At 48.9% G+C, this 576,716-nt stretch overlaps 2 protein-coding genes across 3 annotated transcripts; both read right to left on the bottom strand.

Annotated features, from left to right (window-relative positions):
- Positions 1-187,578: 187,578 nt before the first annotated feature.
- LOC144773606 (uncharacterized) lies at positions 187,579-192,856 on the bottom strand. Its single transcript, XM_078658748.1, has 2 exons — positions 191,523-192,856; positions 187,579-189,242 (listed from the first exon to the last, which is right to left on the bottom strand). The coding sequence occupies exons 1-2, from the start codon at positions 192,793-192,795 to the stop codon at positions 188,755-188,757; spliced, it is 1,761 nt and encodes a 586-aa protein (XP_078514874.1). The 5' UTR covers positions 192,796-192,856; the 3' UTR covers positions 187,579-188,754.
- Positions 192,857-272,051: 79,195 nt separating this feature from the next.
- Positions 272,052-555,245, bottom strand: ILK (integrin linked kinase). 2 transcript variants are annotated; one of them, XM_078658746.1, is made up of 13 exons: positions 555,047-555,245; positions 531,237-531,480; positions 386,014-386,179; positions 358,474-358,569; positions 357,592-357,688; positions 356,665-356,748; positions 327,298-327,383; positions 316,788-316,897; positions 307,256-307,383; positions 306,986-307,107; positions 297,813-297,912; positions 296,909-297,039; positions 272,052-275,099 (listed from the first exon to the last, which is right to left on the bottom strand). In XM_078658746.1, exons 2-13 carry the CDS (start codon positions 531,323-531,325, stop codon positions 274,950-274,952), a joined length of 1,359 nt encoding a protein of 452 aa, XP_078514872.1. In that variant the 5' UTR covers positions 531,326-531,480; positions 555,047-555,245; the 3' UTR covers positions 272,052-274,949. The 2 variants fall into 2 exon arrangements, with proteins under 2 accessions (XP_078514872.1, XP_078514873.1); XM_078658747.1 differs by having other exon boundaries at positions 531,164-531,480; positions 555,047-555,181.
- Positions 555,246-576,716: the final 21,471 nt, after the last annotated feature.

Raw genomic sequence — 576,716 nt, 5'->3', positions numbered from 1 at the left:
GCCATATAAGGAAGTATCAGCACTGGCATGGTTACCCCCTATCTCATGGTCCACTAAGCAATCCCTCACCCTAAGGGTATCTGAGGGTCTCCACCATAGGGAATCTCTACCTGTGGTGTGCTTTGGCAAAGAAAAAGGCTGGTGCTGAGATGGAGTACTGAAGTGAGGCTCCACTAATTTTGGGCTCAGCTTCCTCCAACCATCATCCACCATAGAGGCCTTTCTTTCCAAGACTGAGTTGTGTTGAGCTCTCAGGGTCAACCTCTGGCTACCTAAAGCTGGAGGTTGGGTCCCTCTGTCTGGCTTACTGGAGGGACAGGTCAGGTGTGGGGCCCTCAGGTCCCAAGTTTGGCTGTGCCCAACAGTGTCCATCTGTGGGAGGTCCCTAACTAATTTTAAGGGGGATCCCTCAGGAGTGTGTTTTATTTTCACTTGGCTAGGTCTGCTAGCTTTAGTGCCCTTAATCTGCTGATTGGGAAGTTCTTTTGGACAGGGGGCCCTTTGGGGTCCAACACTGGCCTCCCTGATCTCTACAGCCCTGGGCTGACTGAGGCAGGGTAGAGAGGGGCAGGTTACCTGCTCCAGACTGGGTCCCACCTTGGAAGGGTCCACTGACATCAGAGTCATTGCCAGGCTAGGCCTGACTACCTCTGGGGCAGTTTCTTCACAAGGGGTCAGATCAGTTCCCTGAGGAGGCTGACCCTTTCCTAAAGTCTGGTGGGAGGGAGATTTCTCTTCCTCCTCAATGCTCTCTGTCTGAGTGGAGTGATCCATAGTTTCAGGCTTCACAACACTATTATCTGTCTGAGTTTGAGCTGTGGCCATCACAACTCCACCAACCTTTTCAGGAGGGGACTCCGTTTGGGTATGGGCTGTGACCATCACAGCCCTGCTAACCTTTTCTGGGAAGGAAGCTGTCTGAGATTGGGCTGTGACTGGCACAGCCCGCCTGACCTGTTCAGGGAGGACATCTTGGACTGGGGCTGTGGCTATCACTGCCCCACTAACCTTACCATGGAGGTTCACCATTTTCAAATGGGTTTCTTGCTCTACCTCAGCCCAGGCTGAGATCTCTAAATCATTCCCCAGTAGGCAATCTACAGGCAAGTTTGATGACACTGCCACTCTCTTGGGGCCAGTGACACCTCCCCAGCTGAGATTTACCACTGCTATGGGATGATCTCTCTGCACTCCATCAATGTTGGTTACCTGGTATGTGGCTCCAGGAAAAAGTTGCCTTGAGGGGACTAGGCTCTCAGTCACCATGGTGATGCTAGCCCCTGTATCTCTATAGGCCTCAACTTTTATACCATTGATGAGGGGCTCCTGTCTGTACTTGCTCAAAGTGTTGGGACAAGTAGTGAAGTTGGCAAACCCCATGCCACTTTCACAGACAAGAGTATCTAAGTCAGGGGACCTGGTTAGGCCAGAGTCCCCAGGAACTCCCAAAGTAAATGCACCCAAATTCTTGGGGGCACTCCCACCACCTGGGGGATTACTACTAGTAGTAACAGGTGGCTTGGAAGTGTTACTTGGGGGTATGTTTTCCTTACTGGGGTTCTTTGGGCAACTGCTGTCAGTTTTCCAATGACCCACCTGCTTGCAGGTTTGACAATAAGGTTTCTTTTGGGTATTGGAAGGATTCTGGGACCCACCCCCTTCAGAGGATTTTTGGGGCCCTGATGTGGTTTGATCTGAAGATTTATTCCCACCCTTCTCTTGAGGCTTGGTTGATTCCTTCTTTTGGTCACCACCTTGGTTCTTAGGCCTAACCCTGGTTCTGACCCATTTGTCTGCCCTCTTACCCAATTCCTGTGGAGAGGTCATATCAGAGTCTACCAGGTGCTGGTGTAATAACTGGTTCTGACAATTATTTAAGACTTGCTCTCTCATAATTAGATTATACAATCCTTTGAAATCAGTAACCTTACTACCCAGTAGCCAGCCTTCAAAAGCCTTAGTGGCACAATCAACGAAGTCAGCCCAATCCTGAGACTGAGTTTTCTGGGTGTCTCTGAACAGCAACCTGTACTGCTCAGTGGTTAAGCCAAACCCATCAACCAGTGTATTCTTCAGGACTTGGTAATTGTTAGCATCCTCAACTCTAAAGTGCATTCATAACAAGTCTTAAAAAGGTTCAAACCATATTTTAAGTAAACGATTCAATGTTATTGTAAAGTGCATGAGTTCGACAATGGCATGTATAAACCGAGTACTAAGAATACTTAGGCAATTCCATTTCAATAGAGTGCAAAATGTACAATCCTAAACGAAGCATGGGTTCTTCGTACCAAGTAATTTAATTTAAAAAAGGTGCGATGTTCGTGGCTTTACTTAAGAGTTCTTTAGCCTTTTGTGCAAATTTTGCAAACCTTGCCAATTCCATTGGAGTCTCCGGATTAAAAAGAAGTTTCATAGCTTGAGTACAGGTCCACACCCCATGTTTTAAAAACAAAGGTTTCAATAAAGTGCGTTGTGAGTGTGACAAACAATGACTTATACAAAACAAATGGGCCAAGAATTCCTCGTATTGGTGGCAACGTCTACAAGTTGTTATTGCCGCTAAGGCTTTCCAGCGCCTGTTGATATCATTAATTGGCAAAACCATAAGTCTCACCATAAACATTTGCTTTAAAATCGGCCTATTTAACGCAGTTTCAAGATATGGCTGCTACAGGCGGTCTTAATAGGAACTTGCAAGTATCTCAATATTGCTACTGGAAGAATTCAGTTCCTTCATGTCCTCTTCCTTTGATAATAGTCTAACTTGTTTTTTCAGTATAGACTTTAGGATGCCAGTCTGGTGAATAAGATCCTGCAGTTTGGTCGTGTCGAGGTGCAATTCAGTACAGGCAGTGTGCAGACCTTCACTCCACGGATTATTTTCATAAAAATAATCTATAAAATTAACTTCATTGTGTGCGGGGACTGCACAAACCCCTCGATGGAGCCGCACCATTGTGGCCCAATGTTCGTAGCTCTGTTTATTCAGCCCAAATTCCAATCGCACCAGAGCATTTCGGGCATGAGTGGGAATTCTAAAGATTTGCTTAAATGCATGACAGTTGACATGTTCTATGATATTAATGAAAGCCGCTGGGAATGCTATCTGACCGTATGTAATTGACGGAAGCAGTTCGGCATTTATAACCTTTCTGATTGGTTTGGGCGACGGGCTGCTTAACTTGGAGTACAGTTTGCACAGAGCAAATGTCACTGCTTTGGCTTTTGTTTCAACGGAAGCGATATGTGCTGTGGGTAAAATACCTAAAAGTCCTTTTCCTCAACCGCTCCCCCCCAAAGGGATAGCCGCTGCAACTCAAATCTCTACTCGTCGTTTCTCCCTGACATTGCATCATAAAGACCTGCTCCCTGACCACCTCCTGATCCTCCCCCCTCCCTAAGGGTCCATCCCAAGACAAAGTGCACTAATCGAGGCTATCTCAGGTCACACGTACTACCTCAATACTGCACAGCCAAATTGGACTTCCCTATCCTATATGTATAACTGCTTTCTAACCTCCTCCTCCTGTTCCTCCCCCTTAAAGGTTAATCCCAAGACAAAATGCACCAATCAACGTTATCTCAGGACTCACGTACTAGGTATAACACTGCTCTACTATAGGACTCTTGCAAAAAACTGCTGTGGTTCAACCCAAGACTACGTGCACTAATCGGGGCTATCTCAGGACTCACGTACTACCTCAATACTGCACAGCACACTTGGACTTCCGAACCAATATGTATAACAAGATAACAGGCTCTAATATATGACTCTTGTGAAAAACTGCTGTAAATCGATCCGATACCCCCGGGTCCGGCCAGCACTATATAAAACTCTTTAAATAAATAAATAAATCCCACTGGGCACATGAGATGGGGCAACTGAGCTCCTGTGTGCGAGGCAGGCCGGGCCTGGCCAGTACTGACCTTCTCTTGAGGAGTGAATAGGCCACTAAGTGCAGGCACTACTGCCTGACACCAGAGGCCAGCATCTCTGCCCTTTGCCCTGTCCCTTTGGGGAAGTGGAGTAGATGTTCTACGCGACCTGGGCCAGCAGTAGAGCGCTTGGGCCTGAAGCCCGCACCTACTGGATACAGCCTATTTCCAACAGAGGCCATAGAGACAGGGTGCTATTGGGTGGGGGACTCTGCTGTGGGCAAGAGGAGCCCTTTTCCACCTTCCCACATCCTGAACGCTTTACCAGGCCATGCAGAGGCACACCTCGAGGTCTGTGTCTACTGGACTCAACTGCTTGCCTTCCTCTAGGAGCAGGGCTTTAAGTTGGATGAAAAAACTGGGGGTTCTCCCATAGGGGCGTGGCCGATGTAATTAAGGGCGTGACTTAAAATACTTAAGCTAAAAATTTGTACTTAGCATAGCCTGTTTCCCCACTGGTATTTTTCTGCTTCTGACCATTCATCCAGATATATAACACAAGTAACATTATACCTACAACAAGCCAGGGCTATTGGCTTTGTAAATGGCTGTAAATTGCATAGGATAAATAAGCAAAACTATGACACAGTTGTCTATAATATTGAAAATGCTTCTATTCTTGTGGGCGAGAGCTACTGAACTGAGAAAGCAGGTTTGAGCCTCATATCGGCTCAACATACTGTGATTCAAAACATGAATATGTCCTTGTTAATGTAACTGGTGCTCATGTTTGCTCCAAGTTTGCGCTATATATAACTGAAAAGAGTGTCTTTGAAGTTACGTCCGAAACAAACTACCATATACACGTTATGTATCAATCTCTGTAATGCATGACTGAAATGCAAAATGTCATTATGATGCTAATTGTAAGCAGCTGGATTTTGTGTAAGGTGTTGTGGAGTTCAGCAATACAAGAAATGAGGAAATATGAGAAAAGAACAATAAAGATATTTAAACAAAAAAATGAATCTCTTTGAAGTTACATCAAAAGCAGTGACTGGTGGTACTATTGCAGAACTAACCTTTTTTTTCCCCCACCCTGAAGTTAAAACGGAGAGCCCAGTAGGCACCCATCTCGGCACCTGCTTTTAAGAACTGACGGTGCTGAGCACCAGCTGGACCCGGCACACTTAAAGCAGTGTCTAGGAGAGATACCACTCTGGTTGCTGGGAGGCAGCGGTCACCCTTCTACCAGACCTGCTCTTCTGGCCATTTAAGGGCTCATGGGGGAGCACAAACTCAGGGTACCTGGTAAATTACTCTAGCCCATGACCGAGGACCTAGCAGAGTATTGAACTGTGCAGCACCCCGCTGGCACCACAGTTGGCGTCCCACCTTATACAGCGCCCCCTCCCACGGGCTGTCCTGTGAACTTCACTGCTGCTGACCTACTCAGGAGCGCCTTTTCTCCTGCCCACTAGTGGGACAGGATTACCTGCTTGGCTACCATCCACTCCAGATGTGGGCCTAGCGGAACTTAATAGAGCTGTGTGTCACCTGCTCGTGCAAGTCCCAGGGATTGGAAGAGTGCAGGAAGGCCCGCACTCAGATGCTCAATAATTCACACCTATCATTTGAACTGTATTGACACTCCATTGGCGCTGTGACCTCAGAACAGAAGTCTCCAAAACCACTTGATGACAGCAGCTAACCCACCAGTAACCTGAGGGCAAAAAAGACAATAACTGGCCCTTGAACAAACTTAAAATGAACAGGAATGTGCCCCACCAGGAAGAAAGGAAGCCTGGCTCTCTGGGTATGGAGAATGGTTGCCCCCCATGATGAGGATTGCCCCACCTCTACTCACACATCAGACAAGCTGGAAATAAAATGCTAGACGCAATCACTTACACCAGAAATGCCTTGGAGGATAAAACTGACTCCATGGTGACTGCCTTAAGCCACCTTAGAGAGGATCAAAGAAATCTCTCCAAAAGAATTGGTCAAACCTCCTAACCAGGACAGGTGACCTTCAACAACAAGTGCAAGATCTGACCGAGAAGAACAGATTTCTGGAAGTTAGAGCCAAAGACGCCAATGGGAGAGCTTGCTACAACAATTTTGAACATATTGAGATTCCGGAGGAGAGAGGAAGCTAGGACTCTACAAGATTCAATGTAGATTAATTTAAAATAGTGGCACCTCCATAGAATAGTTCTCAGTGGTTTATCGTGGCAAGAATACACTGGGTCCTAACCAGGCGTTCTCCCCTGGGAGATCTCTCAAGTCCAATCATCGAAAAGATCCTGTTTGTTTGAGACAGGGAAGCAAAGTTACAGGCATTAAGGAAGGTCGGCCACATGGATGTGTAGAGAGACAAACAACGATATTACCAGACTACGCTTTGGCGGTCCAGAAAAGGTGCGTCTCTTTCATGGGGTGAAGCTCAAACTAAAAGATATAGGAATAAAATATACTTTGCTGTTTCCTACAAAACTAAAGATCATGCACAAACAATAACTGGTTTTCTTGCTGAGGCCACTGGAAGCCCCCGTATGTTTGTTAAGATCTGGACTAAAGGACTGGACTTTAGGGAAAAGGGTGGATGAGCGGTGTCATAGTAGCTTTGGATATGATTCTGACAAGATCGGTGGACAATTTCTATTACGGTCATCAAGACTGGAGCATCGTCTGGTCCATGAACCCCCAAGGAGTGTCTGACAGAGTCAGTTGTCGATCTGTGGATTCTGTGTACATGGTTATGGTACCCGTTTGATTTTTCTGACAATTTATTGGAAAAGTATAATTGAGGGATTGTGCCAAACAACTACTGGTGAACAAATGTCACAGCAGAGTCCACAAATATCTTCCTCCCGATCCCACCAAGGATCCCATGTGAGGGACTTCCAAGGTTGCAGAGAACACCGTCAGAGTCATACAGACTGAAGGACAGTCAGCCCTGGTGATGGCTGCTCACACGGAAACTCACTTGGCAGCCACCACAACCCCCACGAAAGACTGTTCCAAAACAGAAGATACTGTGGACACCTCTACCTCACAGCCCTTGAGCAGTAACACAGATTCCTTTCCAAAAATTACACCATAAACCCCACAAGAAATACAGCCAGAGCCTGGATAGCACTGACAGACCTACTTAAGGACCCGACTGACGAAGAGGACGGATCCCCCTGATCTTACCTGCCATTTAGATTGGGCAGGACCTAGGGTACGCACTGGGTGATGACCAAGTAGGCGTACGGTGGGATCCTCTGATTGGGCGCATTCTCCCGAGTGATGATTAGACCACTGACACAGGGCTCAATTGGAGTGGGCAGAATACATTGTGAGCAGTACACATAGTGATGGAGTAGCGGCATGTCTGAGGGGAGGGGGGAGAATAGGGGGGGAGGGGTGGAGGAGGGTTGGGTATGAACAGGTTGAGGGGGGGGAAGAGAGTTGGATGTTCCATTGCCTGAATTATTGAAGAGAGAGGAGACTATATCTAGCATGCTTGAGTATTCAACAGCTGGTGTTCCCGGGAAAGATGCTGCTAGGCGGCGAAGATATGACACCTGACACTAATACGGCTGGGCACTACACGCTGAGATCACAGGGAGTGCATTTGACTTGCAGAAGGATGAAGTGATATTCTATTGTATCTGCAATTATAATTCGGACATAATGGGCACAGCATGCATTCAATGACAACTTGAAAACGATGTATGTTCTTAACATGTAAAACCCCAATATTGTTTTTAAAAAAAAAAATAATAATAAATCCCACAAGAACTTTTACAAAGAGCATGAAAGATCTGCATAACAGCAGCTATAAACTGTAGTATTAACAGTGCCTTCTGTTTGGCCAGAAAATTGCAGTGTTAACGATTAAATTATGGCATCATGTCTTCCAATGACAGGGCGGTGCTATGGGCCATAAGGACTCACTCATCTCACAGAAATCTTGCTAGTCGCACCCCCCCTCAGGTATTTTAAATATATTAAGGGGTCATGTATGAACGTTATTGTTTGCAGTTTGGGTAGTTGAGCTTTGGCTCATGGCCCTGTGGGTGGGGAGTTGGATACTTATTCAAGACAGGCACAGCGTTATACTAACATTAATATGGAATCATGGTGCTACACCACAAGAGTGGCTCCAGACAGTGCACAAAAACGTACAACGCAAGCTTAGCATCGATTAAACAGTCAACAAAACCTAACAAGTTATACTTCTTTAACTAAACTTACCTTTATAACCTGGAATGCGCGGGCATGAATAAAATGAGCAAGAGACACAAATTATATAATTTCTTTAAATGCAGGGGTACGCATATTGTGTTCATATAGAGAGTACCCTTTGAGCCTACCATAGCAGAAATAGACCAGGAATGGAGATAGGCACCGGCAGAAGGCAAGCTAGACCTACCACCATTTTACTAGGCAACATCTATGCCCCCCTTCGTAGATCAAGTCGCATTTCTATCCAAATTGTCTAGAACATTGGCAAACAGAACCCATCACCCCTGAATAACAGAAGAGGATTTAATGACTGCTAGACATTTTCCTTGACAGGTCATACCCACCCACAACGCAATATTCCAAGTGTCTCGCACAATGGATTTCGCACTGGGTAGTAACAGGTGTTTTTCATGGCAGGAATCCCAGAGTGAAGGAGTACTCCTTTTACTCTCCTCTGCAAGACGACTTGCATGTAAGATCAGACTGAACACTATGCTCCACGTCTACACAATCATGAGTAACTCACTCAGAATACATGTGCAACACAGTGCCTGATCATAATCCTGATACAGTTGGGATAACTTGGTTGCAAAGCCATGTTCCCAATACCCACAAGGAGGCTACAACCCTTCATGCTGGAGCACCCTGCATTCTGGGCACCCTTGAGGGAGAGCATGGGGAAATACTTTGAAGAAAATGAAGTAACCGCCGCCTCCCCCTTCCCCCTGATAGAATGGAAGAGATTTAACCCCTTCGATGCTAATGACAAAGCCAGCTCGTCATGGGCGTTACCTGCGCTACGCGGATGACGAGCTGGCTTTGTCATAAACAGCGCGATTTTTAAAAATCAGCGCACAGCGGGAAAACGCAGTAGCGCGGTTGCGGTTAAGGTGTAAATTTGGGGACACTGCATTAAAGCTACAATGGAGACCAAAAGGTTGTAAACCAGGAGCTAAGAAAACTAGAAGACAACCAGACAACTCATGAAAGCTACCACAAAAAAATGACGTGGGGAAAGTACCCCTCTCTGAGGCCAGAAACAAACAAGTGTCTCTACTCGAAATGTTGCAATGCATTGATTAGACTTCCTATGTAGTGAAAACACATGACAAAGGAGACAATCAGTCAGGCTACTTGCATGGCTTACCAGAAAGGATCAGGTGAGGACACCTAAGAACTGAAATACACTCAGTATTCTAAGAGTTCTATAGCAAAATGTATAGCAACAGTTGAAGCCATTATCACATTTCTGGGGGTTTGGGGTTACCGCAAATGTATCCAGAACATTTAGAAGCTATAAAAGAGCAAGAGATCTGTGGGGGCTGTAAGAGAAATTGTCATTGGTATGACACCTTGTCTAATCTCATCACTGCAGCGCGAATTCCGCCGCAGTGCTGAACATTCCGATCGCAGGTGTGGTCATGACGGCTCCCGGCCGTCATCAGCACACGCCCACCGTGACTCATGATGGCCGGGAGGCGACATGAGCATGGAAGAGGCTAGAGGGGTTGTATATTGAGTTTTACAACATCAATACTGAGCATTTAGTACCTGACAGCATTATATAATGAGTTGGCTGGAGAGCAGACGCTGCCTCCCTTCTAAGAGACTAAAGAGTACAAAAAAGTGATGGATGAAATGCATGAAGTAATCTCAGTCACTGGTAATTACTCACTCTGGGTCCCAGTTAATCATTATTTTGCACAGCATGACATCTCAAGTTTGGGCCCAGCTAAATGCAAATCAGTTTGACCCTGCTAAACTGGGAATATTCAGGCACGAACTGCAAAGCCATGTCCTCCCTTAACCAGAACACAAGCAACCCAGGATGGATTTTACCCTAGTTAGGGCTCAACAGCCAGGTATAGCTTGGTCCCAGTGACACAGTGTGCACAGGACCCACGTCTGGGCATAGCCATCCCACAAAGGGCGACATTCTAAAGAATACAAAAGTGATGGATGTAATGCTTGAATTAATCTCAGGTCGCATCCCAATCCATCATTATTTTGTAATCAATATTTTGTAATCAATCAGTGCTTGTTAAGCGTGGCTACTCACCCATGAGGGTCTCAGGCGCTGGGAGGGGTTTGCAGGTCTGGCTGGGCATTGTGGTTCATTTAAAGAGCCAGGTCTTGAGATCCTTCCGGAATCGTATCAGAGACGGGGAGAGCCTGAGGTGAAGAAGCATGGCGTTCCAGGATTTGGTAGCAAGGTAGGAGAAGGATCTTTCTCCAGTCCTGCTGATCCAGGGGACGGTGGACAGAGCCAGATGGGCAGAGCAGAGGTGACTGGTGGGTGCGTGGAATGAAAGGCGGTGGTTCAGATATGCATGTCCTGTGTAGTGAAGGCCTTTGTAGGCTTGTGTGAGGAGCCTGAAGGTGATTCTTTTGTTGACTCAGAGCAAGTGGAGTTCTTGTAGGAGTTCAGAGATGTGGCTGCGGCGGGGGAGGTTGAGGACCAATCTGGCTGCGGTGAGTTTCTGGTTGGTGCCTGCCACAACACATCTGTTTGGACCCAGCCATATGAAAATCATTCTTGACCCTCATCCTTTGAGAACAGTCCAGCCCGAATGATCAAGCCAGGTCTTCCATGAACTGGCACACAAGTAACCTAGGAATGGTTTTGCCATACTTAAGGTTCTTCAGACAGGTATTGCTTGGTTCCAATTAGATAATGTGCACATAAGTAGGGCGAAATCAGTCCAGGGTTGGTGTTCCGGTTCAGAGAGGAACTGGCCTGGCATCTTGTGGTGGAGTGTTCCAATTGGAGCAAGGTCAAGACTGTTGTGCATACAGCGGAGTCCAAACTGAGGTGGCATGATGTGCAAAATAACAGTTTACTGGGATGCGGCCCCAAGTGATTACCAGTGGCAGAGATTAATTCAAGCATTCCATTCATCACTTTTTTGTATGCCCTTCTGAAAGAGGTAATATTACTGTTGCTTAAACTATGGACCCTTCTAGACACTTATTATTACAGACCCCTTGCTATACTAAGCAACGATTACACAATATTTAGCTAGACTCTTTCCATTAGCCTCTAAGTGATTCTACCCAATCTGATCTATCTAGACGAAAATGGGTTACACCTGGCAGGAACAGCTCTCTTTACATAAGAAAGCTTGTTTATGTATTAGATTATGTACCCGTAGACAGGTCCAACTCAGCGTGCCTTGTTTTGGGCCTTGAGAAGGCCTTTGGCACTAGCAGATGGCAGTACATATTCGAGGCCTTGTGGTTTGGCTAGAGTAATATAATACTAGGTTTAGGACTGATAGATTGATTTTGGAAGCAAATAAAGGCACTCAGCAGGGGTTCTCAATGTCCCACCTACTTTATGCCTTGGCCACAGTGATGACTCATGCGGTGTCGCTTTATGCTGATGACATGATGCTATATATTGAAGACCTACCTGCTGCAACAAGCAATATGGCCAATACACTAAGTAAATACAAAAGACCCTCAGGACTAAGGTTTAACTGGACCAAATCATGCAATTTCCCCTTACACCCCTCTTGTACTGGACACAGAACGGATAGAGGGAGACTTAATTAAATGGGAGCCAACAACCTTTAGTTAAGTGGGAACACAAATATACCACTTAGAACAGGACCCGATGGTAATCTTACGATCCCTAGGATCCTAAATCAAATTCTGTAAGACAATGTCAGTATATACAATTGGCAGTCGCCCTCACAAAGACGACCATGCTTCCCAGACTGCTGTATTTTTTTGTAAACCTGCCTTTACACCGCACCATAAAATTCTTCCTTACCCTAGAATAGATGTTGGGTGACATTCCGTGGAGCTTCAGCAGATGCAGAGTTTCCCTGGCCAACCTACAACTACTGATAGACCAGGGTGGACCTGGGGCTCCCGGTCTTGAGCAGTACTACCTCAGAGCTCATCTTTATTGGGCCTCCCATTGGCTGGCAGCTCCCTTATCGACAGTGACAAATTCAAAAGAGACTCCTTGTAATTAAACTAATTTGGCAGAGTAATTATTTTCATGAGGCAAACAATGTATGGGCGCTCCCTGACTGCTTTGTGTTGCTTAGGGCAGCTATAGAAGGGGCCTGTCATATTCTCGATGCCATGGCCATACCACTCAATATTATCCCCAACGTTACACAGGCACACTTCAAAATCGCCCTTAAAAACCGAGAAGATTCAGGCAATTTGACACTCTGAGGTTTGCTTCAGGATAGCTTCTTGATCCTACTTGACATCCTAAAAGAATAAAACTAGATTCATAAAGGTCAATTTTTGATCACTGGGGGTTCGTCACAGCAATACCCAGTACTGAAACATAGTTGACATGGAACCCGACCACATACCATAATACAAACATAACACACTATGGGCAAGGGTAAAAAGTGTATTTTGTAGAATAGAAAAGCACACCAATGCAAATCTAGCACCCCGCTGATCGACTTGCGAGAATGCTGAGAAGCTGACATGCTTAGAGCTGTTAATGACAAAGAAGCAGTTCCTGTCTCTTCGATGACAAACCTGCTTCAAGTTGTTTTATTTTATTTATATTAACTTTAATGACCAGCCATTCCTTTTGTCAATACTTTGGGTAGCCAGTTAGATAGTGGTTTATTTTCTATTAAAGCTGCTGTTATTAAGGGTTTATATCTGTGTGCAATGTGAGTGCTTGTTTAAGTGATAATATATTCTTGTCTCCTTCGCAAATAATTAAATACATGACACAGCTGAAAGCTTTTCTTTTTTTTTAAAGTCACTAGTAACATGGTCACTTTAGTGAATGTTTTTTTATTGAACATTTTAATGCAACAATAATGCAGCCACATTTAGGTCGCTGCATATATTTTCTAATGTGTTCATGGAATATGCTTGCATTAAACATTTTTAAAAATGTAACCATCACACCAACATGCAAGTTAGACCTATTGGCTTTGAGAATGCTTGTTGGCGATGCCACACTTGGCCTCTATTTCGCTCATGGACCATCTCTCTGTCCTCCGCCCTTGGCTGCTTTCCCTCTCTCCCTTCACAGCCAATCCCCTCTCCCACCAGCATGCAGCTAAATGATGTGTCCAATGCCAATCACGGTCTGCATCCAAGAAAGCACAGCAGCATCGCCCCATCACATGGGGTAGGTGGTACATGTGGAAGAAGAAAAAGTACTCTCTCTGTGTCTGGCCAGGAGACAGACATTAAGCAACACCATGATATATCTGGCAGCCCACTAACACACTTAACATAACAACAATGTTGAGTGGCACACTTACACATTAAACAGCCTTTAACATGGGGAGCAGTTCAAGATGTTGAGCAACCAACTAATACAGTGAGCATCCGCTAACACATTGAGCAGCCCACTGACATGTTGAGCAGCCCAATGTGTCGTTAGAAAGCCTTCAATACATTGAGCAGTCCACCAACAGTCAACCAACATGTTAAAGTCATCTATCACATTAAGCAACCAAGTACCACATGAGTAACCTGAAAGTATGTGCAGAACCGTAGTCCTCTGAGATGCACCATAACATGTTGTCCAGCACCCTCATGACAGAGCAAAAAAACAAATTAAGCAGTACTGATATTAATGGCCGAACAAGGAAAACCAAAATTGCAATGACTGATGTTGATTTAATTGAATTTCAGACGCTGGTAGTTACTGAGGCCGCATTCAATCCCATTATGCTTTGGCCGTTAGACCATTCCAGGCACAGATGAGCTCAGCCCCACGCTCATCAACATCTACATGGCCCCCCTAGCCGCCATCGTCAGACAGCACGGACTCAGCATAATATCCTATGCCGACGACACTTAGCTCATCCCACCACCAGACTCAACTTTCAGGAAGGAATGAAGGATGTCCCATCCTGGATGAGCAGCAGCTGCCTGAAGCTCAATTCGTAGAAGACAGAGGTCCTCGGACCCTCCCCCTCTGCATGGGACAACACCTAGTGGCCCACTGCCCTCAGCAGCCCTCCCACCCCCACCCAAAACCTGGGCATCTTACTCGACTCCTCCCTCTCCATGACCCGACAGATCAAAGCTGTCACCTCCAGCTGCTTCAACACCCTCTGTATCCTCCGAAAGACCTTCAAATAGATCCCCCCCAAATCAAGAAATACAGTCACCCACGCACTCATACCAGCAGGCTGGACTACAGATATGCCATCTACGCTGGGATCAACAAGTCTCTGCTCCACAAACTCCGAGACCATACAAAACGTTCCAGCCACTCATCCTGGGCATCCCCCGACATAAACACATCACCAAACACCTGCGTAACCTCCACTGGCTCCCCGCTGAGAAGAGAGTTACTTTCAAGATACTCACCCACGCCTACAAGTGCCTCCACAACACAAGACCCCAATACTTCGACAAGAGAATCTCTTTCCACGCACGCTAGAGAAACATCCGATCAGCCGCCCCCGCCGAAAGCCTGCATATCCGCAGAGCCAGAACATGTGGTGAAGCCTTCTCCTACATTGCAGCAAAGGCCTGGAATGAGCTCCCGATCAACATCAAAAGCGACCCCCTCCCTTAACATTTTCAAGAGGATACTCAAAACCTGGCTCTTTGACTGAACAGAGCTGGTTAGCCCCAGCCATTCCCTCCCAGCGCCTTGAGACCCTCACGGGCGAGTAGCGCGCTCACAATTCCCCTTATTGATTGATGAGCAATATGCAAACCAGTCTTGGTAAGGTTCCTATGGGAACAGTCTACCCTAAACAACTATGCTACGTACCCTAAGCAAGGGAACTCAAGTAACCCCAATATTCCCGTCAGCAGCCTTGTGTTGCTGACAGTACACTAATAATAACAGGATGCCAGTGGCCCTGCTAATGCTAGTAGTATGTTGGAATAGTTGGTCATGGTATGCTAAAAACAGCAACAACATTGATTTTCGGTTTATTTACCTATTCTCTCACACATACATCCATGACAGGATTTGCTGTTTGTTGAGTCAACAGTTAACATTATAGGATAAGAAATAAACAGATATATGCACATGTAGCAGACCAACATGGCAATATCAAAACATTTTATTAAAACAATCAATAACAAATTTTGATTTACAAAATACAACGCATTGAACTCAGGCACCCATGAGCCCTGCTGTAGGTAACATACTCTGTGCACTTTAGTACGTTGTCAGCATAAGTCAACTGGTGGGTCAGGTTTGTGAACATTCAGATTCAAAAGCCATATACAGTGCCAGGAAGTTCTTAGATATTACCTGTCCTCATGCTAATAATTTCTTGAATCGATCCAGAGTTTGCCAAGCAAGGTTTTAGTGACTAATGTAGATTACTACTTTAACCTCCATAGTAGCTCAGAAGAACGTGTTGCAGGTACGGGGTGCATACTTAAACACTACAAAACTGCAAGTGTCACCTCACTTAAAGGTGAACTCTAGTGCCATGGCACTTAGGGTGTGGAACAGACTCCTTCCTAACATTTAATACTAAAACTGGGCATAGAAATAACTGCACAATAGTACCTAAAGGATCTCCACCAAATCTATAAGATCCCGTTCAAGCAAGAGTTTTAAGTGAACACAGCTACCAACATTAGGGAAGCTAAGCAGCGCAATCTGATGCAGTACAGTGTAGGCGATCCTTTAATTGAGCATGCATTATTTAGGTACGAGATCCCATTTGTCCTGTGCTCAGATAAGAGTTAAAAATGGTCAGAAGGCCTCCTAGGCTGTAAGGTACAAGGAGACATCACTTCGATCTAATTTAATTTTTTGTGTGCTGAAACCAAACAGTGGATATGTAAAGAACACTATCAAATAAAACAAATGCTACCTACAAGGTACTTTGCAACTGCTTAATATGGCGTCCAATTTTTAAATCAGGTGATATTTGATGTAAAATTTTCCTAAGACCACAATTTCATCCAAAAGATCAATACTACAACTGCTGAAAACAAAATGATAAGCTGCCACCGTCATAGGCTGAACAGTTATTCTGAAACATTTTACATCTGAAAACAGACTCCAGTGTAAGGACCAACTGTTCCAACAATACATAATGATCATTTGACACGGCAATACAACGCAGTTGCCAATTTACATGCTTTCAATCTCACACTAAAATGAATTCCATGCCAAAGACTGCAGATAGAAGCAAAACTTTGTAACTTAACCTACTGCATCATACTCGCCCAGTGCCAGAGAAACTGCACAGAACACAGTGGACATGGGAGAGCAGTGCAGCATGCCAACAAATGTGTGCACATTATCAAAAGATTATTTTTATTCAGTGTAGACAGAAAGTGGCTTCTATGACGTTGTTATGAGGCCACATTATTTGCATATTGATTGGCTGAAGCATCCTTGAAAATCTGTATCTTCAATAAGCATAGATTATCTCAAGGACTATGCAAGGCTTATTTCTAGGTCCCATGTATCCTTTCACTAGACACGTTTTCTGTCACTGTGATTTATTTTAACAGGAACCCTTCTGTTTATCATCTGCAGCCAGAGCCCAGACTGAAAGAAAACTATCAGCAGCAATCTGCACTCTTCTAGATGTACTCCAAAAGGAATGTAACAGTTTGAAGTAACAAAAGTCAATGCGCTACAGGATATGAAATATAAGATATGTAAAAATGGGAATAAAGAATAAAGAAAAAGATCTTCCTTAATTTTAACATTTTTGCTCGACCAGTCCTTAGCTATAAACTTGGTCAAAATAGAGGAAACAATCGGAATTCCTCTAAATAACTCCATTTATATGTTTTGCTATAATCACGTACAGAGTCCCAGATAACTGCCATCAGATGCATAAGCAAACTACAGCACAAATGTAGTAAACACTCCAATAACAGAAGGGCCAGTATCCCACTTGTTTGTGTTTAATGGGTAAAGAACCAGAAGCAAAGCCCTTCGTGTAAGTCTGTTATAAGAAAAAGTCCAGTGGTATGTTCTTTATAGCTTAACTTTCTAACAGACTTACACGAAGGGCTTTTCTTCAGCAAGTCTTCAGCTTTTTGTTGGCAGAAAGGTATTTTTTTCCTGATTTTTGCCATATACCTGTAGGTCTGCTAAACATATCTCTATAAAGGACAACAGAACCAAAAAAAATCAATCTTTAAACTATGATGAAAACGACATTTAAATGGACTTAAAACACAATCCAGGCACGTTATATAATCTGAGAAATGCTGCTGGCATTTAATATATCTGTGGAGGTGGTTTTCTGCTGTGCACTGAAGGAAAACAGAGTAAAAACCAGGATTAGATTGAAAAGCAACCCCCATCCAAAAGGAAGGCGTCTTTAGGACCATTTTTCATTCTGGATAATGGATTCTGCCTCTTCCCAGCACATATATTTGTCCTTTGGGTGCCTTAAGCTGTGAGAACTGGCACTGCAAAAGCATTCTGTGTTTTCACAAGCTTCAACATGATGCAGGAGGCAGTCTCGACCCATCCATAATGCGGAGGTACCTGGAAGGTGAAATGCAAAAACAGGGTTGTTCCACACCCAAGGGTCGTGGGTTTGAGGGAAGGGCTTCTTTTCCAGGACACAGTTGGAACGGGAGATCTGCCAGGTGAACTGATCAGTCATAGACTCTGGCGCCCACATGAGGTTGCCATCCCGAGAGAAAGGCCCCTCCGGGTCCACTGTGGGCAGGTGGTCGAAGTCGCTGCAGCCTGGGCTGTGGATGAGGATCCAGTGCACGATCTCGAGGCTGAAGGCCTCGGTGCCCAGCACCCTCAGCACCGGCTTTTCGCCCTCACAGTGCTGCTCCCTGTACATTTCCAGTAGCATCTTTATCCGAAAGGAGAACTGGAAGTTCCCATAGCGGGAGTCCTCCCTCACCGCCGGGGAGTTGGCCAGCATATCCTTTACTTCCTCGCCCTCGTCTGGACCGAGATGCTCCCACGTTAGTTCAAACCATTCTGTGGCAGTCTGTGCGAATTCCCAGGCGCGTTTCTTCTTGGCGCTCTCCACGTCCTCCTGCCAGAGGTGAACCCCCCAGCAGGAGACGCGCAGGCTCCTGCGCTCCCCTTTCAGCAGGAACACCCGCTCGCAGCCCCGGATGCTCTCCTCGGCCAGGATGCTCATGAAGGCGTCGCACACGGTGACATGCCGCAGGTGGTTCACCGGGAAACGCTTGGGCTCCAGGTTCTCATAGACGTCCAGCACGTCCGGATAGCGGGCCCTAGCATTGTGCATGGTGTGCAGCATGGCCGGGGTCTTCCCCTCTCTGGCCGAATATTTTTCCAAAGCATCTTGTACTTCATCAATTCGTAGGAATTTCCCTTCATAGAAAAAAGTTTCACTGAGCCACTGAGGGTAGAGGGCATCTGTCTGCTCTATGCGATTCATTGTGGTGGTCCTCTGCCCTCTCTTCCCTCTGCTGGAACCAGCTTCAGGGGGCCTGGCCCAGGCTGCTTTGCCTCTCTGCTTCACTTTATTTCGGCCCAGGCCGCTTTGCCTCTCTGCTTCACTTTATTTCGGCCCAGGCCTCTTTGCCTCTCTGCTTCACTTTATTTCAGACCATGCTGCTTTGCCTCTCTGCTTCACTTTATTCCGGCCCAGGCTGCTTTGCCTCTCTGCTTCACTTTATTTCGGCCCAAGCCTCTTTGCCTCTCTGCTTCACTTTATTTCGGCCCAGGCTGCTTTGCTTCTCTGCTTCACTTTATTTCGGCCCAGGTCTCTTTGCCTCTCTGCTTCACTTTATTTCGGCCCAGGCTGCTTTGACTCTCTGCTTCACTTTATTTCGGCCCAGGCCTCTTTGCCTCTCTGCTTCACTTTATTTCGGCCCAGACTGCTTTGCCTCTCTGCTTCACTTTATTTCGGCCCAGGCCTCTTTGCTTCTCTGCTTCACTTTATTTCGGCCCAGGCTGCTTTGCCTCTCTGCTTCACTTTATTTCGGCCCAGGCCTCTTTGCCTCTCTGCTTCACTTTATTTCGGCCCAGGCTGCTTTGCCTCTCTGCTTCACTTTATTTCGGCCCAGGCCTCTTTGCTTCTCTGCTTCACTTTATTTCGGCCCAGGCTCCTTTGCCTCTCTGCTTCACTTTATTTCGGCCCAGGCCGCTTTGCTTCTCTGCTTCACTTTATTTCGGCCCAGGCCGCTTTCCCTCTCTGCTTCTCTTTATTTCGGCCCAGGCCTCTTTGCCTCTCTGCTTCACTTTATTTCGGCCCAGGCCTCTTTGCTTCTCTGCTTCACTTTATTTCGGCCCAGGCTTCTTTACCTCTCTGCTTCACTTTATTTAGGCCCAGGCCTCTTTGCCTCTCTGCTTCACTTTATTTCGGCCCAGGCCTCTTTGCCTCTCTGCTCCACTTTATTTCGGCCCAGGCCTCTTTGCTTCTCTGCTTCACTTTATTTCGGCCCAAGCCTCTTTGCCTCTCTGCTTCACTTTATTTCGGCCCTGGCTTCTTTGCCTCTCTGCTTCACTTTATTTCGGCCCAGGCCTCTTTGCCTCTCGGCTTCACTTTATTTCGGCCCAGGCCTCTTTGCCTCTCTGCTTCACTTTATTTCGGCCCAGGCCTCTTTGCCTCTCGGCTTCACTTTATTTCGGCCCAGGCCTCTTTGCCTCTCTGCTTCACTTTGATTCGGCCCAGGCCTCTTTGCCTCTCTGCTTCACTTTATTTCGGCCCTGGCTTCTTTGCCTCTCTGCTTCACTTTATTTCGGCCCAGGCCTCTTTGCCTCTCTGCTTCACTTTATTTCGTCTCAGGCCGCTTTGCCTCTCTGCTTCACTTTATCGCGGCCCAGGCTTCTTTGCCTCTCTGCTTCACTTTATTTCGGCCCAGGCTGCTTTGCCTCTCTGCTTCACTTTATTTCGGCCCAGGCCTCTTTGCCTCTCTGCTTCACTTTATTTCGGCCCAGGCTGCTTTGCCTCTCTGCTTCACTTTATTTCGGCCCAGGCTGCTTTGCCTCTCTGCTTCACTTTATTTCGGCCCAGGCCTCTTTGCCTCTCTGCTTCACTTTATTTCGGCCCAGGCTGCTTTGCCTCTCTGCTTCACTTTATTTCGGCCCAGGCTGCTTTGCCTCTCTGCTTCCCTTTATCTTTCTGCCTGGCTGTCACTCTCTCTCTGTTTCCACTCCTCGTCCGCTCTTTTCTATTCTTTCCTCCCCTCCTCTTCTTCTCCTGTCTCCTTCTCGTTGTCTCCCCTCTTCTTTCCTCTTCTCCTTGTTTTCTTTTTCCTCCCTCCTCGTCTTCTTCTCCCTTCTCCTCCCCTTTCCGCTCCTCCTTGTCTTCTCTTTCCTCTCCTCCTCTTCTCCCTCTCCTCCTTGTCTTCTCTTTCCTCTCCTCTTCTCCCTCTCCTCCTCGTCTTCTTCTCCCTCTCCTCCTCCTCGTCTTCTCTTCTTCCCTCGCCTCTTCTCCCTCCAGCCGCTCCCCGACTCTCCACCACCGGCCTTTCTCGCGCCGAACTCCGACACTTCCGTTCTCGCGCCCCCAGGAGTCGAAGAGTGGCGTCACGCGCCGGAGGCTGGTGAGAGTGACGTCAGGCGGCCGCAGGGGCGGGACTGCGCAGTGTCTCGCTTGCACAGCCAGGAAGCGACAGGCCAGGGAGGAGGTGCGCGTAGCGTGCCTGCTCCGGGGCGGGACTACTACGTGATGCCGCGGATGAGCCAATAGGGAGCGAAAGGAAACGAGCAGACGAAGGAAGTAGTGTACGACTTGTGCGTGCGTTACGCACGCGCCGTCTACAACTGTTTACATAAAAGCCTAAAACTTGCTGAGATTACTTTTAAACTGTTATTATGGCGCCAACAGCTAAGTAAGGGTGGACCCTCCTTGATAGCGAGATAAGGTATCCCCGGTCCTGTCAATTTATGACTGGAGAGACGAGGCCCTGTTCCTATTCTTAGAATTCCGATCTTGTGGTTCCGGTTTTATACTTGGCTAACAAAGACTTGAAGTTGTAGAATTGTTAATTAATAAAAATGACTGGCCTTTCTTTTAACGCATGGAGCTGGTAAACCTGCAGGCTATAAGCAAGTTTATCATCATAGCTTCCAAGGTTTCAGATTGCCATGTTTGACATTTTCATAGTTTCAGTGTAATTTTGAGTGACATTTGAACAACTATGAGTGACACTTTCTCGAGAACAAAATCAAACAATGAATACAAGGGAAACATAGAAATATCAGAAATTACACCCATTTGAGCAACAAGAAACTCCAAGAAGTTCTTAAAACTGCAGCAAAGCACCAGAAATCATTTCCCACCTTTGGCCCTTGCCTGCCAGCAATCAATCAGGAGAGCATCAAGACTCCAGGGCCTTTGTCTGTCCACATGACGTGGAAACCCAGGCCCAAAAGAAAGGATGAGTGAGGCTCCAACATGAACAAGACAAGTTACTCAGGGATCCAGGTATCTTAGCTGCCTGTCACACAGTGTCAGTTAGCTGACTCGCGCGGTAACAGGCTGGGCACTATTTTGGATTATCGCCACAGGTTAAGGCCAGTGCAATAATCTCCCATACAACATAGCAACGCCTGTCAGAAACCTGTTAAACTTACCCCAGCCCCAGCGGTTTTAAGAAATAAACTGCAAACTTAAGGTGGCCAGAATTTAAACACATGCTTGTCACAGCCTGGGCCACAGTGGGCAGCCATGCCAGAGGACAATGCAAAACTTCTAAATGAGTCGAACACATCACGACCAGATCGGCACCCTACTGACTGCAGGCAGTTGCCGATCACGTGCTTGCTATATGGCAAGTAAATAAACATATAATGTGCATGGGCTGTGAAAAAATGGCAGAAATGCAACCAGGTGACACTTCAGCAGGCAAGAAAGCCTGTTTGTTATCATTGAAACACAGTAATATGCAAAACTAGTAAAATCTAATTAGCGAAGTCCCCTCGGTACACCCAGTGGCTGATTTAATGCAAAATCGTTTTGTTTCGAACTGCAGGCACTGTGAGAAATGTGTAAAATAAACAGCCTCCTTTCTTACGTTATTGAAACAACTGCATTTGTTTTCACACTTATCTCCCAGATCTGCATACAAACATATGGCGATTGTTTTTCAGGATTATGTATTTTCCGAAGAGCTATTTGCCAATGCGTTTAGGAGCATTAAAGTGAGTGATTCGGGATATTGGTACTATGGCTTATTGAAAACCCTATTTTAGCACCCATTTGTCAGAATTATTCTCTGCCTTGTAACTCCAAAAAGATGTCTCATCTTGTTTTCTATAGATGGATAAGGGTGTTGTGCGCAGAGAATACTTGCCAGCTGACTGTCCCAATCTCACAGCACTGTTCTTTTACAGGCCTGAGACCGAAGTGTTACATTGGGAGCCTTTACAAGACCTGAGAAGGTCCGATATTACACTACACGGACTTTGTCTCTGTAACGTGATTAAATTGCAAAAATACAAACAGGCTTCGTTTCAACAAGCCTGTTTGATAGCATAGTAACACAGTTACATAGAAAATGAGTAAAATCTAATGAGTACAGTCCACTCGTTACATATACCCTAGCGGCTGATTTAATGCAAAATAGTTTTTACGACCTGCAGACAGTGAGAAATGTGTACATAAAAAACTGCCTCCTTTCTTAACTGCATTTGTTTTCACACTTATCTCCCACTTAATTCCAACAAACGGCATTTAAAAAAGATCTGCATACAAACATACGGCGATTGTTTTTCAGGACTATGTATTTCAGAAGAAATATTTACCAACGCATCTAAGAGTTTTAAAGTGAGGGTTTCAGGATATCCGTACTATGGCTTATTCAAACATTATTGTTCATGTTCACATTTAAGTACCGTTTTATAGGGGTGTTGTGCGGTGACAATCCTCTTGCCAGGCTGGTCTTTTACAGGCCGGCACGAGACCAAAGTGTTACTACATTGGGCCTTCAACAAGACATGATCAGGTCGATCTCTGTGACTTACCAACCTGCAGCAGGACTCCAATTTAATTGGCGAGGCCGAGGGTCAAGTTTACTGTAACTGGCTGCTGAGACAGATGATGCAATGCATTCAGCAGGGGAGGCCAGCGGCGCAAAAGGCAGCGCTGCCTGCGAGCCGTGATTATGATGATGTATTCGAATTTTCCGCAAAGAAGGCCAGCGCCTCGGCCTACTGCCTCTCACAAGTGAACTCTGGAAGCAGGATGTGACGTCAGGTCCCAGCGGAGCCCACATCAGTGTTACAGAACCTGACTGGCTGTGTCATGTCTCGGTAGTAGCCATTGGGTACTACCTCGACCTGACATCATCAAACCGCGCCGCAAATCATCTCCGAGGCGAGAATTCAACTAATGATACATTGTGGCATTAAGCAGCAATGCGAGTGCCCCAAGCCTGTCGGAGCAGCACACACACCGCATGGAGCGCTGCTAGCTGCCCAGTGACTCCACAGTTTAATTTGGCAGTAGAGTGCTTAATAAAACAGCATGTCTTCCAGCTGAGGCGCTATGAATTATGCGTGACAATGCATTTCAGTGCGGTGATGCGGAGCACCACACTGAAATGCGTTAGTGTCACGTTTGATGCGTGATACTTGACAGGACTGTATCATTAAGCAGCGTGACCAGATCTTGAGAACCAAAAACCTGGACATTTTGCAAAAATTGAAGATGGACTACAATTTTACATCAACCGTGCACAGAATGACAACTCTTATCAACATAGGAACACAGAAGAAGCACTAAGAAAATAAATAACATTTCATTTCTAAAACCAGCATCACACCTGTTAATTCAATTGCTTACTTTTAACAGCTGCTAACTAGCACAACTATAGAACACCCAGTAAGTGATTATCACTCGTTTCAGTCAAACCCTCTAAAAACCGTGTCATGAGCCAAATTTGCCAAAATCTGCCGTGACAGCTGGTGAAAACCCGGGACTGTCCAGGGCAATCCGGGACGCCTGGTCCCCCTATCATTAAGAAATACCGTTTTGTTGCTTCATACAGAGTACTGATGCTGAGGCATGTCTTGTTACTTTAGCTTGTTTGACAGTAAGTTTTTTATTATTTTCACATTTAAAATTTTTAAATATAGAGTTCCAGAATGCAAATAAAAACAGCAGACTGGATGTGTTCATGCCTCAGGGTTTGACTCTGGGTCTCAGGGATATTCCCGGCAACTTGGAATAAAGAAGTTGCTCTTGACATACATGCAAATAGACTTTATTCTGGAGGGAGTCTCCCAATTTCTGAAGCCAAAAGTGACTTTATTTTAACTGTCTCCTGCCTGAACCGCCTCTTCAATAGAAGTCAGTAAGGAAAATACATTCCCCGAATTTTTTCCCCCAAAATCTCCCACTTCCTCCTGTTCTAAAATGTTGGCATGAATGTCTCAAGATCACCCATGTGTCTACACATTAACACTACTAGATGATTCCTAATCCTATCAAATGAATCCATGTCGTCAGGGACACTATAGTGCAGTTGTGGGTGTTTGTAGCGTGTGGGATTTGTTCTCTTTTGCATCACTCTGTCTATGCTTCATTGCTGTTGTGTAAGTTTTCCATGTTTACAGACCATATTGGAATCATTGTTCTCAAGGTCCAAACACAGGATCAACTTGGATACAGAGCTTTTCAACAGCATTCCACTTGTAGCTGTTGATAGCCGCTGGAGGATTGCAGTCCCGCTTCCTCGCTGGGGGCTCCTTTGCGAATTTTACTTTATCTATTCCTTTCTGAATAAACTTGCTACTTGGATCTCAGAGTGGCTCATCTCATCTACTTACTCTTCTCAACATGTTGGCGACAGGCTATTTTCATCAACAAGGCCGTTTTGATAGAGCAGAGTCTATCGACAGTATTAAAGGCATAGGAGATTTTGCAGAAATGTTCATGTTGAAAGCTTTGTGCAGATTTATCTTTAACAACGCCACAGCAATTATTGTTTGCTTCTTAGATTGGCAAACATTTTGGCCAGTTTCATCTCAACTAACATCAGAATAACTGTACGCACTCTGAAGCAATGCATGTGCTCAACTGACACTGTCAATCTCCTGTTGCACACCAGCGACAGCCTTCCACAGGATTCTCTTCAGGACAGCACTGTAACGTGACCACAGTGTGTCAGTAGTCATCAGTGGAAGTGAATAGGTGACGTTACAACGCATGCTATTATATCGCATGCAGTTGCAACTCAAAGTTTTACTCCGACTTTCTGTCAGGGGCGCTGGAAGTTGGAATAAATCAATTTTATATTCCAACTCCAGTGTGTACAACAGTAGGAGAGGTGTTGGAGGTAAATCCAACACCGTCTACCCACTGTTGAACACCTTTTGCGTTGTAACGACATGCGATGTAAAGGCATGCGTTGTAACAGTTTCGTTGTAAAGGCTGTCAATAGTCAGAACTATGGTGCACTTAACAGTAACTTTCCGGTAACAATGTGCTCCCTGCTAGTAGCCTGTACTCTGCTTCCAGGAGGTTTGGGTCTCCGGAGTAGTGGTAACTTATCAAGTACTGTATTTGCATGCCCTACTAACTAATCGCAACATGGGCACATGTAGTTGTTTTAAAAAATGCATATAAAAAGCAAAGTTTTCACTTCCCTCTTCACTTCAATTCATCAGCTCTATTTGTTTTTATATATATCTTTTAGCATGTATGCATATATCTTTATCTGGTAAATTGTCACTTGACCGGGGATTCTTAGCAGCAAGTTATGCAACCAACTCCTTTTATTACCAGTTATGGAAAATCACCCATACAATAGAACCTTTGGTGAAGAAGATTTGAAAATTCTTTAGTTTCAATAGATGTTAACAAAAATTGATGCAATGAAAAGAACCACTCTTTTATTCAATCTAGTTGAGCATGCAGTGCAAAAGGTATTTGATAATCTTTCAGAGGTTAAAGCACCTTAGGCCGAGTTTGGAATTTGCAACACGTATTGTGAAGCTATTCAGTTTGGAATTTAGGGCAAATATTGTGAAGCTGTTGGATACATAGAAAGCAGTATTCAAAGTAACCCAACATCATCCTTGAACGCCTTTATTTCTTTAAAAGAAAACAATATTGTTAAGAAAGTGTGAAAGAGTATATAGTTTCCCTAAATATTTTGTAGCCCAATGTAAATGTGAGTGAAATCTGGATATTCACACTAGGGATCAATATGTTTTTAATAGTTTAAAAAAAGTTTCAAGGAAGGTTATTAAATTGCAGGAATCCCACACTATTTGAGGTTTTGGACATCGCTAAAGGAATAGAACGTTCTGTGTTATCTTTAAGAGTGGTTGCTGCTGTACCCAATTCAATTATTTGCATCATGCATATTTAATCCCGCATAAATTGGCACATATGTTTCCCTCATCTGCAGATATTTGCCCTAGATGCCAGAACTCGGATGCCACCTTTTTACATATGTTTTGGGCATTTTTCCAACTTGTGTCATATTCAAGAAAGGTCTCAGAAATATTAACAGCAGCAAAGGGAACTCCAATTTCACCCCAAGATGCACATTTCCTGCTCGCATTCCGAAACGTAATGCACGCAACAGGTTCCTAGACTTAGCGCTGGCCTTGGCTAAACGCACACTAGCTGTGGCCCGGAAATCGCCGGCGGGCCCCTCCATCCAAGTTTGGTTGATGGCCCTCTGCCGGGCCTTGGTAGCCCAACACGAAATACAGGCTTCCCATACTCCAAGACCCCCATCTAGGGCTCAACCTGTAGACTGGCGACACTATTTATCCACCATAGAATCCAAATATAGCGGGACATACACCAATTTGTGATACACCAGTGGTATTACAACCATAGCTCGTTGGATCACCTAGAAGAGTACATAAATATGTACATGCTTTATCAAGGGAAGCACCCTTCTGGGTGCGCGCACACTTTGCACATAGAGTCAGATCATCTATAACTTTGTCCAGGCCCGACACATCTAGTCTATTGTGTGGAAATGAGACTGAGCAACCTCCTCCCCCCTCACCATCGAAGATACCACTTGTTCATCGCAGTATTCATTATTAGCACACTGTACAGGTAGTGGTTTCATATGTATAGTAACCACCGAACAGGCAGACCAGTTATGATGGGTTATGTTTGATAGTACGACTTGGTACAGCTTTTATGTTTTAAATATATCGGAAAGATTTCGACAAGGATCAATGTTGTTGGTACATGATTATTGTGTTGTACATGAGCTGTGGACCCCACCATGTGGGCACGAAAATTCAAATTGAAATGAACAAAATATGTATACTATTATGGTTTATATATTGCTGTAAATTTGATTGCACAATTCAAAAAACATTAATAAAAATAAAAAAAGAGTGGTTGCTGTTGAAGAAGTCATGTCACCAGTTAGCCTTCTAGGAGTCAATACCTGTGCGTGCAGTGGTTTTTAAAGCCAACTAGAAACTATATTGAGAAACAGATTGAAAATTGTTACAGGTGTGTTACTAGAACACAGTCAGGTAACAGTGTTAGTTTACCCTGCCTAAGGGAAAATATGCAAACTATGTAGTAAACCTGGATATTTTCAAGAAGTTTGTAAACGTGTAGGTGACACTACCAGAGTTAGCAAAATAAATATATATACGGAAGAGCAGGCCTGCTTGAAATGAATCAATACATTGGTACTGCCAGTACATTCACAAATTAGTTCTACACGCAAACAGCCAGCCATAGGACCTTTATGTGTAGTGTGCATTGGGAATGTATGGGCGCGTAATGACTGATTCAGGCGCTTGCACCAACATTTTGTCTGATATCACTTTCAAGGACAAGTGGATCTGTAATGTACAATTATCTAGTTCTGATATTAATCCAAAAGCATTTAGGGAACACAACATCTATATTGTGGGGGTACTTGGTGAGCACATAAGAATTCATGAGCATGGAAATCAATACCAAGATTTATGTGACCCTCAAAAGAAGATATATCATTAATTGGCAAGATCTGGTGAGGTTTGGCGTATTATTGAAACCAAGTTCCGACAACCTTTTCATATTTGGAGACTGGCCTGTGTCAAAAGTTGATTGTGATAACAGTGGCTAATCCTTCCATCTTCAATCCTTTCCTGAGATGTTTGCCAACAGAGTAGGCACTGTGAAAGGTTTCGATCATTACATCAAGCTTCATACTCAAGTGAAACCTGTTGCTCATATGGGTCGCCCTAAACCGTTAAGTGTATATGATGAATGCAAGAGCCTGTTGGAGCGTTTGTGTGCTGATGGCATCATTAGGTCGATAGACTCTACCAAGTGGGTGTCAGCAATAGCAGGGGCGGCTCTAGGCTCATGGCGCCCCTGGGCAGGGAGTGTAGGTAGGGGCCCGGAAGAGGGGGTCCGGGCGGGGTGGAGCGCAGAGGCCAGTGAAGAGGGGGGGTGTCAGGGTGTTTGGAAGTGGAACAGAGCCGGAGGCCGCCAAAATCCCTGCCAGGGGCCGCCACGCAAATATGTGTCCATCCTCAGAGGATTATTATATTAAGGATATATATTGTTGTGATTGCCCTTGGGGATTGGTGGCCCTGTGCAGGTGCACAGCTTGCACATGCCTAAGGCCGGCCCTCGCAATAGTGATAGCACATACAAATTCCGGCAGTGTACATTTATGTCCCGCATGCTTAATAAGACCACTTTTGCATCATTATGGGCTACCCAATTCAGACCAAATCTCCTGCCTGAGCATTCATGTATGAGCCCCGGCCCTTTCTTCTATCCATTTATCCAGCCCTTTTTTTTGTATGCATCCACTACTTCCGGTACTTCCTTGAAATCAACAGAAGAATCTGTCCCGTTTCTTTTTGCTTATTCAGCAAGGAGCAAGACAAATCCCAGGCTTCAGCCTCACAAGAACTCAAAAGGGGTCACACTTGTGACACTGTTCGTAGTACCGTATGTGAGTAAATTAACTGAAGCTCTTTTCTCCCTTCAATGTCTCCCTTAACAGCCAGGTGAATAGATTCTGTAACTATCCTGTTGATTCTGTACACGGAGCAGTCTTGCTGTACTGAACACCACACCTGGTTATAAAAAACGTCAATAGTGCCACTAGTCAATTGAGGCCCCATGTCTGAAACATCCTCAGGGGTACCTTCCCAACAGAACACATTATGAATAAACACCACCCTGGGCTCTGAAGTGACCATGCTTACCATCCTTTCCTTTAGCTACTTGGAAAATAATCCTGAGAACTATGCCATAATGCCCTTGCCGAGGTTTCAATGAGAAGGGATCAATAATCCGGAAAAGACACTGGATGAGATTCTACAACGTTCGCCTTAGCAGACATATCTTTATGGTGGCAAACATAATATTTTCCGACCCATTCATCTAGTACAGCATCCATTGAAGGCCTCCAGAAGTACTCTTTAGCATGTCTCTTTTTGGCCGATATGCCCAAGTCTCCCTCATTGAGCACATTGAACAAACCTCTGCTGAAGACTGCATGTGTAACATTCTTGCTCCCTTTTACCAAGATATTATTCTCAAAAGTAAATTCATCATAAACCTTCCAAAATGTGGCCAGTTCACCACACAAGTGTCATTCATCAAGCCATCCCTGGAGCATATGATCAATGGCTGCCATCAAAACAGAACTCGATCTCGTTCTTTTGTCCCACATTTCTTCGCTGAAGGCAGCCTTACTACCCATACATCCTTCATTGTGTGAGCCACTTCACACTGCACACAATCAAGGGCATGTATGTCTGCTATGTGGCACTGTAAAAAAAGAAAAAAATTGCTTTTTTAACGGTTTTCGTTATTTACCACCAACTTGTAGTTGGTGGTAAATAACGAATCCTTACAAGTGAAAAGCACTCACTTGAGCGGTTCCTACATTAAGGATTCAGTAATTTACCGAATCAGTATTTAAGAATTCGGTAATTTACCGATTCCTTAAATTACCAATTCGGTAAATTACCGAATCCTTAAAGTAGGCCCCTACATTCCAAATGCCAAATACCTGTCGCTAACGGCCGAAATTTGGTAATTTTGGCCGTTAGCGACCGGTATTGGGCGACCTACATCTGGCCCTAGGTTTCTTGCTAACCAAATTGATCTGGGAACTGCTATTCTCACTTATCTCCAAAAAGAAACACTCAGATTGTTCAAGCCCTCCTAGCAGTTCATGTGCTCTTAAATCCTTTTACTGCCAGTGTGCATTAAGAGCCTGTGATGTAATTTTTCGACTTTTGTACAGCCCAGATACAGGCAACCGTCTCCCTTCCAATAGTGCTATAATGGTTTTCAGCCTCTCTCAATGCTCTGGAAGCAAATGTGAATCTGCTCCTTGACATGCGCCCACTGAACCAAAACGGGGTTTACAGTGAGAGGGTCAACCCAGTAGTCAAGGGACCTGGGTAATTAAGTGTTATAAAAAGAGAGTGGTCCCAGACTTATTGGAATTAATTACTAATTCAAGAATTTTATAAAACCAAATTACTTGTGAGAGACACTATTGTTTATTCAAAATAGTGTAAATACGTTTTCACTGTATTTTTTCATTTTTAGGGGGTATATACATATAAATAATACATATCTTAACAGTGGGCAATTCCTGTAAATTTTGCGCACCGGTCATACCCGGGGTACTAATTCTCCTGACTCGGTCGCTAATGGAGCGGGTCAGGCTACGTCGTCCCCGACATCCTGCAGCTCCCATAACATTGTACGAGTCAAATTTTACAGGAATTGCCCACCCCGCCAATCCCCCTCACACTGTCCTGAAGAAGACTCACTATGTAAGGGGAGTATCCCTACTAATAGGGTCGAAACGTCGACACCCATCAGCCGTAGCACTTGATCGGAGTGTGAATTTGGACACCTGTTATTCATGATGCTATTCTAATGTAATAATGTACTTGATTTTTGATTAACTCTGGTCAGGCTCCTTTTGGAAGCCAATCTCAATTGTTGGAAGTATTTCACAATTGTATTGTCACTTGAACCTATCCACACCTTCCTACACTGCACCCCCTCCCCTCCTTTACAGTGGGCACTGTTAAGATATGTATTATTTATATGTATATACCCCCTAAAAATGAAAAAATACAGTGAAAACGTATTTACACTATTTTGAATAAACAATAGTGTATCTCACAAGTAATTTGGTTTTATAAAATTCTTGAATTAGTAATTAATTCCAATAAGTCTGGGACCACTCTCTTTTTATAACACTGAACCAAAACAGCACCAGACCTCTCAGACTGGTATCAACAAAGATGATACTCTTCTCATAAGACATAAACAGTTTAAAAGCAGAGAGCTTGCTTATGAAAACCTTTCATTTTCTCAAATGCGTCATTAGTAAAATATGACCATTCAATCCTACCACCTTTATCAATAGGTTGGCGACCACGACATTCCCAGGAATGAAGCACTCACCTAAATCTAAGAAGGAGCGCAAATAATCTTTGTCAGCAGGTTATGATACTTCTTTACCAGCCTGTGCCAAGTACATTTTGGGTTTTATGATAGAATCAATGAAGGCATATCCCAAATAATCAACACTTCAAGGGAGAAATGTGCTTTTGCCTTTACTAACACCATGCCCCTATCTCTAACTATGGTCAAAACTTGTATGAGTGTGAACTTATAATGTTGAGGCATTTGAACAAATCAGGATATCATCCTGAAATGCTTGAAAATTCAAGGTTTTTCCAGACAAAGCATTCATTGTCTCCTGAAAGACTCATAGCAAGACTAAATGCTAATCATATATATTTGAACATATCTAATGGAGACACAATAGCAGTCAAATCTTATGAATACTCCGCAAGTGGTATTTGGTGGTTGGCTGAGTGTAAATGAATAATAGAATTTTAAAAAAACACGTCTTTCCGAAATTAGCTAACATGTTTTCTAGGTAATGTGTAGGTATCCACCAGGATATTTTTGTTAAAAGTGCAAAGGTCGAGGAGGAGCTTAGCGCGCACCCAAGATGGTCGCGTGAGCTTAGAGCTCCCAGACCTTCGCCACCTCCACCGATTATCCTGCACCTTATCCTGATTTGGACGACGGGTTTTTATTGTCGAGACCCTGCTGCTCATTTATCCGTTTTCGGATCTCGATTTGGACTCCGGGAGCCGAAGTTATGGACCTTTGAACATTTTCGGCCTGCTCCATGGTACTGCCCCGGGCTTGATTTCTCTGCCAGCCGGGTAGTAATTGAATAACAACGGCTCATACGAGTCTCCCTTGCCCGGTCTTCTACTTTCAGTTTCGATTCCCGTGCTTCCGCCCCTTTGACTTTGCCTTGGTCGCCCTGGTTCATTGCTTCTTTCTGACCGTGTATCATAGCTTGGCGACCCGGACTTTCATTGCTCATTGCCTGGTGGCTGGCCCTCAACCTATTCTCCAAGTTGCTGCGGGCACGTCGAGTGTAGCCATTTTTACTAGGTCTCAGACTACCCTCCGGGGCGCACGACCTAAAATGGCCACCAAGCCCGAGGGAGAAAAACGCAGAACCAGACCGGCAGCCCGAGGAGGTCCCGTGCAGTCTAACGTTATGGATCGATATACCCTCGCTAAGGGCTCTCCGGGCGGACTGAATAAACCCCCGGCCAATTTTGGAGACGAATCCCCGATGGGTGAAGATCTGTCGTTGAAGGACATCATGGGCGCCATTGCTGGGATGAAGGCCACAATGGGACAACAGTATGAGGCCCTGACCCACAAGTTGGACACAGTCGCAATAGATGTACCTGATCAGGGCAGATCTTGCGAAGACCAACGAGAAGGTCAAATCCCTCGACCTGAAGACATCTAGTCTTGTTACCGATGTCTCCGAGTTACAGGCAGAGGTCGGTAACCTGCGGTCCGCCCGTGAATACCTCTCTCGACGCCTGGACGATTTGGAGGGCCGTGCTCGGCGGAACAACGTCCGACTGGTCGGTGTCCCGGAGAAGGTGGAATCATCATCGGTGGACCTACTGGTGGAGGACCTAGGGCCCGATGTAGGTCGGTCGGTAACGGCCGAAAAGCGGTATTTTCGGCCGTTACCGACCGGTATTTAGTAAATGGTATGTAGGGCCCAGAATTTTACAGATTCGGTAAATTTACCGATCGGTAAATTTACCGAATCTGTAAAATACCGAATCGGTATTTATACCTATTCGGTATTTTTGATATGTAGGTGGGACTCTTCTGAGTCCCACAAGCCTTACAGAATCGTTATTTTACCATGAAATCCAACTTCATGGTAAAAAAACGATTCCGGTGTGCATGCACATGTGTGCATGCACACCTGTGCCATATGACAGGCAGACCTGCCCTTAGGGCAGGTATGCCTGCCACATGGCCCCCGATTCTTTTTTGGGGGTGCTAGAGGGTGTCAAAGTGACACCCCCTGCACCCTTGTCAAAATCGGTATTTACCGATTCGGTAAATACCGACCGGTAATGCCCCATTCATTCCTATGGGCTTCAAAGCCCATAGGAATGAATGGGCCATTACCGGTCGGTATTTACCGAATCGGTATATACCGATGTTTACCGATTCGGTAGCAGGAACATCTGGATGTTCCTACATCTCAACCCCTTAGATTTACCGATTTTTAATTACCGAATCGGTATGATTCGGTAATTAAAAATCGGTAAATCTATTTTACCTACATCGGGCCCCTAGTCCTGAATCATTTAGTACCCAAAGGCCTCAGCAAGCTTTTCGCAGTGGAACGTGCACACAGGATCCCGGGTGGCCCGCCTAAGCTGGGAGCTCCTCCGCGTCCCATCATTGCTCCGATCTTTAACTTTCGGGACAGAGACGCGATCCTGCAAGCTTCCCGCATGTCGGGCCCTACGGCATATGAGAACGCCACGGTCAGCTTCTACCCGGACTTCACCCAGCAGGTTCAGAAGCAGCGACTTGGGTTCCAGGGGGTGAAGAAGAGACTGAGGGACAGGGGCATGAAATATGCTATGCTTTTCCCGGCCCGACTGCGTGTGGTCCACAATGACAGAACATTTTTCTTTGACCATCCTGGAGTGGCTAGTGACTGGTTGGACACACTGCCTCCGGGACGAGAGCCATCTGATCATTCCGATCACCCCGGTGGAGCAGAGGGCGGCCCGACGGAGCAGGAATAGGGAGCGACATCGGCTCCCGGACCAACTTATTGACTTTCGGCAGTGGTTTGATGCTATGCTACTATTGCTTGCTACTGTGTTATCTTAATGGGGTGTGGGTGAGGGTTGGGTGAGTCTTCCTCCTCTGGGGTTCTTTTCGTAGAATAGTTGTATGTTAGGGCGACAGGCACACTGCAAGTTGGGGTGGCTATTGAGTCTTCCGCAGGGGTGCGGGGTGGGGGGTGTGATGTTTTGGGGGGGTGAGGGGTTGTGGTTTGAGTTTCTTTGTTCTAATCAAGGCATAGAATTGGTGATCTTCTGTTTTACGGTGTCGCGTCTGGCGTGGGGGGGGTCTTGGGGTGGCCTCTGGGCTGGGGGATAGGGGGCTACGTATACTGTGTTGGAACGTTAATGGGTTGGGAGACAGAATTAAACAGGGAGTAGTTTTGCAGCTGCTGCGACGTCTGTCCCCTGATGTGGTTCTGCTTCAGGAGACACATTTGCTTGGTAATACGTGCCATGCAATGAATAGGCGTGGCTATCGTCTCATTGCGCACGCAGGTTTCACTTCTGGCTCCAGGGGGGTGGGCATTCTGGTTCGGAACTCCCTCCCTCTTGCTGTTGACGACATTATCCTGGATGATAGGGGACGATACGCTGCCATTGTGGGGCGCTGGGAGGAAAGAGTGATCACTCTGCTCTCGGTCTATATACCGCCAGGCCTCCAAACTACTACCTATGCCGACCTGGGAAGGGTGGTCCTGGGAGTCCCCGAAGGTTTGCTGGTAGTGGGTGGGGATTTCAACTCGGTAGTGTCTGGGATGTCTGATCGTTACCCCCCCCCGTATCATCGCGAAGTCTCAATCCTGGTTGGGGGACTTCCTGGAGGCGCTGGGGTTGGCCGATTGCTGGCGCCTGCATCACCCTGGGCAAATGCCCTATACTTTCCACTCTGGGGTCCATGGCAGTCTTTCGAGACTGGACTATGTGTTGATGCCCTCCTCCCGGACGTCCCTCATCAGGGAGGTGAAACATCTTGCCAGGGGTATTTCGGATCATTCCCCACTGTGGTTGGTTGTGGACGCACACCTGGGATCGGAGGGTAGGGTGGCCCCAATCAACCCATGGTACCTCCGTGATCCCAAGGTCAGAACGGAACTACTTAAAACGATCGATCAATACTTTGCTGAAAATGTGGGTTCTGTGTCCTCTTCTGTCTCATTGTGGGAAGCATACAAAACTGTGATTCGGGGCCAGGCCCTTTCATCGATAGGCAATGTTAAGAGATGTAAGCGGGAGGAGGTTGTCCGGCTTGAGAATGAAATCTCCGTTCTTGAGGGGGAGTTGGAATCTGGGGTCACCCCGGAGGGGCTGCACCTTTTGGGTCTGAAGCAACTTGAATATCGAGCGCTGGTGACTGACGCTGCGAAAGAGATGGGTCGGGAACAGCAGGGACGTTTGTATGATGTGGGAGATAAGGCTGGGAAATTGCTTGCTTGGTTGGATAGGAGGGAATGTGCGAGTCGGGTAGTCCCTGTTATAGTGGATGTGAATGGTGTGAGTGTCACTGACCCTGCTGGGATCGTTGCGTGCTTCGCGGATTATTTTCGGACGGTGTACTCTCCTGTGTCCGATAGACCAGAGCAGGACTCCCACTTGCTTCTACGCGATATCTCGTTACCATGCTTGTCCGATCTTGAGAGGGATCTGCTGGAGGCCCCACCAACGGTCGATGAAATTGCGACCGCTATACGCTCGATACGCTCGGGGAAGGCCTCGGGCCCTAATGGGCTCCCCATTGAGCTTTACAAGCTCCGTCCGGATGTGCTGGTGCCGTATCTACGGTCGATGTTTTTAGAATCACTGGAAACGGGCTCTCTTCCTCCTGACCAGCGATTGGCCTCCATTGTGGTTATCCATAAGGAAGGTAGGCCACGTGACCGTTGCGACTCCTTCAGGCCTATTGCTCTGATTAATGCTGAACCCAAGATCCTGGCTAAGGTGCTCGCTAATCGTTTGGTGACTGTCATAAGCGATCTGGTTCACCTGGACCAATCCGGATTTATACCACACCGCAATACGGCCCTTAACCTTCGGCGCCTGCATGGAGTCCTTGCACGGGCGGAAACCTTGCGAGAACCGGCCATCTTGGCGTCTTTGGACGCCACCATGGCGTTTGACACGCTTGAATGGCCTTATCTTTGGGCGGTTCTCTTTAAATTCGGTTTCGGGCCCGCCTTTATTAGTTGGGTGCGATTGCTCTACACTGACCCTTTCGCCCAGGTGGTGGTGAATGGGCGTGTCTCGACCTCCTTTGCTCTTGGTAGGGGAACGCGCCAGGGCTGCCCTTTGTCCCCACTCTTTTTTGCCCTTGCTTTGGAGCCGCAGGCGGCGTGGTTGAGATGGGAGCCATCTTTGAAGGGCATTAGATGGTCTCCCGAGTTCGAGGATCGTATATCTCTGTACGCAGACGATATACTCTTGTACCTTACGTCGCCTCGGAAGTCGTTGATCGTCCTTTTTGACGTTTTGACTTCCTTCCGTAAAAACTCCGGTCTTGTCATCAACTGGTCGAAGTCTTGCATCTATGTTCTCTCCGGCGAGGCTCCTCTTCCGCCACGTGGCTGTCCTATCTCGGTGGCGCTGGAGGGATTCAAATACCTGGGAATTTTTATCACCTTGGACCCTGTGCTTCGCTATGAGCGCAATTTGCTGCCCCCTCTCCAGCGCCTCCGTGCTGATGTTGGAGCGTGGGGTAGGCTCCCTCTCTCTCCCCTGGGCCGAGCGGCGTTGTTTAAGATGATGTCGCTCCCCCGATTTCTTTATGCGCTTCAAAACGCGCCTGACGTTGTACCAGCCGGTTACTTTCGGGAGATTGAAAGTCTGCAGCGACAATTGATATGGGGAGGCCGTTCTCGTATCGCGCTTTCAAAGCTAACGCTCCCTTGGTACGATGGCGGGATTGCGCTCCCGGATATCCGTCGCTACTATTGGGCCTCTCAGCTGGGGGCCATCAACCATGGCACTTACGCTCCCTCGCCGAACCCCGCCTTTGCGATGGATAAATGGTTGCTACCCGGTGGGGACTACAACAGGTCTCTCTACGCGAAGTCAGCCGGCAGATCTCTTACGGGCCCCACCAAAACAGCAGTACAAGTGTGGTGTCGTGCTACAGCGGCCACGGGATGGGCTGACAGGCTAACCCATGCTACTCCGCTTTATGCGTCGGATAAGCTTGGCTCCCTCTGGCAGTCGAAGGGGTTTGATAGGTGGGACGTGATTGGAATCAGCAGGGTCGACGATGTGTGGATCAAGGGTAGAGTCAAGACGTTTGAGGAACTGAAAGTTGAGTACGGCCTGAATGATAGGGAATCATTTCGGTATGCGCAAATCCGGCACGCGGTCCTGTCTGTTTTTCCTCTGGGCTCGGACGTTCCGGAGGCGTCCCCGCTTGAAGATCGGATACTGGATGGGCATGTCCCTGATAGCACGATCTCGCTCATTTATAAAAAGTTAATTAATACCAGGATGGATCTACTAGATAACCTTCGAGAATTATGGACTAGTGATGGTCTAGAACTCGACGACGAAGACTGGCAGACTGCGATCTCTTCCCCGAGGGAGGTGGCTATTCCGGCGCGCCTCCAGTTCGTTCAGCTCAAAATTCTACATAGGGTGTATGTGACTGGTCCACGTCTGGTGCGCATGGGGTTCTCGGTGGATGGATTGTGCAGGCGTGGCTGTGGTATGGTGGGCACGTTTCTTCATATTATTTGGGAATGTCCGGCTGTACTACGCTACTGGACTGGCGTGCATGATGTTATGAGTGAGGTCACGGGTGTGCAGTTAATGCCTGAAGCGCGGAGATGTCTGTTGAATGTCTGGGAGCCGAATGACTATAACCAGGCGCAGCTTCGATGGGTGACCCTGGGTAACATGATTGCCAAGAGAGACATTGCCCAGCTATGGGGTGCTCAGAGGCCACCGGCAATTCTGGTGTGGCAACAAAACATGGATTGGTGCATGTTTAGAGAAAAGACTGTTTATGTTTCCCGTGGCAAACCCCGCGCATGGGGGAAAATTTGGACTCAATGGAATACATACCGTGGCGATATATGTACTCCCCCCTTTCCGGAACTTAATACTGACCTGTCTTCCTCCCAACCTGATGTTTCCTCCGCAGGAATTTAGATATTTTGTTAGCTTCTGGTCTCCTTCCCCCCCCCCCCCAATTTCACTGTTTACTCTGATGTCTGATTTACGTCTGTTTCCCCCCCCAGGCAACGTGGTGACACATTTGTACAGTAATGCCTTGTTTACGTTTTGTTTCTCTGTTTTCTTGTTATTTACTTTCAATAAAAAGATATTAAAAAAAAAAAGTGCAAAGGTCAACCCTCAATTGTATGTCGCTAAACTTTTCACATGTTATCACTATCACTGACATCCACTCGGAAGAGTCAAGAGCTGAACCATGCCATCAGCTCACAAAGAATCCAATAGACTCTTAAGTTCACCCCTTGCACTAACAGAACAGCGTGAACCTTGTGAACGACAGATTTTGGTTGAGCCTTAAGCATGATGGGGCCGATTCACAGAACTAATGTGAGATAAAATTCTAAACTTACTACTTTTGGTATTCACAGAAGGCATTTAGTAGTAGTAAAGTTAGTATTTTGTCTTAAGTTAGTACTTTGGCTTAAGTTAGAATTTTGTCTTAAATTAGTATTTTGTGTTAAGTTAGTATTTTGTCTTAAGTTAGGATTGGGTTCCGAGGTGAATAGTGGGGGACAGATTCTCTGGGTTCTTCCGGTGAGGTGTGAGGCAATCCATTTGAGGGTGTCTCCCTGGATTCCAATTTGGTGTAATCTGTTAATCAAGATGGGGTGGGAGATGGTGTTGAAGGCAGCTGACAGGTCCAGGAGGATGAGGGCTGCTGTTTCACTGTGGTTTAGGAGGGCCCTGAGCTCATCGGTGGCTGTGATCAGGGATGTCTCGGTGCTGTGGTTGGCTCAGAATCCAGATTGAGAGGGTCCAGGAGGTTGTAGTGTTCCAGGTGTTTGATGAGTTGCTGGTTTATTGCCTTTTAGAGACCCTTCATCAGAAAGGGGAGCAGGGAGATCGGTGGGTGGTTCCTCATATCTGCTAGGTTAGTGATGATGGATGCATTCAGGACTTTCTTGAGCTCGTCGCCAATCGTCTTGTTCCAGAGGTTGACGATGTGGTGGGGACATGGGTCAGTGGGTGCTCTCGAGTGTACGGAATTCAAGATGGAGATTGTGGTTTGAGTTATGAATGGTCCCAATGGGTGGGCAGGTTTTAGGGGTTTATGTTCGTGGGTGTGAGTAGGCTGATGCTGTCGGCATTGGGGAGTTGGGGTTTGAAGTTCTCATAAATGATAGATCTTGTTGGGGAAGAAGTCTGCCAAGGTGTCACACAGTTCTTGGAAGAGAGTGATGTCATCCCCGGTGGCTGCGGGGTTGGAGAACCCCATCCGATGACAAAGAGCTCCTAGCTGTTGTTTGTGCTGGCTTCTATGCAGTCTGCTATGGTGTTCCTCTTTGTTTCCATCAGGAGGCAGTGGTACTGGTTGAGTGCTGTTTTGAAAGTGGTATGGTCTTCTGTCTTTTTCCTAGAACGCCACTTCCTTTCTAGTTGTCGGCAGTAATGTTTGGAGAATTTCAACTCTGGGGTGAACCAGCTGGCTTTTCTGGATGGCACTTTGGGTTTGGCTGGCTTGGCAGCAGGGGTGACTGTGTTGGCACATTCCGTGATCCACTGGGAGAAGTTCTTCACAGCCTATTCTGGGTTGGATTGTGTGTCTGGGAGGTGGGAGTTGAGAGCGCTGTTCCACTGGTCTTCTGATATCTTTTTCCAGTTTCTGTGGATGGAGCTGAGGAGCGTGGTACTAGTATTGTTAGATCCTGAGATGGTGAAGTGGACACTGTAGTGGTTGATCCAGGTGAGCTGTGTGATGTGGTTGTACTTAACTCTGTTCCTGGATTTTTCAGGAGGTCGACTGTGTTGTGTTGGTGCCATTGGGGTCGTGGAGTTGGAAGTTAAGATCTCCTAGGAGATAGTAGTGCTGGGAGTCGATGGCGATCAGGGCGATGAGGTTAGGGATGGCGATCCAGAAGATGGGCATGGTCCCAGTGGTCTCTATGTGAGAGCGTCTCTGATGGTGCCTTTTCTGTCTGGGTGAAGTTGGACATTGAGAGGCTTCATTATCGGGGTTGGGTCGTAAGAGAAGGTTGTTCAGCAGATGGTGTCCTTATAGATGATGGCAATTCCACATCCGTGTTTGTGTATTCGGTCCTGGTATATTATCTTGTAGCCTTTGGGTGTGGCAATGGCGATGTCTGGCTCGGAAGCGGGGTTCAGCCAGGTCTCTATGAGGAATATGACATCTGGGGCGAGGGATGAGATCATGTCCCACATCTCTGTGGCGTGCATAGAGTAGAATGCACTTGAGTTTTGCTGTGGCTGCCTCAGTCAGCAGGATGGGCACAGTCATGTTTGCAGTGTCTCCCGTGTTGTTAGTTGCTTCGGTGTTGCAGGTGAAGCGGCAGTGCTGGCAGGAGAATGGTCCTCTGATGGTGCGTGGAGATGTGCGACAATGCTGGTCTGTCCATACCGGGCATTTGGCGTTTCCCTTGGTGGCTGCAAGGATGTAGGCCAGTTTTGTTATTGGGGGCTGGTTTTGAAGCAGTTTTAAAAGCACTGCAAAGTCCTTGTATATCCAGCAGTTTTCGACCAGCAATAAAAGTGCCATTGGTCATTAAAATGCCTTCTGAAGAGAGAAGAGAGTTTTGTCTAGTGGCTGGTTTGACACATCTACGGTAGCGCAGAGGGTTAATATGCCTTCTGCAAAGAACGTATACGATTCATATCAAAGAACAGTTTTTTATGTGCATAGCTCAGTGGGTTACTGCTTTTGTCACAGATTCTCTTGTTACTGCGCAGGTCATAAATTACAATCTTAATCTAGCACAGTCGGCTATGAATTGACACCAAAGAGATGCATGCAAACCATTATAAAGAAAGTTATGTTTTTATCACAGTCTTTCATTATGTTGATGTTTCTAAAACTCCAACCACTGTATTCTGTTCTGGATCCTGAGTTTCTGTATCTCCAGACCAAACACTCTTAAAAAAAGCCTACTGTATTAATCACATGTGAATCCTTCACCTTGTGGTCCCTTTTGTCTTATGTAACATATTCTATACACTGAGTTACACATGTATGATTAATTGTCTCTGTATGTGTGTGTGATGTAAAGTGCTCAGACACCCTACACTGGTGTGAGAGGTGCTATAAAACAAATAAAATACATGTGAGAGAGGGGCTATGGAAAGAAGAGGGGCACTGTTGAAGGGCGATAGTGAGGGAATCACTCAAGAGCCCCAAAAAGATTGTCATATCCTGGTGCACAATAAGGTCATCATTTACTATGCTTCTAAAGTTAATACAATTGAATATATAATTACAAATGTGTTGAGAATGCATAATTTTACCAAAAAGTTCTTGGGTGGGGGGTGGAACTGTCCAAATCCCCCCTTTGTAATGGTCATGTTTACTTGCTATTTTTATTTATTTATTCTTATTTTAAAAGTTTTCTATAGCGCGAACATGACCACCGGGGGTATCAGAGCGCTTTACAGTATATAGGTCAAGGAAGGATACAAGGGGTAAAAAAAATTGAGCAACCCAACACAGTAAAAACAAACGTAACAGTCTTATAAAGCACGGAACCCTAGGGAGCAATGGAAGCAGAGAGTCCAGATAAAAGTTTCTTCATCCATAGCATTTTTACTTCCTTGAGAAAGGAAGTATAGGGATAAACTCAAAGTTGCGAACATGGTTACAGGGGGATATCAGAGCACTTTAGAGCACTTTACCGTATATCAGTTGGAAGCTGAAATAGGCAGGGGTGGTAAAGGACTGACAGAACCGCAAGACAGTTTTCATATATTCCAACCGGCAAGGATGTCATCTAGCAACTTGGAAGCTCCATTACAGTGGTAAAAGTTTCTTCAACAGTATCAATTTAACTTCCTTTTTGAAAAAGGCAGAGAAGGGATTCAACCTGACTTCAGTGGCTAACGCGTTCCATATCCTCGGGCGATAACCGAGAAGGCTTGATTGTAAGTTGTTATGTTGTTAACTTTTTGTGGTTTGAGCAGTAACGTGCTGGCACTTCTCCAGGATTTTGATCCAGCTATGCACCATACGGGGGCTGTTAGGACAAAATTTGCCTCGGGTGCTTTGGGTTCCCAGTCCGCCCTGATGTGTGGCAGCAGTTGATGTCAATGTGTCCGGGGCCCAGGACTAGGAGGTCTGAGGTTGTGTAGCTGCGCTGGGTGGAAGAACCAGCATTCCTGGCACTGGGTGTGGTATGTTTTATTTAATTGATTTGCATTTTATCGGGTTTTGTAAGGTAGTAATATTTTAATTGAAATTGTTTTTGTTACTTAGGTTCTTTAATAATTAAATTAGTCCGTAACTATTTTATTTAATGTAAACAAATTGTATTTATAAATATGTTTCTAGTACGTTATTTTTAAAAAAGATATAATTGTTTTTTGTTATTTGTTTTACTGTATACTGTTATTAATATGTTTTGTATTAGGTGGAAAATATTGGTTTTTTAGATTTCTAAAGCTTGGGTATTTTACAGTCAGTGTTTAGATTTGGAGAGGGAGTAGTTAATGTATTCCCTTCAAAGTCTAACCCTTTCCCCATTATGGCTTTGATTGGAGTGGGAGTAGTAAATGTACCCTGCTCAAAGTGGGAATAGTACATCTACCCCCTACAAGTCCAACAATTTCTCTTACAAATGTCATTTTCAGCCTATTCCTCAGGCACAGCCTTGGTTAAAGTTGATGACTCTCACAAGAGACAGCAATTGACCTGGCTTCAAGAAAAAGTTTCCAAAACAAGGTGACAATAGGTGTTGAATCTCTGCACCTGGCAGTGATAAGCTTTTCTCAAACCGTAAACGGAGGAGACAAAAGGACAGGTCCTCCGCCTGTTCTTGGTCCAACTGTGGCAAGTGTAACCCCTCAAGGAAAATGTCAGTGTCACACTCGCGCCCCTCCAGTGCGCTGTTATAAAGGGTCTCGTAATAGCATTGAAAGCTGTCTAATATCGCCGTCTGGGTATAGTACATGCTTCCCCCTTCTCCCTCCAGAGCCAGGATCAGGGAACTGCGCCTGGCGGGATTAGCCAACCATGCTAGCAGCGTCCCAGCCTTATCCCCCTCAGCATGTGCTCTCAGCATATAAGCTTTGTAATCGAAGCTGCGGAGACGCTCCACTTCAATTGCCACTGCTTCCCTAGCTGTGCCAACCTCCTTTTGGAGCTCAGGGTGGCCTGGTCGTGCCACCTCCGCTTTTCGCAGTTTGCCCTCTGCTTTAGCGACGTCGTCTAGCAAAATCTTCCGTATCCCTGCGTATTTCCTGATGCACTGCCCTCTGACAACTACCTTAAAGGCGTTCCATTCCATCGCTCTGGATGTAGTGGTGCCATCATTTTTGGCAAATTACTGAGTTATCCCCTCCTCCAATGCCGCGTGAAACAGTGGGTCGTCCAATGTCTCAGATTCCAAGTCGGGACGAGCGAGACCTCAGTCATCCAGTTCAGCGTGACCAGCATGGGGTTATGGTCCGAAATCGTCCTGGCTAAATATTCAGTGCGCGCAACAGCTGTCATCACAAGCGGGGAGCACAATATCGCATCTAGCCGAACATGGAGGTCGTGCAGGCCAGAGAAATAAGAATAGTCCCTGTCAGTCGGGTGCTGCGTACGCCAAGCATCTATCAGTCCCCATCTCCCCTGCCAGTCCAGTCTACCCTTTGTAAGACGGTGTACTGGGGAGTCCCTCAGCGGCGGGTGGAATCTATCTAATGTAACGTCCGTCACTGAGTTGAAGTCCCCTCCTATCATAACAGGGCTCCCTAAATAGTGCGCAAGTGCTCCAGAAAGTCTCGTCAAGAAGGAAAGTTGGTCAACGTTTGGTGCATATACACTACATAATACTATATCCCTGCCCTTGAGCTTGCCCTCTACCGCAACATATCTGCCCTCAGGGTCTATCGTGTGCCTGGTCGCCTGGAAGGGAGTACCCGCCCTGACCCAGATCAGTGTGCCTCTAGCAAACGCGGAGTACGTAGTATTAAATATTTGCCCTCTCCATCTGCGCTGCAGTGCGATACCTTCCTGTTTTGTCAAGTGTGTTTCTTGCAGAAATGCAATGTGGACCCCCCTTTGGACCAAGTAGGCGTGCACTTTGTGTCTCCTTGCCATCGTGTGTAGGCCCCTCACATTCCAGGTTATACATCGCAATGTACCCATATTAGCCATTGTCCCATAGCAGCTGATTCGGTGTAAAACAGATCCATGTTCCTGCGTAAGTGGTGGTGCCCCCCCAACATGTCTTCAGGTCGACTCTCCCTCCCCTCAGAACAACAACAAACAGTCCCCAGTGGAGAGTGTCCCCAATTGTCCTCTCCTCCCACCCCCCCAGAACAGGACCCAATATCAGGCTATCAGCTCCCATCCAAACTCAGTCAAACTGCCCAACCCCCCACCTATTCCACAGTCGTCACTGTGGTAGCCTTAAGGGCCAGTAGAGCGCAACTCTAGACCCGAAGGTGGCTACAGCAGCCCCCAACCCCGCCCCCATGATCCCTCTAGAAATCGCAGCGGTAACCCTACTTACGTTGCAATATACTTCTGTGTCATATAACGGTAATTCCCCCAGTTACCAGAAGTGTTCTCCTCCAGCTACAGATATATCAGGCCTCTAGGATTTCTTCCGATGTCTGCGGTGTCACTATCGGGCCCTTGGTGCTGTTGACTTCCGACTGGTCCGTTTCCGAGCCCGTGACGCGGCCTTCTGATTCCGTACCCCGGTGCGATGGAGTCGCATCAGTCCCAGACAGTGCCACCACCACTTGCAGCGCCATCCGCCTCTCCTCAACCGTTTGGGACAGTGAAGGTTTCCGAGATCCCCGGCGTCGCCTGCGGAGTCTCTTTGATTTCCGCACTGGCTGCAGTCGCCGCTCCTCTTCCTCTCTGCATTTTGCTCCGTCCGTACCCGCCTTGTATGTAGTAGTAGAAAAGCTTTATTCGATTTTTGTAAAATAAAAAATCATAAAAGCATCAACATCAATAATCAAACTTGTATAAAACTGTACGATACAAAATAGGTAACAGCATATATAATGACTTTAAGAACATAGTAAGATTTTCCTTTTTAAAAAGACACTCTTTAAAAAATTAGTCATAGTTGTCACGCAAAATTCATCATTTAAGAGCTGGAGATACAACAAGGCAACCCGACAATGTCGCCATGAGCCAAATTTTTTCAAAAGTGGTTTAATCCATCGGACTCTTTCATTATGATAAAAGCCACAGAAACAGATCACGTGCAATGTAGATTGAACAGATCTCCCATCACACGGGCAATTGATAAGTTTTTTTAGACCAATCATTTATTTGAGGGAAGGACACTAAGAGGAAAAAAATGTCGAATCTGAATCTGGTGAGTAGGTACCTATCAAGGCCCCTAGGACACCAGATCAGATAAGACTGCATATTTTCAGAGGTGAGCAAAGAATGGTGACGAAAAACCGAAACTTTGTTCAGTTCTGCCGCAAGCCTCAAAGATTCCAGATGAGCCCAACATTCTTTCTTGAGGGCTACCCTCGTAATCCTGCATAGCCCCCTCGGTTCATTGTAATACTCGGGTTTACCCAAGTCAAGGCAAAACTTTCGAATGTAAGTTAGCCAAGGTATTTTGTAAGAATTATCAAGGGCCATGACGTCTAGTATGATTTCTCTGTTTAAAACTAGCTCATCTGCAGTCCAAACCCTGTGCCATAGAAGTAATGGCTGCATCGCAATCAGGTCACTAATGTGACGAACCCCCAGCTCAGCGTGGCAGTTAAACACTGCAGTACTAGGTGGAACAGCTAAAATAAACCTTAAAAAAGCATTTTCTACGAGTTGTAATTCTCTAGAATCAAGAATGCCCCAAACGCCTGCCCCGTAAATCGCTGTACTCACACATTTGGCAGAATAAATCTTAAGTAAGATAACTGGAGGTCTTTTACCCATTTTACGCGAAAAGGCCATGAGAGCTGCAATGGCCTTTTTAAAAGAAAGGATTCTACTCTTAAGTGCTGGACCCCAGTGTCCAGCAGCCTCCAGTACTACTCCCAAATATGTGAAAGTATTAGTGGTCAGCACTTTATCCCTGCCAGCAAACAATTTGCAGGTTTTGGATCTACCTCTGGTGCATACCATCGCAAAAGTTTTCTTAACATTTAGGGACAGTCCCCTGTATTCCATAAAATTAATATATGAATCTAAGGCTAACTGCAAACCCCTCTCAGTTCTAGCCATAATAACGGCGTCGTCCGCATATAATAGGGACACTACCTGTTTAGAGTTGATTCTAGGAGAATCGATGACTTTAGACGCCAAAACCTCTTCAAGATCATTCGTATAAAGTTTAAAAAGGATGGGCGCAAGGACACACCCTTGTCTCACCCCTCGTTTCACATAAAAAGGTTTAGTACATTCACCGTTGACACCGAATCTCACCCTTGCCCTAGCCCCGGCATATAGTTGTCTTAAAAATATGATAATAGGCTCGTCTATTTTGAATTTTTCCAGCACTTCCCACAGCCGGTCGTGCCTAACACAATCGAACGCGGCACTGAGATCGACAAATGCCGCATACAGTTTTTCTGCCTTGGCCTGTACATATTTCCCTTGAAGGAGTGCAAAGTTTAAAACCTGCTTGACGGTGCCCATCCCCTCTCGAAAACCATATTGGACCTGGGATAGGACTCCAGCGTCTTCAACCCAAGATGATAATCGGTTAAGGACGACCCTTCCCACAATCTTCATAAAGGAATCAAGAAGGGAGATGGGTCGATAGCACGAGGGACTCTCTCTGTCTCCCTTCTTGAAAATGGGGATGATGATGGAGTCAGACCAGGTTTTGGGAAGGCCCAGCTCACCACTTGCATCCATAACTCTTTTCAGGATAGGGGACCATAAATCTACCGAGTGTTTAAACAGGTCAATAGGTACCCCATCAATTCCCGGGGCCTTACTTCCCTTACTCTATTCTATGGCGGTGGTAATTTCACCGGTTGAGATTCCCAAGTTAACTTGATTGAAGGTCCTAAGTGCCTCTTTTTCAGAACCCTCCAAATCAACTAGTTTTAAGGTCTCCCCTGGATGGTAGACTTCCGAAAAGAAGTCGATCCAGGAAGATTCGCTGATGGCGACCTCAATCCTCGCGCTATTTATGGTATTAAAAAACGGTGCATTAACTGCACGCCAAAGTAGGGCGCTGTCCTTAGAATGGGCTGCATGAACCAAATTATTCCAGGCCTCCTGTTTGATGTTTTTCTTACAGTTGCTTCTGGACAATCGATAGTTTTTTCTGCAAATAGCCACCTCTACCGGGTCCCTTATCTTTTTGTGTAGAGCAGCCTTCAGAAGGGAATGTGCCTTAGAGCAGGCCGCGTCAAACCATGAATTAGTCGATGTTCTGTGAGAAGAATCTCGCCCCCGCCGAGACAGACTATCTCTAATGTAGTGAGAGATAGTATCAAAAGCTTTCAGCACATCCTCACTAGAAGTCTCTTCATCTAAACACCTCTCGATGTGAGCAAGAGAGCCCCTGACAATCTTATTGTGCATGGTCTCTGCATCATTACAACTCCATTTAATAGTGTACCCATTAGATCTAGGCATTTCGCAAGATTTCAACCATGACAGTCTCTCTATCAGGGAATTATGTTGAGCCTGTGGGCATCTGATAGAAAAGGAGAGGGGAAGATGATCACTGAACCTGACCGGATGGGTGGAAAAATCAAAATACCATGAAGCATAACTTTCAGATGCCACAATATAATCAATAGTGGTACCGTGGCCTCTCCCCACAAAAGTTGCACTAAAATCAACACAGGGAGTGCATAATCTGTTTACAAAATTTAAATTAAAGGATGCCAACAGTTTATTCAGTAAATCCCCCCCATCCCGATGAGAAAACTGTGGGGTCGAATCATCTACACCTGCCCCCATAAGTCCACACCCCCCAGGTACTAGGTCACACAAATTGTGGTTAAGATCCCCCCCACCAACAATAATACAATCCCTCCCCTTTGGAATGAGAGTCCCCTGTAAAACCTTGCTCAATAAGAGAACCGTATCGGTTAATGAACATTTAATTGGGTTGTTATAGATGTTAATCAAAATAATATCAACCTTAGCACTCATCCGGATTAAAAGAATCTGGAAATAACTTCCCTGGGTAACAAGCTTAGTTTTCCCAGCACCCAGAAGATTAGAGATGTATATACACAGCCCACCGCTGTTTCTCCCACGTTTGGATGGAAGGGCCGAAACATGAAAAGTGCTATACCCATTAAGATGAACAGGTTCAGTTGACCAGGTTTCTTGGAAACACAATATACCAAATGCGTTTACAAATTCAAACCAGGAGGAATCCAAAACCCTGTCCTTAATGCCTGCAATGTTCCAAAATAAAACGCTATAGTTGGAAGCTGATGTACTGTTGCTACATGTTATCGAGGACACACTGGACTGCCTAACTGCATTAACTATGGATACTTCCACACTTGCAGGACCCCAGTTACAAATATTGGCTCCAATGCCGGTAACGTGTGTTTCTGGAACATCACAATCCAAAACAGTAAGGGGTACAAAGCCAGATTCCATACAAGTCCCTGAAACATTCTGAGTGATTAATTCATTTCGTTGTTCTACTAGGACATCTGTGCCATTATCAGAGAATGAAAGCTTTGGAGAATGTCTCAGAAAAGTCTGTACAAGAGATTTTCCACTCAGTCAGTCCACTCCCTCCAGGTCACACAAGCTATCATATCGGTTATAGATAGGAATTTGGAACTGGTTAGATGGCCGAGGGACAGGTGGAGCATATGAACTGTTAGGGAAAAGATTCCAATGATCTGGATAAGGCTGACGGACAGGGTAAGCAGGAAATACTGACTGTGGTGGAAATAGGGATCTTGGGTCGATATGAAGACCTCCTGAATGAGGATAACGCGGTCTACTCATGTAATTGAATTGAGGATTCCTTGGTGGTCTTATTGGTCTCTCCACATTAGCAATCCGAGAGCTAGGTTTCCTGACCGGGCTTAACAAATCTCTAGGATAGAAATAGAGCAGATCTCTAGGGACAATCGAGCTACTAACTGAAGGGGAAGACCAATTCAGAATAAAACTCGCCGCCCTTTTGTCCCTAAAGCTGATTATAATAATATCCCCTGAGATATTTTTAGTGCTAGGGCCCAGCCACCCAAGACGACGTACCATAAGGATTTCGCCGTTTAAGTGTGGGGGTAGAGGTCGGTTCTGTATTAGCCAGTGAATGGCTTTGTTCTTAAGTTGATAATGATCTTCTTTCTTTCCCTGTTCTAAGACTGGAACAGCTGTCAGAATCACTACAAATGGGGCAGCCTCTGGGGGGAGATTTACTCTATGTCTTTTAGATATATGAGTCTTCGCTGGGTCAGTTACAACTAAGGGCTTAGATGTGACACTTCTTAAGGTTGAACACCCCCTTATTACACCATCCGTTTTATTAGCTGCTTGACCAGAAGATAAACCCGCAGATGACACAATGTTACTAGGCTGTTTATCCAAAGGCCGAGAAGCAGAAGCCTGGGTTACTTTACTGTGTGTAGGAGTAAGGGATCTCACAATAGAACCATTAGTGCTCGTTACGGGCCCCTTAATGACTTTCTCTATCTCCTCCAATTGCGCCGTTATCCTCTTTAGCCTCTCAACCAGGGGCAAAGTGAAGGATCTAATCATTTTCTCAATGTCCCCCATAAAGTCTAATCCCTGCTGTTCTAGTACGGAGGAGGTTTTCACTGGTGGAGGGGATGAAATTGAATGTACCTGAGCTGACTTCTTAGAGCAAAGGGAAGACACCGTTTTTTTCTTGACTTGGCCAGGACCCTTTCTACGCCTTTTATTGGGCGGGGGACCGGGACGACGGTGGGTATTCGCTTCATCCGGCCAAACGATAGACTTAAGTGGTGGCTCAGTTGCTATTAACAGATCATCTTTCAAAAGTTCCACATCGTCATGGATGCTAATTAGCGAGGCGGAAAGATTAGTGGTGGGATTTAGGGCGGACAATAATTCCGGGGGAGTATCCCTAACTTGAAATAGTAGGGGAATACTGGAATCCAACGGGTGCTCAGGACTCATAGAGCCGTCGGCTCTATCAAATATCAGTGGTGATGTGGGCATAACAGGGCCCTGTGTGGATCTATTATTTTTAATAAATTCAATCGATCGGCGCCTGTTGGCGCGTCGCTCTGCTAAAACTAAATCCCTATCGGAAGTCAAGGCCGTTCTAAAAACAAAATTATCCAGAGTGCTTTGTTTGGCTCCCACCTCCTCAGATAGAATCAGGGTGGCTTGAGACATTTCCCGGGATAGATTGATCAAGTCAACAGGGAAAACTCAGTGACACACTAACACCCAGATAGCCGATAACCTAGCATCAACAGAAGATTGCTAAGAAGGAGGGAAACAAGAAAACGACAAACCACCCCTCAATACATTAATAATAATGGGGTGCCCAGCCTCCTCAGGCCTCGGAGGGCCTCAGAGGGCCCGCCCTTTGCCCGGGCTTAGCCCCGGGCGCTCCCGAGCAGCGGTATCCTCAGTCGATTATATAGAGCTAAGGCGGGGGGCGTGACCGGCAGGGAGAGCAGCCTCAGGTGTAACGAGCCGGGACTCCTGGGAAGTTGAGTCCCTGCTGTACTACTCGCAGCCCTGCCGGTATCTGAGAACACAATAAGCTTCAGTCCCGCAAGCCCCTCTGCCCCACAGTTCCAAATAACGAAGCGGGACCCGCAAAGCGGGTCCGGCAAGACGTTGAGCAAATCCTGGACTCGAGGGCAATCAGCAACGGTCCGCTATCCGCAGGGCGTTCCTCTTCAATCGAGTTTCCCGCAGTCAGGTAGGACCAAGGAGATTATAACAGGGCGGGGGCGTGACCGGCAGGGAGAGCAGCCTCAGGTGTAACGAGCAGGGACTCCTGGGAAGTTGAGTGCCTGCTGTACTACTCGCAGCCCTGCCGGTTTCTGAGAACACAATAAGCTTCAGTCCCGCAAGCCCCTCTGCCCCACAGTTCCAAATAACGAAGCGGGACCCGCGAAGCGGGTCCGGCAAGAGGTTGAGCAAATCCTGGACTCGAGGGCAATCAGCAACGGTCCGCTCTCCGCAGGGCGTTCCTCTTCAATCGAGTTTCCCTGATTTGCTCCGTCCGTACCCGCCTTGTATGTCTCCCACCATGCCCAAGCATCAGCCAACGTGGGGAAAAAGAGCGTTTTGCCATCCATCACCACCCTTAACTTGGCCGGGAAGAGCAGGGAATACTGTATGCCTTCAGTTCAGAGCTCGCGTTTAATGGACAAGAAGGAGGCCCGCATCCTCTGCGTCTCATTGGTATAATCCGGGAAAAGCTTCACTTTGCTATTGTCTACTTGAAATGGCACCACGTCGCGGGCTCTCTGGAGCAACAAATCTCGGTCCTTGTAATGCAGGAGCTTGACGATTATCGGTCGAGGCGGCTGGCCCGGTCTAAGAGGCCTAGCTGGGACACAGTGTGCGCGCTCCAGTGTGAAAAAGGGAGAAAGGCCTTCCGGTGCTACCTCCATCTTAAGCCAATTGTCCAAGTAACTAACCATGCCCCCTCCTGTTTTTTCCGGCAGGCCCACTAAGCGGACGTTGTTGCGTCTGCTTCTGTTTTCAGCGTCCTCAGCCCTTCTCTCCAACGACTGTATTGGGTCTAAGGCGTCCGCCAGCTTCACCTCCATCGACTTATGAGCAGGGGCCAACTCCTGCAGGGTATCTTCTGTGGTCTTGACCCTGTCTTTAAGTTTGGCATGGTCCGCGCGTAAGAGCCCCAGCCCCGATGCTACTTGCGCGATATCCTGCTGTAGAGCATCCTTCGTTGCAGTGATGGACTCTAGTATACGGTCTTGGAGTTGTTGCAGGTCCCCAGGCCCCGGGGCAGAGCCCTCCGGTGTTTCCGAGGCAGTGGCCCCATCGACCTTTCCTTTGTTCCTCACCATGGCTCCAGTCACCAGCCGAGCCGATCAGCTCCTCAGTGCGAGGGGCGCGTCAGCAGCCCGTAGACGGAGTGGGGGCGCGCTGTAAAGTTTTCCACAAGTCCAGCGACTCTCCGGTCATGGGTACTAGGTCTGCAGCAGTGCCAGGCGCGCCCCAGGTTCGCGGGGTCTGCTAGTTGGATTACCCGGGTGCCCGCACAGTGCTCAGCCCCTCCCCAACTCGGCCCGTAGTTTCCCAATCAGCCACGCTTGTGTTCCACGTGGCGCCGCGCACTGGGGCGTGCCAAGTCCAGGGCAAGCGCCTAATCTTCCGCAAGCACTTTTGGTGGCTGCCTCGTAGCGCCAAGGAATATGCAGGCTAAAGTGCTCCGCAAACCTACGCCGCTCAGCCGCCACGCAGGGTGTGTAGCGCGTCCCAGCATGTGTCCCAGAGACGACAGCAGGGCCTGGGCTGGTAAGGTCGAGCTTCTAACGTCTCCCCGGGCCTCCAAATCCTCCGCCCCAGGCTGCGGTGTACTCCCAGCTCACACACCGTGGTGGCTCCGGGGCGCTGTTTCGCCCAGTATGAAGCTCTCAGGCGCTACTCACTGCGTGGAGCGTCGCCCACTATGCTCCTGGTGTCCAGGCAGTCCGCTCTGGTAGTGCAGTTCAAGTTTGGGCCCAAGGGCCATACCCCGGTATTCCTTGCAGCTGGGTCACGCACCTCCCTGGGAGCTATCAGTCCGCACTCCCCCCGTTGCTCCCGGGCCCCCCGACAGCCCAATGCACCAGCAAGCGGTGTGTCCGATCTTCCCCACTGCTTTGGCCCCAGTGCACCGCTCAGCCCTCCTCCTCACAGTTGTAGCGCCCAATGGGGGACTCACCCGCGCCTCCTACAGATCACCCAGTCAGATCCTCCCCTCCAGGTACAGATGTCCTCTCTCCGGCTCCGCAATCGCTTTCGGCGCCCTTCCCCGCTGCGGCCGAAAGTCTGCCTCCTCACCGGTGCCGCTCCGATCTGGCGTCAGCCCGCATCCCCAGCCTAGCGGGCACTCTCGGCTTCCGGTACACTCTGTGCGTGCTCACTGCGCGCAGAGGGAGCTCCGGGCAGTCCGCTGCAGTAAAGGCGCTCGAGCTCACCCCAGCACGGCAGCCTCCACACAGGTATTCTCAATCCGAGGCGTACATCCCGCCCACCATTTTGCAGAGCGCCGTTATGACCAGGCGACGATGGGATCGGGCCAGGAAAGGTATGTGCTAATTCTAGATCCCCTCCACACTAGCCATCGAGCATGTCCCTCTGCCTCCGCAGCTCCGCCATGAGTCGCCCCTAGGATGCTCCCCGCACTCTCAGCTCTCAGTGCCTTCGGGCGATAACTGTGGCCGCGTCCGCCATTTTAGTCCGCCTCCTCCTCCGGACTGCTCCGCGACCTCGTCCGGTCTAGTGCGCCGCCGGAAGGGTGTTGTTTCAAGGTGCCAGGGTGCCACTTACATTCCCCTTCGGCTCCGGAGTGTGGCAGTTCGATTACACTCGGGCCACCGCTCTTATTATCAGGATGAATTAGGGATCAGGCGCGGAGCTTCGGGCTCACGCCGCCATATCCTCCGGCGTCCAAGCCACTCCCTCCCATGCCGTCCCTCACGTGTGACGAATCCATCCTGAGTAAGATCCAGTCCAGTGAGTCCTTCTCACTTCTCTTCCCTGTTTTCCTCTGCAGGTGTTTAAACGGTTTTTCACATCCGTGTAGATTCTCAGGAATGACTGGGGTTTCAGCGGGTCTACCCAGGACATTGAGAGTGCTCCAGGCCTACAGTGGACTCAACTGAAATCCCCACCGAATAGATGGCTGGAGCCATCTCCAAGATACATGAATAATTAGATACCACCCATTAGGGAACGGGAAATTTAGCTAAACCAAGTCAATCAGGTGACACCAATTCCCACTACCACTGCTACTTCCTACTCCACTTTGGACAACATTTCCACAGGTAATAGTAATGCCACAGAAACAGGGAAAAAAATAAATATGTTACTAATTAACAGCTTCGTTTTGGTGCCTCCTGAGAAATTCAGAGGAGAACCTCACCAGTTGCAGATTTTTTTAAACATATTTTCTGCTGTATTTTAAACCATCTGCAACATTTTACAGACTGGGCAACACCACTGATTTTGAAGCAAAGTCCTTGGCTAACTAATTGAAATCAATGTCTTTGGCAGATTAAGGCCGTCTTTCTTAAGAGCAAAAAGAACAATTGATGAACAGAATGCAGAACAATGTCATACATTCACCCGAACAGTACAGAAATCTGATCCTAAATCCATCTGTTTTTTGCTCACCATGCCATTCCAGTTTGGACCCAGCCATATGCAAATCAGTCTTGACCCTGCGCCCTATGGGAACAGTCCAGCCCGAACTGCCAGGCCAAGTCCTCCCTGGACTGGAACCAAGCATCCTAGGACTGGTTTCAGGCTTTCAGCCCTCATCAGCCAGGATAGCTTGACTCCAGTGGCATGGAGAGCACGGGACTCACGTCTGAGCATACCCGTCCCATTCGGGCGACAAATGGAAAAAGAACAATTGATGGACAGAATGCAGAACAATGTCATACATTCACCCCAGTACAGGGATCTGGGCATAAGTCCATCGTTTATTTGCTCACCATGCCATTCCAGTTTGGACCCAGCCATATGCAAATCAGTCTTGACCCTGCGCCCAATGGGAACAGTCCAGCCCGAACTGCCAGGCCAGGTCCTCCCTGGACTGGAACCAAGCATCCTAGGACCGGTGTCGGGCTTTTAGCCTTCATCAGCCAAGATAGCTTGACTCCAGTGGCATGGAGAGCACGGGACTCATGTCTGAGCATACACGTCCCACACGGGTGACAAATGCAAAAAGAACTTTCACCACTTTCAGGGATTGGCTCTCGAGAACATGGTGAGGTCTTGATGACAGTGGTGGCAACAGTGTCTTCACCTTAATGCCACTTTCTTGGCAGGAGCCTTATTCCTTGAGGCCATCTTCTTTACTTTTTTGTATAATTGGTCAGCAGCAGAAGCACTTAGCAGAGAGGTCTATGGGTCCTTGGGCCAGGTGAATCACAGACCTCTTACCATCTCAGTATGGTATCATTCACCTGCCGGCAAATATTTAAGTGCGTTTCCTCGCACTTCTGACACACGAACCTCAGTTCTATCAATGGCGGAACACCTCGTGACTATGGTGAGCCGTTTTTGGTTTTGAAACGCAGTCGATTTTCAGCACGCTTCAGAGCGGCCGCCATTTTGTCTTCTGATGCCTCGTAATATCCCTCTTCACAACAGCTGCTGAATATGCATTTTGCTAATGGTCGCTAAACTTTACTGTTATTTTGGAACTTGGAAGAGCACTACATGACCTGCCTGTGTGTTTTTATGCTCCAACAATATCCTTTTTCATCATTTTAGCAGAGCTTTCACTATGACATATTTTCTATGGTGATTTCCTTTTATGAGAGCTCCACACCACCTCTGGTAACTAAGGGCCACATGCATCAAGCCTTTTTGCATTCGCAAACGGTGCGAATCGCAAAATTCGGCCGTTTGAGAATGCAAAAACCATTTTTGGGATGCATAATTTTTTTTTCGCAATCTAAGAAATCGCAATTTTTTGCGATTTCTTAAATTACAATAGCATTTAAGAAATCGCAAATTTTGCGATTTCTTAAATTCTATGCATGATTATTTTTAATTTGCGAATTCGCAATTTGGAAGGGGAAAATTACCATGAAGTAAACCTTCGTGGTAATTTGCGAAAAGTTTCAAAAATGCACTAAAGTGCATTTTTTAAACTTATATTTTACACACACACATGCCCTTGGGACATGTGTGTGAGTAAAATGTAGTTACGTTACATTTCAGGGGTGCAGGGGGAGTCCTTTGGACCCCCCTGCACCCTTGAAATTGCATTCTCATGTTGCGATTCCTTAATTGCGAATTCTCAAAATGAGAATGCCTTCCCATTGATTCCTATGGGCCTCTAGGCCCATAGGAATCATTGTAATGCGATTCCTTAATTGCGATTCGCAATTAAGGAATCGCAAATACAGAAAATTAAGAAATCGCTAAAACTTTTGCAATTTCTTGATACATAGGAATTTGCAATTCCTAAATTGCGATTCCTTAATTTTCGCAATTTAGGAATCGCAAATTGCTACAATGATGCATGTGGGCCTAAGTTCCTTCTCTCCTTAATTCACGTCTTTGGTCAATTTTTACGGGGAGTTTTTTTCTTTGTATGCGTCATTTTTCTCGTCATTTGAATATTGCTGCATACCCCTTTTTGTGGCCTATGGGATATTTTTCTTATTTTTACAGTCTCCAAAGAATTGTTTAAAAAAAAAAACGGTCTCCAACTTCTGAAGAGACATTACTTTTACAGTTACTTTTTCTTTTCTACTTATTGGATTGACACCTGTATATGGGCAGACTACGTAAACCTCAATTTGTCTTGGTCCCTAAAGCTTCCTCCACAGTGATGCCTACACCTTCTGTATCATCTACACCTACTACTTCATCATCCACTACAGACATGGCTGGAGTGACTTCTGCTCGTAATGAATCATCGCAATCAACTCCGCATAAATCTTCTCCGCCTACTTCAACACCTAAGCGACTGAAGCAAGACCCATCTCCAGATAAGACATCTCCTACCATCTCCCTGGAACTGCTATTGGGAGAAATCTGTGCCTTATGCCCGTTAGTGGAGGAGACTAACAGTAAAATGCAATTTCTGGAGGAAAAGTGGTCTTCAATGGAAGGTAGGGTCTCTACAATAGAGCAACAACTTTTGGCTGTTCAAGGGGATTCTCGAAGACTTTCCTCTCTGGAGAAAGAGGTTTGTAAACTCCAACAACACACTGAAGATTTGGAAAATCACAACAGGGAGAATAACCTATGAATTTATGGACTACCTGAAGCTTTGGAAGGTGAAGATCCTGTCATCCTTATTACTTCTTTCTTGCCAAAACTACTGGATATGCCTACTTCAACGTCTCTCAATATCCAGAGGGCCCACAGGCTTGGTCCCCTTCCTTCGCTTTCTTCAACCTCGGTCAGACCCCAGGAGTCATGATCCTCTTTTTGAAATTTACTGACCTATTCTCAGTTCTTTCTGCAGACAGAGCCAAAAGGCAAATTTCTTGGCTTGGTCAGAGAGTTTTTCTATCTCAAGAGGTCTCCAATGTTATAGCAGCCAGGCGCAAAGAGTTCCTTAGTCTTCGACCACCTCTTCACTCATTCGGAGCCTTTTTCATCCCTGCATCTTCAAAGTGAATTTCCAAAATCGTACTCTGTTCCTCGAAGATCCTGCGGAACTTAGGAAGTTTACACACTCTCACACTTCATTCAACATGGATACTGCTGATCCTTCTAATGGTTGACATGTTATATTCATCTTTGTATTCTGCTGACAGTGTTCATACTGTTAATGTATGATTTAAATATGTTTATCTTTACTCCTGTTTTTATCCTCCCTACCTTTATTATATTTATTAAAATGAGCATTTTTTCCACTATTTCTCAACAAAATATAGTTAGTATCAACTTTTTTCATGGTTATTTAGTTATGTACCTCCTCCTATCTATTTTAAGATTTTGCTACTTCCTTAATTTTTTTTCCCATTAATGTTCTATATGTTATTTCTATAATTCATATTTGTTTTTGTGTCTCTATTTTGTCAAATGTGTATCTTCTAATTTGTTCTTATCTTTTTTGATGTTCTCCTAACTCCTTTTTATATTTTCACTGGTTCCATATGTCTCTTTAATTTTTTTAACTTACTTGGTCCGACTACATGCCCCTATTTATTTTGGTGTGTTCCGGACTTCCTGGTTCGGGCGTTTCATCTTCCATACGTTGCCATTGCCCCAGTCTTATCTCGTCCTTGTCCCCCTCAGGTATGTTTTTTTTCAGTCGTCCTCTTTGGATATGTACTGTCTCTCCTTATATTTTTCCTCTTCCTTCTATCTTTTCCTTTTCTATCTCTTTTTACCCTTTTTCCATTTGTATCTTCTTTCACTCTCCTATCACTGCATATTTAGTTCTGTATAAATCTTTAATGTTTTTGCATTCAGAGTTGTTTCCTGGAATGTGAAAGGTTTTATTAATCCAATTAAAAGACAGAGAATCCTTTCCCATCTTGCCTCTTATAATCCTGATTTGGTTCTCCTACAAGAGACACATCTCGCAGAAATCGAGGCATTAAAATTAAAAAGGAGCTGGGTGAGTACAGTTTTATTCTCTTATTCTGTTAATAAAAAAAATGGTGTTGTAATTTTATGTCATAAGAAATTGAACTGTAAAGTATTATCGCAATAAACTGACAATGAAGGTAGATGGATACTAGCTAAATTGTTAATTAATTCTGTTTCTTTAACTGTTTTTAATAATGATGGTCCTACACATACTGACTGTTCCTTCTGGCCTCTGATTACACAAAAAAGCATCCAATTTCAAGATGATCTCTTCATACTAGGAGGTGATTACAATCAAGTTGTAGATCCATTTCTTGATCGTCAATCTCAGGTATGCTTCGTCCCATATAAGACCCATAAACACTTTTTCTCTCAGGCACATCTTATAGACTCTTGGAGACTTTCCCACCCCGACACTCTGGATTTCTCATTTTTCTCTCCTCCTCATGCATCCCTTTCTCGCCTACACTATATTTTTCTTTCTCAATCCTTGTCTCAAAACCTGCTATCTACCTCTATTGAACCTATAGTAATTTGTGATCATGCCCCAATTGTAACAGATCTTGATTTGCTCCCTCCGCATCCCAAATTTTCTCGATGGCGTTTTAATAATTCCCTTCTCTCAGATCCTCTTTTCTCTTCCTCCTTTCACCCCTTTACTAATGAATTCTTTGAGCTTAAATGTGACCCCAATTCCTCCCCCCATAATATATGGGATTCTTTTAAGGCTACTGCGAGAGGCATGAATTGTATACGTCTTCGAAAGATTCAATTTCACCAGATTTGATACGTGCTAAACTCGCCTTTAATAAAACTACCACAGACAATCTTCAGACAGACAGTCTTCTGTGCTCCTTCGTAGCAGTGCCCGTTACTATGGTGGTCGTAATAAAGCAGGGAAACACTTGGCAAATTATCTCAAAACACGCAAAGATCGTAACCTCAAAGACTCTATTTATTCTTCTAATGATTCCCTCTTGCATAAAGATCAAGAAATACTTAATGAATTAAAACTTTTTTATCAAAATCTTTATACTCCAGAGTCCCCTCCCTCCTCTTCTCTCATTAAGGCCTATCTTGATAAACTCACTTCTCCCTCTAATTCCCATCTGAATCATTTTGATCTTGAAACTGATCTATCCCTTGCCTTAAATACCCTCACTAAAGGGAAAACTCACGGCCCAGATGGATTTTCTGTTGAATTTTATTTGAATTTTTCTGAGTTACTACTCCAGAAACTCTTAACACTTTAGCATTCATTTTACTTAGCTGGTAAGACAGATGGCACTTTTCAGGAAGCCACAATCTGCCTCATTAATAAAGAAGGTAGAAACCCTAAGTTTTGTAAGAATTATCGCCCGATCTCCCTGGTTAATGTTGATTATAAATTATTTGTTAATTACTTGCTTTACATTTAGATCCCCTCATGCCTCATCTTATTGGTAAGGAGCAATGCGGTTTTGTCAAGGGTAGACTTACCTCTGACAATTCCCGTCTTTTCCTTAATGTTCTAAATAAAATTCCTTCCCTTTCCACTTCTTTGGCGGCCATCTCTGTTGATACGGAGAAAGCTAATGATAGAGTCGTTTAGTCCTTCCTATTTGCCTCACTACAATAGCATGGTTTTGGTCCTACATTGATCTCACTTATCTCCTTACTATACTCTGCTCCTAGAGTTTTGGTACTAGTCAATGGTTGAGTCTCATCTTATTTTCCTCTCCAATGAAGCGTTCGTAACGGGTGCCCTTTTTACCCTCTTCTGTTCGTTCTAGCTCTTGAACCCTTTCTGTCCTCTATTCATAATAATGACTCCATCTCCAGATTTTCTTATGGTGACCAACAACTGAAACTTTCTGCTTATGCGGACAATATTCTTTTATTTATTTCTGCTCCTGAATCCTCTATTCCCCCTTTATTACTTGAATTTGACTCTTTTTCACCATTTTCTGGCTATAAAATGAACTCAGATAAAACAGAAATTCTCCCCCTCACAAAATGTTGTCTTCCCCACTCTTTTTCCTCCAATGGTTTCACCTGGAATAGTTCAAAAATTAAATATTTAGGTATATGGTTTTCCAATTCCATTGCTTCTTCAATTAAACTAAATATGTCTGCAGTTTTATCCCAAATTGAGAAATTACTCTCTTCTTGGAACACCCTTTTTCTTTCTTGGTGGGGCCGGTTAGATTCTATTAAAATGATGATTGCCCCAATTTAAATTGATACACTTCTCCATGCTCCCCATTCATATTCCCACCCTTTACCTTAAACGTATTGATTTCTGTCTCTCTAAATTTCTTTGGAAAAATAAGAAAGCCAGAATCGCCTTTTCTTCTCTTCGCAAGACAAAATCTAATGGTGGTGTTAACTTCCCAGATTTTCATCTCTATCACAAATATTTTCCCTTCGTCAGGCCTCGACATGGCTCTTATCTTATCCCTCCCCTTTTACCCCCTCTCGCTCTCCATGGAACAAATCTTACTATTACCCTTCTCTTTCTAGGGAAATTATGGCTTTTTCTGCCAAAACCCCTCATACCTCCCTCCCCTTATTTAGACACACTTGCTCCCTCTTGAAACCTTTGGTCCAACCCAATCCTATTCTTTGGGAATCCTTCTTAGATTCCTCTATTTGGCATAACTCTCTTATTCTCCTTAATAACTGACCCATCTTTTGGAAAACATAGAGATTAAAAGGCATTTTTTGGGCTAAACATCTTTTCAATGGCCTGTCAGCATGTTCCTTCCCCCAATTTCAAGCTATATTCCATTGTCCGTGTTCCTTTTTACAGAAGTTTACTATTCTTATGGCGATTATTCTTGACGTTTACTATTCCCTTCCCTCTTCATCCCCTACTGACGTCCAAAACTCTCTTCTTAAAATACTCCTCTCTGTACCCAAAGCCTCCCTTAAATAAAAATATTTCTTAGCCCCCAATCCAGACCGAACTAAATCTAAATTAGAACTCTTTTGGGAATCTGATCTGGGATGCGATTTGTCTATCATCTTCTGGGATAAACTCTGGTTCAGATCTTCAAAAATCTCTTGTTCTGCTTCTCTTACCCAATCTATGTTCTTTCTTTATCACAGACTATGTCTTACCCCTGCCTCTATAGCCCATTTTTCTTCTTCTATTGATTCTAACTGTTGGACTTGTGGTTCCTCTAATGCTAAGCTTATACATCTTCTCTTTCTCTGTCCTTCGGTTTCCAACTTTTGGGGGAAGGTTTGGTCATATATCTCCCGCATTTTTAAGATTTCCAGCCCTTATTCTATACCCCTCCTCTTCGCTGGTAGCCTCTCTGATTCCTTAGATCTTCCTTCACATAGTCACGGCCTCTTCGATCTCATGCTTGCTCTAGCCTTCCAACACATATCTCTCAATTGGAAAGCCCTCACAAAACTCTCTACACAAGACTGGTGGAATAGTCTTTGTCATTTTCATAGACTTGATGTTGCCTTCGCCTCCTCCTGTAAACCAATGGTCAATAGAGATCTCGTCTGGCTACCCCTTACTACCTATTTAAATCAGATTGTTTTAAAAAATAGCTCTCCCCTAAGCTCTGAAAATGTCAAACCCCCTTGAATGATGTTATCTCTGTTCTCTATTTTCTTACCCATGTTGACTCATTATATGGAATTAATTGGTCAATAACTTACTCACATTCATATGTAATATACAATGTAGTATGCAATCTCCTTTTAAGCCAATGTATTAGAACTCTCTCCCTCCCCCTACCTCATATAAAATCATAAAAATTGCTTCTATTCTTTTCCTCAATATGCTAGCCAATTATTTTGTTACACTTCTACTTTGACATTTTGATTTTGTATTGCTGGTATTATATATTTTTATTGGCTGTCAAATAAAGCTTTTCAAACATAAAAAAAAGCAGGCAAACAGTGAGCCTTGGTTGCTCTAGTGAATATGAGACAAACCATCACCAACATCATAACATTAATGTCCCCACATATAAACTAACTTGTTAGACAGTCCACTACTTAAATCCAGGAAAAGCTTCAATGTTGTTCCTTCAGGGCACCTGGTGCCCCTATGGGAGTCAGGCAAGCAGGCACAAATGGAATATTTTTGTAAAACAATATGTTGGGTACCTCAGGAGGAGGCATACAAAAACCAGTTACATTAATTAATAAATAGCTGGTGTCCCTACAGGGCCCATTATTGAACCCCTACTGGAAGCAGGTAAATATCAGAGCAATTATTTAATAAATACCTGGTGTTCCTCTAGGGCCCCTTGGGAACCCTGTAGGAGCTTGGAAGTGCAGGCAAAATTGAAAAAATGAATAAAAGCAAAATACCTGGTTGTCCTCCAGGGCCCTTGGGCCTCATATGGGAGAGACAGAAAGGCAGGTATAAATTAATTAAGCTAATTGAAAGCCACAGCTGTGCACTACAGACTACTACAGTCAGACACATATAACAGAAAAACCATATTAGAAAGCATTAAAAAAACAAAAATAATTAGGACTTTCAAAGGGCCATACCAATCAATGCTCCGAGCAAAAGACTTTTCAAAAGTGTGCCTAATGTGGTTCCTTGAAGATGTGGTCGCGGAGCAGACAAGGGGAGTTTATATATAATACTTTTATTTGATTTGTTAAAATCGTAAAAGGGTGGAACTTACCTCCATGTGATAAACATCAACATATTGAATCAGCATAAAACATGCCCGTGTCCTGGGCGCCTTTGCACAGATATACATGATAAGTAAAAACAGGGAGAACGTTTTTAAATATACAAAGATAAAAGGAAGCAGGAGTAGTGCTTTTATAAGGCAGTGGCCCTCTCATTACAGGATTGAGGCCAGCAAATAACAGTTATAACAAAGGGTGCTGCACACATAAGGGCTTATATTTGATTAGATGTAACTGTCCCCTCTTATCTTAAATAAAATGCTTGCAGTGACTTAATACAAAAGAGAAGAAGAGGGAGGCTGTAAAGAGGATGAAAGATGATCTGGGTCCAGCTGCAAGGTGTCCATATATCCCAGTTCCTCTTTTGCTCCTTCCTTTTTTTTGAGCTCTTGAGCAGCAAATGTCAGGAATTTTATCGTTTTGCAGGAAAGTGGTATCGAAGATCCACTGAGGCATTTTATCACAGCCGCCCTTAGGTCCTGACTTGTGTTTCTCTTAGGAGTGGCCTCAGAAGGATCTTCCTTTGATTTTGTAAGGCCGGACAGATACATAAGAGATGCAATAACGACTCTACTCCCTTATCACAGACGCGACAATCCAGAGTTTGCCATGTCCGTAACCATTTTGGGGTGAGGTCTTTACTCGGAAACCACCCCAACCTCAATAAGCTTAGTTTCCTCTTATAGCGATCCCAGAAACATTCTGTAAATACGATTGTTGTTTCAGTTGTTTATATCATGATCCAGGAATGACTTTTGTCAGCCACTAATGCTTTGTCTATTAGCAATGATACTTGTTTGACGGCTTTGTTGGTAGTTTGTTTAAAAGCCAGATGTGACATTGGGGAATGCCAAGCTTCTTCCAGATTTAGTGATAGCAGAGCTTGCCTAAGAGACTTGCATGTGGAATTGGTCTGCCTGGCCTGTTTTTCGACCTCTTCCCAACAGAGATGGGCAAGCGTGTTGTTTTCAGCATCCCTCATGCGCCAGTAATATTTGGCCAGGGCGCCTTGTCTGGCCGGTATCTGGTTTGTTAATCCGTATTCCAAGCGTATTTGCACTTGGGAAATATGTCGCGGAATTGTGAAGAGTTTTTTAAACAATCTTGATTGGGCAAGGTTTAGCGTTCTAGAGTCCTTAGTGGCCATCATTTCCGAGCCATATGTGATTGAAGGCAGAAACTTTGCTGCTACAACCTTTAGCAGGTGACCGGTGGAACTTCCTCATAGTTTTTTTTAAAATATTTGGAAGGCAAATTGAAGTTGTTTTGATTTTGCATTCCCAAGGTCTAAATGATGTTTGTAGATTAACTGGAGATCTACTAGGATGCCCAGATATTTGTATTCATCCACCTGGGTTAAAATGCCAGAATTTATCCTCCAAACAAATTTAGGTCGTTTTTTACGAGTGCTGGAGAAACATAGGACATTAGATTTTTTGAGGTTTATTGTTAATTGTGCGTTTGAAATGTACAGTGCAAGTTGTGAGATCAGCCGTTGTAAACCAAGAGGAGTTTGAAAGAGGAGCACAATATCATCCACGTATTTCAGACCCGCTATGGGTGTTTGTCCCAATTTCGGTGAGTCACCCTGGATTGTGCGTAGGTCGCTCTCTAGGTCGGCAGTATAGATGTTAAATAAGCTGGGGGCCAGCACACATCCTTGCTTTAGCCCGTTTATTGTTGGAAATGTCTTTGTTAGGCGCCGACCGTCCCCTTTTTTTATTTGGACCCAGGTATGTGAATATAAGTTGATGATTGCTCCCAATAAGCTGGGAAGGGCGCCCCAAGCTTTCATTTTAGCCCATAGTTTAGATCTTGGCACTTTATCAAAGGCAGCTTTGAGGTCTAGAAAGCATGTATACAGGATGTTAGAGTTATCAATTGCTTTCTTAGCTAGGAGAGTTAGTGCTGATAAGTTTGTTAGGGTGCCCATGCCGACACGGAATCCTGTTTGTGTCATTGGGATCAAGTTTTTGCTTCTGACCCAGGTCTCCAGATCTGCCAATAAGTTGGATGCGTAAATCTTGGCCTCAACGTCTATTAGGACTATTAACCTGTAGTTGTTGGGTCTGAGCGTGTCCCTGATTTATGAATTGGTTGAAGAATACTGCCCCTCCAGGAGTCAGGAATATTCCCGGTCTTTAAGCTGTTACAAAACAAGGGGGATAAGAGGCTAGACCAAAACACAGGATCTTGCCTAAATAGAGTGTTGGGTAGGCAATTTGGTCCGGGAGCCCCGTCTGCTCTTAGATGATTTATAGTCTTCAGGACCTGTTTTTGAGTTATCTGCTCTGTTTCTCCTTTATGCTCCAGGAAGGCTGACTCACTGCTTTCTTTGATTTGGGATGACTTTATTGGGTCCAGAGCTGAAGCTTCCACCAGTACCGGACTTTTTAAAAGTGTGCCTAATGTGGTTCCTTGAAGATGTGGTCGCGGAGCAGACAAGGGGAGTATACCAAACTACAATGCCTTAGACAGGCCTTCCAAGGTTTACGTTAATGCGCAGTTAATATGTGGTATTCATAAATAGGTGTCATGTGTTGGTGAGGGAAGGAGGATGGGCTGATCAGGTACTTTGGCAATGGACTGGCATGTAGTGTGTTTATGATGTCAAGTACATATATTGCAAACCTATACAGTTTTGATTCTACCAGCAAGGCTTTCCTGTTTTATGGTTTAATTGTTCTCATAATCTGGTTTTGTTTGTCAGAAAGGGCTTTCAAGTTACCAGAGCACCGCCAATGCTCTTTACGGCCTCCTCTTCCAAGGTATTAAGAGCAGCGTAAATGCCTGCTACAATGCTCTTTCGCTTGCAGATGTCTGAGACAATGTGCCTATTTGTAGCTGTTTTGCCAGCCTCGTGTTTCCCCCAAAATATTATATTAAAAATAGAGGTATGCCTACAAAAGCTCTTAGTCAGCCCTCTCCATCCATACGTCTGTTCAAAAGTCATGCACATTTTGCTTCCGTCCACCACAGCATACATTTTGGGGGAATGGGTCAGTCCACTTCATCCATTGGTTGTCTTGCTCTGTGAGTGACAGTATTTTGCCTTATCACATGTGCACAGCTGCTTGAAAATGAGTGCACTGTAGTGCCAGGGCGGGTGTGCCTGGGCTGTTAGAGTGCTCCTTTATTTGTTTTTGTTGTACATAGGAGCCTGCAATATTGTTACAACAGTCTGACTCTAATTTCCTTATTACAGGCAACTCGTGCGATCCCTAATCAATTGTAATAAAGAAATTACATAGTTGCTCTGCTGTAATAAGTTATTAAAGTTAAGTTTTGACATCACAATGCATGCTGCCAGAGTCAGCAGGAAGGGCCAAAGGCAGGTCTCGGCGCAAAGTTACAGCCCTAGTTCAAACAAGGGACACGAGCTGGCTTTTCCTCTTCGGATATCTTTTTCTAAAAGGACAAAAGTGATGAGCAGATTGGAGATATTCAAGGCAGAATGCTTTTAGGTCTCGCCTGAGCCAGCGCATGCGCCTCACTCACTCACAATGATTTATGTTCAATTTGTACAAATCGAGAAAATGATATTTCAAATTTCACTGCCATTCCTGCAATGAGGTGATTAAGAGACGGTAGACACAAAACTGTATGGAATATTGAGCCCGGCCTCGGACTCCTTTTCCGTAACCTTTAGCCCCGGATTATCTACGAGCCGTGCTGTGATCACAACCATCTCATTTACATCTCTGCTTCGGTTATTGCTGTAAAAAAAAGCACCACAAAGGCTGCTGCCCGTCAGCGAAGCCAAATTGTCAATAAAATGATCAGCTTATAAAACAGAACATGAAAGGGTGAAATCCTTCCGACCTCCCTCTAAAGTGTTGATGAACTTGAGGCGGGGCGAGCTCGGACGCGTCTGCTTCAGCAACGCAACTCCAAGTTGACTTGCTTTTCTTTAGTTATGGCCATGTGACGTCACATCTCGCGCTGATTGGCAGATGGATCCAGCAAGAGCTGCAGTCTTCCCTCACCGGTAGATGCCAGGCTGGGGAGGGGCTGGTGGTCGCGGTGTGAAGCGATTTATAACCCCTGGCTTCCAACTGGCAACAGGACAAATTCAGGACAAAGCATCAACATTCTGAACAACAAATTAATTATAAAAGGTCATCTTTAGTGAAAAGGTCATTTTTAGGGACATATTTAAGGACGTTGCGCGATTATAAAATAAACAGCTGACAGAAATACAAGTCAAAATAGGTTTATGTTCTTTAGTTTGTATTACACATTGGAGTTTTGAGCAAACATTCACAAATAGCTGGACAGATTAAAAAATGAACAAGCATTGGCATAGCCAATAGGTCTCGCTTTAGGGACCTTATAAGTAATCAGTTATGCAGCACAATATCCTTGGTGCAACAACATCAACTGTTGCATGGCTAAACACTTATAAGGTCCCAAAAGCGAGACCTATTGGTTATGCCAATGCTTGCTATCCCATGCTGGAGGTCATTGTAGGAAAGATAGAATCTCTTCATGCTTCTACACAATTTGAGCCACAGCATTTTTAACTTGACTCACATTAAGCTGATTCCAATATCTTTATTGCAAAAATAAGAAACATTTTTTGGGGTGTGTTTAGTTTCACAGGACAGAATCTGCTTGTGTCCTTCCTCGTCTGCAATGAACGCTCAAATGCAAGCCACCGAGGATGTGAACAAGTTCCATGATTTTCGGCCTCCTTCCTTTACATGGTGATGGAGCTGCGTGCTAACTTGCGATATCCTTATTATGTACTGCATGGGTTACTTTATTCCATATATTTTGTTGCTTTTTTGTCCATATTGCACATTTGAAAAAACTGTAAATTAAACAAAAATCGCGTGTGCCAAACCACACATGCATTGCCTGTTTATGTCATTGTGACACTTCAAGCCTGTTATTTTGTGTTTGGCCACTGGGTGGCGCATGTGTGTTAATTTTACGCAAAGCACGAACCGTGCCACCTGCTCTTAGACATAAACCACCTGAGCAGATAATGTACTTTAATTGCACTCCGAGAAACAAACTAAGGTAACGAGGCAGGCACGTCACTTCTGTTCCACGTGGCTGAGTAAAGGAGACGATGACACCCTGTCAGCCTTACTCAGGAATGGGCTTTCCAAGGGCGCCCCAAGGCAGCAGCCTTATCTTGCCTAGTGGAAGTACCGGCCATGTAAATGGCCATGGTCTTCCTACTCGAGGCGAATGGTCCACGGTGGCCTAAATAGGCGGGTGCAGGCTGTGTACCCTTCCACCATGTAGTACCCCTGTTAGCCCAGCAGGTTCGAGTCGAGGAAACTGGTGCATTTTCTAAAATCAGAATATAGAGGGGCCTGACCAGGCCGCCCCGAGCTGCGGTGAGTGCTATTGGAACTTCCAGTTAGTGCTTTATTTTCGGACAGTAGAGCTCGGAAACAGTAATTAAAGTTAGCCTCTTTCTGTGTCTGAAAATAAAACACGATGGGGCTTATTTATGAGACCATGCATCACTTTTGCACCACGGAAAATGGTACATATGTGATGTAGGGCTCTGAATCTGATTTGTAAAGCCAACCTGCATGGTTTGAGTGGTCTCATAAATCTGGAATAGGGGTGGGCGGAATTTGCGTAGTCGCGCTACCCAAAGCTCCATGAAACGGTAACAAATCTCTGTGAGTACGCAGAGTTCAGTGAACAAGCGGAATTGCTTGTTCCGCCCATTTGCGATGCTTTTTTCCTGTTCGGAATGCTGTTTGCGTGCTCGGGGGGAAATATCTTGCAAACATGCATTTTGAAAGCGCGAACAAGCAAAAAATTCTGCAAAGCTGCAGAATTTTTGGCAATTCCGTGTTTTCCGCAGAACGCAAAATTACCCAAATTCCGATAGCGGAACGGAATTTACTACCCAGACCTAATCATGACTAAGGCAATGCAGCACAAATCTCTGCGTTGCCTTACTCTGTGCTCGAGAGGTGTTCCATGGGAGTTGCAGTGGGTTTTCTCTTGCAACAGCAACACCCATGGAATTTGACGCTGCCTCAGATTTACAAGGTGATCCAAACTAGGGAAGCACCAATTCCATACGACTCCCAAGGTGAAGCGTATAAAGGAGAAATATGTTTATCTCTCAATGTTTTTTTTCCTCTTTCCATGAGGAAAACACCTCTCAGGATTGCATTTGTGCAGGAAGGTGCACCTTCCTGCACAAAAACAATCTAGCATGCAAGGGTACTAAGTCGGCACTAGGCTACCAAAACGGTGCCAGCACAGTGGGAAAGCTCAGGTATGCTCTGTATTGCTTAAATAAGGTGCTCTCCTGCCCTTTCACTTTGGCGTAGGGCAGTGCAGCAGGCGCCTTGTTGAGCTGCCCTAAGCCAAAATCCCGTAGATGAGCCGCCAGGGCAAAGATTTACAAAGTTTTGCGTTACTTTTTGTAACGCAAACCCGGTGCAAAGCCTTTCGGGTGATTTACAAACCACACAAATAGGTATTTACAATGGTTTGTATGGAAAAGTAACGCAAACCAGTACGAAGCACTACTTTGTGTTACTTTGCGCCAATGGAGCATTACATTCCCATGCAACGACCCATGCCCTTTGATGCAAACCGCTTTCTATTAATATTAACAGACAGGGTTTTGAACCAAAAACAATGCTGCGGTAAAGCAGGTGTTTAAAGGAGGAATGTGTTCATTTCTCCTTTCTTTTCTGACTGTGCATGTGTGCTGCACTGTCCAGCACACATACAAAGTAGGACACATTTTAAATGTTGTCTAGCCATAGTATTTTGTACTGGACGACAACTCTTCCAGTACAAAACCTATGCCAGACTCTTGCACACACCCTTGCACTTTGGCACAAAGGTGTGCGCTCGGCAGCAACATTATGCTCTGGCGCTGTCCGTTGTCCGTGACAATATCTTTAACGGACGCCATTTGTCCGTAATTCTGCTGCTTTTGCGTGACATACAATTGTAGTGTAGTTCCTATATTCCCAATAGGCTCTGCGCATTGGAATAATAAATACTGTAGCTTAGACGTAGGACTGAGGTCGACTAGGTCTCTACCGAATCTATTAGACTTAATTGTGAGTGCCAGCTAGCTCAGAGGTCACTAGAAACTTTCTTGAATTCACAAGAAGGGATTAGTTTCTGACAACCGCATAAACAAGACAACTTTGTTTCCCAAGAATTAGAAATCAATCTCTAGAGTCGCGGAAACAATAGATAGCTATTTTACGCAGTCATTCGTGCACACTTCGTTCCACCAGAGGTGCTGAGAAAATAGAGAGACGGGCTTTTTCAATAAAAGGTATTTATTGAACAGTATTCTTTCTCAAGCATAAGAAATGTACTGCTACAATCGTTATACTGGTAATAAAGTACAGAGTATATAATACGAACAGTATTATAAATGAGTACTGTAAAAGCATGATATGGTTTCTAAGCCATAAATTGCCTTCATACGGATAAAATACATACAGTGTTAAAATGATGGCTAAAAGTACTCAACTTGTGCTTCTAAAATACGCCTACTCCGGTGTACCTGACCTAAGCCTAGCACAAACGAAGAAGTAAGTGAGTAGTTTAAGCTTAGTATTTTCTGCCAAGAATTCTCTACGGGTCTAATCAGCTCCGTACCTTGGTTTAGAATGAATGCGGTCTTGTATCTCTCTTTCAGGACTCAATTTCCCAGCAACCCGCAAGGGTAGCCTGGAAACACTGGAGCTGGATTTCTCGGCAGGAGAAAAGACAGAGTCTCTTAGTGCGTCAGCTGGAGGGTCGGCTTCCTTCGGCACTTGCTGCTGCAGAGTGTTGGGCAAGTAGTTAGTCGATCTGCTCCAAACCACCGTGTGTCTGCCTGGGCAAATCTACGCATATTTATACTATGAAGTTGCCGAGTTTGACGTGTGATTGGACTTAATAACGTCATAGAAGACTTGGTTCTTCGAAAACTCCATGATTTCCTAGATAAATTAGTATTCAGGCAAGGGGATGTCCCTAGCTGCTGAAGGCGGGTTTCTCTAAGAAATCGTTGCTGATTCTGGGAACATAGTGGGAGTAGCCATGCCGTATTTGGGCTGCATAGGCTCAGTCTAAATATGATAATGATTTCTATGCCTATATAAGGATAGGATAATCCGTATCTATATAAGGGCATGAATCAGGAAAATTTACACTAGGGTCCTAGATTAATTTACAACACAATAATTTTGTAGCTTTCACGCTCCAATTGTTTCCCAAGACTTGTGTGGAGCGCCTTCAGCCAACCCTTTTGCTCGCTGTAGGACACTTCTCACTGGCCCTGATGCTTCAGGGCCAATGAGAACAGCTTTAGGGCAAAATGTAGGAGTCAGACTATATAAACAAGAAACCAAACCGAAAGCGTGCTTCTACACGTACTAAAGTAAAGTAAGGATGTTACATTACTTTAGTACGTGCAGAAGCACACTTTCGGTTTGAGTTTCGTGTTTATATGGTCTGACTCCTACATTGTTGGGAGAGTGACGTCGTTTATCAGGCCTGCAGACTCTCTCAGCCCCATTTTCTGGACCACAGAGTCAGCCATTGGCTCCATTACCCCTCGCAAAGAACTTCTCAAACGGTCGGTAAGCTGGATAAATGTGCTTTTTCATTGTTCTTTTACATGTGTGTGCGTTTATTTCCATTTCATTGAAGTTTGTCTGCTGTGTTCACTGTTTCCCCTAGTGTACTCGTTCCTAGGCTCTCTCTAGCTTTCGCTCTCCCTCGCCCTCTTCCCCATCAAACTATGCTTCACTCTTTTGATCAGAGGGAGGCTTGTTAACGAGATGAGGGGATACTGGGTCGAAGTTAATGACTTCAGTCACTGTCTTCCCCAATTACAAGGAGCCAGGAGTTACTGAGCCCAAAATTCGGGGAAATCAGTTTTTTTCTAACATCTATCTTTCTCTTTTTCTTTCTCTCTCACTATAAACGCCATAACCTGTCTGTCACTTTATTACCACACTCTCAATTGTCTCCCTTCTTTCATATGTACTTTGTCACCTGTCTACCACCCCACCCTTTCAGCAGTCTTTATAACCATTCTCTTTATCGCACCTCTCTAACATCTGTCTCTTCTCTTCCTGTCTCTCTTTTGCATCTGCCTCTATGTATATCACAACTCTCATACTGTCATCCCATATTGCCAGTTTTTTTCTCTCTCTGATTCTTGGCTGTCTCGTTGTCACCTGTCTATGTATATATCACCTATCGCTGTCACCTGCTTCATTCTTTTTCACACATCTATATTTCATTTACACCTGTCGCCCTTCTCTTATGTATTTAATCCCTTTATTTATCACACCCTATCTTTAAGTCTCTCGCCTGTCTATCTTTAGTGTCCTCTTCATGCTCTTCCATTATTATTTTCCCCTTATAGTTTTTCGATTTTACCCATTCCTCCCCCTCTGTTGTACTTCTTATTTCTTGCTCCCTTCTGTCGTATCTTGGTGGCTACAGTCGGCGCATCAATCACAGGACAGCAGGTGGGTGCATGTACTTCTTTTATTGGTGTCGCAGTAGCGGGTCGCAGCACGTCAGTTCTCTGGTCAGTCCTGGGCTTCTCTGTCCACTTCCTGTCCCTACAGGATGTGGTGTCCAGTGACCTGGTCACTGCCCTATGACCCACAGGGTCCTAGTGCCCTATCGTCAGACTTGTCGCCCTAAGGTCAAACCACTACATCTCCCCCTTTGTCACAAACAAAAGTTCCTGATACAAGTCTGTTCGTCATTGTCACCCCCTTTTTGTTAACATTGCTTGCTGATAGCTGGAGAGAGAGAGAGAGAGTTCTTCGTTCTACATTCCTTCAATGAGTCTTTGTGGTTTCCTGCACGTTCCTCTTGGTCTTGTCTCTCCGCTGATTTCTTGCTCTCTGTCTTCCACTTTCGGTGGTGTTGCTGCTGATTCTTCGTCTTCCGCCTTGAGCTCCTTGAAATGGGAACTGTTTCTCGTTATTATTTGGTGGTCAGAGACTGCCGTCACCATTGATCCCTTCACTTTGGTCACTACCAGCGGATCTTTGGAAAATGGGCTGTCCGACTTCCGTTGTTGTCTCTGTCTCACCACCACCAGGTCTCCTTCGTTTAGTTGTGATTCCGATGCGTGTCTCCGCTTATCGGCATATTCTTTCATTTTCCTCTTGGCTTCATGATCCCTTTCCACGATGTCATTTCGGTCTATGCTCACTGTGGCATCTATTTGAGGCAGTCTTGTCTTGCTCGATCGTCCCAACACCAGTTCCGCTGGGCATCGACCTGTGGAGCTATGAGGGGTGTTCCTGTAATCTCTCAGCACCTGGCACAGTGCTTGTCCAATCAATATTTGTGTCAGTTTTGCTCTCTGGATGGCTTTCTTTATAGTCCCCATAAATCGTTCTGCCATTCTGTTGGCCTGTGGCCACAGAGGTGTTATCTTCCGATGCTTGATCCCCAGATATTCCATGAATCGACGGAATTCTTCTCCAGAAAATGGAGGGCCGTTGTCCGTCTTCAATGTTTGTGGGGAGCCCCAGGCAGAGAAAATGTCATCTAGCACTGGTAATGTGGCGCTTGCTGATGTCGACGATATCTGTCTTACAATCGGGAACCTTGAGAACTCGTCAATGACCACCAAGAAGTAGTTTCCAGTCTCTAGTGGTCCATAAAAATCTGCTGCCAGCTCAGTCCATACTGCCTGTGGCAGTTCTGACATTTGTAGCGGTGCTGGTTTCGATGGTGGTCCCGTTACTTGACAGACGTGACAGTGTGCTATTGCTTCTTCCACCATGCCATCCAATCCTGGGAACCACACTTTTTCCCTCAGCATCTTCTTTGTCGCTACAATACCTCGATGCGATTAATGAGCTAGTTCAATTGTTCTCTTCCTCAGCCGGTAAGGTATCACTATTCGGGATCCCCTCATTAGAATTCCGTTCTCTGTTTCAGATAGTTCTTCACTTATCTTCTTGAAAGCGAGCATTTCTTCTTTTATTACCTCTTCTTCTGTCGGGCTGTTATTGTTGACATGTCTCCATCGCTGTTGCCGCACTACTCTCCCTATTGCCTGCATGGTCGGATCTCTCTTCGTTTCTTGCTCCAGTTCGGCAATCGTTATTGACGTCGGAGTGTTTTGTTTGAGGATGAAGTTTAGATATTCTTCTACCATGGTGGTGCCATCTTCTCGATGGGGGAGTGGGTGTCGTGACATGTAGTCAGCCGGGTTTTGCTCCTTTCCAGGTTTGTGAACTATTTTAAAGTTGTAGTCCATCAATCTTATTCCCCACCGCTCAATCCTTGGTGGTATCTTTGCGCTTGGGTTGCCATATATGGTGACTAGGGCATGGTGATCTGTTACAATCATGAACGGCTTTCCATAGATAAACATGTGGTAGTGCTCACATGCCCACACCACAGCCAGACTCTCCTTTTCTGGTTGAGAGTAGGCTCTCTCAACGTCTGACAGACTTTTGCTTCCGTGGCGAGTCTTTTCCATGCTTATGTTGTGCCAGTATTGCGCCCAGGCCTACTGGGCTGGCATCCACTGTTAGTTCGGTGCATAGGCTCGGGTCAAAGTACACCAGGTGGTCAACTGCCGTCACTGACACCCTTATCTCTTCGAATGCCTTGCTGCATTCTGTGGTCCAGTCGAACGTTTGACCCTGCTTTGTGAGTTCTCGCAGTGGTGTACTCACTGTTACGAAGTCCTTGATATAGCGTGCACAATAACTGGCAAGACCGAGGAACGATCGTACCTCGGCTACATCCTTTGGTTGTTGTGCCTTCTCTAGGGTGTCCCCCTTGCTGCGATCCGGCCTCATTCCTTTTTTCGAGAAGATGTGCCTAAAGAACACCAGTTCTTCTCTTCCCAATTCGCACTTCTTTTCATTTACCGTCAGGCGCACTTCTTCAAGTTGTGAGCAAACTTCTCTCAGTGCTTTGTCATGTTCCTCGTCTGACTTGCCAAATACCAGGATGCCGTCACTGTAATTGAGGCTGTTCTTGATTGGTCTTATTATTTGTCTGATTGTTTCCTGGAAGATCTCGGCCGCTGATGATATTCCAAAGCTTAGCCGTTTGTAGCGAAACAGACCTAGGTGTGGCGAGAATGTTGTTATGTACCTTGATTGTTGGTCCAGTTCTAGTTGGTGGTACCCTTTACACAAGTCTAATTTGGAAAATCGTCTCGTTCCCGTCAAACAGCTAATCATGTCGTCTAGATGTGGCCCCGGATGTCGTTCTCTTGGCTGTGTTGGGGATTCTCATGTCTACACATATTCTGATTTGTGCAGTGTCCTTTTTTGGTACGGCAACTATCGGAGACACCCATGGCGTTGGCCATTCCGCCGGTTCAATGATGTCTTGATCCAGCAGTGCCTTTATTTCTTCTTCCACTTGCGGTTGTAGGTGGATCGGTACCCTTCTGTGATGCTGGGCGACGGGTCTGACTGACTCGTTGATGTGCGGTGTGATCTGCCGCCCTTTCAGCTTTGCAAGTCCGTTTGTTAGCTTCGGATACTCTCGTAGGATGCTTCTTTTGTCAGACACGTGGTATGTCATCTTTAGTAGGCCCATGACCTTTGCCGTGACATTGCTTAATAAGCATGGTGCGGGGATGTCTCCTCGTAGTACATGAATCTCTTCTGTGACGGTTTTGCCTTTGTGTGTCATGGTGTCCGTGAATTTGCCCAAATTTGTTACTGGCCTTTTTGCGCCCCAGGTAAACACTCATACACTTGATGGTTGTAGGTGTAGTTTTCTCTTCATTTTTTCATATTCGGTGGCGCACATGATGTTGCACGTGGTCCCACTGTCTAACACACATTCTGCTTGGTGCGGCCCTACATCGATGGTCACCCAGTCTGTTGTTTCTATTGACTGCTTGTCTACCAGCCTGATGTTTTCTTCCTCATGTCCCTCGTCTGTGGACATGAGATATAGGCGTTCCACTTTCTCCTCTGCTTCTTCTTCTTCTCCTGACTCTAGCGAGGAGCTCCTTGTTGTCGCTTCCATGTGTCGCACATGTCTGTTTGTCGTTGTTCTAGGTCTCCCTGGCCTTCCTCTTTCATTCTTGAAGTGCATGCCTTGGCACATGGTGGCAAAATGGTTGCTTCTGTTGCATTTTCGACATGTCTGACCAAATGCTGGGCACACTCCTCGATGTGGAAATTCCAGCCCGCATCTGTAACACTGTGACCCTTGTTGTTTTCTTGTCACCTGGTCATTCGACCCCTTCTTCCAGTGTCCAGTTCGACCCGTGTCTGTCATTCTGTGAACTTGCTCCCCTCGTCGGTCCATTTGTCTTGCATGCGCCATCAACCTTGCCTCTGTTCTCGCCAGATCTAAAAAAAAATTCTAGTGTGGTCGGTTCCTTTAGTACTCTCGTACGAAAGTCTGTGTCACGACATCCTTCTATCAGTCTTAGGCGGATGGCCTGCTCATTGTCGTATTTTTCAAATTCACAATGGGCCACTAATTTCCTTAGCCTCGTTGCAAAGTCATCCAGTGACTCGACGGGTTGTTGAAACGCTACATTGAAGCTGTATCTTTCAAAATCAATGTTTCTTTGAGGATCGAATTTATTTGTCAGACACTTTATCAGTCCATTGTATGTGCTTGTTTCGCTCTTTGGGAGCGTTATTAGAAGGTCGTCCACTTCATCTCCCACCAGATTCAGGAATAATCCTAGTTGTTTGGCTTCTACTACATCCGTTGCTTCCATGTTTCGCTCAAATTTCATGATCCACTTCTCCCATCTTATTCCCACCTGTGGTTCTGATACGCTGAATGGCAGTGGTCTGCGATACTGTGCACTTTGTTTGGTCTCAGGCATCTTTCGTCTCTTTGCCTTGTTGCACCTTTATTTCTTCTGTTTGCTGATATATTGAAAGGGAACTTTTCCCTTCTTATTTCTTTGTTCTTACTGGTTGTTATTTGTTGTGGGGATCTTTTTGTCCCTTTCTTCCTTTTTCTTCACCAGTTTCTCTTTGTTTTTCACTGTTTTTCTTGCTTGCCTGTCCTTAAAATGGCTGCCTTGCACTTCTTCAATGTGTTTATGCCTTTGTGTCACACACAAAATGGCCGCCGGCAATCACGCGAGATTTCGCGCTCGAAATCTCGCGTTGCCTGTCCTTAAGATGGCCGCCTTGCTGTTTCTGCGCTGTTATTGGCTCCCTTTGCCTGACTCCACTATGGCCGCCGAGATTTTGTACTCTCGCGAGACCTCGCGCCTTTGATTTTCAAGCGCGAGGACCTCGCGCTTTGATTCCCGGGCACTCGCGTTATGCTGACGCTTCCCTTACCGCGATCAGCTGCGCTTTGTTGGACGCTGTCTGGGTGGGCTCCCGTGTAGCTCAGTGCGTCTTTTCTTTCGCTGCTGCTGTTGTTCATCCAGGGTCGACACCTGTTTTCCTTCACAGATGCTCGTTTTGGACACGCAATGTTCCACGCGTGTGTCCGTCACCTTCGTCGCCAGATGTCGTATCTTGGTGGCTACAGTCGGCACATCAATCACAGGACAGCAGGTGGGTGCATGTACTTCTTTTATTGGTGTCGCAGGAGCGCGTCGCAGCACGTCTGTCCTCTGGTCAGTCCTGGGCTTCTCTGTCCACTTCCTGTCCCTACAGGATGTGGTGTCCAGTGACCTGGTCACTGCCCTATGACCCACAGGGTCCTAGTGCCCTATCGTCAGACTTGTCGCCCTAAGGTCAAACCACTACACCTTCACGCGCTCAGGGGGTGGAGCAGTGACAGAGACTACCTTTTACTAGGGTTGGTTCCACTTTCAGAAATAAATAATTGTTTTGCAAGTGTGTAGCTTAGCTTACAACCGACTACTGGTTAAAAGTTTCATGACTTTACTTTCAAAGGATGTAGCTGAGAGGTACAGAAAGTAAACAAGGCTCATTGGAGCTTTGTATAACTCCTGTTTCTGACACCGCCCTTACTCCGCTGAGACCAGGGGGTCGCCGTTGCACCCATAAACCCACGGACCACGCACGCAACCTGGGGGTCATCCTCGACTACACCCTCTCCATGGCCAGGCAAGTCAACGCCGTCTCCGCGTCCCGCTTCAACACCCTCCGAATGCTTCGCAGGATTTTCAAATGGATCCCTCCCGACACGAGAAAAACCGTCACCCAGGCCCTCGTCACCAGCAGACTCGACTACGGGAACGCCCTATACTCAGGAACAACAACCAAGCTCATGAGACGACTACAACGAATCCAGAACGCCTCGGCATGACTGATCCTCAACGTCCCCCGTCGCAGCCACATCACACCCCACCTGAGAGGCCTGCACTGGCTCCCCGTCAACAAGAGGATCACCTTCAAACTCCTCATCCACGCACACAAAGCACTACACAACACCGGACCTACATACCTCAGCAACCGTCTCAGCTTCCACACCCCCACCCGAAGCCTCCGCTCAGCCAACCTCGCCCTCGCCACAGTTCCTCGTATCTGGAAAACCACCGCCGGCGGCAGATCCTTCTCCTAACTCGCCGCCAAGACCTGGAACGCTCTCCCTACCAGCCTACAACAGACTCAGGACCTGCTGGCCTTCAGAAGACTTCTCAAGACCTGGCTCTTTGATCAGTAGCGCACCCCCCCAACCCCACCCCCCCCAGCGCCTTGAGACCCTCACGGGTATGTAGCGCGCTTGAGAAATGCAGTGATTGAGTGATTGATTGATAAATGATTCCCATGACAAGATCTTAATAGTTCGAGAACACTTATATGGGAAATTCTATGTCACGGTAGTACAAGAACACTTCTGCAGGAAATTCTAGGTCAAGGGATTTGCACTCCAGGTTTCTGAGTACTGTGGGTGGGAGTGTTGAACTCATGGCTAATTCCTTTAACAACCTCAAAGTTTTATCATTTAGGCCGGATGCAAGTCAAATAAGGTTGTGCTTCTCCTTTACTTTATTCACCGCGCCGAACACCGAAGGCTCCTTGACGTTATTCCTAGCTCTGTGCCACCTATCGAAGTGCCAGGCACTGGGTGAACTCTCCCCTGCCTTTAGGACTGTAACTACTTGATAATCGGATAGCCACACCTGGATGGACTTTTGACTAACCTGCTTATACAAATTACTCTTCATCAAAATTGTAGACACAGATACCATACTGAAATGGTTTGTACGCAATTAACTAATTTCATCTAATCATTTCAATGACTGGAACTATCCGATGACAAGATTATTCTGCCCTGAAGAAGTCCATTGTTTATTGGACGAAACGCGTCAGCTGACTGTTATGAACAATTGTATGAAGCAACAATAAATGAAGAAACACTATTGGAGTGTTCGGGAATCATTCCTATAAAGCCAAGAAATATCTATGTGCTAATATGTTCTTTTTGGCTTCTATGTAGTGCAGCTCTGCTCTTTGTATGTTAGGTTGTGTTTCTGGTTGAGAACTGTGGACCAAGACAGTCAGAACTCTCTGGGAGGTGGCTACCTACAGAAAAATGACAGTCCCGCAGAACTTCTGATGAATACTTATTCTTCGTTCCCCACTATCTGATCTAATCATGTGCAGAGATGTGGAGACCAGAGTACAGTAGAGCCAGACAGCAGTTCTTAAGAATGGGGGGTCTTTTGAGCGTCCACAAACAAGACACTTTAGGGCTGAGTGGTCGGGATTCGTGCCCTTTTGGTGCCCTGCCTGTAATATACTATTGCAGGACCTCCTTCGTAGTGTCTGTTAAACTTACCCTGTAACACAAATTTTTGCCCTGAATTTTGACCTTCCGTCCTGAATTTTTGTCCTGAATTTTGACCCTTTGTCCTGAATTTTTACACTCACCGTCCTGAATTTACAACCATGCCAGTTGGTCACCCTAGTGTAATTAGTAATCCGTTGTTTCAGCGTAAGCGATTTACAAGATGAAAGAAAACTGGACGAAGTAGCTGCAAATGGAATATCGACCCACATATTAAAATCCCCTTTACAAAAAACCTAGTGGTTCTCATAGAAAAAGTTAAAGAAGCAAACGAGTTGGTAAAAGTTGCTGAATTTCCTGTCAGGAGATACACTAATGCTCCAGAAAAGGCAAGAACTGCTGAAGGAGAAATTAATAAAAGTCTCAATTTCTAGGATATTTAGTTTCATATGTTCTCTGAAAATAATTGCAACCTGTCTATTTAACTTTCCCACCAATCAATTTGGATAAATCTAAGAGGGGGGGGGGGGGGTGATTTGTAAGGTGGGGGCTGCTAGATAAATATCTGGAGCCAAAATATCCTTACTCATATCTCAGTGAAAAAACAGAGGTCCTAATTATGGTCCTCAGTCAAAACGTCTGACAATGCCTGCAAACTAGCAGGCGGGAAGTCTAAATAGGCTACCACTGGCCTGCACATGAGTCCAATGTCTAGAACGCAAACCCATATTTCAAAATGCGCATGTCGCAAGAAGGCCGGCCAAAGCGACATGCACATTTTAAACTCTAGCTCACAGCTCCCTGCTGCTCCCAAATGGCAGCAATGCCCCACCCCCATTTTGACACTTAGTTCGGGACAGGTTGCTGAAAAATAAAATGATAATAAATAAACTTTATTACCATTTCATTTTTCAGTTCTGGGGCTTGTGGGGCGACGCTTCTCTGCTCAAATGGAGGAGCCGCCCCTGATTAAATGTATAAAATCTATAGCATTACAGAATAGAAGTCAATGCATAAAACACAGAAAGGAGATCCACAGTTGGCAAGTCTTAGGGCCAGATGTAGGAGCCCAAATACCGGTCGGTAACGGCCAATTTCGGCCGTTACCGACCGGTATTTAGGATTTGGCATGTAGGGGCCATCTCATCTCATCTCAAATTTACCGATTCTGTAAATATACAGAATCGGTAAATTACCGAATCGGTAAATTTACCGAATCGGTAAATGAGATGTAGGTGGCACTTCACAGAGTGCCACAGGCCCTTAAGAGTCGGTATTTTACCACCCATTCCTATTGGGTGGTAAAATACCGAATACAGGTGTGCATGCACATCTGTGCATGCACACCTGTGCCATGTGACACCCAGACATGCCCTTAGGGCATGTATGTGTGCCACATGTTACACGTGCCTGTATTTGGGGTGCTAGAGGGTGTCAAAGTGACACCCCCTGCACCCTTGCAGGATTCGGTATTTACCGAATCGGTAAAGACCGATTCGGTATTGCCCATTGATTCCTATGGGCTTCAAGGCCCATAGGAATCAATGGGCAATACCGAATCGGTATTTACCGATTCGGTAAATACCGATTTTTACAGATTCGGTAAATCAAAAAAAGATTTTACCTACATCTCCCACCTTCTAATTTACCGATTCATAAATACCGAATCGGTAAAATTCGGTATTTATGAATCGGTAAATTACAATTACCTACATCTAGCCCTTAGTTCTGGAAGGTGGGGTGGGCAGGGCTGGCCTTTAGCATGGGCACACGGGGCCAGGCCGCCGATATTTTGAGGGGGGCAAGGAGCTGTATACATTAAGGTAATGCCAACAGCAGTACCCCTGTCGTCTTGCTCCATCCTTTTCAGTGTCCCTGCTGGCTCATTTCTGTCTTATTTGCCAGTAAGTGGTATTAATCCTTTATTACCATACCATGGGCAATGTGTTTAATACCCCATTGCCACCTTTCTAGCCATCTTTTCACCGTCTCACCCCTGCTGACACACACCAATAAAACCAACATCAGTGTGAGGCAGCTCAGCTATCGGTGGTTTAGGTGAGCTGGGGGGGTGGTGGAGACCTTTGTGTTCAGGGGCCAGTCCCTGCTCAGCCAGGGACTGACCAGTGAACTCAAAAGGGTCCCCTCGCGGCCTCATTTAATTTGCTAGCATCAGCGAGGGAACCAAATTTCCCTCACCCAGTGCACTATCTTAACAAAGGCCGGCTCTGGGTGTGGGCATACATGCCAACATGTTAAAGCAGGCAATTGGGAGATTTAAAAAAAATAGTTGGAAGAATGTATTTTCCCCACTGACTTATATTGAAGCAGAGGCAATCTGCCTGAAATCGGGTCTATTGGTATGCACGGTGACAGGTGATCAGAATTTCATTTTTGGCAGGCATAGCGCAAACAAAAACAAGTTCTGTGTTTGTTTGCGCTGTGTAAACCTGCCAAAAATAAAATGTTGGGAAGCCTGTCACATGCTCTAATCTCCCTCTCGGAGAGTTATGCAAAAAGCGTTAACCCTTGATGTCTGAGGCAATTCTTGGAGGGGAGACGGGAGCGATGCGTGACAGGCATCGACACTTTATTTTTGGCAGTTGTACAAAACTCTGAATCGAGTTTTTGCATGCAGGAATCGGGAGGAGGGAGACTAGCATTGAAATGGGTAGCCTCCGGCCTGAATTGGGAGGGTTGGCATGTATGTGTGGGGTAGATTTAGAATTCAACAAATCATCCAACAGTAAGTAATACATAAATCAATGTACAGCCAGTAATTTGTCTTAATAAAGAGAAAGTACTTAATTATTCACATGCAACATAATACTATATAGATAACAGAAGGCAGTTCAGTTATTACACTGTACATGTAATCCTTTCTGTGAATTCAGGGAGGATGCCTAGACTGTTCACAGGGAATACATAATAGTTATAGTTTAGTGCAAAAGTAGTGATTTAGCCTGCTTGGGGATGTGGGAGAGTAAGGTTCATGGAGAAGGTGAATCAACCTTTTCTGGTGATTGCACGCATTCATCTCCTCTCAACCAGAAAGTGCCCCGTTGTGCAGTGTTACCCCCTTTGCACACTGCCGTTGTTCTGTTTGTGTCTACTAGTTGTCCTGTGATGCTGGCGTTGTTCAATGGTTGACAAGCTGTTGTTGTTCAATGGTTGACAAGCTGGTAGTATTGTTTAATGGTTGACATGCTGGCGTTGTTCAATGGTTGACATGCTGGCGTCGTTCAATGGTTGACATGCCGGTAACGTTGCTCAATGGTTGACATGCTGGCGATGTTCAATGGTTGACATGCCGGTGTTGTTCAATGGTTGACATGCCGGTGTTGTTCACTGGTTGACATGGCGGTGTTGTTCAATGGTTGACATGCCGGTGTTGTTTAATGGTTGACATGCTGGCATTGCTCAATGGTTGACATGCCGGTGTTGTTCAATGGTTGACATGCCGGTGTTGTTCACTGGTTGACATGGCGGTGTTGTTCAATGGTTGACATGCCGGTGTTGTTTAATGGTTGACATGCTGGCATTGCTCAATGGTTGACATGCCGGTGTTGTTCAGTGGTTGACATGCTGGTTGCATTTTTCAATGTTTGACATGCTGACGTTTTGCAATGGTTGACATGCTGGCGTTGTGCAATGGTTGACATGCCGGTAGCGTTGTTCAATGGTTGACATGCCGGTAGCGTTGTTCAATGGTTGACATGCTGGCGTTGTTCAATGGTTGACATGCCGGTAGCGTTGTTCAATGGTTGACATGCTGGCGATGTTCAATGGTTGACATGCTGGCGTTGTTCAATGGTTGACATGCCGGTAGCGTTGCTCAATGGTTGACATGCCGGTAGCGTTGGTCAATGGTTGACATGACTGTAGCGTTGTTCAATGGTTGACATGCCGGCGTTGTTCAATGGTTGACATGCCGGTAGCGTTGCTCAATGGTTGACATGCCGGTAGCGTTGTTCAATGGTTGACATGCCGGTAGCGTTGCTCAATGGTTGACATGCCGGTAGCGTTGTTCAATGGTTGACATGCCGGCGTTGTTCAATGGTTGACATGCCGGTAGCATTGTTCAATGGTTGACATGCCGGTGTTGTTCAATGGTTGACAGGGCAGCACCACTCCAGATTGGAGTTCTCTCAGCAGGGTCCACAAAGCGGACATTGCCGTGTCTCTGCCCGAGCCCTGCTGACTTGGTCACAATCTGCAACAAGTGCTCTTGTGAACACCTAGTCTGGAAAGTGCTGCCATTAACAAGACCAGATGATAGGAGGCTGCTCCGTAGTTTGAGCTGCTCATGGTCCAGGTGGTCTTGTTCCTGGAGAACGTCTTCAAGCGCAATCTTAAACCCACCACGCAAAGAGCTAGGAGCCCACTCAACATTGCACCAGAGAGGCAGTGTCAGGTGCAGCCCACTCCGGCAATGGGTACACTTTCCTCCTAAGCTTAGGACCTCTTTTGATACTTCGTTTTTCTCATATAAGCCTCGGGATATCAGTCAGGTTTCTTGAGTGCCCTCAGACTTCTAGACGCTTGGTCACTTGGAGCAAAACTCTCACAAAGTTGGTTTCCACGGCACCCCATGAAAATGGGCACATGGACCTCAGTCACGTTGAAGCGGTTGCTTCCGTGCCTCCATGCGTCACCCGGAGGCAAAGCAATGCACGTCCTTCCTGGGGTTGCAACGAACAGCTTCAAGTCATCCCAACTCAGATCCTTTGCACTCCCCTTTCTGTTGGGCATCGTCATCCTCGTACAACTGCATCTCCAACGCCCCCGCCTCAGCAGTGGTTCCTTCCATGAAATAGGGTTGAGGCAGCCTCTTGTTCTGTCTTCCAAGATCTGGGACATCAGTGGAGAGAACAGCCCATGGGAACATGGCAAAGGAATTGGCAGATGCTTGGAGACATGAAAGAGTATTCATATTATTCCATCATTTTCGTGTCTGTCTTGGCAGAAGGATGTGATCTCCCCTCATACAATTCTTGGTAGTCACAAGGAATATGTGTAGATACTTACGGGTTTTAACCCTTTGTTAATGCCGCTGGCATAACGGAGACAAATGACCCTCATACTAACCTGACACCTTTAGAATGTCACGCTTCTGGATGGGGTGTTCCAAGATTTAAGAAACCGCATTTAATTATACTTCAGAGAACATGAGGGCACTGCCTCCAACAAGCTATTGGAGTGGGAGGCCTTTAAAGTCATGGTTAGAGGAAATTGCAATAGGGCAATACCATCTTGCTAGGAAAATGCATCAATCAGGAATTAATCAAACTAAATAGGATTTTACATGACTTAGAACAAGAGGTAGTATAGGATACTGATTATCGGGGGAGGCTGCTGACTGCCAATAAGGAATGTGCCACAGTTTTAGATTGTGTTGCCTTCACCACTCATAATAGTTCATATGTATCCACAAAGAGAGGGACAAGGCAGGTGAATATTTACTTGGTTCATTAAACATGAGCTTAGTGATGCTTTAATGGCTTTGATGAGAGACAACTGAGGGACCATACTATACACACAACTTTACACCCATAATGCCTTTCTAGACTACTAGTGGAACCTTTATGAGTGGGTGATATAGAATCTGGATTTGGGCTAATTCCCAGGTTCCTCAAGATAGGCGCTCATAGTCTTCCTGTTTAAACTCCACCAAGGCACAGAAGAGAGTGCATCTTACGAGAGTCATGTTGATAGACCTAGAGAAGGCTTTCCACATGCTCAGTTTGAAATCTTTACTTGTGGCACACCAATGCATGATGTTTAGAAGGGGGAGGATTCGGTGGATCTCCTTGTTATTCACAAAACTTACAGCTTGGGTAAAAACAGGCAATATCACACCATCACCCCTGGCTTTACTTCTGGGTATGAAACAGGGGTGTCCCCCATGTTATTTGCCCTCACAATGGATCCCTTTGCAGCAAAATGAGCAAAGAATATTAAGAGAGACGGATATGCTTGGCAGATGGGCCAAACGTCATTTCCTTCTATGAAGTTAAAATATTGCTATTCGTGAAGGACCAGCATAGTGATCTAAGGCCAATGACATAATACCTCCGGCACTTTGGTTGCCGCTCTGGACTTCTGGTGAAAGACATGTGCCTTCCCACTTCAAACAATATGGCAGATAGATCTCCTGGCTTGCCGGGTCTGAGAAATGCACTCAATACATTTTTGATGATTTATTGGCTGAGAATTTGAGAAGGACTCTCCAGTCCCTAAGGGATGCATACATTTTTTAAACATACTGCCCATGTCAATAATGTGCAAGATAGCACAGACCGAGATGGTGATGCTCCCCACCAAAGGTATGTCTTTGCTATTCTTCGCATACAGGTTCCTAGAGCGTTCTATAGATATCTTGGTGGCCTCTGGAACTCCCAGATCTGGGATCCAGACGACACTGAATTGCACTATCAAAACAGAAATTACATCTAGTGGAAGGAAGATTGAGTGCACCAGATTTGAAGCTTTGCTATCTAGTGGTGCAACCACAAGGGGTGTCGCTGTGGATAGGAGGCGTCCATCAACATGACACTGGTATTTTCAGAGATTCGATAGCTGGAGGGAAATTGAAGTGTTCCCTTTTAGGGCACGTGATAATGCCTTAAAATAGACCGACACTAATCTGGACAGCACTGAGGAGCTAGAGGAGAAGCCTATTGTTAAATTAACAGGACCCTAGAGTATGCCCAATTCTTACCAATGGTGGGATTACCAAAACCCCTTGGATACTTCACAACTGTTAATTAGGGATCTGGACAAAGACAGGGATAGAGACAGTGGGTGACTGGTGCGTTTCAGGGGCACTGGAATCATTAGAATAATTGGTGAAAGAAGACAGGGGGCATATTATCAACAACTAGCAATATTTATCGCTAAATGAACTTAGCAATACTTTTTTTTATCGCCGCCTTTCGCCGGATTTTATCGCAGTGGTAACGTGCTATTAGCAGCGTTTATCTCTAAAGCGATAAAATATCCGGCGATAGCGTCGAAATGCGTGAATATCTCTGGGAATCCAGCGATATTCAGGCATTAACGCCAAAAGGGTCTTAACCTGAATATCCAACTCCCATTGGATATAGAGGTTAAGAAGTGGTCAGAGAAGGCGTTAGGTTTTGGCGATATTCGCGCTTAGCGCAATTTTTTTTATCGATACACCTGCGTTGATAATAGGCAATAGCAATGTTAGCGTATGCTTTCAGTCGCTAACAGGTTGCGTACGCCCACTTTGCATGTCATTAGCGATAAATATCGCTGACATGCAAAGTGGGCCCCAAACCGCTCGTTATCACCTACAAACTGTCGCTAACTGCTGTTAGATACAGCTTGCTAATAGGGCAATAAAATTATCACCGCTTTCGGCCGAAAAAGCGGCGATAATCTCCTATCGCCCGCCTTGATAATATGCCCCACAGTCTTCCCGCTGGACAATCTCTAACATATGGCGCCATAGACAATGCGTTGCGTCTAAAGTTGAGCACATGTGAGACAGAACTGCAGAGTCCTGACCTGCTCCACCCACTGTTCACACTGGGTGAATGTAGGAGACAAGTTACAGGGCTATACCGGGCATTACACTCCAAGACGAAGACCAGCTTGACTTATGTCACAGTCCAGTAGGACATAAACCTAGGTGAGGAATTATATGACTCAAAATTGTACTTGTATAATATAGCACTTACTACTCCAGATGAGGCTTGAAAGCACTTTTTGGTGACAGGCAGGCTACTCTAGAACATAAAATGAAATAGTGGTGAATTAGTATACAGAAATATAAGCTGTTAATTCGAGCTGTGGACATGTGCGTCTGTTAGCTGGATGTAATAGGTAAAGGAGGGATAAAGGACGGGATAGTCTAGAAAGTGTTATTTGGGAGATCATAGTAGTAAAATGAGCTTTGGGATGAGTCGAAGGAGGGCTAGAGAAGGGAAGAGTCTAGAAATGGTTATTAGGGTGATTACAGTAGCACAATAATGTAAGGGATGAGTTAGAGTGGCAGTAGAGAATATATTGAGATACTGAGAGAGGTATAGGAGAGATAAAGAGTAGTGAATTGGAGAGAGTCGAAGGCATTTTTTTTATTTTTTATTTCTACTGTAGGAGTGAAGAAATAAATATATAGATAATTAACTGCATAGAAAGGTGTACATGTATATGGAAAATAATACAGAGATATAAAGTTGTATTATATAAAGTCTCATAAGTGCATGTATGGATAGTTAGAAACTCAGACTTTGAAGTGTTGCCCTACATAAAGGTAATTTATTTGTGTATTTGTATACATTTTTTGTGGGACATTTTCTGCATTTTTTATGATTTTATATATATATATATGTTTTAATTTGAGATTTTGACCAATATTTCTATATTGAAGCACTTATAGATACAATTGTTATGATGATATTTACACATTACGATAGATAAAATAAAATAAAACAGAGACTCATGAGCATCTAATCAAATAACTTATATAACTTATCACACATTGGGGTAGATAAAATAAATAAAGTAGAGACTCATGAGCATACAATCAAATACCTTATATGTAAACTATGTATAAATGAGATATATATATATAGGAACCACGTGGGTCATTCAAAAGTCAGAGACTCCTCCCGTGAACAAGGCTTGCAGAAGCAGAAACGTTGGGAAAGGATGCCTATTGCCTTCGTGCTTTTTCCATGAAAAAATGAAATGCAGTAATTCAGCCAGAGTCGGTGTGCCTCTTTGTTTTACAAGGAGGGTTTGGTGATATTTTTTCTGGAAGCCTCGCAGCAGTCACACTGGCCGCCCTTCAAGGTTCCGATTCAGTTTGCGAGGCAATTCTTTGTGGGATATATTACTATATATCACTGCATTCGCGCTGCATGGCTCTTCTACAACCTGCTACGTGAGGGAGAACGTGTGGGGTCTTCAGGAAGGCTCTTACTGTTATTTGAAGGTTTCACCATCAATCCCTTTCCAAGGTATTTCAGCGCTCAACAAACGGTACTTACCGAATACTGCATCTTGGGAGCTGCAGTTCCAACGTTTTACTGCAGCTGCTGTTAATTTTGCTCGAGCCAGCTGACTCCCCACCCAGGGGAGGACCTGAACATTCAAAAGGGAGGCGTGATGTTTTCTTCTGTTTGTAAGGGGCGTCTGACGAAGGCACATTCATGCCAAAATGCATTATGCCCAACAAACTTGTATTAAATAGACTCTGCTTGAGCCCCACGGTGTCCTCTGACCTCTTTCTACTTGGAGGGGTACGCTTGCTTATATATATATATATATATATATATATATATATATATATATATATATATATATATATATATATATATATATATATATATATATATATATATATTTACCTACTGGCGGTCGCCAGTAGGTAGATATAGTTAGGACCTAGTTTCCATAGGAAATCCGCAACATTCTATTGGGAATAAGTTTGGCGCCGGTTGATGAATCTTCGCGAATTTCTCAAAGAAGATGGCCCGCTCTTCTCCGCTCCTTCCCTGAAAGTTTGAGGGGGATTTGTCAAGTGGGGGCTGAGAAAAAAGGGGGGTCCCCTTGAATACTGGGGGTCCCTGGGGGCCAAGTAGCCCACCAGGAACCTCCAGTATACGCCAGGGGGCTGCGATGCTTGATTATACAGTACAAGAAATAGCAGGTGGGGGAAGATGCATCGCAGAGTTTTCATAGTAATGAAGCTTGATCTTGCTAACTTATCCACTTGGTCATTGTTGATAGCTTGAAGTACATTGTACTTCCAAGGATTCTTACTTCCTTTAATATTTTAGGAGGTGGTCCCAGGTCATCAGACCAGGCACAGAGTAGGCTTAACTTTTCCAATCACCACATGTGAGTATTTCAGTTTTGGACGCATTTTTTTGAGATGGCTCCATGTCATCCACTGATCAACAGCTCTGAGGCAACTAAAGATTTCTGTGTTTCTGATGTCTTTGGGGCTTATCAGTTTCAGGAGTATGTGTGTGTCATCTCCATAGTTAAAGCATGTGAGCTGAAATTGGAAATGGAAAAAGATGTTTAAATATGTCCCCAAACCTACAGAAATGCCCAATTCAAATACTTACAATTTAACTATACACATTGTTCACTTCCAATGGCTCAATAAGATACATACTCAGGCAATGTTCTCTTGTCCCAGATGTGCACAAACAGATGTAGGATTTTTTCAAATTGTTTAAGACTGTCCCATTATAAATATGTATTTAATGGATATTACAACTATACTAGAGATAACACTGGGTAGGACAGAGAGATGTGTTTACATACTGTCTGCGGGGCCTCTTCGACCATCCTCAACCAAATAAAGCAGGCAACAAGCTTCTTGATCTGGCACTGTAGCTGGTCAGTAGGGCTATTGTTCTGTGACACCACCCTCAGTAGGGAGCTGGTGCAGGGAGGTGAAAAAGTGGACCATGAGCGAGAATTTAGACTTTCACAGTGAGGAATTCAGACACTTCTTCTATTGGGAAGAAACACGGTCCGCATTTGAAGACACCACTGCACAAGATGAGGTGTAAACAATTCTAGCACACAACCTCAGGTTCCTAGGGCCTTGAACAAACATACACACTGAGTTGGTATGAACTCTACATCAGTGGCGGCCGCTGCCTATCAAAAGAGGTAGGGCAGCCGAGAGGGATCTGGGAGAAGGGTGGGTACTTACCTGCCACTCTGCTCCCGCTGACACCGCCGGACGCCTCGCTGCTCCTCTTGTCTGGCCGGAAGGGGATGGGTCTTCAAGGCACAGACTCCACACCCAATCCAGACGCTGCTTTCAAGAGTGAGAACAGAGTCAAGATTGGTCTGAGTGACTTTGCTTGCCGCTCAGACAGTGCATTGGAGCCTGTGGCTTTTCTCCAACCCGGCTGTGCAACACAGCCGAGTTCGAGAAACCTGAGCTATAGGAAGGCCAGCCAAACTGACATGCACGCTTATTGCCACCACTCCTCCTCTATTCTATGGCCCGGCCTGCCCCACCCAATACTCATTGCGATATCAGACAGCAATAAATAAAATGATAATAATGTTGTGCTATTATTATTTTATTTATTATCTGCCGGCTTTGGGCAGTGGGGCGACGTTCCTCCGCCATTACAGAGGAGAACCCCTGCTCTACACAGAACTCAAAACACTGCTCAACAAACGAGACAGGTCCATATCGCTCAATGCAGCCAAGGACCATGAAACTATCTGGAGGAAATCCTTGAGTGTTTCCATGACCAATCAGTCCTCTAATCCACCCTCTGAGGACACACTCAATATCATAGCCATATGCATTGTGTAAGTTCCATGAGCTTGTTTATTATATTGAATTATTTAATTTTTTGCGGTCGCTGAACTTTGACAATAACGTTGATTATTTAACATGTATATGTTAGTTAACACTTATAACTCTTAGCCAGAGAACCACATATCTCATACTTAATGTGAAAAGTGCATTTGGATATCTTGTTTCAAGCAGATTCTACTGGCAAGCTTACCATACTCCCCAGTTTATTAGCCCCAGACCTGGCTAGGGGAGTTGGCAGTGAATACCACAACCCTGGGGCACCCCAGATCTCAGGTGTCGGAGCGGATATTCTTGTTATACACCAGGCCAACAACAAGAGTACCAGCAGTCAGGTAATGTTGCAGGCTCGCATAGTGCGATGAACAAGGCAGCACGGTGTCCCTTATCCCCACTATTACTTGCACTGGCCACGGAGCCACTGGCCAGTGTGCTTTGGGAGATGGATGGTGACCCGAGAATAGAAAAATGCCTGGAGCAATACATGCATCCTCCTTGTACACTGATGACATTGTTTTGTGCCTCGGAGATGCGAATGAATGGCGGGACTTATCACTAGATCAAGTGCTAATTAAAATGTCTGGGTTGAGGATAAAATTAAGTGGATCATGGATATTCCCAATTAGACAGACAGAGGACATGTGGGATAGACATGGGCCCAACTCAGGCCTCAAATGAGAAAGCTCAAGTTCAGATACCTGAGGTCCACACTTTTTATATATAAAACTATATGATGACAAAGAACATCAGAGCGGCCCTGGCAGCCCTGAGAAGAAGTGTCTCTATGAGGAGTAAACGTACGCTATCAGTAATGGTAACAATAGCCGTGGCAAAATAGTACCACTACTAAGATTGTTATACTAACGGCCATATTTATGACCTTTGTGGCACAGGGCAGCATAGCAAGTCACCTTGCTGTGCTGCGCTGCATCACAGGGTAAAGGGCAGGAATGTTCCTTATTTATCGACTACGATGCATTCCTGTCCTTATCCCGTGCTTTGGCGCCGTTTTGGCAGCGTAGCGCAAACTTAGGCACCCTTGCACCATGGTGCAAGGGTGCCTGTGTTTTAGTCATTATTATTATTGTGCAGGAAGGAGTACCTTCCTGCACAAAACAATCCTGAGAGGCAGAATGCAGCACACAAAGAAAGAGGAAAAACCACGGAGAAATAAATATATTTCTCCTCCTTACGCTTCCACTGGGGACGTGTATCTTTTGGCGCATTCACAGGTTTACACAGTCCTGTAAATCTGGGAAAAATACCATAGGAGATGAATGGGAACACCCAGGCAAAACCCATGGAATTCCTACCCAGGGCAGAGTAACCCAGCACAGCGATTTGCGCAGCGTTACGTTACTCCATACTTTTGGGGCCGCTCAAAGCCACAGAAAGTGGTTTTGTAAGGCTTCAAAAATACGACTTACGGTTTTAGTCGCTCTTGCACCACGTCATAAATATGACCCTTAGTTTTTACGATCCTGGTGACATTGCTGCTTAGTGTATTTTTGGAACTTGGAACCAGACTCAATACTGTTCAAACATATACAGAGTTCAGATAGACAGACGTAGAGTGGCAATGGATAAGCTTCGACTGTTGAGGAGGTTCGGAGTGCTCCAGACTTTGAACTTAATTGTTTGACAGCTGAGCTCTAACGGGTCACCAACTGGCTTTTAAGGCTTATGTCCAGTGCTTAATTTGAGCCAGTTGTTTTCAGTGCTCAGCACTGGCACTAAATTGTCAACATTGGCACTTGTGACAGTCTGTCACGTGGTAACGCTGTTTGTCAAATTTAGAGATTAGCATATTACAGAGAGTGCCCTGAGGGTGCAACAGGCGTTTTCGCCTGTTTTGCGGGCCCGGGGGGCATTTTGGTATTACAGAGGGCACCACAGACGCTGGCAAACATAAAGCGCCAGCGCTATCTGCAGGGGGGATTCCCTCATTTGCATGGGGGCATGCTCCATGCAAATGAGGGAATCCCTTTGCCTCTGCGCCTACGTCGTATTACAGATGCGGGTGCAGAGTCGAAGAAGCTGCCAGGAAGTGCGCTGACAGTGTGCCTCCTGATATCAGCCCTCTGCAAGGGGTAAAGGGGGTCCACGCACCCTCCAGACATCCCCTTGCAGTCGGGTGCAGTCACTGACTGCACCCGCCAGCAAGGGGCTCTCTAATCCCCCTTCAAAGTGCAGGCGGGTTACTGCCGGCACTGTGAAAACACGGAGCGGTTTTAGGGCAGCGTGAGTTCACAGCTGCTATGGGGGCAGCGCATTCATGGTAATAGGGTGCATTTTTATTGTTTAAAAGGTGCACCCTGCGCAAACAATGAAAGAGCGCCTTACTGTAAGGGCCCTTGTTGTTTTTTAATTCATTATACATTTAAAATAACTAATTCCTTTCTCCCAAGCCATTCTGATAACTTTAGAGGCGTAGAATAGTCTGAATTTTCACACTTTTAGGAATGTGATGGTTAGTAGTTATGTTGGTGCTAACAGGGGCAATGGGTGGTGCAGGCTGCAGTGGCCACCTGATAATTGCCCTGGCACTTTTTTTTTTTTTTTTTTTACAAATTAAGCACTGCTTATGTCCACAGGGTCTCAAGCACCTCAGGTAGGTCTGGAACACAGATCACACTTAAGACTGAAGGATACGGGGAGGAGCCAAGATGGCGATCGGAACAGTCGCATGAACGCTTGGCTCCGAGGGCCCTTCCTCCCCGCACGTCTATCCTGATGATAATCCTGAGCGAGGCTTGTCGATCTAAGTTGTTGAAGTGAAGCGATCACTTACCATCTTTTTCTGGGGCTCCACCGTGCAGTGGATCCGAAGAACTGTCCCCGTCCGCTTGCCGGCCTTCGTGGCGCTGACGCCGGGGCCTCGATTGCAGAGGTCGCCCGGCAGTGTTCGTAGTCTTGGCGGCCCTGGTTTGGATGAGAAGCCGGTCAGTGGGAGCCTGAGAGCCGCGAGCCGGGAGAGTTGATACCAACCCACTCCCAATAGTGGGTTGCCCCGTGACCCCGAGATATCGCCGAGCCGGAGAGAGGCCGTGTCGCCCAGTTCCCCCTGGGTGTGCTGCCCGGCCATGTTAATGATCCCGTCCGGGAACCGGCAGCTGGCTCCCGGCGAGTCGCGGGGAGCACACCCGGCCTTTTGTTGACTCTCCTTTCTGCACCAAGCGCTGACTGTCGAAGTTCAGCCGTGAGACCTGTTGATTCTGGTGGTCGGACTGGACTCGGAGGTGGAGGGGAAGTGACGGAGAACGAAATGGCCGCAATGGCGGATGGCGTCTTGGTATGCACCCCTCCCGGGGACGGAAAAACCGCTGAACTGGAGACCCCCGGATTTCGGCTACACGGGGAAACGCTTCCGCGTAGCCACATACTGGCTGCACTTGTAACCCTGCGGACTGCTCTGCTCCGGAGATCTCGGGACTTAGAGGAAAGGATCGCCGCCATTGCTGATCCGCCATTTTGTAGCGTAGTGGTTTGCCTCCGAGTCGGTGCCGATGAGTCCCTTTCTGCCGCGGTGCCATGTTCCCCGGCCGAGTCTACAGTCTTGGGGGCGAGAATGGATGTGGTCCCTGAGTTAGTTGTCGTCACACCTGCTCCGCAGGTGGTTGTCTCATCGGGGCCTTTTTCTGAGCAGCAAGTGGAGAGGCTCCAACGATCCATGGCGTATGGGGCCCGGGCTGTGCTGCGATGCTTCCCGCATCCCGTGCTTTCCTTTCCGTGCTTGGCGGATCTGTTTTTGGACTTGGAACTGTTGGTGGTCTGTGTATTGCTGCATTCTGGCCTCCGCCATGCATCGTCAGTTGTTTCTCGGTGGCTGGGACGATGTTGGGCGGCGGCGCTACCTGGTTTGCTTGGGACGATTGACTCTTTTGTACCGAGTTGTCTCCCGACTACAAGGCTGTTTAACCTTTCTACTATTAACAGAAGTGGCCAGGGGTGAACTCGTATGGGACCTGAAGGGGCTTCTTGCTGGTTAATGGTGATTCACGGACATATCTTGTGGAACTGTAATTGACTGCGTTTTATGTGTTTTGCTGATATTTCTACTTTTCTATGGCTTCTGCTTATACGATTTTAGTGTGCGGGGGTGGGGGGGACCGGGTATCTGCATCGCCGGCCCTTCTCCTCAGAATATTCTTTATTGTTTTCCTCTTTTTCTTGTCTATATTTCCTTTCTTTGGGGTAATTCTGGGGCGACAGGCACGCTGTTAGTGGGGTAGGCCATAGCCATTACGGTGATGTAGGGTGGCGGGTGTTGGGGGGGCTTTGTTATTTTAGTTTGTTTTGTTCTATGGTCCTTTTCTCTCTTCCTTTTTAGTGGGGTTGGCTGTATTTCCCTCTTTCATCCCTTTTCTGTCGGGCATCTGCGCTTGCCTCTATTTTCTTGTCTTGGACGGGTGGGTTTTCCATATGATGTTTTGCTAACTTGCTCGCCATTGTTTGACCTTTACTCCTGGCCTGCCTTCGGCGGGCGTAGTGTCTTTTCGGCTTTATTGCTCACCATCGATTTCCGATTGCTTGGAGGGATACGCCCCTCCCGTCTCTTTTTGTATATTGTGTAGTGTGATGCCTCTGATGATAGTGAGAAACCTCTCTTATCCTTGTGCTTCGTTGTGTTACAACCACGTATTATGATTACAATGTGATTAATCCTTGAACCGTAAACGTTTTCACTGCTCCTGTTTCTATCTCCTGAGTTTGCGGCCGGCCCCTGTGGTTGTAGGCCTGCGCCTGTACTGATTTGATTGCACCAATAAAGGTTTAAAAAAAAAAAGACTGAAGGATACAAAGGGGATTTGTCCAGGTGGCTGAAGGTAATGAAACACCATTGGCACAGGTGTTTAAGACGATGGCCATAAAAGTTGCAAATGCACCTAGATTGCCATTACAGCACTTCCTCTACCTGAATGAGACAACCTTTTCCCTGAATCCACTCAACTGGTATTGGGCTGGCATCAAGACAACAGGTGAGCTTCTTCAAGCTAACTTTTGATTTCAGTTCATCTAAGCACTAGACAAGGATGACGTCTTTCCCCTTTACTTTTTGTCCTAGTTCTGGGAAAATCCTTCAGTTCTTTGAAGAAGGATCTGCTTAACAAATGAGAAATGGCAAGAAATAATTTGTGGCGGTCGCTGCTGTGAGCGGTGCTCTGGTCTTTCATTTGAATGCTACATCATCATTAATGGTGGTCATGGAGATGTTTACCAAATACTCCAAGGTCTCCGATTCCACGCTGAAGATGTCTGACACTGAAGTCTTGCTTTTTAAATCCAATTTACACTCCAGACATGATCCAAAATCTTAGACTAAAATACGAAAATAAGGCTACTACATACTTAAAATTACAAACTGCATTTCTCCATAGGAGACAAGAGAGAATTATGACAAAGAGGACTGACATAGAAGATGACAGAAAAATAGTCCCTCGAATAGATAACTTGGTGGGGAGACTTGATTCTGGCAAAATGATGTTGACCCAATATTCAACTTCCTGTTGCAAATGATCCTATTGAGGATATCAATTATTATTTCAAAAAAATAAACACCTTCATTTCAAAATGTATTTGGCCACCAAAAGAGCTACAATTTTAATGAAGAACTTCAACACTCCAAAAAAGGAGGGGGGGTGGTGTCAGTTTTTAAATGTACATAACAAAGATCGTGGGTGGAGTGAGCCGGTGAAGATGGAAGTCGCAACTCTCTAGAGCTCCAAATAGCCCCATTAAACCTGTTCAAAATCCAGACTGGAGAGAAAGTGTTGCAAACCCCCAACTAGACCACAGCTCAAGGAGAGGCAGGCAGATGGTGTCCAGAAACATGGTGAAGGATGCTAAGAGGAGGATCTACCGTCCAGTGGTCAGAGCGAGACACCAGAACGGTGCTAGAAGACCACACGAGACTGAGGGCAGACTCGTCCTAATGGAGGGAGTCAGTAAGGAGAGGTGGATCCTGGGCCGAAGAGCAACAAAGCAACGTGGACAACTGGGGGAGGAGCTTGTTGGAGGCCAGAGTGCAGGGGGCGTGACAGCAGGAGACGCACTGGAGAAACAGGGACGACCAGCAAACTGGGGCGCCTCTGTCCTCCACCCAACCTGATCCCCTCACCCACATACAAACTTAAGAATACTGCAGCAGGGGAGCTGACTGGGGAAATTAGGTGAAGAGGACGGAGAGGCAGTAACAAGCGGGCCAGAGAGGAGGAACAGACAGACACGACTGCCTGAACAAGAACGCGGGTGTCAGAGAAGGGTCTCCGAAGTCGAGGAAAGGAAGAAAGGGGATAATAAAAGAAGAGCCGGATATAGAGAGATGTCTAACTCAAATATAACAGAGCCCAGATAAAAGAAGCAGAGGATACAAAGGTTGGGCCCCTTCATAGACACAATCACACCTGGATTACCGGGGTATCAAAAATGAAAGGAAACAACCCGGTAAAACATAATGGAGGAAGGCCCCCACAGCTCCAGGACCTGAATATTATTATTTCAAAGTAATTCTAATGGAGATCTGTACACATTAGCAAAGGTGTCCTACAACCCAACCCCACCAATGAGGAGGAAATGTACAAATACACAACAGAGGAGAGATAACAAGAGGCATGAACCAACCATTCCCATGGCTACGGATGCAATACTGGAGGCGCTACAGGCAGCCAGACAGGCTCTAGATGAGAAAATTGAAGAAGATGGCCGCGATGTGGGACTGATCTGTAAAGACTTACTAAATATGTTGGGATGGGTCACCTTAGTGGAAGAAAGAGAGTCAAATCTAAAGGATATGGGAATGGCTTAAAGGCAAAAGTGACTCTTTTGCTTAAGACTTGAGTGTGAAAAAGTCACATCAATTTGCTTTTTGGGTTATTCCATAAAGTTTCTGATAAAATGTAACAAAAATGACTCAAAATACAAATATGTCATTAAATGCTCGGTTTTAGTGTGAAATGTGTACTTGTGTCTTCTTTTAACGCAAAGATGCAACTGGCAAAATAAAAAATGAGCACAAATAACAAGTGTAGCAAACAACAGCCGCTTGTGTTCCTGTTCTCCCGCTACAGGATTTTTAACGGTACAGTAAAGTAATTATGTAATGTGATGTGGTGTCATTTCAGGAATAATCGACACAAAGCATAACTCGAAATGCCCCAAATTATCCAGGATTGCGCCAGTGTAACAAACACTTCTTCCTGGCCTACTTTTCACCACTAAAGATCTCAAAGACAGGACTGCAAATGCAGAAGGAATGGTCACAAGGAGTAACCTGAGGGTAGTGGGCCTTCCGGAGATGGTTGAGGGGAAGAGTTTGGAACTGTTCCTGGAAGGAAGCCAAAAGAGAACAATAGCAGAAGAAGAAAAGCCACAGTGATGTGTAGTCAAGAGAGCCCCACTAGCCCAAATTCCACTAACACTGCCAGTGGTCCCTCCGAGACCCATGATTGCAAACCTGCTTAACTACATAGAACAAGGCTCAGTCCTGTAAGTGGCCAGATAACAATCCAAAGGGACATACGCAGCAGATCACATAATGTTAGCATTGAGAGTCATAAGGCAGTAGAAGGTGTTGAATTAAGTTAAAAATAAATTAAAAGCTATGCAAGTACATTACATGCTCCTCTTCTCAGCGCAAAACTGAAAGTGGTACTCAGAGTTAGACCCTGTATCTTCAACTTCAGCTGCAGTGTTGTCTATGTAGAGGGAGAGGTAGTAAGTGTGCCAAGGGACAAGGGGGGAATAGTTCTAAATCCACCAACACAAAAGGTATGGAGAGTTTGTTAAGTAAGTTTTGCTAGAAATACATAGTTGACATTCCAGGCTAAGATGGGAGGTGGCGGCCACCAATAACAAACAGTGGTGAGGCAAGTCGACAGGGTGCAGGAGGAGCGCGGGAGGGGAAGCGCTGGGCGGAGGGGGGTAGATTTAATAATAATAATATTGTACAATGATGGTGGCTATGCCAATTGTCTGCACATCAATCAACAGTGTCCAACAGATTGTAAGATGAGAATCAGTGTGCTCACGTAACATAGGTAAAAGCAAATGATCAGAAAGAAAAACAGGTAGTCCAATTTGTGGTGTTCACGTGGGGAGTAGTATTATTAGCGTCACACGTGTGTTAGTGTATCAAACTGTTAGATGTATCTGTGTCGCATGGATCCATATCGTTTTTACATAGTAGATACTCTGAACATTCGATAAATGTTTGCCATGGCCAACACTATATTAATCTTTTTCCATAATTTAACAACTGGCCAACGTTCACCTAGATCAATATCAAACTTTTTTATTATGTTGGATGGTCACAAACTTATGACACCAAGAATGGTATAACCTATATAACAACAACTGCTATAACAAAAGTATATTTTTTATGGATATAGCATTCCAAGCATGATAATGTATATTACACAACAGATGGTACAGGCCTTGTTAGAGAAAGACATGTAGTTGCTTATCAGTGTTTAAACCCATTTCTACAGCTCTGAGCTTAATAATCCATTTGCTCTCCAGTTGTATAAGTGACAAGGTTCTATCACCTTCTCTAGGAATATAACCAGCTGTGTCTATGCCATGCCAATGTTCATTAGCTCATCTGTTCTGTGTATCGCATTATAATGTGCCACTACTGAATGGTTTGCCATGTTAACACATATGGCCCTTAGATGTTCTTGTATACGTTCTTTTAATGGCCTAATAGGGCTGCCTACATATATTTGACAACATATAGGGAAAGTATGCAATACACAACATATTTGGTGTTGCAAAATATGAATTTGTCAATCCTGCACGTCTTTCCCGTGGTGTATTGGAAAGACGTAGTTTTGTCCAATGCAAAACTGCAAGTACTACATGTTCCACATTTGTAAAATCCTTTAGGTGGAGAAGGCAACCAAGATCTCTGCCTGTCTGGAGGAATATAACTGTGGCATAGTGTCTGCCTAAGTGTTACTAATTTTATTTTTCTTCCTCTAATAACAAAAATAAATAAAAGGGTGACTTACCTGAAGCTGCCGGCCACCTCGGTCTTCCTTCTCCCTGCAGGCACTGGGGCAGCATCAGACTCCCTGTGCAATCCCCGTGCTGCTCTCATGCTATGAGAGCAGCGCGGGGATTGGCTTGAGTGGGCTGCTTTGACGCTCCCCTCAGGAGATGGAGTCAGCTGCTTCTGCAGCCCGGCTGTACAATACAGCTGGGCTGGAGAAACGTAAGTGGGCATGCGTGTTTGGCCGGCCTAAGACGGCCGGCCAAACACACATGCACACTTATGACTGCACAACCGTCCTCCTCCCCCTCACATGGCCCTGACCCCGCACCTCACTACAGCGCAGGCTCAGCTAGCAGCTGTGAAATAAAATGATATTAAAATATAGTTTTATTTTTCAGCTGCTGGCTCTGAGCCAGTGGGGCAACACTCCTCCGCCATTGCTGAGGAGCCGCCCCTGAAGATGAGGTCAGATCAGAACGAGACAGGATTCCCATATAGCGATAAAGAATTCAATAAGCCATTGAACAACAAGTAGTCCCTAAAAGATCCAAAACCAAATGTAAACAGGATGGGAAACAAAATGAAGAGTGATAGCATAGCAGGAGCTAAGGAGGCAGCTAGCAGATGTAGTACTACTACAGGAAATTCACGTGGTGGGCGCAGGATGCAAAGCCATCGGCAAGGGGAAATACACATTGGTAGTAGGGGCAGGATTCGCAAAAGGCCTGTGGGGTTGCAATACTGTTAAAAAAGGATACCACCAGTCAATTTATAGGAGCGACAGGAAAGTGGGAAGGATAACTACAAGGTGGTGGTAGAAGTAGGACAAATGTTGCTGGACACCCCAGACTCTTTAAACATTCTCATGGGTGACTTCAATAGTGTGATGGACAACAGAAGTAACAGAGCTGAGGGAAATCTAGGCAAAACTGGGGGTAACATGAAACTGGCTACATTTATAAGGGATTTTGGGTTAATAGATGTATGGTCAACAATCAAAACATAGTGGAGTCCCAGAAATGCCTATGTAAAACAGGAGTATCTAAGAGCTTTTTAAGAGACCATCACCCACTAGAATCAACTAGTGGCATGCTTCAGCATCGGGTCAGCACTGGAGACACCTAGTGTGTCAGTGTGGGCTCTAACTACTAGGGGAGGGAGCAGATCTAAGGGTGAAGCTTAGTGGGATCTGTGAAAGATGTCATTAAAATCACCTCAAATTCCTTGTTGACTTTATTTCCTTTTCTCGGGAATCAGGGTGTGGTTCCCCTCCCATCCACAATCGTCCAAAATCTCCACCATATCGTTGACACATTCTGGACTAAAATCATCAATACATGACTCGCCTCAAGCGGTGTACCTGACTCCCTATAACTAGGATAAATCACAACTATACTCAAAAAACCAGTTGCAGATCCCAATGATCTCAACAACCTCAGACCTATCTCGACCTATGTTCAACCTTCAGTTCCTATCCAAAACAATGGAGAAGTGCATTCTACAACAACGTTACCAACATGTAGTTGAATTCAACCTCCATGACACCTTCCAATCAGGATTCAGGAAAGGCTGTAGCACAGAAACTGCCATGCTCAATATCTCAGATGACATCCACAGATCCTTAGACGAAGGTGACGCATGCCTACTTGACTTATCAGCAACTTTTGATACCGTAAATCACCGAGCATTACTTGAGGCACTCAAGATCCGCTCTGGTATCAATGGTTCACATCTTACCTGCAACACCGCTCACAACAAATTAAAATCAACACCTGTCTCTCTAAACACACAAAAGTTACTCTTGGTGGACCCCAAGACTCAATTCTCTCCCCTTCCATTTTCAATTTCTTCATGGAACCCCTTACAATTATCCTTAAGCAAGCAGGGGTTAAACATCACCTATATGCTGATGACACTCAACTCTACTACAAAGTCAAATCACCCAGTGGGATCCTACATCTCAGCGCCACACTAATCAAGATACAATCTTGGCTTAATTCCAACCACTTAAAGTTGAACCCCAACAAAATTTACCTATTCCTGTTCTCCCCTAAAAATAACCCTCTACCAAACCAAGACTGGCTCAGGAACCTGGATGCTCTCTGAACATGTCAATGAAGGACCACGCCATAAACTCAGTCAAAGGAGCGCTTTACACACTAAAACACCTCAAGAAAATCAAACCATTCATTCCACCAGATGATTTTAAAACAGTAGTACAATCTCTAGTTCTCTCTAAACTAGACTATGTGAATGCCATCTTCACAGGAATGCCGAAACTCACCTTGCGCCCCTAAGGACAGTTCTCAACATTACGGTCCAGCTCCACACAGGTTTTAAACGAGTTAAACACATCACACCAGCCCTCAAGATCCTCAACGGACTTCTCATAGAAGGAAGATATATTTACAAGACTGCTTGCATCACCCACAAAGCCCTTCACACACATACACCCAGCTATCTAAACAACAAACAGGTTTTCCCTGGTCTTAATGTTGGCGCTGACCCATATTTACGCCACCCTTGTAATTAGGGGGCAATATCAAAATCAATGGGTGTTGTGGTGGAACACCCCTTTCACACTAAGTGTAGTGTGAAAGGGGTGTAATTTATGAGGCGGCGTTAAGCCATGTTAAGTGGCTTAACGCCACCTTGTAAATAAGGCGAAGCCCCTATCGCCACAGGAAAGTCTTTAAAAGAGACGTCCCTGTGGTGATAGGGGCTTGTAAATATGCCTCTACATGTTTTAACCACTCTGGTCAAGCTGGATCACGTGTCTTTCATTAGGACCTTACTAAGCAGACCCCTAGTCTAGGTATGAGGAGAATATCCTGTACTTATTATGTCAATATTTGCTGTTGACAAGCTTAGAAATTACGTCTTGAATGAATCTTTTTTGCTCGTGCAAGCAAATAACTTAAAGTTCTTTAGGGAACATTAGCTCAAAACTGTAAAATATGAGAAGAAATAAAACAGGACATCAAAGCTATCCTATTTTAGGTAATACATGCCATAAAGATGTACTTATTCCGCCTCTAGTGTGCATTGCAATCCAGCAACTATAGAAAGTAATGGTACACAGACAGATAAAGACATGGATGCCACGTATACAGAGTATTTCTGTGATGGCCAAATTGACAGTAGAACAAACGGTTAAATTCATGCACATAGTGAGGGAAAATATCATAGAAGAGGCATGAAATGAAGGGAAAGCAAGTACCTCTGTAGGGGGCTCATATTTTATAGCTGTATGGACAGTGCTTAATTTGAGGCTGGTGGTTGGTGGTACTCATTTTTGAGGACCTGCACTTATGTTTGCTCCTTAAACAGTGACCGCTGGCAAGAGAGAGAAAAACATACAGAACTAGAAAGGAGGAAGAGAAGGACGGGAAAACTAGCCTAAAGAGAAAAAGCAGGAACCTGCAAGAGTGAGATTAAAGGGCAGGCGGTGTCCGTCAGTGGATTAAAGAGGCCTGAGGTGGATTCAGCACTAGCAGTCTGGGTATTCGGTGTGACAATTTTTAATACCATCGGCCACAGGCTTCTGAGCAGAGCTTTGGGCACCAACACTCATTCTGTTACAAATTAAGCACTGTGGAGTAGAGTACACCCAAGAATGGCGTAACAGTCTTACTTATTGGCGAAACACCAGATCTACTCCAAGCAAGAGTACATATTTATCCCAGGTATGGATTTAACAAGGGAAACATCCTTTACAACGCAACTTTTACCACGCAGGGCTTTTACATCGCAACTTTTACAACGCAAACCATTACAACGCATTGCGCTGGGGGGGCGCTCTAGGATAGGGAATAGATTTAATTTACTATCCAACACCTTCCCTACTATCCACGGGGACTGGAGTTGAAATAGTAAATTAAACTATTCACTATCCAACACCCCAAAGCGCTATGCATTTTAATGGTATGCGTTGTAAAAACTGCGATGTAAAAGCATGCGTGGTAAAAGCATGCGTTGTAATGTCATACATCCATTTAACAAGGGTCCTGAAAGCAGAATTCAGGGCATGGGGAACCTCTGATCTCCCAGCCTGGAAGTACACCCTACAAAGGGAGTGAAGGCACTCAAGGAGGCCCCAGCCCTGTATTTTGAGGAAAATAAAGACACAGTGGAAAAATGAGTGAGGTTATGGGAGGGATGAGGCAGTGGTAAGTAGATAAGTGATAGTGCAGATACAATATAACCGACGCCTGAGAGGAACAAGTGAGAGCTCCGAAGGAAGAGCAAGAGACAACGAACGCGTGTCCCATGGAGATCAACTGCGTCAGCGACAGATAGAAGCCGCAAGGATAAATTACAGAGACATGGTTCACAATCAGACTCAGAACCAATACCTGGCTGCCCAGAGGAAATTGTAAGAGACTGGAAACAAAGCAAGCAAACTACCATCATGGCTAAGTAAAAAAGAGGAGGGATTACAATGGGTGGAGTCTGTGAGAGATGAAGAGGGGGTCAAGAAAAAAGATGGTAGAACAACAGCCCTGACATCTGCCAAATATTGTGAAAACCTATATATGATGAGGGAGCTGAAGCTGGTGCTCCAAATCTGAATTTCTCTTGATATATTTGAATCCACAGACTGGGAGAGGAACAGATGGAACAGCTAGACCCTTCAAGGACTCTGAAAGAAGTTGAGGAGTCCATCAAATAACCAGCCGCGGGCTGTGCAGGTAACAGCGTGGGGCCGGGTGGGAAGAGTGCAAAATTTGACATATTGGTGGGAAAAGAATGGAAAAGAAAGGGTGATTTTGTCCCTTGTCGCTGGGAAGGTATGGATCAGTGACATAATATCAGAAAAACAAATATCGTGTGGACAGAATAACGTGTCAGGCATATTGAGAAGGTAAGTGCAAATAGGTACGTATAAATTGACTATTCTTAACTCCAGATCTACGTACCTTGAAGATATATATATTGTCAAGGTACATATATGTGGAGTTGTACACCGTAAAACTTTACCTACCCATAGAAAATTACCTACACAATATCCTTGCCTTTGATATTTTTGGCACGATAATCTGTCCCATATTTGGGTTTCGATATTTTGTCCAAACACCGTTTCATTCTATCAGATGTAAATATTTATTTTGGGTACTAGAGAGAGTTGGCAGAGGCCTGACACTTCAGGTGTGGGTCAAACTACTGTACACTGACCCGTTTATGAGGGTCCAGATAAACGGAGTAATAACACACACTTTTGTGATGTATTCCTATAGGTTCTGTATCGATCCCCCTATTCCTGACCCTATTCTGGTTAACACGTTAACTAGCAGCCATCCCATGATGCAGAAACCGTTATCTGATTACGCCAGACCACGGCACAGGAGCGCGTTATCTGATTAGGTCATAACGCTTGCCATCTAATTAGGCAAAGCAATATTCCTCCAGCCCCTGATAAGGCATACGGAGTCCTCAAAACAAATCAAACCTATGACAACCTGGGAAAAACCCTGCGGCCATTGTTTTGATTTCACAGAGAACTTCAGTAAAAGAATGTGCTAACGACCAGCTCGTATGACATCCTTATTGACGTATCTATGTCCATCCTTACGTCAATCTCGGCACCTTACAGGTATAAATATTACCGACATTGCCTTAAGCAAACACACGCGGTGGTGACGAGATCGGAGCAGCGAGACTTGCCGAAGCCCAGCAGAGAGCGAAGCCCACTAGCTGCCCCGCCTTCCTGACGCGCTGAGAACGAGACGCTGCCTTTCTCCTGCCGAGAAATCCAGCTCCGGCGCTTCCGAGCAGCCCTCGCAGGCAGCTTGGAATATCGAGACCTCAGACGAGAGATACTATCCCTCAACCATCCTAGACCTCAGGTACGGAGCTGAATAACCCCTTGCAGAGAATTCTTGAGTCAGTCACTTGGCAAAACAAACTTAACTTAAACTGTTACTTTCTATCCCCGCCCACGTATTAGGCTTAGGTCAGGTACACTGGGGTAGGCGTAGTTAGAAGCACCAGTTGAGTACGATTAGTTAAATGTATATGTGTATGTATATATTCTATCCATTTTAAATAACGTATGGCTTAGAAACCATATCAATGTTTTTACAGTATTATTTTATAATTCTGCTTTTATTGTATGCACTTTACTTAACCATAAGTATTGCGATAATATCGATCCATTTCTCTTTTACGAGAAAAGAGACTGATCAATAAATAACATCTTTTATTGAACACGCCCGTCTCTTCCTTTTCTCTACAATCTGGTGAAACTAAGAATGCACGTACTGACTGAGTAAAATAAGTTGTCTTTTGTTTTCACACGACTCTAGAGATACACTCTTGATTAGGGGAGAGCAAAGTTGTCATGTTCTATGGTTGTCAGAAACTAAATCCCTTCTTGTCTATCCAGGGAGGTTCAACTCCTCCTTGCCTATTCGAGAAAGTTTCTAGTGAACTCTGAGCTAGCTGGCAAACCCAAAACTTTAAGTCTAATATCGACAGTAGAAGACCTAGTTAACGTCTGGTCTAGGTCTATACTATTGGAGGTATTATTCCAATGCGCAGAGCCTATTGGGATAATAGGAACTACACTACATGGCGCCCAACGTGTTTGGATAGGCGATAAAACTAACGCAAGACTTTAGAGTAACTCAGTCGTGCTTTTTCACTCAGACCCCTTTTTCCCATAATACTCCAAAGACATCTGGAGTGGGTGAGAGGTAAAATCCGCCAAGCCTCGCAGGAGGGAACTCCTATGTATGGTTCTTGGTTCAATCAACGTTGAAAGATACACTGTTCCAAAATATTGTGCATCTAATCTTTGTTTCCGTAAGAAACCTGATCTGCAAACAAACAGAAAAACCTTCCTGTCGGTAAAATGGTAGACAGTGATGATGAAAGAGAGAGAGCTAGATTAGCAGCTGAAATAATAGAAGCTGATAATACTATGCAAGAAGCAGACCCGGATATAAAACTCATCCCGGTCAACATAAGAAGATCTATAACGTTAAAACTTATAGACAATGGACTGACACCAAGAGGTGGTACAGTCATATTCGTAATTGAGGCACACGAATATCGGCAGACAGAGGTATTCTATTCATGGATAAACTTTCCAGCAGCAAATGCTGTAACAAAGGAGTTCCACTTCCTTTCGAGGAAGTGGAAGTACCACTCAAATTCCAAGAGCACCTGCTCTTGTTTAATGGCGCCCTAAAACATAATAATCACATCACCAGGCTCGGTCCACTAGGTAGACCAGGAGCAACGTGGCCGGTCCTAGCCGGATACACACCACATCCAGACATCGAAAGGATGTCTGCAGCAGATGTTTTAGTACAACTAAAACAATTAATTAAAATATATAGACAACTAGTCCAATATGTAATGCGGACTTCAACCATCCAACCTGTAGTTAAAATTCCACAGCTGACCCCACATCAGGGGAACACAAATAAAATTACACCACAGAACATACAGTCCTGCCTAGGTAAAGTACCAGCTAAACGGGAACAAATACCATTCTGGTTAGCACAAAAAATCACCCAAATAGAGGCGGTGTTTCCAGACACCACCCCTGTGGATAAACACAGGATTCTGACTATCTGTCTTCCAATGGGAATCGCACCACACGTGGAGGACTGTGACACTTGGGGTACAGTCTTTGCTTCCATTTAAACAAAAACACATGGTGTACCATCCATGTCGGTAATACCAGATGTGCTAAAACCAATTCAAGACGAATACGGTCCAGAACCCGCTTTAACTCTTGGTATGAAATTACTAAAAGACTTCAAGCAGGTCTCTGCAATATTACTAGCCAACATGCTCAATATCTCAGATGACATCCACAGATCCTTAGACGAAGGTGACGCATGCCTACTTGACTTATCAGCAACTTTTGATACCGTAAATCACCGAGCATTACTTGAGGCACTCAAGATCCGCTCTGGTATCAATGGTTCACATCTTACCTGCAACACCGCTCACAACAAATTAAAATCAACACCTGTCTCTCTAAACACACAAAAGTTACTCTTGGTGGACCCCAAGACTCAATTCTCTCCCCTTCCATTTTCAATTTCTTCATGGAACCCCTTACAATTATCCTTAAGCAAGCAGGGGTTAAACATCACCTATATGCTGATGACACTCAACTCTACTACAAAGTCAAATCACCCAGTGGGATCCTACATCTCAGCGCCACACTAATCAAGATACAATCTTGGCTTAATTCCAACCACTTAAAGTTGAACCCCAACAAAATTTACCTATTCCTGTTCTCCCCTAAAAATAACCCTCTACCAAACCAAGACTGGCTCAGGAACCTGGATGCTCTCTGAACATGTCAATGAAGGACCACGCCATAAACTCAGTCAAAGGAGCGCTTTACACACTAAAACACCTCAAGAAAATCAAACCATTCATTCCACCAGATGATTTTAAAACAGTAGTACAATCTCTAGTTCTCTCTAAACTAGACTATGTGAATGCCATCTTCACAGGAATGCCGAAACTCACCTTGCGCCCCTAAGGACAGTTCTCAACATTACGGTCCAGCTCCACACAGGTTTTAAACGAGTTAAACACATCACACCAGCCCTCAAGATCCTCAACGGACTTCTCATAGAAGGAAGATATATTTACAAGACTGCTTGCATCACCCACAAAGCCCTTCACACACATACACCCAGCTATCTAAACAACAAACAGGTTTTCCCTGGTCTTAATGTTGGCGCTGACCCATATTTACGCCACCCTTGTAATTAGGGGGCAATATCAAAATCAATGGGTGTTGTGGTGGAACACCCCTTTCACACTAAGTGTAGTGTGAAAGGGGTGTAATTTATGAGGCGGCGTTAAGCCATGTTAAGTGGCTTAACGCCACCTTGTAAATAAGGCGAAGCCCCTATCGCCACAGGAAAGTCTTTAAAAGAGACGTCCCTGTGGTGATAGGGGCTTGTAAATATGCCTCTACATGTTTTAACCACTCTGGTCAAGCTGGATCACGTGTCTTTCATTAGGACCTTACTAAGCAGACCCCTAGTCTAGGTATGAGGAGAATATCCTGTACTTATTATGTCAATATTTGCTGTTGACAAGCTTAGAAATTACGTCTTGAATGAATCTTTTTTGCTCGTGCAAGCAAATAACTTAAAGTTCTTTAGGGAACATTAGCTCAAAACTGTAAAATATGAGAAGAAATAAAACAGGACATCAAAGCTATCCTATTTTAGGTAATACATGCCATAAAGATGTACTTATTCCGCCTCTAGTGTGCATTGCAATCCAGCAACTATAGAAAGTAATGGTACACAGACAGATAAAGACATGGATGCCACGTATACAGAGTATTTCTGTGATGGCCAAATTGACAGTAGAACAAACGGTTAAATTCATGCACATAGTGAGGGAAAATATCATAGAAGAGGCATGAAATGAAGGGAAAGCAAGTACCTCTGTAGGGGGCTCATATTTTATAGCTGTATGGACAGTGCTTAATTTGAGGCTGGTGGTTGGTGGTACTCATTTTTGAGGACCTGCACTTATGTTTGCTCCTTAAACAGTGACCGCTGGCAAGAGAGAGAAAAACATACAGAACTAGAAAGGAGGAAGAGAAGGACGGGAAAACTAGCCTAAAGAGAAAAAGCAGGAACCTGCAAGAGTGAGATTAAAGGGCAGGCGGTGTCCGTCAGTGGATTAAAGAGGCCTGAGGTGGATTCAGCACTAGCAGTCTGGGTATTCGGTGTGACAATTTTTAATACCATCGGCCACAGGCTTCTGAGCAGAGCTTTGGGCACCAACACTCATTCTGTTACAAATTAAGCACTGTGGAGTAGAGTACACCCAAGAATGGCGTAACAGTCTTACTTATTGGCGAAACACCAGATCTACTCCAAGCAAGAGTACATATTTATCCCAGGTATGGATTTAACAAGGGAAACATCCTTTACAACGCAACTTTTACCACGCAGGGCTTTTACATCGCAACTTTTACAACGCAAACCATTACAACGCATTGCGCTGGGGGGGCGCTCTAGGATAGGGAATAGATTTAATTTACTATCCAACACCTTCCCTACTATCCACGGGGACTGGAGTTGAAATAGTAAATTAAACTATTCACTATCCAACACCCCAAAGCGCTATGCATTTTAATGGTATGCGTTGTAAAAACTGCGATGTAAAAGCATGCGTGGTAAAAGCATGCGTTGTAATGTCATACATCCATTTAACAAGGGTCCTGAAAGCAGAATTCAGGGCATGGGGAACCTCTGATCTCCCAGCCTGGAAGTACACCCTACAAAGGGAGTGAAGGCACTCAAGGAGGCCCCAGCCCTGTATTTTGAGGAAAATAAAGACACAGTGGAAAAATGAGTGAGGTTATGGGAGGGATGAGGCAGTGGTAAGTAGATAAGTGATAGTGCAGATACAATATAACCGACGCCTGAGAGGAACAAGTGAGAGCTCCGAAGGAAGAGCAAGAGACAACGAACGCGTGTCCCATGGAGATCAACTGCGTCAGCGACAGATAGAAGCCGCAAGGATAAATTACAGAGACATGGTTCACAATCAGACTCAGAACCAATACCTGGCTGCCCAGAGGAAATTGTAAGAGACTGGAAACAAAGCAAGCAAACTACCATCATGGCTAAGTAAAAAAGAGGAGGGATTACAATGGGTGGAGTCTGTGAGAGATGAAGAGGGGGTCAAGAAAAAAGATGGTAGAACAACAGCCCTGACATCTGCCAAATATTGTGAAAACCTATATATGATGAGGGAGCTGAAGCTGGTGCTCCAAATCTGAATTTCTCTTGATATATTTGAATCCACAGACTGGGAGAGGAACAGATGGAACAGCTAGACCCTTCAAGGACTCTGAAAGAAGTTGAGGAGTCCATCAAATAACCAGCCGCGGGCTGTGCAGGTAACAGCGTGGGGCCGGGTGGGAAGAGTGCAAAATTTGACATATTGGTGGGAAAAGAATGGAAAAGAAAGGGTGATTTTGTCCCTTGTCGCTGGGAAGGTATGGATCAGTGACATAATATCAGAAAAACAAATATCGTGTGGACAGAATAACGTGTCAGGCATATTGAGAAGGTAAGTGCAAATAGGTACGTATAAATTGACTATTCTTAACTCCAGATCTACGTACCTTGAAGATATATATATTGTCAAGGTACATATATGTGGAGTTGTACACCGTAAAACTTTACCTACCCATAGAAAATTACCTACACAATATCCTTGCCTTTGATATTTTTGGCACGATAATCTGTCCCATATTTGGGTTTCGATATTTTGTCCAAACACCGTTTCATTCTATCAGATGTAAATATTTATTTTGGGTACTAGAGAGAGTTGGCAGAGGCCTGACACTTCAGGTGTGGGTCAAACTACTGTACACTGACCCGTTTATGAGGGTCCAGATAAACGGAGTAATAACACACACTTTTGTGATGTATTCCTATAGGTTCTGTATCGATCCCCCTATTCCTGACCCTATTCTGGTTAACACGTTAACTAGCAGCCATCCCATGATGCAGAAACCGTTATCTGATTACGCCAGACCACGGCACAGGAGCGCGTTATCTGATTAGGTCATAACGCTTGCCATCTAATTAGGCAAAGCAATATTCCTCCAGCCCCTGATAAGGCATACGGAGTCCTCAAAACAAATCAAACCTATGACAACCTGGGAAAAACCCTGCGGCCATTGTTTTGATTTCACAGAGAACTTCAGTAAAAGAATGTGCTAACGACCAGCTCGTATGACATCCTTATTGACGTATCTATGTCCATCCTTACGTCAATCTCGGCACCTTACAGGTATAAATATTACCGACATTGCCTTAAGCAAACACACGCGGTGGTGACGAGATCGGAGCAGCGAGACTTGCCGAAGCCCAGCAGAGAGCGAAGCCCACTAGCTGCCCCGCCTTCCTGACGCGCTGAGAACGAGACGCTGCCTTTCTCCTGCCGAGAAATCCAGCTCCGGCGCTTCCGAGCAGCCCTCGCAGGCAGCTTGGAATATCGAGACCTCAGACGAGAGATACTATCCCTCAACCATCCTAGACCTCAGGTACGGAGCTGAATAACCCCTTGCAGAGAATTCTTGAGTCAGTCACTTGGCAAAACAAACTTAACTTAAACTGTTACTTTCTATCCCCGCCCACGTATTAGGCTTAGGTCAGGTACACTGGGGTAGGCGTAGTTAGAAGCACCAGTTGAGTACGATTAGTTAAATGTATATGTGTATGTATATATTCTATCCATTTTAAATAACGTATGGCTTAGAAACCATATCAATGTTTTTACAGTATTATTTTATAATTCTGCTTTTATTGTATGCACTTTACTTAACCATAAGTATTGCGATAATATCGATCCATTTCTCTTGTACGAGAAAAGAGACTGATCAATAAATAACATCTTTTATTGAACACGCCCGTCTCTTCCTTTTCTCTACAATCTGGTGAAACTAAGAATGCACGTACTGACTGAGTAAAATAAGTTGTCTTTTGTTTTCACACGACTCTAGAGATACACTCTTGATTAGGGGAGAGCAAAGTTGTCATGTTCTATGGTTGTCAGAAACTAAATCCCTTCTTGTCTATCCAGGGAGGTTCAACTCCTCCTTGCCTATTCGAGAAAGTTTCTAGTGAACTCTGAGCTAGCTGGCAAACCCAAAACTTTAAGTCTAATATCGACAGTAGAAGACCTAGTTAACGTCTGGTCTAGGTCTATACTATTGGAGGTATTATTCCAATGCGCAGAGCCTATTGGGATAATAGGAACTACACTACATGGCGCCCAACGTGTTTGGATAGGCGATAAAACTAACGCAAGACTTTAGAGTAACTCAGTCGTGCTTTTTCACTCAGACCCCTTTTTCCCATAATACTCCAAAGACATCTGGAGTGGGTGAGAGGTAAAATCCGCCAAGCCTCGCAGGAGGGAACTCCTATGTATGGTTCTTGGTTCAATCAACGTTGAAAGATACACTGTTCCAAAATATTGTGCATCTAATCTTTGTTTCCGTAAGAAACCTGATCTGCAAACAAACAGAAAAACCTTCCTGTCGGTAAAATGGTAGACAGTGATGATGAAAGAGAGAGAGCTAGATTAGCAGCTGAAATAATAGAAGCTGATAATACTATGCAAGAAGCAGACCCGGATATAAAACTCATCCCGGTCAACATAAGAAGATCTATAACGTTAAAACTTATAGACACTGGACTGACACCAAGAGGTGGTACAGTCATATTCGTAATTGAGGCACACGAATATCGGCAGACAGAGGTATTCTATTCATGGATAAACTTTCCAGCAGCAAATGCTGTAACAAAGGAGTTCCACTTCCTTTCGAGGAAGTGGAAGTACCACTCAAATTCCAAGAGCACCTGCTCTTGTTTAATGGCGCCCTAAAACATAATAATCACATCACCAGGCTCGGTCCACTAGGTAGACCAGGAGCAACGTGGCCGGTCCTAGCCGGATACACACCACATCCAGACATCGAAAGGATGTCTGCAGCAGATGTTTTAGTACAACTAAAACAATTAATTAAAATATATAGACAACTAGTCCAATATGTAATGCGGACTTCAACCATCCAACCTGTAGTTAAAATTCCACAGCTGACCCCACATCAGGGGAACACAAATAAAATTACACCACAGAACATACAGTCCTGCCTAGGTAAAGTACCAGCTAAACGGGAACAAATACCATTCTGGTTAGCACAAAAAATCACCCAAATAGAGGCGGTGTTTCCAGACACCACCCCTGTGGATAAACACAGGATTCTGACTATCTGTCTTCCAATGGGAATCGCACCACACGTGGAGGACTGTGACACTTGGGGTACAGTCTTTGCTTCCATTTAAACAAAAACACATGGTGTACCATCCATGTCGGTAATACCAGATGTGCTAAAACCAATTCAAGACGAATACGGTCCAGAACCCGCTTTAACTCTTGGTATGAAATTACTAAAAGACTTCAAGCAGGTCTCTGCAATATTACTAGCCAACATAAAAGGAGAAGCAGCGAATGTGGCGATCCGCCAGAGGTTAAAAGAGACAGATATAGCAGACCAACCAGCTGAAATTGCCAGAATTATAGAAAAATCCTATTAAGAACTAGGTAGAGATAGTTTGGGTGGAATACCAGTAAAGCCCCAACTAATTGAAAGTCCTGAAAAAATATTTATTAAAAATAATCTAAACAGTCAAAAGAAGAACTGGGATGGAAACAAACAATCCAATCCAAAAGAAAAGAGATTCCAGTCCAGAGGAAGGTCTCCTCGGCGGAGAGAAAGATCTCCGGACCAAGGACCCAAGTCTCCCCAAAGGGAGCCCTCTGTGAAAAAATACAACGTTAGAAATAGGGATAACATAAAGAAACCGGATAGATGTCAAGATTTTGATACACGTCCCTCTCAATCTTTTCAGACTTCCTCGCAGAAATCGGAAAGAAGAGGACGATCGGAACCCAGGGAAGGGCACGTCAAGTCCAAAGACAAGGAACCTGCTCATCCAAATAAAAAATTACAGTTTCCAAAAAAGAAGGTAGCCAGTATTAAAGTATTCAACAATGCCGAGAATACTGAGGACACAGCTGAAAAACGGAGAGTGGGCTCAGACAATGCTAGACAGCGCAGCAGAAGTGAGCATAGCACGCAAAGTCCTTATGAATCATCTGGAGACAGTGGACACGAATGAATACATTCAGGTGGAAACTGCAGACACCAGAGTTAGCAAACCTCACAAAATATATGAAATAACTTTACGTATAGAAGGGGATAAGACTAGGAAAATAAGGGGCCTTTTTTGGGATAATCTCTCCAAGGGCTATGACATCCTTCTAGCTGAAAAAGATTGGCCACCAGAGTTTGTCAGGGAGTGCCCACATGGCGAAGAAATAATTATGCCTGCCTTCTCAAATCATATTCCAATTCATAAAAAATATACACTTGCAAGAAAGTGGGCAGTAGCTCAAGCTCCTGCTTTATATAACAAGCATTAGAAATGCAATCGGGCTCGGATTTATTTGAGTTTGAGCTAATGGCATTGTAAATGCCAATGTATTGTTGCTATGTGTTATGGAGTGTGTTCATGTGGTGTGTACTGCTAGGGATCTCCTTGTGAATGTGCGAATATTGCACCACTTGCCTGTGATGTCCTTCTTATGTGTGAGAAGCTTGCACCTCTGCTGCCTGTGGTCTCCTTGTGAGTGTAAGAAGCTTGCACTGCTGCTGCCTGTGATGTCGTTCTTGTGAGTGGGAGAAGATTGCACCTCAGCTGGCTGTGGTCTCCTTATGAGTGTATGCACTGTCATTGCTAGCCTGTAGATATGCACTATCATCGCTAGCCTGTAGATATGCATTGGCTTCACTAGCCTGTAGGTATGCACCGTCATCGCTAGCCTGTAGATATGCACTGTCATCGCTAGCCTGTAGATATGCGCTGTCATTGCTATCCTGTAGATATGCGCTGTCGTAGCTAGCCTGTAGATATGCATTATCATCGCTAGCTTGTAGGTATGCACTGTCATCGCTAGCCTGTAGATATGCTTTGTCATCGCTAGCCTGTAGATATGCACTGTCATCACTAGCCTGTAGATATGCATTGGCTTCACTAGCCTGTAGATATGCACCGTCATCGCTAGCCTGTAGATATGCACTGTCATCGCTAACCTGTAGATATGCATTGGCTTCACTAGGCTGTAGTTATGCACTGTCATCGCTAGCCTGTAGATATGCGCTGTCATTGCTAGCCTGTAGATATGCTCTGTCATCGCTAGCCTGTAGATATGCACTGTTATCGCTAGCCTGTAGATATGCACTGTCATCGCTAGCCTGTAGATATGCACTGTCATCGCTAGCCTGTAGATATGCATTGGCTTCACTAGCCTGTAGATATGCACTGTCATCTGCACTCTGCACCGCCACTCTGCACCGCCACTCTGCACCGCCACTCTGCACCGCCACTCTGCACCGCCACTCTGCACCGCCACTCTGCACCACCACTCTGCACTCTGCACCGCCACTCTGCACCGCCACTCTGCACTCTGCACCGCCACTCTGCACCGCCACTCTGCACTCTGCACTGCCACTGTGCACCGCCACTGTGCACCGCCACTGTGCACCGCCACTCTGCACCGCCACTCTGCACCGCCACTCTGCACCGCCACTCTGCACTCTGCACTGCCACTGTGCACCGCCACTGTGCACCGCCACTGTGCACCGCCACTGTGCACCGCCACTCTGCACCGCCACTCTGCACCGCCACTCTGCACCACCGCACTGCCACTCTGCACCGCCACTCTGCACCGCCACTCTGCACCGCCACTCTGCACCGCCACTCTGCACCGCCACTATGCACCGCCACTCTGCACCACCGCACTGCCACTCTGCACTGCCACTCTGCACCACCACTCTGCACCGCCACTCTGCACCGCCACTCTGCACCGCCACACCGCCACTCTGCACCGCCACTCTGCACCGCCACTCTGCACTCTGCACCGCCACTCTGCACCGCCATTCTGCACCTCTGCACCGCCACTCTGCACCGCCACTCTGCACCGCCACTCTGCCCTCTGCACTGCCACTCTGCACCGCCACTCTGCACCGCCACTCTGCACCGCCACTCTGCACCGCCACTCTGCACAGCCACTCTGCACCACCACTCGCCACTCTGCACCGCCACTCTGCACCGCCACTCTGCACCGCCACTCTGCACCGCCACTCTGCACCGCCACTCTGCACCGCCACCCTGCACGCCACTCTGCACCGCCACTCTGCACCACCGCACTGCCACTCTGCACCGCCACTCTGCGCCGCCACTCTGTGCCGCCACTCTGCGCCGCCACTCTGCGCCGCCTCTCTGCACCGCCACTCTGCACTCTGCACCGCCACTATGCACCGCCACTCTGCACCGCCACTCTGCACCGCCACTCTGCACCACTGCACCGCCACTCTGCACCGCCACTCTGCACCACCACTCTGCACCACCACTCTGCACCGCCACTCTGCACCGCCACTCTGCACCGCCACTCTGCACCGCCACTCTGCACTCTGCGCTGCCACTCTGCACAGCCACTCTGCACCACCACTCTGCACTCTGCACCGCCACTCTGCACAGCCACTCTGCACTCTGCACCGCCACTCTGCACCGCCACTCTGCAACGCCACTCTGCACCGCCACTCTGCACCGCCACCCTGCATGCCACTCTGCACCGCCACTCTGCACCACCGCACTGCCACTCTGCGCCGCCACTCTGCGCCGCCACTCTGCGCCGCCACGCTGCGCCGCCACTCTGCACCGCCACTCTGCACCACCGCACCGCCACTATGCACCGCCACTCTGCACCGCCACTCTGCACCACTGCACCGCCACTCTGCACCGCCACTCTGCACCGCCACTCTGCACCACCACTCTGCACCACCACTCTGCACTCTGCACCGCCACTCTGCACCACCACTCTGCACTCTGCACCGCCACTATGCACCGCCACTCTGCACTCTGCACCGCCACTCTGCACCGCCACTCTGCACCGCCACTCTGCACCGCCACTCTGCACTGCACCGCCACTCTGCACCGCCACTCTGCACCGCCACTCTGCACTCTGCACTGCCACTCTGCACCGCCACTCTGCACCGCCACTCTGCACCACCACTCTGCACCACCACTCTGCACTCTGCACTGCCACTCTGCACCGCCACTCTGCACCCCCACTCTGCACCGCCACTCTGCACCGCCACTCTGCACTCTGCACTGCCACTCTGCACTGCCACTCTGCACCGCCACTCTGCACCGCACTACCACTCTACACCGCCACTCTGCACCGCCACTCTGCACCGCCACTCTGCACTCTGCACCGCCACTCTGCACCACCTCACTGCCACTCTGCACTGCCACTCTGCACCACCGCACTGCCACTCTGCACCGCCACTCTGCACCACCACTCTGCACCGCCACTATGCACTAGATGGTATCGGATATTGCTTGTTTCACCTTTGGTCAGAAATCTATAATTTTTTTCCCTTCTGGCTCTTTTTTGTTGTTGTTTTTGTTTTGTTTTCAAACCAGTACTGTGGGAGTTTGAAATGCGCAAACTTTTCCCCATTGCCAGCTTACATGTGACAGTTTCCTGCAAGGTCCTACTAATCTCGTCTCACACATCGAATCCTTTTGTACCTGGTTTCCACTGTTGCATTCAAAACAAAATATTAGAGCGATTATCTTGGCTGTAAAATTGGTTTCTGTAATACTGCATATGATCATAAAGTTGTCCATGGAATCTCCAATTGACAGATGACCAAGTAGTTGAGGCACTTGGTGCCATCAAGTGTGATTTAAAGCGCGGGGCATGCCTTATGATCTATGTGCTCTCTTGAAGGCGTTTATATTGCTATTCAGGCTTGCAATGTAACTTAGAAAATCGATTTTAAAATGTGACTTTGAGAAAATGTAACTGTTGGAAATGGGATCCCTGGCTGGCCAGGGCTTTCGCCAAAGTCAGTCAGAGACCACCACACCCAAGTCAGGGCAAGGGAGTTACACGCCAAGATAACCCCTACTCACCCTCTAGGTAACGTGGCGCGAGCAGCAAGGCTAAACTTGGAGGCGATGTAGGCTAAGTATTTGCGCACGCACCCCAGCAACAACCACCAAAGGCCCACCACAAAGGAAACTCCACACAAGGTTATATAAAAATAGCCTTTGTATTACACCAAAACACATTTAGATAAAACACACACTTTACAATGTGCCAGAGGCACGGGCAGAATTTACAAGGGATTATTTACAAGACAGGGCCACCTGGACCACTGTCAGGAATCAGAAGTAGCACTTTCAGAAATAGCACTTAGTACATAGAATATAGCACAAAATAGCACACAACCAGTAATCACTGGTAACCAGGACCTCACTAGCACCACTTGTACTAGGGAGAAAACAACCACCTATGTATTACAATACCTGTAGGGGTGTAAGAGGAAAACACATGATGCAATGCATAACATTCATTCAGAGGTGTAAAGGCACATGACGCATAAAAACACATTCAGAGGTGCAGGGGAAGGAAACACATGATGCAGAACCTACATTCAGCGGTGTAAAAGCAAAGCACATGACGCATAAAAACACATTCAGAGGTGCAGCACAAGAGAACACATGATGAATAAACTACCCATTCAGAGGTGTATAGAAAGTACAATTGCGCCAAACTCACGTAAGTCACCACCTGTGACTGTCCCTAGGCCCTCTGGCCTCGTTGGGGCTAGGACGCCCTGTGTCCCAAGTGTCAGGGTCCTAAACGTGGCAGTTGCCCACAAAGTGCTGGGCAACTGGTGCAGGGAAAGTTAGGGCAAAGTTGGAGCCTCTCTGGGCTCAAAGAACCACCACTGTGGCACTGGTGAGCCTCTCTCAGGCTCTCTTACACAAGTAAGGGGGCTGCTGAGCCTCTCAGGGCTCCAGCAACAAAAGGTGCAGCCTCGCTGGGCTGTGGGGTCCCTCGCTCTGGGGACCCAAAGCAGTGATGTTCGCCAAGAGCCACGCTGGGCTCTAAACCAACTGGTGCCCCCGGGGCACCTCGTGGCTCCAAAACGTGGAGATGCCCCCTGAGCCCTCAGGCTCGAAACACACGGGCGCCTCTCTTTGGGAGTCCCCCCTCTGGGGACTCGACGTGATTGTGGGGCGCTCAGAGCCTCTCAGGGCTCGTGACGTAAAGAAATGCCCCCGGAGCCCTCAGGCTCCAACAACACATAGGCGCGAGGTCGCGCTACAGAGAGGGGGCGGGGCGGACACCGGCAAGGTGTCCCGACGCTCCCTCCCTCCTCTGCAGGCACCTACCGGTCTGGCGCTGGGCTTTCCAGCGGCGGCGGGTCTCTCCCGCTGGTCCCGGGGCTCTCCTCTCCTCTCGGGGAGCCTCGGGTGGCTCTCTCGCGGCTCGGCGGGGGAGGCGGGACTTCCGGTCGGCCTTTCTGGGGCCGCACTCTGATTGGACGGCCGCCCCTTTACTTCCGGGTCGCCGCGGGCAGCGCGGCGGCTCGCTTTAGGCAGGCAGGCGGGCTCCCAGATGATCCGAGGAGTGGGCTCCCTCGTAGATCGATCCAAAACCGGCAAAACAATACGGCAATGAGCGGGGTGGCACCCGCGCCGTCAAACCACCACACAGGGCGGGCAAAATACAGCGCTCACGGCGCTCGGGCAAAATCCAGCGCTTCCAAGCGCTAGGCAGGCGATCTCAGCGCTCCTAGCGCTGAAGGGCAGAGAGCAGCGCTCTCAGGCTGCAGGCAACGAAGTCCTCAGTGCTCCCCAGCACTGAAGGACAGGACAGGGCTCCAGCAGGGGCTGGAGGCAGGCAGGGGGGCAAGGCTGGGCCAGCGCCAGCACACTGGGTCTCCAGGCAGGGAGACAGTCCAAGTGGCGGTCCTCCTGGCCCCAGCAGCAGCGACAGCCCCCTCTGGCAGGATCCAAAAGCAGAACCTTTTCCAAGGGGACACAGCCCCTTCTTATAGTACCAAATCCTTTGTTTCAAGGTGCAGGGTGGGGGGAAAACCAGTTTCAGCTGGCTCTGGAGCACTCTTGATGGCCCAACCACCCATTTCTTTCACTGGGGAGGCTAGGGTCGTTAGACACACCACAGGGGGGCGGAGCCAGCATTGTGTGGGGAAAACCCAGCCCATCCAGGACACAGGTACACTCCTCCCACACATCACTCATGCTAATCTCCCACTCACCACCGGGCAGACCCATCCAGACTTCCTGGAGCCTGGCATGCCAGCCAGCTCCAGCCAATCACGCTCCAGCACCCTCACAGCACATGCACACATATCTCAATGTCCAGAAGTAACACTTCCCTTCTAGACACATACAAGCCGCACATACCATTGCGCAGCATTCACTCTCACGAGTTCATACATACTAAACTCGAGCCTGCACTCCCCACACATCAGGAACTACCAGGGCACACACATTCCCCATGCATTCCTATGGGAGGGCAGGCCAGCCATACTACACGCACGCACTTTCACTCTGGGACACAGGGAAAAGTGCGCAGAGACCCAAAAATCACTGACACAGGGTCACACATAAGGCAAAAAGTTCAGGGGTGAACCAGCCCTGCGGGCCAAGTCCAACACAACCCCCTTCCAGCCAAAACGCAGGGGAGAACAATCACCACCGTGATGGACTTCCCTGCTTGGGGCGATAGAACACGGACGCAGGCCCGCCACTGCCGGGACACCCTCCTGTTCTATGCCACGGTGAACCCCTAGGGTTCCTTCTAAAGCTACTGTAAGGACCAGCTGGGCTACCCCACTGGTACTCCTCAGCTGTCCGCGGCCAGGACCAGGCCCTAGGCCACCCAGGTGCCACTGGTTCCTGCCTACTCACGAAGTGGGGGGTAGTAACCCCAGGCACATAACAGCCATTCTCCACTCCTCCTGTCTGCAAGACAGGGCTAGACTGCCACTGGTTCGCCAGCCTAGGGTCTACAACCTCAGGTGGACCAGGAGTCTCAGGGAAGGCTCTCCTCCCCTTACCTCTTCTTTTAGGGTTCCTCCTCCCCGTGCGAGGGGGACACCTAGAACGCCATCCCAACCTAGGGTTTAACCCCTCAGGTTGCACCGGGGTCAGAGTTGGGCTCTCCCACCCTCTGCACCCCCTTCCAGAGGTCTGCCCTCTCCCCTCTGGAGAGGTTCCTCTGGAAGAAGAACCGGTCAGGACACTGGTTACAGTCGTCCTACCCTTCAGGTCAGGCTGATCCTGAACCTGGCCATCCAACCTCCGGTCTAAAACCTTTGGTGGAACAATTGCCTGGCACTCCAGGACTTCTTGGGACTCACCCACAATCCCTCTGAGGCTAACAACTGACACATCTGTTGTGTGACTGTCTGTCTGGCGCAGATCTCCCGCCCTCTGTCCACCTGACAGTGCGTGACGATCCCCCAGACCAGAAGTGGTGCCACCCGGGTCCCTCCAAGAAGATCTAGCCCACCTGGCTAGTCTCTGGTCCACTGGTGCATCCACTGGGAAACTCATCCCCCAATCACTCCTCACGCTGGACTCCTGTACCCTCCCTACCGGAGCGGTACTGCCAGCCTCTGGAACCACAGGAGCTCTGGTTACAGACGCTCCAGGTCCTCTACTCACTAGGAGATCCTCCTCAAATGGGCTAACAGGACAGCCTAGGTCCCCAACCTGGTGTTCCCTCAAGAAACCACCCAGGCTCTGAGACAGGGCTTCGGGCCTCTGGGGGCTCTCAGCCACCCACTGACTCCTGCTCCACTGAGCCAGGCAGTCAGCCCCTACACCCTTCTCACTATACTGGGACCTAGCTGGGCTACACTGAGCCTCTTCCACCACTCTGGGCTGGAAGATCCCTGACCCACTACTTTCGGAGTCACTCACCAATGACTCTACAGAACCTCTGGCCCTTTCCCAGCGGTCTGCTTCCTCAGCAAGTAACTCTGGATCAGTAAATCCAACTTGCAACAGGTGTTGGCGCAACTCTGGCGAACAACCACTGAGCACCTGCTCTTTGACAATAAGATCAAACAAGACTTCAAAATCAGAGTCAGTGTGAACCTCTACCCAAGCCCACAGTGCTCCATGACATTCATCCTCAAACTTCTCCCACGACTGGTGAGGCAGCTTCCTACTGCCCCTGAATTTCACCCTTAACTCCTCTTCTGGGGAAACAGGTACCAGACTGGGGGAACTGGGACTGGGATTCCCTATACTGGAATCTAAACAGCTGCCACCACTGGACTCAACCCTCCCTGGGGGATCCAGAAAATTATGACTGCGGTCAGGGGATAACCTACACTCTAGGGCTATCTTCTCCCTGGCCAAGGCCCTCTCAGCCTCTGCAGTCCGCTCATTCACACCCAGCTGCGCCATCTCTCTGGCATACTCTAACCGGAGCTTCTCCATGGCCAGCTGGTGCTCCCTCTCTTCTCTCCTATCCACCCACTCCTCTGGGGACAGGGAAAGGGATGGGGTGCTACACCTGACACTGGACCCAGCAAGGGACTCCCTATCTAGGGGGTACTCACTCTCTGCTGGCGCCCATCCACTGTCACACTCACTCTCCACATCAGACTCTTCAGGGCTCCCCTCAGACCCACCACCCTCATGGTGTGCGGCCCGGGCCCTCTCCCTCTCACTGTGCTCACGCTCCCAGTCACTCTTCTGCCACAGGATCATGTTATCCCTTAGCTTGGACTGGGTGTCTGACTCACTCACTGGGATGTCTCTCTCCTTACATAACCGTACCAACTCATGCACACTGTACTTAAACAGGCCACAAAGGTTAAAAGGCGATTCCATCTTGACAGGATGCTCACAGACACGTGCAACACAAGGGATCTAGCAATCTGAAGTAGGAGTACACAATTCCAAAACTTCCACACTCTCCTTAAAAAAAAAGAACTCACTCATGCGTCCAGGGAAACACACCATTCATCCACACACACCCTCCCCTCGGATCGGTAAGGCAGTTTCTACCACCCCTGACTTCTCAACCTGACCAAAAGTGACACAGGTACCAAACTCTGGAAGCAGGGCGGGGGACAAATGCACTGAACACAATTATAAATGACATTCTTCAGGAGCAGAAAAAATGGAATTTCACCAAAAACAATAATCCCCAAAATGTGGTTATCTCACAAATGTAGAGCTTTGAAGTGCGGCCAGCCGCTACTGTGGTACAACGCAAACACAAATCCTTATCCCACCGCTTGCCGCCAATGTTGGAAATGGGATCCCTGGCTGGCCAGGGCTTTCGCCAAAGTCAGTCAGAGACCACCACACCCAAGTCAGGGCAAGGGAGTTACACGCCAAGATAACCCCTACTCACCCTCTAGGTAACGTGGCGCGAGCAGCAAGGCTAAACTTGGAGGCGATGTAGGCTAAGTATTTGCGCACGCACCCCAGCAACAACCACCAAAGGCCCACCACAAAGGAAACTCCACACAAGGTTATATAAAAATAGCCTTTGTATTACACCAAAACACATTTAGATAAAACACACACTTTACAATGTGCCAGAGGCACGGGCAGAATTTACAAGGGATTATTTACAAGACAGGGCCACCTGGACCACTGTCAGGAATCAGAAGTAGCACTTTCAGAAATAGCACTTAGTACATAGAATATAGCACAAAATAGCACACAACCAGTAATCACTGGTAACCAGGACCTCACTAGCACCACTTGTACTAGGGAGAAAACAACCACCTATGTATTACAATACCTGTAGGGGTGTAAGAGGAAAACACATGATGCAATGCATAACATTCATTCAGAGGTGTAAAGGCACATGACGCATAAAAACACATTCAGAGGTGCAGGGGAAGGAAACACATGATGCAGAACCTACATTCAGCGGTGTAAAAGCAAAGCACATGACGCATAAAAACACATTCAGAGGTGCAGCACAAGAGAACACATGATGAATAAACTACCCATTCAGAGGTGTATAGAAAGTACAATTGCGCCAAACTCACGTAAGTCACCACCTGTGACTGTCCCTAGGCCCTCTGGCCTCGTTGGGGCTAGGACGCCCTGTGTCCCAAGTGTCAGGGTCCTAAACGTGGCAGTTGCCCACAAAGTGCTGGGCAACTGGTGCAGGGAAAGTTAGGGCAAAGTTGGAGCCTCTCTGGGCTCAAAGAACCACCACTGTGGCACTGGTGAGCCTCTCTCAGGCTCTCTTACACAAGTAAGGGGGCTGCTGAGCCTCTCAGGGCTCCAGCAACAAAAGGTGCAGCCTCGCTGGGCTGTGGGGTCCCTCGCTCTGGGGACCCAAAGCAGTGATGTTCGCCAAGAGCCACGCTGGGCTCTAAACCAACTGGTGCCCCCGGGGCACCTCGTGGCTCCAAAACGTGGAGATGCCCCCTGAGCCCTCAGGCTCGAAACACACGGGCGCCTCTCTTTGGGAGTCCCCCCTCTGGGGACTCGACGTGATTGTGGGGCGCTCAGAGCCTCTCAGGGCTCGTGACGTAAAGAAATGCCCCCGGAGCCCTCAGGCTCCAACAACACATAGGCGCGAGGTCGCGCTACAGAGAGGGGGCGGGGCGGACACCGGCAAGGTGTCCCGACGCTCCCTCCCTCCTCTGCAGGCACCTACCGGTCTGGCGCTGGGCTTTCCAGCGGCGGCGGGTCTCTCCCGCTGGTCCCGGGGCTCTCCTCTCCTCTCGGGGAGCCTCGGCAGGCTCTCTCGCGGCTCGGCGGGGGAGGCGGGACTTCCGGTCGGCCTTTCTGGGGCCGCACTCTGATTGGACGGCCGCCCCTTTACTTCCGGGTCGCCGCGGGCAGCGCGGCGGCTCGCTTTAGGCAGGCAGGCGGGCTCCCAGATGATCCGAGGAGTGGGCTCCCTCGTAGATCGATCCAAAACCGGCAAAACAATACGGCAATGAGCGGGGTGGCACCCGCGCCGTCAAACCACCACACAGGGCGGGCAAAATACAGCGCTCACGGCGCTCGGGCAAAATCCAGCGCTTCCAAGCGCTAGGCAGGCGATCTCAGCGCTCCTAGCGCTGAAGGGCAGAGAGCAGCGCTCTCAGGCTGCAGGCAACGAAGTCCTCAGTGCTCCCCAGCACTGAAGGACAGGACAGGGCTCCAGCAGGGGCTGGAGGCAGGCAGGGGGGCAAGGCTGGGCCAGCGCCAGCACACTGGGTCTCCAGGCAGGGAGACAGTCCAAGTGGCGGTCCTCCTGGCCCCAGCAGCAGCGACAGCCCCCTCTGGCAGGATCCAAAAGCAGAACCTTTTCCAAGGGGACACAGCCCCTTCTTATAGTACCAAATCCTTTGTTTCAAGGTGCAGGGTGGGGGGAAAACCAGTTTCAGCTGGCTCTGGAGCACTCTTGATGGCCCAACCACCCATTTCTTTCACTGGGGAGGCTAGGGTCGTTAGACACACCACAGGGGGGCGGAGCCAGCATTGTGTGGGGAAAACCCAGCCCATCCAGGACACAGGTACACTCCTCCCACACATCACTCATGCTAATCTCCCACTCACCACCGGGCAGACCCATCCAGACTTCCTGGAGCCTGGCATGCCAGCCAGCTCCAGCCAATCACGCTCCAGCACCCTCACAGCACATGCACACATATCTCAATGTCCAGAAGTAACACTTCCCTTCTAGACACATACAAGCCGCACATACCATTGCGCAGCATTCACTCTCACGAGTTCATACATACTAAACTCGAGCCTGCACTCCCCACACATCAGGAACTACCAGGGCACACACATTCCCCATGCATTCCTATGGGAGGGCAGGCCAGCCATACTACACGCACGCACTTTCACTCTGGGACACAGGGAAAAGTGCGCAGAGACCCAAAAATCACTGACACAGGGTCACACATAAGGCAAAAAGTTCAGGGGTGAACCAGCCCTGCGGGCCAAGTCCAACAGTAACACTGGTCTACGGCACCGAATGATTAGTCTTTGCAGCATCTTAGGGTCTTCTATGCACTGCATGTATGTCATACTGAAAACATCACTCCATGCGAATAAATCTGACCTGAATTGTATGTTTACATCCGTTCTCTTCTATGTGCTGGATTGCTTAGTGTGTTCTGCTGTTGAAGGAACACTTGTGCTTTTTTATGCTAATGTAGTGAGGGGTGCGCAGTCCAGTGTCTGTCAGGAGCGGCTCTGGGAAACGAACATACACAGGAACTTAAATGTTAAAGGCGGCACCATCTGGATTGCATTACACGGCCACTCTGACAGCTCCTAATTAAGATTAATCACTCGGCCGTGCTTGTTCGCGCACACAATATGCCACATCGGCCACGCGTAAATTACTTATAGCCTATCAGGTCAACGCTACAAAAAAAACAGAACAGCGAAGACGAATCACTAGGCAGATGCCATAAAAATCTAAGGAATGTGCCTGGCAAGAGCCCTTTCTGAATTCCTTCTTCTTTTGAACGCATAAGATCTCGGGAAGCTCCGCCTCCCCACTTCGTGGAGGCGGAGGCCCGAGCCCTAAAAATCATGTAGGATGGGATGAGGACTCTCCTCCTCACAAAATCCAGTTAAAATCACAACCTACTGCGCAAAGGCAGTATCCAATCAAGCAAGAAGCTAAAAAACAGGTAAAAGACATTCTAGATCAACTAGAATACCAGGGGGTGATTGAAACTTGCACCTCACAAATGAACAACCCTTTGTTTCCTGTCTCCAAACAAGACAATTCATATCGTCTAGTTTTGAATTACAGACACCTTAACTCATGTTGCAAAACTTTTGCAGTACAAAACTCGCATAGTGCTGCACTAATGAATAACATAGTGCGCAAAAAATACAAAACAACTTTAGACATCTCTAATGGATTCTTTTGTCAAAATATAGCACCAGAGAGCAGATACTTATCAGCGTTCTCAATAAATGGCGCTCAAAAAGAATTCTGTCGGTTACCCCAGGGGTACAAGAACAGCCCAGGAGTATTCTCAGCGAGGGTAACGGAGTTACTACAAACATATGATGACGAAGCATTATCTTATGTCGATGACATATACCTAACAGATGATGACTTGGATACTCACTTGAAGAGAGTGAACACCATAATACTTGGGTTCGCGGCAGAGGGTTACAAATTCAACTTTAAAAAATCTAGAATTGTGTTGAAACCTGTGTCGGGTCGGGGACAATCGATATTTGCCCGGCGGTATTGCCTCTGTGACCCTCTAGTTATTTAATCAATGAAGAGGCAGGCGCTGGAGACTGGAAAGCAGGAAACAAGGTTTTTATTCTCTCCGGAGGAGAACACAACGAAACGGACAGAAGGTATCGTTCTGAGGTGCTCTAACTTACGTTTTGGGGCATGGCCCCTTATATACAGTGTTTGTGGTTTTTATTACAGTTTACATACATATGATAAAGCTTTGATGTACGAAAAGACATTCCAGGAATCCCCCTTCGGGCCCGTTCCCACACATATCTACAGTAGAAATCCCCACCCTGGTCACAGCAGGTGATGACTATCGCGCAGCTGGATATTCCGCCAATTCATGGAATGCGGGGTTCGATCGGATCTCATGGGGTGGGGGGGGCTTTGATCAACTCGGGGGTCCTTTGAGGTGGGAAGCTTTCTATTGTACGGGGAGGGGCAAGGGATAGTATCGGCAGAGCTGGGTGTCGGCCTGGGAACGGGGAAGACAAACGGGCACACGGGGAAAAGGGGGTTTGCATCTAAGGGCCGGGGATCATGAAAGGGAAGAAGGGAGGTGTCGCGCTGGGAACAGGATGAGGGCCTGGGGCAGAGCAGCGCCGAAGAGGGGTTTATGATTCAAGGCAGGTGCAAGCAGGGGGGGTGGTCAGCGTGCAGGCTTAGTGAAGGCGAAGGGCTATGTCAGGGGCCAGCGGCATGCAAAAGGGTTCGTTCTGATCGGGGCGTCTTAAAATGGCGGGTGCGCACGACAAAAGTGTGGCATCAGGGGAAGAGGCAAGATGGCGCGGATAATGTTCACCAAAACGTACTAATTTTCAACAGTCCTCCCTTTAACATATTCAAGACATCTTGCTGGTTCATTTTCTACTTGGTTCTATTGCGGTGGGCATGAGAAAGAAAACGGTAGGAACCCTAGATGAAAGAGTTGTAAACAATACATTTTGAGATTTCTAGTTTTTAGGAGCTGGACCTATTGGATAAACTTTGATAAACTTGTTCAGCAGGAAAGTCATAGGAATGTAATACAAAAAACGGTTCTGTAGCGAGAGCAGCAAGTACATATCATAACGTGAACTGGCAGGTTATTACATATCTCAGATTCGGATTGGAGCAGGATCAATACAATGGCGGCTGGGAGAGAAATGAGGCATAGCAGAAACGGTGATTGAGGATGTCAAATGTTCGAAGTTAACGAGTTCTCATTATTCTTTGTGGTCTTTCGTTGGCGCTGTGGAGCACCGGCGATGGAGCTACGGGTCCAGCTCTATTCTAAGTTCTGCGTTGCAGGGCACGACCCTTTCCTCGCGTTTCTGGTCGGAAAGGTCCCTTTCGCCCTGTGTCCTTTGAGGTGATTTGTCAGAAAGTTCAGATGGAAGAAGAGCGTACAAAACAGTCCATAGGGTAGGTCGGAGAAAAAGGGGGATGGAGCAAGGCCAAATTAGGAACAGACTAGGGGAACGAGAGACTTCAGATAGGCGGGCGTGTGACCGAATTCAGAGAGCGGGGACTTGTCGGCAAACACTGGACATCGAGCAGGGGCATCAGGTCGGCCCTTTCTTCTCATGTTGTCGAAAACAGTGCCTCGTCCTGCAGCTCTTTTCTGTCGTGGTCTCGCCTTGGCTAATGTCGCAGGTGTTCCTTAGTCTGCAGTCAGGCCTCGTGCTCCCACATCCGGTCCTTCTCTCCTCCAACAGCAGTACCCTTAAACAAGTTTGAAAAGACAGTCTTTAGAGAATTTGCAGATGAAGATAATCAAAAAGTCTATTTCTCTCCCAGCTCCAGGCAAAGAATGAAAATGCCCGTTATATTAGTGTTCACAACTGGCATATGAATGACCGGTGACGGGCCTGTTGGATCTACTATGACTTTCCTTCACAATTATTTATTACAGTCACGACAGTTCATCTGATGGTGACCCACCTTCGTGAGACGAACCTGGCAAAGATATGCCGTTCTCTAGAGTTTTACATTTACAAAGGGTACTGTGAGTTGTCAACATGGTACTACACAGGCATTTTGCTGAGAGACGAACATGGCTAAACATTTCTTTTCTATCGATGCATCCTGCTTTTCAACTACTACGGGGTTCATTTCGATGATTCACCTTGGACTAGTCAGTTAACCTTGTAAAACATCATTCTGGGTCCTACGTAACTTCCTACGGCCTGAGTACTTAATCAGAAAAGACAGGGGTTTTGTGGGAGACGACTAGGGACATAGAAACTTGTGGTAAGGGCGTAAATCGACCCATCTCTCACAACCGGAAATGAGGGGTAGTTTCATAACTCCCGTTTTTGGGCGGCTGATACAGGGGATGTAACAGGGGTGATCATTTTTCCTGTTTGGGTATTGCGACAAGTCAGGGTGGGGAGGGTCGCGTATTCTGAGGTCCTTTCTTATACCATAGGAGCCGTTGACATGTAGTTCCCTTATTACGGGCCAGATTAGGGAACCTCTGTCGTCTTTCCTGTCCGTTCCCTTACGGCCCAACCTCGGTTCATTGACTTCTAGCGGAAAAGGAGAGGTAATGACGCGGTCTCGGGGTGATTGTATTAAAGACAAGTTTTTTTTTTGTTTTTTTTTGTGCAAATACTGACGGTATTTGAAGCCAATTAGGTGGTGTGCTAGGGGGGGGCAGTCTGCCAATTTCGGGGTTAATCACTCGGAAGAGTGGGAGTGCAAAAATAGAGGGAGAGAGAGAGAGAGAGAGAGAGAGAGAGAGAGAGAGAGAGAGAGAGAGAGAGAGAGAGAGAGAGAGAGAGAGAGAGAGAGAGAGAGAGAGAGAGAGAGAGAGAGAGAGAGAGCGCAACGGCAGGCTAAATAGTACACGTGCAACAGAGAGGGTGGCAGTGTATTCAAGAAAGGCTATTTAGTGCATTACACAGTAAAGGGCATTCATGGGTCTGCGTTAGAATCTTGTAATCATGCAGTTTGAGCATTAAACAGGGTAGAGGGGACGCGCCTTGAGAAAAAGGAAAGAAGAAAGGAGGTACCATTTTGTCGCACTTTCTCGCATTCTCGGTCCTTCGACCAGTTGGGTCAACGCCTCAGTCACACATACACATTCTCTCATAGTTTCGCATCATATGTGACATGGGTTCATTCGTCCGGTCTGGTTTAAGGGTGATCACTTTTTATCAGGTTGTGCTAATTTTTCGGGTTTGTTCGATACGTGAGTAGTTTGCAGGCGTGCTTAGGCACCACCTTGCGGTGCTAGTCTGCTCCGTGTATTAGACATGGCAAGGCTTCGGATCTTCGCCACACCTCGGCTGTAATCTCTGATGTAACCTGCAGAGGGAAGGAAAAAGGGGGTGGGGGGAGACAGCATTCGCGCATATTTAAATACATGTATTCAAGAGTCCTTTTTACTCACCTCTTACTCGTCTTCCCTCCTCGGGGCAGAGTCCCCGGGGATATGGTTTCTGGAGTCAGGGGGGGGGGGGGGGGCAGTGTGCCCTTATAGGTCGTGTGCGGGGAAAACCTAAAAAGGAAACCAGAGGTGCCTAGTACGAGGTATCTAGTCAAAAGGATGTATCTCACTATCGGGATCCTTAAACCTCTTTCAACGCTGTGGCGTTCTAAGGTTCTTCGGTTCTTGGGTCAGCTCCGTTCCCTTGTACCTTGGAACGTTGTACTTTATAACATTTACACCATTTCATTTTACCCTCCTTTAACATTCCCTCATTTACACCGTTCGTTTTACCCATCCTTGGAAGTCAAGGCCTTCCTCTACGCGAGAGTTCATGGGTCAGTCGCGTACTTTTGAAGGCGGGGTGTCGTGTTGTCGATCCGACCCGTCCTCCAGGGCTGGGCAACCATCTTCTTTTAACCTTAAAGAGAGAGCAGAGTAGGGTGCACAGAAAAGAACTTTCCCACCGATCCCACATTTTTAAAATAAAGCATGCAATACCCGTCCATAGTTTCAAAAAACTTTATTTTGCAAAATCATTTCAGCACGTGGATTATGAGGGTGCGGTCGTATTTGGCCAGTCGTGGCAATGGCTAAAGTGCGTACAGTGGGGGGTGTCGTTTGTAGCAATAAAAACATCGGAAAGTTTTATTCATTCATTTTGTAAGAAACTAAAACGTCTATTAATTGGCTGGGGGTTCGGGGGGGGGGCATTTATTTTCATAATTTAGAAGCATAATCATAATAGTTGCAATCAGATTTCCTATATGTATACCGTATGTGTGCGTCGTAGATGAGGTTATACATCAGCTATAAAAAAATATAATACATTGTACATTTGTAATCAGCATTTGTAACGCGATCCTTTCATACTGTTCTTCGAGTGAGCTCTCCTTGTCTTTTCTAGCCAAGTGTACAAAGGATCATATAAAGTCTCAGAACATCAAGTTTATATTAGTGCGAAGGAACACCACGAGGTGTTCGTAAGTTCCGATGGATACCAGCGCCATCTTGGGCGGGGCCGGCTCAGTCCGGAGGCAGCATCAGGGGGAAATGTTCCCATTACTGGCAGTTGGACCAGAGTCCTTTTCGGCAGTTCTAGAATTCATGCTAACAGAGGGAGTGGCAATGTCACGTTTATTTCGTCGGCGATCAAGGCAGCCGTCCCTTACCGGAAACCTGCAGAGGCCGAAGGTTCCGCCGGGGACCTTTGTAGGATCTTCAAGGCTGCGGAGATGCTGTCGGAGATGGGGGGCTCGTGCCCCAGCGGGCAAATGTTCGAGTTATATTGCAGGTCAAAGTTACTCTAGTGGCCGGGGCCCGCCTTCCAGCGGACCCAGACGCCATTTTGAGGCCCTACAGGGGCCACTCTCGTCGAGTTTTGCAAGAGTGGGAGAGATCCTTCGGAGTGAAAGGAAGAGGTCCCTGTTGTGTGAAAGCGGGACGTTCAGCTGGGGTGCAGCTGTGATGCCCCCACCTGGGGGGGGGCGAGGGAGACTCGTTCGCGCCGTCTCCTTCTCCCGGTGCACTCCATGCTGTTCTTTTTCATCGCCCCGCATGAAGGTCTCTCCACATCCGGTGTTCCCCAAGTCTTGTGCTCAGTGCTGTGGGAGTATGGCCACCTGTGGCGCGCATTCGGCGCGGCACGAGTATCAGTGCAGTCATTGCTGGTTCGGTGTTCCGAAAATATGGCCACCATTGCACGTTCGGTGCTGCGCAAGTACTGGGGTGCCACCATGGTGTGTTCGGTGCTGTGGAAGTATTGGCACCATCGCCTGACTGGGGGTGTTCGGCGTCGGGCCGGGGGCTGGGAGACCTCCTATCGGTGGAGGTGGGAGAGGCTCGTCCGCGTCGCCTCTCCCTCCCAGCCCAACTTGGACAAATTGTTGTGGAGGTACGTGCAGGACATCCCGCCGTCCAGAGCTGCTGCGGCTGTTACGGAAGGGAAAAGAAAGAGGTGCCTCGTTCTTCTCTGGACATGTGGCGGGACTACTTAAGTCTATCCAGGCCCGTTGCGGCTGGCTGAGGAGACATGTGGCGGGACTACCTACAACTGCCCAGGCTGCTGGCTCCTGCCTCTCCTCCGGCTCCCCCATACGTTAAGATTTCCTGACCAAGAGTTGGCAGCGGGGCCCGCCTTATATGGGTTGTCGCTGGTTGGGCGTAGCCGTAACCCTGCCCTACCTTGGAAGGTTCCAGAATGGGGGGGGGGGGGTGAATGTTCTGTTTGACTTTCATTTTCTACAGTTTTACCGTTATTATTCCTTGTTTGTTGTGCTAAATAAAAAGTTCAAGTTCATCAATGGTCTACGGATTTTGTTTTGCCATTTCTTTCTTTTCCAGGTTGCTTTTATGCTAAGTTTCTGCTAACAGAGGTCGAGTAACACGGAAACACGTGTAGAGGGATGACGCAGATTCGTACATTACATACACACAAACTCAGACGGGGGACAGTACAAGTACGACATACAAAGACCCAAGACGAATATAAAACAGTTATTGGTCATGATTATCTCTTTCCGTCTGTGAATTTTAAAGCAAGGCTGGGTTCCCGTCTCGACGTTGCCCGACCTAGGAGAACTTGAGCATGCCGCTGAAATTGTCCTGGCGAAATCTGTGCCATCGGGCATAATCAAACGTGGTGGTTCTATCTGGTCTGCCTATGTAAGTCGGGTTCTTCTTTGTCTCGCGCTTTTTCTCGTACTGCCGGTCTGTCGTTCCTGTCGGCCCTTTGCCTTTACTCACGCTCAGTAGAGTCGGGCATTGGGCTTTCCAGTGTCCGACATATCTACAAAAAGCGCATTGGTCTGGCCCTAAGTCTGGTCGTCTTTTGCATAGTGTCGGGGGATAAGTTGTGGGTAGCGGTGTCCTGGGGTTGTCCTGTCGGTATATTTCTCTACTTGGTTTGTCCTCGTCTTTTCTCTGTCGTTGCATAGCCTCTCTGCGCCACATACCGAGACTGTCGAGCATAATAGGCGTTGTCTTATTATTTCGAAGGGCTATTTCTAACGTTTCTATTTTATCAAGGTCAAAGGATCCTGCCAGTGGCCACTGTTTGTCTTGACTTTCTTTGGTATACCTGTGCCACAATTTATTATAGGCTATGGTAACTAATCCATAGTTTATGAACATGTCCTTATTAGGGGTGCCTTCTAGTGGAGCTATATGGTCCACCTCTAATACACGGTCCGGGCTGAACCAATTATCAATCAATGGGGAGAAGACAGACATGACGGCTCGTAACGAGGGACTAATAAGTCAGCAGTGCCTATCTTATCACTAGGTGCAAAGACTAGACAGAATATTCCTATTCTACGTTGTTTGCAGGCAGTGAATACCTCATGAACAAAAATAAAAAAGAGTAACCAAGAACGCGGAACAATCAAGCAATTAATAAATAAATAAATAGGATAGAAAAAGGACAATGGGGAGAGTAAGTAGGGCGCAAAAGTCTGCGTCCTCTACCCTTTCACTAACCGCAAAGAGGAAGCTGTTGTTTCCGGTTTGCAGACAGAGAATCTCCAGAAGACAATCTGTGAACAGTAGTTCGGGGTTAAAGAACCCAGTTAATCAGTGAGGGAGTGGGGAGTCTCCCAAAAACCGTTGAGAAATAATAGAGTCAGTGGGGGAGAAAGATAGGCGCGACGGTTACGTTACCTATCCTTCACCGTTTGCAAAAGAGAAGGAGCCTACTGTTTCTCCGTGTGCAGACAGTGAATCTCCAATTAGGTCAAACAAAGAGTAATACTAGTATTTTATAAATAATCAAGCAATCAAACAATCAAGCAATCATTTCGCACCTTGTCGTGATTACACGACCTTACCCGGACCATGTGGACAGTTTCTTGTCTTCCGAATCCAGCGCCCGATCGTCCTCTTTTTCTCGTAATTCTCACGGCACTCCTAATGGTCCCCAGTCAGGACCGTAGATCACTCGAGAGAGGTCTGTTCGGAACTAGTGAAGTTCGGATGATCGGCTGCCAGACGAGGGTCTATTGGGCAAGAGCTCTCCCGATCGTTGCAGTCGTTCACTCTGTCGTCGGGACCTCTCCCACTGGATCCACGAGTCGCTGATGGGCCCCACGTTGGGCGCCAATTGTTGAAACCTGTGTCGGGTCGGGGACAATCGATATTTGCCCGGCGGTATTGCCTCTGTGACCCTCTAGTTATTTAATCAATGAAGAGGCAGGCGCTGGAGACTGGAAAGCAGGAAACAAGGTTTTTATTCTCTCCGGAGGAGAACACAACGAAACGGACAGAAGGTATCGTTCTGAGGTGCTCTAACTTACGTTTTGGGGCATGGCCCCTTATATACAGTGTTTGTGGTTTTTATTACAGTTTACATACATATGATAAAGCTTTGATGTACGAAAAGACATTCCAGGAATCCCCCTTCGGGCCCGTTCCCACACATATCTACAGTAGAAATCCCCACCCTGGTCACAGCAGGTGATGACTATCGCGCAGCTGGATATTCCGCCAATTCATGGAATGCGGGGTTCGATCGGATCTCATGGGGTGGGGGGGGCTTTGATCAACTCGGGGGTCCTTTGAGGTGGGAAGCTTTCTATTGTACGGGGAGGGGCAAGGGATAGTATCGGCAGAGCTGGGTGTCGGCCTGGGAACGGGGAAGACAAACGGGCACACGGGGAAAAGGGGGTTTGCATCTAAGGGCCGGGGATCATGAAAGGGAAGAAGGGAGGTGTCGCGCTGGGAACAGGATGAGGGCCTGGGGCAGAGCAGCGCCGAAGAGGGGTTTATGATTCAAGGCAGGTGCAAGCAGGGGGGGTGGTCAGCGTGCAGGCTTAGTGAAGGCGAAGGGCTATGTCAGGGGCCAGCGGCATGCAAAAGGGTTCGTTCTGATCGGGGCGTCTTAAAATGGCGGGTGCGCACGACAAAAGTGTGGCATCAGGGGAAGAGGCAAGATGGCGCGGATAATGTTCACCAAAACGTACTAATTTTCAACAATTGGCCATCTAACAGTCCTGTTCTTAGGATATGAATTATCAAGTGAAGGCAAAAGCCTGGCTGACAATTTCCTAGAGAAATGTGCCGTACTCCAAGCACCTAGAACACTAAAAAACCTACAGTCAATTCTAGGCTTCCTAAATTTTGGAAGAACATACATTGCAAATTACGCAGAAAGGGTCAAACCCCTTTATGATCTAATAAAACCAAATTTTAAAAAAACCAATTGGACTCAAAAACACACAGAAATTCTGAGATCCTTACAAACAGATATGTTAATTAAAACAAAATTAGAAACACGTGATAACACACGCAACCTTGTGATTCGAGTCATCCCAGGAAGATGCGGATTCACATACCTGACCTCTAATGAGGGAGAAAAGGTACCAATTGCATTCAAATCGCACTTGTACACAGAAGCTGAAAAGAAATTCAGCATTAAAGAAAAAATTGTTCATGCAGTTCAGACCACAATAGCTAGAGAAAAAGATAAAGCTGACGGTAGACACATCACAGTCAGAACAGCAGAATCAGCCTTTGAGGCATTAACAACCCCGTGTAATTTACCAACAATAGCATTGAATCCGGAATGGATACAATGGGTGAATTCCATTACAATGGACAAAGTAAAATACTACTTTGATCCAGAACTAGAGGAACTAAAATATCTAGAATATGAAAGAATATTCCCTCTGCCAATCGACATTCTGCCATTACGACAGTACGCTTGTGTAATCTATACAGACGGACATGCTCAACCATCCGTTTGGGGAGAACAAGCATACAACCCCACATGTGAGATTACAAAAGAAGTGTGGCGCGGAGGTATACTAAGACCTCTATTAACAAAAACACACTCAGTAGAAACTAATTCAGAACAACAGACTGAAATAATAGCATTGAAAATGGCGCTAGATAATGCAGATCGCGAATTCCCGACACTCATAGTGTCCGATTCGTATTACTGCGTCAAATCATATAACAGCGATTTACAGAAATGGATTCAAAACGGTTACAAAGATGACACAGGTGCAACAATAAAGCAAAAACTGCTTTGGGAACAAATAGTTCTGTTAAAGAAAGAACTACCAAAGACTCACGTGATACACTCACTGAGTCATCAGCGTGATGGCGTTCACGTTGCAGGGAATTCATTGGCTGAGAAAGCCACAGCGGTAGCAACTAAATCGGCTTCCGTAGCTAGAAAAAAGCGTGCAGTAAAATACATTGACGGTGAAACATTGCTGGCGGTGAAAACGTCATCAAAAGGCGACTGCTCAGCGTTACCGATCAGTTATCCACTCAAATATACATACATAATCGATGTGAACTCCGTTCCTTTTGCTCGAATCCCTGGAGTGGGGGATAGAGTAATTCCAAACAAGGACAGGAGAACTTTGTTAATAGCAGACGCACATATGGGCGAGGGTCTCAGACACCTCAAACTAAAAGATTCTCTGGAAGAACTACAATCAGTGTACTGGTGGCCAGGCATGAGCCTGCATTATCACATTTTTGTAAAAAAAGGCCCGGGCTGCAACAGAGATCGCAGCGGCTAGAGGAACGGGGTAATACCATGGCGTTTCACTCAATAAGGGTTAAACAATAATCAGTGAAACAAGTGTAAATATTGCGTCCTATTAACAAATAAAGACTAGTTTCCACTTATAAATGTAGACCTCAGCACTCGGCTGACGTCGGGACTGTTATACAAAGATTTGCGAGTCTAAATGGCATATACGCTAGGAGCATGCTACGTTTGACCAATGTTTTCACTTGAGCCCTCAAGCTTGTGGGAAAGCACGGCCAAATGAGCATAGCCAAGTGGGATTCTTCTCACTTCCTTCCTGAGGGATACGGGATGGTGTAAAGAAAAAACCAAGGCATAAAGCAATCTATAACAGCAAAGGTATTAGGTTCGGGAGCTGGGTGGGTCAAACATCTAATAAGTGTCCAACGTAGTCTAAACAACTTGCCAAGAAATTCTCTGGGGGGATTCAGTCCGTACGAATTACTGTTTGGGACTAGGATGCTAGTCTTAGATCTTGACAGTCAGACTTCAGTGGTGAAAGAAAAAAACTTTGATATCAAAGATCGTTTGGCTATTTTACAGGACTTAAACGAAACAAGAAAAGACCTGAGCAACATAAAGTTGAAACAGCAGCCAACAACCACTGAAGAACCACCACCTGTCCCAGCAAGACCTGTCTGGATTCCAAAAATCGGGGATCTAGTCAGAGAAAAGATCGCGGTAAAGAAGGAATTTGGGCCTTCTTACAGAAAAGCAGTTCCTGTCTTGTCTATCAACGGGACAAGATCAGTTGTACTACCGCCGCTTGCTGGTAAAAAGGAGAACCGAGTTGTATCCATCGACCTGGTAAAACCACAATCATGTGGCCGATAACAAACAGTAGGCCAAGTGGACTCCCGATAAGTAGTAGAACACCGAGGTTTGCTACAAGTACAGAGGTGCTAACTAAAAGGCTAATCACATTCGAAACGCCTACAGAACAACAACAAGGACTATGCAACAATGCAATAGAACTCACACCTCTGAAAACCCAAATAAAAACGTTTAGTAGAGACACACCAACCTACAATGAAGTAACAAATGAATATGCAAGAAACAGTAATCCTGAAGCAATTGGAACAATTGATAGAACAGCATCCGGCTACTTCATAAACTTCAATGATTCCTCTGAAGACCTCAGTGAATCAAAGACACAGCCATCAACAAAAACCCTTAAAGACAAAACTAAGGAACTTTTGAAACAACTGAAAGAAACCTATCTGATTTCTCCATGGATTGAATTTTGGGTGTCCTTTGGTGTATTTATCCTCATACTTTGGCTCATCATGATACTATGCTTGGGACGCTTCATTGAGGGAAAATATGCAAAAATGGAAACAGCAAGCCAGAAAATCAACTTGATCCTCAAGCCACACACGTTTTCACACGTCAAGAAAAGAGAACTTTCTTCAGTCAATTTCACAGCCAATCCAATACCGGGTGGGGTAGCATGGGATAATACTGACTATGAAATTTATGGTCCGGTTGAGATCCTCAAATATCCACACCAAATCAAGATCTCGTTGAGTGACTTTGTAAAACCAAACTCATTTGCTGATGATTGGGACTTTGAAAGTATTAATAACATGATGTCTGATCTAGTGATGTCTGCTAAATTTACCAAACATGATTATTTGCAGGGTTCATCTAATTATGATAGTATGTACTGCTACAACCACTAGCAGCGAGACTTGCCGAAGCCCAGCAGAGAGCGAAGCCCACTAGCTGCCCCGCCTTCCTGGCGCGCTGAGAACGAGACGCTGCCTTTCTCCTGCCGAGAAATCCAGCTCCGGCGCTTCCGAGCAGCCCTCGCAGGCAGCTTGGAATATCGAGACCTCAGACGAGAGATACTATCCCTCAACCATCCTAGACCTCAGGTACGGAGCTGAATAACCCCTTGCAGAGAATTCTTGAGTCAGTCACTTGGCAAAACAAACTTAACTTAAACTGTTACTTTCTATCCCTGCCCACGTATTAGGCTTAGGTCAGGTACACTGGGGTAGGCGTAGTTAGAAGCACCAGTTGAGTACGATTAGTTAAATGTATATGTGTATGTATATATTCTATCCATTTTAAATAACGTATGGCTTAGAAACCATATCAATGTTTTTACAGTATTATTTTATAATTCTGCTTTTATTGTATGCACTTTACTTAACCATAAGTATTGCGATAATATCGATCCATTTCTCTTGTACGAGAAAAGAGACTGATCAATAAATAACATCTTTTATTGAACACGCCCGTCTCTTCCTTTTCTCTACAATCTGGTGAAACTAAGAATGCACGTACTGACTGAGTAAAATAAGTTGTCTTTTGTTTTCACACGACTCTAGAGATACACTCTTGATTAGGGGAGAGCAAAGTTGTCATGTTCTATGGTTGTCAGAAACTAAATCCCTTCTTGTCTATCCAGGGAGGTTCAACTCCTCCTTGCCTATTCGAGAAAGTTTCTAGTGAACTCTGAGCTAGCTGGCAAACCCAAAACTTTAAGTCTAATATCGACAGTAGAAGACCTAGTTAACGTCTGGTCTAGGTCTATACTATTGGAGGTATTATTCCAATGCGCAGAGCCTATTGGGATAATAGGAACTACACTACACTTTACATCTACGGAGGGGAACCAGGCAGAGATGCCCCTTGTCGCCCCTTCTATTTTCCCTCACAGTAGAACAGCTACTCTGCTGGATAACACAGAACCCAGGGGTAAAGGGTTTCAGATGACAAATAGGATAGGAGGACAAATATATTTCTATGCAGACCTCCTTCTTTATATGGCCCTGCGGCATAGGACAATACGAACCCCTCTGGAAGCCTTTGCTAAATTCTGGGAATCAGGATATCAAATAATGAGGTGAAAAAGTCTGTCCGCTGCTAGGCTGCTGCTAGATCACTGCTTCAAGCAAGGACAGCTGATCAACTCTGGGGTTGTAAATCTAAAGTAATGGCTGGGCTCACACATAGGGAAACACCGGGTGCTTTGACTACACAAAAAAGCAGTAACCTCATGATTAAAGCAACGAGAGAGAGAGTACATGGCGGGTAATAATGCAAACATTGAAAAGGCGTTTCTGTAAATTCTAGAGCAGATGTTTTCTGATGCTCACCCTTAAAGATGGACTCACAGTATTCATTATAACAGAAAAGTGGGATCCATTTGGATGCTCCTGGTGTAGCAAGGTGCAAGATGGAAGATGGGTGTAAGGACAGCCATCCAAGACAGTGGAAGTGTATTGCCTGCATTCCTGTGGCTGGAGGTTGGAGCCCAGAAAAGGACATGAGGAAGATGGATACAGAGAAATATCATGAAGACTTTGGGGGGGGGCGCTAGAGGGCGCCAGGCAAGATGGCCGTGCTTTAGTGCAACTCTGCTGATTGGAGTAATTATCCTGCCAATATCCTGCAGTTCCTGCCCGCAAATTACACAATGTTAGCAGTCTCACGACGGTGCTACACTCCAGCCAACCTCTTGAGGAGCAAAAACGGACATTAAAGGAGGTGTGGAGGTTTAACCCCTGGTATGCGGGCGGATTCCCCCGCTGTGCTGGGGGGCGGGGGGCGCGCACAGCGCCCCGGTGCTCATGACGAGCTCAGCTCGTCATGAGCCATGGTGCTCGTGTGCTCATGACAAGCTGAGCTCGTCATGACCACACCCGTTTGTGTAGAACGTTAGCATAGCAGGGGAATTAGCCCAGCATGCGAGCGTTCCAGCGGTCATGACGAGCTCAGCTCTTCATGAGCACACGAGCACCGTGGCTCATGATGAGCTGAGCTAGTCATGAGCATTCAAGGGGTTAATGCGGTGTCTCTACCTGCTAACTGGCTTCTCAAAATGGCGGCCTAACTAACGTACTGATACCTGGGGAGAGCCTGCGGGACTGCTGACGTGCTGAGGCTTCTGTGGGAAGCTGAGAGGCGAGCGACCGCCTGCCGGAACTCGGGGACTGCGGACTGCTGGTGAGTGCGTGCCACTGGGACGAGCGTAGACTACGCTGCCAATCCGCCTGTTAGATGCGTGTGTCCGGCTTCCACTGACACCGGGCTCCCAGAGGCCGTGGGGTGTGTGGCCTTGCTCCCTTGGTGCCCAGGCCCGGCGCGACTGCACCCGGCGTGACTAACACAACGTTTACGGTGGCACCCAGGGCCCATCCTGAAAGAAGTCTGCACGGCTGGGGGTGCGATGGAGAGACTGACGCTGAGGCTTATTGTGCCCTGGGGGACCCGATCCTGGAGTGAGGGGAGCGGCTCTGTACTCCACGACATTACCTGACGGTGCTGTGGAGGAGCTTGCGCCCACCCCGAGCAACGGGCTGCTGACGCAGCTAAAGCCACCCGAATCCTGCGCTGCCTTGCTTCCGCTCCACTGCGAGACCCCTGCCGGACGGAGGAGAACACTTGGTGGTGTAGTTGAGCCTATTGCGCGCCAATACACGCACGCTGCGCTGAGATGTAGCCCAATTCGACCTGCTGATTGGCCGCATTATATGAAGTGCAGTATTTGGAGGCTGTGCTATTGCGGTGGGGGCTATGAACTCACAACAACGATTGACCATTGGCGCGGGGCGTGCCAGCTCCCCTTCACATTCGTAGCACTGGGGACATAGAAGGTACGATTAACTGAAAACACATGTGACAGGCCTATTTGAGGGCCCAGCCTGACTTGCATAGTAGCGATATCTGCTCCATCTCTGTGGATGGAAAACACGCAGGGCATTGTTCGGACGAGCTGAGCCTAGAAAATCCAGCAAGACACGGCAACATGCCACTTCGGACTCTGAACAACCTCACAGACAGCTTGGCTGCAATTAAATAAACGCTTGCTGTGGTTCAAAGCAGTCTCCGGAGCATTGATGGCAAGATAGAAAACCTTAACTTGAGAATGGACCATATGTCAACTAAACAGGACAAACATGCTCTATGACTTGGTGAGGCGGAAGCGTGTATCTCGGACGTAGTGTATGGACTACAACAGGTGACCACAAAGACGTCGACCATAGAGAGGGTGCTTGAGGTGATACAGGCCAAGAACGAAGACCTCAAGGCACACTTGAGATGCAAAAACATGCGCATTATGGGACTGCCAGAATTTACGAACACGGGCCGCCTCAGAACATTCATAGAGTCCCTGCTAAAGACGGTCTTTGGGGCAAAAATTGTGTCAGCTGTGCTGATTGTGGAGTGTGCACTTCGCTTCCTAGCCGCTAGGCCACCACTTGGGTCGCCTCCGCACCCTATAATCATGCGGCCTATCAATTATAGAGACCGGGATGCTGTTCTCCGCATGGCCAGAGACAAAGGAACGATTTTCCACGAGGGCAACACTCTGACCTTCTATCCAGATTTCACCGTAGCAGTACACGCAGCACGAAAAGAATTTCAACCGGCAAAGAAAATATTGAAGTCCGAAAAAGTTCCTTATATGATGCTGTATCCTGCCCGGCTGCGCATCGAAATGAATGGCAGATCTAGAATCTTCACCAAGCCTAAAGACGCAATGGACTATGCAAAATCATTAAAACGCAAGGCCAAGACTTCTCCCAATCCGGAGGACGATGACAATGCAGCAAGGCTCGCGGAGTACGGCGGAGTGACGCTAATGAATGAAGTAAAGTACAATGACTCTTCATGCCATGTGTGATACCGCCCTTGGAGCCTAGCGACGGACATGGTTGCTGGTGCCCGGAGCACAACTGACATCAGCTGGGGTGGCCTCTACTTGGGCCTGGCAGATAAAACTTCACCGTTATCAAAATTGTCTATAGTTGTTCATACTGTTAGCAATGCTATATGTTTCATGTGTAGGATAGGGTGGGAACTAGCAATACTTTACTCCGATCACCTCCTTTTATAAGTGGGAGGGACTTTGTGCTTCTGCACCCCGCGACGCGGGTGTTCTCTATTTGAGCTATGGTATCTCTTTTTTCTGTCTGGGGGATACAGATTGGGGCGGTTCGGGATGGCTTTGGCAGGTTGGGGTTGCTGAAGTGTGTGGGGGGCAGAGGGGATGGGTTATTGTGGCTAAAATGTAATAGGCAATTAGATTGTGTGACATACAATGATACAGTGAGGCTGTTTTGTAGTGCTTGTCATATGGTACACTTACAGAAGCTAGATGGCTCATGAAAAAAGTGTTTGTTTGACGTGGAATGTGGGTGGTCTCAATACCTAAAAAAACATAAGGCAGATGCTAGCTTACCTGGATCGTCATAATGCCAACATTGCATTTATTCAGGAAACACACCTAACACGTGACACAGCGGCGCACATGGGGACTAGATGGGTGGGCTACCGGCAGGCCTCTTCATATTCATCATATGCTAGAGGAGTTCTTACCCTCATAAAGAGGAACCTACCCTACACTATTATCAAAAGTTGCACAGATGATGCTGGAAGATACGCCATAACGCATGGCAAGCTTGCGGGGTCCTTCATTATGCTAGTAAATGTGTATGGTCCCAATGTAGAGGACCCGGTGTTTTATGAGCACCTATTCTCTATCCTGCTGGAATGGCTAGAAGCAACTATACTGTGGGGGGGAGAGACCTGAATACCCATCTAGATCCATGGAAAGATAAGTTGAGAGGAGTAGCAGGACACTCTCCAAAATCCGCTGGAGTTATCATCGCAGGAATGATGGCGCTCGCACTATCCGAGGTGTGGCGCCTGCGCAACCCGCTCTTATTGGCAGGCACATATGTCTCCACCGCTCATGCCAACTGGTCCCGTCTGGACTACTGGCTACTGAGCGACACCAGAACCACCTGGGTATCAGACATAGAGGTGCTCCCTAGAACATTATCAGACCATAATCCTGTTAGGCTTAAACTTCACATGCCACAAACCTTCGCCCACAATTCACATGGCGTTTTCGAAGCAAGGCTTTACTTGATCCTCTCTTCACGCACACCATATGTGAGGCAATAACACAATATGTTGAGGGCACGGTGATTAGTATGGCTACCCTTTGGGAAGCCTGTAAAGCAATGATTCGAGGGGTGTGCATTGGCAAGACTGCAGGCATCCTAAAGAATATTCGTGGACAGCTGTACCAGACTGAACGCACCCTGCAGGACCTTGACATGGAGTACGACTAATCCCCTAATCTTGCACTTCTAGCCCAAATAAAGAAACACATCACCAAATACAATTCGTTAGCAGAAGACAAAGTCCGATATCTATCCAAACGCCATGTTGCCCGCACATATGGAGAAGGAGGTAGACCGGGCCATACCTTAGCTATAAAGATCAAGGCTAGAGAAGACGCACACACCATTGTTAATATAACAGACGACACTGGGGTGGATCATTACTCAACCAGGGCTATAGTAGGTCAATTCCAGGAAGCATACACGGATATGTATTCATCAAAAACCAGCACACCGACCGCAGAACTTGACGATTATTTATTGGATGTTGCTCTGGAATGGCTCTCGGATGCCCACAGAGAATACCTTTGTCAAATCCCTTCCAAATAAAAAAGCTCCAGGCCCTGATGGCCTTACTGCGAGTTTTACAAGAAGTTCGCAGAGGAGCTGCCGCCCTATCTCCTTGAAGTGTACACGGAGGCTTAAGAAGTTGGCTCGCTCCCTGCAACCCTTCGAGAGGCCCTCATCATTGCCTTGCTTAAAAAACCCAACCGGTGTGATTCCTATCACCCACTTTAACTCATAAATATAGATGCGAAACTGCTGGCAAAAATATTGGCCACCAGACTCACTGCTGATGCCCCTCCTGGTCTCGCCGGATCAGTCCGGCTTCATACCCGAGAGAGCTACATTTCACAACCTTCGTACACTGTGTGCGATGTACCATATCCTGGACCCGGGGTTGCAGGCGGTGGTTGTTATGCTTGATGCAGCCAAAGCATTCGATTCTGTAGAATGGAATTATCTGTTTCGCATCCTTGAATGCATGGCCTTTACACCACTGTTTATCAATTGGATGCGGTTGCTAGATGTCCCCCCCTCGGCGCGAGTTCACAATGAGGGAATAACCTTGGATCCTATCTCTATCTGCAGAGGGACGAGACAGGGTTGCCCCCTCTCGCTGCTCATATTTGCGATAGCACTGGAGCCTCTCACTTGTATTATCTAGCAACAACACAGGGCGTCAGCGCTGCAGTTTGCCCACTGCCCCGTGAGCATTTCCCGCTATACAGATGACATGTTGTTATTTGTAAGAGAACCACAGACCTTTTTATCTCCAGTGCTTAGGGAATACATTCGCTTTGGTCGGTTTTCTGGCATTACCATTAATTGGTCTAAGTCGATGGTTGTTTCCCTCACTGCTAGCACCTCTCCTCATGAGCTGGAGTTCCCTCTGCTGTGGTCGACAGAGCTGGTAAAATACCTGGAGGTGTGGGTGCATCGAGATCCAGAAGCCGTAATCCGTGAAAATTATGGAACCGCCTGCACAAAGCTCGAACAGCAGGTGGACAGATGGATACGCCTGCCATTATCGTTAGCAGACCGGATGGCACTGGTTAAAATGGTCATTATACCCAAACTCCTCTACTTCTTTAGCACCATTCCCATATCACTACCCACGACACTGCTTAAACGATACGCACGCTTCTAATTAAGCTGATATGGGGAGGTAAACAGGCTTGCGTGAGCTTTGCAACTCTCACCCTTGACTACAGCAGGGGAGGCCTTAGTGTGCCGGATGTATATCTGTATTGCCTCGGTGCACAGGCTCAGTATGCCTACTACTGGTACCAAACTCACAACTATGTCCCACACGTGGCTGTGGAGGATGGTGACGCAAATCATGTCCCTCTGAGATCCATACTAACCTACACTCATAGGGGCACCCCCTGGTCAGAAATCAATACAGGAGACGCTACCATCGCTGCCTGGCAGGCACTGGGTCATAGAGCGGGTAAACGTGCTCTCTGTTGCTGCCTTTAGCAAACCATTCTAGGATTTCAGTTACACAAGAAGTGGGCGCAGTGTGCATCCTCGCCCTAGCAGGTATAGACAAAATGCAGGATCTGTTCCCTGAGGGCAGATTCATACAGCAAGAGGACCTCGGTTATATTCAAAATCAGACCCCTCTGTTTATCTTCACTATTCATAGACTTAGAAAGACCCTACAGGCATATTGCCCCATGTTCCCAGTAGAACCCCTGATGCTCCAATCACTACATACACTACTCACTAGCCCTACGAGACATACATTAGTGACATTAGTGACTAAACTCTACTGAGCAGCGAGGGATTACAATCCACCAGCACCAATCAAAAGTCTGGAGCTATGGAACAAAAAGCTGGACCCACCACTAACAACAAAGGACTGGTAATACTGCTGCCAAACAACTACAGTACTAACATCCAACAGCAACCTCAGAATAATGCACTTCAAATATTTGCACCAAGTCTACCACACACTACCACGATAGGTGCAAACGTTGTAATGCCCCAGGGGCGGATTCTTGGCACCTTGCGTGGGACTGTAATAAGGTGGTGGAATATTGGGCAGTGGTGATAAACATACTACATGATATAACGGACCTCACCATAGAATGCACCCCACATGCCTGCCTACTGGGCTTCATCCCGACTCTGCAGGGAGCGCTGCGCAGATTTGTCAACGTAGCGTTATTGCTTGCTTAACGCAGGGTGGCTATGTGCTGGGAGAGCCGCGTCTGTCCCACGACTACGGATTGGTTAAAAGACCTAGTGTACTGTCAGGAGACTCTGGCCTGATACGCTGAGGAATTGCCTGCTATATCTAGACCCAAGGATATTTGGGAGCCGCTGTTGCAATAACTCCGTTCACAGGGCACTACCCCACTCCGATGATTAAATTGACTGGGCTGTGGCAATCTTGTCAAACCACTACGATGCATATACTGTATACATGCTTGATCAGAATGTATGTCTTACCGTACTGCTCGATGCCACATGTTTCTACGGTTGGTTAAAATTATTGAAATAATTTGTAATATCATGTATGTAATGTGCATACCTTTCAATAAAAAGTTTTAAAAAAAATATATATATATATATACTGTTAAGAGGCAAGCAAACAGAGACAACGCGAGTGACCTCTCGAAGCGCAAGAGCTTTTGGTGGAGAATATTATGGACGGCTGGCCTTAGCCGTAGAGAGGAGCACCGCTCTGCTCACAGAGACTGTAGTTTTGAAGCAGAGATGCCGTGGTGAGGAACGGCTCTTCACCGCCTGGTACGATGTCTCATCAAGTGGAAACAGTTTCCTGCCCCAAACCTCCTTTCCTACTAAAGGTGTTTTAAGGACTATACAAATGAATGCAGGAGCATGCAGCCTACTTAAGGAAGTGTAATACTCACCTCATGGACTACGAATACCATCGTGCTCGATGGTGTCTGCGATGAGCCACGCCCACTATGGGCGGTCGATTTCAAATAATAAATATATGTTGAAATACGGAGGTGAGCCGTTTTGTATGCTTCTGCATTATCCCCTGGATGAAGAGGCGGTGTGGCCTCGAAACGCGTCGGGATTCATGTACTATTGTTGGTGAAAGGGTGCTAACTGTTAAGAGGCAAGCAAACAGAGACAACGCGAGTGACCTCTCGAAGCGCAAGAGCTTTTGGTGGAGAATATTATGGACGGCTGGCCTTAGCCGTAGAGAGGAGCACCGCTCTGCCCACAGAGACTGTAGTTTTGAAGCAGAGATGCCGTGGTGAGGAACGGCTCTTCACCGCCTGGTACGATGTCTCATCAAGTGGAAACAGTTTCCTGCCCCAAACCTCCTTTCCTACTAAAGGTGTTTTAAGGACTATACAAATTAATGCAGGAGCATGCAGCCTACTTAAGGAAGTGTAATACTCACCTCATGGACTACGAATACCATCGTGCTCGATGGTGTCTGCGATGAGCCACGCCCACTATGGGCGGTCGATTTCAAATAATAAATATATGTTGAAATACGGAGGTGAGCCGTTTTGTATGCTTCTGCATTATCCCCTGGATGAAGAGGCGGTGTGGCCTCGAAACGCGTCGGGATTCATGTACTATTGTTGGAGAAGGGGTGCTAACTGTTAAGAGGCAAGCAAACAGAGACAACGCGAGTGACCTCTCGAAGCGCAAGAGCTTTTGGTGGAGAATATTATGGACGGCTGGCCTTAGCCGTAGAGAGGAGCACCGCTCTGCCCACAGAGACTGTAGTTTTGAAGCAGAGATGCCGTGGTGAGGAACGGCTCTTCACCGCCTGGTACGATGTCTCATCAAGTGGAAACAGTTTCCTGCCCCAAACCTCCTTTCCTACTAAAGGTGTTTTAAGGACTATACAAATGAATGCAGGAGCATGCAGCCTACTTAAGGAAGTGTAATACTCACCTCATGGACTACGAATACCATCGTGCTCGATGGTGTCTGCGATGAGCCACGCCCACTATGGGCGGTCGATTTCAAATAATAAATATATGTTGAAATACGGAGGTGAGCCGTTTTGTATGCTTCTGCATTATCCCCTGGATGAAGAGGCGGTGTGGCCTCGAAACGCGTCGGGATTCATGTACTATTGTTGGAGAAGGGGTGCTAACTGTTAAGAGGCAAGCAAACAGAGACAACGGGAGTGACCTCTCGAAGCGCAAGAGCTTTTGGTGGAGAATATATATATATATATATATATATATATATATATATATATATATATATATATATATATATATATATATATATATATATATATATATATATATATATATATATATATCATGAAGACTTTGTTAGCAAGTGACCACTGATTAGTTCTTCCTGAGCACTTGAATTTGGTGGGGATAGGACTGTAGTTTTTGTTGTTAAAGGTGAGATAGTTCCTAGGTCAGGTCGGCCCTTTGATTTGTTCCTGATTGGTGTTTCCGGATGGGTGACTACTGCCAGCTGCAGAAATCTCAAACTTCGTTGTGCCAGTGTTGTTGATACTCCTGCTTGGAGCCAGCCCCTGTACTACCTGCTGTAAGAAGCATCACTTTACACAAAAGCTGTGTCTGAGAAGCTGCCTCAAAAGTTCACCTGAAAGGGATCCAGAACAAACCGGTTCTGCAACATGAGACGGTGAATATTCTGCGGTTTGCCTTTTAAAAGTTGTGCTATTAGGCCAGTTAGGGTAATTAAAGTATATTTCTATGCATTGGTCTTCAGGACTTGGTTATGCATGAAATATAAATCAAAACGCTGAGAGACGACTGTTTTTACTCTAGTTCTCATGCCACTTTTAACCAATATTGACACCATTAGTTGGGGGCATACCTTTAAATTATAGGAACATAACATTCCTTTTTAATCTGATCAATTTGGCTGTTCCACGCTACGGTAAATATTCATGTATAATTGGTCATCCAATCTTCCAAAAGTTAGGAGAACACTTATCCATGCAGTTATTTAGTTTGCGTTTCATGCTTAGTGTAATGGGAATGGTATAAAAGGGGGTGGTGATGGACGGAGCATCTGAATCAATCAAACACTCACACCCAGTCAAAAGATCTGGGTTTAATCCATCACCGTTCTTTAGCCCACTCTGCCACCCCAGTTCTGACATGGCTATATGCAAATCAGTCTGACCCTGTGCCTCATGGGAACAGTCCAGCCCGAACTGCCAAGCCATGCCTTCCCTGGACCGGAAACAAGCTTCCGAGGACCGGTTTCTGGCATTCCAGCCTTCTTCAGCCCGGCTTGCTTGAATCCAGTGGCAAAGTGAGCAAGGGACTCACGTCTGAGCATACCCTGCCAAACTTGTGGCGGCCAAAAGCGGTACAAAAGGGGGTGGTGATGGACGGAGCATCTGAATCAATCAAACACTCACACCCAGTCAAAAGATCTGGGTTTAATCCATCACCGTTCTTTAGCCCACTCTGCCACCCCAGTTCTGACATGGCTATATGCAAATCAGTCTGACCCTGTGCCTCATGGGAACAGTCCAGCCCGAACTTCCAAGCCATGTCTTCCCTGGACCGGAAACAAGCTTCCGAGGACCGGCCAGCCTTCTTCAGCCCGGCTTGCTTGAATCCAGTGTCAAAGTGAGCAAGGGACTCACGTCTGAGCATACCCTGCCACACTTGTGGCGGCCAAAAGCGGTAGAAAAAGGGGGTGGTGATGGACGGAGCATCTGAATCAATCAAACACTCACACCCAGTCAAAAGATCTGGGTTTAATCCATCACCGTTCTTTAGCCCACTCTGCCACCCCAGTTCTGACATGGCTATATGCAAATCAGTCTGACCATGTGCCTCATGGGAACAGTCCAGCCCGAACTGCCAAGCCATGTCTTCCCTGGACCGGAAACAAGCTTCCGAGGACCGGTTTCTGGCATTCCAGCCTTCTTCAGCCCGGCTTGCTTGAATCCAGTGGCAAAGTGAGCAAGGGACTCACGTCTGAGCATACCCTGTCACACTTGTGGCGGCCAAAAGCGGTACAAAAGGGGGTGGTGATGGACGGAGCATCTGAAACAATCAAACACTCACACCCAGTTAAAAGATCTGGGTTTAATCCATCACCGTTCTTTAGCCCACTGTGCCACCCCAGTTCTGACATGGCTATATGCAAATCAGTCTGACCCTGTGCCTCATGGGAACAGTCCAGCCGGAGGTGTGGACTTCCGTTTTCCACTTAGCGCATCCTCTTGGACAGATACTGAGGAAGCAATAGTACTGACTGGAGACAACCCCATACCCTGGCCTTGAAAGGCCAGAAGGAGGTCTGTGGTCTAGCTTTTACTATCTGAATGTAATTCAGTAAAGTGTCCCTAACCACGCGCATCTTGGATGACTGTATTACGTTATCCATTAAGTAATAAATCACATACTTCCACCTGAATCGCAACAAATGACTTATCAGAGGCCTCCTGTTTTAAGATCAAAGACTTGGGCCACACCATCCACAACAGAATGATGTTTATGTTCCTGGCAGCACTGCCAATGAGGACTCTCAGAATTAGAGGATTTTGCTCTGCTGCCCCCTTGCCCAAATCAATATAGTGCCTGACCTGGATATCATATCTAGCTCATCATGGCATTAGCTTCACTCAGAGTCCTGGACTGGCATATTTTCTTCTCATAAGGCAACCGCCAATGGATATATGCTTTCAATAGACTTGACCTGCACAGCACATGAGACATTCATTGCAAACATATTAACTTCTGGGCTTAGTTTAAACGGCGTGGATCAGCCTCCTTCAGCCATTGACTTCCTTCGTTTCGGAAACTTCAGCCATTGGCTTGGGATGTTGTCAATCACATCTTGGATCCATTCAGTGCTTATCCATTAGCTGTGTGTTTCTGTCCTTCCACCTCCATTGGAATGTACAAGTATTATTCGAAATCTGGAATCAGTTTACAAGCCACCAATAAGTCTGATAGCACCAGGGAGTGAGTGCTGAGGAAAGGATATGACATGACTATCAGCAATTTGTATATTATATTTTCTTTCAGCAACAAATGATTGATGCAGTTGTACATACAGGCGAGACCACCAAGGGCCCCCGTTTTGTGCACAGAGGTGGGTCCAACACTTAATTCATCAAGGTGTTCTTTTAGGTACAATTTCTCATTTGTTCCTCCACATTGTTCCTGTTGGACTTGGGCCTTCTGGCAGGTTCACCCCTGAACTTTTTGCCTTGAAGTGTAGTGATTTCTGGTCTTTGCGCACTTTGACACTGTGGCGCAGTGTAAAGTGCGTGCGCTCCCTGAGTGCGTGGAGTGAGACTGACCTGCCCTCCCATAGGAATGCATGGGGAATGTCTGTGTCCCTGGTAGTTCCTGATGCGTGAGGCGTGCATGCTTAAGTTTGGTATGTGCGAACTCGTGAGAGTGAATGCTGCGCAACGGTATGTGCGGCGTGTATGTGTCTTGTGCGGAAGCGCCACTTCTAGGAGTTGGCATATTAGTGTAAAATATGCCTGGCGTGTGATTGGCTGGAGCTGGCTGGGATGCCAGGCTCCAGGAAGTCTGTGTGGGTCTGCCCCGATGGTGAATGGAGAGATTAGCATGAGTGATGTGTGGGAGGAGTGTACCTGTGTCCTGGATGGGCTGGGTTTTCCCCACACAATGCTGGCTCCGCCCCCCTGTGGTGTGACTGATGACCCAAGCCCTGCCAGTGAATAGAATGGGTGGTTGGGCCATCAAGAGTGCTCCAGAACCAGCTGCGACTGGTTCTGCCCCCACCCTGCACCTAAAGACAAAGGGAAAAGGTGTATAAAAGAGGGGCTGTGACCCCATGAAAATGTTCTTGTTCCCAACTTGAATCTTGCCAGGGGCGTGCTGCTGCTTGGGCTCAGGGATGGCTTGCCTCCCTGAGCCCTGCCCAGCCCCTGGACTGCTGAGATGCTGAATTGCTGAAGGACTTGTTGCTTTTGGTGCCTTCATAGCGCTGGGAGCGCTGTATTTCTGCCTTAGCGCCTGGGAGCGCTGTCCCTTGACCCCTGGTGCAGGAGAGCGGTATCCTGTGTGCCTACCGCTGGGCGAGCGCTTTATTTGCCTTTTAGCGCTTGGGAGCGCTATTGATCTCAGCCGGTGCCCACCCGGCGTTATTTGCCCCTGTTTATTACTTTGGCGAGTGCCCACCTCGCTGTGTTGGTTCTTATTTTAATCTCGAGGGTGCCACCCCTCTAAAATGCCCCCGAGATTCACCGCCGCGGCCCGAGCGCCGCAAAACAGGAAGTCAGGCACTACGGTGCCTGATGCGGGGCGGGACTTCCGGTTTGCCGGAGGAAGTCCCGCCCGCCGCCGCGCTGTGATTGGCCAGCGCTGCCCCGAAGAGAAGTGAAGTCTTCCTGCGGCCCGGGTCTCCCATGAGCTGAGGAGAGCCCCGGGGCCGCCAACCAGGCAAAGCGCGAGCCATTGAAGGCCCGGTCCCGAGATGGGGGACCGGGGAACAGCGGAGCGGGCGCATGAGGAAGGCGGGGCTCCCATGAGGAGAGAGAGCCCCGCCGAGCGCTACCGCCGCATGGAGAAGACGACCCTGTGAGGGCAGACCGGTGAGTGGGGACCGTGTGTGTGCTAAAGAGAGGGGGGGCGTCGGGGCACTTGCCGGTGCCCGCCCCCTCCCTTCCGCGGAGTTAGTTGTTTTTGGGAGCCCGAGGAGGCTCCAGGCGCCCCACTTGTTTCCCGGGCCCCAAGAGGTTCTTGGTTGCTGCAGTTTGTTCACTTTGAGTCCCCAGAGAGGGGGACTCCAACGGCAGTGCATATTTGGAGCCAGAGAGGCTCAGCGGCATCCCTATTTCGAGCCTGTGAGGCTCCGGGCATTCCTTGAAGTGCGAGCCCAGTGAGGCTCATCGGGGCATATTTTTTTAGCCCTGCGAGGCTCCTAGCCCACAGTTGAGGTAGAGCCCCAGAGAGGCTCTTGGGGGACAGTGCTTTTGCTCAGAGCCTGTGAGGCTCCCACGATGCCCCTCATCATCGTCCCTCAGCTGCCCAGCACTTTGTGGGCAGCTGCTACGTTTAGGTTCTGGCGCAAGTGGCGCAACCTGGACTTTGTGAGTTCTGCGCTAACTGAGGTAGATGCTGTTATGATCTATGTCCTATTGCTTTTGGGTGTTAGGAAATGTACAATGTGTAGTATGTTTTGTGCACCCTGTGTTCTGCACCTCTGAATGTGTTGTTGATGCATCATGTGCCTTGTTCCTTACACCGCTGAACGTGTGTTGATGCGTCATGTGTTTCCCTTACACCTCTGAATGAATGTTATGCATTGCATCATGTGTTATGTTCTTACACCCCTACAGGTATTGTTATACATAGGTGGTTGTTTTCTCCCTAGTGCAGGTGGTGCTAGTGAGATCCTGGTTACCAGTAATTACTGGTTGTGCGCTCTATTGTTATATTGTGTGCTATTTTGTGCTAAAGTAATTTTACTTTCTGAAAGTGCTACTTCTGATTCCTGACAGTGGTCCAGGTGGCCCTGTCTTGTAAATATCCCCTTGTAAATTCTGCCCGTGCCTCTGGCACATTGTAAAGTGTGTGTTTTATCTAATGTGTTTTGGTGTAATACAAAGGCTATTTTTATATAAACCTTGTGTGGAGTTTCCTTTGTGGTGGGCCATTGGTTGTTGTTGCTGGGGTGCGTGCGCAAATACTTAACTTACATCGCCTCCAAGTTTAGCCTTGCTGCTCGCGCCACGTTACCTAGAGGGTGAGCAGGGGTTATCTTGGCGTGTAACTCCCTTGCCCTGACTTGGGTGTGGTGGTCTCTGACTGACTTTGGCGAAAGCCCTGGCCAGCCGGGGATCCCATTTCCAACATTGGTGGCAGCGGTGGGATAAGGATTTGTGTTTGCGTTGTACCTTAGTAGCAGCTGGCTGCACCACAAAACTCTGCATTTTAGATAAAAACATTTTGGGGATTATTGTATGGAGTTTGCTAAAAATGTCATTTCTGTGGAAATGTGTTTCTTGTGCACTTTGAGTTAGGTGTCCCTAGCTCGGGAGGGTAGATCATCCCCCTAAGTGCAGTGTGTTTTCTGGATTCACCAGAAGGGTGGGATCCAGTGGTGGCAGCATAAGTGTGTCCAGTGCATGTGTCCCCCGTCCCTGCCCTGGAGTAATGGTACCTGTGTCAAGTGTGGTCAGGTTGAGAAGTCAGGGGTGGTAGAAACTGCCTTACCAGTCTGGGGAGGGGTGTGTGTGGATGAATGGTGTGTGGCACTGGATGTGTTTTTGAGTTCTCTGGATGGGGAGCTTGCTGAATGCTAGTTTTTCTCAGATATTTCAGTCCTGTGTGTTGAACTTTTCCCAAGAACGTCTGCAGACAGTGGAGCCTGCTTTTTGATTTCTGTGGTCTGTTGAGAGACAGAATTTTGGAGTTGGTAATGTTCTGGGAGGAGAGAGGCATAGGGGATGGAGTGATTCCAAAAGGAGTGTCTGAGGTGTCTTCCAGCCCAGCGTGGTGGAAGAGGTTCAGTGTAGCCCAGCTAGGTCTCGGTGTAGGGGCTCACGTCCTGTCTCAAGAGGAGAAGGAGTGGGTGGGACTGCATGTCTCCAGGTGCCCGAAACCCAGTGTCAGGCCCTGGAGTGTTTCTGAAGGGAACATCAGGTCGGGGGCCTAGGCTGTACCAATAGGTCATTTGAGGAGGATCTTCCAGAGTGTCTGGAGAACGTGGAACCTCTGTAACCAGGGTTCCAGTAGTTCTGGTGTCTGGCAGTACCGCTCCAGTTGGGAGGGTGCAGAAGTCCAGATGGAGGGGTGTGAGGGGGATAGGTTCCCCAGTGGAAGAGCCAGTGGGTCAGGGGCCAGCCAGAAGGGTTGTGTCGCCAGTGAGTGACCATGGTGATGCCACTTCTGTCCTGAGTGTCAGGCAGACTTGTACACGACACATTAGTTGTGTCACCCTCAAGGAAGTCCTGGTGCGCCAGGCATCTGACCAAAGAGGTACGTCCCTTGGTTGGGGAGCCAGTAGCCGGTGTTTCCGGATCTGGACGTAAGGGCAACTGTATGTAGTGTCCTGAAGTTACAAGAGGGAACTCCTGCCTGAAGAGAAGGAACCGGGTAAGCTGTATGGGGTATTGACCTGCAGTGGTTGCCTTGCTGCTGAAGGAGGAGAGAAAGTCTTAGATTTTTGTTTTCAACTTGTAGAAGTCCTGGTGCGCCAGGCATCTAACCAAAGGGTAGCGTCCCTGGGTTAGGGAGCCAGGTTCAGGTGTTGCCTGTCCTGGACGGCAGGGCGACTGTAGCCAGTGTCCTGGCCGGTTTGTCTTCTAGGGGTACCCCTGTGAACACAGGTGGGGCTCATCTTAAGTGAAGAGACCCTGTGTTTCCCAGAAGGGGTGGTACAGGCCTAGCAGGGATCTTTAGGGTTCTTGGCTGAGTGTTGTGGTACTACCCTGAGAGCAGGTGGGGCCTACCTTAAGTGGAGGGACCCTGTTCTACAGTGGGAGGGTGCAGAACTCTGGAAGGGGGTCAGAGGAAGTCTGACCCCTGTGCATCCGGTGAATTTGAATCCCAGGTGGTAAACCAGTTGAGGGAGCTGTGACTCTGTCATGACCAGCCTGGTGTCCTGTAGGCACCGCACTGAGCCGCGTCTGCCTTCGGCCGCGCAGTCTATGCCGCTCGCCGTCCCCGTCTCGATGCGGTCCGCGAGCCGCCGCCTGCGCCGCATCTGGCAGCCCGCAAAGTGCAACGCCTTACTACACCGATCTTGTGCTGGTCTGACTGTGGTCACTGCTGCTGAGGAAGTCAGGTCTTAAACTGGTGGGAGAGTTGTGTTCTGGAGGGTGCTTCAGAAGTAGAGGTAGGGTGGGGCATTCTTTCCCGTGACCTCTGGTCAGCCTGAGGGTGCGGACCCTAGGTTGGAGGATCAGTGGTAGTTTGGAACTACACTGAGAGGGAGTGGAGAATGGCTAGTGAAGGCCAGGGGTTACTACCCCCCACTCTGTGGATTGGCAAGGACCAGTGGTATCTAGGTGGCCTAGGGCCTGGTCCTAGCCGTGGACAGCTAAGGAGTACCAGTGGGGTAGCCTAGTTGGGCCTGTTTTTTTTTTAAGTATGGGCTTGTCTTATGGATCAACGTGGCGTAAAACTGGAGGGTGTCCCTGCAGTGCGGGCCCACGTCCGTGTTCTATCGCCCCAAGCAGGGAAGTCCATCACAGTGGTGATTGGCCTACCCTGCGTTTTGGCTGGAAGGGGGTTGTGTTGGACTTGGGCCTTCTGGCAGGTTCACCCCTGAACTTTTTGCCTTGAAGTGTAGTGATTTCTGGTCTTTGCGCACTTTGACACTGTGGCGCAGTGTAAAGTGCGTGCGCTCCCTGAGTGCGTGGAGTGAGACTGACCTGCCCTCCCATAGGAATGCATGGGGAATGTCTGTGTCCCTGGTAGTTCCTGATGCGTGAGGCGTGCATGCTTAAGTTTGGTATGTGCGAACTCGTGAGAGTGAATGCTGCGCAACGGTATGTGCGGCGTGTATGTGTCTTGTGCGGAAGCGCCACTTCTAGGAGTTGGCATATTAGTGTAAAATATGCCTGGCGTGTGATTGGCTGGAGCTGGCTGGGATGCCAGGCTCCAGGAAGTCTGTGTGGGTCTGCCCCGGTGGTGAATGGAGAGATTAGCATGAGTGATGTGTGGGAGGAGTGTACCTGTGTCCTGGATGGGCTGGGTTTTCCCCACACAATGCTGGCTCCGCCCCCCTGTGGTGTGACTGATGACCCAAGCCCTGCCAGTGAATAGAATGGGTGGTTGGGCCATCAAGAGTGCTCCAGAACCAGCTGCGACTGGTTCTGCCCCCACCCTGCACCTAAAGACAAAGGGAAAAGGTGTATAAAAGAGGGGCTGTGACCCCATGAAAATGTTCTTGTTCCCAACTTGAATCTTGCCAGGGGCGTGCTGCTGCTTGGGCTCAGGGATGGCTTGCCTCCCTGAGCCCTGCCCAGCCCCTGGACTGCTGAGATGCTGAATTGCTGAAGGACTTGTTGCTTTTGGTGCCTTCATAGCGCTGGGAGCGCTGTATTTCTGCCTTAGCGCCTGGGAGCGCTGTCCCTTGACCCCTGGTGCAGGAGAGCGGTATCCTGTGTGCCTAGCGCTGGGCGAGCGCTTTATTTGCCTTTTAGCGCTTGGGAGCGCTATTGATCTCAGCCGGTGCCCACCCGGCGTTATTTGCCCCTGTTTATTACTTTGGCGAGTGCCCACCTCGCTGTGTTGGTTCTTATTTTAATCTCGAGGGTGCCACCCCTCTAAAATGCCCCCGAGATTCACCGCCGCGGCCCGAGCGCCGCAAAACAGGAAGTCAGGCACTACGGTGCCTGATGCGGGGCGGGACTTCCGGTTTGCCGGAGGAAGTCCCGCCCGCCGCCGCGCTGTGATTGGCCAGCGCTGCCCCGAAGAGAAGTGAAGTCTTCCTGCGGCCCGGGTCTCCCATGAGCTGAGGAGAGCCCCGGGGCCGCCAACCAGGCAAAGCGCGAGCCATTGAAGGCCCGGTCCCGAGATGGGGGACCGGGGAACAGCGGAGCGGGCGCATGAGGAAGGCGGGGCTCCCATGAGGAGAGAGAGCCCCGCCGAGCGCTACCGCCGCATGGAGAAGACGACCCTGTGAGGGCAGACCGGTGAGTGGGGACCGTGTGTGTGCTAAAGAGAGGGGGGGCGTCGGGGCACTTGCCGGTGCCCGCCCCCTCCCTTCCGCGGAGTTAGTTGTTTTTGGGAGCCCGAGGAGGCTCCAGGCGCCCCACTTGTTTCCCGGGCCCCAAGAGGTTCTTGGTTGCTGCAGTTTGTTCACTTTGAGTCCCCAGAGAGGGGGACTCCAACGGCAGTGCATATTTGGAGCCAGAGAGGCTCAGCGGCATCCCTATTTCGAGCCTGTGAGGCTCCGGGCATTCCTTGAAGTGCGAGCCCAGTGAGGCTCATCGGGGCATATTTTTTTAGCCCTGCGAGGCTCCTAGCCCACAGTTGAGGTAGAGCCCCAGAGAGGCTCTTGGGGGACAGTGCTTTTGCTCAGAGCCTGTGAGGCTCCCACGATGCCCCTCATCATCGTCCCTCAGCTGCCCAGCACTTTGTGGGCAGCTGCTACGTTTAGGTTCTGGCGCAAGTGGCGCAACCTGGACTTTGTGAGTTCTGCGCTAACTGAGGTAGATGCTGTTATGATCTATGTCCTATTGCTTTTGGGTGTTAGGAAATGTACAATGTGTAGTATGTTTTGTGCACCCTGTGTTCTGCACCTCTGAATGTGTTGTTGATGCATCATGTGCCTTGTTCCTTACACCGCTGAACGTGTGTTGATGCGTCATGTGTTTCTCTTACACCTCTGAATGAATGTTATGCATTGCATCATGTGTTATGTTCTTACACCCCTACAGGTATTGTTATACATAGGTGGTTGTTTTCTCCCTAGTGCAGGTGGTGCTAGTGAGATCCTGGTTACCAGTAATTACTGGTTGTGCGCTCTATTGTTATATTGTGTGCTATTTTGTGCTAAAGTAATTTTACTTTCTGAAAGTGCTACTTCTGATTCCTGACAGTGGTCCAGGTGGCCCTGTCTTGTAAATATCCCCTTGTAAATTCTGCCCGTGCCTCTGGCACATTGTAAAGTGTGTGTTTTATCTAATGTGTTTTGGTGTAATACAAAGGCTATTTTTATATAAACCTTGTGTGGAGTTTCCTTTGTGGTGGGCCATTGGTTGTTGTTGCTGGGGTGCGTGCGCAAATACTTAACTTACATCGCCTCCAAGTTTAGCCTTGCTGCTCGCGCCACGTTACCTAGAGGGTGAGCAGGGGTTATCTTGGCGTGTAACTCCCTTGCCCTGACTTGGGTGTGGTGGTCTCTGACTGACTTTGGCGAAAGCCCTGGCCAGCCGGGGATCCCATTTCCAACAGTTCCCTGTGTAAAGGCTGAACTGCGTATGATTTAAAAAAATCGGATCATTCTCACAAATCATGTAATAACAACAAGGGTTCTAAAATGTATTAGTAATATATTTTCACACATTTTGTCCTGAAAAGCAAATTGGAATTGTTCCGAAGAAGACCTCACTTGAATATTGTCCGCGATACCTATGGCCGAAATTTTGTATTTGACAACCTAAGTGCCCCGGATATACCCCGGTGTGGGTCCCGGGCTCAATGTGCTGGAACTTAGCTATACCTGGCTGAAGAGCTCTAACTAGGGCGAAAGCGGTCCTAGGTTGCTTGTGTTCTGGTTCAGGGAGGACCTGGCCTGACAGTTCGGACTGGACTCTCAATTATCTGACAAATGTGAAATTATAATTCGGTATTGTTCCATATACATGTAGGCATTCGTATGTCATACGTGTTTATAAGTATGCTTTCAATGTCTATACTCTCACGTGACATCTCCTCCTTTCTAAAGGTGATGGGGCACAGTTTATTTTTCAATCAGGCCATGACAAAGCCCCTGAGGGAGTGAATGAAATGAATGAAATGAAATTGGGTTTTATAAAGCGCGTTACTACCCGGAGGCCTCGTAGCGCTGTGGACGGGTGGGGCCGAATGCCACCAGCTAGCACCTAATGGAAGAGGAGTGTTTTCAGGCTCTTGCCGAATTTTTGAAGATCAAGTTCGCTGTGCAATGTGAGCGGCAGGGAATTCCAGACAACCGCCGCGTTCCATGAGAAGGAGCGGCCACCCCACCTAGCACGTTTGATTTTCTTGGTTGAGGCCAGAATGGTTGAGCTTGAGCGCAGTGATCTCCGTGGGTAGTATGGAGTGACTAGGGAACAGATCATTGCGGGGGCATTTTGCCACATGGCTTTGTGTGTTATGCACATCGCCTTGAATTTTACCCTGGTCTGAATAGGCAGCCAGTGTAATTTTTTTAAGGCGGTGACGCCCGAGTGTCTTCGGGGCAGTCCGAGAAGCAGACGTGCGGCCGCGTTCTGGGTTACTTGAAGTTTTTTTGTCGTGCTGGCAGGGGCACCTAGGTACAGCGCGTTTCCATAGTCAAGGCGGGACAGGATAATGGCCTGGACAATTATCCTTTGAGCTTGAAAAGGGAGGAGAGGAAGAACTTTCCGCAGCATTCTCATCAGCCCAAAACAGGTGGCGGAGAGTTTGGTGGCTTGCTGATTAAAGCTCAAGGTATCATCCAGCCATATGCCTAGGCTTTTAATCTGTTCTTTTGGCTCGGGGGGGTACCCATGCAGAGTGGCCAGTCAATGTTGGGTTTTGGTGCTGTCTTCCCCAGGAACATTAGCTCCGTTTTGTCCCCATTCAACTTTAGGTGGGACAGGGCCATCCATTTTGTTACTGCTTCTAAACAGCTGCCCAGGTTGTGGGAAGTGCCTTCTGGCTGATTCATGGCCACTACTAGTTGGGTGTCATCAGCGTAGGTTATGATTTCAAAGCCATAAGGATGTACGATCTCTGCCAGAGGCTCCATGTATACGCTGAATAGTGTGGGACTCAAGGAGGAGCCCTGGGGCACTCCCTGATTGAGAGGCCTGATTTTAGAATGCGTGGCTCCCTCCGTCACCTGAAACATCCGGTCCTCTCAAAAGGACCTTAGCCACGTAATGGCTTGCCCTGCCACCCCAAGGTGTTTTAGGCGAGAGATTAGGATGTTATGGTTCACGGTATCAAAGGCGGCACTCAGGTCTAACAGCATAATTGCTGTAGTGCCGCCTTGATCCATGTGCTTCCGAGCTAGCTCTGTTACAGTCAGTAGGGCAGCCTCTGTCCCCAGTTTTGGGCGGAAGCCTGCTTGAGAGTCATGGAGTAGGTGGTTAGTTTCCAAATATTGCATCAAGATGGAATTTATGTGCTTCTCAAGTAGCTTACTTATCCAGGGGAGGAGGGAAATAGGGCGATAGTTGGCCATGTTTGCAGGATTGAGGTTAGGTTTCTTCAAGAGGGCCCTCACTTGAGCACACTTCGGGACGATTCCTGTGGTGATTGAGGTGTTCATGATTTTTAGCATAGTTGGTGTGATGGAGTGAAACACGTAGCCTAATAAAATACTGTGGAATTTGGAATATGGTGTGTAAGTCTTTTCCGTAGTCCATGATGTTGGGATTCCAGTTTGCTTTTCGAATATATATATGAATCGCGAATGTACACGCCAACAGGAATGCTCTGATTGGCTGGATGCAACCTGAAAAGAAAGTTGGGGCTGCCATTTTATTGATCGGAAATGTTTCCCGGGGCTGAAAATGTCTGTGAAAGCTAACATAAGGGGTCAGGGAAGAGGTACTCTGACCCCATGTTTGAGAAATGGAAGTATTAGTGATATAAAGTATGTGTCCAAAATTAGATTTTTTTAATCATGCGCGATATTTGCAACGACAACGCGATCGCAAGCACACCCCCAGTGTACCGTTGCTGGGACATCCCGAATAGTGGTGGAAAAATAAAACAAAATATATATATATATATATATATATATATCGAAGTACAGTTCCTGACCGCCTATTCCACGGCGGAGCCAAGCAGGTGCGGACCTCTTCCCCCAAAAAAACAACAATTTTCGTGCAATGACGAGCCACCAACACACAGGATTGTGTGAGCAGTATTCTTAATTTATTTGCATTCTTCTAGGACGATTGTCCTCCATGACGCGTTTCGCTCCGTGAACGGAGCTTGATCACAAGTATATATATCTGTACACACTCACCGGTCACTGTCACAGACTCATGTACGCACTCTCAAACTAACTCAGACACTTATACACCCATTCACATACCCACTCACACAGATATACATCCAGTCACAAACCAGACAGATACTCATACACCCACTCATATACCCATTCAGGTACTCATTCACCCACTTACAGACACTCTGAGAGTGATGCACCCATGTACAGACCCGCTCAGAGACTCTTGCACCTACTTAGAGACCCACACATAGACTAATGCGCAGTCTCATACCCACTTAGTGACTTATGCCTACTCACAGAACCACCTGAGCACTCATGCACCCACTCAGATACTCTTCCACCTACTTAGTGACTCACGCACCCACTTATAGACCCACTCACAAGCTCACATATGTACTCACAGAACCACTGAGAAACTCATACATCCACTTACAGAATAACTCAGACACTCATACACCAACTCACAAGCTCACATATGTACTCACAGACCCACTGCCAAAATCGTACATCCACTCACAGATTCACTGACACTCATACACCCACTCACACAACCATACAGTCACTCCCACACTCAGTCTCAAACACTTGTGGACTCAGTCACTTACTTATACACTCAGAAACTGACACACCCACTCACAAATTCACTCAGATATACACACAGCCACTCACTCATCCACTCAAGGCTCATGCATCCACTCGTAGACCCATCCAGACACTCACCATCCTAGTCAGAGTCCCACTCAGACATTCATGCATGTACCCATTCACTCACCCACTCATAGACTTATGCTCTCACTCACAGACCCAATAAGACACTCATACACCCATTCACAGATCCAGCCACTCATACATCCACTCATGGACTCATTCACTCACACACCCATACAGTCACTCACACACTCGCTCATAGACCCAGAGATTTATGCACCTAGTCAGTTATACACTCAGCGACTCATGTACCCACTGAGACCCCCACACCCACTGACAGAACCACTTAGACATTCACGCTGCCAGTGATAGACCCACTGAGAGATGTATGCACTCACTCAGACCCACTCACTCAGAAACCCACTTAGATACTCATGTATCCACTCACAGATCCAGTCAGTTATATACTTACTTACAAATGCACAAAGGCACTCATGCACCTACTCACAGATTGAGTGAGACGTATGCAACCAATCAAAGACCCATTGCAACACTGATGCACCCTCTCATGCATGCACTGAAGCAGTCATGCAGTTGTTACAGAAGACTGGATAGACTGATGCACCATCTTACGGATTCATTGAAGTACTTATACAGTGAATGAGACTTACTGATACAGTGATGCATGCAGTCACAGATTCCACTGAAAGTTACTCGCTGTGGTATAGAGATAGTAAGGGAGTTATACATGCTATTATAGTCTTTTAGATAGTAAATGTTGGTTATAATCAATTTTGCAGTTATAATTTTAGCATGTGGTGGTGGCTATTGAATGTGTTCTTTTGTTTTGTCATTTCGCAACGTATCCATGGGGATAGTGACAACCGATATTATTGCGACACCTGGCCTCATTCCGTAAACGGAAAAAATCGGTTTAAATGATTGTTTTTGTAAAAACTCCCTCCAAAAATATGTCTTTAAAGAGTGCAGTAATAAACCCCCACTGTCTAAAATACTGTAAATAAAATGTGTGCATGTGTTTTACACCTCTTAAAAAAGGAGCGATCGTCGCAGTTACTGACGGCATCTCGACTCTCGGCGTCATCGCGAAAACGTGGGGTTCAAACTGTTTTTTTAAAAAGTGACTACAAATATATGCATACAAACATGTTCTTTAAGTTAGTAAAGTGTGTATTGTAATAGAATGCATTTTTTAAGTTATAATTTTGTAATGCGGTGGGTGTCGTTGAATGTTTGTATTTGTTTTGTGACGCATTCGCGATCAACGCAATATCACCGTGAATTAAAAAAATTCTCCCAAAAAAATCTTGCAAACAAGAAAATGAACAACATTTTGGGCTCTTGGATGGCTCTAACAAGAGCCTTTGTGTTGAGAGTGTGTATAAGACAGCTATGTATAAGACTGTATGAAAAGTTTCAGGTTGTGAATCTAAAACATTTTTAAAAAAACAAAAAAAAAACAATGCCTACTCAAAATACAAGATTATAAAAATACATGTTGCAGAGCCATTATAGATAGAAATTACAATTTAAAAACCGTAAAAAATTCAATTAACATTGGGCGTTATAGTTAGGAAATAGAATTTGAAAAACTTTAGAAATTCACTGAAAAAAATGAAGGTTACAGGGATTTTATAGTTAGGAAATAGAATTTTAAAAAACATAGAAATTCACTGAAAAAACCAAAGGTTACAGGGATGTTATAGTTAGAAAATAGCATTTAAAAAACATATAAATTCACTGAAAAAAACAAAGTTTACATGGACATTACATTTAGAAATTAGCATTAAATTTTTTTTAAATATTCACTGAAAAAAACAAATGTTACAGAGACGTTATAGTTAGGCTCAGAGTACACTCGTTCAAAATCAGTGAAATTCAGCATTTATAGTTTGCTGAGCTAACTATAACTTGCGCCCCCACAATGCACTGCTTATGACCTCACATATTACATCACTCATGACATCTAGCTACCCCCAGTATTTTAAAATTGTACCATGACGTGTGCCATGACGTCAAGCAGTGTGAGGAGACAGTGCTTAAAAGTGTCAGGATAGGAATTCAGCAACCTAAAGTTGCCCAAGCATGGGGTAGAATCATGAGAGAGAGAGAGAGAAAAACTCTGTTTATTTAGACCTTAGTCTTTAAAACCAATTGAGTAAAATTCAGGGTATTGTACATAATTAGTTTTTAGTAAAACAATATACAGCTTTTGTTAAAATCTTTAAAAGGTATAAAAATGTACGAAACATTCTACTTAAAAGCTAAATCGTCTTGGGCATTTAAAATTAAGGCTATTAGTTATCTTCAGCAGTGCACCACTACAGTATGGAGATTTAAACAATATTAATACCCATAGGACTTGTCCCGCCTAAGTTACTCTTCTTCTTTTATTATATGCAGGGTAACTGGGGTTTCTCACTGCACTTCTTTGGGCTTTCCCCTGACCATTAGATTTATTTCTTTCAGGTAGTAACCCAGAGCTATAGCTATTTCTAGATATTCCATTCTTAGCATTAAATCGATTGCTTGGGCTCTCACTCTTGTGTCATATTTTATGAATATGGGTCGCAGGATCCGTTTTCTCACTTCAACACACATGAGACAATCAAGAAGAATGTGCATGATCTCACATTTAGTCCCCATACCGCATTTCGTTAAACCATCTGGGTACATCATTTCTGCCGTGACTTTCTCCTCCACTCACCAGGGGTTAATGCCAATTCTCATTTTTAAAATATCCCATCTAAATCCATAGTTCGGGAGTGCTTCTAGGTCTGGATATCCTATATCGGTTTCCCATACTTCTATCATGTTTTTTACCGATTATTTGTTTCTTAGATAACCTAGGTCCTGCATTCTCGAGTGCTCCCTTCCTTTTGCTCTCAGTTTCACTTTTGTGAAGACTACTTCTAAGGGGTTTTAGGTTGTACCCACATCTAGGCCACATATTGTCTCTTTTATCTTCTTTTTTGCCTCCACTGCCCATCTTAGGTTGCTGTGTTGTATTTCCTCACTACACCAATGTGACACTTTTTGAGCTTCCTCTAGAGATTGACGTTTCCAAAATCTAGCCACCGCCATTCTGGCCTGGGTATTCCACCCTACTAATCCTGTTTCGAGTCTAATTGCCTGAAGCATGGCTGACTTTGGCAAGGACAGTAGCGTTTTTATAGCTTTACCCTCCTCCCGATTCCAATCCCCTTTACCACTAAGGAATAGGACCTCTGCCCCATATAGTACTTGTGGGGGTACCATAGCTGAGAAGGCTTTTATCATCGGTTTGTGTGACATAGCTCCGTAGGTTTTATTGAATTTTTTCAAGCCACAAATGGAGGAAGAGGCTTTTGCATTTTGTTTTTTTACATGGTTGTTCCATTTTAAGGATGATTCAAACCATAGGCCCAGATATTTATATTCTTTTACTGTTTCCAATTTAATTTTATCTAGGTACCAGCAGAAGCTTTTTAGCCTTTTACTAAAGCACATAACCTTTGTTTTGTCCATATTTACTATTACCAGTTTCTTCTTGCAGTATTCATTAAAAGCAATTAATTTCCTCTGTAACCCCAACTCTGTTTGGTCAGTAAGATCGTCTGCATACAATAAGCATGATACTTTCTTGCCACTCATTCTGGGGCTAGCACTCTTCTCCACCTCCAATACTACCGGCAAGTCTGCTAGGAAGATTGAAAAGAGTAGAGGCGCTAACACGCAGCCCTGTCGGAGTCCATTGTTTATAGCTGTTTTCCTTGTGAGTGCCCCCTGTGTATCTTTTACTACTTGGGCCCAGTTTCCTCTATGTAGTTCTTTTAGTTTCGTCAGTTGGGATATTATTTTTAATCAGGCACTCCCAAAGTTTCCCGCGGTCCCCTTTGCTCTATCGACTTCCGGGCCAACGCCCAAAGCGCATAGCAGTGGTCCATTGTGGAGTGGCCTTCCTTAAATCCTCCCTGTTCCACAGGGATGATTAGGTTTTCTTCTACCCAGTTTTTTAGTTTACCTAGGACTATTTTGGCAAAGACCTTCTCCCCAATGTCAAGTAAATTAATTAGTCTATAGTTTTTAGGGCTATGCATATCTCCTTTCTTATGTATGGGCCGTATTATGGCCCCTTTCCAGGAATCAGGGATTCTCCCAGTTTCGAGGATTATTTGAAACATATCCGCGAAGAATTTTGCCCACCAGTCTGGCTGTGTTTTAATTATCAGTGCCGGGAGGTTATCGGGACCTGCCGCTCTCGTAAGGTTTAAACTCTTTATTGTTTTTCTAACCTCATCGACAGAAAATTCAGGTTCAATACCTACTACCAGACCGCTCCAGTCTGTGTACAGGTGCTCTTCCTGATCTGTTTTTGCGCTATACAGGTCCTGTAAATATTCCTCCCAGGCCGCCTCCTCGACCACGCAGTTCATTGCCCCTTTGTGGCCTTCTGCTGCTGAGTTCACTAACTGCCAGAACTGGCGTAGGTTCCTTGTTTCAATCATCTCTAGAAGTTTTAACCAACATCCTTCTTTGAATTCTCTTTTTACCCTCCTTGTTAACATGTTATACTCTCTTTTTAGGGCCACCAAGGCCTTTCCACTGGACTGATTCCCATTTCGGGCAAACCGGCGAGCCATTCTCCTGACTTCTCTTTTCTTCTCTAGGCATTCCTTTGTAAACCAGCCTGTTAGTTTACATATCTTTTTATTACTCACTTTGGTTTTGTTATTTCCCCCATTATCATCTCTTAATCCTTTACAGAGTATTTGGACCACCTCCTCGATTTTTCTTACATACCAGTCAAGGGTTTGTCCACTAGCTATCTGTAGGTCTAGATTTTTAACCTTATTAGTTTTGAGATGTATTCATCCGTTAATTTAGTTGTACGGCGTCTAGGGTACTCCATCTGTTGCTCTAACACTTGAGGGCGGGGTTCTACCTTTACTACAGGAAATTCTAGTGATAGCACATTATGGTCACTCCCTTCTCTAATTGTGATGCTAAAGCCTGAGACTAAATGGAAGTTCCAGGGTGCCAAAAAAACATAGTCAATGGGGCAGCTCTGTGTACCCAATATAAATGTTCTCTTAGCAGGACAATCTTGGGGGCCTCTTCCGTTTAGGCAGAAGAGATTTTTTGCTCCTAGGAAGTTAGCCAACTGTGTGTCCTTTGCACCTAGTACACATTCTGGGAATATTGCCTGCGGTATGTCATATGCCTCTAGTAATTCTCGGAAACAACAGTCTACATTCTTTGTGTGTAATTTGTGGTTAACCACTTGCATGCTAATGACAAGGGTAACTCGTCATGGAGTGCCCATTCATTTCAATGGAAATTACATTGAAGTGCTGCAGGAAGCATAGCATCCAATTAAAATCTCCAAGAAGCAAAACCATGTCCTTACAGTACTTTTCACATAGGGAAACCAGATCCTCTTTATAAAGAGCCGTTTCCTCCGCATATTGCTCCATAGAGGCCCATTGTATGTACACATTTATAATGAGTATTGTATCAAGATTTATACACTCTGATAGCATTATTCTACAACCCAGCAGCCATTTGCATCATACAGTTATTTCCACTACTTTTTCCATAATTCTTGTAGATACCAGGGTCATTAATCCACCTGCAGGACGCCCAAATCTATTCTTCTTTGCAGGTCGAATTAACTGGCAGAAACCATCGAAAATGAGTGTCTTGCCACATAGCCAGGTCTCCTGGATACACATAATTTCTACGTTTTCACCAAGTTCATTTACGTTTTTTTGTTTTTCATCAGCTCCTAAGCCATTTATGTTCCAGGAGGCCAGTCTTATGCTATGTGGCATACCTTTTTCCTATTCAATGTCCTCTAACCAACCTTCCTCCCCCTGTTCTTCCATGAATTTCTGTGATGGGCCTGCCTGCTCTAACTCCTTGCTCCAGTTCCCCCACCATTGGTCAATATTTGAGTTATTTGCTGTTATTTTTATGTTTCCTGGCGTCTCACCATCCTCGATCTCGTACTCGCACAACCTGACCTGTCTCTTTCTTAGACCTGCGTGGCATTTAAGGAAGTGTTGTCCCTGCCCTTCCTTCTCACCTACGTCTGCCAATACTTCGTTCTCCTCTAGCAATCTTATTCCCTCCTTATGTAACTCAGTTGCTGCTTTCTTGATCGCCTCTATTACCAGGTTGGAATACAGCGTAACTTTTGTAATCTCTTTCCCTTCTCTGGCCTGACTGAATCCCACTATCCTTAGGTCGTTTGTTCCAATTGCTTTAAGATTATGACATTTTGCAAAACCTTGCAGCAGTTGTGACCTATTTAGGGGCGGCCTCTTCCAAGATTTCCCCTCCCCCGTTTCTTTTCGGGATTTGTTCAAAGTATAACTCCATGCTCCTGTTTTTCTCCTTTCTTACCCTACATGGTGGGGATATTTCTTTCATATAAGCTTTAGCTACTTTTTCATTTGAACTACCTTGTCTAGTCACCCTTGTGACCCAGGACTGTAGATTTCCTCCCACTTGCCTCGCGGTCACTTTGGATACTGCTAGGGGGTTATTTCTATCTAGGTTATTTTGTGAGTTCGAACTCTTGAGACGGGGTGTCGCGTTTACCTGCCCTTTTGCAGTTTGCTTTTTTTGTGTCCCACTATGGTGTATAGATCCTTTTATGGCTCTTCCCTGTGTACCTCCTGCCTTTACCATCTCCGTTTCCTCGACCATTATTTGTTTCCTTTTACTTATGATTTTTTTTACCTACGCCCCTTACAAATTTGGTTTCACTGCTTCTATGTCCACATCTATTATGCTCTGGTCTCCTTATTATCCTCATAGGCCATTTTGATATATATACTTGATGGCTCGACTTGAGGAGGTTATTGGTTTGTAGCTGACTTTTCCCCTTAATATCTCTCTCTGGCATTGGCGTTTTATCAGCAATCTTTGACAAGAGCTCCTTCCCTAAGGGTGGTTCATTACTTTCCTCCTGTATCTGTATTGATGACTCCTGATCGGGGATTTGTCTTCCCATTGCTGGCATGAGGGCCCTTATCCCCTGCAGCTCCCCCTCTATTTTGCCTAAGTAAACAGTTTGATTTTTTAACACCGTATTATTAGACAGGGTTACTTCTAGTAGACCTTGTAAGGTCTTTTGGAGAATCAACATTAGGTCCAACATAGAGACTGCAGACATTGATGATAAGTCCCGATTTAGATCTGGATTTATCTCTGGAGTTGTATTTAGTTCGTCGATTTGCTTCAAGCTGTTATCTAGGGTTCCCAGCAGACTTTTACGGTCCATTCTTTTCTCGGTCGCCCTACAGCTCAGGGAGATTTCTGACCCTTTCTCCTTACCTTCCGAGGGTGCTGGGCTGTCCTGTTGGATCATGCTATCCAGGGCGTCTCTCTCCAGGTCATACGAGAAGCGAGCCTGTGGTGATGATGACAACCGTGGCGAAAGTAGACCCCCCTGATCCAGTAATAACTGTAGAGAGTGGTTGACCATATTAAGGGAATCGGTATCATGCACCTCCACCGGTAGGGAGGTACTTCCTTTCTCGCCCATATCGGTGTTCCCATTTCTTGTAGCTGATTCACTTATAGATTTTCCGTGGGTTAGGGTTTGATCATGTATTTGCGCTGTTGTAACAACTTTGTTGAAGTGTCTCCCCACAAAATCCTTCATTGTTGTTGCTCTGGCTGTAGGATCGTCCACGGCTTTGGTCTTCTTTAACCCATTTCTTTTCCCTTTAACTGGGGACAAGTCTATACTCCCACTGTTCCCTTCTGGGGAGCCCGGGCTTACTACCTTTGCTTTTGTCTTTAAATGTTGGTCCGCCACTTTTTTACCTTTTTTTGCGGCCATCTTGGCGATTTCACTCGGTGTCAATGTCGCCCTTGGGGCTAGTGGGTCTTTTTCTTTGTGTAGGATAAGGGGGGAGTCTTTAGCCGTATGGTTAGGCCCGCTGCTACTATTGCCTCAGTCTTGTGATTTTAGCTCTTCGTGCGCTCTTCTTATGCACAAAATAGACCTCGGTGGGGTGCCAGATCAATCACTGATTTGCTGCTGCATTGTTGTACTGTTGTCTAATAACCACTAGGCACAGGGTCCCCTTGACTGCTCGAACCAAGAAGCACAGTCCCACTCTGCTACTGGGGTTTCATGCTCCTCGACTCCTCACCCTCACTTACCTCTGAGTGTCTGCCTTGTAGAGCGCGTCGTGCCTGGCCCGTGCCAGCCGCTTGTGCAGGGAGCCCCCGGCCCCACTGGCTTTTCTGGCTGACCTTGTTTTCTTTCTGTGCCGGGTCCACGATTAATGCCGGTTTCAGGATCGCCTTCCTGCGGCTCCGCGGGTCGCGCTGCTCGCGCTGTCTCACTCTCCTCCCTCCCTCTACGTCGGACGTACGAGGGGTTGTCTCTGGGGCGGAGGCAGAGGCGGGCTGGTGGGCTGCAGGTTACGGGCTCGCGCAAGGTCAGAGCACTACAGAGCTGCGAGTCGCACTTGTGTGTCCTGGCTTGGAAAAGACCATGACAGACATGCTAGTAATTAATGGGGCTGGAGGGATGACCCGGGCTGTCGATAGCAGTGATGATTCATCCTCCTGTTCTGGAGCGTGTTGATATATTGAATTATAGTTATCTTGTATTCTATGCTCTCCTCTGGTAACTGCTTATTTGTTCATCCTGTTGTGCAAACTGCTAGTGTGCATGCTTGATTGGTTTTCTATTGCCACATTTGACCGTTTCCAAACAAGCCTCATCCAATATGTCATTTTCAAGGTTCACGCTGTTGTCGGCAATTACTTTTTTCCGTTCTAAAATGCATATGTACTTTCACAGATGTAGTGTCTGTAGGTGGAACAGAAAACATGAAAGGTCACTGTCTTATTACCCTACACCACTATCTAACTGTATGCATTGTACAACACAAGCACGACTGATTTTTAATGGACATGCACTGTGATCTGTTAATAAAAACAGTGAAAATGTAAGTAATCCTTTCGTTTAGCAGTGTGAACCTTTTGTGGACTTAAATCCTGTGCATTCATTTTGTAGCAGTATCCAATTTTTGGAGGTAGGGTTGAAGTTAGTTAAAGCGCGCAAACAAGTGCTTTAATACATTTTGTCCCATTTGTGCATCTCTGCCGACTTGAATGTCCGAACAGTGTTTTGAAAAGATGTGTATGGAGGACCAAGTTGCTGCTGTGCATATGTTGTTAAGGAAACTTGGAAATTTGTACTTTCTGCAAGGTCACCCCCGGAGTTGCTTTGTCTTTAGCTGAACTGTATTGTTGCTCCCTCTAGACCTGTGCTCTTTACCACTGATTAGCAGGGGGGATAAAGCACGTGTGCTCTTCCCTTCACTATAAAATTGTCATTTTTAATTTACCTAGATGTCCCTAGCATATGGTTCCCCAAGTGTACCCAGACTCGGCAAGTTATTTTCACCAGTGGGGTACAGCGCACCCTGTGCCACCCACAACAGTGACGATACAAACATAACTACATGCATGCCGCTAGTAGCCTTGCTGTGCAGGTTTAACTGCAAGTGCAACTTGTTATATTACCCACTTCTGACATGCTGTGGTATTCTACACCATGTATTATTCATCCTGTATTCTGTGCCATGTATTATACAACCTGCCTTTATTAGGGTTGAACACTATTGAATTCAAAGGGGGAATTGTTCCTGATAAGATCTATGTCTCTATGAAAGGGCACTCTTTAATTAGTTAATTTCACTAGCGGGATCTCTATGTCCATTTAGACTCCAATCAAACACCCTTTGTGTGTTTCAAAGATTTGCCCGCTGTTAAAGCAGAAAAGGAAGGGGCTGATATCTGGATTGCAAGATATCCAGGTGTTTTTAGCAAGGAATTGGATTGCCTCAAGAACTATATTCATCATATAAAAATTAAACCAGGTGCTATGCCCAATGTAGTAAAAGTCAGGGGTGTACCTCTATTAGTGATAGTATGAATTGGATAAGCGTGTAAAGAATGGGATCACTCAAGAGGTGGAGGCAACTGAGTGGATCTCTCCAGTTGTTATGGCTCGCAAGGCCAATGGCTAGGCAAGGCTATGCATTGACTTGAGGGAGTTGAATAAAGAAGTTATTGTGGACCATTATCCTCTCCCTAACATCACAGAAATGCTGTCCTCTTTGGCTGGAGCTAAGCACTTTTCCACACTGGATCTTTTATCAGCGTACCATCAGGTCAAACTTCATCAAGCTTCCCAGGATCTTACAACGTTCCTCGCGCCTTTTGGTGCTTTCAAGTTTCTCAGGATGTCATTTGGTCTCATCTTGGCGGCCTCTGTCATTCAGAGAGTGATGGTTCAGAAAGGGGTTGCTGGGATTAAAGTGTATCAGGATGATATTCTAATTCATGGTGTTAATCTTGAAGAACATGATGAAAGGTTGACCCTGGTTTTGGACAGACTTTTTGCTGCTGGTCTCACACTAAAGTTTGAGAAGTGCAAGTTCAATGTTGGGGACATCGAGCACCTGGGTCATTTAATTTCTGGATCTGGCATTAAACTCAAACTGTCCTTGGTACAAGCCATTTCTCTCTAAAACTACCATAAGGATAAAGAATTAGTAAAATTGCTAGGAATGGCAGAAGTGTGTTCTCAACTTTGCACAAAAAACTGAGGTTTTACGTGGTCTGTTGCAAAAGGGGTGAGTGTGTGTGGTCATGTTTGCAGTGAAGAGTTTGATGGCATCAAACTATGTTTGAATGATGCACCTTCGTTATCCAGCTTGGATCCTTTTTTAGTATCTTATCTCATGATGGATGCATCGGCTTGGGTGCCGTTTTACTACAGAAAGTTAGTGGTTCCGAAAAGACCCTTTTTATTTCTAGGCCTTTGAGAGTGGCCGAGTGTAATTACTCGGTGGTGGAGGAGGAGGCTCTGGGTATTTACTGGGCCATTAGCAAACTAAGACAATTCTTGTGGGGAAAACCATTCGAAGTGGTTTCTGATCACAAACCTTTGAAGTGTTTTCTGCAAGAAAGGTGTTGACTTTGTTTCTCACAGAATAAGAAAAGGGGTTGTTGCCTTGCAGGAGTTTCAATTTAGTATCTCATATCTACCGAAGAAGTGTGGAAAGAAAGTTTCAATCATGACAATGTCTTGAAAGTTGTTATGTCAAAAGTTCGAGATGGTTGGGGTAACAAGCAGGATTGTGATAAGAATCTCAAAGGATTTTGAAATGTCAAAGATGAATTGACTTTGGTGAATGGCATTTTGATGCGTGGTAGTAAATTAGTAGTTCCTGACTACTTGAAAGATAAGCTGGTGGACAATGCTCACGTGAGCCATATGGGGATAGCAAAAACCAAAGAAAGGACCAGAGAGGCTTACTGGTGGCCATCGATGGACGTCTACATAGAAAGAATTGTTCGCAATTGTCCTCAATGTGCTAGGAGTCACATGGTGCTGAAGTGTAGGACTCAGCCAATGATTATCAGGGAGCAGTCTTCTGGTCCGTGGGTTGATGTCGCTATTGATATCTTGGGGCCTGTGAAGTTGAGGACTTGTATCCTCAAGTTGTCATGGAGTTTTTGGAGGAACTTTTTGAATGAGAAGGGTTTCCCATGTCGTTATTATCCGATAATGGGGTTCAGTTTACTTCTCATTCTGTTGAGAAATGTTGGAGGAAACTGCGTTATACCATCCCGAATGCAATGGTGCGGTGGAAAGATTTGTTAAAGTGCTGAAGGAAGCCATGCAGTCAGCAGTTGTTTCTGGTGATAACTGGGAGGCTGCTATCAAAAGGAAAGTTTGAAGCAATTATAGATTTACTCCTCATTCATCCACTGGTGTGGCTCCCTTTAGATTGTTTAAAGGAAGGGCAGCCATTACAAACATGATTCCATTGTGGGTGGCCTCCTAGTAAAAAAAATTTGTTGACTGTATGGTTGATAGTACTGGGGCTTGGAAAGAGAGTTAGGGCGTATGCAGAGGAGGAAGGAATTTTTGATGTGAGAAAAGCTATAAAGTAGACACTTGTAGGGGTTGGTGACTAGGCCAGAGTGAAGTTACCAAGGAAGGTGCTGGTGTCTCCAAGTTTGGTAAACCCTTGAAAATCGATAAGTTGTTTAACAATGCTGTCACAACCAGTGACTATAAGATATGAAACCTTGGTAGGATTGCCAAGTGTTCTCCTTGTGATTCTGAAGGTACTGATGTTCCTGTGGCTTGTCCCGCTCCTCAAACACCGAGGAGTTATTTGCATACGAGAATCACCCCTCGTCGTTTGCAAGATTGTGTTCACTAATTTTTTTTTTTTGGATTTGTTTCTTTAACATTTTCTTTATGCACTTGTGATCTTCATACGGATGGACATGGATTTGAGCAGCATCAAGAGCCTCAACACAGCTTATCTGGGGAAGAAGTGTAAAGAAAGAGGGCTGAAACCGGCAAAGGAGTCTAAGAAATTGAAGTACTACAGTGCTTGAAGGCGGTATGCCTTCTAAAGTCCACAACACAAGAGGATGAAGAGGAAGAGATGGAGCGGGGGGGTTACCCCTCTACCAGGAGAGGATGAACCTAAAGTTGTCAGATCCTGTTTCCTTTGCAGAGATAGCTCTGAAGCTAAAACTGGCATTCTTTGCCCTCAACAAAATGGCTGACTACAGAAGGGAAGATAACAGCCCTGGCAGCAGAGCAGACAAGGGCAGGGCTGGCACTGGAGGAGAAAAGATTGAACTTGGCATGGAAGAGACAGCTCTGGTGGCTCGTGCAGGTCAGAGAGAATTTGTCCTAAGAGACTATGGCTTCCTAGTCCAATGAAGGTGACAGCATCAACAGTGAAGTGTCTAGAAGAGGTAAGAGCCCACATCCTCAAAGAACTGTTACCTATGGGGTTAGGGAAGACAGGCAAGCAACAAGGTATGGCCTGCCGCAGACCTTACACTGGACTCTGTAAACAGCAGCAGAGAAATAAAGCTGCTCAAACTCCATCTTTTCACATACTGCTGCGAGCTAAACAACATTCTTTGATGATTCTCATCTTTTTTTAATATTTAGTATAACTTGTATTATAAGTGGGCTGCTTTGCGCAAAGAACAAGCTCAATCAACCGTAGAAACAGACCAGAATCAAAAAACAAAGCAACAGTGTTGCAAGGGTACATTGTTTGTACTCTTCTGGTTGTGGGCTTTGTTTCTACTACAAGTTAAGATTGTACTGTCATTAAGGTTTGTCTTCTCATAGGTGTAAGTTTAGCCCAAACAGACAGTGGTAGAGCATAGAAAAAGTATGGGAAATGTGAACAGGAGTGTAACAGGACAGGGTTAGTGAGTATGAGGATGGGGTCAGCAGAAAGCGAAAAACAAAATTTGTAAATATTTTGGTGGTTTTTATCATACAGGTGGTGAAGTACAGGAAACGATGAGCATGCAAAATTGTGGCAATGAAAGAGAATGGAATAAGTATAACAAATGGAACCTGTCGTGATATTAAACTACCGTAGTAAAGCAAACACTTTGTTGGTTGTTTCAATGGGACATTAAACCTCAAAGAGCGACAGAACGCACATAGCAAGGATAATTCAAAGTTCTGCAACAGCCCGGCAGAAGGATGCACATGCATACAAAACTCAGAAGCAAGAATGGCAGGCCTAGCAGTAAGCATACTCATAAGAATCACCAAGTGGCATTTCAGCAAACAGCAAAAGGCACTGTATAAATCCCAGCATGCTTAATCAATCAATCAAAGCATTTGTATAGCACACTACTCACCCGGAGGGTCTCAAGGCGCTAGGGGAGGGGGGGTCCGCTACTGCTCGAACAGCCAGGTCTTGAGCTGCTTCCTGAAGGCGAGGTGGTCCTGGGTCAGGCGGAGGTGGGTCGGGAGGGAGTTCCAAGTCTTGGCGGTGAGGTAGGAGAAGGACCTTCCCCCTGTGGTGGCTCTTCGGATGCGGGGGATGGCGGCGAGGGCGTGGCCGGTCGATCGAAACTGGCGTTTGGGAGCGTAGAAGTTGAGGCGGCTGTTGAGGTATCCTGGGCCTTGGTTGTGCAGGGCTTTGTGTGCGTGGGTGAGGAGACGGAAGGTGATTCTCTTGTTGACCGGGAGCCAGTGGAGGTCTCTCAGGTGTCCGGAGATGTGGTTGCGACGGGGGATGTCCAGGATGAGTTGTGCTGAGGCGTTCTGGATCCGCTGGAGTCTCTTCTGGAGTTTGGCGGTGGTTCCGGCGTGGAGGGCGTTGCCGTAGTCCAGTCAGCTGGTGACTAGGGCCTGGGTGACCGTTTTCCTGGTCTCGGTGGGGATCCACCGGAAGATCTTGCTTAGCATGCGTAGGATGTTGAAGCACGACGAGGAGACAGCGTTGACTTGTCTGGTCATGGAGAGGGAGGAGTCCAGGATGAAGCCCAGGTCACGTGCGTGGTCTGTTGGTTTGGGTGCGCTGCCTAGGGCGGGGGGCCACCAGGAGTCGTCCCAGGCGGAGGGTGAGGATCCCAGGATGAGGACTTCCGTCTTGTCCGAGTTCAGTTTCAGGCAGCTGTTCTTCATCCATTTGGCTACCTCTTTCATCCCTTCGTGTAGGTTGGCTCTGGCGGGGTCGTTGGTGAGGGAGAGGATCAGCTGGGTGTCGTCGGCGTAGGAGATGATGTTGAGGTTGTGCTGGCGTGCGATGGCTGCGAGGGGACTCATGTAGACGTTGAAGAGGGTTGGGCTGAGCGAGGAGCCTTGAGGAACGCCGCAGATGACTTCGGTGGCTTCTGATCTGAACGGGGGAGGCGGACTCTGTGGCCTTTCGGCGAGGAAGGAGGTGATCCACTCCAGTGCCTTCTCCTGGATTCCGACGTTGCGGAGGCGCTGTACTAGGGTACGGTGTCAGACAGTGTCGAAGGCCGCGGAGAGGTCTAGGAGGATGAGGGCCGCTGTTTCTCCGTTGTCGAGCAGGGCTCGGATGTCATCGGTTGCTGCAATCAGGGCGGTTTCGGTGCTGTGGTTGGCCCGGAAGCCGGACTGCCAGAGGTCGAGGGATCCGTTCATCTCGAGGAAGGCGGCCAGCTGCTTGTTGACGGTCTTCTCGATGACTTTTGCGTGAAACGGGAGCAGTGAGATGGGTCGGTAGTTCTTGAGGTCGGTGGGGTCGGCTGATGGCTTCTTTAGTAGGGCGCTGAGTTCGGCGTGCTTCCAGCTCTCCGGGAAGGTAGCGGTGTCGAAGGAGGTGTTGATGATGTCCCGCAGGTGGGGTGCGATGACAGCGTCGGCCTTGTTGAAGACGTGGTGAGGGCAAGGGTCAGTCGGAGATCCGGAGTGGATGGAGTTCATCGTGCGGATGGTGTCTTCGGTGCTGACCGGGGTCCAGGGGCGGAGGGTGGTGGGGGGCGGTGGTTCGGTCGTGGCGTGCGTCAGTTGAGTGCTGAAGCTGTTGTGTATGTCCGCGATCTTGTTGTCGAAGTAGGAGGCGAGGGAGTTGCAGAGGTCTTGCGAAGGGGTGATGTCGTCGTTTCCGGGGTTGGAGAGCTCTTTAACGATGTTGAAGAGTTCCTTGCTGTTGTGTGCGTTGTTGTCCAGTCGTTCCTTGAATGCAGTTTTCTTGGTGGTGTGGATCAGTTGGTGGTGTTTTCGGGTGGCGAGCTTGAGGGCAGTCATGTTGTCCGGTGTTGGGTCTCTGCGCCAGGCTTTCTCAAGGGCTCTGCAGTCCTTCTTGGAGCTCTTGAGTTCGTCGGTGAACCATGGGGCTTTCTTGCTGCCGGATCTGCTAGGCGGGGTCCTCAGAGGGGCGAGGTCGTCAGCGCAGTCACTGATCCTCTTCGTGAGGTTGGTGGCCGCTTGGCTGGGGTTCGTTGCGCTGGTGGGTGGGTTCTTGCTCAGGGAAGTCGCGAGCTGGTCCGCTGTGATCTTGTTCCAGCTTCTGCGTGCAACCTGTTGCTGTTGGTGGTGTATCGTGGTCCTTTTGAAGCTGAAGTGGACGCAGCTGTGGTCCGTCCAGTGGAGTCCGGTGGCGTGGCTGAAGGCGATGTCCTTGCTGGATGAGAAGACAGGGTCGAGTGTGTGTCCGGCGTAGTGGGTGGGGGTGGTCACCAGTTGCTTGAGTCCGAGGTTAGCGAGGTTGTCCAGCAGGGTGGTGGTGTTGCGATCGTTGTTGTTCTCCAGGTGGAAGTTGAGGTCCCCGAGGTGGATGTAGTCAGCAGAGGGGAGGGCATGCGGGCTGACGAAGTCGGCGATGTCCTCGCTGAATTGTGTGCGTGGTCCCGGGGGTCTGTAGATGAGGGTGCCTCTGAGGGTGGTCTTGGGGTTGATGTGGATCTGGAAGTGCAGGTGCTCGGCGGGTGCGAGGGTGTTGTCGGTGTTGGTCGTGATGCGGATGGAGTTCCTGTGGATGATGGCGATGCCTCCTCCTGTCTGGTTGACGCGGTCCCTCCGGATGATCTTGAAGCCGTCCGGGATGGCGATGTCGGGCGTTGAGGAGGCGTTCATCCAGGTTTCCGTGAGGAAGGCGACGTCTGGGGCTGTGGTGTCGAGGAGGTTCCAGAGCTCGACGGCGTGTCTGTGGACGGAGCGGGTTTTGAGCAGGATGCACTTCAGGTGGCTGCTGCTCGTCGAGGTCTTGGGCACTGCTGGAGTGGTGCAGGTCCGGATGCAGGTGAACTTGCAGGAGTTGCAGCAGAAGGGTCCGTGGGTGCGTCTCGGGGTGGCTCGGTAGCACCCCGGGAGCCGGCCGGCGTTGAGTGCGGTGAGTTCGGTGGCGGCGTAGGTCCGGCGGGAGGGCTGGTGACTGCGGGAGACAGGGGTCCTGGCGCTGGGCGCGGGCTGGGCGCAGACGGGCTTACCTTTGGCGCTCATTCGGTGCGTCCGCTGCGCGTTCGCTCTGGGGGCGTCATAAGAAGGGAGCCGGGAGGGTCTGCGGGGAGGCGGGAGCGAGTAAGCCTATCGGCTGGCGGGGCCGCGGGCAGGCAGCGGCAGGAAAAGCGAGTGAGGGCTTGGCCGGCGGCCCTGCGGCGCTGGAGGAGGGAGCAGGCGGCAGGCACAGGCAGCAGGTGAGGAGCGGGAGACAGGAGGAGCGTGGGGGCGACCAGGCCAGTAGAGGCGCAGTGGTCACTCCCGAGAGGGAGTCTGGGTCCCCTTAAGAAGGGAGCCGGGAGGGTCTGCGGGGAGGCAGGAGCGAGTTAGCCTATCGGCTGGCGGGGGGGCGGGGCCGCAGGCAGGCAGCGGCGGGAAAAGCGAGTGTGGGCTTGGCGGGCGGCCCTGCGGCGGCTGGGGCGCTGGAGGAGGGAGCAGGCGGCGGCGGCAGGCACAGGCAGCAGGTGAGGCACAGGAGCGGGAGACAGGAGGAGCGTGGGGGCGACCAGGCCGGTAGAGGTGCAGTGGTCGCTCCCGAGAGGGAGTCTGGGTCCCCTTAAGAAGGGAGCCGGGAGGGAGGGTCTGCGGGGAGGCGGGAGCGAGTTAGCCTATCGGCTGGCGGGGCCACGGGCTGGCAGCGGCGGGAAAAGCGAGTGCGGGCGGCGGCTGGGGCGCTGGACATGGGAGCAGGCGGCGTCGGCAGGCAGCAGGTGAGGCACAGGAGCGGGAGACAGGAGGAGCGTGGGGGGCGACCAGGCCGGTAGAGGCGCAGTGGTCGCTCCCGAGAGGGAGTCTGGGTCCCCTTAAGAAGGGAGCCGGGAGGGTCTGCGGAGAGGAGGGAGTTAGCGTATCGGCTGGCGGGGGGCGGGGCCGCGGCGGGAAAAGCGAGTGCGGGCGGCCCTGCGGCGGCTGGGGCACTGGAGGAGGGACCAGGCGGCGTCGGTGGCGGCAGGCACAGGCAGCAGGTGAGACAGCAGGTGAGGCGCGGGAGACAGGAGGAGCGTGGGGGCGACCAGGCCGGTAGAGGCGCAGTGGTCGCTTAGTGTCATGTGCCTCATAACAAGGGGTCTATTTAAAGCTATCATGAATGGAAGGATTTCAGCGATGACCCAGCTAGAGTACTGCTACTGGTGTAGGAAATGCTGCAAGTATCCAAAGGGAGCGTAGAGTGGACTGAAATGAAGGTGGATGTGCTAGAATAGCCTGAACAATAGCAGACAGCTAGCTCACAATGGTAACTTCCATCAAGAAATATTTTAGCCACCAGTGTTAAGCATCCTGGGACTTTGAGTTTCACTTAAGTCACAGCATACTTAATAATGTTGCCTAAGAAAACAGTATTGCTGGTGGAATCTAAAGAGAGGGAATTGGTTCCATAGGACTACTAGTGTAGAAAATACTGAGCACCCAAAGCGAGCAAGTGTTGCAGCAACATAAATGGAAATGCCAGGGTACACATAAAGGGCAACAGTAATGCAGTTGCCTGGAGTGGTCTGTACAATAGCAGCATAGGAGTGAAAGGAGGGGACACTGCAGGGTCCTAGCGGGAGTACTGTATTAGTAGGAATCTTATGAGGGAGTGCTGCAGAGCAAGGATCAAGTGAAAGGAGGGGATACAGGCGAGAGAGCAAACAAATGTCCCGGATAAGCTTCTCACGCATGGAAATTATAAAACGTGGGAGCTTTGGAGCAGCCGGTTCGCTTCAGGTCAACCTCTCCGGAGTCATTTTACTGCTGGGTACGTTGGTACACAAAAAAGGGGAGCCGTTCCCAAGGGAGGGGGACCCTACAGCGCAATGGTGTATCCAGGGAACAGGAGGACTGGGGAGTTAAGTGGACGGGTGTCCCAATGATCAGATCTGAATGCCTCCACACACCTAAAGGGGTGTCATGCTTCATCATAGGACGATCCTCGTAGAGCCGGAGCTGCAATACTCAACGGACACCTCAATGGAGGATCTTTAGATCCAACCGTGTGGTAAGTGCAAGTGAGAGGGTATGGGTGTAGCGTGGTGCTCCAGTGAGTTAAGAGTCTACAGGGCACCCAAGAAGGCTTTAATTTTGACCTCCTGACAGATTCTTGGCACTATATTTTTATTTGATTGTGACACTATTATGCTACTCTCCTACTACCGACCACTATATAATACACTTTAGTTTGCTGAATCACCCGCCTGATGCCCCCACCCCTTGCTCTCTCTATCCTTAGAATTTGGTATAAGCCATCCCTACATCCAAAGTTTACCTGAACTCTATTGTAACGGGATCAATGACTTTGGGCCGTCTTATATTACTTGTTACCTGATAGTATATTGGTATGTTTTCTGTACACTATTGTTTTCCTATTATGTTATTGACTATTATACTGCTCCCATTATTTCTGTTCAGTCTTGTTGCCCCTACCCATGTCTCTGTGAAGCGCTCTGATATCTGTAAAGATCTTGTTCGCGCTATATAAAACTTTGAATAAAATCTAATGGTTCCCTTGAAGCAGTGAAAACTGTGGGGCTATCTGTAGTAATCATGTGTTGAGATAGCTCAACCCGTATCATGCGTCAATGTCAGGAGGGACAATGGCATTGCTTCAGGACCAGGTAACTGTACCTACCCTACCAAAGCTTGGGACAAAGGAATACTTGCAGATAACCGATCCAAAATAATTCACCTGCTGCGGTGCAGGAGGATCCAACCTGTGTTCCTTGCCACCGAATTAACTCAATCCTGCAGCAAATTTTGGTTCAGTCCTGCCCAGTGGGCCTAGTGATACTCAAAAAGTATTTGGCCCTGGATACACTTTGGGTACCAATCGTGGCCAGCAGCAATCATTGAGCCACACACTACAGTAATAATGCACATGACTGCAGACCTGTCATCAGTAGCTCGGCTCTCTGGGTTTTAGCTGCAAATTTGATCTGTCAAAACCCTTTGAGAGGCGCAAAACTCTTTTTTAAAAAGTCACTACTAAGTAAACCTTACTGTCCACCAAGGAAGGACGCATGGCATTTAAAAGTAGGGCATGTATATTTTTTCTGTTAACCATATCTATACATTGAAAAGGGCCCCAAAAGCCATTTTCACTTTAACAGTTGATAGGAAAGCACTGGTGTAAAACATTGTTTGATAAATGTTATCTGGGCTTGGAAACGGCTGCAAATGTAATTGTGGATGCTTAAAAACATTACAAACTCAATTTACTGGTGAATTGCGATTTGCAAGAACATTTTTGGGAAGAGGATTTGTAAAAAGCCACCTTTGTCCTGCCCTTAAATTCCCTGGAAGCTAAATTTGCATTTGGCTCTCTCCCATCTGCTAGTCAGTATTTAGCATGGCAATGGACATGAATGGGGTGCGATCTTGCTCCCTGGACACAGACACCCTTGGGTGTGGGGAGGTGGCGTTGAGCTTTGAAGGATGGCCCGTGGGCTGGGGTCAAGGATTTGTATTAACTTCATAGAGACCTATCTGGCACAAGCAGGCCAGCACCATCTACTGCACCCTCACCCCCACCGCACCCACTTTTATAGGTTGTGCTTCCTGGAGCTATTCCTACATTAAAACTTTAGAAATCGATTGGGTTCAGATCTCATTGTTGGGGTTGTGTCATATCAGTGTTATTCTGTTAATTAAATGTTGCTCTATTTTTTCCAATTCCTTTTGGGATTTTTATTTGTATGCATTTCAACTGTATTACTGTATGAGTACTACAGAAATACTTTACACATTGCCTCCACATTAAGCCTATATGCTCCCTGCCATAGCTACCCGGGAGTTGAGCCAAGTTTAAAGACGTCTGTGGTTCATCCTGGCAAGGACTGTGATTACTATATGAGATGGTACCTAACCCCTCAACTAATAACCCAATTTTACAGAAACCACCGCAAAATAGACATCTCCCTCCTTTTCCTTGTGGACTGGGCTTGCGGTTTCTCTACCACGCATATTTCTACTCTTCTGCAACATGTCCGGATTATTTGTACTCTCCATTGTGTGAGGGTTTCTTTGGTCTTAAGTGAGCCACTCCTTGCCGGTCCGAAGGAAATAATTAACAGAGTTCTTTTTCTTGTGTGTTTAGTCTTGCCCTGCTAGCACGATTAGGTTATGGAGGGCTCTTTCGGTACACCGACTGCTAATAGTTGGTTCACATGGAAATGTGTTATGCCCTTGGGCAGGCAATGTTGGTTTGTAAGCATGACCACTCAGTCTTTGTGGGCTTGCAAGTAGGGTTCCTGTCATAAGCCGGCCCTATATATTGCACAGTATGTTGCACTGATTGCCGTGCAGACCCACCTCAGTGATTTATGGAAGAGGTGGGGCGAGCAGATAGCTTCCCATTAGATTTCTGTAACATTTTGTCCACTGGCCAAGTAGATGTTTGTAAAATGTCCACTCCACTGCATAAGCCATTGCAGTTAGTTGACTTTGCATACTGATGTCACTGCTATTAGATTAGAAATGCTGCTAGAATGAGGCGGTGTGTGTGTGAGGGGAGGAGGGGAGGGGAGGGAAAAATAAAAATCTCCAACCAGCTAATTGCAGAATGGGCCAATTCAGATCTGAAGCAATCTTTGGTGGTGGTCTGTGTCGAAGGCTGATGACAGATCCAGCATGACCAAAAGACTGCCTACCCTCTCTTCAGCCCACCTCTGATGCCATCCTAGAAACCCAGTAGGGCAGTTGTTCTTGTCATGACAAGGCCTATAGCCTCACTAAGAATGCAAAGCAGCTGAAATTGTGAGACAAACAAACTGCTCTGGAATCTTTGCCAAGATAAGACCGTATGGTGATGGGCCTAAAGCGAACACACACTGTGCAGATCAGATTGCAATACAAACAAGGAAATAATACCACCTTCAAGAGTAGGGCAAACAAAGAACTTCCTGGAAGGATTGGCATTAAATACTGATGCGTAGGGCAAGATCTAGGTGCCCACGGAACTTCTTTGCTATTGTACAGGGTGCAGAAACAAAGGAGAGAGAGAGACCACAGCTTGACGGGAGGGAGGTTTATCACTCACCTCCATATCAGAGATTACCTAAGAGTTCCACCTATCAGCATTTCTTTTTGCCTGGACTTTAAGATTCTTTTTTTTTTTAATTCAATGCAACCCACAAGCTGTCGGTGCTTCCTCCACTTCGTTTCAAGTTCCTTCAATAATGTTCAACGGAACGTCAGAAGTGTCTTGTTATAGCTAGACAAAAATGCATGACCGCTGCTTCCTGCACGGATCCAGCTTTTGAGCTAAAGGGTTCTGTAAAACACTACCAAATTGGAAGTACACAACATGCTCAGAACATCATGGGGCTACAGGGGAATAGATTCCAGTTATTGGAGGTTCGAGGTAAGGAAAGCGGCACAGGCATTCTAAAGTGCTCTTGGCAGATCACATCAAGGGTAACGAGTTCACAATTCAGGAATGGTCAAAAGACTGCAAATGAGTGTGGAATTAATGTCTTGTGAGTATTGCAAAATAGAAGCTGTAGGTGGCACTAATTTGGAATATTCAAGAACCTGAAAATCAATTCAAGATTCATCAGACTACCTGAATATTGCAAACACGAGGCTTGCCATACCTAATCTACCATTTGATGGGCTAAGCACATATTGATGATTTATACTTCGTTTTGGATTACCTGCTTTGTTGAGCCAACCCAAAGTTATCTGCTTTACGGTTTCATCATTTAAACTTGCTACGATTCTGGGGCTAAAGGTTCTTAAAGATTCCCAGCATACCGGTGTACCTAACAGTTATAACGTCTTTGCTGCCACAAACACTATTTTCTTTACTACTTCGACACAACAAGCCACTCTAAACAAGTCATGGTACAAATAGGTTTTCACCAGCAGAGACAGTCTGCTTGGGCAGGGTTAAGACATGGCAGATTCCGATGGACCTGAGACTCACCCTTTTTGTCACGAATGATTCAGGTGAGGATAGATATAAACGGTCATTGTAATTTTTAGGTCTGACATTAGTAAGATATAGCACGAGAGTGGAATGCAGTAGATCTCTAATCGATGGTGGTATGGAAGAGAGTAATGGACCACTATAAGGGCTTGGAAATGGCAGTACATAAAGCAAGGGGTTAACCCCAGAAACACAACAAGACGTGGAGGGGATGGGCAGACTATCAGGGCATAGTTGGAGGCTGCCAGCAGGTGCGAACCGATCAATCTAACACTTGGACTTAATTTGCGATTTAATGACTGTGGGTTAATGGGAGTTGTGGGTAAAAGCAGGCAATGCTAGTTTTTATTTTTGCCTAATTTTTTTAAAATAATTTTTCTGTTGTATGTAGGTTTATTGGGTCATGTAAAGTATTTCAACTTCAAGATCAATGATTTTAAAAACACGGAAATGAAAATGATATTTTGCTCAGCCTTTTCCTGAATGCTCATCAGACCAGTTTATTTTTAGCCTGCACCACTGGAGTTGAAAGTGATGCATTGGAGATTCTGCAAATGATGAAAATCGAAGAAAAAGTTGGAAAAGTATGTTAACTCAACACGCAAGTTGCAGACGACAATCAAGGCTTGGTTGAAACTGGTACTAAGGTGAATGGGACCTTGGCAGGAACTTAGGATAGAGGGACAACAGAAAGGTGGATGCAGAAAGGGAGTTGCAGCTGAAGAGACGCATGAATCCTGTATCACTACACAACATATTGGTTATGATCAAATGGCCTACAAAACAGACTGTCCACTAAACAGCCAACCAAGCCTCTGCTTCAGACTAACCAAATGTGCGTTAGGCGAGCAAGAAGAATACTTCGGTCAAAATCCACAACCCACGTGACTGCTGGGTTTAGTTAAACCATGGGATTTTTCAGCAAGCTGTGTAACAGACTGGCAGGAAAATGATTACTTGGCATGGCCTGCAGCTGGACACGAGACCTGCTTAACACCCCTCGCTCTGTTGGCCTTCAGATTACTTGGTCAGAAATCTGATCAAACTTGCCACTTTAAAAAAAAGCTGTGATCATTTTTCCTTGATCTAATGTTATATGTGGGCACATACAAACTAGCTGTAGACGGCCACCCACAGTACTATTTAAGGCAAACAGTTGCCTCTGCTGTGTGGGGGTTTAACAGACTAGTAGAGCGCACATTTGCCTTGTACACACCGTGCAAGTTTTAAACAGCCACCAAAAAGAATGTCAAAACCAAAAGCACGGGATGTGCATTACGCGATACCAAGCCCAACAACAAGGGGCAATGAACAACAAAGAACATATGATGCGCATTCGCCTTCAGGTATTCAAGAACCAATAACCATACGAATTATTCTCAGAGTCGCCTCATACTAATGACATATGAAATGGCAAACTAAAGAGGATCCACTCTGCATACCGAGGACTTAAATCCTCCTTTCTGGCCAGGAGTTCGATCACCATCTCTACAGCTTCCTACGTTCTTCCACACCAAGTAAAGTTATTTTTTCTCCTGTAAAACGAGGAGTGGTTTTAAAAAGGCAGCATTACAAATTTTATTGCGATCCTGAAATTCAGAACAGGATGAATTTTAAAAAAAAATGGCACAATCAAAAATATAACAAGTCATTACAAGAGTGATAATGTTACGATTTATATTGATTGGTATGTAATATGCAGAGCAACCAAAAGAATAACTTCCAAGTTAGAATTGTATATATTACGTGGGTTGACTTCTAATCACAACTCTGGTATCTGGAGGCTTGTGTTACTTGTATTCAAGTGAATTTAAAAAAAGCTCCAATCAAAAATAAGTAAAGTAGGATGAGTCTACCAAGAACCAGAGGAGCTTCTCAAAGGTTTAGTTTCAGATCAATATATTGATAGTTTTCTCTCACTATGTGACATGTCACTTCCAAACAGAGAGCTGCACTGCAGCAGGCTTAAATGTGCAACTCCAGCTGTTCAGATATTGGTCGCCTCTGCTCATCAGTAAACCCACATTTGCTGCAGTACGAGCAAGAAATTCAAAAATTGTTGCACAAGCATTACTATAATTTTGCCAACAGTACTGAGTTGTGAATAGACAGCATGTCACAAAATGGGCATGAAGAACTGACAGACTGTGGGCTTTAAGTCTTATAACGGTTACTTTTCACGGATACCCAAAAGCAATATAACGTCGGGCCTAATCTCAAGAGCAAATGTTGACACAAATGGTTCCCTGAATTGGATACACATCTCCAGAGTGGCTTTTAGAATCCCTCTACATGTCATATCAGATGTTACATCTCTGCACGTCACACATACACAAGGCACTGTTTCGGTTTTTCTTGGGTCAAGATCTCATGCTGCCCAGCGTGTACAAAAATTGTGGGGAGAGCAGGCTTGAGGTTAACATAGAAAATACGTACAAAAAAGAAAGAAAAAAAGCCAGAACAGTCATCCAGTTTGTGTGCCAATATTACAGAACAGCAGATCTTAACTTTTAGTGTGGTTCTGTTTCCCTTTGATCCACAAATTGAAATGTAAAATGAAACTATGGCTGAAGCAGCTCCTCAGCCTTTGGCAAACGCACTCTATGAGCATCATCTGTGATGGGTCCTGCAGCTGTCAGATTGGTCCTGTGGTCCACAATGCTTTCCATCCCCACATGCTGTGTCCATTCCTCCTCCCAGAGTGGACATCCCGGGGTGAACTGGAACTAATTCCAATAACCCCGGCGATAGCGGTTTTGTCCATAGGGCCGGCCTCTCCTCGCTCCTCCTCGATTTCCAGAATACTCCACGAAGGCCACGTGTGCACTGTTCTGGTAGGTGTTGCGGAAGTTTGCAGCTCTGTTGGCGGGGTACCGGTACCGTTTGCGGTCAGGTGCATATTTGCTGCCTTGCACTGCAACCCCACCAGGGCCCGTGACTCGGGACGCTTGCGGGCCTTTCTTCCCTTGCACCAAGTCAAACACTACAGTCTCGCCGGCACCTAAACTGCGGAAGGCCTTTCTGGGGTTATTCTTCTCCACGGCAGTGTGGTGCACAAACACATCCTTCCCAGTGTCACTCCGCTTGATGAAGCCGTAGCCATCTTGTACGTTGAACCACTTGACCGTGCCAGTGACCCCCTTCTCAATCACCTCGTTCCCCTTCGCATTAGTGGCGGTGGCATCAGCAGGAGCAGCAGGCTTATTCGCATCTTCTGCAAGGCAAGAATATCAGTTAATCTCAAAAGCAAGATTGTGTGTTCATGCAAGCAAGGCAGCAGGCGACTAACCAAATGACTTATGCATTTAGCAACAAAAAAAACATCTCTATAGATCTGTACGACCCCGTTGCCAAGAACCCAACATACATGAGTAGTTTAAACAAGGAAAAAATGATCTAACAATCACGGGAGTAATATGCTATGTCATCAATAAAAAGTTTATTAAAAAAACTATTTCGTGCAAAACGTATATTGGCTTCAATGTTTTCACTAAATGGCACGAATTATTTTAGATACTTCTCACTCGGGAAATTCTGAGCAGAGGCAAGCCAGCAACATAAAGGAAAACGCTACCCAAGGCCAATGTATTTAATCAAAGAAAAAAAGCAGCTCCCTTTCTGTGAGCAGTGGAAAGATACAAGTCGGCCAATACAATAATCGTAAAGGTGCTGTGCTCCAAATGAGAGACAAACAAGGCGAAAGCACCAACCAATGGAAAGCAATAGGCGGGATGTGGACGACTGCAAGTACACGATCGTTCTTTTACAACCAGACACTCCGCTGTCTGCTAGGCAAGACCTAAAAATAGGCTTGGGTATCGTAGACATAAAATTAGGAGAAATAAATTAAGATCACTAAGAAATATACTTATGTGTATGGGATGGGGGGGGGGCAGAAACCGAGCCATGGGGCTCAATTGCTAGTTCTTCCTGTCACTGCCCAATTAGAGAGGTGTGTGTGCCAGGGCGCCGAGAGGAGACTGGGTGACCAATGAGGAGATAAAGGCCTGCGAACGTGGAATATGTACAACTGAGTGTACAGAAGAGGGCTACAAACTAGGCGGAAGAAACCAAATGTCAGGGAGCTTCTCTAATGGAAGATTAATGACTTTTGTAGTCTTGACTGGGAGTGTAGGGGGAAGGTTGGAAATCGGGGATTTAATTGCATTATTTAAACTGATCAGCACGTGTATACACAATTTGATTGTTAACTGTTTGGAGCTGCCAATTTTAATAGAAGTGTGCAAAAGGTGCGAGTCACTACGGTCCAATCAATTTTTCTGTAAATGGAGGCATTGCAAAGATTGAAGATCACCGCTGTACGTGGTTTAAAACCATTAGAAGAAAGCGTGAGGAAAATCAAGACCAAACATTCTCCCATATCTTGCAAACAAGGGCAACTGGGATCAGGTCAATACTTTGCAGGGGTGGAGGATCAGCACTGGGTGTCCCATCTCAGTGAAGAACTGGAGGGACATGGAAAGAACAACGGGGACGACAGAGGTGGAATACTTCTAACACGGGATGGTGGGACAGTGAGAAATGTGCTCTGGGGGCTTCTTATGGTGGTGACTCAGGTAGTAAGGAGCAATGTCACTGGTTGACAGGAGGGGAAATGGAGACACATACGTTGTTTACTGGTCTTAAGATTGCAGATGAGATTAATGAATATGTACTTATAAAAGGGGTTCCCAAACTTTACTATACCCCGCACTCCTAGGAAGTGTTCGACTAATGTTCACAACCCCTACATAAATTGGAATAATGAGACCGATTCAGAATTAAGCAGAACAGACTACAGCAGGAATTCAGCCTGCGATATGATGGGGCAACAATGCAATCCACAGAAGGAGCTTATCACCGGATGCTGCAGCCTAGAACTACACGCAATTTTAGCAGTTACTCCACAAAGCCATGGATTCACGCAACACTGCCCCCGAGTGTACACTGATGCCATACTGCCGAGTCACCAGCCTGTGGGTTGGAAATAATAAATCCTACCCAGTGTACAGCTTCCTACACTCTGGGCTGGCCCCTTGGAACGGGCACGAACACACACGGAACGTTTGCAGCAACCTCAAGCCAAATTGGAGATAATGCACACTGGGTGTGAACAGAATTGCCTATATTGCTTAAGGAGCTGCTTTCTGTGGCACTCTCTGCCAGGGCAAGGACAGTTCAAAGCCTCCGGAAAGTAGATGCCACATAGTCTGACTGTACTGATGTGCGTTATCTTCTACCCGGCCTGTCCCACGGGTACGGATCGTAGTGTGTGTATTCATCGAACATACATTGTCCTTTCTGTCTGGTCCACTCATCGTGCCCCTTCCAACAAGAACTGTAGCAACTACCCCCTCACCATCCAATATCCCTCTAACCAGCAATTGATCTTTCACTCCTTTGCACACCATCCCTCCACAATATACTTGCTAATCCCTGTGGTAGCCGTCACCACAGAATACAAAACCAAGCATCGTCCAGCGCTTCTACTCACCCGCCTTGGCCGCCTTGGGGGGCGCCTTGTCCCTGGCCGGCTCCCGGGCGCTGCAGACCCGCTGGCGGTAGGGGTGCAGCGGCGGGCAGGCCTCCAGCCCCTGCCGCAGCCGGTCCCGCTCCACCCTCAGCACCTCGCTCTTGCCCGGCATGTGGAAGGCGATCACCAGGCTGTTCCAGACGCATCGGGGCAGCCGCGGGTCCCGCTCCAGCTGCTTGTCCTCGCTCAGCCGCCAGCCCAGCTCGTCGCACAGGGACTCGGGCCGCCAGCAGAGCTCGCCGCCGCTGGACCAGTACACGGGCCCGAGGGGGTCTGCCGGCGGCGGCGGCTCCGGGGCAGCGCCCTCCCCGGCCCCGTCCGGCTTGGGGGCGGGCGGGCTCTCGGCCTGCGGCGAGGTGTCCCCGGCCTCCCCGCTGCCCTCCTCCTCCTCTGTCACCTCCGGCTGCGGGGACGCCGGAGTCTCCCCGTTCTCCAGCGGCACGGGGGCCCGGTCCCCCTCGGCCCCGGCGGGCTCCTCCGCCTGGCTCTCCGGGGCCTGGCTCTCCGCTGCCGCCCCGTCTCCCTCCCGAGGCACCTGGGGCAGGTGCCCGAAGTCGCCCTCGTGCTTGGGGCCGTGCACCAGCAGGCAGTGGGCGATCTCCAGCTTGTAGAGGTCGGTGCCCAGCAGGCGCAGCTCGGGCTGGCCGCCCTCGCAGTACTGCGCCCCGTAGGCCTCCAGCAGCTCCCGCAGGCCCAGGCTCAGCTCGAAGGTGCCGTCCCGGGAGCCCCGGCTGCAGCTGGGCGCGCTGGTCAGCATGGCCCCCAGCTCGGCCTCGGGGAGCTCGGCCAGGGCCTCGGGGCTGAGGCCGGCCTCGGCCAGGCCCTGGCGCAGGCCCAGCAGCAGCGGCGCCGCCGAGGCCCCGCGCACCTCCTCCGGGTGCGGGCTCCAGCAGGACAGGGGCAGGGTCCGCGGCTCCCCCCGCAGCAGCACCCGCCGCTGCCCGCCGCGCAGGCCGCCGTCCTCCAGGATGCCCCAGAGGCCGCGGTTCTCGGTGCAGTGCCGCAGGCGGGAGACGGGCAGCAGGGGCGGCGGAGGCCGCAGGGCCTCGGGCGGGCTCCGCATCCGCGGCAGCATGGCCGGCTTGCCGCCCTGGGCCTTGTGGGCCTTGAGCGCGGTGCGCACCTCGGCCACGGAGAGCAGGCGGCCCTCGCAGACCTCCCGCGGCACCTCCCAGGCCGCGCCATCGTCAGGCCGCCGCCACAGAGGCTTCACGGTCACCAAGCGTGCGTCCATGGCCGCCACGAGCTGCGAGACACAGGCACGCCCGAGGACAGAGTGCACTTCCGCCTCCGACGCGCCGCTCCTATTTCGCGCCAAACCGACGGCGGGTCACGTGACCGGCCAGTGACCTATCAGCGGTGGCGCAGGAGGGTCGGCTGCCGAGTCCTTTAATCAAAACTTGTTTTAACGGTGTATCGGCGGAGCTCGGAGTCCGCTGGAAGAACAGACTCAGAAATAACCATGCTAATAAGGAGAAATGTGTTACATATAGCGTAAAAAGAATATATTACGTTTTAAAATATGATATGGTTTGATGCGTTTAGGTGTCATTTCTAAACAAAACTACCATGCTTTTATACTTTTCAGCGCTATATTTCAAGTATTGCTACTTATATCTTCATATTCTGCCTGTATGACGTTTTATCCCTTGACACGAAGGAACGCGTACCTATTCATAGATGGCTACTCAGTCCCGTGTCAGCCCTCTTCAAAGAAGCTGGTCTGTCTTCAGTCACTTTGAATAGCTGTGGCAAAGTCAATGCACGTACGCTAGGCGACGTAATGGTCACGCAGGACCAGACACCGTGTCCTCTCGCGTGGGCGTATTTTAAAACGGCTTCCTATCCGCCTGACCTTAACATGGTTGCCCAGTTATGTAGCCATTTTAAAGCGCTCCTCTGACCACTAGGGCACTCGTCTTTTCGTTTCTGAAATGGGGGCTAGTAGAGATCGCCTAACAGGTCTCGAAATCTCCCTCTTTGAAAGGTTAAGCGTTTGTATTAAGACGCAACTGACGTTGTCAAAGTGATGCATTTTGAGTCGTGCATTTATTTAATTGCCAGCCAGGAATAGTAATTACGTTTAAAAGTGTGACTGTTCGTGTTGTACTTCTGTATGTTCTATGAAGGGGAGTTTATGAGCAGTATGTTTTCCTTCTCCATGATCTGACATCACGATGTCAGATCATGGAATGTTCAGATGCTATTTATATGACGTCAGCTCAACTGTCAGTGCAGATGACAGCTGGCGCCCGTTACCACCTGTTGTAATTATATCCGCTCCTTGCGGGTCCTTTACATTTTATCTTAAATAAATAATATTGTGACATCAACTCGTTATTGATTTCTCTGTCACACTACAATTGGCGACGAGGACGTGGGATCAAAAAAAGGACCTGCGGGCTTATTAAGTGAAGTTTCCATCGTTGCGGGTTTGATTGAAGAAACCTGTAAATTGGGAAATGTTTTAAAGCGGAAAGGTGGAGAACTTCTCTACGTGAGTACATTGTCACATGTGAGCGGTGCCGGAATGAGAAGTGCAGCGTTAATAGAATAAGCTAATGGATGGACGGCGTGGAAGCTTATGAATTGAAAATGAGCGCGTCTAAGGATTAGCATAAGCTGCAAGCGGATGTGAGCGCGACTAAAGACTAACCAGTTCAAAATCGTTATGTGCGCTTGATATCGACCCTTGTGGTGAACTGAAGTGAAGGACAAGCGCTAAGCGTATGTTCGTAATCTTGAAGCGGCATCTGTGAGGACTTACTTTTTGGCGCGCTATCCTGTCAGGTTCGAGCGTCCGCTGAAGGCAGTATTCTCCTCAGCTGTGACGCGTGAAGCATTCTGGGAGTTTGTTCCTAGTGCTGATTGGACCGCATATGAACAACGTCACTGTACGTGGAAGCGTGCGGCCATTTTGAAGAAAAAAAAAAATATTGCATATGTAAACACAGTTTTTTGGAATTCACGGCGAGCACTGTGCTGTGTTAAAAGTTAATCCTTTTACATGGAAAAGAAAGGATATTTCAAAAACGGATAAGCGATGTATTGTTTACTATGTGCATATATTACACAATAAGAAGCGAGCAGGTTAAATAATTTGAACAAGCATTATACAAAAATATAAATACCATACTGGAAAATTGACTAATTTGTTTAAAATAATATTATCTTAATAGAAGTATGGCTGAGAGCAACAATATATGTGCACCTCCCCGTTTTTTGGAAGAGCCTGGTAAACCCACTATGAAATGGAAGAAATGGAAAAGGGCTTTCGAGAATTATATAGTATCCATTGATGGGAAAGCATTTGATGCAGAAAGGAAGTGGTCTTTATTGTTTGGTCTATTGGGAAAGGCCGGACAAGATGTTTTTGACAGTCTACCCGAATTTGAAAACCCACCAGGAACTTTTATACCTATGAATGAGTATGAGGAAGCTTTGAAAAGGCTTGAAAAACAATTTGATGAGGAAAATAACATAATGGTCGCAAGGCATAGGTTTGCTCTGAGGAAGCAGCAGGAAGGGGAAACCGTTGATGAATATATTGCTTGTTTAAGAATTCTTGCTGTTGAATGTGAATATGATGAAATGACTGATATTTACATAAGGGATCAAATTGTTTTCTATTGCTATTCTAAAAAAGTTCAGGAGAGGTTGTTGGCATGCAAAAGGCCAACATTGCAAGAAGTCATAGACATAGCTAGGGGTATAGAGAGATCGCTAGTGTCTACCAGAGAATTATCGTATGCTGGGAATAACACTAATGTATTTTACTTGCAGGACAAAAAGAACAAGCATTTACAATGCAATGGTTTTGCCTTTGTTAAAGTTAGAGCTATTGGCATTGCTCTTGACATTATTTTTATTTATGTTTTTTTAACATAAATAATGGCATTGTCATTTACAATGCCACTAGCTTTATCTCTCGCAAATGACACACACAAACACACACAGAGCCCCCCCCACACACACACCCACACAGATCCCCCCACACACACAGCCACACAGAGCCCCCCACACACACAGCCACACAGAGCCCCCCACACACACAGCCACACAGAGCCCTCCACACACACCCACACAGCACAAGCAGGCAACAGGGGCACATGGAGGCACAAGCAGGCAACAGGGGCACACGGAGGCACAAGCAGGCAACAGGGGCACACGGAGGCACAAGCAGGCAACAGGGGCACACGGAGGCACAAGCAGGCAACAAGGGCACACGGAGGCACAAGCAGGCAACAGGGGCACACGGAGGCACAAGCAGGCAACGGGGGCACACGGAGGCACAAGCAGGCAATAGGGGCACACGGAGGTTCAAGCAGGCAATAGGGGCACACGGAGGCACAAGCAGGCAACAGGCGCACACGGAGGCACAAGCAGGCAACAGGGGCACACGGAGGCACAAGCAGGCAACAGGGGCACGAAAACGGAGGCACAAGCAGGCAACAGGGGCACACGGAGGCACAAGCAGGCAACAGGGGCACACAGAGGCACAAGCAGGCAACAGGGGCACACAGAGGCACAAGCAGGCAACAGGGGCACACGGAGGCACAAGCAGGCAACAGGGGCACACGGAGGCACAAGCATGCAACAGGGGCACAAGCAGGCAACAGGGGCACGAAAACTGAGGCACAAGCAGGCGACAGGGGCACACGGAGGCACAAGCAGGCAACAGGGGCACACTGAGGCACAAGCAGGCAACAGGGGCACACGGAGGCACAAGCAGGCAACAGGGGCACACGGAGGCACAAGCAGGCAACAGGGTCATGAAAACAAGCACAAGCACAAGCAGGCAAAAGGGTCACAAGCATGAATTGTAATTTAGACGGGGCTGAAGTGGAGAACGGTCAGTTCGGGAAGTAGTGCGGCTGGTGCAGTGGTACCAGGCCGAAAGGTGAGAGGGGCTGTCTGCACCCCAGTTTGGACAGTTTCCACTACCTAACAGGGATTGGTGGGAGGGGGGCGTACTTCTTGCTTGCTTTAGGGCTGTTACTTCGGGGACGCAGTGCACGCTGCTGCCTGCTGCCGCCGGGACACGACAACAGGCAGGGAGAGGACAGGCTAGGAGAGAGCAGGGAGGGGACAGGCTGGGAGAGGGCAGGGAGGGGACAGTCTGGGAGAGGGCAGGCTGGGAGAGGGCAGGTTGGGAGAGGGCAGGTTGGGAGAGGGCAGGCTGGAAGTGGACAGGCTGGAAGTTTAAAGGCTGGGAAAGGACAGGCTGGGAAAGGACAGGCTGGAAGTGGACAGGCTGGGAGAGGACAGGCTGGGAGAGGACAGGCTGGGAAAGGGCAGGGACCATAAAATACATAGATATAAAATCATTTAAGATCCCCCGTCTTGTAACCATGTAACAGACAGACATAGAAAGTAAAAAAATATAAAACATTTATTAATCTTCATAGCGCCTCGAGAGGCTTCGCACCTCCTCCCCTACAAAAAGGGAACGAAAGATACTTATGTAAGGAGAGGATGTATGCAATGCAGCGCCTTGAAGCGAGACCGGGGACTCTGAGATGTCCCCAAGCGCTGCCTGCCGAGAATGGATCAGAAAAGGTGTAACCGCAATGCAGCGCCTGGAATCGAAGACTTGAGGCTCGGAGCTCCCGCCACACCCACCCTCTGCATAGAAAGTGCCAAAGTTGGTATACACTTAATGCAGCGCCTTGAAGACAGACTCTGGCCTGTCAACGCGGTGGGGGCGGGGGGAGAGGGCTGGGGTTAAGGCTTCGGCGGAGGACGGCCAGGGAGCCGGGTTCAACGGGGTCACCTTGACTCTGACCTTGGACATGTCTGTAGACCCTGGTGCAGCGCCTTGAAGCGGACCATGGGCTTCAGAGTCGCCCACATCCACAGGACGACATGGAGGAGGGGGGGGGGGGTACGTGCAGCGCTTTGAAGCGTACCCCACAATCCGCTAGAGCGGCAGGTTGGAGAGGCACTTCGCTACAAGCCGCGATTGTGAGGCGCTGGTGTGCCTGGAGCCGGGCCAGCCCCGCGGGCTCCGGGAGGGCTCTGGGAGGGCTCCGGGCCTCGGGGGTACCCGCCCCCCACCCCCGAGGTACCCCCGAGAGGGTGGAGCGGACGGGGGAGAGGCGAGAGAAGAGGCGGAGGTGCCACAGCGCCTTGAAGCCGGCTCAGCTGGGCGCAGATCACCAACCCTCAGAGTACAGGCGGAGGACAGGGACATAGCGCCTTGAAACCGGCTCAGTTGTGTCTACATCACTATCCCTCGGAGCACAGAATGACAGGGACACAGTGCCTCGAGAAGCGGCCGCAACCCGCCCATGAGAAGAGGGGGCAAGGAGAAAAGGCAATACAGCGCCTCGAAACGGGCTCGGCTGGGCGAAGATCACCAACTTTCAGAGCGCAGGAGGACGGGAACATAGCGCCTCGAGAGGCTTCGCACCTCCTCCCCTACAAAAAGGGAACGAAAGATACTTATGTAAGGAGAGGATGTATGCAATGCAGCGCCTTGAAGCGAGACCGGGGACTCTGAGATGTCCCCAAGCGCTGCCTGCCGAGAATGGATCAGAAAAGGTGTAACCGCAATGCAGCGCCTGGAAGCGAAGACTTGAGGCTCGGAGCTCCCGCCACACCAGCCTGGCTGCGGTTCAGCATGGGAATGTAATTACCATATTGATTTGCACTTCACTCCGATCTGAGGCGGGCTGGGCTGTCGGGAGGGCGGTGTGACCTGCGGCAGGCAGCGTCGAGAGCCTGATTGCACGGCCTGAGAGCTGGAGGGATGCTGTGAATCAGCTAGAGCGGCAGGTTGGAGAGGCACTTCTCCGGTCTCCCCGCGGGCGCCGCCATAGTGCTTGCCGTCTTCCTCTCCTTCTTCCCCGGGCTGCGGGGGGCGGGCACTTCCGGCCGGCCGCGCTAGGATTGGCCGGCCGGCCAGTCACGGGGCAGGAGAGACGCAGAAGTGCCGGCAATGCCGGACCAGACTCGGGGGCGTTCCCGGCGTCGCGTGACGTCGGCAAAAGGCAAAGAATGTCAGGAACGCCCCCGTGTCTGGTCCGGCATTGACGGACAGGCCCCTCGTCCAATGGCAAGGCTCCGTTTACGGAGCCAGCCAATCAATGACGAGGGCCGACCCAAAGCACCCTACAGTTCTCAACAGGATTTCGCCTGCGCGAAAAAGCTGCGCAGAGCGCAGCTTTCGCTAGGCAAAACCTAAAAATGAGGGTAAGACATATGTGAAAAATGTGGGGGAAAGGAAAGTAGGAGGTAAGCAAGTGTGTTGTTTCAGATGTGGATCAAATGATCACCTAGCAGACTATAAAAATTGTCCCGCAATTGGTAAGAAGTGTATCAAATGTAAAAAATATGGCCATTATTCCACGTTGTGTAAAACAAAGGGAATGAGTAACAACATGAGTATTAACACTGTGGGAAACTTTGATGAGGAAATGTGTTCGAATATTATCCTTTATGTGGAAATGGAGGATGGTAAGATTAGAGGACCAATAGGGGATGTGAAGATTGGGGAGGTTGAGCTCAAGTTCACTGCAGATTCTGGTGCACCAATAACAACCATCTCTGATGTACTTTTTGAAGAGAAATGGCAAAATGTATCACTCACTGAATCAGATGTAAACCCTAAAGCATTTGGAGAGAAGGAAATAAACATGTTAGGATATTTTAATGATACTGTCACTTTCAGGGGAAGAGTCATTGAAACTAAGATCTATGTGGCAGAAAAAGGGAGGATTTTAGTGGGGTGGAGAGATTTAGCCCAATTAGGAGTTATATTGGTTCCTGGAGCTAAAGACCCTGTTATTTTGAGAGAAGAATGGGTGAATAATATTGTTGTTGATGAAGGTAAATCAAATTTGAATGACATTCTGGAAAAACATAAAGAGGTTTTCAAAAATGTTATTGGGTGTGTCAAGGGTTTCAGCCATGATATAAAACTCAAGGAGGGAGCCATACCATGCAAACATAAAGTCAGATCTGTACCTTTGTCAATTAAATTGGAACTCAAGGAAGTACTAGAGAAATTGATGAAGGAAGGAGTTATTGAAGAAGCAGATGAATCTGAATGGATTTCTGCAATTGTGGTTTCCAAGAAAAAAAAAACAGGGGACATCAGGTTATGTGTAGACCTGAGGTCATTGAATAGGAACATATTAGTGAACTGTCATCCACTGCCTAAAATTCAGGACATACTCCAATCAGTGTCTGGTTCCAAGTTTTTCTCACTAATTGACTTAAGAGCAGCTTACCATCAAGTTTGTCTATCAGAAAGGTCAAAGAAGCTAACCACGTTTATAACACCTTACGGAGCATTCAGGTACGTGAGACTACCTTTTGGGCTGGCTTCTTCCTCAGGTGTCTTTCAGAAACTTATGGACATTCTGTTTGGAGGAATGAAAGGAGTCGAAGCCTTTCAGGATGACATTCTTTTACATTCTGAGACAGAACTTGATCATTTGGAGCTTATTGATAAAGTTTTGGGGGTCATTGAGAAGAAAGGCATGACCGTGTCAAAGGACAAATGCAAATTTATGACCAATGAAATTGAATATTTAGGGCATGTATTAAATGCGGAAGGAATTCTACCAAAGGATGATCTTGTACAAGCCATAAGGGAGGCCCCAGAACCCAGAGACAAAGAAGCACTTAAGAGTTTTCTGGGCCTCAGTGAATACTATGCTAAGTTTTTGCAGAAATATGCTGAAAAAGTTGAACCACTCAGGAAACTTTTGAGGAAAAATGTTGCGTTTAAATGGACAACTGAGCAGGAACAAGCATACAAGATGGTGAAGGATGAAATAGCTAATGCACCTGCATTAAAACCATATGATCCGCAATTGTTAAACATAGTGACTGTAGATGCAAGCAATGAAGGTATTGGTGCAGTATTTTGTCAAAGAAAGGGGAAGGAGGAGAACACAATTGCTTTTATTTCTAGAAGGCTCAGTGAGACGGAAAGAAATTATAGTACTATTGAACGTGAAACCTTGGCATGCGTGTGGGCCGTTCACAAACTCAAGGATTACTTGTGGGGTAAAAGTTTCACACTCGTGACAGATCATAAACCCCTAATATATATGTTAGATGGTATGGGGCGAGGAAATGGTAACGCAAGCTCAAGACTACTAAGACTGATGTCAAAGTTGCAGGAATTCAATTACTCGATTGAGCACATCAAAGGTGGCAAAAACTGCAGAGCTGACTGTTTGTCTCGTTTGCCCATACAAAATCTGAAGGAGGAATTACAGGATGACACAGAATGTATAGTCGCACTAATTGATGCAACAGCCATGTGCGAAGGATCCATAACAGAGAAGGAATGGCAAGATGAGTTGGCTAAGGATACTGTGTTGGCTAGAGTACATGAATATGTGCGAAGTACATGGCCACCCATAAGGAACTTACCTACTGAACTGAGGAGTTATCAGCAAGTGAGTGATGAGTTGACGATGGAGAGTGGATATCTCAAAAGAGGCGAAACCTTTGTGCCCCCATACGAACTCAGACAGAAAATAATAAAACTGGCTCACAGAGGGCATCCTGGAATCACTGCCACCAGAAACATTCTTAGGATGCATTATTGGTGGCCAGGAGTGGACAGTGAAGTGAGCAGCTATGTGGACAAATGCGAACAATGTTTGAACTCTGACAAGCACTGGAGAGTTGAGAGGAATGAATTGCAGAGTGTGGCAATTCCGGATGGTCCATGGGCAAAAATTGCAATCGATTTCGCCGGACCATTCAATATAATGCCAAGTGTAAGCAAATTCCTAATTGTATTAACTGACTATTATTCAAAGTGGGTTTGTTACAAATTTGTGACTGCTGTCACGACAGAAGTGGTCATTGATTATTTAAAAAAGGTTTTTGATAGAGAAGGACAGCCTGGTGTCAGACAACGGTTCACAATTGATTTCTAGCAGCATGAACGATTTCCTAAAGAGATCAGGCATAACTCAAGAAAAAACTCCTTTATACAGCCCCAAAAGCAATGGCCAGGTAGAGAGACTGAACAGATTCTTTAAAGAAGGAATACAAATGGCAATTGCAAATAAAATGGATGTGAGGGATTTCATGAGGGTCAAAGTAAATACGTACAACAATACACCTAAAGATGCCACTAAATACACGCCGTTCTTTTTGATGAGAGGGAGAACCTGTAACAACATCATAACACCTAAAATCGGTGGCTGGAGTAGTGCTGTAACTGAATCCAAGGAGATAAATGATGAGGAGCTCAGAGTGAAAGAGAGCATTGAAAAGAAACAAAATACAGCCAAAGCATATTCTGACATGGTCAACAGGGCGAAAAGCAAATGTATCACACCGGGAGATTGGGTTTTAGTTAAGAAACCTGGTATGGTGAGAAAGGGAGAATCAAAATTTAGTAAACCCATGAGAGTTGGAAGGGCTACCAATGGTGCTGTGTTGGTAGAAGGCGAAGGATGGCGAAGTAAAGACCATGTAGTGAAACTTAAACCAGGTCAAGAGAATATAATAATGAAAAATAAGGAAAATGAAGATGATAGCTTAAATGACAGTGTTCTTGAATGGGAAGACATGCCAAATAATTCATACCAATCGCATGCAAGTGACAACCAAAGGTTTTCTTTGGAATCAGTTGATGGTTCCGGGAGTACCTATGGAGATGGAAATGATTCTGTTGTAACGCAAGACATCACTAACTCGAATCCTAGAAATGTTGGCACAAGAACAACCATTGAAAATGCAAGTGAGATTATTTCTGAAAACATAGAGGGAATGTCTACTAGGAGTGGGAGAAACATCTGCATGCCCGCGAGATTCAAAGACTATGTAATGGAGTAATTATTTTGTAAATGTTCATTCTTCATGGGAAAATTGGGAGATGTTGTACTTCTGTATGTTCTATGAAGGGGAGTTTATGAGCAGTATGTTTTCCTTCTCCATGATCTGACATCACGATGTCAGATCATGGAATGTTCAGATGCTATTTATATGACGTCAGCTCAACTGTCAGTGCAGATGACAGCTGGCGCCCGTTACCACCTGTTGTAATTATATCCGCTCCTTGCGGGTCCTTTACATTTTATCTTAAATAAATAATATTGTGACATCAACTCGTTATTGATTTCTCTGTCACACTACAGTTCGGCATTTGGTAAGTCTAATTTGCACGTTTAATTATGTGAACTGGGCTAAAACACACTAGTATCCACATAGTTTCCACAACTGTGTAAAGGTGCTGGGAGCGCCTGTAATAAATGGCAAGGAACTCTGGAGGTTGAGGAGTGAATATTTATTGACTACGTTATACAGCAGAAGAGCGCCGGGCGTCCGACACTCTCCGAGCAATTTCTTCCAGTGCGCACAAAATGGCGGCGGACGCGCGCTACGTCGTGACGTAGCGTGCATATACTAGACCGCAACTCTACATATCTCCCTCGTTTTATAACAACAGAAAACATATCGTCTTTCTATCGGAAAGCTGGTTAGCTTCCTTCCAGTTCAAAGTCTCGGAATCGTGTAGGCCTTTGCACCACTCGGCCTGCTCGTGTGCGTCTTACCAGAGTAAATGAAACCTCCCCGGTGCTGTTCTCTGTGGAGCTCTGCACCTTGCCTCCTGGGGTACAGGGCCTTTCTCTCCTCGGGGTCACGCACTCTTACCAGGCTGTTCCTCTGCCGGAGGGTTGTCACGGTCTCCCGACTCCTCGTTGGTTCTATCTGCTCCTGGGTTCTCTTCTCCTCCCTGGGTACGTTCCTCATTTTTCAGTTGTCTTTGGTCTTGTGGCTGCCTCCCCTCGGGGACCATTTCAGGATCTTATTGCATTTGAACATGCGGTCCTGGGACCACACATTACCATCTCTGAGCAATGCAGCTCTATCGTATACTTCTTTTACTTGTAGTGGTTGGCTGTACTTACTGTCCCCTTTTTTTCTGAGCACCGCTAATTTGACTCTCACCCATTCCCCTCTCTCAAGGGTGGTTTCCTTCACATTTCTCCTCTGATTGTAGTGCTCGGTATATATCCTCTGGGCCTTCTCTAGGTTGTGCTGCACCACTGCAGGAGACCACTTGCTGGTGATCGTCTTCTCCCTCCATGCTAGGTTGTCCTTGGTGAAGGCGTGTCTCCCTCTGAGTATTTGGAAAGGGCTGTACCCTGTGCTGGTGGGGGTGATGGGGTAGGCCCACATCATGCTTTGGACCTCTTTCTCCCAATCTTTACCTATGTGATGGCGGCTTGGATGGACCCCGTAATGACTCTATTGAATCGTTCCACCTGTCCATTACTCGAAGGATGGTATATGGAGGTATGCTTGATTTTTATCCCATTTCTCTCCGCGTACTTACGCCACTTCTCCGAGGTGAATTGCGGTCCATTGTCACTCAGAATGGATTAGGGAATGCATTCCCTGAGGAAGACGGACGTAATGAACCTAAGCACGGTCTCAGTGTCCATCTCCTCCTGTATGTGCACTTCCAGCCATTTCGAATACTTGTCCACGAGAACGCAGAGATATTTAGGCGTTCCTTGAGAGTCAAGTACGGGTCCCAGAATGCCTACAGACACTTCTTCCCAGGGGTTACTCGTTTGGGCAAACTTTCCTAAAGCCAGCCTTAAAGGATTCAGAGTTTTGTCCGCTCTTTGGCACTGATCACACACTCTCACGTGCATTTCTACTTGAATATCCATTCCAGGCCACCAGTATATCTGTTTCACTCTCATCTTGGTTTTTACGATTCCTCGATGTCCTTCGTGTAGTAACGCCAGCAGGTGAGGAATCAACGTCGCCGGGGGAGACTACCTTATCACTTCAGTTCACGAATCATCCATTGTCACCCACTGATAGTTCCTCTCGGACTTCCTAGTATTTCCGGAGCTCTTCTCGCAACCGTCTCTTCTCTGGCCACCCGTGTACTATGCACTCCTTAACCTCTCTGATGTCCTTGTCTTCTTCATACGCTTGTGTCCATTCCTGGTTGCTTATCACCCGTTCTGGATCTTCCATCACTGCCACCATCTCTTCATTCTCAGCCAATGGGTTGGGAGCTCCTTCCATAGCTGCAGCTCTGCTGAGGTAGTCTGCCACTTTGTTTCATGTCCCCGGTATGTATTCCACATCATACCTGTATTCTAGCAATTTCAATGTCATCTTGGCAATGCACAGCGTGGCACTGGCATGCCTGCTCGAAGTGAGCACTTTGACCAGCGGCTTGGGGTCGGTCTTGAGTTGAAATCTCGTGCCCCATGGGAATTGGCGGAACTTCCCCATGGCCCATACCACCGCCAGCATCTCCTTTTCGATCACACTGAATTTCTGTTCAGTGGGCGATAGGGATCTCGAAGCAAAACTGAGGGTCTCCACCGCCCCATCTTTCCTCTCCTGCATGAGGACTGCTCCCAGTCCTTTCTCACTGGCATCCGTCGTTAATATCGACTGCCCAAGAGGGTCGTATCCATGTAGTGGTACAGCTTGACTAATGTCATTCTTTAAGGCTTCAAATTCCTTTTGAGTCTCTTCTGTCCACTTAAACTCTGTTTTGTCCCTTATCAGCTGCCTCAGGTGGTGTGTCTTGGTGGCAAAGTGTTGTACAATCTTCCTATAATATTCAGCCATCCCAAGGAAGGAACTCACCTCCTCTTTGTTGGTAGGGGCCATGGCATCGCAGATTGCTTTCACGTTTGCTCTTTTAGGTGTGATGCCGTGTCCTCCTATCTCATGTCCCAAGTAGGTGACCGATGTCATTCCGAGTCGACACTTCTCCCATTCTGCTGTCAGGCCATTGTCCTCTAGCACTCGAAGTACCTTGTCTAGCTTCTTGTCATGATCCTTCCGGTCTGAGCCCATCACCAGTATATCATCCTGGAAGTACTGGATACCCTCGATGTCCTTGAAGAGGCGGTGCATTAATTTCTGGAACACCGCGGCTGCCGACGCAAGGCCAAAGGGCATTCTGCGGAATTGATAGCATCTGACGGGTGTTATGAAGGATGCCAGTTTCCGGCTTGTTGGATGTAGGTCTATCTGGTGATAGGCGGAAGTAAGGTCAAGGGTGGAGAACCACTTTACCCCTTTCGTCTTGGCCAGCATTTCCTCTATGCGAGGCAACAGGAACTTTTCCACTATTAGGCACTTGTTCAGTTCTCGAAGGTCTACACATAGACGGACCTTGCCGTTAGGTTTCATCGCTACCACCAAGGGTGCCAGCCACTCCGAGCTATCTATTGGCTCGATGATCCCATTTTCTTCTAATCTGCGCAGTTCCTGCTGTACTGCTACCCTTACTGCTAGGGGCACGTTCCTGACCTTGTGGGATACGGGTTTGGAGTTCTCCTTGAGTACAATCTTATGTGTGAACTTCTCCAGCTTGCCGACCTTCCCACCAAACACTCTCCGGAAGTCGCTCTTCATCTTCTCCAGGTCCGGCCAGTTCTCGGGGGCTGTCATCAGCACTTGTATGTCCCCCCCTGGGTCCAATTTTATCCTCAGATCACCTTGGTTCATCCATCCTAAGACTGATGGGCCCTTCTCAGCTACATACAATTTGCACTCCGCACTCCTTCCTCTGAATTCGAATTTTAGAGTCCTGTATCCTACCATGGGGATGAGCTCGCCCGTGTACGACGCCGTTCGTATATCAGGTGGTTCTAATCTTGGGCCCAAGCTGGGCCTGAATTCTTCATTCCACACTGCTCGCTGGACAATGGTGTACGGGGATCCTGAGTACGATCTTAATTTTCACTCCTCCTATCACCATGTCGCATTGTGGTTTGCTGGAGCGCTTACAGTCAATGCCCAGCACTTGTTCTTCCACACATAGTACATTGTCCTCTTCGTCCCGTGCTTCTTCTTCTTCCTCCTGTTGATCCTGCATCACGTACTTCACTGTGGGTCTCTTCATTTGTCGGCGACATACCTTTTCGTAGTGACCTTATATGCCGCAGAACATGCATTTAGCTCTGAATGCCGGACAGCGTTTGTCTTGGGCCAAATGTGCCTGGCTTCCGCACCTGTAGCACGTGCTCTTGCTTTCTTTGTTCTGCTTCCATGGTTGTCCTGGTTTCCCCATCCACTTATTTGGTCCTTTTCCTTCTGTCGTCGTGGTTTTACTCCTTCCCAATGGCTCTGCGTCGTCCACCTTGTTCACCATGGTCCTCTGTACGGTCTTTCTCTTAGCTGCGTCTCAACACCGTTTCGATAACTCTGCCTTTATTACCATGGCTATTACTTCCTTAAACGATGCCCCTCCGTTCACCCACAATTTGTCTTGTACTGTCTTGTTGGTGGTGTGCATGACTATTTGATCTTTTATGAACTCGTCGTGCAGAACCCCATACTTGCACGTCACTGCCAACTTCCTCAGCGCCGCGACATAGTCATCTATGGATTCGTTGGCTTCTTGTTTCCTCTGCTGGAAGTTGTAGCGGTTGATCGAAACGCACACCGCGGGACGGTAGTGGTTGTTGAGATCTTCTATAGCGTGCTTAAGTACATCATCGTCTGCCTGTGGTCTGGGTGTGGGCACCAGGTTCTGAAAGACCCTTATTCCTTCCGGGCCTAGGTTATGCAGGAATATCCTTCTCTTCCTTGCACTGGGAAAAGCCTCCCCATTTTCATCTTCTTGGGCTTCAAAATAGTTCTTGAAGTACTCTCTCCAGTCCTCCCACTTCCTTTGAGGTTCTCCAGGCTTCGGGAAGAACGGGATCGGTGTCGTGAGTGAAGACGCCTGCGCGCTCATTGTGGCGCGTCTTTCAGGTTCCTCCCCTGGACCTTTCGGGCTACCTGGCACGTTCGCGCCCTCACTTTGTTCTTGATCTGACCGGGGTCCTTCTGCGCCCCTCTCGCTGCTTCTCGCCTGCTCCGCCAGGGCCTCTATGGGGTGCTGGTGCTCCACAGGATAGTGTCTTGTAGCTCCTTCAAGTTGTCAGGTGCCTCCGTCCTTGGTGCCTCGACGTCTCCATGCACCCCCTTATGCCTCTGTTCTGCTGACCTACTATCGCCACTTGCCTCTGCCACGCTCTCCTGCTGTGTAGCTGTGCTATGATTTCACTATGTTGCTCCTGGTGCTCCTCGTGGTGGTTCCCTTGCTGGGTCTGTGCCTTCTGTCTTTTTTTTTTTTCCAGGCCTTAAGCACCTTTATATTCTAATTGTCCGATTATTTATTTATTTATTTATTGTTGTTGGGCAGATCCCAACCCTCGTCGCCACTGTAAAGGTGCTGGGAGCGCCTGTAATAAATGCCAAGGAACTCTGGAGGTTGAGGAGTGAATATTTATTGGCTACGTTATACAGCAGAAGAGCGCCAGGCGTCCGACGCTCTCTGAGCAATTTCTCCCACTCGCGCATGCGCAGTGCGCTCAAAATGGCAGCGGACTCGCGCTACGTCGTGACGTAGCGTGCATATACTAGACCGCAACTTTACAAACTGTCTTTTCAAGTTACCACACCATGAATACTCCACTTTACCCCACTCCACACTATGCCACTTCACTCCACGCCACGCCTTTCTGTACTTCATCACTCTACTCAATGCCAATGCACTCTGCACCACTGCACTTCACACCACTCCAATCTACTCTGCACCACTCCACTGTATGCCACTCTACAACACTGCACTCTATGCTACTGCACTCTACTCTGTACCGCTCCACGCCAGTGCACTATGCCAATCCATTCTATTTCTTTATAAAGTTTTATATAGCGTGAACATGACCACCAGGGGTATCAGAGTGCTTCACAATATGAGGCAAGAGTGTACATGTAAACAACCAAGAGTAACTACAGAGAGGAGACATATATATGAAAGATCACAGCAGGAGAAAATAAACGAAGTAAAAATTACACAGTCACAGGTGTCCGAGCATCCTCCAGACTCTTAAGTGTCCAACATGGTAAGCACAGCTAACATTTCACAGTTAAAAGTGATCACATATTCTCCTGAGTTATAAAATGTCAAGGCTGTAATATACAGTCACCGGGCCACGGATTGACGGGCCACGGCATCAAGTGGCGAGGCCAGATTGGGGTAAGAATTTCTTCATTAGGAGCCGTTTGGTTTCTTTCTTGAAGAGGAACGTGGAATGATTCGTCCTGAGTTAGGGGGGGGGGAGTTCCAGATCTTTGGAGCCATACCGAGAAGGCACGGTTATAGGTCTTTTTTTCTTGAATTTATGGGGTTTGAGTAATAGGGTGCTGGCACTTCTGGAGGCTCTCGAACCACATGAGGGCACCCATTTCAGCGCGAGGTATTGCGGAGTCTGGTGGTGGATGGCTTTTTGTTCCATGCATGCGATTTTTAAGTGTATCCGGGTGTTGAAGTGATGATCAGAAGCAGGAAACATTTATAAACTCCATTTATTTAGTAATATGCGTGGGAGAACAAGCAACCCACAACCTCTCTTTCTGGTGCTCCTGTTGAAACTGTTGAAGTAAACAGCAGGGAAGACAAGCACGCCAGAACGCGGAGTGGACATTAAAGGTAAACAGCGCCCGAGGACAGACGCATGGGGAAGACAAGTTGCTCTTAAAGGAACAAGAACAACTTGTTACTACAACATCATCCCCTTTGTTTTAACAGAAAAGAACAACATATCATAAAAATACAAGTAACGCAGAATAAATTACAAAATTGTAAAATGTAGATAAATTCAGGAATGGAAACAATATTTTGAGTTGTAACATTACATTAAATAATAATCACAAAATCTTTGAGGGAGAGATACATTTCAGGGCGATCTATGAGAAGCCAGCGGAGTTAAACAATCTTCAGTAAAGCTGCAAATGTTGGAACCATTTTGTCTGGAATCAATAATTGGAGAAGCAACATGAGGAACAACATCAGTGCACGTACTACCATTAACATGAACATCACTGTCTGATGAAGAAGAAATGGTTTTGTCAAAACAAAATCCATACCAGAATTTTCCCCATAACAGTCTGACATGCAAAGACGTTTTTCTTTTGCAAATGTGAGTTTTGAAGCTTGTTCGGGTGTAACTCTCACAAGGTTTCTTCTGTTCCACCACTCTCTACCATCCAAAAGAAAAGCCCCTTTTGAAACTCTGATAACCGTAACAGGTAAAGTGAACTTGGATTCTCCTTTTTTAATCCTGTTGGGTTTCTTTATTAAAACCCAATCACCATTAGTAAATAAGACACCTTTTGTATTCCTTGAATTCTGATAATAATTAGAAATTGCTGCGTTTTTGCTTGACCGAATCCTTTAGTGTTTCTAAACTATTCTGAAAACCACAAGGAGGAGTGGTTAAATCTTTCACCCAAGGAGGACATAAAACAGAACTAGCAACTCTGTTACGAAATAATCTAAAAGGAGAAACACCTATGGTGCTATGAAGAGATGTGTGGTAATTCCACAACTTGTGCTTCAGAAGTTCTTCTACATGAAAGCCACCAGATAGAGCAGTTTTAATTCCCTCCTTCAAAAATCTGTTGATTCGCTCTATCAGGCCTTTGGAAGAAGGGGAATATAATGCAACTGTAATGTGTTTAATTCCCAAATATTGCACAAACTTCAGCATCTGGTGAGATTTAAATTGTGTTCCATTATCAGTTACCAGTTCTCTGGGGGGACCTTCAATCTCAAAAATACTGTTTAAAAAATTTAATTACGGAATTGGTATCTGGTGATGCAATAAAATCAAAATATACCCATTTGGACATGTAATTAATCAAAACTAATAGGTGCCTTTTGTTACTTGGAACTAGTTCAAAAGGCCCTGCAAAGTCAAGGGCGACTTTGTCCCATGGCAAATCAGGTAAGGGAACCACGTAAAGATTGGGTTCAGATACTTTCCAATGTTTATCGGAAATTAGACATATGCTGCAATCCGAAATCCATTTTTTAACTTGAGAATCAAGACCAGGCCACCAGTAAAACTGTTTTAAATTGCAAATGGTGGCTGAAACACCCATGTGACCTTCATGACTCTTTTTGAATAACGATTCTCTAAAATTAGTGGGAGGGACTAATCATCTGAAACTTGTGCAAAAGGTTTAACATCAGAAGAAAGATTTCTTTCATGAGGCCAACCTTGTTTGATGTAAGTAATAACCTGCTGGAGATGACTATCCTTACCAAGTGCTGATAACCATGACTCTTTTGAGAAAGAAGCATTCTCCCCTACAGTATCCTCAATAAGGGCGACAACATACTCTACTTCATCAGCTTCCAGGATAGAAGAATCCTTGATGGGCATTCTTGAAAAGTAATCAGCACGTCCATTTTTGCCACCAGGTAAGTAGTGAATGGAAAAAGAATTGTACTCCTGAAAACTTTGAACTGGGTACCCCATAAATAGGTTTTGAATTATTCAACTGCCCATGCACAGGCATTTGCCTCTTTCTCAATTGTGCTGTAATTAGTATCTGAGGCTGTTAAGGAGTGTGAGGCATCAGCAATAGTATGTTCATTGTTCCCAACCCGTTGCAACAGAACAGCACCTAATCCCAATTGACTGGCATCAACTGTTAGACAACACAACTGACCTTCAGTAAATTATGATAAAATAGGTGCAGAGGTAATTAAAGTTTTGATTTCTGAAAATGATTTCTGCGCAGCATCAGACCAAACAAAAACTTCCCCTTTGTGTAAAAGGTCTCTTAAAGGCTGTACAATTAAAGCATACCCATGAATGAATTGAGAGTAGTACTCACACAGTCCAAGGAATGAACGAAGAGTGTCTTTATTTGTGGGAGGTGTAGTGTCTTTGATGGCAGAGATGAGAGACATCTTTGGACTAATACCTTGATTGGAAATGCAATGACCAAGATAATCTAGTTGATCCACCATAAATTTACATTTCTCCTTTCTGAGTGTAATGCCCACCTTATCAAACACAGATAACACTCTTTCCAAAATGAGATTGTGTTCCCTTGTACACTCTGCAAATATAAGGACATCGTCTTGGAAAGCTTGCACACCAGATATATCTTTTAGAATTGTGTCCATACATTTTTGGAACACGCCTGCAGAGGTAAGACCAAAAGGCATACACAAAAATTTGAAGGCACCAAAAGGTGTTATGAAGGTGGTGAGGTCTTCACTCGCTGCAGCAAACGGTTTCTGATGGTAGGTGGATCTAAGATCCAGCAAAGAAAAGACTTTAGCTTTTCCCAAATTGGCTAAAAGATCCTGTACCTTAGGCAAAGGGTGACAGTCAATGATTATGTTTTTATTAAGTGTGCGTAAGTCCACACAGAGGCGGATCTCATCTGTTTTTGTTTTTTTAACTATGATGACCGGACTAACCCATTCAGAGGAGTTTGTCGCCTTAATTTCACCTTCATTGCAAAGTTTGTCCAATGAAAGTTTGAGATCATGCCTGACGCTAAGAGGGACTGACTTTGCCTTGTGAACCACTGGGGTGGCATTTTCTTTAAGTTTGATGAAATGCTCAAACTGATTAATGGTACCAATTTTTTCAGAGAAAATGTTTTTGAACTTGTTAACAACATTGTGTACATTCATATACACATCACTTTCAATGAAATTAATTGTTCAGCAAGAACAATGGGATTTCCTGCACCGGGAACTAGGATGATTCCCAACCATGCCAAATCTTCCCGTCCTATAATATTTTTACCCTTTATGGCTACATAAATTTTGGTTGTAATTTGTCTACCTAAAGAGGAAATATCCTAACATATCAATATCCTGATCCCCCGAACGCTTTCGGGGGGGATTTCTGTTTGAGACAATTGTATTTCTTTCCACTTGTCTGCAAATAACCAATCAGAAATAATAGTAATAGGTGCACCCGAGTCTGCCATCATTTCTATGGTAACATGAGCTACCATTGCCTGACAAAATGGACCTTTAATACTAATCAGATCTGAATCATCATCAGAAATTGTGAGTACAACTTTACTTAACTTACGTGCACAGTGTCAGGATTAGTTTCTACTGAGCTTATTCTAACAGTGTTTCTTGAGCTTTTGCAGACTGACATATAATGTCCCATCTTACCACATTTTGTGCATTGCTTGAAATTAGCTGGACAATTAGGATTATTGCCCATGTGGTTGCGAGAACCACACCTGTAACAAACATTTTTAGATTTTTTAAAAGGCAGTCTATGTTTAGACCTTGCATTAATTGTGGATATATGATTAGCTTCATCTGAGATGGCTGATACGGGAGTACTGTTAAAAGAAGATTCATTAGACATTACTTTAGAAGATGTTATAGATCTCTCTATACCTTTAGCTATTTTCATTGTTTCACTTAATGTGGGATCCCTACATCCCAATGATTTTCCCTGTATTTACTTTGAAGAACAACTGTAAACAAATTGGTCTCTTAAACAAGTATCTAACACAGCACCAAACTTGCAAGTTGCGGCCAATTGTCTTAATGCAGATATGTAATCCTCCAGAGTCTCATCTATATTTTGTTTCCTTTTCATAAAGTTGAAGCGTTCTAATAGAATACTAGGTTCTTCTGCAAATTTTCTGGTAAGTCTAGCAATTCCTTCTGAAAATACATTCCATCCTTCCTGTGCACCAGATGGTGCTTGAATCTGCGGCAAATTGTTAAACACTTGTTGACCTTCAACCCCTGAATGACCATATAATAAAGCAAACTTTCTTTTGGCATCATATTCAACAGCATCATTAGCAACAAGATCGTTCTGGAACATATTGAGCCAATATTTCCAAGGTATGGCTGGTTTTCCTGGAGTAGCGATGAAATGAGGTATAGTAAGTAGCTGATTATTGGAAGCCATTGCAATAATTTAAAAATGCCAAAAAAATAAGCAGTTAGTGTGCCTGTCACTGAATGTGCAGACAGGTTTGTAAGGTTAATCAACATCGTTTTAAGTGTGCCTATTACTGAATGTGCAGGCAGGTATAAAATCACAGAGTACTAGAGTTGGTGCACAAATGAAGTTTAAAATAGAAAGGTGTGCCTGTCACTGAAGTGCAGGCAAATGCTTACCAGAGTTGAAGCCAAGTCGCATGTATGAATAAACGCACGAAGAAATGCTTTCCAGCGTTGAAACGGTGAAATGAAGCCAGGTTGCTAGGCAACCATGAACACAATGAATCCTTAATGAGCGGGGTATTCAAATCGCTCCTAAAAGTGAGGAAGTCTCTCATCTGTGTGCACAGTGCGACGTTGAGTAAGGCACAGCTCACAGTCGGAGAGGAACAGCTCGCAGTAGAAAAGCTGTGAAGATCTTTGAGAAACAGGCAAAAATGGTTAGAGACGGTCGGTGGGTTGCGATAAACAATGTAAATATCGTCGCCAAATGTTGAAGTGATGATCAGAAGCAGGAAACTTTTATAAACTCCATTTATTTAGTAATATGCGTGGGAGAACAAGCAATCCACAACCGTTCTTTCTGGTGCTCCTGTTGTAAATGCCGAAGTAAACAGTTTCATCAGGGAAGACGAGAACGCCAGAACACAGAGTGGACATTAAAGGTTAACAGCGCCCGAGGACAGATGCACGGGGAAGACAAGTTGTTCTTCACGGAACAAGAACAACTTGTCTCTACAACACCGGGCTTCATAAGGAAGCCAATTAAGGGCTAACAAGTCCAGAGAGATATGGTTGATTTTTTTTGTGCCAGTTATGAGCTTAGCAGCAGAATTGAGGGCAGCCCTAAGAGGAGCTATCTTCACTCTGGGCAAACCACACAGCGTAGCACTACCATAGTCCAGCTTTGAAATCACTAGGGCTTGCACTGCAACCTAATGGTCAGGAGCAGAAAGGTAGGGTTTGAGTTTTCTGAGGATGTTGAGTTGGTAGTTCGCTCCTTTGGTGCTGGAACTGATGTGTTTCTGCATGTTTAGGCTTTTGTCTAAGATGATCCCCAGAGAGGATGCCAAATCCACTAGGTGAGGTCTACAATTCAAGGCAGTAATCTGGGACAGCCATTGGTCCATGTCCAGGGATATTTTCTGGGGAGAGATTAGGAGGAACTCAGTTTTTAAAGCATTAAGCTTCAGTTGATTGCGTGTCAGCCAGCATTGTGTGTCCAGCAGGATTACGTTGAGGTATTGAACGTCCTCAGTGGAAGCGATCTTCAGGTAAAGTTGAGTATCGTCTGCGTACATGTGATAATGAATGTTGGATGAATTCAAGATTTCTGTCAGAGGCTCCATGAACAAGTTAAAGAGCGTGGGAGATAATGCTGACCCCTGTGGAACTATAAGAGTAACCGGGGCCGGGTGAGATAGGGATTGGTTCACCTTGATGCATTGTGATCTATTGTAAAGGAAAGAGGGGAACCAGTTAAGTACAGGCCCAGACAACCCCATCCTGTGTTCCAGGAGGACAGTTAGGTTATCGTGTTTGACCATATCAAAGGCTGAGGACAGGTCTAGAAGGACCAAAAGGCAGGCCTCATTATGGTCCAACATTTTAATTGCATCATCTACGATGTGCTTCAACGCTGACTCTGTACTATGACCCGTGCGGAAAGCAGATTAACAATGGTCCAGGAGGTGGAAATGATCGATATGGTTACAGAGTTGGGCGAGCACACATTTCTCCAGGAGCTTTGCCAAGGTGGGGGATGTTGGAAATTGGGCGAAAGTTATGAAGATCCATGGGATCCGCAGATGATTTCTTTAGAATCGGGGTAACTTGGCCCGCTTTAAGGCAATCAGGAATATCACCTAGACTAAGGAGAGAAGCATTTACGATCCTGGTCCAGAGTGTTAGTAGGGAGGATCTGTCTTCCGGGAACAGGTTCACAGGTAAAGGGTCGTTGTAATGATTAGAAGGTTTCAAGGACATCAGCATTTTCCATTTTGCATTTTAATCTACTCTTCAACACTGCACCATATGCCACTGCGCTCTACCCTACACCATTCCACTCAATGACACTTCACTCTACTCTGAAACAATCTACTCTGCACCACTCTACTCTAAGCCACTGCAATATATGCTGCACCACTTCACTCTGCCCCACCTTACGCAACTGCTTTCTTCTCCAACCGCTGTACTTTCTGCCAATGGATTCTACACCACTTTACTTAAAAAAAATGCACTCTATGCCAATCTACTCTACACCACTGCCACTCTACACCATTGTACTCTGCATCACTGCGCTCTACCTGCTCTTTTCTACTCTGCACCACTCTACGTTGCACCCCTGCATTCTACTATACACCACTGCACTCTACAACAGTCTACTCTGCAACACTGAACTCCACAGAAATTCACTCTACACCACTTTACTCAAATCCAATACACTCTATGCCACTGCACTGTATGCAACTATACTCTAATATGCAACACTCTACTATATGCCATTGCACTCTACGTCCCTAAATTCTATGCCACTCTATCCTACTCTGCACCAATACACTCTACATCATTGTTCTCTACACCGTTGCACTGTAAACCACACCATTGCACTGTAAACCACACCATTGCACTCTATACCACACCAGTGCACTCTACACCACACCAGTGCACTCTACACCACATCAGTGCACTCTACACCACACCAGTGCACTCTACACCACACCCCTGCACCCTACCACACTGTGGAAATGAGCCTTTTTAGGGGTTCACTGGCGTAGGTGTTCACCCTTATCTGTCCACTGGTCCTTAAACCAACAAAATAGAGATTGGCACGGAAGCTGGAATATTCAATCCAATCCAATCCAAAAATTCTTTATTTCGGCCATTTGAGACCATAAAGGATTCATTAAAAAGACATTTAAAACACATAAACATATAGTAAAAATAAGGCAAGGAGCAACAGACAAATTAATTCAGTTTCCAGGAAGGTCTAAGGTAATACGAACACAGTTAACTACATTTCATTACAATCCATACACGTTTAGTAGGAAATTAACCTTTCAATACTTTTCCCCTTATCTGCCACATGGCCATTAAGTACTTGGCAACTGCAAAAACTATATAATGCAGGGTACTTGTCTTCAGGATTCTGTATGATTGTAAGTAGTTCCTGATGCCGAGATTCCTACACAGTGGCGCTAGCCAATATTTCCTCGGTCTGCTGTAGGCAGGGCAAAAAAACAACACGTGTAGTTCATCCTCCTCATTCTCACTGCACCCAGGACAGATTTTATCGTCCAACAATGTCCATTTACTAGTAAAGGCTTTAAGGGGCAGCGTTCCAAACCTCCATTGAATAAAAAGTTTCCTTGCAAGAATAGGAAATATGATGTCCATAAAACCTTCAAAATAAAAAGAATTTTTGGTGGCCAAAAATTGTTCAGTTAGGGTGCCAACTTTTGATGTGCACACAAGCGAAGTTAGACTTTTGTCCTTAAAAATCTTAGTAACCGTTTTCCGTGGTACCCCTAGACAACCTTTTTCGGGATCGTCCCACAACTCAGGCAGTCCCAAGCGGTAGAATTCTCGCTTGACATATGCCACCCATGGAATTCTGTCACAATGGTTGAGGTTCAGGACATGCTTGAGATCTTGCCTGTAGTGGGAAAGTTCGCCCATGGACCAGAGCCTGTGCCAAAACCTCAATGGTTTTAGGGCCAATTTATCCTCTATTGAAGGGAGCCCCAGATCTAACCTCAGAGGTAATGGAGGTGTGCCTTGGGGAAGGGCCAACAAGCATCTAAGGAAGTTGTTTTCCACCTTAATAAGTTCTGTCCCAGCTTTGTGGCCCCATAGCTCACCACCATAGGATGAGGCTGCTCTGGCTTGGGTTTTGTACATCTCCAAGGCTGGACTAACAGGTTTGAAGGTTGATGAATTCGAAACCTTCAAAATTGCCCCCACCATTTGGGATAACTTTAAACGGGATCTTGCTATCTGTGGACTCCACGATAGATTTTCATGTAAAGTTACCCCCAAATACTGGCCTGGTTGTTGTGGAGGGATTGAATACCATGAATTTGTTTTTTTCTGCGTTGATCTCCAGGCCATGAGCCCTGCAGAAATCCCCAAACCCGTCCAGTATCTGTTGGATCCCCATCGGGGATTTGGAGAGCAGGAGGGTATCATCGGCAAACATAATTGCTGGAACCCTCCTACCTGCCAGCCTAGGTGCATCGTTGTCCCTAACATTATCAAGATGGAATATGACACTGTTAACAAAGAGGCAAAACAGGGTCGGTGCAAGGACACAACCCTGTCTTACCCCCCTGAGAACTGGGAACCTAGAAGACAACGCTCCATCCCTCCCACACCTAACCTGGGCAAAGTTACCGTCATGTAGCCTGATTATTGCCTGTAGCGATTGTGGAGGAACGCCTAACTCCTTAAGAACCGCTCATAATTTCTTGCGGGGTACCAAATCAAATGCGGACCTCAGGTCCACAAACACCATGTACAGACTCCCTCCTCAATCCGCACTGTTTTCCAGTATAGAAGGACGAGGCGGAAAATCTGATCCATGGTGGACGTGTTTTTCCTGAAGCCCGCCTGGAGGGGACTGAGGATCGCATTGTCCTCCATCCAGTCAAGGAGATGGTCCAGGAGAAGGCGAGCAAAATGTTTTTGGGGTACGTCTATGAGGCTGATCAGCCTATAGTTGGCTGGGAGCAGAGGAGAGCCCTTTTTAAAAATCGGTACTATCTCTGCCCCCAGCCAAGTACAGGGGATCTCCATCCCTCCCAAAATGGAATTAAATATAACTAGGAAGTAAGGACCCCGAATCTCTGGATGGTATCTAAACAAATCTCCGGGGAGTTTGTCGAGACCTGGAGCCTTCCCCAGCGCCAATCTCTCCATAGCATTTACCACCTCGCCCAGTGTGAATTCTAATTGGTCTGCGGACTCATAGGAGGTGTCAAGTGCTGCCTCATTGGCAGATATGGAAATGTCTTGATACAGTTTACTAAAATGAGATTCCCATACTGAGGCAGCAATATTTGGCTCCACGGCTGATTTCGGCTTGCCTGTACCTGTATGGACTAGAGACCAAAATGTTCTTGAATCCCTGGTTTCCAGTGCCAGAGATAGGTCCTGCCATCTATCCCAATCCCATTCTGACTTTGCCTGGGCGATGGCTTCCCTATATTTGCGTCTCAACTCAACTACCTTGTCCTTATTAGTACCAGACTTTATCATAAAAATCAGCTCGGTTTTATCTTTTTGCATGTGGAATTATACCAAGCTGAGGTTAGTGTCCTCTTCTTCCTAGTCGCCACCTCAGGGTAAAAAACCTCACCTAAACTCCCCACTAAATGTGCATGGATTTGGGCTAGTTTCTCATTAAAATCGGTGGCTCTTGGTTTATTAATTAGTTCGTCCATTTCAACTAGCTTTGGGAGTGCCAAGTCATAAATTTTTGCGATGCACTCTGTCGAACTTACCAATTTCCCCCATCTTACCCTGTGTCTATTATTGGATAGGACTAGGTTCCCTGTGTCCTCACTTGGGTCTGTAAGTGGCGTCCCTTCTTTAGGCAAAGGGTGTACCATATCTAAACAAAGGGCATTGTGGTCACTATCTGATCTTTCAATTACCCTAAAATCCAAAACCTTGGACCACATGCCTGTATCTACAAAAATGTAGTCCAAGCGGGACTCGTGGTCCTTTCTATTAAAGGTACACAATGAAGGGGTGTCAGATGGAGTGCGCCCATTGCAGGCCCTCAGGGCATAGTTCAAAGTTAAGGACATAATCTGGACCGCTAAAGGGGACCATGATTTTGGATTAGGTGATTGGCAGGGGGGAATCCCCCAATAGTCATCCTCAGCAGTTAGAGCACCCTCCTTCAAACCTTTCAATGGTTCGAAGTGGCAGTTAAAATCTCCGCCCATCAGTATCTTACAATCGACGGGTAATTGCACCAGGAATAAGGATAGATCATCCAAAGTGGATGATTCCGACGACACACTGACTGGGCGCGAGTACACATTGACAATCGCCAATTTAAGGGCGTGTGGCCATTTAAGAAGAACGCATTGAATGTCCTCCGAGAAGGTTGGTATTATCTCCGCTCTACAGCCAATGTGACTAGCCACCCAGACAGCGAGTCCACCGGAAGGCCTCCCTTTACCACTCCAACTAGCGTGGGTATAAAAGGTTGCATAACCCGCCCTGGGATAGGGTTCCCTAGCCCAAGTCTCCGGGAAGAGACCGATATCGTTACTGTCTACTAGGGAGCCCCAATCATTAGAATCTAATTTATTGGCGATGCCTGCAACACTCCAGGAAAGGACCTTCATAATTCCCGAGCCTGACTTAGGTGCCATTCTCCTCCCTCTCCCACCAACATTTTCTGTGGATGGTGATGGAGAACTATCCGGTAATACCCCCAGAGGACCCCCAGATCAGTTGCAACTTGGGACGTTAAGTTCAGGCCCGGACTGGTCGTTGCAGGCACCAGGCAATCCCCCGGTCGGCCGCATGGGTGGGGTCCGGTTTTGTTACAGGGCCGTTTTTTGCAGCATAGCTGCAAAAACGGCCCTGTAACAAAATTGGCTGAAAACTGGCCCTGGCAAAGAGTGCGGTCGACCCCCAGGGTAGACGGGGGGCCGGCTGAGCACTTTGCCAGGGCCGATTTCGGTTCCCAGTCCGGCCCTGGTTAAGTTATAGTGAAATGATCTTAGCAACGGGTTGGCAGGATAGCCCTGGGTACTAGTGGTAATTAAGCTCTCCGATAATGATGCGACAGGGCTATAGTTGGTATTAACAGTGGCAACTGTCCCTGTTCCCAGCAAAACGCTATAGGGAACCACCTCTTCACTATCCCCAGTGCATGCCACCATCGGGAGTCAATCAACCTGGTCAAGGCAACTATATCTGTTGACATGAACATAGTTGCTATATGCAGAAATGTCATGGCGAGGGGGCCTAAACCTTGACCCATCAATAGCAAATCCCACCCTAGTCCAGCCGTCGCTTGCCCCCAAGTGCGAATCGTCGCCACTTGGATAGAAAAATGACAACGGGACCAGTTCTATGGATGTATTCCCCGTACTCCCGAACCAATTGCATATATGGGGGACAATCTGGGAATTCCTAAAGCTTACAAGGATACAATCTCCCCCTTTTTTCTTAACAGTATACCCAACCCATGGGACCCTCCTAACCATCAGAACTTCTCCTCTCAAATTGGGTGGTAGGTGCCTGTGAACATTCAGCCAGCTAATGACTTTGTTACGTAAGGAGTCAAAAGATTCCACCACATGGCTTGAAAGCTCAGGTACCCCAGTCAGGATTACAGTGTAGGCCGCCGCCTCTGGAGGCAGATTAACTACTTTTGGCCGGTTTAAGCTATTACTAGTCCGGATAGGGCGGTCAGCCATTGCATTGGGCAATTTTTCCTGCCTCATTGCAGTGGTCGAAGTAGGCAACTTCGACTTCCTGACAAGAGGCACCAGAGGGATTTGCCTTGGGAGAGGTAATGGGTCGGGTTGAAATAGGGTACCTGTGGGAACATTCACCGTGAGAGAGGAAGTGGACTGAGTTGGAATCACAGCAGTAGGAGCACTAGGTGGAAGGGCGATCTCTCTGTTTGTCCCATTTACTCCATTAGTGCTAAGTCGCAACCCTTGCTGGACGGCCCTATCCCCACTTGATTTTTCTATGGCTAAGAGTCTAGCATCGATACAGTCGAGTTTAACCAGCAGGGGGTCCAACAGATTTTTAAGAATGTTGGTGAAAGAATGAATAATATGGTTCGAGCTGTTAGAGGGTCCCTCTCCAAAATTGAACGGGCCAGGGTGCGGTGGCGTATGGGTATAGACAGGGTGTTAAGGGCTCACCATTTCAGTGACAGTCACGGCAGAAGATGTTTCCGTGGCGTCAGTAGTGTTACCAATGGTGTTTGAGATGTAATCTACTTTTGCTCTCTTAGCACCCTTTGACTGTCTAGGTCTTTTGTCTTTTCGGAACTGCACTCTCCCGAGGGCCCCTTAGATGTAATACAGTAGAGACATCCCCCTCTTCCCGAATTGGAGCTGGATGAGATATTAGGGGAGGCGTCGACTCTTGAATGGTCAGGAGTGAGTCTCGATCTCTTTGTAAGTTGGATGATGTCCTCAACTGCTGCAACACTGACTCTATTGTTTGATCCATGCTATCCAGGAGGGATAGATGGGTAACATCCAGCAGTTCGGGGGATCCAGCATTCATGGTTGAGCCCGGGGAAACTCGCTGCGAACTTTCAAGCCCCTCTGCTATCTGTTTTTCTAGGGCTGTAAGGCCATTATTTACCACAGTATTTGCCTTAACGAGGAAACTATCCAGAGTACCTGTTACCAGAGTGGCCGCTTTGCTCCTTGTCTCCCTTGTTGCCATGTTGATCAACACCTACTGCACCGGGCCCAGCCAAGGTATGGTAATAAGACCGCTAGACACAAACTTAGGGGGCTGGCCCGGTCCGGTCTCACCCGGGCTCTAACGGGCTACAACGGGCCCGCCCTTGGCCCAGGCTTCGCCCGGCGCCCGCCCGCGCCCGTCCCGCGTGCGCGAGTATGGGCGTCGCTAAGTAGGAGGAGGAAGGGGCGGGAAGAGGCACCAGGTGCGTGTGGTCTCAAAGCGCTAATACCTCTGGTCCTCGCAGTCCCGCTCCCCCTCGGCAACCCAAGCTCCAGTCAGCAGTCTCTCCTGGGGGGGAACGAACACAGTGCAAGAGACAGCAGCAGTTCCCAGCAAAACGAAGGTGAGGGCTTCAATGAGACCGCACAGCAGAGCACTCCTTTGTGCACGAACGGCTCCCGCGAAGCGGGGGCCGTGAGGCGTGGATTAATAGTCTGCAGGGAGGATGGGGCGGGAAGAGGCACCAGGTGCGTGTGGTCTCAAAGCGCTAATACCTGTGGTCCTCGCAGTCCCGCTCCCCCTCGGCAACCCAAGCTCCAGTCATCAGTCTCTCCTGGGGGGGAACGAACACAGGGCAAGAGACAGCAGCAGTTCCCAGCAAAACGAAGGTGAGGGCTTCAATGAGACCGCACAGCAGAGCACTCCCTTGTGCACGAACGGCAAGTTTATTAATCACTCATGAGTGGGACTACATCAAGACAACACCCTCGGGCACTGTATGAGGTAGTACATGGAATACAGAAACCAAGGGTCTTATATACCCTCTTTGATGCTGAGTACACATGGAGACTCAAATAGAAGGTACGGGCCTACACAGGAATAGATACTGAATAACATGGACAGGTAGAAACCACTTTGTTAGCAGAGTGGGAGGGAGATAGAACTGCTTATGTCAGTTGAAACAGCCTGACAAATGCATTCTAAGAGATACATTCTAGCAGCTACAGGCCTTTCTGAGCTCATATATTGCTCTGTCTCAGTACTGAAGGCGTTAACTACAGTTGATGACTCAAGCAGAATAGAAAGTCAGGCAACAGTGAAGACGGCAGAATCACATGGCCTAACAAAATGGATGCTGTGAGAAAGTGCCATCTTTCTTGCATGGTATGCCCCCACTTTTTGCTGCATTGCTGGTGTGCTTTGACTGAGTGTACCCTGGGCTCCTGCCAATCAGGTGCCCAGGGCCTGTGTTCCTTCTCTAAAAACTGTATTGAAGCTAAAACCCGATTGGCATCTCTGACCACATGTCAGCCCCTGGTAAATGGTACCATAGGTACCCAGGGCATTGTGACCTGAGAAGACCCCTAAGGGCTGCAGCACTTACTGTGACACCCTTAGGGGCCTTGCACCCTGACACACACACACTGCCTTTGCAGGCTGAGTGTCCTGGTGCAGAACTAAACAAAGAGTCGACATGGCACACATCCCTGTGTGCCATGCCCACAAACCCACAGCCCTTTCATACATCAGTCACCCCTCTAGCTGGGTGCCCTATGTCAGTGGTGTGGGCACAGGTGCATGAGCCCTGTGCCCCTACAGTACAGAGGGCCATTCCTGGGCACTGTAAGTGCAGTGATGCCATTCAGAGTATATTGTGCTAGGAGTTTGTCATTACGAACTCCACAGCATCATAATGGCTACACTGAAGACTGACAAGTTTGATACCAAACTTCTCAGCACATTAAACCCACACTGATGCCAGTGTGAGATTTAATGTAAAATGCACTACAGAGCGCATCTTAGAGATGCCCCCTGAAAGCTAACCTACAATCCACGTCTTGTCTGAGAGGCTGCCTAGGCTGCCACACAGCAGAAGTTGCTGGACCCCTGGGTGGAGAGCCCCCGCTCTCCTGGGCCAGCAACAATGCACATCCTGGGCGAGGTGCTAAGATGGGCAGGGGGAAGCTTCAAAGGCATGCCATGCCGCCTTTGTGAGCTTCTCCAGGCCACTTGCTGTACTCCGCAACTGGCCTCCACCAGTTCTGACCCCCACTCTGGCGGGAAGACTGGCGGGAAACCCTACGTCAGGAAAGGGGGTGTGCCAGCCTGTGCCAACTTCACCCCTCAGGTGGGAGAGGCGAGGTGAAGCACGACTCTGGGCTACCGCCATCTTGAGGATGGGGAGCCCTACCCACTCACAGCTAGGCTCCTGCCCCCCTCCCACAGGAGAGGAGCAGGTTAGGGGGTATACCCACCCCAGGACAGGGACCCATTGGTCCCTGCCCTCACCCTACCTGCAACGCCCCTAAATTTAGTATTATGGGGCACCCTGAACCTTCCTTCCTTAGATTCCAATTTCAAAGCAAGAATGCAGACCAAGAAGAAGACCTGCCGTGCAGCTGCTAACAAGAGGACGACACCAACTGACTTGGCCCCAGCCCTACAGGCTTGTTGATCCTTGAACCTGCTCCTGCTAAATCCAGATGTCTCCTGCGGACAGCAACCTCGAGAACCCCGGAGGACCTGCCTGCCTTGACCCTCTTAGAGACTGGGACTCCCACGAGCAGTGGTTCTGCTCAGACAGTTATACCCTTGGTGCCAGCCAGGAACCGCGAATCCAGTCCTCTACACCCGCCGAGCCCGGCTTGTGCCCGAGTGGACAAATACCCTGAGGATGTCCTCCCAGCGATTCTGACCTGGAATTCAGTGCCCAAACACACTCAACGACCCATACGACGCCTGCAGACTCAGAACCAGGGACCCCTCCAACCGCGACCAGCAGAGGGTAAGATTTCCCGTTGTCCAAAGACACCCCTGCACCCGGTGCCCCCCAGCCTCCTGTGCCCAACTCTGGGGTGCATACCTATCCTCCAAGATCCCAACTTACCCCTCATAGTGTTGGTCGCTCCTGAAGATCCTCCGTCCCCAAGCCTGAAGCCTGTGTTCCCTTTTCAAGATCTCCATTGAATAACATTGAGTGCCCGATGGCTCAAAAGCACCCTGCACCCAGCCGCCCGAGTGCCCTTGGCAGTGCAACCTTTGTCCTATCCTACTTCCTCATTTGTCCAGAGCAAGTGACCAGGAGCCCAGCTCCCACATCCGCGTGGCCTGCTAGCCAGCAGCCACCAACCGAAGGCCCCCTGCCTCTCATTGGATAACATTGGGCCTAACTACCTCTGCACCCGGCTGCCCCTGTGTCGCTGAGGGTGTACCAACTGTACCTACCTGACCCTGGGAGACCCCTGGAGTCTATGCCCAGAACCTTAACTCTGCCAGTCGAGTACTTACCTAAAAGCCGATAACTCACTTTTCTTCCATAGGCTAACATTAACTGGTTTCACTTGGAAATTCTTCCAAGTGTGGAGTTTTGGAACTTTAAAATATTCATCTAAAATCAGCCGAACTACGAATTCCGATTTACTCACCTGCTATCAGGAGAGATCTCAGGGCTGCATCTTTGAGCCCAGTACTGACCCTGAAAAAAAATTCTAACCGTACTTACCAGTAACTTGCATTTCCTTCCAAAGGATATCATTGCCTGCTTTTTACTGAAAAAGTTTCCAAGTGTCGAATTTTTAAACTTACAAATATTCCTCTAAAATCAGCCTAACTACAAATTCCAATTTACTCACCTGTTATCAGGAGAGACCTCAGTGCTGCATCTTTGAGCCCAGTACTGATCCTGAAAAGTAATTTTAACCGTACTTACCAGTAACTTGAATTTCCTTCCATAGGATACCATTGCCTGCTTTTTGCTGAAAAAGTTTCTAAGGGTCAATTTTTGAAACTTACAAATGTTCCTCTAAAAATCGTGCCAACGATAAAAACGTAATTACTTGCCTGTTTCAGATAGAGGTCCCAGTGCTGAACCTAGGAGTCCAGCACTGGATTACAAAAGTAACGTGAACATACTTTACCTGCAAATTGAATTTCCTTCCATAGGATAACATTGGTAATTCCAACTGGAAAAGTGTCAACTTGTAAAATACAATAATATTCCTTAAAAATCACTATTGTAACCAAAAAGCTTTTACTTAACTGTTTATAGGTCATGTCCCGGGACTGAATATAGGATCTAGTCCTGTGGTTAGAAGAGTAATCTACAAAGTAACTAATTGCATTTAACCAGAAATTCCCTTTTTTTTATTTTTTATTTTTTATTTATTATTGAGAGTACGTGTATACATAATACAAAACAATATACATTTGTTTCCAGATTTGGACATACAATATAGCAAAAAGTAGCAAACCTAAACAGATTATAAACATGTAAATAAAACATGAAATCCAATGGGAGAAGAACTTTCATAGTTAAGTCATTTTAGATCTTAACCGATACTTATATTAACTCTCATTCCCTTGACCCCTCATCCTTATAGTTCTCCATCTGGCCACCGGTGCCCACAGTGGTAACCCCATGTCTCTTGTTTTGAAACCCTTATGCTCATATAGAGCACCCTCGATGTTGTGGATGCCCAACAGCCTACATATCCACATTTGAAATGTTGGGGCCTCTAAATCTTTCCAGGCAGCTGTTATTAGTATCCGAAATACTGCTACTGCTATAAAAATTAAGGCTTCCTCCTCAATCCTTAATTTTAAATTGATATCGCATCCATAAATAAATAGAGTTGGGGATAGAGTTATTTTGACTTCTAGAAGCCCCTCTAAGAAAGCCATTATCTCCTTTTTAATAGGGTTGAGTTTCTCGCAGCCATAGAACATATGAACAATGTCTGCAGGACCTTTGCCACATCTGGGGCAGTCACTATCAGCCCTCATCCCCCACTCAAACAACTTGGATGGGGTATAATACAAATTAAATAGGGTTTTAAAATGTTGAGCTTTAAGATTGGAGGAGCGCAGAAATCTCTTATCAAAAGTAAGAGCTCTATCCAAATCAATCTCTGGATCCTCCAATTTCTCAGCCCAGGCTGCCTCGGTCTTAAGCATGTTATCTGAAGAGCTTTCCATAAGGATTTTATAGAGTCCATTAATTTTCCGCCCACCTCCCTTCAGATAATCCAGTAGATTGCTCCTTTTCCCCAAAATAATTTGTGGTCTTACTGATTTGATTGTATTTACCACCTGAAGGTATTTATATTCTTGCCCTTCCTGTAGTGTATATCGCAACCTTAAATCAAACAGTGATCTGCATGCATCCTTCACCATTATTTGCCCAAGTGTTACAATGACTTGCTGCTCCCAGTGTCTCCAGGATCCATCCATGCACAGGTTTGGGAAAAGGCCAGAGTTCCATAAAGGAGTATGGTGGTTATACCTTGGAATACCCATTACTTTCTGCACAGATGCCCAGACCCCAGCTATACCTTCGAGTATTTTGTACCGTGATTTCTTATAATACCTTCTTTCCGTTTTTCTCAACAGAATCCCAAATGCTTGATCACCCAATGCCAATTGAAATATCGATGGAATATCGTCAGGGCCCCCCTCCTTAGTCACCCTCTCCTGATCAAATAGGATTGCCATTTCTGTAAGGAGGCAGGACCAGTGGTAATTCCTGATATCAGGCATACCTAACCCTCCCCTTTCCTGAGGTAGAGACATATACTTGTTTGATCTTCTAATCTTGCCATATTGCCACAGGAATTTCATAAAGATTGCTTCAATTTCCTTTATTAATTTATCTTCCAATTTAAATGGGATAGATCTAAGTTTATACAGAATCTTGGGGAACATAGTCATTTTAATAACGTTAGCCCTGCCTATTATTGATAAATGAAGTGTATTCAATCTCCTTAACTCTTGTTCCATTGATAGTGGAGTAGTGTGGCTCACTGGTTAGAGGCGGCAGACCCGAGAGCAGAGGACGGCCCGGGACCAGGGTTCGATTCCCGACGCGGCAGGTTTCTGGACCAGGGTCAGCGGACTCGATAATTCTCTCGCCTCGGTGCCCACTCTGATCAGCGATCACACTCGGCAACTCTGGGCACTAGCTTGCCTCATCTTCACTAACGGCCCCACCAGACCGCCGGGGATGCCTGGTCTCACCCTGGAGATACCCATTAAGGGACCATCTCTCAGGGAAGCCAGGAAGGGTTTCGCAGCGGTCGAAGCGCGGAGGTACCCCTTCGGGAGTGATTCCAGCGCTATATAAGCACATAATTAATTAATTAATTAATTTCAAGAGGGGTGTAAAATTATCTCCGATTATGTTCCCTGGTTGTGAATTAAGTGTTATACCAAGATACTCCACCGAATTGACATACCTAGCATCCTTTTTAGTTATATTCTTAGAACACAGAATTTGGGTCTTAGCTTCGTTCAGTCGATATCCTGACAATTTCCCAAACAAATTTGTCATGCTCACGATTTCCCTCATAGCAGATTCCGGATTGTTCGTGATAACGGCCAGGTCATCTGCATATGCAAGCAATTTTGTTTGAAATCCTTTCATAATTACTGGTTGCATCTCCATGTTAGATAATATCTGTGTAATTAGTGGGTCTATATACAGGGCAAATAGAATAGGAGAGCAAGGGCAGCCCTGCCGAGTGCCTCTCGTTATATTAATTTTCCCAGAACTCCCACCCATCAACTGAATCTTAGCTGAGGGAGTAGAGTACATTGCCTGCAAGGCCTGTCGGAACCTTGGTCCGAACCCCCTCTCTTCTAAAACCTTCCATAGGAAAGACCACCTCACCCGGTCAAATGCTTTTTCTGCGTCTAGGAGGACCATCGCAGCCCCTTCCACCCCGGCAGCGCAGATGTCAAATATGGTAATCGCTCTTTTAATGTGATTCGTTGTGCCTCTTCCTGGAATGAACCCATGCTGCCAGGGTGAAACCAGGGCCGCGATGATCCTCCCAAGACGAGTAGCCAATATCTTGGCATACAGCTTATTATCAGCATTGACCAGGGAGATAGGCCTATAAGACCCTGGATTTTCTTTGGGCTTGCCCTTTTTATGGAACACCACAATATTGGTGCTCTTCCATGACTCGGGTATCTTCCCAGTGATCATAATCCCGTTAAATAAGTCTAAGAGAAGAGGGGATATTTCCTCCCGCAGGCATTTATATATTTCAAGTGGTAACCCATCCGGGCCCACAGCCTTCCCTGCTGCCAGACCTTGCAGTCCATCTATTACCTCCTCGGTGGTTATAGCCTGTTCCAACTCCTCCCTCTCCTGCTGACCCAATTTTTGACCTATACTTTCCCAGCTGTTAATTGGGGTATCTGTTACAACCTCCTCCTGGTATAGATCTTGATAGAACCTTCTGAAAACGTCCAAGATTTCGGCAGGCTCCTCACATACTCTCCCTTGTTCCTCTATTTTTGTAATTATATTTTTTGACGTAACTTGTTTGATACGCAGCGCTAATGCCCTTCAAGCCTGTTCCCCTGTCTCATACAGCCTGGTTCTGTTTGTATGATATTCCGCCGCAGATTTTTTGGCCAGTTGAGTCTGTATACCCGCTTTTATAGCATTAATCCTCTCAAGAGTTTCCAATCCTTGCCGCCCCTGACTTATATCCCTTTGGTGCTGCCTTTCAGCATTACTCAAGCTTTCCAGTAATAGCTCCCTTTCCAACTTGGTTCTTTTCCATTGTCTAGTAGTGTAGCTAATAGTTTCCCCTCTTAACCCGGCCTTATAGGTGTCCCAGACTACCCCCCTGGAAGCACTATATCTGTTGGCATCGAAAAAAGCCCTTGACCAGTTTCTAATGTGTTCAATATAGACGCTGTCAGTTAATAGTTTCCTATCGAAAGTCCATGGTCTTGGTCCTTTTGTAGGTCGATTAACATCCATTATCATTACCAAGGGGTTATGGTCAGACATTATCATTGGGAGTTTATTGATTTTAACCTTATTTCTTTCTGTAGCTGAAACAAAGAAGTAGTCTAATTTGCAATATTTGTTAAAAGGATGTGAAAAGTAAGTAAACCCAGTATCCAATGGTTCCTTATTGCCCCAGACATCTCTTAGCCCATGTGATAGCAGCATCGCGGATATGGCTCTATATACCCTGGGTTTGCGTCCAGTATATGGGATATCGTTAATAAAGTCTGCCGAAATATTGCAGTCTCCACAGACTATTAATGGAGCTGATTCAGAAAAGGGGGTGGTGATGAACAGAGTGTCTGAATTAAGCAGACCACTCTTACCCAGTCCAAAGATCAGGGCTTGATCCATCACCGTTATTTAGCTCACTGCCCCATCCCAGCTCAGAACCTGGCTATATGCAAATTAGTCTGTCCCTGGCCCAGTGCATCATGGGAACAGGGCAGACCAAACTACCAAGCCAATTCTTCACCAGAAAGGAGACAAGCTACCGGGGACCGGTTTCTGGCATTTCAGCCTCGTCGGCCCGGCTTGCTTGAATCCTGATGGAGCAGTGAGCAAGGGACTCATGTCTGAGTATACCCTTCCACGCTTATGGTGGACAAAATGATTCAGAAAAGGGGGTGGTGATGAACAGAGTGTCTGAATTAAGCAGACCACTCTTACCCAGTCCAAAGATCAAGGCTTGATCCATCACCGTTATTTAGCTCACTGCCCCATCCCAGCTCAGAACCTGGCTATATGCAAATTAGTCTGTCCCTGGCCCAGTGCATCATGGGAACAGGGCAGACCAAACTACCAAGCCAATTCTTCACCAGAAAGGAGACAAGCTACCGGGGACCGTTTTCTGGCATTTCAGCCTCGTCGGCCCGGCTTGCTTGAATCCTGATGGAGCAGTGAGCAAGGGACTCATGTCTGAGTATACCCTTCCACGCTTATGGTGGACAAAATGATTCAGAAAAGGGGGTGGTGATGAACAGAGTGTCTGAATTAAGCAGACCACTCTTACCCAGTCCAAAGATCAGGGCTTGATCCATCACCGTTATTTAGCTCACTGCCCCATCCCAGCTCAGAACCTGGCTATATGCAAATTAGTCTGTCCCTGGCCCAGTGCATCATGGGAACAGGGCAGACCAAACTACCAAGCCAATTCTTCACCAGAAAGGAGACAAGCTACCGGGGACCGGTATCTGGCATTTCAGCCTCGTCGGCCCGGCTTGCTTGAATCCTGATGGAGCAGTGAGCAAGGGACTCATGTCTGAGTATACCCTGCCACACCTATAGTGGCCAAAAACGATTCAGAAAAGGGGGTGGTGATGAACAGAGTGTCTGAATTAAGCAGACCACTCTTACCCAGTCCAAAGATCAGGGCTTGATCCATCACCGTTATTTAGCTCACTGCCCCATCCCAGCTCAGAACCTGGCTATATGCAAATTAGTCTGTCCCTGGCCCAGTGCATCATGGGAACAGGGCAGACCAAACTACCAAGCCAATTCTTCACCAGAAAGGAGACAAGCTACCGGGGACCGGTTTCTGGCATTTCAGCCTCGTCGGCCCGGCTTGCTTGAATCCTGATGGAGCAGTGAGCAAGGGACTCATGTCTGAGTATACCCTTCCACGCTTATGGTGGACAAAATGATTCAGAAAAGGGGGTGGTGATGAACAGAGTGTCTGAATTAAGCAGACCACTCTTACCCAGTCCAAAGATCAAGGCTTGATCCATCACCGTTATTTAGCTCACTGCCCTATCCCAGCTCAGAACCTGGCTATATGCAAATTAGTCTGTCCCTGGCCCAGTGCATCATGGGAACAGGGCAGACCAAACTACCAAGCCAATTCTTCACCAGAAAGGAGACAAGCTACCGGGGACCGGTTTCTGGCATTTCAGCCTCGTCGGCCCGGCTTGCTTGAATCCTGATGGAGCAGTGAGCAAGGGACTCATGTCTGAGTATACCCTTCCACGCTTATGGTGGACAAAATGATTCAGAAAAGGGGGTGGTGATGAACAGAGTGTCTGAATTAAGCAGACCACTCTTACCCAGTCCAAAGATCAGGGCTTGATCCATCACCGTTATTTAGCTCACTGCCCCATCCCAGCTCAGAACCTGGCTATATGCAAATTAGTCTGTCCCTGGCCCAGTGCATCATGGGAATAGGGTAGACCAAACTACCAAGCCAATTCTTCACCAGAAAGGAGACAAGCTACCGGGGACCGGTTTCTGGCATTTCAGCCTCGTCGGCCCGGCTTGCTTGAATCCTGATGGAGCAGTGAGCAAGGGACTCATGTCTGAGTATACCCTTCCACGCTTATGGTGGACAAAATGATTCAGAAAAGGGGGTGGTGATGAACAGAGTGTCTGAATTAAGCAGACCACTCTTACCCAGTCCAAAGATCAGGGCTTGATCCATCACCGTTATTTAGCTCACTGCCCCATCCCAGCTCAGAACCTGGCTATATGCAAATTAGTCTGTCCCTGGCCCAGTGCATCATGGGAACAGGGCAGACCAAACTACCAAGCCAATTCTTCACCAGAAAGGAGACAAGCTACCGGGGACCGGTTTCTGGCATTTCAGCCTCGTCGGCCCGGCTTGCTTGAATCCTGATGGAGCAGTGAGCAAGGGACTCATGTCTGAGTATACCCTTCCACGCTTATGGTGGACAAAATGATTCAGAAAAGGGGGTGGTGATGAACAGAGTGTCTGAATTAAGCAGACCACTCTTACCCAGTCCAAAGATCAGGGCTTGATCCATCACCGTTATTTAGCTCACTGCCCCATCCCAGCTCAGAACCTGGCTATATGCAAATTAGTCTGTCCCTGGCCCAGTGCATCATGGGAACAGGGCAGACCAAACTACCAAGCCAATTCTTCACCAGAAAGGAGACAAGCTACCGGGGACCGGTTTCTGGCATTTCAGCCTCGTCGGCCCGGCTTGCTTGAATCCTGATGGAGCAGTGAGCAAGGGACTCATGTCTGAGTATACCCTTCCACACTTGTGGTGGACAAAATGATTCAGAAAAGGGGGTGGTGATGAACAGAGTGTCTGAATTAAGCAGACCACTCTTACCCAGTCCAAAGATCAGGGCTTGATCCATCACCGTTATTTAGCTCACTGCCCCATCCCAGCTCAGAACCTGGCTATATGCAAATTAGTCTGTCCCTGGCCCAGTGCATCATGGGAACAGGGCAGACCAAACTACCAAGCCAATTCTTCACCAGAAAGGAGACAAGCTACCGGGGACCGGTTTCTGGCATTTCAGCCTCGTCGGCCCGGCTTGCTTGAATCCTGATGGAGCAGTGAGCAAGGGACTCATGTCTGAGTATACCCTTCCACGCTTATGGTGGACAAAATACTCAGATGTGAGTCCCTTGCTCATTGCACCATCAGGATTCAAGCAAGCCGGGCCAAAGACGGCTGAAATTCCAGAAACCGGTCCCCGGAAGCTTGTTTCCTTCCCAGTGTAAGAATTGGCTTTTGTAGTCTGGTCTGCCCTGTTCCCATGATGCACTTGGCCAGGGACAGACTAATTTGCATACAGCCAGGTTCTGAAACTGGGATGGTGCAATGAGCTAAAAAACGGTGTTGGATCTAGCCCTGATCTTTTGACTGGGTGAGAGTACTCTGCTTAATTCAGAGACTCAGTCCATCACCACCCCTTGTTGTAAATAATTTTGTCCACCCTAAGCGTGGAAGGGTATACTCAGATGTGAGTCCCTTGCTCATTGCACCATCAGGATTCAAGCAAGCCGGGCCGAAGACGGCTGAAATGCCAGAAACCGGTCCCCGGAAGCTTGTTTCCTTCCCAGTGTAAGAATTGGCTTTTGTAGTCTGGTCTGCCCTGTTCCCATGATGCACTGGGCCAGGGACAGACTAATTTGCATACAGCCAGGTTCTGAAACTGGGAAGGTGCAATGAGCTAAAAAACGGTGTTGAATCTAGCCCTGATCTTTTGACTGGGTGAGAGTACTCTGCTTAATTCAGAGACTCTGTCCATCACCACCCCTTGTTGTAAATAATTTTGTCCACCCTAAGCGTGGAAGGGTATACTCAGATGTGAGTACCTTGCTCATTGCACCATCAGGATTCAAGCAAGCCGGGCCGAAGACGGCTGAAATGCCAGAAACCGGTCCCCGGAAGCTTGTTTCCTTCCCAGTGTAAGAATTGGCTTCTGTAGTCTGGTCTGCCCTGTTCCCATGATGCACTGGGCCAGGGACAGACTAATTTGCATACAGCCAGGTTCTGAAACTGGGATGGTGCAATGAGCTAAAAAACGGTGTTGGATCTAGCCCTGATCTTTTGACTGGGTGAGAGTACTCTGCTTAATTCAGAGACTCTGTCCATCACCACCCCTTGTTGTAAATAATTTTGTCCACCCTAAGCGTGGAAGGGTATACTCAGATGTGAGTCCCTTGCTCATTGCACCATCAGGAATCAAGCAAGCCGGGCCGAAGACGGCTGAAATGCCAGAAACCAGTCCCCGGAAGCTTGTTTCCTTCCCAGTGTAAGAATTGGCTTTTGTAGTCTGGTCTGCCCTGTTCCCATGATGCACTGGGCCAGGGACAGACTAATTTGCATACAGCCAGGTTCTGAAACTGGGATGGTGCAATGAGCTAAAAAACGGTGTTGGATCTAGCCCTGATCTTTTGACTGGGTGAGAGTACTCTGCTTAATTCAGAGACTCTGTCCATCACCACCCCTTGTTGTAAATAATTTTGTCCACCCTAAGCGTGGAAGGGTATACTCAGATGTGAGTCCCTTGCTCATTGCACCATCAGGATTCAAGCAAGCCGGGCCGAAGACGGCTGAAATGCCAGAAACCGGTCCCCGGAAGCTTGTTTCCTTCCCAGTGTAAGAATTGGCTTTTGTAGTCTGGTCTGCCCTGTTCCCATGATGCACTGGGCCAGGGACAGACTAATTTGCATACAGCCAGGTTCTGAAACTGGGATGGTGCAATGAGCTAAAAAACGGTGTTGGATCTAGCCCTGATCTTTTGACTGGGTGAGAGTACTCTGCTTAATTCAGAGACTCTGTCCATCACCACCCCTTGTTGTAAATAATTTTGTCCACCCTAAGCGTGGAAGGGTATACTCAGATGTGAGTCCCTTGCTCATTGCACCATCAGGATTCAAGCAAGCCGGGCCGAAGACGGCTGAAATGCCAGAAACCGGTCCCCGGAAGCTTGTTTCCTTCCCAGTGTAAGAATTGGCTTTTGTAGTCTGGTCTGCCCTGTTCCCATGATGCACTGGGCCAGGGACAGACTAATTTGCATACAGCCAGGTTCTCAAACTGGGATGGTGCAATGAGCTAAAAAACGGTGTTGGATCTAGCCCTGATCTTTTGACTGGGTGAGAGTACTCTGCTTAATTCAGAGACTCTGTCCATCACCACCCCTTGTTGTAAATATTAATGGAGCTGGCCAGTCTATCAGTTCTTTCTCGATAGAATCAAAAGTGCCAGGATCATCCGAGTTAGCTCCATAAATTGAACAGATAGTACAACCCAGGTTCAATTCACATATAGCCCACCTACCGAGGGCATTTGCCTTACAGCGCTTAGCTCCACCGAGGCCCACCTTCCCAATGATAGCCACGCCCCTTATGGTAGACGTTTGAGAGGAACAGGACAGGATCTCAAACCCTTTTAACTTGAGCCAGTGCTTATTCTTCCATGGCAGATGAGTCTCTTGTATTGCCAAAATATCTACATCTATTACTTTAAGGTACTCCTCGAATCTGAGCCTCTTCTTCCAGTCGTTCAGACCGTTAATGTTTATGGAACCTATCTTGAGTTTAGGCATTTTCCTGCACCATCCCTTCCCAGCTTCTCAAACAACAAAATAACTTTTTTGAAACAAAATTACAACATTTCTTCATTTGTCCTTTTCAAATTGAATTTATATATAAATTAGTAACACGTGCTCTCTTTTCTTTTTTATTTACTCCCACACCCCCCAAGCCTCCCCCCACCCACTCTGCCCTTGCACCCCACCCCCCTCCCATACTGGCCCCCTGGCCACATGCCCACCTCTGTGGGGTGCTCAGACTAAGTCTGTGCATATGATGGGAGCAGCGTTGCAGCGAGGACTCAATTTATACCGCTTAGTAGCCTAAATGGGCTCGACCACAGAGCTCATATTCCCTAGATCCAGATCCAAATCAGCTTAGTATAAAGAAATACCTTGGTTGACAATTCACTTCATTGCCTAAACTCCTTAAGTATGCGTTCACAAAAACCAACTCATTTCGTTTCTAGGTACCTACTAATACATACTAATAGCTGTCAGTCTACCCCTCCCCCCCCAGCACCATACTGCAGGGGCAGTGGATCCGCAGGCTGAAATCTATATAGAGTTTAAAAATTCTTTAGCCTTAATTTCTGATGGGATATATAAGGTCTTTCCATGATAAATTATCTTGAGTTGGGCTGGGTTAATAAGATAGACTTGAACTTTTTTGTCCTGAAAAGGTTTGATCAATTGTCGTAGCCTCCAGCACCTTTCCACCGTCACATGGCAGAAGTCGGGTCTGACAAAAAATGAAAACCCCTCAAATGTTCTCTTAGCGTCTGGTCTAGCCTTCTCTGCTATAGACTGGCGCAGAAGGAAATTCCCCAGGAAAATCAAAATTGCCCTAGGTTTATCTGCTTCCCTGAAATTTCGATTCCTCTTAAACGGGGTTCTATGTGCTCGCTGAACCTCTGAATCCCAGCGCCAGCCCTCCAATTCGGGAAATGCTTTAGCAAATACTTTCACAATGAAGGCTCTTGCGTCCCCCCCCTCCAAACCTTCCGGAACTCCCAGGACCCTAAGATTATTTCTCCTAAGTCTATTCTCAAGGTCCTCGAGCTTCCACTGTATGTCTTCAGCTTGTGCCCCATATGATTCCACCTTACTGGTGGCAGCGGCAGATTCGGCTTCAGCGGAAACCACTCTTTCTTCAAGATTTGAGACTCTGTCGTCCACTGTCGCGCATGCCTTTGAAAGTTTCCTCACGACAGTCTTAATCTTCCTCATAGCCGCTTGGGATTTACGATTGTCCTGCCTGGTCTCTTCCCGATGCGCGATTATTTCCTGGTGGATTGCTTCCAACATGGAGCGTTGGGTGGATTCAAAATCCTGAGTTTGGTTTGGTGACCCCTGAAGCAAAGTAGTGGGTGAGTGATCCCAAGTTAACCCCCTTTGCTCGTTTTTTTTGAAGGAGACTGCTGATTTCACTGTAGTTGTAGGGGTAACCTCCTCTGGATCGGTATCTGACTCTAAATTACTGCCGTCTATATCTGAGCTGTTTCCCCCCTCATCTTCCGACCAATCTGCCTCCTCGGCCACCGAATGGAAACACTCACTAGAAGTCTTCTCACTTTCAGTGTTACTCGTTACCTCCAACCGCTCAGTAAGGGTGTTGGCATCGAGCGTAGTGTTAGCTACAGGAGGAATAACCTCAATTCCCTCTTGCCTTTTGCTAGTGCTGCTTTCCATGGCCTCTTGTTGTTTCGTCAGTATTACCTGATCTGAACCAGCAATAACCACAGGAATGACTTCTTGCATGTTACTTTTATCTGTAGTAAGTTCTGTGGGCAGGTTAGATGCCCCCCCCGCTAAAGCCATTATTGCGTCTGTGACAATAGCATCCGTAATGATGTCAACCTGAGTGCTAGCTTTGTTAGGATGGACATCAGGAGGCGTCTCAGATGTGCCCCCGACCTCAGTCATTGTTGCCTTTGTTGTTTTTAAGCCAGAGGGACCCGTTGCACCAGACCCATTTATACATTCCTGATTTATTGTTCTGGCTTCCTTGCCCTCATGAACGTCTTGGGCGCTCTGCATTATATTCCCCCCAGGTGCCTCAGGTACATCAGCTGCAGCTATTGCTGTGTCTCTTAGTCTTAGTTCCTTGCCCTCGGGGTTATCTTGAGTGCCCTACAATGTCTTACCCCCAGGCGCTCCACCCGGTGCTTCAAGTACATCCGTCGCTGCTATATCCAATTCAGCAGGCAGTTTCCCCCCTTTCTCCTTACCGCCTCAGAGCATCTCTACGATGCTGATGATTGCGGTAATGGCGGTGTTCTGGCGAGTCCTGGCCGCTGCGGACTTGGTCTCCTTCTCCTTCACTGGGGGTTGAGCTCGCCCTGGTGTTGAGCCTTTTGATAACACTACCGGCTCTTGCACCCGTCCAGAGCTGCCATCAATAATTTCCAAGGTACCGCCTGCATTTTCGCCTGCATTCTTTTTCCTAGAGGTCTTCCCGGGATTATTAACTTTGGGAGCCATTTCACTGCAGCGGTGTACCACCCTGAAGCAGAGCGCCTTCACCCTTCTGTTTCTTGCAATCAGGCACGGCGTCCTTCTTCCACCGAGGATGACCGTGCATACACTGGATTCGCTCCGCCCACTGCCTCCGTGCACTCCGCAGGCAGCTCCGCAGACAGCTGACTCCGACTCCGACTCCGATTCCAGCCAGAGCACAGCTCCCGTCGCCGCAAGCCGTCGGAGCACAGCGGGAGTCAGCTGCAGTAATCGGTAAGCCAGCATCTATTCTCCGTCAGTGCGAGGGATTAACTGCGCGGTAAATCTGATCGCTAGAGGAGCTCCCTCAAAGAACCGTGTCCCCCGCTCCCACTCCGCTGCTGCTCAGCCACACAGCGCGGCCGCCATCTTTTCCCCCGTGAAAATCTCTTTAACCAGAAATTCCCATTGAGCTCAATGTTGCATTGTGTTTGAAATTGTTTTGCCTATTGCAACAAACTGTAACTATTGCATTCAAAAAGTCTATTGCCTATTTGAAAAGTAATTAACTAAAGTAACTCATCCTAAGAAAGTATATTTTGATACCTTGTTGGTTCTAAAATAAAATTATATATTTTGATACAAAACAATTGACCTAGATTTCAGTTCTTGAGTGTGAGAGACCATTTTCTGACTGTGTACAACAAATGCTTTACACTGTCCTCTGATACTGCCTTACTGCTCGACCAAGCTACCACTTTAGAGAGTAAGGTTATATCTAACTTTAACCTCTGCCAAACCTCTGGGGACTCTATACACACTGTACCTTACTTTGGTCCAGTATATATAGAGCCACTTTCCTACACCATCCCCTCATTTCACCACTGTGGAAACGCACCCTGTGTCTGGTTTAATTTAGGAGATTAAGTCCCCTTGAATCCTGAGTATCCCTAGGGTCCAAGTAGCCCACTACGTACCTCCAGTAAACGCTAGAGAGCTGCGTTGCAGAGAGGTGTAAAAAGAGCCACGGCTTGGGCCACCTCTCTGAAACACAGCGCAGTGGCGCTTAATGGAAGCACCTGGTGGGCTAGTTAGCCCCCAGGGGCCCTCAGGATTGAAGGGGAATTATTTCCCTAACTTAAAACGCACCACAGGGAGTCTTTTCACACGTCGCTTCGGGCCCCATCCCCTCCCTTCACCACTGTGTAAACGCACCCTGTGGCCATTTTAATTTGGGAGATTAAGTCCCCTTGATTCCTGAGGGTCCCAAGGGTCAAACTAGCCCACTCGGTACATCCAGTAAGCGCCACAGAGCTGCGTTGCAGAGAGGTGTAAAAAGGGGCATGGCCTGGGCCACCTCTCTGAAACACAGCGCAGTGGCGCTTACTGGAAGCACCTGGTGGACTAGTTGGCCCCAGGGGCCCTCAGGATTGAAGGGGAATTATTTCCCCATCTTAAAACGCGCCACAGGGCGTGTTTGCACACGTCACCTCCGGCCCCGTCCCCTCCCTTCACCACTGTGAAAACGCGCCCTGTGTCCGTTCTAAGTTGGGAAATTAAAACCCCTTGAATCCTAAGGGTCCCTAGAGTCAAACTAGCCGACTAGGTACCTCCAGTAAGCGCCACAGAGTGGCGTTGCAGAGAGGTGTAAAAAGGGGCGTGGCCTCAGAACACCTCTCTGCAACCCAGCTCTCTGGCGCATACTGGAGGTACCTGGTGGACAGCGTGGCCCCCCCTCCCGAGGTCATAATTGGCTCCCGGGACCTCATTCCCCGGGGCTGGCCTTTTTTTTCACAATTAAGAAAAAAATTATTTCTGAGGAGGGGGGCCGCGTGGCCTCCATCCTGGGCCACTAATTGCCCCAGGGACCCCATCCCCCAGGGCTGGCCCTCTCCGTTGGAGACCGTGGGGGGTCCCCAATCCCCCCCACGGTCCCGCCGGCTCCCCGCATCCTGCAGGAGTCGGCATTGCGTTTCTACATGGGAGCTGCGAAGATGCCGCTCTCCATGTGGAAAAGCAATAGTCTTTGGTATTTGGAAGAGAGAGCAGGTTTCAGCAGTGTGCTATGCGGCTCCCGCCCTGCCATAGCAAACTACAGTGTCCCAGAGCGGGCACCTTGGGACAATATATATTTTTTTGAGGCCTTGGAGGTCCTTGTGGGACCCCTGAGCAGGCCTAGGGGGTCAGGGTGTTTCTACCCTGCCCCCTTTGGTTGTTTTGCGCGTTTGTTTTTCTGCTTTCTTGAGTCTCGGTTCTACCGAAGCACAAGCTGGCTGCCAACACTTCCTGGTTTGGAGTGTTGAGAGTCAATTAGCATAAAGCTCGTGCTCGGGATGATCCATGGCCCTAGATATATATATGATTTAACTTTTGATTTTCTCAGCAACTACTGAATGGATTTACACCATTTAACAAAAAGGCATGACTCTGAACCAAGGGCTACCTTTTTGTTAAATTTGGTGTAATTCCTTTGGGAAATTGCATGGGGAAAACACGTTTTGGGACCCCCCTTTTTTCTCGACCCCCGCTTGACGAATCAGCATGAAACTTTCAGGATAGGCGCGGACCATAAGTTTTGAAAATTTTGCGAAGATTCGTCAATCGGCGCCAAAGTTATTGGGAATAGAATGTTGCGGATTTCCTATGGAAAATAGGTCCTAACTAGAACAACTAATGGCGACCGCCAGTAGGTAATATACACACACACATATATATATATATATATATATACATATATATACACACACACACACACACAAACACCACACACATGCGCATGCACACACACAGTAGTTAGCTATAGTTAGGACAGTTTTTTGTTTTGTAAACAACTTTGGCGCAGCTTGACGAATATTTACGAAATTGTCAAAAACCGTCCCATTTTTGGTTCAGCTGCTGTGTTCAAAGTTTCAGGGAGATCCGTCAAGTGGAGGCAGAGAAAAAAGGGTGGACCCAAAACACGTTTTGCCCATGTTATGTCAATGGGGATTTTTCATTTTTTGAACACTACTACAGCCCGAACCACTGAACGGAAATACACCAAATTTGGTAGAAAGCTAGATGTTGGTCCAGAAACAGTGTATTTTGTGATTTGGTGTAGATCCGTTCAGTAGTTTGAGATATTTAAGTTTTAAAAATATAGATAATCTGAAATCTACTGAAATTTGATTGCCCGCCAACACTTCAACCAGGAAGTGTTAGGAGCCATCTTTGGACTCTTAAAAAAAATAATGAAAAGGGGGCATGATAGGAATACCTTGACCCCCCCCCCAGGGACCCCGCCAAAAGTTAAAAGGGTTTTTTTGTATCCAATTTTGCCACAAATTTGCTGGTGGGCCCGTGGCAAAATTAAAAGAAGAAAAAAGACGCCCTAACTCCTGCGCATCTGGAAGCCTTTGGGTGGGTAAAATCCCAAGGGCAGTGTTTTTTCTAATTAGGCAAGAGGTGTCCATGCGGCATACCCACACCCTGAGGACCGCCACCTCCCCGGGGCTTAATGTATGAACAAAGTGAGGAGGACGCGCAAACCCCCTCCAGTCCTGGGGACAACCCCCCTCCCGGGGACTTTAATTAATGAGTGGGTCATTTGGACCCTCACAGCCCTAGGGACCACTGCCTCCTCGGGGCTCAAATAATAGAATAGAAGAGATCAGTTGCAGACCTCCGTCCCCGGGGACCACCACCTTCCAAGGGTTAAAGCAAAGATTGGAGAGGGGCCGCACAGCCCGCCTCTTGGACCCAAAGATGGCCCTGGGGACCGCCACCCCAAAGAGCCGGCTCCTGCTATGTCCCGGTGTGCCCACCCCCAGGACATAACTGTTTCCTATGGCTTGGCAGGAGCTTTAACGCTCCCACCACACCATAGCAAACTGTGCTCGCTTTCAGCAAGCAAGCACACAGAAAATGCTCACGCTTGTTGAAAGGGAGCACAATTGCTTTGACCGAGAGGGAGCGGCTTGCTCAGCAGCTCCCTCTGTGTCAAATCAATGTCCGCTCCTGCAGGAGATGGGGAACAGTCAGGGACCACAGGGGCCTTGAGGCTTCCCCAGCGGTACCCAACATTGCTAAGTGGGTGCCCTGGGTGGGACCAGGGAACCCACACTAGAGGCCATGCCCCAGGATGGGGTACCAGGGGATGAAATCGGCCTAGAGGGGAGCCGCTCAGCCCCCCCCCCCCCTTAAATTTATTTTTAAAAATTAAAAAGAAAAAGGTCGTGCCCGAGTGAAGGGATCCTTGGGACCGAAATTGGCCCAGGAAAGTGGGGTCCACTCAGCCCCCCTCTCAAAGTTAATTAATTATTTTTTTTTTTTAAAGGCCAGACCCTGTGGGATGGGGTTCCCTGGGACTGAAATCGTCCAAAAGAGGGGGGCCGTGCAGCCCCTCTCCCCCATTTAAAAGGCGCCTGGACCTGGGGGAAATCCCCAGGGCTGAAAATGGCCCATGGAAACAGGGGGCCACTTGGCCCTCTCCCCATAAAAATAAACTTGCAAGTTGCCGGAGGCCCGCCCCCTTTCTACACCACTATGCAAACACGCCTCCAGGCGCACTGCTGGATGGGGGATGAAGCCCCTTGCCTGCTGAGAGTCCTTGGGGGCCAACTACACTTCCTGTTACCTTCAGTAAGTTCCACAGTGCGCAATTGCTGTGAGGACTTTGGAGGCCAAGCCCCCTTTCTCCACCACTCTGCAAACACGCCTCCTGGTGCAATACTGGTTGGGAGATGCAGTCCTCTTGGATGCTAAGGGACCTTGGGGGCCAAGAAGCTCTCATGTTACATCCAATAAGTCCCTTATGCCACCATTCCTGAGAGTTTGTCGGAGGCTACGTCCCCTTTTTCCACCACTCTGCAAACCCAACTACCAGTTAAAAAAACATTGAAATTCACTTAAAAAAAACATAGGTTACAGGGACATTATAGTTAGTCTCAGATTTCCCTCATACAAAATTAGTGAAATTCAGCAGTTCTAGTACCTGAGCTAACTATAACTTACACCACCACAATGAACGACTTATGACCTCACATAGTACATAACTTATGACATGGTCAGTGACATCACGGATGACATCTCAAATGACATTACTGATGACATCAACAAAACCACTCACACCCCATACAACCTCTTGTATGCCCACTCAACCACCCACACAACCACTCACAGACCCATACCAGTATTCACACACTCACTCCTCCAAAGAGCCACTCGCACACCCACTCACTCGTACAGCCACTCATACAACCAGCCAAGTCAAAAGTCAAAAACAACTTTATTCGGTGAGATTATATCACCATAAAAGCACGCTAATCAAGGGGAGTCAATACAAGCTGCAGTTAGTTGTCAGAATTAAACAATTAAAATTAAAAATTTCATAAACATTCAGTATGACACAACGTATTATACTTTAAAAATAATGCAAATACCAAGAGACCGGATGCCTAAAATGCTAAGTGCAGATATATCAAATAAATAGTAAAGTGCAAGGTGCAAAATCCTAATAGGATGCGAACATTTCATACAAATGAGTAAAGTGCATGAAGCTATTAAACATAAAAGAACAGGGTATGTAACAGGCTTTAATTAATCATCAAAGTTTTCGTATTGCTGGGAATCCAAAAATGCATATGCTTTTCATTTCCTTATTGCTAATAGTATAAACAGAATAAGAGCATTAATAACTTTTTCATTGCACAGGCCACATATAAAGTTAAAAGCATGTTTGTAATAGAAAAGCGTGTTAGATAAAAACTGAGGTTTTAAAATACATTTTCGAATATCTTTATAAAAACTACAAAAAAGGACAAAATGCATCGTAGATTGAGGTGTTTTACCATCACATGGGCAATACGGGAGTTTATGGCCCCACTTTTCCCTTTTAGGGAAGGCTGTTAAATAGTGAAGCGTGCCTAATCTAAGTTGTGTTAAGTAAAATCTGTGTTGTTAATTCCTGACCTGTGTTAAGTTCATTGGTACACCCCTTACAGGTATAATTTCACAGTAAGAAATAACACTATGCATTTGGCTAGATTCAGCCTCCCTTACGCATTCTGCAGACTTAAAGTATCTTAGCTTTAGATCTCTTTTGCTAAAATCTTGTATAGTTACAGGGTTCTTTCTATCAGTATCTATCTTACAGAATTTCAAAAGGGTATAGATATGTTCAAACCAAGGGATTTTCTTGCAATAGTTGAGAGCTAAACAGTCCAAAATCAAATCTTTGGTAAATTTGGTCCTGTCTTTGCACCATATTCCATGCTAGAAATGAGAACTTTCCTATTTATTAGGTCGCTAAGGAAAGATACTGATAATTCTCTGTGTACAATGTAGTTCACAGTAGAGCTAGGCACTGCCAACAATCTTTTCAGAAATTTGTTTTCTTGTATTTGGAGGGGGGTAATATTTGCTCTCCCCCATAGCGCGGCCCCATAGCAAACTCCTGTAACACATTTACTCTGATATAAAGCTAAGATTTCCCGTATAGCTTTATTACCTATTTTTATAGCAAATCGAAAAATCCCCTCAGTAATTCTTAGACATTTCAAGTTACACATTTCTTTGCGGGAGTTCCATGTGCCATTCCTATTAAATAGCAGGCCCAAATATGAAAAAGTTGCAACTTTGTTTATAACTACCCCTCCCACATGATGTTGTCTGTTCTTGGACCTAATACTCCCACAAGTCATAACAAAAGTTTTTTTTAAGTTTATCTGTAGGTCTTTTCCAGACATATATAATGCAAAATTGTCTATTAATTTTTGCAGGCCATTTGCTGTCCTAGAAATCAGGACAGCATTGTCTGCATATAAGAGTACAGGGGTCATACGCATCCTGACTTTTGGTGCATCTGCAATCTGATTTTGTAAAAAGGCATCCACATTGTAAATATATAGTGAAAATAAAAGTGGAGCAAGCACGCATCCTTGTCGGATACATTGTGTTACTTTAAAATCCGGGGTGCATTCCCCAGATGGGTCAAAGCGAACTCTAGAGGTTAAGAGGGTATACATCTATGATAAATATACAATTATGTCATCAGGGGCCCCTAGCGCCCTCAAGGTCTGCCAGTCACTCACCTGTACAGTCAGTCACATAGCCACACAATCACCCATACAGCTATTCACACTCCGGCTTATTTACCTAGCCAGTCACACACCCACTCCCTCATACAGCCTCTCAGAGCCACTACTCACTCACATACCCACACTTACATACCCATTCACACGTCCATACAAGCACTCACATCTGCTCACTAACCCACACAGCCACTCACACACACTCTCCAATACAGCCACTCATACATCAACTCACTTACCCAAACACCCAATGAAACAGCCACTCACTCACCCATACAGCTACCTACACACCCAGTCTCTCACTCATACAAGCATTCAGATACCCACTCACCTACACAGTCACTACACACCCACTTACCCACCCATATAGCGATTCTCACTGCCACTCACTCAGCCATAAAGCCACTGACACACCCACTCAATCATCAATACAGCCACTCACACAGCATCTCTCTTACCCTCACAGCTACTCACAACACCCATACACACAAGGATACAGTCACAGCCACTCTCATAATATATGTTTGAAGCGGTAGTAGTGAACCCAGTATAGTAATTTAACTTTTGTAGTAGGTCGGTATATATGTTTACCAATCAAACGCTTAGAAAAGAAAAGACTTACACTCACTGGATGATGTCATCAGTGATGTAATATATGAGGTCATAAGCAGGGCATTGCGGGGGCTTAAGTTATAGTTAGCTCAGGTAGCTATTACTACTTAATTTCACTGGTTTTGTACGAGGAAAATCGGTGCCTAACTAGAACGTAAAATGTCTAAGGTTTTAAAAAAATTCTATTTCCACACTATAATGACCCTGTAACCTTAATTTTTTTCAGTGAATGGATGTGTGTCTAAAAGTACTATGTACATTAATGATATGGGAAACTGGGTTTTTATTGCAGTGCCCCCTAACTTTTTGCCTGGTATCTGGTGTAATTTTGATTGAAAGAGTGCTGGGTTCCTGCCAAACAGGTCCTCCAGCACCAGTGTTCTTGACCTAAAATGTACGATTGTTCCACAATTGTCAAACCCTTTGGGATCTCTCGCAAGTCCCTACTGAATTGTACCTAGGGCCTTGTACCTAAACTTACCGATTCGGGATTTTGTGACGCAACCTATTAGTATGTAGGTCTGTTTGCAAGATACCACACTGGTCGCAAATTGCGACCAGTATTTTAAGACCTAGTTCCTCAGCAGTGTTAGTTGAAAAGTTTATTTGGATTCTTTTAATATGAAAAATACATCACATTTCAAAATTATCTTTTTAACAAAAACAATAAAATCTATTGTAAAAGTGATCTGGGATTCTGAAACACTGGTAAAGCATTCACTATTTATTGACTACCAATGAACAGGCTCGAATAGAGAACCACATCAATCTTATCAATAGTCTAAAGAAAGAAAAGGCTCTAAGAGCACTGAGAGTCACATACCAAAACTGTAAGGATGCACCATGGACAAATTGTGTACTCCACAAATGCTTATAAGCACGACATTCAGCTTTCCAACCAGTCAGTAGGAGTCTTGAAATTAGGAAAAGTGTTGCATTCTTTAGGGAAAGCTATGCTTTCAAAAAGTCCATGATTAATCAATTAAATGAGACCTCGGCTTAGTTCCCCTCACAGTACATTGTGACTGGAGTTTAATTTACACACATATATATATATTTACATCCCATTAGGACAGGAGAGCACTAGAGATACTGGAAGGGATATAAGATTGATGAGCTGGTGAATCATACAGTGGGGATTCCTGGTAAGTAAAAGTGCAGGCTCCTGCAATTTGTTTTCTTAGCGAGATACTTATTGTAAACATTTCAGGGTGTTGCACCTACTACGTGCATTTTGGGGGGCATGGGGATGAAGTATGGAAACAAAATGGTTACTTACCAGTAGGAGTAGTTTTGCAGCTTGAAGAGTTTTCTGGATTCACATGCTGGGCATTATTCCACCATCTAGGGGTTGGGTCCGGAATGGTCCGTTTCTTTTTTTTTTGACCCATGAAGCTTCGTTGACCATTATGTGGTGCTACGTCCATTCCTTGTGTGAAGTCAGATGGCGCCACGGAAGTTCCTGTGCGTGGTAGTCATCTTCAGATTCTTTTTTCCCTTGGTAATATAGGGTATGTCTTAAATGTTCTTGTCTTTAGTTCTTTGTTTTTCTTTTACGTAATCTTTTCTCCCACCTGTTTGAATTCCTCTTCTGAGGGGAGGTGGGTGGGTCACATATGAATCCAGAAAACTATTCAAGCTGCAAAACTACTCCTACTGGCAAGTAACCATTTTGTTTTACAGCATGAATCCTTTTCTGGATTCACATGCTGTGCATTAGATTATGTAGCTGTTTCCCCCTCCTTGGGGTGGTTGTGGTAAGATGAGGAAGACCTTGCAAACAGGTGTTGAAGCACTTTTTGTCCCACCTGAGCTTCCTGTTTCATCTGCATATCCACACAATAGTGCTTGGTGAAGGTATGTGGAGATGCCCATGTCGCCGCTGCACATAATAGAGTCTATTGGCACATTGGCCATGAAGGCCAGGTTTGCCCCTTTTTTCCTTGTTGAATGGGCATTTGGCTGGGAGTTTAGTGTTTTTCCCGCTGAGGAATAGGACAGAATTGCTTCTACAATCCAACATGCAATTATCCCCTTTGTCACAGGTGCTCCTTTGTTGGACTTGGAGTGAGACGAACAACTGATTTCCCTAATGAAAGTATTTTGTCTCCTGTCGATAGTATAGTAAAGTCCATCTTACATCCAGGGTATGAAGGCTTTTTTATAGTCGTGGTTGTGGGTTTGTGAAAAACACAGCTAGCTGAAAGCTTTCATTCATGTGGAATTTACTTACTACCTTAGGTAGGAATTGATGGTTGGTTTTTAGGATAACCTTGTCCTTGTAGATTTGCATTTATGGTTCCTCAATAGTTAATGCCTTTAGTTTACTTACAATCTGTAGAGATGTTATAGCTATTAAGAAGGCAGTCTTTATCGTGCTGTATCAGAGTTCTGCTTTGTGCATGGGTTCGAACGGTTCGGTCATTAGCTGTTAGAACTGTGTTTAAGCTAATCATTGGGGCTGGAGCCTTTCTTGGGGGTGCAATTCTCTTGGAACCTTTCAGGAATCTTTTTATGACTGGTGATGTGAAAAAACGTTCACATGAATCTCCCCTGTTGTTATCTGCCAAGTGCACCTTGAGTATTTGATATTGTGCTCTAGCAAGTGCATAAGATATACGAGCACTGTTTCCTGTGTGGATATTGAATGTAGGGTATTGTTCTCCGTACACCATATGATGTACCCTTCCACTTGGCTGCATAGCATGGTCTTGCAGTTTTGTTTTCTTGCTTCCTTTAGCATCTCCATTATTCTTTGCGGTAAGTTTAAATGTCCAAACTCGGGGGTCATGACCAAGATGGTACTGAGGTAAGACATGCCTCCCTGTCTCTCCGGCCTAGAAAGTGCCCCAGTATCCATCAGTTGACACAACAGGGCCAGAAATCCACGGGGAGACACAGCTTAGCCTGGGGTCACGAAGGGTTCTTGAGAGGACTGCAAAGGGATCAATTGTGGGCGCCTGTAGAGCTTTTATGGGCAACTCCAGTGTGGATGTCCACTGAGGAACCGCGCATGCCACGACGGAGCTGGAGAAGCCCAAGCTACCTGCACAGAGCAGACGCACTTTGCCCCCAGGTGAGACGCAGCGGTGACGTGAAGCGGGAGGCCCGGGAGGAGCAGCGGTCTCCTGCGAGCACCGTAGCACGCCAGAGTGGCATCAGAGGGCTCCCACTGTCGAATGGGGTCAGGCCCTCCTCCTCTCTAATCTTGTTGGTTTTCGGTGGATCGCCCCAACTCCACCGCTGGAGACAATACAAGCACTTAGGCGGGGAACCGCGAGAGGTCTACGAGGACACGGCCGAAAGCAGGCATGGCGGGAGGCCTCAGGAGGAGGAGTGCAGGCCTCCCGTGAAAGGCAGCGACACAAGCGAGGGGCAGCATGGGGGGCCTGGAGCCCAGCAGAATTGCCCCCCCCCCACCCCAGCAATTTCCTCCGAGATTCCAGCCCCACCTTCAGAGGGACCCAGAAAGACCCGGAGGGTCCTACTATCGAAAGTGAGCAGGGCCATAGTGGGGGGGACTGAAACTCCCCGCAGCACAGGAGGGGGCAGATTGAATAAACAGGAGGGCGAAACAGAAGTTACGACTAGGCGAGGGCCCCTGGGCTGGCTGCATCGTGGAGGGGAGGCTACAGGCTCTTATTGTCCCCTCAAGCAGGCAATATGGGCCACGGCGCCCCACGACTGTCGGGCGAACATCGAGTCTGCAAGAAGATAACTCACAAGAGCACAAGTTGGAGGCGGCTCCCCTCGCCCTTGCCTAGTGCTTAGTGGTCAATGGGGAGGAGGTACGCCCACCAGGACACCCACGAGGATGGCTTCCACCGGCCCTAAAAAGGATCACACTCCATGGGCTCGGCGGGAGATCCTGGCCCTCAAACAGATCAGGTAAAGAACTCTTCCGACCAAGCAGCAGAGGAACCGGTCACCCGCAGCTTTTTGGAAGCACTCTTGGAGAAGATCTCCAATCACTCAAGCGAGAACTCTCACAGGACATTAAAGAAATCTGGAGAGATATGTATGATTTAGGGGACAGAGTAGCGGAACTGGAAGACAAGGGGGGAAGCCGGGAGGAGAGACCGAGGCGCTCCAACAAGATGCCCTGAGACCCCGATAGGCAACACATAGACCTGCATTCCCACCTGGAGGACATAGTAAACAGATCCCGGCGGAACAAAATCCAAATCAGGGGAGTGAAGTCCAAAGCGGAAGGCGGCAACATCTTTGAATATGTCAGAGACCTGTTTCACCATGTCCTCGATGGGCTTCCGGACACTGCCATTTAGCTCGATCAGGCCCACCGCATAGGCCTACCTAGGCCGAATTCAGCAACTCCCCCGGACATTGTAGTTTGTGTGCACGACTTCCAAGTCAAGGAAGCGATTTTGCGCAAGGCCCGCACCAAGCACCCCATCACCTTCCAGGGCCAAACTCCTACCTTCTTTCAAGACTTGGCAGCCCTCATGCTGCAGAAACTGAGAGAGTCTTGCCCAGCCACTATCTACCTCGGCAGTCAGGTGATAGCTTACTCATGGGGCCACCCCTTTTGCTTAATCTCCCGAAAGGAAGGGAGACTATCAACTACGCTCCCTGACAAGAGACTTGTCGAGTGCTGGGACTAGACCCACCAGGGGAACAATGTGACCAAGAGTCTCACTCTCTACTACAAAAAGAGCTATCGAAGGGCTAGCGGAGACACGGAGGGCGCCAGGGGGTACACCGGCCTAATCCAGAGTAAATTGCAAAAGTTTGGAGGCGGTGCGGTTGGCTTCTGCGAAAGAAAATGACTCTTGAATCCTGTGGCACTCTACAACACTTCATGGAGACTACGGGCTGGGCAGAGGGTGGGGGAAGACGGGACCAATGGCCACAAGAAGGTACCCATTGAACTGACCATGCAGCCTCAACTGGCTGTGGGACTATACGTAAGCAGCTGTTCTATGTTTCATGTTATCTCGATGTAATGTTTGGAGTTGGTACTCACCTTCACATGGGACACAACGATTAATATACAGAGGGGCAGCAGCAGCTACAATAGAACACATTGAGGGCGCTATGCTTTAGGAGCAATGACGATGCAGGGCTCGCTTCACTTCTCACTACCCCAATGCCAGACACTTCTTAGAGTCCTCACTCTGAACATGAGAAGCCTTAATAACCCAATTAAACGCAGGGCAGTCCACCCATATCTCGAAAACTCCGGGTGGATATTTGTCTCCTGCAAGAGACACACCTGCTAGCAGGGGACTGTTTCAGTCTTAGGTCCCGCGCCTTTTCCCAACAATTTTTCTCAACGTCACCCTCTAAGACAGCTGGAGTGGCCATATTGGTGGTGAACACCGTACGTGGACGGGTAGAACACAAGGTGGACAAAATCAGAGGCAGACTTCTCATATACCGCTTCACTGTGGCAGGCTGGCCACTTGTGATGGGCACATTGTAAGTCCTGAATGATGGACAGGAGGTGTTTCTGCTTCAAGCACTAGAGAAGGCAACAAAGACCAATCAATCAATCAATCAATCAAGGCATTTATATAGCGCGCTACTTACCCGGAGGGTCTCAAGGCGCTTGGGGGAGGGGGGTCCGCTACTGCTCGAACAGCCAGGTCTTGAGCTGTTTCCTGAAGGCAAGGTGGTCCTGGGTCAGGTAGAGGTGGGTCGGGAGGGAGTTCCAAGTCTTGGCGGCCAGGTAGGAGAAGGACCTTCCTCCTGTGGTGGCTCTTCGGATCCGGGGGACGGCGGCGAGGGCATGGCTGGTTGATCGAAGCTGGCGTGTGGGAGCGTAGAAGTTGAGGCGGTTGTTGAGGTACGCTGGTCCTTGGTTGTGCAGGGCTTTGTGTGCGTGGGTGAGGAGACGGAAGGTGATTCTCTTGTTGACCGGGAGCCAGTGCAGATCTCTCAGGTGATGTGGCTGCGACGGGGGATGTCCAGGATGAGTCGTGCTGAGGCGTTCTGGATCCGCTGGAGTCTTTTCTGGAGTTTGGTGGTGGTTCCGGCGTAGAGGGAGTTGCCGTAGTCCAGTCGGCTGGTGACGAGGGCCTGGGTGACCGTCTTCCTGGTCTCGGTGGGGATCCACCGGAAGATCTTACGTAGCATGCGCAGGATGTTGAAGCACGAAGAGGAGACGGCGTTGACTTGTCTGGTCATGGAGAGGGAGGAGTCCAGGATGAAGCCCAGGTTGCGTGCGTGGTCTGTTGGTTTGGGTGCGCTGCCCAGGGCGGGGGGCCACCAGGAGTCGTCCCAGGCGGAGGGTGAGGATCTCAGGATGAGGACTTCCGTTTTGTCCGAGTTCAGTTTCAGGCGGCTGTTCATCATCCACTTGGCTACTTCTGTCATCCCTTCGTGTAGGTCGGCTCTGGCGGTTGCGGGGTCGTTGGTGAGGGAGAGGATCAGCTGGGTGTCGTCGGCGTAGGAGATGATGTTGAGGTTGTGTTGGCGTGCGATAGCCGCGAGGGGGCTCATGTAGACGTTGAAGAGGGTTGGGCTGAGCGAGGAGCCTTGAGGAACGCCGCAGATGACTTCGGTGGCTTCCGATCTGAATGGGGGGAGGCGGACTCTCTGTGTCCTTCCTGCGAGGAACGAGATGATCCATTCCAGAGCCTTCTCCTGGATTCCGATGTTGCGAAGGCGCTGCACTAGGGTGCGGTGGCAGACAGTGTCGAAGGCCGCGGAGAGGTCCAGGAGGATGAGGGCCGCTGTTTCTCCGTTGTCGAGCAGGGCTCGGAAGTCATCGGTGGCTGCGATCAGGGCGGTCTCGGTGCTGTGGTTGGCCCGGAAGCCACACAGAGAGGTCGAGGGATCCATTAGTCTCGAGGAAGGTGGCCAGCTGCTTGTTGACGGTCTTTTCGATGACTTTTGCAGGAAACGGGAGCAACGAGATGGGGCAGTAGTTCTTGAGGTCGGTGGGGTCGGCTGATGGCTTCTTTAGTAGGGCGTGGAGTTCGGCGTGCTTCCAGCTCTCCGGGAAGGTCACGGTGTCGAAGGAGGTGTTGATGATGTCCCGCAGGTGGGGTGCGATGACGGCGTCGGCTTTGTTGAAGACGTGGTGAGGGCAGGGGTCGGTCGGAGATCCGGAGTGGATGGAGTTCATCGTGCGGATGGTGTCTTCGCTGCTGATCGGGGTCCAGGCACGGAGGGTGGTGGTGGGGGGCGGTGGTGGTTCAGTCGTGGCGTACGTAGGTTCGGTGCTGAAGCTGTTGTGTATGTCCGCGATTTTGTTGTGGAAGTAGGAGGCCAGGGAGTTGCAGAGGTCTTGCGACGGGGTGATGTCGTTGTTACTGACGTTGGGGTTGGAGAGCTCTTTGATGATGTTGAAGAGTTCCTTGCTGTTGTGTGCGTTGTTGTCCAGTCGTTCCTTGAATGCAGTTTTCTTGGTGGCGTGGATCAGTTGGTGGTGTTTTCGGGTGCCGAGCTTGAGGGCGGCCATGTTGTTCGGTGTTGGGTCTCTGCGCCAGGCTTTCTCGAGGACTCTGCAGTTCTTCTTGGAGCTCTTGAGTTCGTCGGTGAACCAAGGGGCTTTCTTGCTGCCGGGTCTGCTAGGCGGGGTCTTCAGAGGGGCGAGGTCGTCTGCGCAGTCGTTGATCCACTTGGCGAGGTTGGTGACTGCCTGGCTAGGGTTCGTGCGGTGGTGGGAGGGTTCTTGCTCAGGGAAGTCGCGAGCTGGTCGGCTGTGATCTTGTTCCAGTTTCTGCGTGCAACCTGTTGCTGGTGGTGGTGGGTCGTGGTCCTTCTGAAGCTGAAGTGGACGCAGCTGTGGTCCGTCCAGTGGAGTCCGGTGGTGTGGCTGAAGGTGATGTCCTTGCTGGATGAGAACACGGGGTCGAGTGTGTGTCCGGCGTAGTGGGTGGGGGTGGACACCAGTTGCTTGAGGCCGAGGTTGGCGAGGTTGTCCAGCAGGGTGGTGGTGTTGCGGTCGTTGTTGTTCTCCAGGTGGAAGTTGAGGTCCCCGAGGAGGATGTAGTCGGCGGAGGGGAGGGCGTGCGGGCTGATGAAGTCGGCGATGTCTTCGCTGAATTGTGTGCGTGGTCCCGGGGGTCTGTAGATGAGGGTGCCTCTGAGCGTGGTCCTGGGGTTGATGTGGATCTGGAAGTGCAGGTGTTCGGCGGGTGCGAGGGTGTCGTCGGAGTTGGTCGTGACGCGGATGGTGTTCCTCTGGATGATGGCGATGCCTCCTCCTGTCTGGTTGACGCGGTCCCTCCTGATGATCTTGTAGCCGTCTGGGATGGCGATGGCGGGCGCCGAGGAAGCGTTCATCCAGGTTTCCGTGAGGAAGGCGATGTCTGGGGATGTGGTGTCGAGCAGGTTCCAGAGCTCGACGGCGTGTCTGTGGATGGAGCGGGTGTTGAGCAGGATGCACTTGAGGTGGTTGCTGCCGAGGGTCGGCTTGATCGATGCAGGTGTATTGCAGGTCCGGAAGCAGGAGAACTTGCAGGAGTTGCAGCCGAAGGGTCCGTGGGTGCGTCTCGGGGTGTCCCGGTAGCAGCCTGGGATTTGACCGGCGTTGGCGGCGACCGGCGTTGAGTGCGTAGAGTTCGGTGGTGTTGTAGGTCCGGCGGGTGGGCTGGTGTCTGCGGGGGCCAAGGGTCCTGGCACTGGGCGCGGTCCAGACGCGGACGGGCGCAGACGGGCTTACCTTTGGCGCACCTTCGGCGCTCAATCGGCGCGCCCGCTGCGCGTGCACTCTGCGCGTTGGCCACTCTGCCATATGTGGAGTGGGGGGCGGAGCGAGGGAGGGGCAGCTGGGAGGCGGGAGCGGGGCGGCGAATGGGAAGGGCTGCAGAGGTAAGGGGCGGGGCCGCAGGGGTCAGCGGCGGGGAGCGGGGAGGTGGCGGGTAGTGCGGCAGGGGCCAGGGGTGCCAAAATCACAGGGGTACAATAATAAACAATACGGGGATACAGAAAATAAACAGGGAGCTGAAAGTACACCGGGGGATAGAACAATCGGAATCACAGAGGTACAACGTTAATCAACACGGGGAGCAGAGAGTAACAAGGAGCAGAGAACACACCGGGGGAAAGAAACAAACGGAATCGCAAATACGAACGCTGCGCAGGCGGGGCAGGATCAGCAGTCAGTGGTGTCACAGGGTCACAGCTGCGGGCAGCGGCGGCACTAGGCGGGAACAAGGGGCAGCCTGGGCTCACTCACGAGGAGTGTGCGAGGTGCGTGAGGGACAGAAGACTGACTACAAACTTGTACTTATGGGAGGGGACCTTAACTTAGTGTTCAACAACACCCCAGATAGATCAGCCCAGAGGCACAGGCAAGCCTGAGCACTGTCCTGGGAGGGACATGAATGGTTGAGGGACCTGGGATGGGAAGATATTTGGAGGTCTAATCACCCACACTCCAGGGACACCCACACTCCTTTTACTCCAATGCACTTAAGACCTACGCTAGATTAGACTACTTCCTGGGTACGAGGGAAACACGGACACTCGCAAAGGCCACCGAAATACACACATCGGCGCTTTCATACCATGGAGCAGTAACAATCTCATTATCTCTCTCCCCAGCGAATCCCCCCACTAGGCATTGGCGCTTACGCGATACCCTGCTACACCATCTGGAGGTTAAGACACAGATCCAGCAAACAATTCAAGACTATCTAACACAATGCCACCCCAGGGGTTTCACCGGCCGTGTTGTGGGAGGCGCTCAAGGCACTAATCCGGGGAGAGGTAATCGCGATCTCAGCGGCAGATAATAAAGTCTGCAAGAAAAGGGATGACCTTACAAAACAATTTAGGGAGTTGGAACGTATCCACCAGCGCACAGGCGCTCTAAGAGTATGGCGCCAGTCATCTACTACTCGCTCCCAACTGGCTGCCATAGATCTAGACAAAAAAGAATAGTGAACAGAGACGTAGGACTTCGACTTGAGCAGAGTGCCGAACATAGTGTTTTGAGCCCGGACGACCGATGCAATCGGGCCCTATTTAATTGAGACCCGTGGGGCAGCTTCTAAAATATCCCCGGGCTTAGATTCAAGCCGCATACAGCCCTGATTGGGATGGTGCCACTACACGAATAACTAGTGTACCAAGCGGGATATGTGTCGTTCGAACCTTATTAACCTAAGGGATTTCAGTCACAATAACAAGAGATTTTTTGGTCCTGAGGAGAACCCCGCAATTGGGGGTTCGAAACGCGTCGACCTGACCAGACTCTGTGTTAATTTGAATAAACAGACGACTATTGTGTTGCAAATAAGGATTTATGTCCAAGTGACAGTATTGACGGAGTAGGACTCTAAATTCAGGAATTTATTAATGTTCATGTTCATATGTACAAAGAATTTGTGTTTTTTGACATAGGGTCACTCAAAAAGACTGTTGTAAATATTGTGTTTTTGTATGAATGAGGTATGTATCATTTGGCCAAAGTATGGGTAGGATGTGTGTCAACTTTGTAATGATATTGTATATTGAAAAAAATGTTTTGATGTTACTAATTGTATTGTTTTTCCATCTGTTTATATATGCACAAAAAAACTTCCTATAACATGGAGAAAAAATGAAGAATTTTTTCATTAGTGAAATAAATAAACTAGTGACGTAATTTATAAAAACGGACCGGTATGTTTCATTAATAAAGGTCATTTCTAAGAAGACGGAAAGTCTAGTCCAGTACTGGCAATAGTGTTGTTCTTTAATTAAATAGATCTAGACAGAGCAGAGTACGCTACTCTCCGCCTGTGGCACTTCTATGTAGGCGGAGCGGATGTGGCTGACATTTGGCCAATAAGCTACACGCCAAAAGAGAGTAACAGGGGGTGCACTCAATCCACACGGCAGCAGGCGACCTTGTATCAGATGATATGGCTATAGACAACACCTTTAAAGATTTTTACTCACACTTATATACAGTCCAACCTCTAGATTCCAAGGCCGGAGTCCAGTACCTACACTCTGCGCAAACTACACCCCTCACCCCGGACCTGGCGGCTTTCCTCGACGAGGACATCCACATAGAGGAAGTCATATTGGCCATTTCGAGGCTTCAACTCCCAAAGTCTCCGTGCCCAGACAGATACTCCGCAGCTTTATACAAATCCTTTTGTTCCATCTTAGTACCCATACTGGTGCGCCTATTCAATCCTTCGCGGTTCCAGGGGCGATCCCGGCCTCGATGTTGACGGCCTCTATAATAATCCTCCCCAAGCTGCGTAACAACAAATCTCACTGCAGCTCGGACAGACCTATCCCCCTTCTAAATATATACTTGAAATTATTCATGAGCATAATAGCACACAGACTCAATACATATATACCCTCTTTGGTAGACGCAGACCAAGCAGGCTTTATCCTCGATAAACCAGCGACAACACTAAACGCATCCTGCATATTATCGAAAAAGCTTCACGTGATCAAGGGGAATATATGCTGCTAGCGAACAATGTAGAGAAGGGCTTTGATAGGGTCCACTGGCCTTACCTCAAACATTTTGGCTTTGGGGAGAAGTGTAAAACATCTGTTACTATGCACCCACAGCGACAGTCAGGCGTAATAGCTGCATTTCGCCGCCCTTCCGATTCACAGGGGCACACGCCAGGGTTGCCCCCTGTTCCCCTTACTTTTTGGTTTATACATGGAGCCCATGGCCCAGCGAGTACAGGACCAGCCCATGATCTCCAGGGTGAAATTCAGAGCGACTGTCACACCATCAGCTTGTATGCGGATGACGTGCTTGTAACACTAGATAAACCAGCCACCACCCTGCCAGCGTTCGAGGCTGAGCTAGAGTCGTTCGGGCTGCTTCAGGTTTCCGGATCAATGTCTGGAAGATTCAGGAACTTACCATTTCCCTGCCGACCCAACTTGTGGAGCAACGGGCAGGCCAATACCCTATTCAATGGGCTAGAGAGCAGATCTCGTACTTGGAAATCAACATCGCCATGACCACAGAAGCGATGATAATGAATAATTATCAAAACTTACAAAAGCAGATTCGCAATGTCTTTGCAAAGTGAAGGCTTCTCCAGATTTCCTGGTTGAGCAGGATAGCTGCAACCAAGATGACCACCCTTCCCAAGATACTTTATCTCTTTCAAACTCTTCCTTTGCCTCCACCCCCAGGCATGATTGCCAAACTCCAAACGGAACTCTCACAGTTCATTTAGCAGGGCAGGAAACCGTGCTTGAAGACCTCGAGCTACCTACCCCCGGAATCGGGGGCTTGGGCATCCCCGACCTTGATCTCTATAATCAGGCAGCACACCTAAGTTACTTTGTCGAGTGGACTAGAGCAGAGTCATAGAAACATTGGTGTTTTCAAGACAGGTCATTGGCCGGGACCTCTCCTTGGAAGATCCCTTTCTTAAGGAAGGCATACAGACCAAAGAATCTTTACCTATAGCCGATTACACGGGTGACCATGTTGGCCTGGAATCAGACCTCCACGAAGCACGAGCTGACCACTTTCCCAGCCCCGATGACCCCAATATTTGATAACCCGGAATTTTTGCCGGGAACTGTTGAAGGGGGTTTGTAGAGTGGAAACAGTTGGCGTGCCGCTCGATAGGCCACCTTTTCGACACTGAGGGAGATCTTACTTCCCTCAAGTGCAGGAGGAATATGGGCTCCAGGAGTCCGAAAGACTCCACTACCTACAAATACTGCAAAGCATCTACAACACAAATCTAATGCACAGCGGCGACTCTCCCCTTATGAAAGATGCCTTCTCGTCAAAGATTCAGATAAAGGGTTAATATCTGGATTATATGCATTTTTAATCCAACATAATAAGCACGTACACAATGCCGGACAGGCTAGGTGCGGAGGAACTGGGGAGGTCACTGAGCACTAAAGAATGGGGAGAGAGATCCTACAGAGCCAGACACACAGCTAGTAGCAATGCCCTTACTGAAACTCTCACAAAAGTAGCCACGTACTGGTATTATACCTGGTTCGAATGCACAAGGTCAAGCCCACACAAAGCGCAAGCTGTTGGCAGGGATGCGTGCAGTGGGGCACACAGACACATATCCTGTGGGAGTGCTCCCAAATCCAACAGTACTGGGCGCAGGTACTCGATGATATTGACAAACACCTAGACACCCAACTGCCAGACTTCCCTACATACATACTCCTAGGCCTTCCAAACCCATTGACCTACCCCTTGAAGTCCTGAAGCGGGCGGCAAATAGGCATGGTGCTAGGAGCTTCCACCCAAAACATTCTCAGCCACTGGGGCTCACCACAGACTTGCACACACTAACGGGCTTAAGAGGCTCTGGCATGTCCTGGTAAGGAAAAGATCACAATGACCCAGTCGGGGAGAGGGGGAAGCATTTGGGGATCTCTGGCACCTGTCCGTGTCCCTTTCACAATAGTTCAGGGAGATGACATGCTCTAGATACCTCCGACTACTACGCCTGCCGGAGACCAATCAACTGCTATCAACCTCAAATCACTGAGCAAACTCACCATCTGTACATTTCAAGAGTCCCAACGTGGGGGTGTGGGAGGGAGGAGAAGCATGACATAAGCAATATGTCAGGCACTCAGGGCTGAATTCCTATGAACCTTGCTGTTGGCATCGTTTGTTGATCATCTGTCCCTTGGACAGTTACAGTAGGCTTGAGTACCAGGTTTGCCTGTCCATTGAGGGGCCATGAGAATTAGGTCTGTTCCTGGTTGTCTGGCTTTTCACAGTACGCTTTGTAGTAGAGGAATTGGAGGAAAAGCGTTTGCAAATGTCCGTGACCAGTTTAGCGACAGGGCATTCCATTTGGATAGGTGGTGTTGAAACCTGGAGGTGGCGAATTGCCAATTCTTATTCTCCACTGTTGCGAATAGGTCTATTTCTGGTGTTCCCCAGAGGCCGGCTCCTTTGCTCATCTCCCATTCGTGCGAGCTGCTGTTCTGCCTGCTGAGCTGATCTGCTTCTGTGTTGTCCTTTCTTGGAAGGTGAATTATCTACAGGTTGATTCTCCTTCAATTGGCCAATTGCCATATTTCTCGAGCTTGCTTGCTTAGGGTAAATTATTTAATTCCTCCCTGTTTGTTGAGATAAAACATTGTTGTGGTATTGTCCTTCTGTCTTCCCTCCTATGTGGGCTTAGAATGCCTTCAGTACCAGGAACAGTCTTCGTCTCTAGGAAGTTGATATGTTTTATGGAGTCTGCACCATTCCATTGACCCCATACCCTCAGGTTTCCAAAATGTGCATCTGTTGTGATGGTCACTGACAGAGTTGGTAATTTGAAAGGTCTGCCTAGTGTTAAGTTCTTGGATGTCCACAATTGTATCTCCTTCTATACCTTTCCTGTTACAGCCACTAGCTCCTCCGAACTCCCTGTGGTTTGTGACCAACTATTGCACAGCGATTCCTGTAGAGGGCACACGTGTAAACGTGCATGGGGAATGCATGATGCCTTCATACCCATGAGTTTCATAACACTCCTCACCGTCAGAGACTGTACCTTCTGGCAGAGGCGAGTTTGCTGTTTGATAGCTTTGGGTCGGGTATACCAGTGCAATATTTGAGCTTCATCTTGCTCCCTGGAAGTTTTTTTTTCTTGTTCTGGTTTTGTGGAGGATTTCACGTGATTTATGGAAAATCCCAATCCTTGCAGCATTGTGATCACCTGATGAACGGGTGTGTAACATATTTGCCTTGAACTGGACTGCTCCAGCCAGTCACCCAAGTAGGGACAGGCATGAATTCCTCTCCTCCTTAAGAACGCTGCTACTGCTGCTAAGCATTTTGTGAAAACTCTTGGTGCTGATTTTATTTCAAAGGGCAAGACCTTGAATTGGTAGGGAGTGTCTTTGTGGATGAACCGGAGGCATCTTGTGTGCTTGGTTCATGGGGATGTGCAGATAGGCGTCCTTTAGGCCTATTGTTGCCATGAAGTCCCCTTTTTGGAGTTGTGGATTACTTCTTGTAGTGTTGACATCTTGCAATGCTGTGCAAATGAATTTGTTTACGAATCCGAGATCGGTCTGAGTGAGATCTTGCTTTGGCACCAAGAAATAAGGTGAGCAGTTTCCCTTGTTGGTACCTTCTCTATTGCTTGTTTTTCTAGGAGTTACTTTATTTCCTCCCTCAATTGTAAGAGTTCTGTTCTTTGGAATGTTTTCTTCCTTGGTGGATTTGATGGAAGTATCTTTGTTAGTTATATACATTTGCCATGGTGTACCACATTTTAAATCCTACTGTCTGTACTCCTGCTTTCCCTTTGAAGTGATTAATGTGCTATTCTGCCTCCCACTGGTGTTGTGCGGGAGTCCTCCTGTGTGGCAAGTCAATCGGACCCTCTCGAGGTTTGCCCCCCGGCTCTTCCTCTGCCACAAAAGGACTGCTTTGGTTGCTGCTGCCAGGACTGGTTTGAGGACTGCTGGTTTGACTGCCGTCCTTTTCATGCGGTTGATGATGTTGTGGTTGCCCTGTTGAGAAGACCCTCCTTCTTGTGGGTCTTCGGAGGTTACAGCTCCCCCTTTTGAAGGTGCCCCTCTATTGCAGGGCTCCCATAGCCATGGCCATCTCATTGTCTTTTTTATGTCGAGCCTAGCACAGCGCGCATGCGCTACCCTAGGAAAAACGATCTCTTGGAATCACTCTGGACTTCCGGCCTATGGCTTGCGGTTACGAGCAGCGTCTCGCACGCGCATCACTAGCAGGACGCTGCAGCTGCATTCTTGGCCATGCTGGTTAACGACCTCTTGGAATCTGCTTGGTGCTACACTGCTTCACATGTGTGCGTTATGCTGAAAAGCGCCACTCGCAGGGTTTATTATTTTAATATAGAATTTCAAGTCCAATCTGTAGGAACCAGCCACGTGACATCACCAAAGACCCCCACCTCCTGCTCCCGTGCGTGACATTCTCCCCTGTGAACAGCTCATGGGAGGGGCTGAGTTATCGTGGAGACACTTATAAATGATGAAGCAGCGATGGAGGGTAACAGACGCCGCGCCGGTGGAACAAGCTCGATAGCAGCACGCATCTGCAATAAATAAATAGGCGCATGAAACCACCATTACGCAGGTCATCGCACCCAGCTAAGGCAGCAAGCGGCGTAGGATGGCGACCGCAAGATGATATAGGATTTTTCTTTCTTGTGTATTGTCTTACTCGATATGTTTGCTTCTTTCTCTCTCGATCCCTCCCTTCTCACACATGACATAGCCTCCCGGCCCCAATCCCCCCCACTTGTTTTCATTCTCTGTCTTTCATGTAATACTTTAGCAGCTGAGCACGTCTTGTGATTCGGACGGGGGTCCAAAAAAGGGAATAACAATAATAATGAACAAGGAGGCGAGGTGTCACCACGCTCCCGCTGCCTACCAGAAAACAGCCATTAGAGAAGCAGGACACGCAGTGACCCTCCCGAGCTGTTCGACTCAAATCGCTTTGGACTTCCGGCCTATGGCTTGCGGCTATGAGCAGCGGCTCGCAAGCGCGCACCACTCGCGGTACACTGCAGCTGCATTCGCGGCCGCGCTAGTTAACGACCTTTTGGAATCTGCTTGATGCTATACTGCTTCATATGTGTGCGTTATGCTGAAAAGCACCACTCCTGGGCTTGTTTTTATTTTAATATATAATTTCAAGTCCAGTCTGTAGGAACCAGCCACGTGACGTCACCATAGACCCCCACCCCCTGCTCCTCTGCGTGATATTCTCCCCTGTGAACATCTCATGCGAGGGGCTGAGTCATTCCATGCGCGGTTTAATCATGGAGACACTTATAAAATAAAGAAGCAGCGATGGAGGGTAACAGACGACGCATCGGTGGAACAAGCACAATAGCAGCACGCATCTGCAATAAATAAATAGGCGCCTGAAACCACCATTACGCAGGTCACTGCACCCAGCTAAGGCTGCATGCCCCGGGGTGCAAGAGGGCGACCACAATGTGATATAGGATTTTTCTTTCTTGCGTATTATCTTTCTTGATAAGTTTGCTTCTTTCTCTCTTTGTTCTCCATCCCTCCCTTCTCACACATGATGTTGACTCCCGGCCCCAATTCCCCCTCCCACACCCCCCGCCCCCCACTTGTTTTCATTCTCTCTCTTTCATGTAATACTTTGGCAGCTGAGCATGTCTTGTGATTTGGAAAGGGGTCCAAAAAAAGGAATTATAATAATAATAATAAACAAGGAGGCACGATGTCACCATGCTCCCACTGCCTTCCAGAAAACAGCCATTAGAGAAGCAGGGCACGCAGCGACCCTCCCGAGAAGCTCGACAGGGCCACTCTAGCGTTGTAATTCTAAAAGAACGAGCCATTAAAGAAAACAACCTGTCCCTCATACCGGGCTCTGGACAGCGCCCCAAAGCCCGGGAGGGAACCAGTCTGAGTATCGGGCGGGATGCCCGACCCACGTCCTTGATCTCACTTTTACCTGCGGTTCCTCCTTAGCACTTAGACACGATGGGTGCAATTTCATGACTAACTTTTTACTCAAACAGTTAAAAGGATCAATTTAATACATGCCAACATTTCCAACCTGATAAGAGGGATACTGTGAAAAAAAATGCGGGGCATTTATTTTCAACATTGACTAACATTTAAAACAAGCAGTGGCATAACCAATAGGTCTCGTCTTTGGGACCTTATAAGTGTTTAGCCATGAAACAGTTGGTGTTGTTGCACCAATGATATTGTGCTGGATAACTAAACACTTATAAGGTCCCAAAGGCGAGACCTATTGGCTATGCCAATGCTCGTTTATTTGTTGTAGGGATTCATCTATCTCACTTTCAAACAGGGAGTCTCTGGTGGAGAGTTTATTGATTATGGAAGTTAGTACTTCCTGTCTAAAGCCTGAAATTCTGAGCCAGGCATGCCTTCTTAGTGTTGTGCCTGTGCACATTTGTCTGCCAGCTGTATCTGATTTCAGGCAGGTGTTAGTTATGTTTTTCCCTCCTGTATGATGGATTTTGCTCTTTATCTTCCTCTGGAATCTTGTTCTTTAGTTCCTCTATGTCGTCCCATTGTTGGTGGCCATACCTATTGAAGAGGGCATTAGAGTTCGCAATGCGCCATCGCGTTTGCTGCCACCTTCTCCATCTTTCTCCTCACCATATCTATTCTCTTACTTAGCCTCTCTGGTAGTGGGCCTGTGGAGGAAAGAGCGTTACTCCTCCTTCTTGCTGTGGTAACAATGATTGAGTCAGACACTGTGTTCCCTTGAATGTATTTAGGGTCCCTTGTGGGGGTTTTGAATTTTTTCTCAACCCTTGGGGTTACTCCCTTTGCTGAGGCACGCTCCTTGAAAGCCTTCTTGGCCCGATCCAGAATGCTTTGTAGCATTGGAAGGAACTGTGTACCTTTCATGTATTGTGCCAACGTTTCTAGGAGGAAACAGGAGTCTCTTTTCTCCTCCTCTAAGGGCTGCTCTCTTGATGAGGCTGTTGTAGAAGGCTATGTCATCTGGCGGTGAAGCCTTCGCGGGATAGCAACAGACCTCTTCTTCAGAGCATTCTGGGTCGAAGTCGTTCCACTCTTCCTCGAAGGTCCTGTGGCTTACGCCTCTTCTGGAACGTCGAGTTCCTCTTCGAAGTCTTTCCCATGAGGTTCAGGGGTTGCCGGAGTTTCAATTGTATCCTCATCTTCCTTGGCCTCTGTGGTAGTAGTGGCCTTAGTGGGAACCTTGAACTACTTCAGCGCCTCGTCGAACTCTTTTCGTTGAAGGAGTGCCACCATACCTGCCTCCAGGTGTCTTTTCTTCTTCTCCCTTTCGGCATCGGAAGCAGGGGAGATTCACTTCTTGGGTGTGGCGGATTCTGCCTCCGAAGGGATGTATTGTCCTTTGCGGCCTCTCATCTGGCACCAGTCGATGTCTATGTTGACGTTTTATCCTCATCGTTATCTCTGGAAATGGATCTGTGGGGTTCTTTTGGCTGCGGCTGACCCTCGTACGTTATTTTCTTCAACACCTGGGCTGCCTTTTAAGCCTTCTTCTCGTGGCCCTTGGTATCTCACTGGTGAGGGATCTTTGTTACCTTGTCCATTTTCTTTTTTACGTCCTAGGCCAGCCTTTTCGCGGTACACCTCTTCTCAGCGTCCCTTCGAGGATCTCGACGTTCGACCCCCTGGGTGTCGATTATGCGGTCATCCCCTGTTCGTCTTCGTCACTTGAGAGGCCCATGTCCCTCAGCGAAATCTGTTATTTCTGACTGGCGAGCAAGGCTGCGTAATGTTACTGCCTCTGCTTTCGACAGGCCTTGAGAGTCTTTGACACTAATACAGCGCAGGCCTCACAGTTCTTATCCTTTTGATCCCTCAGCAGGCAGAGGTTACAGACGCTGTGTAAATAGCGTTGTGCAAATTTGCGGTGGCAATTAAGGCAAAATTTGTGTCGTTGCTCAGTCGGGATTGTCTGGAGATCTCTCTTCTCCGGTGTCTGCTCAATCTGTGAACGTTTTTTCCTCTTAAATTCCTAGATTTTTGGGGGGGATTTCGTCCAAAGCTTCAGTGCGTCTCCCCTTGCGTCCATTCCCAGTGGCAGAAAAAAGAATCTGAAGATGGCTACCACAGACAGGAACTTTCGGGGCGCCGTCTGACGTCACACAAGGGATGGACCTAGCACCAAATGGTGGTCGATGACACCCCACGGAAAAAAACAAAGGAAACGGACAATTCCGGGCCCAAACACTAGATGGTGAAATAATGAGAATCCAGATAGGGATTCATGCTGCAAAATTATTGCTTACCTGAAACCAACTATTTGCAGCTTGTCTTACAGGCTGTGTGAACCACCTTGGAATATAGAAGAACATGACCTTAGAGGGCACCACTTAGATCACAACTAAGGAATACCATTGCCTAGAATTTATAGCACACTTTGAGAAGGAAAATGCTGCTTACCAGTATGCATCTGTTCTTGGCATGTAGAGCTTCATATTAACACACTGTGCATAGATCGCCATCTGGTGTTGGGGCCGGATGTTTGCACTTTGTTGTTGTCCTGGAAAAGTCTTTGGAAGTCATGAGATAGGGGATTCCTCCTTTGGACCATAGTGCGCATGGGCATCGGCTCCATCTTCAGATTGTTTTTTGCCAGTGAGGGAAATGGAGTTTTGTGAGAAACAGAAAAGATGCCTATGTATGCTGTATCTAAATAAGATAATACTGGAACAGATAAAGGTAGCCGGGGAGGCGTGTGAGAATCTGCAGGTCAACATGCCAAGAACAGATGCATACTGGTAAGTAGCATTTTCCGTTCGAGGCATATGAGCTGCACATCACACACTGTGCATAGATTGTATAGTAGTACTCTACCCTAGCGGCGACCACCAGTATCTGTTGCAGTTGTTTGAAACAGTGTTTTGAGTACAGCCTGGCCCACACTAGCTTGTTGCTTTGCTTGCACATCTACATAAGTGTTTTGTGAATGTGTGCGGTGTAGACCATGTAGCTGCTTTGCAGATGTCATCTAAGGGAATGTTCCCCAAGAAAGCCATTGAAGCCACTATTTTCCTAGTAGAGTGGGCTTTAGGGGAAATAGTTAATGTACGTTTTGCTTTTTGAAGGCAAATTTGTATGCATTTTACAATCCACCTTGCAATTCCAGTTTTTGATATAGGATTGCCCTTATGTGGTGGTGAGAAAGATACAAAAAGTTGTTGAGTTTTGCGAAAAAGTTTTGTTCTATCAATATAATAAAGGAGTGCTCTTTTAACGTCTAGCGTATGAAGAGCTCTCTCTGCGACTGTTTGTGGTTGCGAGAAAAATATTGGCAACTCTACAGACTGGTTAAGATGAAAAGGAGAAATGACTTTTGGAAGGAATTTTGGGTTTGTTCTGAGAACCACTTTATTATGATGGAGTTGTAAAAATGGTTCTTGGATAGTAAGTGCTTGAAGCTCACTGACTCTTCTAAGAGAGGTAAAGGCTATTAGGAAAGCGACTTTCCATGTGTGAAACTGCAATTCACATTTGTGCAGGGGTTCGAATGGAGGACCCATGAGCCGTGAGCGGACTATATTTAAGTTCCACACAGGTGAGGGTGGTACTCTAGGTGGAATTATTCTTTTGAGTCCTTCCACAAACACTGATGGCAGGTACTCTGAATAGTGACAAATGTCTGTTTTGCAAGTATGCTGCTATGGCAGCAATGTGTAACCTGATAGGTGTGCATGCTAGGTTAGACCTTTGTAGATGTAGCAGGTAACCTATGATGTGTTGGATTGACACATCTAAGGGATTGATATTGTTATTGTTACAGTACATAACAAATATTTTCCACTTGTCTGCATAGCAAGCTCTAGTGGTGGGGCGTCTAGCTTCTTTGATAACCTTCCCCCTGATTGCATGAATGCTAAGGTAACCAAACTCTAAGACTTCAGGAGCCAGATCACTAGGTTGAGCTGCGCTGGATCTGGATGTCTGATCTCTCCATGGCTCCGAGTTAAGAGGTGTGTGGAGGGGTGTAGTTTTGGTGCGGGACTACAGAGTTTCAGTAATGTGGTGCACTACGGTTGTCTGGCCCATGTTGGAGCAACTAGGATGAGAGAGAGTGTTGCTGCAGTTTGCACACCACTAGTGGAATGAGTGGGAGAGGCGGAAAAGCGTACGCAAATCTGCCTGACCAATTTATCCATATCGCATTGCCTTTGGACAATGGGTGTGGATACCTGGAGGCGAAGTTTGGGCATTTGGCGTTTTCGTGGGTTGCAAACAGATCTATGTGTGGGTGCCCCCACAGCTAGAAAAATGGTTGAAGAGCTTGCGGATGCAGTTCCCACTCGTGAATCTGTGGTGTGACTTAACAGATCTGCTATGCTGTTCTGGACTCCTGGAACATGTTGGGCTAGGAGAAAAATGTTTTGAGGAATGGCCCATTCCCACATACTCTGTGCTAGGTGGGAGAGTTGCAGAGAGTGTGTCTCGCCTTGTTTTCGTATGAAGTACATTGCTGTCATGTTGTCTGTACGGACTAGGACAGCTTTGCCCAGAATGTGTTTCTGGAAGGACTTTAATGCTAGGAATATGGCTAGCAACTTTAAGTGGTTGATGTGGAGCAACCTTTGTTGGGGTGTACACGTGTCTTGTATGGTTTGATGTAACAGATGAGCCCCCCCAGCCGGAGAGCGATGCGTCTGCTGTTAGCACTATGTGTGGAACTGGCTGGATGAACGGTTGCAGTTTGGAAAGGTTTTTGGTGTTCCACCACTGCAGAGAGCGATGCATGCGACCGTCCAACACCACCAGATCTGCCAGCGGACCTTGAGCCTGGTTCCACTGACATGCTAAACATTCCTGTAGGGGACGTATCTGGAGTCCTATGTGAGGGACTATGAATATGCAAGAGGCCATCATCCCTATTAGTTGCATGAACATTCGAGCTGGGAGAGTGTGTTGCGGTTGAAATTTTGTGATAAGGCTTTGTATGCTTTATATCCTGGCTGGACTGGGATATGCAAGTGCCTTTGAGGTATTTATTGTTGCCCCTAGGTATTGTTGTATGTGGGACGGTTGCATGTGAGACTTTGGTTGGTTTATGGTAAACCCCAAGTTGTAAAGCAGTTTGATTGTAGCGTGAGTGTGTTGCACGCACGGGCTGTACGACTTGGCTTTTATGAGCCAGTCGTCTAGGTAGGGGTAGACATGAATATGCTGCCTCCTTAGATTAGCTGCAACTACTGCTAGACACTTGGTGAAGACTATGGGTGCTGTGGTGACTCCGAATGGGAGTACCTTTAACTGGTAATGCTGAACATCCACTACAAACCGGAGATACTTTCTGTGAGATGTGTGAATGGGGAATGGAAGTAGGCGTCCTTGAGATCTAGAGTGGCAAGGAAGTCGCCTTGTGCAAGCAGAGTAAGAACCTGTTGAAGCGTGACCATGTGAAAGTGGTCCGACTGTATGTACATGTTGGGGTTCTGAGGTCTAGGATGGGTCTTGGAGAGCCGTCCTTTTTTGGAATGAGGAAGTACAGGGTGTAAAGCCCTGTGTTTTGCTAATGCAGGGGTACCGGTTCAATTGCGTGCTTTTGCCTAAGGGAGATGACCTCCTGTTTTAGCAGTGATTAATGATCCAGTGACATTGGGCGCTGCCTGGGTGGTATGTTTGGGGGGTAGAAGTGAGTTCTAGACAGTAACCTGTTTGAATGATTGGTCTCACCCACCTGTCTGTGGTGATGTTGGTCCAGACAAGAAGGAACTGTTATATTCTCTCCCGACAGGAGTGGAATGGTCCGGGGGGAGCAGAAAGAAGTCATTGGGTAGGGGTGGAGGAAGATCTGGTATTGTTGATCTTGCCTCTTCCCTTATTATTGTTGCTTCTGTAGCCTCCTCTTTGGTAACCTTTGGTAAATGTAGACTGGGTGGGAGCTTTGTAAGGAGTGGTAGGGTGGTCTGAAGAGAAGCCTCTGGAGTGGAGGTGCCTTTGTAGAAGGAGTGATGAAAAGAACACCTGGGAGCTTGCGATTGCAAGGCTTCCATAGATTTGGCTGTGTCTGTGTCTTTTTATTTTTTCAAGTGAAGAATCTACATTAGGTCCAAAAAAATGTTCTTGGTCGAATGGTTGGTTTAAAATGGAAGTTTGTACTTCTGGTTTAAAACCTGAAATGCGTAGCCAAGCATGTCTACGCAAAAGTACACTGCTCTAGAAGCAGTATCTGCTACATCGAGAGCGCAACGAATGGAGGTGTTCGTGATAATTTTTCCCTCCTGTATGAGATCATTGGCCCTATTTTTACATTTGTCTGGTAGATACTGTAGTAGGGACTCTAGTTCATCGTAATGTGCCCTATGGTACCTGGCTAACAGAGCTTGAGTGTTGATGATACGCCATATATTAGCTGCTTGTGACGCTGTTCTTTTTCCAGAGGCGTCTAAAAGTTTGGACTCTTTATGAGGCGGTAGAGCGTCCCCTGATGTTTGGGAGTTGGCCCTTTTCCTAGCATTAGACACCACAAGTGAGTCTAAAGGGGCCTTTAATATAGGCTGGGTCTCCAGGGACAAGTTTATATTTTTTGTCGATCCTGGGGTTAATAATTCTAGCCCTCACAGGGTCTTTAAACACTTCAGGTGCATGCTTGATGACTCCTTTTAGCATGGGCAAAACAGAAGTGGACCTTTGTGAATTATCAAAAGTGTCCATAAAGAAATCCTCTTCTACAGGGTCTGTGTGTAAGCTAACCCCGTGGTATTGAGCAGCTCTATGAAGTAGCTGATGAAAACCTGTTGTGTCCTCTGGAAGGGAAGGCCTAGAGGAGTATATGTCCTCCTGTGGAACATTAGGGACATCTGGTGTATTGTATTCATCCCAGGGATCAGGGAAAGAAGGTGGACTATGATCCCCTAGTGGCTCCTCATCTGCACCCCCTTCCTCATCAGAGGTGTCATCATCATTCCCTGGTGGAGATAGTGTAAGAGATTGATGTGGTGGGGGAGAAGGTGGAGGTGGTGGTGGAGAAGGGACCCTGAGGGGAGATGTAGCAATGTCCCTCTTTTTAGGTGGTGGAGCCAGTGCAGGCGTATCCAAACGTCTTTTTCTTGAGCTCAGGGTGAGCTGACCAGTTTTAGGGCCCTTTACAAGAGTCTTTTGTGGAGGATCCGGTGTGAAGAGCTCTTCTGGTGTAGGCTGAACTTTCGGCACCAACTTTTTCGGCTCGGTAGACTTATAGAGCACCGATTCTGGAACAGTTTTGTGGTGTTTTGATTTGGAATTGTGCTGTTTTACAGTCTCTATGGCCGTTTGTGGAGTCGGTTGTTTCTTCGGTATCAAGGGTTTTTTCGGCTCCAAAGGATGTGAATCGGAAGTCTTAGGGAGCGGCTTTTTGCTTGGCTACGATTGTTTTTTCAGAGTGGATGGCTCGGTGCTTGTAGGTTTTGGTGCCGAGCGTTCTTGGATGTGGAAGCAGCGATCGGCACGGAGGAGGAAGGCGGTTTCTTTTTCGGTGCTGGTAAATTTAGTTCGGTACCGAGAGCAGACTGACTCGAGCCTGAGTCGCCTGAAGGCTTAATAGGCTTCTTTGCCGGACCGCGGGCGGAGCATGGAAAGCAGTCTCTCTATGTGCACCTGGGCCCGAAGGTGAAGGTGTGACCAAAGCCTTTTTTAATGGTGTATGGAGGGGGTCAGGGTCGACATCTTAACTTACAATCCGCTGCGCAGGAGTGATTTCTTCGACGACGAATTCCTCCGCTTTAGATTCGCTGCCAAGGATTTCTTCAACCCTCTCCTGTTTCGGTACATCGACGTCCTCCTGGAAGATTTTGTCGGAGATGGAAGTCGAGGAGCGAGCCATTGTTCTTCGAGCTCGATGATCTCGAATGGTCTTCTTGGAGTGGAAGGAGGCACAAGCTGCACAGTCTCTGGCCTCGTGCTCCGGTGAAAGGCAGAGATTGCACACCTCATACAGTTCGGTGTGGGTAAACTTCGACCCACATTGAGGACACAGATATGAAGGCCTTCGTCAACGATCGGAATCGAGGACTTCGAAGTTGGATGCGCGACGACTGGTGATCGCGATCGAGAACAATACCGTCGAAAGGGTGAAGGATTGCGCGTCGAAAGTAGAATCGGTAACGATACCGAGCTGGAGCGTGACAAACACATCCGAGCCCGATGGCGGAAAAAAACAATCTGAAGATGGAGCAGATGCCCATGCACACTATGGTCAAAAGGAGGAGTCACCTATCTCGTGACTTCCAAAGACTTTTCCAGGACAACAACAAAGTGCAAACATCCGGGCCCAACAGCAGATGGCAATCTATGCACAGTGTGTGATCTGCAGCTCTAACGCCTCAAACACATTGTTTTGTAGATCAAGAACAATCGCGGACACTGGATATGGGTTTCTTGACCTACTGAGGATCACTACACATTATATAAGTCCTGATGAAGTGAATTGTCATAGACAAAATATGTATTGGCTGTTTGAGCTCTGTTACTTGAAGTACATGCAAAATAAAGGACTGCAAAGGTATCTACAAGATAATTTCTGCTTGAGCGTGCTGAGAATTGACAACTGACAAACTAGGTGGGATTATATCCAGATTTGGAAGGTGTGAGACTGGCCACCTTTCCGCCTTTTTTGGTGTGTACTCATCATACTCATGATTTTATACCCATTTATAAATATGACAAAAATTAAAGTGAGCAACCCCATTCTTTTTGCCATTCTGTCAGTTACACAGCCTTAGATGCAAGTTTGATCTTGAGAACTACATCATTTTAATCTACAACTCTGGCCATTGGACAGGTGTTTTAAAATGCTCCACAGCGGCCTTTAAAACTCTTTTGAACATTAGAAAATACTGGACTATTCTCTCAGGTTCAGATAAAATTTAAAAAATGAAGTAATCGCCTCCTGTTCTACAGCATCATTTGTTGCAAGAATTCTCTGACCGTGGGACCATGTTCTCATGTGGTGCTCCGTTCCTAGTCATATCGCATCTCAGATGATACACTGTGCCTTATGGTGCAGTCTAGTAAGGTGGCGAGTGTTGTCTGTTTGGCACTGAGACCGCAGTTTGCTTTATGTATGTGTGCACACTTGGACGATACTACAAGATTAAGTTTATTGATGGTTCCCTTTATACTAAATTAAAGGTTGGCGGCATGAACTGTTTCCCCTCCGTCTTCATCTACTACGAAGGTATGTGTATCGCTGTTGTACACAGAAATGTGTTTCTTCATTGCGAAGAAGTGACATAGCAACGACATGGCAAAACTGTTTTTTTATTATACATTTGTGGCAACAATGATGGAAAGAAACATTCCAAGAGGTGAGGCATGAACCCCAAATGATATGGGGACGTTCCCTTTTTTTTTAATACACTATCTGTGAAGTAAGCACTCTCAACCCCGAGCAATGTGTAACAGAGATATATTTATATAGAAATACAAAGTATATAATGGCTAAGGCATACATAACCCGGCATGGCGTTGAGGACACCTTCTGACATTGCATAGTTTCTAGGTTAAGGATTCCGTAGAATGCAGAACCAAAATTAGAACACAAAAATACAAAAAACAACACAATGTTACACATAAATAAAATAATTCCTTTAGATACCGTGTCTGGATTTGGAGATACAAGTGGCACGTGGTGACTGCGACTACAATGAGGAAGGAAGCAACAGCAACTGTACTGGGTCGAGGCACAGCAAGGCAGTAAAAGTGTTAATGGGGAGTCAGCTCATAAATAAGAGTGACAGTAACTAAAGGTTCAATCCCAACCAGAGACCAAAGATGAAGGAAATAGCAAAGGGCTGCTTTAGTAGGGACGGACAGAGGAAGGTAGAATATCGAAAGCAGGATGAGCGGCGAACAACAGTAGCTCATACACAGTTTAACTGTACACGGTTGGGAGATCGCATACGGTCCTGCAGTGAGACATGGAGTGGAACTTGAGTGCACTGACAATAAGGAGTATTTGGATCCTACGCTGCCTAGTGGGAAGGTAAGAGGATAGGAGTTCTTACATGAGAGAGCGAGAGAGGTAGGAGTAATACTTCTAAAAGGCGTTGAGTGAAATAAGAAAAGTGGTAAAAACTCTAGTGGTGAGATTCCATTAATCAGTCCTTCTCAGAGGCAGTCTGCATTTGGGGTAGGCACAACCAAAAGCAGGAGGCGCAAAGGAAGAGGCTTGAACATTCTGACTGACGGCAACTGAAGAGGACCAAAACACAGTCTTTCAGGGTTACATAGCCATGACAGTGTGTGGAGGCAATGGTAGCACCATCGATTAAAGGGTAGTATTTAGATCAATTTCTCTTTACACTGTTGGACTGCACCTATGCGAGTCCCAGTGAGTGTGGTGTTCTATTGATCAGCACTTAGCAAAGAACTATTTCAAAACTGAATGAATGGTCTGTTTAATGAATAAACACATTCACCTGTCTCACAGAGATTCTACAAGAGACTATGACTGATTAACACATTTAAGGCACAGTCAGACATTGAATGTAAGGTGCCTTTAACACTAAACAGAAGTTGACTTATATAGAACTGATATCAAGCAATCACCTTTCATCAGGGATGGTTCCAATTTATTGTTCTGCTGCACTTAAGCCAGGCACAGAAATTAAGATGTATAATTAATTACCTTAGACCTTATCTCCATCAAACAGAAAGTGGGGTTTAAGCATGTGTTTTCTAGATTGGCAACATCTCGGTCTTCCCTTTTGTACTCTCTGGCTAACTTCCAGTCTAAAGTGCAGCATTTCTCTAACAAATGCAAGAAGTGTAAGAAGAGCACCTTTTATAAGGCATGGCGTAACCCAACTATTCTGTTTTTCCTAACCCTGTAGTGCTTTATAGTGAGGACTATTAAAAAGATTGTTTTGATTCATTGTCAACATGTATTATTATGTTATGGTTTTCACTACCTTTGCTTCAACCACTAACTCCCATCACCTCGGCCACCCTGGATCTCCAAGATGGGCTGCAGATGCCTCTGTGGAAACCTCAAGTGGGCTTCTGCTAGTCCCAAACATGAATGATGGATGCACATAGAGTATTTCTAGACTGCTGACTCAACCCACATATTAGAGGTAAACACTGAAATTATTTTTTATGTCGCAAGACTACCCCCACTCACTCTGGTTTTAGGATGCACAATTAATTCTCGCTCTTGCCAGTGTGGATTAACGCACACAGAGTTTGCTCTTTAATTCCATATCTGGGGTTTCTTGTTCATATGGTTAACCTTCATTTGACTATCACAGCCTAGCAAGCCACATATTTTTCAAGTAGAAGATTATTTAGAGGTCCCAATGTTTCAAGGAAAGTCCATACATTGATTTGAAGGGTGTAATACTGCCTTAGCAAAATTAATGTCTATTTAATTTGAAATATTCAAAAATGCCCTTCCTTATGGTCAAACATATAAGGCATCACTGCAGAAGTAGGGCTTGTAATAATGGCTGATTCTATGTCTTGTTTGATGTATATCTTCAGAGAGAGCATACATTGTTGAATAGTCCTTGAAGGCACTTAGGAGGAGGCCAGGAGTGGAGAGGATGCCCGTGAAAAAAGGCAGGAAAAAGTTCTTAAAAGTACAGTACATTGGGGTCTGGCACAGAAAAGATTAAAAAAGCAACAAGCGTGTGCAGGATTGCATCCATTCCTAGGTTAACATCCAAACAAGGATGCTAGAGGTAAGGCTTCAAGAGTACCACTGGTATCAGAAGACTAAGGATAACTCTTCAGTGAAGAGGATGCCCACAGGCTTCTGAGCACCTGCACATGATGAAACACTGCTTGACCTGTGGTACCCATTAACTCAATCGCCCTCCTTGAGGTCTGTCAACGCCGCACATCGAAGTATGGACAACTTCCACTGCACATGTGTGCACAGGAGATGCATCCAGCACCTGGTCTCCTTCTACTGCTGAGAATTTTGCCCTCTCTTAGGGAACGAAGTTCTGCCAAAGGGAGCAGGGTATTGTGGGTCGCAGGCACAGCATGCTTATTTGTAAGGGAGGCATGACGTTTTCAGTTTGCCTACTGCAGCCTTTCCGGACACCCCTCTCTGTTAGTGATAGGAAGCTTTGGGCACTGCTCCACCAGCAAAGGCAGTGCGTTGTGGGTAGCTGGCACAGTCTGTGGAAGCACACTTATTTGTCCTGCATCTTTTCAAGGATAGGCACAATCATGTCAAACTTTGGTCTTTTGGCGGGATCCTCGTTCATGCAGATCTTCATGAGTTTGCAGATATGTGGGGAGATCCCAGGTGGGATTGTTGGTCGTAACCCCTCCAGGGAAACCTGCCGCAGCAAAACACAAGGACAAAGGGTTACCAGACTGCACAGCGGAGAATCAAAAGCAACAATCTAACATTCATTTCTGACTCATCTCATGCCACATGTTGGTCTCCTTTATGAACACAGATTTCTAAAGTTACACTGCTGAGCAATCAGGGTATACAACATCTCTACACATTCCTTTGTATATGACCAGTGAGCTAATGCGGCCCACTTTGCATACCTATTTTTTTTAATTAAATTATTCATTCGGTCAACGTTATTTAATATAAAACTCAGATTTGGTGGATGTAAGCCATATCAATCTATTGAACTGCATTTCTTTTATGGGAATGTATGAAATGCATTCAAGTAAAAACCTTTATAAACTAGATTACATTTACAATTAGGAGTATCAGAATTGTCCCTCGATATCTGAATTGTATGTATTGCATTTGACATTAATCAAACAATTGTTACTGTAGTATTATATTTATTATTATTAAAATACAACTTAATACAATTTAATTATAAACCATACACAAATGCAATAGTTGAAAATGCAATGCATGTTAAGAATTGAAATAAATATGGGCTAACAATTCATATGGCTTATGCAATATAGAGTAATTTTTTGTCAGCAATTCTATTTATTTTAACATCTTATATTGAAGTTTTTTAATTACATTTTTGCAAGATACGAAGCAGTTAAATGACATAGGAAGTTGGTCATGTCATCAGACAGGCGTAATGGGTACAATAAGATTCATGGCAGCATAGTCCTAGTGGCAAATACCGGCTCCTGGTCAGAAAAACAAAACCGCGGGATTACACAAAAACAAACCCAGGAAGGGCATACGGCCAACCACAAACGTAGCGGGCCCACACGGCCATCACTACCCAGAGCAGACTAGTGACATACCCACAGAAGTAGGGGCAATCCAGGGGAGGACACTTACGGCAACATAGTCCCAGAAGGGGACCCCTTATGTCTTGGGCTTGGCCCTAGGGGTCTGCAGCAATGCATAGGGTTTCATCTAGACACTACAGAAAGTTGCATATTTCAGCCAGTCTTGATGCCTCGGCACATGGGGAACAGCTGTCCGGCGAGCCGCAACTGCGTGGCGCAATCAAAACTAAGTAAAGTACGCTGACCAAGGGGAGATCGTTCAGAGTCCTTTCAGCAATTATAAGACAGATTACTGCTATTAAACAATGTTGTCTTAACAGCTTTAATACTCGTATCAAAATATTGCCCAGTGCGTCATTTAAGGTAAATGAAGCAATTGGGTAGTGCTTTTTAATAATTTCGTTTTTAAGAAACTGGTTATTAATTGGGGCGGGTGAGTACTCACATCAAGAAGTAAACTCAACCCTAGTCATGGAGAGTCACCAAATAAACCCGTGCTCAATCCCCTAGTAGCTATGGTACAAAGCAGGTAAGCTTAACTTAACACAATGTAAGGTATTTAGGTAGTATCAAAGAAGTAATAAAGTTGAAATTAAAAACTAAGGAAATCCCAATATGAATTCGGAAAACAAAGTAATATTTAATAAAAAATAACACCAAAATGACAAAAATCCAATAAGTTGAACCAGAGATATAGATTTTTTTTAAAGTTTTAAACAGGAGTTAGCACCAAGAAGCATAAAGTGTCAATGATAGCCAATGGTCTGCGGTGGACTGAAACCTATGCGCAATTGGACTCTGACCGCAATGGAGCGTGGGTTGGATACACCAACCAGGTTAGTCCGGATCAAATATTTTACATTCTCACTTGGTCCAAAAAAGTCCCAATGCACCACAAGAGTACAATTCTAAAGCCCCCAAGACCTCTGAGGAGGCACTTAGCGACTCACAGGATGTCAGGCAGTAGCAATCCAGCAGGGCCCAGTCCAGGTCCATTTGCAGAAAAGGCATTTTGTAACTTCTTGCACCCCTGTGGCTTTAGCAGGAGGTCCGTGCTATGACCTTTGGAGTCTAGGTCTTTTTCTAGGGTACAAGAGAGAGCAGGTCCAATCCCCAGTGCTATTCTCAAAACGCAGACAACAGATGCTGTTTTTTTCGGATCTTCCTCAGGTCCAGGAGCATTCTGAAGTAGTTGCCTGGAGATGCCACATTTATACCTGGCAAAAGCAAGGGGAGGGAATAACTCCTGTGCACGCCCTAACCAATGGGGGAAAAGTCCTTGGGTCGACTCTACCCACATAGGGCATTTCAAGATGGGTGAAGTGTTCCTGGGACTTCTAGTACTGGTAATCCTAGTATCCTCCTAAATCTAACTCTAAAATACAGTTTGGGGGAAGTCACTGTACCAACAATAAACCCAGAGACTGAAGTCTGATAAGGCAGGGTTTCCAGCACCCAGGCAGTGAATACATAAGAAATGTTTTGGCATCTTGTTTCTGGCCTTTGTAATGTAGCAAAAGAGTTAAATGTAAAACCCCAGATGGCTTGCGAGTCGGATTTGACATTCAATTAGGATTTTACAATGTAATGTCAAAAGGATATTCACAACTTCACCTTGCATATTCTGTCAGGCTCAGATGATTATCTTTGCCCATTCACGTCAGTATATGGTTTGCTCCTGGAAGGCATTTCACATCTGCTCACACCTATTCAAATGCTAATTTATGGTTGCACAAGTGGGAAAGCAAATGGGCTTCCAGAGGTTTTAGGGAGAAAGGGTAACTTTCTCAAGGTATTGATTCCTTAAATTTTATCAAAAATCCCACTGAACTGAATTTTTAGTAACTAACAAAAATAGTTCATTTTTTTTTAACTGTTTCATAACTGTAATTAGCAATATTAAATGCAATCATTTAACAGTATTTTCCTATGGAAAAGAGGCAGCCAGCCTTGCTACAGTGAATATTGCCCTTGGGGTATTTAGCAAATGTAACACTAAATTCCTTTATGCCTTACTTTTCAGAAAAATGTAAAACAACAGTTGATGGACAGAATGCAGAACAATATCATACATTCACCCCAGTACAGAGATCTGGGCCTAAATCCATCGTGATTTGCATATGGCCATGTCTGAACTGGGGTGGCGGAGTGAGCTAAAGAACGGTGATGGATTAAACCCAGATCAGTTGACTGGGGGTGAGTGTTTGTATTGTCAATGCTCCGTCCATCACCACCTTTGGTTTTTCTTACTTTTCAGAAACCCTTGCACCTTGCCTTATGGGCAATAAGGCCTACATATAGGTGACTTTGACCGGTCAAATTTGCAGTTTAAAACTGCAATAGCCAAGCCATTAAGGATAGCTTAGAATCCCATTTGCATGAACAGTATAGTGGATGGCACAATGGGTGCGGCAGTCCACTAGGGATATTTAACTTGCAGTCCCTGGGTACACTTTGCACCTTATACTAGGGACCTAAGCAAGTTAAATATGCCACCTAGGGGTATGCCGATTTCACTGTGTTGAAAGCGGGAGTACAGGCACTTTATCACTGGTCAGATGCACAGAGTTCTACAGTCAGCAAAAATACAGGATCTAGCAAAAGGTGTAAAATCTGGGGTGACCCTGCAAAATTTGCTACACCGTTATACAAAAGATTGCATTATTTGCATTTTAAATAATTTCAGTGAAACAAAAAAAAAACAACATAAAAAGCTCAGGGTCTCATGAGGATTTTGGTGCCCACTGCCCTAAATCCTGTGTTTTCCGCTAATTACCGGGACATTTTTTCCAAGGTAATCTTTGGCAGATTTAACATATCAAAATTTACTCTGGGAAAATTGTGTGTGTAGTGTTAGTCGCAAAACTCAAAGGCAAGTTATCATACATACTGACATTTAATAGGCCATTTCTAATGAGGGAGTAACTTGTGCAGTGCGCTCCTTCTTTGGATCATCTTCAAGGTTTCTGGACATGTTCATCAATTTTGCTCCCTAAAACGTCACTTACATTACAGCCTCGTCCCTTTACCAAGCAACACTTTAGGAAACTGCTGCCTACCTGACTGTTGTGATTTGCACTTACCGCTGCATGGTGCACTTTGGACCATAAGCCATTAAGCTTAAGCACCAAGAACTCTCAGCAGCAGGAGTCACCACAGATCGGCCCTCCGATTGGTTGCCAGGTAACAAAAGGCAAACACTGTCAGACAGGTGCAAAGGTAGGATGCGCGAAACGCATTGTTGTGTCATATGGCAGGAAGACAGTATTACCGGTGCCCGGCATGCTGCCCGAATAGCATTGCAAGCCTGGGAATTTTGCACATTGCTTGAGTTTTTTTTTTCTTATTTCTATGGCGAATGGGTAAAAGTTCCAGATTCAAGTCCCCAGCAACTCAATGGTGATTCAAATAAGAGGTTTGAGGGCAAAATGGTTAAGACAAAAAAGTTAATCATGTCTGATTAAAAAGTAACAAGCTGTTTTAATTCAAACAATTCCACAGGCAAGTCTGAGGAAGTAGGCAATAAAACTACTTGCATCAGAGATGCTGTAACACAGTCACTTCTAGTTACACATCCACAACCATGTGGGACAAAACTTAGTTAGTATTAATGAGTCTGCTGTGTTTAATACCAACACAGTCCATCCAGAGGTCAAATGAAAGATAAACCTGATTAGGTTTCAATGTTAACGGATCTTGATGATTTGGACATAAACTTGTTGGAGTTTACAGACTCCAGGTGAGTTCATGTAATCCCCTATTCATATAGTGTTGGTAATTTGGCAACTACACTTGAGTCTGAAGACAAAAACATTGGCAAAGGAGTAGGTCAGGGTGGTGGGGGAGGAAGTGAGAAGTAGCATATGAGGGAGAGGACAACAAGGAAAGTGGGGGACACACACGAGGGACAGAACAACAAGAGGGCAAAGGGGGAAACACATGAGAGAGCAGCATAGAGCACAGGAGGAGAGAAGCAGACGAAGGAGACTGTTGGAAAATATGTATGATCTTATGGAGTGCTTAAGCAACAAGAAAAAAAAACTGTTCCCTAAAAGTGAGAAGAGGAGGAACACAAGCAAGAGATAATGCTCAAGGGGAGTGACGTACACAATATGGACAAGGCAAGCCATTGAATAAAAAGTAAGGGAATGAGTGACAATAAAGCTAACAGATGGTAAACAGAGGGCAGGGTTTAGGAACACTGTATGTTCTTGGTAAGTTGACAGTAGGCCTTTTTCTGCCAGACAGCTGTGCTATCTGGTAAGCTCAACTTAAAACTGAAATCTAGTTCCATTAAACTCAACTGGATGTCAAAATTAAGGACATAACAAGCAGCCAGACAAGGTGGAACTGCAGTTAGAGATACTACACTAAGAGCCACACTTATTACTTCACTTGAACAAAAGTTGGCATCTTAGGGCGAATGTTTATGATTTGTGCAAGGAACAATTGCCTACTTCTTGCTCTTTTCAACCTATTTGATACTAAATTGTGCACATTCCCTTCTAGGATTATGACATCTTTTGAGTGCCTTGTGCATGCATAACTATGCTGATGCTTGTAAAGATGAATTTTAGATCAGATATTTCGAATGCAGTAATAATGAGATAGGGGAGTTTAAAGGAATGATCATTCTGATTGTGATAACTATTTTTATATTGGGTAGTCCTAGAGTGCCCAAGCTTCACTACTCCAGCGCTCATCAACACCAAAACAGTGGCCCTATACCAAGATTCAAAATCAGTTTCTCCAAGAAAACATAAAATACCTTCAAAGAAATGAGTGCAGATGACAAACAAATCTTGTTTGGTTAAAGGGTTATCTTTTCCAGCCAACAGTTTACCCACCATCATCGAGAGATACTGCCCAATGTTTATAAAACCAGTAGTGACCATTAGCATACATTCCTTCAGTACAGCAAAGGTTTAGGGTTCTATCTATGCAGGAAGCTGACTGTGTGTACAATGTGCAAAAATCTGCAGATACAATAAACTACTTTTAAAGAGGAGGATGGGTGGAGAGGAACCTGTTGCAAGAGTATCCACCTGAAAGGATTTTATCAAAGGCACATAACTTGCTACTCTGATGGATACTTCTTACCCCAGATTCCTCACCTTCTACATAGATACCAAAACAGAACCTCCCAAACGTTGGAGGGTTTGAGGAGTGATCTTCCTGGTGTGAAGTCTTCTGAAACTGAGCAGGCAAACTGTCGCTCTCTACAGACTTGAGAATCGAGGCAGTAATGCGTGGTAAAGGCATGAACAGACAATCATGTGGCCTCCTGGCCGATGTCCAACACAAGAACACCACTCGCCAATGCAGGTGACAAGTCTGAACTCTTATAGAATGGGCTTAAAATCCATCCAGGTGCTCTTTCCGGCCAGTAGGTAGCATGTCTAGGCACAGGATGACCCACCAGGACATGGTAATTTTTGTACCGCTCTTCCCTTCTTGGCACCGGCAAAACCAGTAAAAAGATGGTAATTCGCCAGGCGATTCTTAATGTGCTCGATGTAAAATCTAAGGGCTCTTTCTGGGTCTAAAGAGTGAAGCCTCTCCCACGTGGCAGAGAGAAAATAACTGGGAGAGTAAATGACTGTCCCACATGGAAGGGCAACTCCACTTTCAGCAGAACGGATGCATGAGGCGGTAGCACCATTTTGTGAAGGAAGAAGGTGGTAAATGGAGGTTGCACCAATAGCCCCTGCAGCACACTGACGCAGTGTTTGGAAATAACTGTATGAATCCCACCACAAAAGAAAAGGGATTATCCTGCATATTTGAACAAATGGGTACCCACTAGCCCACAAATTTGCAACCAGGGTTATATCCATTTGATGCATCTTGGTAGGAAGGCTATCTCCGCTCTATCCAGGTGCCCGGTAACAGCTGGAGACGTTCGGTCCTAGACCCTCTACAACTACAGATTATTCACCCTGCTAGATCTTGATGCAAAAGTCTTTTCAAGAATCTTGCTTAATGAACTAGAAGCTTAGGCTACTGAGACAGCACCATTGTCATTTTAAAGGACCGGTTTACAGAGAACATGCAGTGCTTTGAATAACAAATCGAAGGCTTCTTTTATTTCAAATGGTCGTCCACACTGACTCAAATATATCAAGGTTTTGTGAATTTTAGTGCTGCCTCAGACAGTGCAGATCGAGAAATGTTATGGCACAAGGGATATGGTTGATGGTTTCTGTTCAACTCTTAAGGGCCACAGAAATGCTTTATGAAAAGTCCTGAATCAAGTTGGGGCATGGCCCAACACAATCAGAAGACCACCAATAAGAGGCAGAAGGCGGAATTCTTGCTTTACCGGATTTTCAACTCCTAAACAGATGATTTGGCAAGAGTTTTTGTCTTTAGCCAGAGCCTTTCCACCTAAAATATACAACAGAACACTGTGATTGCAGCCAAGGCTACAGCTCTATTGGTGTCCTTGGCTAAGTTATCGAGGAGACTCTCGGGCCCCACTGTCTTGCCCCTACTGGAAGTGCTTAGAGCAAAGATCGGGCCCATACTTTCGTATGGCATAGAGATTTTTAAGGGTAAAATGAATAACACCTTAAATAAACTTACAACCAAACTCTATAAGAAACTGCTTCACTTGCCGAGTTCTTCTTCGCCAGCACAGGTCAGACTAGAGCTGGGCTTAATTAATTATGAAGCCTCCAACGTTGGCTCATATCTTAAGCTGATCCACAAATTAAGACAGGCAGAAGCAGGTACCCTGGAATTCCTAGTCTGGAAGGATATCAGTGTGAACAACCCGGGGGGATCATTTGGCCGCCTCCTAAATGACCACATCCAACAAATGTCTGCTGCGGATCTCTGGGCTCTTAATCCAAGCCAGACTGTCTTTAAAAACACAATTAAAAAATGCATAAGATTGAAATCCCTGATTATGGACAAAGCTCTTCTTGCGAAACGTAGTCATGCTTGGACAGTAGCCAACTCTTATAAACTACTATCCCCGGCCAATTACCTTTCGGTAACACTTTCTCATCATCTAAAGCGATGTCTGATCGCCCTTAGACTGGGAGACTGGCGTTTTCTTCAAAATCTCCCAGTACGGCGCCGAAAAAGGGACGATCTAATGTGCAGAGGGTGTGGGGCAGCAAATGAGACTATTCTGCACGTGCTTTGTATATGCCCTTTCTTTATTCTTCAACGCAGACGCCTACTCAGGCCAGAATGGAACAGGCTGGGAGTCCGGACTTGTAGGCACGCCCTTATTGCTGCTCTGTCTTTAGCGAATACTGTTTTAAATATAAAACTGGACAAATTCGTTCAGCAAGTTTACAGTATTTTAGAAAAATCAGAAACGGCTAAGGCTCCGCTGATAACTGTGTAGAATGATATGTATTTTAACTTTATCTGCATTGTCCGGGAGTGTTGCTTTTTAAATTGATATGTCGCAGTAAGCACTAATAAGAAAGGCCAAATTTTATTTTGCTTTTTTTTACTCTTTTAATCTGCAAAATTGTACTTAATGTGTTGGAAGAATCTTTTAAAGATATGTTTTTATATATCTAAATAAAGAATTATTACTTACCTATACAGCAGCCATGTGCATACTCTTTCTGACCAAACCAGGAATAGTTTGAAGTGGTCACTAAAATGGTTAGAGGAATATAACTGACAAAAGCGACCCCTTGCTAATGCCACTAAGGGATCATTATTGTGAAGGGTATTAGAACATTTATAACTGGGGCATGGAAATTCATAGGATTACAATAATTACAATTATCTGGTGTGTGGCTCAGTGACGACAAGTTAGGTTGCAGCCACTTTTCAGTACTGAGAATGAAACAGCATCCCCCAGAATTTGCATTTCAGCGCTTGTTGAGCAGATTACCAGACCTCTCCATGATCCCTGCAACCTGAAGCCATGTGAGCTAGGCTAATACCTACTCTTGTATATGGTCAGGTGGCATACCAGAGGCAGACTGACACTTGCTTGGATATGAAACCAGTTACTTACATGTAAATATGATTTTGCATCCTGAAACTCTTCTGGATTCATATGCTTGCACAATTCCGCCATCTAGTGGTTGGGTCCTAAAGTGTTCTTAATATTTTCAACGTTTTTGAGTCTGGATTTGAGATTCTTTTTATTTTAAACCTCTTCCACGAACCTCCTGCTGAGGGGAGAAGGGAACTTAAAGCCTGGGTCTTTTAGTAAGAGGAGACTGTGATCCTAAAGTGACAATGTGTTCAGCCTATCGGGCATGTTAAAGTTATATACTGCTATTTTAAAGTTTTGATTGGGAAGTCCCAGCACAACGCCTGCGAATGATAAAAGTATGCGCAACTATGGAAGATCCAATACTGGAGAAGAGAGAGAGAGACTTACACTAGTTAAAAGGGGCTATAATCAAAAAGGTGATAGTGAATTATTGGGATGATTTAGGGAGGGGGTGAATACCTTTGAATGAATTATTATCAGGAAAAGACCAGATTTAATTTTTACATTACAGTTGTGCCCCTAAACTTTGTACAGACTAAGATGACAGTGACAGGTACCAAGGGATCTGTGGAGAGGTGTGCCATTCAGGGATGGGGACCACCTCTGCTAACACGCAGGACTAAATTGAGGTGGTGGTGCGAGTGAAAGACTATCAGCTTTTTACAGTGTGTGCATGTTGCTGACACAGAAATTATCTGTTTATCAATTTAGCCAACGGATACACTTGAGGATTGAGGGATGAACCTGCAGAACGTATAGTTTCTTACCAGTCGGTGTAGTTTTTTTGCAGCTTGAAGAATTTTCTGGATTCACATGCTGTGCATTATTTCGCCATCTAGTGGTTGAGTCTGGAATTGTAGTATTTTTTCTCTTTTTTTTCCTTGTTGGTGGGCGTCGACATACCACAATTTGGTGTCCTTCTGTGACGTCGACGTGCTTTCCCTGAAAGTTCCCACCTTTGGTCGCTATCTTCAGATTCTTTTTTTTTTTTTTTTTCCTCTGGTCATCCTTCTGGTGGAGGAGGGAGGGTTCGCTAGTGAATCCTTAAAATTCTTCAAGCTGCATAACTTCACCAACAGGTAAGAATCTATACGTTTTGCAGCGTGAATATTTTATGGATTCACATGCTGTGCATACACTTTGTAGCGGTTTACTAGTCTTGTGGTGGTTGGGTGGAAGATGAGCACTGGTTTGTGAATATATCTTGTAAGACCTTTTGTCCTACTTGTGCTTCCTTATTTATTTGAATATCCACACAGTAATGCTTTGTGAACACGTGCACTGAAGACCATGTTGCTGCTAGGCAAATGTCTTGAATGGAATTATTTGCTAGAAAAGCAACTGTTGCTCCTTTCTTCCTTGTTGAGTGAGCCTGTGGGGCTCCTTGTAATGTTTGACCTGCATGTTTGTGGCATAAATGTACGGATTGTGCAATCCATTTTGCAATGGTGTTTTTGGTCACTGGGCGTCCGAGAAAACTATTGGCAAAAGATACAAATAATTGCTTTGTTTTCCTGTATTCATTGGTCCTTTCCATGTAATAAATGACTGCCCTTATAGCGTCAAGAATGTGTAATGCCCTTTCTGCTTGAGATTTTGGTTTTGAAAGAAGCTTGGTATGTGTATTGTTTGGTTTATGTGGAACTTCGATACCACCTTTGGCATAAAGTGTGGATCTGTTCTCATGACAATTCTGTCATTATGTTCTGGAAGTGGGGCTCCTGTGGTGTTAGTGCTTGCAATTTATTTACTCTATGTAGTAATGCAATTGCTACTAAAAACACAATTTTTAGTGTGAGCATTTGTAGTGTTGCTTTGTGTAGTGGTTTGAATGGTGCTTTCATCAGCTGTGCGAGTACTATATTGAGGTTCCATGTGGGTGCTGGCTTCCTTTTTGGAGGTGCTATTCTTTTTGCTCCTTCTAGGAACCTTTTGACTATGTGGGATGTGAATAAACTTTTCCCTGTTTCGCCTCCTGTATACGCTACATTGCCCGCTAAGTGTACCCTTACAGATGTGTAGCTTAGTTTATTGTGTAGTAAATGCGTTAAGTATTTTAGAACTGTTGATTCCCTTGTGATCTTCTTTGAAAGATGTTCTTTAAGACACCATTGGGAGTACCTTTACCATTTTGTTGTGTAACACTTTCTTGTTGTTTGTTTTCTAGCTTCTCTGAGCACTGCCATTGTGCTCTTTGGTAGCTTGAGGTGAGCAAATTCTTAGTCCTCCATGCCGCCAGGCTTAGGCTCTTGGTTCTGGGTGAAGTACCTTTCTGTTTTGCATTGTTAAGATGTCTTTCCTTTTTGGAAACCTCTGCATTGTCCATTGAGTTATCTCCATGATCTGTGAGAACCAGGTCTGCCTGGCCCACTGTGGTGCTATGAGGATCAATGTCATGTGGCTGATTCTGCATTTGTTGATCACCCTGTGGAGTATTGGTATTGGGGGAAAAGTGTAAGCAAATATCCCTGACCAGTCTATCCAAAGCCCATTCTCTAGGGACTGTTTGCAAGGTTGTCTGGAAAAATAGTTTTACAGCAAATGTACTAGCATTGTTCTTTTTTTAAATCAGATTGCCTACAGTACTGGTATTGAGTTGACCTATTCCAAATTTCCAAAACCTAAACTACATTTTATACTACTAATGTATTGCAACAGTGTTGGCATTTTGCATTGTGGGGAGTTGCAAAAAGGTCGATTTGCCGAGTTCCCAACTTTTTGAATATTTGTGGGAAGCTGAAGTTTGTCAGCTCAGTCTGTCTGCTTCTGCATTGTCCTTTCCGGGCAGAGGTATTGCTACAATGTCTATCCTCTTTGGGATCGCCCATCTCCACAATTGTTGAGCGAGAGTTGAGTGCCAAAGACTGTGTGCCTCCTTGCTTGTTTATGTAAAACATGATGGTTGTGTTGCCTGTTTGTATTAACACCTTTTTCCCGTAGAGCTCTTTCTGAAAGGCTTTTAAGACTAGGAACACTAACTCCAGGAAACTGATGGGCGTTACTGCATTATGTTGTGTCCACAAGTCCCTTACTATGAGCTTCTTCATGTGCGCTCCCCATCCTATTGGGAAGCATCTATTGTTATGGTCACTGTTGGAGTTGGCTGTGTGAAAAGTCTGCCCTGTGCTATGTTTGTCTTGTTCCACCATGCCCTCCATTGATGAACTGTCTGCGTGACAACCACTAGATCTTCCCAACTCCCTGTTGCCTGTGGCCATTCCTGGAACGGTCTCATTTGTAGTCGAATGTTGGGGATTAAATGAATGCATGATGTCATAATTCCTAGAAGTTTCCCTACTGTCCTCACGGTCAGAGCTTGCCCCCTGTGGTATAGATATTTCTCCTTCAGCAGTGCTATTGTTCTCTTCCTGCTTGGGAATACTTCCCCTAATATTGCATTGATTTCTGCCCATAAGAACACTTTCTTGTTCTGGCGACGATTTGTCCCATTGTTTCGAGAAACCAAGTTCAACTAGTGTTTCTATTACTTGCTGTATGTTGTTTGCAGAGATTGTTGGAGCTTGCTCTTACTAATCAGTTGTCTAGGTACGGGTAAACATGAATTCCTTGTCTTCTTAGATGAGCGGCTACTGCAGCTAGGCATTTTGTGAAGACTCTTGGTGCTTATTTCAGTCCGAATGCTAGCACCTTGAATTGGTAGTGTGTTTTGTTGACCACAAATCTTAATAGACCCTTGTCTCTTTTGTTCATGGGATTGTGCAAGTATGCATCCTTTAAGACTGGTTGCCATGTAGTCTCCTGTTTGCAGCTGAGGTATTACCTCTTGCAGTGTTGTCATTTTAAATCTTTGAGTCTTTCTGAATTTGCTGATGAACCTTAGGTCTAGTATTGGGCGTAAAGTTCCACCTACCTTTAGAATGAGGAAGTACGTGGAGTAAATGCCCTGATTTCTTTCCCTGTGTGGTACCTGCTCTATTGCATCTTTGTTTGGAAGTTCTTGCAGCAATTGAGATATTTCTGTTATTGAATGTACCTTCAAGTTTGGAGGTTGCTATGCAAGCTCTAGGCAGTAACCGTACTGTATTATGTTTAATATCCATTTGTCTGAAGTGATTTTCTTACACTCTTGGAGGAAGTATGTCAACCTGCCTCCTACTGAAACGGTTCGCTTATAGGATTTTGTTTTTGTATTGTTTTTCTTTCTTGTAGCACACTCCATGATGTCTTTGGAGGGTGCACAAGCTTTAGAGTGCAGTCACTTGGTTGTGGTCCCACTCGTTTCGGCAGGCCTCTTCCCCCAGGGCGCCCTCAAAAGGATTGCCTTCCCTGTTAAAAAGTTCCAAACCATGGAACCATTAGGTTTAAATGATAAATTGGATATGGGATGTTTTCTATAAACTACTGGACTAAAACAGAAGCTACTAAAGTCAGGATTAATGTATGTGCTGTCAAAATGGTAGAGCCAATAGTATGATTCATGAACCACAAGTTTATTGATCAACACAAGGTTGACACATAAGAATTGTTTGATCTACATGAGGATTAACATGTCTCAGATTATGTTTGAAGGATCTAAGCAGAAAGTAGTGTCAGCATGAAAGGTATATAAGGTTTAAATTGTAAGACTTGGCGATCTATCAATTACAGCTGGTGTGAACGAATAATGTTTTTCATGTCACGCTAACTGAAGTTTACTAATGTTCGGTTACGTCAATGCATGAACACTAATGTCATCAATAATAGTAGGCGCAATTGTACATCGTTTTTATGTTATGTTTACTCATGTTCATGGATGTTTTTATGTTAATGTATAAACACTAAGGTATGCTTAATGTCGAATAACATGGAGTTCAGCATTAAGGGTTTAGATATTCGGTTAAATTCATACCCACATAGAATTTTTTTAAAAACCCAGGGGCCTGAACGCATAAACAGAATCAATCACGTGCTGAAAGACTAGGGTCTTTCCTACATAGCAACGTTTTCACAGTCAAACTTGGTACCATACAATAGGAATTCACCCTTGTAAGATGGCCGACGCAAGAGTCGTACAATCATGTGGATTTTCCACCGGCAGGCTACCTCGCGGTAATCTGCTTAAAAAACCGCGGGATCATAGGTTTCGGCTTTGCGGATACTCGAAACACTGAGCTACGGTGGAGGTTATAGATTAAAACAAGGTGAGCGTTGAGAGTAATAACGCAACTACGCCACACTAGTGAGATGCGTACAGGGATTTGGTTCATTTTAACTGTTTTTTTATATTTATTTTTCGTTGCAGCAAACGATCGAGCACTGTGGTTTAAAGGTACGATTCATATTAAAGCACTGCATGTTCACCATTCTCAGTTTAGACAAAACGAATGTTTTGGTCAATGGGACCCTTATAGCTTTCTCTTCGTCCACAGAGCACAGCTTTGAAAAGTTGATATGATGTACAGCGAAAGTTACTAGTGACGTGGAAAAAATAGACTCACGATGCAGTAGCATGACAAAGGTATTTGACTGAGAAAACAGCCCGATATTGCAATTGGCTACGATCTAGTAAGGCGGTATAAAATTGAAAATGTCTTCGTTTCTTTTTAGTATTTCAGAATATCGGAAACAGTTTTGATCACCCGAAAAAGATATAAGCTTTTCAACCCGACATGTAAGTGGTGTACAAACGACTATCATTGGCCAATTGCCATTGTTAATCAAAATTGTTTATCAAACGTACCGGCATGACCAGTTAGTCTCACAGTAACAGATGTTTTTTATAACTAGAAATAGCAAGACACGTGCCAGTAAATCCAAGAGTACGCAAAAAATGATATGCACTTTGAAACGATGTGGTAGGCAAAGTTAAAATTGCAGGCTATGAGTATAACCAGCGTGATCGACTCACATCCAAGAACTTGTTTATAACTCGAAAACGGTTGACACAAAGGTGGTGTATTCAAATTTTTTTACAGTGGCTAAAGTAAATTAAAGAATGTATATAAGTATAATATGTTATTTACACTTGTCTTAACATTTGTTACAGAGGCCCCTGAGGAAGGGACGTTTGTCCCGAAACGCATCGGGCCAACCTTCAGCCACAATCGCCGTAAATGTTAAAGATATCAGTTTGATGTTATAATTCTAAGAATTAAATGTACAAGTGATAAAACATGATGAAATGTTAAATTTCACGTTATGATTTGATCACAGATTGAAAAAGATTGAAATATCAGAAAACTTTCAATGAATAAATCAATGAATTTTTTGAAACAACAAGTCAATGATTTGAGTTAAGTTTGTAAAAAAGTGAACAGTTGTGTACATTATGCCAGTAGGGTTGAATATTGTCACATTCCAAGATGATGTGCAGGAAGGTACCCACCTAGCCGCATTACCGTCTACCGTCTCGCCCCATCTATCTTCCCCATCCGTACCAGCTGGGGTCCTGTTACATAAATCCTATGGAGTATTTTACGTTGGACTAGTCATAGGTGCGCTGGAATTGCAACGATTCTAGGCGAGGAGACCGCTTCCTGCCATTCCTCGTCGTCCATCTCAATTCCATCGCTGGACCATTTTTCCCGTAGCGACTGAAGAGGGTCTGGCATGTTATTAATCAATTTCTTATATACCAGTGAGATTTTATTTATTTATTTTGAAAGTTTTATATAGCGCGAACAAGATCTTTGCAGATATCAGAGCGCTTTACAAGGGCATGGGGGTAAAAAATACAGAGTAATAAAGCGTATATACAGCGTAATATATGAGGTCGTTAGGTACAAGGTGCTAGTTACATAGGTGGGATAAAGGACATGAGGTAGATAACAGGTGAGGTAGTGTCGGTACACAGTGTATAGACAGACAATTGCGTCAATAGTATAAAGTGCAATAATAAGGAGCATATACCTGCTTAAACGTGTTTAGAATATTTAGAGTTTAAAGGAGGGTACAGTTGAGGTAGGTGTGAGCAGGGTGTATAGTCCCACAGGTGCGAGAGTAGTAAGGAACGTTGAGATGGAGAGGGTAAAGTGTGCAAAGTCAACCAGGTGCGTCAATAATATAACAATATAACAATATACATAATCAACCAGGTGCATCAAACATTATAACAAAATACAAAGAGTGAGCGTATACAGTTAGGTTGAGGTAGGTGTGAGCAGGGTGTATAGTCCCACAGGTGCGAGAGTAGTAAGGAACGTTGAGATGGAGAGGGTAAAGTGTGCAAAGTCAACCAGGTGCGTCAATAATATAACAATATACATAATCAACCATGTGCATCAAACATTATAACAAAATACAAAGAATGAGCGTATACAGTTAAGTAATTCGAAAACACGGGTGGCACAGTAGACCAGGGTCGGGAAGGACTTGCAAGGCAGATTCATGAGTGATACGGAGCAATAGATCATGTGTATTTTGCCATGAGGATCGCTTTAACTTCCCTCTTAAAGATTGTTTCGGAGGAGATGAGCCTTGTTTCCGGAGGGAGTGAGTTCCAGATCCTGGGTGCCATTCCTGAAAAGGAATGGCAGATGGTTTTATCTGGGATGTGTCAGTCTAAAACTCTGTGTTCTAATGGGGAGGATTCGGGGAGGGTGGTGCCACTCTAGAGAAAGGAACGCAGTGCGTGTCTAACCTGCATGTAACGGAAGAATTCAGAGTCAGCTAGTTCGAATTGCTGTTGCAGAGTGGCGAATGACTTTATATCCGTTTTGTCCCATAGATCGCCTATGTGTGAAAGTCCTATAAGGTCCCATTTGGCAAATCCTTTACTTTTCCACAAACTACCCAGCTGCTCAGAGTCCGATAGCGGGGTCGAAAGTGTGAGCCTGCGATTCCATCCAAGGCATGCAGGAGCCGTTTGCCAGACATGGACGAGTGCTTGGTGGGGCTGGGAGTTTAAAGCGTTGTGGTCAGGAGTAAAGAGCTCGATTATAATTCCCACCCGATAGAAGCCATCAATCAATGCTGTAGCCTGGATCTCCGGGACACGTATAAGTGCCATGGTTAATGGCAGCCAGATGGGCCGCCCAATAGTATTTTTGATATCAGGGAGGCCAATGCCCTTATCGTACCAGTTCAGGGTAAGCTTACTGAGGGAGATACATGGTTTTCCATTCCACAATAAGTCCCGCTGAAGGCCTTCTACCTCCCTGAAGGAGGACGCTGGGACCGGGTCCAAGGAATTCTGTAGTGGGTATAGGAATCGAGGCAAAGACATCATTTTAAAAAGGGCCGCTTTTCCCTGTAGGGAAAGAGGAAGGGACTTCCATCTCGTGATGTCCTTACGCAACCCGGTCCGGGTCTTCAGCAAATTTCGGGAGTAACGAAGTGATGGGTCTAGGGAGAGAAAAATCCCCAGATATTTGAAGCCTTCAGTACGTAGTTGTATTGGGCACCCTTGCGGCAGGATAGGCAGCTCTCCTGCCAAAACATTTCGGCAGAATCTTGAACCGTTTCATTTTTTCGTAGAAATCTCTCACGTTGTAAGATACTTGCCATTTCTGCTTCGAGCCTCTTTTTCTTTTTTCCATCTCAGACGCGTGAGTTTCATCGTCGAGACTTTCCGCCTTTCTTTTGAAGCTTGACAACACCAATGCCAATGCAGCTGTCGAAGTCTGTTTTGACCTCTCTCTTTTCAACGAAGTGTGTTTTTCGTGTCCGACTTTTGACGTCTTCGATTTTCCGAGGGTCTTTGCCACCTCAGAGTCTTTGTTTAAGGAAGTGACGGTCTGTTTATCCTTGGATGTGCTTGCAGTCGTCGAGTGTTTCGACGCCGAGGCTCCTCTAGAGGACTTTGAGTCACTTCTGCACGACTCGCCTATCTTTTTCTAGGTTGACGGTTATCTTACCTCTTTTGGAGTCTTCTTCTCGACCTCTACGACTGGGTCGTCTGTGTCCTCTTAGACTTCAGGCCCTTCGGCGATGTTGTTCTCTCCGCTGGAGAGGCCCAGGTCTCGAAGCGATGGTGGTGGGCCTCGACCCTGCATGTTATAGCTGGCTCTTCTCGGTCTCTCTCTTACCCTCATAGTCTTTGGGGTGAAAGCCGAGCATGCGTTGCGGTCGTCTCTCCCGTGATCCAGCGGCAGGCAAAGGTTGCAGACCGGATGCTGATCCTTTTGTGCGTATTTGTGATGACAATTGTCGCAGAACTTGAACGGTATCTTGTCCATTACCGCGCAAAGGGAGCCCCCTGCATGCGCATTCTTCGTGTGTCGTCAAAGTTTTGTTTCTCCCTCTTCATCGCGCTTAGGCTTCTAGGATCAAAGTCCGGTACATCGAAGAACACTTTCTCCTGTTCTGTAGGCTATTTTCGTCGATTTTTTTCTCCAATTTTCAGGAGCTCCTTCCGTATTGATCCAGACCCAACGGCGGAAAAAAATAACCTGAAGATGGCGAACAAAGGTGGGAGCTTCGAAGGAACAACGTCGATGTCACAGAATGTCACACAAATGGTGGTATGTCGACGCCTACTAACAAGAAAAAGAAAAAATACAATTCTCAACCAAACCACTAGATGGCGGAATAATTCACAGAATGTGAATCCAGATAAGATCCACGCTGCAAAACTGAGTATGCTGTAGATCAGCGTTTCCCAAAGTGTGGTCCGCGGACCCCCAGGGGTCCGTGACACATTCCCAGGGGGTCCGCAGGACTTGAGTGCCTAACTCGGTATAAAAAAACTAAACACTCAAGAGCCCTCGCAGCACATAAGGAGGTGTGCATATACTTGGCGCCGGGGCGCCAAGACTACCATTCAATCTGCCCCTCAGGCTCCCCACACAGGAGAGGTGTGAATGTCCTTGGCGCTGGGGCAGCAAGGCTGCAATGAAATCGGGCCAATCACCATTCCGCTGTAGGTGCAAGCTGAAGGGTGATTGCCCTTATATTGTGCTATTCAATCTGCCCTTCACCCGACCTCGAGCTCGCACAGCAGTGCATGTGGTTCCTGTTCAGTTTGTGACCAGGCCCCGGGCATTTTGCTATCTGTCCCCATTTGCCCTGAAAGCAGCTGCGTGGCGAGTTTGAAGAGCGCTGGAGCACGTCGAACGGGCAGGAGGGCTCTTCTTCTTGAACTGCATGTAAGTATTTAATTTGTGTGTTCGTGTTTGTGTGTAGATTTGTTTGTTTTGTAATTGCATTTAAGAAAGCAGTCCATACTCAGGACTATATTTATTTCTTTATTTTCCAGTTGACCTTTACAAAAAAGTGTTCCACTCGAGTTCTTTGCAGTGGTTTTCCAGTCTTATCAGAAGGCGCAATACTTAAGCCTGTTGCTTTGACCACAGCCTCTGGCTCACCAACATTGCATGCTAGCCCCCACCATTGAAGTTTAGGAAGGAAACGTTTTTACACAGGGCACTGTTACGATTTGTTTTTGCTGACTTACAACTTTGAAAAATAGTAGGATTGTGTGAATATTGCCACAGTTTTCATTTCGATGATCACCTACCTCTTTGAAATAGCATTTCCACTGTAGCAGAAAGGTTTGCTTTAGTCTCTCGACTTCTTCCTGTTGCCCCCCGCCACACAAATCCCCTAACATAGGTTGTGCCCTTTGTTACATGCAAAACCCTTCTAACATTAATTATGGGCTGTGAGCCCAGTACAGAAGTGCAGTGCTTGGACCAAGATGCCCGCACAGCGTGCATCTGCTGGATGTAAAATAAAAGAGAGAAATCATGAATTGGACAATCCAGCGTGCTAACACAGCAGTGGACACTCTGACTAGTGGTACCTGCCATACAACATGAGTGGAGACAAAGGCAAGCTTATATTTTTAAACAAGCATTTGCAATGCAATAGGTCTCGCATTAGGAAAGTGAGCTATTGGTATTGTAAATGACATTTGTTTTTAATGTGTGTTGGCTTTGAAAATATATAAATTAATAGCATTGTTATTTACAAAGCCAATAGCTTACACCTTCCTAATGCGAGTCCTATTGGCTATGGCAATGCATGTTGGTAGTAAGCAAGGACAGTGCTGTTGTGGTGCTGAGTGATGCTGTTGTGGTGCTGAGTGATGATGTGGTTGGGCTGAGTGATGTGGTGGTGCCTGTGAGTGATGTGGTGGTGCCTGTGAGTGATGTGGTGGTGCCTGTGAGTGATGTGGTGGTGCCTGTGAGTGATGTGGTGGTGCCTGTGAGTGATGTGGTGGTGCCTGTGAGTGATGTGGTGGTGCCCGTGAGTGATGTGGTGGTGCCCGTGAGTGATGTGGTGGTGCCCGTGAGTGATGTGGTGGTGCCCCTGAGTGATGTGGTGGTGCCCCTGAGTGATGTGGTGGTGCCCCTGAGTGATGTGGTGGTGCCCCTGAGTGATGTGGTGGTGCCCCTGAGTGATGTGGTGGTGCCCCTGAGTGATGTGGTGGTGCCCCTGAGTGATGCATGCAGCAGTGTGAGTAATGCAGCAGTGTGCGGCGGGCAGCAGTGTGCGGCGGGCAGCAGTGTGAGGCGGGCAGCAGTGTGAGGCGGGCAGCAGTGTGAGGCGGGCAGCAGTGTGAGGCGGGCAGCAGTGTGAGGCGAGCAGCAGTGTGAGGCGAGCAGCAGTGTGAGGCGGGCAGCAGTGTGAGGCGGGCAGCAGTGTGAGGCGGGCAGCAGTGTGAGGCGGGCAGCAGTGTGAGGCGGGCAGCAGTGTGAGGCAGGCAGCAGTGTGAGGTGGGCAGCAGTGTGAGGCTGAGTAGGTGTGAGGGTGTGAGGGTGTGAGGGTGAGAAGGTGTGAGGGTGAGAAGGTGTGAGGGTGAGAAGGTGTGTGAGGGTGAGAAGGTGTGAGGGTGAGAAGGTGTGAGGGTGAGAGGGTGTGTGAGGGTGAGTGTGAGGGTGAGTGAGTGGGGGTGTGAGGGGGTGTGAGAGTGAGGGGGTTGTGAGGGGGGTGAGAGTGACGGGGTGAGCGTGAGAGGGTTGTGAGGGTGAGAGGGTTCTAAAATAAAACCAAACATTGAAAAGTTAGTAGCCGAGATGCAGCACCATCCTTCCCATTAAAATGTTTTGATTTTTGCATGTTTTTCAATATAAAATGATAAAAGCTTTATTAATGCACGTATTTGTTTGGTGTGTACTTGTTTGTGTATTTTTTGCGAATTACTGCTTTAATTTTTTGAAATTGAAATTGTACAAATTGCTTGGGGGTCCCCGGCTTCCAGTAGTGATTCAGTGGGGGTCCTCAGGAGTCAAAAGTTTGGGAACCACTGCTGTAGATAAAAGAATACACAAGCCACCCACCCTATGAGCATGGTCTGTCAATATAGAAGAGGTTAACTTTGATTAAGGAAGAGTTAATGATCAACTGTGATGAATACTGCCTATGGATCAACTAGGATGAAAACACAAACTGTTGTCATCAGCCGACTGAAAATGCTTGATCACCCAACGTAAAATTTTTTTTTTTTTTTATCAGGCCCAAGTTCCTGCTTGGCTGGGATCGAGTAGATGATGTGGCATGATATAGGCCTGAACTGCTTACTGATCCCCCTCGCTACAGGTTTTGGTGATTATGAGAGATTTGCAATTGGGGGAAACTCCTAAAGTCGCAAAAGTAAGGCAAAATAAGCGCACACCACAGTAATTTTGAAACCAAGTAGTTCCTATCCTGAAATCAGGAAGGTGTTAATACATTGTTGTAGAACCAGGGCCAAACATGCAGCAATTATTTTAGAACACAGCCTAGCCAGAAATCTCAAGGTTAGCCTGAGCCCAAACATTATTAAATAAAGTGTCAGATGAAAAAACCATGTAAAACTACGCGAGTGCAGTCTTGCTAGCAGGAGAGTCAATTGCGACAGTGGAAGAGAAATGGACGCGGTTTTTTATCTCAACGTTTTATTAAAGAAGGAACATTCTAACAAACTGCAGACATGAAATGAGGACTTCACTGTGATAAATACCTTGCTGCATTTTGAAGATCCCCTTGAAAGAGTTTAAGTGTATCAAAATTCTGAGCACTTAAGCTTTTCCAGAAGTGTATATTGCTAGGTCTACCACCCCCCCAGCCCTGCTTTTTCCATCTCACCTTCATTCCAATTTCCATGTTTGACAAGTCCGCGAAGGGCACCTCTCGGGTCACCAGCTCCCACAGGAGCACAGCAAAGCTCCACATGTCGGATGAGCGTCTGTTTATCTCCTCCGGCTTTTTCTGCAAAGCTGGCAAGACAAAAGCTTAGAGTTAACGGCATGGAGACACTCTGTGTTCGAAAGACCGAAGAACATCCCACAAACAGGTATTTTAGTCCAAGACAAGACTGACTTCACAGTTAGCAGCGCAGAAAAACCTTTGGTTATTAGAAGACAGACTCTGCCAGCTAACAGTAGAGAGCTGGTCGTACAAGCTGCGCAGTTATCGACCCGGACATTGATTTGCTGGAAACATCAAACAATTTCTGGATGACGAGCAAGTCAGTCTTCCATGCAAACATCAGCTGCTAACTCCCTACCAGTGCAAGATTAAAACTGGGGATCGGGTCACACTACTCTAAAATGTTGTGTATCGGTGGGAGAGTGCACAATATGGGTTAGTCTGCATAGAACAATTCTGAATCAATTGGCCTTGGAGAAACAGTGGAGGTGTCACCCTGAGTGCTCCATGCCTACAACACAGGCTACTATAAAACACTTGGTAAAAACTGTAATAACTGAGTACTAGTTGTCACCCGATGCACTGCCCTTACTCCAGCATAAGGTAGAAATTATACCTGTTCTAAACCAACTTAATGTATGTACTTAAGGTATAATAAACAACCACATTCCACGTATACTTTTAGTGAACATTGAAATTGGCCTCTTTTTCCCCAAGCAGGCGAGTTAGAGTTTTCTTTTTAATTCCATTTTCCCTTTCTCTACATCCTCTGGTCTCTTCTACCAAATCTTCCCTAAAGAACGCGTGTCCTGTACCGTTCCCTTAAGCAGGGTTTACTTACCCTCCGGGGCCACCCATGCAGGGGCGTACATCCGACCGGGGCACTGGAATGTCAGCTTCACGTCCGCCATGCTGATACGGGCAGTCATGTCCTCATCGATCTGCATGGGTGACAGAAAAGGCAAAGGAAGGATGGGACAGGTAAAATACATGAGATGTAGGGAGTTACTCAAAAGCAAATTAATGAAACAGATTGTGATGTGGACATGCCTCTTCCCTCACTTGATCTGATGCCACCAGAACTCCAATATTTATTTTTTTACAAATGGCACAGTCAGAGTGACTACACTTTGCTTTTAAAATGTATTCTGTTATTTCCATTGCTGAAGACCTCCTAAGATGGAATCTGAATTCAAATACCACATAATATCGTCTGAAGAGGTTTACCGCACAGTGTGGTTAGACCAATGCAGCGTATTTTCGCCCCCCCACCCCCAAACAACAAAGTCAAGTAGTCTTGAAATAGCCGCTCCATTAAAGACAGCACAGTGATGTGTGGTCTGATGTTTGAAAGCAGTAGTTCGAGAGGAAACAGATGCATTTAATTACAACTTTTAAAAAGTGAAAGACCACTAGCAATGTAAGCCCCATGGGTACTAGATGTGGTCATCGGTGAAGGGTCCACAGTTCATTTAGGTGCAGGAGTGTCCAAAGCAGGCCAAGGATGGCTGGATCCAGACAGATCTTCAGGATGTCCTCTAAAATATATCTATAAATAATGACGCGAGTTGAAAACGGTTATGTGGGTATACCTAAAATATAGATATTGCATTTCGGACTGATGCTGGCAATATTCCATGTATGCTTTGGGACTACTAAATGGCCCATTTGCGTTTCTTCATTGAATGGTCGCGGAAAGTCATGGAATGAGTCTGGTGCTACACAGATCAACCTTCGAAAAAATGGTCATTGTGGGAGATCCCATGGACACAGAGGGATGAAAAGAAACAGTAGTTTTAGCTACCATGTGATTACAGTCCCAGCGACTATCTGCAATGAGAGGCTTGGCTAGCAATCAAAACCGGCATCACTACTTTAAGGAAGTATGTTGTGCAAACTCGGGGGCAAGGTTTCGGCAATTACATTTCCAGATCCTTTCACCAGGTTTGGGAAGAGTTACTCCATGCGGAAGCACAGAAGTTCTAAATTGTTCAGCTACAACAGTGGGTCACACCCACAAATGAAAAAGTAGCCCTCAGGGACATTAAAGAATTTAAGAAACGAATGCAAGAGATGGAAAACCCACTACGTGATTTCACTAATTGACACCATATCGAAAAGCCTGTGCAATAACATTTTCAGGCCCAATGGGAGAAGGTTGGCATTCACCTGAATGAAGAACAGTGTGATGAGATTAACTAGGCATGCAAAGGTGAGAGAAGAGTAATACAACATAATGTATAGATAACACTTCACTACTGCCCTCCTTTACACATTCGAACCTTCCAAGTCCGATCTATGCTGCAGAAAGAGTGCCTATAAAGGCATCATCATCATATGCTCTCTGGGCAAGTCCCTTTTGGAGGGAGATTTCAGAAAGCCAACTCCAGGCCACGGGTGCAAAGCTAGCAAGATCATGGACACTGTGCATGGACCACTGCAGAAATGTGGCTCCACAGGTTCAGAAAAGTAATGCATTTTTGGAAGAAGGGTGAGCAAGGACAAATTTGACCTTGCTCAGGGTTCTCCTGCGGTTAAATTGTGCATGATACATTTCAGAATGCTGCAGGATGATTGGGGCATCTAAGTAGGTTAATTGGTATCTGGAGTGAAGGCAAACCAATGGGAAGAGAAATACGGGGAGGCGGGAGCCAGAGGTTCAGGGGTTATATTTTGTTTGACAATTCACCTTTCTCTATAAAAGGTGGCAATAGTCATCTTCAATGCTGTTATTTCTTAAAATGAAAGAGTAAAAATAAAAAATATGGTGAGTCAACATGTATTATAGGTTTTACATTAAAACTTGAGTTTAAGCCACTTGTTTGAATGTTTAGTCTACTTACATGATCCACTAATTAGGGTTTTGTAACACTTTCTCTTGCCCAACACTCCCCTGCAAGGACTCGCAACATTCTGCGTACACTGCATCACTTCAGAGATTCCGGACCACCTCTCTGCACTCTTCCTTCCCACAGAGGTTTTCCAACGATCCCGCCTATCTATTCGACGTATACAGACACTCCAATGCCTGCCCCGTAGCCTTTTCAGGGTTCCTGAATTACTCCACCTTTTCTGCTCCAAACCAGCAGATAAGCAGCAAGAGTGATAAAAAATAATCACTTGTAAAATGCCGGATACAATATTGAGCACCCTGGTGAGCTTCGAACACTAGGGCTTATGCAAATATATGTAGGTGTACCTTGTTAAAGGCTGTTATCCACCTTTCTGCTAACTTGTCCGCAAACGCTCTAGAATAAGAGGTTGTGATTTTTCAGAGAACTGCTATCTGGTGATGGTCAAAGAAAGTTCCTATAGCCCAACACAACCATTTAATGATGGTGTTTTTCAACTTCCTTACATTAAGATGGTTGTTTGTCCAATAAGAACAATTTAAATTATTCTCCAATATCCAACAACCTCCCTTTTAGGACAAATTGTCCATGGTAAGAGCCCTTCTTCTATCACTCTTCGCGTCTAGTACAACATCCCATCATGTCTCACTTTGATTATTCTAGAGGATGGGTTAGCTCTTTATGCATCATCAAAACCGCCAGTCATTGTTTCTCTCACAGAAGCGGTAAAGAACTAGTTACTTACCTGTACACTATGGTTCTCCAGTATTATCTTTCATAGATTCACATGCTTGTATCTTCCCCGTCGTCATGGTGGGAGTCTCCCGGTATATAATAACCATAGCAGTAGAAGAAAAAACTGCCTGGAAGCCATAGAGTAGTGAAACCACTAGGTAACCTCTCCTCCTCATTATGTGGCCCAAACTACAGCCAATCAGCAGCCAGCACCAGCCTACACCATTCCCAGCAGAGCCACCATACCTCAGATTTCCTACCGCCCAAGAGTGAGCTATGCAGGAAACCAGAGATAAAAAAGGTGGTCTACCTAATGGAAACGGGGAGGCGGGCGGGCACATGTGAATCTATGAAAGATAATACTGGAGAACCATAGTGTACAGGTAAGTAACTAGTTCTTTCTCCAGTATTCAATCTTTCATAGATTCACATGCTTGTATCAGAGTAGATAGCAGTATTTGTAGTTAGAGCGTTTCTAGGCTAGACCCCTTTCTTTTCTCGGGGCTGCGTGCCATAAATTCCTTTCAGAAAAAGAACTCATTACAAATTAAAAAATACTAACAATAAAACTTTGCTATTTCAGATATTAGCACAGATGGAAAAACCCACATTATATAGAAAACACATTTGAATAAAATTCATAAACATGTACCTTATTTAAAAAGATGTCGTAGAACTGACTGTCCCACTGCCGCATCTGTTTTCCATTCCGTGTCCAGACAGTAATGTATCGTGAATGTATGAACATTCGACCAAGTCGCTGCTCTGCATATGTCTGGAAGTGATACTCCTGCTAGGAATGCAGAAGACGTCGCCATCTTCCTTGTATCATGGGCCCGGACTTTCATGTCGAGAGGCCTTCCTGCTTTCTCTTGACAAAAGACAATGGCGGATGCAATCCATCTGGAGATGGAGGAACGTGATAGGGCCAGACCTTTTCTGGGCCCCGAGTAGGAGACAAACAGTTGGTTTGATTTGCGAAAGCTTTTAGTCTTTTCAATGTAGAACTTTAGGCATCTGCCAATGTCTAAAGTATGAAGAGCTTTCTCAGCCGCTGTAGAAGGATTTTTAAAATATGTAGGTAGGATCACTGGTTCGTTTAGATGAAAAGACGAAGGTATTTTAGGTACAAACTTCGGATTAGTCCTTAGCATCACTTTATCTGGCCTGAATTGTATGAAGGGATCCTGTATAGAAAAAGCTTGGATCTCGCTGACCATTCTGGCTGATGTGAGTGCCAGCAGTAATGCAACTTTCCATGACAGAAATTGCAGTTCAGATTTGTGGATCGGCTCGAACGGAGCTTTCATAAGTTGTGACAAGACTGTGTTAAGTTGCCATGTGGGTGGAGGACGCTTAATTGGAGGGAACCTTCTGAATAGTCCTTTTAAAAACTCCTTGATCAGTCTGTTAGACCACAGAGATGGACATCCTGGAGATCTTCTGTATCTAGATATTGCTACCAAGTGGACTTTAATAGACGAGTGCGCAAGCCCTGATCTGGCTAAATGCAACAAATAAGGAAGAATTTGCTCTGGAGAAGACGTCAAAGGATGTACTGCATGAGCAAGGCCCCAAATACAGAATCGCTTCCATTTAGCGGAATGTTTTGTTGGTAGACAGCGCTGCGGAACTTTGCAAGATTTCACGACATTCCGGGGTGATATTTAATGACTGGAACTCGTGCTCAAAAGGTTCCAAGCCGACAATTTTAGAGATGTCAATTGCGGATGAAGTACTTGGCCTCTGTTCATGGAAATCAAATCCCTGGTTGATGGTAGCTGAATTCTTGGCTCCACCGACAACTGGAGAAGCTCTGTATACCAAAACTGCCTCGGCCAGGCTGGGGCTATCAGTATTATTTGGCAAGGTTCTGATCTCATTTTCCTCAATAATAAGGGAATTAGGGGAAAGGGAGGGAAGGCATAAGCAAACATCCCTGTCCATCGGAGGTGAAGAGCATTCCCTCTTGAACCCTGTTGGGGGAACCTGCTGGCATAATGTCTGCACTTCTTGTTGTCTCGAGTTGCAAACAGGTCCAGACTTGGCTTGCCCCACACATTGAAAATACGATTCAGCTGGACTTGACATAGTTCCCATTCGTGGCAAATGTCGGATGACCTGCTTAACAGATCCGCTTTTGAGTTGTCTACTCCTGGAACATGTTCCACTTGCAGCGATATGTTTTGACACAGTAGCCATTTCCAGATTCTTTGTGCCTGAATCGACAGAGGTTTTGATCTCGTTCCACCTTGCTTGCGCAGGTAAAACATTGTTGTCGTGCTGTCCGTTCGCACTAAGACCGATGAACCTTGGATCCTGGGAAGGAATGCCTGAAGGCCCAGGAAGACGGCTTTCAATTCCAAGAGATTGATGTGAAGTTTTGTCTCCTGAGGAGACCAAAGGCCTTGAACCTCTAGGTCTTGTAGATGTGCCCCCCAACCTCGTAATGAAGCATCTGATGTCATGACGTAGCTTGGAGATTGAGTTTCGAATACCAGGCCCTTTGTTAGATTGCTCCTGATACCCCACCATGACATTGCACATTTGATCTGATGGGTTATGACCAGCTTGTCGTCGAAGGAACCCAGGGCTTGGACCCATTGTTTGTCCAGGGCTTCTTGCAACGGTCTCATCTGTAAACGGCAATTGGGAATCAATGGGATACAAGAGGACATCATTCCCAGTAATGACTTGAATATTCTGATGGAAGTGAACTTTTTTGTTGCTAGAGATGCAGTCAGATTCAAGATTTTTGTTACCCATTCTTCTGATGGGTAAGCTTTCATTTCCTGTGTTTTCAAGATTGCTCCTAGGAATTGCAGAGTACAAGTCGGAAGAAAAAATGATTTTTCTTTGTTTATCCGAAGGCCTAATTTGTGGAAGAGATCTGTGCACATCCGAAGGGATCTCTGTGTTGCCTGAAACGATGGTCCTTTTATTAACCAGTCGTCCAGGTATGGAAACACCTGGAGACTTTGTTGCCTTAAATGCGCCGCTATTGGAGCCATGCATTTTGTGAATATTCTGGGGGCAGACTTCAGGCCGAAAGGCAAAACTCTGAACTGGTAATGGCGCCCCGCCACCATGAATCGCAGACACTTCTTGTGTTTTTTGTGTATCGGAATGTGGAAGTATGCGTCCAACAGGTCTAGAGAGACCATGTAGTCTCCCTTGCGGAGCAGTAGAAGAATTTCCTGCAAGGACAGCATACGGAAAGAAATTTTCTTTATGTATGTGTTCAGATCTCTGAGATCCAGTACCTGCCTCCATTTTGATGATTGCTTTTTCCTTATAAGGAAGAAGTGTGAATAAAACCCTGTTCCTCGCTGGTCTGATGGGACTTCCTCTATCGCTCCTTTCAGAATGAGTGATGAGATCTCTGCTTTGAGAGCTGCCATATGTTGATGAACTCTGCAGAGAGGAGGACGATCTGGAGGCCTTTGCGAAAATTCCAGGGTGTGACCCTGTGTAATGATGTCTAATACCCATCTGTCCGATGTTATGGACTGCCAATGCGGAAGAAACTGAGAGAGGTAGTGGAACTGGTCGATCTGAAGAGGAATTGGAGGCGCCTGATAAATATCACTGTCTGCGACCAGAGTCTTGTTTCCCTCTGGCGGCGGACTTTCTTCTTCCTTGTTGTTGGAAAGAAGTGTTCGAGGACCGGTATTGTTGGTTGGAGGAGTATTGGCGGTATCCCTGTTGGTTGTAAGGTTGGTACCGATTAGTTTGGTAAGAGGAACGTTGCTGTTGAAAGCGTCCTCTGGATCCTCGTCCATGAAAGGACTGATAACGACCTTGCTGTAAAGATCCCAAGGATCTAGCAGTATCAGTATCTGCTTTTATCCCCTGTAACGTTTCATCAATCCGTTTACCGAAGAGGCTTTCGCCATCGAATGGCATGTCCAATATTTTAGCCTGGACCTCCGGCCGAAAGGATGTAGCCTTGAGCCATCCTTGTCTCCGTAGGGTTACCGCCCCCGCCATCTGGCGGAAAGCTATAGACACTATGTCCATTGCCACGTCTATGGACTCCGACGCCGCTCTAGCTCCATCCTGCAGGATGGTAGTCGCCTCCTCTTTCTTGTCCTCCGGAAGGTGCGACAGGAATGGAGCGATGTCAGACCACATCTGTCTATTGAATCGGCTCAGAAGGGCCATCGCGTTGGTAGCCTTGATGGAAGCTGCTGCCATGACTGCAAAACGTTTACCTATGCCGTCCATCTTCTTGCCCTCCTTATCGGGGGGCACCAGACATGTTGCCATAGGGTTCTTGGAGCGCTTTTGCGCTGCTTGAGTCACAACTGAGTCCGGTCGAGGATAACCAATAAGACATGCTGGAGCCGTCTCTATAGCACGATACTTTTTGTCCAGCTTGGGTATGGATGCTGGGACTGATGCAGGATTCTTCATTAGTTTGAGCCCTTCATCCCAGATATGTTCAATAATAGGAATGGCTCTTACCGACTTCCTGGAGGACTCCTTGAAATCATAAAGGAAGCATTCGCTTTCCTTGATTGGCATATCCAGCTTAAATCTCTTTGCCGCTTTTCCCATCAAATTATGAAAGCTTGCTATGTCCTCTGGAGGAGAGCTTGATTGAGGCAAAGGTGAAGCCGGGGACGTTGGAGCAATATATTGATCCCACTCATCTCCAACTTCCTCATCCTGAGGAAGTTCCCCTTCCTCCTCTTGATCGTCCTGATCGGAATCATTTAAGTCATCACGAATTGTAATAACGTTTTGGACCTCCTTCTGAGGAGGAGGAGGCGGCGGCTGAGCCAGTGGTATTTCCTTTGCAGGTTGAGAGATTTTTCCAGCGGCCGCAGGAGCATTATCTTCAGGAAAGCGACGATAATAGCTATCTATCATGCTTCTAAGGTCTGATATTAAAGAAATAGGCACCGACATGGCCTCTTCCCGCACAGGCGTATCCACTTCCTCTTCATCATCATAGTGGTAGGCCTGGTGAAATGACTCGTATCTCATCTGGCCTTTGACCGGCCGATCCGTAAAAGAGAAGTGTTCCTGTGCCTCCTGGTGGTCTTCCTCCTCGGAATCCTGATGTTTAATATGGAGTTGCGAAGGACTGTAAGCAACACCAAAAGAACCTTCCTCCTCTGATTCCTGACAGTCCAGAATGGTAGAGGGCAGCAAGGGTGAAATTTTAGGCGTGGAAAATTCCCCTTTTTTGCTCGTCAATGCTCCCGTCGACGGAGCAATGCTCTTTATAGAAATATATGTTGATGTTATTCTTGTTGGAGATGGCATCGCCAACGATTTTTTCATCGTCGACGGGGCCGTCGACGGGACCGTCGACGGGGCCGTCGACGGGACAATCATTCGCATCGTCGGCGGGATACTCGTCGACGAAGATCTTGCCGTTGACGAAGGTCTGGCACTCACCGTCGACGGGGTCGTCGTCATCATCATCGTCGACGAAGCTGTCGTCGTCGAGATCGTCGTCGTCGACGAGACGGTCGTCGTCGAGGTCGTCAACGGCCTCGTCGACGGTCTGACTGGAATTTCAGTAGATTTCGTCGACGGAAGCGACGACGGAGCCTTCTTTTCTGAGGAAGGCTTGAGAGGAGTTGGAGGGAGTGAAGTAGAAGGTTCACCTTCCTTAGATTTTCCTGATTTTTGTTTCTTCACCCTCACCCTTTTCCTCAGAGGACCCTCTTTTCAATTTCTTAGAGGTGTGTCCCTTGGCTTCTCCCTCAGATTCCGAGTCATGAGTTTTCCTTTTCTGAAGCCATAATAAGAGGCGCGCTTCTCTATCCTTCAGTGTTTTAGCAGAGAAGGTCCGGCAATATTTGCAGTCCTTAGGAATATGCTTAGGGTACAAACAGTACAAGCATTCCTTGTGAGGATCTTCAGAATACAGTCTGGCCTTGCCACAGGACCTGCAAGCTCTGAAAAGGCTCTTCTTGGAGCTTTCAGACATATTGAATGAAATAATGTTTGATAATAAAGAACAGTACCTGACTTCCAACTGTGAAAGGTCAAAAGTTCAGTGAAGAGAGAATAAACTGAGCAGAGCTCAGGGAGACTCCTTCTCACACGAAGGCGGTTGGAAATCTGAGGTATGGTGGCTCTGCTGGGAATGGTGTAGGCTGGTGCTGGCTGCTGATTGGCTGTAGTTTGGGCCACATAATGAGGAGAAGAGGTTACCTAGTGGTTTCACTACTCTATGGCTTCCAGGCAGTTTTTTCTTCTACTGCTATGGTTATTACATACCGGGAGACTCCCACCATGACGACGGGGAAGATACAAGCATGTGAATCTATGAAAGATTGAATACTGGAGAACACCTTATTTCACCATCCTACGCGGTCCAACAATAACTCCACCTATTACTTTCCTCTAGGCCCCTCTTTCGGTGGTGCAACAAAGTGCAGTAAGACACATCCTTTTTTTAATTTACCATAACACTTCTGCTGTTGAGGTAATGCCGCGGGATCGGGGGTTCCAGTGTGTGTAGGAATGCCATGCCACGGGCGATATCCAAAGCAAATTTGACAGCCTGCATCTGATCAACCACGAAATCTAAAGGTTCAAAACAAAAAGGTTTGTAAGTTGTGCAATAATTTCAGACTCTCGTTGTACACATCTCCAAGAAGTCTCAGGAGCTCAAGTTAGAGGAACTCTTTTTCAGTCTCAAAGCCCATAGTCCCTGCATCACCAAGTCACTCACTTGTCCCTTCATGTAGCACGTTGTAAAGAGATCCGTATGGCATCCAGTGGGTTATGATGATGGGATGGGGAGCAGGTGGAGACTGACAGGCTCCAAGCACTGGCAGAACATTGGGGTGAGAGAAGATCCTGCAGTCAGAGGAGACATTCAAATCAATGAGTGACTGACCAAGAGAACACATGTGCACACACTGTAGGCCAGCAACACTTATTTTATTTTTTTACAAAGTTTTATATAGCTCGAACTAGACCCTAATCGGGTATCAGAGCGCTTCACATAGCACCAGTTGCATTACATGAGGAGACATTCATTCTTGCTAGGCACGGGGAGATTAAGTGATTTGGCGATACAAAAGGGGGGTTTGCCCAGAATCACAGGATGTTCAGCGTCATTGCCGAGACTCGAACCCAGTTCCCCAGATTCGAGGTTAACCGCCCTAGGCATTAGGCCAACTCCACATGTCCAATACACCCACACACCCAAATGCAGAACGAGCAGGACACACCCCTCATAGCCCACCCACCTACAAAAACCCAACACTGATTTGCAAATGCAAGCGGCTGGTTAAGAAAACATATTAGCCTGGCCAGGAATTTCAAGAGCAACAAAATAAATACCAGAGAATAAAACAGAAACATTTTAGGAGGACTCGCCCTGCAGTAGGAATAAAAAAAGTATGAAAGAATGGGAAAATAATGTCTAGTGGGTACCTAATGGATAAACAAAGTGTGGTAATGCGGCTACTTTTGAAGTTAGCGTAAGGCCAGACAAACACCAGCATGCACATCTAGCTTTACAGAATAATGGGGAAATCTCAATTAATTACAGGGATTGGTGTTGCAAACGATAAGCCGAGGTGTCTACTGGAAATAGACTCTGGTCCAAAAAGCCCCTATACCTCCATGAGGGCATATAGTCCTTTTGGAGATGACCTGGCTGGCCGGTGTGCTCAGGAATGACATCGGTTCCAATGGAGGTATCAGCACAGGGGCTCCTTCACTCTTGCATGAAAGGTCAAAGACACTGAACAATGGTCCCTGCGCTCTTCCGTGACCAAAATCTAGACTATAAAGTTTGCAGACACCTGGGCCTTATGAGATAGCAATAAGGGTGAAGAGATCTCCGTTTCTCCAGGATGCTGCTCAGAAATTCCAGTTTCCATACTGCTTAGATCAACACTTCACCATACAGGGAGGGCTGGAGTTATGGCGGCATCAGACTTTACATAGGGCTGGCTCCTCTGGAACATTGCGTATTAAGGAAACTCACTCACTTCTCTGAAGAGCCCCCAAGGATGCAAATAACTAGATAATAAGATTGATTTTAGTAATTAAATGATGGATAATAGATGTGAAACTAGGTTTAAAAATCAAACTGCTCTAGAGCAGTGCTATGGATGTATATGTTAATGATCACCTACTCTGGGTTTGGAGTACCATGATTTAGCAAGTTTATATACATGTGCAAAATTCACTAAAATTGGTTATCAAAAAAATAAAAACTGTTAAAACTGTCTACATATGTGCAGGCTTTAGTAATATTTTGCGACAGTGTGTTCCAAAGCGCTCCATTGGCTAAATACCCCACCCTTACCACTCTCCACTTTAACGGGTGTAACTCATTGGCTACACTTGATGTTTGAGTCACAAATTGATTTTTCACAATCCCTGTGCCTTCAGTGATGTAGCAATGATTGTGAGAAGTTGGCCTGATATATGATGCTCACTAGTTCTAGTGATCACCTTGTATTAGTCCAAACAACCCTTATGGTGATTGGTTGGAAGTCAACCTTATAGACCAGCTATCCTAATGGTAGCATGGACAAAGCAGTCTTAGGCTAAACTCTTTTGGCATGTGAAGCCAGCTGTTTTACCACATATAACCCCTTGAATACCAGATGAAAGGACACCACACAGGTTGTTATGAAAATAAACAATATATTTATTACTAACAAACACCTCTGAACTCTTTATGAGATCAAAGGGCTAAGCACATAACAATACTCTTAGGAAAAATACGATAAGTTGCACAAATTGTATCAACAAGGGGGAAGCAGGAAACTAGGACAATTTTTAACGGGGTCCAATGTACATGTCCCAGAAAGTCTAACCAACAACAAAAAATACAGAGTTCCCCGGGAAGAGTCAACTAAATGACTAACGTTAACCTCTCTCTCATTGAGTTCAACAGAAAAAGTGAATGTTGTGAACCCTTTACGGAATTTGGGGATGCCTCACACAGGTCACCGGTTGGACGACTATTGTCATCCCACCCGGTGATCGTCCAGCGTCATCATCGGTATCCTGCCCCTGCGACAGACTGGCGGTGCAATGCCTGTCGGGCAACAACGGATGCTGCACTTTGGCGGGGATCTTTTATTCCTTAGCCAAAGGGTGTGTGGGTGTGAGGGGCCTAAAAAAGTGCAATAGTGAGCGTGAGTGTGGTCTAAAAAAAGTCAGTAGAGTCCATAGGGCAAAATTTTAATGGCATGGCTCACTGCTTTATTAAAAGGAACGATAAGGGGTATTGAGGCGAGACAATTAAAGTAATCGAGCCTCATTCAACCCTTAGTGAACGTGTGGTCAACATGTTTCTTGCCACTAAGGCAATTCATCAGGACCAAAAAAGTGCTCATATAATTGCTGTAGATCCCACTCATGGAGAGACCACTCATGGAGGACCCCACCAAACGGCTCTCCACCACCATCATGGGTCTTGTCATTGAGGCTGAGACGAATGAGTGGATAAGTAAGAAGGAAGCAGATTTCTTGGTGACACTGGACCCTGTTACACCTTATTTTTATACCCTTCCAAAAATACACAAGGGTATCTCTCCAGTCCCCGGGAGACCTATTGTCTCTGGCATCGGGTCATTGTTAGAGCCTCTATCCCAATTTTGCGATGCCTTTTTCCAACCGTTTGTGAAACAAATTCCATCGTACTTACAAGATACCAGAGACGTCCTCCGCCTTATCGCCGATATCGATGGGAGAGAAGACATCGACCTGCTTCTCACCCTTGACGTGGAGGCGTTGTATACAAATATTCCACAACAAGCCACCCTTGAAGCAGTCGACTCATTGATGCGAGAAGAAGAATGGCTGTCTCCAACACCGATAGCCTTCATTATGGAGCTAGCCCATATTGCCCTCACTGAAAATTTCTTCAGATATGAATCTCAGTTGTACCATCAGGTCCGTGGGACCTCTATGGGTTCGACATTCGCGCCGAGCCTGGCATGTATTTACATGGCCTCGTTCGAAAAGAATCATATCTACCCTCCAGAGCACAACCCATACCGAGAGAACCTCACTCTCTGGCATCGTTACATCGACGACATTTTGATCTTCTGGAAGGGGGACCGACTCAGCTGCGAAGCCTTTTGCGAGTGGATTAACCAACAAGACCCATTCTTGAAGTTTACGGGCACTATCTCCGAAACATCGATACCTTTTCTTGATCTAACCATCTGCTTAGAAACAGAAACAATCAGCACTTCCCTCTTCAAAAAGGACACTGACAGAAACAGTTTACTCCTCTATCAAAGCCACCACACAAAAGCCCTGAGGGATAATTTGCCCTTCGGGCAATTCCTCCGCATACGGAGAAACTGTAGCTCTGTCCAAAACTACAAACAAGAGGCTCAGATTCTCCAACACAAGCTCCAGGATAGGGGATACCCCACACGACTGTTGAAGAAATCATTCAAAAGAGCATTGAATAACAATAGAGATGCCTTACTCGAGGTTCACCCAAAAGAGCAAGATGACACTATGACTTGTGTTACATCTTACACCAGGCACTCAACGTTCATAAAAAAGGCTGTTACCTCACACTGGGGGATCCTAAATTCCGCAGGGATGGAACTGTCGCGGCCACGATTTGCATTCAAGAGAACAGCGAACCTGAAAGACACGCTGATCCACACCCGCCCGAAAAAATCGAGCACTCGACCAGTCAAGACCCTATGGGATCTCCCTCCAGTCACTGGACATTATAGATGTGGCTCATGTGTAGTATGCCCCCAAACTATCCAGGGGAAAACTATTGAACTGCAAGGGGACTTTACTTGGACCATAAATAAACACACCAATTGTAACAGCTCGAGGTGTATCTATGTCCTGGTGTGCCCCTGTAGGATGCTTTACATTGGGATGACGATGCGCCCTGTGAAACAGCGCATCATGGAGCACAATAGTAATATCCGTTGTGCAAAAACACATACAAGGCTATATGACCATTGTAAAGAACACAACCACTCCACTGAGAACATGCGTTGGACTGTCCTCGAGTGCCAACCTGGAATGAACCAACAAGCCCTCTTCAGATTGGAGCAGAGATGGGTGCATCGTCTTCACACCGACGAACTCGGTCTTAATGATGCGGTGCCTTGGACAATGCTAGCCAGGTAGCTCAGTACTTGGACTTATTATCCTTATCCAAGTTACCTCCAATACTAGTCAATACACTATCCTCCCGTTCTTGAGACGGCGCTAGAGAGTTCTGTGTACGAACTCATTGCCCCTTCCCTAGCATTGATTTGTGCCATCAAGTAAACTACTTCCCTGTTCCAAGATGGCACCCGCCCTCTACCCCTTTTGCAACCTGGGGGAATCATCGCTTTTCACATCGGCGTCACGTTGCCTAGCAACACGCCTTGGACACGTCTCCACGGTGCCCGCGCTTCCCGGTCTCATCTGAGGCAGCGGCTCTTCGCGGCTCCACCGGCTGTCCTGCGGTAATACCGATGTGGGAGGGGTAGGTGACTAGACGCCCTCTGCCAGCAACGAACAGGTAAGGCGCACTGATTCACGTAAGGACCTCCGCGAGCGTTTCCTCCTGATCGCCGTTGCGGGGATCCATGCGGGACTACAGTATACGGTAAGCCGCGCCGCTAAATAACTCCCTGACTCGGCGGCGCTGTTTACTCGTTCTAGGTTCTTTACACCCAGTTCTGGCCCCACCAGGTCAGCGTGAAGGATTTCCGACCCTGGGACTACGGGTAAGGCTTGCATTGTTACCGTTCCCAGCGTGTTGGGTGTTTCACGATAAGGCCATTCCACTACACGGGCGCCAATCTGCGGTTGCCATTTATTCTTGAGCCAGAATGTTAATGTGTTTCTCTCCCTTCATGTTGTCTCGAAATAATTTAGATTTTACGGGTGTGAATGTGCACACTCACAGTTGTTTGCATTAAAAAGATACAAACGCATGGCATGTTACGGCATACGATACAGGTATAAACCACTGTGCAAGCCATTTCCAGGGCACACATGTCGCATGCCTACTCAATGAGCACTGTTTACACATATAGAACGCGGTAATTCCTCGTTCACACTATTCTCTAACCGTCTCTCTCACTCGAATGTCTCTCCATGATGGGGTCTTCATATACCCATCTATACCCCGAAATGCATCACCAGCATGTTAATTTTTTGCATCTAAAGATGGCTGGGGCACACAGACATATTTCTGACTATACTCTTCTTCTTCTTTCTCCTGCCTAGTTCTGGGGAGGGACTGGACGAAGGATTGTCCCCGCCACGGCGATCAGAAAAAGGCATCGCAAAATTGGGATAGAGGCTCTAACAATGACCCGATGCCAGAGACAATAGGTCTCCCGGGGACTGGAGAGATACCCTTGTGTATTTTTGGAAGGGTATAAAAATAAGGTGTAACCAGGTCGTATACTTGATTCCTCTGACCACTGAGGGATCTACAGAGACCCCTCAGTAGATCCGTCTACTGACTTTTTTTAGACCACACTCACTATTGCACTTTTTTAGGCCCCTCACACCCACACACCCTTTGGCTAAGGAATAAAAGATCCCCGCCAAAGTGCAGCATCCGTTGTTGCCCGACAGGCATTGCACCGCCAGTCTGTCGCAGGGGCAGGATACCGATGATGACGCTGGACGATCACCGGGTGGGATGACAATAGTCGTCCAACCGGTGACCTGTGTGAGGCATCCCCAAATTCCGTAAAGGGTTCACAACATTCACTTTTTCTGTTGAACTCAATGAGAGAGAGGTTAACGTTAGTCATTTAGTTGACTCTTCCCGGGGAACTCTGTATTTTTTGTTGTTAAGTTGCACAAATTACAATGGTGCCCTAGGGGCACGACAAACCATATACTAAGTAAATGGTATAAGGAAATCGATAGAGGAAATGGAGATGCCCAGAGGCTGTAGGATCGCTGGGACTACACTACCCTAACCTTAGGTAAGTAGCTTGAGGCCCACGGGACGCGTGTGCAGAGTGTGAACTCACAGGCGAGATGCGGAACAAAGTCAATGGGCAGAACAAATTACGAATAGGTAAGTAACAGACAGTTCCGACTACTTAGGACTAAAACGACTGGATACCTGGACACTAGGAGAGTCAATCTACCCTTGAGCACCGAAATGCTCTTGTTACCTCACCCACGGGCTGTGGGTGCATAGGTGTCAAAGTGTGTCTGGTTTCCGCGTCGAAGTCTATGGAGCCTTGAAGAAAGATGCTGCAGGCGACCAGGAGGAAGATGTCCGGTGCGATCCACGGGTGGATCGAGGAAGAAGAGGACCTGAAAGCAGAGGGGACAGTGTTCAAAGTCACTAGCCAGTGACCGGTGTGGAACCAGGAAGGAACCAGATGCTGTCGTCGCGATCAGGTGAAGAGTGGACGCTTGTCTCTGCAGCCACGTGGACCAGGAGGTGTCTTCGACGACCAGGATGGAGGCACGAGCTGTCTCACCCAGGCTCTCGCTGTCGGCGGTGTCGGATCTGGAGTCAACACGCCTTGGCAAAGGCAACCCACGCGGTGAGTGGAAACGGCGTCTGGTGCGGACCAGGAGGGTCCGGGGTGCTCCTCCTTTGGAAGGGAGCAAGGGCCAGTCTGGAGCAACCAGACCAGCAGTGTAGATTTCGTAGATCTTCGTCTAGGAGGCCACTAGCCAGCCGGCAAGTGACCAGACAACGCGTCGAGCAGCAACCAAGCAAAAGGGCCCCACGCAGATCTCGTGGATGCTGGAAGGCTGGTCTTCGGTGCAGGAGCTGCTCGGGGCTGGGGCTTCTCAGTCCCCAAAGCACTTACTTGAGGATGCCTGTGAAGTCGTGCTGGAAGCGAAGTGCAGTTTCTTCAAGATGGCCGGTCCCACGTGTCTCGTCGCACCAAAGGATCTCAGCTGTGCTGCAGATGTAGGTTGAGGTCGGAGAGGTCTGGAAGTCCGGATCTCGTCGGGCTCTGAAGTCTGGTTCCGGCAGGAAGGACGACAAAGTGAACCGCTAGGACGCTTGATGGTGCCTGCAGTTGCAGGGTGAACACTCCTTGCCCACAAGGGAGATTCTTCAGTCTTCTGGGGAGCAGAACGTCGAAGTCCAGAGTTTCTTCTTTGTAGAGTTGTTCAGGATAATCTAATTTGGAATGGGACCAGCTCCTACCTTTATCCTGCTAAAGGGGGCTGTACTAGTGACTAGGTCCCTCCCATGGGTGGGACCAGGAAGGGGGGTGGTTACACCCCTTATCCTTTGTCCGGTTTCACGCCAGAGCTGGGGCTGGAGTGCCCCAGCAACTGGTTTGAACCGGGGTATGCACAGGGACACCTTGTGTGCCCCAGGCATGTCTCATTCCTTTCAGCCCTCCCTACCTCAATACACAAAATCCTGTCTGGGGTGGTGCTAGCACCTCCCAAGGCAGGAAACCCTTTGTCCAGGCCTCCCTCGCTGGAAGGACTCCCAGCAGCAGGAGGTCAGACTTGTGTCTGTGGTGGCAGCATCCATTTTGTGATGCTGAGGCTCAGTTTAACTTTAACCAGGGTTCACAGTTACATACATGTCGTGTCCCTCTAAAGGGTGGAATGCTACCCCCGTCGCCAGAACTGGCGAGGGGGTAGTATTCCAATTCGTATGACACCTTACTCGACATGTTTTGATAATGCTATACCAAAGTTAGCAATAACCGCGAGGATTATAATGCACTTATGAGTATATGGTATAGCGTTATCATGGAACAGCTATAAGGACTTGGTTCCGCAAGCTGCAGACAGGCTCAGCTCATGCTAGAGCACCATCTCACATAATTCCAAGCACTCTGCCTTCAGGATTGATAAGGCCTGCCATAGGAGTGACTGATAGGAGTATATGTGTCCATTTTGGGGTTAGATATAGGTAAACTATATCTACAGCAAAGGGTGATTACACCACCTTGCCCCAGCTGTCTTAGCAGCCAGTTGTGTCAGTTTTGGATGGCCAGCTAGGGTGGCATAATACATGCTACAGCCCCTGGTAGGCACTGGGTACACCTATGCCCTGGGTACCTAAGGTACACTGTACAGGGGCTGATAAGGGGACCCAGCTTCCAATTAGGTAGGTACCTAAGGTACATGGAGTCCATTTTACGGAGAGAGCAATTAGTCTGGGGTCCTGAATAGCAGGGCCCCAGGCCAACTAGGTCGAAAACCAGCTAAACACTAGGCAAAAAGTTGGGGGCAACCATAGTCAGTTATCCACCTTCCTACAATGATGGCAGCGCCCGCACTCCCAAGACTGCTCCAGCGCCAGTGACTACAGCTGTGTCACAGTGCGGGCATATATATACTGTGACACAGACCTATGCATATCCAGCATCCGTCTCTCTTTCACAGTACAAGTGTCCCTTATTTTGCCTGCAGGTCATTCTGAATTCATTCACTGGTTTCCTTTCTTAACCTCTGTTGGGAGAATGTTCATACAGAAGCTGTGGAGATGAAATAGTAGATTCATCTTGAACTCCTGGGGCAGAAGCAGAGAGACAATTCTTTGAATGTGATGAGGAGGCCTCCAGGGATTTACCAGCACCCATTATAGTGGTCTCCACCCTGTTTAACTGGTGCTTTATCCACAATATATTACCTTACTGGTGAACATGATAGGATGGCACATATCAGGGTAATGTCTGTCTACTATGTCACCCCCAAAGGAGAACAATAAAGACCACGTACAGAGTGCATTGGCAAACAGCAGGGAGTACAGCACTTCCAAAAATACATCCACGTGAAACCTGCCTTGACAGCACTCTTTTGGCCCCTGGTCGAGTCAAGAATGAAATGAAAGATCCTACAGGCCATTCACAAAGACCTACTATGCCTGAGCTAGAAGAGAAAGTGCTAACCGACTACATTCCTCACCACAGCTCTGATCAGGAACTCCAATCTGATCCACCACCAAGCCTTCAAACAACAAAACATACAGTCAAGTCTCTGGGTGACCTGACCCTGATGCAACTTGATGCCACCTGAATCCAAACAGAGGTCAGAACCCACCCATCTGCACATCATAAACAAAGTTATCTAGACTGGCCTTAGACTGAGATCCAGACCAACACAGGAAACTGGAATCCAGCACCCTAATCGAACCGTCAGAATAAGATGCAGCACTATATAAAAATATTTATGAATAAATCATCCAGGAAACCGAACCCTGGATTGATTGAGAATTCTTTCTAACACTTCATCCACAGGCGGCCCAGAACCCCAAGCACATCACCAGAGCGGCCGGGCCAGGCTGCGTCCCTTACCTGAGTTTGGGATACTCTTCATTGAAATCTCTGCTTTTCCGAGTGGTCCAATCTCGAATTTTCATCACCTTAATTACAACGTCATTGCCTTGCCACCTGCCCTTCCACAACTGAAGAGAATTGGTAAGACAAGGGGACACAAAGACAGATTAGAAGGATCCTGGTCAAATGGAGGTTAACGGCATCTGTAATCTTAGTCTACTGTTCCCAGTTAATGCACATAACCACAGCAGTACCCCAATAAGCAAGAACAGTAGGGTCAGCGCAAAAGAGGCACAGCGTATCTTGAGGAAACAGTAGAAAAGCAGGTAACAATCGTAAATCGCATGGCATGCACTGGCAAGAACTGTCGATTGGTAGGAGTATATACATGTTAACATTTAACAGTAGGTACATATGTGGAAAAATACTTGAAATAAACATGTGAAAGTGAAACAGAACAGATGCACATAGAACATAGCAGGTACTCACACGTGGAAGTGAAACAATAGGTACCCATGTGGAAACCGATACATACACACATTAACATTAAACAAAATGGATTCAGGTGTGTACGTTGAACAGAATGAGAAAAGATGTTTGCAAATGACACAAAAGAGGTAGAGTTGGGGGGGCGTGGCCAAGATGGCGGCGTAGTCGGACACGGGTCTCGTGAGCTCCCCGGCCCGTTGCCCCGGTAATTGATCTCTCGCACAGTGTCCCCCCAAAAAAGGCCACCCTCGGAGCTCCGGCGGCCCCCGGAGCCTCGGGAACACTGCAGCAGCACCCTACAAGTGCCCGACGGCAGAACAAAGACACAGCTTACTGGCCGCGATCTCGAGGCGGCCGCTGGAGACCTGCATCGGGAGGAGCCCGTGGCGGATCTGGGACGCCCCGTCTGGCCCGACACCGCAAGGGTGCCAGAGGACGTAGGAGGTAGGGGTTTGACATCGGAGCAGCTGAAGCGCGGCCGCGGCGGTTCCGGAGCCGCGGGCCCGCCCCTCCCCCTCCCTCCGGCCTCGGGGCGACGAAAAAGCCTTACCGGTGGAAGACCGTCGGAGGCACTGCAGCTGAAGGCCCCGGCCGTTGAGGTGAGGAGACGGGGGCATGGAGGCAGGGTGAAGAAAGCACCACAAATAGACACCGGCCTCTAGATCATCAGCGCTCGCGCTCGGCCAGCGACGCCCAGAGCGGAAACGGCGCCGCAGCCTTAAGACTGCAAACCAGCCCACTAGGCCCCAAGATTGGCGTGGACCGCCCTACCAGGTAGTCTCCATCCCCCCCCACGAGCTCCAGGCGCAGGGGATCCAGAGAGAGCACCGCCGGCTGGCGGTTCAAGGCTGCATTGGGCCCGGATCCCACGGGGGAGGGGGCCCCGCCAGCGGCAGATACAGGGAATAGAGAGCCACGGTCGCAAGGCCTAGCAACACTGCTTCCCGCCCCCGGGACCCTGGGCTCAGGGCAGACGCCAAACCTTGGGTCTCCCTCGTCAGCAGAAGCTCCAGGCAGATCGACTGACCCCCAAGTGCACGCCTGAGGAGGCTTTACCGGCCAGACTCATTGCCGCACAAGACAGGCCCAGATGTGAAGAATCCTTAGAAGGCACGCACCAGGACCAGGGGCAACATGGCGGGCCAACGGAAAAAAGGAGACCGCACGCTCCCGGAGATGTTGGCGAAGGGCCAAACAAGGAACGACAAGGGGCCACCCTCACCAGAGACCACGAAACAACAGCCAAGTCTCCCCGGAGCTTATGTTCCAATTACTAAGTCCTTTCTGGAAGCTCTATTCAATTCGCTCAGGGACGATTTCAAGACGCTACAACAAGAAGTGGCGGGAGAAGATAGGGAAATCCGAGAGGTGGACAGCCTTGGAGAACGGGTGGCGGCCATTGAAGAGTCGGACCAAGGCAGAAGCGAGGAGATAGAACAATTACAACAAGAGGTCATTCGTTTGAAAGACCAGCAGCTGGACCTCCAAGCACATGCGGAGGACTTGGAAAACCGGTCCCGCCGGAACAACATACGGGTCCATGGGGTCCCTTCGAAGGAAGAAGGGACTGACATCAACGGCTATTTACAAGCTCTCTTCCGCGATATCCTGGGGGAATCTTCAGATTTTGAAGTAAGGATTGATAGAGCACACCGTGTGGGTCTCCCCAGGCGCTCACCGGCTCCTCCACCAGACATCCTAGCTTTTTTGCCGGACTTCCCTCTCAAGGAACGGATCCTTAAGGAAGCAAGACAGAAACAGCCCCTACGGTTTCGTAATTGCCAGATAGCCCTGTATCTAGACCTATCGGCCATCTCCCTCCAGAAGCAGAAGTCTTTCAAGGTAGCAACAGACTTTTTTGCGAAAAGAAGGAATACCTTACTCCTGGGGCCACCCTTTTAGGTTGATCTTTAAATGGAACGGAGCTCTGCAACAATTGAGATCGCTACAAGACACTTGTGCACTTCTAGGGATAGAGCAGCCGGAAGACTAACCACCCACACATCAACCACAGGGGAAAGCCCCCGTAGGATGGCGGACAGTCGGTCGCAGGCGTACACCCAAATCTCAATCGAAACCTGAAGCCCATGTCATCTCACAAGAGAGGGTCACTGCCATTCGAGAGGTGGCCAAAGAAACGTCGTCCTCTGAATAAGTGCCAGCCAGGGGGGACCACTCAACTCATCTACAATGCAAGAGAGGGGGGGATGGGCGGGGGTCCACGATGGCTGTCGCTTGGAATCGCTCCACAAGGTAACGTTACCACAGTCCTGCGATGGACTGGCAGGACTGGGACACTGACTTTTCACTGTTGGGGTGTTGGGAAGGGGGGGTTGTTGTTTGGGGGTTCCGCGGGGGGCAGGGGGGGGAAGGGATGGGACAGGGGGGGTTGGCTTCGGGTTGAAGGGAAAGGGGGGCTCCGGTGTGGTGCACCATAGGCAGCGCAAGTATGGTTGTCTAGCCAGAGATGCCCAGTGGTGAAGAGAACTCTACCTACAATGCCCGGGTGACGGAACCCACGCTGCAGGTCATTTCCCTCAATGTCAAGGGGCTTAACAACCCCATAAAACGCAGGGCCGTCTTATCCTTCCTAGAACACCCCAGAGCGGAGATATGCCTTCTGCAAGAAACGCATTTTTTACCCAAAGACTGGCACCGTATGCGATCCAGGGCATTCCCAACACAACACTACTCCTCCACCACAGAGAAAAAAGCAGGGGTGGCCATTTTGTTTGCGCGCCACTTCAAGGGTCAGGTGGGGGACAGAGTCGCAGACATAAAAGGGAGGCTCCTGGCTCATCAAATTCAACTGGGGGCGTGGTCAGCTGTCATCGGGTCGATTTATGCACCCAACACTAAACAAGAATCCTTTCTCACAGGGGCACTGGCAGACATGTTGTCCCACAACATCAATTCAACGCTAGTGGGGGGCGACATTAACCTCGTGATGGACTCCACCAAGGACAGATCAGGCCAAAGATATGGATTTACAGGGGCGATCTCCGAGGAAGGGAAGCAATGGTTAGAGAGTAGTGGGTTTGTGGACCTCTGGAGGAGGACACACTTTAACACTCCGGGTTACACCTTCTACTCGCACGTACACCACACGTACGCACGTACAGACTACTTCTTAGGGTCTTTGGAGGTGGCATCTCTGGTCACGGATACTGAAGTAATTCCCGCAGCACTTTCCGATCATGACGCACTAGCAATACACATACGGGTTCCTAGAATCAAGACACAGAAGGGAAGATGGCGCCTTAGGGAAACTCTCCTACACCGCAAAGGGGTCACACAACAGCTTAACAAGTGCATCACTGAATATTTAGACACAAACGATACGGCAGACATTCCATTGACGGCACTGTGGGGGGGCGCTGAAGGCGGTAGTGCGTGGGGAACTGATCGCGGTGGCGGCAACTGACGCTCGGGAGCGCCGAGACAAACGGCAGACGTTGTCCGAACAAGTGAGGGAGTTGGAGCGGTTACACAGCAGAACTGGGGCTCCCAGAATCTGGCGCAAGCTTAAAGCGGCGAGGGCCCAGCTGGCGAGCCTTGATTTGGATCGAGCGGAATACGCGGCGCTGAGATTGCGCCATACATATTACGTGGGTGGAGGTAGAACGGGCCACCTACTGGCCAGTAGACTTAAGGCTAAAGTCTTGCGCTGCAAAATCACGTCTATCCGAGATAGCAACGGGCGAGAGTTACAAGATGACGAGCAGACAGCTGAAACGTTCCGGGCATTTTACGCGTCACTATACGCGGCGGAACCCGGCTTGGACAAAGGGGAGGTGGACTCGTACCTGCGGCAGTCGACAATCACAGCCCTCAACGAGACAAACGTGCGCTCTCTTGACGAGCCGATAAGAACGGACGAGGTAATCACAGCAATAGCGCGTCTCAAGCCACTCAAAGCTCCAGGCCCGGACGGCTTTTCGGCGGGCTTCTATAAAACATCTTGCCATCTGCCAGCCTCGGTACTGGCTAGATTATTTAACTCCTTCCAAGGCCCAGGCTCCATACCGAGAGAAATGCTGGAAGCTGACGTTATCGTCCTGCCGAAACCAGGGAAAGATAAGACCAACTGCGCAGCATACAGACCCATATCGCTGCTCAATCTGGACTTAAAGCTGTTTACGGGCATACTGGCTGCAAGGCTGGGCCCTTGCCTACCAGGAGTCATTGAACCTGATCAGGCAGGATTGATCCCTAATAGACAGTGCGCGGACAACACAAAACGTCTGCTGCATGTCATTGACAAGGCCCACTTCAATGACTCAGACGCAGCTCTCATCTCTGTCGACGCGGAAAAGGCGTTCGACAGGGTTGATTGGGGGATACCTGGACTCCACCCTTGCACGCTTTGGGGTGGGTGACTGTTTCCGTGCCTGGGTCGCTGGTTGTTACGCTGCCCCACAAGCGGTCATTCAACTTAATGGGGTGTGCTCCAAACCCTTTGACATCCAACATGGGACCCGACAAAGGTGCCCACTCTCCCCATTACTTTTTGCTCTTTACATTGAGCCTTTCGTACAAAGGGTCAGGGATAACCCAGCGAGCACCGGAGTCAAATTCGGAGGGGAAGCACAGACCATAAGCCTCTAAGCGGACGATATCCTCGTGGCAGTAGAGGACCCTACCCAATCGATCCCGGCGTTCCTAACGGAAATGGAGAAGTTTGGGAAAGTCTCGGGTTTAAGATGAACGTCGGGAAGTCTGTGGTGCTCCCATTGGGGCGCAACGTCCGTGCGTCTAGCAAACTGCCACAAAGCCTCGGGGGGGCTTACCTCCAGCATGTCGGTGCCCTATCTGGGCATATCACTGACACCTAGCACTGTGCAGACGGTGGAACAGAACTACTCAGATCTCCTTAATCAACTTCTAGGCGACCTAGCAAAATGGCGCCACCACTCACTATCGTGGTTGGGGCGTGTAGCGGCGATAAAAATGTCTTTGCTGCCGGGGGTCCTGTATTTATTTCAGACATTGCCGGTCACACCCCCAGTGGACCTGCTTAACAAACTTCAAGATGCCATCCGTCAGTTTGTCTGGGCTGGGAAACGACCGCGGCTACGTAGGGATCTCATCGGACTCGCCCCGGCGAATGGAGGCCTGGGTGTTCCAGACCTACAGAGGTATTTCCAGGCAACACAACTCAGATATCTCCTGAAATGGCACCGCCCAGAATCTGAAAGAGATGGCTATTCCAAGACCGTGCAATGGCCCAAATGCCTCTGTGGTGGGTCCCGTTCTTGAGATGTCAGGACCGCCCCACGTACATGAAAAAATCTCCTATCACACGCACTATTTTGCAGGTGTTGGACAAGGTGGCGGTCTCTAGGGGCCTCACTACTTATCCATCACCGATGACACCTTTGTTTGATAACCCAGCTTTCGAGCCAGGCACGGTCCGTGGCTCCTTCGCCCATTGGAGGTCCTCAGACTGCAGGTCAGCTGGTCACTTGTTTGACCTGGAAGGATTTATGCCGCTACAAACCCTGCAGGAGGCCTACGCGCTCTCGTGGATTCCGCGCTTTCAATACGAATAGGGACGTGTATCCGCAGGTCAGTAGGCACCACACGCCTTTTGAAAAATGGCTCCACACCAAGAAGATTGATAAGCAAGCGATAACCGATCTGTACAAAATGCTATGCCCGCCGCTTCCACGTCGCGATCTGCGGGTCAAAAAAGGTGGGAGCGGGAATTAGGTCGCTCCCTCACCAACAAGGAGTGGCAAGATATATACTATAGGGCCCACCACACCGCTAGGAATGTGGCTAGTAAGGAATCGGCAGTCAAGATAGCCTACTATTGGCACCTGACGCTGGCGCGGCTTCACCAAAGTAACCCCTGCCGCGATCCTCAGTGCTGGAGGGACTGCGGACAAGTAGGCACTCTAACCCACATACTTTGGGACTGCGCAGAGGTGCAGGAATTCTGGGAGCAGGTACTTAGGGAGGTAGATAAATACTTTGATACAGAAATTCCACGCTTCCCGGCTTACACATTGCTGGGTCTACCCAACAAAATCACCTTCCCTCTTAAATCACTCAGAGGTAAACAATTAGGGCTGGCAATGGGGGCGGCGACGCAGCACATCCTCTCACTTTGGGGCACCACAAGGAAACCCACACACACAGGGTGGCTTCACAGGCTCTGGTACACGATGGGCATGGAAAGGATACAGGCCTCCCTCACCCAAATGCAAGACACATTCCTGGATACCTGGCAGCCCCTGGTGGATCTCTTATCCGATGAATTTAATGAGCTCACATGCCCAAAATACCTCAAGGTTCTCCGGCTTGCTGCCGAATTTCAAAGACCATCTACTTCAACCACCTAGAGCTTTTAGATTTGAGAGCTGTTGCAATGACCATCAGTATAGTGGCCACACCGGAGGGGGTGGGACCCGGGGTGGGGGGTGGGGAGGGGTCGGGGGGGACTGTTCAGCTTGGATTGTTCAAGGCTTTGCTGCTCTGCACCGCGCCCACGCCCACTTACATGGACACATCTCCCACTCCTTTCTGTGAGATGATCATCCGAGGGGTAGGGGGGGCGGGGTTCTGAGATGGGGTTTGTTCCCCGAGAATCACACTGCCAGCCATGTTTTCTGTTTTATTTCTTGAAATGCAATAAAAATTATTTAAACCTAAAAAAAAAAAAAAAAAAAAAGAGGTAGAGTTGAACGTACATGCACAACAGAAAAGGTATATACGTCAGGAAATTAATCATTGTAAGTACAAAGAGGTATTGGAGTACAAGAAAACGTGGTGTCGCGAAAAGTTGTGTGGACATAGGCAGAGTTGGAATAACTGGATAGATATATGAAAAAAGAACAGTGCAATCAGTACAGCAGCAACTGGGCATGCAAGAAGATGGACTCCTACAACACATGATGGCTGAATAGTAAGAATATACCCGTTGTAGTAAACTAGGTACTTTCAGTCCAAGCTCCCTTTCTGATTGCAAGCTTTGAGGACAAGTCCATATGGTGGACAGACACCCGAGGACAAGTCCATATGGTGGACAGACACCAGAGGACAAGTCCATATGGTGGACAGACACCAGAGGACAAGTCCATATGGTGGACAGACACCAGAGGACAAGTCCATATGGTGGACAGACACCAGAGGACAAGTCCATATGGTGGACAGACACCCGAGGACATGTCCATAGGGTGGACAGACACCCGAGGACATGTCCATATGGTGGACAGACACCAGAGGACAAGTACATATGGTGGACAGACACCCGGCGGTCCTCTCATGTTCAGCGACCTTCTAAGTATACTAAGGTGCCTCATCTCCATGTACCTCAACAATGATTGAGCGTAGACCTGGGCCAAAGCAGCCAAGGTTGATGGGTTGTCATGACTAGGATGTGTTTAGGAAGAGGCGTGCAGAATCAACAGGTATGTGACCTATTCTTACTCTCGCACCCAGACCCCTCCAATTCCAACATAATAGAAGAAAACAAGGTAGGAAAAAAGCAGCACCATCAAGCATAGAAACCGTGAAACACATTTCGATGGACTCTGTCCCAAATAGGTCTCAGCTCTGGATCTGCTGTCACGAGTATTGTTTGCTATTAAGGCTGTGAAGACTCCCAGGTGGCTGTTATGTAGAGTACACCAATGAGCACACACAACTGGAAAAGGAGCATTGCTCCCTTGGACGACAAAGAGCAATGTTTGCATCCTTTTTGCAATGAGCAATGGTGTCTTGAAAGCTTGTCTGGCAAAGGCATCCTCGGTCGGTGAGAAACTGCCTAATTGATTTTCCGGAGTCTGGTATTGGATCCAAATCAAAAATATACTGTTTGCTTATGCTCAGTTTGTAAAACGTCACTTCTATGTAAGACCAATGGGTCCTGGGGCAGGGGCTGGAGAAGTAGTTCTACTTGTGAAAAAGGATGAAGTACTTAAAAAATGGACATTGGTGAGTTCTAACAGATTACAAAACATGGTATGAGGCTTTGCCGCCCAGTCATTTCAGCCACGTTTCAGCGAGAAACAACAGTCTTGCAACTAATCAGCCTAATGTCACTTTGCAGAAGAGATTGGCACACACAGTGACCTTCATGGTGCACGGCACACATCCGCAACACACAGTTGATACCTTCTTCTGCAGAAGTTATAGCTCAATAACTTCTATGATACTTATGCTCACCAAAGCGCGAATGAAACCATGACAGGGGAATGCTAATGGGCAGCAACAAAAGCCAGCAGTGAAGGTCCTTGGCTGTCTAATGACTGCTTAGGTGTTAGCCACATCAGGTACGAACATGCAGCATTCGGAGGAGTCAAGCCATAAACTTCAGAGAGTGGTTCTGCATGTGCCCAGCTAACAAGGTGCCCAGTCAGCAGAGGGCAAGGGGTCTACTCCAAAGGAAAAGCTTGCACAGTGATTATAGGAAGTGATTAGCAAACATCCTGTAAGGACAAGCAGGGCATATGACTAAAGCAAGATGCTCCAACGAGCCCACTATGTTTTACTTTTTTTCCTAATCTGTGCTTTCATCCAAGTGATTTTTCTTCTGGAAAGGTATCTTTTAGATTGTAATTTGTCAACGGGTCATGGGGCGATTTTAGGAGATCTGTGATTCTTCACTACAGTAGATGGGATTGCAGATATATGGGTCTCTAGTGAATGGAGTAGGATGGGTTTAAGGAGTAGGCTGTGCAGAAATGTTAGTACAATAGAAGAGGCAGAATTGTTAGGTGGTGCTGTTCTGGAGTGACTTTGCTTTAGGCATTTGTTAGGACAGCAATCCAGGACACAAGTAGGAGTGAGAAAAACAGTTATCAGGGCTGTTTGTTTATACTCGGCTCACTACAGAGATGTACAGCACATGCAATTGTTGGAACAGCTACTGCTGAATTACTGAAATGGATGTTGTATTTGCTTCCACTGTGTTGATTGCCAGTGGTATTAGAGATGTGATGCAGAAGAGGTGTATTAACATCTGCAATAGTGAAGCTGTTATTTACTCATCTCATATTTGTCTTTTGCTCGGGGGTAATAAGTCTTTTAGCAACGTTTTACACTTCTGTAAACATGGTAGCAAGTTGTCTTGCCACAAGACATGCAAAGGTCTTGGGTTCTAAGCTGGAGTGCGCAAAGGACCTTGGTGATTATTCTAAGAGAGATTTTGTGGCTAGTCATGGTACAAAGTAAGATTTAAAACAAAGGCGCAGCCTACTCAGTCAACCCATCAGGACTCACCAACTGCTGCTGTAGGAAATGAAGTCTAAGCAGGATGAACAAAGTCCTCCTCCTGGCCTCTGTCCGCAAAAATCTGCTGAAACCTGCAGTTTCAGGGGGGGAGTACAGATGTCGAGGACAATGGATACATGCTTCAAAAAGACCTGCCTCCTCTTATCCTTGAAGCAGTGTTATCAAGGAGCTGCAGAGCTATAGCTGACCTACTAGCTACAAACAATGCAAATACAGCTCTGACAGATCAAACATCAAAAAATACATATGATGTTCTACCATTGATGGAATTAGACCCACATAGGTCTAGTATCACCTTTGTCTCAGCTTTGTTGTCAATCAACAAGAGTGGACTCTTGAAAGCGTGGACAAACTCTCCTTACAGTCTTGCCCTCAATAATATATAGCTTAGGAAACAACCTAGGAGGTGTCAGTGTCTCCCACGGAGCAGATAACTGAGATGGCTGGGCCCAAATGCTGTGGCCTGGAGTAAAGAAAAATGATACGATGATGTGCTGTGGAGAAACTAGCAAGAAACCCGCAGAGGTGGAACAGCAGGTGTGGTCGGAGCAAACACGTACCTGGGGTGGAACATGACACTGCAGGAGACCTGGCCAATGTTTGAAGCCAGACAGGAGTCTGACAACACTGAGGGCCCTTCAGAAGTGTAAATGTGTTGAGAACATACAAGACAGATGCAGTACATGAAACAGCTAAATGAGGAGAGCAGAGGTGTGCAGAACAAAAACAGCCAGCAACTGTTAATGGGGAGAAGAAAATGAAAACACATCTGGCTTGGCTGAACAGCAGCTGTACCCACCTCTCCAGAATGGTTCTCATTGATTTTGTGATTTAGGGTCAGCTGATTAAAATCAATTCCAGCATGTTTGTTGAGCGTGCCATTTCCTGAAAAAAAAAATTCCAGAATGGAGTTAAATTATATTTTCTCTCTTGTTAAAGCAGAATTATTTGAAGGGTTCAAGGAATTGCCCGAGCGGTACAACAAACACCTTCTTCATTGCCAAATGTTGTTGGAAAACAGAAAAAAGGATGAGTTTGTGAACAGAACAGCACAAAGTGGTCTTCTTTTAGAATTGATTTTACAGCTCAGCCACCAAGTACTCAAAAACAAACATTTTTTCTACTCCTGCCCAAATGTTCCCCAGTCATATTTTTAAAGCTGTGACTATGTTTAAGGCAACATTTCCTCAGGTGAAGTCTAAACTAGGGTGGGCGGCCTTTCAGTAACTAATGGAAAAGCGGAATGTAGCAAGTAAGAATAGACATCGGTTCATCATAACATTTTGCCTGCTAATGAGTAACGTAGCTAAGAAATGTGTACAATCCATCTTCCTATGGTAAAGTGTCCCTTCAATGTCATACATTACAGCTTTGTTAACATCCAAAGTATGCAACACCCTTTGGGGTGGTCTTATAGGATACTGGAAGACAGGTGGCAACCATAGTTTGGTTGACAGGAAATTTAGATGTCACCTTGGAGATAAATTTGTGATTTAGCATCAAAGCCCTTGTCTTATGTAGCTACAGCTAAGGCTGTTCGACTGTCAAAGCCTCAACTGCACTGATCCTTCATGAAGTGACTGATATTGGAAAACGTGTTCCATGTTTCATGCTTTAAATCTGCTTCATGCGTAAGTTCAACTGGACTTCATCAGGCACCCTAGATTTCAGCTCAGAGTTGGTGTTTTGTGTGGACGGTACAATCTGTTCCTTCTAGAACAGTCTTAATTATTAGTATTTTAAAAAGCAGCATATCATTAAACAACACTTGAGTAAGTCACAAGAACTGAGATTCATAACTTAGGGTACTGCCTAGTAAACACATCCAATGACAACATCCAAACCCAAGATGGCCACCTGGCAGGAGCTCCCGTGAAGAGCTCCTGGTGCTGGGGATTCCTTTCTGGGCTTTATCCCTGTTTAGCACATACCAGCTCGCCGGAACTTGTAGCAGAAAAGTAACTGGAGCATGTAACAGGATTGGCAAGTAACTGGATTGCCCGAGGGGTCCTCTCATGGAGGTCGGAGCCTGAAACTGCGGGAACCGGCTGAGCCGCCTCTGGATTCAAGCCCTCGCTTCAACAACGGACAACACCCACTGAGACAGAGTCTGACCTGAAGGAGGCCAGACCTGCTGAGCCGGCACTCGGACTGCGGAGCCATCGCAACCTGCCACTGGACCCGTGCCTCCAGACACCCCATCGCGGCGCAGCTGAAGCCCCGGGGAGCCTGCTGAGTCGGCTCGGCGGATGGTCCCGCGCTAGCACCGCCACAGCAGAGGACTCCAGACACCACGGCTGAGGTTTCATCAGACACTCTCTTCGCGGAGTAGCGGAAGCAACAGATCACCCCAGCAGCACCGGGACCAAAGTGGATCGAGCACCGGACCCATCCCCCCCTCTCGAAATTGGCAGATGCTGGCCGCTACGGGGGAACAACGGACAACACGCGCAGCAGGGGAGCACCGCGGGACGAACACCGGACCCCGCCTCCACTTACGAGTTGAAGCAACGGACCCCCCCCCACCCAGAAGCCGCCGGTCGCACACCGGGACGAGGACATCACCCCCCTCCCCTCTCCCGCCCGCCCCGCAGTAAAGGAACCCCAGCGGACTGGAGGGCTGAGAGGAGCAGAGGACGCCGGCGTGGAAATAGGTTGCAGACACTGGGGGAGCACATTAGCGTGCAGCGGACACAGTCTTTGACTACAAAAGAAGGTATTTATGTGCATTTTCCTGGTTCTCAACTGTATTGTACTTGTACTTGTACAAAATGGCGGGGGTCGGAAAAACAAGAATCTAAGGCTATAAATCACCTACTGTGCCCACGAGATTCTCGTGAGAAACGAAACTGATCTCACTGCTCACAAGCATGAAAATAAAAAGAGGACTAATGTCTGATCTCACTGCTCACAAAGCATGAAAATAAATAGAGGACTAATGTCTCTTCTCCCCCTATGTGGTGGCCATTTTGATACAGTCTCCCCCTCGGACCACCATCTTGGCTAATCATTCTTTTGCACCATATGTACTAAGAACTGGACTCCTCAGGCTATCTCTAATCGTATTTGGCACTTTCTCCGTAACTGGTACACATGACACCTTTCCTTCACCTGTGATACAACGATCGCTACCTCATATCTAGCTTGGAACTGGGCTTGCTCAAACGGAACCTGGAACCTCTCCACCTTGCTCACAAGCAATAACAACAAAAAAGGACTAGCGTCTCCAGACCCCCTACCTGGCGGCCATTTTAGACTGACCTCTCTCTTCACTCAGCGGCCATCATGGACTAGTCATTGCCTTTTACTGCAGGCTCTAATTTTATTTTATCTTATTGTATTATTACTGGCTTCCTACACTGTATGCATTGCTATCACATTGCTATCGTATATTCTAGTGTTATATTGTTATTGCTGCAATTTGTATGCACATTTATGGGATTTAGTAACTCATTAGTAGTTTAGCCCTATTCTAGCCTGTATTTTATATGCGGCAAGCTGCACATATCTCACCTCTATCCCCATCATTCACTGTCCGCTACCGCATTTATTTATTTATTGGTTTTTCATTGTAAGCTACGTCACGATATTGCACTGATTATTACTACCTCATTCAATTCGCTCTGTCAGGCAAGCTGCGCCCAGCCACTTTCTAAGCCTAGACTACACTGCTGCTACCTTGTACATTCTGATCGGTGACCAGCTGCACTACACGTGAAGCGGTTGCTCCTGCCCACCTCCTACAAGCGCCTCTGTGGTATCGTTCGTGCTGCCTATCCTCTGGCTTTTATTCACTATTTGGCATTCCCAGTCCTTATTTAGCACCCAGCTCCCTGCGTAGCGCTCTGCATTTGCGTAGCTATTTGGTGTCATTTATTTCCTACGAGCATTGCGCTGCTGACTGCCGATTACCATTTCTGGGCTTAAGTATTGCATTTGATGACATATGTGCTTAGCGCTGCTGCTGTAATCCTCGCTTGTGATTATTTGTTTGTTGCTTGACCTCCCATAGCGTCCTGTTGTTGTATTTGTGCCCTCCATTTTGTTGTGCCTGCAGACCGTCCCTCCCCCTTCGCTAACGCCTCCCAGCTACCCCTCCCACCCACGAAGCACTAGGACCAACTCGGCTGAAGAGCCCCTGTGACCAGCTGCACTACACGTGAAGCGGTTGCTCCTGCCCACCTCCTACAAGCGCCTCTGTGGTATCGTTCGTGCTGCCTATCCTCTGGCTTTTATTCACTATTTGGCATTCCCAGTCCTTATTTAGCACCCAGCTCCCTGCGTAGCGCTCCGCATTTGCGTAGCTATTTGGTGTCATTTATTTCCTACGAGCATTGCGCTGCTGACTGCCGATTACCATTTCTGGGCTTAAGTATTGCATTTGATGACATATGTGCTTAGCGCTGCTGCTGTAATCCTCGCTTGTGATTATTTGTTTGTTGCTTGACCTCCCATAGCGTCCTGTTGTTGTATTTGTGCCCTCCATTTTGTTGTGCCTGCAGACCGTCCCTCCCCCTTCGCTAACGCCTCCCAGCTACCCCTCCCACGCTCCGCCCCCTCCACTTTCCATTTATGACAGATGTCCCAACGCGCAGCGTGTACGCGCAGCGACCGCGCCCAACCCGCGCCGAAGGTGCGCCAAAGGTAAGCCCGTGTACGCCCGTCCGCGCCTGGACCGCGCCCAGCGCCAGACCCCCAGGCCCTCGCACTGCCCAGCCCTCCCGCATTACCTACGATGCCCCCACCCTCTTAGCCCTTAACACCGGCCGCTCCCCCAACTGCGTCCAAGCCGCTCCTGGACACACCCATGGACCTTTCTCATGCTGCTACTGCAAATTCATCTGCACCGTCAACAACTCCGCTTCCATCACCCCACAGACTCCCGACCCCAACAACCTACAATGCATCTTGTTCAACACCCGTTCGGTCCACAGGCACACCATTGACCTATGGAATCTACTAGACACCATCTCTCCGGACGTCGCCTTCCTAACAGAAACATGGATGAACGCCTCTTCCGCCCCAGACATCACCATTGCCATCCCAAAAGATTACAAGATCATACGCAAGGACCGTACCGGCCACACAGGAGGAGGAATCGCTATCGTCCACAAAAAATCCATCCACATCTCAACCAGCTCTGACGTCAATCTCGCCAACTCTGAACACCTTCACTTCCAGATTCACACCGACCCCAAAACCACACTCAGAGGCACCCTCCTTTACAGACCCCCAGGACCTCGCGCACAATTTAGTGAAGACATCACGGATTTCATCACTCCACACGCCCTCCCTTCCAAAGATTACATCCTTCTGGGAGACCTCAATTTTCACCTTGAAAAGAACAACAACCGCAACACCACTACCCTTTTGGACAACCTCTCCAACCTCGGACTCAAACAACTGGTCACTTCCCCCACCCACATCGCAGGTCACACACTCGACCCTATCTTCACCTCCAGCAATCATGTCTCCTTTAGCCACACTACGGCTCTCCTCTGGACTGACCACAGCTGCGTCCACTTTACCTACAACAAGCCCAAACCCAACAACCACTCCCAACCCACTCTGCAAAGAAACTGGAACAAAATCACCATCGACCAGATCTCCTCATCGCTTCTTCAAAAGCCCCCCGCCCAATCCTCAAACCCCGACCAAGCCGCCACCAACCTCACCCTATGGCTATCCAACAGCGCCGACATCCTAGCACCACTGAAAAAACGACAAATCAAACTTGGCAACAAGAAAGCCTCCTGGTTCAACGATGATCTTAAGAAATCCAAGAAACTCTGTCGCTCCCTGGAGAAAGCCTGGAAAAAAGACCCAACCACCAGCACCAAGGAAGCCTTCAAAAACGCCACTCGCACACACCACCAACTGATCCGAAAAGCCAAGCAAACCGCCTTCAAAGACCGACTAGATAGCAACGCCCACAACAGCAAGGAACTGTTCAACATCGTCAAGGAATTCACCAATCCCTCGGCCAACTCCAACGACATCACCCCCTCTCAAGCCCTCTGCGACTCCCTAGCCTCATTCTTCCACAACAAAATTGCAGACATCCACAACAGCTTCGACAACCAACCCGAAGACCATTCCACCCAACCATCCGCTGGACCTTCACCACCTTCGAACACCCTTAATGACTGGAACCCAATCTCCACTGAGGACACTATCCACCTGATGAACTCCATCCACTCAGGATCCCCCACAGACCCATGCCCTCACCACATCTTCAACAAAGCAGACTCCATCATAGCACCGCACCTCAGAGACGTCATCAACTGCTCCCTCAACTCCGCCACCTTCCCGGAAAGCAGGAAACACGCAGAACTCAGCGCCCTTCTGAAAAAACCCACAGCGGACCCCACCGAACTCAAGAACTACCGTCCCATCTCGCTCCTTCCATTCCCGGCCAAAGTCATCGAGAAAGCCGTCAACAACCAGCTCGCCGCCTTCCTCGAAGCCAACAACTCCCTCGACTCCTCACAGTCCGGCTTCCGAGCCAAACACAGCACTGAAACCGCCCTCATCGCAGCAACAGATGACATTCGAACCCTACTGGACAATGGAGACACAGTCGCCCTCATCCTCCTCGACCTCTCCGCAGCCTTCGACACAGTCTGCCACAACACCCTTCTACAGCGCCTCAGAAACATCGGAATCCAAGGAAAAGCACTAGAATGGATCACCTCGTTCCTCACCGGAAGAACCCAGAGAGTCCGCCTTCCACCATTCAAGTCAGAGGCCACTGAAGTCATCTGCGGCGTCCCACAAGGATCTTCACTCAGCCCCACCCTTTTCAACGTATACATGAGCCCCCTCGCAACCATCGCACGCCAACACAACCTCAACATCATCTCCTACGCGGACGACACTCAACTGATCCTATCACTCACCAATGACCCTCACACCGCCAAAACTAACCTACACGAAGGAATGAAAGAAGTTGCCGAATGGATGAAACATAGCCGTCTGAAACTGAACTCTGATAAAACAGAAGTACTTATCTTAGGTACCTCCCCCTCTGCATGGGACGATTCTTGGTGGCCAGAAGCCCTTGGAAAAGCACCCATCCCGACAGACCACGCACGGAACCTGGGCGTCATCCTTGATTCCTCACTTTCGATGTACAAACAAGTCAACGCCGTCTCTTCATCCTGCTTCAACATTCTTCGCATGCTCAAAAAAACATTTCGTTGGATCCCCACCGAAACTAGGAAAACGGTCACCCACGCCCTGGTCACGAGCCGACTGGACTACGGAAACACCCTCTACGCCGGCACTACCGCTAAACTCCAGAAAAAACTCCAACGAATCCAAAACGCCTCAGCCAGGCTCATTTTAGACATCCCGCGTAAAGAACATATCTCTGGTCACCTGAAAAACCTCCACTGGCTACCCGTCAATAAGAGGATCACCTTCCGTCTCCTAACCCACGCACACAAAGCACTCTACGAAATCGGACCAGAATGCCTCAACACACGATTGTCCTTCTACTCCCCCTCCCGCCAGCTACGATCATCCAACCAAGCCCTTGCCACTGTACCCCGCATCAACAAATCCACCATGGGAGGTAGATCCTTCTCCTACCTGGCAGCTAAAACCTGGAACTCCCTTCCCACTCACCTTCGCCTTACTCAGAATCACCTAGCATTCAGAAAGCAACTTAAAACGTGGATATTTGACAAGTAATTCCCCTCCCCTCCTCAAGCGCCTTGAGACCCTCTGGGTATGTAGAGCGCTATATAAATTATTTGACTTGACTTGACTTGATATGTAACTTGGCTTCCACCTAATAGGCCTTACCTCGCATAGTTGGTTACACGGTGTAAGCTGACTGCTACCTCGTATATAGGATACATTTGGTAAGATGCACCTACGCACTGGCTGTTCGGGGATCACACTGACTTCTACCTCTTATATCTTTGCTCACTCACTAGTGTCTTCCTTGGCCCTGTAACTAGCGGCTGACAGTTTGTACTATCGCCCTAGTTCATACACCTAACACCACAGCCTCTCTAAAATGGAGCTCAACGGCAAGCACACTTTTAGAATTAACTACCCCTCCACCCCTCTCTCCAAAAATGCCACTAAACGTTTTAAACACAACTTCTTGAGGTCGCACCCTGAAACACCCTTTGCTGACACCTACTTCTCATCGGGCAATGGAGCCCTGAATACTGATATCATCTTCCACACCTCACGCAGAGCCCAATGGAGAAAAACTTTCCTATCTCTACTCACAGTCTCCACCACCAGGAAAACAACCCATGGCTTAATTCTCACCATCACACCTTCCCACCTCTTCCCTGGCAGGTCTACCATTACTATCTACAATAACGGGATTGTCCTAATCCAATCCACGGACAGGAACCTGGAACTACTAGACAACCTGTTCCCCAAGTTCAAAGAGCACCTCTCCAAGCTGCGGACCCACACCCAGAACTCCGCCAGCACTATCTCCCCTGACCTCGCAGCCACCACCTGCTACACCTCCATCCCCAGCACCCCAGTAAATGGCCCACCTGCTGTTAACGCCCGCCACTCCCCAAGGACAGTCACAAATATCTCCACCGCACATACTAGCAGCCCCTCTAACATGACCCTTCTTATCCCCACCCATACCCCCTCCATCCCTCTCCCCCCGGACAGAACATCCCCCACCCACAACACACCACCATCTGAACAAGCCACCGCCCAAAGTTTATCCACCCCCCCTCCCATCCCCCCCCTCGACAGACACCTCTCCCTCCCCATCTCCCTCTCCACTCCCACCCACGAGTCTCTCACACCTGACACAACTCCCACCCACAACACGCCTACATCTGCACACACCATCACTCGGAGTTTATCCACCCATCCACCCCATCCCCCCCACGGCAGACACCTCTCCCTTCCCTGCTCCCTCCCCACTCCCACTCACAACGCCATCCCCCTCCCAACACAAGATACAGAACATACCTCCTCCCTTACCCTAGCACCCCCTCTCTCCCACCTCCTATTCTCAGCCCTCACTACCCTCCTGTCTCCCCCACTGTCTTCAACCTTCACTCACTCTTCTACTCACCAGCACCGTCTCCCACTGAAGTCACTACCTATGCTTCCCACCCACCGCCTGCCTCACCTTCATCACTCACACCCCTCGCCCACAAACCCGTCCACACCTTGAATACCGTCCCACTCATTAGCACCGCGGAACCCCTCAGCAACCCTCCTGACCTGACTTTATCCACCCTCCAACAAGTCAAAGAGGAAATTTTACAAATCAAAAAAGACGTCCACGCAATCAAAGACCTTCTCTCCTCACAGCCCAGTCTACCTCCCACCATCCCACTACCCTACAAACGACGCACCCTCCCTACATACACTCGCCCCCGACGACACCAGCAATGGTCTACTATCCCCGTTCGCAATAATTCCCACCGCCCCCGTCGTGTTCTCAGCCCCTTGTCGGACCACGACCTTTGCTCTCTCCTACGCTCTTATGGCCCAGGTCCGGTAAAAGACTTTTCCAATTCACACATCCCCATACCCACAATTCCTACAAACCCTCTGAGGCTCCCAAAACTCAACAACAGAGGCTCCGTCCCTAACAACCTCAGGAAAGTTCCCCTCACACTAGAAAGCTCGACCACCCTTCTCTCTCCCAAACTCAAATGCATCCTACTAAACTGCAGATCGGCCCAGAGACATTCCTCCGACATCGCGGATCTCGTCTCAAATAGGGAGCTGGACCTAGCCATTCTAACGGAAACGTGGCTCACTGAAGCCTCTACCCCGATTATGGACATACTAGTCCCCCCCAATTATCACATCATTAGGCTGGACAGGTCTCCTGGCAAGACGGGTGGGGGAATTGCATGCATTTTTAAGAGCAACCTCTCCGTTACTCAAGTCACCTCCCCCTCCCTTTCCTCCTGTGAACTCCTCTGCCTAGACATCACCAGTGAGGGCAAACAAGTCTGTACTTTACATCTCATCTATCACCCGCCTGGTGACAATCTCATATTCACCCAACAAGTCATGGACCTGATCACTTCCAATGCCGGTCGGCAGACCACTCAAGTCTACCTGGGTGACTTCAATCTCCACTGGAACGATCAGAAAGACACCGTGGTGAATAGTCTCAAAACTTTCCTCAATGCGCTTGACCTCACCCAATTATGCGATAAACCAACACACGACAAAGGCGCGATACTCGATCTCATCATTGCCAAAGAGAACGCTATTCAACTGGAGGCGATTCTACCCTGCGATTGGTCAGATCACCACATTATCACCTTCTTTATCAACGAAAAAGTTAAACCTAACCCTACTCAACCAATCAAATCCAAAACATGGAAAAGGGATTTGAAGAATCTTAACCCCTCCACCCTACCTCCCCACATCGGCAACCTCCTCCTTCCCCCTTCAGGTGCCTCAGATGTTCAATCACTGACTGACCACTACCTTGACTCTATGAATACAATAGTCAATGAAGTCGCCCCTCTGCAACTGAAGAGAGTCTCCACCAAAATTTCTAACCCCTGGTATGATGACAGACTCAATGACGAAAGGCGTAATATGCGAATGGCAGAGCGCACCTGGAGATCGGACCCTTCAGCACTGCATCTCAAAAAGCTTAAGAACAAGAGAAATGCCTACTTTAGGAAAATAAAGCGCACAAAGTCGGACTTCTTCAGCCGCCAGTTGGACCAAGCGAAGAATAGGCCAAGAAAGCTGTTCGAGCTAATCAAGACCCAAACAAAGGCACAACCCACACAATCAAACAGCACAACAAATGACACCCCACACTGTGAAGCCTTCTCTGCTTTCTTTAAACATAAGACTGACAACATAAGAAATGACCTCATCATGGATGTAAACCGATACCCCAACCACACCAGAATGGCAGACACTCAACCTAAAAACAAGGCATCCTGGCAGTACTTCGATACCTATTCGGAAGAAGCAATACACAAACTGCTCTGCACCTTGAAGCCCTCTAATCACCTCACAGACCCTCTACCTGCTAATGCTGTAAAAGACTTTATCCCCTTGCTCCTCCCTCTCTGGACCAAGATCATCAACAGCTCTTTGGAACAAGGACACATTCCAGACTCCCTTAAGGTGGGGCAAGTCACGCCTATACTCAAGAAACCTACAGCTGATCCGTCTGACCTAAACAACTATCGGCCCATCACCAATATCCCCACCCTGGCCAAACTGCTGGAGAAATGTGTCCAACTCCAACTAACAAAACACATTGATCAATTTGACCTCCTCAACCCTCATCAATCAGGCTTCAGAGCGAAACATAGCACGGAAACAGCTATGACACACATAATTGATGACGCCCTCCAAATTCTGGATCGCAATGAGTCCTGCCTCCTCATCCTTCTTGACCTCTCGTCAGCATTTGACACGGTCAAACATGAGAACTTGCTGGAGCTGCTAAGTACTAGAATGGGGCTATCGGGAACTGTTCTCAAATGGTTTTCGTCCTTCCTTCACAACCGGTCTCAGAGGTTCAAGATCGACAATGTGCTATCTACACCTGTGCCTGCAGATCTAGGGGTTCCACAAGGATCCACCCTCTCCCCTACACTGTTCAACCTCGTTATGGAACCGCTCGCCACCTTGCTTCAAGCATCCAATGTTCAATTCCATATGTACGCTGATGACACACAACTCTACCTAAAGTTACAATCCCCGGAAGATATCAAACATCTGAATTCCACGCTTATTAACACCCAATCTTGGCTGGCCGATAATCACCTCAAACTAAATGCTCTGAAAACTGAGTTCCTACTCATCTCACCCCCGGCGAAAATCTCCACCACCCAAACCTGGCTCAACAACCTAACAGCACTCAATGTCCAACCTACCATCGTGGACTCGGCGAAATCCCTAGGCATCACACTCGACGCCAAGCTCGACATGCAGCAGCACGTCAGCAAAGCCACAAAGCAGCTAATTTCCAAATTAACACGCTGAGGAAAATTAAACCCTTCCTCCCGGCCAAAGACTTCCAAACTGCTGTACAAGCTTTAGTCATCCCTCGAATAGACTACGGAATTGCGACCCTCAGCGGTCTCCCACTATCTACAACAGCACCCTTAAGAGCCTCCCTGAACGCTGCCGCAAGACTCATTACTGGCTCTAGAAAGCATTCGCACATATCCCCAGACTTAAAGTCTCTAAAATGGCTGCCTTTTGAAGCCAGAATACAGCTAAAAATTGCAACTATGACACACGCGGCTGTGCACCACAAGGCACCCAACTACCTCGCTCAAAAGCTGTCTATATCAGGAGGTTCGAGATCCAATAGGAGTACAAAAAATCTACTCCTGAAACCTCGTAGATTCCGGAAAGTGAAAACTTACAAACGCTCCTTCTCAGGAATGGCACCCAGGATCTGGAATGCGCTCCCTCCTGAAACCAGGCTGATCTCCTCCACTGCACTCTTCAAGAAAGAGGTGAAAACCATCCTTCTGGCCAAGATCTCCTGATCGTTACAGATGTTGGTTCAGAGACTCTGCATTGCTTTGTACCACTGCTCACCCTATCCCCTGGCACTATACTCTACTTGTTGGGGGCACTACTACGCTACTCTCTTACTACTGACCAAGATATGATACACGTTGGTTTACTGATCCACCTGTACACCGTTGTAGTGGGATCAATGACTTGTGCTGTTCTATATTACTTCCTTACCTGATTGTATATGGATTGGTTTTATGTATGTTTTTATTATCCATGTTATTACCATGTTATTGACTATTATACTGTTCCCATTATCTCTGTTTACTCCTACTGCCCCTTCCCTGTCTTTGTGAAGCGCTCTGATATCTGTAAGGATCCTGTTCGCGCTATATAAAACTTTGAATAAATAAATAAATAACACTTGAGTAAGTCACAAGAACTGAGATTCATAACTTAGGGTACTGCCTAGTAAACACATCCAATGCTGAATTTGGTCTCCTACAAATGTGTGCGTTTTCCACCTTGCCTCATAACACCTACGAGTTGTTGGCCTGCAGACCTCTTTTAAAACAACCGTACAGTTTTGTGGTCATTTAGAATGTCCAATTTGTAAGACATCGGGAGCTATGCCACATGACAGACCTTTGGGTTTCAGGTGAGATGGGTCACTCCCTCTTCCATCCCCACCCAGAGGAGAATCGCTGGTAAATTCCACATCATTGGGTGAGACATGCTTATGTGTGACCTGTTCCACCTGAAGAGTAAAAATATTGGTGGAAAAGCAGAAGGAAATATTCTATATCCATTAAGAGACCGTTCGTTGCTCCAAGAATGGGTTTCCTGGTATCTGGATCCGAAGACACAGCATTTTGCTTCTTCCCTTGACACAAATAAGTCTACGTTGGGTATGCCTGACTTGTAAAAATGCCTATTCCAACAGTTATCATCACCAGGAGTAACATCTATTTGGGTGGCAAATGACAAGAATTCTCCATGCTCAATGCAAACCTCAATTGATATATCAGTGATTGATCCAGAGTTCAGGCTCAAAGAGGTAGAAAGCTACCTGCACGTTACTGTTTGCATACCGATGTAACTTGTGAGTACACATTTTAGCACATATTACAAGGGATTACTTAATTCTGATGTGACTGGCAACAGCCGTTACCAGTCTCTACGGAATTGGAAGTCCTTTTTTTAAATTTCTTTTTTACTTTCAACAGTCGGCGATAAGGAATTATTGGGTGAATCACACCCATAATTACAGCTTTCCCCAGTAATTCCTCATTTCTTGGTGGCCCCCCAGCTTCCACCGCATACTGGGGTAGATTTCCCCCACCTCGGCTCCTGGTAACTCCAGGGATGGAGACAATTTGCCCCATTTCCCGAGCCACTTGTAAAGAGGGCGTTTGCATGCCCTGGTCTTGGTGCAGGCGTGACTGCCCATAATGACCTGGTCTTGGTGCAGGCGTGACTGCCCATCATGCCCTGGTCTGTCTTGGTGCAGGCGTGACTGCCCATCATGCCCTGGACTGTCTTGGTGCAGGCGTGACTGCCCATCATGCCCTGGTCTTGGTGCAGTCGTGACTGCCCATCATGCCCTGGTCTTGGTGCAGGCGTGACTGCCCATCATGCCCTGGTCTTGGTGCAGGCGTGACTGCCCATCATGCCCTGGTCTTGGTGCAGGCGTGACTGCCCATCATGCCCTGGTCTTGGTGCAGGCGTGACTGCCCATCATGCGCTGGTCTTGGTGCAGGCGTGACTGCCCATCATGCCCTGGTCTTGGTGCCGGCGTGACTGCCCATCATGCCCTGGTCTGTCTATGTGCAGGCGTGACTGCCCATCATGCCCTGGTCTTGGTGCAGGCGTGACTGCCCATCATGACCTGGTCTTGGTGCAGGCGTGACTGCCCATCATGACCTGGTCTTGGTGCAGGCGTGACTGCCCATCATGATCTGGTCTGTCTTGGTGCAGGCGTGACTGCCCATCATGATCTGGTCTGTCTTGGTGCAGGCGTGACTGTCCATCATGACCTGGTCTTGGTGCAGGCGTGACTGCCCATCATGACCTGGTCTGTCTTGGTGCAGGCGTGACTGCCCATCATGACCTGGTCTGTCTTGGTGCAGGTGTGACTGCCCATCATGCCCTGGTCTGTCTTGGTGCAGGCGTGACTGCCCATCATGCCCTGGTCTTGGTGCAGGCGTGACTGCCCATCATGACCTGGTCTTGGTGCAGGCGTGACTGCCCATCATGACCTGGTCTGTCTTGGTGCAGGTGTGACTGCCCATCATGACCTGGTCTGTCTTGGTGCAGGCGTGACTGCCCATCATGCCCTGGTCTTGGTGCAGGCGTGACTGCCCATCATGCCCTGGTCTTGGTGCAGGCGTGACTGCCCGTCATGCCCTGGTCTGTCTATGTGCAGGCGTGACTGCCCGTCATGCCCTGGTCTTGGTGCAGGCGTGACTGCCCGTCATGCCCTGGTCTGTCTATGTGCAGGCGTGACTGCCCATCATGCCCTGGTCTTGGTGCAGGCGTGACTGCCCATCATGCCCTGGTCTTGGTGCAGGCGTGACTGCCCATCATGCCCTGGTCTGTCTATGTGCAGGCGTGACTGCCCATCATGCCCTGGTCTTGGTGCAGGCGTGACTGCCCATCATGCCCTGGTCTTGGTGCAGGCGTGACTGCCCATCATGCCCTGGTCTTGGTGCCGGCGTGACTGCCCATCATGCCCTGGTCTGTCTATGTGCAGGCGTGACTGCCCATCATGCCCTGGTCTTGGTGCAGGCGTGACTGCCCATCATGACCTGGTCTTGGTGCAGGCGTGACTGCCCGTCATGACCTGGTCTTGGTGCAGGCGTGACTGCCCATCATGACCTGGTCTGTCTTGGTGCAGGCGTGACTGTCCATCATGACCTGGTCTGTCTTGGTGCAGGCGTGACTGCTCATCATGCCCTGGTCTGTCTTGGTGCAGGCGTGACTGCTCATCATGCCCTGGTCTGTCTTGGTGCAGGCGTGACTGCCCATCATGACCTGGTCTTGGTGCAGGCGTGACTGCCCATCATGACCTGGTCTGTCTTGGTGCAGGCGTGACTGCCCATCATGACCTGGTCTTGGTGCAGGCGTGACTGCCCATCATGCCCTGGTCTTGGTGCAGGCGTGACTGCCCATCATGCCCTGGTCTTGGTGCAGGCGTGACTGCCCATCATGACCTGGTCTGTCTTGGTGCAGGCGTGACTGTCCATCATGACCTGGTCTTGGTGCAGGCGTGACTGCCCATCATGACCTGGTCTGTCTTGGTGCAGGCGTGACTGCTCATCATGCCCTGGTCTGTCTTGGTGCAGGCGTGACTGCCCATCATGCCCTGGTCTTGGTGCAGGCGTGACTGCCCATCATGACCTGGTCTTGGTGCAGGCGTGACTGCCCATCATGACCTGGTCTGTCTTGGTGCAGGCGTGACTGCCCATCATGACCTGGTCTGTCTTGGTGCAGGCGTGACTGCCCATCATGCCCTGGTCTTGGTGCAGGCGTGACTGCCCATCATGCCCTGGTCTTGGTGCAGGCGTGACTGCCCATCATGCCCTGGTCTTGGTGCAGGCGTGACTGCCCATCATGCCCTGGTCTTGGTGCAGGCGTGACTGCCCATCATGACCTGGTCTGTCTTGGTGCAGGCGTGACTGCCCATCATGCCCTGGTCTTGGTGCAGGCGTGACTGCTCATCATGCCCTGGGCTAGGTGCAGGCGTGACTGCCCATCATGACCTGGTCTTGGTGCAGGCGTGACTGCCCATCATGACCTGGTCTTGGTGCAGGCGTGACTGCCCATCATGCCCTGGTCTTGGTGCAGGCGTGACTGCTCATCATGCCCTGGGCTAGGTGCAGGCGTGACTGCCCATCATGACCTGGTCTTGGTGCAGGCGTGACTGCCCATCATGACCTGGTCTTGGTGCAGGCGTGACTGCCCATCATGCCCTGGTCTTGGTGCAGGCGTGACTGCTCATCATGCCCTGGTCTTGGTGCAGGCGTGACTGCTCATCATGCCCTGGTCTTGGTGCAGGCGTGACTGCCCATCATGACCTGGTCTTGGTGCAGGCGTGACTGCCCATCATGCCCTGGTCTTGGTGCAGGCGTGACTGCTCATCATGCCCTGGTCTTGGTGCAGGCGTGACTGCTCATCATGCCCTGGTCTTGGTGCAGGCGTGACTGCCCATCATGACCTGGTCTTGGTGCAGGCGTGACTGCTCATCATGCCCTGGGCTAGGTGCAGGCGTGACTGCCCATCATGACCTGGTCTTGGTGCAGGCGTGACTGTCCATCATGACCTGGTCTTGGTGCAGGCGTGACTGCCCATCATGACCTGGTCTGTCTTGGTGCAGGCGTGACTGCTCATCATGCCCTGGTCTGTCTTGGTGCAGGCGTGACTGCCCATCATGACCTGGTCTTGGTGCAGGCGTGACTGCCCATCATGACCTGGTCTGTCTATGTGCAGGCGTGACTGCCCATCATGCCCTGGTCTTGGTGCAGGCGTGACTGCCCATCATGCCCTGGTCTTGGTGCAGGCGTGACTGCCCATCATGCCCTGGTCTTGGTGCCGGCGTGACTGCCCATCATGCCCTGGTCTGTCTATGTGCAGGCGTGACTGCCCATCATGCCCTGGTCTTGGTGCAGGCGTGACTGCCCATCATGCCCTGGTCTTGGTGCCGGCGTGACTGCCCATCATGCCCTGGTCTGTCTATGTGCAGGCGTGACTGCCCATCATGACCTGGTCTTGGTGCAGGCGTGACTGCCCATCATGCCCTGGTCTGTCTTGGTGCAGGCGTGACTGCCCATCATGACCTGGTCTTGGTGCAGGCGTGACTGCCCATCATGCCCTGGTCTGTCTATGTGCAGGCGTGACTGCCCGTCATGCCCTGGTCTGTCTATGTGCAGGCGTGACTGCCCGTCATGCCCTGGTCTTGGTGCAGGCGTGACTGCCCGTCATGCCCTGGTCTGTCTATGTGCAGGCGTGACTGCCCATCATGCCCTGGTCTTGGTGCAGGCGTGACTGCCCATCATGCCCTGGTCTTGGTGCAGGCGTGACTGCCCATCATGCCCTGGTCTGTCTATGTGCAGGCGTGACTGCCCATCATGCCCTGGTCTTGGTGCAGGCGTGACTGCCCATCATGCCCTGGTCTTGGTGCAGGCGTGACTGCCCATCATGCCCTGGTCTTGGTGCCGGCGTGACTGCCCATCATGCCCTGGTCTGTCTATGTGCAGGCGTGACTGCCCATCATGCCCTGGTCTTGGTGCAGGCGTGACTGCCCATCATGACCTGGTCTTGGTGCAGGCGTGACTGCCCGTCATGACCTGGTCTTGGTGCAGGCGTGACTGCCCATCATGACCTGGTCTGTCTTGGTGCAGGCGTGACTGTCCATCATGACCTGGTCTGTCTTGGTGCAGGCGTGACTGCTCATCATGCCCTGGTCTGTCTTGGTGCAGGCGTGACTGCTCATCATGCCCTGGTCTGTCTTGGTGCAGGCGTGACTGCCCATCATGACCTGGTCTTGGTGCAGGCGTGACTGCCCATCATGACCTGGTCTGTCTTGGTGCAGGCGTGACTGCCCATCATGACCTGGTCTTGGTGCAGGCGTGACTGCCCATCATGCCCTGGTCTTGGTGCAGGCGTGACTGCCCATCATGCCCTGGTCTTGGTGCAGGCGTGACTGCCCATCATGACCTGGTCTGTCTTGGTGCAGGCGTGACTGTCCATCATGACCTGGTCTTGGTGCAGGCGTGACTGCCCATCATGACCTGGTCTGTCTTGGTGCAGGCGTGACTGCTCATCATGCCCTGGTCTGTCTTGGTGCAGGCGTGACTGCCCATCATGCCCTGGTCTTGGTGCAGGCGTGACTGCCCATCATGACCTGGTCTTGGTGCAGGCGTGACTGCCCATCATGACCTGGTCTGTCTTGGTGCAGGCGTGACTGCCCATCATGACCTGGTCTGTCTTGGTGCAGGCGTGACTGCCCATCATGCCCTGGTCTTGGTGCAGGCGTGACTGCCCATCATGCCCTGGTCTTGGTGCAGGCGTGACTGCCCATCATGCCCTGGTCTTGGTGCAGGCGTGACTGCCCATCATGCCCTGGTCTTGGTGCAGGCGTGACTGCCCGTCATGCCCTGGTCTGTCTATGTGCAGGCGTGACTGCCCATCATGCCCTGGTCTTGGTGCAGGCGTGACTGCCCATCATGCCCTGGTCTTGGTGCAGGCGTGACTGCCCATCATGCCCTGGTCTTGGTGCAGGCGTGACTGCCCATCATGCCCTGGTCTTGGTGCAGGCGTGACTGCCCATCATGCCCTGGTCTTGGTGCAGGCGTGACTGCCCATCATGCCCTGGTCTTGGTGCCGGCGTGACTGCCCATCATGCCCTGGTCTGTCTATGTGCAGGCGTGACTGCCCATCATGCCCTGGTCTTGGTGCAGGCGTGACTGCCCATCATGCCCTGGTCTTGGTGCCGGCGTGACTGCCCATCATGCCCTGGTCTGTCTATGTGCAGGCGTGACTGCCCATCATGACCTGGTCTTGGTGCAGGCGTGACTGCCCATCATGCCCTGGTCTGTCTTGGTGCAGGCGTGACTGCCCATCATGACCTGGTCTTGGTGCAGGCGTGACTGCCCATCATGCCCTGGTCTGTCTATGTGCAGGCGTGACTGCCCATCATGCCCTGGTCTTGGTGCAGGCGTGACTGCCCATCATGACCTGGTCTTGGTGCAGGCGTGACTGCCCATCATGACCTGGTCTGTCTTGGTGCAGGCGTGACTGTCCATCATGACCTGGTCTTGGTGCAGGCGTGACTGCCCATCATGACCTGGTCTGTCTTGGTGCAGGCGTGACTGCTCATCATGCCCTGGTCTGTCTTGGTGCAGGCGTGACTGCCCATCATGACCTGGTCTTGGTGCAGGCGTGACTGCCCATCATGACCTGGTCTGTCTTGGTGCAGGCGTGACTGCCCATCATGACCTGGTCTTGGTGCAGGCGTGACTGCCCATCATGCCCTGGTCTTGGTGCAGGCGTGACTGCCCATCATGACCTGGTCTTGGTGCAGGCGTGACTGCCCATCATGACCTGGTCTGTCTTGGTGCAGGCGTGACTGCCCATCATGCCCTGGTCTGTCTTGGTGCAGGCGTGACTGCCCATCATGACCTGGTCTTGGTGCAGGCATGACTGCCCATCATGACCTGGTCTGTCTTGGTGCAGGCGTGACTGCCCATCATGACCTGGTCTTGGTGCAGGCGTGACTGCCCATCATGCCCTGGTCTTGGTGCAGGCGTGACTGCCCATCATGCCCTGGTCTTGGTGCAGGCGTGACTGCCCATCATGCCCTGGTCTTGGTGCAGGCGTGACTGCTCATCATGCCCTGGGCTAGGTGCAGGCGTGACTGCCCATCATGACCTGGTCTTGGTGCAGGCGTGACTGCCCATCATGACCTGGTCTTGGTGCAGGCGTGACTGCCCATCATGCCCTGGTCTTGGTGCAGGCGTGACTGCTCATCATGCCCTGGGCTAGGTGCAGGCGTGACTGCCCATCATGACCTGGTCTTGGTGCAGGCGTGACTGCCCATCATGACCTGGTCTTGGTGCAGGCGTGACTGCCCATCATGCCCTGGTCTGTCTTGGTGCAGGCGTGACTGCCCATCATGACCTGGTCTTGGTGCAGGCGTGACTGCCCATCATGCCCTGGTCTGTCTATGTGCAGGCGTGACTGCCCATCATGCCCTGGTCTTGGTGCAGGCGTGACTGCCCATCATGACCTGGTCTTGGTGCAGGCGTGACTGCCCATCATGACCTGGTCTGTCTTGGTGCAGGCGTGACTGTCCATCATGCCCTGGTCTTGGTGCAGGCGTGACTGCTCATCATGCCCTGGTCTTGGTGCAGGCGTGACTGCTCATCATGCCCTGGTCTTGGTGCAGGCGTGACTGCCCATCATGACCTGGTCTTGGTGCAGGCGTGACTGCCCATCATGACCTGGTCTTGGTGCAGGCGTGACTGCCCATCATGACCTGGTCTGTCTTGGTGCAGGCGTGACTGCCCATCATGCCCTGGTCTGTCTTGGTGCAGGCGTGACTGCCCATCATGACCTGGTCTTGGTGCAGGCATGACTGCCCATCATGACCTGGTCTGTCTTGGTGCAGGCGTGACTGCCCATCATGACCTGGTCTTGGTGCAGGCGTGACTGCCCATCATGCCCTGGTCTTGGTGCAGGCGTGACTGCCCATCATGCCCTGGTCTTGGTGCAGGCGTGACTGCCCATCATGCCCTGGTCTTGGTGCAGGCGTGACTGCTCATCATGCCCTGGGCTAGGTGCAGGCGTGACTGCCCATCATGACCTGGTCTTGGTGCAGGCGTGACTGCCCATCATGACCTGGTCTTGGTGCAGGCGTGACTGCCCATCATGCCCTGGTCTTGGTGCAGGCGTGACTGCTCATCATGCCCTGGGCTAGGTGCAGGCGTGACTGCCCATCATGACCTGGTCTTGGTGCAGGCGTGACTGCCCATCATGACCTGGTCTTGGTGCAGGCGTGACTGCCCATCATGCCCTGGTCTTGGTGCAGGCGTGACTGCTCATCATGCCCTGGTCTTGGTGCAGGCGTGACTGCTCATCATGCCCTGGTCTTGGTGCAGGCGTGACTGCCCATCATGACCTGGTCTTGGTGCAGGCGTGACTGCCCATCATGCCCTGGTCTTGGTGCAGGCGTGACTGCTCATCATGCCCTGGTCTTGGTGCAGGCGTGACTGCTCATCATGCCCTGGTCTTGGTGCAGGCGTGACTGCCCATCATGACCTGGTCTTGGTGCAGGCGTGACTGCTCATCATGCCCTGGGCTAGGTGCAGGCGTGACTGCCCATCATGACCTGGTCTTGGTGCAGGCGTGACTGCCCATCATGCCCTGGTCTTGGTGCAGGCGTGACTGCTCATCATGCCCTGGTCTTGGTGCAGGCGTGACTGCTCATCATGCCCTGGGCTAGGTGCAGGCGTGACTGCCCATCATGACCTGGTCTTGGTGCAGGCGTGACTGCCCATCATGCCCTGGTCTTGGTGCAGGCGTGACTGCTCATCATGCCCTGGTCTTGGTGCAGGCGTGACTGCTCATCATGCCCTGGTCTTGGTGCAGGCGTGACTGCCCATCATGACCTGGTCTTGGTGCAGGCGTGACTGCCCATCATGCCCTGGTCTTGGTGCAGGCGTGACTGCTCATCATGCCCTGGTCTTGGTGCAGGCGTGACTGCTCATCATGCCCTGGTCTAGGTGCAGGCGTGACTGCCCATCATGCCCTGGTCTTGGTGCAGGCGTGACTGCTCATCATGCCCTGGTCTTGGTGCAGGCGTGACTGCTCATCATGCCCTGGTCTTGGTGCAGGCGTGACTGCCCATCATGACCTGGTCTTGGTGCAGGCGTGACTGCCCATCATGCCCTGGTCTTGGTGCAGGCGTGACTGCTCATCATGCCCTGGTCTTGGTGCAGGCGTGACTGCTCATCATGCCCTGGTCTTGGTGCAGGCGTGACTGCTCATCATGCCCTGGTCTTGGTGCAGGCGTGACTGCTCATCATGACCTGGTCTTGGTGCAGGCGTGACTGCCCATCATGCCCTGGTCTTGGTGCAGGCGTGACTGCTCATCATGCCCTGGTCTTGGTGCAGGCGTGACTGCTCATCATGCCCTGGTCTTGGTGCAGGCGTGACTGCCCATCATGCCCTGGTCTTGGTGCAGGCGTGACTGCTCATCATGCCCTGGTCTTGGTGCAGGCGTGACTGCTCATCATGCCCTGGTCTTGGTGCAGGCGTGACTGCTCATCATGCCCTGGTCTTGGTGCAGGCGTGACTGCTCATCATGCCCTGGTCTTGGTGCAGGCGTGACTGCTCATCATGACCTGGTCTTGGTGCAGGCGTGACTGCCCATCATGCCCTGGTCTTGGTGCAGGCGTGACTGCTCATCATGCCCTGGTCTTGGTGCAGGCGTGACTGCTCATCATGCCCTGGGCTAGGTGCAGGCGTGACTGCCCATCATGACCTGGTCTTGGTGCAGGCGTGACTGCCCATCATGACCTGGTCTTGGTGCAGGTGTTTCTATGGAAAGAGCCTCCAGTCCACAATGCTCCTTTTGTACTTGCTGTGATATTGGTTTATATCAGTTTACAATGTTTCGTCTAAATATGAACGAAACGACTGCTGAATGGACGATCAATGCCTCGTTGCGCTTCTTGCTTAAATGATGGAACTCTGAGCCACACGTATTTATGCAGAGCTGGCCCAGTACACAGGATGCCTGGTAGCTGGACCGCCAGCAACCAACAAGGATTTCGGGCAAATATTAGGAATGATGCTACCTCCCTGTATCAAAGCTCTAGTTTGCTTTTTGTGTTCCTCCAGAAAGAGCATCAAAAGCTCCCCCACTTTCCCTCACTGTTGGCGACTTTCTCTGTCCAAGGCTGTGGAGTTTGCATGCTCTATCGAGCAGCTGGCGCTATTATTGTTTTCCCCACTGCATTTACTATCGTTATCTGGTGGAGAACCAGTAGTGGATGCTGGATTCTGTGATCGGTTATACGCAGTTGCAACAACTGAATCTGCCTCTACATGTTAGACTTTATGTATAATGGGTCACGTGGTGATGACTTGTACTTCTTTATGATTCGAAGTATCGCGAGTTTGGCACTTGCAGGATTCCAGAACACCCAATTCTCTTGCTGTAGCACATTAGGGAACATAGGAAGAAGCTGAATGCATCTCTGTAATGGACTCGGTGTTTCTAGGGGGTAACTAACTTCATGTTGTTTTTTTAAGGGTTCAGCTGCTCTCTTTACCACAGGCATGTATACTGCTAAGTCATCTGGAGGTGAAGGACTGGGAGATTGTTATGTAATGAGGATATGTAGAGCACGTTCATCACCTAGGTGTATTCAGTCACTGCAATCGATGAGTAGGCCAATCGGGCTCCTAGTTGAATAGCCAGGTCTTCAGTTTCTTGCGTAATTCGAGAAGGGATCGTGAGGTCCTGATGTGGTGTGGAGAGTTGTACCAGGATTTGGTGGATATGTAGGAAAAGGAGCACCCTCCAGACTTGCTTGAAGTGAGGCTGAGTGTAGGTGCTTGCTGGGTTGGTGGAAGTGTAGGCAGTGGTTGAAATAAGCAGGCCTGATGTTGTGGAGGGCTTTTTATGCGTGGGTGAGCAGTTTGAATTGGCAACGCTTCTGTGTTAGTAGCCAGTGTCGTTCTCGGAGATGGAGCATGATGTGTGCATTGCAAGGAATGCTGAGCATGAGTCTGGCAATGATGTTCTAGGTGGTCTGGAGTCTTTGTATGAATTGATTCATGATGCCAGCGTAGAGTGCATTGCTGTAGTCTAGTCCCTGGTGATGAGGGCCATGGTGACTTTGTGTCCGGTGCTGGTGGTGAGCCAATGGAATATTATGCAGAGCATACATAGGATGAAGTAGTAGGAGGAGGTGATGGAATTTACTTTTTTGGTTATCGTGAGTCTGTCGTCTATGATGATGCTGAGGTTTTTGGCGTGGTCAGTGTGGGAGGTCGTAGGTCCCAGGTCTGTTGGCCACCAAGAGGAGTCCCATGAAGAGCTCTTGCTCCCAAAGATTAAGACTTCAGTTTTTTCTGTGTGGGCTTGAGGCAGTTCTGTTTTATCCAGTTTGCTACTTTAGGCATGCAGGTGTTGAAGCTGGCCCTGGTGGTGTGATTGTTTCTGTGAGGGAGAGGATGAGCTGGGTGTTGTCTGCATAGGATATAATGTCGATTCATGGGATCTTATGACGTGGGAGAATGGCACCATGTAGACGTTAAAGAGCGTAGGGGTCAGTGATGATCCCTGATGGACTCCGAAGATGCACTTCTTGGGTACAGGAGCCTGATTCATTGGGTACTGTCATAGAGAAAAGAGACCAGCCAGCTCAGGGTGGGACAATGTATTCCAGGGTAGTGAAGTCTTGTGATGAGGGTGGTGTGGGAGACCGTGTTGAAGGCTGCTGAGAAGTCGAGTAGTACGAATGCAGCAGTTTTGCCTTTGTCCATGATGGTCCGGTTGTCGTCAGTTGCTGCAATGAGAGCAGTTTCCGTGATGTGGTTATTACGGAATCCTGACTGCGAGATGTCTAATAGGTAGTGTTGTTCAAGATGGTTGGAGAGTTCTTTGTTGATAACTTCCTCTGTGACTCTGGATGGGAAGGCCAGGAGTGAGATGGGTCTGTAGTTGCTGAGCACTTCAGGGTCTGCCGTGGGTTTTTTCAGAAGAGACTATGATTTCTGCGTGTGTCCAGTTGTCCGGGAAGATTCCACTTTGGATGGAGGTGTTGATGGTAGTGAGGTGGGAGCTGATCAGAGTTCCTCCGAGGTTATAGATATGGTGTGGGCAGGGGTCAGTCGGGGACCCGAAAGGGACAGTTCTCAAGATTTCTGTGGTGTCTTCGGCGGTAAGGGGTTTCCAGTTAGTGATCTGGTGGTCCAATTTGGCGATGGTGAGGAAATGGTTGAGGAGTTCTTGTGTTTTGCGTTGGGGGTTGAGGTTGCTGTAGATGTTGTGGAAGAATTTGGAGAGGTTGTCACAGTCTTGTGAAGCGCTGAACGAGTTGGTGATGGTTTAGAGGTAGGAGAATTCTTTGACAATGTTGAAGAGCTCTGTGCAGTTGTTGGAGCTATTTTTCTTGTCTCATTCAGTTGGGTGTGGTATTTCCTGAGCATGGACTTGTGTTTCTTGTGGTGGTGTCTAGTCTGATTCGCCATTTTCTCTCTAGCTGTTTGCAGAGTCGTTTGGAGTTTCTAAGGTATTTGGTGTATCAGGAGGCTAGTGGGTTGGTTCCAGAGTGTCTGCCGCTCTTCAGGGGAGCTAGGGTGTCTGCACTGGTAGTGATCCAGTTGTTGAAGGCGTTGATGTTGCCAAGCAAATTGCTATTGAGTTATGGCTGGTGGGCGGTGAGGGTGTTGGTTTAGTCTGTGTCCTTATCTTGTTCCAGCCATCTCTGAAGTTGTAGGTAGTCTTGGCAGAGGAGGATTGTGGTGTATCGATGAAGAAGTGGACAATGGTGTGGTCTGCCCAGGTGAGTGGAGAGAGGTTGCTGAACTTGTCCTTGTTTCTGGCTGTGAAAATGGGGTTGAGCGTGTGTTCTTCGTTGTGGGTGGTGCCCTGGACGATCTGGGCGAATCCTAGGATCTCAAGGCTCTCGAGTAGGGCAGTGGAGTTGGGATATTTTCCATCGTCGAGCTGGAAGTTGAGGTCGCCGAGTAAGATACATTTGTTCAGGTTGAAGGCGAAAGGGGCAATGAAGTTAGGGAGGAGACTGCTGAAGGTGGCGTGTGGTCCGGGTGGTCAGTAATCTAGGGTGCTTTGATGGAGGTGTGGTTGCCGATCTGAAGTCAGAAGTGAATATATTCCATGAAGGTTGTGTCCTCATCAGTGGAGGAGGTGCAGGTGATGGAGCCTTTGTGCATGATGGCGAGTCCTCCTCTTGGTTAATTCAGTCTGTTCTGGAGGGAGATCTTGTAGCCCAGTGGTAAGGCTGTGATTATGGTGGGTACCGATGTGGAGACTAGACAGGTCTCTGTCAGGAAGATGATGTCCGGAGAGTGCATCTTGATGGTGTCCCAGATCTCAGTGGCGTGTTTGTTGATAGATCTGGTGTGAGGTGTGGAGGTGCGAAGGGAGTGTGTGCTGGTGCAGGTAAAATGCAGGGAGTGCATGAGAGAGGTTCTACCAAGGAGTGAGGTGAGGGGCGGAACCAGCTGATGTGGCGGCGTCTGGTATTGAGTGCTTGCATGCTGGAGGCTGTGTAGTGGCGGCATTTGGTCGGACCAGAGTTTGTGGCACTGGGCGCTTTTCGAGGCCCAGATAGGCTTGCCTTGGCGCACCAGCAGCGTGATCGCACCTCAGCTGCCATTAAGTAGGTTTTGGGGAGGGGGACAAGGTTAGGAATGGGTCGGGCGCAAGTGAAGGCACATAACAGATGCCGGTAAGGAGCAGGGGGAGGCGGGAAAGTGAAGATGGGGGGAGGAGGAAGGAGGGAAAGCACAGTAGTAACAGGCGTAAAGTGAAAGCAGGCACAAGAGAAACAGGCACAAAGAGAGAGTGGAAACCAGGCCCAAAGAGAGAGAGTGGGAAAATAATCACAAAGAGCCCAAAGTGATTAAGTGGAAAACGGATCAAAGAGACAGAAAAGGAGAGGGGGAGAGGCAAAGGGGTAGAGGGAGAGAGAGAAGAAAGTGCAAGAACGAGGCAGTGAGGAAGGGTCTGAAAGGGTACAAAGAGAGAGAAGAAAACAGGGCCTAAGAGTGCGGAATCTGAAAAACTGGAACAAAGACTGACTGGAGAATCGAAACAACGGCCACAAGGGGGCACAATGAGAGCGAGTGGCAAGTGGAAAATGGGCACAGAGCGTGGAAAATAGGCACAAAGAAAGAGTGGAGACTGGAAAACAGGCACAAAGATTGAGAAAAGTACAGAGAAGGACGAGAGGAAGGAGCAGAAAGCGAAAGAGAAGGAGCGCAAGAACAAGGCGAGGCCTTGAGGCAGCGAGGCCTGGTCTGAAAGGGCCTTAGACTAGGTAAGTGGAAGCTGGGTCCTGAGCACCCACATAAGATTCTACATGATCTTGTGGTGACTTGCGGATCTAAGTTTGCCCAAATTGTTTCTCATGTGGTGTTTCATGTGTAGAATACATTGTCTTACTGTTCTGCGTCATCTGTCTCAGTCTCTTACTCATTGACCTCATGTTGTACACTCTGGTGTGGTTGGAACAGGCATGCTTGTGTCCTCCACCTTGTCTGATCATGTTTTTCTGTGGGTATCCGAAAGTATTTCGTTAAAGGAGTTTTAGAAAACCAAAATGTTAGAGTTTTTTTCTTCTGTAAATGCTGTTTCAGCGCCTCTTTTTTGTTTATGTCAAAAGTCTTGGATACCACATTAACCTTTTCTTCCATCGGTCTTTTTGGTGGAGTAGTTTCTTTCACTCAATGCATCAAACTATATTGCCTTTCAAAGTTGAGTTTGTTGCCTTGCTGTACCTTTTGTCCCAGAAGGCATCTTCTGAGCTGCGCTCTTTTCAACAGTAAAGTGCTTCAATATCGATTATACCTTCTTATTCTTGAAATCTAATTCAGTTCCAGAGGCTTCAATCTGCAGGTACTTTATTTTTGTGTTTTCGCGTTAACAAAACCGTCCATCAAGACTGACTTGGGCAATTCTAAATTATAGAAAGCTATCTCTTTGATGTAGAAACCATGCGCTCTTGTGGAATGAGGCTGCAACCAACCTTCTTCCTTTCCGCCAGATCCTTGCCCGTCTCTAGTATGTGAAGGAGCATGCTTAACAGTAGGAGTTATCATCACCACCTTTGGGGACAGGAACGTCCTCTACATGGTAAAATGGCATGTGCCCCCTGACCTGAGGCGCCAGCTGCATGTGAAATGGGTATCATGAATTTTCTTGTAATCTTGCGTGTGTGCAGAGGCCCAGGAGAGTGCATGACAATGCAAGAGCCAGAACATGTTCTGTGACCTGGAGCGGAGCGCAAAGTGTGCCTTTGTAATGGCGATGAGACGACTGTCCATGCCCTGGGTGTATGGTATGAAGTGGTGGCGATAGTGTGCCATGTTTTTGTGAATCAGTAGTGTGACCAGATCTTTTCCTGTGTTCAAGACAGGTGAGTTTATGTACTTCTCCCAAGTTAAGTTCCACGGTTATGTGAAACCCAGAACTTTGCGCTGACGTCTAGTGTGCATGTCACGTTGGTATGTGCGGTGGGTGTGTAGGTTATTTATGATGGTAGGACTGTGTTTGTTGAGTCAGAGTACTTTGACCAGTGGGATCCATTGTGGATGCTGCTGGTTTAGCATGGGACAAATGGAGAATGAGGATGGTTCCCAAAACAGGGTAAGGAGGGTATCGCCTACATTCCTGTTGACTGGAGGATGGAGACCCCCAACGTTGAAGTGAGAAGGAGACCGGGGATACCTATAGAAACGGAGTGAGGGCCCTGTTAGCAAAACACTGCTGATAAGTACTTGCTGAGCACCGTCATTTAGTAGATGGTTGGGATAAGGTGTGGGACAGCTGTTTCTAGGGTTCAAGGGGAGGAGGTTTCAAGGCATGCCCTGTCCTTTTGTAAGTTTTAGATTACGGCCTCAGGAAGGTGTAGGACAGCTAAGTGCAAAGATCTCCCCTTTAACTGTGCCCTTGTATTAGATACTCATTCATGGAGCCAGCGCCACTGCAACCTGCAGTGACATCTGTCACAGTGCAGAAAGCCTGTGTCCGAGGGGCTGGCTGAAAATAGTTTGAAAGAAAGCCAACCCAAAAAAGGTTCTGAAGCTCTAGACAGTGGATCAACATCGCCTCACTGGAAAATTAATATTAAAGTGGGATTCAAATCACTCCACTTGCTTCAAGTCCCACATTCTTCTCCAAATAACTACTCCAGAAATACTCAATGAGCTGCTGTGCAGCTAGGGCGGGTGTCGGCCTGACAGTGCAGAGGCAAGGCGACATCATCTGGAGTCGGCACTTTCTGCTGGAGAAGCAGGGGTTGTGCCAGAAGTGCCCAAAAGCCTGTTTACCTGTTGAGAGGGAAGGAGTGTGCCTGGCCCAGGAGGAAGAAAGATTGTGCAGGAGGAGAAGGTCGGTGTTTGGAGCATCTAGAGAACGCTAACTATTCCAGAAAGCAAAGCAAGGAATAACCCATACTAGGCGGGGTTCCCAGTCTCTCCTGAATGTGTACCCCACACTACCTCCTGGAGAAGGCTTTGACTGCTTGCCCTCTGTATCCTGAGAGTCAAGCACTGAAATAGGGGCACTTGTTTGTACTTGGTTGCAGTTTGTAGAGCCAGAGTGAAACTGATCCCAGGACGCCAGCGGGAAATGATCTCCAACATCACAGTTAGGGCCCAGTAGCCCCTTTCTGCCCTGTGGCCCTGCTGTCCTTCTGCCCAAAGGGTGTTTCAGCCCAACCAGCTCATCTTATCTGCAAGGGCCACAGAACTGAAGTGATGAAATCTATCATTATATAGCAGGGACTACGGGGCAAAAAACGTAAACTACATCTCTTAACAAATAAATGTTAAAACAACTATGCAGCATAACACAAAATAAATCACCAACGACAAACCGAACATATAAATATCAAGAATTCTCCTTTCAGCATGCTCCTAGGGTTCCCATGTAATCTTAGCCTCTGCCAATGAACACAGTTGTCCTACTCCTCTCTCCACTTCGTTCTATGTGCATCTTTCTTGCAAAATAGTCTTTTACTCCAAGGCTGCATCTTTTGTACAACACTTGGCTGCTTTGGACATAAGTTTACACTTTATACATTGTACATACATAAAACAAAACTTAATACATTCTCAAATACAAATAAAAATACTCCAACATCTTTACATCTAGGGAAAAAACATGCTAAAACAGCATACATACATAAGGCTGAAGCTAAACTGACTAACTAAGTCTGAGTATTTAATACTTGTTGCAACACCTTCAATTTACTAACGACTTTATGCGGAAGACCGGTCTGACATGGTGGGAGTGTGACAAATTGGCTGAACAGGAATGAACAATGAAAAAAAATAAAAGCAGACCTTCCTAGAGCATAAACTCAGCATTTGGAAGACATAGTGAACGCAAGTAAGTCACTGAAACTCATCACACAAAGTGAATGTGAAAACGGGGACTTACTGGGTCGCGTTCGGGTTGTTCCCTTCCAGAAGGTGTCCTTGTACGGAATCTTACCCAAGCTCTGCCCCATCTTCTCTGCCCGGTCTGCAAAGAAAAAGTTTAACAAAGAAAATGTGAGTCCCGGAGGAATTAATTTTGACCCTGTTGGCTCGACAGGGTGAACTAATATTTGTCACACACACATACACACATATGCTATTCACAAAATCTGTGTCCTAAAAATTGTGCTGTCCAAGTTCTTCGTCAACATTTTCAAAAAGCACAGGCTGCTATGATTTTTAAACTCCTACAAGTGCCTGGTTAGGAGAACGTGGGCATTCGTTGTTAAGCTTGAGGCTTGTCCTCAGTCATGTGAAATGAGGAGTTCAATTATGCGGCATCAGATCACTGAAAGCAAACTGAGCTCCTTATACCTCATTAAATAGCTTCCTCTTCCTTCGGGTCCAACCAATGGTGGGCCATATAGAAGCAGACAATACTGGGCACTTCATTCATCCAATAAACTCTTCAGTCGCAAAATGCTCCTAAAGCTTTTACTCACTACATGGCGATTCTGGAGGCAACAAAACATTGCACAGTGAATTGCAGGACTCTGTGCTTCATTAGAGATGGACCCACGTTCTCTCAGGAAATCAAACGCAATCACATTCATAAACAGCCCATAGTGCTCCTCTTACACAGACTGTTCTCAATCGCATGTGAAGATGGACGTCTCTTTCACAAGAGGGTTTCTGCAAGACATGAACTGCTGGGAAGCACTGGAATCAGACATTCACGCCTAGCCAGCACATTAACATCTTCTGATCTCACAAAGTTGAACAACAGGATTCCAAATATCTTGCCGTGAAACGAAGTGCTATACTATAGCGCTAATAGCAGCCGCAGAGGACCTAAAGCGGAGTTTTGCTGGGAATGGAAACACTTCACCTTTCAAGATTTCCCGGAGGTGAGCCTTGGCCTTGTCCATTGGCATCTCACCATACTTGTTGCAGATGCTCACTAAAGCGCCACTGGCCACTAAATCCTGTGGGAGGAAAAGAATGGTTAGTGTGCAGAGTGACAGATGCCACTAGTGAGACGGCTACAGAGAAACAGGAGGACTGGCCAGGCGAGAGAGCCCGAGGTGTTGGTCATAACAAGCGTGTGTTCTTAGAACAGTGGAAACATTCATCAAAGGTACATCAGTACAAATCTGGTAGAGAATATCAGACAGGATGCTGGGCTGAGGCCGCCCTGCTGGCAAGACTGTCGAGAAAAAGACACTAGCTAATGGGGAAGCCATTAACAAACCAGCCATGGGGTGATGAGGGAATGAGGGTAAGGGGACAGACATTTTTCAAACATGGCGAAGGGTAGGTTTCTAATCATTTTCTGAGAACTGATGGAGCACTCATCGTGTACAAACCACATAAAAACATCCACAACCGCAGAGGAAGGTCAGAAAGAGCCTTTGATGCATGCAGCACATTATTATCTCTAGTGAATATGTAGGTTTCAGGGCATTACAGTGACTGCAGGCGTGCAAAACCCCATTAAAATAACAAAACTAACTCCCAAAGAGCCTCACTAAAAAGCCAGGAATCCATGCATAAAACAACACTTGGAGGAAGGGGCATCAGCAGACCCTACACCTGGATGAGGCTAGCCACAAAACACCACAAAACACACTGACAGCAGTCAGGACACCAGCTGAATCCCAACTAGAGGTGAATAAGTGCAACATTCCATGGAGAGAAGGCATGGGTGATGCCTCGCCTGGAGATCACATAAAAAGAGGTAACAGAAGGAGGATTGAAAACAAAGACTTACCTCAGCTACCTCGTCCTGACCCCAGAAGCAGGCATAATGCAAGGGAGTGTTTCCATGTTCGTTCACTGCATTTATGTCTGCCTTGTACTGGATCAACTGCAACAAAAAAAACATGTATAGAAATTTCAAATCCATAGCTCAAACACCGATAAATTATGAGAAAGAAAGGCTGCGTATCATTCTCCAGTCCCTTCACCATTATCGAACTGGTGACAAGAGCATTAGAGTCCACACTACCCAACCCATACTCACCCACACACCACACTCAGGCAATTCAGAGAACACAGCCCCAAGTTACAGCAAGAGAAGGAAACACCTTAAGAGCACCACACTTATTGGAAGGAAGCACTCTGCGAGTTCCAACGAGGGATCTTCGTGAGTGCAGAGTACAGAATACAGAGATATTACGGGGTTATTGGGCCTACGTACAAGTTAAAAGAAGGTTCAAATCCGCCTTGACCAGTATGGGCATTCGAGCTCTGCATACTAGTAGTAGTAGTAGTAGCAGCTGCAGCAGTAGTAGTAGTAAGGTGACATTTGAACAGGACTTTGTCCCCTTTATTATTACAAAAGGGCCAAGTAGTATAAGCCTCTGGGGTTTCTCCATTTTCCATCTGGTGTCTTTGATAACCACAGTGATTTACATCAAGTCAGCAGCTTGGCACAACTGACTGAAGCAAGCAAAGACTGCCTGGACTGATATCAAAGTAATTTAAGCAACTTATGGAAAGGTCTGGACACTAATCAGAGACGATGCTTCGTTCAAAAGACCAGTTTGTTATAGCAGGGAGGTTGGGAGCACTAGTAAGGAATCTGTGGCTAAATAGAGTCTCGACAAGATAAGGTGTTATCGAAGGTAAGTAGCTTGCTCAACTGCTAGAGACTTCTGCCACAGATTCCTTGCCTTAGAATAAGATACCAAAGCAATATCTCCCTGGAAGTGGGTCTGCAAACTGGTTCACACCAAAAAGTCCTCGAAGACCGAATTGGCAAAGTGGCAGTTATGATGGACCAGATTGTCAAGGCAGTAGTGCTTGGTGAACATGTGCAAAGATTCCCATATCGCAGCCTGACAGATATCCAATATAGGGACTACACGAGCAAGCACAGTGGTCACAGCTTTGGCTCTGGTGGAAGGAGCCTTAAAGCCCTCTAGGGGTTGCATTTTTGGCAGTGCATAAAGATCCTAATACCAAGTGCAATTCATTTGGAAAAGGTATGTTTCTGCAATGCTTTCCTCTTCTTCGCTCCAGAGAACAACACAAAAAGATTATCACCCACCCGGTGTTTTTTGTGCGATCTATTTCGAGCGACGACACTCCTTTTGTATCCAACCGGTAGAGTCTCTCCTCATCCTTGGTAGGATGAGGCGGAGCAAAGTAGGTCAGGAGGGTTACGCGTTGGCCAACATGGAACGGTGTCACCACCTTAGGCAAAAAGGAGACACTATGTAGAGAACCAGTTTGTCTGGAAAGAAGCTGGTGTACGGAAGGTAAAGAGAATGGGCTTACAGCTCGCTGACTCTCCTAGCCGATGTGATGGCCACCAGTAAGACTGTCTTGATCATCAGTAGTTTTAGAGGGTAACTATGAATGTGTTCAAAGACTGAGCACATTAAGAATGTCAAAACCAAATTAAGGTCTTATTGGGGAATAAGAACACGTTTTGGGTGGAAATATATGTTGGAGGCCCTTCAAAATACATGTCATAATAGGTGACTTGAACAGGGAGGGTTGATCAGGCAACTGCAAAAAAAAGCAGAGATGGCCATAAGATACCCTTTAACTGTGGCCAGAGAAAGGTCTTGCTGGGTTCAAAACAAACCGAACAGTAACACATGGGTGCAGTCAGAGGGTCAACATGTTTGTCAGTGCACTAAGCCAAGAAACACAGGAGTATATGCTCTATGTGGAGGGACGTTTGGCTGCCAAGATGACCTCACCGACATAGGGAGGGAAATCGAAGCATCAACAGTCGCCACTCAATTTTCATGCACTAAGGCGGAGAATGCACACGTTCGGTGCAGAACCCTGCCTTGTTGCTGTGACACGAGGTCCTCCAGAGGCGGCAACCTGATCGAAGGACCAATGCTCATGCTCAGGATACCATACTTTTCATGCCCAATCTGGAGTCACAAGGATAACTTTGGGCCGGTACGTCCTGATATCCTCCAGAACTCAGGGCAGGAGTGGTATCGACAGGAAGGCGTACAGGAGTACTGAATCCCACTCAAGACGAAACGTGTCTCTGAGCGAGAACCGAGCTGGAAACTTCAATGTGCAAAAGTGCTGACATTGTGTGCTCTCGGCAGTGGCGAATAGATCTAACCAAGGTTTTCACCAATCACGGAAGAGACCTTGCACCACATCGGATGTAGATACCATTCATGAGCCGCAAAGCATCGATGGCAGAGTTCATCCCCCCTGCCGTTCGGGGCCCCTGCCAGGTGTTTCAAGACCAGGAAAATGCCCTGACATTCAACCAATGTCCAGAAGTGCAGAGTCTCCCGACATGGGGCCACGACCTCACAATGTCCTTCACAGCCTTCCAGCGTGTGACACCAGGGCCAAAGGGACGCTTGGCAGCCTAGCAGGGACACAGCAGCCAGCAGTGTAGAAGTGGGCTAACAAATAAAATGCATTCTACAGTAAGAGACACAGGATCTCAACAAGGGCGAACACCGGAGAAAGGACAGAAGCAAAGGGGAATATTTTAGGAAGACAGAGCATGAGGGTCAAAGGATAAGAAGACCCAGTCTGCCAAACTAGAAACAACAAACAATAGCATAACAAAGCGCCAATGGGGAATCACCGAAAAGGAGTGCCAAAGTAACGTTGTTCATCAGCACTGAGAGACCATAGTCCACTGTGCTATGACCATGTCATTCAAAACATGTACAAACACAAAAGTACATTCTCAAGGTGGAGCTTTGTCCCTGCTGCAACTTTGTTTGGCTTCCTAGAATAGGGAACTCCATCTAATTACTGTCAAGTCCCTACATCTTTTTCAATGTATGCAATCTGATTTCAATGGTTAGTCCCTCTATACTGGTTATATCATAATGGAGCGATACTTGAGGCAAACTGTTAAATACAGACGATATATAGCTGGTGCAGGAAAGCGGCCTTCCCCTGTCCCACGTATGATACTTTAAAGTTAACTAGGGATTTTATTTTTTTTTATTTTGCCAGTTTCCAACTTTCTGCCACTGCGTTGGTTGTGGTCTCATACAGGAATACGTGATGCTTACTGGCCAGAACATTAGGAAATAAACTGCATCAAGGAACAAATTCATTATTCCTTAGAACGTGAGACTATCCTTTTGAAAATTACAAGACGCAGTCACTAATGTGGTATTCATATGGAAGTTTTCTAAATCCTTAGAAGAGGTTGTAGAGGTTGTGAAATGTTGTGCCCTCGGAAAGTAAACATATTAATGTCTCGGGCAACGTTAGCCCTCCTGGATGAGACTGACCGAATTGGACATACGCGAATGAGCCTTCTGGGGACACAGAGAGTACATCAGACCCTGAGACCTCGAGTAGGAAGACCCAGTCATATGACTTGGGCAGGACTTGGAGAAGGCTTTCCCTGCTTGCTCCTCACCCACCCTGGTGACTCCCTCACTGTGTTCTGCCTCACCACATGGGATCACTCTGAAGCACAGTCAAACCCATGAGAACCGACAGGCAGAGGAACAATGACACAAAATATGAGATGCCCCCTAGTTTGGAATTGAAGAAGTCTCACACTGTTTTATTGGCCTGAATGCGAATGCGAGATTGTTGGGAGATAAATGGGCATTGAAGTGGTTGTTTAGGGAAAGCTCCTCGTTGGTACTACTAAAGCTTCCCAAATGCACACTCCTGAAGCTTAGAAAATGCACAAACGAAACCCATCGGTAAACTCTTTATTGCCCTGCTGGGTTCCCCTGCGCTCTGTTACAGTTCAGGAACCTCGAGTCTCTTTCTGATTCCTGATAATAAGCTTGTTCCCTGTACCAGAGCCCGGTGTGGGCAAATTTTACGTTATCACTACTCGAGGGGTATCAAGCGTTGGACTATGTGGGTAGGCTGATCAGGCTCCTAGTCGATTAGCCAGATCTTCCTTTTCTTGCAGAATTTGATATAGGATGGGGAAGTCCTGATGTGGTATGGACTTGCCGGCGATGTAGGAAAAAGAGCGTCATCCTACCTTGGTCCTGCGGAAGCGGGTATGTGCGCAAAGAGGAGTGAGGCTGAGCGCAGTGGCCTGGAGTGTTGGTGGACGTTGAAACGGTGGTTGAGGTGATGGATCAAGCCCTGATCTTTGGACTGGGTAAGAGTGGTCTGCTTAATTCAGACACTCTGTTCATCACCACCCCCTTTTCTGAATCGTTTTTGGCCACTATAGGTGTGGCAGGGTATACTCAGACATGAGTCCCTTTCTCACTGCTCCATCAGGATTCAAGCAAGCCGGGCCGAAGAGGCTGAAATGCCAGAAACCGGTCCCCGGTAGCTTGTCTCCTTTCTGGTGAAGAATTGGCTTGGTAGTTTGGTCTGCCCTGTTCCCATGATGCACTGGGCCAGGGACAGACTAATTTGCATATAGCCAGGTTCTGAGCTGGGATGGGGCAGTGAGATAAATAACGGTGATGGATCAAGCCCTGATCTTTGGACTGGGTAAGAGTGGTCTGCTTAATTCAGACACTCTGTTCATCACCACCCCCTTTTCTGAATCGTTTTTGGCCACTATAGGTGTGGCAGGGTATACTCAGACATGAGTCCCTTTCTCACTGCTCCATCAGGATTCAAGCAAGCCGGGTCGAAGAGGCTGATATGCCAGAAACCGGTCCCCGGTAGCTTGTCTCCTTTCTGGTGAAGAATTGGCTTGGTAGTTTGGTCTGCCCTGTTCCCATGATGCACTGGGCCAGGGACAGACTAATTTGCATATAGCCAGGTTCTGAGCTGGGATGGGGCAGTGAGATAAATAACGGTGATGGATCAAGCCCTGATCTTTGGACTGGGTAAGAGTGGTCTGCTTAATTCAGACACTCTGTTCATCACCACCCCCTTTTCTGAATCGTTTTTGGCCACTATAGGTGTGGCAGGGTATACTCAGACATGAGTCCCTTTCTCACTGCTCCATCAGGATTCAAGCAAGCCGGGCCGAAGAGGCTGAAATGCCAGAAACCGGTCCCCGGTAGCTTGTCTCCTTTCTGGTGAAGAATTGGCTTGGTAGTTTGGTCTGCCCTGTTCCCATGATGCACTGGGCCAGGGACAGACTAATTTGCATATAGCCAGGTTCTGAGCTGGGATGGGGCAGTGAGATAAATAACGGTGATGGATCAAGCCCTGATCTTTGGACTGGGTAAGAGTGGTCTGCTTAATTCAGACACTCTGTTCATCACCAACCCCTTTTCTGAATCGTTTTTGGCCACTATAGGTGTGGCAGGGTATACTCAGACATGAGTCCCTTTCTCACTGCTCCATCAGGATTCAAGCAAGCCAGGCCGAAGAGGCTGAAATGCCAGAAACCGGTCCCCGGTAGCTTGTCTCCTTTCTGGTGAAGAATTGGCTTGGTAGTTTGGTCTGCCCTGTTCCCATGATGCACTGGGCCAGGGACAGACTAATTTGCATATAGCCAGGTTCTGAGCTGGGATGGGGCAGTGAGATAAATAACGGTGATGGATCAAGCCCTGATCTTTGGACTGGGTAAGAGTGGTCTGCTTAATTCAGACACTCTGTTCATCACCACCCCCTTTTCTGAATCGTTTTTGGCCACTATAGGTGTGGCAGGGTATACTCAGACATGAGTCCCTTTCTCACTGCTCCATCAGGATTCAAGCAAGCCGGGCCGAAGAGGCTGAAATGCCAGAAACCGGTCCCCGGTAGCTTGTCTCCTTTCTGGTGAAGAATTGGCTTAGTAGTTTGGTCTGCCCTGTTCCCATGATGCACTGGGCCAGGGACAGACTAATTTGCATATAGCCAGGTTCTGAGCTGGGATGGGGCAGTGAGATAAATAACGGTGATGGATCAAGCCCTGATCTTTGGACTGGGTAAGAGTGGTCTGCTTAATTCAGACACTCTGTTCATCACCACCCCCTTTTCTGAATCGGTGGTTGAGGTAGGCAGGTCCGACGTTGTGGAAAGGTTTGCATTCAATTACCAGACTGGATTAGCAAGCTTTTCAGATCACCCAAGGATCAGCGGTGTACTCAGTCTGCAGCTTTATCCGGCTTAACTGTGACTGGCTGGCGGAGCATCGCATGGTGATCTATACATTGCCATTAGATGGTGGGTCTTGATGCATCCCTGTGGAGTGTCAGATCCCTGAAAGTCACTTTTTAGGTTGACAAGTTGACTTTACACGATAGAGGCTTTCCTAACCATTATGGTGTTGCCAGCTATCGCCACGTGCATCTAGTGCGCCTTGAAGAAAAGAAAAAACACAGAACGTCAGCGCTACAGAGCTCAGATTGGAGTCTGAAATTACTGAATGGCAAAACAAGAGACACAGAAGGAGACTAAAGCAACACAGCGGACACCCTGCCAGATTCAGAACAGAAGAATAAAACACCAAACGCAGGAAGGACTAGCACAGCGATAACTAGACTGTCCAAGTCCTTGATGAAGGGGATTACACTAACCATCCTGTTGACAGCTCTAAAGGGCTGATGTCTAAGTGCACTGCAGCCGAGAACACTACAACACGATACAACCCCCGCCTCCCCGCCCCCGCCACAGAGGATCTGCGGTGTGAATTACTTGGCCTCACGAAAACCATATCAAATTCCTAGATTCAAATCTGAAGAGTTATTTATGCCAGTCAGGAAGTACAAAATAAGAACACATGATGGCAAATTTATCAAATAAGAAATTAAAAGGATGGGAATTAAAAACATTTAAACCTCGAAGGGACTTTTTTCTTATAGTGCCCTACATTTCTTACTGCATAGCAGGCAGTGTGCAGACAGGTTCCTGCATTAATATACAGAGGGTAACCTTCTGCAGAGCTACAAACAGATGGGGTGGGACTGTGTACAGCAATCTGGAGTCTCACAAACACAGCACGGGTAAGAGGGCTAACACGAACCTCCATAGGGGGGACTGTAACTACTATCAACGCCCGTCAAGGCAGCGTACTGATTGCCAAAGACAGACCATACCCTAAAGGTTCTGTATGGTGAGTCCCCCAAAGTGACAAAGGGAGACACAAAATGAGTGAAAGAATATAAAACACTTTTCACACGTTTGCTTTCAAGCATTTTTGCAGCTATTCAAATATTCAAATGTGTTTCAAAAGTGTGCTGTGGTCTTTTTTATTTGCTTTCTAGGTTTGGCGTTAGCCATGACATACATATATACGTACATACGTAGCTACATTGTTGTACACCCTTTTAGCCAGCCATCTTCATCCACTGTTATTGTGCCATTCACATTTTTCTTCTGCCCGCTACAGCATGGAGCAGTGGGTCATTTCAGCCACTGGCTAACTTCACTGCGACCAACAGAAGTCTGCTCTTTTAGGTGGACCAGATCCACTCAGAGAAGTTCCCTTAAGTCCCATGGACTACAAAGGCAAAGCGTGTTTTCTGAGGCCAAAACATACTTTTCATTTTTCCCACTGTTTATTATTACATTAGTGAGGATCCAGCAGCTCCTCAAAAAATAGCTTCACAAAAACCGTGATAAAGCAAAACAAGCGTTAAAAAAGCCAAAAGTGAACTAAAGACCTATCCTATCGGCTGTGCCAATGCTTGGCTTCTTATGTCCGGATTTTCCTTCGCGTTGCTCATAACTGTAGTAGCCCTCATCTAATCTAAGACACAATAAGTAGAGTGAAGGGCCCAACCTTGGAGAGCACCGCAACGTTCACCTACGTAAGTGTAGAAAATCACATCTGCCTTCATTCTTTCGCCAAGGTTTTACCTGCTTATGTTATGTTATGTTATAAAGCTTTTATATAGCGTACGGCTACTCGGTTAGAGTGTCCCGACGCTTTCCACCAAGATCAGAGTAAAATAACACAACACAGCTAAAAACAGAAGACATCAGAGAAAATAAATAGAAGCAGTAAGCAGTACAACAAACTAAGAGTTAAAAAGCGGAGTCCAACACCTTACAGGTAACAATTAATACACAAATATATAAAATACTGAATAAAGCGCACGCTAAAACTTTGTAAGTGAGAGATTCAGTTTATTCCTTCCAAGAAACGTTGCCTACTACTTTATTTCTCACAATAAACATGAAATCTAAAACAGTGCAGGCAAGGCGCAGATCTATACTATATCTTGTGAGACAACACTTAAAATCAGAAAAAAAGAGGCTATTCAATTATCCGCTCTAAATAAATATGTGAACTTCAAAGTCAACATACTTAGACAGCCGAGGTGTAAAATTTCCTAGTTTCATTAAAGTTCTGCTGTTGGGAATGAGGTTTCCTTCAAATATTTATCGGAAATACCTCCAGAGTAAGCAGATTAGTAATCTCACACACTCAGGCAGGAGGACCAGTAGGACAGGGACCAAAGATGTTCAGAGGAGTAGCATCTCTTCCCTTGTTCGCGTCATGGGGCTCTTCACCTGGAAGACATTCGGTGGGTGTTCACGTAAAGATCTCTCATGACACAGGAGGACACCCCACGTGGATTCAGAGACTAAGAAAGGACTTCATGCAAGAAGCCCCTCGCACCAGTCATCAGAGACCGCACTGTGCCTTCCAAAGACTCATTTTCATGTGCAAGAAAAGTCATTTCACAAACCAAAGTCTCGCGTGTGACTTCCAGACACAGTCTGGCTGCGCCTTCTTTCTCCCCTGACGTATCTGATCTCTGCTCTGATGAAGTTTCACTCACACTGAGCTGTGTCTGGACTCCCCTTTCCCCAGGTTACTGACACCCACTTTTACACTTTTCACATCATACTTTCAGACTAGATTTTGAGAGATTGTCCTTTTATAGCCTAGAAATGAGTTGCCATTTCAAGTTTTTTTTCACGTCCTTGACACCCACGCAAACAATAGGACAAGGCACAGTCTTGAGCCTGTTCATTCCTCGCCTTCTTTCCTGATGTCGATAGTCTCTCTCTCCAGACTTGCTTGTGTGATTGCAACAGGGCTCTGAGTCCTATTTTAAAACTGCACAGGTGGACACTTTCCATCTCAGAATGTTCCATTTCCAAGGGCTGAATCAGCTTTTCTACCAGTCCCATCAGAAAAGAGCGATGCAGCAACTGTGGGCGGGTGAGGCTACAGGCTTTCTTTGGCAGCTTCTCAAATGCTGCCTGAAACCTGAAGTGCACAGAGGCCCTAAGCAGGCCTCCAGTGAACAAGTGTAAGGGTTACAGGAAGCGGCGCGAAGCCCTTTTGACTTGCACTGGCCCCTGAGAAGGTCTGTGTAAAGTGGTCGCGACCTTCCTGCTAGGGCACCGTCCATTTGCAAGAGTTCTGTCCAGCACAATGAGCAAATCAGCCTTTGGTGCACAGCAGAGGTAGAAAAATCAAATACATGGAAGACTTGTTTCCGTTCTGTATTTATGAGCAGTGAACCCCTTTCTATCAGAGATGCACACCGCCATGATGATGGTCCACAGGCGATGAATGTGCATTTCTCACATAGAAGGAGGAAGCAGTAGATCTGGGGCAGGAGCAGCCCCAATGGCTGAACTGGGAGGGAAAAGACGAACAACAAGAAACGGGTCATACCCCTGTCTAAGGGAACACACACCGTATGTCAGACGCCTACTATCTACTACTACAAAAGTGGGTGGTTCGCCATCTTCAGCTTTTTGTTGCGGCAAATAATATTGTGATTTGACGGCACAAGTGATGGAAATGGCTCGGACCCGGGACCCTGCTCAGGGTGCATTGGCTGTAACTGAAAGGCTGATTGGAGGTTTTGAGTTGTTAGGTAGCAGGATTTTGGTGTGACAGTCAGCTAAAAGCAACACTATTTACTGCTTTGAAGGTTATTATCGGTGGTCTGCAGTTATGGCCGTTTTCTTGGCAGTGATCCTGGTGGATTGGTGTCGGTAGGGGAGAAGGTCCTTAGGTGACTTAAACCGAGTGCAGGTGGCAGCCTGGTCTAGAGGCGCCTAGGTATACTTGGTACAACCCACCAGAAGACTGCTCCCGTACTCAAGACAAATGAAGAGCAGTGAGGTCAGGAGCGGATCTAACGGGGCTGCAGCTCTTCCGCATCTTAAGCAATTGAAAGTGGCGGCGCCTGCAGTGCAGATGAAAGCTTCCATCTTCCTACATGAGCTACAGAGAGCACTAAGGCTAACAGCTGAGGAGGCAAAATCCAGCCGGGCAGACGGAAATGGGAAGACGGGAGGGTGAAGTGGTGGAGGGAAAGAGCAACACTTCTCTTTTGGAGTGATTTAGGACCAGGTAGTGCCGCATGGCTGTAGCACAGAGATGAGGGCTTACAGATAAGCGAAACAATGGGAGAAGATGATCTGTGTGCTCTAGGAGGGTTGATATGAGAAGTTGAAAGAGGAGGCTTTACAGAGAGAGGGTGGACAGGCCATCAACTGGTACTAGCAGACACGCATTGGCCGTGGGTGCAGGTTTCTGTGTCCCCGGTAATAGTAAACGTGCTGCTGGAGAGGTAGAAGGTGAACCAGGTGTGTGCAAGGCCAGTGATGCAAGGGGAGAGTAGTGTGTGATGGTCAATAGTGTCAAAGGCAGCGGAAAGGTTCAGTTTGAGAATGGAAGTGAAACGGCTGCGGTGTGCGGTGGTGAGATAGTACAGTATCTGTGAAATGGAGCGTGTGCGGGCCGGACTGGAGTGGGCGTAGATAGGTTGTTGGAGAAGATGGAGAGGAGTATTTTCTTTTGTTTATTTATTTTTAAGAGGAAGAGTAGAGTCATTGCTCATCGAAATGGTGGTGAACTATCCTAATACACATTGATGAGCAAAAAATGTGGCACAGCTGCTGAGGGGCAACTTACAAGAGCAAAGCGTGTGGCAAGGAAAAGTTAAAAGTGGAATGGGGAGAAGCTATGTACAAAGTGGGGTAGCATTTGGGAAAGGATAGGAGAAATGGGATACACAGAAAGGCAGGAATAGAGGATTATATGAAATGGATGTCTGCCCAATGGGGCTCTTATGTGATGACTGCCACAGTGGCTGCAAGCAGCACCCACACCTCGGAATGGACCAATGCTAAGAAACTATCGACTCAGCTCCTCGATTTCCATTTTGGAGCAGCAAAGGAAGCGGTCTGGGGTGAAGAGATACAGTCCTCGCAGAAGAGGCTCAGGAATTAGGAATGGGTCGCCACCTAAAGAGGCGGTGTCTAAATTAGGTACTCTGAACCACAGGCAGCCTCAGCATGTTGAACAGCTGCAGCACAGAGGCTGGAATTGCACAGTGCCTGATGCACGCACTTAAAACCATTTCAAAGAGGTTGGCATCTAAGTGCCTAAGTATAGTTACTTAGACTACGATTGGTCTGCTCCAAATATCAGTGACCTACCAGGTAATGGCTATTTTCAAAATGCGGAAAATCAAAGAATCAACTCAAACAACAGGTCTTAGACTGACCGCAGCCAGACTTTCAGAATGCCAGCAGGGAATATCAACTAAATGAGAATGGTATCAGAACTTCCACCTCCACCTATAAATTCCTCTGAGTGAGTAAACAGCCGCTCCAGAGAGCGGTCTGTAGGCTGCATGTCAATCATGCCTTCAAAGAGGGCTGAAAGCTTGTACCAGTCTTCCCTGCTGGATCTGTTCAGGAGGATTGGAAGAGTGCACTTGCTGCCTTCTGTGAAAGATCAAACATTGCTCTGCTATGGTCATGCTGTACCTGTCCTGAGGCAGCAAAGTTTGCATTGCTGCTGCACAATTTGTGCCCGCCTTGTGATGGGGAAGGCGTATGATGCTGCTGTTTTAGCAGTATCTGTCTTATGGAGGAGGGTGGCTTGCACTGTTTCTGCCCAAGGTGTGCATGCTCTGAAGAAGAGTTTGTTTTCCACTGTTATTGCCCAATCTTATGAAAAGAACAAATGATATGCCTTATCAACCAAGGACTTCCACAATATATCATATGCAATACCTATATTCCTGCGGAAGGCGTCAGACTCCTTTGGGGCAATAGGCTGAAACATGTTGACAGACAAAATAAGCAGGGTCCAGTGCTTGATCATCCTGTACTTAATGTTGTGGCAAAGGAACACCAGTCAACATTTTTAGCATACCCAAACAATTTTAATACAAGTCGAACAATTCAACAAAGGGAGAACATAAATGTGAACATAAGAAGGGAGATACCCTCACCCCAGCTAGGGACCTGTAACTCGGAGACTGTACAATAACTGAACAGCAGTGCCCTAGGATGCTTCTCAGAGCCTTCTGTGGAACCCACTGATGAAGCAAACCACTCTAGGTAGACCAAGAGCATCTAAATGCATGGTAGCGCAAGAAAAGGCCTGGCTATTTCTTCAAGTTTGGTATCTTGTATGATTAGATCTGTTTATGGAGCATACAACAGTCCTTTAAAATCTCCTCACTCTCTCTGTGGTGTGTTAGCTGCTTCTGTGGCACCTGCTCTGCGTGTGTGAGAGAATCGTGTGATGTTCCTCCTGCTACTGCCTGCCATCCTTTATATAGTCTGTTTTACGGAAAGATGACTTGCTGCGTTCCATGTCGTAGCTTTTTTTGGGTGAAGTTTGATATAAAGCTCTGCACTACACAAAAGACAAAATGATTTGCATTGCCAGGGCTAGTTTTAATGCAGGATGTGAATAAAAGCGTAAACACTGACACAATGTGTGACCAGAATTCACTTTTGGTTTTTACATATGAAACCAGCAGTTTGAGAAATGGACTAGACGACTTTGTGAAGTTGTAAATCACAACTCACTTATTTATGGCTCAGTGTTGCACAGAGCAGCTTCGGTCTGTTGTGGCACTCTGGCATCACTCTGCATTCTGGGGTTTTGAACCCATAATAGAAGTGGTAAAAGAAAAACCACCAGCTCAACGGTGCAACATGTGTTTGACTGAAATGCCAAGACTGGCTGATTATACCTTCGGTTATAGTGCCACTTGTCAGATGTGGCAAACAAAATTCAGCTCAGACTTATTGCCTTTTTTTAGGCAATCACGGTTAAATAGCCTTTGAGCATAGATAGCCTTTTAAAGGCAAATGTAGGCTACAATGAACAGTTCCTGGAGAAATAAATAGCATGGTTAAAAAAAGTTATTTACCGGAACAATGAGAGCAGCAGCTGGACCTGTCTAGAAGACAAAGAATGGAAAAAATGTGCTGGCATCCAGCCGCGGCTCATTCTAATGGGCTGAGGGCCAACGACCCCTCACTTTTTGGCCACTATAAAGAATGTCAGTCATGCTGAGCAAAGGTCAGCCTGACAGGCACTCTTCATTTTCAGATCAGGCGGGCAGGAGCTTGTCATGCGCCCTCCCTGCTCATAGTACAGACCGCCACTGCTGGCGCCCCTCTTTCCAGCCCATACTTGGCCTTGAGGCTGGTGAGATGTAGGGGGCGCTCCTACAACACAGTGAGGCGCTCTGCCCGAGCAGGAGCAGCACATGCTGCGGGTGCTGCCCGTGATGGCTGCCAGGGCTCTGAACTCGTTCGTTTATCTCCGAGGGCTAGCAGGGGATGCTACAGTGAAAAACGACATATCAGGCCGAGCAGCAGGACCGGAAATGTCCAACAGGAAGTCAGTGTGGGTGAATGCCAAGTCCTTAGAATAGGAACTCTGGCTTTTCTGTTCCAAGCAACACAATGCGGAGTGTGGCAGGATGGACTGCACAGAACCAGGCAAGACTCACTGATGTCATAGATCTTGTGTTCACTTAATACCTCTGCACTCAGAAAGATAAACTGAAGCAGGCACAGCAGTCACACTACTTTGGCTGGGATTGCCTTCTCTTGCTTTATGGCTACTTTTCGACCGTGCTAGGCAAACAAATGATGGACTGAATGCTGAATAAATCATACATTCAGCCCCAGTCAAGAGATCTGGGTTAAATCCATCATTCTTTTGCTCACTCAGATTTCACCCATACCCCTGGCTTCTATCTACAACCGTCTTCTCCGCCTGCTTATCTTCACTTGCCCCAGGTGAAGGAGACCATGGTTTTTGCAATGAGAAAGATTTGAAGAAACATCAGAATCCACTATAGTCGCAAATAATGTCTTCATAAAATTGCTGGGTCTCTTTTTCACCTAGCGAAGCAGTTGATGGCTGGCGAATAGGTCTTTAAGATGACTGTTTGAGGTTTGTTTCATGCAGGATTTCTGCTACCTGGCCTTATTAGTAGATGCATGCAGCTGTATAGTTTGTAACAGAGACTTAACTGTTCATACACATTTGTTCATTTTGTTTGCAGCGGAGGCCTCGTGGCTCTTGCAGGCACCATGAAACGCACATTGTTCTGCCGCTCCAGACTCCGGCATGCAATGTATGCAGCGCTTGTGGACTTTAAGACATGTACTGTGCACTGAGCGCCCCTTATACAGACACTATGGAATGAACCAGTCACAGCTCTTGCAGACTGGCATGCACTGTTCTTAATGACTTGGTGGCATGCACTGTGCAGTTTCTGAAGTCTATGGCACAAACTAAGGGCTGCAATGGTCTCAAGCTTGCACTGTGGCCTGTGACATGCACTCTGCACTGCTGTGGCATGCACTGTGCAATCCTCCTGTGCATTGTACACAGCAGCGGACTCAATGGCATGCACTGCTGTGGCTAAAAGTCACACTGCCATTACAGATGATTGTGGCACTGTCCGACACATAAGTACACAAATCCACTCTAGGTCTACTTCTGCTACGTCATTCGGAAGGTGCAGTGGATTGAAATAAAGTAACTAGATGATCGAAGATAGGCGAAAAGCACAGCAGAGCAAACCCCAGACAGTGAACTCCACACTGGATTCCAGCTGCTCAGAGCTTGGCTTCAAGGTCTAAATAACAAATAAGGGAACAAGACGAAAGGCCCCACTGAGAGCCAAGCAACCGCAGCGAGAAGCCTTCTTCAGCCAGAACTTTATCACCACCACCTACACACGGGTAAGCAGCACAAGTGTGGGAGGGCCAGAAGCAGGCTAGAGGTATAGGATATGTATTTATTTATTATTTATTTATTTGGTTAAGAGTTTTGTATAGCGCTGGCCAGACCCAAAGGTATCGGAGCGCTTTACAACATTTGCAGCGGAGAGGTTACATAGTATGGCAGTAGTATAAGCTTTGATTCATGACAGGTCGGAAATATCAGGGCGCTTTACAAAAAATTGGTAGCATAGAAATCATAACAATAAAACAATGGTGTATACATTGACTTGTGAACGACGTCCGTTCGTGAAGGGGAAGAAGTCCAGGGAACGAGACGGGGTGGGCGAGGTAGTAGACTTCGATTTAAGGTGGCGGTGAGTCGTAGTGGTCCGGATTCTGAGCTTGGTCAACAGCTATCCATTTGGGAGAGATCCATTGAGGAAGAAGTCTTTGAACTGCCTTTTGAATTTAAAGAAGGAGGGGGTAGTCCTGATAGGGACTGGGATCGAGTTCCATATTAGATGAGCTATCCAGAATAGAAATATTCAAAATAACAATTAATAAGATTTATCTATCTCTTCTAGTCCACTGAGCGCAGAAGCTGGGGTGCTGGCATTTGTTTGCACAAAATACAACAATGAAAGTTACATACTAAGTGGTAGTCTTGAAAACCTGCTATATCTCAAGCCCTCGGGCACCTAAAACGGCCACCCCCTCATCTCAAGCTTTGCTCTGAGGATGGAGAAAATATGACAAAGAAAGATCGCAATGAAAAAAGACATTGGTTATAAACTGGATCACGAAAAGAAATGCCTTCAAATGATGATATTAATAAACAAGCCACTGATGAAAGACTCTTCTACATTTGAAAGGATCTCTTGGGGCTGCAGAATACAAACCGCACCAGAGACATCCAGGCTCACATCACCGCTTCAAGAGGAAGGTCTTCGGAGACTTTAGAGAGTTTATGTCATCCAGTTTCAAGCGTTTACGGAGACAGCTTTGCACGTTTCACAGCAGTGACCACTGTCCGCCAGCAAGATTACGTTTCAGGTGAATCCTTAATACAGATCATGACGACACATGTTAACACCTTCGGCGAAGGGAACTTTCCTGTCAGCTTATGTTCCACAGCAGATCCATCTCCAGTCTCCATGAATTTGAGGAGATCCATTTGTCGAAGAGAAGCACAACTGGCAGAACAACCTGGAAACAATCCAACTGGCATCAGGGGAGGGAGGCTGTGAAGTGATGACAGCCTGCCGAGAGGAAGTGTCGCAGGAAGCGACACAGCGGACGGGTGCTGGCCGTGGGTACGCAACGTTGACCCGGCACGCAGTATAGTGAGCATATATTCCTTTACATCTCAGGTCAGGAAAAATGATTTCAGATACAATTCTAAATACTTTAACTACTTGACGGAATGCTATGTGAAGTCAGTTGATCCATTTCTAAAAACCTTTCTTACTAACAGGGGATCATTACGTTGCTCGGCTTTGGAACATGTAAAGAGATGGGATTAAGGTGAACTGTAGCTTTTAAAAGGCAACTAGAGAAGCAAACTCGGACTGTAGCGCCAAACAAACCAACAAGGAGCACATCTGAGGCAGTCACATATTCTGCACTTTATATGTTGGGACGTGGACTGCAATATAGGATACTTGTGAACACTAAAGTTTATGTGATCAATATAGATTATCTTAAAAATGGCACTGGAATCTTGAAACCAGACGCACAGGAGCAGAGATCTAAAAATAAGTTTACCCCTCTGATGCTTTGCTCTGTAGCATCACTATAAACTCTGTCATTTTTATTTACTGTGCCCTATGTCACAATGCCACACACATGAAGATTAGACGTAAGGTTGCACCCAGCAAGTTTCAGACTAAGCCAATAGTAGCACTGTGTCCAAATTGCATCAGAAGCATGCTGGTACACATGCAAGTCGGGCTGGTAAACATGCAGGGCGATGCATGCAAGTGGACACAGCAGCGATGTAGGGGATCGTTGGGAGTAGGGGGTCACTGGGATGGACACAGCAGCGATGTAGCGGATCGCTGGGATGGACACGGCAGCGATGTAGGGGATTGCTGGAATGGGCACAGCAGCGATGTAGGGGATCGTTGGAATGGGCACGGCAGCGATGTAGGGGATCGTTGGAATGGGCACGGCAGCGATGTAGGGGATCGCTGGGATGGACACGGCAGCGATGTAGGGGATCGTTGGAATGGGCACGGCAGCGATGTAGGGGATCGTTGGAATGGGCACGGCAGCGATGTAGGGGATCGTTGGAATGGGCACGGCAGCGATGTAGGGGATCGCTGGGATGGACACGGCAGCGATGTAGGGGATCGTTGGAATGGGCACGGCAGCGATGTAGGGGATCGCTGGAATGGGCACGGCAGCGATGTAGGGGATCGTTGGAATGGGCACGGCAGCGATGTAGGGGATCGCTGGGATGGACACGGCAGCGATGTAGCGGATCGCTGGGATGGACACGGCAGCGATGTAGGGGATCGTTGGAATGGGCACGGCAGCGATGTAGGGGATCGTTGGAATGGGCACGGCAGCGATGTAGGGGATCGTTGGAATGGGCACGGCAGCGATGTAGGGGATCGCTGGGATGGACACGGCAGCGATGTAGGGGATCGTTGGAATGAGCACGGCAGCGATGTAGGGGATCGTTGGAATGGGCACGGCAGCGATGTAGGGGATCGCTGGGATGGACACGGCAGCGATGTAGGGGATCGCTGGAATGGGCACGGCAGCGATGTAGGGGATCGCTGGGATGGACACGGCAGCGATGTAGGGGATCGCTGGGATGGACACGGCAGCGATGTAGGGGATCGCTGGAATGGGCACGGCAGCGATGTAGGGGATCGCTGGGATGGACACGGCAGCGATGTAGGGGATCGCTGGGATGGACACAGCAGCGATGTAGGGGATCGTTGGGAGTAGGGGGTCACTGGGATGGACACAGCAGCGATGTAGCGGATCGCTGGGATGGACACGGCAGCGATGTAGGGGATTGCTGGAATGGGCACAGCAGCGATGTAGGGGATCGTTGGAATGGGCACGGCAGCGATGTAGGGGATCGTTGGAATGGGCACGGCAGCGATGTAGGGGATCGCTGGGATGGACACGGCAGCGATGTAGGGGATCGCTGGGAGTAGGGGGTCACTGGGATGGACACAGCAGCGATGTAGCGGATCGCTGGGATGGACACGGCAGCGATGTAGGGGATTGCTGGAATGGGCACAGCAGCGATGTAGGGGATCGTTGGAATGGGCACGGCAGCGATGTAGGGGATCGTTGGAATGGGCACGGCAGCGATGTAGGGGATCGTTGGAATGGGCACGGCAGCGATGTAGGGGATCGCTGGGATGGACACGGCAGCGATGTAGGGGATCGTTGGAATGGGCACGGCAGCGATGTAGGGGATCGCTGGAATGGGCACGGCAGCGATGTAGGGGATCGTTGGAATGGGCACGGCAGCGATGTAGGGGATCGCTGGGATGGACACGGCAGCGATGTAGCGGATCGCTGGGATGGACACGGCAGCGATGTAGGGGATCGTTGGAATGGGCACGGCAGCGATGTAGGGGATCGTTGGAATGGGCACGGCAGCGATGTAGGGGATCGTTGGAATGGGCACGGCAGCGATGTAGGGGATCGCTGGGATGGACACGGCAGCGATGTAGGGGATCGTTGGAATGAGCACGGCAGCGATGTAGGGGATCGTTGGAATGGGCACGGCAGCGATGTAGGGGATCGCTGGGATGGACACGGCAGCGATGTAGGGGATCGCTGGAATGGGCACGGCAGCGATGTAGGGGATCGCTGGGATGGACACGGCAGCGATGTAGGGGATCGCTGGGATGGACACGGCAGCGATGTAGGGGATCGTTGGAATGGGCATGGCAGCGATGTAGGGGATCGTTGGAATGGGCACGGCTGCGATGTAGGGGATTGTTGGAATGGGCACGGCAGCGATGTAGGGGATCGTTGCAATGGTCACGGCAGCGATGTAGGGGATTGTTGGAATGGGCACGGCAGCGATGTAGGGGATTGTTGGAATGGGCACGGCAGCGATGTAGGGGATTGTTGGAATGGGCATGGCAGCGATGTAGGGGATTGTTGGAATGGGCACGGCAGCGATGTAGGGGATCGTTGGAATGGGCATGGCAGCGATGTAGGGGATCGTTGGAATGGGCATGGCAGCGATGTAGGGGATCGTTGGAATGGGCATGGCAGCGATGTAGGGGATTGTTGGAATGGGCATGGCAGCGATGTAGGGGATCGTTGGAATGGGCATGGCAGCGATGTAGGGGATCGTTGGAATGGGCATGGCAGCGATGTAGGGGGATCGCTGGAATGGGCACGGCAGCGATGTAGGGGATTGCTGGGATGGACACGGCAGCGATGTAGGGGATCGTTGGAATGGGCATGGCAGCGATGTAGGGGATTGCTGGGATGGACACGGCAGCGATGTAGGGGATCGCTGGAATGGGCACGGCAGCGATGTAGGGGATTGCTGGGATGGACACGGCAGCGATGTAGGGGATTGCTGGAATGGGCACGGCAGCGATGTAGGGGATTGTTGGGATGGACACGGCAGCGATGTAGGGGATCGTTGGAATGGGCATGGCAGCGATGTAGGGGATTGCTGGGATGGACACGGCAGCGATGTAGGGGATCGCTGGAATGGGCACGGCAGCGATGTAGGGGATTGCTGGGATGGACACGGCAGCGATGTAGGGGATTGCTGGAATGGGCACGGCAGCGATGTAGGGGATTGTTGGAATGGGCACGGCAGCGATGTAGGGGGATCGCTGGAATGGGCACGGCAGCGATGTAGGAGATGGTTGGAATGGGCACGGCAGCGATGTAGGGGATCGTTGGAATGGGCATGGCAGCGATGTAGGGGATCGCTGGGATGGACACGGCATTGATGTAGGGGATCTCTGGGATGGACATGGCAGCGATGCAGGGGATCGCTGGTATGGACACAGCAGCAATGTGGGGGATCGCTGGGATGGACACGGCAGCGATGTAGCGGATCGCTGGGATGGACACAGCAGCAATGTGGGGGATCGCTGGGATGGACACGGCAGCGATGTAGGGGATCGCTGGTATGGACACAGCAGCAATGTGGGGGATCGCTGGGAAGGACACGGCAGCGATGTAGGGGATCGCTGGGATGGACACAGCAGCAATGTGGGGGATCGCTGGGATGGACACAGCAGCAATGTGGGGGATCGCTGGGATGGACACGGCAGCGATGTAGGGGAATCGCTGGGAGTAGGGGATCGGTTGGATGGGCACAGAAGCGATGTAGGGGATCGCTGGGATGGACCCAGCAGCAATGTGGGGGATCGCTGGGATGGACACGGCAGAGATGCAGGGGATCGCTGGGATGGACACAGCAGCGATGTAGGGGGATCGCTGGGATGGACCCAGCAGCAATGTAGGGGATCGCTGGGATGGACCCAGCAGCAATGTGGGGGATCGCTGGGATGGACACGGCAGAGATGCAGGGGATCGCTGGGATGGACGCAGCAGTGATGTAGGGGAATCGCTGGGAGTAGGGGATCGGTTGGATGGGCACAGAAGCGATGTAGGGGATCGCTGGGATGGACACAGAAGCGATGTAGCGGATCGCTGGGATGGACACAGAAGCAATGTAGGGAATTGCTGGGATGGACACAGAAGCAATGTAGGGAATTGCTGGGATGGACACAGAAGCAATGTAGGGAATTGCTGGGATGGACACAGAAGCAATGTAGGGAATTGCTGGGATGGACACAGAAGCAATGTAGGGAATTGCTGGGATGGACACAGAAGCGATGTAGGGGATTGCTGGGATGGACACAGCAGCGATGTAGGGGATCGCTGGGATGGACGCAGCAGTGATGTAGGGGAATCGCTGGGAGTAGGGCATCGGTTGGATGGGCACAGAAGCGATGTAGGGGATCGCTGGGATGGACACAGAAGCGATGTAGCGGATCGCTGGGATGGACACAGAAGCAATGTAGGGAATTGCTGGGATGGACACAGAAGCGATGTAGGGGATTGCTGGGATGGACACAGCAGCGATGTAGGGGATTGCTGGGATGGACACAGAAGCGATGTAGGGGATTGCTGGGATGGACACAGAAGCGATGTAGGGGATCGCTGGGATGGACACAGAAGCGATGTAGGGGATCGCTGGGAGTAGGAGGGGGTCACTGGGATGGACACAGCAGCGATGTAGGGGATCGCTGGGAGTAGGAGGGGGTCACTGGGATGGACACAGAAGCGATGTAGGGGATCGCTGGGAGTAGGAGGGGGTCACTGGGATGGACACAGCAGCGATGTAGGGGATCGCTGGGAGTAGGAGGGGGTCACTGGGATGGACACAGAAGCGATGTAGGGGATCGCTGGGATGGACACAGAAGCGATGTAGGGGATCGCTGGGAGTAGGAGGGGGTCACTGGGATGGACACAGCAGCGATGTAGGGGATCGCTGGGATGGACACAGAAGCGATGTAGGGGATCGCTGGGATGGACACAGAAGCGATGTAGGGGATCGCTGGGAGTAGGAGGGGGTCACTGGGATGGACACAGCAGCGATGTAGGGGATCGCTGGGAGTAGGAGGGGGTCACTGGGATGGACACAGCAGCGATGTAGGGGATCGCTGGGAGTAGGAGGGGGTCACTGGGATGGACACAGCAGCGATGTAGGGGATCGCTGGGAGTAGGAGGGGGTCACTGGGATGGACACAGAAGCGATGTAGGGGATCGCTGGGAGTAGGAGGGGGTCACTGGGATGGACACAGCAGCGATGTAGGGGATCGCTGGGAGTAGGAGGGGGTCACTGGGATGGACACAGAAGCGATGTAGGGGATCGCTGGGATGGACACAGAAGCGATGTAGGGGATCGCTGGGAGTAGGAGGGGGTCACTGGGATGGACACAGCAGCGATGTAGGGGATCGCTGGGAGTAGGAGGGGGTCACTGGGATGGACACAGCAGCGATGTAGGGGATCGCTGGGAGTAGGAGGGGGTCACTGGGATGGACACAGCAGCGATGTAGGGGATCGCTAGGAGTAGGAGGGGGTCACTGGGATGGACACAGAAGCGATGTAGGGGATCGCTGGGAGTAGGAGGGGGTCACTGGGATGGACACAGAAGCGATGTAGGGGATCGCTGGGAGTAGGAGGGGGTCACTGGGATGGACACAGCAGCGATGTAGGGGATCGCTGGGAGTAGGAGGGGGTCACTGGGATGGACACAGCAGCGATGTAGGGGATCGCTGGGAGTAGGAGGGGGTCACTGGGATGGACACAGCAGCGATGTAGGGGATCGCTGGGAGTAGGAGGGGGTCACTGGGATGGACACAGAAGCGATGTAGGGGATCGCTGGGAGTAGGAGGGGGTCACTGGGATGGACACAGCAGCGATGTAGGGGATCGCTGGGAGTAGGAGGGGGTCACTGGGATGGACACAGCAGCGATGTAGGGGATCGCTGGGAGTAGGAGGGGGTCACTGGGATGGACACAGCAGCGATGTAGGGGATCGCTAGGAGTAGGAGGGGGTCACTGGGATGGACACAGCAGCGATGTAGGGGATTGCTGGGATGGACACAGAAGCGATGTAGGGGATTGCTGTGATGGACACAGAAGCGATGTAGGGGATCGCTGGGATGGACACAGAAGCGATGTAGGGGATCGCTGGGATGGACACAGAAGCGATGTAGGGGATCGCTGGGAGTAGGAGGGGGTCACTGGGATGGACACAGAAGCGATGTAGGGGATCGCTGGGAGTAGGAGGGGGTCACTGGGATGGACACAGCAGCGATGTAGGGGATCGCTGGGATGGACACAGAAGCGATGTAGGGGATCGCTGGGATGGACACAGAAGCGATGTCGGGGATCGCTGGGAGTAGGAGGGGGTCACTGGGATGGACACAGCAGCGATGTAGGGGATCGCTGGGAGTAGGAGGGGGTCACTGGGATGGACACAGAAGCGATGTAGGGGATCGCTGGGAGTAGGAGGGGGTCACTGGGATGGACACAGAAGCGATGTAGGGGATCGCTGGGAGTAGGAGGGGGTCACTGGGATGGACACAGAAGCGATGTAGGGGATCGCTGGGAGTAGGAGGGGGTCACTGGGATGGACACAGAAGCGATGTAGGGGATCGCTGGGAGTAGGAGGGGGTCACTGGGATGGACACAGAAGCGATGTAGGGGATCGCTGGGAGTAGGAGGGGGTCACTGGGATGGACACAGCAGCGATGTAGGGGATCGCTGGGAGTAGGAGGGGGTCACTGGGATGGACACAGAAGCGATGTAGGGGATCGCTAGGAGTAGGAGGGGGTCACTGGGATGGACACAGAAGCGATGTAGGGGATCGCTGGGAGTAGGAGGGGGTCACTGGGATGGACACAGAAGCGATGTAGGGGATCGCTGGGAGTAGGAGGGGGTCACTGGGATGGACACAGCAGCGATGTAGGGGATCGCTGGGAGTAGGAGGGGGTCACTGGGATGGACACAGAAGCGATGTAGGGGATCGCTGGGAGTAGGAGGGGGTCACTGGGATGGACACAGCAGCGATGTAGGGGATCGCTGGGAGTAGGAGGGGGTCACTGGGATGGACACAGCAGCGATGTAGGGGATCGCTGGGAGTAGGAGGGGGTCACTGGGATGGACACAGAAGCGATGTAGGGGATCGCTGGGAGTAGGAGGGGTCACTGGGATGGACACAGCAGCGATGTAGGGGATCGCTGGGAGTAGGAGGGGGTCACTGGGATGGACACAGAAGCGATGTAGGGGATCGCTGGGAGTAGGAGGGGGTCACTGGGATGGACACAGCAGCGATGTAGGGGATCGCTGGGAGTAGGAGGGGGTCACTGGGATGGACACAGAAGCGATGTAGGGGATCGCTGGGAGTAGGAGGGGGTCACTGGGATGGACACAGCAGCGATGTAGGGGATCGCTAGGAGTAGGAGGGGGTCACTGGGATGGACACAGCAGCGATGTAGGGGATTGCTGGGATGGACACAGAAGCGATGTAGGGGATTGCTGGGATGGACACAGCAGCGATGTAGGGGATCGCTGGGATGGACACAGAAGCGATGTAGGGGATCGCTGGGATGGACACAGAAGCGATGTAGGGGATCGCTGGGAGTAGGAGGGGGTCACTGGGATGGACACAGAAGCGATGTAGGGGATCGCTGGGATGGACACAGAAGCGATGTAGGGGATCGCTGGGAGTAGGAGGGGGTCACTGGGATGGACACAGCAGCGATGTAGGGGATCGCTGGGAGTAGGAGGGGGTCACTGGGATGGACACAGAAGCGATGTAGGGGATCGCTGGGAGTAGGAGGGGGTCACTGGGATGGACACAGAAGCGATGTAGGGGATCGCTGGGAGTAGGAGGGGGTCACTGGGATGGACACAGAAGCGATGTAGGGGATCGCTGGGATGGACACAGAAGCGATGTAGGGGATCGCTGGGAGTAGGAGGGGGTCACTGGGATGGACACAGAAGCGATGTAGGGGATCGCTGGGAGTAGGAGGGGGTCACTGGGATGGACACAGCAGCGATGTAGGGGATCGCTGGGATGGACACAGAAGCGATGTAGGGGATCGCTGGGATGGACACAGAAGCGATGTAGGGGATCGCTGGGAGTAGGAGGGGGTCACTGGGATGGACACAGCAGCGATGTAGGGGATCGCTGGGAGTAGGAGGGGGTCACTGGGATGGACACAGCAGCGATGTAGGGGATCGCTGGGATGGACACAGAAGCGATGTAGGGGATCGCTGGGATGGACACAGAAGCGATGTAGGGGATCGCTGGGAGTAGGAGGGGGTCACTGGGATGGACACAGCAGCGATGTCGGGGATCGCTGGGAGTAGGAGGGGGTCACTGGGATGGACACAGCAGCGATGTAGGGGATCGCTGGGAGTAGGAGGGGGTCACTGGGATGGACACAGCAGCGATGTAGGGGATCGCTGGGAGTAGGAGGGGGTCACTGGGATGGACACAGAAGCGATGTAGGGGATCGCTGGGAGTAGGAGGGGGTCACTGGGATGGACACAGAAGCGATGTAGGGGATCGCTGGGAGTAGGAGGGGGTCACTGGGATGGACACAGAAGCGATGTAGGGGATCGCTGGGATGGACACAGAAGCGATGTAGGGGATCGCTGGGAGTAGGAGGGGGTCACTGGGATGGACACAGCAGCGATGTCGGGGATCGCTGGGAGTAGGAGGGGGTCACTGGGATGGACACAGAAGCGATGTAGGGGATCGCTGGGAGTAGGAGGGGGTCACTGGGATGGACACAGAAGCGATGTAGGGGATCGCTGGGAGTAGGAGGGGGTCACTGGGATGGACACAGCAGCGATGTAGGGGATCGCTGGGAGTAGGAGGGGGTCACTGGGATGGACACAGCAGCGATGTAGGGGATTGCTGGGATGGACACAGCAGCGATGTAGGGGATTGCTGGGATGGACACAGAAGCGATGTAGGGGATTGCTGGGATGGACACAGAAGCGATGTAGGGGATCGCTGGGATGGACACAGAAGCGATGTAGGGGATCGCTGGGATGGACACAGAAGCGATGTAGGGGATCGCTGGGAGTAGGAGGGGGTCACTGGGATGGACACAGCAGCGATGTAGGGGATCGCTGGGAGTAGGAGGGGGTCACTGGGATGGACACAGAAGCGATGTAGGGGATCGCTGGGAGTAGGAGGGGGTCACTGGGATGGACACAGCAGCGATGTAGGGGATCGCTGGGAGTAGGAGGGGGTCACTGGGATGGACACAGAAGCGATGTAGGGGATCGCTAGGAGTAGGAGGGGGTCACTGGGATGGACACAGCAGCGATGTAGGGGATCGCTGGGAGTAGGAGGGGGTCACTGGGATGGACACAGAAGCGATGTAGGGGATCGCTGGGAGTAGGAGGGGGTCACTGGGATGGACACAGAAGCGATGTAGGGGATCGCTGGGAGTAGGAGGGGGTCACTGGGATGGACACAGAAGCGATGTAGGGGATCGCTGGGAGTAGGAGGGGGTCACTGGGATGGACACAGAAGCGATGTAGGGGATCGCTGGGAGTAGGAGGGGGTCACTGGGATGGACACAGCAGCGATGTAGGGGATCGCTGGGAGTAGGAGGGGGTCACTGGGATGGACACAGCAGCGATGTAGGGGATCGCTGGGAGTAGGAGGGGGTCACTGGGATGGACACAGCAGCGATGTAGGGGATCGCTGGGAGTAGGAGGGGGTCACTGGGATGGACACAGCAGCGATGTAGGGGATCGCTGGGAGTAGGAGGGGGTCACTGGGATGGACACAGCAGCGATGTCGGGGATCGCTGGGAGTAGGAGGGGGTCACTGGGATGGACACAGAAGCGATGTAGGGGATCGCTAGGAGTAGGAGGGGGTCACTGGGATGGACACAGCAGCGATGTAGGGGATCGCTGGGAGTAGGAGGGGGTCACTGGGATGGACACAGAAGCGATGTAGGGGATCGCTGGGAGTAGGAGGGGGTCACTGGGATGGACACAGAAGCGATGTAGGGGATCGCTGGGATGGACACAGAAGCGATGTAGGGGATCGCTGGGAGTAGGAGGGGGTCACTGGGATGGACACAGCAGCGATGTAGGGGATCGCTGGGAGTAGGAGGGGGTCACTGGGATGGACACAGCAGCGATGTAGGGGATCGCTGGGAGTAGGAGGGGGTCACTGGGATGGACACAGAAGCGATGTAGGGGATCGCTGGGAGTAGGAGGGGGTCACTGGGATGGACACAGCAGCGATGTCGGGGATCGCTGGGAGTAGGAGGGGGTCACTGGGATGGACACAGAAGCGATGTAGGGGATCGCTAGGAGTAGGAGGGGGTCACTGGGATGGACACAGAAGCGATGTAGGGGATCGCTAGGAGTAGGGGGTCACTGGGATGGACACAGCAGCGATGTCGGGGATCGCGGGGATGGTCACAGCAAGGTGGAGGCGAGTCCAGTATTGAATCAATCTGCTCAGGAACATATTCATCTTTAGCAGAGATTTAAAGGTGGTTAGACTAGAGAAAAACATGGGTAGGTAGAGGCTGGGCACTCCAGAAGAGTGAAAGGGCATACATGAAGGGGCTGACACCGGAATAAGAAGGGGCATGAAGATAAGAAGGCTCCTAGTGAAACGTAGAAATTCATCTCAAATGAGGAGCTTTGTTGAAGGACCTGCAGGATGAGAGGCTTTGCCAATTTGAAAACCTTTGTTTTTAAAACTATTTGTAAAGCGTCAGAATGATTCAGCTCTGCTTTAGTGTCACTTTTCATTAATGTGGGATTTCTTAAAATCAACACTTTAGAGATCTATTGCTTGGTATGAATTCCTGGTCCGCCCCAACCTCACAGATCCTGGGGATACAGGGGTTCGCAGGAGGGATGCGTTCTATAATGTGTGCCACCGTTCTATAATTCTTCTTCAGACAGAGCTGTAGTTGTGATAGCCCTTCCAGGCAGAAGAGCAGACACTTACCTTCTGTACGATTTCGCGGTGGCCATGGCTCGCAGCCAGGTGGAGGGGCGTGTCATCTCCCCGGTTCATCACATTGATCCTGGCTCCTCGCATGATCAGCATGTCCACCACCGTGGCGCGGCCCTCGCGACAGGCCCAGTGCAGTGGGCTGAAGCCGTGGTCATCCCTGGAAGAGCAAGAGCATGGGTGTGTCAGATTAGCCCAAACCCAGAGCACATTTATCAGGCACTGCACGCCAGTGGTACCTCACTCAGTAACCTCTTGCCACAACAGCAAGGAGGTGAACCAAGCATGCAAACGCAAAGATTCTCAGGAAAGTGAACGCTGAGGAAGGGACCTCAGCACAAAGTGCCAAACAATCCGAGGCCGCTTTATAGCGCTACTGAGCCTGCAGTCCGACATGACTGAAGGTGTGACTATTCACAAGGGGATTCATTCATCCATTCAGCACACCAATTCACAAGTGACTGTAGCAAGAGGCTTACTTAAAATAAAAGGTGTTTTAACTCATCTAAACTTGTAGGGACATTTAGAAGAACCATCCACCATAGTGGCAATCTCCATAGAATTAGAGTAGATTTCAAATTATAGGACCTTGGCATATTCCACACCATCTATAGTCCCCCCTCTCTCTTTCCACACATGTACGATTAAAGTAGTGGGCTGCAAGGCAGGTTGTAGACCGAGAATCAATTTTGCAGCACACTGCTGGGAGCAGGGCTGCCTCTTTCTACAGGAAAAAAACATCTTTGCGCCCGAGTTGCATAATTAAAAAACTCAACACTGGGTGTCACAAGCCACTATCAGACCCACCTTCTAAACCTCCCTGAGACCAACCATTATGGCTGCCTTTCCCCCGGACTGAAAAAGCAGAAAGCTCCAGATGAGTGGTCCTTTTTGCATTCTGTCCAGTAATCCCCTCCCGAAGGGCTGCAATTTCCAAGATCTTCAAAGGTGCATGTGGCTGGCGTGTGTGAGTGCGGGCCACTATGCCAGTATGCCAGTAGATGGCGCCCGCTGCCTGCACATTTCTGGCGAGAGGAATGCAGAGATTCGCTCACTAGCAGATCTCACTGGGGGAGGACACGCCCTTCCTTCTCCGTGGAGGAAAGCTGTATTTTATTTTCCTTCCCCTTGGGGGGCATATTGCTCATGCACACACGCCAGCCACTGTGTGATGCGGATACGTCCTCACCCGAGGGAGGAGAGCGCTAAATCACAGATATCCTACTGTGTGATGCGGATACGTCCTCACCCGAGGGAGGAGAGCGCTAAATCACAGATATCCTATCGGTAGTGTGAAAGTACAAGAGGCGGCCAGGCCGGCAGCACCCAGAGCTGAGCTTTGCACGAGTAACAAACTCAATTGAAAAGGCCTTTGGCTGCATTAAACAGATTCGCAAATCCCATATTATAGGCACACATGCTTATGATTCGTGCCACTGTTGTTCCAAGAAATACCACGGCTCACCTCTAGAACCTGGGAAGACAGCGTTCAAAATACAACCTTTCAGAGGGTGGAATGCGGGAAGGATTGTCCAGAGCTGTGTGGAGTCCCAAACATGGCAACGTTAACAAAAACAAACAGGAATCGACGTAGGGAATGGCCATAGCTACCTCGAAAATGGCGGAACGAGAAGGCCTCTGTTCGCAGGCACAGTGTCTTGGTTCGGTGAACTGTCAGGAATGGAAGGACTGGAGGTGGGAATTCTGGTCTGCTTAGGGTTTGAGTTTCACTCGTCAAGATGAGAGGAATGCAAAATAAAGTGCCCACTCTGCACACTCCGAAGCGAGATGGAAGTGGGTGAGAAGCACTGTGGGAATGTGGCGGGAGGAGGCCTTGAGACCTGCTGAACCAGGGACACCCCTCAGGTGAGCCTCTTTCAGGCTGATACCTGGTCTAACTGCCGGCTCCTCACCCTTTGGTCCAGGCTGGTGCCTGGGGGAATTCAAGGACTCAAAGTGATGGCAAACCCCTGCGCACCGAGGCCCGCTTTCTTTTACCACTCGCTTTAAGACACAGACCACAGACTGTAAGCATGACAGTGTCCCACCCTTGGCAACATTTCAGCACAAGACCGATCCACTCCACAGAACGGGGATAGGAAGGTCGGTAGGTATTCTGTGGATACACAGGGCTTGCACCAAATAGAGCATTACAGAAGGTAAGCACCTTGTTCTTCTCATACAGACTTCTAGCCAGAGATTCCTCACCTTCTGAATAGATACCAAAGCAGTAACTCCAAGGTGAAGGGTCTGAGGAGTCCACTTTCAACAGGAAGTCCTGGGGGACCGGGCGTGTGACATGGCCCTCCCTGCTGACAAGAGGAAGACCGTGATGTCTGGTGAAGGTGTGGACTGAGGCTCATGTTGCAGCTTGGCACATGTCCAACACCAGAACAGCTCTCTCGGATGCTCTATTGGTGGGCCTGGCTGTGGCAGTATGAGCCTATATCCATCCCTTGATGTAAGTGAGGTCCCGAATGGATCTTGTGACCTGTAGGGAAGCACCAAGCGTGTCCTCAATTGCCTGGCTGTGGTCTACGGTACAGCATACAGTTTTTTGTGAATCAGTAATTCTGACCAATTCTTTTTAGGTCTCGCCTAAGCATGCTCATGCGATGCTCTAGCGAGACATTTAGTAAGTGGGTTTTAAAAAGCAGACCACAGCTTTTTGTGTGGCCTAGAGCGTGCGGTTACGCGCACAGTTACGAGCAGAGGCGTCATCTGGCTTTCCTCTCTCGTCATGGCTCATTATTTTTATTAGCTAGCACTCCGTGTTTTCCTAAGCTGTCTGAAACAAAGACATGAAGTACAGTGGACTGTACTACAATATCCAGGCCTCGAATGCAGACGCTTCGTTTCATCTGATGATTTCCACGGATGGGGCAAAGTCGAAGACCTCTTTGACTTCTTACACTTCTTCTGTTTGTGGGACTAACCTTAACGCTCGGACAACTTAGACTGTGACGACCATCACTTGGAGTGGTTCAGTGACCGATCCCGGGACCTTTCTCTTGACCAGGATCGAGACAGTCATGGCGTAGCACACTGAGCGGCAAGGAGCTCGAGGGACAGCTCGCTCAAGGCCTTGGAGTGCATGGCACGACAATCAGCTCAGGTCTTGGCATCATGGTCGCGCTCAAGGCACCAAACACAGACAAGGTGTAGGTCAGTCACTGACATTTGTTGGTGACAGGCTCCACAGGTCTTGAAACCAGCCTTCCTTGTGGACGTCCCTGCCACACCAGCAGACAAAATAAAAAAATTAGCCAACAAAAAGTCGAAAAAGATTCAGTCAAAAAAGACCAGGGGTAACTCTTCTCTGGCTGACTGGCATGGGAAGAAAAGATCCGACCCGAGCATGCTGGGGTGACACCTATATAGGCACTGCTCAAGTCACTTACGGAGTGGACGACGCCACGCGGAGCGGAACAACACCACCTACTGGCGCAGGAGTATCGCTCATTAAATATTTCCTGATCCAGTCAGACACCTAGGGATTTGAAGGTAATGCCTACACACCCAAGAATCTACTGAACCAATTTTGGTATGTAAGCAGGGACTGGCCTCGCACAAGCCCGGTGAAGGGTATGAAAGGGTGCGGAGGCTAAAGCCCAGTGACAATCTATGTGCACAACACTCCAAGAGTGCACTGAACACAGCATACAGCTGTGCCTCTGAGTGCAGATCATACACTCTAGCCAAGAGCTCACTATACTCATTCTTGGCACTGCCCAGCAAAATCTGGTCTTTGGCCAGGCCCTGTGCTGAGTGCCCAGTCCATATAAGCAAATGAATACTTTTTAGGTAACATTTTCTTTTTTTACACAGTGTTATTTCCTCTCCTGTGTAAGGACTTTGGCAAATTGATTTTTCGGCTCATTTAATTACATACTTTGGCCAATGGCGAACCGAAGAAAGCACTGTGACCGTCCTTTATCAGTTGACCGCCCATTTGCAGGGTGTGGACTTGGGATCTAGCTGAGCCCTCAGTAGTTTCCCATAACTAATTCACATGATCTCTGGTCATGGACAGCAGTGTCCCCATGCCCCTTACACTGGGTGTAGATGGCCTTTTGCTGTGTGCAGCAGGATTTGGATTTAATACCGACCCCAGTCATTGCCCCCGGCCTCACTATGCACCCAGCTCCTTTTCACAAGACTGTCGCTTCACCTCTTATCTCATGCCATGTTCCCATCTCCAGTGTGGTCAGAACCTGCAGTGCATAGTCCTTACTAGAAGTAAGTTCCTGTGAGTGCTGGACAGGTTGTGCTGTCCTTGCCTTTGTTTCTGCTGACTACCCATGTGTCCTATGCCTGTGCTTTTCACTGAGTGAGATTCCCTTTGCTGTTTGTCATCAGAGCTGTACTCTGAGGACTGAAGAGGACCCAAAGTGTCCTCATGGTGACCGCTGCCCACTAAGCCCAGGCTTTGCGGAGACTTTCACTGGTAGCAGCAATGTCAGTAGAGGGGCACAGGCATTTTATCTCTTCACTGTGTGACGACTGCCTACTGGTACTCGAGGTTATGGGTCAGTGTAATTTCTTCAACTAGGACCCCCCTGCCTTCATCATGCATGGGATATAACATGCAGCCTGTGTATGCGGATCATGTGTCTTGATTGAATAACTAGGTCCATTTAGATGCAGGTGCTTGCTTTTGTTCCCTTGTAAATGGTGAAAGAACAAACCCAATACATCTCGGACTAGCAAGGTAGTACAGTCCACTCTATGGTAACCAGACCAGGGCTACACGCAGTAGGAGCCACCTAAAGGGACAGGAGGAGAATGAAAACACTGGTCTTACTCAGGCGACTCCCTTTTCTCTGTTCCTACAAACAAAGCAGCGAGGAGGAGAACAAAGGTGACTGGTTACCTGTAGGAGCCGACAAGCCCCTAAGGTACCCAATGAGGTGCAACTACTTCACCCATGGAAAGAGACCTATCCGACTATGATTCTCCATCTTTAAATGCTTGGTTGATTGAACACAGACATGCTAAATATAGTTCCTATTACAAAATACAGTCTTCTTGAGCGGAATGAGCAGGGGATCTTTTTGCAGCCAACCAGTATCCACGGATAACACCAGTGCTTTTTCCCTCGAGCCCATCTCACGTTTTTACACCCTTTTACAACTCTCACGCTTCAATGCTCACAAATGACATAATCCATGCCATCACTAATGCCACTACAGATGACAACAGGGGTGACTACCAATGACCAAACCTTTCCCTTGAGATGTCCCATGCCTTTAAGGCCAGGTGCTGCCTTACTCTTGGACTGCCTGGGAGTAAATGCCAGAAGCTGCTGCTGGAATCTCAAACACTTGTAAGACCACGCAAGGCTGTCTTCCGCCACCGGCATCTTGGTAAGAAGCCCAAGGATGCTTGAATGCGGCCCAAGAGGAATTTTTCATTCAACAGACACTACCCAGACATGGAAAACTAAAGACACAGATGCACAACAGACCTCTTATCTGAACCAAGCCGAAGCCGACTTTCCAGACACCCTGGGGCCTACTGACCCAATGTCGTTCTGACTTGAGCAACGACTCAACAATCACGAAAGGAAGGGTAGTTGAGACGACTGTGACCAAATAACACTTTTCAGATGCACTGGGGTCAATCCGATGGTACTCTGAAACGAGCAATGTAGTTTGTAAACTCATAAGGGGCTCACTATCAGCTAGACTGTGCCCAACGAGGCTGTTGAGACCCACCAGGGTAGTATTAAAGGAGGCTGAAGTCTTAACTCACAAGAGGATTGTTATTAGACAGCAGTATGATCAGGAAAAAAAAACTTTACAGACTCAACGTGGCCCTAAAGCGAACAGCAATTCTTTTCTGACAAGAGGCTTGTAACCTAACATCAATCAAACCACTCCAGCTTTCAGGTTCAGTGGAGGCCGCCCGTTCAAGCCATGTTTCCCAAGGCCCCAACATCTTGCTATCTGTTGTGGACTTGAGAACACCACGCCCTCTGGGCTCACAAGACAACTACTGGAGGCAAGAAGCAGGGTTTCACAATTCGGAGGGGCCTCTTTCTTTTCGGAAACTTCTTGGGGTCTAGGGTGCCAATGCACTTATCCACAGCGCAGGGGATCCGTTTTTAACTAAGGGTTTGATTTCTGTTGGCCCCTTCGTGAACATGGTTCCAGACTCACAAGAGGCTTGTTACACAGTCAGTCCATTTCTCCACAGAGTTGAGCTCTCAGAAAAACAACATGCTCATTATCAAATTCCTTTTGCATTGAGAAGCGCGCAGACATTCACAAAGCAGGGTCCTCGGAGTGGGAAACACCCGTTCCAACGACGGTGTTTCCACGCGGTGCCATCCCAACGCGACTGTCACATCACAGGCGGCTTTACAACGCATGCATTCATAACGCACGCTACAACAGCGCATTAACTTTTACATCACTAGCGATGACAACAATATGCATTTTTAGGAGGTGACATATGCAAGGCGATAGAAGGCGATCATTTGCACAAGAGATGACAGATGGCTAAAAGTGCTAGCGATGACAACAATGAGGCGTTTAATGACAGATGCCTGCCAATATTCGTTTTTATGACCTGGAGGAGAAAACGTATCTTTATTTCTAAAACGCTTTGGAAGTAAGGATTGCAAGTGACTCCGTACAATTCATAACACATTTATTCGGAAACCGCTTTTACGGTAAACACCGCACCAGTATCAGCCTTCAGTGAACTGACCACACCATACCATCACGATTACTCTGTGCAGGCTCTCGACATAACAAAGCGGGTCTGGAAAACAAAAACAGCCCTGGAAAAAATGATCATACTGGCCCTGTACTGCTTGGATAAAGGGAAGGGTTTTCACACCCAAAAAAAACTTCAATAAAATTGAGACCAAAGAGAGCATTTCCCAGATCAGTTGGTAAAAAATATGGACCAATAAGTCTAAGCTTTTAGGGTTTTGTATCAGTTTTGAAGTGCACTTTGTAAACCATTCCAATGACTGATGATTGAATGACTGCTGCGTGGTGACATATGCAAGATGACCTGAACACACGACATGACGATTATGGTGGATGGATGCATGAGGGGTGGATGCATGATGGGTGGATGTATGGGTGGATGAATGGATGGGTGGGTGGATGAATGGATGGGTGGGTGGGTGGATGAATGGATGGGTGGGTGGATGAATGGATGGATGGGTGGATGAATGGATGGGTGGGTGGATGGGTGGGTGGGTGGAATTGTTGATGGATGCATGAAGGATGGATGGATGGAGGAAATTGTTGATGGGTGCTAATGGATGGATGGACAAAATTGTTGATGGATGCATGATGGATGGATGGACAAAATTGCTGATGGGTGGATGGATGGACAAAATTGAAGGATGCATGATGGGTGGATGGCTGGATGGATGGACAAAATTGTTGATGGGTGGATGGCGAAAATTGTTGATGGGTGGATGGATGGACAAAACATGGACATGTTTTTTGTTTTTAGGCACAGGAATATTAAGTGATTTACAGAGAATCCCCGGGTGTTGAGCCGACGCAGAGACTTGAACCTGGTTCCCCAGTTCCAGAGTCGGCAGCTCTGGCTGATATGCCACATTCTCTTCCCTGTCGATTTTAATGTGTTTGGTGCTTGGAAGTGTATGATGCGAGATCAGAAAAGCGAGTGTGCTATCTGTGTCTGATTACGAGCACAGCAAAGCCTGTGTTGGACCGGACGGCTTGACAGCAAGCTTTCCCTCTGGGAATATGACGTGTCTTGTCTGAAGGCAGCCTGGCTGTAGTGCAGTGGTGATGGCTACTCCTAGGAGGATGGGGCCTTTGGCACCGCCATCAAGATGAGGAGCCCTAAAGAAGTGCAGCCATGTACTCCTTGGTGGACCCGATGGCGCTCAGAGCAGGATACTGTGTCAATGTATGCAGCGGCTTGGCTGATGAGTCAAGTGGTGCTTTTGTCCATGCCAACACTCACATCAGTTGCAGGAGTTCTGGGTTTTTTAAACTGCGAAATTTCAGGTTTCCATTCCCGGAATATTTAATGCCTCGTGTTTAATGCTCAGTTTGGACTTTGGCACTTATCCCTGCCAGGTCAGGTTTTCTATCCATGACCTCTCGCTGCTGCACTTGTCTCGGGAGTGTGAAACTGGCTGTCAGCAGACAGCCTTGCCAGAGTTTAGTTGCAGAACTGCCGGACTCCATAGCACAAAGCAGCATCCTGGTCCTGGCAGGGGTCAAATCGGGTTTTTTGGCGCATGCGCAGGCGTGAGAGCCTCCAGTGCATAGGACTCCCATTAAAGGCAGGTGATTTGGCAGGCGCCAGAGATTTGGTAATACCACTGCCAGAATTCGATATAGCAGGGTGCGCTCATCTCTGGAGAAGGTACTGCAGCAGAATTACCAGTGTTAAAAATTATAAAACAGGAATAATCGCAGCAATGTGTACTTCTGCAAAAATTCCATTATGTTTACTCTTGCACGTTTTGCCAGTCTCTCCTGGGTAAATGTGTACGTGGGAAAACATTCAGATGTGCGTTCTTTCCACATTACTCAAAATCCCAAATCATCCAGTACCTTCTTTATGTGCCGAATAATGATTTTTGATTTCACAGTAATGAGATTGTTAACTTTTCCATTTCATTTCGGAGGCGATTATTTACGTTCTGGAAAATGTGCACTATTACCACCATAAACACAGCTTGCTGGCCTACTTTCTGGTGCGTGCGTCTCTAACTTAAAACTGTCAGGGTTGGCGACCTGTAATAATTAAATAGAAGAAATGTTTGCATAATTATGTATTGCGTTGTCATGACGAGCGATTTAAGCGCCTGCGATGTTTCATGCTTGCCAACAGGAATCAACGCATTGCCGTTCTAACTACGTGCGATGTAAAAGATGGCGAAATGTTGGGCATTGCGATGTATTCACTGCGGGGTTAAAGCCCGCGATGTATGATCATACATGCCTTATGAGTTACTAAAAGCTCATTCATTTCGGCTCTTCTCGAAAGCACATGGATTCCAAACTCAAAGGGAGTTTTATATGTACAACAATACAGCTGGGTTTCCCGAGACGGGGTAATTTGTAATTCAGGCATCCATCATGGAGAAGGGACCCCAATCATCAGGCTTCTTGCTGCATTCTCATCCTGTTAAATTTGGGGGTCTCTGGTTGGCACAGGTATGCACTTGTGACAAATTGGGACCCTCTCGTCTAGTCAGGGCAAGGGAACTACTCCTCAGAATAACCCCTGCTCACCCTCTAGGTTGCGTGGCGCGAGCAGACAAGGCTAATCCTCAGGGCGCTAGTTAGTTAAACATTTATGATCACATACAGTAAACACAATGACCCACCACAAATGGACACCAGGCGTAAGATTTGTATAAAAAATACGTAGGCTTTAAGTAAAAATACTTAGTTATGCAGAGTTATCACAAGACCATACAACGATTAAAACTGAGGCCACAAGATGTAAACAAAATGGCAAGTGTTCTTTTAAAATTCTTATGTAGTTTTAGGCTGCTTCCACACTCTTAATGTACAAGTTCTGATCTGCTCTGGCAGTGCTTCTCACTGCGGGCGCTTCGTAGCGCTCTTGTACGCTGCACGCGAGGTTTACAATATCACCTTGCCAACCCTCACGCGCCTTGTGGACCTGTTAGTCCGAGGCGTGGGGCTTGGTACGAGGCGTACTTCACTTAGAGTACGCTAAGGCTTTGGAAGGGTATGTGCTTCGCGTATTAAGCGTACAGCATTGGAAGGTCGAGCTGTACAGTGCGTATGGGGAAAACAGAACGGTGCGGACCCCAAGTCCGGATCCGCTTCAAGTCGCACTCAGCCAGTACGCACCGGGGGGGAAAGCGTACCTTGGGATCTCTTGACGGCTGGCGGCTTTCAGTAGACAGGCGCGGCACAGGGCCTCCAGTACGGACCGTACTGGGGGTCTTCTCGGAGTGCGGCGCAGCCTCTCTCAGGGGACTGGATGGCAAAGCGGGGCGGCTGGGTGCGATGCAGAGTACGGGCGGCCGTCCGAGGCGTAGGATTGCGTTCCAACCAGAGTTCCGGCGGGAGGGGCGAGGGAGCACTCCACGCGCTCCAGTAGCAGGCGGGGTGGTAGAGCAGCAGTCGGCCCGGCCCAACGAGGAGAGAGAGACTCTGAAAGAGCGGGGCTCTCAGGGGGCAAAAGGCGGGCAAGCTCCCGAGTACCACGGCCCTAGGAGGGGGCACAAGACTCGGCATCGGCGGGAAGGAAGCACACGGCTGGGTCAAAAGACGGGCGAAGGCACAATGAACCCTCTGGTCCTGGGGTTCAATTCAGGAGGCAAGCTCAGACCAAGCCCTTGGGGATAGTTTCAAGCACAATGAAGCAAAGTCAATTATGGGCTTTTCCTCTCCTTCCTCAGCAAGGCACCACTGCAGGCCAGTCCTTCAGCTTCTTCTTGGTCCTTCTAGTTGGGCAGAGGTTTGTTGTGGTAAAACAGGATCTAATTTCTTAGGAGCAGGGCTCCTATATTTATACTCCGTTTCCTTTGTCTTTGTAGGCCAGGGGGCCTGAGCCTGGTTCAGCCCAGTTTTGGAGCACTCTGTTTACAGGAAGCTGCCTTCTTCTTTCAGGGTGCAGGGCAGGGACATCAGACACTCCGCAGGAGGTGGAGCCAGCATTGTGGTGGCAGAGCACAGCCCTATTCAGAGTCAAGGGGCACTCCTCCCACCCTCCATTCACCACCTGGCAGCCCAGACTGTCCCCTGGAATTCCCCAGCCCTGTCACTCACACAAACCAGACAGCAGATACACATCCTGGCAGAGGCGGGCTGAAATGGTCAGGCCGTGGCGCAGTGCCCTGAGCGGCTAACACCAGCAAAACATCTGAGGCACATCAGCAAAAAGTGGAAGGGAGACTCACGCCAAGGTGCCAGGTCTAACACATCCCATCAGAGCCAGGCTTATCACTGGCTAGAAAGAGGCTTTCCGGTATCTAACCAGACACGCGTTTCCAGAACAATCTGCACCGGGCTTCAACAGAACTTTCTTTGCAGGTGCACCAGAGACTTCTGTCTTCATTGTTTAACACACGTCTCAGCTCAACAACTCACAGCCAGGATTGGTTTACAAGAAAAATTTCTGTGGAGAAATGTGGCAGCAGTACAGGCACACACAGTTCCCAGAAATGACAGGCATGACTCACACAGAGATGGAAAAATCCCTTTTTGCTATTTAAAACAAAAAAAAGCCAGCTGACCATGGCCTTGCCATCCTCAAACTCAGGTATGCGCTTTCTTTTATTTCTTCCAGATTGAACGCGAGATGCGATTACATCTCTACTGACCACAACAGTGGCACTTACTTTGCACTGGTACCAGTAAGTCCTGTCTTGGTGCTGGTGCATGCAGCAGTGTAACTCATTTTATACATCACGAATATTGATCAAAGTTTCACTGGTGAATGGGAAATATGTGAGGACATCTGCCGGCTCAACAGTAATGCACCTTTGCACCGAGTGTGCTACAGGAGGCCACTTCAGTGATGTCACTGGTGATGTAATTCATGAGGTTAAGCACTGCGGTCATGGTTTCATACTATAACTGGGTAATTTCATCGATGACGCTTTGAGATATAACAGCAGCAACTTTCCAAATTAAAGTATTAAGTCATTTTTAACGAGATTGCTTTCAATACAATTCTGTTTTGATCTCAGTAGACAACTCTATTGGCCATTTACATGTTTCAGTAAGTATATGCCACCAGGGTGGCATCGAGCTTTGAGGCTCAAGGTCTCTCAATATCCCACACTAGGGGAATACAGAGTCTGAGCTTATACGCTTACCCTGGGCATGTTAAGCTGGCACTTGAGAACCAGACACCAGAGATAAAACCACTGCTTTCCTTGGGCAAGCGAAGACCGCTAGGAAGCCTCTGCATCCATCGCGATCAGATCATAGTGCTTTGAGGGTCAAAGCCCCTCAATGTGCCACAAGTGTGATGGGCAAAACGGCTGGCATCTAAGAACTAGACACCAGAGAAAGAAGCACCGCTCTCCACTGGCAAAGGAAGGCAGCTATGAAGCCATTGCATCCCTCCTCATGATCAGTTCATAGTCTGCAGCCCTCTCTCACTGCACCCTCAGCGGGAGCTCTGTCGGCTGCTGGAGGGGAGGGGGGCTGAGAGGGTCCGCAGTCCCCTCTCACTGCACCCTCAGCGAGAGCTCTGTCGGCTGCTGGAGGGGAGGGGGGCTGAGAGGGTCCGCAGTCCCCTCTCACTGCACCCTCAGCGGGAGCTCTGTCGGCTGCTGAAGGGGAGGGGGGCTGAGAGGGTCCGCAGTCCCCTCTCACTGCACCCTCAGCTGGAGCTCTGTCGGCTGCTGGAGGGGAGGGGGCAGAGAGGGTCCGCAGTACCGTCTCTGCACCCTCAGCGGGAGCTCTGTCGGCTGCTGAAGGGGAGGGGGGCTGAGAGGGTCCGCAGTACCGTCTCTGCACCCTCAGCGGGAGCTCTGTCAGCTGCTGAAGGGGAGGGGGGCTGAGAGGGTCCGCAGTCCCCTCTCCCTGCACCCTCAGCGGGAGCGCTGTCGGCTGCTGGAGGGGAGGGGGGCAGAGAGAGTCCGCAGTACCGTCTCTGCACCCTCAGCGGGAGCTCTGTCGGCTGCTGAAAGGGAGGGGGGCTGAGAGGGTCCGCAGTCCCCTCTCCCTGCACCCTCAGCGGGAGTGCTGTCGGCTGCTGGGGGGGAGGGGGGCTGAGAGGATCCGCAGTCCCTTCTCCTGCACCCACAGCGGGAGCTCTGTCGGCTGCTAGAGGGGAGGGGGGCTGAGAGGGTCCGCAGCCCCCCCTGCACCCTCAGCGGGAGCTCTGTCGGCTGCTGGAGGGGAGGGGGGCTGAGAGGGTCCGCAGTCCCCTCTCACTGCACCCTCAGCGGGAGCTCTGTCGGCTGCTGAAGGGGAGGGGGGCTGAGAGGGTCCTCAGTACCGTCTCTGCACCCTCAGCGGGAGCTCTGTCGGCTGCTGGAGGGGAGGGGGGCTGAGAGGGTCCGCTGCACCGTCAGCGGGAGCGCTGTCGGCTGCTGAAGGGGAGGGGGGCTGAGAGAATCCGCAGTCCCTTCTCCTGCACCCTCAGCGGGAGCTCTGTCGGCTGCTGAAAGGGAGGGGGGCTGAGAGGATCCACAGTCCCTTCTCACTGCACCCCCAGCGGGAGCGCGGTCGGCTGCTGAAGGGGAGGGGGGCTGAGAGGGTCCGCAGTCCCTTCTCCAGCACCCTCAGCGGGAGCTCTGTCGGCTGCTGAAAGGGAGGGGGGCTGAGAGGATCCACAGTCCCCTCTCACTGCACCCCCAGCGGGAGAGCTGTCGGCTGCTGGAGGGGAGGGGGGCTGAAAGGGTCTGCAGTCCCCTCACCCTGCACCCTCAGCGGGAGCGCTGTCGGCTGCTGGAGGGGAGGAGGGCTGAGAGGGTCCACAGTCCCCTCTCCCTGCACCCTCAGCAGGAGCGCTGTCGTCTGCTGAAGGGGAGGGGGGGGCTGAAAGGGTCCGCAGTCCCCTCTCGCTGCACCCTCAGCGTGAGCTCGGTCGGCTGCTGAAGGGGAGGGAGACGGAGCTGGTCCGCAGGCCCCTCTCACTGCACCCTCAGCGGGAGCGCTGTCGGCTGCTAGAGGGGAGGGGGGGCTGGGAGGATCCACAGTCCCCTCTCACTGCACCCTCAGCGTGAGCGCTGTCGGCTGCTGAAAGGGAGGGGGGCTGAGAGGGTCCGCAGTCCCCTCTCCCTGCACCCTCAGCGGGAGTGCTGTCGGCTGCTGGGGGGGAGGGGGGCTGAGAGGATCCGCAGTCCCTTCTCCTGCACCCACAGCGGGAGCTCTGTCGGCTGCTAGAGGGGAGGGGGGCTGAAAGGGTCCGCAGCCCCCCCTGCACCCTCAGCGGGAGCTCTGTCGGCTGCTGGAGGGGAGGGGGGCTGAGAGGGTCCGCAGTCCCCTCTCACTGCACCCTCAGCGGGAGCTCTGTCGGCTGCTGAAGGGGAGGGGGGCTGAGAGGGTCCTCAGTACCGTCTCTGCACCCTCAGCGGGAGCTCTGTCGGCTGCTGGAGGGGAGGGGGGCTGAGAGGGTCCGCTGCACCCTCAGCGGGAGCGCTGTCGGCTGCTGAAGGGGAGGGGGGCTGAGAGGATCCGCAGTCCCTTCTCCTGCACCCTCAGCGGGAGCTCTGTCGGCTGCTGAAAGGGAGGGGGGCTGAGAGGATCCACAGTCCCTTCTCACTGCACCCCCAGCGGGAGCGCGGTCGGCTGCTGAAGGGGAGGGGGGCTGAGAGGGTCCGCAGTCCCTTCTCCAGCACCCTCAGCGGGAGCTCTGTCGGCTGCTGAAAGGGAGGGGGGCTGAGAGGATCCACAGTCCCCTCTCCCTGCACCCTCAGCAGGAGCGCTGTCGGCTGCTGAAGGGGAGGGGGGGGCTGAAAGGGTCCGCAGTCCCCTCTCGCTGCACCCTCAGCGTGAGCGCTGTCGGCTGCTGAAGGGGAGGGGGGCTGAGAGGGTCCGCAGTCCCCTCTCCCTGCACCCACAGCGGGAGCGCCGTCGGCTGCTGAAGGGGAGGGGGTGGGCTGAAAGGGTCCGCAGTCCTCTCTCGCTGCACCCTCAGCGTGAGCGCTGTCGGCTGCTTGAGAGGAGGGGGGCTGAGAGGGTCCACAGTCCCCTCTCCCTGTACCCTCAGCGGAGCTCGGTCGGCTGCTGAAGGGGAGGGAGACGGAGCTGGTCCGCAGGCCCCTCTCACTGCACCCTCAGCGGGAGCGCTGTCGGCTGCTAGAGGGGAGGGGGGGCTGGGAGGATCCACAGTCCCCTCTCACTGCACCCTCAGCGTGAGCGCTGTCGGCTGCTGAAGGGGAGGGGGGGCTGAAAGGGTCCGCAGTCCCCTCTCCCTGCACCCTCAGCGTGAGCGCTGTCGGCTGCTGGAGGGGAGGGAGGCTGAGAGGGTCCGCAGTCCCCTCTCCCTGTACCCTCAGCTGGAGCTCTGTCGGCTGCTGAAGCGGGGGAAGGCTGAGAGGGTCTGAAGTCCCCCCTCCTTCACCCTCAGCGGGAGCGCTGTCGGCTGCTGAAGCGGGGGAAGGCTGAGAGAGTATGCAGTCCCCCCTCCTTCACCCTCAGCGGGAGCGCTGTCGGCTGCTGAAGGGGAGGGGTGTAAGAGGATCCACAGTCCCCTCTCCCTGCACTCTCAGCGGGAGCGCTGTCGGCTGCTGGAGGGGAGGGGGGCTAAGAGGGTCCGCAGTCCCCTCTCACTGTACCCTCAGCGGGAGCGCTGTCGGCTGCTGAAGGGGAGGGGGGGCTGAGAGGGTCCACAGTCCCCTCTCACTGCACCCTCAGCTCTGTCGGCTGCTGAAGGGGAGAATGGCTGAGAGGGTCTTCAGTCCCCTCTCGCTGCACCCTCAGCTGGAGCTCTGTCGGCTGCTGGAGGGGAGGGGGGCAGAGAGGGTCCGCAGTACCGTCTCTGCACCCTCAGCGGGAGCTCTGTCGGCTGCTGAAGGGGAGGGGGGCTGAGAGGGTCCGCAGTACCGTCTCTGCACCCTCAGCGGGAGCTCTGTTGGCTGCTGAAGGGGAGGGGGGCTGAGAGGGTCCGCAGTACCGTCTCTGCACCCTCAGCGGGAGCTCTGTCGGCTGCTGAAGGGGAGGGGGCCTGAGAGGGTCCGCAGTCCCCTCTCCCTGCACCCTCAGCGGGAGCGCTGTCGGCTGCTGGAGGGGAGGGGGGCAGAGAGGGTCCGCAGTACCGTCTCTGCACCCTCAGCGGGAGCTCTTTCGGCTGCTGAAAGGGAGGGGGGCTGAGAGGGTCCGCAGTCCCCTCTCCCTGCACCCTCAGCGGGAGTGCTGTCGGCTGCTGGGGGGGAGGGGGGCTGAGAGGATCCGCAGTCCCTTCTCCTGCACCCACAGCGGGAGCTCTGTCGGCTGCTAGAGGGGAGGGGGGCTGAAAGGGTCCGCAGCCCCCCCTGCACCCTCAGCGGGAGCTCTGTCGGCTGCTGGAAGGGAGGGGGGCTGAGAGGGTCCGCAGTCCCCTCTCACTGCACCCTCAGCGGGAGCTCTGTCGGCTGCTGAAGGGGAGGGGGGCTGAGAGGGTCCTCAGTACCGTCTCTGCACCCTCAGCGGGAGCTCTGTCGGCTGCTGGAGGGGAGGGGGGCTGAGAGGGTCCGCTGCACCCTCAGCGGGAGCGCTGTCGGCTGCTGAAGGGGAGGGGGGCTGAGAGGATCCGCAGTCCCTTCTCCTGCACCCTCAGCGGGAGCTCTGTCGGCTGCTGAAAGGGAGGGGGGCTGAGAGGATCCACAGTCCCTTCTCACTGCACCCCCAGCGGGAGCGCGGTCGGCTGCTGAAGGGGAGGGGGGCTGAGAGGGTCCGCAGTACCTTCTCCAGCACCCTCAGCGGGAGCTCTGTCGGCTGCTGAAAGGGAGGGGGGCTGAGAGGATCCACAGTCCCCTCTCACTGCACCCCCAGCGGGAGAGCTGTCGGCTGCTGGAGGGGAGGGGGCTGAAAGGGTCTGCAGTCCCCTCACCCTGCACCCTCAGCGGGAGCGCTGTCGGCTGCTGGAGGGGAGGGGGGCTGAGAGGGTCCACAGTCCCCTCTCCCTGCACCCTCAGCAGGAGCGCTGTCGGCTGCTGAAGGGGAGGGGGGGGGCTGAAAGGGTCCGCAGTCCCCTCTCGCTGCACCCTCAGCGTGAGCGCTGTCGGCTGCTGAAGGGGAGGGGGGCTGAGAGGGTCCGCAGTCCCCTCTCCCTGCACCCACAGCGGGAGCGCCGTCGGCTGCTGAAGGGGAGGGGGTGGGCTGAAAGGGTCCGCAGTCCTCTCTCGCTGCACCCTCAGCGTGAGCGCTGTCGGCTGCTTGAGAGGAGGGGGGCTGAGAGGGTCCACAGTCCCCTCTCCCTGTACCCTCAGCGGAGCTCGGTCGGCTGCTGAACGGGAGGGAGACGGAGCTGGTCCGCAGGCCCCTCTCACTGCACCCTCAGCGGGAGCGCTGTCGGCTGCTAGAGGGGAGGGGGGGCTGAAAGGGTCCGCAGTCCCCTCTCCCTGCACCCTCAGCGTGAGCGCTGTCGGCTGCTGGAGGGGAGGGAGGCTGAGAGGGTCCGCAGTCCCCTCTCCCTGTACCCTCAGCTGGAGCTCTGTCGGCTGCTGAAGCGGGGGAAGGCTGAGAGGGTCTGAAGTCCCCCCTCCTTCACCCTCAGCGGGAGCGCTGTCGGCTGCTGAAGCGGGGGAAGGCTGAGAGAGTATGCAGTCCCCCCTCCTTCACCCTCAGCGGGAGCGCTGTCGGCTGCTGAAGGGGAGGGGTGTAAGAGGATCCACAGTCCCCTCTCCCTGCACTCTCAGCGGGAGCGCTGTCGGCTGCTGGAGGGGAGGGGGGCTAAGAGGGTCCGCAGTCCCCTCTCACTGTACCCTCAGCGGGAGCGCTGTCGGCTGCTGAAGGGGAGGGGGGCTGAGAGGGTCCACAGTCCCCTCTCACTGCACCCTCAGCGTCAGCTCTGTCGGCTGCTGAAGGGGAGGATGGCTGAGAGGGTCTTCAGTCCCCTCTCGCTGCACCCTCAGCGGGAGCTCTGTCGGCTTGTGGAGGGGAGGGGTGGGAGAGGGTCCACAGTCCCTTCTCTGCACCCTCAGCTGGAGCTCGGTCAGCTGCTGAAGGGGAGGGGGGCTGAAAGGGTCCACAGTCCCCTCTCGCTGCACCCTCAGCTGTAGCTCTGCCGGCTGCTGAAGGGGAGGGGGCTGAGAGGGTCCACAGTCCCCTCTTCCTGCACCCTCAACTGGAGCTCTGTCGGCAGCTGAAGGGTAGGGGGGGGGCGGAGAGGGTCCGCAGTCCCCTCTTCCTGCACCCTCAGCTGAAGCGCTGTCGGCTGCTGGAGGGGAAGGGGGCTGAGAGGGTCCGCAGCCCCCTCTCACTGCACCCCTTTAGCGGGAGCTCTGTCGGCTGCTGAAGGGGAGGGGGGCTGAGAGGATCCACAGTCCCCTCTCCCTGCACCCTCAGTGGGAGCGCTGTCGGCTGCTGGGGGGGCTGAGAGGATCCGCAGTCCCTTCTCCTGCACCCTCAGCGGGAGCTCTGTCAGCTGATGAAGGGGAGGGGGGCTGAGAGGGTCCGCAGCCCCCTCTCCCTGCACCCTCAGCGGAAGCTCTGTCGGCTGCTGGAGAGGAGGGGGGCTGAAAGGGTCCGCAGTCCCCTCTCGCTGCACCCTCAGCGGGAGCTCTGTCGGCTGCTGGAGGGGAGGGGTGTGAGAGGGTCCGCAGCCCCCTCTCCCTGCACCCTCAGCGGGAGCTCTCTCGGCTGCTGGAGAGGAGGGGGGCTGAAAGGGTCCGCAGTCCCCTCTCGCTGCACCCTCAGCGGGAGCGCTGTCGGCTGCTGGAGGGGAGGGGGGCTGAGAGGGTCCACAGTCCCCTCTCCCTGCACCCTCAGCAGGAGCGCTGTCGTCTGCTGAAGGGGAGGGGGGGGCTGAAAGGGTCCGCAGTCCCCTCTCGCTGCACCCTCAGCGTGAGCGCTGTCGGCTGCTGAAGGGGAGGGGGGCTGAGAGGGTCCGCAGTCCCCTCTCCCTGCACCCACAGCGGGAGCGCCGTCGGCTGCTGAAGGGGAGGGGGTGGGCTGAAAGGGTCCGCAGTCCTCTCTCGCTGCACCCTCAGCGTGAGCGCTGTCGGCTGCTTGAGAGGAGGGGGGCTGAGAGGGTCCACAGTCCCCTCTCCCTGTACCCTCAGCGGAGCTCGGTCGGCTGCTGAAGGGGAGGGAGACGGAGCTGGTCCGCAGGCCCCTCTCACTGCACCCTCAGCGGGAGCGCTGTCGGCTGCTAGAGGGGAGGGGGGCTGAAAGGGTCCGCAGTCCCCTCTCCCTGCACCCTCAGCGTGAGCGCTGTCGGCTGCTGGAGGGGAGGGAGGCTGAGAGGGTCCGCAGTCCCCTCTCCCTGTACCCTCAGCTGGAGCTCTGTCGGCTGCTGAAGCGGGGGAAGGCTGAGAGGGTCTGAAGTCCCCCCTCCTTCACCCTCAGCGGGAGCGCTGTCGGCTGCTGAAGCGGGGGAAGGCTGAGAGAGTATGCAGTCCCCCCTCCTTCACCCTCAGCGGGAGCGCTGTCGGCTGCTGAAGGGGAGGGGTGTAAGAGGATCCACAGTCCCCTCTCCCTGCACTCTCAGCGGGAGCGCTGTCGGCTGCTGGAGGTGAGGGGGGCTAAGAGGGTCCGCAGTCCCCTCTCGCTGCACCCTCAGCGGGAGCTCTGTCGGCTTGTGGAGGGGAGGGGTGGGAGAGGGTCCACAGTCCCTTCTCTGCACCCTCAGCTGGAGCTCTGTCAGCTGCTGAAGGGGAGGGGGGCTGAAAGGGTCCACAGTCCCCTCTCGCTGCACCCTCAGCTGTAGCTCTGCCGGCTGCTGAAGGGGAGGGGGCTGAGAGGGTCCACAGTCCCCTCTTCCTGCACCCTCAACTGGAGCTCTGTCGGCAGCTGAAGGGTAGGGGGGGGGCGGAGAGGGTCCGCAGTCCCCTCTCCCTGCACCCTCAGCTGAAGCGCTGTCGGCTGCTGGAGGGGAAGGGGGCTGAGAGGGTCCGCAGCCCCCTCTCACTGCACCCCTTTAGCGGGAGCTCTGTCGGCTGCTGAAGGGGAGGGGGGCTGAGAGGATCCACAGTCCCCTCTCCCTGCACCCTCAGTGGGAGCGCTGTCGGCTGCTGGGGGGGCTGAGAGGATCCGCAGTCCCTTCTCCTGCACCCTCAGCGGGAGCTCTGTCAGCTGATGGAGGGGGGCTGAGAGGGTCCGCAGCCCCCTCTCCCTGCACCCTCAGCGGGAGCTCTGTCGGCTGCTGGAGAGGAGGGGGGCTGAAAGGGTCCGCAGTCCCCTCTCGCTGCACCCTCAGCGGGAGCTCTGTCGGCTGCTGGAGGGGAGGGGTGTGAGAGGGTCCGTAGCCCCCTCTCCCTGCACCCTCAGCGGGAGCTCTCTCGGCTGCTGGAGAGGAGGGGGGCTGAAAGGGTCCGCAGTCCCCTCTCGCTGCACCCTCAGCGGGAGCTCTGTCGGCTGCTGGAGGGGAGGGGTGTGAGAGGGTCTGCAGTCCCCTCTACCTGCACCCTCAGCGGGGGCGCTGTCGGATGCTGGAGGGGAGGGGGGCTGAGAAGGTCCGTAGTCATCTGCTGAAATTGAGGGGCTTGTGCACCCTCTGAGGGTGCACTACTGGAGGTGAGGAACTGTCACCTTTTGAGGGAGCACTGCCAGAGGTGAGAGGCTCAGTGCCCTCTCAGTGCAGCCTCTAAGGGAGCACTGCTGGAGGTGAGGGGCTCAGACACCTCTCAGTGCAGCCTCTAAGGGAGCACTGCTGGAATTGAGGGGCTCAGTCCCCTCTCAGTGCAGCCTCTAAGGGAACACTGCTGCAGGTGAGGGGCTCAGACACCTCTCAGTGCAGCCTTAAAGGGAGCACTGCTGGAGGTGAGGGGCTCAGACACCTCTCAGTGCAACCTCTAAGGGAGCACTGCTGGAGGTGAGGGGCTCAGACACCTCTCAGTGCAGCATCTAAGGGAGCACTGCAGGAATTGAGGGGCTTAGACGCCTCTCAGTGCAGCCTGTAAGGGAGCACTGCTGGAGGTGAGGGGCTCAGTCCCCTCTCAGTGCAGCCTCTAAGGGAGCACTGCTGGAGGTGTGGAGGTGAGGGGCTCAGTCCCCTCTCAGTGCAGCCTCTAAGGGAGGACTGCTGGAATTGAGGGGCTCAGTCCCCTCTCAGTGCAGCCTCTAAGGGAACACTGCTGCAGGTGAGGGGCTCAGACACCTCTCAGTGCAGCCTTAAAGGGAGCACTGCTGGAGGTGAGGGGCTCAGACACCTCTCAGTGCAGCATCTAAGGGAGCACTGCAGGAATTGAGGGGCTTAGACGCCTCTCAGTGCAGCCTGTAAGGGAGCACTGCTGGAGGTGAGGGCTCAGACACCTATCGGTGCAGCCTGTAAGGGAGCACTGCTGGAGGCGAGGGGCTGAGACACCTCTCAGTGCAGCCTCTAAGGGAGCACTGCTGGAATTGAGGGACTCAGTCCCTTCTCAGTGCAGCCTCTAAGGGAGCACTGCGGAGGTGAGGGGCTCAGACACCTCTCAGTGCAGCCTCCAAGGGAGCACTGCTGGATGTGAGGGGCTCAGACACCTCTCAGTGCAGCCTCTAAGGGAGCACTGCTGGAATTGAGGGGCTCAGACACCTCTCAGTGCAGCCTCTAAGGGAGCACTGCTGGAATTGAGGGGCTCAGACACCTCTCAGTGCAGCCTCTAAGGGAGCACTGCGGAGGTGAGGGGCTCAGACACCTCTCAGTGCAGCCTCTAAGGGAGTCCTGCTGGAGGTGAGGGGCTCAGACGCCTCTCAGTGCAGCCTCTAAGGGAGCACTGCTGGAGGTGAGGGGCTCAGACACCTCTCAGTGCAGCCTCTAAGGGGGCACTGCTGGAGGTGAGGGGCTCAGACACCTCTCAGTGCAGCCTCTAAGGGGGCACTGCTGGAGGTTAGGGGCTCAGACGCCTCTCAGTGCAGCCTCTAAGGGAGCACTGCTGGAGGTGAGGGGCTCAGACACCTCTCAGTGCAGCCTCTAAGGGAGCCCTGCTGGAGGTGAGGGGCTCAGACACCTCTCAGTGCAGCCTCTAAGGGAGCACTGCTGCAGGTGAGGGGCTCAGACGCCTCTCAGTGCAGCCTCTAAGGGAGCACTGCTGGAATTGAGGGGCTCAGACACCGCTCAGTGCAGCCTCTAAGGGAGCACTGCTGCAGGTGAGGGGCTCAGACGCCTCTCAGTGCAGCCTCTAAGGGAGCACTGCTGGAATTGAGGGGCTCAGACACCTCTCAGTGCAGCCTCTAAGGGAGCACTGCGGAGGTGAGGTGCTCAGACACCTCTCAGTGCAGCCTCTAAGGGAGCACTGCTGGATGTGAGGGGCTCAGTCCCCTCTCAGTGCAGCCTCTAAGGGAGCACTGCTGGAATTGAGGGGCTCAGACACCTCTCAGTGTAGCCTCTAAGGGAGCACTGCGGAGGTGAGGGGCTCAGACACCTCTCAGTGCAGCCTCTAAGGGAGCACTGCTGGATGTGAGGGGCTCAGACACCTCTCAGTGCAACCTCTGGGGAGAAAGCTATAGCTGGGGCACGGCCCATCCGCCCCCTCCAGAGCCGCCGGGGCCTCGGAGGCAGCGCTGCCGTAGCTGAGGGGAAGCCAGGCCAGCAAGCTTCAGACTCTGGCATCGGAAGGACAGGCCGAGCAGAAAACTGAGAGTTTACAGCCTGACTACCAAGTTAGGAGTGAAGAGGAGAGCCCGGGCCTTAAAGGCAAAGCAGGGAACGGGGCCTGCCTCCGAGGGAGAGAGGCGCACCTTCCCTGGGAGGAGAGAGGGCAGGGATAGTAGAGGAGAAAGCGAGACCCCAACACACCTTCCCTGGGAGGAGAGAGGGCAGGGATAGGAGAGGGGCGAGTCAGAACCCAACACACCTTCCCTGGGAGGAGAGAGGGCAGGGATAGGAGAGTGGAGGGGAGAGTGAGAACCCAACACACCTTCCCTGGGAGGGGAGAGGGCAGGGATAGGAGAGGGGAGAGTGAGAACCCAACACACCTTCCCTGGGAGGAGAGAGGGCAGGGATAGGAGAGTGGAGGGGAGAGTGAGAACCCAACACACCTTCCCTGGGAGGGGAGAGGGCAGGGATAGGAGAGTGGAGGGGAGAGTGAGAACCCAACACACCTTCCCTGGGGGGAGAGAGGGCAGGGATAGGAGAGTGGAGGGGAGAGTGAGAACCCAACACACCTTCCCTGGGAGGAGAGGGCAGGGATAGGAGAGGGGAGAGTGAGAATCCAACACACCTTCCCTGGGAGGAGAGAGGGCAGGGATAGGAGAGTGGCGGGGAGAGTGAATCCAACACACCTTCCCTGGGAGGAGAGAGGGCAGGGATAGGAGAGTGGCGGGGAGAGTGAATCCAACACACCTTCCCTGGGAGGAGAGAGGGCAGGGATAGGAGAGTGGAGGGGAGAGTGAGAACCCAACACACCTTCCCTGGGAGGGGAGAGGGCAGGGATAGGAGAGTGGAGGGGAGAGTGAGAACCCAACACACCTTCCCTGGGGGGAGAGAGGGCAGGGATAGGAGAGTGGAGGGGAGAGTGAGAACCCAACACACTTTCCCTGGGAGGAGAGGGCAGGGATAGGAGAGGGGAGAGTGAGAACCCAACACACCTTCCCTGGGAGGAGAGAGGGCAGGGATAGTAGAGGAGAGAGTGAGAACCCAACACACCTTCCCTGGGAGGAGAGAGGGCAGGGATAGGAGAGTGGAGGGGAGAGTCAGAACCCAACACACCTTCCCTGGGAGGAGAGGGCAAGGATAGGAGAGTGGCGGGGAGAGTGAATCCAACACACCTTCCCTGGGGGGAGAGAGGGCAGGGATAGGAGAGGGGAGAGTGAGAACCCAACACACCTTCCCTGGGAGGAGAGAGGGCAGGGATAGGAGAGTGGAGGGGAGAGTGAGAACCCAACACACCTTCACTGGGAGGAGAGAGGGCAGGGATAGGAGAGTGGCGGGGAGAGTGAATCCAACACACCTTCCCTGGGGGGAGAGAGTGTAGGGATAGGAGAGGGGAGAGTCAGAACCTGTTAGAAATGGGATCCCCGGCTGGCCAGGGCTTGCGCCAAAGTCAGTCAGAGGTCACCACTTCCACGTCAGGGCAAGGGAGTTACACGCCAAGATAACCCCTGCTCACCCCCTTGGTAACGTAGCACGATCAGTAAGGCTAAACTCGGAGGCAATGTGAGTTAAGTGTTTGAGCACGCACCCCCAGCAACAACACCCAAGGCCCACCACAAAGGAAACTCCACACAAGGTTATGTATAAAAATAGCCTCTGTATTACACCAAAACACATTAGATAAAAACACACACTTTACAATGTGCCAACAGGCACGGCAGAACTTACAGGGGGTATGTACAAGACAGGGCCACATGGACCACAGTCAGGAATCAGCACTTTTAGAACTAGAAATACTGTTAGAAATAGCACATTGTAGATCATAGAATAATAATCTCTTTAGCACACAACCAGTACCTACTGGTAAGACGTAAGTACCACCTACGCAACCCTGACCACCGTAGGAAAATGTCACGCAGGGAACCAGGACCTCACAGGGAACACCTGTACTAGGAGAAAAACAACCACCTAAGTATCACCATACATTTAGGGGTATAGGCATGGGAACAAAACACATGATGCATAAACATTCAGAGGTGTAGGGAAGGAAAACACATGATGCATAAACAACACATTCAGAGGTGTAGGAAAGAACAATTGCGCATAAATCACAATAGCCACAACCTGTGGCAGTCACTAGGCCAACTGGCCTCTCTAGGGCTAGGACGCCCTGTGTCCCAAAGTCAGGGGGGCCTAAACGTAGCAGCTGCCCACTAAGTGCTGGGCAGCTGTAGCAGCAATGGGGGGAGGGGGGGGGGAAGGGTCAACGTGGGAGCCTCACAGGCTCTGAACAACTGACTGCCCCTGGAGCCCTCGTGGGCTCTCAAAACAAATGTGGCGCCGTGAGCTTCTCTGGGCTCGAACAATAATGCGCCGGAGCCCCTCGTGGACTCCTCAACAAACTGGGGGCTTGGAAGACGGGGGGGGGCCTCCCTGGGCTCGAAAACAACGTGATGCCCCCGGAGCCTCTCTTAGGCTCGAAAACAACATGATGCCCCCGGAGCCCCTCTGGACTCGAGCGAACAGGAAATGCCCACCAAGATAGCAGAGGCAGGAGGGGCGGGCACCGGCAATGTGCCCCGACGCCCCCCTCTCTTTCAAGGCACTCACTGGGTCTTGGGACGGGGCTCCTCCTGGCACCTCTTCTTTGTGGTGCCTCTTCAAGGACTGCCGGCAGGTGCGAAGCGTACGGCCACAGGCAAGGCGGTACGTCTCGTAGGAGGCAAAAAGGCGGGTGCGGTTGCGTACGCCTCCGGTGTACGACGTGTACCCGGCAAGGTGCGATTTAGTACGCTTCACGCGTATGGAGCGTACCCGGCAAGGTGCGGTTTCCTACGCTTCAGGCGTATGCGGCGTACGTTCGTGCGTGCAGCGGCCCAGTGCAGTCTCCTACGCTTCAGGCGTATGGGCGAACTTCCTGCACTGCTAGGCCGAGTGCGAGTCATACCCGGCCGGTCACAACACGCCTGTACGGTTCGCAGGAGCACAGAGGCCAATGTAGTTTGTTAGTACGCCTCCAGCGTACTCGTCGGACTTGCTGCACGCTGCACACACGGAGTGCAGGGCGGACTTTGCCGGCAGGTGCGAAGCGTACGGCAACACGGACAGGGTGGTACGTCTCGTAGGGGGCAATGAAGGCTGGTGCAAGAATGCAGGGTGGGCTCCTGCAAAAGGGATGAAAGCGCTCCCAAGCGCTAGTGAAACGATAAAGCGCTCCGAGGCGCTAGGGAAAAGATAACGCGCTCCCAGGCGCTTGGAATACAAATAAAGCGCTCCTAAGCGCTATGGGCAACGATAAAGCGTTTCCAGGAGCGGTGGCATCAGCAAGGCCACCCAGAAGCACTCTCAGCGCTAGGGCAAACAAAGGTCCAGCAAAAAGTCCTTGCAAGAATGCAGTAAGATGGGGGGGGCAAGGCTGGGCCCAGAGCCAGCTCACTGGGCCTCCAGGCAGGGAGGCAGTCCAAGTGGCGGTCCTTCTGGCGCCCGGCAGCAGCAGCAGCCCCCTCAGATAGGATCCTGGAAGAGAACAACATTTCTGGGGACACAGCCCCTTTTTATACAGTTAAACGTCTGTAGGTGCAGGGTGGGGGAGAAACCAGTCGCAGCTGATTTTGGAGCACTCTTGATGTGCTCAGCCCCTCACTCTATTCACTGGCAGGGTTAAGGACATTAGACGCACCACAGGGGGCGGAGCCAGCATTGTGTGGGGAAAGCCCTATTCAGGAGCCAGGTGCACTCCTCCCCAGCCATCAGCATGCTAATCTCCACACTCACCACCGGGCATACCCATCATGACTCATGGAGCCTGGCACCCCAGCCAGCTCCAGCCAATCACGTGCCAGCACCTTTACAGCACACGCACAGCCATGTCTAGAAGTGGCACTTCCACACTAGACACATACACGCCGCATACATCATTGAGCAGCATTCAATCACACGAGTCCGTACATACCAGACTCGAGCATGCACACCCCACGCATCAGGAACTACCAGGGACAGATACATTCCCCATGCATTCCTATGGGAGGGCAGGCCTATCTCACCACATGCACTCAGAGTGCGCCGAACTTTCCACTGGGACACAGTGAAAGTGCGCAGAAACCAAAAATCACCATCACCAGGTCATCATTAAAAGCAAAAAGTTTAGGGGTGAACCTGCCAGAAGGGCCAATTCCAACAGAACCCAACACACCTTCCCCAGGAGGAGTGAGGGCAGGGATAGGAGAGGGGAGAGTGAGAATCCAACACCTTCCCTGGGAGGAGAGAGGGCAGGGATAGGAGAGGGGAGGGGAGAGTGAGAATCCAATACACCTTCCCTGGGAAGAGAGAGGGCAGGGATAGGAGAGTGGAGGGGAGACTGGGAACCCAACACACCTTCCCTGGGAGGAGAGAGGGCAGGGATAGGAGAGGGGAGAGTGAGAATCCAACACACCTTCCCTGGGAGGAGAGAGGGCAGGGATAGGAGAGGGGAGAGTCAGAACCCAACACACCTTCCCTGGGAGGAGAGAGGGCAGGGATAGGAGAGTGGAGGGGAGAGTGAGAATCCAACACACCTTCTCTGGGAGGAGAGAGGGCAGGGATAGGAGAGTGGAGGGGAGAGTGAGAATCCAACACACCCTCCCTGGGAGGAAAGGGCCAGGATAGGAGAGTGGAGGGGAGAGTGAGAATCCAACACACCTGCCCTGGGAGGAGAGAGGGCAGGGATAGGAGAGGGGAGAGTCAGAACCCAACACACCTTCCCTTGGGGGAGAGAGTGCAGGGATAGGAGAGAAGAGAGTCAGAACCCAACACACCTTCCCTGGGAGGAGAGAAGGCAGGGATAGGAGAGTGGAGGGGAGAGTGAGAATCCAACACACCTTCTCTGGGAGGAGAGAGGGCAGGGATAGGAGAGTGGAGGGGAGAGTGAGAATCCAACACACCTTCCCTGGGAGGAGGGAGGGCAGGGATAGGAGAGGGGAGAGTCAGAACCCAACACACCTTCCCTGGGGGGAGAGAGTGCAGGGATAGGAGAGTTGAGGGCAGAGTGAGAATCCAACACACCTTCCCTGGGAGGAGAGAGGGCAGGGATAGGAGAGTAGAGGGGAGAGTGAGAATCCAACATACCTTCCCTGGGAGGAGAGAGGGCAGGGATAGGAGAGGGGAGAGTCAGAACCCAACACACCTTCCCTGGAAGGAGAGAGGGCAGGGATAGGAGAGGGGAGAGTCAGAACCCAACACACCTTCCCTGGGAGGAGAGTGGAGGGGAGAGTCAGAACCCAACACACCTTCCCTGGGAGGAGAGAGGGCAGGGATAGGGAGGAGAGAGGGCAGGGATAGGAGAGGGGAGAGTCAGAACCCAACACACCTTCCCTGGGAGGAGAGAGGGCAGGGATAGGAGAGGGGAGTCAGAACCCAACACACCTTCCCTGGGAGGAGAGAGGGCAGGGATAGGAGAGTGGAGTGGCAGGAGTAGATTAGAATGGCGCAGCCGTAGAGCATTGGAGTGGCGCGGTCGTCGAGCATTGGAGTGGCATAGCCCTCGAGCATTGGAGTGGCACGTCAGGCGAGCATTGGAGTGGCGCGTCAGGCGAGCACTGGAGTGGCGCGGCCGGCGAGCACTGGAGTGGCGCGGCCGGCGAGCACTGGAGTGGCGCGGCCGGCGAGCACTGGAGTGGCGCGGCCGGCGAGCACTGGAGTGGCGCGGCCGGCGAGCACTGGAGTGGCGCGGCCGGCTAGCATTGGAGTGGCGCGGCCGGCTAGCATTGGAGTGGCGCGGCCGGCAAGCATTGGAGTGGCGCGGCCGGCGAGCATTGGAGTGGCGAGGTCGGCGAGCATTGGAGTGGCGAGGTCGGCGAGCATTGGAGTGGCGAGGTCGGCGAGCATTGGAGTGGCGCTGCTGGCGAGAATTCGAATGGTGCAGAGTAGAGGGGAGTGGGGTAGAGGAGTGTGGGGTAGAGGAAAGTGGCATGGTGTGGTGTGGAGCGGTGCCAAGGGTTAGCAGTGCAGTGGGGAGCTTTGCAGTGGGGCGTGCAGTAAAGTAGAGCGGAGTGGAATGGAATAGTGTACAGTGGCATAAAGTGGAGAGGAGAGGCACAGAGCAGAATGGTGGAGGGGCACAGAGCAGAATTGTGGAGGGGCGCAGAGTGGAGGGGCGCAGAGTGGAGGGGTATAGCACAGCACAGAGAGGAGGAAAATGCCATAGTGGAGTAGCATAAAGTGTCGTAGAGTGGAGAGAGTAGAGTGGAGTAGCGTGCAATAGCGTAGCGTGGAGAAGTCCAAAGAGTGGAGTAGCCTAGAGTGGAGTAGAGTGTTGTAGAGTGGCACAGACTGTTGTAGAGTGGCACAGTGTTGTAGAGTGGAGTAGGACAGAGTGGCATAGAATGTTGCATATTGGACTTGGGAATAGAGTGGCAAAGTGTCGTAGAGAGGAGTGTCGCAGAGTGGGGAGGGCGCAGAGTGGTGAGTGGTGTGGATGGCACAGAGTGGAGTGGGGCAGAGTGTCAGAGTAGGCTATTGTCAAGTAAAGTGCCATGGAGGGTCAGAGTGGAGAGTCAGAGTGGCCTAGAGTAGTGTTGTATCGTAGAGTGGAGCGGAGCGGATTAAAGTGTCGTACAGTAGAGTGTCAAAGTGGAGGTGTGTAGAGTGAAGTATGCGTGGTGTGGTAGTGCACTGCCATTACAGACAACACATTTTCAATTGATATTAACATTACATTTACACAGACCTACAGTTTTACGGATAAAAGTATTCAGCGCACAAACGACAATGTGTGGAAATGTCATCACATAGTGTATTGATTTGTTTTGATCATTTTAAAATGTGTTTCCACCACACTGCTGAGTTACAAATAATCTATCATTTGTGCTTTCCTAATTCTGATAGATTTTGAAATATTTGCACAGTTCATTTACAGATAATTATATTTTGTTGTGCACTAGAAAAATATTATATAATACAGCCTTTCGTCTGAAATGGGTACACAGCAGGATTGTCACATAAATCCTCTCAACGAAAGTCAACACTGGAATGTGTCTACTCAAACTGGCCAGTATAAGAGTCCCGGAATGGCATGAACTACTTATTCGAGTTTGATATTAGATTGGGGAGTTTTTTCATAGGATTCCGTCGCTTATGGAATCTACACATTGACTTTTACAGCCTAACCTATATTTTGTTTGGGTCGATATATGGACGCATATTGAATTTGAAATTACTACTGGAAGTAGCTATAGTTCATGCCATTTCGGGACTCCTATACTGGCCATTTTGAGTAGGAACATTCCAGCGTTGACTTTCGTTGTCCTGATGAAGTTCCCAGTGTGGGAATGAAACGTGTTGGCTGAATGTCTCCGTTTGCAGAATCTTAAAATTTGAAATAGAGAAATATATTTTTATTCTACCACCTGACTATTGGACTTTATGACCTGCAAACCCCCATTTCACAAACAGCAACTCTTGATCTGGAGCACAGAAGAGTCAAACAACAGCTGGGGTTGGCTGCGCAGTAATATTACTAATTGGAACTGGCGTGAGGTGCGGAACTAGAGGTCCGCCGTTGTTTCATTGGACATTTACATAAATCCTCTCACTTTAAAGTCAGTGAAAGAAACGTAAACACCTAGCTCCCTGGAAGACAGAGCCTGACATTTGTCTTTGAATGCACAGCAAATGTGAGAAGATAAGAACAACATTTAAAGGCCAAGTTACAGAAAGGTAGCACTCGTGTTAGAATACAAGGAGCGATGGTGAACAGGCTATACTCCACAGGATAAACAAAGACATGGTGGACAGCCTACAACAAATAAACCCAGCAAACAGAGAGCAAGCAAATGTGAGTTACAAACCATAATGTCAATGGCAAGCACTGGGCGGAATCCATCCCCAGGGTGTCTTTGCAACCAGACAGCAGCACTGTGTTGGTTTCCACCGGAAAGGGATGACGGATCTCACAGCATGTCCAGTGACCGCACTAGCTGGCATCTCTAAGCCTGCAGGGTGCTTCACGACAAATGAACAGATCCACTGGAGAAGGGCGGGAAGGAGGGCGCTTGAAAGGGACCTTTAACACATCTGAGATGTTAACGGAAGAACCTGAGCTCTACCAGGGGCGATCCCTAAAACTCGGGAGGTGGCCGAAAGCCACGCATCCACACAAGGACATTCCAGACACTATGCCACAAGCACATGCACTTGGCAAGACCCTAAAGACACTGAGAGAAGGAGGGGCAAGTAACACTGCACAGGCTGCCCTGGCTCTGGACTGATGTCCGTCTCTGCACACCTCAGGGTGGACAGATGAAAAGCTCGGGATCCACCAGTATGTGGTGAGTCTCTGGAAGGCTCTATCTGAGGGGCAGCTGAGGTCCAGGAGTGCTTGCACTGTTGAACATCTCATGTGTGATCCTCGGCTCTTTTACCCAGTATGTTCTAGTCTTAGCAGCACGACTTGGAATTGGGAAGAGCAATCCTCTTTTCCTTTCTTTTTGGCCCCAGGAGTCGCGCCTGCGCGTCATTGCTTGTTGCCTGGAGCACCACGCTGCACGGAGAGCGTCCGAGCACGATCACATAATGCATTTAATAAACCGCCCCTGCCAGGATGGAGATCGGTGTCAGGTCACGGGCCAGTACAGTTGTCTGTCCATGACGCGTCTCGTAGACGCTTTCTGTTTTTAGTCTCTCCCCAAAGGGCAGGGTGAGGGCCGGAAATAGAGGGCAGACCGCCGCCAATGTAACCAGGCCTGACGGGTCCCCGGCTATTGCAGGACGGGGCCACACACAGCTCTGTCAATGACCTCAGCCCTGAACCAGGGGCCCGTGTGGACCTCATCTCACCCTACGGCACCTAAACTGTCGCGGGACACCGACAAAGCACCTCAGTCCTGAAGGACATCACCCAAGCTGTTCGAGGCTCATGCAGTGTACCTGAAACCAGGCCTGCGGCACCCATGCTGCTCCAAGCTTCGAGCAGTGTACACCTGAAACCAGGCCTGCAGCACCCATGCTGCTCCAGGCTCATGCAGTGTACCTGAAACCAGGCCTGCAGCACCCATGCTGCTCCAGGCTCATGCAGTGTACCTGAAACAAGGCCTGCGGCACCCATGCTGCTCCAAGCTTCGAGCAGTGTACCTGAAACCAGGCCTGCGGCACCCATGCTGTTCCAGGCTTCATGCAGTGTACCTGAAACCAGGCCTGCAGCACCCATGCTGCTCCAGGCTTCGAGCAGTGTACCTGAAACCAGGCCTGCAGCACCCATGCTGCTCCAGGCTTCGAGCAGTGCACCTGAAACCAGGCCTGCAGCACCCATGCTGTTCCAGGCTCATGCAGTGCACCTGAAACCAGGCCTGCAGCACCCATGCTGCTCCAGGCTCATGCAGTGTACCTGAAACCAGGCCTGCAGCACCCATGCTGCTCCAAGCTCATGCAGTGTACCTGAAACCAGGCCTGCAGCACCCATGCTGCTCCAGGCTTCGAGCAGTGTACCTGAAACCAGGCCTGCAGCACCCATGCTGCTCCAGGCTCATGCAGTGTACCTGAAACCAGGCCTGCGGCACCCATGCTGCTCCAGGCTCATGCAGTGTACCTGAAGCCAGGCCTGCAGCACCCATGCTGATCTACGCTTCATACAGTGCACCTGAGACCAGGCCTGTAGCACCCATGCTGTTCCAAGCTTCGAGCAGTGTACACCTGAAACCAGCCGTGCAGCACCCATGCTGCTCCAGGCTCATGCAGTGTACCTGAAACCAGCCGTGCAGCACCCATGCTGCTCCAGGCTCATGCAGTGTACCTGAAACCAGGCCTGCAGCACCCATGCTGCTCCAAGCTTCATGCAGTGTACCTGAAGCCAGGCCTGCAGCGCCCATGCTCCTCCAGGCTTCATGCAGTGTACCTGAAACCAGGCCTGCAGTGCCCATGCTGTTCCAAGCTTCGAGCAGTGTACACCTGAAACCAGCCGTGCAGCACCCATGCTGCTCCAGGCTCATGCAGTGTACCTGAAACCAGCCGTGCAGCACCCATGCTGCTCCAGGCTCATGCAGTGTACCTGTAACCGGGCCTGCAGCACCCATGCTGCTCCAGGCTTAATGCAGTGTACCTGTAACCAGGCCTGCAGCACCCATGCTGTTCTACGCTTCATGTAGTGTACCTGAAACCAGCCGTGCAGCACCCATGCTGCTCCAGGCTCATGCAGTGTACCTGTAACCGGGCCTGCAGCACCCATGCTGTTCCAGGCTCATGCAGTGTACCTAAAACCAGGCCTGCAGCACCCATGCTGTTCCAGGCTTCGAGCAGTGTACCTGAAACCAGGCCTGCGGCACCCACGCTGCTCCAAGCTTCGAGCAGTGTACCTGAAACCAGGCCTGCAGCACCCATGCTGCTCCAGGCTTCATACAGTGTACCTAAAACCAGGCCTGCGGCACCCACGCTGCTCCAAGCTTCGAGCAGTGTACCTGAAACAAGGCCTGCAGCATTCACGCTGCTCCAAGCTTCGAGCAGTGTACCTGAAACCAGGCCTGCAGCACCCATGCTGCTCCAGGCTCATGCAGTGTACCTGAAACCAGGCCTGCAGCACCCATGCTGCTCCAAGCTTCGAGCAGTGTACCTGAAACCAGGCCTGCAGCACCCATGCTGCTCCAGGCTTCGAGCAGTGTACCTGAAACCAGGCCTGCGGCACCCATGCTGCTCCAAGCTTCGAGCAGTGTACCTGAAACCAGGCCTGCAGCACCCATGCTGTTCCAGGCTTCATGCAGTGTACCTGAAACCAGGCCTGCAGCACCCATGCTGTTCCAGGCTTCGAGCAGTGTACCTGAAACCAGGCCTGCGGCACCCATGCTGCTCCAGGCTTCGAGCAGTGTACCTGAAACCAGGCCTGCAGCACCCATGCTGCTCCAGGCTTCGAGCAGTGTACCTGAAACCAGGCCTGCAGCACCCATGCTGCTCCAGGCTCATGCAGTGTACCTGAAACCAGCCGTGCAGCACCCATGCTGCTCCAGGCTCATGCAGTGTACCTGTAACCGGGCCTGCAGCACCCATGCTGCTCCAGGCTTAATGCAGTGTACCTGTAACCAGGCCTGCAGCACCCATGCTGTTCTACGCTTCATGTAGTGCACCTGAGACCAGGCCTGCAGCACCCATGCTGCTCCAGGTTCATGCAGTGCACCTGAGACCAGGCCTGCAGCACCCATGTTGTTCCAGGCTTCGAGCAGTGTACCTGAAACCAGGCCTGCAACACCCATGCTGTTCCAAGCTTCGAGCAGTGTACCTAAAACCAGGCCTGCAGCACCCATGCTGTTCCAGGCTTCGAGAAGTGTACCTGAAACCAGGCCTGCGGCACCCACGCTGCTCCAAGCTTCGAGCAGTGTACCTGAAACCAGGCCTGCAGCACCCATGCTGCTCCAGGCTTCATACAGTGTACCTAAAACAAGGCCTGCGGCACCCACGCTGCTCCAAGCTTCGAGCAGTGTACCTGAAACAAGGCCTGCAGCATTCACGCTGCTCTAAGCTTCGAGCAGTGCACCTGAAACCAGGCCTGCAGCACCCATGCTGCTCCAGGCTCATGCAGTGTACCTGAAACCAGGCCTGCAGCACCCATGCTGCTCCAAGCTTCGAGCAGTGTACCTGAAACCAGGCCTGCAGCACCCATGCTGCTCCAGGCTTCGAGCAGTGTACCTGAAACCAGGCCTGCAGCACCCATGCTGTTCCAGGCTCATGCAGTGTACCTGAAACTAGGCCTGCAGCGCCCATGCTGTTCCAGGCTCATGCAGTGTACCTGAAACCAGGCCTGCAGCACCCATGCTGCTCCAGGCTTCGAGCAGTGTACCTGAAACCAGGCCTGCAGCACCCATGCTCCTCCAGGCTTCGAGCAGTGTATCTGAAACCAGGCCTGCAGCACCCATGCTCCTCCAGGCTTCGAGCAGTGTACCTGAAACCAGGCCTGCAGCACCCATGCTCCTCCAGGCTTCGAGCAGTGTATCTGAAACCAGGCCTGCAGCACCCATGCTGCTCCAGGCTCATGCAGTGTACCTGAAGCCAGGCCTGCACCACCCATGCTGCTCCAGGTTCATGCAGTGTACCTGAAGCCAGGCCTGCAGCGCCCATGCTCCTCCAGGCTCATGCAGTGTACCTAAAACCAGGCCTGCAGCACCCATGCTGTTCTACGCTTCATACAGTGCACCAGAGACCAGGCCTGCAGCACCCATGCTGTCCCAGGACTCAAGCAATGTACCACAGTCCGCCCATGCTGTTTCAGGCTTCGAGGACTGCATCTCAATCCCGGACTAGGAAGACTATGCTGTTCCAGGACTCCAGCAGTGTACCTCAGTTCTGGCCTGCTGCACCTATGCGGTTCTTGGATTCCAGCAGTGTACCTCAGTCCCGGACGGCTATGCCCACGCTGTTCCAGGCTTAGAGCAGTGTACCACAGTGCATCCATGCTCTTCCAGGACTAGAGCAGTGTACCTCAATCCTTACTGTTCCAGGCTTCGTGCAGTGTACCTCTGTCCCAGCGTAGGGCACCCATGCTGCTCCAGGCTTTCTGCAGTGTCCCTGAAACCAGCCCTGCAGCACCCATGCTGTTCTACGCTTCATGCAGTGTACACCTTAAACCAGGCCTGCACCACCCATGCTGTTCCAGGCTTCATGCAGTGTACCTGAAACAAGGCCTGCAGCATTCACGCTGTTCCAGGCTTCGAGCAGTGTACCTGAAACCAGGCCTGCAGCACACACGCTGCTAGAGGCTTCGAGCAGTGTACCTGAAACCAGGCCTGCGGCACCCATGCTGCTCCAGGCTCATGCAGTGTACCTGAAACCAGGCCTGCAGCACCCATGCTGCTCCAGGCTTCGAGCAGTGTACCTGAAACCAGCCGTGCAGCCCCCATGCTGTTCCAGGCTTCGAGCAGTGTACCTGAAACCAGGCCTGCAGCACCCATGCTGTTCCAGGCTTCGAGCAGTGTACCTGAAACCAGGCCTGCAGCACCCATGCTGTTCCAGGCTTCGAGCAGTGTACCTGAAACCAGGCCTGCAGCACCCATGCTGTTCCAGGCTTCGAGCAGTGTACCTGAAACCAGGCCTGCAGCACCCATGCTGTTCCAGGCTTCGAGCAGTGTACCTGAAACCAGGCCTGCAGCACCCATGCTGCTCCAGGCTTCGAGCAGTGTACCTGAAACCAGGCCTGCAGCACCCATGCTGTTCCAGGCTTCGAGCAGTGTACCTGAAACCAGCCGTGCAGCAGCCATGCTGCTCCAGGCTTCGAGCAGTGTACCTGAAACCAGGCCTGCAGCACCCATGCTGCTCCAGGTTCATGCAGTGCACCTGAGACCAGGCCTGCAGCACCCATGCTGCTCCAGGTTCATGCAGTGCACCTGAGACCAGGCCTGCAGCACCCATGTTGTTCCAGGCTTCGATCAGTGTACCTGAAACCAGGCCTGCAGCACCCATGCTGCTCCAGGTTCATGCAGTGCACCTGAGACCAGGCCTGCAGCACCCATGCTGCTCCAGGTTCATGCAGTGCACCTGAGACCAGGCCTGCAGCACCCATGTTGTTCTACGCTTCATACAGTGCACCTGTGACCAGGCCTGCAGCACCCATGCTGTTCTACACTTCATGCAGTGTACCCGATACCAGCCCTGCACCACCCATGCTGTTCCAGGCTTCGAGAAGTATACCCCAATACTGACCTAAGGCGGTCATACTGTTCCATGACTTGTGCTGTGTAACTCAAACCTAGCATACGGCACCTACGTGGTTGCCTGACTCAACAGTGTACCTTAAGCCTGACCTTCAGCATCAATGGTATTCCAGGCGTGACCCACTCCACCGGAAGCCCAGCAGTTGTCTCTGCTATTCCAATGCCGGGACCACACACAGCTCAGTGAAAATAGGACAGCATTGATGTGCAGGACCAGCTGCCATTCTAGCACTCTGTCTGTGCACTTCAAGCTTTACTTGCAGAGATCCGGGCTATGCCAGTGGGCAATGTTACGCAATCCTGACCTGCATGCTGCCCTGCCACTTGAAGTGCAAGGAACGAGACACAGCTCTACTACTATACCTCAGTCCTGATTTACAGAGTTGCTAGACAGAATATCGGAGAAAGGTATATCATGGGACAAATATCGTGTCAAGAACATAGAGGACAAAAGTATCACGAAGGTGCGATTCTAAAGATAACCAACATTTTACTATACAACACTCCACATTTATGTACCTTGAATATACACATAGTTAAGAATAGTACATCTATACTTACCAATTTGCACTTAATATCTTGATATTTTGGTTCTCAATATTTTTAACACAATATCCTGTCCACATGATATCTTTCTTTCTGAAGTTCAGTCAGTAATCAATCAAGGAATTTGTAGAGCGCACTACTCACCCATGAGGGTCTCAAGGTGCGGGGGTGGGGGGGGGGGAGGGGGATGCTGCATTTGCTCGAACAGCCAGGTCTTGAGAAACCTCCTGAAGGTTAGTAGGTCTTGGGTCTGCCGTAGGAGGATGGGGAGGGTGTTCCAGGTCTTGGCGACGAGGTAGGAGAATGATCAGCCGTTCAGGGTGTAGAAGGTGAGTAGTCTGTTGAGGTATGCTGGTCCGGTATCGTGGAGTGACTCATGGGTTAGGAGCTTTAAGGTGATCCTCTTGTTGACGGGCCACCAGTGCAGGTCTCTCAGGTGGGGTGTGATGTGGCTGTGTCGCCTGATGTCGAGGATCAGGCGGGTCGAGGAGGCGTTCTGTATACCTTACAGTCGTTTCAGTAGTTTGGCCAGGGCTCCCACGTAGAGGGCGTTTCTGTAGTCCAGCCTGCTGCTGACGAGGGCCTGGGTAACCGTTTTTCTTGTGTCGGTGGGGATCCACCTGTAGATCTTGCGGAGCATGCGGAGGGTGTTAAAGCAAGAGGATGAGACGGCGTTGACTTGCTTGGTCATGGAGAATGTTGAGTCGAGGACAAACCCCAGGTTGCGTGCGTGGTCGGTGGGCGTTGGTGCTGTTCCCAGGGCGGTCGGCCACCGGGAGTCGTCCCAGGCTGAGGGGGTGGAGCTGAGGATGAGGACCTCCATGTTGTCCGAGTTCAGCTTCAGACGGCTGTTCTTTATCCATTCGGCGACGGCTTTCTTTTTTGCTTAAACAATTCTTTATTCAGCATATTTTAAGTTTTGTCCCTTCCCACCCTTTGTCCCTCCCCAGCCCATGCCCATCCGGCTTTTGAACATTTTTGGTCAGGAATTCTATTAAAACAGAAGAATATATACACTTATTACACCAAATTTTGCTAAGATATTGTAACATATAATGGAAGACATATTAGTACATAGTCATAGACGAGAGGGAAAGGAGAAAAAGAATAAAGTAATTAGATAATTAGATAAATAAATTATAGAAGTTAGAGATATTTATTCTCTGTTTCCATACCTACTCGTCCGTTCGTTTGCAAGTTATTAAGTCATGTTAATTCCACACGGCTTATAAATTAACTATTGCCTATCAATATTCATTATCTTGCAGCCAATTGATTAAGGGACGCCATATCTCGAGACCCTTTTTTTTTCTATGTGTCCCCTTTCTCCTGTATATAGCTATTTCTAGGCTATAGCTAGCTAGCAGTCTTGATCGCCACTGTTGAAATAGTGGAGGTGTAGGATCCAGCCATCCGGTTGCTAGACAAATCCTAAAGATGGCCATAGATATGGATATCAGGCCCTGTGTTTCCCTAGATCTTAGACCTTGTTCTAGTCCCAACATTATTTCTGTTTTCGTGATAACAACTGGAATTTGAAAAATTTCAGAAAGAAATTTAGAGATTTCTGATCTGTTAATAGTTAGTGAATTGCATGTGGCAAATATGTGTACTATGTCGGCGGCATGTGTAGCACATCTTGGACAATTCGTGCCTTTCCCCACACTCCATTTGGCGATCTGAGATGGTGTGTAATATAGTTGAAAGAAAGTTTTATAATATTGAGCCTGTAATTTCGTGGATATTAGTGATGTTTGAGAGAATTGAAATGCTGATTGTACGCCGTCTATAGTGATATTTAATTTGTTTTGCCATTTGAGACTATGTCTATCCAGATCATCTGGTAGCAGTGAGATTAAAGTTTTATAGATATCTCCTATTTTGATAGGAATCTTGCCTCTAATAGCTTCTATTATCGGAACTTTCTGGAACTCAGACCTGCCTCCCCCTTTTTTAGGGCTCGGACTCCTCCCCACTGTAAGTGGGGGAGGAGTTTCGAGATCCTAATGTTAGAAGAAAAAAAAGAAGTATCTCCTAGGGCCTTGGCGAGAGGAATTCCACACATTCCTTAGCGTTTTCTGTCATCTGGCCAGTGATTCGTCTTCCTTGTGTTTTCGTTTTAATAGGCTTGAAGTGATAGGGTAAATGTAGTTTTGTTCCGCCATTTTGGGCATATTTCGTTCGTGCTCGCGCAAAGAAGTACCTAAATTATAATTAGGAGCTGTCAGGGTGCCTCCGTTAGTGAATCCAGATGGCCGGGCGCGTTCACAAATCTGCAGCGCTCAGCGCGCAGCTTCCTTGTTCTTGCATGTTATGACTACGTTGACGGATGAATTGTTTCAAGTGGCTTAAAAAAAATACAAATAAATAAAAAGAGACCCTTTTTAAAAGGAAAGCCCAATGGAAACGAAAAACATTTGTGTGCAAAATTGTGCCTCTTGGGCTCCCGTACACATCCCAGCACCAGACGCACGCTCCCACCCCGTTCTCCCCCCGCCCCCCACTTCTGGAGTCCCGAACTTCAGGAAACTTCCTGCGGGGCTTGCAGCGGCCGCGAGGAATGCGTGCCACATCTACACCCTGCAGCGGACACCCACCTTTACCCCTCGGTCTGCAGCGCGCGGAGGCGAGGCGGACCTGGGCGCTCGACCACCTTGAGACCTGGGATAAGCGGCTTCTCCCAGACACGCCATTCCTCGCACACCACCGCCGCTCCGGTCTGTCTGAAACTTTTCACAATGTCGAATGACCTTAAACAGAGGAAGAAAGCTCCCCCTTCTAAGCCTACCGAGGGAGCGAAGGCAGAGCAGGAGCGAGGGGCCGCCAAGGCAGGGAAGGAGACTTGCTCCCCGGCGTCTCTGAAGTCCAAGGAGTCGCGGAACGTGTGCCCGGAGCCCCGCACCGCGCTGTGCCTGCTCTCCCTGTGTGTCTGCCTGGCGTCCAGCTGGTAAGTGCAACACGGGAAGCGAAGACCCCAGTGACATGAGTTCTGTGAAGGATTAAGTAAGACCGCGGTAAAAGGCACTTTTTAGAAAACGTGTTAAGTTATTTATTTAACTATTGGTATTTATGGGTCTCTTGACAGCTATGGAAAGAGGGGAGGAAGTCGACGAATCTCTGACATTGTAGTGAAGTGAGGCGGGAACTCATGTGTTCTAATGAATAGAAAGTGCCGAAAGTGCCCCACTCCACACTGCAGTAGTAGTCCAAGACTACTACTGTCTTTTAACCAACTGTTAAGACATCCCTCCATCTCAGAAGACAACTGGAACATGCAGTCCAGCAGCGTGACTGTTATTCCCCAGTTATACATGTCACCCCTGAGTTCTCTGCCCTCATAAAAGGTTGTGCCTGCATCCTATTGTTTCTGTATAATGATTGGCTAAGTAAGTGCTCAAGGACGTGTCTGAGAAGGTCTGGTGTGTCCGTTTCCTGACTGCCTGGAGAAGGGGCGCTTCCTCTCAGTAGCTTCAGTGACACACTGCACAGCAGATCTAATATACGTGAACGTAGACAAGTTTCTCCTTAAAATGCCCCCTGCTAAATGGAAATCGCTCACTAAGGGTTAAAAAATCCTCCTTGGCACGTCTGATTAAAGATGAGTATTAGTACCGAAGAGACTAGAAATACACCAAACTCCTGTGTAGGAAGGTAGATCCCTGACTATGGTTGCCCCCAACTTTTTGCCTGGTGTTTTCCTGGTTTTCTGACTTAGTTGACCTGGGGCCCTGCTATTCAGGACCCCAGGCCTACTGCTCTCTCTGTAAAATGGATTCCATGTACCTTAGGTACATATCTAAATTGGATACTGAGTCACCTTATCAGTCCCTGTACAGTGTACCTTAGGTACCCAGGGCATAGGTGTACCCAGGGCCTACCAGGGGCAGCAGCATGTATTATGCCACCCCTGGCTGGCCATCCAAATCTGACACAACTGGCTGCTTGACAGCTGGGGCAAGGTGGTGTAATCACCCTTTGCTTTAGATATAGTATACCTATATCTAACCCTAAAATGGACACACAGATCTCCTATCAGTCACTCCTATGGCAGGCCTTAACAATCCTGAAGGCAGAGTGCTTGGAATCGTGTGAGATGGTGCTCTGGCATGAGCTGAGCCTGTCTGCGGCTTTCGGGATCTATCCCTTAGCCGTTTCCATGATATCGCATACCATATACTCTTAAGTGCATTATAATCCTCGCGGTTAAATGCCAACTCTGGTATCGCTTTATCAAAACATGTCGAGTAAGGTTTCATACGAATTGGAATACTAACCCCTCGCCAATTCTGGCGACGGGGTTAGCATTCCACCCTTCTAGAGGGACACGACATGCATGTAACCTATAACCCGGTTAAAAGTCAGACAGAGCCTTAGCATCCACAAAATGGATGCTGCCACCGAGACACAAGTCTGCCCTCCTGCTGCTGGGAGTCCTCCCAGAGCAGGAGATAAGGACAAAGGGTTTCCTGCCAGGGGCGGTGCCAGCACCGTCCCAGACAGGGTTTTGTGTATTGTAGGTAGGCAGGGCTTTAGAGGAAGGTGACTGCACGTGGCACCCCGGTGCTCACTGTGCATAGGCTGGCTGGAACCAGTTCCAGGGACACTCCAGACCCTGTGCTGGGGAAAAGCCCGCCAAGGAAGTGGGTGTAACCACCCCCCTCCTGGTCCCACGCATAGGGCAGGACTTAGTCGCGTGCCAGCCCCCTTTTCCCAGATAAAGGTAGAGACTGGCCCCCTTCCAAATCAGATCATCTTTGAATCCTGAAACTACTTTCCACGAAAGGAACTCAAGACTTCTTCCTAAGATTTCTCCCTTGTGACTAAGGAGTAGTCACCCTGCATCCGCAGGCACCATCTTAAAGAACACTGCGGTCTGCTGCACGTCCTTCCTCCGGAATCCGACTGCCCAGCTCGACGAGAACCGGCTTCCCTGGCACCTCTGACCTCTACCTACATCATCAGTCACGCTGAGATTCATGGGTGTGACGAGACCTCGAGGGACCGGCCATCTTCAAGACTGCACGACTTCTGCACAGCAAGCCCACCGAGTAATTTCCTGGTGAGTGCTTTGGGGTCTGAGAAGCCCCCACCCTGAGCAGCTCCAGCACCGAAGAGCAGCCCCCCAGCATCTCCACGATCGGCGTGGGGCCCTTCTGCTTTTGCTTTGCTCACCGCGTTGTTTGGCTACTAGCCCGCTGGCTTGTGGCCTTCTGAACGACGCCCGACGACATTTCTGCTGCTGGTCTGGTTGCTCCAGACTGGCCCTTGCTTCCCTCCATCGGAGAAGTACCCTGGACCCTCCTGGTCCGCCCAAGACGCCATTTTAGGTCCACCGCGTGGGCCTTGCATTTGCCAAGACTTGTTGCCCAATCCTGGGTCCAGCGACGTCGACAGCAAGAACCTTCGTGGGACAGCTCGCACCTCCATCCTGGTCGCCGACAACGCCTCCTGGTCCGAGAGACTGCAGAGCCCAGCAGCGCCCACTCACCTGACTGCGGTGACTTCGCCCGGTGCCATCCTGGTGCCCACTTAATCACTGGCTAGTGATTCAAGAACTTGGTCCCCTCTGCTTTCAGGTTTTCTTCTTCCTTGATCCAGGCTTGGATCCATCGAACTTTCCTTCACTGGTCGCCTGCCAGCAACTTCTTCCTTCCAGGCTCCTGGTCCGGCAACGAGATCCCCGACGTCTTTTCAGACCTATGCAGCTGCAGCCCCTGGGCTAGGTAACTTCGGCACTTCGGTGTCCCAGCATAGCCTCACTATCCAAGGGTCAGGATCCACTGTCGTTTTCTCCCTACCAGGTCGGGTTCGCCCGTGAACACTAACTTTGCCTTTACTAGCCTCCATAGACTTTGTCCCGCATCCCGCGTGAGAGTGCACACTCTGCACCCGAGTCCCCTAGGTCTCCTAGAAGTAATCTAACGATTCCCTAGTCAAGTCCTAGCGATTCCAAAGCCTATTAGTACAGTTACTTACCTGCTAGTAATTCGCATTCCACTTTTAGAATATATGGTTTTTCGTGCCCCTCGGGCATTTGTGTATAACGTGCTAACTTAAGTATTTTCATAAGAGTTTTGTTGTGTGCTTAGCACCCTGTCCTCATAAAGAGTACAGGGTTGTTGTGATTCTAATAAATACATTGTTTATTTTCATAACACTTGTGTGGTGTCCTTTCACTGGGTGTTCAAGGGGTAATGTGATGGTAAAACAGCTGGCTTAACACGCCCTCTAGAGTCTTAGCCTTAGACTGCTCGTATCCATGCTACTAGGATAGCTGGTCTATAAGGTTGACTTACAACCAATCATCAATAAGGGTTGTTTGGACTGATATATAGTGATCACTAGAATAGTGAACACTGCACATCAGGCCAACTTCTCACATCCTGCTAACATCAGAAAGGAGAAAAGAGTAATGAAAAGGTGTTAAACTTCAGGGAGCAAAATTCGGGGACAAAAAAAGGTATAAACGGCATGATGCATGTGACACAAATAAGCGTACAAATGTGTTGTGATTCACCCTTCACTTTGAATGTGCCTCATTCGATATGGTGCTAATTGAAACAGACATGACTGAATATATTCTGCCTTTTCTTGGATTTGTAACCTGTGTTCATATCCACTAGGCAAACCACCATATTGGAGAGGACAAATTATGAGGATTGTCTACCCTCCTTCTGGAAATCATGACGCTTACATGGCAAACGAACAAGCTCAACATTGACATATTTCGACCATCGTTGCTTTTTACAATCCAACCGCAAATCACACTCCTACTCCAAGCAGTTGAGGGCCATCCCTCTGGGTGACCATGAGCATGGTGGCACTAGGTAGGTTCATAATATGGTGCACACGCTCAGTACTTAGCAGAGTCCACTGTCTTAGAACATGCTGCTTGACAAAGTGAGCAGCACTTATTCCTCTTTAGCTCACACGGGGCCTCCAGTAAGCTTTGGATTCAGTTTTCTGCTTAGATAGAACACTTGCTGACTTTCAGTAGCTTTATAATGTACTATATAGGATCAACATAAAGACAACACTCTTCAACCACACTCTACATGGTGTTGCATGCTACCGGTGCAGAGAAGCGCACCATCACCCCACATAGGACTAGTAAGCCCTATATAAATTATACAATGGGGATACTTTACCTCATGTACTCTTCTTATTCAAACATTATATTTATATTACAAGAGAGTTTTAATGTCAGAACTCGCTTGTTATTAGAAATAAAAGTTCCTTGTTTGTTTCAGTGTGTTACAGGTGCCTATTGATGCCACACTGCACCTGTAGGCAGGAGGAAGTATTTGGCACAAACTGAAGATAAATTGACCGGCAGGAGGCCCTCTGCTGAGTGTGACATTTTTTAAAATTTTGATTCTGAATATTTTCCATTGTTTTGATTCAAATGACATTTCAGAGTAAAGAGAAAACAATTCTAACAATAAAATGCCATAGGTGAACAAGAGAACCATTGTGTAGAAGCTAAACATCAGCATACCTCACCTGTCCCCTACTTGTCAACTAAAGTCAATTGACCGCGCGCCCCTCCCTGGCACCCAGGGGCGGGCTCGCGCTCCTTGCCGTGGTCACCCCCGCCTTGCTAGAGATGAGTTTCAGCTGTCTGCTTGGGGTTCCGCGCTGCACATCTCTCGCGTGCCCTTTCTCATGCTCTGATGTCACGTGCTCCCCGTAGATCGGGCACCCTTCCGATTCTGGGCAAAGGGCCGGGCCTCTTTCCTTTCCAAGATTGCCGAAATTCAACGGGAAACTACGGGATCCAGCCAGTGGGCATCTCGGGCCGACATTGGTGCCACCCGGGTGCTGCTGCAGCTCTCCGGTGCATCGTGGGATTTGTAGTGTAACACTTCCTCTTTACCCTGCTCCTAATCCCCATTAGTCACCTAGTGTCAGTTCTCCCTTCTGTGCCTGTTCCCACACAAGCTTGCATCTTTCCTGTTCTTCTCTCCTGTAGTCTTACGTCTCTCGTTCTCGGTACCTTCTGGGAAGGAAATTTAATAAATAAGACATACCATTCTATTCTGTATACCACGAACATGCCTGGAGATAATGTGTTCGGGTTTATGCTGTAAAAATAGCATTTGCCTGCAGTTATAGTTGGACCAGCTTGGAGGTCGGCCGCTCTAGCTGTTAAGCCACATCCTCTCGTCTGCCTGTTAAGAAACGTTAATTTTTTTTGGACCTGTCTGTCTACGCGTTTTTAGCCTTCAACTGAAGTCTGAAGCTTTTCTTTTTTTCCTCTCCCCTATAGCACACCAGTTTCTCTCTTTCGCTTTAAGCTCCTGTTCTGCAGAGCTTGGCGGCACGTGGAGCACAAAGAGCTTCTGTGATCTAACTTCTCTCCACTACCACTCTCCACTACCACTCTCCACTACCACTCTCCACTACCACTCTCCACTACCACTCTCCACTACCACTCTCCACTCTCCACTAACACTTTCCACTAACACTCTCCACTCTCCACTACCACTCTCAACTACCGATGACAGAGCACACTTACACGAAGGACATCACAGGCAGCAGCTGTGCAAGCTTGTTACACTCACAAGGATACCACAGGCAGCTGAGGTGCAAGCTTCTCCCACTCACAAGAAGGATATCACAAGCAGCAGCGGTGCAAGATTCCCTCACACACTCACAGCAGGTACTGTGCCAAGGCAGCAGCAGCAACAGAGCAAGAGTCCCTTATAAAGAACAGGCACAGCACAGAGATGCACAATGCAATCTTCTCATACTCACAGGCAGCAGCTGTGCAAGCTTCTCACACTCACAACAACGACATCACAGGCAGCAGCAGTGCAAGCTTCTTACACTCACAAGAAGGACATCACAGGCAGCAGCAGTTCAAGCTTCTTACACTCACAAGGAGACCACAGGCAGCAGAGGTGCAAGCTTCTCACACTCACAAGAAGGACAACACAGGCAGTAACGGTGCAATATTCTCACACTCACAATGAGATCACTGGCAGTACACAGCACATGAACACACTCCATAACACATAGCAACAATACATTGGCATTTACAATGCCATTAGCTCAAACTCAAATAAATCCGAGCCCGATTGCATTTCTAATGCTTGTTTATTATGAAGTCTCTGATTTGGAGGTATTAAAAAAAATCCCTATGTTCAAGCCCAAATTCCATCTTTAATTCCTCGAAAGATTTAATGGCCAATGGTGAAAAAAATACCCCCAAATGTGTAATCCCGGTATTGATCCATCTAATCATGCACGTATCCTGAAATATTCCTGGGAGGTTATGATTTCGGATGAGACTGGTGTAATGAGAGTATCTACCGATTCCTAATATTTTACGGATGTTAGACCAAGCGTTGTAAATACCTAACAGTGTTTTAAATCGCACTTTTTTGAAGTGGTTGTCATATGTTAGTCGCCACAAATGATCACCAGTTTCTGCTCCCAAAATGAGCGTATCTATTTGTTTGAATATTAGTAGATCAAAATTTAAGCATATGGTGCGAAAAAAATATAAAAATTTCGGTAAATAAATCATTTTGATAACATTAAATCTCCCTATAAGAGTTAGATGTAAATTGTTTAGTTTACTGAGGCTGTCCGATGATTGATTTAGAAGCGGGTCTATGTTGATTTTAACAAGTTCATCCAAATTAGAGGTAATATTAACGCCGAGATATGTAGCATTTCCCACTATTCTTTCATCGGTTAAGTTGATATTTTTGTTGATTATTATCTGAGTTTTAGTTTCATTTAATTTATATCCAGAGATTTCTCCAAAGCGTGAGGCCCCTTCTTCTAACAGCTTTATTGTTATACAGGGATTGCTTGTGGTGATCGCGATGTCGTCAGCGTAAGCTAATGTTTTAGTATTTCCGTTCGGTGTTATTATTGGTAAGATATTTTGATTACATTCTAATTTACTGATAAAGGGATCGATGAATATTGCAAATAATAGGGGGGAGCATGGACAGCCTTGTCTGGTTCCCCTAGTTACTTTGATCTTGCCCGTCATTCCGCCATTTATCATCACAACGGCTTCTGGTTTATAATATAAGCTCCGAATAGCGTTAATGAATTGATCTCCAATTCCACTCTTTGTCATGGCTGTCCAAAGATATTCCCAGGAGACCCTATCGAATGCTTTTTCTGCATCCAATAATATAAGTGCCATAGGATCTCCCGTGACCTCTGTTATATCGAATAGTGTAATCACCCTTTGTATGTGGTGGTCTGTAGTTGAGCGACCGGGGACAAATCCATGTTGTCGTACCGATACGATTTTATGAATGATCGGGGCTAAATCGGGTGGCTAACATCTTAGAGTAAATTTTTGAATCGCAGTTAATCAAAGTTATGGGGCGGTATGATCAGAGTTCAGTTGGATCCTTGTTTTTTTTGGGGAAAATTACTATTTTTGCCATTGACCAAGATTTTGGTGGTTTTCCCGTTATGAATACTTGAATCATGGAGCCGTAAGTATTGTTTTAAGTGGTTTGTAAAATTTTACATAAAATTCGACCGGTATACCGTCCAATCCTGCGGCTTTCCCCGAAGGCAAGCTGTTAATAGAGAGTAGAGAGTAGAATCTCGATCCATTGGGGTATAGCTTCAAGGCTGTCATGATCATTTTGGGAAAATTTAGGTCTCGATTCTTGGTCTAAATATGTATTGATTAGATGTTGATTTTTATCTGTCTCTGTATATAAATTTTGATAATAGGCCTGAAATTCTGCTTTAATTACTTCTGGGTCTTGCGTTAATAGATTATTTTTATCTTTGATTTCTTTTATAGTATTTATGATATTCTGATTTCTTGTGCGGATAGCTAAATGATGCCCTACTTGCTCACTTAATTTGTAAGCCTTTTCTTTATTTGAGGTAGCCTTATCAATAGCTCTTGTAGCAAAGATTTCAATTATTCTGTTTTTGGATATGGTTACCTTTTGCAGTATACTTTCAATATTTTGACCCGCTGCAACAGTTTTTACAAGTTCCTCCTCAGCTTCGGCTAGTTTCCCATTTAATTCAGTTATTGTTTTTTTTTTCCTTATTATATCTTATGGAGAATCGGATTGTTTCACCCCTGATAGCAGCTTTGAGTGTGTCCCAGACAACATCTAGGGATGTACTGCCTATATTATCTTCAAGAAATTCTGGTATCCATTTTTCCATCATTTGACAGTATTTTTCGTTCATTAATAGTATCCTTTCAAATGTCCAACTAACCTGAACTTGCTGTATTTTATCAATATCTATTTTTAAAAGCAAGGGATTATGATCCGAAAACACCATAGGTAGTCTTTCCAGATGGCACCTTGTTATGATATTATTTGAGACCAGCATATAATCCAGTCTTGAGAATGTATGATGGGGATGTGAAAAATAGGTGTATCCCATATTTTGGGGGAACTTATATTGCCATAAATCTGTTAATCCCTGTGTTTTACATAATGTTACGAATTCCCTAAATACCCTAGGTTTCCTACCGTTATATTTGAAATTTTGATCATGAGTCCAATCTGACGGTAGGTTTAGATTGAAGTCCCCACACATAACAATCGGTAATGGCCAGTCGGATAATTTGCTGGTGATAAATTCCAGAAGATCTGGATCGTCAGTAACGCATCCATAGATAGAGCAGATAGTTATACGCTTCCCAGCCCCATAGATACATTCGGCGATCACCCTTCTCCCGAATTTATCTGCTGCAGTGCGGGGAAATTTGATTTCTTTATCTGTTGCCAGGATAGCAACTCCGCGGGTTTTTGTGGTTTGTGTTGTGGCTGTGATCAATGTATACCCCAAAGTTTGTAGTAGTTTTTTTTCCCGACCTTCTATATGCGTCTCTTGGAGGAAAATAATATTGGCTCCAATTGATCGAAGAGCTATAGCTACATTTTGCCTTTTACGTATATCATTTAGTCCACAGATATTAGCAGAAACAATTTTTAATGAGGCCATCGAAATTTGGTATCTTTTTCTAGGTATTTTGGCTGTCCAAGTTGTGTTTGTGGCCTAGACGAAAAATTACTAGTATGTCTGATCTTATTAGTAGTTAGTAATGTATACCGGATGAGCCCCGCCCCCTCCCCCCTATCCCTTTCCATCCCTCCCTGCTCTCTATGAGCGAGCCCTCCCCCCCCCCTTACTTGAGGCGTCTTGGGTCATGGTTCTCCCAAGTGTGGGTGTCTGGGCGGTCCGGTCTTCCCTGCCCACTTCATCTTGTCCGAGTTCAGCTTCAGACGGCTGTTCTTCATCCATTCAGCGACGGCTTTCATTCCTTCGTGGAGGTGGCGGTGAGGGGGTCCTTGGTGAGGGAGAGGATCAGTTGGGTGTCATCGGAGTAGGAGATGATGTTGAGGTTGTGCAGTCTGGCGACGTCAGCGAGCAGGGCCAAGTAGATGTTGAACAACGTCGGGCTGAGGGATGATCCCTGGGGTATGCAGCAGATTATCTTGGAGTCTTCAGAAAGGAAAGGGGGGGGGGGGCGGACGCAGCTCTGGGTTCTGCCAGCGAGGAAGCAGGTGGTCCATTCCAGGGCCTTGTATCGGATTCCTGCATTGTGTGCGTAGGGTGCGGTGGCAGACCGTGTCAAAGGCGGCTGAAAGGTCCAGGAGGATGAGGGCCGCGGTTTCGCCGTGGTCTAGCAGGGCCCTGATGTAATCAGTGGTGGCGATGACGGCAGTTTCGGTGCTGTGAAACCCACACTGGGACGGGTCCAGGATGATGTTCTCCTCTAGGTAGCGGGTCAGCTGTTTGTTGACCGTTTTCTCAATTACTTTTGCTGGGAATGGGAGCCGGGAGATGGGCCGGAAGTTCTTGAGGTCCCTCGGATCTGCCTTGGGTTTCTTGAGCCGGGCGTTGATCTCTGCATGCTTCCAGCTCTCTGGGAAGGTCGCGGAGATGGGGTGCGATGGTGGCGCTGGCTTTGTTGAAGATGTGGTGTGGGCATGGGTCTGACGGGGAGCCAGAGTGGATGGTGTTCATGATTTTTGATGGTGTTGTTGTAGTTGATGTTCGTCCAGGTGAGCAGGTGGTCATTGTGGGTGGTGGTCGTGGGATCTGAGGTGCTGTTGCCGGTCGGGGTGGTCTGATTGTTGAAGCGGTCATGGATGTCTGCGATCTTGCGATGGAAGAAGGTGGCCAGGCAGTTGAACAGGTCTTGCAATGGTGGGATGTCGGTGTTAGAGCTGGAGATGGAGAGTTCCTTCACGATGTTGAAGAGCTCTTTGCTGTTGTGTGCGTTGTTGTAGAGGCGGTCCTTGAAGGAGGTCTTTTTGGCGGATCTGATGAGGTGGTGGTGTTAGCGCATAGCGTTCCTGAGGGCTGCGTGGTTCTCCGGTGTCTGTTCGCGGTGCCATTTCTTCTCTAGTCTTCGGCTGGTTTGTTTGGACGTCTGGAGGTCCACGGAGAACCAGCTGGCGTTCTTGGTGGTGTGTCTGTTGGTGGGTTTCTTGATCGGGCGAGGTTGTTGGCGCAATCGTTGATCCAGCGTTTGAGGTTGCTGGCGGCAGCGTCTGGGTCTGTCGGTAGGCTTCGGGCGAGGGCGTTGTTTAGCTGGTCTTCGGTGACTTTGCTCCAGTAGCGGCTGGGGATCTGTTGGGTGCAGGGGTGCGCGGTGGGTTTCTGGAAGGTGAAGTGGATGCAGTGATGGTCGGTCCAGTGGAGTTCGGTGGTGTGGCTGAAGGAGACGTGGAAGCTTGAGGAGAAGATGGGGTCAAGCGTGTGGCCGGAGGAGTGGGTGGGTGTTGAGACGAGCTGTCGTAGTCTGAGGTTGTCGATCAGGGTGGTGGAGTTGGTGTTGCTGTTGTTCGCGAGGTGGAAGTTCATGTCTCCGAGGAGGATGTAGTCCGTGTAGGAGAGGGTGTGCGTGCTGATGAAGTAGGCGATCAAGTCGCTGAACTGAGGTTGGGGTCCGAGGTGTCAGTAGATCAGAGTTCCTCTGAGGGTGGTGTTGGAATTGGTGTGGATCTGGAGTGCAGGTGTTCGGCGGTGCTGAAGGTGTCGTCGGTGCTGGTCAAGACTTTGAGGGTGGACTTGTGGATGATGGCGATTCCCCTTTCTATTCAGTTGGCGCGGTCTCTGCGGGTGATCTTGTAGCCGTCTGGGATGGCTATTGCGATGTCTGGTGCCGAGGAGTCGTTCATCCAGGTCTGTGTCAGGAAGGCGACACCCGGAGAGGAAGTGTCCAGCAGGTCCCAGAGTTCGATGGCGGTGTTCAGGAGTTTGCATCTGAGGTGGTTGCATCTTGTTCTGGCGGGTCGGATGCTGGTGAAGCTGCAGTTCCGGCAGGAGAAGGGTCCTTGGGTGCGTTTCGGGGCGGCCAGGAAGCAGGGGTGTGATTGTCCGGCATGGAGTGCGTGGAGGGTGCTGGCATCGTAGAGGAGGCGGGTGTAGTGAAGGAAGGCCAGGGGATCTGGCGCTGGGTGCGGGTCAGACGCGGAGGGGCACAGACGAGCTTGACTTACGTGTGCCTTCAGTGCGCCAGCGGCGTGCCCGCTGCGCGGCCGCTGCCTGGCCTCCATATAAGGGGAGGTGGGAGGGATGAGCAACTGGAAGGTGGGAGCGGGCGGCGAATGGGAGAGCAGGGGGGCGGGGACGCAGCGGCAGGAAAAAAACAGGTGAGGGAGGCGGGGGGAGCAGAGAGCAAACCACGGCACAGAAACGAAATGCAGGAGGGAACAAGCATTTACAATGCAATGGTTTCGCCTTTGGAAAAGTTAGAGCTATTGGCATTGTAAATGACAAACTTTGTATTTATGTGTTGGTTTTGTCATTTACATTGCCATTAGCTTAATCTCTCGCAATGTGAGACCTATTGTACCCTACGGACGAGCTCAGCAGACAGCAATTACTACCGCACACACACACCCAGAGCCACACACACACACACACACACCCAGAGACACACACACACCCAGAGCCCCCCCACACACACCCAGAGCCCCCCCACACACACACACCCAGAGCCCCCCCACACACACACACCCAGAGCCCCCCCCACACACACCCAGAGCCCCCCACACACACACACACCCAGAGCCCCCCCCACACACACACACCCAGAGCCCCCCCCACACACACACACCCAGAGCCCCCCCCCACACACACACCCAGAACCCCCCCCCACACACACACCCAGAACCCCCCCACACACACACACACCCAGAGCCACACCCAGAGCCCCACACACACACACACACACCCAGAGCCCTACACACACACACACACACACACACACCCACCCAGAGCCACACCCACCCACCCAGAGGCAGGGCAGACCACATCTCACTTCTTGCTGTTTGAACGATATATTTGGGGACTAAGAGTGTATTGCTACGTTCTCCCTACCTCTCTTCACAGAAAAATCTAGGACTAACAAAAACACACAAAATCTTTGACTCTGAGGAAAGACAAGTGACCATATACATTGCTAATCCACTGTTTCTGAGGAAAAAGCAACGGCCAGCCACCCCGTTATTGTCATCTACCACGCACTGAAAAATACCTACCCAACAATTGCTTTTCCATCAAAACCTGAACAGGAATGAGACTTATAGGCAAAGACACAGAAACTCGATCCATAAAGAATGGAAGAATACCTTGGCTGGCACCATTTTCTTGCAGGAAAATCAGTGATTACACAGAGAATACAAGGGTGTGGAAATGCAGGAATCGATGGGTGGTGTGACCTATTTACAATCAAGGATAAGGGGGAAGGTAAGCACATTGTAGATGGTCCCTAAAACCTCAATTTGATCTACACACTGTGGAACAAATAGATGCTGCAATCCACATGCGAGGAAAAGACAGCCTGGTTTCTGACCTATCCACCAGACAACTTTGCAGTTCACATTTTTTTTCTATCGAAGGGCAGCGCAAATTTACATTGTCTGCTAGCTGCAGTTACATCATGCTGCTGGCTTCACGACAGCTTAGCCCAACAAGAGGCGCAAGTTTGGCAAACTGTATTTAAAACTTTGTTCTAAATGTCATACACTGCTTACTGCAAGACACCTCATTAGGGAAAGGGGTACTACTTTTTATTAGCCTATGCAGAGCATGTGCTCTACTTTTAAACATCTAGGGGTATACCCAAATCACCCTACAACACCTGGGCTGCGAACATTCAGAATACAAACATGGTATCCTGTAGGGATCAATCGCATAATAAACGTTAGCACAGTGAAATATTCAATTTGACGCTGGGTTGATGGGGCTGCCGGGATTCAGCTCTCCGTGGTTCGCAGGGACGGTGGCCGAGGGGGGGGCAGTGGCGCGGGCGGCACACGAACAGCGGGAGGGGGGGGCGGGAACGAGCAAACGGACAGAGGGGGTAAGGGGGGGCAAATGGACAGCGGGAGGGGGGGCGGGAACGGGCAGCGGGAGGGGGGCACACTCACCTGGACATTGATCCGGCAAATGATCAAAACATGGCGTCGAAAAAAAAAAAAAAACATCCGCCCACAGCCGCATGACGTGCTAAAAGGGGCAGGGTGAGAAAAACATCCCCGGAACGCCCACGAATCGCCTCGGACCATGATTGACAGATCTTACCTCCAATGGCTAGCCTCCATTTATGGAGCTAGCCAATGGAAGTGAGAGGCGGGACTTTTGTCCATAAAGGTAAACAAAAGTTTTCGCCTTGCGCGAAAGTCTGCTGCGCAGCTGTCAGCGAGGCGAAACCTAAAAAGGAGAATAAGGCAATGAAAAACAAGTACAGCAAAACAATACAGCAGCGTGGGGATTGACCTGCCTGCGAGTAGGGTCAAAGGTGATTCGATTTAGAGCACCCCCAGCTATTCCTGGCTTCAAGTAGAGCACCCCAGCCCTGACCTACCGCACCGCAGCTATTCCAAGCTTCGAGCAGAGCACCCCAGTCCTGACCTCCTGCACCCCCAGCTATTCCAAGCTTCGAGCAGAGCACCCCAGTCCTGCCCTCCTGCACCCCAGCTGTTCTAGGATTAGAGCAGAGCACCCCAGTCCTGCCCTCCTGCACCCCAGCTGTTCTAGGCTTCGAGCAGAGCACCCCAGTCCTGCCCTCCTGCACCCCAGCTGTTCTAGGCTTCGAGCAGAGCACCGCAGTCCGGACCATCCGCACCCCAGCCATACCATGACCACAGCAGTGACCCTCATGAACGCCGTGCAGCCGCCCATGGTACTCCATGCCGGATCCACACCCAGCTCTGCCAGTGCACCACAGATTTAGTTGAAGCCCCCGCCATCCTCGCACCGACAAAGCGCAGTACTGTTCATCCCCCACGCTTGTGATTCCAGCACAGACACCAGTGTGCGAACCGTGGGCACATTCAGTGCCAGTCAAGGTGTGTGGACTGAGGCACCATGAGGAAAGGGGGATATATTTCAAGTTCAGGAATGGTTAAAGCACCTATGGAGTGTTGTACATTTCCTGTTTGAGTGCTGGCAGCAATTCACTGGTTCTGTAAGAGGGTGCCCTATATAAGAACCGGTCTGTGAGGGGTCAGGATACGTGACTGTGAGTGAGGCGGTATGAGGGGAGAGGGTGTCAGGATGCGTCACTTTGCGTCTGTGGAATGAGGCACAATGAGGGGGAGGGAGCCAGTATGCGTGACTGTGCGTGAGGCGCTATGAGGGGAAAGGGTGTCAGGATGTGTGACTATGCGTCTGTGGAATGAGGCACAATGAGGGGGAGGGAGCCAGGATGCGTGACTGTGCGTGAGGCGCTATGAGGAAAAAGGGTGTCAGGATGCGTGACTGTGCGTCTGTGGAATGAGGCACAATGAGGTGGGAGGGAGCCAGGATGCGTGACTGTGCGTGAGGTGCTATGATGGGGGAGGGTGTCAGGATGCGTGACTTTGTGTCTGTGGAATGAGGCACAATGAGGGGGGAGGGAGCCAGGATGCGTAATTGTGAAAGAGGCGGTATGAGGGGCGAGGGTGTCAGGATGCGTGACTGTGCGTGAGACGCTATGAGGGAAAAGGGTGTCAGGATGCGTGACTTTGCATCTGTGGAATGAGGCACAATGAGGGCGAGGGTGTCAGGATGCGTGACTGTGTGTCTGTGGAGTGAGGCACTACCAGGGGGGAGGAGTGTTGTCTGTTGAGTGAGGAACAGTGTGCCCGTGTGTGAAATCCCCGAAGAGTGAATGGGGTACGTGGAGGGGGTCACAGACGTGTGTAGAAGAGTGACGGGGGCACGTGGGGGGGGTGCCACAGACGTGTGAAGAGTGAAGGGGTACGTGGGGGGTGGCACAGACGTGTGTAGAAGAGTGAAGGGGGTACGTGGAGGGGGTCACAGACGTGTGTAGAAGAGTGAAGGGGGCACGTGGAGGGGGGTGCCACAGACGTGTGTAGAAGAGTGAAGGGGGCACGTGGAGGGGGGGTGGCACAGACGTGTGTAGAAGAGTGAAGGGGGCACGTGGAGGGGGGTGCCACAGACGTGTGTAGAAGAGTGAAGGGGGCACGTGGGGGGGGCCACGTGAGGGGGTGCCACAGACGTGTGTAGAAGAGTGAAGGGGTACGTGGGGGGTGGCACAGACGTGTGTAGAAGAGTGAATGGGGTTCGTGGAGGGGGTCACAGACGTGTGTAGAAGAGTGCAGGGGGCACGTGGAGGGGGGTGCCACAGACGTGTGTAGAAGAGTGAAGGGGTACGTGGGGGGTGGCACATACGTGTGTAGAAGAGTGAAGGGGGCACGTGGAGGGGGGGTGGCACAGACGTGTGTAGAAGAGTGACGGGGGCACGTGGAGGGGGGTGGCACAGACGTGTGTAGAAGAGTGAATGGGGTACGTGGAGGGGGTCACAGACGTGTGTGGAAGAGTGAAGGGGGCACGTGGAGGGGGTGGCACAGACGTGTGTAGAAGAGTGACGGGGGCACGTGGAGGGGGTGGCACAGACGTGTGTAGAAGAGTGAATGGGGTACGTGGAGGGGGTCACAGACGTGTGTAGAAGAGTGAAGGGGGCACGTGGAGGGGGGAGGCACAGACGTGTGTAGAAGAGTGAAGGGGGCACGTGGAGGGGGGGCACAGACGTGTGTAGAAGAGTGAATGGGGTACGTGGAGGGGGTCACAGACGTGTGTAGAAGAGTGAAGGGGGCACGTGGAGGGGGTGGCACAGACGTGTGTAGAAGAGTGAAGGGGGCACGTGGAGGGGGGGCACAGACGTGTGTAGAAGAGTGAAGGGGGCACGTGGAGGGGGGTGCCACAGACGTGTGTAGAAGAGTGAAGGGGGCACGTGGAGGGGGTGGCACAGACGTGTGTAGAAGAGTGAAGGGGGCACGTGGAGGGGGGGCACAGGCGTGTGTAGAAGAGTGAATGGGGTACGTGGAGGGGGTCACAGACGTGTGTAGAAGAGTGAAGGGGGCACGTGGAGGGGGGGTGGCACAGACGTGTGTAGAAGAGTGAAGGGGGCACGTGGAGGGGTGCCACAGACGTGTGTAGAAGAGTGAAGGGGGCACGTGGGGGGGCACGTGGGGGGGGTGCCACAGACGTGTGTAGAAGAGTGAAGGGGTACGTGGAGGGGGGTCACAGACGTGTGTAGAAGAGTGAATGGGGTACGTGGAGGGGGTCACACGTGTGTAGAAGAGTGAAGGGGGCACGTGGAGGGGGGTGGCACAGACGTGTGTAGAAGAGTGAAGGGGGCACGTGGAGGGGGGGTGCCACAGACGTGTGTAGAAGAGTGAAGGGGGCACGTGGGGGGGTGCCACAGACGTGTGTAGAAGAGTGAAGGGGTACGTGGGGGGGTCACAGACGTGTGTGGAAGAGTGAAGGGGGCACGTGGAGGGGGTGGCACAGACGTGTGTAGAAGAGTGACGGGGGCACGTGGGGGGTGTGCCACAGACGTGTGTAGAAGAGTGAAGGGGCACGTGGAGGGGGTGGCACCGACGTGTGTAGAAGAGTGAAGGGGGCACGTGGAGGGGGGTGCCACAGACGTGTGTAGAAGAGTGAAGAGGGGTACGTGGGGGGGGGGGCACAGACGTGTGTAGAAGATTGAAGGGGGCACGTGGAGGGGGGTGCCACAGACGTGTGTAGAAGAGTGAAGGGGGCACGTGGAGGGGGGTGGCACAGACGTGTGTAGAAGAGTGAAGGGGGCACGTGGAGGGGGGTGCCACAGACGTGTGTAGAAGAGTGAAGGGGGCACGTGGAGGGGGGGGGTCACAGACGTGGTAAGAAGAGTGAAGGGGGTCCGTGGAGGGGGTGCCACAGACGTGTGTAGAAGAGTGAAGGGGGTGCGTGGAGGGGGGTGGCACAGACGTGTGTAGAAGAGTGAAGGGGGCACGTGGAGGGGGGTGGCACAGACGTGTGTAGAAGAGTGAAGGGGGCACGTGGAGGGGGGTGGCACAGACGTGTGTAGAAGAGTGAAGGGGGCACGTGGAGGGGGGTGCCACAGACGTGTGTAGAAGAGTGAAGGGGGCACGTGGAGGGGGGTGGCACAGACGTGTGTAGAAGAGTGAAGGGGGCACGTGGAGGGGGGTGGCACAGACGTGTGTAGAAGAGTGAAGGGGGCACGTGGAGGGGGGTGGCACAGACGTGTGTAGAAGAGTGAAGGGGGTCCGTGGAGGGGGTGCCACAGACGTGTGTAGAAGAGTGAAGGGGGCACGTGGAGGGGGGTGGCACAGACGTGTGTAGAAGAGTGAAGGGGGCACGTGGAGGGGGGTGGCACAGACGTGTGTAGAAGAGTGAAGGGGGCACGTGGAGGGGGGTGGCACAGACGTGTGTAGAAGAGTGAAGGGGGCACGTGGAGGGGGTCACAGACGTGTGTAGAAGAGTGAAGGGGGCACGTGGAGGGGGGTGCCACAGACGTGTGTAGAAGAGTGAAGGGGGCACGAGGAGGGGGTGCCACAGACGTGTGTAGAAGAGTGAAGGGGGCACGTGGAGGGGGGTGCCACAGACGTGTGTAGAAGAGTGAAGGGGGCACGTGGAGGGGGGTGGCACAGACGTGTGTAGAAGAGTGAAGGGGGCACGTGGAGGGGGGTGGCACAGACGTGTGTAGAAGAGTGAAGGGGGCACGTGGAGGGGGGTGGCACAGACGTGTGTAGAAGAGTGAAGGGGGCACGTGGAGGGGGGTGGCACAGACGTGTGTAGAAGAGTGAAGGGGGCACGTGGAGGGGGGTGGCACAGACGTGAGTAGAAGAGTGAAGGGGGCACGTGGAGGGGGTCACAGACGTGTGTAGAAGAGTGAAGGGGGCACGTGGAGGGGGGTGCCACAGACGTGTGTAGAAGAGTGAAGGGGGCACGTGGAGGGGGGTGCCACAGACGTGTGTAGAAGAGTGAAGGGGGCACGTGGAGGGGGGTGCCACAGACGTGTGTAGAAGAGTGAAGGGGGCACGTGGAGGGGGGGTGGCACAGACGTGTGTAGATCAGTGAAGGGGGCACGTGGAGGGGGGTGCCACAGACGTGTGTAGAAGAGTGAAGGGGGCACGTGGAGGGGGGTGGCAGAGACGTGTGTAGAAGAGTGAAGGGGGCACGTGGAGGGGGGTGGCACAGACGTGTGTAGAAGAGTGAAGGGGGCACGTGGAGGGGGGTGGCACAGACGTGTGTAGAAGAGTGAAGGGGGCACGTGGAGGGGGTGGCAAAGACGTGTGTAGAAGAGTGAAGGGGGCACGTGGAGGGGGGTGGCACAGACGTGTGTAGAAGAGTGAAGGGGGTCCGTGGAGGGGGTGCCACAGACGTGTGTAGAAGAGTGAAGGGGGCACGTGGAGGGGGGTGGCACAGACGTGTGTAGAAGAGTGAAGGGGGCACGTGGAGGGGGTGGCACAGACGTGTGTAGAAGAGTGAAGGGGGCACGTGGAGGGGGGTGGCACAGACGTGTGTAGAAGAGTGAAGGGGGCACGTGGAGGGGGTCACAGACGTGTGTAGAAGAGTGAAGGGGGCACGTGGAGGGGGTGCCACAGACGTGTGTAGAAGAGTGAAGGGGGCACGTGGAGGGGGGTGCCACAGACGTGTGTAGAAGAGTGAAGGGGGCACGTGGAGGGGGGTGCCACAGACGTGTGTAGAAGAGTGAAGGGGGCACGTGGAGGGGGGTGGCACAGACGTGTGTAGAAGAGTGAAGGGGGCACGTGGAGGGGGGTGGCACAGACGTGTGTAGAAGAGTGAAGGGGGCACGTGGAGGGGGGTGGCACAGACGTGTGTAGAAGAGTGAAGGGGGCACGTGGAGGGGGTGGCACAGACGTGTGTAGAAGAGTGAAGGGGGCACGTGGAGGGGGGTGGCACAGACGTGTGTAGAAGAGTGAAGGGGGCACGTGGAGGGGGTCACAGACGTGTGTAGAAGAGTGAAGGGGGCACGTGGAGGGGGGTGGCACAGACGTGAAGGGGGCACGTGGAGGGGGTCACAGACGTGTGTAGAAGAGTGAAGGGGGCACGTGGAGGGGGGTGCCACAGACGTGTGTAGAAGAGTGAAGGGGGCACGTGGAGGGGGGTGGCACAGACGTGTGTAGAAGAGTGAAGGGGGCACGTGGAGGGGGGTGGCACAGACGTGTGTAGAAGAGTGAAGGGGGCACGTGGAGGGGGTGGCACAGACGTGTGTAGAAGAGTGAAGGGGGCGAGTGAAGGGGGCACGTGGAGGGGGGTGGCACAGACGTGTGTAGAAGAGTGAAGGGGGCACGTGGAGGGGGGTGCCACAGACGTGTGTAGAAGAGTGAAGGGGGCACGTGGAGGGGGGTGGCACAGACGTGTGTAGAAGAGTGAAGGGGGCACGTGGAGGGGGTGGCACAGACGTGTGTAGAAGAGTGAAGGGGGCGAGTGAAGGGGGCACGTGGAGGGGGGTGGCACAGACGTGTGTAGAAGAGTGAAGGGGGCACGTGGAGGGGGGTGCCACAGACGTGTGTAGAAGAGTGAAGGGGGCACGTGGAGGGGGGTGGCACAGACGTGTGTAGAAGGGGGCACGTGGAGGGGGGTGGCACAGACGTGTGTAGAAGAGTGAAGGGGGCACGTGGAGGGGGTCACAGACGTGTGTAGAAGAGTGAAGGGGGCACGTGGAGGGGGGTGGCACAGACGTGTGTAGAAGAGTGAAGGGGGCACGTGGAGGGGGTCACAGATGTGTGTAGAAGAGTGAAGGGGGCACGTGGAGGGGGGTGGCACAGACGTGTGTAGAAGAGTGAAGGGGGCACGTGGAGGGGGTCACAGACGTGTGTAGAAGAGTGAAGGGGGCACGTGGAGGGGGGTGGCACAGACGTGTGTAGAAGAGTGAAGGGGGCACGTGGAGGGGGGTGGCACAGACGTGTGTAGAAGAGTGAAGGGGGCACGTGGAGGGGGGTGGCACAGACGTGTGTAGAAGAGTGAAGGGGGCACGTGGAGGGGGTCACAGACGTGTGTAGAAGAGTGAAGGGGGCACGTGGAGGGGGGTGCCACAGACGTGTGTAGAAGAGTGAAGGGGGCACGTGGAGGGGGGTGCCACAGACGTGTGTAGAAGAGTGAAGGGGGCACGTGGAGGGGGGTGGCACAGACGTGTGTAGAAGAGTGAAGGGGGCACGTGGAGGGGGTGGCACAGACGTGTGTAGAAGAGTGAAGGGGGCACGTGGAGGGGGGTGGCACAGACGTGTGTAGAAGAGTGAAGGGGGCACGTGGAGGGGGGTGGCACAGACGTGTGTAGAAGAGTGAAGGGGGCACGTGGAGGGGGTCACAGACGTGTGTAGAAGAGTGAAGGGGGCACGTGGAGGGGGGTGGCACAGACGTGTGTAGAAGAGTGAAGGGGGCACGTGGAGGGGGTCACAGACGTGTGTAGAAGAGTGAAGCGGGCACGTGGAGGGGGGTGCCACAGACGTGTGTAGAAGAGTGAAGGGGGCACGTGGAGGGGGGTGGCACAGACGTGTGTAGAAGAGTGAAGGGGGCACGTGGAGGGGGGTGGCACAGACGTGTGTAGAAGAGTGAAGGGGGCACGTGGAGGGGGTGGCACAGACGTGTGTAGAAGAGTGAAGGGGGCGAGTGAAGGGGGCACGTGGAGGGGGGTGGCACAGACGTGTGTAGAAGAGTGAAGGGGGCACGTGGAGGGGGGTGCCACAGACGTGTGTAGAAGAGTGAAGGGGGCACGTGGAGGGGGGTGGCACAGACGTGTGTAGAAGAGTGAAGGGGGCACGTGGAGGGGGTGGCACAGACGTGTGTAGAAGAGTGAAGGGGGCGAGTGTTAGACGGACCGGGAGGGTCGGCCGAGGATACGGGGAGAGGTCTCCGGGGAGAGCCGTCTCCAGTAAATCGTACAGACAAGTAACTTCCCCCCCCACAGACGGACACCACACAATGATAAAGTTCAACGATACTTTATAGACAATTCTTCACGTACGGTAGAATGGTACAAGGAGGTCTGGACTCAGGGGTCCCCTCTATTCTGGTCTCTGTTTGGGAAAAGGGTAGCGGGACAGTCTTGTTACCAAAAGATGGAAAATAGCTCTTGTTAGAACCGGGAGTCTCTGGTTGGCAAAGGTAAGTACCTTGGCCCAAGTAGGGACTCCTAGCTCCGGTCAGGGCAACGGAATAACCCTCTGAGATAACCCCTGCTCACCCTCTAGGTAGCATGGCGCGAGCAGTCTAGGCTAAACTCGGAGACAATGTGGATAACATTTGCACTTAACACAACAGCAATTCCCAATCCACCACAAACTGAGACCACACAGGTAAGTATATTTTTATAAAAATATATAACTTTATCTAGTTTCAGCAAGGTAAATCAAGCAGTTGCACGATAATCAATTCTTTAGAACAGATAGCATTTCTAGTTTAAAGGTTGCACGTTAAACACTTCATCTAGAACAAGGTTGCACTTAATTCTTAATTGGTCTTTCTTAATTTCAGGAAGTTCTCAAAACAAATGTCTCTAGTCTCTTAAATCAGCACTCAAAAATATGGCCACTGATTTATATGCCATTCGCTCTCAAAACGAGCCAAGGATCATGCCAATGTTTTATAACATAAACGGGACCCGGCCCCTAGCGTCAGGGACCCTTCGCGCCTCTAGCGCGTCTCACCGCAATGCTGTTGGGAGGGGGGATTCCCCTCCAGGCGCACCTCGCGGCGAACGCTCACTAGCGCTCCAGCCCGGCCGGTCTCAGGACGCTCCACCGCCCGCTCTCGGTTCTCCAGGGAGCAGCGGGGAGCAGAGACGGCAGGCCGGGGGCTGGAGCACTCTTTCAGGTCCCTCGGCGAGGTCAGGTCAGTCTTCCCCGGGCCCGGCGGTGATCGCGGTGAATTCTCGGCTCCTCCAGTCGAGCGGGCCAATCCAGACGCGGCAGAACGGGCGAGCCTCCACAGCACCCGGGAGTCAGCCTATGGCAGTGCGGCTCCCGGGTCAAGCCTGCGATGACGCTCCTCACCCTAGCCAATCACCGCACGGCAACAGTGATGACGCTGCGCCGCACGGGCCAATCCCGTCGCGGCGTTTGGTGAGGGGGCCCGGCTCTCTCGGCCAATCGGAGAGCAGCGGGCTCGCTTTCGGTCGCGTTGGTACCAGCAAGGTACGGGGCCCTTCGTCGGGGGTTTACTGACCCCGGGTCGCGGTGGTGAAGCTGCACCCAGGTTGTTTTAGTGCGCTCTGCTCGGGGAAGGCTCACAAACCTTCAGTCTGCACATAACACGTGTCGATGAACACGGCGACCTCACAGCACGGCACAGCAGCCGGTTGGGCAGACAATGCACAGCGCAGCACCCTCCAGCCAAACAGAGGGTCGACGGTCAGGCAAACAGCAGGGCTTCACGATCTCTTCAGCCCACAGCAGCTTCAGGGGACACAGCAGGGTCTTGGCAGTCCTTGGGCAACCTTTATGTCCCTGGGTTGCAGACAGGGGGCCAGCTCTTCTCGGGCCCTTGGAGATTCAAGCTGTAGGCACAGCACACAGCAAAGTCTCAGCAGTTTCAAGCAGGCAGGGACACAGCCCACAGCAAAGTCCCTTTCCCCTCCTCAGCTTCCAGTGATACAGCAGAACAGGTCAGCCCTTAGAGCACACAGCAAGGCAATCTTCCTTTAGTTCTCTCGCCGTCCTCCTTCCAGCAGAGGGTCCGTCTTGATGGTAGAGTTTCAGAATCTAACTTTCTGCAGACAGGGGTCCTTTCCTTATACCCCCAATGTCTTTGAAGTTCTTGGTGCATGGAGGCCCTGGGTCCAGTCTAAACCAGTTCTGGGGGTTGCGGAGCACTGAGGTGTCTCTGGCTTTCTTCTTCCTGTCAGCTTCAGGGCCAGGGGGGTCAGTTGACCACCAGGAGAGAGCGAATGTGGGGGAGGTAGGCAGGCACAGCCCAGCACTTATCTGGCATTCCTTCCTCCCTCCTCCCAAGCAGGCAGATGTGCCCTTTCATCCCCGGGATGGCTCCGACCCTCTCCTCTGGGGCTCTGCAGCCCCTTCCTGTCACATCCAGACCAGGCAGACATTCCACAAGCCCAGGCACACAGAAAAAGGTTTAGACAAGAGAACAGCCACTTTCTAAAAGTGCTATTCTCCAACACAGGATTTAAAAACACCCTTCACTAAAAGATGTGTCATTAAATTCTGAGTCCAGGGATATCTTTCACTTATGTCCCATCTTGTTCCTATAGGGAGATAGGCTGGGATCCAATGGGACCAGCCTCCCCAGGCTACCCTAGGGAGCCCTACAGCCCTACAGCAGTGAGCACACAAAGTGGCTGCTGCTCTCTACCAGAGCATGTTACCTGCACTAGTACACGCTCTACCCTATCCATTCACTGCACCCTACCCAGGGGGGTACCTGGAGCCTTCCATAGGGGTGGCTAATGTGCACAGACAGGGGAGGGTTAAGCCCAGCCAGTGGGGACACTGGCCGGGCTGACATGGCAGTCACTGACTGCCTACAGGCTCTGCGCTGGCAGGCCCGAGTCCATTTTAAAGCTACTCATGCGGGTGGCGCAATCTGCGCTGCAGGCCCACTAGTAGCATTTGTCATCACCAGCCCTGGCACACACAGTGCACTTTACTAGGGACTTCGTGGTGCTACAAATATGCCAATCAGGTATATTCAATCAATATCACAATTTACAGAGGGAGCACTTACCCTCTGACACTGATCAGCAGTGGCAGAGGGTCCAAAGCATCTAAACCAGCAAAAACGAAATCCAGCACAGCATCAAAACACATGAGTCAGAGGCAAAAAGATGGGGGAAGAACCACGCCAAAAGGTGTCGGGTCTAACACGTGTCCCCTCCAGCTGAAAGTGGGGAGAACTACCCAACCTCTTGGGAGTCCTCATCACTAAGGCGGAAGAATCTGGACAGACCGTCAGCGTTGGCGTGTTCTGTACCAGGGCGGTGCTCCACCGTAAAGTCCATCCCCTGTAGGGAAATGGACCACCTCAACAATTTTGGATTCTCACCCCTCATCTGCATTAACCATCTGAGGGGCCTGTGGTCGGTCTGAACGCGGAAGTGAGTCCCAAACAGGTAGGGCCTCAGTTTCTTCAGAGCCCAGACCACAGCGAAAGCTTCTCTTTCAATGGCACTCCATTTCTGTTCCCTGGGGATTAGCCTCCGGCTAATGAAAGCCACAGGTTGGTCTCCTCCCTCCTCATTGATCTGTGAGAGCACGGCTCCCACGCCTTGCTCTGAAGCGTCAGTTTGCACAATGAACTCACTTGAAAAGTCAGGTGCCTTAAGCACCGGTGCTGTGCACATGGCAGTTTTGAGGGTGTCAAAAGCAGTTTGACAGGCCTCAGTCCAATTCACTTTCCTGGGCTGATTCCTAGATGTCAGCTCTGTCAAAGGGGCCACAATGGTGCCATAGCCTTTGACAAACCGTCTGTAATACCCGGTGAGACCTAGAAAGGCTCTCACCTCAGTCTGGGTCTTGGGGGGGTCCCAAGCCAGAATGGTATCAATCTTCGCCTGTAGGGGTGCCACCTTGCCGCTCCCCACCTGGTGTCCCAAGTACACCACAGATCCCTGCCCTATCTGGCATTTACTGGCCTTGATAGTGAGGCCTGCCTTCTGCAGAGCCTTCAACACTTCAGTGAGGTGTTGCAGGTGTTCCTCCCAAGTGGAGCTGAACACCGCAATGTCATCCAGGTAGGCTGCGTTGAATTGCTCCAGCCCTGCCAGTACCTGGTTGACCAATCTCTGAAATGTGGCGGGGGCATTTTTCAACCCAAAGGGCATGACACGAAACTGGAAGTGTCCTTCTGGCGTTGAAAATGCTGACCTCTCCTTTGCCCCGTCAGTTAAGGCAATCTGCCAGTACCCTGAAGTCAAATCAAAAGTACTCAGGTACTGGGCAGCTCCCAACCGATCCACCAGCTCATCAGCTCTGGGGATGGGGTGCGCGTCAGTCTTCGTGACCGCATTGAGCCCACGGTAGTCCACGCAGAACCGAAGTTCTGGGGGGCCACCGGGGGTAGCAGCTTTCTTAGGCACTAAGACCACTGGGCTAGCCCAGGGGCTGCTGGAGGGCTCAATAACCCCAAGCGCCAACATCTTGGAAACTTCTTCCTTGATGCTAGCTCTGACCTTGTCAGCCACCCTGTAAAACTTCTGTTTCACAGGCATGCTGTCTCCAGTGTCCACGTCGTGGACGCACCACTTGGTGACACCTGGGGTCAGGGAGAACAGTGGGGCGAACTGACCCAAGACTTGGCGACAGTCCTCCTGCTGTTCTGGGGTCAGGGTGGGGGAGAGGACCACACCATCCACTGACCCATCTCGCTCCTTGACTGCCAGGAGGTCAGGGAGAGGATCACTATCCTCCTCCCCTCCAACATCTGTAGCCATGAGCATAGTCACTTCAGTCCTCTCAAAGTGGGGTTTGAGGCGGTTCACATGTAGCACTCTCAGGGGCTGCCTGGGAGTCTTCAGGTTAACCAAATAGGTAACCTCGCTCTTGCGCTCTACCACCTCATATGGGCCAGACCACTTGTCACGGAGCGCACAAGGCTCCACTGGCGCCATCACCCACACCTTCTGTCCAGGTTGGAACTCAACCAGAGAAGTATTCTGGTCATACCACCTCTTCATTTCCTCCTGGCTAGCCTCCAGGTTCTCTTGAGCGAGCTTCCTGAAGCGCTTGGTCTGGTTGCGGATGGCCAGCACATAGCTGAACACATCCTGAGGGGTTTTCCCACGGGATTTCTCCCACCCCTCCTTCACCAGAGCCAGAGGCCCTCTGACAGGGTGGCCATACAGCAACTCAAAGGGACTGAACCCTAATGATTTCTGAGGCACCTCCCTGTAGGCAAACAACAGGCATGGCAACAAGACATCCCATTTCCGCCTCATGGGCTCCTCCAGGCCCATGATCATGCCCTTCAATGTGCGGTTGAATCTCTCAACCAAACCATTTCCTTGAGGGTGGTAAGGAGTGGTGAATTTGTATGTCACCCCACACTCAATCCACAGGGACTTCATATATTTAGAAATGAAGTTTGTCCCGCGGTCCGAAACGACCTCCTTCGGAAATCCCACCCGGGAAAAGATCCCCATCAGGGCACGGCCCACCACTGGGGCGGTGACTGTCCTGAGCGGAAGGGCTTCCGGGTACCGAGTGGCATGGTCCACCAAGACCAGGATAAACCTGTTGCCTAGGGCTGTCTTGGGATCCAGGGGCCCCACGATGTCAATGCCCACCCGCTCAAAAGGGGTGCTCACCACGGGAAAGGGTTGGAGGGGTGCCACGCGCTTCCCTCCACTCTTGCCACTGGCCTGACAAGTCTGACAAGACTTACAAAAGGCAGAGACGTGCGTCTTCATCTGGGGCCAGTAGAAATGGGTGACAAGCCTGTGATAGGTCTTGTCTTGCCCCAGATGTCCTGCGAGAGGCACGTCATGAGCCAGACCCAGTAGGAAGTTCCTGAAGCGCTCCGGTACCACCAGCACACGGGCTGCGCCGGGCTCAGCGAACTTAGGCTCACTATAAAGTAAGTCATCCTCCCAATAGATCAAATGCTCCTTGGACCCCAGGCCTGTGGCCTGGTCAGCAGCCTGCTGCCGCACACCAATGAGAGAAGGGCACTCCTTCTGAGCCTGGCAGAATTCCTCCCTGGAGGGACCACCTTCCTGCTGCCACTGGGACAGCTCAGGCAATTCCCCTAGTTCGGCCACCTGCTCCCCCGTCGGTTCCAGGGCATCCCCCTCTGGGTCTGCCTCCTCCTGGACCGTGGGAACAGTGGGGGCCGGTTTCCCGCGCCCTCTACCCCTTCCTCTCTTGGCAGGTCCCTGGGCCATTGTTCCAGGCTCCAGCTCTGTTAGACCGCCCTCTCTTATTGTCATTGCACGGGTGGACACACAGATCCACGCAGGCAAACCCAACATCTCCAAGTGAGTCCGGTGCTCCACCTCTTTCCATGGGGAGCTCTCCAGGTCATTACCTAATAGACAATCTACAGGCAAGGCATCACTTACTACAATCTCCAAAATACCGGAGACTCCTCCCCATTCAAATGGAACTTTCGCCAGCCTGCAGTAGCGCACTGAACTGTCAGCTGCCACCACAGGCCGGAGTACCTGGGGAACAATTTGCTCTTCAGACACCCACTGACACCTAACAGATGTCACGCTGGCCCCTGTGTCTCTCAGAGCCTCCACCACCTGTCCATTGATGGTCACCTTCTGCCCGTATTTCTTAGTGTTTTGGGGCAGCAAGGTTTCCTGGGCCATCTCTCGGTCTCCTAAAGAGACAAGGGTCATCACTGCTAACCCTTCCTCCCCACTAGAGATCAAATCCCCTCCCAAAGCTACACTGGCCAATGCCGGTGCTGGAGCACCAGAGGGTGCTGGAGGTTTCTTTGGACATTTGGGAGCAATGTGCCCCACCTGCCCACATGTAAAGCAGGTAGGTGGGGGCCTGTTGTCCTGCTTGCCCTTACGGGGCCAGGACTTCTTAGCCTTGGGGGGTTGAGACACCTTCTCCTGGGAACCAGTTTGGGGCCCTTTAGAAGACTCCTTTTGATTACCCGTGTCCCCCCCACTCTTCTGCTGGGGACCCTGTCCACCCTTGGCTGGGGTACTTACCACCCCCTTGTGGACCCTGGTGCTAGTCCACCGGTCCGCCTCTTTAGCAAGCTCACTGGGATCAGTTAACTTACTATCCAAAAGATGCTGGCGCAGCTCTGGGACACACAAACTACTTAAGTGCTCCCTACTAATCAAGTGACACAACCCCACATAATCAGTAACTTTGCTGCCCTTCATCCAACCTTCCAGTGCACGCGTGTACATACTCACACACTCCACCCAAGTACTTGAATCAAGCTTCTTGAAGTTCCTAAACCTCTGGCGGTACTGTTCAGCAGTGAGCCCATACCTGAGGCACAAAGCCTCCTTCATGGCGGAGTAGGACAAAGCATCCTTTGCTTCTAAGGGTGCCAAAACATCCCTCCCAGAGGCCTCAAAATGCTTCCACAATCCTGCTCCCCAATTCTTCTCAGGCACCTCATTCATCTTTAAGGCAAGTTCATACGCTCTGAACCACGCATAAATATCCTCACCCCTCTGATAATTCTGTACCAGATCCTTTGGTATGTATACCTTACCCGCCTGTACTGGTTGTGCGCTGCCACCATTAGAACTGGACCCCCTCTCTTTATATTTGAAATCCAATTCCTTCATGCTCCTCTCATGAGCCAATTGGAGCTTCTTTTCCTCCAAAGCGAGAGCATGCCTCCTCTCCTGTGCCGCCCTCTCCTGCGCCTCTTTCTCAACTTCTAGGCGTAGTCTCTTCTCGTCGGCTTCCGCTTTGAGCTTCAAAAGCTCAATCTCATGGGCCCTAGCTCTCTGATTCTCCTCCAACTCCTCTGGAGAAATAATCCTACTGGAGTGGGTGCTGCCGGCCCTAGACGCTGGCTTCGCCACTGGCAATTCACTGGGCAAAAACCCAATCTCCTGTGCGCCACCCTCTTCAATAGTAGCTTCTGGGACACCATGTTTGGCCTCCCACCAGGCCCTCAGAGCTGTCCGTAGCTCTTCCTTATTTGCGCCGCCCCTTACTGGGCATTCAAGCTGTCTGCAGAATTTTCTCAGTTGCTCCTTGTTATAGGTGAGCAACTCCTGGCTTTCAAATTCCATTTCCCCTTCTGCATTCATGCTTTGCGCGGTCTGAGACATGTTACCTACTACCCCTTTTTAACTAAAAAGGTTTCACCAAAAAGAAAAAATCCTGCGCAACCTGTTCCGCTAAACTAGACTAGTGATGTACAGGAAATCACTGCAGGTCAAGTGCAATCATTAGTTCAAAATCCGCACCGCGAGCCACCAATGTTAGAACCGGGAGTCTCTGGTTGGCAAAGGTAAGTACCTTGGCCCAAGTAGGGACTCCTAGCTCCGGTCAGGGCAACGGAATAACCCTCTGAGATAACCCCTGCTCACCCTCTAGGTAGCATGGCGCGAGCAGTCTAGGCTAAACTCGGAGACAATGTGGATAACATTTGCACTTAACACAACAGCAATTCCCAATCCACCACAAACTGAGACCACACAGGTAAGTATATTTTTATAAAAATATATAACTTTATCTAGTTTCAGCAAGGTAAATCAAGCAGTTGCACGATAATCAATTCTTTAGAACAGATAGCATTTCTAGTTTAAAGGTTGCACGTTAAACACTTCATCTAGAACAAGGTTGCACTTAATTCTTAATTGGTCTTTCTTAATTTCAGGAAGTTCTCAAAACAAACGTCTCTAGTCTCTTAAATCAGCACTCAAAAATATGGCCACTGATTTATATGCCATTCGCTCTCAAAACGAGCCAAGGATCATGCCAATGTTTTATAACATAAACGGGACCCGGCCCCTAGCGTCAGGGACCCTTCGCGCCTCTAGCGCGTCTCACCGCAATGCTGTTGGGAGGGGGGATTCCCCTCCAGGCGCACCTCGCGGCGAACGCTCACTAGCGCTCCAGCCCGGCCGGTCTCAGGACGCTCCACCGCCCGCTCTCGGTTCTCCAGGGAGCAGCGGGGAGCAGAGACGGCAGGCCGGGGGCTGGAGCACTCTTTCAGGTCCCTCGGCGAGGTCAGGTCAGTCTTCCCCGGGCCCGGCGGTGATCGCGGTGAATTCTCGGCTCCTCCAGTCGAGCGGGCCAATCCAGACGCGGCAGAACGGGCGAGCCTCCACAGCACCCGGGAGTCAGCCTATGGCAGTGCGGCTCCCGGGTCAAGCCTGCGATGACGCTCCTCACCCTAGCCAATCACCGCACGGCAACAGTGATGACGCTGCGCCGCACGGGCCAATCCCGTCGCGGCGTTTGGTGAGGGGGCCCGGCTCTCTCGGCCAATCGGAGAGCAGCGGGCTCGCTTTCGGTCGCGTTGGTACCAGCAAGGTACGGGGCCCTTCGTCGGGGGTTTACTGACCCCGGGTCGCGGTGGTGAAGCTGCACCCAGGTTGTTTTAGTGCGCTCTGCTCGGGGAAGGCTCACAAACCTTCAGTCTGCACATAACACGTGTCGATGAACACGGCGACCTCACAGCACGGCACAGCAGCCGGTTGGGCAGACAATGCACAGCGCAGCACCCTCCAGCCAAACAGAGGGTCGACGGTCAGGCAAACAGCAGGGCTTCACGATCTCTTCAGCCCACAGCAGCTTCAGGGGACACAGCAGGGTCTTGGCAGTCCTTGGGCAACCTTTATGTCCCTGGGTTGCAGACAGGGGGCCAGCTCTTCTCGGGCCCTTGGAGATTCAAGCTGTAGGCACAGCACACAGCAAAGTCTCAGCAGTTTCAAGCAGGCAGGGACACAGCCCACAGCAAAGTCCCTTTCCCCTCCTCAGCTTCCAGTGATACAGCAGAACAGGTCAGCCCTTAGAGCACACAGCAAGGCAATCTTCCTTTAGTTCTCTCGCCGTCCTCCTTCCAGCAGAGGGTCCGTCTTGATGGTAGAGTTTCAGAATCTAACTTTCTGCAGACAGGGGTCCTTTCCTTATACCCCCAATGTCTTTGAAGTTCTTGGTGCATGGAGGCCCTGGGTCCAGTCTAAACCAGTTCTGGGGGTTGCGGAGCACTGAGGTGTCTCTGGCTTTCTTCTTCCTGTCAGCTTCAGGGCCAGGGGGGTCAGTTGACCACCAGGAGAGAGCGAATGTGGGGGAGGTAGGCAGGCACAGCCCAGCACTTATCTGGCATTCCTTCCTCCCTCCTCCCAAGCAGGCAGATGTGCCCTTTCATCCCCGGGATGGCTCCGACCCTCTCCTCTGGGGCTCTGCAGCCCCTTCCTGTCACATCCAGACCAGGCAGACATTCCACAAGCCCAGGCACACAGAAAAAGGTTTAGACAAGAGAACAGCCACTTTCTAAAAGTGCTATTCTCCAACACAGGATTTAAAAACACCCTTCACTAAAAGATGTGTCATTAAATTCTGAGTCCAGGGATATCTTTCACTTATGTCCCATCTTGTTCCTATAGGGAGATAGGCTGGGATCCAATGGGACCAGCCTCCCCAGGCTACCCTAGGGAGCCCTACAGCCCTACAGCAGTGAGCACACAAAGTGGCTGCTGCTCTCTACCAGAGCATGTTACCTGCACTAGTACACGCTCTACCCTATCCATTCACTGCACCCTACCCAGGGGGGTACCTGGAGCCTTCCATAGGGGTGGCTAATGTGCACAGACAGGGGAGGGTTAAGCCCAGCCAGTGGGGACACTGGCCGGGCTGACATGGCAGTCACTGACTGCCTACAGGCTCTGCGCTGGCAGGCCCGAGTCCATTTTAAAGCTACTCATGCGGGTGGCGCAATCTGCGCTGCAGGCCCACTAGTAGCATTTGTCATCACCAGCCCTGGCACACACAGTGCACTTTACTAGGGACTTCGTGGTGCTACAAATATGCCAATCAGGTATATTCAATCAATATCACAATTTACAGAGGGAGCACTTACCCTCTGACACTGATCAGCAGTGGCAGAGGGTCCAAAGCATCTAAACCAGCAAAAACGAAATCCAGCACAGCATCAAAACACATGAGTCAGAGGCAAAAAGATGGGGGAAGAACCACGCCAAAAGGTGTCAGGTCTAACAGCTCTCAATCCTCGAGCTCGGTGGTGTAGATGAACGGGCCGCGGCGGAGCCAGCAGGTCCCGAGATGGATGAAGGAAGACGACGGTCCGCGGCAGAGCCAGCAGGTCCCGATGAAGGTGGTGGTTACAAACGGTCCGCGGCCACGCCAGCAGGTCCCGACGATGATGAAGGATAGGGTGGTTCCCAAAGCCGCGGCAGCGCCAGCAGGCAAGACGAGGGTGCACAAGGCAGAGCTACGGCAGCGCCAGTAGTCCGTCAAGGATGAGTTCTTCTTTGCGTCTCTCGACTCCAAGATACAACTCCCCTCCTGCCCTGGAGCTGCCCCAGTTATAGGGCTGGTGTGCTTTGATGTCCGGACCCTCGCACTTGGAGGTCGGGAGGTCCGGGATGAGGGGGTTCAGACACCCAGCAGGGGGGTGGAGCCAGCGCCCGGGGAGGCGATGGGCGAGCGGCACTTGGCGGGGGAGAGCCATCGACACCTCCTGCTCCCATTGACTGACCAAGTAGCCCGCTCACCTCCTGGGTGGATGTTGATGCCGGAATGTCTGAGGCCTGGCCAGGCCCAGGGCTGAGGTCGATCGGGGGCCAGGCGGCCTCGTGGTGGAGTGTCCAAGATGGCGCCCAGGACGGGCGCGCAGGCCGGTAGTGGGTCGGCCTACGCGGTCAACAGGTTCGAGTGTAGGGGTCCCTGCGGGGACGGTGGACGTGCAATGGTGGTGTGTGGTACTTGCGTGGCTGGTTCGGGCCTGGTTGGGCCGGGGGAGAGCGGCCCTTCATGTGGCCTGTCCAACATGCGTCCCCCCCAGCTGAAGGCGGGGAGAGTTACCCATTCTCTTGGGGACTCTTCTCGTCGAGGCGGAAGAACCGGGACAGGCCATCTGCGTTGGCGTGATCGGGCCCAGGCCGATGTTCAACTGTGAAGTCCATCCCTTGTAGGGAGATGGACCAGCGTAGCAACTTCGGGTTTTCCCCCCGCATCTGCATCAGCCACTGCAGGGGTCGGTGGTCGGTCTGTACCCGAAAGGGTGTGCCAAAAAGGTAGGGCCGGAGCTTCTTGAGGGCCCATACCACCGCGAAGGCCTCCCTCTCTATGGTGCTCCAGCGTTGTTCCCGTGGTAGGAGTCGCCGGCTGATGAAGGCCACCGGCTGGTCATGGCCTTCGGTGTTCACTTGGGACAGGACTGCCCCAATGCCATGGTCGGAGGCATCCGTCTGGACGATGAACTCCCGGCTGTAGTCGGGGGCCTGGAGCACAGGGGCGGAGCACATGGCGGCTTTCAATTGTTCAAATGCAGCTTGACCCTCGGGGGTCCAGTTGACTTTCTGGGGCTGATTTTTTGACGTGAGCTCTGTGAGGGGCCTCACGATAGTACCATAGTCTTTCACGAACCTTCGGTAATAGCCCGTGAGGCCCAGGAAGGCTCGTACCTCGGTCTGGGTAGTGGGGGGCTGCCAGGACTGGATGGCGGCAATTTTCAGCTGCAGAGGGGCCACCAGGCCGCTTCCCACCTGGTGCCCGAGGTAGGTTACAGACCCTTGCCCAATTTGACATTTGCTGGCCTTGATCGTGAGGCCAGCTTGCTGAAGGGCGTGCAGTACTGCTCGGAGGTGGTGGAGGTGCTCGGACCACTGGTTGCTGTATACAGCGATGTCGTCTAAGTAGGCGGCGCTGAATCCTTCGAGCCCCGCCAGGACCTGATTGACGAGCCGTTGGAACGTTGCTGGGGCATTCTTCATGCCGAAGGGCATGACTGTGAAATGGTAATGGCCATCGGGCGTGGAAAAGGCAGAACGTTCTTGTGCCCGGGGTGTGAGGCCGATTTGCCAGTAGCCCGCCGTCAGGTCGAAGATACTGAGGTAGCGGGCAGCTCCCATGCGGTCGATTAGTTCATCTGCCCGGGGGATGGGATGTGCGTCTGTCCTGGTGACCGCATTCAAGCCCCGGTAGTCGACGCAGAACCGGAGTTCTGGTGTGGTGCCGGGGGCAGCTGCTTTGGGGACCAGTACTACAGGGCTGGCCCAGGGGCTGTCTGAGGGCTCGATGACCCCGAGCGTGAGCATTTTGGCTACTTCCTCCTGGATGCAGGCCCGTACCCGATCTGGCACGCGGTAGGCCCGGTGGCGGATAGGGGGGCTGTCCCCCGTGTCCACATCGTGCGTACACCAGGAAGTGACACCTGGGGTGAGGGAGAACAGGCTGGCGAATTGTGACAGGAGAACTTGGCACTCCTGGTGTTGCTCTCTGGTGAGGGCCTCTGAGAGTCGGACCCCATCTACGGAACCGTCTTTCTCCCGCGTTCGTAGGAGGTCCGGGAGGGGCTCGGAGTCCTCTTCAGCCCCATTGTCTGTGGCCATCAGGAGGCTGAGTTCTGTCCGTACAAAGTGCGGTTTCAGTCTGTTAGCGTGGAGGACCCGGAGGGGGTTCCGGGAAGATTCCAAGTCGATGAGATAGGTAGCCGGACCCTTGCGCTCGACCACTTTGAAGGGCCCTGTCCACTTGTCTTGTAGGGCGCAGGGTTCAGTGGGGGACATCACCCATACCTGTTGCCCAGGTTCAAATTCGATGGAGGAGGCATTCCGGTCATACCACCTTTTCATGTCCTCCTGACTGGCCTCTAGGTTGGCTTTTGCTAGTTCTCGGAATCGCCGGGTCTGGTTGCGGAGTGTTAGGAGGTAGCGGAAAACATCTGGTGGGTTCTTTAGAGGGGGCATCTCCCAGCCTTCCTTAACTAGGCTGAGCGGCCCGCGCACGGGGTGTCCATATAGCAGTTCAAATGGGCTGAAGCCCAGGGACTTCTGGGGAACCTCTCGATATGCGAAGAGAAGGCACGGCAACAGTACATCCCACTGGCGACGGAGGGGCTCTTCCAACCCCCCGATCATCCCTTTGAGCGTGCGGTTGAACCGCTCAACGAGTCCGTTTCCTTGAGGGTGATAGGGGGTCGTGAACCGGTAGGTAACCCCGCACTGTTGCCAGAGAGATTTCATATATTTCGAAATAAAGTTCGTGCCTCTGTCACTGACGACCTCCCGGGGGAAGCCCACCCGGGAGAAGATCCCCATCAGAGCCCGGCCGACTACCGGGGCTGTCACAGTCCGCAGGGGAACAGCCTCCGGGTAGCGGGTGGCGTGGTCCACTAGCACCAGGATGAATCGATGGCCTTGTTTTGTGCGCGGGTCCAGGGGCCCCACGATATCGATTCCGACCCTCTCGAACGGGGTGGTGACCACGGGAAAAGGTTGCAGGGGGGCTTTCAGTTTGCGGCCGCTCTTCCCACTGGCTTGGCACGTGGGGCAAGATCGGCAATGCTGGTGTATATTGTCCCTCATTTTGGGCCAGAAGAAGTGGGTCACCAGGCGGCTATAGGTTTTGTCTTGACCCAAGTGTCCTGCCAGGGGGACATCGTGGGCCAGGTTTAGCAGAAAGTCTCTAAAACGGAGGGGTACCACTAGGACTCGGCTGGCCCCCAGCTCCGCGATTCTTTGCTCACTGTACAGCAGATCATTGTCCCAGTAGACCCAGTGAGTTCCGGAGGTATCCCCTGCGCTTTGGGCTAGCGCTTGCTGGCGGAGTCCCTCGAGGGAGGGACAGGTCTTTTGTTCTTGGCGAAATTGCTCTTGCGTGGGCCCCCCCTCTTGAGGCCACTGGTCGAGGTTAGCGAGGTCTGGAGGTTGAGCTGGTTCGGGGGGGACGTCACGGTCGGTGGTTTCGGCGGGGGCGACCGGAGGCGGTGGCGCCGGCCATTCGAGTTCCTCTGGGCGGGTGTTGGCACGGGCGGTCATGGACCGGGTGGTGACGCACGCCCAGTCCGGGACGCCCAGCATCCCCAGGTGCTCTTTTCGTTCGACTGCTGCCCATGGAGAGCTTTCCAGGTCATTACCCAGGAGGCAGTCTACGGGGGCATCATCTCGGACCGTCACCTTCAACATGCCGGAGACCCCTCCCCATTCGAAGGGGACGCAGGCCATCCGGCACAGACTTTCTGAGTTATCGGCTGAACGTACAGGGCAGAGAATGTTTGGTAAGTATTGTTCGGGGGTCACCAGGTGACAGCGGACGGCTGTTACACTGGCCCCAGTGTCACGAAGGGCTTCAGCCCGGCGTCCATTGATGCCCACCCATTGGCTGTACTTCTGGGTATTAGCGGGTAGGGGGACCCGCGGGACCATGTCTCTCCCCCCTAGGCAGGCGAGAGCCATGGCGGCCGGCTCCCATTCTTGGTGTTCCTGTTCATATTCTTCTTGTTCCTCTGAGATCCGTTCCTCCCCCAGAGCAGCAGCGGCTACTTGGCGGGGTCTTGGGCTCTGGTACTGGGGGCAGTTTGGGTCGTTTGCATAGTGTCCGACTCGTTGACAACGATGGCAGGTAACATTGGCTCGATGTCCCGGTCGCGCTGGGGTGCTGCCCAGGTTGGCCGGGGGGGTGGGGCTGGTAGTGGGGGTGACCGGAGCGTTGCTTCTTCCGCGTCCTTGGCCTCCACCTCCTCGGGGACGGTGCTGACCATTGTTGTTCCGGTTCTGTTCGGAGGACCCATTTCGACTCACTCTGGTGATCTCCCACCGGTCTGCTTCGGCTGCGAGCTGCCGGGGATCCGTTAACTTGCTGTCGAGGAGGTGCTGGCGAAGTTCAATGAAGCAATTGTTCGACAGATGCTCCCATACCATAAGATTGAACAGTTGTTCGTAGGTTGTGACCTTGCTTCCTTTGATCCAGCCCTCGAAGGCTCGGCTAAAGTAATTGACATAGTCCACCCAAGTTGTACCTGGGATGCGGGTGCAGTCTCGGAACCTCTGACGGTACATCTCGGGTGTGAGGCCATAGCGGGTGAGGAGTGCAGCTTTCATATGGTCATAGGAGGTCATCTGCTGGTCCGGGAGTTGCAGCAGGGCGTCGCGGCCCTCATTGAGGAATCTCCCCCACAGACCGGCCCCCCAATCGCTTCTATCGATCCGGTGTGCAGTCATAGCGATTTCATAGGCCTTAAACCATTGCTGGATGTCGTCCTCTCGGAAGTATTCTCGAACGACATCCTTGGGGATGTGTACCTTCTTCTCTGTTGCCCCTGGAGTGTGGGGTTGCTCGGGCACCCCTGTTTCTTTATTCTGTTTGCGTAGGTCGATTTCAGCTAATTTCCGCTCATGTTCATATGCCAGTTTCTTTTCCTCGAGCTCCCTTTGTCTCTGTTTCTCCTCTCTTTCTTCTCGGAGACGCAGGTGCTCTAAGTTGATTTTCTGTTCGGCCAACTTTAGTTCAACGTCCATTTTGAGCCGGGCCATTTCCAGCTCGTGTAGTCGGGTTCTTTCTCGTTCCTGGATCTCGTCTGGCGAGAGACCCGTTCTTCGTTCTTCAGGGGCCATGGGGGTTTGTGCTGCGATGTCTTGATCGGGGGTTCCGGCAGCCCCGGTTTCTGCCCAAGATTCCAGGGCCTGCTTAAAGTCATCTTTGGTATTTAGTCCGGTGGTAGCGATACCTAATTCGATACAGAACTGTTTAAGTTCACGATGGCTGTACTCGCCCAATTTCTCCATCTGGAATTTCTCCGTTGATCCGCTGTCTTTAGTTGACATCGTGATTCGCCGTGGGGTGAGCTACTCTCTGTACGGTTTATGCGGTGATTCGGATCCCGTCGCTGGCCACCAATGTTAGACGGACCGGGAGGGTCGGCCGAGGATACGGGGAGAGGTCTCCGGGGAGAGCCGTCTCCAGTAAATCGTACAGACAAGTAACTTCCCCCCCCCACAGACGGACACCACACAATGATAAAGTTCAACGATACTTTATAGACAATTCTTCACGTACGGTAGAATGGTACAAGGAGGTCTGGACTCAGGGGTCCCCTCTATTCTGGTCTCTGTTTGGGAAAAGGGTAGCGGGACAGTCTTGTTACCAAAAGATGGAAAATAGCTCTCAATCCTCGAGCTCGGTGGTGTAGATGAACGGGCCGCGGCGGAGCCAGCAGGTCCCGAGATGGATGAAGGAAGACGACGGTCCGCGGCAGAGCCAGCAGGTCCCGATGAAGGTGGTGGTTACAAACGGTCCGCGGCCACGCCAGCAGGTCCCGACGATGATGAAGGATAGGGTGGTTCCCAAAGCCGCGGCAGCGCCAGCAGGCAAGACGAGGGTGCACAAGGCAGAGCTACGGCAGCGCCAGTAGTCCGTCAAGGATGAGTTCTTCTTTGCGTCTCTCGACTCCAAGATACAACTCCCCTCCTGCCCTGGAGCTGCCCCAGTTATAGGGCTGGTGTGCTTTGATGTCCGGACCCTCGCACTTGGAGGTCGGGAGGTCCGGGATGAGGGGGTTCAGACACCCAGCAGGGGGGTGGAGCCAGCGCCCGGGGAGGCGATGGGCGAGCGGCACTTGGCGGGGGAGAGCCATCGACACCTCCTGCTCCCATTGACTGACCAAGTAGCCCGCTCACCTCCTGGGTGGATGTTGGTGCCGGAATGTCTGAGGCCTGGCCAGGCCCAGGGCTGAGGTCGATCGGGGGCCAGGCGGCCTCGTGGTGGAGTGTCCAAGATGGCGCCCAGGACGGGCGCGCAGGCCGGTAGTGGGTCGGCCTACGCGGTCAACAGGTTCGAGTGTAGGGGTCCCTGCGGGGACGGTGGACGTGCAATGGTGGTGTGTGGTACTTGCGTGGCTGGTTCGGGCCTGGTTGGGCCGGGGAGAGCGGCCCTTCATGTGGCCTGTCCAACAGCGAGTGAAGGGGGCACGTGGAGGGGGGTGGCACAGACGTGTGTAGAAGAGTGAAGGGGGCACGTGGAGGGGGGTGCCACAGACGTGTGTAGAAGAGTGAAGGGGGCACGTGGAGGGGGGTGCCACAGACGTGTGTAGAAGAGTGAAGGGGGCACGTGGAGGGGGGTGGCACAGACGTGTGTAGAAGAGTGAAGGGGGCACGTGGAGGGGGGTGGCACAGACGTGTGTAGAAGAGTGAAGGGGGCACGTGGAGGGGGGTGGCACAGACGTGTGTAGAAGAGTGAAGGGGGCACGTGGAGGGGGTCACAGACGTGTGTAGAAGAGTGAAGGGGGCACGTGGAGGGGTGTGGCACAGACGTGTGTAGAAGAGTGAAGGGGCACGTGGAGGGGGGTGGCACAGACGTGTGTAGAAGAGTGAAGGGGGCACGTGGAGGGGGGTGCCACAGACGTGTGTAGAAGAGTGAAGGGGGCACGTGGAGGGGGGTGGCACAGACGTGTGTAGAAGAGTGAAGGGGGCACGTGGAGGGGGGTGGCACAGACGTGTGTAGAAGAGTGAAGGGGGCACGTGGAGGGGGTCACAGACGTGTGTAGAAGAGTGAAGGGGGCACGTGGAGGGGGGTGGCACAGACGTGTGTAGAAGAGTGAAGGGGGCACGTGGAGGGGGGTGGCACAGACGTGTGTAGAAGAGTGAAGGGGGCACGTGGAGGGGGGTGGCACAGACGTGTGTAGAAGAGTGAAGGGCGAGTGAAGGGGGCACGTGGAGGGGGTGGCACAGACGTGTGTAGAAGAGTGAAGGGGGCACGTGGAGGGGGGTGGCACAGACGTGTGTAGAAGAGTGAAGGGGGGCACGTGGAGGGGGGTGGCACAGACGTGTGTAGAAGAGTGAAGGGGGCACGTGGAGGGGGGTGCCACAGACGTGTGTAGAAGAGTGAAGGGGGCACGTGGAGGGGGTGGCACAGACGTGTGTAGAAGAGTGAAGGGGGCACGTGGAGGGGGTGCCACAGACGTGTGTAGAAGAGTGAAGGGGGCACGTGGAGGGGGTGCCACAGACGTGTGTAGAAGAGTGAAGGGGGCACGTGGAGGGGGGTGGCACAGACGTGTGTAGAAGAGTGAAGGGGGCACGTGGAGGGGGTGGCACAGACGTGTGTAGAAGAGTGAAGGGGGGCACGTGGGAGGGGGTCACAGACGTGTGTAGAAGAGTGAAGGGGGCACGTGGAGGGGGGTGGCCACAGACGTGTGTAGAAGAGTGAAGGGGGCACGTGGAGGGGGGTGGCACAGACGTGTGTAGAAGAGTGAAGGGGGCACGTGGAGGGGGGTGCCACAGACGTGTGTAGAAGAGTGAAGGGGGCACGTGGAGGGGGGTGGCACAGACGTGTGTAGAAGAGTGAAGGGGGCACGTGGAGGGGGGTGCCACAGACGTGTGTAGAAGAGTGAAGGGGGCACGTGGAGGGGGGTGGCACAGACGTGTGTAGAAGAGTGAAGGGGGCACGTGGAGGGGGTGGCACAGACGTGTGTAGAAGAGTGAAGGGGGCACGTGGAGGGGGTCACAGACGTGTGTAGAAGAGTGAAGGGGGCACGTGGAGGGGGGTGGCACAGACGTGTGTAGAAGAGTGAAGGGGGCACGTGGAGGGGGTCACAGACGTGTGTAGAAGAGTGAAGGGGGCACGTGGAGGGGGGTGGCACAGATGTGTGTAGAAGAGTGAAGGGGCACGTGGAGGGGGTGCCACAGACGTGTGTAGAAGAGTGAAGGGGCACGTGGAGGGGGGTGGCACAGACGTGTGTAGAAGAGTGAAGGGGGCACGTGGAGGGGGGTCACAGACGTGTGTAGAAGAGTGAAGGGGGCACGTGGAGGGGGGTGGCACAGACGTGTGTAGAAGAGTGAAGGGGGCACGTGGAGGGGGTGGCACAGACGTGTGTAGAAGAGTGAAGGGGGCACGTGGGAGGGGGTGGCACAGACGTGTGTAGAAGAGTGAAGGGGGCACGTGGAGGGGGTGGCACAGACGTGTGTAGAAGAGTGAAGGGGGCACGTGGAGGGGGTCACAGACGTGTGTAGAAGAGTGAAGGGGGCACGTGGAGGGGGGTGGCACAGACGTGTGTAGAAGAGTGAAGGGGGCACGTGGAGGGGGGTGCCACAGACGTGTGTAAAAGAGTGAAGGGGGCACGTGGAGGGGGGTGCCACAGACGTGTGTAGAAGAGTGAAGGGGGCACGTGAAGGGGGGTGGCACAGACGTGTGTAGAAGAGTGAAGGGGGCACGTGGAGGGGGGTGGCACAGACGTGTGTAGAAGAGTGAAGGGGGCACGTGGAGGGGGGTGGCACAGACGTGTGTAGAAGAGTGAAGGGGGCACGTGGAGGGGGTGGCACAGACGTGTGTAGAAGAGTGAAGGGGGCACGTGGAGGGGGTGGCACAGACGTGTGTAGAAGAGTGAAGGGGGCACGTGGAGGGGGTCACAGACGTGTGTAGAAGAGTGAAGGGGGCACGTGGAGGGGGGTGGCACAGACGTGTGTAGAAGAGTGAAGGGGGCACGTGGAGGGGGTCACAGACGTGTGTAGAAGAGTGAAGGGGGCACGTGGAGGGGGGTGCCACAGACGTGTGTAGAAGAGTGAAGGGGGCACGTGGAGGGGGGTGGCACAGACGTGTGTAGAAGAGTGAAGGGGGCACGTGGAGGGGCTGGCACAGACGTGTGTAGAAGAGTGAAGGGGGCACGTGGAGGGGGTGGCACAGACGTGTGTAGAAGAGTGAAGGGGGCGAGTGAAGGGGGCACGTGGAGGGGGGTGGCACAGACGTGTGTAGAAGAGTGAAGGGGGCACGTGGAGGGGGGTGCCACAGACGTGTGTAGAAGAGTGAAGGGGGCACGTGGAGGGGGGTGGCACAGACGTGTGTAGAAGAGTGAAGGGGGCACGTGGAGGGGGTGGCACAGACGTGTGTAGAAGAGTGAAGGGGGCGAGTGAAGGGGGCACGTGGAGGGGGGTGGCACAGACGTGTGTAGAAGAGTGAAGGGGGCACGTGGAGGGGGGTGCCACAGACGTGTGTAGAAGAGTGAAGGGGGCACGTGGAGGGGGGTGGCACAGACGTGTGTAGAAGAGTGAAGGGGGCACGTGGAGGGGGGTGCCACAGACGTGTGTAGAAGAGTGAAGGGGGCACGTGGAGGGGGGTGGCACAGACGTGTGTAGAAGAGTGAAGGGGGCACGTGGAGGGGGGTGCCACAGACGTGTGTAGAAGAGTGAAGGGGGCACGTGGAGGGGGGTGCCACAGACGTGTGTAGAAGAGTGAAGGGGGCACGTGGAGGGGGGTGGCACAGACGTGTGTAGAAGAGTGAAGGGGGCACGTGGAGGGGGGTGGCACAGACGTGTGTAGAAGAGTGAAGGGGGCACGTGGAGGGGGTCACAGACGTGTGTAGAAGAGTGAAGGGGGCACGTGGAGGGGGGTGGCACAGACGTGTGTAGAAGAGTGAAGGGGGCACGTGGAGGGGGGTGGCACAGACGTGTGTAGAAGAGTGAAGGGGGCACGTGGAGGGGGGTGGCACAGACGTGTGTAGAAGAGTGAAGGGGGCACGTGGAGGGGGTGGCACAGACGTGTGTAGAAGAGTGAAGGGGGCGAGTGAAGGGGGCACGTGGAGGGGGGTGGCACAGACGTGTGTAGAAGAGTGAAGGGGGCACGTGGAGGGGGGTGGCACAGACGTGTGTAGAAGAGTGAAGGGGGCACGTGGAGGGGGGTGGCACAGACGTGTGTAGAAGAGTGAAGGGGGCACGTGGAGGGGGGTGCCACAGACGTGTGTAGAAGAGTGAAGGGGGCACGTGGAGGGGGGTGGCACAGACGTGTGTAGAAGAGTGAAGGGGGCACGTGGAGGGGGGTGCCACAGACGTGTGTAGAAGAGTGAAGGGGGCACGTGGAGGGGGGTGCCACAGACGTGTGTAGAAGAGTGAAGGGGGCACGTGGAGGGGGGTGGCACAGACGTGTGTAGAAGAGTGAAGGGGGCACGTGGAGGGGGGTGGCACAGACGTGTGTAGAAGAGTGAAGGGGGCACGTGGAGGGGGTCACAGACGTGTGTAGAAGAGTGAAGGGGGCACGTGGAGGGGGGTGCCACAGACGTGTGTAGAAGAGTGAAGGGGGCACGTGGAGGGGGTTGGCACAGACGTGTGTAGAAGAGTGAAGGGGGCACGTGGAGGGGGGTGCCACAGACGTGTGTAGAAGAGTGAAGGGGGCACGTGGAGGGGGGTGGCACAGACGTGTGTAGAAGAGTGAAGGGGGCACGTGGAGGGGGGTGGCACAGACGTGTGTAGAAGAGTGAAGGGGGCACGTGGAGGGGGTCACAGACGTGTGTAGAAGAGTGAAGGGGGCACGTGGAGGGGGGTGGCACAGACGTGGTAAGAAGAGTGAAGGGGGCACGTGGAGGGGGGTGCCACAGACGTGTGTAGAAGAGTGAAGGGGGCACGTGGAGGGGGGTGCCACAGACGTGTGTAGATCAGTGAAGGGGCACGTGGAGGGGGTGTCACAGACGTGTGTAGAAGAGTGAAGGGGGCACGTGGAGGGGGGGTGCCACAGACGTGTGTAGAAGAGTGAAGGGGGCACGTGGAGGGGGGTGCCACAGACGTGTGTAGATCAGTGAAGGGGGCACGTGGAGGGGGTGTCACAGACGTGTGTAGAAGAGTGAAGGGGGCACGTGGAGGGGGGGTGGCACAGACGTGTGTAGAAGAGTGAAGGGGGCACGTGGAGGGGGGGTGCCACAGACGTGTGTAGAAGAGTGAAGGGGGCACGTGGAGGGGGTGTCACAGACGTGTGTAGAAGAGTGAAGGGGGCACGTGGAGGGGGGGTGGCACAGACGTGTGTAGAAGAGTGAAGGGGGCACGTGGAGGGGGGGTGCCACAGACGTGTGTAGAAGAGTGAAGGGGGCACGTGGAGGGGGGGGTGTCACAGACGTGGTAAGAAGAGTGAAGGGGGAGGGCAGAGGCGGTGCCAGGGGAACCCCCTCCCGCCGCAGGCCCTGCAGTGACTCACACATGCCTCAGGAATGCAGTCACTTCCAGGCTGGGGGCCAGTCCCACCCTCCCCCCGCTGGGGAATGTGAGCGTGGAGGAGCTGCGGGCTGCATGCCAGGCCTGGCAGCCCTCCCCCGCTGCTGTCAGACCCTGGCAGGGCCACCCCTCTCCCTCCCTCAGAGGCAGCAGACAGGGACACATGGAGGAGTGAGGAGAGGCAGGAGGCACCGACTTCAGGCCCTCTCTTTATTTATTGTATTTATAAAGTTGTATATTGCGCTAGCTACACCCGTGGGTATCAGGGCGCTTTACATATACAGAGGAAAAGAAAAATTAAACAACATCCCAGGACATCAGGATGCATAAAGATAAAAGCAAAGACATAAAACTTACATATCCAGTGAGGCAGCAGGCACGTACACATGGAGGAGTGAGGAGAGGAAGCAGGCGCTGACTCCAGCCCCCCCTCTCCCAGAGAGGCAGCAGACACTGACTCCAGCCCCCCCTCTCCCAGAGAGGCAGCAGACACTGACTCCAGCCCCCCCTCTCCCAGAGAGGCAGCAGACACTGACTCCAGCCCCCCCCCCTCCCGAGGGGCAGCAGACACTGACTTCAGGCCCTCTCCCAGAGAGGCAGCAGACACTGACTCCAGCCCCCCCTCCCCCTCGGAGGCAACAGACACTGACTCCAGCCCCCCCTCCCCCTCGGAGGCAACAGACACTGACTCCAGGCCCCCTCCCCTCCCGAGGGGCAGCAGACACTGACTCCAGCCCCCCCTCCCTCCCCGAGGGGCAGCAGACACTGACTCCAGCCCCCCCTCTCCCCGAGGGGCAGCAGGCACTGACTCCAGCCCCCCCTCTCCCCGAGGGGCAGCAGACACTGACTCCAGCCCCCCCTCCCCCTCGGAGGCAACAGACACTGACTCCAGGCCCCCTCCCCTCCCGAGGGGCAGCAGACACTGACTCCAGCCCCCCCTCCCTCCCCGAGGGGCAGCAGACACTGACTCCAGCCCCCCCTCTCCCCGAGGGGCAGCAGGCACCGACTCCAGCCCCCCCTCTCCCCGAGGGGCAGCAGACACTGACTCCAGCCCCCCCTCCCTCCCCGAGGGGCAGCAGACACTGACTCCAGCCCCCCCTCTCCCAGAGAGGCAGCAGGGCACTGACTCCAGCCCCCCCTCTCCCCGAGGGGCAGCAGACACTGACTCCAGCCCCCCCTCCCTCCCCGAGGGGCAGCAGACACTGACTCCAGCCCCCCCTCTCCCCCGAGGGCAGCAGGCACTGACTCCAGCCCCCCCTCTCCCCGAGGGGCAGCAGGCACTGACTCCAGCCCCCCCTCTCCCAGAGAGGCAGCAGACACTGACTCCAGGCCCCCCCCCCCCTCCCGAGGGGCAGCAGGCACTGACTCCAGGCCCCCTCCCCCCTCCCGAGGGGCAGCAGGCACTGACTCCAGCCCCCCTCCCTCCCTCCCCCTCGGAGGCAGCAGACACTGACTCCAGCCCTCCCTCTCCCCGAGGGGCAGCAGACACTGACTCCAGCCCCCCCCCCTCTCCCAGAGAGGCAGCAGGCACTGACTCCAGCCCCCCTCCCTCCCTCCCCCTCGGAGGCAGCAGACACTGACTCCAGCCCCCCCTCTCCCCGAGGGGCAGCAGGCACTGACTCCAGCCCCCCCTCTCCCAGAGAGGCAGCAGACACTGACTCCAGCCCCCCCTCTCCCAGAGAGGCAGCAGGCACTGACTCCAGCCCCCCCTCTCCCCGAGGGGCAGCAGGCACTGACTCCAGCCCCCCCCTCTCCCAGAGAGGCAGCAGGCACTGACTCCAGCCCCCCTCCCTCCCTCCCCTCGGAGGCAGCAGACACTGACTCCAGCCCTCCCTCTCCCCGAGGGGCAGCAGACACCGACTCCAGCCCCCCCCCTCTCCCAGAGAGGCAGCAGGCACTGACTCCAGCCCCCCCTCTGCCCGAGGGGCAGCAGGCACTGACTCCAGCCCCCCCCCCTCCCCGAGGGGCAGCAGGCACTGACTCCAGCCCCCCCTCTCCCAGAGAGGCAGCAGACACTGACTCCAGCCCCCCTCTCCCAGAGAGGCAGCAGGCACTGACTCCAGCCCCCCCTCTCCCCGAGAGGCAGCAGGCACTGACTCCAGCCCCCCTCCCTCCATCTCTCCCCTCGGAGGCAGCAGACACTGACTCCAGCCCCCCCTCTCCCCGAGAGGCAGCAGGCACTGACTCCAGCCCCCCTCTCCCAGAGAGGCAGCAGACACTGACTCCAGCCCCCCTCCTCTCCCAGAGGGGCAGCAGGCACTGACTCCAGCCCCCCCTCTCCCCGAGGGGCAGCAGGCACTGACTCCAGCCCCCCCCCCCTCTCCCAGAGAGGCAGCAGGCACTGACTCCAGCCCCCCTCCCTCCATCTCTCCCCCTCGGAGGCAGCAGACACTGACTCCAGCCCCCCCTCCCTCCCTCCCCCTCGGAGGCAGCAGGCACTGACTCCAGCCCCCCTCCCCCTCTCCCAGAGAGGCAGCAGGCACTGACTCCAGCCCCCCCTCTCCCCGAGGGGCAGCAGGCACTGACTCCAGCCCCCCCCTCTCCCAGAGAGGCAGCAGGCACTGACTCCAGCCCCCCCTCCCTCCATCTCTCCCCCTCGGAGGCAGCAGGCACTGACTTCAGGCCCTCTCCCTCCCTCCCTCCGCCTCGGAGGCAGCAGACACTGACTTCAGGCCCTCTCCCAGAGAGGCAGCAGGCACTGACTCCAGCCCACCCCTCCCCGAGGGGCAGCAGGCACTGACTCCAGCCCCCCCCCCTCCCCGAGGGGCAGCAGGCACTGACTCCAGCCCCCCCTCTCCCAGAGAGGCAGCAGACACTGACTCCAGCCCCCCCTCTCCCAGAGAGGCAGCAGGCACTGACTCCAGCCCCCCCTCTCCCCGAGGGGCAGCAGGCACTGACTCCAGCCCCCCCTCTCCTAGAGAGGCAGCAGACACTGACTCCAGCCCCCCCTCTCCCAGAGAGGCAGCAGGCACTGACTCCAGCCCCCCCCCTCCCCGAGGGGCAGCAGGCACTGACTCCAGCCCCCCCCCCTCCCCGAGGGGCAGCAGGCACTGACTCCAGCCCCCCCTCTCCCAGAGAGGCAGCAGACACTGACTCCAGCCCCCCCTCTCCCAGAGAGGCAGCAGGCACTGACTCCAGCCCCCCCTCTCCCCGAGAGGCAGCAGGCACTGACTCCAGCCCCCCCTCTCCCAGAGAGGCAGCAGGCACTGACTCCAGCCCCCCCTCTCCCAGAGGGGCAGCAGGCACTGACTCCAGCCCCCCCTCTCCCCGAGGGGCAGCAGGCACTGACTCCAGCCCCCCCCCCCCTCTCCCAGAGAGGCAGCAGGCACTGACTCCAGCCCCCCCCTCCCTCCATCTCTCCCCCTCGGAGGCAGCAGACACTGACTCCAGCCCCCCCCTCCCTCCCTCCCCCTCGGAGGCAGCAGGCACTGACTTCAGGCCCTCTCCCAGAGAGGCAGCATGCACTGACTCCAGCCCCCCTCCCTCCCTCCCTCCCCCTCGGAGGCAGCAGACACTGACTTCAGGCCCTCTCCCAGAGAGGCAGCAGACACTGACTCCAGCCCCCCCTCTCCCAGAGAGGCAGCAGGCACTGACTCCAGCCCCCCCCCCTCCCCGAGGGGCAGCAGGCACTGACTCCAGCCCCCCTCCCTCCCTCTCTCCCCCTCGGAGGCAGCAGGCACTGACTTCAGGCCCTCTCCCAGAGAGGCAGCAGACACTGACTCCAGCCCCCCCCCCCCCCCCCCCCCCCGAGAGGCAGCAGTCATTGGGGGAGTGAAGAAAGCAGCAGTCACTGAGTCCATGCCTCCTCTCAGAGAGGTGCAAAAAGAACAATTGATAGAATGCAGAACAATGTCATACATTCATCCCAGTACAGAGATCTGGGCCTGAATCCATCGTTTTTTGCTCACCATGCCATTCCAGTTTGAACCCAGCCATATGCAAATCAGTCTGACCCTGTGCCTCATGGGAACAGTCCAGCCCTAACTACCAAGCCAGGTCCTCCCTGGACTGGAAACAAGCATCCTAGGACCGGATTCGGAGGTTCACGCCTCTTCAGCCAGGGTAGCTTGATTCCGGGGCATGGAGAGCACAGGACTCACGTCTGAGCATTCCCGTCCCACTCGGGGTGACAAATCCAACAAGCATTTGCAATGCAATAGGTCTCGCATTTACTAGAGTTTGAGCCATTGGCATTGTAGATTACAATGCCTTTTTATTAATGTGCTGGCTTTAAAAAATAAAATAAAAAAAAGGCATGATCATTTACAATGCCAATAGCATAAAGTCTCGTAAAAGCGAGACCTATTGGCTATGCCAATGCTTGTACTGGTTAGTCTTAAATCCATTTTCTCACAGATAACGTCACGCAGATCTTCGAGGGGTGTTTGCACACCAGGAAGGTGGTCCTGGGGTACCTTATGCGCGGGTGCTGACAAGCCTGGGGTGCCCGCCGGGACCCAGCGTCGGTAGGATGCTGAGGAGCCGTTGAAGGCGCAGTTTCCTGCCGGTTCGCCCTAAGCCATTAACTCCACTCACAATTGCAACAGCTGCTGGTACTTGTCCAGTCACAACTAAAACAAGGAGAGAGGTGCGGGGCAAAAGAGGCACAAGGAGAGAGGTGCGGGCAAAAGGGGCACAGGGAGAGAGGTGCAGGGCAAAAGAGGCACAAGGAGAGACGTGCGGGGCAAAAGGGGCACAGGGAGAGAGGTGCAGGGCAAAAGGGGTACAGGGAGAGAGGTGCAGGCCAAAAGGGGTACAGGGAGAGAGGTGCAGGCCAAAAGGGGTACAGGGAGAGAGGTGCAGGGCAAAAGGGGTACAGGGAGAGAGGTGCAGGGCAAAAGGGACACAGGGAGAGAGGTGCAGGGCAAAAGGGGCACAGATAGAGAGGTGCAGGGCAAAAGGGGCACAGATAGAGAGCTCGGAGATGTTATTGTGACATGTGAACCACAGACCAATGCAAAACAAACTTTTGCACTGACATGCAAATTCAACAAGCATTGGAAATGCAATAGGTCTCGCATTAGGAAAGTTTGAGCGATTGGTATTGTAAATGACACTTTTTTTATTTATGTGTTGGTTTTGAAAATAGCAAAATGAATAGCTTTGTCAGTTACAATGTCAATAGTTTCGCAAATGTGACACCTATAGCATTTGTAATGCAATGTGTGTTGTATTTACATGACTTAGATGTATTGATATTACAAAGAACAATGGCTTTTAATTTTGTAAATAATGTGGTGGTGGTGGCGGTGGATGTGGTGGCGGTGGATGTGGCGGTGGAGGTGGTGGTGGTGGGGGTGGTGGTGGTGGAGGTGGATGTGGTGATGGTGGATGCGGTGGTGGATGTAGTGGTGGATGTAGTGGTGGATGTGGTGGTGGATGTAGTGGTGGATGTAGTGGTGGGTGTAGTGGTGGATGTAGTGGTGGGTGTAGTGGTGGGTGTGGTGGTGGGTGTGGTGGTGGGTGTGGTGGTGGGTGTGGTGGTGGGTGTGGTGGTGGGTGTGGTGGTGGGTGTGGTGGTGGGTGTGGTGGTGGGTGTGGTGGTGGGTGTGGTGAATGTGGTGGTGGTGGGTGTGGTGAATGTGGTGGTGGTGGGTGTGGTGGATGTGGTGATGATGGTGGATGTGGCGGTGGATGTGGCGGTGGATGTGGCGGTGGATGTGGCGGTGGAGGTGGTGGTGGATGTGGTGGTGGAGGTGGTGGTGGAGGTGGAGGATGTGGTGGTGGATGTGGATGTGGATGTGGTGGTGGATGTGGTGGTGGATGCGGTGGATGTGGTGATGGTGGATGTGGTGGTGGATGTAGTGGGGGTGGGTGTGGTGGATGTGGTGGTGGTGGGTGTGGTGGATGTGGTGATGATAGTGGATGTGGCGGTGGATGTGGTGGTGGATGTGGTGATGGGGGTGATGATGATGGTGGATGTGGTGGTGGATGTGGTGGTGGAGGTGGTGGTGGATGTGGAGGTGGTGGTGCAGGTGGTGGTGGAGGTGGATGCGGTGGATGTGGTGGTGGTGGATGTGGTGGTGGTGGATGCGGTGGATGTGGTGGTGGAAGTGGTGGTGGAAGTGGTGGTGGATGTGGTGGTGGATGTGGTGGTGGATGTGGTGGTGGATGTGGTGGTGGATGTGGTGGTGGATGTGGTGGTGGATGCGGTGGTGGAGGTCATGGTGGATGTGGAGGTGATGGTGGATGTGGAGGTGATGGTGGATGCTGTGGATGTGGTGGTGGTGGATGCGGTGGATGTGGTGGTGGTGGATGCGGTGGTGGATGCGGTGGTGGATGCGGTGGTGGATGCGGTGGTGGATGCGGTGGTGGATGCGGTGGTGGATGCGGTGGTGGATGCGGTGGTGGATGCGGTGGTGGTGGATGTGATGGATGTGGCAGTGGATGTCATGGTGGATGCGGTGGTGGTGGATGTGATGGATGTGGCGGTGGATGTCATGGTGGATGTGGAGGTGATGATGGATGTGGAGGTGATGATGGATGTGGAGGTGATGATGGATGTGGAGGTGATGGTGGATGTGGAGGTGATGGTGGATGTGGAGGTGATGATGGATGTGGATGTGGTGGTGGATGTGGATGTGGTGGTGGATGCGGTGGATGTGGTGGATGCGGTGGATGTGGTGGATGCGGTGGATGTGGTGGATGTGGTGATGGTGGATGCGGTGGTGGATGCGGTGTTGGTGGATGCGGTGGTGGTGGTGGATGGGGTGGTGGTGGTGGATGGGGTGGTGGATGTGGTGGTGGATGTGGCGGTGGATGTGGCGGTGGATGTGGCGGTGGATGTGGCGGTGATGGTGGATGTGGTGGTGGATACGGTGGTGGATACGGTGGTGGATGTGGTGGTGGATGTGGGGGTGGATGTGGTGGTGGATGTGGTGGTGGATGTGGGGGTGGATGTGGGGGTGGATGTGGGGGTGGATGTGGTGGTGGATGTGGTGGTGGATGCGGTGGTGGATGCGGTGGTGGATGCGGTGGTGGATGTGGTGGTGGTGGATGTGGTGGTGGTGGATGTGGTGGTGGTGGATGCGGTGGTGGTGGATGCGGTGGTGGTGGATGTGGTGGATGTGGTGGTGGTGGATGTGGTGGTGGATGCGGTGGTGGAGGTGGATGTGGAGGTGGATGCGGAGGTGATGGTGGATGTGGTGGTGGATACGGTGGTGGATACGGTGGTGGATACGGTGGTGGATACGGTGGTGGATACGGTGGTGGATACGGTGGTGGATACGGTGGTGGATGTGGTGGTGGATGCGGTGGATGTGGGGGTGGATGTGGTGGTGGATGTGGTGGTGGATGTGGTGGTGGATGTGGTGATGTGGTGGTGGATGTGGTGGTGGATGTGGTGGTGGTGGTGCATGTGGTGGTGGTGCATGTGGTGGTGGTGCATGTGGTGGTGGTGGATGTGGTGGTGGAAGTGGTGGTGGATGTGGTGGTGAATGTGGGTGTGGTTGATGTGGTGGTGAATGCGGTGGTGGTGCATGTGGTGGGTGTGGATGTGGTGGTGGTGGATGTGGTGCATGCGCAACTCTAGCTCGCCCTAAAAAGAGAACTAAGAGCTGGAAGGCAACTGAACACAAACGGAAGATGGCAAACACAACCCCCTCATCCCCCTAAGTCAGTGAAACTTCTCTCGGTCACAGGCACACATCTCTCTGGAGTCAGTGAAACTTCACTTCGTTACTTACACAGATCTCTCAGGAGTCAGAGTAACTTCACTCAGTTACTGGCACTGATTTCTCAGGAGTCAGTCTAACTTCACCAAATTAATGGCAGAAATCACCACAGAATTAATGTAACTTCAATCCGTGTGTGACACTGAACTCCCTTGAGCTGGTGTAGCTTCTCTTAGTTATTGGCACTGTTGTCATGGAGTAGGTGTAACTGCACCCAGTTACTGGCACTGACCGAACAGTGAAAACAGCAAATGTTTTTCACACCTTCAGGAAGGAGAAGCGAGGAAGCAAACAGGCAACATTTGCCCTTCCACTTCATGCTTCTGCCTTACCGCTTTGTGCTGTGTGAAGGGCTAGGCCCTCCGAGCCCTCTCAGACATGCCAAGCGCCAGACTCCAGTGCCTGACCTAGACACAAGCCCTTGCAGAAGAATGACCTGCTTGCACATGTGTGTACAACTGTATGCAGGCAGGAAGAGTCGTCGGTTCATTTATGGGGGCTGCACCCTTTGAAATGTAGTGCGCCTTTCGCCCCCCCCCCGCTTCCCCACTCGCCTTTCAAGTGTAAAAGTGCCATGATAAACACCAGGGGTGTATCTGGGTGGTCTTTTCTGGCGCAGACCGAGCGTATGTTTAGACTAGATAACAGAAAACGTTCAGGAAGTGAGAACAGGAGTTACATGTATTAAAGACTGGTTCATATAGAGCTTTCAAACAGGAAGTAAATATATCAAAGACTGGTTCATATAGAACTCTCAGACAGAAGTAAATATATCGAAGGTTGCTTCATATAGAACTCTCAGACAGTAAATATATTGAAGACTGGTTAACAGAGAGCTCTCAGAAGGAAGTAAATATATCGAAGACTGGTTCATAGAGAGCTCTCAGACAGGAAGTAAATATATCGAAGACTGGTTCATAGAGAGCTCTCAGACAGGAAGTAATTATATCAAAGACTGGTTCATAGAGAGCTCTCAGACAGGAAGTAAATATATCGAAGACTGGTTCATAGAGAGCTCTCAGACAGGAAGTAAATATATCGAAGACTGGTTCATAGAGAGCTCTCAGACAGGAAGTAAATATATCGAAGACTGGTTCATAGAGAGCTCTCAGACAGGAAGTAATTATATCAAAGACTGGTTCATAGAGAGCTCTCAGACAGGAAGTAAATATATCGAAGACTGGTTCATAGAGAGCTCTCAGACAGGAAGTAATTATATCAAAGACTGGTTCATAGAGAGCTCTCAGACAGGAAGTAAATATATCGAAGACTGGTTAACAGAGAGCTCTCAGACAGGAAGTAAATATATCAAAGAGTGGTTCATATAGAGCTCTCCAACAGGAAGTAAATATATCAAAGACTGGTTAACAGAGAGCTCTCAGAAGAAAGTAAATATATCAAAGACTGGTTAACAGAGAGCTCTCAGACAGGAAGTAAATATATCAAAGACTGGTTAACAGAGAGCTCTCAGACAGGAAGTAAATATATCGAAGACTGGTTAACAGAGAGCTCTCAGACAGGAAGTAAATATATTGAAGACTGGTTAACAGAGCTCTCAGAAGGAAGTAAATATATCGAAGGCTGCTTCATATAGAACTCTCAGACAGTAAATATATTGAAGACTGGTTAACAGAGAGCTCTCAGAAGGAAGTAAATATATCAAAGACTTCTTCATATAGAGCGCCCAGACAGGAAGTAAATATATCGAAGACTGGTTCATATAGAGCGCCCAGACAGGAAGTAAATATATCAAAGAGTGGTTCATATAGAGCTCTCAGACAGAAGTACATATATCGAAGACTTCTTCATATAGAGCGCCCAGACAGGAAGTAAATATATCAAAGAGTGGTTCATATAGAGCTCTCCAACAGGAAGTAAATATATCAAAGACTGGTTAACAGAGAGCTCTCAGAAGAAAGTAAATATATCAAAGACTGGTTAACAGAGAGCTCTCAGACAGGAAGTAAATATATCAAAGACTGGTTAACAGAGAGCTCTCAGACAGGAAGTAAATATATCGAAGACTGGTTAACAGAGAGCTCTCAGACAGGAAGTAAATATATTGAAGACTGGTTAACAGAGCTCTCAGAAGGAAGTAAATATATCGAAGGCTGCTTCATATAGAACTCTCAGACAGTAAATATATTGAAGACTGGTTAACAGAGAGCTCTCAGAAGGAAGTAAATATATCAAAGACTTCTTCATATAGAGCGCCCAGACAGGAAGTAAATATATCGAAGACTGGTTCATATAGAGCGCCCAGACAGGAAGTAAATATATCAAAGAGTGGTTCATATAGAGCTCTCAGACAGAAGTACATATATCGAAGACTTCTTCATATAGAGCGCCCAGACAGGAAGTAAATATATCAAAGAGTGGTTCATATAGAGCTCTCCAACAGGAAGTAAATATATCAAAGACTGGTTAACAGAGAGCTCTCAGAAGAAAGTAAATATATCAAAGACTGGTTAACAGAGAGCTCTCAGACAGGAAGTAAATATATCAAAGACTGGTTAACAGAGAGCTCTCAGACAGGAAGTAAATATATCAAAGACTGGTTAACAGAGAGCTCTCAGAAGGAAGTAAATCTATCAAAGACTGGTTAACAGAGAGCTCTCAGAAGGAAGTAAATATATCAAAGACCGGTTAATAGAGAGCTCTCAGACAGGAAGTAAATGTATAAAAGACTAACTAATACCGAGCTCAGAGAGGAAGCATAGGCAGGGTATAAATGTATTAAAGATTCATTCTTACAGAGCTCTCAGCAGCAAGAAAATTTATTAACGACGAGTTATCCGAGAGCTCTCAGACAGGAAGTAGTTGTATTAAAGACAGGTTAACAGAGAGCTCTAGACAAGGGATCACCTAACTGAAGGCGAAGACACTGATCAGTTATGAGCAGGGATTCCGTGTGACTACTTGTTTGTTACAACTTTCTGGTGGTTGTCACCCTAGAGCAGGAGGGGGATGGTGGTACCCGCATTAGCAGCAATTGAGGGGGAGGGTTCAGAGTAGGAGTCGTAGAAGGGGGTGGTTTGCCGGCCAGCGGCGACCTCACGGAACCGGATGGCCCAGGAAGGTAGTCGTGTTGATTTCGTGATATGACATTGGAGTGGCCTAGGATTGGATGGAGAGGGTGGGTTGGTTGTTCTGGGATAAAAGCAGAAACGAAGTGCTACACTTGACCTGTGTCCCGAATAGGGCACGCACCGAGGTACCTCCAGTGAACTGACTCATTGACGCGCCGCCCAGCCTCCGGGATGTGGGCTAATTGGCTGTGTATTGTATTACTATCGTACTGTATGCTGGGTACCGTTGGTGTATGGGTTGGCTTGTTGGATGTGTTTTTTCCTGACTCTGCAATAAAAATATATTTTAAAAAAAAAACAGAGAGCTCTAGACAGGAAGTAACTGTATTAAAGACAGGTTAACAGAGAGCTCTAGACAGGAAGTAACTGTTAAAGACAGTTCACAGAGAGCTCTCGGACAGGATGCAAATGTATTAAAGACAGTTCACAGAGAGCTCTCGGACAGGATGCAAATGTATTAAAGACAGTTCACAGAGAACTCTCGGACAGGATGCAAATGTATTAAAGACAGTTCACAGAGAGCTCTCGGACAGGATGCAAATGTATTAAAGATGAGTTCACAGAGTCTTAGACAGGAAGTAAATGTATTAAAGACTGGTTATCAGAGAGCTTTAAAACAGGAAGTAAATGTATTAAAGACTGGTTAACAGAGCTCTCAGACAGGAAATCAATGTATTAAAGACAAGTTCACAGAGAGCTCTCGGACTGGACGTAAATATTTTAAAGACGAGTTCAAAGAGAGTCTTAGACAAGAAATAAATGTATTAAAGACTGGTTAACAGAGCTGTCAGACAGGAAATCAATGTATTAAAGACGAGTTCACAGAGAGCTCTCGGACAGGAAGTGAATGGACCAGTGTAGTTATTACAGAGCTCTCAGACGGGAAGCAAAGATGAGAATTAATTTTTATTAAAGACTCGTTACCAGAGCTCTCAGACAAGAAGTAAATGTATTAAAGTCTAGTTACCAAAGAGCTCTCAAACAGGTGCTAAAGATTAGTTAATGGGAAGCTCTCAGACAGGTAGTGGACATATCAAAAACTAGTTAATAGCAAGCTCTCGGACAGTTAGTGAATATGCTAAAGGAGAGTTAACAAAAAGCTCTTAGACAGGAAGTAAATGTATTGAAGATTAGCTAACAGAAAGCTCTTAGAGCTTTCTTTTTTCTAGGGGTTAACACATTCCTTCCTGTCTAAGATTGGAAGGGAATGTTTTAAAGATTAGTTACCAGATGTCTCAGGCAGGAAGTTCACGTCCCATAAGTGTGGGTAAGAGTCTATGAATAAAGAAGAATTCAAGTAGGCTCTTGACAAACGAAGCCTTTGAAGCTTCATAATGGAGACAGTTATTGAATTAAGGGAGCATGTGAACTCAGACAGCAAGTGACGACGTCAGGGTCATAAAGTTCCACTATGGAAAAGAGGGTGCTGATGGTCGCCGGTGGAGACTTCTGTAGTCCAGGCCGTCCCTCTCTTCTTTAATCCTGTTCAGCAGCAGGTCGACAGCCAAGAGAGCTGTGAAAAAGAGGAGGCATGGGAACCCATCCACGACCGGAGACAGCCAGCTGGTGGGAATCCACGTGTTCTGGAAACACGAGAGAGCTACAGCCTACAGTCCATGAGAAGAAGGAAGCCGCAGTCCAACACCAGCAAGCAGTCAAGTGGTTCCTGCCAGTGAAACCAACTCTTAAGGGCGGTCGACAGCCAAGAGAGCTGTGAAAAAGAGGAGGCATGGGAACCCATCAACGACCGGAGATAGCCAGCTGGTGGGAATCCACGTGTTCTGGAAACACGAGAGAGCTACAGCCTACAGTCCATGAGAAGAAGGAAGCCGCAGTCCAACACCAGCAAGCAGTCAAGTGGTTCCTGCCAGTGAAACCAACTCTTAAGGGCGGTCGACAGCCAAGAGAGCTGTGAAAAAGAGGAGGCATGGGAACCCATCAACGACCGGAGATAGCCAGCTGGTGGGAATCCACGTGTTCTGGAAACACGAGAGAGCTACAGCCTACAGTCCATGAGAAGAAGGAAGCCGCAGTCCAACACCAGCAAGCAGTCAAGTGGTTCCTGCCAGTGAAACCAACTCTTAAGGGCGGAGCTTGGCAGCTGACTTACAAATGGCAGTCATCCAATGCCCACTCTACTTTTATGTGCCTGCCAACAATGAAGCTCTCAAGGGGTGTAAACTGTATTAACACCATTATGTGAGGTCAGATCCTTAGGTTAACCTCACATGGAAATCTACTCAAGGCAAGCCCTGGCAACACTACGTACAGAAATAGTAACTACCACTTTATTATTTTATTTTTATTTAGTGTTGTATAAAGCATGCAAGGGTATCAGAGCGCAGTACACAGAGTTGAATGAGCAAAATGATAGGTATAGCCAGGTACATGAAAAGTAAAGAGCCACAATAGGCCGTTGCAACAGACATCACATTACATGACTATCTTTCCATTAATATTCCATTAGTCTGCATTGATCTAGCATCTTCATGGTGGGTATCTGCTGCTGGTCTGAACTATTCAGATTCAGGTACCCAGGGGGACAAGTGTTTTCGCTGGTTCTCCTGTAAACAACATGCTTCTGACCGAACTCAAGATTGCGGTCATTGTGACGTCCTACACACCTTACAATGTTTATCCCCAGATCAAGCTTAAGTGGTGGTCGAGGCTCAGTGAATCTAGGACTCTGCACTTGAAGCTTCTATTTCAAATTATCTTTCAAAGGGATGGATACTGAGAAAGAGTTGTTAACTATCGCCCAATTACAATCGCAATTTGTTCTAGGAAAAAGGCAGGGGCATGGCTGCAAAAATTCACAAGTCGCCAAGAAACAGTAACCAGTGGCAGTTATAGGATTAAGTCTGTAGTCTTTAGTAACTGATGGTACTACACATAGGGTGAAAGAGCTCTGATCACAACAGGAGAAACGAAAAATATCCACATATTAACATCGATGGATTGAAGGGAAGGACATATTGGTAGGAGGTATGGGTATGGGGAGGTGGCGGGAAGAAGCGCATGGACACATGGTCTACAGCCACTTTTCCCACATTCAGGCAATGTCCAATGGAAGATGCAGGGCAGTGGATTCTGGGCAGCCTCGGGTTGTGTCCAATGGAAGATGCAGGGCAGTGGATTCTGGGCAGCCTCGGGTTGTGTCCAATGGAAGATGCAGGGCAGTGGATTCTGGGCAGCCTCGGGCTGTGTCCAATGGAAGATGCAGGGCAGTGGATTCTGGGCAGCCTCGGGCTGTGTCCAATGAAGGGGCCTGGCAGGGAGTGCTGGTCAGCCATAGGAGATACCAACCGGAAGGTGCTGTCCAGTGGGCACCAGACAGCCTTCGGCGATGTCCAATCGAAAGGGGGCGGTAGTAAGTACTGGGCAGTCACAGCCAATTTCCAATGGAAGGAACTGGGCAGTGGACACAGAGCAGCCTCAGACTATGTCTAATGGAAAAGACTGTCCAATACCAAATGGAAGTAGCTTATCAGTAGGTACCGGGTAGCCTTTCGCAATGTCCATTGGAAGAGGCCAGATTGTGGGCAATGGACAACCTCTGGAAATGACCAAAGGAAAATGCCATTAGAGATACTAACCTGGGGGGGGGGGCGGGGGATAGATGAACACACCATTTAGGTGCAGTTGAAACTTGAGGCAAAGCAGCCCTCACCAATCTAAGGACGGCCCAATTTCACAATTTGTGACAGCACCATCCCAGAGGAACATCAGGTGAAGAAGCGTACTTCCACCAGCCTGCACCCGAAGAAAACAAAAGAGCTGATGTGGCACTAGTCTACTTCATCTTTAGAATGACATTCCAGTTATTGTCCGCTAAGTGTACCATCATGAGTAATGTCTCTCTGGAGATCGGAGACCTTCTCAATCTATGTATCAAAGCTAGTGTGCCAACTTCAATCTACATATATTACCTTCCTTATGCATACATACCTTCCATGTACATGTATATCTTTATTGGTATTACTTCTCTTCTAATGCAGCATATCCAATGCACTACCCTATGTTTCACCCTAAATCTCTCGCAATATATCCTCTACCTCCACTGACTCAACTTAAACCTCATTCTACTACTCTCTACAATGGCCTACCTCATTTCTCACCCTATACCAATCTCAACATATCCTCTACCTCAACTCTCCAAATCATCTCAAACCTCCTACCACTACTATGGCCCCCCAAATAATCCTTTCTAGATTCTTCCCTCCTCTATCCCTCCTTGAAAACTCTTACTATTCAGATCTCCTAAAAGAAGCCTTTCTAAACCATTCCTCTGAATTTTCCCTCTCCACCTCCCTTTTACTCATCCCAAGCCTCCTCCTACTGCTATGCGCTCCAGAAAAAAAAAAGTTCTACATCCTTCTCTCTTCTATTTCTCCACTATTCTGTTCAATCCAAATAACAGACTAAGATGTCCACCGCTCAAATTACTTTCATATTTCACTATACTAGTTCAGCACTAAGCCTTTATGGGTTCTGGAGTAGCGTGCTACTTGCTGAAAACGCGCTTTCGGGCCTCATCGGGAGCAGTAAGAGCTATATAAATGCAATTACAATACAATAGCTTGAATATCTGAGCTATTTGTTCCTGAATTGTCTGATGTAGTTGCACAGATTATTTTTGTCTAACACTGTGTTAGAGTCAGGTCTACTTAACCTTTGTGATTTTAATCTAAATCAGATTTTATTGCAATGCTATACTGGATACTTATAGAAAAAGGCAAATAAGCCAATACTAAAATATGAAAAATTATGGGGTCCTTAGAACGTTTTAACCGAAGCTTTTTAAGTAACTGGCTACGGATTACTTTATAAAACACTCCGGGTCCAGGTGTCCACTGGAAGACTCGATGCTTGCGTACCACACATTGTCACAAGCACCAACCAACGCTGGCCACAGTTAATGGGTGTCAGGCCCATTGTGCCTGCAAGTTTCCTGGTCCACAATGTGAGTGATGCCTGAACAGAGCTAAAGGGCTTGACTCAGGCTGTGAAAGAAGAGGTGAATGATATTGGTTATACTTGGTCTCCATTGTCCATGGTCCTCAGCTTTCCTCAGGCTTGCCCAGTCCTCCTAAGGACTAGTCCAAGGTCATTTACATTCATTCACTGCTGGCCCCCAGCACTTCGGCTGAGAAGCAATGCATCTTACTTCTGGACCTCTCGCTCTAGCACATAGAAGAATACTTCTGCTGAAACATCCAGGAATGTAAATGTTTCCTCCACATCCCACGCCTTCATATCACCATTGTATACATTAGGCTTTACAGAAACAAGGTACCAATTGCCAAAAACCTCTGAACTAGCACCCCGTCCCTACCCAACCAGCAACAACCTTGAGAAACAAGGCACGGGCAAGCCAGGAGCACTGAACAATCAAGCTCTGTTCACGAGATGTGTGGAGAGAAAACATGACCTATAGCATCTCAGCGCTTTACAACTACCAACTACTTGCAAGGCTTGGTAAGATTATCAAGCAAATAAGACTGAAAAGCAGAATCCGCCAAGTTAGAACTCAAATAGACATTTAACACAAGTTTTTCTTGCATTGGCATGCGAAGAATTATTATCATTCACTGATGACAACTGGGAGCGATGGCCTATGTGGTGTGATAATGCATCGGGCAAAGACCTTGGACAAAAGCGCAAGAATGAATCCTGACATAAGTGTGACTATTCTGTCCCTCTGCTGTCACTACATCATCAGAGATGCAAGAACCACGCATAATGTGGTCTACAGTCATCAGAGCCTCATCAACATTAAGGACCCATCATACAAAAAGCAGTGACCGAACAGAAATAGCAATTCAATAGTAGATCTAAGTCAAATCAAAAAATACAGATGCATTTCTAATTCTCTCTACCTCAGCAGCACACTTCCCCTAGCAACATCATGAGAAGAACATCCAAGCATATGACGGCCACCAACAGTTGTCCCTCAAAGGCAAACTCACACGATGATGAATATGGTATTTAACTCCGGTAACACTTTCTGGTGGACACTGTACCCAACTGCGGAATCTTCAGAATCTGATTCTCTACAGGCGCCAGACTGGGTTCAGAAACTCTTGCAATAGCTCCTGTGTGCTGGTAGGTGATGTCATCAACTTCCGTCACAATTCAATCTTGTCACCAGACGTGACAACACAAAGCTGTGCATATAGGTGCACTCAAACGGCAGTTCTCTCCTATCTTTTCAGGGATTAGAGACTCAGAGTGTGGTTGACCAGATTGCATTTGTCCTGGAAATTACAAAAAACTGGGACCTTATTCCTCCCAAAATGTCCACTCAACCGAATGGGGAGGTGGAAAGGCAGTGAGGACCCTGTGGTTCGATCGAATATCCACCAGAAAGAGCATTACCAAACTTGAGTGACTTATTCTTCTGTTGGACGCTTCTACCTGCAGATTCCTCACCTTGAGAATCAGTATTAAAGCAATACCCTGCCTAAGGAGGTGGGTCTGAGGGGTGGACATACGTCAGGAAGTACTGACGGGCCAGGTGAGCAAAAGTGACATTGTATGGACATGAGGATACATGAAGTAATACTGGCTAAAATTAGGACATATGCCTGCCAGGCAGATGTCCATACAGAAATACTCCAGAGTTAAGGCTGTATTGGGAACATGCACCCTAAAGCCCTTAGATGCATCCTTTTTGGTCAAGGCACAACTGTTTGAGGCAGCGGACAATTCATTGCAAAAAGGTCTGTACCTATAGACTTCCTTTCCTTTCTATTCCCCGGCAAACCCAACAATGTTGATCATCAACATGGTACTCCTCAGTTTTGCTTTCGCAGAAGCTATGTGCAGGTCAATGGCTGAACCTGGGTAGCCCCTCCTAGGTCTTAGATGTCAATGGTGAAGAAAATATGATGCGTGAGAGAGTGCCCACTTAGAAAGGGGACACCACTTTCAGAAGAAAGAATGCGCAAGTTCTAAACAAGAGTTTGGCAGGATAGAAGGCGGTGTAATGAGGTGGAACTGAAGACGACAGCAGCCTTGGCAGTTTGAGCTACAATTGCACATAGAGGAAATGCTGGGGGGTCGGGGGTTGTTCAGAAGAGTGAAGGTATAACCAGATCACCCAATCTGGAGGAACCATTAGTCTGAAACAATAGAGAACCAGTAGGGTATGCAATGTTGCAACCATGCACCCTACCCAACCTCGATGCCCCTTTCAGTGAGATGCAAAGGGGTTTAGAAGTGCAGCCTGGAGCCAAGGGGCAGATGGCTAATGCAGTCATTGACCTTGCACTTTGGCACTGCCTTTGCGCCGGGAGCCACAAAAATTCGCCACTGACTACAGTTTAGTCTGAGAAGGTTGTGGAGGTTCAATGAAGAATCCTGCCCAATGTAGGGACAGAATGTGTTCCCCAAAAATCAAATGAAGCAGAGAGCAGATTTAGAGGCTCAGCAGTTTAGAGTACCAGATCCTCAGAGCCCAGTCCACAGCTAAGAAGATTAACTTAGTCCAGACCCCTCTTGACCTTCTTCACAACTCTGAGAAGCAGTGACAGCGGCAAAAACGTATAAAAGAAGTGGTGTCCCAAATAAAGCTCAACATGGGCTCCTAGTAAGCCCGGAGGAAGAAACTCCTTGATGCAAAAGATATGACATCAAGTGTTCTCAGCTGTGGCGAAAAGATCCACTGGCAAATAACCCCTGAGCCATCTTCATATGCAGATGCCACTTGTGATCAGCTAGATGGAGTCAGCTGAGCGTGTCCATCCTGGCACGGAGGATGCCAGCCAGGTGACAAACCACTAGGAGAATCCCTTACAAGTTCAGCGATTTCCAGCAACTCGGCGCCTCCTTGAATCAAAGAGTGACCCCACTCCACCCTGCCTTCTGGAGTACAACATAGCAGTCATATTGTCTGTCAGAACTTAAACAGGTTTGCCAGTGATGAAGAACAGAAAGGCCTATTCGGTTTTAGTGGTCAGCCTTTTGATCTCCACCTCTTACAGGTGACCCCCTGCACTACAATACAGAGATAAAACATTTGACCACGGTCAGCTCTGGACAGGGAAGGGGAAATGCTCTTCCACACATCAGAATGGCCCCTTTCATCCAGCATTGAAAGTCCTAGGCTATCTGTTCGAAATATGAATGAATGCTGTCTGAGACACCTCCTAGTGGTGCGGACATTGAAGGCAAAGATTCAGCTGCAGTACTCATTTACAAATACGCTTGAGGCACCAGCAGAATTAATGAGGCTGGAAATGAAAAAGCCTCAGAATCGGGCCGAAACACAAGACCGAGCTCAAAATACCAGGATGAAATCCTGAATGTCCAGGGCTCACTGTGGATGGGGAAAAGCTCTGAAAGACTCAGTATCCAGAATGGAGCCTCTAAAGGGGATCTTCTGCGGAAGTCAAGATGGGATTTCGGTATGTTCACAGAGGCAAGTCTGTTGTTTGTCTGCAATGGACTGTGGTAAGCCCCCCATCAACCAGTCATCAAAATAAAAGAATATATGTACTATAGACCAGCGAAGAAGATCTGTGATCACAGGCATCAACTTTGTGAACAGCGAAGGGGATTAGGTGAGGATTAAGGGCAGAACGGTAAACTCAAAGTGTACTGACCCCACCAGGAAGTGGCGTAAACACCTGTGGGATGAAATGCAAATGAAAAGATGTGTCCTGTACAGCCAAGGACCTCACCCAATCCCCACGGTATGGAGCTGAGAGGACCTGGGCCAGGATTTAGAATTTTACTACCAGATTAAAGTTTTCAGGAATCAAAGATGAAAGTGGAGCCTGTACCTGCCATCTTTCCTAGGCACCACAAAGTACCATGAGGAATATATACTAGGAGCACCAATCAGATTCAGGGGCACTCTCTACTGTCCCTTTAACCAGCCACGTCTGCACTTTTTTGGAAAGGATAGCAGTGGGGTCTGCAGAAGTCCAGGCAAAAAAACAGATCAACTAACGAGGACGGATGCAACTGGATAACTCAGAATACCAGAGCGAGCAGGATGAATCTGAAGATCTGCTGCATGGCCTCCATGAAGGCTGTGAACGATGGGCCAGGGAACTCTGAGATCAAGATTCGCCAGAAGATGAAGGTGAAGCCAGAGCTACCCCTACACACCTCAAACCCTATTTCAAATACATGCTCATCAACTGCAGATCAGCTCTAAGACATGCAGGAGATGTTGCTGACCTGATCCTCACACATGATCTTGACCTTCATATTCTGACCAAAACCTGGCTAAATGCCTCCTCTACTCCCATACTTGACATATTAGTCCCGCCTAACCATGGCATTTCCGGATTGGGCAGACCCAGTAGACCAGGCAGTGGCATGGCTTGCATTCACAGCCTCAACCTGTCAGTCAAACACGCACAAACCCCCACTTTAGCCTCCTGTGAATACTTATGCCTCGATGTCTCTTGCAACAACAAACAGCTCTGCAAAGTACACATGGTCTACCATCCTCCAGGAGACAATCAGGTGTTCATGGACCAGATCATGGAAAGCATTTTAACACTGGATAACAGTGTACTCAAATCTTTCTCGGAGACTTCAACCTCCACGGAACGACCTGAATGATCCTGCAGGCAACAGCTTCAAAACATTCCTGACTGATCTTAACCTGACCCAATTTTGCAACAGGCCCACATTATCATTATTATTGCTACGCCCAATTCAATTCAATTGGAATCTATCCTCCCCTGTGATTGGACCGGCTTCAACTGCAACACATTCCTCATCATGCAAGCTGTGATAACCAACACAGCTCAACCAACGGAACCTAGACTCTGGAAAAGGAGCATGAACATCATCAACCACAATTAACTGACCTCTCTGTCACATCCTCCTGCCTCCTCCTCTGGAGATGTCCGAGGTCCATGAGCTTACAAATCACTACACTTGTTCCATGGAACATCAGTGAAGATCAGCTCCGTCCCTGGAACACCCGAGAACATTGAGGGACAGCAACTACAAAAGAATCAGAACTTCAAAGCAAATTTTTTCAGAAACCAGCTGGATCAAGCCAGCAATCATCCCAAAAACATTTTGAGCTTATAAAAGTACAATCGAACTGCACACCTAATCCGTCCCTCGCTGGATCTAGTCCTCTACCACACTGTGAGAAATGTGCGCCTTTTTCTTTTCAGAAGACAGAAAGCATGAGAAAGGACCTCCAGACGGCCATGGACAGGGTACTCTCCTACCTCAAACCATCCTCACTGCCTCCCAGACTACTGTTCGCTCATGTCCTACTGGGCACTACCCCAAAACAAGCATTTGCAATGCAATACTTCTTGCATTACTGAAAATTAGAGCTACTGGCATTGCATTATTATTTGCAACCCCATTAAGTCAACCTTTCTGTAATGCGAGACCTATTGCATTACAAATGCTTATTACACCGGTCCCAGGACGTTGTTCAGTAGGCCAATGGCCTGTAGAAAAAGGCCTAAATATTCCCCCTCCAGATAACGACATGGATGGACGATGCATTTGGGTATGAGGGGTGCGTGAGCGTGGAGTGAAGAGATGGTCAGAGCTGGCCAACCAATAGAACCAATTGGTGATATCCGTTGAGAGGGAACCAGGAACCTAAAGGCGGGACATATGCACAATATTAACCAACCAGAAAAAAGTATTTTCAAAAAGCAGCTCAACTAACCAACCAAAAGCAGTGGGCGGGTCCAAAGTCCCCGATAGCCCATATACCAAACACAGCATGTCTCGCAGAGCAGCACATGTGCTTCCCAGGCACGACCTAAACAATGCATCATGGAACTCTTTCAAAATCTTTAAGGAAAGGGACATCCACAAGATTCTAACATCGCAGAAAACCTGCGTCCCTCCTTCAAGGCACTATCCCGGACTGCCTAAAATCAGGTCAGGCAGACAAACCAATTCAAACAACTTCTGACCCGTATGCAATATCTCTACCGTGGCGAAGCTCCTGGGAAAATATGTTCACAACCAAATCAGTAATCACATCGAACAACTCCGACTACTAGACCATTTTCAATCTGGCTTTCGTCCAGGGCACAGCACTGAATCGGCTATGACACACAGGCTGATGCACTGAAAATAGTGGATCAGAATCAATCCTGTCTTTTAATTTGTCTTGACTTATCGTCGGCATTCGATATGGTTAAGCATGACAACCTACTAGACCCCTTAAAAAAACGCATGGGGCTATCGAGAACAGTCCTTAACTGGTTTGCCTCCTTTTTCCAAAGCACGACTCAAAAAGTCAAGGTTAATCACAAACTATCGCAGACCACTTCGGTAACATTAGGTGTCCCACAGGGCTCCTCACTTTCACCCACTATCTTCAAGCTGTTCATAGAGCCTCTAACAGATTCTGAACTTGTTTAATATCCACTACCACACGTTTGCCGACGATACCAAACTCTACATAAAAGTTGCCTCCCAGAAGACATCAGCTCCCTCAACACAACTCTCCTAAAAGTCAAAATTGGCTAACATTCAATCGCCTCAAATTAAATATTCATAAAACCGAATTCCTCCTAATCACCCCATCAAACTAGTCACCTGTCATTGACGAATGATTGAAACACCTAACAGCCCTCAGCTGCATTCCCCAGGTCCCTGATTCAGTGAGATCACTGGGATTCATGTTTTACAAGAACCTCAATGGACAGAAGCATATCACTGCCACCATAAAAAGGGGAAAATCATCAAATGAAGATTCTAAGAAAACTAAAACCTTACGCCCTTCCAATGATTTTTTTTTAAATAACTTTTTTTTTAGTTTATCAAGGCAGGCAGCTAACATTACAGTGCATCTGGGTATGTCGCCCACTGCCCCCACCATAAACCAACAAGCATATTCAAGAGTCAAAACCTAAAGCCCCAGCTTGTATATTCGATATTCCACTGACAATTACCCCGGACAGAAGTCCCTCCAACGATTTTAAGCATGAAGTGCAAACCCTAGCGATTCCCAGGTTGGAATATGGAGGTGCAACCGTCTTGGGATTGGCCAGATCCAAATTGGCTCCTCAATGGGCTTCACTCAAAACTGTTGCAAGGCTCATCACTGGCTCAAAAAGAAACAAACACATCACAGCTGACCTGAAATCCCTCAACTGACTCCCATACCTAGAATCCAGCTAGCAATTGCCTTCATGACACAATGTCCTCCACTTCAAAAAATCCCAAGTATCTTGTCCAGAAGCTAGAACTTTCTGGAAGCTCCAGATCTTCCCGAACCTCCAACACCCATATTCTGAAACCTCAGAGATTCTACAAGAAAACTTACAACAGATCTTTCTCGAGGATAGCCCCAGAATTTGGAACTCCTTACCCCCCCCCCCCCCCCGGACGTCAGAATGAATCCCTCATCTATTTCCTTCCAGAAAGAAGTCAAAGTACTCCTTATGAACAAATACCTTCCATAAATACTAAATACCCTTTCCCCCTCAATCACATTCATGACTACTCTCACTGGTGATTCCAGTGTTTCAAACTCAGTCTCTAGACGCTGCCTGATACGACAGTTTTGCTAACTATGATCTGTTGATTTTTATTAGTTATCCTCCTTGCCATTATTGTACATTTTTATGCACACACTCCTTTCTCTGGGTGCTCACTATATCCTGTATCTTTCTTCTAGTGTATGATTTTATTGTTATCACTGTGCTGCCTTCTGTGAATTTGTAAAGCGCTCTGATACCTACAAGGGTCAAGTTTGCGCTATAAAAAACTATCAAATAAATAATTTTTATATTGGACCACTAACCCAGAAGTTAGCGGAAATTAATTGCAAAATATAAAACTATGTTGATGATTCCCAACTAATACTTCGACTTGATTCTGCTGCCTCTGGAAAATGATAAATTCTCATGACTTTTACCTGGGAATGGATGGGCGGGAATTATTCAACATTCAACCCAGAAAAAGACTGTAATCATATTAATAATAAATGTATTTTATAGAGCACATGGTTACCTCAGCAGAGGTGTAACAGCGTTAAATTTCAGATTCGCAGTGTGGGGTAACAAATGAGTCCATAAGGCAGATTAAAAAGCCAGGTTTTTAATGTCTTCCTAAAGGCCTGTTCTGACTCCAACATACAGAGGTGGAGGGGCATAGCATTCCAGAGTTTTACAGTTTTCATCGTGAAGGATCTGTCTCCTATCATGGCTTTAAGGAAGCGAAGAACCCAATGAGCAGCACGTGTTTTGATCTCAGGGCCCAGTCTTGATAGTATATTTGCAATCTCTGCCTCAGATAACCCAGGCCCTGATCTCTGGTAGCTCTGTAGGCCAAAGTGAGCGTCTTAAACTCGACCCTCTTACTAACAGGAAGCCAATGGAGTTGCTATAAGTGCGGGGAAATAGGATGTCAAAGCGGCACATTCCTGATCAGTCTGGCCGCGGCATTTTGAATTATCGGTAGCCTGCAGACAAGATAGGCTGGTAGCCCAGATACAGGCTGTTCGAACAGTCCAGCTGGGAGGTCACCAGAGCATGGACCACAGCCTTCCTGCAGTCCTACAGCAGGAAGTGTAAGAATGTTCTCAAAGCTCCTAACTTCCAAAAGCACATAGAAGAGACATGGCGCACCTGGGTCTTGAAAGAGGTTTTCAAATTTTAACCCCAAATTTCTGGCCGAATCCACTGGGTTTGGTGGTGGGTTCATCTCTGAGGACCACCACAGATTAGAGGGTGATGGTGCCGCCTGACTGAAGAACAAGACTCCAGTTTTCTCAGTGTTAAGCTTTAAGCAATTCTCATTCATCCAGACCAAGATGTTTTCAGGCATTGCTTAAAGTTGAGAAAGGCCGCCTCGGAGTGTTCTTTGAAAGAGAACACCAGCTGAGTATTGTCAGCATAGCAGACCGCCCTGACACCCCAAGTCTCAACCAGGGTCACCAGAAGGGCAAGATACACATTCAATAGTAACCTGCTCAGCGCTGAGCCCTGGGATGCCATACAAACATGGAGTTTCTGGGAGGAAACACCTGTTGTGAGCAAAGCTCCAAAAACGATTGGAGCGAAGATAGAGCTGTAACCCGCACTCCCACCTGTCTCAATCTCTCCAGCAGAATTGGGTGAGCCACAGTGTCGAAAGCTGCGGACAGGTCAAGCAACAAGAGCATAGCTGCGGTTCCCTGGTCCACAGATTCACAAACTGTTTCGGAGACTTCGAGGAGTGCGGTCTCCATGCTATACCCAGCTCTGAAACCCAATTGGTTTCAGTCAGGTTCTGAATACTAAAGTGGAGTTCTGGAATTCTTTACAATTCCTCTGAGAAATAGGGGTGGCTCCTGCCCCCCCCCCCCCAAAAAAAATACACGCTAAGAGTCTAGGAGTCAGCATAGACACAAGCTCTCCAAGAAACCTCAAACAGAACAGTGATCTTGTGTTCCCTCACACTGAAAAAGATCAAAGAGAGCCTTGTTCCCCACGCAAGATGCCCTCATTACAGCGGTGTCAAGGCTGGACAACGCTAACTCAATATATACTGATCCCGTATTGGCCCCAGCTTCATAGATTACAGATGGTTCAGAACAAGGCAGCCAGCCTCATTTGAAACTGCCACAATGAACCATGACACCCCGCCCCCCCCCCCCACCCCTTTTTTTGACGGATCTTCATTGCCTTTCGCTGAACAAAGAATCAAATTTAAAGTGTGCTGCATTCCTCGTACAGTAGTTCATGGCGAGGGTCCCCAATTCTTAGCTGAAAGGATCAACAAATGGCTCTTCGGGTCGGGAGCTTCGCTCATGCGCATAAACGTGCTTACTATCTCAAGACACAAGGAGGAAAGTACGGGCGCAAGCAGCGTCTTAGTACGGGCTCGGTTCATTCAAGACACAGGTAAGACAGACAGTACGGGCGGACCCAGCTCCTTGGTAAGGGCTCTGTTCATTCAACATCAACAAAGTGGTATCAGTTCCTAATGGAGATAGAGAAAGGCATTCTACAACCAATTATGGTTATGAGTGAATATGCTGGTCTCCAGACAACGGTTGAGTGTGCTTGATGTGGAGGTGAACCTCCTATTGGTTCTTGTGCCCTCACACACCCTTGCAAGTGTAAAGCATCATCATTGGGCAGTGCTCCTCGTGGGGGTGGCGCTGAAGTCCCTCACGGGCCCCACAAGAGGGCTCTTTTGTGGAGATCTTTATAGAGGTGCCGCACTTGTGCATGTGGGTGTGTGGGCCAAGTGGGTCAGTGCCAGTGAAGTTAAAATTACCTATTGGTACCCAGGTTAATTTAATGAAGGGTCCTTTAGGTAGATTAAAAGGTTGTGCGAGTTTGGAGACCCTACTTAAGCAAATAAAGGGAGGGACAAGTGTGTACCCGCCGCTCTCAAACCATAAAAATAAGTGTGTGGTGTTTAGGAGTGATTGGTGGTCGACATGTTTCGCGCAGTGAGTTGATCCCTAATGGATCCATGTGCGCTTCATCAGGACCATGTGCATGAAATAATTGACAGTAGGAATCAGGGAAAGACACCCTATAATCCCACCATACCCATTATAAGGTCAGGGAAAACGTCTCTGGGCCCAAGATATGTATTATCCGCATGCTCAAAAACCCAAACCCTCCCCAGATCGAAGAAGGGCCACGTCGGCGAGTGGTCAGGCTGCCGAGTGGAGTAAGCATCTCTCCCTTGTTGCGGAGCCTGTCAACCTGTCTCCTGATCAGGTTCGCTGGTCTGTTCATTCAAGTCACAGGGAGGAGAGACAGTGCGGGCAGACGCAGAGCCTTGGTACGGGCTCGGTTCATTCAAGACACAGGGAGGACAGATAGTACAGGCGGAAGCAGCGCCTTGGTACGGGCTCTGTTCACTCAAGACACAGGGAGGATGCAGCGCCTTGGTACAGGCTTGTTTCACTCAAGACACTGGAGAGCAGACAGTACGGGAGGACGGAGAGCCTTGGTACAGGCTCGATTCATTCAAGACACAGGGAGGACGCGTAGCCTTGCTACAAGCTCAGTTCATTCAAGAGACAGGGAGAACAGACAGTGCGGGCAGACTAAGAGCCTTGGCACGGGCTCAGTTCATTCAAGACACAGGAAGGATGCAGCGCCTTGGCATGGGCTTGTTTCTTTCAAGACACCGCGAGGGCAGGCAGTACGGGAAGACACAGAGCCTTGGTACGGGCTCGATTCATTCATGACACTGGAAGGACGCAGAGCCTTGGTATGGGCTGGTTTCATTCAAGACACCGGGAGGGCAGACAGTACGGGACAACGCAGAGCCTTGGTTCGGGCTCGATTAATTAAAGACACAGGGAGGACTAACAGCCTTGGTACAGGCTAATGCAGCGCCTTGGTATGTGGCTTGGTTCATTCAAGACAGGGAGGACAATCAGTACAGGAGAACGCAGCACCTTGGTACGGGCTCGGTTCACTCAAGACACAGGGAGGACAATCAGTACAGGCACACGTAGCACCTTGGTACAGGCTAGATTCATTCTAGACACAGGAAGGACAATCAGTACAGGCGGACGCAGCGCCTTGGTATGGGCTTGGTTCATTCAAGACACAGGAAGAACGCAGAGCCTTGGTACTGGCTCACAGACCGCCTTGGTACGGGCTCGGTTCATTGAAGACACAGGGAGGACAGACAATACGGGCGGACGCAGCACCTTGGTACGGGCTCGGTTCATTCAAGGCACAGGGAGGACAGATCGTACGGGCGGACGCAGCGCCTTGGTACGGTTCATTCAAGACACAGGGAGGACAGACAGTACAGGCGGACGCAGCGCCTTGGTGCGGGCTCGGTTCATTCAAGACAGGGAGGACAGACAGTACGGGCAGACACAGCACCTTGGTACGGGCTCGGTTCATTCAGGACATACGGAGGACAGACAGTACGGGCAGACACATCGCCTTGGTATGAGCTCAATTCATTCAAGACACAGGGAGGACAGAGTATGGGTGGACGCAGCGCCTTGGTACGGGCTCAGTTCACTCAAGACACCGGGAGAACAGATCGTACGGGCGGACGCATCGCCTTGGTACGGGCTCAGTTCATTCAAGACACAGGGAGGACAGACATTACAGGCGGACGCAGCTCCTTGGTACGGGCTCGGTTCATTCAAGACACAGGGAGGACAGATAGTACGAGCGGACGCATCACCTGGGTACGGGCTCGGTTCTTTCAAGACACAGGGAGGACAGATCGTACGGGCGGACGCAGCGCCTTGGTACGGTTCATTCAAGACACAGGGAGGACAGACAGTACAGGCGGACGCAGCGCCTTGGTACCGGCTCAATTCATTCAAGACACAGGGAGGACAGAGAGTATGGGCGGACGCAGCGCCTTGGTACGGGCTCAGTTCATTCAAGACACAGGGAGGACAGACATTACAGGCGGACGCAGCACCTTGGTACAGGCTTGGTTCATTCAAGACACAGGGAGGACAGACAGTACGAGCAGACGCAGCTTCTGGTAAGGGCTCGGTTCATTTAAGACACAGGGAGGACAGACACCAAGGCGCTGCTTCCGCCTGTACTATCTGTCCTACCTGTGTCTTGAATGAACCGCGCTCGTACCAAGGCGCTGCGTCCGCCTGTACTACGAGCGCGGTTCATTCAAGACACAGGGAGGACAGATAGTACAGGCGGAAGCAGCACCTTGGTATGGGCTCGGTTCACTCAAGACACAGGGAGGACAATCAGTACAGGCACAGGTAGAACCTTGGTACAGGCTAGATTTATTCAAGACACAGGAAGGACAATCAGTACAGGCGGACGCAGCACCTTGGTATGGGCTTGGTTCATTCAAGACACAGGAAGGACAGACCGTACGGGCGGACGCAGCGCCCAAGTACGGCCTTGATTCATTCAAGACACAGGGAGAACGCAGAGCCTTGGTACTGGCTCACAGAGCGCCTTGGTATGGGCTCGGTTCATTCACGACACAGGGAGGACAGACAGTACGGGCGGACGCAGCACCTTGGTACGGGCTCGGTTCATTCAAGACACAGGGAGGACAGATCGTACGGGCGGACGCAGCGCCTTGGTACGGTTCATTCAAGACACAGGAAGGACAGACCGTACAGGCGGACGCAGAGCCTTGGTACGGGCTCAGTTCATTCAAGACAGGGAGGACAGATCGTACGGGCGGACGCAGCGCCTTGGTACGGGCTTGGTTAATTCAGGACATACGGAGGACAGACAGTACAGGCGGACACAACGCCTTGGTACTGGCTCGGTTCATTCAAGACACAAGGAGGACAGATCGTACGGGCAGACGCAGCGCCTTGGTACGGGCTCGGTTAATTCAGGACATACGGAGGACAGACAGTACAGGCGGACACAGCGCCTTGGTATGGGCTCGATTCATTCAAGACACAAGGAGGACAATCAGTGCGGGCAGACACAACGCCTTTGTAGGAGAGTAGGGTCGGCTATCCTATGTTCACCCCAATTTTTGCTTTTTGCTTCACTGGTTTTCGACTTAATGTGGCAGTGGGCCTGCTAATCAGACCCACAACCTGCTGTTCTCTCTCTAAATTCACATACATGTACTGTAGGTACATCACCAATTTGGTACTGAACACCTTATCAGCCCCTGTACAGTGCACTATAGGTGCCCAGGGCATAGGTGCATCCAAGGCCTACCAGGGGCTGCAGCATATCTTTTGCCACCCCTGGCTGGCATTTAAATCGACACAACTGGCTGATCACTCAGCTGGGGCAAGGTGGTGTAATCACCCCTTGCTTAGATATAGAATACCTGTATCTAAACCTATATCTGGACACATATATACCTATCAGTCACTCCCATGGCAGGCCTTAACAATCCTGGAGGCAGAGTGCTTGGTTTTATGTGAGATGGTGCTCTAGCATGAGCTGAGCCTGTCTGCAGAGGTCGGAACCATTTCCTTACTGCTGTTCCAGGATATTGCCATACCATATACTCTTTAAGTGCATTATAATCCTTGCGGTTATTGCTAACTTTGGTTTGGCTTTATCAAAACATGTTGTGTTAGATGTCATACTTTGGAATACTACCCCCTCGTCAGTTCTGGCGACGGGGGTAGCATTCCACCCTTCTAGAGGGAGAAGACATGTTACTTTACTTAAACGCGGTTAATCCTAACCAGAGCCTCAGCATCACAAAATGGATGCTGCTGCCCCGACACAAGTCTGACCTCCTGCTGCTGACCGAAACTTGGCAGAGGAGGCCTGGACAAAGAGTTTCCTGTCACAGGGAGGTGCTACACCACCCCAGACAGGAGATAGTGGATTGGAGCAGGGAGGGTTGAAAGAAACTAGACACTGCCTGGGGCACACAAGGTGTCCAATGCATAATCCAGTCAAACCGGTTCTGGGGCACTCCAGCCCCAGCTCTGTCCCCTCTGCTTTCAGGTACTCTACAGCTTCGATCCACTCTTGGATCCAACCGGACTCTTCTCTCCTGGCCGCCTGCAGCATCTTCATCTCCAAGCACCATAGAACTGCACGACGAAACCCGACACACTTTGGCACCTATGCATCCGCTTCCTGTGGGTGAGGTAACTCGTGAACGCCGGTGCTCTTGTAGTGGTTTACACCTCTAGTGTCCTAGTTTAAAGTGTGGTAATTCTATTCCAGTCGGAAGACTCCTAAAACAGTAACTTTGTAACTTTTACGCACCATTGACTTTGCATTGGTGCATGCGTGTGCTTTTAGCGCTGCACCCGAATCCCGCGGGCTACTCCCGTCCTAACTGCTGTTAGTCCAGTGTAGCCCCAGCGATTCCCAAGGCCCCGGGCCTTACCACTGTTCGTAAAGTGATACTTATACCACTTTTTTGATATATTTATTTATTTATTTGCATACTTATAACGCGCTGGGAATCGACTCCCTGAGGAGTATCTCCGCGCCTTTTTGGCAGCATCTGAGACCAAGGCCTGCTCTAACAATATTAAGTGAAGACTTAGTGGGATTAATAGTTGAACAAGAAAGTTTTTAATTTTTTCCTAAAAGGAAAGTGTTCCTTACAGGTTCTAATGTCATAAGGAAGATCGTTCCAACACTTTGGTCCAGCTACAGACAGAGCCCTTCCACCTTGTCTGGTCTTACAAAACCTGGGGACACATAACAGCTCTTGATTACCAGATCTCAGAGTTCTAGCAGGGATGTAAGGGACAAATTTTTTTGTTAGATAGTCAGGACCTTTACCAATGAGACATTTATGGATGATGCAGCACGTTTTAAACAAGACTCTCTGTTTCACAGTGAGCCAATGTAGTTGATTCAGTAATGGTTTCGAGGGTGTACGTGCTGGGGCATTCAAAACCAAGCGTGCTGCCGTGTTCTGCACAACTTGGAGTTTGTTAATGATGCCCTCATTGGCGGCTAACAGCAGCCCGTTACAGTAGTCCAGTCTGCTCAACACAAGCGACTGAACTAGCGTTTTCCTGGTGGAATCAGGTAACAGGGGGAAAACCCTTCGGAGAAGACCAATCACATGGAAACAGGAGCCTACCACTTGATTGGTATGATGTTTAAAAGCGAGCTCCTGATCCAGTTTGACCCCGAGATCTTTTACCACCTCTTTGGGTACGGGGACTGGGCCAAGGTCTTGAGGCCACCAGTCGGGAGTCCACAATCTTTTGGCCTCTCCAAAAAGCATTACCTCAGTCTTTGAGACGTTACACTGAAGGAAATTTGCTGCCATCCATTGGGCCACCTCTTTCATCCCCTGGGCAAAGGAGCTGCGTACCTCAGGAGTCATGATTTTAAAGGGGAAGAGGAGTTGAGTATCGTCTGCATACGATACAGGAATAAATCCGTGGGATCTCATGATGTTAGCCAGGGGTGCCACGTAGATGTTAAAAAGTGTAGGGCTCAAGCAGGAGCCCTGTGGCACCCCCTTAGAGATCTCCACCTCCTCTGACTGGTACGGACCCAGTGTGACTCTCTGAGTACGCTTGATGAAAAAGCTCTTTAGCCAGGCCAACGCCTTGCCACCCAGCCCGATGTTAATGAGTCTGGAGGTCATGATATCATGTGACACAGTGTCAAACGCCGCTGACAGATCTAAAAGCACCAGGATAACGGAATAACCCTTATCCTGTAGCATATGGAGATCGTCAGCGACGGACAGCAAGGCGGTCTCAGTACTATGCCTGGGTCTGAACCCCGATTGTGAAGGGTCAAGTCCTCCTGCACTTTCTATATATTTGGATAAGTGCCGATTTACAAACTTTTCGGCGAGCTTCCCTAAAAAAGGGAGGAGTGAGATAGGTCTCAGGTTTGTGAGGTCGGTCCAGGGAATGGAATTATTTTTGCGTAGGGGTCTGACCAAAGCTGATATGATATGATTTGAGTGGCCACCGGCCTCATCCATAAACGTGCAACTTTCATATGTTAAACTGTGCTTTTGTTTAAACGCTTGTGCTCCTATACTCTAAGAGTACAGGGGATTATTCTAGTAATAAATACATATATTTTTATAATATATAACTTGTGTGGTGTCCTTTCATTTGATATTACAGGATTTGAGGTGCCGGGTTTTTAAGAACCCGGTGGTGCCAGGGAATAACACCCGTAGACCTCTGAGTTCTCCCTTGTTCCGGACCACAGAATCACGGAGTCTTCTAGTCGCAGTCAGAGATCAAGTTTTATTGGCAGCTACCAAGTAACATGTGTCCTAGAAGCACGACAACGCGGATCGTGTGTTCTCAGGAGACTGTTCGTTTTTACAGAACAAGCCTTCTCATTATATACAGAAATAATAGCTGCAAGCAAGAATTCTTGAGTTTATGATATGGCTGTACACATATTTCTACAATAATACAAAGAGCGAAGTCATGTAGGCAAGCCCATATTTTGGACGTCCCGTTCGTGATAGATTACCCAGCCAGTCCCGGAACTCCCATCAGATATCGATGAAACCCCAATAAAGAAGGGCACCTCCTAGTCATAAAACTGGCCATAAACAAGGAACGCGGACAGGTGTGTGTGTGTGTGTGTGTGTGTAGAAAACATGATCTGTACGCGGTGAATGGTTTGTGGTATGTTATGCATTGATGCTATCGTATTCGGCCACTGGGCGAGGAGCTGCCCAAACAGGTTTGGCTGGAGGCAAGGGAGTCAGTTGGGACAGGTCAGGGGGGAGTCAGGGAGAGGTGGACGTGTCCTTTTAGATCAAGCTCGACCTTACTCAATTGACTTATCATGAGGGCAAGACACAAGATGGATGCCGTTTACAAAATGGAGTCTGAGGGGTCGGAACGGAAACTACGATTTAGGGGTGTTGGCATTCCTCGATCATGACGCAAATATACAGGGATGATGTTATAATCATTACCGGTCCGTTGACACCAAATTCGTCATGGGATGTTGATATTTTGTGGCACGGGCATTGGATCTCGATACTGGGATGACGGTAGGGTCCAGAATTTCAGAACCACAGACCCTCCTTTTGCCCTCATATAAGGCAATAACTCATGTTAATCTGAGTCCAAATCTGTATTAATGAATTCGTGGAGATGTTGCTGCAGCATCATTCTGTTGCTCAGTTCGTCCCTTGACACAGGCTTCCTTACACATGGGGTAGCACAGAGGCCACATAGTGCAGGAGCGCACTGTACACACAGGCAGAACATAAACAGAAGCGCTAAGATCATCCCAACGAAGATCAGTGTTTTCCATCCCCAGGCAGTGATCAGGCCCCAGAACCACCCTAGAAGGGACCAATCTCCTTTTTCCACGTGAAGGGAACCAGATATTTCGTGTAGTTTGGAGATGGCCTGGTACAATGTCGGTGCATTATCAGGGATGAAAATACAGCAACTAGATTGGATCACTCTGCATACACCACCACGATCGGCTAGTATGATATCTAGGGCAATTCAGTTCTGAAGGGTCATAAGTCGATCCGACTGAAGCTCGGTTGTCAAGTTGTCAAGGGCTCCGGCCGTTGTAATCACGGCGGATTCAACTATCCTCGATAACTGGCGAATATTCCTGCTGTTCACCATAGGCCCCCAAAATGGCAGAAAACCCTTTGCGAAGTCTGCAAATTCCTGACCCGCGGTGTCGTCTTTACTCACGACACCTCTAGCTGTCCTTGTCCGATGGTAATCTGCTCTGGCCGTGTAGGTGGGAGGCAGCAGGAATGAGATGAAACACGTGCCTGAGAAGTCAGGGGGCAACCATGTATAGGCTTGGTCGTGGCAGACGAAATACGTGCCTTTGGCTGCTAAGAATAGGGGGGGGGAGTTCGGGAAGCGAATACATATGTTTCCGTGCATATGCTCTTTCCTAATTGTGCTTTTCGATCCCTGCCGATACCTTGTAGACATAAGCGACCTTTGTGGGGCACTATCCAAACTGGGCGGGATTTCTTTGCCGTCTGTCCCTTACTCAGGGAAATCCCATTCTTAGTTATGTTCCAACGACTGTATGGAGTGAGTTCATCTTTGGGGATCGTTTGATATGTGTCGAACTCCCTACTCATATTTCTTATCCCTGCAACTAGTGCCTTATTGTTGGAATCGCTTTCAATGGAACGGGTTGGGTATGGTTCTAGGGCGAACAGGAACATGGTCTGGAAAGCCCACAGAGAACCATAATAACTGAATGGCAGGATGAAGTATGGGATACCCTTATCCGTTGTGTGTGGCATGAGTCCACATATCCAACAGTTCGATGTGTTCATTATGGACTGGTGTTGGTGTAGGAGTTGAATAAATGAGTTGTTTACAAATTCGAGTCTTCTGGCAGACTCGTGTTCAGGTAGAGGGTGAAAGTAGTGTGGAGAGATAGTAGGAGGAGGTGGTGGCCGGGTGTCATTTGAAAAAGTAACTTGGAATATGAATAGAGTATAACCAGTCAAAAACATCGTTATGCAACACAACATTAAAATACATGTTATCAAAAACCTTCTTTAGGCCAGTACAGTGCATAGTTGTCTTTCAATGTTCGTGAATCTGGTAGGTCTCTTTACCCTAGGAAACTCCATCCTCTAGTTGCTGCCCGCGGTGGTAGATTGATTCTGCCAGGGAGTGCACTCTGTTCAGTCCGGGGTAACTCCCTTGGACCAACCAGAACCGTTGACCTAAACGTCCCCAGCTGCACTCCCCAGACTTCAACCGCGACCCTAGCAGCAGAACCGGATGGCGGTTCGAAAATCAAAAATGAGCAAGTTCCCTGAGAGTGAGAGAGCTGAAAAATCAAAAATAGTTCTTGGGGAAAGGAAATCACATTAATTTGCTTTTTATTAGTGTTGGAAAGGCGGCCCCAGGGGAGACAGAAGGTGTTTGACTGTCCGCCCCGAGACCCACCTCTCTGTATGGAATAGGCCGAGCACCGTAGGGAGGCCTCCTTGGCGAGGCTCCTCTCCTACAATCGTAACAGCCGGGTAATCACACTACTTACAGATAGACACTACACAGGAAGGAGGTTCACAAGAATCTTTATATAAGTACTCAAAGCAAGGTCTTGGCAGGATAGCGGCAAGGATCGAGGGTTCCGTAATGTCTTGATCTCGGGGGAAAAGGGGGTAGCGGGACAGTCTCGGCACCCACTGGTGCTTGGATAGTTCAAGGGTTCAGGCCGCGACAGCGTCAGCAGGGCCTCAAAGGTAGTTCAGCTGGTCAGGCCGCGACAGCGTCAGCAGGGCCTCGAAGGTGGTTCAGCTTGGTCAGGCCGCGACAGCGTCAGCAGGGCCTCGAAGGTGGTTCAGCTTGGTCAGGCCGCGACAGCGTCAGCAGGGCCTCGAAGGTGGTTCAGCTTGGTCAGGCCGCGACAGCGTCAGCAGGGCCTCAAAGGTAGTTCAGCTTGGTCAGGCCGCGACAGCGTCAGCAGGGCCTCAAAGGTAGTTCCAGGTGCAAGAGTTCGGATCAGGATCAGCCGCGACGAGGTCAGCAGGGCTTCGACTCCAGATACAACTGCCGTCCTGATCCAGGGCTGGCCCAGATATAGGACTGGAGTCCTTTGATGTCCGGACCCTCTCGCCTGGGGGTCAGAGGGGCCGGGATGACGGTGTCCAGACACCCAGCAGGGGGGCGGAGCCAGCGCCCAGGGAAGCTGGAGGGCGATCGATACCAGGCGTCCGGGGACGGCTGGAGGGCCATCGAAACTTCCCGCCTTTCGGATCTGTCAAGTGGCCACTCGACCACCTGGGAGGCTCTTGGTGCCCCGATGTCGGGGCTTCGCTGGGGCCGGGGCCCGGGTGGCGGCGGCCACGTGCTCGGGACGTGATAGGCCCAAGATGGAGTCGGTCCAGAGATGGGGCCAGGCATGGTGGCTGGACCGGCGGCGTTGGCGAGCAGGGCCCGCCGGGGACTAGGGAGAGGGAGAGCCGTAGGTTGCCAGGGGGCGGCCCTTCTTGCGGGTGCGGGACTGTTCGTGTCAGGGGGGTCGACAGCAGCTCGACGGCGGCCCGATGTCGTCCGGGGGCCGCCATGTGGGAGGGGTAGGCCCACGCCACGAGGCCGTGTCCAACACACGTCCCCTCCAGCTGAAGGCGGGGAGAGTCACCCATCGTCCTGGGGACTCTCTTCGTCGAGGCGGAAGAATCGGGACAGGCCATCCGCGTTGGCGTGGTCGTTGCCAGGGCGATGCTCCACCGTGAAGTCCATCCCTTGGAGGGAGATGGACCATCGCAGCAGCTTCGGGTTTTCGCCACGCATGTGCATCAGCCACCGTAGGGGCCGGTGGTCTGTCTGCACCCGGAAGTGGGTGCCGAAGAGGTATGGCCTGAGTTTCTTGAGGGCCCACACGACGGCGAAGGCCTCTCTCTCGATGGTGCTCCATCGTTGTTCTCTGGTCAGCAGCCGCCGGCTGATGAAGGCGACTGGATGGTCAATTCCCTCGGGGTCCATCTGAGATAGGACCGCCCCGATGCCGTGTTCCGAGGCGTCGGTCTGGACCACAAACTCTCGGCTGTAGTCGGGGGCCTGGAGCACCGGGGCGGTACACATGGCTGTTTTCAAGGTCTCGAAGGCCACCTGACACGCGGGTGTCCACTGCACTTTCTGTGGCCGGTTCTTCGAGGTCAGTTCCGTGAGGGGCCCCACAATGCTCCCATAGTTCTTGATAAAACGCCGATAGTACCCCGTGAGCCCCAGGAAGGCTCGGACGGCGGTCTGGTTGGCCGGGGGTTCCCAGGCTAGGATGGCGTCGATCTTGGGTTGGAGGGGAGCCACTTGGCCGCTCCCCACTTGGTGTCCCAGATAGGTCACGGACCCTTGGCCTATCTGGCATTTGCTGGCCTTCACAGTTAGCCCGGCCCGGCGGAGGGCGGTCAGGACTTCCCAAAGGTGTTTCAGGTGCTCAGCCCAGTGGAGGCTGTAGACCGCAATGTCGTCTAGGTAGGCGGCACTGAACTCTTCTAGCCCCGCCAGTACTTTGTTTACTAGTCTCTGGAAGGTGGCCGGGGCGTTTTTCATGCCGAAGGGCATCACCTTGAACTGGAAGTGGCCGTCGGGTGTGGAGAAGGCTGAGCGCTCCTGGGAGCTAGGGGTGAGGCCGATCTGCCAATACCCGGCGGTGAGGTCGAAGGTACTGAGGTACTTGGCGGCCCCCAGGCGGTCGATCAGTTCATCGGCCCGGGGGATGGGATGTGCATCGGTTCTCGTAACGGCATTCAGCCCCCGGTAGTCGACGCAAAACCGGAGTTCTGGCGGGGTGCCAGGGGTGGCGGCCTTGGGGACCAGGACCACTGGGCTGGCCCAGGGACTGTCGGAGGGTTCGACTACCCCCAGGGCCAGCATCTTGGTGACTTCCTTCTGGATGCAGGCCCGAACTCGGTCGGGGACCCGGTAGGCCCGGTGTCGTACTGGCTGACTGTCCCCGGTGTCGACATCGTGGACACACCATTGGGTAACCCCGGGGGTGAGGGAGAACAGATCTGTGAATTGACCCAACAGTTCCTGACAGTCTCGACGCTGCGCGGGGGTCAGGTCGGGGGAGAGAGAGATCCCTTCGACGGAGCCGTCCTTCTCAGTGCACTTTAGGAGGTCGGGCAAGGGCTCGGAGTCGTCTTCGGTCCCATCGTCGGTAGCGAGTAGCAGGCTCAGTTCTGTACGGGCAAAATGAGGTTTGAGCCGGTTGGCGTGCAGAACCCGGAGGGGGTTCCGTGGAGACTCCATATCCGCGAGGTAAGTGACGGGGCTCTTGCGCTCGATCACCTTGAAGGGCCCCGACCATTTGTCCTGGAGGGCACAGGGTTCGACCGGGGACATGACCCAGACCCGCTGGCCCGGCTCGAACTCGATGGAGGAGGAGTGCTGGTCGTACCAGCGTTTCATGTCCTCCTGACTGGCCTCCAGGTTGGCCTCTGCAAGGGCCCGGAACTTCCGAGTCTGGTTTCGGAGGGTCAGGAGGTACCGGTAGACATCCGGGGGTGCGCCTTGGACGGTAGTTTCCCAGCCCTCTTTGACCAGGCTGAGCGGACCCCGGACAGGGTGTCCGTACAAGAGTTCAAAGGGGCTGAACCCCAGGGATTTCTGTGGTACCTCCCGATAGGCAAACAGGAGACAGGGCAGCAGGACGTCCCATCTGCGTCGTAGTGGCTCCTCTAGGCCCTGTATCATCCCCTTGAGTGTCCGGTTGAACCGCTCCACAAGTCCATTCCCTTGGGGATGATACGGGGTGGTGAACTTGTATGTGACAACGCACTGTTGCCACAGGGACCGCATATATTTAGATATAAAGTTCGTGCCTCGATCGCTCACGACCTCCCGGGGGAATCCTACTCGGGAGAAGATCCCCATCAAGGCTCGCCCCACCACAGGAGCGGTGATGGTTCTGAGGGGGATGGCCTCAGGATAGCGGGTGGCGTGGTCCACTAGGACAAGTATGAAGCGGTGCCCCTGCGAGGTTTGGGGGTCCAGGGGCCCCACAATGTCTATTCCCACTCGCTCGAAGGGGGTGGTCACTACTGGAAAAGGTTGGAGCGGGGCCTTCACCTTCCCCCCGCTCTTTCCGCTGGCTTGGCATGTCGGGCAGGTGCGGCAGTGGTTATGTACATCAGTGCGCATTTTGGGCCAGTAGAAATGGGTCACCAGGCGGCTGTAAGTTTTGTCCTGCCCCAGGTGCCCTGCGAGGGGCACATCGTGCGCCAGGTTCAAAAGGAAGTCTCTGAATCGCAGGGGAACCACTAGCACTCGGCTGGCCCCCAGCTCGGCAATTTTCTGTTCACTATATAGGAGGTCGTGGTCCCAGTAGACCCAGTGGGACCCTGAGGTGTCCCCGGTAGCTTGGGCAGCGGCCTGTTGGCGGGTCCCCTCGAGGGAAGGGCAGGTCTTCTGCTCCTGCCGAAACTGTTCTCGGGTGGGACCACCCTCTTGGCGCCATTGGGCGAGTTCGGGGATGTCGCTGAGCTCGTGGTGGTTTTCGGGCTCCGAGGGTCTGGTCTCGGAGTCGCATTCTTCATGGATGGCCGAGGGTGGTGGCTCGGGCCACTCCGGCTCTTCGGTCGGGGCGGCCTCGGTCGCTGCCGGGGCTCGGGCCGCCATAGATCGGGTCGTCGCACAGACCCACTCTGGTAGTCCCATCATTCCTAGGTGCTCTCTCCGCTCGACTTGGGCCCAGGGAGAGCTCTCGAGGTCGTTCCCAAGGAGGCAGTCCACGGGGGCGTCGTCCCGGACGGTCACCTTGAGGGTGCCCGACACTCCCCCCCCATTCGAAGGGAATTCGGGCCATCTGGCATAGAGTTTCGGAGTTGTCGGCGGCCCTCACGGGGCAGCGTACGTTCGGGATGATCTGTTCGGGGGTCACCAAGTGGCAGCGGACGGCGTCACACTGGCTCCCGTGTCTCGGAGGGCTTCGGTCCGTCGTCCATTGATGTGGACCCACTGACGGTATTTTCGAGTGTTGCTCGGTAGCGGGGCCTGGGGGACCATGTCTCTATTGCCCAGGCAGGCTAGGGCCATGGCGGCCGGTTCATACTCGATTTGTTCTTCCTCGTAGACCTCCACGTCTTCTTCTCCCTCTCCTCCCAGAGCTGCAGCAGCGAACTGGCGGGTCGGAGGCCCAGTGGTGCCGGGACGCTGGTTCATGGGGCAGAGGGGGTCACTGGCATAGTGACCGGTCCGCTGGCATCTGTGGCAAGTAATATTCGGGTGGGGCCCCGGCCGTGCTGGGGGGTCCCTCCTCCGTGACGGCGAGGTATTACTCGGGGGGGACCCGGGAGGGGGCCCCCGGCCCGAGGCTGGCGGGAAACTTCAGCTCTGGTTCTGTCCTCCTCCGCCTCCCCGCTGGCGGGGGTGCCCCCGGCCGCCCTGACCGGTTTCTCCTATCGGTGTTCGGGGGACCCGGGTGCTCACCCATCGGTCTGCCTCGACGGCGAGTTTCCGGGGCTCGGTTAGCTTGCTGTCGAGTAGATGCTGTCGGAGCTCGACAAAGCAGTTGTTGGAGAGGTGCTCCCAAACGATGAGGTTGAACAGCTGCTCGTAGGTGGACACTTTGCTGCCCTTTATCCATCCTTCCAGGGCCCTGCTATAAAAGTTCACGTACTCTACCCACGTGGTACCGGGGATTTTCTTGCAGTCTCTGAATCTCTGCCGGTACATCTCGGGGGTGAGGCCATACCGGACAAGCAGGGCGTCCTTCATGTGGTCATAGGAGGACATTACGTCGTCGGCCAGCTCCAGCAGGGTGTCTCTTCCTTTGCTGACGAACCTCCCCCATAAGCCGGCACCCCAGTCTGATCGCGGAATGCGGTGCGCGGTCATGGCAACTTCGTACGCCTTGAACCATTGCTGGATATCGTCATTTTTGTAGTACTCCTTGACGATATCCTTCGGGATGTGGACCTTTGGGTCGGCAGGCGGTGAGGGGTTCCGGGCTACCGTGGCGCCAGTTCCTTCGAGGTTGGCTTTGATTTCGAGTTCTTTGAGGCCACGCTCGTGTTCGTATGCGAGTTTTTTTTCTTCCAATTCTCTTTGCCGCCGCCTCTCTTCCAGATCTCCCTCCAATCGCCGTTGTTCAAGGGCCATTTTTTTTTTCTGCTAATTGGAGTTCTCCGTCCAGCCGGAGTCGGGCGAGCTCTAGTTCATGGAGCCGACTCCTCTCTAGCTCCCGGGCATCTTCATGGGAGAGGCCCGGGTCCCTGTTGGCGGTTCTTTCCTCTATGGGGGCTATGACGGTACTCCCGGTTACTTCAGGGACAATGTCATCGTTCGGTTGGGGTGGGGTCTCTCGGGTCTCCACCCAGGTTTGCAGCGCTTCTTTGAAATCGTCCTTTGTACTTAGTCCAGTGGTAGCGATACCCAAGTCTTTGCAAAATTGTTTAAGTTCTTTATGGGTATACTCCTCTAACAGGTCTTTCTGGAATTCTGCGGTCGTTCCGGCTTCCTTAGCAGTCATCGTGGCTGTGGGTCTCTGTCAGTAGTGACGTGTTACTCGCTGTACGATTTGCGTGGGCTCGGATCCCGTCGCTTGCCACCAATGTTGGAAAGGCGGCCCCAGGGGAGACAGAAGGTGTCTGACTGTCCGCCCCGAGACCCACCTCTCTGTATGGAATAGGCCGAGCACCGTAGGGAGGCCTCCTTGGCGAGGCTCCTCTCCTACAATCGTAACAGCCGGGTAATCACACTACTTACAGATAGACACTACACAGGAAGGAGGTTCACAAGAATCTTTATATAAGTACTCAAAGCAAGGTCTTGGCAGGATAGCGGCAAGGATCGAGGGATCCGTAATGTCTTGATCTCGGGGGAAAAGGGGGTAGCGGGACAGTCTCGGCACCCACTGGTGCTTGGATAGTTCAAGGGTTCAGGCCGCGACAGCGTCAGCAGGGCCTCAAAGGTAGTTCAGCTGGTTAGGCCGCGACAGCGTCAGCAGGGCCTCGAAGGTGGTTCAGCTTGGTCAGGCCGCGACAGCGTCAGCAGGGCCTCGAAGGTGGTTCAGCTTGGACAGGCCGCGACAGCGTCAGCAGGGCCTCAAAGGTAGTTCAGCTTGGACAGGCCGCGACAGCGTCAGCAGGGCCTCGAAGGTGGTTCAGCTTGGTCAGGCCGCGACAGCGTCAGCAGGGCCTCAAAGGTAGTTCAGCTTGGTCAGGCCGCGACAGCGTCAGCAGGGCCTCAAAGGTAGTTCCAGGTGCAAGAGTTCGGATCAGGATCAGCCGCGACGAGGTCAGCAGGGCTTCGACTCCAGATACAACTGCCGTCCTGATCCAGGGCTGGCCCAGATATAGGACTGGAGTCCTTTGATGTCCGGACCCTCGCGCCTGGGGGTCAGAGGGGCCGGGATGACGGTGTCCAGACACCCAGCAGGGGGGCGGAGCCAGCGCCCAGGGAAGCTGGAGGGCGATCGATACCAGGCGTCAGGGGACGGCTGGAGGGCCATCGAAACTTCCCGCCTTTCGGATCTGTCAAGTGGCCACTCGACCACCTGGGAGGATCTTGGTGCCCCGATGTCGGGGCTTCGCTGGGGCCGGGGCCCGGGTGGCGGCGGCCACGTGCTCGGGACGTGATAGGCCCAAGATGGAGTCGGTCCAGAGATGGGGCCAGGCATGGTGGCTGGACCGGCGGCGTTGGCGAGCAGGGCCCGCCGGGGACTAGGGAGAGGGAGAGCCGTAGGTTGCCAGGGGGCGGCCCTTCTTGCGGGTGCGGGACTGTTCGTGTCAGGGGGGGGTCGACAGCAGCTCGACGGCGGCCCGATGTCGTCCGGGGGCCGCCATGTGGGAGGGGTAGGCCCACGCCACGAGGCCGTGTCCAACAATTAGTCTCTTTGTCTTGACCTTAGATTATATTGTTGTTTCCCAGGTACGGTGTGGTCTTCAAACAATGTCTTAGGTTCTGAAGTGTCCAACTGCATTGACGGTGGCACAAGACCTTGTAAAATATGATCACTCTCCTTTTCGGTACCAGTTTCTTTTAAACGTGCATCGCTGAAAGGGATGAAGCGAGGTATGGATTCTGTCTCGGAGTCGGCAATTCCTTCGTTGACCCACCGGTCGTATGGAAGGGGCAGAGGGACCCGTTTGCAGTGGGTCCCGTGTATCCAACTTTTCTTTCCTTCCACCCGAACGGCTGATCTCGTGGAAAGAAGCACAAGGTACGGTACGGTCCACCTGGGTTGTTCGTTGTTTGTGCGCCGAAAATTCCGCACCAGAACCCAAGTGCCGGGTTCGCTGGAGTGACCTGGATCATCAGAGGCTGGCGGAGAGGAACTGTGAACCTGTTGGTGTAAAACACGCAATTTAGTTGTCAATTCGCACAAATAGTCAAGCAGTACGGGGTGTTCTATTTCGCTGAGTTTCTTTGGCCTTGGCACGCCCCAGACGTTGGCTGGGTGGCCAAACACTATTTCATGGGGGCTAAGTCCTAATCTAGAATGGACGGTCATTCTGGTCGACAGGAGTGCTAGAGGCAAGGCGTCAGGCCATTTAAGACCTGTGCTGGCTTGGACCTTGGCTAGTTTGAGTTTCAATGTGCCATTGTAGCACTCCACTAATCCAGCTGATTGGGGGTGGTTTGCAGCGTGGAACTTTTGGCGTATGCCTAGACAATCACACACTCTCCTCATCACACGTCCTACGAATTCACTTCCATTATCACTCCAGATCATTCTAGGCATGCCGAATCTAGGGAAGAATTCTTTGACAAGGGTTTTGGCAGTTGACAAGGCGGTATTGTCCTTAAGGGGGTATGCTTCCACCCACCTTGAAAAAGCGCAAACAACAACGAGCACATACTTCAGATTGTTGCACCTCTCCATGTGGATGAAATCGAGCTGCAAAACCTCGAACGGATACGTTGGAGGCGCAAAATGACCAGCTGGAGTTGGGGTTCCCTTACCGGGATTATGCTTCAAACACACCATACATTTTCTGACCACGTTCTCTGCATATTTTGGGATATTGCTATTCTGCCATACTGGGGCCAATAGCTTACATATTCCTTTCGAACTGATGTGCGCAAATCCATGAACCATTGTTACTACTGCAAGTACATAGGCGTTAGGTAATAGCCATCGCTGGTGTTCTGACAATTCGACCCAACAACCATTCGCATCTAACCTACCCTTACTTTCTCTACATTCATTCACCTCTTTCTCAGTTGCCTCGGCTTGTATAGATTTCACGCTTTCGATGGTGTCCTCACACATTCCCACATCAGTAATCCATCTAGCGGGACCTACAACATACATCCGACTCATTGTGTTCCTTGCAGTCTCTTTCGCAACCTCGTCTGCAAATGCATTCCCGCGGCCAACATCGTCTTGAATCTTTTTGTGTGCACTGAATTTCACAATGGCAACTTGTAGTGGCAAGGTCAGTGACTCGAGGAGCTCATTAACTAGCTGACCATGCTGTATCTTTGCACCATGTGACGTCAGGAATCCACGTTCACGCCACAATCTTCCAAAACTGTGAGCCACACCAAAGGCGTATTGGCTGTCAGTGTACACATTCACTCGCTTTACTTTCGCCAACACACATGCTCTTGTAAGTGCAATTAGCTCTGCAGCTTGTGCAGAATTGTGGGAAATGCGCGCGGTCTCTATAATGGTGTGTAATGTTGTTACGGCATAGGCTGCAGTCGTATCACCATTTGGCAACTTGAAACATGAACCATCAACCCATAAAGTATCATTGCATTCAGGAAGGGGAGTGTCCTGTAAGTCTACTCTCCCTTTTGTCTCTTCTTCTGTCCTAAAGCAGCAGTCATGTTTATCAATCTTGTCTGTTTCTGTCGGGATGGGTAGTAGCGTAGCGGGGTTGAGTGTATCACACCTCTTTATGTGGATGTGACTTGCTAACAGTGTAAGTTCGTAACTGGATAGTCGAGCGCTAGTAAGATGTTGTGTCCTCGTCCTGTTTAGCAAAATGTCTACTGCATGCAGGACCATAACGATCAGAGTATTATTCATGACTAATCCAGCAGACTGTCGAATGCAGACAGCTGCTGCGGCGGTAGCCCTCAGACAACTTGGTAGGGCTTTAGCCACAGGGTCTAGAGTTGCCGAAAAATACACGCATGGGCGCTGTTTGTCCCAAAAGTGTTGTGTTAGGACTGATAATGCACAACCTTCCTTCTCATGGACGTATAATGTAAAAGGCTTACTGTAGTTGGGGTTTCCCAACACAGGAGCCGAACACAATGCATCACGCAACTCGTGGAAACTCGTCTGACAATCTTCAGACCAGGGCATAGGATTGGGCGTGTCTTTACAGAGTAGTGCCAGCAAGGGTTTGGCTAGTAGTGAGAAATTCGGTATCCATTGTCTACAGTACGATGTAATGCCCAAGAAGGCTCGAACCTCTCTCTGTGTCCTTGGGGCACTCAGCTCTGCTATTGCCTGTATTCTTTCTGGTGTCAGTCTCCTTCCCTCCTTCGACAAGATGTGACCTAGGTAGGTTACTTCTTGTCGACAAAATTGTAGTTTGGAGAGAGAGACTTTGTGCTTCATGTCACATAAGTGATGCAATAAGGACAGCGTAGCTTGTTTGCAAATTTCTTCAGTCTCTGCAGCGATCAGCAGATCATCAACATACTGAATCAGAGTTGACCCATCTGGTAGAACAATTGTGTCCAGTTGTGTTTTCAGGGCCTGACTGAATATTGATGGGCTTTCGCAGTAGCCTTGAGGAGCGCACTTGAAGCGGAAGCTTCGTCCTCCTAAATTGAATCCAAAAATATCTCTACTCTCCTCAGCAATCGGGATGCTGAAGAAAGCGTTCTTCAGGTCGATCACCGAGAACCAATTTGCTGAAGCTGGAACCATCGTCAACAAGGCAGTAATGTCGGGGACAACTGGAAACTGTGGGATAACTACCTTGTTCACTTCTCTGAGGTCGATCACGAACCTGTACACAGGGGGCTGTGAAGGATCGGTACGCTTTAAGACCGGTAAAACTGGACTGTTACAAACATTTCCTGTTGTTTCTTCGATGACGTCTTTATCAATCAGGTCATAAACAATCGTCAATAACGCCTTTTCACATTCGCTAGATATCTTATATTGGGGAATACGTGGCAACCTAACGTTGGCTTTCAATGTTATGACATACGGTGCTATCTCCAAACGACCTACATCATTAGAACCATTAGCCCAGAGTACATCAGGAAAACACGACAATTCAGTTGCAATATTTTCTTTTGACACATACATTGGAGAAACGACTTTCTTACCTAAAGTAAGCTGTACTCCCAAGGGAGAACAGTACAAAGTCGCATACAACCTCTTTAGTAAATCCAAACCTAACAAATTTTCACCGCAACCTGTTGTCAAAATGAGGGGTGCTTCTAATTCGCATGGGCCAACAGAAAGGGCCATGGGACTAGAGATCGGGTTTCTAACAGGGGCGCCAGAGAAACCTACTGAGACATTCATTTCGCCAGACAAAGGTGCGCCAGGAAGTTTTGAGTGCATAATAGAACTTTTTGTAGCACCAGTATCCAGCAGAAATGGCTCTGACACTCCTGAGGCAATCACCTCGACATAAGGTCCATTCTGATCTACTGGAACTCAGACGACTCCCTCTCTTTGTCCATGGCTGTCCTAGCAATCATTACCCTCATTTTCGTGTTCGGTGTAATAGTCGTCAGCATAGTACTGAGCTGACCTAGACGATGCATTATTCTGTTGGTCAAAGCTGTTCATGGAATTCTGAGGCGGAAAAGAAGCTGTGTTCTGGGAGAAATTTCCACGGCCCCTACCCTTATGAACACTTTGAACACCTCTACCCCTTATACCTGAAACACTGTTTAAACGTCGCGCAAGAGCCGGACAATTACCTTTAAAATGACCCTCTTCCTTGCAATACGCACATTGATTCGGGCCATACGGAAGACGCTGATGGGAAAACTCGTTTCCTTGCGCGTTTCTCCAATACTGCTGTTGTGGTTGATAATTGGGCTGACTAGCCGTGCGAGGCGGATAGGCTTGCTGGAGAAGAACCTTAGTTTTCAAATCTTTAGTCTTTTTGTCTACCTTATCTAGCTCGTCTTTGCGCCTATTTTCATAGTACTGGGCTGTAGCTAAAATCTGCGCTGACGTAGAGACAGCCCAAGCACTCTCTGAATCTTTTAGTTTAGTACACAGTTCAGGAAGCAAATTATGTACGAATTTGTCTACAAACAATCTTTGACCACCCTCGGTAGCCATATCTTGACCACTATGATCGGTGAAAGTCTCCTCAAATCTCGTGAAAAAGTCAGACACATTCTCATCCTTCTTCTGCTTGCACGCAGATAGCTTGTCCCGGTTTACCCGTAACTCAGGCATTAATGTTTTCATGTACGTGATAATTCTACCGGGAAGTTCGGCTATTAACGGCTCAGGTTTAGAACCACCAATTTGTCTAGCATCTATAGCGGTAATATTAGCCCATGAATCACCTAGTTCTTGGTCATGGTCCGTATGACGAATTTTACTCCATAAAGGATGTGGGACAACATTCCCAAACAACATGTCTACATCTGCTAAATTCATTATGCATGAGTTTGCAGTCTGCGATAACTCCTTATAATACCCAGTCGGGTTTTTACGGGGATCAGGTAGTGTCTGCTTGAGCGCTAAAACTTCTGATCTTTTCCAGGGGACATGTACCCATACACGCTGGAAATGTGGCAGAATTGGCGGTACTACATTCGCATCGCCTTCCCTCCAAACCGGAGGAACCTCTCTCATGGGGTACTGTCTCGCTCTTTTCCTACCTGATACGTCGTCTTGGTACAATGATCTAGAGACGTTTCCCTTACTCCTATAAGAGAACAACAACTCTATTGCTTTCTCAACATCTGCACCTGTAATCATACCTTCATGGAACTTAAAACGCGTACGCCATAGTTCGTCCATTGTATATTTGGGATCATTCGTCTCCAAATCTTCGCACAGATATACACACATCTCTTCGAATACGTATCTCTGAGTGGGTGCATTCCATTGACGGAAAACTTCCATAAAAAACTGAACATCATATCTAACAGTATCCGCAATCCATTGGCGTGCTAGTTCATTCAGCACTTTTCTTTCCTCGTAATCAGGCAGTTGACTACGTAACTGTCTATCTTCTGTTTTAGGGGTCGTTTTAGGCGACCCGAAGAAAGGTGAAAGCTGACCAGTGACGGTACCTGTCACTCTTTGTCTAATAGAAGGAGAAGCTTGCGGAGGGGCAAATGCATCAGAAAAGACAGGCTGAGGCGAAGAAGAAATCGAGGCCATAGCAGAGGAAGCTGAAACAGTGGCAGACGTAGTATCATATGGAACAGTTGGAGCTGTAGGCAAAGTGGTAGAAGTAGATGGAGTATGTAGCAAAGATGGCGGCCCTTGAGAAGGCTGCGCCAGAGAAGTAGAAACCAGCTGAAGAGGAGCTGGCGTTCGTGCAAGAGCTGGGTTACGTGCGCCGGGGCGCGGTATAGTAAAATGCTTTGGTGGTGCGGTAGCGTCTAACGCATACAGTGGAGGTGAGCTCAATAATTGGGACATTAACGGATCTTTCTCGGATCTTTCCTCTTGACCTCGTCCCTCATTTGGTAACATCGGGTAGCATTTATCTACTGCTAGTTTCTTGCTCCTAAGTATTTGTTCGCTTTCTTGCTCTTCCTCGTTATCCCTGTATGCAACGGCAGCTTGCACCATTGACATACCTCTTTTATTTCTTTTTGCTAATTTTATTTCTTTCTGTTTGGCTTCTTTGCGCCATAAGCGAAAAGAGTCAAACATCGCCGGCCGGGTTTTTTCTTGAACAATTTGACCTCTAGGTTGCCTAAGATTTCTGGGTCAAAACTACCATATTGGGGCCACTTTAAAACACCATCCTTGCGGGTGTATTTTATCCACACTTCATTATATGTGATAGGACCTACGCCATGCTTCACATAGAGCTCATACGTTGGAGTTCCAATCGGAGGAACCGGACAAGAATCCTCTAATCGGGAGTCCTTACTACAACCAAGACAAAACAAGTTTCCAAGTCCGCTAAAGCAAGGCATCTTTGCTCACTCGTTTAGCTTCAAACTTCAAAGGATTATCGATTACGATATTTCTCGTGAAAACACGAGTCCTTCGGCTTTGGGGCTTGCAAGTACCAAATCAAAGCGTATCTCAAGGATACCAAAAACTAAGGATCAAACTAAGGACTGGGAGACGCTCCACTTATACTTAACTGAAGTATTTGAAGATCGATGACGCCGCTAGAAGACTCGTCTATCGTTTCGCTCTACCAAGGATCACTGGGTCCAAAACAAGGCGATAGTCAGGGCAGCAGTCCTTCGTAGCCGTCGGGACGCGGGGAACCTCGCAGCAAAGACCTTCGGAACCACGTCGACATACAGGGGTCGCTGAAGTGGCTGGCTGTCCTCTGGAATTTTCACACGAAGCTCCTCACGAACATCTGGCTTGGACCGTCGCCACTTGATACCGCCCAACGTTGGGCGCCAACTGAGGTGCCGGGTTTTTAGGAACCCTGTGGTGCCAGGGAATAACACCCGAAGACCTCAGAGTTCTCCCTTGTTCCGGACCACAGAAACACGGAGTCTTCTAGTCGCAGTCAGAGATCAAGTTTTATTGGCAGCTACCAAGTAACATGTGTCCTAGAAGCACGACAACGCGGATCGTGTGTTCTCAGGAGACTGTTCGTTTTTACAGAACAAGCCTTCTCCTATATACAGAAATAATAGCTGCAAGCAAGAATTCTTGAGTTTATGATATGGCTGTACACATATTTCTACAATAATACAAAGAGCGAAGTCATGTAGGCAAGCCCATATTTTGGACGTCCCGTTCGTGATACATTACCCAGCCAGTCCCGGAACTCCCATCAGATATCGATGAAAGCCCAATAAAGAAGGGCACCTCCTAGTCATAAAACTGGCCATAAACAAGGAACGCGGACAGGTGTGTGTGTGTGTGTGTAGAAAACATGATCTGTAAGCGGTGAATGGTTTGTGGTATGTTATGCATTGATGCTATCGTATTCGGCCACTGGGCGAGGAGCTGCCCAAACAGGTTTGGCTGGAGGCAAGGGAGTCAGTTGGGACAGGTCAGGGGGGAGTCATGGAGAGGTGGACGTGTCCTTTTAGATCAAGCTCGACCTTACTCAATTGACTTATCATGAGGGCAAGACACAAGATGGATGCCGTTTACAAAATGGAGTCTGAGGGGTCGGAACGGAAACTACGATTTAGGGGTGTTGGCATTCCTCGATCATGACGCAAATATACAGGGATGATGTCATAATCATTACCGGTCCTTTGACACCAAATTCGTCATGGGATGTTGATATTTTGTGGCACGAGCATTGGATCTAGATACTGGGATGACAGTAGGGTCCAGAATTTCAGAACCACAGATTGCATATGGTAAAACAGCTGGCTTCACATGCCCTCTTGAGTTTAGCCTGAAGGCTGCTTAGTCCATGCTACCATTAGGATAGCTTGTCTTTTAAATAAATTAAATTAAATAAATTGTGTGTCTTGTAAAGCGCACTGCTACCCGCACCGCAGGCCTCGTAGCGCTATAGACCGCTGGGGAACCCGTCCTGGCTTTCCCTGTGAGATAGTCCCTCCTGGGAGTCTCCAAGGTGAAACCAGGCATCCCTGGCGTTTGTGAGGGGCTGTTGTGGAGATGAGGCAAGCTTAATGCCCAGAGTTGCAGAGTGTGATCCCTGGTTAGAGTAGGCACCGAGGTGAGAATTATCGAGTCCGCTGACCCTGGTCCAAGACCCTGCCGCGTCTGGAATCGAACCCTGGTCCCAGGCCGTTCTCTGCTCTCTGGTCTGCCGCCTCTAACCAGTGAGCCACACCACTCCACTTTAAGGTTGACTTACAACCACCACCATAAGGGATTGTTTGGACAGACAGTACGGGCGGATGCAGCGCCTTGGTATGGGCTCGGTTCATTCAAGACACAGGGAGGACAGACAGTACGGGCGGACGCAGAGACTTGGTACGGGTTCGGTTCATTCAAGACACAGGGAGGACAGATAGTACAGGCGGACGTAGCGCCTTGGTACGAGTGTGGTTCATTCAAGACACAGGGAGGACAGACATTACGGGCGGACGCAGCGCCTTGGTATGGGCTCGGTTCATTCAAGACACGGGGAGGAAGGACGCAGAGCCTTGGTACTGGATTTCTTTACCCTCTCATTCTAATCTTGGTATCTAAAGACCTTGCTCTTTCGACAAGATTACCAATTGTAGGGTGACCAGAATTTTAAAGCCAAAAACAGGGACTTTTCCGAAAAGGCCCACAATTTTATTCAACTCAGAGTGCTCCTTAGGCGAGAATTACAGAAGAGGCAGTGACTGACAACATACATAAAATGCTATTTTTAAAGGCAGCATGCCTGTTCATTAAATTGCTTTCTTATAGCAGCTGCCAACTATCCCCGCTTTGCAAAACAAAGATACCTTCCACCGTTTCAAGCCCACAGTCTCTAAAAACCGGGACACGAGCTTAATTTCCTGAAATCAGCCGGGACAGCTGGCGGAAAACCGGGACTGTCCGGGCAAATCCGGGATGTCTGGTCACCCTACAATTGTACCAACATCCGCGCTCAGCATGACCTCCGGACAACTACCTCATAGCGCCAAGAAACCTTTGGTACGCTCAATAAATCTCAATGACCAGAACACAATATTCCAGAAGTATACAGTGATCCGTTCTACCGCCACGGACTGATATTCCGAAGCTCTAGGCGCTGTGCTCCCGCTAGCACTATTAGGCCCTGCAGGCGGATGAATGAGCTAGCCTAGACCCCGTATGCGCCCATACTGCACGCATCGCCTGTGTACCCCGTGGATATGGCTCAACCAGAGTGGGGCTCTAGGCGCTTTCTTGGCAACCCATGTAAAACGTGCGTGTCTTTAGTGCTATTACCGGCGAGGAGTGAACTGAAGGTGGCTGAACAGGTCCGCCCGGTGCTCCCAGCGGTGCCAGCCTTTCACAAGGGCACAGCGCCGTGCTCCCGGAGGCTGGCAGCGCTGCCAGGCTCAGTATCCTGCTCCAGCTCCACGCACACACGCGTCCATCCAGGCCTGGGGTCGGAGTGAGGCATTCCCTCCCGCCTCTCCCCCGCCGCTTCCTGCAGCATTTCCCACAAGCCGTCCTTACAGATTCCTGACCAATCGGCTCCGGCTGCGCTGAGGACCCGTGCCCCATGTGACCCTCGGCATCTCCGCGCCGTCGAAGCCTTGGAGGTCACACAGCGGGCCGGGCGGCCTCTCTGGTGTGCGATTCATGGACTGCGAAGGCGAGGGGTGTCACTGGTCGGATCGGGGGCTGTGGTGGGGGCCTTGGAGGTCACACAGCGGGCCGGGCGGCCTCTGGTGTGCGATTCATGGACTGCGAAGGCGAGGCGTGTCACTGGTCGGATCGGGGGCTGTGGTGGGGGCCTTGGAGGTCACACAGCGGGGCCGGGCGGCCTCTCTGGTGTGCGATTCATGGACTGCGAAGGCGAGGGGTGTCACTGGTCGGATCGGGGGCTGTGGTGGGGGCCTTGGAGGTCACACAGCGGGGCCGGGCGGCCTCTCTGGTGTGCGATTCATGGACTGCGAAGGCGAGGGGTGTCACTGGTCGGATCGGGGGCTGTGGTGGGGTCCTTGGAGGTCACACAGCGGGCCGGGCGGCCTCTCTGGTGTGCGATTCATGGACTGCGAAGGCGAGGGGTGTCACTGGTCGGATCGGGGGCTGTGGTGGGGGCCTTGGAGGTCACACAGCGGGCCGGGCGGCCTCTGGTGTGCGATTCATGGACTGCGAAGGCGAGGCGTGTCACTGGTCGGATCGGGGGCTGTGGTGGGGGCCTTGGAGGTCACACAGCGGGGCCGGGCGGCCTCTCTGGTGTGCGATTCATGGACTGCGAAGGCGAGGGGTGTCACTGGTCGGATCGGGGGCTGTGGTGGGGGCCTTGGAGGTCACACAGCGGGGCCGGGCGGCCTCTCTGGTGTGCGATTCATGGACTGCGAAGGCGAGGGGTGTCACTGGTCGGATCGGGGGCTGTGGTGGGGGCCTTGGAGGTCACACAGCGGGGCCGGGCGGCCTCTCTGGTGTGCGATTCATGGACTGCGAAGGCGAGGGGTGTCACTGGTCGGATCGGGGGCTGTGGTGGGGGCCTTGGAGGTCACACAGCGGGCCGGGCGGCCTCTCTGGTGTGCGATTCATGGACTGCGAAGGCGAGGCGTGTCACTGGTCGGATCGGGGGCTGTGGTGGGGGCCTTGGAGGTCACACAGCGGGGCCGGGCGGCCTCTGGTGTGCGATTCATGGACTGCGAAGGCGAGGGGTGTCACTGGTCGGATCGGGGGCTGTGGTGGGGGCCTTGGAGGTCACACAGCGGGGCCGGGCGGCCTCTGGTGTGCGATTCATGGACTGCGAAGGCGAGGGGTGTCACTGGTCGGATCGGGGGCTGTGGTGGGGGCCTTGGAGGTCACACAGCGGGCCGGGCGGCCTCTGGTGTGCGATTCATGGACTGCGAAGGCGAGGGGTGTCACTGGTCGGATCGGGGGCTGTGGTGGGGGCCTTGGAGGTCACACAGCGGGGCCGGGCGGCCTCTCTGGTGTGCGATTCATGGACTGCGAAGGCGAGGGGTGTCACTGGTCGGATCGGGGGCTGTGGTGGGGGCCTTGGAGGTCACACAGCGGGGCCGGGCGGCCTCTGGTGTGCGATTCATGGACTGCGAAGGCGAGGGGTGTCACTGGTCGGATCGGGGGCTGTGGTGGGGGCCTTGGAGGTCACACAGCGGGCCGGGCGGCCTCTGGTGTGCGATTCATGGACTGCGAAGGCGAGGGGTGTCACTGGTCGGATCGGGGGCTGTGGTGGGGGCCTTGGAGGTCACACAGCGGGCCGGGCGGCCTCTCTGGTGTGCGATTCATGGACTGCGAAGGCGAGGCGTGTCACTGGTCGGATCGGGGGCTGTGGTGGGGGCCTTGGAGGTCACACAGCGGGGCCGGGCGGCCTCTGGTGTGCGATTCATGGACTGCGAAGGCGAGGGGTGTCACTGGTCGGATCGGGGGCTGTAGTGGGTGCCTTGGAGGTCACACGGCGGGGACAGCCACGGCCCACTGGTATGGAGTTTCACCTCCATGGGCTCCTGGGGTGGCGAGTCAAGGCAGACCGGCACAGGCCCGGCTCTCCGAACCTACACACTGCGTGACCCTGGGCGTCTCTGGGGTAGTTGGGTCTAGGAGGTCACACAGCAGGGGGCACAGTCGCAGGTAAATGAGTGCATGGGCTGGTCACCGAGGACAGGTGAGAGAACACAGCCCTATCACCTCACAGCAGCCCATCTCACCACCCTCCACCGAGCAGTACCGTCAGCACAGGCCCAAGAGCCGGCGACCCTGACCTGCACTCCTTACTGGCTACCTTGGGGGATCTCCTTGGGGGAGCTGGGTCCACGGATGGAGGGTGCAGGCAAGGCCGGACTGGTCATACAGCACATCAGGCGTTTCACCAGGAGGGTGGAAGTGTGGGTAGGTTTTTAAGCAGTGCAGCAGTTTTAAAAGCACTGCAAAGTTCCTTGTATATCAGCCATTTTCAGGCAACAATCCAAGTGTCAAGATTACTCTGGTGGTTAATCTACCTGCTGGTGAGAGATTGGAGTTGTGGCAGGGATGCTCAACATCATGTGATTCTGGGCAAATCACTTAATATCCCAGTGCCCAACTCAAAAATAAATGTGTCCCTCTGTAACGCAACTCGTGCTCATGTAAAGTGATCTGATACCTTGGGTCAAGTTTGCACTATATAAACTCCACAAAAACAAAACGTGTACCATGCATATTAAAGAACAGTATGTTATGTACATAGCTCAGTGGGTTACTGCTTTTGTCACAGAGTTCCTTTTGTTATTGCGCAGTTCATAAATTACAATTGTAATCTAGCACAGTGAGCTATGATCGGCCATCAAAGAGCTGCATGCAAGCTGATGGTAAAAGTTAGTAAATTATGTTTGTTTTTTAAAATTCTTTAATTATCCTGATGTTGCTAAAAAAGGTTTGGCAAGGTAGAAATACATTTCTTATTCTTAAAATCAGCCCTAACCACTGTGTTATGTTCTGAATCATGAGTCTATCTCCAGGCCAAACACTCTTTAAAAGTGCCTACCAGTATGGATGACATGTGAATCCTACACCTTGGAGCCCAGTCCCCTTTGCCGTATGTAACATTTTCGATACACTGATTTACACATGCACGATTCATAGTCTCTCTCTCTCTGTGTGTGTGATGTAAAGTGCTCCGACACCCTACACTGGTGTGAGAGGTGCTAGAAAACAAATGAAATGCATGTGAGCGAGGGGCTATGGGGAGATGGGAGGCTCTGTTGGAGGGCGATAGTGGGGGGGAATAACTAAAAAGCTTCAACACTTCAACACAACAAAGATTGTCGTCTCCTGGTGCACAGTAAGGGCATCCTTTACTAAGATTTAAAAGCGATTACATTTCAATATATAACGGCAAATGTGTTGTCCTGGGTGAAGGGAGGAGGTACAAACAAAACATCAGGCCACCATACCATCAGCCCCCTCCCCGGCAGCTCCATAACCGGACCAGCACACCCTGTGTCCCCAGCTGTCTCAAGGGGGAAGGGGCGGGGGGGTGAAGCCGGTCCGGCTACCGTGCCCTGCACACCCTGTGGCCCCAGCTGCCCCGGGTCACTCGTTGGCTGAGTGCGGGTCACAGCCTGCAGCAGAGCACACCGCTCCACCACCCCACCCCTGCAGCTCCTCTCACACAGCACCCCACAGGCCCCGAGGGCTCCCCTCCGAGGCCGCCTGTTTGTGCAGATAAACGGCCGCAGCGTGGGGGGCATTCCACAGCCAGACTCCAAATTTAGACGGGGAGGAGGCAAAATTAACTACCGGAGGAGCGAGTGGGGGCGGATGAGAGAAAGGAGCGGAAATAAAGAGGACATGAGAAAGCAAACTAAGAAGGGGGGGCTCAGCAGGGTGGACACAGGGCCGGGGAGGGAGGGGAGACAGGCAGAGGACAGCAGACTCGGGGGGAGCCCAAGGCCGGGCAGAGAGAGGGCCCCCGATCCACAGGGAGGGGGCAGTGTCTGGAGGCACCAGCCATGCCCCCTAGAGCCAGGCAGAGACAACAAGCAACAGAGGGACCAGAGACTGCTGGGGGGAGGACAGCCACGCTTACAACCAGGCAGAGAGAGGGATCAAAACCAGGCAGAGAGAGGGATCAAAACCAGGCAGAGAAAGGGATCAAAACCAGGCAAAGGGATCAAAACCAGGCAGAGAGAGGGATCAAAACCAGGCAGTGAAAGGGATCAAAACCAGGCAGAGAGACGGATCAAAACCAGGCAGAGAGAGGGATCAAAACCAGGCAGAGAGAGGGATCAAAACCAGGCAGAGAGAGGGATCAAAACCAGGAAGAGAAAGGGATCAAAACCAGGCAAAGGATCAAAACCAGGCAGAGAAAGGGTTCAAAACCAGGCAGGGGATCAAAACCAGGCAGAGAAAGAAAGGGATCAAAACCAGGCAGAGAAAGAAAGGGATCAAAACCAGGCAGAGAAAGGGATCAAAACCAGGCAGAGAGAGGGATCAAAACCAGGCAGTGAAAGGGATCAAAACCAGGCAGAGAAAGGGTTCAAAACTAGGCAAAGGATCAAAACCAGGCAGAGAAAGAAAGGGATCAAAACCAGGCAGAGAAATAAAGGGATCAAAACCAGGCAGAGAAAGAAAGGGATCAAAACCAGGCAGAGAAAGGGATCAAAACCAGGCAGAGAGAGGGATCAAAACCAGGCAGAGAAAGGGATCAAAACCAGGCAGAGAAAGGGTTCAAAACCAGGCAAAGGATCAAAACCAGGCAGAGAAAGGGTTCAAAACCAGGCAAAGGATCAAAACCAGGCAGAGAAAGGGTTCAAAACCAGGCAGAGAAAGGGTTCAAAACCAGGCAGAGAAAGAAAGGGATCAAAACCAGGCAGAGAAAGGGATCAAAACCAGGAAGAGAAAGGGATCAAAACCAGGCAAAGGATCAAAACCAGGCAGAGAAAGGGTTCAAAACCAGGCAGAGAAAGAAAGGGATCAAAACCAGGCAGAGAAAGAAAGGGATCAAAACCAGGCAGAGAAAGAAAGGGATCAAAACCAGGCAGAGAAAGGGATCAAAACCAGGCAGAGAAAGGGTTCAAAACCAGGCAGAGATAGAAAGGGATCAAAACCAGGCAGAGAAAGAAAGGGATCAAAACCAGGCAGAGAAAGAAAGGGATCAAAACCAGGCAGAGAAAGGGATCAAAACCAGGCAGAGAAAGGGTTCAAAACTAGGCAAAGGATCAAAACCAGGCAGAGAAAGAAAGGGATCAAAACCAGGCAGAGAAAGAAAGGGATCAAAACCAGGCAGAGAAAGGGATCAAAACCAGGCAGAGAGAGGGATCAAAACCAGGCAGAGAAAGGGATCAAAACCAGGCAGAGAAAGGGATCAAAACCAGGCAGAGAAAGGGTTCAAAACCAGGCAAAGGATCAAAACCAGGCAGAGAAAGGGTTCAAAACCAGGCAGAGAAAGAAAGGGATCAAAACCAGGCAGAGAAAGAAAGGGATCAAAACCAGGCAGAGAAAGAAAGGGATCAAAACCAGGCAGAGAAAGAAAGGGATCAAAACCAGGCAGAGAAAGGGATCAAAACCAGGCAGAGAAAGGGATCAAAACCAGGCAGAGAAAGGGTTCAAAACCAGGCAAAGGATTAAAACCAGGCAGAGAAAGGGTTCAAAACCAGGCAGAGAAAGAAAGGGATCAAAACCAGGCAGAGAAAGAAAGGGATCAAAACCAGGCAGAGAAAGAAAGGGATCAAAACCAGGCAGAGAAAGAAAGGGATCAAAACCAGGCAGAGAAAGGGATCAAAACCAGGCAGAGAAAGGGTTCAAAACCAGGCAAAGGATTAAAACCAGGCAGAGAAAGGGTTCAAAACCAGGCAGAGAAAGAAAGGGATCAAAACCAGGCAGAGAAAGAAAGGGATCAAAACCAGGCAGAGAGAGGGATCAAAACCAGGCAGAGAAAGGGATCAAAACCAGGCAAAGGGATCAAAACCAGGCAGAGAGAGGGATCAAAACCAGGCAGTGAAAGGGATCAAAACCAGGCAGAGAGAGGGATCAAAACCAGGCAGAGAGAGGGATCAAAACCAGGCAGAGAGAGGGATCAAAACCAGGCAGAGAGAGGGATCAAAACCAGGCAGAGAAAGAAAGGGATCAAAACCAGGCAGAGAAAGAAAGGGATCAAAACCAGGCAGAGAAAGAAAGGGATCAAAACCAGGCAGAGAAAGAAAGGGATCAAAACCAGGCAGAGAAAGAAAGGGATCAAAACCAGGCAGAGAAAGGGATCAAAACCAGGCAGAGAAAGGGTTCAAAACTAGGCAAAGGATCAAAACCAGGCAGAGAAAGAAAGGGATCAAAACCAGGCAGAGAAAGAAAGGGATCAAAACCAGGCAGAGAAAGGGATCAAAACCAGGCAGAGAGAGGGATCAAAACCAGGCAGAGAGAGGGATCAAAACCAGGCAGAGAGAGGGATCAAAACCAGGCAGAGAAAGGGATCAAAACCAGGCAGAGAAAGGGTTCAAAACCAGGCAGAGAAAGGGTTCAAAACCAGGCAGAGAGAGGGATCAAAACCAGGCAGAGAAAGAAAGGGATCAAAACCAGGCAGAGAAAGGGATCAAAACCAGGAAGAGAAAGGGATCAAAACCAGGCAGAGAAAGGGATCAAAACCAGGCAAAGGATCAAAACCAGGCAGAGAAAGGGTTCAAAACCAGGCAGAGAAAGAAAGGGATCAAAACCAGGCAGAGAAAGAAAGGGATCAAAACCAGGCAGAGAAAGAAAGGGATCAAAACCAGGCAGAGAAAGGGATCAAAACCAGGCAGAGAAAGGGTTCAAAACCAGGCAGAGAAAGAAAGGGATCAAAACCAGGCAGAGAAAGAAAGGGATCAAAACCAGGCAGAGAAAGAAAGGGATCAAAACCAGGCAGAGAAAGGGATCAAAACCAGGCAGAGAAAGGGTTCAAAACTAGGCAAAGGATCAAAACCAGGCAGAGAAAGAAAGGGATCAAAACCAGGCAGAGAAAGAAAGGGATCAAAACCAGGCAGAGAAAGGGATCAAAACCAGGCAGAGAGAGGGATCAAAACCAGGCAGAGAGAGGGATCAAAACCAGGCAGAGAAAGGGATCAAAACCAGGCAGAGAAAGGGATCAAAACCAGGCAGAGAAAGGGTTCAAAACCAGGCAAAGGATCAAAACCAGGCAGAGAAAGGGTTCAAAACCAGGCAGAGAAAGAAAGGGATCAAAACCAGGCAGAGAAAGAAAGGGATCAAAACCAGGCAGAGAAAGAAAGGGATCAAAACCAGGCAGAGAAAGAAAGGGATCAAAACCAGGCAGAGAAAGAAAGGGATCAAAACCAGGCAGAGAAAGGGATCAAAACCAGGCAGAGAAAGGGATCAAAACCAGGCAGAGAAAGGGTTCAAAACCAGGCAAAGGATTAAAACCAGGCAGAGAAAGGGTTCAAAACCAGGCAGAGAAAGAAAGGGATCAAAACCAGGCAGAGAAAGAAAGGGATCAAAACCAGGCAGAGAAAGAAAGGGATCAAAACCAGGCAGAGAAAGAAAGGGATCAAAACCAGGCAGAGAAAGAAAGGGATCAAAACCAGGCAGAGAAAGGGATCAAAACCAGGCAGACAGGGATTACAAACTGCAGGGAGGAAACAGCCAGGCAGGGTGTCCGGGGGCACCAGCCAGCCCCCCTAAGGGCAGGTAGAGAGAGCGACAGAGGTACCACAGACTTCTAAAAAGGGGGGGGGGGCAGCCAAGCATACAACCAGGCAGAGTGAGGGATCAGAGATGCAGGGAGGCAACAGCCAGGCAGGGTGAATGTCCAGAGGTTCTGGAGGCACCAGCTAGGCCTCCTAAGGTCAGGCAGAGATAGCAAGCAATAGAGGGACCAGAGACTGCTGGGGGGACAGCCACACTGACAAACAGGCAGCGAGAGGGATCAAAACCAGGCAGAGAGATTGATTAAAACCAGGCAGAGAGAGGGATCAAAAACTGCAGGGAATAAACAGCCAGACAGGGAGAGGGCCCGGTGAGTGTCTCGAGGCACCAGCCACGCCTTTTAAGGCCAGGCAGAGAGAGCAAGCCACAGAGGGACCAGAGACTGCCAGGGGGGACAGTCAAGCTTACAACCAGACAGAGGACGAGACGGAGAAGCAGATTAATACAACACTAAACAAACGAGACCCCTGATGAAGGGCACTGTCCCGAAATGCATTGGGATACATAAAAACGATGACAGATGTATTCTATGAACTGAAAATAATAGGATATATTCGTATGATGCAACACAACGTTCTAAATAAAATAAACTCAAGGATTTAACCACTTGCCATCTGATGTTTGAATTTTAACAACTTGTATTAATTTGCCAGAGGGTGATTACCCTACGGAGTGCTTAGTGTGGTCATTAATCTATTTTAGACAACGCTGAACTTTGTATTTATTTGATTCATGCCCAGGATCAGAGGACGATACCCACTTGCACCCTACCAAGTACTGAATTGGTATATCAGAACGAATTTACAGCTTAACTACAGAGTGCCACAAAAATTCTTCGAGTTTTTCATAATACACAAAAGTGACACTCTGCAGCGGAAGCGTGCGTAAAGGGATTCACTTCCAATGTGGTAAGCTCATGCCAATGTGGTGGCCCAGTGTGCGATGATAGTGTGGCCCGTGTGTGGGAAGTGACAGGGAGGTGGTGGCGCACTAGGGTAGGAGGGGGTTGAATGTGTGGTTGTGGTGGCTAGTGTCTGCAAGGTGACAGTACGATGGCAGTGGGCTACTGTGCTTGATGTGATTCAGGGTGTCGCTGCAGTAGCTACAGAAGATGAGGTGGATGGTGTACAATGGAGGTGTGCAGTGGTGGTACCTAGTGTGCGATGGTGATGGGCTATTGTACAGAAGGTGTGCAATTGTGGTGGCGACTATCTGAGGTAGTATAGTGTGCGAACAGGGAAGGCTTGTGTACATCAGCTATGCATTGGCGGTAAGTAGTATACATGAGGTTGTCCAGTCCACTAAGGAGGTGCACCAGGCTGGAGCTCGTGCCTTCATTGAGGATCACTGATGTAACTAGGGGGTTTGTAGGGAGGTAGGGGGCATCAACATGGACAAGACATAAGCAAACACTGATGCCAAGGCATGGGACCTGTCAATAGAAGGACAATGGGAACAAGCAAACTTTAATAATGCTGGAGTATAACCATAGCTGCATTTGAATGTAAGATGCCAAGAGTAAATGATCAATAAAATGTTTTTTTGTTTTTTTAAAGTGTGTGATGGAGGTGGGCCAGTGTACGAGAGGTGTAGGATGTATGACATTACAACGCATGCTTTTGCCAAGCATGCCTTTACAACGCAGTTTTTACATCGCATACCATTACAACGCATAGTGCTTTTGGGTGTTGGATAGTGAATTATTTAATTTACTATTCCAACTCCAGTCCCGTGGACACTAGGGAAGGTGTTGGATAGTAAATTAAATCTATTCCCTATCCTAGAGCGCCCCCCAGCGCAATGCGTTGTAATGGTTTGCGTTGTAAAAGTTGCATCGTAAAGGCACTGCGTGGTAAAAGTTGCGTTGTAAAGGTTGTTCACCGAGGTGTACGATGGTGGTGGGCTAGTACATGAGAGGTGTAAGATAGTGGTGGGCTAGTACATGAGAGGTGTAAGATGGTGGTGGGCAAGTGTATGAGATGTGCACGATGAGGATTGGCTTGTGCATGTGAGGTGTGCAGTATCAACTGGACGTGGCAGGTGATGTGATGGTAACCGACTGGTATTTATGATGACTGATCTGTAAATCAGATATCCAGAACTGAGCCTGCATCAGGGAGAGTCATATATTCTTTTGACGATGCTTCCTCCTTATAAAGGAAAACCATCACCTCCTGTTTACCGAAAGACCATATAGTACCACAGTTATGTCTGCTTTCCTGTGCAACAGTGGATTGTAAATTTACTACCATATCGGTATCTTTGCAATACTCAAACCGTGTTGTGGGCACCACACAGATGAAGCTGTCCTTATGGTTAAAAGTCTTCGGCACTTGAGTCCAAGGTGGCCGCACAGTGCCAAGGTGGCCAGTAGCCACGGCGAGGCACAAAAGGATACAAGTTGAAGCGAACAGTTACAGCCCCACTCCAAGAATCCACTAGGAGTCCAGGACACCCAGCCATGAGCATCAGCACAGAGAGGAAACAACACTTCGAAGGGACAGACCTAAGGTGGCCTTGGAGTCAAACCAGGATCAAGAAGGTGCTGCAAATACCATCTAGTGCTAAAAACAGACCGCAATAAGCGATATAGGAGGGGGTCAAACCCTAAAGATAGTTCCAGGGGCATCATGGAATGACCACATCAACAAAGACAAAAGATACACATGTGGGCACAACTCTTAAACAATTTAAAGAAGAGAGAGTTTGGCGCACAAACTGCAACACACTCTCCCCTGGTCATAACACAATCCATTGTGCCGAGAAAGCTAGGGAAAATACTCCACGCTTGGACTCACACTCCCAATATATTAGGTATTTCAGGGCATAGTAGCCTTACCGAAAACAGCTCATGGCAGGTACTAAGTGGGCACTGTCCATCCAAAACATGCAGTAAAATACATGCTCCTCACCCCTGGTTCAGGTCGTTTTCAGTATTGTCCAGCCACAGTCTGACGGCCACTGCGTTCCCTTCCCGGCACTGCGTGAAAATGTCGTCCATCTTGGGTGATGATGTCTACCGCCACTACTCCTGCCCCCGCGCTGTCTGTTCCTATCCCCGAGCTGGATCAGGGGCCACCTTCACGACCAATCCAAGCTTTTAAAGCCCCTCCAGGGGGTGGTGCACCAGTATGTCACACTCTGGGAGTCCCAAACCTGCATAAAAGAGAAACCGGTATTAATATAACTATACGAGAGCACCTCACGCAGCATCTGCAAGATTAGGAACAAAGACAAACAGCCAGCCACCTGACCGGTTACAGCAAAACACACTAAATGAGAAGAGCAAGAGATGCCCATACACAAGATATGATAACAAAGCCACACCCCAAGACATCCCAGGGAGCATGCCCCACTTCACATTCAACAATTCGTCTCTCTTACTTTGCCCGAACAGAAAAGAAGATTAGGAGTTACACGTGTAAATCTAATAATACCAAGCGGCTGTGGCTACTATGGGTATTTTTCCTGCTCTTTGGAGATTGGTATGCACAAAATGAATCAGACTGGTTGTGTTGATGTTACACACTTCCATTCAAGTTCTGACCCCTTAATGTCAGTAATGGAGCAACCAACCATTGATAAAGTTGCCCATCGTAATCTCACGTTTCTGACGTACAATCATTGCCATGGTCATTTTGTTGAAAGTCAATAAAAGAATATTAAAGATTGCGAAACACAACCTTATAACGTCAGGAAACATGTCATATTGCTTCTCCCAAACACCCACATGGGGAGTGGGTGAAGACACAATTAGCGATGGCCTTATAGCCGTCTCCTGACCTACTTGCTGTTTTTAACGCATTGTAAGGTAATTTACTCAGGCTCCGGGAAGAAGGCCTACTTCTGTCATTACAATAGGAGGAAAACACAGAGTTGTGTCTATCAAACTGACTATACAGTAGAAGGTAGCTAGAGGTATGACATATCCGCACTATGACAAAAAAAGTTCTCGGGAAAGCCAACTGCTGTAAGCAAGGTAAACTAATCACATATGGAAATCCAGCCTTCCGTGGAAGTAGCATGGTGGCCAAGTTGGTGAAGGAGTTGAAGCAACCAGGGTTCCAAGGACTATTTTTTTTAGGATGAACACCACTGACGTGTGAGCACATATATGTGGACTCTTGACTGGGTGGGTAATGGCAATGTTTATGCATCTCAGCGAGCCAATGCCTGGGTCTGAAGCTGCTGGAAGACCAGTAATCCTGGCGGAAGGGATCAGTGCTGGTAGATACAGGATTCAACAGGGTGGACTCAGTCTGACTGGAATCCACCCACATCGGTTTCAATGGTGTGAACACCAGTTAAGAGCCACCCCCCTGAACCAGTTGTAAGGTGCCTGATCTTCTGTGGCCCCTTCTGCCACTCCCTCCTCCTGAATAAGGGGAGCACGCAGCCTCCTACAGGACTACTCCAGGCAGATCATGATGCTTGTGATTAACGTCATGTCTGCCCCTCATTAACAGAGAACCTGCACTGCTGCCCCAGACTTCATGTGCAATCAGTCCCTCCATGCCAGAGCGCCAGACACTGCAATGACACCAGCGGCTTCGTTGTAATGGAGCATTAGCATCTCAGTAGCACACACTGGCTCTAGTGGCGCAGCTCTCAGGGAGCTCCTCAGACAAAACAATGAGCATTTGCAATGCAAAAGGTCTCGCATTTACGCGAGTTTAAGCTATTGGCATTGTAAATGACAATGCCTATTATTTATGTTTTTAAATCGAAAACAAAAATAAAAGGCATTATTATTTGCAAGGTCAACAGCTCAAACCCGAGTGAATGCGAGACCTACTGCACTGTAAATGCCTGTTCTAGGACTTGTGCCCTGCTCCGGTCACAGTTTTTAGAGGGTGAGTCGACTGAAAACAGTTGGAGGTGTCTTTTTATGTTTTCCAAAGCAGGGATAGTTAGCAGATGCTATGAGAGAAATGTAATTAACAGGCATGAATCTGGCTTCCAAACTGTTATTTTATATATGTTTTTACTGCCTCTTCTATGCAGATGAGCGCTGTCATTCAGTGCTGCTAGGTTGAAGTAAAACTGTAGTCATTCTTCTATATTTGTGAAATGTCCGGTTTTTTTTTTACTTTAAAATTCTGGTCACCCCATCAAGAAATAGCCTGATTCATATATCTTAGAGAACTGCCAGCATCTTCAGACTTTTGTGGATTCCTGCCCAGTCCTTGCTGGGTCGGCACCACAAGGCTTTTTGAAGCATGACTCGTTTCCCCTTTGCCACGGTGCAGGAGCGTGTGATTTTGCTCATTTCTCCAGGCGCGCGCTCAGAAGCAGTACACACTCGCGCCACAGGCTCGTGAGCCACACCTAAACAAGTGTTAAACAAGTGACTTGTCACGTTGGCGATGGAGGGGTGTGTGGGGGGGGGGGGGGGGGTGTTAACTAAACATTTTGAGGCACGCGCCTCTCCTACCTGCCACATGCTCATAGACAGCCGGGGAAACAAGATGTCACCTAAATCTATTGTGCACGATTTAAAAGCACTAGGGTCCTTAAGAACAAAAGAAGGGAGCGATCCGCAGCAGAATGATGAGCCGCAAAGCGGGCCATATTAAAAGTGCGCGGAATATAAACCGGCCACGAGGCCAATACAGTTCAGCAGGAGCAGATTTTAATTAAAAAAAACTCAAACTGGAGTGAACTCCATCCAGTTAAGAAGCCGAAATGTATCGATCACGGGGGCTTATGCACTTAGAAAGTGGCCTACTGCAGGGGGTCAACGCATCCTGAGAAATTTAGAACACGGGGCACTGGGGGGATTCTGTGCCAAGTCTATAGGCAAAATTACCCAAAAACCTGTAGTTTGCCATAATTCTTTATGTTTAGCGGCCAGTTGCTATGAAATTGGGTGCAAATTGGTTCTCCTCCCCTTGCACTCTGAATAATTTTGCTTGAAAATGGAAATAGACATTTCTAAAATGCCTCGTCGGTTTGCCAAAACGTATTTCAGTTAAGAGCATATACATACAAACAAGAAATTTGTAGCTTAGTTCCACAAATCATTTTTACACTCAAAACTGTCAATAAACTAGTGCGCGTGTTCATATTTAAACATACTCTGCAGGGCCATTTATGTTTAAATAAAACACCTAAGAGAGAACCCAAAAGCCAATCAGAGGCAGAGGTTTGGGTCACCGCCTAGAGAATCATTTGCCTACCGATCTACATCAGAACCAACAGGTGGTCAAGTTATTGCCTGAAGAGGTGAGAGAGCGTAGAGGGAAGACAAGTGCTCGCCATTGCGGAAAGGCAGCGCTGTTTATTTTTGCATCGCGCTTCCACTTTAAAGTGAAAGCGCGATTCAAAAATAAACATGTGGCGCCCTGAATCCTTTTGAGATGGCCCATCTGGACTGGATCTCAGGGCTTGTTTATACAACACGCCTCCTGAGATAAGAAACTGCTTCACGACAGCAGTGAAGCAGGCGATCCAGTCCGGATCAAAAGGCGAAAGGGAGGCAACGCCAAGAGCTCATTTCCATAGGGAGGCCACCGTTTAGCATAAAAGGTGACACCAGCCAATGGAAATGAGTGGCGGGGCTTAAAGCCCTTTGCTGAAACAACTCATCTACAATAAATCTCGCCGAGCGAGCTACACATGTGCGCAGCAACGCTAGGTGAGACCTTAAAACAGTTGTAGATCAAATGACTCCCTGACGGATCTCTCCAATCTCTGTCCCATTTCGCTTCTTCCTTTCCTGAGCAAACTACTGGAGAGACATATCAACAAATATCTCTCAAACCATGTCGAACTCACTGGCTGTTTAGATCCCTCCCAGCCAGGCTTTAGGCCCAAACACAGCACCAAATCAGCTCTGCTAGCATTCACGGATATCACCAGGCTGACCCTAGACAAAGGCAGCTCGACAATTCTGGTGCTGTTGGACCTATCTGCTGCGTTCAACACTGTCTCACATCAGATATTGCTCAGGAGATTGGACTAAGAAACTCTGCCTATCAGTGGATATTGAGCTTTCTGTCTGATCACTCCCAGACCGTCACCCTGGGCCCATATCGTTCGGCACCAATGGAACTGTCCAAGGGAGTACCCCAGGGCTCATGTTTGAGCCCCACTCTGTTTAATATCTATGATGCTCCCTTGGCCAGCCTACTGAGGACGTATGGGTTCACCACAATATCCTACGCCGACAATACACAGCTGCTTTTCCCTTTTGACAAACTTACTTCCTCTATCCAGCTGACCTTCGCCTCTGGTATGACCCATTTCACAATGGATGAAGAACAATCTCCTCCAGGGCAACGTTGGGAAAACAGAGATTTTACTCTTCGGAGAAGCCTCCTTACTCTGGTCTCCTGAGTGGTGGCCGACCGATCTTGGTGCCCCTCCGGTCCCTAAATCCAATGTTAAGAACCTAGGCATCTGTCTGGATCAAGCCCTTTCTTTGAAGGAGCATGTTTCCATACACTGGGCCTACTTCGTAGAGTCTTTCCTCTGCTTCCTGATTCCACTCGGAAGACTGACTCAGGCACTTATATTGAGCCGTCTGAATTACTGCAACGGTATGCTGATCTCTGCTAGTGAGTACTCGGTCAGCAGACTTCAGGTGGTCCAGAATACGGTGGCGCGACTAGTCCTTAACGTGCCCCCTAGTAATGCCTCTCATGCTCTTCTCTTGCAGCTTCATTGGCTCCCAATAAGCCAACGGGTAAAATTCAAAGTCTGTTGTACCATCCATAAAGGGCTAGCAATCTTGGTCCCACTTAGCTCTCGGAGAAATTCATACCCTACCTTCCCTCTAGGTCTCTCCACTCGGGCTCCAAACATCTCTTGGAGGTCCCCTGAATTAGGAGGGCAAGACCAGGGGGAAAGGCCCTTTCCTATCTGGGACCCCGCTACTGGAACTAGCTCCCCCTGTACCTGAGGCAGTGTCCGGAACACCTACAATTTAGGAAGCTGCTCAAGACCACACTTTTCTGTTTCTTATCTAGCCGCAAGAGCACCACATTTATGTTGCCCGTCCGAAGCACAGAGATACTCCTTCGGGAGTCGATTCTGGCGCTAAATAAACAAATAAATAAATGATGACGCAAGAGTTGTGCGTAACAACACTTTTGGCACCTCAGTTCTATTACTGGAGCAGGCGGTACACAAGTCAAGTCCATGCTCTTCTACACCTACATGACTCCCCTGGCACACACCGTCAGATCACATGGACTCAAGATCATCTCCTACGCCAACAACACCCATCTTATCATCTCGTTGACCGAACAGCCAACCACCACCAGAGCCAACTACTGCACTTGCATGTTGAACGTCACTGAATGGATGAAAGACAACTGTCTCAAACTCAACACAGACAGAACGGAATTCTCATCTTCGGGAACAACACCTTACCCTAGAACGACACAGGGTGGCCAGCGGAGCTCAGCCCACCCCCAGCCGACCGTGCCCGCAACCTCTGCATCATCCTGGACAGCAAGCTTTCAATGAAAAAGCAGGTCAACAAAGTCTCATCCGCCTGCTTCAACACCCTCTGCCTGCTCCGCAAGATCTTCAGATGGCTGCCAGTCAAAAGCAGAAGGACCTTCACACAAGCCCTCTTCACCAGCAGACTGGACTATGGAAACACACTTTAGTAGGAATCACTGCATGCCTCCTGAAGAGACTTCAGACAATACAAAACACAGCGGAAAGACTCATCCTCGCCCTCCCCAGAAGGACCCCCATCACACCCCCCTCAAGAAACTACACTGGCTCCCGATACAGAAGAGAGGCCATCTCAAAATACGGACACACACTTACAAAGCCCTACACAAAGGACCCCCATACCTTAAACGCCTGACCTTCCACCAACTGACCAGGCACCTCCCTCTTCCTCATACATACCCCTCGGATATGCCAAACCAACAGCGGAGGATGCTCTTTTTCACACTTTTTGGGCAGGACGTGGAACAACCTCAGGAATGCCATATCACTCCAGCAATTCAGGAAAGAACACAAGACTTGAATGTTCAACTGAAGACCACCAAGCAGCAGCCAACATCTCAAGTTCCTCCCACATGGGTGATTTGCTGTGCTTTATAAATGTTTGATTGATTGATTGACTTTACAGCGATCTCACAACCTTCAGAATTAAGACCATAAAATATATTAAGAATTAATTTAATTTCTACCTGAATCATGGCCTTTAATCATGGGGATCTTACAAAGTGCAGACACACATCAGTCTTCTACATTGTGATTGGGTCCATGCGTCTCCCAGAAGGAAACCAGTGTCTTCCTTTGGGGAAATGGAGAGATCATTTGACAGCAGACTAAGAATATTCAAGCTTATCCAGTCCAGGCTCTTTCCCATCACAACTGTACACCTTGAACTGAATGACCAGTGATTCGCGCCACTTGTCCCCAAAAGGATGCTCAGTGTCAATCTAGTTTTGAGGTCTCCCTCGACACCAGTGTCTGCTGGAAGCCGAGCCGGGTCCTTTGACACACTTTAACTCTACTATTACACAGAGACCACTCTCTAGGTGCTAGAGCCACTCACTGCCCTGGTACCGACCTCAGAGACCCGCCTTTCCACCAGTCCAGAGGCCACTTTAATCTAAACAACTCAAGAGTCCAACTCCAAAAGGGAGGCTTCAGTGCATGCGCTTTTCTGCTAGTCTTGTCAAATGAACTTCAGGTCCATGTTCTGGACAATTAATGCTGTGATGACCAGCTGATTAAGCCCCAAGAGCACTGTCTGAGAGGTAGAAGTTACAATGAAGTGAGACTGGAAGGGTAGGATCACTGAAAGTTAAGCGTCCACTGCCATGGTAAGTACATAAACTGCAAGTCAGCAACTCAAGTTATGGCAGCTCTGGCTCAGCCTTTCACCCTACAGAACTGATAAACCGAGTAGCACTGAACCAATGAAGAGCAAAGGCCCCACTACATTACAAGTGCTGTTATGATGCTTGCAGAGCAACAGCCAATGCTGTATGGCTCTTTCTGTGTCCTTCCTCCTGCAGAGGACATACAGCATAACACAGTACTTCACAGTACAGAGAGCCAAGAACGAAGTCCTGAGAATCAAAATAATCTTCACTATTAAAATAACACATTAAATGACAAACTGTTTAACACGATCAACAGCCAAACGGAACAACCAAAGATGCAACAACATACAGTAACTACCTGCGGATGAAAGCCTTCAACCCTACTTTCTGCACTTTCAACATCCTCAGATTCTAAGTCATCCCAGAGAGTCTCCTTCCGCCATTATATTGGTAAAACCCGCCATGAAAATTGACCTGGATCTGATTGTTCTCTCGCCTTCCTTTCGATCAGATGACCTCTCCTGAGCCTCCATCATCTGCATGCCTTACTGCTCCTAAGAGCAGCGTACTCTGTCCCAAGTCTGCTTAACTCTACTGTATTTCTGCAAACTGATCACAATACACTCTCTGTGTAACCACTCCTTCAATCCAACAGTATCCAACGCCTTCCAGCCCATCTACTCATAACCGCTCTTTCAATCTAACAGCACAGATTACAACTGCTGAGTTTAATTGCCAAGTGTAACATGAATCCTTTAAGAGGGTTAGCGTCAGTGGTCTGGGAGTCATCATGGATAGTTCCCTCTCCATGAAACAGGCCAGCAAAGTTGTTGGCATGTGCCTTACCATCATCAAATGGCTGAGGGAAATCCTTTGGATGCTGCCCTCCTCTACTCAGAAAACCGTAGTCAATGCCCTCATAACATCTCGGTTTGACTAGGGCAATATTCTGTACCTTGGTTCCAACAAAGCGGTAGTCAGTCGGCTGCAGCTTGCCCAAAACGCAGCTGTTCGCGACTACTGTGCAAAATCCCCAAAAATTACGGAGTCTCGAACTACCGTCGTGAGCTCCATTGGCTCAGGATCGAAAACAGAATCCGCTTCAAAGCCCTGAACTATATGTTCAGAATCAAAGCAGGTACCGTACCAAAATACCTTTTAGCTTTGGCTCATCCTTATGCTCCCAAACGAACCCTTCGATCGCAACCAGACGCCAATTTCTGCGTACCTAGATTCAAACTTGCTAGAATGGGAGGCAGATCCTTTGCCCACCTAGGACCAGCCCTCTGGAATGCACTCCCTCTCTACATTCGAAGGGAGGAAAACCATGCCATGTTCAGAAAGCACGTCAAGACCTGGTTATTTGAATAATATCTTGATTAACCAGTAATCCCCTGCCATCTTTTGTTCTTTGTCTCGGCGCCGGGAAACCCTTCTTGGGTAGCTGCCGCGCCTTACAAGTTTAAAAATTAAAATAAATAAATAGACAATGATGCATGTGAAGAGGAGAGAACCCAGTTTAAATTGATCAGACCTGCTGCTAAAAAGCCAGTCACCCTTTCAAAGACCTAACAGTGCAGGTCCAAAGAAACCCACCACATGATGCAGGTAAACAGTTTCAAAAACTTTAAAGGTGGAGTAGTTCAAGGCATAGCCCCCGTTACTAATCTGGAAGCAGGAGCTCTCTCCAATGCTCATCCATTGGGGAGACACCATTATCAAAATTTAAGCTGGGCTGAGGAGACTGAAACTGCATCTATAGCTGTGCAGAGACTCGGATTCTGTATGTCCCAGGCTTCTGTACTAAGAAGGTAATAAAATAACTTTCATGTTGCTAGTGGTCAGAAATCCTCCTAATTGCCTCACCCAAACATGCACCGTACATCGCAAGCGTACCACACATTGAGTCATCAAGATCTCCGGGTATAACGCTGGACAAGAATCCGAACATGCAGGAGCACATCAGCTCTGCCACCAAAGGAGCGAACTTCCACATGAACATCCTAAGAAAAAGAAAACCTTTCCTACACCTGGATGGCCTCGTTAGCTGTTCGCGCTATAGTGATTCCCAGGTTGGACTATAGGAGAGCAACCTTATGTGGACTACCCAGAGCGAAGCTGGCGCCTTTAAGGGCTTTCAATAACTCAGCCTCAAGGCTCTTTACAGGATAAAAAAAAGAACCAGTCACATCACCCCGGACTTTAAATCTCTTAACTGGCTTCCATAGGAGGAAAGATTCATTTGAAAATTGTCTGCATGATTCATATACCCCTACATTTCAACACTAAAAGAAACCTCGCACAAAGACTGCAGCTGTCGGTGGCATCAGAGCATCTAGAGTCTCCGGCATGGCCCAGAGAATATGGATGTCACGTCTCCCTAAAATCAGAATGAACCCCTCAACTGCTTCATTTAGAAAAGAAAGTAAAAAAGGTTACTGAAGGACAAATTTATGCTGGCCAAAGCAGGATCTATGCTCCAGGGAAGGATTTACCGCTTAGCTTGTACCCATGCCCATTTCTCACTGACTATACACATATTCTACCTTACTGGTTGTAGTCTACCTGGGACCTGTGCTTTTCTCTCTAGAGACTATCTTACTAGGTTTCCTCTTTATGATATTTTGGTATTTTTATACATGTCACATTGACAAGAGTGAGGTACTAGAATGTACTTGAGACAGTCTGAAGAGCAACTATGATGATTGCAGTTAAGAACGTTTTCAGTCTCAGAAGGCAGCCATAAGATTAACGCACTGTTATGACAGTGCCATACTGTAAATTGATCGGAAAGCTCTCAGTATGTAGTATGCCCTGGACAGTTCTTTCATCATGATCTTCGCCCCAGAAATGCAGGAATGACAGTAAACTCTGTGTGATGGAGGACAAGTTTGTACTTTCAGTAGTATAAGACAGGCTATGTGGTCGATCCAAAAGTTTCGTTTTACCCATCATCTTTGCAGGGCTCTTTCCCACCCATGCATTTCCAAGCACTAAGTACACGCCAAAAAAACAATTCTTATTATTTGATGTTGGCAATTCAGTTCATGCTTGGTCAAACGAGCAACGTGTTTGAGGGTGAGGGATGCATTGGTGTTCTTTGGCCAGAATATGAAACAGTACGGGCTAACACGGTTACGGTTGCCGGCCCACACAACAACACTCTTACAAGAAATGGTAACAGCCCTGCTAATAAGATTGTCCTGGAAGCAGAACCCAATAAATACTTTATTAAACCAAGTGTCAGAACTTCAGAACCTGCAGGAATATGAAGGTCAAGCTTAACAACAAATGATGTACAGTTTAGGTTGTTCAAAGTATGTACAATTTAGGTTGTTCATGTCCTCAGGTAAGGCTTGGGTGTAAATGGAAAGCCTAAACATTCAGCTCACCCAATCTAGTGAACTTTTTCTGAGCAAGAGCCAACAGTAAGGTTGGAGTTGTTGCAGTAATCTATTCAGGAGGGACCAGATCATTACACAGCAAATGGTAGAAGGGGGTTGGATAGATCGTTGAAAACCCACCTCTGTGCTCATCAGCCAAGTATTAGAAAAGGTTGCTACACCGGTTTAAGAAGACAGCTTAAAGGTGAGGAGAAGAGGACTCAGTTAGCAAAGCTGCAATGGCTGCGAAGAGGCGGACAGTGGTATTACAGAGATTATGAAAGCGGGAAGCATACTCAGGTGTTGAAGTAGAAGTGAGGACTGCAATCTGGAAGATAGATGGTTTAAGAGGGCTGCCATGGGAGAAGATTCAATCGGCTGAACCAAAGGGTGGTTGGAGCACTTGGTAGACTGAGTAACAAGATAAAAATGTAAAGTAGCCAGAGTTCCTGGGTAGTGAGTGGGTATAAGTTGCCACTGAATATAGCTGTGGTACAGGAAATGTATAGCACTCCAGGATGTGGTGAAGGAGTTTAGAAATCAATGACAGGGTACTGGGTAGATGGACGGAGCTTTGACCCAGTGCAGTGACCCATACAGAACTCTATACCGGTGAATAAGGTTTAAGGTAAGCAGCCCTGCAGGACGGAGGGTCACTAAACATACAGATCAATAGTGGGCAAAAGCATTATGAGCATGCACAACAACAATAGACTATCAGTGTAGTGAGCCCACATCCATGCATGTGGAGGATGCAGAAGGCTCTGATGTGAGTGAGTCAATATGAAGAACAGAAATTGATCTACCAGTACAGAGCAGCACGAGGGCCAAACTGAAAGAATAGTGAGAAAGGGAAGTGTGTGTCAAGAGGGATAAAGGGCAAGCGTGGGTCAGTGTACAATGTGTGAAGCAACCTGGAGTGGGTGCAGAGAGCTTCAGTGCAAAGACTGGTCACTGCACAGAGCCAGTCAGCAACAGCAGACGCCCTGTGACTACCTTCTATGCAGCTCGGGCAGGAATGCACTAAAAAGTTGTAAAGCCTCCTTTGTATAATTGATTCCTTGTGGGAAACCACTGCACTCCCTCTTGGCAACCTCACTTCATCCACATCTACCTCACACTATGTCTGGATCTCTGCTTCGTCTTATGCTTTGGCTCAGTCAATGACCTCTGCACAATAAACTCTGGCTATTGTTGACCAGCAGCAACATCCAAGATCCAGACAGAGGGAGCCACAGACCGGTGTAGGGAACACGCCTCATACCCGTGCATCGAACAAACAATAGCCAGGGTTCCACTACAGAACATGGCACCGAGGTGCAATCGAAAACAGATTTTCCCGTGTGCCAACTCCACTTACAAAGGAGGCAGCACCCCCGTTACACCTCAGAGTATGGTTCTGTACTCGTGTGCCAAGAGCCTGAGTTGACTTCTGGTAAAGATGCAGCTCTTCAAAGTACTGGTCTGCGCTCTCGCCTTGACCTAAAAATATTTGGGAATTAGAATAATTAAAACCATTTGCACCAAATGCACACTCCATGCACTCCCGAATACAGACCATGCTTTACCACTGAGCACTGCTACCTCTCATAGGTAATGGAACGGAAAAGAAACGATAAAAAAAAAAAAAAAGAACAAGCTAATTTGACTAGCCGTTCTGCCACTTTAAGATCGCAGGGTGTGGAGGGGACGCCTGAAGAGATGGATAAGACCAGGAGAGGGAAAGGTGACGAGCTTAAGGGAACGGGGGACAAGCCCTGAAAATAAATGGGTTTTTCCCAAAATGTTTGTTTTCATTCTTGTGCTTTACATGGGAAAGTTAACAAAAACTCATTCTATAACGAAATTATTAAAGGGAAGACAGCAGCCAAGACTACGAGCATGGCTTTATGAAAGGGCATTGACTCGATGAGAGAACATTGGCTCTGGCACCAGTATCTAACAGAAAGGAGAGAAGGTAACCCAAGTGGCTGCCTTAAAGATGTACACAGCAGGAATGCGCCTTTGGAAATTCACTGAGGCAAGCTTAACTGAAGGAGCTTCAGTATCATAAATAATAGAGAAGTGAGGAATGACAGCCCCAGAGGAGACAGATTCCTTAGAGTACAGGAAAAGAAGATCGGGATAACTACAGCTGAAACTTTATTAGAATAGTGGATGTACTTGGTACGCTCAAGATAAAAATAAAATTGCCCGGGCTATAACACTGCTGCTGCAATTTTGCTTTTGTTACAAGGGGCCGCTTTTGCAGCGCTGCTGCAAAACCGGCCCCACAGCAACAAGCATTTGCAATGCAATAGGTCTCGCAATTGCGAGATTTTGAGCAATTGGCATTGAAAATGACAATGCCTTTTACCTGTGTTTAAAAAACCTGAAATAATAAAAGGCATTGTCATTTACAATACCAATAGGTCAACGTTTCTAAAATGCGAGGCCTATTGGATTGCAAATGCTTGTTATTTACCAGTGCCTCATGCTGCGCATTCACGTTAATATACACAATGCCCCTTTCTTTGTGCGAGCCGTGTCTAAAGAAAGGTCCACGCCTTTATTAAAGTGAAAGTGCATCAAGTTGAAAAGCAAATTCTTTTTTAGTAAAAGCGCCCCGTGGGATTGCTGCCTTTTTAAAATTATTATATTAGCCCGGAGGGTGGAGAGGGGGACACCTCCACCATAGGGCCTAGAGAACCAGGGTCTCTTTACCCTGCCTCTTTATATTATAAGTTTACTTTAACTTCAGGACAGGGGACTAAGTCCCTGGGTCCTGTAATGGCTGGCTGCAAAATCTTTCTTCAGGTTGCAGGCAGCCAATTAGAGCTCTTTCTCCTGTGGAAATGTGTCTACCAAGGAAATGAATTGACTCAAGGAGAAAAACAGCCCCCGAGGCCAACGAGCATGCACAATTTTAAAAATTGGGTTTGAGGGACTCTCAAGAGTTCCTCGAACCTAACTGTCCTAATATACAAATATGTTTTAGACTTAATATCTCAAAAGCTACTGGACAGATTTACATCCAATCACAAAAAGCACGCTTTTTGGACCAAAATCTAGCTTACTAACAAATTTGGTGTATTTCCGTTTCCCAAATGACCTCCTCATAGTCTACCAAGTGGGATTCTATTCCAGAGGAGGGGAATTTGAACCCCCTTGCTCTTGATAACCATATTGAGGTTCTCAAGTTGATTGCTGGCAGAAATGAGGAAGTGCAACTCGTACTACGGCACTCTCAGTGGCTTTTGAGACATTAAACCATACTACCTTTACCTAAAAGCTGTACATACTAGGCATGCAGGATGATGCTTTAGGCTAGGTGGCATCCTAATATCACACTGGGAGATCATGCATATTTCTCTACCCACCCGACTAACACAAGCCAATCCAGATCCTCCCAGATGTACCACAATGATCTATGGTTGCACCCTAGTCTTCAACATGTACCTCAAACAACGGCTAAGCAACTCCTTCAGGCTTTACCTGTCACCAAATCATACAGGGACCTGAGGTGACCAAATATGTGATGTTCCAACGTGTACATCTTGGCCTACGGCCATCAAAAAAATGAAGGAGTGCAAATCGCCTAAAATGGTCGTCGGAACAGGGTGATGTACCAGTAGCATAAACCGCACAAGTTTTACTGGATACCAATATTTCCCATGCTCTGCTGGTCAATGCAGTGGTCAAACCTTCCCCTCGCATCTTGAGACTTCTGCTGCTTAGATTTCTTGTAGGTGTTCTGGAGATAATTACCCAAGCCTATCAAGTCAGGTCTATGCAAATGAGTTAGACCCAGAATGACCACCATATCAACTGCACAGACGACACCAGATACACAATATTGATTCTCAGTACATCTGATAGCATACCTCCTGCACAGACTTCAAAGAATGCAGGCCACTGCCGCCAGGCTGCTATCAAACAGTGACCATTGGGCCGATATCCATATAACAAACCCCTTCCCCCACTACATGCTCCACACTGGCTACCAGTCACCACAGCATCTCCTTCAAAGCTCAGTTTAGCTCATATAAGGGAATAAATGGAACTATCCACCTCTTGCTTCAGAATAAAGTACAGATCTACCAGTGAAGGATAGTTAGAGCTCAGACGTGAATGGATATTCCAAACTACCAAAGCGTTGCCTGAGAAAGCATTCTGAAGGCAATGAGCCAACCTACGGAATTCTGTAAAGGTACAAGTCCGATATTTAACAAACCATCTTGCCTTTTGAGAAGCCATCTAACCACACCATTTCCTCCGCCACATCCCCTTGATATTGTTGAATCCGGTGGGATCCTACATTTTACCCAAGGCCCCACATATATATCACTTCAATGAGAAAACAAATCTGTCTTGTGTCCACCTACCCATTTCCTCCTTGAAAAAGCTTCTGGTTCACCTCTTAAAATATCTAAATTACTTATTGATAATAGGCCGGGCAACTGCTGATTGGTGGGCACAGCCATGCACGAGTTCACAATAAACCTAGGGAGCATTCAACTTAAAAGGGTACTATGAAAGCCCACTGGTTTCGGTTCAACTTATCAAACATGCACTGCTTACACATCTGTGGAGATCGGGCAATGACTCATGCCAGTTATTATCTACATACCAGTACTGATTATCCAACGTTAAAGTATACTTGGGTAACAAAAGCATAAAGAAAAAACAGAAGGTGTGGCAGCAATCAGCCACCGGGTGGTAAACATCCGAGCTCAACACCTTTCTGGCTGGGACCAAAACTCCCAACCACATTGCTAACTATGAGAATAGTTCTCTTTCAGCATGGGTGGCAAAATCTATTTGAGACCATATCCGAGTTCTCATTCAACTCTAAATGAGGTCTGATCAGCTGCCACCAAAGACGATATTATTGAAACTTCATATTTATATCCTTTAGGCCCACCTACAAGTTTACAAATGCCAATCAGCGCAACTTTAAGCAGCCAACATTATGATATAAGGAACCAGCCAATGAATATGTTACATGGGATGCATCTGGATGATATGTATTTATGGTACATATAAACGTATGTACCCTCTTTGGTGTCTTCCACACAAGCATGCCTAAACCAAGCATCCATCCACCCAATTCCAAGCACACCGTAAAGCATCACTTGTGACATCATACGCATATCTAGTTGACGCTTCAATCCCACACTGAAACCAGAGTGTCACCCAGAAACCCACTGAGGCTATGTAGCTTGCTTAAGGCCTTGTGGGCTGAAACCTTGCTTGGATCGAAGTACACCAAACCCATCCCGTAATCAAATTGTTGGAATCAGGAGTCATGCAATGGGATACATGCCTTCCCACTGGTGAAAGCTTGGTGCCAAGCAGCATTCTCGAAATGTTACTGTACACAAGAGACTCCAGCTCACCAACGCCACAAGGTCATTGTGCTTGGACTATTGGAACTCCATCTATTTGGAACTTCCCTTCTACCAGATTAGGAGATTGCACCTAGCCCAGACTTTTGCGGTCAGGATTTTACTGGGGCTCCAAGATACGAACCATATTTTATAACCCTTGATTATCTTCCATGGACTTCCGATGAAGCAGCATACCTTGTTTAACATCCTTATGTCTGGTCCATAGGGCAGTTTATACCCCAAAATGTTCCCCATTGAGGATCAGATATTCCTGGATCAGTCCTAATCATTCTAATAGAAAACTATTGAATGCACACAAGGACCGCCTTGCAAGTGTTGGCGTTAGGGCCTTTTCTGTAGCAGCAGCTTGGCACTCGCACGCTCCATTTTCTTACCAGTCTGAGACTAACTTGTTGAGATTTCTTAAAACGCAAAAAATCTGTCTCTTCCTTAAAATTCTTTAAGTAAGACTTTTGGATCTTCTAGTTATTGTGTGCCTCTGTGTCATCATTAGGCCCTGCTCAGCACCAAGAAACTGTTTGAGTTAACGATGTGCCTTACAAAAGTCAAAACTAAGTAAATAAATAAGTGGATACTGTTATTAAGAGGCTGCTTTCGTTTTTACGATTTTCGTTAACTTCTCAACCAAAGATCAGGTTGCCACTCCTGAGGTTGGCAGCTTCATCTGCTCTTCTACGCTAGTATAGGTGGGTCACGTTTGCTCTTCACTGGTCCTCTGGAAACAAGCTAATCTCATAAGAGTACTTTAAAACGGGCAGCAAGGAGGCCATCTTTACAGACTTAAACTTGTGCAGTACCCAAGGAAGTAGCCCATCTATTGCCACTGCTTTATTCATTTCAATCATATTTTGATCCCAGATAGAATAATAATTCCGTAAATTAGCCTGATGCAAGTCCCTTTGTATTTCTGTCATCGCGTGCCAGGACTGGGGAAAGCACAGAAGAGCAGACGAACCAGCGATTTTTCAGAGCCTGTCTTGCACTTCAGTGGGACTAGCCTCATTTTAAGGAGGGACACAGGGATCCATCACTGGTGTATGAATTGCATGTCTGCACCTGCCTGCATGGAATACCTTGATGGCCAAGCTCCCAATGGGCACCAGTTTATATCAGTGCGTCCTCCGCCAGCATGTTTGACCATGCCCCTGCGTCAGTAGTGTGGAGCAGAACACGACGAAAAGGCCCTCCTTTGTTTGCATTAGGGTGCACTATCATGAAATTAAAGTGCTTCCCAGCTGAGATTGCACAGGTACAAAATGTGCACCCAAGCAACCATTACTGCAGAAAGGTACAGCACAAGCATGGACAGACCCAGCACTCTGAACAAGGTAAACCAGGAGCCCACCCAAGTTCCCAAACGCAAAATCATTCAACTTTCAGGTACCCTCAAAGCTGGAAGAGAAATCAATCTCTTTGCCCAGGATGTTTTCCTGTGGATACAAGTTTTTCTATGAAGAGACAACATAAGACAAGCCATGCAGTTTGCACTTTCACTCCAGAACTGTTAACTTTACAAAAGGGGTTGGGAAGGCTGTTCCTAGAGGTATTATATCAAGCATTCTGGTTATTCTTCACTATTGACCAAGAACCTGAAAGTGCATACGGTACAGTGTGCAGAACATCAGGCCAGCCTAGAACCAGCACAGGAGCCAAGCATCCGTCCGATGTGACCTGTTGCATTTGAAAGCTGCTGTTGGTTATGTTATACCTGGAGATGTTACTCCATTTGCCCTAGAGACTTTGCTGCACACCAACTGCATTAATAAGGCACACTGCGTGCCAGTGATTGGATCTGGAAACCCACATCCCAGAATGACATTGGAAAGATGAACCAGTAAGGGGATTGTTTGGTACAATATTTACTATACAGATGCCTCGTTAAGAGCAGGGGTGTGGAATCCCTAAAGTCTGGGAGCCAGGACATATTGCTTATTGGCCAGGAGGGGAAGTTTTGAGGTTTATCCCGTCCACTGGACATGCTGACCCAAGCCCCTGCAGCACAAACACTTTAGTAGCCAATTTATAGTGTGTTATTTAGTTGTGTAAAAGGAGTATTGTCTTTTGCGAAGGCATGATGTGCATCCATGTGTATATAAACCTGGAAATTGTATATATGGACCATTAAACACATAGCTTTTCTATTAGGGTGGGCGCATTGAGGAACTGCAGTTAGCTGTAAGCTCAGCTTATATTACTGACTGCAAATCTAATATAAAATTCTGCATACACTATTAAAATAAAACAATGTTGTAGCTCTATGTTCAGAGGCTGCTCCTTAATTACATACAAATATATGCAGAAGAATGAAACAATACTGGTGACTGTTTTCAATATAAAAAGTACCCAAATATTTGCAATCTGAAAAAAATCGAATGGAAAGCACAGACATATTTGATAAACTATTGTGTAGTTTTAAAAGAAACTTAAATAATACCATTTCTCTAAAGTATCAATTTAAACAAGTGTGGTGCACGGCATCACAAACAAATAATTTTTTTTATTTCAAATCTTTTTTATTGAAGAATAAGGATAAAAATAAAGACAATACAATAAATCTTCAAAGGTACAAATGAACAAATTCTTGGTATCACGACACTTACAATAATCAAAAAGCAAATCAAGGGAAGAAGATAAGAAAAGGGAGAGAGAGAAAGAGAGGTAGAGAAGGGAAAAGATAGAGAAGAAGAGAAGAGAGAGGTGAGAAGAGAGAGGACAGGTGTATCCATAGGGCAATAGTAGTTGGTTTACCCAGACTCGGTACACTGTGTGCGTAGCGGAGAATATACAGTAAGTGAGTATACAAAGTGAGTATACAAAACCAAAAGCAAACACCTCATATTCCGCCTAGATACTGTCACAAACAAATAATAACAAATAATAACGGGAAACAAGTACAAAACAATCAACGGTAACGGTAATGTAACAAAAAAAAAGAGCCCCATTATACAGGAAAGTCACAAAATTGCACTGGCAGTTGTATGACATTCATTTGTACAGATTTACAGCTTGCAAGAATTCACAAGCGTAGGCCTGAAAACTTTACTCCGAGCAAACTTTAGTGACATCTGTTTTGGCAAGAGCAATTACATACATGTACACTTGCTAACGCAAAAACCTGATCAACAAGTGTATTCGCACTTGTTTAAGTTTTTTTCCCCTTTTCGTTCATTAGAAAAATGACCTCTCCTACGGAGTAACACTCTACACTGTCATCTTATTTTTTGGAGGGGTGGTCCAATTACTCTGGAAAACATTTTACTATTACCCCTGTAAGGACTAAATGTCCACTTTTTCCATGGTGCGGGTGGATTGTGAAGAATTTGCTGAATGAAGGTTTGTGGGTGTGCACAAAGTCGTAGTATAGGCATTCCAGTCTTGGAACGAACACTTCTCACCTTCTTTCAGACCCTGTGAGTGGATCTGCTCACTTGTAAAACCTTCATGCCAACTTTTGCACATGTAAATAGATTCAAGCATCTGGCCCATAACATTAAACTCTTACAAGACTTTGGAGAAATCATCTAGTTGTAGAAAGTAAACTAGTCACTGCTCTAGGTCTTGGTATAGGCTCAAGGGAACGGCGGCACATTGAGATGAAGTGAACTGCCCAATAATTACCCAAGGGGCTTCAAGCGGTTAAAATCAGACTGCAAGAGGGCTTCTTGATCCTCGGTTGGCAACCTACACACTAGACGGCAATTATAATCTGGGTTTATTTACTGTAGCATTTTGTCAAACGGAGTCAATGATTAAAAGTACATTTGACGCTTCCTCTGACACTAAAGTAGAAAGAGAGCAATGGTAATGCCTACAGTTAGAACAGCGGCCCTACCCTGAAGTCTACTTTAATCAGAGCTCCTGCTGAACAAAAAACGCTGTCCTATTCAGAGCCCTGTTGTGATCAAAAAGCTTTCCTGAACAGAGGCCACTCAAACAGAGACAGTGAATATTCATACATTTGATACAAATACAATCCTTGTTTTTGGTACAATAAGAACGGTGCCCAAATCAGAACATTGCTAGCATCCAAATCCTGAACTAGCATGAGCCCTGGCATGGTGAGAGTGGCGCCTATCAGGAGATCGGACATGAGGATGCTGGCACAAACAGAACAAGCAGACTTGTAAACAGGACAAGTAGACTTATGAAGCAGCCAGTACCTTGAACAAGAAGATCTTTTATAAAGCTACACATCCCCCGTAGCAAGTACCTTAGGATTCAGGATATGACCCTAAAATGCGATACCATACATATGGCACATTTTATTAAGTAGATGCCTCACTCGGACCTACATCTGGATTCAAAACATAGGACCTTTAAAAGAGACGCAACATATTTGGATTATTCTACGGTCGGGGTGCCCAGTAAAATTAACTGCAGCTTTGAGATGTGGGTAGGTGATGTTAACATAACTATGTTGGCATAGTGAAACGATAAAAAACAAATCACCGCAAGAAAAGGAATTCTCCATTCCGCTGCCTGATTTAAATTTTAGAATGCTTCCCAGTGCATACAAATGCCCTTGCACAGCATATACAAGTGGGGTGTTAGCATTATCTAGTTAACAATTACAGCAATCAACTTCTGACACAGTATCACACTCACATCTGTTATGCACTACGTTTAATATATTTTGATCCATTTTAGCTAGAAGGAAAATTATATGTTGCATGAGACAAACACGGAAAACATTGAGGCCACACAACTGCATTTTCCCATAACCATGCTTTGCAGCTTTCTGAAAGAGGAGTGGAACGTACCCCAAACTGAAGCTCCAGTACCAATCTACCAATATCAGTGGGCCACAATTTTTGTGAGTGACAATAACCACGTTTGTCACACACAGAGGCTGGTAATCTTTGAACAAATGCACTAAAATTAAGGCCACAACCTTGCTGCATGCCTGGGTTTTCATTTGACAGCCTCACCACCGAAACGGTCCATGGGATATAAGCTGCACTGAATTTATAAAAAGCTGATGGCAATGACAAACTAATGTCTTTTAGAGGTTCTAGTCTTTCGTTGCTTCCACTAGCCCAACTGGCCTGGCAAACCTGATAACGTCTATGAAGCCCAGGACTGGGAAGATAGTGTTGTAACAGCAAAGAGACATCTCTACATGGAAGCATCGACATTCTATCCGTCAGACCCTTATTAGCTCTGGCTTACAAGCACCTCTGGCTGTCTCCTCTGCGTCATATAACATTGTTAAATAAAGAAACCATTTCCATAAATAGAGGGGTTTAGGTCAGCCCCCTTTAAGTGTCATTCACATTTTGCTTTCAACCACCACAGGTTATATAACATGGAGCACTATTGGATCAGTCAACTTCTGCCATTGACCCTCTTGACTGAGTGTCAACATTTTGCCTGAGCACAAGCACATCCTCCTAATAAGAACTGCACTTCTGTGCCAGTTCTGCAGGACCAAAACTTTGCCAATGGGATTCTCTTTTCCTTCTTTATAATCTGTTTTATTCCTTTTATCACTTCAGGTTATCGAAATTCAAAGTCAACAATACCGTTCCTTTGCACCTATGAGAATTATTTTTGCGGTGTTCATTAAATCTAAAAAGGGTGTATTTCCCTAATCTAAGTTAACCTGCCTACTAGGAAACACTTGTAATGTTCAATTACTTTTTTTTTTTTTTTTTTTTTTTTTTAGAGTTGTGCGGCCACCAATATGGCTTCCATTTAAGGTGGTGGCATATTTATTGTTTTCTTTTAATGTGTGTGGCATATGCTTGCAAATTGCAATGAACAATAACCATAGGACCAGCCTGCGAGGTCCAGATGACCTGGCTTTGGCACTGTGTGCTGCTAGTGCCACTCCCAAGCAGGGTGGGTAAGAACAGTTCTACTTGTGTCAAAACCAGCAAAAACGACAGACTCGGCTGAGCCAGGGCTGGCGCGTGGACCTTTCTGAGCCAGGGTACAACTATAAATAACTGCAAGAGAGACAAGGAACTAACTGTAGCCGGGGGCAGTCTCTTCCAATAGACAACAAGCTCTTCGAGAGTTCGTTGCTTTCGATTTTCTGTTATGTGGCTGTACCCGTCGCCTCCGGCTCTCCATTCCCAGGCAGGCAGGTAATGGGTGTGACAACTGGGTGTGGGCCAGAGAGACAGCTTAACCGTCCTACACGTGGAGCTGCAAAGGTAATGTGCAAACATACAGACGCACGAGTCACACACAAGGACAGGCAGTATAGCCTCCCGCCCTCCATTTCCAAAAGGGTAGATGATGGGCGTGACAGCAGCCTGTGGCGAGAACGCTCAACCATCTATCTCTACACGTGGAGCTGCAAAGGTAGCGCACACACACCTGTTTAAGAGGGATGCAGATTCCTCACAAACCAGATTAGTGTGACAATACAGTGTGTTGGATGACATATTGATGTGCATATACAAAGATTTAATGCCCCCTCTTGCGCCCTGTGCCAGCCATGTACTCCATGCGAAATGCTAGGCAGTCCCTCTCTGTACTTAGTATGCAATTCCATACTTTAATAGGGCGGTTTTCTTTTTTTTGTCTGGATCCCGGTCTGATCACATTCCATGGTCTGTCCACTTCCACTACCCTTTCTGCCAATGTCCTCTGACCTTCCAGGTGAAGCCAGCGACCCGTTTGCTGTCAACTTCCAAGTGTTTCTTTGTCAGTCCCTGTTGTGCTGAATGCTTTTACACCTGCCACCCTGAACCCACTTCCTTCTCTGGTTATCTGCTCCCATTATGTATACTTCTACCATGTCTTACTTATCCACGCCTTCTGCTGCCTGCTTTTCTGCCTCTCTGCTCATATGGTGCAGCCTTCTTCTAGACCTGCCTGCTCCTTTGTTGTTGCATGCTTCGCTGCTTACCTGATCCCATGGTGTCGCTGCTACCCTGCCTCTTTGCTCCCTTGGGTCTGTCTGCACGTCCTATCTGCTCTTGGGTCCAACCAGCTTCTGTGAGCTGCCTGCTCCTTTAGCTGCTCCCAGGTTCCTTGCCAGCTTCCATGCCCCCTGGTGCAGCCGGCCTCTCCAGTGCTGCGTGTGCTTTGGTGCCATCTGCTCCCAGTGTTACTTGACACTGTATTTGCTTTCCTGGTGCTGTCTGCATCTATGCCTATCCCTCTGGTGTTCCTTCTTCCACACTACCCGTTTAAGCCCGAGACTCTCTGGTGCTGTCCATCCACGCTGTTTGATTCCCAGACTGGCTCTCTGCTGCCTGCTCTGCAACATCAGACGTCTGTCTCCTCCCATAGTATTACCTTCGTATCGTCTTGCTCTCACACTGCTGGCTGTACAGCCGTCGGTCTAGTGCCTTCAGGTCTTCCTCCCCATAAATGCCTGCTTCTCGCTGCTTGCCTGAATCATTTTCTATCTGATGCGTGTTTCTCTGACTCAACTTTGTGCTCACTCTGCTGCAGTCTGTCCCCTGGTGCTGCCTGCTCCTCTCAGCCTCACTGGAGCTGCCTGAATCCCGCTCAGCCCACTGGTGCTGCCTGCATCCCTCTCCGTCTCACTAGTGCTGCCTGCACCCCTTTCTGCCCACTAGGGCTGCCTCCACCCCTCCCTGCCCACTGGGGCTGCCTGCACCCCTCTCAGCCTCACTGGTGGTGCCTGGACCCCTCCCTGCCCACTGGGGCTGCCTGCACCCCTCTCTGCCCACTGGGGCTGCCTGCACCCCTCCCTGTCCACTGGGATTGCCTCCACCCCCTCTCAGCCTCACTGGTGGTGCCTGGACCCATCCCTGCCCACTGGTGGTGCCTGGACCCATCTCTGCCCACTGGGGCTGCCTGCACCCCTCTCTGCCCACTGGGGTTGCCTGCACCCCTCCCTGTCCACTGGGATTGCCTCCACCCCCTCTCAGCCTCACTGGTGGTGCCTGCACCCATGTCTGCCCACTATTGCTGACTGCAACCCTGTCGGCCCACTTGCTGCCTCCTCCTCTCGACCCCACCGGTGCTGCCTGCTCCTCTCTCTGGTGCCTCCTGCGGCCCCTGTACCCCTGGCGCTGCCAACTCCCCTCTCAGCCCCACTCCACGGGTACTGCCTGCTCCAGTGTACTGCCTGCTCTCTCGGCCCCACGGGTGCTGCCTGCTCCTCTCTCTGCCCTTAAGCGGAAACGGCCCCCCTGCCGCCCGCGGTCCCGGCGCGCCTCCTCACCGTGTCTGTGGTGGCGGTGCTGGCTGCCTGTCCCGGGTGTGGCCCGCTGTCCCGCGCTGTACTCCGGGCTGCAGACACAGGAGGGGTTCGGTTCCGGTGACTGCCGCGGCCCCTGCCAACCCCGCCTTCGATGACACCAGCTCAGTGCGGGGGCGGAGGGACCGAGGGGCGGTGCAGCCAGACACACCCCGGGGTGGGGACTGAGGCCTGGAGCAGCCCGCCCCTTGACGGCGGCCATCTTGGACGTCACTGGCTACAAGGAGGAGCGAGCCGCCATATTGGACGTACCACCGAACGTCAGAGGCAGACAGTAAGCCCCGCCCACAGCCCCTATGAAGCCTTCTTATTGGACATTTCTCTACATGTCACAGAGACAATGGACGCCCCGCCCACAGTACCATGAAGCCGCCATCTTGAGTAGGTCTTATCGCCTTAAACGCACCGCTCCAAAGAACAAGCATTGGCAAAGCCAATAGGCCTCGCGTGTGAAAGAAGCTATTAGCCAGAGAGGTGATGGCAGTTAACATTTACATCAATTAAATTAACAGTGTCATCCACTTGGCTACACATTAACGAATACGGTGTTTTATTACATATTTAGAATAAGGACAATTTTTTATTTTAAATTATTTTATACGATTTTCTATAGCGCGAACATTACCCGAAGGTGTCAGAGCGCTTTACAAAAGAACCAGTTGCGATACATAAGGACTTAGGATTACATGAGTTACATAAAAGATAAAAACAGGAAAAAAAGTTGCAAATGTACAAGTTGGAAAGTTGTGAAGAAGTACAATGTCCAATGTAGATTGAATAAGACGTTTCTTTATTCATACATCAAGGAGAAAGGATCTCATCCACAGCAGAGACAGGCAGGCAGCAACTGACATAGTCTTGAGCAGACTTAAGAATCATAACATGCCTACATCATCAGCTTCTATGAATAACAATCTACAAATAACATTCTACAATGAGTCAGAAACATAGAGAAGGATACCACACACCTTCCCCTGAAACACAAAAAAAAACACTAAAAAAAAACTATTTCAAAATATAATCATTTAGAGCAGTAGGAGCACGGCTTAAACACGTGCTTTTCCTGGTAGGGGGATCAGAATTAACATCAGACTTAATATGAACACTTTTCTTAACCGAATTGCTGTTGGTTGCATACTTCCCAGTAGGACCTGAAAAGGAAGTAATTCGATTCAAATTCCAAATTCTTCCATCATTTAGCTTAACAGCATTACGAAACAGTTTTGTGACAAAAAAAGGAGAAGAAAACTTTGGCCCTGAAGACCTAAGTGGAAGACGAACCCTCACTCGATCCCCAACACATACCCTGGTAAGAGCAACAGCATGTCTGCTATCAAAATTCTTCTTTCTCAGTTCTGACTTCACCTTTTGCTTTAATGGAACTGAGTCTCTGTTAGGATTATTTGTTTGCACCCCTAAATTTCTCATCCAAGTCTGAAATAACGAAGTATTTGGAGTGCGACCACGAAAAAGTACAAAAGGTATCTCACCTGTGGAGGAATGTGGCGTAATTCTATAAACCATGACTCTTTCCATAAGGTTATCTTTCCAATCTGAGCCTTGGTCTTTAGAAATCTGAATGGATTCCTTAAGTACGCGGTTGAACCTTTCCACCATACCATTACATTCTGGATGATAAAGTGAACAACGTTTGTGTTTAACACCTTTACTAGTCAAAAAATCTTCCATCTCTTTTGATACCAGCTGAACCCCATTATCAGTAAGGATAGTTTCAGGAAACCCCTCCCTACTAAAAACGTCACGTAAAAATTTTACAACATCTTTGGTCTCAATGTTTTGGGTAATTTTTATTTCCGGCCACCGTGAGAACATATCCATCATGACTAAGACATAACGTTGAGAGTTCACAGAAGAAATGGGACCTAGGATGTCCAAAGCAACATCCTGCCAACAGCGCACAGGCGTATCCCTTATAACCATTGGTTGTGTCCTTGTCTTACAAACCTTGTCAGAGAAGCTACATTCTGCACAATCACGAATCAACCGCTCCACAAGAAGGTCAATACCTGGCCACCAGAAATGTAACCGTAGCCTCTCCTTAGTTTTGGATATGCCCTGATGTCCTTGGTGGGCCAAGAGAAGAATCTTCTCCCTAATCAAAGAAGGTGGAATAAGCCTTGTACCTCTCCACAACAAACCATCCTTTAAGGACAACTCATCCTTGACATTCCAATACTTCTTGGCACTATCGCTCAGATTCTTAAGACATGGCCACCCATTGCTCAACAAATTACAAACTTCCTGTAACTCTGAGTCTGCAGATATGGCATCTCTCCAGTAACCCTCTTGGATAATTCCTTCAACAATCTCACACACCTTAAATTCATCAATCTCCCACGAATCTTCAGAAGATTCAACATTCTGGTCGTTCTGTTCCACAACCAATCTAGAGAGACAATCCGCGACTTTATTATTCACATCAGGTAAGTACTTCACCTCAAATTCAAATTCTTGGAGGGCGATAACCCATTTACAAATACGCGAGGAAATGGCATCCAAATCTTTTTTATAAAAACTTCCTTCAACGGCTTATGATCAGTGTGGACCACAAATGAATTGCCCCACAAGAACTTCTTCAATTTCCTGATGGCCCAATAAATGCAAAGAGCCTCCTTTTCAATCACGGAATATGATAATTCTGGACCAACTAACAACCTTGACAAGAACAAGATGGTAATCTCTTTGCCATCCCTCATTTGCTTGAGTACAGCTCCTAAACCACGAGAACTAGCATCCGTGACCAAAATAGAATCATTATCAACGTCAAAACTTTGTAACGAGGGAGCAAGACTTAAATCCTGTTTTACAAGTTCATACTCCTTTTGACAAATCGGAGACCACGAAAACTTTATCCCCTTTTTTAACAAAGCCCTCATGTTAGAAGTCTTATTAGCAAAGTGTGGCACAAATTTGTTATAATACTCCGCCATACCTAAAAAAGTAACCAACTCCTCTCTAGACTTTGGCGTAGGCAAGCTATGTATAGTCTTCACCAACTTATCCTTTGGTTTCACACCACCAGGAGTCAAACAGTGCCCTAAATAATCAATCTCAGTCAAATTAAATCTGCACTTGTTTTCCCTTAAAGTCAAACCTCTGTCTTCAAAACGTTCTAGAACAGACCTAACTCTAAGATCGTGCTCACTTTGTGATGACCCAAACACAAGGACATCATCCTGATAGATTTTGACTCCAGTAATACCCTTCAATACATCCTCCATCACTCGCTGAAAAACAGAGGCTGCAGAGATTAAGCCGAAAGGTAGGCGAGTAAACTTAAATGTTCCTAAAGGTGTGATGAAGGTTGTGAAACTCATTGATGACTCATCAATCCTCACCTGATGGTATGCTGCCCTCAAGTCAAGAGTGGAGAACATGCAGGCATCTCCCAGCTGAGTTAGCATTGTATTGATATTAGGAAGGGGATACCTATCTGCCACGACCTCTCTATTAAGACCTCTAAGGTCAACACAAAAACAAATCTCGCCTGAGGGTTTGCGAGCTAAAACGACAGGCGAAACCCATTCGCTTGCTTCAGATTTCACAATGATTCCATCACTCAAAAGCTTCTCCAACTCTAATCGCATTGGTTCCTGCATAGCTAAAGGAACGTTACGCACTTTACATGCCACAGGGACTGCATTCGTCTTCAAGACAATATTATGAACATAACCAGAAAGACAACCAAGCTTGTCACTAAATACACCTTCAAACAGTCCTCGCCAATCTGGATAAGACCCCTCACTTTTATTCAAATTGGAGGTTTTTTGAACAGTCACCACATTGCAGCCAGATGTACATGGAGCCACGTCCTTTAAAATCGAATAATTGTCACCAGAGGGAGGTACCATATCCCTTAGAACAATGCAAGGGTTTTCACCAGGAAATAAAGCAAGATGTAAATCTGCCTGATGAAACCAACTTAAAATGCTGTCCCCCATGCATGAGATGTAAATTTTACCTGCAGTGAGTCGTCCCTTGTAGTCAATTTGACCATTGAAATAACCCACAAGTTTAATAGGTTTTCTCCCATAGGCTAATGGTCTTATGTCAGGTTTAAAAACTTTTACCTTTCCAAAAAGTTTCTCATTAAAGAAAACTTTGGGTATTAGAGTGATTTTTGCCCCGGAGTCAAATAAAATCTTGACTTCGCAATTGTCAATGCGTACTACATCAACAGCACCTTTACACCTTTTCCCATCGGATAATGTTACTTCACCACAGTGTAATTCATCAGAATCAGGATCATAGTCTTCATCAAATATAGAAATTTCACCACAATGCAAGTCATCTGAATTAGAGTCAGAGTCGTCATCAATCAACACCTCTTTCACTTGTTTTTTCTTTTTGATCACTTGAGACCTGCAAGCCTTTGAGTAATGCCCTACTTTACCACAGTTATTGCATTTAGAAGACAAAGCAGGGCATGACTTATCATTGGCTAGATGATCAAAGGCATTACAACGATAACATTTTAATTTAGAATTAGTAGAGGTTCTTGAAAAATTATGAGAAGAGGAGGGCGAAGTGAAGATTTTCTTAGAGGTTCTAGTCGTCGATCTCAGGTCTGGTTTCTCTAGAGATCTATTCTTATTAACTACCAAGACCTTCTCTTCAGAGATTTCCTTTTCTTTCCTAAAAACCTTTACACAAGCATCAGAGTGTTCTAGTCTTTTGGCTATGGCGATGACTTCATCTAAATTAGGATCATCTTTTTGCCACAACTCATCTTTAATTTTCTCTAAACAACATCCTAGCATGAACTGATCACGCAATCTTTCTTCTAAAGTACCTTCAAATTTACAAGTGGCAGCCAATTTGCGTAAAGCCGTGACATAAGTCTCTATAGACTCCTCATCCTTCTGCATGCGCTTGCCAAAGTGGTACCTTTCTAAGATGGTACTCACTTTTGGTAAGTAATGCTTGTCAAGTTTCTTAATATTGACCTCAAATTCATTTAAATTATTAGCCTCTTCAGTAGTCAACTCCGGCAAATGTTCGAACACTTCCTGACCTTCTGAGCCTAGGCAGTGCATCAAAAGTGCAGACTTCCTTTCTGCAGAAAGAGAAGTACCACACACCCTTGCGTAATTTAAAAATACTTTTTTCCATTTGGACCAGCGAATGGGTGGGTCTCCTGGTTTCGAAAGGAAAAAAGGTGCAGCTGTAACGTTCTGCATGACTCTCTAGCAAAGTAGTGTAAGCATAAAAGGCAAAACTTCAATATGTTAATACATCAAACTCAGTAATGACAGTAATATGTCAAAAGAAATGAAATGACATTCAATATCAATATGTTCATAAATGAATTATCAAAAGAAACACAGTAATTAGAGCAACCTGTGAATAAATATTAATTAAATAAATAAGTATACGTAGAGTCTAAGAGCACACACTATCAAAGCTGAGTGTGTCAGCGTGGACAAAGTCTCGAAATCCCACGAAGTAAAATATAATTTATAAACAGAGTATCACTGCACACATTAATGAAGCTGAGTGTGTCAGCGTAGAAAGGACTTTGAATTCCACAAAGCGTAAAGAGACAGTAAACTGGTGTCTTGGTCTATGAATTCCACTAAGTTCAGGAAAGAAACCGGCAAAGTGACGATTTTATATAGATAAAGTGAATCGCTGAAATGCTGTTACCTTTCCTTTAATCCTTATTCGTAATTGCATACAGAAAGGATCACCGAGGAGAGTGCTGCGCCGCAGACTGAAGCTCCGGTGTGGCGTCGTCAAGGGAAGCAGGCGTTGCCAAGGAAGGAGCCGTCTGTGACGTCAGTGGAGCGCAGCGTAAGCAATGCGAGCGCAGCGTAGAGAAGACTTGTGAGCAAGCGCGCGTTGCGTAGTAAAAGAGCCTGGAGCGCGACTGAGAGCCTGGAGCGCGACTGAAGTAACGTGCAGGTAGATGTTTATTTTTGTATTGCCCAAACTGTAAGTTCGCAGTTAATGAATGCAACCCTTAGGTTTCCTGTGCAAACACGCCAGCTGCTTGGTCTTTCAGCATACAAATGAGAGCTCAACAGGCAGCACTTAAACAAAAAAAATTGCTCCACACGAGAAAACAATTGAAACATCCGTGACTGGCATCGTTAATATCAGGGGATGAAAGGAAGAATAAAGTCCCATAAAACTAGCTGATGACGAATAAAAGCCAATCAATGTAGGCAATTTGTGGCTTAAAAGTCAAAGGTGGTTCAAAGTTTTAGAGACAAAGCAGCCGTTTTTTTTTTTTTTAAGTAAGCAGGAAGGCGCTTTAAACTTCAAAGAGGGTACAAATAATATCCAGATAGGATAGAAGCTTCCTTTCTTTAATTTTCAAAGCCCATAAAACGTTAAAACGTGTAAAGTACCTTAAGTTGAGGCTTGGTGTTGAGATCCTTTTTTTTTGTTGAAAATTTTCTTCTTCTTTATTTTCTTCTTCTTTAAATACCGAAAGTTGTAAGGGAAGTCTTCATCAATCCCATCCTCGTCGCCAATGTGAAGAAGTACAATGTCCAATGTAGATTGAATAAGACGTTTCTTTATTCATACATCAAGGAGAAAGGATCTCATCCACAGCAGAGACAGGCAGGCAGCAACTGACATAGTCTTGAGCAGACTTAGAATCATAACATGCCTACATCATCAGATTCTATGAATAACAATCTACAAATAACATTCTACAATGAGTCAGAAACATAGAGAAGGATACCACAAAAGTCACTCAAGGAAGAAAAACAAATGGATAAACTCTAAGAATCACATAGGAATGGTAGTGAGTACAAAGGCCTACTACATATACTAGTGGTCAGAGTTATCTCTATATACATATGTATACAAATAGTAGATTTTCTCAGGGTTCCATTTTACCAGCGATTTGGCTTGGACAAGTATATATCACATATTTACAGAGTGAATAGAAAAATAAAAAATAATAAAAAAATTAAAAGAAAAAGGGGTAGAGAGCGGTATGTGCGGGAGAAGAGTTGGAGGCTGAGATTGGTGAGAGGAGATAGGGGGGCCAAAGGGGGAGAAAGAGACAAGGAGTCCAGCGTAAGTGAAATGTCTGAAGATCAGCAGGATGGAATCCAAGGGACCAAAGGAAAGAACAAGAATCAACAAAATGGCAGACCCGGGTCGTGAGCATCGATGGAAACCATCTCAACTTGGCAAGATGCACCCAGGGCAAGAGGGACATCAGGAGAAGGTCCCAAAATTGCGGGAAGCACACGAGTTCCAGTCCAAAAGTTACGAGGGCCAAGTCCAAAGAAAACCAGGGAGCCAACCCAACTGAGGAAGAACAAGAGGGGAAAAGGAGCCAGACAGTCAAAAGGAGGAGCATCTTCAATATTTGCACCTCCTTTCACCACTGCTGCACACACATGCTCCCTGGTCTAAATGCTCCCACGCTCCTGTACTGGGCACCACAGTCCACCCGTGTTATTAGCTGGAGGGGTGTTAAAACAAATCCCCAGGTCTCCACCCAGCTTTCATGCTCGACAAAAGCTGATGTCTATCTTGGCTCTTTGTAGTATGTTGCTTTTCAATGAAATGGTTTTGTTGCTATTTTATGTTATGCATTTCCTCTTTAACTTGCATGTATCCATTTGATTATTTGCGTTCTAAGTTCCATGATGTAATCGCTGCTTGGACGGTTAGTCACTGTGGATGCTGGCAGCTGATGTTCATGGATGTGCTCTTTCCCACTGGAATAAATCCATCTTACTACAATTCCATTTTACTACAATTCTTCTTCAATTCATTTCTTTATGATACTACAAAATTGGCGACGATATATGGGATCCGGAAAAAAGGACTTATCATCTCCTTTTGAATCTATTTTTTTTAAGTTGGATTTTTTTTTAATGGCAATTTCGGAAAATTTCTTTTTCTACAATTGAATTTAATACGACAGCACTTACAGCATTTTCTTCTTCTACTTCTATCAAGTTTGTGGCATAATAATGGAATAATTTACTTCACATCGACAGTACTACCCATGCTGATTGGTTGTTTGTTCTGGAAAAAGGAAAAAAAAAGGAAACCTTTTCACAAAAGCGTGAGGGATTTCAGTATTTGCTGCTTCTATTTGGAAGATAACTCGACCTTTCCTTAAAAATTAACGTCATAGTGTTAATTTTCGATAGTGTTTACCTTTGAATTAAGTTTGCCGTTCTGCGCGCTTATCCTTGTTGTCAGACTCCTAGCAACGCGTGTGTGCACAGATCAAGCACTCGCACCACGTAACACGTTGCACGTTGCTAAGCAACCTCTGACGCTTTTCAGCGCTACCACCGGCACAACAAGGTCACGTTGCGTAACCTCACGTTGAGTATGTGCCGCCATCTTGGATTTTTCAGGAAAAAAGTTATGAGTGAATTCAAAGAGCACATCTTTATACTTCTTTCTTCATGTTTTCTACGATTTAAAGCCACAGTGTAAGTACTTTCTTTGTGATTTCACGCACTGTTTTCTGCAATTTAAAGCGAGAGTTTAAGTACTTCCTTCGTGATTTCACACTCTGTTTTCTGCAATTTAAAGCCTCAGTGTAAGTTTATTTTCAGCATAATTTTACAACGATTTCCAGCTTGACTTTACATTATTTTTAACCACATTATTGATTCATAACAAATTTTGATTTTTCAAGTAGCTCACGTTTACAAGTAAAATGAGTAACACTAATTCTAGTGTTAATCCTGCTTCTACAAGTACTTCTTCTGTCAATGCTAATTCTGCTTCATGTATTAATATTAATATTAGTACTCCAAAAGAATTCTTAACATCTCCTGGTGAACCAATCATCAAGTGGCTGAGTGGAAGGAGTATTTTCTTAATTATATCGCTACTCTTGAGGATAATGTTGGAACTTTAACACCTGAGCGTAAAATGAGGATGCTTTTGCTTAGTCTTGGCCCGGAAGGTTTGAGAGTGTATAATCAAATGACAAAACCAGAAAGGTCAGGAGATTTAGATATTTTCAAGACTGCAATTTCGGATTTAACTGAACATTATTCCCCTACAGTGTGTATTGGGGTCACCAGACGTGCTTTCTTCAAAAGGAAACAATTAGAAAATGAATCTGTAGAGGAGTACGTCTCTCAATTAAAATTATTAGGTATGCATTGCAAATTTGGAGTTTTGCATGATGAACTTATTCGGGATCAAGTTGTAGTTTGCTCAAGAAACAAAAGCATTCAAGATAGACTTTGGATTGAAGGAGAATCTTCTTTGAAGGATGTTATCGCTTTATTAAAAAAATCTGAACTTTCTGACAGAAGGTCGAAAGCCTTGTCAGAGCAATCAGAGTCTACCACTACTACTTAGACTTCTACTGTTAATAAGGTTTCTGTCAGCAAAAATAGTAAGGATACATCTATAAAAATAAGTAATAGGAATTCTTTTTACCTGAAACCGTCATACAAACAATCTTTGAATAGAAATGAATCTTCTTCTTTTGCTTGTTTTCGATGTGGTGACAAGAATCACAATGCTGGATTTGAAAAATGTCCTGCAAGATCTGTTAAGTGTTCCAATTGTGGAATTTTGGGACACTATGCTAAAGTTTGCAACAGGAGTTCATCTCAACGACCTAAAGTTGCTTGTGTTACTGATTCGGACTCTTCTGATTATGATTCAGACTTCAATGTTGATGAGAATAGTAAAAGTTAACCTTTATCTATGGTTAAATTCGGCAGAATTCCTTTACAGGTTGCTGCAGACTCAGCTTCTCCGTTCACTTTAATTAACAGGAAAGGTCTTCATTTGGTGTCTACTGATATTTAAATACAAAAAGTTAGACTAGTAATAATATTGAAATGTTGGGGTACCATTCTTTAATATTTGAATTTAAAAATCGTACTGTGTTCTGTAAATTGTATATCATTGCTGATGGTCCGTCTATTTTTGGGTTGAAAGATCTTTACATATTATTCTTAACCCCAACAGTTCGGAATAAGTTCTAGTTACTGAAGAGAGTGAAGAAACAATAAATTGGGTCTTAAAAGGGTTTCCCAACATTTTCTCAGGTAAGATTGGTAAATTAAAAGGGTCTTCACATAGGGGGCTATTCCAAAGATTCTTTAAGCTTGCAACGTTCCATTAAGTGTAAGAGATGTGGTTGAAAGTGAGTTAGCAAAGTTAATCTAGTTGATCTACTTTCTGGGTGGTTTGAATTGAAAGTAGTGAATAAAATTAATTCGTCCAGTTTGATTGAGTTCATGCAAAAAAAAATCTTTGTACAAGAGGGTTGTCCTTGATCTTTACTTTACTTACCGATAGTGGTGCACAATTCATGTCTAAAGAATTGAAATCTTTCTTCGTTTCGAATGGAATTTAGCATACATTTTTTCCATTATATCACCCTTCTTGCATTGGTGCTGCAGAAAGACTTAATAGAATTATATTTGCACCATACAGTTATGTTTTAAGTCAATACTGGTATGGGAAAATTATTTGTTGAAAATGTTATGGGCTTATCGTTCAACACCACATCCATCTGTGAGTTAAAGTCCATTTTATTTTATGAGATGCAGTGTACATGTACCTTTATCTAAAGATAATTCTAGTTGGATGAACAAGAATGAAATGTGTTTCATGATTTAGATGAGGTCATCGAAATTTAAGGAATTTATAGTTTACAAATAACTTTTTTTTTAAATATTTTTTTTAAGGGAAAAAGGAAGAGTTGTTTTTATTTTTTTTGTTTTTGAAAAAGGGAGGATATGTAGTATGTTGCTTTTCAATGAAATGGTTTTGTTGCTATTTTATGTTATGCATTTCCCCTTTAACTTGCATGTATCCATTTGATTATTTGTGTTCTAAGTTCCATGATGTAATCGCTGCTTGGACGGTTAGTCACTGTGGATGCTGGCAGCTGATGTTCATGGATGTGCTCTTTCCCACTGGAATAAATCCATCTTCATTTTACTACAATTCTTCTTCAATTCATTTCTTTATGATACTACACTCTTCCAGGGGGGGCGTTAGCGGCTTCGTCATATGTAGGGGGTGAGTGCTGTAATTAAAATAAATCCTCTCCCGGTCGTGTAACCTGTGCCGCCCGTCCGCTGTGGCCACGGGCCCCCATCCACACACTGCGGTCGGGCAACACAGGCGGATGGAGGCTGCAGATCCGGCGATCACAGGCTGCACCAGCTGCAGGCGCCCGCCGGGGAAGATGAAAAGGCAGCAGTGGGCCCGCTCCTGATGTCACGCCCCCGCATTGTTACCTCATAAAGTGGGTCCGTTTCACCGCGGCCCCACCACTTCTACCTCTGTTTCACCTCAGGCGCCATCTTGAGGTGGTATCGCCAGGGGTGGATATTGCCGATATCACGGCAGAGCAGCTGCTGGAAGTATCGGCGGCCCCAGCAGCAGACTCTCCAGATCGTCCGATTTTGGCATTTGGCCCTTACAGATAATTTAGTGGTGCTTGGAGTGCCGCGTTAGGATATTGTGCGCGGGGTTTCCATGGGTTTCTAACTCTTAACACCATGCTATAAAGATACAGAATAACAACAGGAGGGTGGCACGCCGAACCCTAAGGAAGAAATGAAGGCAGGTCAATATTAGGCAAACAAGGATATTGTACATATGATGTATGTATTTATTTATTTTTTGCAGATTTTTATAGCGCAAACTCGCCTCGAAGGTATTGGCGTGCTTTACATGAGCACCGGTTACGTTACATATTTAGGCACAAGGAGATTAAGTGATTTGCCCAGAATCACAGGATGTGGACGCAACTCTGAGGCTCGAACCCTGGTTTCCAGCACCAAAGTCGGCAGTCTAGCCGACGGAACACATCCTCTCCCCATGTATTGTATTGGAACTGATCTTTCGTGATGTTCCAGAACAGAATTGGTAAGTGTTTATTCCGGAATGTGGAATATTGGGGCCAGATGAGAGACAGTTATGGAGAGACAAACTGCTTTTGCCTGTGTGGAGATGATTTATTTATTTTATTTTTATTTAATGCGTTTTTATAGCGCAGACTTTACCCGAAGGTGTCAGAGTGCTTCACAATAGGAACAGTAGTGGAACATGAGGAAAAATTACAAGTCAGCATGTTACAAGAGCAAACGTTATGTTACATAAGGCAATAGTACCAACTCCGAACCATACTCCGGACAACATGACCACCCTCAAGCTTGCCACCCAGAAGCACCACCAACTGATCCGCGCCACCAAGAAAACTGCATTCAAGGACCGGCTGGACAACAACGCACACAACTGCAAGGAACTCTTCAACATCGTGAAAGAGCTCTCCAACCCCAACGCCGGAAACAACGACATCACCCCTTCGCAAGACCTCTGCAATTCCCTCGCCTCCTACTTCCACAACAGATCGCGGACATACACAACAGCTTCAGCACTCAACCGACGCACGCCACGACCGAACCACCGCCCCCCACCACCACCCTCCGCGCCTGGACTCCGATCAGCACCGAAGACACCGTCCGCATGATGAACTCCATCCACTCCGGATCTCCAACCGACCCCTGCCCTCACCACGTCTTCAACAAGGCCGACGCTGTCATCGCACCCCACCTGCGGGACATCATCAACACCTCCTTCGACACCGCCACCTTCCCGGAGAGCTGGAAGCACGCCGAACTCAGCGCCCTACTCAAGAAACCTACAGCGGACCCCACCGAACTCAAGAATTACCGCCCCATCTCGCTCCTCCCGTTTCCAGCCAAAGTCATCGAGAAGATCGTCAACAAACAGCTGGCCACCTTCCTCGAGACGAATGGATCCCTCGACCCCTCACAGTCTGGCTTCCGAGCCAACCACAGCACCGAGACCGCCCTCATCGCTGCCACCGATGACATCCGAGCCCTGATGGACAACGGAGAAACAGCGGCCCTCATCCTCCTAGACCTCTCCGCGGCTTTCGACACTGTCTGCCACCGCACCCTAGTGCAGCGCCTCAGCAACGTCGGAATCCATGAGAAGGCACTGGAATGGATCATCTCCTTCCTCGACGGAAGAACACAGAGAGTCCGTCTACCACCGTACAAGTCAGAGGCCACCGAAGTCATCTGCGGCGTCCCTCAAGGATCCTCGCTGAGCCCCACCCTCTTCAACGTCTACATGAGCCCCCTCGCGGCCATCGCACGCCAACACAACCTCAACATCATCTCCTACGCCGACGACACCCAGCTGATTCTCTCCCTCACCAACGACCCCGCCACCGCCAGAGCCAACCTTCACGAAGGGATGAAAGACGTAGCCGAGTGGATGACAACCAGCCGCCTGAAACTGAACTCAGACAAGACGGAAGTCCTCATCCTGGGCTCCTCGCCCTCCGCCTGGGACGACTCCTGGTGGCCCCCCGCCCTGGGCACCTCACCCAAACCGACAGACCACGCACGCAACCTGGGCTTCATCCTGGACTCCTCCCTCTCCATGACCAGACAAGTCAACGCCGTCTCCTCGTCCTGTTTCAACATCCTGCGCATGCTACGTAAGATCTTCCGGTGGATCCCCACCGAGACCAGGAAGACGGTCACCCAGGCCCTCGCCACCAGCCGTCTGGACTACGGCAACGCCCTCTACGCCGGAACCACCGCCAAGCTCCAGAAGAGACTCCAGCGTATCCAGAACGCCTCGGCGAGACTCATCCTCGACGTCCCCAGAAGAAGCCACATCTCCAGACACCTGAGAGACCTGCACTGGCTCCCGATCAACAAAAGAATCACCTTCCGGCTCCTCACCCACGCACACAAAGCCCTACACAACCAAGGCCCAGGATACCTCAACAGCCGCCTCAACTTCTACGCTCCCAAACGCCACCTCCGATCGACCAACCACGCCCTCGCCGCCGCCCCCCGCATCCGAAGAGCGACAACAGGAGGAAGGTCCTTCTCCTACCTGGCCGCCAAGACCTGGAACTCCCTTCCGACCCACCTCCGCCTGACCCAGGACCACCTCTCCTTCAGGAAGAAACTCAAGACCTGGCTGTTCGAGCAGTAGCAGCACCCCCCCCCCTAGCGCCTTGAGACCCTCCGGGTGAGTAGTGCGCTCTATAAATGTCTTTGATTGATTGATTGATAGTGACAATTGTGCATGTATCAAGAGCAAACAAAATACAAGAGGTAGCAAACGATACGTTACAAAGGAAACAAGCACTGGCGTTGCCAATAGGTTTCGCATTTGGAAAGTTGGAGCTATTGGTTTTGTAAATGACATTTTATATTTATATATTGTTATTGACAATGCCAATAACGATATATAAATATAAAATGTCATTTACAAAACCAATAGCTCCAACTTTCCAAATGCAAAACCTATTGGCAACGCCAGTGCTTGTTATTTTTTTTAAACACTGGCTTTATTAAATTGATACAAATACACCTTCTAGTACAAGTTGTACCGACTGAGTTAAGTAATGTGTATGTAAGCTTAGAAGTAGTGTTCTGCTGTGTGACATATTTAGTTTGCTCCTGTAGCTGCAGCCAATCTTCAGTGTGGTCTTGTGTTGAGGCGCATTACTGTACAGCAGTTAGCCTCCGTAAAGAGAACACATTTCTGAGTAGCCATGCCCCTACGTCACTGTTGGAAGTATTTTAGAAAAGAAAAAGGCATCGTAACATCACGCAAGTCCCTTACTTCTGAGGCTGTCAAACCGTTTGTATTGAACATTTGAAAATATCCGAATATTCTTGACATCTAGATTTGAAATGCACACTTTGCTATTAATGGTGTTCTTTGTTATTTTGCCACGGTTCTTGCATAACAAATCACGAACTCGTTTAATTAAATGGAAAGTGTCTTTTCGAAATCACATTTAAGCTGCTAATTATTCACAGTGCAATATTAAAAGGGCATTGGCTGGCAGAAATATTGGCAGGCACGGCGGAGAGATGCCTCGGGTGTGAAATGGTGTGTTTAATCTGATAACGCAAGATGTAACGTGTGCCTCTCGGAGGGTCCATGTATGTATTCAAAACATTTCCTTTTATGGCACAGACCCCATTAAACAAAGGGTATTTTGGGTTGCGGTTATGCGAGCGAGGGGAGAAGTGTGGGGATAGAAGCAGGCATCGTGAAAGGAGATGCGTGGAGGGAAGCCGGATGGGGGCGGGAGAGCCTGGGCGGGGGGGGCGGGAATGCGAGAGGGGAGGAGAAGTGTGGCAGGCAGATGCGCGAAGGGAAGCCGGATGGGGGCGGGGGTTTCTGTGTTTTTGAATGAATGCTGTTTGCGGATTATGATAAAGGTTCGGTATAGTTCTTTAATGTTTAAAATTACATGTCTAACTTTGTGTGTGGATAGTTTGAATGTAGCAGCAAGTCAAAACTGTTTTGGTTTTCTTTCGAGCCAGAATGTATATTCACATAAACGTTTCATGTTAACTGATTTGAATAACGCTTGTTGTAGAGCACGTTTAGTCTTTTAATTACAGTATTATGCAGTTATACTTAAATACATTTCTACTTAAGTCATGTATTGCGATAGAGTATTTTGCCTTGAGCACAGGATGTTAACTCCGACAGCCCTTCTAATAGCGATACAGTACATATGAAAGTGAAGTGTCGCGTATATATCGCAGTTGAGTTTTAGAGGCCATGTTTCATTTGTGTTAATTAGAATTCTGTACAGAAATTAATTCGAGCTCTATATGATTTAGTAAGTGTGCTTGCAAAATAAAAATGAATCTTTCAGACAACACGATGTTTGACTCTTAGGCGTATTTGTTTATAGTTAACATTACTAGTGGGGTGGGGGCGTGTTATTGCTACGTTTAACGAATCACGTGAAATGTGGAATATTCCCAAGAAAAGCTGCATGGATCTACTGTTGTCCAGAGCCCTTTTTCTGTTGTACTACTTGGAACTGTGGTCGAGCAGTGCAATATTAAAAGGGCATTGGCTGGCAGAAATATTGGCAGGCACCGCGGAGAGATGCCTCGGGTGTGAAATGGTGTGTTTAATCTGATAACGCAAGATGTAACGTGTGCCTCTCGGAGGGTCCATGTATGTATTCAAAACATTTCCTTTTATGGCACAGACCCCATTAAACAAAGGGTATTTTGGGTTGCGGGAATGCGGGAATGCGAGCGAGGGGAGAAGTGTGGGGATAGAAGCAGGCATGGTGAAAGGAGATGCGTGGAGGGAAGCCGGATGGGGGCGGGAGAGCCTGGTGGGGGGGGCGGGAATGCGAGAGGGGAGGAGAAGTGTGGCAGGCAGATGTGCGGAGGGAAGCCGGATGGGGGCGGGGGTTTCTGTGTTTTTTTGAATGAATGCTGTTTGCGGATTAGGGAGATGCGCGTGCTTGTGTGGTCACGTGACCCGCTTTTGTGGTCACGTGCTCACATGCACTGTGAAGAAACCGCAGTGGTTTCACTAGTCGATTGAGCCCTTGAATTTTCGCCTATTACATTCACAAGCGAATGATAATAGGCGAAACCTAAAAAAGTGACATGTGTGTATGTTACAAAAGTGTACAAAGTACAAATAGAGGTATAATACTGCACTAAATGGCAGATACTCAAAACACAAGAACAAACGTTATGTTACATGAGGTAATGGTGGCAATTGTGCATGTATCAAAAGCAAACAAAATACAAGAGGTAGCAAATTATACATTTCAAGAGGGAAAGTGACGTGTGCATGTTACAAAGGAGTACACAATACAAGTAGAAGTATAATACTGCAATAAATGGCAGACTCAAACCAGAAGAACACATTGAGAAGGCACTTCTAGTCATGTTGAACAGAATTTCCTATAAAGGAGGGACTTCCTTCAGATAATAGAAAGGGCGTGAATTAAGTTTGGAAGTGTCTTTGAAGAAGGCGAGCCTGGGAAGAGGTGTTGGTCCGGAGCTGAGGCGGAAGTGAGTTCCAGATTCTCACTGCGTTGCCTGAAAAGGATTGGGCCATCGACCTTTCCTTCTTGAAAGTGGGAGGTTCAAGCAATAGGTTTTTGGCATTATGTGATGGTCTTTAGGCCTCTAGAGAGTTTAAGTTTATTCACCAGGTAGCGAGGAGAGGAGGAGTGCAAGGCTTTGTGGGTGAAACAGGCAGTCTTGTAGATAAATCTTGCCTCGATGGGAAGCCAACGGAGGGTGGATAAAATGGCTGTGATGTGGTCGCTTCTTTTGGCCCCATATATGAAACGAGCCGCTGAATGGAGAACAGATTTAAGGGGGACAGGTGGGATTTGTGGAGGGCAGTAAGAAGAGAGTTGCAGTAGTCCAGTCTGGAGAGAACCAGCGATTGGACCAGGGTTTTAAGGTCATGCTCCGGGAAGAAGCGACGAATCCCCCAAAGAAGGCGCAGTTGGTATCGAGCAGACTTTGCAATGGAATTAATGTGGGAGAATAGTTTGAGTTTTGTGTCGAGTATGACACCAAGGGATTTTGCGCTGTCGACAATGATGGGTTTATTGTTAAGTAGATTCATCTGATCCATCCATGATTGAACCGGGGGAGGAGAAAGTGAGGAGGAGAGGAGGAGGAATTCAGTTTTAGAGGGATTCAGAATCAGTTGATGAGTTAACATCCCGTTTTGAATGGAGTCGAGAGTGGAGCTTAGGATGTAGAGATCGTAAGTGGAGGCAACTTTGAGGTAGATTTGAGTGTCGTCCGCATAGAGATGATAGTGGATCCCGGATCTTATTAGGAGATTTCCCAGTGGTTCTAAATAGAGATTGAACAACATGGGTGCAAGTATAGAGCTTTGAGGAACACCTTGACCTACCGCCAAAGGAGATGAAAGACTATTCGCTATTTTGATCATTTGGGATCTATCAGAGAGGAAGGAAGCAAACCATTTAAGCACAGTGCCCTCCATGCCCATTCTCTGTTGAAGAGTGTTAAGGAGAGTGTTGTGATTGACAGTATCAAAGGCTGCAGAAAGGTCAAAGAGAATAAGAAGACAAGACTCCCCAGAATCGAGTATCCGCAGCGCATCTTTCAATCACTTGCAGCAGAGCTGTTTCAGTGCTGCAGTTTTGAAAGAAGCCGGACTGGAAATTGTCAAGAAGGTCATTGTCCTTGATATGACGAGAGAGTTGTTTCGCTACACATCTTTCTGTGATTTTTTCAAGAAAAGGTAGGTTGGTGATGGGGTGGAAGTTGTTGAGGTTGTTCGCATCAACAGTGGGTTTTTTAAGCAGAGGGGTGACCTGTCCAGTTTTGAAGGAAACAGGAAGGGAGCCTTGACAGAGGGAGAGGTTACCCAAAGTGGTCCAATAGGACAGAGAATGGGTATAGAATTCAATGGCAATGGCACTAGGGCTGGGGTCAAGAGAATGGTTGGAGGACTTGGTTTCGAGGATGCATTTGAGGAGGGCATCTGCGGAGATGGGTTCAAAGTTCTGCCAAATGGCTAAGGATTTGCGCTCCTCTGGAGGGGTAGGATGACTGACCTAATCCACAAGTGATTTCACTTTTTCGAAAAAGAATATAGCAAATTCCGATGCTTTCTTTGTAGAATCCTCCACCTTGGAGGATGGGGGAGAGCAGTTAGGATTCTTGATGAGATCGAAGAGTTTTTTGGTTCTATTTTTGGCTGAGTCGAGGAGTGTTCTGAAGTGCGTCACTTTTCCAAGGAAGATGTGCTTGTGGTACTCAGATCTTGCTGAACGAAGTGTGGCCAAATTATTGGTGGAGGGCGCTTGTCTCCATTGTTTCTCCAGAGATCTTAGGTACTTCCTTTCTTCATAGAGGGATATTTTGAACCAAGGTGCTGAGGGGGTGGGCCTTTCCTTTTTGCTTTGGAGAGGAGCGACGTTATTTATTTCGACTGCAAGGATTGTGAGGCATTGGGAGGTGAGTTTGTTAACATCTAGATTCGGGTCTAGCCTTGGAAGTGATAGCAAAGCTGATTCACAGAAGGTACAGAGGTCAATATTTTTAGTGTCACGGAACCAGGAGGTAGCCCTCTTAGGTTGGCCAAGAGTTATAGAGTGTGATAGGTGAAGAGAGAATGGGATGAGGAAGTGGTCAGACCAGTCAACATGAATAGGGGTAGCAATAGTAAGCATGCTTTTTTTTTTTTTTTTTTCCAAACCTTTATTGGTATAGACAGGATATACAAATCTGGGCCTACAACCAAACTGGCCGGCCATAATACGTGAAAGCAGTCAAGAAGTCCAGAATGAAGTTACAGAATCAATCATAGAGGAACGTAAGCAATACAATCTTAAAAGGGGGGGGGAGGAAAGAGGATCCAAACGGCCAGCAAACAGGAGCAAAGAAGGTTATTTTTTATAATAGGGTGACAAGGGGCATGACAGGCTCGGCGACGATATAGAAGAATCCGGATTCCCAAATCAAACCATTGGTAACAGAAAGGCTAAAGGGCAGCCGTGTAGGAATGTCAGCACTGTATATATCGGTATAAAAACAGGGCCGTGAACACAAGTCAGCATATAATTAGGAACAACGTTGCATCCCCACCACCCAGTAGCACATCGGAAACAGAACAGAGGGGCCGGAATAGCGACAACACCAAGACTAACCCGTCATACTGACCTCGGGAGAGAAGGAAAAAGGGAAGGAGGGGGGGGGGAAGAGGAAAGAAGAGAGGGAAAGGAAAACACAGACTGAAAGAGAAGAATGCCGTGCCTAAACAAGCGCCCCGTAGCAAGGAACACATAAAAGAGCGGTAATGTCAACAACGAGGAGGGCATGGGAGTCGCAATGGAAAGCAGCAGAACTACAAAAAAGGAACAGCGACATCACAGACCCCACCCCAATCATACCACGGAAGGCAAGGACAGACGCGGCACTCCAGTACAGAGATACAAAAGGGCCATAGAACTAAGGAAAATAAAACATCAAATAAGACCCAACCCACCCATCCCACCCAGCACCCCTGCAGAAGGCTACGGCCTACCCTCCAAACAGCGCGCCTGTCGCCCTAACCCAGAACCCGAAATGTAGTAGAGACAAGAGAAAAGAGAATATAGAGACAAAAAAGGACATAAAAACAAAAGAAATAAATGGGAGGGAGGAGCAAAAGGGCAGAAACAAATACGGTCGGCCACAGCCCTCCACCCAACCATACGATCATATTACATGTGAACCAGAGCGACACAATCTCGAGCACCAAAAAGCGTACAGGGGGGTCTCCCACAGCACTAGAAATATGAGCAACTTCGCCACAGATCTGTACATCAATAAACCACGGGAGCCGTGCATCTCACCCCAGTCCCTTCCTAACCACAATTACCACCCACCACAGGACAGTGTGAAGTAAGCAACACGATGCTAGGCAAGCACACAATTGAAAGAGAGTACGAGCAAAACGTAGGCCAGGGAGGGCAATCAATAAGCAAGTGGGCAAAAGTTCAACTAGGCAGTTCAAATGTCTCAGCAATAGCAACAAGGGCAATAATAGACAGGAGTTCAGTCTCGCCGTTAGGAGAAGCGGGGGTTTCCCTGCAAAATAGAAACACGACCTCATCAAGGCAAAAACAGGCAGCGGTCCACCATTGTTCTCAGGCACCCGGGGAGGATCGGATCCCCGCACAACATCCAAGTCCCCAAACTCCAAACATCGAAGAGCAGGAGGTTCCAAATCCACCGGCCAGCAAACCCGTCGATGGATAGCGACAGTGGCCCTCGTAGTGACCGAGGGAGGCGAGGCAGTGGCATCACTGAGACAAGAGGAGACCATGAAGGAGCGTTCATCCAAGATGGCGGTGGAAGGAATCGAGTCTCCCGGAGCACCGGGGGCCAGGGCCGCGCGTAAGGATCGTAAGGCATCAAGAACGTCTCCAATCGTAGGCTCACGCACACACGTCCAGGCCCCCGTGCAGTCCAGCAACCCAAGTCCGTCATCACGGGGAGACCCACAGCACAGGTCGTCGGCAGCCATTTTGTGAATTCAGCCTCCTCACCACCCTCCGCGATTCTCGGAACAGTTCACAAATGCGGGCCTTTACAGATTTCCGGGGGGTCCCAGCAATGGCAGCCTCGGTGAAAAAAGGAGATTCGCCCAAGGCAGGGGGCCGTCTGCAGTATCGCTGGCGCGCCTCTCAAACAGAGTCCGAGGACGAGGGTCCACGGTCGATGGACGGAGCAGCGGCGGGGGGACCCCTCCACACGATCAGTCCACGGAGCACCGCGCCCCGCAACAGCCTCACGGCCGTCAAGGCGGGCCCGGATCAGGGTCACCGGGGTGTTCTCACAACGGCTCTCACCAGTGGCGCAGTCTCTCACCACGAAGGCCCAGGTCCCTTCGGGGGGCACAGCTTCGGAACCGCAGCACGCCGGAGTCTCCAGGCCAAACGGTGAGTAAGAGCGAAACGTTGCGTTACTATTTCTTCGGAATTGTGTCGTCTCTGGGCAGGATATGCAACAGGATATACGAGTCAGGCCAGAGGGCTGACGGAGCCGAGCTACAAGGCGACCATTACGCTCGCGAGCTTGGCTCCTCCCCCCAATAGTAAGCATGCTTGTTTCTGAAATAACAAGGTCCAGGACTGAGCCCTTAGAGTGTGTTGTTTCTGTGCAGTGTTGGATAAGATCATTTGCAGAGAGGAAGGTGGCCAGCAAATTCGCAGAAGAGTCTTGAGACGAGCCCCAGTGGACATTGAAGTCGCCCACGAAGATCTGATTGTCACTTTGCGAGTATTGGTCGCTAATGAAGTCAGTGAGTTCCTCCATAAACGAGGGGC

The sequence above is a fragment of the Lissotriton helveticus genome, chromosome 8 (assembly GCF_964261635.1).
Source record: "Lissotriton helveticus chromosome 8, aLisHel1.1, whole genome shotgun sequence".
NCBI classification, from domain to species: domain Eukaryota; kingdom Metazoa; phylum Chordata; class Amphibia; order Caudata; family Salamandridae; genus Lissotriton; species Lissotriton helveticus.
The sequence above is the reverse complement of the archived record's forward strand: the minus strand, read 5'-3'. Positions and strand labels throughout refer to the sequence as shown.

Coding starts and splice junctions, on each gene's coding strand:
- LOC144773606 (XM_078658748.1), bottom strand. CDS start 192,795: ATGGACGCACGCTTGGTGACCGTGAAGCCTCTGTGGCGGCGGCCTGAC. Junction 189,243..191,522: donor CCCCAAGGCGGCCAAGGCGG/GTGAGTAGAAGC, acceptor CTTGCCTTGCAG/AAGATGCGAATAAGCCTGCT.
- ILK (XM_078658746.1), bottom strand. CDS start 531,325: ATGGACGACATTTTCACGCAGTGCCGGGAAGGGAACGCAGTGGCCGTC. Junction 356,749..357,591: donor CCTCCGGGAAATCTTGAAAG/GTGAAGTGTTTC, acceptor TTTTCTTTGCAG/ACCGGGCAGAGAAGATGGGG. Junction 275,100..296,908: donor ACATGGAAATTGGAATGAAG/GTGAGATGGAAA, acceptor TTGCTGCGGCAG/GTTTCCCTGGAGGGGTTACG.